General features: G+C 43.0%; 3 protein-coding genes and 1 pseudogene across 21 annotated transcripts in view; 2 read left to right on the forward strand and 2 right to left on the reverse strand.

Annotated features, from left to right (window-relative positions):
- Positions 1-28335: 28335 nt before the first annotated feature.
- DOCK9 (dedicator of cytokinesis 9) lies at positions 28336-393453 on the reverse strand. 18 transcript variants are annotated; one of them, XM_040336144.1, is made up of 56 exons: positions 322699-323206; positions 258590-258706; positions 246735-246824; positions 232467-232549; positions 223760-223829; positions 215415-215510; positions 213787-213921; positions 206020-206194; positions 198998-199059; positions 183217-183291; positions 182304-182444; positions 176001-176201; positions 171823-171945; positions 165227-165309; positions 163905-164027; positions 162552-162631; positions 162288-162472; positions 159794-159859; positions 151466-151558; positions 150036-150159; positions 149424-149545; positions 149053-149139; positions 147342-147431; positions 142922-143037; positions 141095-141164; positions 140655-140780; positions 140432-140503; positions 138067-138213; positions 132539-132622; positions 132097-132208; positions 126826-127004; positions 124393-124503; positions 124141-124261; positions 122327-122460; positions 116933-117047; positions 112868-112934; positions 112579-112626; positions 110129-110265; positions 94421-94536; positions 93478-93615; positions 90903-91085; positions 87104-87217; positions 81306-81521; positions 77150-77207; positions 68690-68796; positions 65163-65285; positions 62758-62871; positions 61325-61330; positions 60895-60930; positions 59904-60050; positions 48620-48830; positions 36330-36520; positions 34356-34456; positions 32367-32505; positions 30061-30068; positions 29571-29659 (listed from the first exon to the last, which is right to left on the reverse strand). In XM_040336144.1, coding segments are annotated over exons 1-56 (6228 nt in total). In that variant the 5' UTR covers positions 322858-323206; the 3' UTR covers positions 29571-29658. The 18 variants fall into 18 exon arrangements, with proteins under 18 accessions (XP_040192085.1, XP_040192071.1, XP_040192076.1 ...); XM_040336151.1 differs by lacking the exons at positions 30061-30068; positions 322699-323206 and adding an exon at positions 393100-393453 and having other exon boundaries at positions 28336-29659; positions 110129-110196; XM_040336137.1 differs by lacking the exons at positions 30061-30068; positions 322699-323206 and adding an exon at positions 393100-393453 and having other exon boundaries at positions 28336-29659.
- LOC120929883 lies at positions 328931-329079 on the forward strand (annotated as a pseudogene).
- A 41723-nt stretch (positions 393454-435176) lies between the features above and the next one.
- Positions 435177-490314, forward strand: part of UBAC2 (UBA domain containing 2) — a 194962-nt gene continuing 139824 nt past the window's right edge. The window contains exons 1-5 of one of the 2 annotated variants that reach the window (XM_040336155.1): positions 435177-435372; positions 439909-440061; positions 454578-454702; positions 460318-460437; positions 477957-478063. In XM_040336155.1, coding sequence (XP_040192089.1) covers positions 440031-440061; positions 454578-454702; positions 460318-460437; positions 477957-478063 — 383 coding nt within the window. In that variant the 5' untranslated portion in view covers positions 435177-435372; positions 439909-440030. The remainder of the gene's footprint in view (positions 435373-439908; positions 440062-454577; positions 454703-460317; positions 460438-477956; positions 478064-490314) is intronic. The other variant, XM_040336156.1, reaches the window with a different exon arrangement.
- GPR18 (G protein-coupled receptor 18) lies at positions 480068-486971 on the reverse strand. The gene is made up of 2 exons (XM_040336157.1): positions 486677-486971; positions 480068-481132 (listed from the first exon to the last, which is right to left on the reverse strand). The coding sequence occupies exon 2, from the start codon at positions 481102-481104 to the stop codon at positions 480112-480114; it is 993 nt and encodes a 330-aa protein (XP_040192091.1). The 5' UTR covers positions 481105-481132; positions 486677-486971; the 3' UTR covers positions 480068-480111.

Consider the following 490314-nt stretch of genomic DNA (forward strand, 5'->3'; position numbering starts at 1 on the left):
CAGGGTGTGCCAGGTGTGCCTGGGCACACCCTAATCACCCTGTGCTGGACAGATTCCCCCTTCTTGGCTGCAGAGACAGGGACTGGGGAATCTTTTTGGACCCCTGATATTTCACCAAAGCCCCCCAGTGGGGCTCCTAAAAGATATTTGTATAAAACAATAATAAAAAAATGATAGTAAAAAAAAATATTGTAAAAAAATACAAAAATTGTAAAAAAGTAATAATAAAAAAATGAACTACTGCCCTACGTCCACTGCTCTACCAACACTGTCCATTGCCCTACTATATATACAGTATAAACACATACACAAGCATGTGCATGTGTGTTTGAGCTTTGGTGGGCACACCCTAATGCAATAGGCTGTGCACACCTATGGCTGCCATTAGGAATTATGGGGCCCCTTACACAGCTTCAGGCATGGCTGCCACGAATTGAGAAGTGGGGGGGGAGGGGTGCTGCCACTAATTGAGAAGCAGGGGGGGCGTGAATTGAGAAGCGGGGGGGTGCCACGAATTGGGGGGTGCCTCTCCCATAGGATCATGAAAGTGTCAGGTTTTTGTTTCTCCTCTATAACCCCTAAAGCTCACTAGGGGGCTTGTGGCAGGTCAGGTGATACAACAGTATGTTCTGGAAGGGTCCCCTATATATAGGTGTGGAGAGTCACCATACGTGCAGGAGCCAGGTGAGCACCACCTGTGAACTAAGTGCTATAGCTGGGCTAAAAGATGTAGCAGCTCACAGGGGTGTTTTTGTTTTTCTGGAGGTGCAAGGACTTGCCTGCAGTGGCTCATAGAGTAGGTGAAGATGGAAAGAAAAGTGGCCAAAAAGGTACCTTGACGTACTCCAGACCTTGGGTCATATTTCCCGTACTGCAGTTGTGCGTGTGTGGGGGTTCTTCTGGATTGGGCAGTGGTATGGTACCCTGCATGAAGAAGTAGCATACTTAGAGTACAAGGGAGGTTCACAGTATTGTATTTAGTTAAATGCAATTCCACTAATAACACACAATAGCAGAGCACAGAATTGAGCACTAGCAGCTTTAAATTACACAAATGCAATATCCCTTGTGGTGGCAGGTTAAGTAGTACTCAGTGACCAGTCCAGTAACACTTAGGAACAGGCTCAGAAACTCTCAGTAACAAGTTCAGTAAATCTCAGGAACCAGTAAAGTGACCGCTCCACACAGACACAACATGGGTCCCAGCCAAAAGCAAATACCGTCCTTAAAGGACAAGAGTGGCAGAGCAGTATGCAGGGCAGGCTGATACTGGGATAGTGTAGTCTAGTGCAGTGGTGTATCCTCAGGCACAGTGGGCTCAACACTGACTGAGTTGGACTTGTCAGGGTGGCATTTGGTGGAGGGGAGGCAGACTGATAGGCAACTGACAAGGTGGAGGCTCAAAACAGTTCTGGAGCATACAGCAGCAACGGTACTGGAGATTGGTGCCGACTACAGCCTACAATGGTTTTCCCCCACTCATGCCCTCCTTGCAGTGGAAGCTTTTTCTGTCTCTAGTACTATGTCCCCACCAGACAGGATTCCTCTCTCTACACTAACCACTTGACAAATGCACGCCAAATCCGGTAGGGCACTGCTATTTATTTGCACTGCCCTCAACCAAGATATCCACGGAAGGTCACTGGAAGTTCAGCGTCCAATCGGGCAGATGCCTCTCTTGTGACACCTATGGATACTACAGGGGAACATCATACCCCTAGGTCTCAACCCCATCCCTAAACAGCAAGGTGCTACCTGCTGGATGAAGAAGAACTACACCTGTCAACACACTGCTGCTGCCATGAAAGTTGCTTGGGAGAAGACTACCCCAATGAACGCCAGTGCCAGGAGGTGGTAGAAGATTTACTGAAAGAAGACCTTGTTCCAGGTCAGCATTTCCACATTACCAAAAGAGAAAAATCATCCAGCAGAGGGCCAGAGAAGAAGAGGCACTGGTAGCACGAAAGATTCTCCCCTTCACCACCCAGGACAGTCATAAATAGACACATCTGGGGCCCTTTTAAAATAAAGATTTTCAAGATTCTGAAGCCTAAGAAGCCAGCAGAAAAAAGGAAACAGGATTTAAGTAATCTCTTCTTAGACAACCCAGCAGCTGGAAGCTGTGGCACAAGTGACTGCTACTGCTAGTGGTTAGTGCATTCAGATTAAATGATAAATTACAGAATCTTTTACCATGCTGATGTTTTACTTGCACTGCGCATCCCCAGAAGCAAAATAGCAGGACAATAGTAAATCTCAAAGCATTTCAGAAACCTGTCCTAGAGAAGCTATGTCCTGTGAATTTGGAAAAAAAAAGTGTAGCGCTCTGATACTAAAAAGGTATGACAATAAAGTCAAAAAACGTGCGTGATCAATATACAACAATATGAAATGCACATGTGTAGAAAGATACAAATCATAAACAAATATGTAAATGTCCAAGATGAACCAAGTGATGAGTGGATAAAATGTTCAAAATTGGAAAGTGAGATGAAATCTTCAAAAAATAAGTGAATATAAGTAAATTTCCAAATGAAGAAATATCCCGTCACCAGTGCGGATGCAGGCTTACCGGAACGTGTGGACTCTGCGAAATATATATTTCCAGAGTCAATCAGGATTGGTATAGACTGGAAACCACGGTGTGGAGTTGCTTCAGGAAGGGGTCCACGAATGATCTTAATACCATAACCTGGGGAGAACTGGAAGGTCTCTCGCTCAGGAAATGCAGGAGATGGTCATCCGTTAGTGAAGGTCACATGTGAACGTAAAAGGGTATATTGGATACCCTTTTGACAACGTGTACTTACACGAAACGCGTCAGGGATGACTCCAATGTTGCCATCATTTTATTGAAGTGCGCTTTATTTTCAACTTACATGTAAGTGCAACTTTTAATTAAATCTATATTGATTTTTTGACGGTATTACACTATGGCGTCCCCTCTTTTCTTTTTTACGTTCACATGTGACCTTCACTAACGGATGACCATCTCCTGCATTTCCTGAGCGAGAGACCTTCCAGTTCTCCCCAGGTTATGGTATTAAGATCATTCGTGGACCCCTTCCTGAAGCAACTCCACACCGTGGTTTCCAGTCTATACCAATCCTGATTGACTCTGGAAATATATATTTCGCAGAGTCCACACGTTCCGGTAAGCCTGCATCCGCACTGGTGACGGGATATTTCTTCATTTGGAAATTTACTTATATTCACTTATTTTTTGAAGATTTCATCTCACTTTCCAATTTTGAACATTTTATCCACTCATCACTTGGTTCATCTTGGACATTTACATATTTGTTTATGATTTGTATCTTTCTACACATGTGCATTTCATATTGTTGTATATTGATCACGCACGGTTTTTGACTTTATTGTCATACCTTTTTAGTATCAGAGCGCTACACTTTTTTTTTCCATATTCTGTTTTTTGCTTCTTGTTTTCAGTAGCTGTGTTTAGCAGCTTGATACATACACATTCAGCAGCGCAATAATTTACACCATACCATATGTCCTGTGAATTGTCACCATTAGGATTTCACCTTTAATTTGATTTAAAAAAAAAACATTTGTTTGGGGTATTTTTTTATAACTACTATCACTTCTAACAATTAAATGTATTTTTAAAAATATAAAAAGATAAAAAGAATGATAAATCTGATGAAGAGAGGTGCAGGCCTGTAACCAGGTCTTTCAATAACTTGTCTCTTTTGCATTTATTCAAGCGTGAGGTATGAAAAGATCCTGGAAAATAGCTCCAGTCTTTTTCAACATATTAATATAGTCTTAGAGGTGTACAAAAAAAGGGATTGTATGATTCTTTCAGGCAGAAATTAACCAATTATCCTATTGTTTTTATTATGCTCTTTATTGTATGGAAACTCTCGGATACAGAACCAATGAGAAGTCTGAGAGTAATATAAAAATTCATGAGGCTACCATTAATGAGGGTGAAGGCCGAGAGAGCACTGTGAACTAAGAGTCCTCATTTTATCAATAGGATGTGTCAACTCAACAAACAATGGAGTAACAGGTGGCAAACAGGGCATAGTATAGAGAGGGAAAAAGAAAAGTAAAAAACATGCCTTGGGACAGCGTTAGGTGGCCATTCCAGCTCAGTTCCACCGTATGACAAGGTAAAATGCCTTGTCTGCCTATCTGCCTGGTTCACACTACTGCAGTGCGATGGTGTGTGGGCAGCCTTTAATTGAAAAAAGTATTGCGTGCAGTACTTTGTTTTTAGTGCAGTGCAGTGCGAGGCAATCGACTGGCTTGCACTTTGCAGATTGTATTTGAAATTTAACAGATGTAATTCATAAAAAAACATAAGAAAAGTCAACAGTGTGATGTGCTGAGAACAGAGCATCAGCTTTGCTCTGATTCAGCTGGACCGCACCGCACACCAGCCGCTGCACTGTAAGGCGGCGGCTGGTGTTAACATACCCTTAAAAACATGGCTGTAATAAATCAGCAGCAGTGAAGGAAGATTTTTCTTAAAAGTTTAAACTCTGGGTAAGTTGGAAAAAATGCTACCTTGCCTTCTTGAATACAAAGACAGAATCATGGTGCAGCTTTTAATTATTGGGTTTTATGAAGGTTTTTTGTGCTACTGAGCTTCTTTTGATCTTTTCAGCATTTCCCCTTTAAGGACAGATTCAATAAAAGAGAATGATGCACTGTTGTGTCCTTAATGCTTGCGGTGTATCCTTAATGTGTGTACTGTTGGGGCCAACCACTAGTGGAACTGCCCCAATTGTAGCACACGCAGCTGCTACAGGGCCTGAGCCAGAGGGAGCCCGATCAGGGCTCCAGGGTTGGGAAGCATTGAACAGTAACACTGGGTGACACAACTCTATTCAGACTTCCATCAGTGTTGGGTCCACACATGATTTTGACAGCTCATCTGATCATCTTTAAATGTTTCACTTTTTTGGGGGGGAGGGTACCTTATTTTGACAGGTACCCGCTCCCTTACTTCAAGCCGTATTGCCTTGATCCAAGCAGAAGTTCGGCTCCCCTCCTTCTGCACATAACCGAGCCAGAGGGAGCCCGATCAGGGCTCCAGGGTTGGGAAGCATTGACTAGTAACACTGGGTGACCCAACCCTATTCAGACTTCCATCAGTGTTCGGTCCACACAGGATTTTGACAGCTCACCTGATCATCTTTACATTTTTCACTTTTTTTGGGGGGGGGGGTACCTTATTTTGACAGGTACTCACTTCCTCACTTCAAGCCATATCGCCGTGACCCCCCCCCCTTCTTCCCACATAACCGGTTTCAGAAGACTGCAGGACCATTCAAAAAGCGCAGCACGGCTCGCGAATGTGCTGATGAAAGGCAGCTGTGAAGCCGCAAGGTCTACCTTAGTCAAGATGCCGGCACCTGAACCCAAAGCTGATTGAGGATTGAGCTGATTGAGGAATTGGCTCGGATGAGAACATCACTGGATCCAGGGGCAGGTAAATGTCTTAATATTAGTCTTTATATTAAAAGTCAGCAGCTACAGTATTTGTAGCCGCTGACTTAAAGAGTTTGTAAAGGTTCATGTTTTTTTACCTTAATGCATCCTATGCATTAAGGTGAAAAAAAAACCTTGTTGTCATGGGCCCCCCAGCCCCCCCGTTTTACTTACCTGAGCCCGTTTACCTGCTGTGTGTGTCCCCCGGCATCCTCTTCTCCATGGAGACTGGCCATTGATTGGATAGATTGATAGCAGCGCAGCCATTGGCTCCCGCTGCTGTCAATCACTTCCAATGATGCGGCCACCCTGGGGGCAGGACCAAGTCATACACTCGGTGTCTATGGATGCCAATTGTATGACACAGGAGCATTTTAGAGAGCTTCCCAGAAGGGGTTAGCTTTAGCTGGGAGGAGTTGAGACAGCTGCCGTGGGGGCCCCAGAACAGCAGGATCAGGGCCACTCAAAACGAACTGCATAGTGGAAGTATGGCATGTTAGTTTAAAAAAAAAAAAAAAACTATACAACCCTTTAATTTTTGGGGGGCAGATTGGAGCTCCTCTTTAAGCAGTTATTAGGCTTTACATTTTAATCATGTGTGCTAGAGTAAAAAAGTGCTTATTCTGCTTTGCCTCCTTACATATGCTATGATGTACATTCCTTTTTCTGCACAGCTTCAATTAGAAAACCATACTATATGTTTCCTCCTCTGCAACACCTTATTCCATATACCATGCTGTACGTTCCTATTCCCAACTCGTAATTTCGTATGCCATGATTTACATTCCCAATTCTGCAACACTATGGGGCACTGTGATTTCTAGTTATGCCCCTGGGGCCAATTGTGCACATATTGGAGATCTGATTTGATTAGCTCTCCTCGCTGCAAAACTGTCCTTTGACCTGCACCCGTGCCTGTCACTTGCGGCTGCAGCTCAAATAGATCTGCATATGCTGACACTGAACCCACTCTCTAAAGGTGCAGTACCAACAATTAGCTGATCAAGTATTATATGGTTTAATAAATACCTTTTAATATTTGGAGTTGTTTGTGGGGATTAGTGGGGAAAAGTCACCACTGGATGTTAAGGATAACCAGACTTTCCCTCATCAGCCCCCACAAACAAACCATAAAAAGGCATTTATGTAACCTAGTAAAACCAAGTAATAGTATGCAGTCTAAAGGTATGAAGAAAATGAAGGGCACAGGCGTTTTTTTTGGGGAAAAAAAATGCCCAGCACTGGCACTAATCGCATATAACCACTGATAGAAGTGGTTACATACAAAGAGTGCCTCTGCCCGAGCCTTAACATAGATGCTTTGCATCCAGGGTTGCCAGCTCTGGCCGCATACATGCTGGACGCTGCTAAGCACCCAGTGTGTATGCAACCAAAGCATAGAGTGGTGAAACAGAGTCTTGAGGAAAGGGACCCTATTTAAGATTTTGCACACAAGTCCACTGCATTTAGAAAATTACCCTAGAATAATACCTACAGAATTATCCATCATCTGTCATTCCCCTAGAATGACAGATGTGTTGTTAAAGTGGTTCTATAATTGAATAAATAGATGATTGGTTGTCATGTTATACAGTGCACCCTTTGAAGAAACCTAAGCAAAAATTTGGCTTCTATGGAATGATGCGTTACTAGCTAAAGTCAGACATTAGGTCAATCCAAATGAATCCTCAGTGCTTTAATTCTTTGAGCTTTTACTTTGATGAAAAGTATTTTTGATTTTGAAGCTTTTGCCACTTTTGTTGAATGCACCATGCACACTAGCATTTCTTCTGCTCCTAGAAGCTATTAGCATTTTTCTGCTCCTAGAAGCTAATAAGTCTTATCCTATGTGTCTATGCACTACCTTAGGCTATTAGCGTTTCTTGAGTTTCAGCATCTAGGAGCAGAAAAAAAAAATAGTTTGAGTTTCTTGGAGCCTTTTTTCAGCAGAACGCTGCTTAACGCTGTTAATAGAATTTTTTTTTCTTTTACTGCAAAAATGCTAATAAAACACTAACGCTCCTAAACCCTCCTAAAATGTTGGTAAAACACTACTACAAAAAGCGATTATCGTTTTTTTTTTTTATCATGTAGCCTTATCATTCATTATTTAGAGGACTTTATTTACATGGGTCCAGCGGATTATTATAACTGTTCACCTTTTTATAAATATATATTTTTTTAAATTTGGAATTGTTTTTGTATCTTCCTAGCTAAAGATAAAACAGTCTTTCCTACTACTAATGTGGCAACATCGATACTACAAATTTGGAATTTGGACTCCCTTTTGAAATGGTAAATAATAAATTATTACTCCACTATTTTATTAGAAAGAGGAAGATAACACTTAAAGGAGAAGTAGGGCCAAAGATTTTTTGGCCCTACTTCTACTGGGGCACCTAATTCTGCACTCCTGTGACCCATATTCAGCCGATAGTGGGCTGAAACCCACTGTCGGCTGGTGTCAGCTAGTCCAGTCTCTGGAAAGAGCCTGACTTTAATGTTGGAATATAACCAGAAGCCTGGCTGGCAGATAGCTCTGCCTCTAAGTGTACTGCTGAGTGCCTGAGGCAGTTACTCCTGCACCCACCACAGTCCAGCACTCCCAGTGAGCACTGGAGGGGCAGAGCAGAGAACCAGTGACTGACGGTCATTGGCTCTCTGCTCACTGAACACCGCGCATTGAGGCCTTTTAGCTTTCACCACAATAATCTTGTTAGTTTTAGAATTTATTTTCCAGATAATTATAAATGTCAATATCAGGCCTAAAATCACCATTTTCACATGTTGGAATCAACATAACATATGTGAAGATATGATTCAGTTCAGCTTTTTCCATTTCTAATCATCATCAAAATCTGGGAAGATAGTTTCAAAAGCATAGGAAAATTGTTTCGGAAAAACAAAACAGTGTTGTCACAAACCTGTCTGTAGAGTTTAGGATAACAAGGGTAACCTCTAGCCCAATTCCAGTCCAAGCATGCCTGGAAGTGGAGGCAGGTACTGCAAGGGCAGTGGAAGGGTGCAGGTGCTAGGGCGTTTGAGCAGCAAACTTGAGCTTGAAAGTATTGATGTCAGATGAGTAGGAGCCTAAAGTCAGATTCTAACCTAAACAGCTGGACAGAGAGGTACCAAATCATGAACATAATCCAGGTCAGATATAGACAAAGATTGGCAGTGTGTCTGGCAGAAGTACAAAATCAGAAGGCAGAAATTTGGTTGAGAGTCCAGGCCGAGCTCCATAACATAGAAAAGCAGTAGACATGAGCAGGCAAGGGTACTCCAGAGAAAGGCCTTACATAGCTGGGTTAGGAAAACAGTCAAGCAGGCTTCGGGAACACAGATAACAAGAGAATATGCTAAAAGACCATCCAGAAACAATCCCATGTGGGCCTCAGTTTTAAATAGGCCATGAGGTGCCAGGTTTTGTAGTGGATGTGCATGTGCGTCCATGTGTGTGCGTATGTATGAACGTGGCATGAAAATGAGCACAACTTCTCTGATAACTGACATGAGGTTCCCAACACTATCCTCTTTTTAAAGTGATACTAAAGTCTAATTTTTTTTGTTAAAAAAAACAAACATGTTATACTTACCTGATCTGTGAAATGGTTTTGCACAGAGCAGCCCTGATCCTCCTCTTCTCAGGTCCCTATTTGGTGCTCCTGGCCCCTCCCTCCTTTTGAGTGCCCCGACAGCAAGCAGCAATGATTTGTACAGCATATATGCTTGCAGTGGCGGAATTATAGGGGTCGCTGAGATCGCCATGGCGACTGGGCCCCTTGCTTCGGGGGGCCCTCGAGGGCCCCCTGTACTCTTTGATAGGAGGAGCGTCAGAGGCAGCTGAGATCGTCAGCCGAACTGTGCAGAGAGCTCGTCACATTAACCTAAAGTGAAAGTAGTGAGTGCTGTGCTCTTTGTCTCCCCCTAGAGTGCAGTACCCGGCAGGAAGAGCTGGACTGGAGGAGAGCTCCATACTACTGCACTAGCTGCTCTTTAGTTGTGCATTCCATGTGTCCTCAGCGGCTCCCCCGGATCACCCTCTCCTGCCCCTTGCAGTGCCACTCAGTCTGATGTCTATCCTCCCCAGCCAGAGTCCCGCACCCTCAGTCCGGCTCACACTGCAATGCATGCTTCTCCCTGGGAAACAAACTTTAAGCACACAGGTGCAGTGCAGCCCCGTGGGAGCCGGCTCCCCGAGGACACCAAAAGCTTGTCTGCCAGCCCCCCTCCTCTTCCCCCATCATACACAGCTGACAGGTCTTTCTGGGAGATATGCTGATCATCCAGCAGGCTATAGGGAGCCCAGGCCACCATGGATGAGTGCTCGGCCTGCAGCTTGGTCATGGAGGTGAGTGAGATGACTCCAACCCCCACACACCATGACATACCCCCTCCATCTCCCATGGGGACAGGTGCCCCATCTCTCCTGGGGACAGGGGCCCCATCTCTCCTGGGGACAGGGGCCCCATCTCTCCTGGGGACAGGGGCCCCATCTCTCCTGGGAAAAGGGACCCCTTCTCTCCTGGGGACAGGGACCCCTTCTCTCCTGGGGACAGGGGCCCCATCTATCCTGGGGACAGGGGGCCCATCTCTACCGGGGACAGGGACCCCATCTCTCCTGGGGACAGGGACCCCATCTCTCCTGGGGACAGGGACCCCATCTCTCCTGGAGACAGGGGCCCCATCTCTTCTGGGGACAAGGACAGGGACCCCATCTCTCCTGGAGACAGGGACCCTTTCTCTCCTGGGGACAGGGGCCCCATCTCTTCTGGGGACAGGGACCCCATCTCTCCTGGGGACATGGACCCCATCTCTCCTGGGGATAGGGACCCATTCTCTCCTGGGACAGGGACCCCCATCTCCCCTAAGGACAGGGACACCTTCTCTCCTGGGGACAGGGACCCCATCTCTCCTGGGGACAGGGGCCCCATCTCTTCTGGGGACAAGGACAGGGACCCCATCTCTCCTGGAGACAGGGACCCCATCTCTCCTGGAGACAGGGGCACCATCTCTCCTGGGGACAGGGACCCCTTCTCTCCTGGGGACAGGGACCCCATCTCTCCTGGGGACAGGGACCCCTTCTCTCCTGGGGACAGGGACCCCATCTCTCCTGGGGACAGGGACCCCATCTCTCCTGGGGATAGGGACCCATTCTCTCCTGGGACAGGGACCCCCATCTCCCCTAAGGACAGGGACACCTTCTCTCCTGGGGACAGGGACCCCATCTCTCCTGGGGACAGGGGCCCCATCTATTCTGGGGACAAGGACAGGGACCCCATCTCTCCTGGAGACAGGGACCCCATCTCTCCTGGAGACAGGGGCACCATCTCTCCTGGGGACAGGGACCCCATCTCTCCTGGGGACAGGGACCCCATCTCTCCTGGGGACAGGGACCCCTTCTCTCCTGGGGACAGGGACCCCATCTCTCCTGGGGACAGGGACCCCATCTCTCCTGGGGACAGGGACCCCATCTCTCCTGGGGACAGGGACCCCTTCTCTCCTGGGGACAGGGACCCCATCTCTCCTGGGGACAGGGACCCCCATCTCCCCTAAGGACAGGGACCCCTTCTCTCCTGGTGACAGGGACCCCTTCTCTCCTGGGGACAGGGACCCCTTCTCTCCTGGGGACAGGGACCCCATCTCTCCTGTGGACAGAGACCCCATCTCTCCTGGAAAATGGGACCCCATCTCTCCTGGGGACAATGACCCCTTTTCACGTGGGGTCAGGGACCCCATCCTGCCTAGGGTTTGGAATCCCATTTCCCCTGGTAACAGGGACTCCATCTTACCTAGGGACCCCACCTCCCCTAAGAAATGGAACCCCATCTACAGGCCATGCTGGCTGGCAGGGCTGATGTCAGCCACCCTACGGTGCCAGGATGGAGGAGGGGGCAGAATACACAGAGGATACCTGAATCCCCAACCATTTGGGGGGTGTACCAGCAGGGGTCACTGGACACCAGGGGAGGGAGGTACAGCAGTATCAGTGCGGGGAGGTTGGAGGACAGACAGGGGTCTAGCAGTACCAGTGTGGGGTGTCTGGAGGATTGGGGGTACAGCAGTAACAGCAAGGTGTGATCTCCAGCCTCTGTGTGCTCTTTCTCGGACCCCCTCATCGGCTCTGCCAGGTTTCCCCATCCCCTTTCCTGTTGGCTGCTGCTTGTGATCTGTCAGGACGGAGAGTGGGAAATGGGCCGGTAAATGTGTAATTTACCAGACACTTTTTTTCTGAATTGAGAGTCAGTGATCTGTACTGATCACTGACTCTGTCCATTCATAACTGTGGCGTATACTAAACTGTGTTTACTATGCTTCAGTTTCTGAATGGATAGGAAGCTCCGTACAGAGCTATTACTGTCCATTCATTCTATGTAGCTGAGGCTGCAGAGAAGGAAATATGGGGTCTGTGTCCTCAGTCTTCCTCTTTGTCTTAAAGGTGAAACATCACGAAAGTCCCCCAACAGGGCTCCTAATTTTTTTTTTTAAATAATAAAAAAACACTGATACCTGTGGCGGAACTACAGGGCTCACAAAGGTCATACCTGTGACCAGGCCCTGGAGTACCACCACCGGATTTGGAGGGCAGGGCCCTGGCTGAAATTCAGGGGGGGGCCCTTCATGGTTTGTTGCACCGGGGCCCTGAAGGTTCTAGTTACGCCACTGTATGCTTGTATGCACACAAAATATTTTGTCTACCTGAGCCTACCTTAAAAAAGATCTTCATTAAAACCAGCAACTGTTGAGACAATGGACACCTTGATCAGGTGTAGAGTGAATGGGTCAGGAGTAGGTAACATACAATGTCTCTCTCCCATTGTCATTACTATTAGACTTCAGTCTGTTGATCGGTGTGCCTGTCTGTAGGGCCAGACAGGCCTAGACCTGCTGCCTCTGAAGCACACATCTCCACGAGAGAAACTCTGACTGATTGACGTTGACTCTCCCCTGCCATTACCTGTAACTTTACACAGTATCAGACACAACGGCTGTCAAAATACACTCACCAGCCACTTTATTAGGTACATCTTGCTAGTACCGGTTCGGACCCCCTGTTGCCTTCAGAACTGCCTTAATTCTTCATGGCATAGATTCAACAAGGTGTTAGAAACATTCCTCAGAGATTTTTGTCAATATTGACATGATAGCATCACGCAGTTGTTGCATATTTGTCCATGCTTTCATGTTGTTTACGCCAAACTCTGACCCTACCATCTGAATGTTGCAGCTGAAATCAAGACTCATCAGACCAGGCAATGTTTTTCCAATCTTCTATTTTCCAATTTTGGTAAGCCTGTGCAAATTGTAGTTTCCTGTTCTTAGCTGACAGGAATGGCACCCGGTGTGGTCTTCTGCTGCCATAGGCCATCCACTTAAAGGTTTGATGTGTTGTGTGTTCAAAGATGGTATTCCGCATACCTTGGTTGTAACGAGTGGCTATTTAAGTTATTGTTGCCTTTCTATAATCTTAAAACAGTCTGCCCATTCTCCACTGACATCAACAAGGCATTTTTGTCCACACAACTGCAGCACACTGGATATTTTCTCCTATTCGGACCATTCTCTGTAAACCCTAGAGATGGTTGTGTGTGAAAATCCCAGTAGTTTTTGAAATACTCAGCCCGTCTGGCACCAACAACCATGCCACATTCAAAGTCGCTTAAATCCCCTTTCTTCCCCATTCTGATGCTTGGTTTGAACTTCAGCAAGTCATCTTCACTATGTCTAGATGCCTAAATGCATTGCGTTACTGCCATGTGATTGGCTGATTAGCAATTTGTGTTACCAAACAGTTCAACATGTGTACATAATAAAGTGGCCAGTGAGTGTATATAAACAAAATAAGCCTTAAATGAATGTATATATAAAAACACACCAAAGTTCTTAATCTCTCCGATGGTCCTGGCACTCGCTGTTCCCCAACTCTTTTTAGGACCGAGTACAAGCCCATAGTGTGAAGTTATTCTCCCTCCTGCTCCTCTTAGAAATAAAGCCGACCATAGACGTTTCAGCAGACAGAGATCCAAACCATGTATGGGCAGACTGAATGTACCCAAGTTGATTGATTTTATATTATAGCAGTAATCGTATTCTCCTGTGGGGAAATTGAGCGATTTTCTTTTCTGCAGACCATGGATACAGGAAAGAAAATCGCTTTACCTATGACCGGCTTAAGAACAGTTCATCTGGTCTTGGCTACCAGTGAAAGATTAAGTGTTGTGATTGTTCTAAAGATGTGTGGTGGATCAGGGTCACCCAGCTGGGCTGGCAATACATCATACAGACCAAAAGTATTTTCAGTTAATCACTTTTTTTATTTTGCATTCAAGAAGGAAGCTTAGAAACCTTAAAGTACAATGTAACAATATTATAACTAACTGCATAGGAGAACCTTTGTCACTATTTTCTTAATGATAAAAAGTTCAAGGTTTAATTGATTTTTTTTAAATAGTAATTGTTATTAGTGCATTTTATTCTCTATGTTTATGCTGGATTCAACTGGTCACAACACATACACAAACTAAAGGATTTACAAATTTTGCACAAGCAGAAAAGCACTTTAAAAAGCTTCACACATTCACCTTTGTAGTTGTAGGCAGTGTGGAGAAAGTTTTGAAGTCACAGCTTCATTTTCTTCATGGAGAGCAGAATCTTGTCAGCCTGTCAGTTTTCCAAAGTAAAGAAACACCAGGTGCCTGCAAATGTCAAAACTAAATGAAACCCAACTTTGTTGTGATCTTTGAGAATGATTTACTTCACAGTACATGCAGCTAGAGGTCAGGGATAACTTGTCTTAAAGCTTATTTACTGCTTGTTATGAATGTATCATTTTTTTTTTGCTATTGTCCGTAGTCTACGTATATTTCCTCTTTATTATGCCATCCATGACATTATTTATTTGATTGCAGCTTGTCTGACACTAGCACAATACCTAGACTTGATAAAGTACAAGGCACCTTAACTAAATTTCAATACAAAGTCTAATGGAGTATATAATATCAAATAGCAGTATTTATAAACATTCTAACACTATGAATGAACTTAACCACTTAAGGACCGGAAGATTTTCCCCCTTAATGACAGACCATGTTTTGTAATACGGCACTGCGTCGATTTAACTGACAATCGTGCGACGCTGTACCCAAATACAATTGTAATTTTCCCCAACAAATAGAGCTTTCTTTTGGTGGTATTTAATCACCTCTGCAGTTTTAATTTTTTGCGCTACAGACAAAAAACACAATTTTGAAAAAAAAAAAATGTTTTAAATATCCCCAAAACAAATGTAACAAAACAAATTTCTTCATCGGTTTAGGCCAATATGTATTCTTCTACATATTTGTTGGTATATATTGATTGGTTTACACAAAATAGGGGATAGATTTATGGTATTTTTATTTATTCTTTACTGGTAATGGCAGCGATCAGTGATTCTTAGTGGCGCTGCGACATTGCAGTGGACAGATCGGACATCTAACTGACATTTTTGACACTTTTTTGGGAACCAGTGACATTACAGAAATCAGTGCTAAAAATATGCACTGTTATTGTACTAATGACACTGGCAAGGAAGGGGGTTAACATCAGGGGCGATCAAGGGGTTAAATGTGTTTCCTGGGTGTGTTTACTAACTGTATGGGGGACTGTGTGACTGGGGAAACACACAGATCCATCTTCCTGCATAGCAGAAAGACAGGATCTGTGTGATCTCTCCTGTCAGAACAGACATTTGCCTTGTTTACACAGGCAAATCCCCATTCTGGTCGGTGGACATTAAGTCCGCTCCACCCGCCAATTGGCTCCCCGCTGGCCAGTAGGCACGCGCGTGCCCACAAATCGCTGTGAACGAGCTGACGTACGGCGGCGATTTGTGGGATCCAGTCACATTGCCGCAGTAAAACTGTAGCAGTTGGACCTTAAGCAGCTTAAGGCCCAACTCCAGCCACATTTTTTTTGATAGGTGAGGAGTCATTAAATAGGTCACTTTTAAGTTCCTCTATGTCTCCAGGAGGGAGATTTCTCTCAGTTCCTGTACCAAAAATACATGGAACAAGAAATAAAGGGAATAGGCGTCACTGGAACAGAAAATGCTCTAAACCTGTCCCATTCAGTTAAATACCTGTGCTTTTGTTGGTGTCTCTGTTTAATTTATATTCCATCCATTCAGGTCTTGTTGACACCCAGTCACCAGGACAGGAAATGAGAATAAATCTCCCCATAGGGGTTTCAGACAGCAGTGAAAACACAACAGAGGTTCTAAACCTCCTCCATTCTGTCCAAAACACCATGCCACATGTTTTGGATGGAGCTGAACTTTAACTGCAATTAATACATAGTTTTTCACAATGACAATTGTACAAAATGAAAGGCCTTGATTCATGCTATTCGTTGTAATGAGCTCTGTGATTCACGCCAATCACAGCCCATCTGTACCATATGATTAGTTGTGGCAAATCACAGCTAATCACAATAGTAAACACTAAATGAATAGCTTTTATGCAGAAAAAAATGTTGCTTTTAACAGTCAAATTCACAATTATAAACATCATATTGTGTAAAAAAATAAATACTGATCACCTCCCCAAAGTAGTACAGTGTTACTATGGTAACACTGCATTGCTCTTGTCACTGTATGTAAAAAAAAAAAAAAAAAAAAAAAAAAAGAAGAAGAAGATCAACAACAGTTATATGACGACGCTGTACTGCACTGGTGACAGTATGTAAAACATTAAAAAAAATTATGAAAAACATTTTTTTTACATTTCTTTATTTTCCAAAAATGTATGCCAAATTAAATTCACCATGCCTCCTAAGCCAGTTTCACACGGGCACCTCTGTGAAGCAGAATCCGCTTGCTCCACGAGGGGGATCTCTCCGCTGATCCCCATTGAGCAGGCGGATAACGGGGCTGTCTCTCCCGTATTTGTGTAGTAGTTATATGCACTTGTTTAATATATATTTTTATTCAAATATTTCCATTTCGACAAGCACTTGAATTTTTCTATACACACCTTAAATGTTATTTTAGCGCAACTATTTCCATTGCACTATTTTCACCAAAGAAATGTAGCAGAATACATTTCTAAATTTTTGACCTATTTTCCATTTATTTAGCAAAAAATTAAAAACCCAGTATGATTTTTTTAATAGAAATTTCATATGGGTACAGTGTTGTATCGACACACAATTGTCATTCCAAGTGTGACAACGTTGAAAGCTGAAAATTGGCCCTGGCAGGAAGGGGGTAAAAGTGTCCGGTACTGAAGTGGTTGATAGTCTCCCAGAGTTTATATATTTCAGGTAGAATTAAAATGATCTAAAGAAAATGCCCTGCTTTATTTTAAATAAAAGCAAAATCGAAGGATGAGGTAAGTGAAGGAGGACTGCACTAAGGTAAAGGAAGCTATTTAGGGAATTTGTTTTTTACCTTTACAACCCTTTTAAAGTGAATCTTGATACTAGCATCACATTTGTGAGTCAGTAGTCTGGAACAAATACGTGAAGCCTATTTTTTATACTATGAATTTTATTGCAAAAAAACACAATATATAACCCAATACATAACACATGGAATGGTGACAAACTAGGATACTTAAAAATCTATATAGGACTAGGATTTGCCTGAAAAAGTGCATGGGTTGAAATAAATTTTGTCTCACGTTTTTGTTGTAGGAGCTGTTTTTCTTTTTTGAGAAATGAGGATTTTTGAATACATGCTCCACGGAGCACAAATTTAAGTGCCTCCCATAGTGTCAGAGGAGAGATATCTGGAGCTTTATTATAGGTTATATAGTCTTTTAAGGCTTTCTCCAAATCTGCAGAGTGAGATGGATGGGATAGCATGGAGTTATTAATCTGCCATGTGGGGTCACACCAAGTGTCTAGTAGAGAATGTTGCTGGAGTAATTGCTGAAACACATTTTTACGGGACATAGAAGTGATAGGAATAGGGGATTTGTCTAGAAATGGATAAAGGACTTGATTCGAATCTCCTCAAATTAATAAGGTGCCTATTTTATGAGTTTAAACCACCCGTATCAAATGAGAGAGGAAGGATGTTGGAGTTTTGTTTGGGGCATAATATGACACTACTGTGACGTGATTCAGATAGGCATCCAGTAAGTATGAGATAACACCCTTCAGGATCTTGAATCTCTGCCTGGAGTGAGAAAGGGGTTGTACGATGAAATGCCATCAGCACTCCCCATTGCTTTGTCTGAGCAGAAGCTGTAAAAACTTGGAGGGTAAAAAGAGCCAAAATATTTAGGGGTGGATGTTTTAGTGAAATGGGTCTTTTGGAGACATACAACATGCGCTTTTGTTGAAGCTAGGGAGCAAAATACTTTTGTGCGTTTTTGAGGTATGTTGAGGCCTTGTACTTTTAACCACTTCCTTACTGGGCACTTAAACCCCTTCCTGACCAGAGGACTTTTTGCGATTCGGCACTGTGTCGCTTTAACTGACAATTGCGCGGTCGTGCGACGTGGCTCCCAAACAAAATTAACGTCCTTTTTTCCCCACAAATAGAGCTTTCTTTTGGTGGTATTTGATCACCTCTGCGGTTTTTATTTTTTGCACTATAAACAAAAATAGAGCGACAATTTTGAAAAAAAATAAAATATTTTTACTTTGTTGCTATAATAAATAGCAAAATTTTTTTTTTTACGTTTTTTTTTATCCTCAGTCTAGGCCGATACGTATTCTACATATTTTTAGTAAAAAAAAAAAAAAAATCGCAATAAGCGACTGGTTTGCGCAAAAGTTATAGCGCCTACAAAATAAGGGACAGAATTATTATTTTTTTTTTTTTTTTTTTTACTAGAAATGGCGGCGATCTGCGATTTTTATTGGGACTGCGACGTTATGGCGGACACATCGGACACTTTTGACACATTTTTGGTGCCATTCACATTTATGCTGCAATCAGTGCTATAAATATGCACTAATTACTGTATAATTTTTTTTTTTACTAGAAATGGTGGCGATCTGCGATTTTTATTGGGACTGCGACGTTATGGCGGACACATCGGACACTTTTGACACATTTTTGGCGCCATTCACATTTATACTGCAATCAGTGCTTTAAATATGCACTAATTAAAGTATAAATGCTTTTTTTTTTACTAGAAATGGCGGCGATCTGCGATTTTTATTGGGACTGCGACGTTATGGCGGACACATCGGACACTTTTGACACATTTTTGGCGCCATTCACATTTATACTGCAATCAGTGCTATAAATATGCACTAATTACTGTATAAATGTGACTGGCAGGGAAGGGGTTAACACTAGGGGGTGAGGAAGGGGTTAAATGTGTACCCTAATTAGTGTTCTAACTGTGGGGGAGGGGGGGTGACTGGGGGGGGTGACCGATCTGTGTCTCTATGTACAAGAGACACAGATCCGTCTCCTCTCTCCCCTGACAGCATCGCTGTCTGCGAGAGCCGGGAATATGAGACGATCTCATATGTAAACATATGAGATCATCTCTCATTGGCCGCACAGATCGCCTAGGAAACGGCCGCTCCGATTGGCCGTTCACGGCGATCTGTGACTGGCTGTGTCCAAGGGACACGGCCAGCACAGCAGTTCCCCGCTGCGCGCGCGGGGAACGTGCAAAGGGGAGGCCGTAAAAAGACGGCCTGTTAGAAATTGGGAGCCGCGCTGAGGCCGTACAAAGTCGTACGGCCGTCAGCAAGTGGTTAAAGACAATACATTTAAGGGGGCCATTCAAGTATCAGGAAATCACTATAGGCATACATTATATATGTGAACCACATAATAATACTTACCCCGGGGAGGAGCAGAGTTCCATAGGAAAAGATAGGAAGAATTGAAAAAGAAAAATCAAGAAATAGAGTCATATAAACAATTAATAGTAAGTCAAACATGTATACAATAAGTAAAAATACTGCGTACTGTGTAGGAAATACAGACCCAAATACAGACTCATCCAAGGAAGTCCCCCTGAATACAGCTGTTAGGCCATCTAAAAAAGAAAAATGAACAAACTCGAAGCTATTGTAGAGAGAAGGACCTGGAAATTAAAAAACTGTTCCTCAGTCCATAGTGTCTGCAGGATCTTTGTCAGGTGAATTAAAGCGAGAACGTTTAGTAGGACTGTGTTGATCTCTATTGCCTGTGGATTTGGATGCTTCACTTGCATTGTAAGATCTAGTATGTCTGCGAGAACTATCAGATAAAGAAATCGATCGGTCCAGTAGATGAAGGTCCTGTAGTACCTTTTGCAGCTCGTCAGCAGATTTGCATCTATATTTGGTGCTTAGATGAGTAAACCGTATGGAAAACAGAAATCCCCATTGATATAATATCTGATTTTGTTGAAGAATCTGAAGAAGGGGTTTCAGAACCCGCCTTTTAGCAACTGTAGTAGGAGACAAGTCAGCAAAGATTTGGTAAGGTTTTCCTTGGAATGTGAGAGAATCCTTTGCACGCGCTGCGGCAAGAAGTCGCTTTTGTACGGAAATAGTGAAATTTCACTATTATGTCACACGGTGGTCCTGCAGCTTTGAGTGGTATCAGAGCCCTATGAATCCCATCTATCTCCAAATGGTCAATAGGTATTGATGGCTGCAGCTCTTGGAATAGGGCAGTTATAGTGGACTGAAGATCAACAATTGCCTCAGGTATTCCACAAATGCGTAAGTTAGAGCAACGTGCCCCATTTTCAAAATCTTCTAAACGTACGTTTAGGGTAAGGTTTTCCTCCTTTAAGTTTTCTAATTCATGTAGTTAAGGTTGTACATCTATTTCATCAACTCTATCTTCTAGGTCAGATGTACGCTGACCTAATTTCCTTTGACAAACTGCTTGTGATATGGTCTGAAGTCTTCTTAAGTGCTTTCTGAAGCATCTTATCAAATTGTTTTAGTATGTTAGGGTTAATGGAGGCTGTTATGTCCTGTGCAGAATCATTGTAATCATAGTCATTGTCATTCTCCACAAGAGCAGCTTGTGAGGTGCTTGTGTGAGGAGAAGGGGACAGTGCCATTTTCAATGCCTCTCTGGGCTGACTGTCCTTTGAATATTTAATATTTCCCTAGAGGCGGGCACCCCCAATCGGGATGTTAGGCTGTGGAGTCCCGCGAGTTACGGAGCTCCATGGGACATGTCGGTCTCCGCACATGCACTCCCAGACTAGTGTTTCTCAACCTTTTGTCAGTCAAGGAACCCTTTAAAATGATGCACAAATTCGAGCCACCCCATCCTAAAATTTAAAAAATTAAACCTGATGGTTTTAGATAACAATTTTGCACACTGGTACTGTATTCTGATGTTTCTCTTCGCCCTCAGTTTATATCACTCAGCTAATGTGACCCCAGTGCTGACAGAGAGGGACAAACAAGGATGCTGGGTAGGCACCTGACATCCTCCTTCTCTACCGATTATGTCATTGTAATGGTGCACAATGAAAACCTGTGGATTTGTGTAAATAAAAGGCTGGCTCGATTCACCCACTGGCTTGTATACAATTTTTGAGCAATTGTTGAGTATTTTGGCAAGTCAACCTGGTTGAAAGTGGCTTTCCTAGACTATAGAGAAGATTGGAGATGTCTCGGTCTCTGATCAGTTCTATAATCAGCTGCCAGAACTGCTGGCTTCCCAATGAAATAGGAGAGCATGGAGAGGCACCTGCGGGTGGCAGAAGGGGGTGATGACCCCTCCCTCTCTGATCTAGTGGCTAATCATTCACTCAGATCACTTTTACAGGGACAGGGAAACCGCTGGTTGAAAAATGGTAATACTGGGGTTATGGTTGACAGCTGCAGCCATGGCCCCAATATAACCACTTGAACACAATCACGCATGTGTGTATATATATATATATATATATATATATATATATATATATATATATATATATATATGGGATTGTATGACAGTGGTTAAAGAAAAAATAGTCGTGGTTCCTCTCCAATAAACAGCAACCTGAAGCTAAATGTGCACAAAACTATATCACAATTCACAGACCATATATACTTTTAGGTGATTGGACACTCATAAAAACATTTGCCACATAATAACCCATATAATCCCACCCACTTCGTGAGACTCCAGTTTTTTTTAGCAAGTTATAAGGAGTTATCAAGGCAGACGAGCGGGACCTGCATTTTGTACTGTACTTCAAGATAAGAAGTTTACAGGTAAGTCAAATTCCTTTTATCTCAATTGTACAGGACACGCACTCATAGACCATGAAATATTCAACTAAGGGCCTGGTATGGATTGGGGGGGGGCCCAAGTTGTTGTTTTTTTTCTGCATATTTTATTGTTGACAATATTTTGTTTACATTGAGCTGCAATCCACATTGCATGACTTCAGATAAACTTTCTTTCTTTCTTTGCAAACATTCTACAAGTATGCTGCTGGTTCTGGTTCAGTTATGTTGTGCAATAGTCATCCCATTACTGTGGCTGAATTGTCATGCTGTAGACTTACCACTACAACCTTGCTCTTGCTAGAGACTTGCCACGTAAATTTGCTTTAAATTGGAAAAGTGTCAACTAGAACTTGTGCTTCAAGTGCTCTGCAAGTGTACAACTTGCCAGTGAAAATGTGCAGCAAGTTACCAGACTTACAATTCAACACTGTCACAATTTTGGGGGAAGTTATCCTTGCTATCTGGGTACAGAGTAGGAGCCTTGCTTTCTGTGGGAAAGCAGTAATATATTTTTTTGAAGAAGCCAAACACACCCCGTACAGAGCAAGAGCTCTGGCGTATTTGGAGTGGAGAGTGAAACTGCTGATTGTAGAGATACAGTTCTGACTTAATAGGGGGCACAAGGGATCATTGCTTCCATACAGAAAGGAAGAGCCCACTCTGCTGGCAAGGGACAAGCTTTTTCTACTCAACTCTATGGCTGAGTAGAAACCAAAATGTAAGACGTTGAACATATTTAATTTGTATGCACAAGTAAAGATGTATTTATCCGATTTACGAGTCCAGTTGGGATTTTAACCACTTTGCCAATTGCTCTTTGAAGTGGTAAAACTGTATCTGAATGTGGTCTGAAAAGGGGTAATTCGTTCTCTGTGCCCTTACTATTTAGAAGCCTTTTCAATAGGTGATGAATTTGGAAACACTCTAAACCCTTTGCCTTCTAGGAAGAAGGATCCTAATATAACATGTTTTACAGAGTAGATGGTACACTTCCCAAACAATGCATTGGGTATGGTTTGTTGTCTGACCTCCATTAGGGGTACAACTTATTCCCTGATATCACAAAGCAGCTGTACTTTTCAGAGAAGGGAGTGTTGTTGTTTCCGTGCTATGATAGGAGCTGCAGAGGCATTTGTATGTCAATACATCGAGAGCTACATGAAGATCTGTATATAGGGTCATGGATATTCAAAGTCTGCTGAAGTAGACAGACGTTACATACACCTAAAAAGACCACTGGATTCAGTGTACACAATCAATTCTGCTCCTGAACACTTAGCATATGGAACTGTAGACAAGATGGAATATGTAGGTCCAAAAAGCTGATACCAATCTCCCTTGGTCTTTATTTTAGTACAGACATGTTATTTTTGTGTTGGGGAAATTAAAGCAGAACTCCGGAATTAAAAAATAAATAAAAAATCCCCCATTAGTCCCCCCCCCCCCCCCAAAACACTCAACAGTTCTTACACCTGTGAAACTTCTTACCATTTAAGAGAGCTGTCTGATTTCATTTTCAGAAAGTAAGCCCTATGATTCAAAAAATGCAGCCTGCATTGTGGCAAGGAGGTGGTGTTAGAACAGAGATTACAATAAAGAGAGAGAGAGAGAGAGAGAAGAGGATATGATGTAATCCAGGGCTTGACAAAATCCAGGCGCCCGGTCGCAATTGCAATAAGAAATTGTGACCTGGCGCACGGGGAAGCTTAGGCCTGCAGAAGGCCGCAGAGCGTGCAGCGGTGGCATCTTCGTGCGCCCCCACCTCCCCCGCCGCACAATCGCGGCGGTGCCTGCGCCCACGGGTAATTAAGGCCGCGGCTCTGCGGCCTTCACAGACGAAAGCAAAGCCGCGGCCTCAATTATCAGGATCCTGTGTCACCGTGCGCCCCCACCTCGCGATCGTGGTGGGCCCCTAATTGAGGCCGCGGCTTTGCGGCCTTCTGCAGGCCTAAGCTTCCTTCTGTGATATGGCGCCATCTTGTGGTGGCCGTTGGCATTACAAGTAAAACAGCAGTTTTAAAGTGGTTTTCACTGCCATCTCCTTCCCTCTAATTAGAACCCCCAAACATATATATTTTTTATTCTAACACCCTAAAGAATAAAATGGCAGTCGTTGCAATACTTTGTCACATCATATTTGCACAGCGGTCTTACAAGCACACTTTTTGGGGGGAAAAAAATACACTTTTTTAGACATCAGTAAAGTTAGCCCAATTTTTTTTTATATTGTGAAAGATAATGTTACGCCGAGTAAATGGATACCCAACACGCTTCAAAATTGCATCCGCTCGTGGAATGGCGACAAACTTTTACCTTTTAAAATCTCCATAGGCGACATTTAAAAAATGCTACAGGTTTCATGTTTAGAGTTAGAGGAGGTCTGGGGCTAGAATTATTGCTCTCTCTCTCTACCAATCGTGGCGACATCTCACATGTGTGGTTTGATTACTGTTTACATATGCGGGTGCTACTCACGTATGCGTTCGCTTCTGCATGCAAGCTTGGCGGGACGGGCACGTTTTCTGGCTCCAAGATTCCAAGCAAATTTGTCAAACCCTGATGTAATCAAGGATTGGAGTGAATGTGGGAGGTACACTAGGCTTGTACATGTAAATGTGAACTTGCCCACTTCAACATAAATCACACCCCCATTCTGCAGCTAGCAAGCCATGCTACTCAGTAACACATGGTATGATAGATTACAGCCTTATAAATACAAACCAGTGCAACATGTCAGGGACCACCAGTGTAGAGCCGGGATTATCATCAGAAATTACTTGTATGACATAGGCTGCGTCAGGTATTGCATATGAGAACACTGATCTCCTGCTGGTATTATGTTTGACAGCGCACTGTTCCTATACTGGCGGGAGATCAGCGATCGGTATTCTCATATACAATACCTGACACAGTGGGAGATCCCCCACTGTATCATAAAAGTTCTTTCTGATAATAATCCCTGCTCTGCACAGATAGCAGGCGGGAGGTGCGGCAGGGAAAGAGTGGAGGTGGATTGCTGGCAGGAGGAGGAGGAGGGAGGAGAAGGACAACACCTCCTCCATAAGCAGCACAGACCGGGGGCTGCATGAACCCCTCCGCTTATTACATGTCTGCTTCCTCCCGGCTTACTTTCAAAAGACTACAACTCAGCGTATCAGACCGCTGCCTGAGGTTACAGGAGGACTAGCAGCCAGCGGTCTTACAAGCAGGAAGTCACCAATCAATAACGTTTTTTCAGCAAGTTCAGCAGCTTATTGCAGAGAAACTACAGAGCTCAGAAGAACATGAGTGACATACTTGAAGGTAGGAGATCAGCAACAGACATGGGAAAACATTTTTGCCCGGAGTTCTGCGTTAAGAAATGGGACAGGATGGGGGCTAACCAATGTCTTTAAATGGAAACAGAAAACCAGTTTGACATACCATTTATTATTGTTTCACATCTCCAAGGCTTCATGTACACTACAGCTCCTAAAACTTGAGTTTAGGAGCTTTTGGTGGGTTTTTTTTTTGCCAAAGGTCCTAAATTTAGCTCCATAAAAGCCTGTGTGTCCATTTTTACAAGGCTTTCAGCAGAGTTAAGGTGTTGTTGCGGTCAGAGGAGTTAAATCCTCCCTCTCCTGAACACAGAAGAATCTCGTTCAGGATAGGAATGTTTTGACTGCTGGAAACCGCAAAACGAGGCAAAAACCGCTGAACGCTCAGTGTTTTCCCATGGCACATTACGGTCAAGTGTACATGAAGCCCAAGATGTAAAGTGGTACTTTGAGTTACTTCATATTATAGATCTAAGCACCACAAGTAGTCAAGAGCCCCTGGTGAGGAGGGAGCATTATGAAGTAATTTGAATAAACCATAAAATGTTATTTAGATTTATAAACAATCTGTTTATATAATCTCTGGTGCATTAACTTCATCTGTGCATGTAGGGTCTCTCGTACTGGGGAATTTTTGCATCGTTTAAGGCATTGCTGTCCAATTGTACCTCCTTTTTGCCATTTATGAATTAATCCAAGTTGCCATTTCATTTTGCCGTTTGAATTTGGTGCACACACAGAAGCTCCTTTGCTACCTTAAGGAAATCTTAATTTTGCCATGCCTCGGTGAAGTTCCTTTTTAAGAGCTTGTTCATACAACAGTGCAGGTGGAAGCATGGATTCACATTTATTATATAATATATATATATATATATATATATATATATATATATATATAATGAACTGGTGCACAGCTGCTGCCCTGTAAAACTGCTATTGGATGGACAGCATGTGGTTAAAATTCTAGCAGGCTTCAGCACTGCCTGAAGCATGGTAATAGCCCCAGACTCTAATAGAACAGTTATTTAAAGGCTGTAAACAAAACTTATTGAAGTGTGCTATAAAAGCTTTGCTGCACACAGTGTTCTTACATAAGCAGAAGCCCATGTAAACCAGGTCTGAAAGAAAATAGGGATAACCCAGATAAGCCTGTTCTCATTTTATCGCTAATAAAGATTAATAAATATATATATATATATATATATATATATATATATACATACACACACACACACATATACATATATATATATATATATATATATATATATATATATATACACACACACACACATATACACATATATATATATATATATATATATATATATATATATATATATATATATATATATATATATACATACACATATATATATAAATATATATATATACACATATATACACATACATACATGCATACATATATATTTATTTACACACACACACGACAGCTCGTGGAAAATTTTTTCATGCTGAACAAGTCAAAATAACCACAGCTGATAACAGTTGAAAGTCAAATGGCTTTGTGTGCCATTGAGAAGGTGATTAACTGATTGAGTTTAGAAGTCAATTTTAGGAGGGTGGTGATCCTTTCTCCAACTTAGTGATCCTTTTTTTTTTTTTTTTCCTAACATGTTGGTGTTCTATGTTTCATTTGTTTTAATAAGATGCACACAGGATGTTATAAGTTGCACAGAAGAAATGTGTGTGTAAATACAGGTGATGATACAAAAATGGTGTCTTCATTTCAGGCTGCAAAGCAAGAAATGTGATTTTAAAGGGGGTAATGCTATACTATACCCATATTATACATACACTCCAAAGTTTCTTGCTCACAACAAATCTCATCAGTACATGCATTTTTCAAGTCTTTTGAGCCTCCTGGCTCAGGAGATAAAAAAATATTCACAGGCAAAAGTACCTACAATAGGCATCTGAGCATCAGAACGGGACTACGGAACAATGGAAGAAGGTGGCCTGGTCTCATGAATGCTTATCTGTGGAAGAGATGGCACCAGGGTGCAGTATGGGAAGAAGGCAAGCCAGTGGAGGAAGTGTAATATCTGCCATTCATAGGGATGTTACTATGACACACACCACCTACCTAAACATGGTTGGTGACAAAGTACACCTCTTCAGATAATGCACCCTAGCACACTGCAAAAATTGTTCAGAAACGGTTTGAGGAACATGCGTTTGAGGTGTTGAGTTGGCCTCCAAATTCTCCAGATCTCAATCCATTAAGCATCTTACAGGACTTGGAAACGAGCAGTTCATGTAAGAAAACCAACAGACATCTTACAACTGAAGGAATTTTGAAAGGTTCAGGCCCCTTTCAGACGTCCGCTCCGTCTGTCCGTTCATTACAAGTCCGTTGTAATGCATCCCTATGGGGACGCGTCCGTTAGCGGATGGAGCATCCGCTAGCGTCCGCATCAGTCGGGTTCCGCTTTTCTGAACGGAAGAAACCCTATTTTTCTTCCGTTCGGCGGAACGGACCGGATGCAGACGGACAGACGGACCGTCTGCATCCGGTCCCCCATAGGGGAGAGCGGAGCAGAGACAGGGCGGTCCCTGCACTGTGTGCGGGGACCGCCCTTATCCGCCGACAGCTCAGCGGGGATCCCCGCTGAGCTTTGGCGGACACACGGAGCGGACCGAGAAACGGTCCGCTCCGTGTGAAAGAGCCCTTAGTGGTCAAAAAAAGTCAATAACAGAGGCTTTCTAGTAGTTATAAAAAATATGTGCACACAAGGTTATTTTTTACCAAAGGGTACTGACTTTTTCCATTGTACAGTATTACATCTATTGATACTTTTGTTGACTGAATGGTTAAAAATGCACATTTTATTAGTGTTTTATTCAAGTATATCTGTAGGTATTGCGTGAATCTATTCGCCTGTCTTAATATTTCGAAAAAGTCAACATTTTATACGGGTTGTACTTTTTTTCACATGACTGCAGATTTTTTTTTTTTGCTTCATTATGTAATTGAATTCTGACAGCAGAACTCCCCCACCATCAGAATACACTGTTTAGCGCTACAGCCAAATGGCTGCAAGAGCTGCTTGAATGGAAATTTTCCAGCAGGGCCATTCATGAGAAGTCAATCAATAGATTGACTAATCATGAACAGGAGCGGCCATGGATGGCTCAAACTTGGCCCAGAGCCTGCTGAAATGGCCGAATATTGATCCATGTATGGCCAGGTTTAGGAATCCCACATTGCAAATGTGCCACGTGGCAGGGTGGCATTACATGTATTATAAAATCTTTGCAACTGAAACCTGTTTTCAACTCGAATGTTAGAACAGTTTAATTTGGTCTTTTTGTGTAATTTGGGACAAGAACACATGATACAGCAATCTTGATGAAAGCAAAATAAAACAGGGAAATTAGCAGTTTCCTTTAATACATATGTAGTACACAATGTTAATTACAGCAGGACTGTTTTTCCAGTTAAATAAAATTAAAAACTTTGTATTCACCCCTCCCCAAATATAAAATTACTAAATTATTATTTTGAAAGAACAATATGATCAAAGCTTTAAATAACACCACCATTTAACCACAGTATTCATAACCACCAATACATACATGACCTTTGCTTTGGCAAAAAGAAAAGTTTTCTTTTGAACAGTGTATAAACCTAACATAGCAAAGACTGTATACGTCTTTGTATTGCACTTGTTTATGTACAAGAATAAACTGTAAAGACAAAAATATAGCAGGTAAAATGAATAAGCACATTTGTCACAATAAAAGTTTTCAGCAATGAACATTAAAAAAATGCATAGAAATGTAACACGTTTATGTACAGAAAAAATGATTTGTGTCAATTAACAATATATACATTCTCAATACTCAGTAACATCTTTCAGGACGGACTAGTAAAAGCAGTGTGAATGTGTGAAGAGGTGAAATATTAAGGTTTTTCGTGTGTATTTTGTATAAGTTAAATTTGGAAGATCACAGACAATCCATAATACAAACAAGGAAATACAATCCTTAGCAAGCATTCAGTGATCCTAAGCTAAATTGCATGTACATATGAACCTTATTTCCAGTTGAGCATTAAAATAAAATTAAGATCGTCCGTATTTAAAAACACAAACAGCAGAGGAATGGGGAAAAAAATAGTTAACTGACTGAAGACTAAATGTGCTTGGTTTTAAAACTAATATGTAAACTTTAGTGTCATATTTTATATAATATACTATACATTCCTTGATATCTTCTCCTTTAAGACCTACTGTGCTATTCCTTGTGACTGCCCTAAAGTAGGGTTCTAGCTAGCATAAAAATATTTAATACATTACTTTTCCCCTTTTGACTTTTTTTTTTTTTTTTTTAAAAGCAGGTATTGCCAAATGTAACACACAAACACACATGGCGTTATGGCTCCTGCAATAACCATACCCAGCCATATTTCAACAACCATATAAGTTGGCTAAACATCTGTAATAGTAGTAAATGGTCATCCATTTATAGAAGACCATGGGCTCTGCAAAGCATCCTGAGATAGCCATATGTGAGGCATGGTGTGAAATGAACAAGGACAAGGACAATCATGCAATGGAGGAGGAATTGGTCATTCCATGGACTGTTGTGCTTGTTGGAGTTCCACTTATGGCATTGAAGATGTGAAGTGAGTTCTGCATAACACTGATCTTTTCCTCTCCGCACCAAATCTTCAGGACACAAAAAGAAGAAAGAAGAGGAATCAAAAATTTGGTAAAATTAGTTCCAAGTGAGTAAAACGAAGGGGGAAAAAACCCAGAAAAAAAAATCCCGAAAACAAAGCCAAATAATCCCCCAATCAACCACATTTTTGTTCCTGGACTTTCACATGGTTTCTTGAAATGGAAAATCAAAGTCAAGACACAGTTTTAAATCGATATACTGCTTCCCTAACCCATTCAATGCATTTATCAGCACAGTAATTCTAATCTTGGTGGTTACAGTGACTGTGCCAAACATTTCATAAAAATTAAAACATCAATAAGCCCAAAGCCAAAAAACAACTCCTGCATTTAAATCTATCTTAAGCAAACATGCATAGATCAAAACAGAACAGAACAAATTTCATTACCATCCCATCTGCCCATGTGTGCACAAGGAAAGAAAAAGAGAAACATCCAGTTATGGTTACTCTGACACAACATCCTATTCTGTATCACAGGAAATGAATGACCTTAGAGACACAAGGTCCTATGATACACATACCGTTGCCATAGATTTTAAAGGATAAAACACAAACACCATATATTCCAATGTATAATACATATTAGCAGAGGGGTTCCTTCCAGAATCTGATGGTTTATTGGCCCTAGTGCGTATAAGTTTGGTAAGGACATTTTTAGTGCCAACAAGCACAGATCTTACTGACATGCAATATCTGTGAAGATTGGGTTGAGATATGAGAATTAAACTGCTATGTATATAAAGCAGGAAGGTCAAACAAAAAGCTTTATTTATTAAAATGGTACTAAATCCAAAAGCAAAAATGTTTTGTATATTGCAGCTTACCAATTCTTAGTTGTGATGATTGCATTGGTTGTCTTATTTTTAGGCGTTCTTTATTTTCACCTGGTGATCTGGCCAGTTAGTTTATTTTACAACACAATAATCTCTTCAGCAAAAGTAGCAGTTAGCCGCATTTCTCCTTCATCCAGAGTGGGGGCACTCTAATATAGGAGGTAAGTTACTGGCCAGATCACCAGATGAAAACAAAAATGTAAAAAAAGCTAAAAAGAAAAAACGAATGCAGCCACCACATCTAATTATTGGTAAACTATAATATTTTAAATCTTTGGTTTTGGGTGTGTGTTTAATACTGCTTTAAAGAACAGTTGCTAAACATCATCTGAACTGCCTCACAGCAACCAGTAAGACTTACATTTCAACCCCTTAAGGTTTTCAGTGCAGGGTTTTTTTTTTTTTTTTAAAAGGATGGCATTGTGAGACTTAAAGTGGTACTAAACCCTTCTATTCTTTATAGCCAATGAAGCTGCCATCTTAGCCCGTTTCATCTGCAGTTGCCATGGTGCTGCACATCTGATTAGATATGACATCAGCTATTTGGTGGCTTGACAAACTGGTTGAGCACAAGCAACTGTGAATGTTATTCACAGCATGTCTTGAACCGTTTTGGGATACAGGTATGTTGATGGCTTTACTTTGGAGGAGCTGTGTAAACCTTCGGACTAAATGAACAAATATAATCATTTGGCAAATTTACTACTTAAAAGACTGCCCATAGCATATATACTGCAGCAGGGCGGCTCTTTTGAGCAAAATGACGTACCTGTACATCATTTTGTGCAATAGATACTGTGGGTGTGCACGCCGATTGGCCAAAGGGGGAACCAATCAGCGGGTACAGCGGACGCATGCCCAGCATCCAGCCGCAATTGCTCCATAGAGAGATAGAAACAAGGCAAAGCGTCATTCTGTCAGATGAACACAGTGATCATGTGTTTCTGTTAATCAGGAACACGGATCACGATGTTCATCTACTGAGTCCATCCCCCACACAGTTAGAAAGCATCCCCTAGGGACACACTTAACCCCTTCCCTGCCAGTGTCATTAGTACAGTAACCGTGCATATTTTTAGCACCGATTACGGTAGTAATGTCATGGTTCCCAAAAAAGTGTCAAAAGTGTTAGGTGTCTGATCTGTCCGCCGCAATCTCGCTAAAAATTGTTAAACGCCACCGATGCTAGTAAAAAAAAAAATGCCATAAATCTATCCCCTAGTTTGAAGATGTTATAACTCCTGCACAAACCAATCAATATACAATTATTGCGATTTTTTTTTACCAAAAATATGTAGCAGAATACATATTGGCCTAAATTGATGAAAAAAAATATTTTTTACATTTTTATTGGATAGGTTTTATAACAGTGAAAAAATTATTTTTTTTGCAAAATTATCAGCCTTTTTTGTTTCTAGCACAAAAAATAAAAACAGCAGGGGTTATCAAATACCACCAAAAGAAAGCTCTATTTGTGGGAAAAAAAAATTGTATTTGGGTACAGCATCGTACGACCACGCAGTTGTCAGTTAAATTAGCACAGTGCCGGATCGCAAAAAATGGCCTGGTCATTAAGGGGGTATGTTTTTCTTGGATTTCAAGTTTAACTTTTTAGGTTCATTTCTAAATGTTTTGGATACAGTAGAAAAAAAACCAAATATAGTCTTATAAGTGTATCTAAACTTAGAACTGTCAGTGCGGACTCTAGATACTTCTCTATGGTTGACTTGCTAGACCATAAACTGAAGCCAACTGGTTACTGTTGGGTTATGAGACAATGGTTTAAATTGTGACTACTTTGCATAACATAAAACAGCACTTATTCCTCACACAGAATATTCCAGGTGCGTCACTACATACCTGCTCATGCATGATTTCAGACAGCTCTTTCACCATTTCTCTGTAATTAGCTTTCATCTCTTCTTGATATTCAAACTGGTTTTCCTTTATGAGCCTTTCATTTACACACAAGGCCTGGCCACATGCTTCAACAAATTGCCTAAATTGATTAAAAGGTCATGACAATTATGCCAAAAACAAGTTTAAGGTGAATATCTCTGCTGGAGGAAGCACACTATTATCGCGCCTAATAATGTAAATCAACATCCCAAAAAACATAGTAAATTTGTGTATTCAAGTGCTTGTGGTGAAATGGTATCTAGGTAACCTTCCTATAAATTATGTTAAATTCCATGGAAATGTTAGTTTGAGATTTTGCATAGATTACAAATGATTAACCACTTGCCGACCAGCCGCCGTCATACTGTAGGAGGTTGGCTCTATTGCCGTAGCTGTACGTTGGTTTGTGTAATAGATACAGTGGGGGATGCGTGTGATTGGTGGCCGTGATGTCCGCCGGCCACCCGCGATCACTCCACAGAGCCAGAACAGGAAAAGGTCAATGTAAACAAACAGATCCCCGTTCTGACAGGGGAGTAGAGAGAGATAGTCTGTTCCTAGTGATCCGGAACAGCAATCTCTTTCCTTCTCCAGTCAGTATACTCCCCCCACAGTTAGAAACACCACCCAGGGAACACATTAAACCCCTTGATCACCACTAGTGTTAACCCCTTCCCTGCCAGTGTCACATATACAGTAATCGGTGCATTTTTATAGCACTGATCGCTGTATATATGTCAATGATCCCCCCAAAAAAAGTGGCAAAATCTATTCCTTGTTTTGTAGACTGTATAACTTTTGCGCAAATCAATATATTCTCCAAAATACGCCCCTTTCTAGCCAATTACACAACAAAACTCTTAATTCACTCCCTGGTCATCTCTCACCTAATTACTGCAACTCCCTCCTCATTGGCTCACCTCTGCATACTCTATTCCCCCTTCAGTCCATCATAAATGCTGCTGCCAGACTCAGCCACCTTACCAACTGCACTGTCTCCGCTACACCTCTCTGTCATTCCCTCCACTGGCTTCCACTCACCCAACAAATTAAATTCAAAATACTAACAATTACCTACAAAGCCAGCCACAACTCTTTCCCCAGCTACATCACTGACCTAGTCTCTAAATACCAACCTAATCATTATATTCGTTCTTCTGAAGACCTCCTGCTCTCTTATCACCTGCTCACATGCTCGTCTCCAGGACTTTTCCAGAGCCTCTGCAAGCCTATGGAACTCCTTACCCCAACCTGTCCGTCTATCTCCTTCTCTATTAGCTTTTAGAGGATCCCTGAAAACCCTCCTCTTCAGAGAAGCCTATCCTACCCACACCTAACAACTGTATTTTCATTTTGTCCACCTAATCATCCCCCACATCTACTACCCTTTGTTCCACTTGACCCTCCCTTCTTGACTGTAAGCTCTAACGAGCAGGGCCCTCTGATCCTTCCTGTATTGAATTGTATTGTGACTGTACTGTCTTTCCTGATGTTGTAAAGTGCTGCGCAAACTGTTGGCGCTATATAAATCTTGTATCATATTAATATTGCGATTTTTTTTACAGAAAATATGTAGAATACATATTAGCCTAAAATGAGGAAGAAATTCATTGAATATTTTTTTGGGGGATATTTATGACAGCAAAAAAGAATCGCTTTTCTTTCAAAATTTGTGTTTTTTTTTGTTTATAGTGCAAAAAATAAAAAGGTGATCAAATACCACCAAATTTTGTTTGGGAACAATGTTGCACGACCGCAATTGTCAGTTAAAGCAACGCAGTGCCGTATTGCAAAAAATGGCTTGGTCATTAAGGGGGTAAATCCTTCCGGTCCTCAGGTGGTTAAATACACACTCTGATATCCAACTTCACTACAAAAGATGTGCACTAAGAAAAATACATATGCCAGATAAAAACATGTTAACCATCTATAAGTACTATTCAACATTACCTGAAAACCTCTTTTAGTTGCTTTATTTTGTTGTCTGCATATCTTTTAGTGTTGGTATCATCCAAGAAAGCTCTTGCATATGCTAAAGGTCCAGCATTTACCTGGAAAGTAAAAGTATAACAAACCTATTCATTTTTTATATAATCAAAGCGATTTAAAATGTTATGCCATCCAATAGGAGTGTTGGTACTTGGAGAGTAAGTTCATCTTATCAAACAAACTGAAATGCTGAACACACACCCTACACCCTCCCCAGGTCTGCACTGTGGGTGATGCGCTGTCAAGTGCCCACACAGCCAGTGTAGCACTGGTGCTGCTGACCAATCAGTATGCTCTGAACCCTCCTGGAAGCCCTGAAGAATGAATATGAAGAAGCGTGGAGATTTTAAATCCCAGGACTGCTGCACTGGCTGCATGGGCACAGACAGCACATTACCTATGGAAGGTAAGTACAGCAGGGATGGTGTAAGGAATTTGTTCAGGATAATTGCCAAATGTTTGTGCATTTGTATAACTGGGGTAAAATATTAGACTTTGAAAGGTGACCTGCAAAAAAAATAAAAATAAAACGCAATTGTGAACCTCTCTGAAAATGCTAGCTTTCAGTTGGGCAGTGAATATTTTCAAAAGAAAGTTGTCATACATATTTATCTTAAAGCGGTCCTCCACCCTAAAGTGGAGTCCCGCTGATCGGAACCCTCCCCCCCTCCGGTGTCACATTTGACACCTTTCAGGGGGGAGGGGGGTGCAGACACCTGTCTAAAGACAGGTATTTGCACCCACTTCCGGCCACACGCTACGGGCGAAAGACGGGCATTCCGTCACATCCCGTCTGTCGCCCGTTGTGTGCTGGGAACACTCGGCTCCCAGCACACAGCGTGTGAGCCGATCGGCGGGCGCAGCGCGACTCGCGCATGCGCCGTAGGGAACCGGGCAGTGAAGCCGCAGCGCTTCACTTCCTGGTTCCCTCAGCGTGGATGGCGGGGGGAGCAGCAGAGTGACGAGCGATCGCTCGTGCTCTGCTGCGATCGGCGCTGGACTCCAGGACAGGTAAGTGTCCTAATATTAAAAGTCAGCAGCTGCAGTATTTGTAGCTGCTGGCTTTTAATATTTTGTTCCCATGGCACATCCGCTTTAAACACAAGTGCAGAGGACAGAGAAACCGGATTCTATTTATTTTGTAATGAGCTACAGAATTCTGGGGAACTATATGAATAGATAAAACAATCTGATGGACAGCTCAATTTGTCAGATCACAAAGCCTGTTAAAGCGGTAGTTCACCCTCACTTACATCATTTTTCCATCGAGACAGGCATTGTAGCGCGAGCTACAGTATGCCTGTCCCGATTTTTTTACCCCCGTACTCACTGTGTACTCGTACATTAAAGATTTCGGCTCCCGCGGGGAATGGGCGTGCCTATGGAGAGGGAGGATGATTGACGGCCGGCCCTGGCACGTCACTCTCCCCGAAGACAGCCGGAGTAGGTCTCGGCTCTTCACGGCGCCTGCGCACAGGCTATGCGCAGGCGCCGTGAAGAGCCAAGCCTATTTCGGCTATTTCCAGAGAAGCGTGACGCGCCAGAGCCGGCCGTCAATCACTTTCCGTCTGGATTGGAACGCCCATTCCCCGTGGGCAGACGGAATCGTCTAGGTCGGATTAAACAGTGAGTACGGGGATAAAAAATGTAAGACCGGCATACTGTAGCTCGCGCTACGATGCCGAATTTTATGATAGAATAAAAAAATGTTTTATTCTAGGGTGAACCCCCGCTTTAAAGTGACCAGTGTATGGCTGCAGACAAAGGGAAAAATGGCAACTGTGGTCAAAGCATGACTGTAGGATTATTGGCCATCATGACATTTTTATGGGTGAAAAGTTTAACAGAAGATCTAAAAGAAAGCCAAACCAATCTATAATGCCAGGGGTAAAGCTTAAATAAAATGTAATAATAAACCATCACAGGAAAACTTACCTGTACACTGACACTGCCTTGCAGTTTTAATTGTAATTTGATCATATCCACTTCAGAAGAAGAGCAAACTTGACGAAGCTCAGCTACTTTTTTACTCATTTCATCAATTGCTACTTCTATGGGGTTCAGGTCAGTGTGGTGCTGATACATGACAGGAATCCGCTTTTTCACATAAGGGAAACTGTGTAAAGCTGTAAGAGAGAAACAGTCATTTTGTGTTAAAAGGGGAAGAAAGCTACATGGGAACGGTCACTGCTGATTTGTTTGGGGCCATCCTGATTCAAGCATTACTAATTTGTAAATGTTATAAAAGGTTAGTGCAGCCCATACAATTCAAATGATGCAATAAAAATGAAAAAAATAAAACAGCAAAAAAAACCTGGGCCAAAAAATCAATCAAAATCCAAATTAAATGTGACTAATAGTCCAAGAAATTGTGTGACAAACACATTCCAGAATCCGTTAAAATTAGGGCTGTTACTGATCGAAATGTTTCTGTTCGATTAATCGACTTTTTTTTTTTTTTATCAATAAATTTTTATTGGGTTTATCAATTTACAACACTTGAGATAGTTGCATTCAATATACAACTTGAGTAGTATAATCACCATGTACAGGCAAACATTTAACAGAAAAAGAATACGGTACTCAGCGACCTAGGCCAGCCTACCCCAATTGGGTACAAACTGTAGGACTGGGAGGTCACCAAGATGATCAGTGGTACACCTATACAGCTAAAGTAAAGACAAATAAAGGAGGGGGGGGGGAGGGATGGAGAAAACTGAAATAAAGGCTGCCGTTAGTCATTATCTATACCAAAGATTCAGTATTTTATACTGTTATTCTTCAGACTATAGGAAGATTATTAAAGTAAGGAATCTTTTAAATATTTGGAAGCTTTCGGGTGGGTTAACCACATTTTCCATTTTCTACAATAGGGGATTATAGAATCATTCTTATAGGCTAATAATAGTTCTAATTGAGCTTGGGTGTTTAATCTGGTGATGACCATTGGTAGGTTTGGGGCATCTGCGGATTTCCATAGAGAGGCCACTGTAATTCTTGAGGCTATCAAAATATGTAAGACAATAGTCCTATACAAAGTGGGGTATTTGTCTAGATCTATACCTAATAATGCGTTAGTAGGAGTAAGCTTGGTAAGGTTGCCCGTAAGATTGGCGATAAAAGATGAGATAGAGTTCCAAAAATCTTTTTAAAATCGATTAATCGACTAATTTCGATTAATTATAACGCACATACAGATCCAACTACTTTTAGCTGATCTCCTTGCAGGCTGATTCCCAGTGCAGCTACCAACCACTGGAAAAATGGATAGCAGGATACAAAAAACACACAGGCAGCGCTCGATGGGAATAGCATTAAAACTTTTATAGTCTTCAAGTAGGTAACCAAATAAATATTGCACTGGAGATAAAATTGATGTAGCTACATAAAACGTAAAAATGGTGCGAGTAATACCAAACGGGAGCAAAAGCAGTCATAAAAACATGTACCTAAGTATGATACTGGTATAAAAATGTGTACAGCGATACCACTGCTGAATCCAGATGAGGAGAGGTTAACATCAGCCCGTCGGCATGTAGATGTCCCATGAAGGGAATTATCACAACTCCCAGTGGATGGCTGTAGAATCCCAGGTTGATAGAGGGAAGTTATGGAGGGAAGTGCAACAGCCCTTGCGTGTGGCAGATAGTAAGGTCCCGCCGGCATGCAGATATGAAGGCACAGCAAAGGAGCCCTTCAGATGGACACGGCAAGCCCCGCCGGTGTTCATGACATCACCGGATCTCCGATGGATCTCCCTGAAGGCCCAGAAGCCGGCGGAGAGGTGAGTACCAATCAAAAGAATTTTAATCGATCAAAAATATTTTGATCGATCAAAAAAATTTAAGATTAATTGATTAATTAAAAGTTAATTTGCACAGCCCTAGTTAAAATTCACCAGTGACTTAGATTCAAAACAATAGGTCAGGGGTCTTAAAACTACGGCCCTCCAGGTGTTCAGGAACTACAATTCCCATCATGGCTAGTCATGTCAGTGAAATGAGTTTTGCAATGCCTCATGGGATTTGTAGTTCCGCAACAGCTGGAGGGCCGTAGTTTGAGGATCCCTGCAATAGATGATCCCTCCACAACTATACGATTGGCCACTCTCCCCTTAAAGCAGGGTTCCCATCACGTTTCAATTTTTAAACATATCTGCTTTCATCTCTCGTTGTAAATGTCAATATAGTGTCACTCATTTAAAAAAAGAGATTTTTAATACAGCTTACCTGTAAAATCTTTTTCTTGGAGTACATCACGGGACACAGAGCGGCATTCATTACTATATGGGTTATATGGAGTACCTTCAGGTGTAGACACTGGCAATCTCAAACAGGAAATGCCCCTCCCTATATAACCCCCTCCCATAGGAGGAGTACCTCAGTTTTGTAGCAAGCAGTATGCCTCCCAAAATGGTCCTCAAAAAAGAGGGGTGGGAGCTCTGTGTCCCGTGATGTACTCCAAGAAAAAGATTTTACAGGTAAGCTGTATTAAAAATCTCTTTTTCTTTATCGTACATCACGGGACACAGAGCGGCATTCATTACTATATGGGATGTCCCAAAGCAATGCTTACAATGAGGGGAGGGAGAACATCTCCAAGACAAAAGGATTTAATTTAGAGATATACTCAAATCATAATAAATCCAACTTAGTTGAGAAAAATAATTTTAAATTTTAAATTTAACTCAAAAAAGAGGAGCCCCCGGAATCCGAGGGTCTCAAACTGCAGCCTGCAGCACTGCCTGCCCGAAGGCAGTATCAGTATTCCTTCTTACGTCCAACTTGTAGAATTTTGTAAATGTGTGGACAGAAGACCAGGTTGCCGCCTTGCAAACTTGAGCCATAGAGATCTGGTGGTGTGCTGCCCAGGAGGCGCCCATGGCTCTAGTAGAATGAGCCTTTAATGATACTGGAGGAGGCAACCCTTTCAAGCCGTAGGCCTGAGTGATTAATTGCTTAATCCACCTAGAAATGGTGGACTTTGCAGCTGCCTGCCCCTTCTTGGGCCCATCCGGTAGAATGAACAGCACATCTGTTTTCCGGATCTTCTTTGTAGCTTTAAGATAGGCCTTCATGGCCCTGACAATATCCAAGGTATGCAGCAACCCTTCCTTTCTGGAAGTAGGTTTAGGGAAGAAGGATGGTAATACCAAATCCTGGTTCAAATGAAAACTGGATATGACCTTCGGTAGGAAGGAAGGATGAGGGCGGAGAACGACCCTGTCCTTATGAAAAACAAGATATGGTTCCTTACAGGATAAGGCCGCTAGCTCCGAAACTCTTCTTGCGGAAACTATGGCAACCAAAAATACTAACTTCCTTGTCAGTAGAACCAAAGGAATTTCAGCCAACGGCTCAAACGGTTGTTTCTGTAAACTTGACAGAACAAGATTTAACTCCCACGGACAAAGCGGGGATTTAACTGGAGGTCTAATACGTAAGACCCCTTGAAGGAAGGTCTTAACCAGCGAGTGGGTGGCCAGCGGCCGCTGAAACCACACTGACAGAGCAGAAATCTGTCCTTTGATTGTGCTTAATGCCAATCCTTTATCCACTCCTAGCTGGAGAAAACTTAATACTCTATCGATGGTAAATTTGCGAGAAAGCCATCGCTTGGACTCACACCAGCCTACATAGGCCTTCCAGACCCTGTAATAAATCACCCTAGAGACCGGTTTCCTGGCTCTGATTAGGGTAGAGACTACTCTCTGAGACAGACCTCTACCCCTGAGAATCAGGGATTCAGCTTCCAGGCCGTCAAATTTAGATGCCGTAAGGCAGGGTGGAGGATCGGACCTTGCGATAGCAGGTCTGGCCGTAGAGGAAGAGTCCAAGGGTCTCCCACTACCATCTTTAGGATGAGTGAGTACCATGCCCTTCTGGGCCATGCTGGAGCTACCAGGATGACTGGTATGTGTTCCACCCGGATCCTGCGCAGCAGGCGGGGTAGTAACTGGAGCGGGGGAAACGCATAAAGAAGTTTGAACTGATGCCAAGGGCAAACCAACGCATCGGTTCCGCAGGCCATCGGATCCCTTGAGCGGGATACGAACCTGTCTAGTTTCTTGTTGAGTCTCGATGCCATGATATCCACGTCCGGCACTCCCCATCTTTGGCAGAGTGCTTGAAAGACTTGTGGATGCAGAGACCATTCCCCCGGCCATAGAGTCTGGCGGCTTAAGAAGTCCGCCTGAAAGTTGTCCACTCCTGGAATGAATATTGCCGATATGCAGGGCACATGCGCCTCTGCCCATAGGAGAATCAAGCTCACCTCTCTCTGAGCGGCTTGACTCCTGGTTCCCCCTTGGTGATTTATGTATGCCACGGCCGTGGCATTGTCTGATTGAATTCTCACCGGGAACCCCTGCAATTTTGACGTCCAAGCCCTGAGGGCTAGTCGAGCAGCTCTGAGCTCCAAGATGTTGATGGGCAACTGCTTCTCTGGCTTTGCCCAAGTACCTTGGCGAGTGCAACCATCCAAAATTGCTCCCCAGCCCGTCAGGCTGGCGTCTGTGGTCACTATCTTCCAAGCCACTGGGCTGAAAGACTTCCCCTTCAGTAGATTCTGAGGGTCTAACCACCAACACAGACTTTGTCGGACTCTTGATGAGAGCGGCAACGGGATATCCAAGGCCTGTGGCCTTCTGCTCCATGCTGACAGGATGGCTGCCTGTAGGATGCGAGTGTGGCTCTGGGCGTATGGTACCGCCTCGAACGTGGCCACCATCTTGCCTAGTAACCTCATACATAGGCGAATAGTCGGTTCTTTCTTGCTTAGAACCAGTAGGATTAATTCCTTGATGGCTTTTACCTTCCTCAGAGGTAGGAACACTCCTTGTTGTTCTGTGTCTAATCTCATGCCGAGATATTCCAACTGCCTTGTGGGCTGGAAAGCTGACTTTTCTCGATTTAGGACCCAGCCGAACCTCTCGAGGTATTGGACCGTGAGGGCCACTGCTCGCTCCAAGCCGGGAGACGAGTGGTCTATGACTAGGAGGTCGTCCAGGTATGCTAGGATCGTGACCCCTTGGATCCTTAGCTTGGCTAGGATCGGAGCTAGGACCTTCGTGAACACCCGGGGGGCCGTAGCCAACCCGAAGGGAAGCGCCACGAATTGGAAGTGACGCGAAGCCACCATGAAGCGTAGATATCTTTGATGTGGCTGATAAATTGGAACATGAAGGTAGGCATCCTTTATGTCTATGGACGCCATGAAGTCGTCCTTCTGGAGTGTGGCAGCTGCTGACCGCACGGATTCCATCCGAAATGAGCGGATCTTTAGATATGCATTTACCATCTTTAGGTCCAAAATTGGCCTGACATCTCCATTGGATTTTGGGATGATGAATAGGTTGGAGTAGAAACCCAGCCCCTGTTCCAGGACTGGTACCTCTACTATTACTTCCTGGGAAAGTAGATGATCTAATGCCGATCTTAATGCGGCTCCCTTTTCCGGATCGTTTGGAATCCTCGACTCCTGGAAATGAGGAGGAGGAAACCTTAGGAAATCTAATTTGTAGCCTGTGGCCACGGAAGACCGTACCCACTCGTCGGGAATGCTGGCTTCCCAAATCTCTGAAAAGAGTCGCAGCCTTCCCCCCACCTTCGTGGGTGGGGGCGCCCCTTCATAAGGTTGGCTTGGGGGCTGGTTTTGCTGGTTTGCGAAACCACTGCCTTTTGCCTCTAACAGCCTGTCCTTGTGATATGCTGTTGAAGCCGAAGTTTGCTTTTGCAGGAGGCCGTCGATACTGCTTGGCATTAGAGGGCCCCTGCCCAGGGGAATACTGTCGTTTAAACGCAGGCCCCTGAACCTTCTTCTTAGTTGGCAAGAGAGTACTCTTGCCGTTTGAAATGGTCTGAATGTATTTATCTAGGTCTTCTCCGAAGAGTCGTCCTCCATGGAAGGGGAACCCTACCAGGAGCTTCTTGCATGGGGGCTCAGCCTCCCAGCTTTTTAACCATAAGAGTCTTCTCATATGGATAAGGGATAACGATAAACGTGACGCTTGCTGCATAGAATCCTTGATTGCGTCTACCGTAAAACATATGGCCTTAGGGACATCCGAAAATTCTTCTGCCTGCTGGGCAGGAATAAGTTTAAGCATCTGCTTAAATTGATCCGATAATGCTTGAGCGACCCCAATCGCAGCCACAGCTGGCTGTACTACTGCCCCTGCAGTAGTGAAGGAGTTCTTAAGTAGTGCTTCCAAGCGCTTATCAACTGGATCCTTGAACACCTGTATGTTTTCTACAGGGCATGTTAACGATTTGTTAACACATGAGATGGCTGCGTCCACTGCAGGAGTAGCCCATCTTTTGGAAAATTTTTCTTCCATAGGATATAGGACAGAGAACTTTTTAGGTGGTAAGAAGATCTTATCTGGCTTGTTCCAATCTTGGAACAAAACTCCCTCTAATAGAGGATGGATCGGAAACACAGCATTGCTTTGAGGCGCCCTCAGTGAGCCCAAAGCTGAAACCGTCGATACCTGGAGATCTGGTACTGGCAAGTTGAATGCCCTATGGACCAAGTCCGACAATCCTTGAATCCACCAGCTCTCCCTCAGGGAGACTGCCCCAGACTCCTCTGTATCCGGATCTTCGATCCCTGAACCTACTTGGTCCTTGTCCAAGAGGTCGTCCAATTCCCCTGAGGAAAGGACCTCCTCTTCTGAGGGCCCGATGGCCCCAAGGCTCCCTGTGGGGAAAGCAGCGGCATAGCTTTGTCCGAGACCTCAGACTCTCTGGGGGAATCCCCACCTCTTGTACCCTTGTTTTTTGATGCCATGGTACAATACCGAGGTACACCTGCTACTTATTGGTACCTGGGACTTATAAATAGTTAAATGCCCAAACACCTGTTTGGGGGATAAAAAATGCTTCCTCTCCCCTAGATGACACTTTTTTTTTTTTTTTTTCAAATCTAGGAAAGAAAAAACATTCTGTCCCCCTGAGTAGTATTGCAAGAAAAACTATGAGATGGAAAAGAAACAGCCTATTCCTAGGCTTGAAAACAGTCTTTCTGAAGACTGCAATATTCTTTCTGGCCACTGTGTGTCCTCGGCGCCCCGTGCTTGCCGTTCTGGTCTTTCCTCCTCAGTTCCAAAGTATTGAATGAGCTATATGGAACAAACAAGGAAGGGCCGCCCCTTCCTTAAGCCACTGACCCGCCCTTCCCCCCCAGCACTCTCAAACAGGAAATGCCCCTCCCGACAGGGGGGGGGTGGGGTTGGGAGGAAGGGACCTCTCTGCTCCAGCAAACTGCAGCCTGCAGCCTGGAACCATGAGGAGGTCAGCGTTTTGCCTGCTTTGCAGGCTCTGAGGAGGAAGACTGAATGGAGCATCGCCTGGAGGCTTGCAGGTAAGCACAGCTCTCTGACACACACATATACTTTTATATCACACAGGCCCCACTCAATGCTTTTCCAACACTACAAGGGAGGTCACATCTTATGGGGAATAATACATATAGAGCCATCCTATCTTTATGATATGTGACTAGTTTGCCAGATGCAGTGCATAACTTTAGGCATGTCCCCTGTGACCCCCCAGAAAAAACCTGCTAAGAACCAAGTTCCGCAAGTTTTCCCCTCACTTACCTGCTCCATGCCGCAGGACTTTGCCAAGCAAGAGGCCCAATCTTCCCCCATCTCGGTGGGGATGTCTAGACCTTCAGGCCCTGGGTTCCTATGAAGGATCCACTGTCCTGGGCCCATATAGCACTCTGGCAACAGAAACATTAGGCACCCAAAGGTTTCTAAGTTCTGGGCCCAGGGTCCAGCTCTCTAAAAAGAAAAGCATTATGGGCTATACCCCAAGGGTTTGGGGTCCGGTTACTGACCACTTTAGCGCCGAGGCTTTTTTGGACAGAACCGGTTAGCTCACCTAATCCCAAGGATGCGGAGGCAAGCTAAACCATGACTAACACCTAAGACACTGGCGGAAAAACTGGGGTACTCCTCCTATGGGAGGGGGTTATATAGGGAGGGGCATTTCCTGTTTGAGATTGCCAGTGTCTACACCTGAAGGTACTCCATATAACCCATATAGTAATGAATGCCGCTCTGTGTCCCGTGATGTACGATAAAGAAAAGTCCCGCTGTTCCGCCGAGATATTCAAAAGGAACGCTTTATATTGTTGTCTGCAGAACGTTCTCACTTTGCTTGTGGGCATTGTGAAGCCCACAAGCAAATACTTCCAGGAATACTGTGGATGACTAGCTGAAAGGGCCGCCCGTCCCGCCCCATTCTCGTGCATCCGCAATAGAACTGCCGCGCCGTCAAACACTTGGGTTGTCATCACAATGAGCGGCGGCGGCGAAAGTGCACGCCGTTGTGATGGCAACCCATAAACATCAACAAGCCGGGAGACACAGGGGAAGCGCACGGCATCCTGGGAGCCGAGGGAGCGGACGTCAGGATCCGAGGTGAATAGGAAGGCAGATTTTGTGGGACCGCATAGCAACAGGCATTTTTTTTTTCAGGTTCAAGCTACAATATAAAGCAAAGTTATATTTTTGATGGAAACTCCACTTTAAGGCATTAACTCCTGTGTTACCAGGCAGTCATGCAAGCAGAAATGCAGATACGTCCGATGGCAAATTGTCTTATCAGGTCCCTCAGTATTTCGCATACGTCGCCTGCTGCCGTACTTTCATGAAACAAACTTGTTGTTTGTTTGTTTTATGCTACTGATCGTTCGGATCTTTGCGAGTAGTTTTATGCTTATCCAATAAATTTTAGTAATTTTAAAAACGGAGAGCACTTAGATCTGTCTTTCTTCCATACATGGTTTAATATCCTGCTGTGGAATACTGAGGGACCCGATAAGACAATTTGCCATCGGGTGTATCTGCATTTTTGCTTGCATGACTGCCTGGTGAACACAGGAGTTCATGCCTTAAGGTGAGAGTGGCCAATCCTATAGTGGTGGAGGGATCACCTATTGTTTTAAATCTTTGTCACTGGTAAATTTTAACGGATTCTGGAATTTGTTCGTCACACAATTTCTTGGACTATTATTCACGTTTAATTTGGATTTTGATAGATTTTTTGGCCCAGGTTTTTTTTCCTTTTCATTTTTATTGCATCATTTGAATTGTACGCGCTGCACTAACCTTATATAACATGTATTTTTCTGGACTTTGTGACTTTCCTTAAGATTATAATAGAATATAATATAAGATAATAATTTTGGGAGGGAATTAATTTATTTTACACGTATTTATATATTTTTGCGCTGATTGCACCTTTTGCTATTTGTATTACTAATTTGTAAGCCACAAACTAGGGCAAGGATATAATTTGTGAAGTCTGAATAGTCTATATATTACCATAAATACATGTTCAAGTCTGAGCGCACACCAAGTATATATTAGAAGGTATTGTACATGGTGCTTATTTATAGCCCTGATGAAGGGGACACTGCAGTTGTCCGGAAACTTGTTTGCTTTGCACCACATATTGTTCCACAAATATCATTCATGATCAAGATTGACCTGTCTTGCCTTTTGTCCTTAAAGTGGTTGTAAACCCTTACAGACCCACTATCTCCTAAACGGTGCAGATTTAGGAGATATCCAGGGTAAAAAGTGGTCCCCTGTATCAGCATGTGCCAACATCATAGGCACATGTGCACTGAAGCAATGGCACGTCTGTACTGTTGCTGGCGGGTCTTGCGCGCCGGAGCCCACGATACCTGCAAGTAACTTTGGGAACGATGTCGCCAGCCAGAGATGTGTACGGGGACTGCTGCAAGGGCTTCGGTCTAAGATAAGCATTTCATAATGAGCTAGTATGCTGTGCATACTAGCTCATTATGCCTTTGTCTTGCAGGCTTTTTGTTTTTTATTTTTGGGTTTACAACCACTTTAACCGAAGTTAACTTTAGCTTTTTTTTGCCACATTGAGCTTTCTTTTGGTGGTATTTAATAAACTGAGATTTTCTTTTTTGTTATACAAAAGTTTCTCTTATTTTATTATAACTCATAGCAAAAACAATATCAGGACAGAACAAAACCCTGAAAATTAACTATTTTTAGGAAACAGACACTCAAGGTGATCTGACTTTCTGCCACAAGGTTTTGGAAATGAAAACAAGCTGGTATTGAAGAGGTTAAAAGATGGAGTTTGGTTATGATGCACTAGATACATTAAATGTAGAGGTCATATACAGAGCAGCACTGATTAGTGGTATTCTGACGGGCCAGAAGTCTCCTCACCATCAGAATACAAAGGCTAAGCAGGGAGGATGCCCTCATACACCTCAAATGTGTAGATGGGGAAAATAGAGTCCTTTCGTTTTTTTTTTGTTCAACCCGCTGTTTGAACGAAAAACAAACTATGGGCTGCCTTAGGGCCTCAAATAGATCTTAGACAGGCAGAAGCTACAGCCTGTTCTTCCATTTTTACGTTGGCACTCACCAGATCAATAAGAGTCTGTAGCTCTTTAGGTATATCATCATCCAGCAAGGATTTCTGAGATTCTTTAACAGTTAGAGCCTCTGCAGCTGAAGGCTCAAAAGCCTCTAGGGTTGCAGGCAGTTTAGATAATGATTCTGCAGGGGAAGTCATGGGGAACACTTATGGCCTCTGCAGCCAAAAGAATTGCAATTTGGCCCATGAAATCCCGCATGGCTGCCATGAAATCCTCACAGGTTAAAACGGAAGAGTAGGCCGTACCAGAAAAACTAGAGAAGCTCACGAGGAATGTAACTCGAGCAGGAGACAGATTTCCTGGGTGTTAATGGAGGGCCTGTAGTAAACCCTCTCTGGAATGGTTAGTGGATTGTAAGCCAGAGGGACCCGATACAGCGAACGACTCCGTTTGTTTGCGAACTGACATGTTGCACAGCAAGGAGGGACATGTTGGCTCAGAAGACAAAGTTTTGAAATGTAACCATCATTTTGTTGAAGGAATATGTCATATGATTTATGTTATGTTGATGATATATGGAAACTGTATTGAAGATCCTACTTTTTATTTTAAACAAAGAAAATATTTAAAGTAAATCCTTTGGTACTCATAAACCAGCTGCTGGAAGCAGGAGAGGATCAAATGGCTGGCGGTGGTCAGGTACCTGTAGGCAGCAGCAAGGATCAACTTAGATGAAACGGTTTCTCTTGCAATTAGGAGCAGTGATGCAACAAGTATTTTAACCCTTTTAGTAAAAAAAAAAAAAAAGAGAAAATATTGGTAATAATGGTGCCCTGCAGTTCTAATAAATGAAGCAGCTCCAAGTGCTCAGACCAGTGCTCTCACCACCAGATACATACCAAAGACTGTGCCACAGATCTGGACCTGGAAAGCACTCTGTCACTAGCCAACACAATTGACAAAGGTCTGGAAAGCACTAGAATGCAGAACCTAGTGCCCTAAGGTCACATTTAAGGCAGGTACTGCAATTCTTCAGACCAGCAAGTAAAAAAACAGGTAAACTTTTGCCAGTAGAGACATCATTTATATATGGCTAGCATTCGTACAATAAACCTAATATTAGCCTCCAGTATTTGCATGTGTAGCAGCACTTAGACTGGGAAAGGGCAAAGTCAGCACTCTGAGCCTATCAGGCTTTACGATCTGTGAGCACGACTGCGAGAGAGGAAAAAACAAATGGCCCTATTACTGTGCTGCAACAAGGTAGGTGCAAGTTCTTAATCACGTGTTAATGCTCAGCTGCTGCTTGTCTAGCTCACAAAACTGCACAGAACTAAAAACACACTGGCGGGTAAGATAGTTAAGAAATATGCATTGCATAGGGACTGACGCTTCCCATCCAACTTGAAGGCGTATTAGAGGTCCTGCAAAGAAGAATGGGAAAAAACGTGCAAAAAATGGGAGTGCCAAGCTTGCAGCATAATACTCAAAAAGACTTGAGGCTGTAATTGGTCCCAAAGGTGCTTCAACAAAGTATTGAGCAAAGGCTGTGAATACTTATGTACATGGGATGTTATCCTTTTAATAAATTTGCAAAGATTTCAAACAGACTTATTCCATGTTGTCATTATGGGGTATTGTTTGTAGAATTTTGAAGAAAATAATGAATTGAATTCATTTGGAACAAGGCTGTAACATAACAAAATGTGGAAAAAGTGGAGCGTGGTGAATACTTTCCAGATGCACTGTGTATACTTTTTTACACTATGATGTTTTTAAGAGAAACAGTATAGTCCAATTTCTGTGATTTCGATTCACTAGCTATACATAGTATAATGTATACTTACCAGTGAGTATAGTTCTGCGTTTACACTGCTCTTCCACCCCACCGTGCCTTTTTCCAGAGAGGGTAAATGGCAACTCAAACACAAAGCGGCGAATATTGTGACTTTTTTCAAACTCTGTTTTTCTTTCCTGCAGTTCCTTGTCTTCAAAGTAAGGCGTGACATGCGTGACTTGGATGTAGGCATATTTGGAGTCCAAGTCTTTCGGGTTTATCTTTATAAAAAAGAGGCAAACAAGAAGTCAATGGGAAAAATAGTAAATAGCTAATACACATTATAAAAAAATAAAAAAAAAGCTATCCAACAATCACTCGCCACAAATATTAAAAAAAATATGTTTTATCGTACAACCCCTATAAGTGTAGCAGTGTGAATTCTACATAACCAATCACTATAATATATCCAAATATAAACAAAATGTGTTTCAAGTCGCAATTTTATAACAAATGTCAACAAATACCCACAAACAGTTGCATAAATCATATACCAAACATGTATAACACTATTCCTTAAAGAGCAGAAATAATTGCTCAATTCAATACCAAAATTATAACACTTTCAAGAACAATCTCCATCATAAAGTGTGAAAAACTTAAATTTTTGCACTTTAACCAGTTCCCGACCACCGCATGTACATATACGTCCACAATATGGCACGTACAGGCACATGGGCGTATAGGTACGTCCCCGCCTTACCTCGGTTCGGGGGTCCGATCGGGACCCCCTCCGGTACATGCGGCGGCCGGGAACGGTGTACGGGAGGTCCGGGAGGAGGGGGCGGCTATTGGTTTCCAGCCGTCCCCTCTCGATCTCCCTCAGCGAATGAGAATGCAGCAGAGCCCTCCCTGCCTGTGTAACTGTAAACACAGGCAGGGAGGAAGTGACGTTTTCTCCCCTCTGGCGGTCTTTTCGTTTGATTCCAGAGGAGAGAAGACGTCAGTACTGTGAGTTGCACCAACAGCACACTGACACAGCACACATAGGCACATAACCCCCCCCGATCACCCCCCCCAGCACCCCCAGATCACCCCCTGTCACAGTGTCACTGATTGCAGTGATCATTTATTTTCTGATCACTGCTTTTAGTGTCAGTGTGACAGAAAAAAGTGTCAGGGCAGTTAGGTTTAGGCCCCTTTAGGTCCAGGGTAGCCCCCTACCCCCCCCCCCAATAAAGGTTTAACCCCTGATTGCCCCTAAAGTTAACCCTTTCACCCCTATTGCCAGTGTCACTAAGCGATCGGTTTCTGATCGCTGCATTAGTGTCACTGTTGCCGCTAGGCAGTTAGTTTTTTTTGAGGTTCGCCGCCAGGTTTATATAGCGTTAGGTACCCCCATAAATAAAGGTTTTAACCCCTGATTGCCCCTAGAGTTAACCCTTTCACCCCTATTGCCAGTGTCACTAAGCGATCGGTTTCTGATCGCTGTATTAGTGTCACTGTTGCCGCTAGGCAGTTAGTTTTTTTTGAGGTTCGCCGCCAGGTTTATATAGCGTTAGGTACCCCCATAAATAAAGGTTTTAACCCCTGATTGCCCCTAGAGTTAACCCTTTCACCCCTATTGCCAGTGTCACTAAGCGATCGGTTTCTGATCGCTGTATTAGTGTCACTGTTGCCGCTAGGCAGTTAGTTTTTTTTGAGGTTCGCCGCCAGGTTTATATAGCGTTAGGTACCCCCATAAATAAAGGTTTTAACCCCTGATTGCCCCTAGAGTTAACCCTTTCACCACTGATCACTGTATAAGTGTCACTGGTGACGTGGTTAGCCAGTTAGTTATTTAGTTATTTTAGGTTCGCCACCAGGTTTTTAGAAAGCGTTAGGTACCCCCATATATTACCGAATAAAGGTTTTAACCCCCTGATTGCCCCCTAGTTAACCCTTTCACCAGTGATCACCGTATAAGTGTTACGGTTGACGCTGGTTGGTTAGTTTGCTGTTTATAGCATCAGAGCACCCGCCGTATATAACCCAATAGGTTTAACCCCCTGATCACCCGGCGGGTGATATAAATTTAATTTTAGCGCCAGTCAGGGTCTGCGTCACCCCAGGCAGCGTTAGGTTAGAGCCAGTACCGCTTACACCCACTCGCTAAGCATACACCCCCCTTAGTGGTATAGGATCTGAACGGATCGATACCTGATCTGATCAGATCTATACTAGCGTACCCAGCAGTTTAGGGTACCCAAAAACGCATTGTTAGCGGAATCAGCCCAGATACCCGCTAGCACCTGCGTTTTCCCCCTCTGCCCAGCCCAACCCACCCAAGTGCAGTATCGATCGATCACTGTCACTTACAAAACACAAGACACATAACTGCAGCGTTCGCAGAGACAGGCCTGATCCCTGCGATCGCTTACAGTTTTTTTTGAAGCGTTTTCTACATTTGCTTTTCTATAGTCAGGTGCTTTTTTTACCTGTGAATCCTTACCATTGTACCACTAAATTTAGAGTCCAAAATGGCAAACCGAAGGTACAATGATAAGCAGGCCTTTGAGTTCATGTGCATGTCAGATAGTGAAGAGGAGGAGGTCACGCATCTGACAGATTCTGGCTCAGAATATGAACCCATTTACGACAGCGGCTCCATGTCAGATAGCTCGCACGACGAAGTTGAGGTCCCTGCTAAGGCCAGGCGTACCCGATCCCATTCTGATGTTGTTGAGCAGCAAGAACCGCAGGACCCTCGTATGGAGCAGAGATCCAGTACTAGCGCCGCTATTCCTTCTGGTGAATTGGCAAGCACCAGCGGCCTAGTACACCCTGGTCGTTTATCCAGCACTGCAGTAACACTTGGTGACGTGGCGAGTCCCATAAGTGCAGTTGAAGCTGGCGATGTGGCAAGCACAAGTAGTGTCCCGCTGCCACCAAGAAAAAGACAGAGACAGGCCCGTCGTGCCCATAGTGCCCTTCCTGTAGAATTTGCCTATCCTGATTGGGTCCCCACCACTTCTACAGCACCTGTACTTCCCCCATTCACTGGCCAACCCGGTATTCAGGTGGATACAGCGAACTTTATGTCACTTGATTTTTATTCGCTGTATTTCACGGAAGATCTCTATAGATCTATTGTGGACCAGACCAATTTATATGCTGGTACTTACATCGCCGCTAACCCCCAGTCTCGCCTTGCCAAAGAATGGAAACCTCTCGAGGTTTCCGAATTTAAGACCTTTCTGGGCCTTACCCTCAACATGGGCATACACAAATTTCCGTCATTGCGGATGTATTGGTCCACACATCCCATTGACCATATGTACATTTTCTCTGCTCACATGGCCAGGAGACGATACGAGGCGATCCTGCGGTTCCTGCATTTCAGTGACAATGCACTTTGTCGTCCATGTGGAGACCCTGAATTTGACCGGCTCTACAAAATTCGGCCCCTCGTAAACCATTTCAACGAACGTTTTGCAGCCTTGTTTAATCCCCAGCAGGTTGTATGCGTTGATGAGTCCCTGATTAAATTTGCTGGCCGCTTGTCTTTCAAACAGTACCTTCCCAGCAAGCGTGCCAGATACGGGGTCAAGCTCTATAAGCTCTGTGACAGGGCCACAGGCTACACATGGAGCTTTAGGGTTTACGAGGGAAAAGATAGTCAGGTAGAGCCGGAAGGATGCCCAGATTACATGGGGAGCGCTGGCAAGATTGTTTGGGACTTGGTGTCACCCTTATTCGGAAAGGGGTACCATTTGTATGTGGACAATTTTTACAGCAGCGTGCCACTTTTTAGCCACTTATTTGATCAACAGATTGGAGCATGTGGCACCGTGCGACCTAATCGCCGGGGCTTCCCCCAGCGGCTTGTAGATGCCCGTGTTAGGCCGGGGGCGAGAGCCTGCTGCAGATGTAAAAATTTGCTCGCTGTGAAGTGGCGGGACAATAGGAATGTTTTCGTTCTTACCACCCTTCACGCAGACACGACAGTCCAAATTCGTACGGCGACTGGTGTTGTGGAGAAACCCCTCTGTGTCCACGAATATAACCTTAATATGGGAGGGGTGGACCTCAACGACCAGTTGATGGCGCCGTATCATATTGCCCGTAAGACGAGACGCTGGTACAAAAAAGTGTCTCTACATTTATTTCAATTGGCTCTACTGAATGCTCATGTCTTATACAGAGCTTCAGGACGGAATGAATCCTTCCTTCAATTCCAGAGGGATATCATCACAGAACTCCTGTATCCAGGCGGTATTGTACCTCACCATCTCCTACCAAATGCAGTAAGCCGACTGCATGAGAGGCATTTTTCTTATGTCCTCCCGAGTACCCCTACCCAACGAGCCCCCCAAAGAAAATGTCGTGTCTGTACCAAGCGCGGATTTAGGCGTGACACCCGTTATTTTTGTCCCAAATGTCCTGGCAATCCTGGTCTTTGCATTGGTGAATGTTTTGAACGCTTCCACACACACGTTAATTATTAGTGTAGGGTGAAACATTTCACAGGCTAGGCACACTCACACAGGGTCTCCCAAGATGCCATCGCATTTTGAGAGACCCAAACCTGGAACCGAAAAGTTGAAGTTACAGTTCACAGTTACAAAAAAAAGTGTTAAAAAAAAAAAAAAAAAAAGTAAAAAATAAAAACACACAAAAAAATATAAAATAAAAAAACCAAAAATAGTTGTCGTTTTATTGTTCTCTCCCTCTCTATTCTCTCTCTATTGTTCTGCTCTTTTTTACTGTATTCTATTCTGCAAAGTTTTATTGTTGTTATGTTTTTTCATGCTTGCTTTTCAGGTATGTAATTTATTTTACTGTTTTCAGGTACGCCATTCAGCTGTTGCGCGGACTTATTTATCTTGACAGCAACAGCGTTTGCTCCCACGATATATAAAGCCGCGACTCCAGTGCTGTAGGAGGTGATTTCACCACCACAGTTAAAAAAAAGAGCATATATGCCGAAGCATGCGGGCAGCAGGGGCGGAGGAGCGATTTTGCTCCTAATGCCGCGTACATACGGTTGACATTCCTACGGAGGCTTTCCCGTGGAAAAGTCTGACCATGTGTACACGGCATAGAAAAGTCCGACCGTGTGTACGCGGCATAGAAAAGTCCGACCGTACGCGGCATAACTTTTTTGCGGGAGGATGCCCCCATGCTTTGGCATATATATATATTTTAGGCACAGGTTGCGTTAAAAAATGTTTTATTTTTTACTATGTTTTTTTATAGGTATTTGCTTTGCAGGTATGGTATGATCTTACTGTTATACTGGAATGTTACTTTGTTTTAATGTTAACCATCATTTGCTTAGCAGGTACGCCATTCAGTTGCAGTGCGGATTTATTTAGCGTGACAGCAACAGCGTTTGCTCCCACGATATATAAAGCCGCGACTCCAATGCTGTAGGAGGTGATTTCACCACTACAGTTCAAAAAAGAGCATATATGCCGGAGCATGGGGGCATTAGGGGCGGAGGAGCGATTTTGCTCCTAATGCCGCGTACATACGGTTGACATTCCTACGGAGGCTTTCCTGTGGAAAAGTCTGACCATGTGTACACGGCATAGAAAAGTCCGACCGTGTGTACGCGGCATAGAAAAGTCCGACCGTACGCGGCATAACTTTTTTGCGGGAGGATGCCCCCATGCTTCGGCATATATAAATGGTGCATGTATGCCCATCATTAGAAGTGGGTGGATGAAGGGAGGTATTCTAATGGTGGGCATACCCACCGATCAATCTTTTTTTTGTTCAGCCAACAGACTGCATGAAAAAAAAAAAGATTACAATACATGTCCAACAAGAACCATCAACGTACTGGTATGTTGCAGGACTTTGAATGGTTATACCAGAATGATGCCTGTGGGTTTAGGCATCATCTTGGTATCATTCTTTTCAGCCAGCGGTCGGCTTTCATGTAAAAGCAGTCCTAGCGGCTAATTAGCCTCTAGACTGCTTTTACATTCAGTGGGAGGGAATGTCCCCCCCCCCAGATATAAACGGCGCCATTGAGAATATGGGAAAGCATTTTATCACACCGATCTTGGTGTGGTCAGATGCTTTGAGGGCAGAGGAAAGATCTAGGGTCTAATAGACCCCATTTAAAAAAAAAAAAGAGTACCTGTCACTAACTATTGCTATCATAAGGGATATTTACATTCCCTGAGATAACAATAAAAATGGTAAAAAAATAAATAAATGGAAGGAACAGTTAACAAATAAAATAAAAAAAGCGAAATAAATATATAAAAAAATAAAAAAATAAAAAAAAGCATCCCTGTCCCCCCCTGCTCTTGCGCAAAGACGAACGCAAGCGTCGGTCTGGAGTCATATGTAAACAGCAATTGCACCATGCATGTGAGGTATCACCGCGAAGGGCAGATCGAGGGCAGTCATTTTAGCAGTAGACCTACTCTGTAAATCTAATGTGGTAACCTGTAAAGGCTTTTAAAGGCTTTTAAAAATGTATGTAGTTTGTCGCCACTGCGCGTTTGTGCGCAATTTTAAAGTATGTCGTGTTTGGTATCCATGTACTCGGCCTAAGATCATAATTTTTATTTCATCAATAATTTGGGCAATATAGTGTGTTTTAGTGCTTTAAAATAAAAAAAAGTGTATTTTTTCCCCAAAAAATGCGTTTGAAAAAACGCTGCGCAAATACTGTGTGGAAATTTTTTTTGCAACACCTACCATTTTAATCTGTAGGGCCTTTGCTTTAAAAAAATATATAATGTTTGGGGGTTCAACTTTACTTTCTTGCAAAAAAATAATATGTTTTTATGTAAACAAACAGTGTCAGAAAGGGCTTTTTCTTCAAGTGGTTAGAAGAGTGGGTGATGTGTGACATAAGCTTCTAATTGTTGTGCATAAAATGCCAGGACAATTGAAAACCCCCCCAAATGACCCCATTTTGGAAAGTAGACACCCCAAGCTATTTGCTGAGAGGCATCTTAAGTCCATGGAATATTTTAGATTTTGACCCAAGTTGCGGGAAATATAAATATATATATATATATATATTTTTTTTTGCGCAAAGTTGTCACTAAATGATATATTGCTCAAACATGCCATGGGCATATGTGGAATTACACCCCAAAATGCATTCTGCTGCTTCTCCTGAGTACGGGGATACCACATGTGTGAGACTTTTTGGGAGCCTAGCCGCGTACGGGACCCCAAAAACCAATCACCGCCTTCAGGCTTTCTAAGGGTGTAAATTTTTGATTTCACTCCTCACTACCTATCACAGTTTCGAAGGCCATAAAATGCCAAAATAGCACAAAAAAAACCCAAATGACCCCATTTTGGAAAGAAGACACCCCAAGGAAACTGCTGAGAGGCATGTTGAGTCCATTGATTTTTTTTTTTTTTGTCCAAAGTGATTGAATAATGAGAAAAAAAAAAAAAAAGAAAAATGTGTCACTAAATGATATATTGCTCACACATGCCATGGTTATATGTGGAGTTGCACCCTAAAATACATTCTGCTGCTTCTCCTGAGTACGGGGATACCACATGTTTGGGACTTTTTGGGAGCCTAGCCGCGTACGGGACCCCGAAAACCAAGCACCGCCTTCAGCATTTCTAAGGGCGCAAATTTTTGATTTCACTCCTCACTACCTATCACAGTTTCGAAGGCCATAAAATGCCAAAATAGCACAAAAAACCCCCAAATGACCCCATTTTGGAAAGTAGACACCCCAAGCTATTTGCTGAGAGGCATGTTGAGTCCATGGAATATTTAATTTTTTTGCCCCAAGTGATTGAATCATGACCAAAAAAAATTAAAATAAAAAAATGTACAAAACATTGTCACTAAATGATATATTTCTCACACATGCCATGGTTATATGTGGAATTGCACCCCAAAATACATTCTGCTACTTCTCCTGAGTACGGGGATACCACATGTGTGGGACTTTTTGGGAGCCTAGCCGCGTATGAGACCCCGAAAACCAAGCACCGCCTTCAAGATTTCTAAGGACATAAATTTTTGATTTCACTCACACAAATCTTGAAGGCAGTGCTTGGTTTTCGGGGCCCCGTACGCGGCTAGGCTCCCAAAAAGTCCCACACATGTGGTATCCCCGTACTCAGGAGAAGCAGCAGAATGTATTTTGGGGTGCAATTCCACATATAACCGTGGCATGTGTGAGAAATATATCATTTAGTGACAACGTTTTGTATTTTTTTTTTTTGGTCATTATTCAGTGACTTGGGGCAAAAAAATTAAATATTCCATGGACTCAACATGCCTCTCAGCAAATAGCTTGGGGTGTCTACTTTCCAAAATGGGGTCATTTGGGGGGGTTTTGTGCTGTTTTGGCATTTTATTGCCTTCGAAACTGTGATAGGTAGTGAGGAGTGAAATCAAAAATTTATGCCCTTAGAAATCCTGAAGGCGGTGATTGGTTTTCGGGGTCCCGTACGCGGCTAGGCTCCCAAAAAGTCCCACACATGTGGTATCCCCGTACTCAGGAGAAGCAGCAGAATGTATTTTGGGGTGCAATTCCACATATAACCGTGGCATGTGTGAGAAATATATCATTTAGTGACAACGTTTTGTATTTTTTTTTTTTTGGTCATTATTCAGTGACTTGGGGCAAAAAAATTAAATATTCCATGGACTCAACATGCCTCTCAGCAAATAGCTTGGGGTGTCTACTTTCCAAAATGGGGTCATTTGGGGGGGTTTTGTGCTGTTTTGGCATTTTATTGCCTTCGAAACTGTGATAGGTAGTGAGGAGTGAAATCAAAAATTTATGCCCTTAGAAATCCTGAAGGCGGTGATTGGTTTTCGGGGTCCCGTACGCGGCTAGGCTCCCAAAAAGTCCCACACATGTGGTATCCCCGTACTCAGGAGAAGCAGCAGAATGTATTTTGGGGTGCAATTCCACATATGCCCATGGCATATGTGAGAAATATATCATTTAGTGACAACGTTTTGTAAAAAATTTTTTTTTTTTTTTTTTGGTCATTATTCAATCACTTGGGGCCATAAAATTAAATATTCCATGGACTCAACATGCCTCTCAGCAAATAGCTTGGGGTGTCTTCTTTCCAAAATGGGGCCATTTGGGGGGGTTGTGTGACATCTTGGCATTTTATGGCCTTCAAAACTGTGATAGGTAGTGATAGGTAGTGAGGAGTGAAATCAAAAATGTATGCCCTTAGAAATCTTGAAGGCGGTGCTTTGTTTTCGGGGCCCCGTACGTGGCTAGGCTCACAAAAAGTCCCACATATGTGGTATCCCCGTACTCGGGAGAAGCAGCAGAATGTCTTTTGGGGTGCAATTCCACATATAACTATGGCATGTGTGAGCAATATATCATTTAGTGACAACTTTGTGCAAAAAAAAATCAGTTTGTCATATTCCCGCAACTTGTGTCAAAATATAAAATATTCCATGGACTCGACATGCCTCTCAGCAAATAGCTTAGGGTGTCTACTTTCCAAAATGGGGTCATTTGGTTTTTTTTTTTGCTATTTTGGCATTTTATGGCCTTCGAAACCTTGATAGGTAGTGAGGAGTGAAATCAAAAATTTGTGCCCTTAGAAATGCTGAAGGCGGTGCTTGGGTTTTGGGGCCCCGTATGCGGCTAGGCTCCCAAAAAGTCCCACACATGTGGTATCCCCGTACTCAGGAGAAGCAGCAGAATGTATTTTGGGGTGCAATTCCACATATAACCATGGCATGTGTGAGAAATATATCATTTAGTGACAACTTTTTGTAAACATTTTTTTTTTTTTTTTTTTTTCGTCATTATTCAATCACTTGGGACAAAAAAATTAAATATTCAATGGACTCAACATGCCTCTCAGCAGTTTCCTTGGGGTGTCTACTTTCCAAAATGGGGTCATTTGGGGGGGTTTTGTACTGCCTTGCCATTTTAGCACCTCAAGAAATGAGATAGGCAGTCATAAAATAAAAGCTGTGTAAATTCCAGAAAATGTACCCTAGTTTGTAGACGCTATAACTTTTGCGAAAACCAATAAATATACGCTTATTGCGATTTTTTTTACTAAAGACATGTGGCTGAATACATTTTGGCCTAAATGTTTGACTAAAATTTAGTTTATTCGATTTTTTTTACTTTTTGTTATAAGAAAAATCATTTTTTTTCAAAATTTACGGTCTTTTTGCGTTTATATCGCAAAAAATAAAAATCGCAGAGGCGATCAAATACCATCAAAATAAAGCTCTATTTGTGGGAAGAAAAGGACGCAAGTTTCGTTTCGGTACAACATTGCATGACCGCGCAATTACCAGTTAAAGCAGCGCATTGCCAAATTGTAAAAACACCTCTGGTCTTTAGACAGCGTATTGGTCCGGAGCTTAAGTGGTTAAGGAATAGCGCTATACATGTTTGGTATATAATAATGGGAAAAATACTTAATACTTAATAAAAGTCAGTTTTTGTGAAAGGTACCACAATTTTTTTCAAAACAATGTAAAATCATCCACTGCACGTAAGAAATCAGCTTTGTTTGGGACTTCTGTTTTTAACCACTTAAGCTCCGGAAGGATGGCTGTGGTGCTAAGGGTTCCACATAATACAAATGGCACACATAATTTTCTTTCAACACAAATAGAGCTTTCTTTTTGTGGTATTTGATTATCACTGGGTTTTTTATTTTAAAAATAAAAAAAGACAAAACATTTTGAAAAGAAAAACCCAATATTTTTTACTTTCTGCTATAAGAATCTAATGAAAAAACATACAAATAAATTAAATTCTTCATACATTTAGGGCAAAATTTATTCTGCTACATGTCTTGGTAAAAATAAAATCCCAATAAGTTTATATTGATTGGTTTGTGTGGAAGTTATAGCTATAACTACAAACTATGTTATATATGCTGGAGTTTTTATTTATTTTGCTTAAAACTAGTAATGGCAGGTGATCAGTGACTTATAGTGGGGCTGTGATGGGAAATCTGACATTAACTGACACAGGGTGTGAAATGACTGACATCACTAGTGATACCAATACAGTGGTCAGTGAGAAAACTATGCACGGTCACTATACTAATGACACTGGCTGGGAAGGGGTTAACATCTCAGGGTTTGCTGCTTTTTACTAAAAATATTTTTGTTCCTTCTCCCTTTGTGTGTGCACGCCCTGAACCTGGGAGCAGGGTATGTGCTTTCCTGTCTGTTTTTTTTGTGCATATGGCTGATCAGTAAAAACCTGCAAGGAGGAAAACCCATGTCTCCATTATTGCACATAAGGCCCTCTTACCAACAGGGAATTTTCAGTATTCCTAACATATAAGTTAGTAATACTCTAGTGAGGGTTTATAAAATGTCTTATTCAGGTGCACAGTAGTGGCCGTGGTCATACCTTGCCAGAATCCTGTATCATTTTCACATTTTCAGCACCAAATTTGTCCGAGTACAGCTTGAGAAGGCGTTGGGAGATCTCAGACAGTGGAGTCAGCTTGGGCTCCTTGTAAATATATTCCTTCCCATCTTCTTCTTCAAAAAAACCCTGCAAAACTTATCTGGATTAGATTTTGTTCTGCTACCAATGGGAGAAAACAAAGGATGACAAAACTGTAAACACTTTGCACACAATGAAAAACATCACGTGATCCTTCACATGACAACTGAGAATGAAAAAAAGAAAAAAAATTAACAACTTGTCACTGAGAAAAAGATGTAAAATGGTATGATACAGTTATTGGTCAGTGACAGTGATACTGTAGTTAATCCCATGCATCAATATTTTTATTTTATAAGATAATCATTTGTTGGCCTTCAAGTTTCTGAGGTCCTAGTTTGAGCAGGTCATACTGGCAGAGCAGGCCTTATGCCTTGCTGTTTGTGTATAACCCTCGAGCAGTTCCAGAATAAATTTTCTGTTATAATTAATTATACTTACATTTTTTGGCCAAAATTTTATTCGCTAGACTTCAATAGCACACATCTACATAAATGCCTTAATTTCCTTACAAATAGATGTTCATTTAGCTGAACTAAATGAGTATTCTCAATTAAGGATATTTTTCAGCTGTCCTTTTTACTTATATAATTAAAGTCTGCCATAGATCGACCTTACTGTATTTTTTTTTTTTTAAATGCCCAAAATTTCTAATGCAATGATGTTGCTTTAACTTTATATAATTTAAAGGGGCCGTTAGAAACTGGTGGAAAGGATTAACTGAATCCAAAAATAGTGGATTTTTCTTTTCTTTAAGTGAAATGGAGAATAATGAACACAAGAGGATGCCACAAAGAAAGTGTAAATTAAAAACAGAATTCACATCAAGCCAAACCCTTTAAAGATACTGTAACTGTAGTGCCTTATGAGTAAGCCACTCTACAGGAATTACCTCCACATCTGTTTCAGTGTCTGTAAACTGGTATTGCTATAAAAGCATAAGAGAGAGGAGTAAGCAGAAAAAAACAACAGTCATATTGCTTTTCGTGGAAGAACTGCACAAAGTCTCCTGAAAACAGCATCCGAATGAGAAGCTTCCATAAACTTCAAGCAGTGTGTGCAGTCTAAAGAATGGCTGTGGTGCTAAGGGTTCCACATAATACAAATGGCACACCAAATTACAGCCATTCAAATTTGCAATTCATGCATTACACACAGAGAAAATGTGCAGATGGAAAGACTTTACTAGTCAGATGAGAAGTGAAAAGTTATCAACCAGTTTATGCATGGTATGCAAAATGCTGCCATTATAACAGCAAAGCACACAAAAGCATGAAAGAAACCAAATGTAAAACTTCTCCACCAAATCCGACAAGACTTACCGCTGCCTTAAGTTAGTAGAGGAAAGAGGAGAAATGCAAATGGTCAAAATAGGTCACTAAGGAATATTTAGAAACAAGTTTTCTTTCCATGCCTGAAAGAAATGTGATCTGTAATCCAATGACTAAATAGACTTTTCATTTCACCATAGTGGTGTGGAACATAATCTGATCAGAATGATTGCTTAGGCTTCATTTAGCACAGAAGCAGCATCCTAACGCCCAGTACACACGATCAGAATATTGTACAAAAAAATACCGCTTTCTAAGCAATCGTATGATAATCTGAAACTATCCAAAGAGACAAACACAATGATGTTTCTTGTACGAGGCCAGATCCTACGATTTTTGTTTAATCGGTACAGTTTTCGCCCAAAAATGCAATACAAATACATTACATAATTTCAGAATTGTTTTCTGTCGAATGAGAATTGCATATAAAACAATCATTCATCCCATAATCTCATCATGTGTACTAGGCTTAAGACACAGTTTGCATTTTAAAAGTCGATCTTAAATGAAAATATGTTAAAACTGGGCAAACGATAATAAGGCATTCAAGATCACCAAAAGGTCTTTAACAGCACAGGAGTGATGTGAAAAAAGTTCTATGTAATCACTAAACATAAATAAGTAGAATTTAATAAAACTGGAGCAGACAGAATCTGCAGCAGCTGTGCACAGTAACCAATCAGCTTGTTCAGTTAATCTTTGAAAATGAAACACAGAATCTGATTGGTTGCCATGCACATCTGCTCAAGATTCTGGCTGCTCTAGTCTTCGTAAATTGCCGCAATGTCTTCTGCCCAATCAAACCCATGCTTTTAGTAAAGATAGACACTTCAGAAAACATTTCAATCGGAGATTGGGGCGATTTCTGACCTCTTGTGAAAATCCTAACTGCTTAGCTGTTATACTGACCCATTGGCTCCAATATTTTCTGCGTCATTAAACTAGAACAAGTATGCAGATTAGAAAAGCTATATGCAGAGGAGCAAGATGTCCATTTCTAAAATATTTGCCTGGGTTAATGACTCAAAGTTTTGAAAAAAAGAAAGGCTCAGCATGAAAGCCAGGCAGCTAGCATTTTTAGATTGGGAGCTAAGCAATAGTAACCCTACACGTTTCCTTCATGATAGGTCAACGTCAAACAACTTATCGTCTGGCTACAGGTTTCCAAAGCTTAGTCCAAATGATATGACCTGGCCAAAAGCAGCACTGAAGGCCTGAACAGCTACTATACGCATGTGTGTGAAAGTCTTCACTCCTTAAGAAACATAACTTAAATTTATCCAACTTGTATGGAACTCACATTTTTTATATCACCAGAAATAATTACTTGGGGAGCAACCAGGTGCACATTTATACTTTATTAGTAAAAATCATCATCGCTGTTAGAATCATAAATTAGATAAAAGGTGGTGGATAATCCTTACTTGTCCAAAGAAGGCCACTCTAAAATAGGTCCCCAGAAGTCTCTTGCCTGTATGCATCACCTCTGTAACCTTGCTGTAAGCCCGGTGAAGAGTGTCATATAAATGAGCGAGTCTCTGTTTAAAATAATGAAAAAAAATAGACTATAACATAAGGAATCTGATCACGAAGCAAGAAAGGTCAAGCCTGATCAAACATTTGCCTATAATTTTTTGTCAGCATTAAATGATCTGCAAAGTATTTTCTACAATTCACACAGCATAACAATTGCCACCAAATAAAATCCAAAATACAAGGATAGTTTAGTATGACTAAAATTAGATATCAAACAAAACATATCAGCATGAGGTCCGACAGAGTACCATCGAAGTAAACATGACTTCTGAAGTAGCTGTGTCAACCCATAAGCTAAATGATCGATTATGAAATGTTGTCTTTAAAGTATAACTAAAAGGAACTTTTATTTTAAGTTTTGGATAGAGTAAAGAGGGATTAGTACCATGTCATCTTTTATTTCGGTCTGTGCCCCCATTTGTCATGTTTACCATTATCGGTGAAAGTAAAGAAAATCTCAAATTTTGCGTTGTCCCCAAAAACATAATACAGGGAAAACCTTCCAATGAGGACACTAGTTCTGGTGACCTGGGGGTCTCCAAGGAATTCCATACATTTTCAGGGATTTCCTCACTTCCTGTTTGGCTATAGGTGAAGTACAAAATTCCAAAAGGATTGTCAAGATATTGTAGCGCACAGGAGGTAATCTCATAAATTCACTTTGTAGAGAAATCAGGGGTCTAAATAGATCCCTTTCGCCTCCTCTGTTTCCAGACAATGAAGACTTGGCACTGAGTGTACAGTGGAAATCGGAGATCAGGAGTTCAGTTATTGCTCACGGCCCAACATCTTAAAGGTAATTTACAGCTATTCTGGAATCGGTGTAGCCAGGTAAGTAATGTGACCCAGATGTGGTGAGCAGTTCGTTGTACAGGTTACTTTAACAGAAAACCTTTTTAATAACTCATACATAGATTCTTACAATGTCAAGTACAGTGTACTTCCTTCTAAACTGATATCTAACTAAGCTGTGTATCAACATAGCTCAAAGAAAATCTCTTCTGAACAACAAATTCAATTGAATCTATTATTTATTTTAACATGGACCTTAACTCAAAAGCTGACGATTTGCTATGTTATGGGGAACATCTGGAAATGTTAATTGTTAAGTGTACCCTAAAAAATGTACCTCCGAAGATATTGAATGAGATTTGGTAATTTCTGCTGGGTGTTGCTTAAGATTTTCCATGCTGAAGGCTCTGAAATAAGGAAGCAAAACCATGCCTCCAAGATCGCTTCTTCTAGTGCAGGGGTCTCCAAACTATCTAAACAAAAGGGCCGGTTTACTGTCATTCTGAATTTATGGGGGCTGGACTGTGGCTAATGGGAGTAAACAATGCCCCATCATTGTTTTTAGCGGAAGGAATAGTGCCCTATTAATATCGGTGGGAGGAATAGAACCCCATTCTTGGTGTCAGTGGGAGGAATAGTGCCCCATCCTTTGTGTCAGTTGTGGATGCAGTAGTGCCCCAAGGGCCTGATCGAGGCAAGCAAAGGGCCACATCCGACCCCAGGGCCGCAGTTTGGAGACCACTGTTCTAGTGTATGACAAGGCATGATATGTCAGTAAAAAGGGAAATATTGGCTGCATGGAAAACGCAAGCAATATTGGCGACTAGTCTCTTGCCTGCATTTTTTTTGTCAGTTTCCACATGACAAGTTCCTATTTGCCAATGAGACACCATCACTTTCAAGGATTAATAGGAAGGGTCAGGAATTGGGAGGGTCAAGTTTGACTGTTTTGGAAGGTTGAGCTTTACATAAAACTTCTACTATACATCTTTATATATTGATTGTTTTGAGATGCTTTTTTTTTTTTAACGATGGTGACTACAAGATGTACTTTATTCACAATACTCTTAGAATGAATTATCTTGGTTTGTGATAGGACTGCTTTAGGGCATTTCCATACCAATGATTTCCTCATCATGTTACTGTACAACCAAGAATTACCTCTAATAACCATAAATTAATTTGGGATTTTTTTTTAATCAAATGACAGTGACTCATGTTAGTTGCCAACATCCATGGCATTGCTAAACATAGCAGTTTCCATATCACCTGTATTATCAGGGAGCTACTCCAAGTTCTTATATAATGGGCAGAAAGTGTACAATGCCTGGTCTCTCATTACAATTTTGGTGCATGAAAAAAAAATGTAAACTAATTTAACCATAGTAAGAGGAATTCAATGATGATTTCTAAACGGAGTGAAGTATTGTAAAAAAAAAAAAAAAAAAAAGATTAGGAAAACTGATAAATTAATGTGAATATACAAACTTGATAAACATACCTCAAAATCCCTACGCTTTTCATAAATGGGAATGATGAGTTTATAGATGTCTGCAATTAGCTCATAACGCTCAGCTTTCCAAAGGCCGTCTGCACACTGTTCCAGAAGCTCCATCAGCACATCCTAAACACAGATTAGAACAGCATGCATCAGTAACATACAGTTACACTAAATCACAACAGCACCTCATATAAACATTCTGTCAATCCAGAGAAAAGGTAGGATGGCGCAAAATTCAATCAGGCATAGTCTCTAAAAAGTCCAATAATATAAACAGGGCAGGTGACTAAGGGTGTGCACTAGCGGCAGCTACCATTAAAGCAGAAGCAAACGCTGAATAATACAATGGTAAAAAGCAAGGCGCACCAGACTAAGTGCAGTATAAGTGTAATTTATTAAGACAACAGACAGCCAAATGGCTACTCACAGGGCAAAGGCATGAGTGGGCATGTAAACATAAAAGGGTCCGGAGTCACTGTGTCCCAGAGGATCAGGCAGTGATGGGGTGTCTGCAGGGGAATCCTGAAGCTGGCAGCCAATCGCGCAGTGTAGTTGCACCAACCTCCGGAGAGCCTCTCCCGAGGTTGCTGCAACTACATGGCATGACAGCATGGCATTAAAAGCAGAATTCTGTGATGGACTGCATGGGCTCGGGAATACTTCCAAAAATCCCCATCTGTGAACACAGTTTGCAGTGTCATCCAAACAAGCAAGTTAAAACTATCATGCAAAGTGGAAGCCATATCTGAACATGATCCAGAAATGCTGCCATCTTCTCTGGGCCAAAGCTCATTTAAAATGGTCTGTTGCAAAGTGGAAAACCGTACTGTGGTCAGACAAATAAAAATTTGACATTCTTTCTGGCAACAAGGGTGCTACATCCTCTGAACTAAAGAGGGGAGGGACCTTCCAGCTTGTTATAAGCCCTCTCTTATGGTATGGGGTGCATTACGGTGGATGGAATGGGCAGCTTGCCCATCTGGAAAGGCACCATCAATGCTGAAACATATATCCTAAGTTTTAGTATTTTTCAGAGAAGGCCTTGCATATTTAAGCAGGACAATGCTAAACCATATACATCTATAACAACAGACTTAAATGATCTGCCTACAGCCCAGACCTTTCAGCATTTCAAAATATTTGACACATCTGGAAAATTAAAAATACAACAAAGATGACCCAAGACTAGGGGTGCAACGGATCACAGTTGATCGGTGATCCGAACGGGTCACCCCCGTCGGATCGGAACACACTGTGATCCGCGGATTGCCACGGCTCCGGAGCTAGGCTGAAGCCGCAGCCTTTCCTAATGTTATGGCCGCGGCTTCGGCCTACCTCCGGAGCCGCGACCATAACGCTAGGAAAGGCCGCGGCTTCGGCCTAGCTCCGGAGCCGCGACCGTAACGCTAGGAAAGGCCGCGGCTTCGGCCTAGCTCCAGAGCCGCCGCCGTAACATTAGGAAAGGCCGCGGCTTCGGCCCTCCTCTGTTTACACCCACAGAGGAGGAGCCCGCACTCGTGGGACACACCGCTCGGGGGGGTCGGTCTCTGTACTGAGAGCAGGGGGGGTCTCTGTACTGAGAGCAGGGGGGGTCTCTGTACTGAGAGCAGGGGGGGTCTCTGTACTGAGAGCAGGGGGGGTCTCTGTACTGAGAGCAGGGGGGGCCTCTGTACTGAGAGCAGGGGGGGTCTCTGTACTGAGAGCAGGGGGGGCCTCTGTACTGAGAGCAGGGGGGGGCTCTGTACTGAGAGCAGGGGGGGGTCTCTGTACTGAGAGCAGGGGGGGTCTCTGTACTGAGAGCAGGGGGGGTCTCTGTACTGAGAGCAGGGGGGGTCTCTGTACTGAGAGCAGGGGGGGTCTCTGTACTGAGAGCAGGGGGGGTCTCTGTACTGAGAGCAGGGGGGGGTCTCTGTACTGAGAGCAGGGGGGGTCTCTGTACTGAGAGCAGGGGGGGTCTCTGTACTGAGAGCAGGGGGGTCTCTGTACTGAGGACAGGGGGGTCTCTGTACTGAGGACAGGGGGGTCTCTGTACTGAGAGGAGGGGGGGGGTCACTGTACTGAGAGGAGGGGGGGGGTCACTGTACTGAGAGGAGGGGGGTCACTGTACTGAGAGGAGGGGGGGGTCACTGTACTGAGAGGAGGGGGGGGGTCACTGTACTGAGAGGAGGGGGGGGTCACTGTACTGAGAGGAGGGGGGGTGTCTGCACCAAGGGGGTACTATAGTTGGTGGGGGGGGGGGGGGACATGTGGATATTACAGTGGGGGAGATTTTTTTTTTTGCTGATCCGAAAAATGATCCGATCCGTGACTCCTGATCCGAGGAACGATCCGAACCGTGAGTTTTTTGATCCGTTGCACCCCTAACCAAGACTGTTGAGCCGTTAGAATCCTATATTAGGCAAGAATAGGATAACATTCCACTCCCAAAGCTCCAACTGGTCTCAGTTCCCAGACGTTTACAGAATGTTAAAAGAAGAGGGGATGCTACAACGTGGTAAAAACACATCCCTGTCCCAGCTCTTTTGAGCCATGCTGCTGCCATCAATTTCAAAATGACCTTATTTGTTTCTTAAAATTTTATATTTTTTCAGTTTCAACATTTGATATGTTTTATATTTTCTATTGAAATGAAATATGGGTTTGTGAGATTTGCAAATCATTGCATTGTTTTTATGATCGATTTTGCATAGCCTCCCAACTTTTATGGAATGGAGGTTGTAAAAATAGTCTATTGTTAAAAGACACGATAGCAAGAATCATGTCCCAAGTATGAATTATATATGTACTGTGGAAGGCATATGCATTAGGACCATCTGTCGAACTGTGGCGTTTTTTTCCCCCCCACAATGATTTTACATACATTGGGGAGGGCTGCAAAATCAGACTTTGCTATACTTCCTAATGATATTGGATTGAATCCAATGTTTTCATTTATCAGTGAATTTGTCATGATTCTTTAATGCCAGCACTTATCCAGTGAAAGACTTAATTGCACTATGACATATGAAATCTGTTAACGATTGACTACTTAATGCTTCTCTGATTAAAGGTTATGTGCAAACCATGCAAAAAACGATTCTTTACTATACAAGATACTGATAAAATACCCACATTGTGCAATATTTAATCACTAGGAAGCGGATTTAAAAAACAAAAACACACAATGTTCCTTTAGAAAGAATTAAGAATCAGAATCACATGTTTTAAAAATATCTTCTTACAAAATGTGTCAGTGTGTCAAAATGTGTCAGTAATATAAAATTTACAAATTGGCCAAATAAATCTTTGCTATTATAGGAACTACAGAGTATCCACATTGTTCTGAATCCATGTTTTTAAAACGGTCAGTTACAACTCATGCCAAGATAGTAATACTAACACAAACTTATGAATAGTTACAGAAAAGATTTTCTCAAATATTTGATCTTAACATACTATTTAACATCACACATGTAGGACCGAAACTATGTGTATAACAAAGTTAGCTGAAAATCTTGTGGTTTTTCATGGAAGTCATCCAACAATACCTCATTAAAATGAACATCCTGCATCCCAACATCTTCCATCATAGATGCCTCTTCATCAATATTTGGAGTAATCACTCTGAAGGTTGAGCATCCCTGCCTAAACATTCCTGCAATATCACAACATAAAAAGGCAAAACACATCAATGGGTTTGAAATATTGACATGATTAATAAAATACCGTGCACCTATTTTATCAATCCATTAAATATATTTAATTACAAATATAATTTAGTAAAGCACAGTTTAGGTAAATTCTCACTGGGCATTTTTTATTAATTTGAAGCCAAAAATAAATTCATTCTTAAATCTTGCCCGCTTCTAGAGGCCAAACGCAGGATAGGATCCAACCTAGCCAACTTCTTAAAATTCAAAAATTCTGCTGACCAGTCAAATCCCCTGCCATCTAGATGTATAGAAACAAAGCCACAGCATATCAACACACACCCACACTTAAGTAATTTGATGATTATCAATTTAGTGGACACAATATTTTATATTTACAATTTTAATAATTTTACAATTATTTTTTTATTTATAGTAGAACTATAGGCAAAAATTTTTTTTTTTCATTCTGGATCGAGTTGGGGAATTTTATAACCCCTGTAAGGTTTATTTTTGCCATCTCTGTCCTATTTGTGAGATTTACCTTCACATCCAGTCCCCAAGTGAAAGAAAATCACAGAAAGTTAAGGAAATTTCTTGGGGACCCCCAGGTCATTAGAACTAGTGTCCCACTAAAAGATTTCCCCTCTATTACTTTTCCAGCAACAACCCAAAATTTGGCATAGATCGCTGCGGAGCTTGCGACATTCAATGCCCGGAAGTAGGAGCAAATACCTGGATTAGACAGGTATCTGCTCCACCCTGAAAGGTGCCAAATGTGACACTGGAGGGCAGGAGGATTCCGAGAACCAGAAGTTCAATTTTTGGACGGAACTCCACTTTAATGATAATGGTAAACGGGACAAATAGAGAGGGTGAATCTCCCTAGCAGGACACAGAGAGAAATAAAAACTTTTTCGTTTTGCACTTAGTTATTCCTTATATCCACAAGGGAGCCACAACATAATGCCATTAAATGAGACAGCAAATAGACAATAAGCAACACATTACAACATATCAGATGCATTCAGGACTAGAACAAAAGGACAAAATGGACAATCAGATAATCATTTGAAGACTTCTCTATGATATGAAAGGAAAAACAGAAAAATTCCATATTTGCTATACCTGCACCATTTAAGTTGTCAAAAAGATAGGTGGAAAAATGTAAGACCATGTAAATTCTTGGTTATTTTCAATGTAGTTTAAAGGGATGAAAATATAGTGATGAAAAAAAAGCACAAGATAATTATATAGTATAGGAACAAAGCAAGAGAGAAGGTGTGCTGAAAATGAGAGTGGAAAGAGTAGGATGGAACCAAGACAACAAAGGAGAAGAACCAACAATGGGGACACACACACACACACACAATGAGGAGGGATGGGGGATAAACTCCTGGACCAAAAACTGACATTTTATTTACAATGTTAGAGGGCACCAAATGCGGGAGGCATTAGGATGCTAAACTCCCTGTACATGGTCTAGGGGTCACTGTAGTGGTGTCATGGGCGAGGCAGTTGACTGGATAGTAAAAGCTTTTGGTACAGCCAATCGCACCTGCAGCCATGGCACTGGAATAAATATTTAGAACGAAGCTACCTTTTAGGATAGAATCACAATATTTTTAAACCGTGTGTGTAATCAAAACCTGAATGAGTACACCACATAGGGGGGCCATTTCCCCCATCATACAACACTAGTCTATGCTAAAGTACAGTACACTGTATTAAGTAGGCGGCTAGGGGGGCAATAGACTGCCAGATAATGCTAATGGATGACCCACCCGATCAGGTTAGACTGATAGGTACCCATCCTATGGCCCTAGATATGTGAAAAAACCTACGTTAGGCTTACCGGTAACGGTATTTCTATGAACCTTCCAGGACGGCACCCGAGAGATGATGGCTCCTCCCTGCAGGAAACACAATCACATGACAGTTTAAAAAGCCCCACCCTTCCCCTTGCTCCCCAGTATGTAATAGAGTAATCCTGAACTGGTTCACAAGGGACGTAGTCCTTATAGGTACTTACCTTTTTCCCTCCACATAGGGCGGGAAGTAGGCCTGCCGTCCTGGAAGGTTCATAGAAATACCGTTACCGGTAAGCCTAACGTAGGTTTTCTCTTATCACCTTCCAGGACGGCACCCGAGAGGATAATCAAGTATACACAGGCCTACCTTCAGGGTGGGACCACAGCTTGTAGAACCTTTCGACCAAAGGCTAAGTCTTGCTGTGATAACATTTCCACACGATAGTGCTTCAGGAATGTGTGATGGCTGGACCAGGTAGCCGCGCTGCGGATTTGTTCCCAGGAGGCCCCTGCTTTCTCAGCCCAGGAAGTTGCCAAGGATCTAGTAGAGTGAGCCTTGATTTTACTGGGAGCAGTCGCTCCGGTGCATACGTAGGCTATGGATATAGCCTCTCTAATCCATCTTGAGACTGAGCCCTTTGATGCCTGCAGTCCCTTCCTGGGCCCAGCATGTAGAACTAATAGGTGATTGGATCTCCTAAAACTCTTAGTTCTTTCTAGGTAATTAAGAAGACACCTTCTTACGTCTAAAAAATGAAATTTCTTTTCTTTCTCGTTCTTTGGTTCAGAACAAAAGGACGGCAATATTATGTCTTGCGTCCTATTAAATAAGGATGCCACTTTCGGTAAATACAGGGGGTCTGCTCTAAGAGTGATCCTATCTGCCTGTACTCTCAGGAAGGGTTCTTTCATGGATAGCGCCTGCAAATCCCCTACCCTCCTGGCCGAAGTAATGGCTAACAAAAAAGTCAATTTTAAAGTTAGAAACTTAAGGGAAACCTCTTCCAGAGGTTCGAATGGGTGTATAGATAACGCCTCTAACACCCTAGTTAAGTCCCAAGGCGGACAACTATGTTTCTGGACTGGAGACCCTCTTTCCCTGGCCAACAAGAAACGTCTAATCAGGTCCTCTTTGGCCAATCTTTTGTCAAGATAGACCGAGAGGGCCGCTATCTGGACCCGAAGGGTACTGACTTTTAGTCCCATGTCTACCCCATCCTGGAGGAAGTCCAGGATAACCGGGATAGAAGTTAGGGATACTTGTTTTTTCTTACCCCAGGAACAGAAGGTCTTCCACACCTTAAGGTAAATCTTTTGAGTTACTGATTTCCTGCTCATGAGGAGAGTACTAATGACCCTCTCTGAGCAGCCTTTGCGTTCTAAGATCTGGCGCTCACTAACCAGGCCGCTAGTTGAAAAAATTCCGGCTTGGGGTGAAGTACTGGGCCCTGCCTGAGGAGATCTGCCCTGTACGGGAGTTTTATTGGTTCCCTTATCGCCATGGATCTTAGGTTTGCGAACCAAGTTCTTCTTGGCCACCATGGTGCTATCAGAAGAATCTGGCCCGGGGACCTGCTGAGTTTTTGGAGAACTCGCGGGATAAGTATCACCGGCGGAAAAGCATAGGCCAGCCCGAAGTCCCAGGTCTGGGATAGTGCATCCAGACCCTCCGACTGTGGTTCCCTGGAAATCGAGAAGTACCTTCCCACCTTCCTGTTTTGTCGGTTGGCAAATAGGTCTATCTCTGGATTTCCGAAGAGCTGGACCAAAGTTTGAAAGACCTCTGGGTTCAGTTCCCATTCCTCCTGCCTCAACTGGTAACGGCTGAGGAAGTCCGCTTCTGTATTGTTCGTCCCCTTTATGTGTATGGCTGAAATGGAGACTACTCTTCCTTCTGCCCATTCCAAGATCTCCTTGGATAATTCTAATAGGGGGCTGGATCTGGTCCCTCCCTGGTGGCCTAGGTACGCTACCACTGTGGAATTGTCGGAGCTTACTAGGACTTCTCTGCCCCTGATGTCTTCCTGGAAGGCTATTAGGGCTTCCCCCACTGCTCTGAGTTCCCTGTAGTTGGATGACCTGCGAACTAGTGAGCTGTCCCATTGCCCCTGAGCTTTTTTCTTTTCCAGGTGGGCGCCCCACCCCCAGGAACTGGCATCGGTGGTAACCTTCACTGGGTTCCACTGTGCCCATGGTCGCCCTTCCTTCAGGTTTTGGTGAAACGTCCACCACTCCAGGGAGGTCAGGACCTGGGGGGTGAGCAGAATGTCCTGGTCTAGGGACTCCCTCTTTTTGTCCCATGAGGACAGGAAGAAGAAATGCAGTGTCCTGGCATGAAGCTGCGCCCAGACCACTGCTGGAATGCTGGCTGACATAAGGCCTAAGACTCTCAGAACACTTCTTCTGGAGAGTCTGGGGTTCTTTTTTAGGGCCCCTGCCGCTGAGGCTAGCTTTAGCACCTTGTCTTCTGGTAAGAAGAGCTTCTGCTGCCGAGTGTCCACTATATATCCCAGGAAGGTCTTGACCTGCTCTGGTTTGAGGGAGGATTTTTCTTTGTTGACTATCCACCCTAGACCCTCCAGGACTGCTATTACCCTGTTGGTGTCCAACGAGACCTGAATGGCAGACTTTCCTGATATCAGTAAGTCGTCCAGATAGGGTATAAGGGATATGCCCTGTAGGTGTAGGAATGCCGTAGCTTCCGCTAGGATTTTTGTGAATATTCTTGGGCTGGAAGTTAGCCCAAAGGGTAGTGCCCTGAACTGCCAGTGGAGGATTTCTCCTTCCACTACAACCGCAAACCTCAGGTATGCCTGGTGATCCACATGAATTGGCACGTGAAGGTAGGCATCTTTGAGGTCTAGGGTCACCATGAAGGCTTCCTTCATGAGGTTCTTTCTTACCGAATAAATACTTTCCATAGTGAATTTTTTGTATTCCAGAAACTTGTTCAGGTTTCTCAGATTCACTATTAAACGGTATTTTCCAGAAGGTTTGCGAACCACGAATACATGGGAATAAAATCCCCGGTATTGCTGATCCTTTGGTACCGGCACTATCACTAGTTGTTCTGCTAACTCCCTTATGCCCTGTAAGAGGGCAGATCTCTTCAGAGCATCCCTGGGAAGATGTGTAAGCGTGACCATAGAGGGGGGTGTCGTCAGAAATTCTAGACGATAGCCCTTTTGAATTATTAGGCGAATGTAGGGACTGTTCGAAATTTTTTCCCATTGGGGAAGGAATTGGGACAGTCGACCCCCCACTTTGATCTCGGCGTCACTTGGATTGCTTGTCGCCGGCTTTTGGAGGAGGGAAAAGCAGGTTGTTCCTCTTATTCCCTTTACCAAAGTTCCAGCGCCTGTAAGGTTCCTTTTTGGATTTTTGTTTACCCTGCCCCTGGGGGCCTCGAAAAGTTTTTTTGAAAACTTCTTTTTTGGGTTTAACTGGAAATTTTTTGCCTTTTTCTGATGACCTGGCCAGGACATCATCTAGGTCTTTGCCAAACAACAGGGAACCCTGAAAGGGGATACCACATAATTTACCCTTGGATGTTACATCTCCTTCCCAGGCTTTAATCCAAACTGCCCTCCTAGCTGAGTTAATGAGGGCTGCCGTTTTAGCTGATGCTCGTGCAGATTCAATTGCTGCATCTGCTAGGTAAGCAATCGCTTTCCTTATCACTGTAAGTGATTCAACTACTTCTTCTGCATCAGTATTCTGAGCCATGTGCTCGGTGAGCGTTTCCACCCATATATCGGTGTTCCTAGCTACGCATGCTGCTGCTAGAGCTGGACTCAGTGCTGCCGAGTTGGCCTCCCAAGCTTTTCTAAGGAGAGATTCTGCTCTACGGTCCATCAGATCCTTGATGTTACCCGCATCCTCAAAGGAGAGATCAGACAATTTAGTGACTTGCGACAAGGCCGCATCAAGTCTAGGGAGTTTAAAAAAGACCTCCTCGTCTTCCTGGGAGAAGGGAAACCTTCTTTTCCAGGTTTTTTGTTTGATAATCCTCCTTTCAGGATCTCTCCACTCCTGTAGGACTAATTCCTTGAGGGACTGGTGTAGGGGAAATACTTTAGATTGGGTGTCGCCCAAACCCCTATAGACCTTATCCTGTGCTGATGCTGCTTTAGGGGTCTCTGGTATCTCCTCTGTGGCGTAAATTGCCTGGAGGAGACCCTCCAGATCTTCCACGGCAAAGAGGTGTCTCCTAAGACGTGCGTCTTCCTGGGACTGACTAATTGGGTCCCCGTCTACCTCTCCTGAGCTGTGCCGGGACCTGGGTAAGCTTGCTACCTCACTTTCTTCACCCTCTATCTCCCCCGGAGGGGGATTTTGCGGTGATGTGAAGAAGGCACTTGGGCCCCTAGAAAAGGGGTTTTCTTGTGAGGAAGTGCCTTCCCTGGGGGTAAGATCCTCTGTCCCAGTCTGAGCTGTCTGACCAGCTGCCTCCCGGAAAGCTTTTACTGTTGCTAACATTTCTGTTTGCATAGATGCAAGAAAATTCTTCATCATTGCCGCAGCCTCCTTCCCTGCTAAAGTATTAATACATTTGTAGCAGAAAGGCTTAGAGTAAGATTTGGGGAGTTTCTCTCTGCAATTCCCACATTTCTTAGAGGAACTATGCCCTGTAGCGGCAGGAGACTGAGCTGAGGCCTCCTGGGCTCCGCTGGGGGATTCTGAAAGACATGAGGTATACACACATTACTCTGTCTTTTTTCCCAAAGACTGCTGGCTGTACTGGGGAGGAGAGAAAACAGACTAGAAGAAGGGCCAGATCCTGCACTGGTCGTTCCCTAAAAGTTTGGGAAATCTTCACTGCTTCCCTCCTCCCTTTCCAGGGGGATTCGTACTTACCGACCCCCGACCTGGATCTGCCAGCGGTCGCATCTGTCTTTCCGTCCTCTTCCATGAGGAGGGTGACTTGGTCCTGGCTGTCGGTACTCCTACACGAGTCGTCCACAAGCCGACCTGCCCACCGCTCAGCGCTGTCTCACGTTGCCGACAGGAACTTCCGGGTTACGCCGCCGGGAACCGCCCACTTCCTGTGATGCGGTTCCTGTTCCCAGAACGAGGCTTGGAACGCAGCATTTGAATTTTGAAGACCCGGGAACAGCCCTTTCGATGGCGGTGGTTTCAACAGCACTCAGTGATGGCTCACCTCCCCGCAGCTCAGAGCACTGGTGTGTATAGGGGGCGACCTGTGAGTTTGGACCGAAGTCTACAGGTTAGTTCAGCCCTCCCCGGCCTCCCTAAAACCTGTCTCACAGGGGTACCTTCGACCCTCCCCGGTCTCTAGGTTTTAACAAAAAAATAAACGTGTCGCTGTGTTTGGAGAAACACAATCAATACTGGGGAGCAAGGGGAAGGGTGGGGCTTTTTAAACTGTCATGTGATTGTGTTTCCTGCAGGGAGGAGCCATCATCTCTCGGGTGCCGTCCTGGAAGGTGATAAGAGAAACATAGTGTTTTACATAGTTATATTGTTAAGTTGAAAATGGACACAATTCCATCTAGTTCAGCCAACAGAAAAAAATAAATAAAAAAAATATAGAATACTTCTATATTCACAATCCTACATATACAGCATATTTATAGGAAGGTGGGAAAAAAATCAACCCCAACAAAGTTTGATCCAATTAGCTCTAGTGGGGGGAAAAAAATATTTCTTGGTTCCTGAGTAGACAAACTGGATATTCCTTGGATTAACTATACCTAGTGTTATTATCTGTAAATAGTAATATCCAGTTTTGTGCATTTAAAAGAGAATCCAGCTCTTTTTAAAACAATCTACTGAGCTAGCCAAACTAGTACTTGAGGGTGTTTATTCTACATTTTTGCAGCTCTTACTGTGATAAATTTATATTTGTGGAGGATGTGTTATCTCTTCCTCAAGATGTAAAGAATGCCTCCTTGTCCTCTGTAATGGCTTTAAAACGTGAATACCTTTACGCCACCAAGTTCACTATGTGGACCACTTATGTATTTATACATGATGATCATATCCCCCCTCTCCCCTTAATGGTCTCTTCCCAAGAGAGGAATTCAGTTCAGCTAATGTGGCTTTTTTTAATTCCACAGAGATACAACAGCCAAAGTAGTCAAGTAGGCAGCAAGACCAATGTGAAGCTTCTCCCCACCTAGATTAGACTATCCCCATATAGACCCCAGAAGAAAACTAGTATTTACAATACCAGTATTCCAACCATCACAGCCACAACAAGACCCCAGGGGCAATTACAAAAGATCAGGGTGATGAACGGATACCGATAGTGGAACAACGGGGAAGGGAGGGTCAATGAGGACAAAAACCTCAATAACTGCCTCCCCCTCCACTGCACCCTGACTCAATATCATAGTATTTTTAAACTGGAATATAAAGGGAAACGTTCTGGTACAGAATGCACACTCAGTCTTCTGTAAATTATAATAGTTTCCTTTATTGTTATTCACTTGAAGAAAACGTTTAGAGAAGCTTATCTAAATTCTCAAAGTAATAAATGCATTATAAAAAGACTTGACAGCACCCATTATCTATATATGCTCACCTTTCCGCGTCAGGTATTCTGCTACCAGAGCCGCCACGTGTACATAGCACATTGCTGCCTACACAGCAGAAGAAAACACAAGATACTCTGATTACATACAGCACACAGTTCATCTGCAAGCGTTTGATATAAACAAACCTTTGATTAGAGTCCATCATATGATTAAAGCTTCTGTAAGGGCTGGTTCATACCACAAAAACGCACTCTAGATCCATTTAGGAATATGCGTTTTATACGTTTTGACGCTTCCAATTAATTTTTGATGCATTTTGTACTTGGGTCTGGTGTGTTTTTGATGCGTTTCAGTGCATTCCAGTATGTTTTTAATGCATTTTACCGTTTTCCAGTACAGTCCAGGAAAAATGCAGCATGTTTTTTTTCCTGGAACTGGAAAGCCCTGGAACTGACCGCACTGGTGTCAACTATGCAATTAGAAACCATATAACCTATTTTCCTTGTGTTTTTGATGTAGAGGGAAAAAAACAAAAAACGCACTGACTGCATGTGGTGTGAACTAGCCCCAATTAAGTTTTTTTTCCTCAATTCTATTGCTTTGCTCAGAAATGTTGCAATCTGTTTATAGAAAAGTTTCTTTATGTGATGTTTCATTCAGTGATAACATGCAAGTAGGCCAATTACAGAAACTGCAGCAAAGCTTGCTCACATCAACTAATCAAATTTTATCTGTGTAGAGAAAAGTCCCAGTGCTGGGAAAAAACTCTCCCCTTTCTTTTATTTGGCAAAAAACAAGAACCCCAAGTGCTTTCAAAACACACTGAAAATATATATACCAGAGATATATTATATACATTATTTGAATCAAAAAGGCTAGCAACTCGGATGTTCATGAATAAAAGTACTTTATTGGTTACATGGGTACAGTCTATACACTGATGCATTTTGGCTAAGAAGCCTTCATCAAAGCTTTGACGAAGGCTTCTTAGCCGAAACTCGTCAGTGCATAGCCTTTACCCAATAAAGTAGTTTTTATTCAAGAGCATCCGAGTTGCCAGACATTTTTGATTCAAGTATTGTATTTGTGGGGCCTGAACGTCCTAGCTAGAGCACTGGATCACATTTCGTGGATTAGCAGTGGAGCTGGGGTAACATTTTGTTTCTATTATCTACATTATACCTCTGAGTTCCAATAATATAACTACACAAACAATATCTACATCTATGCGCTCCCCACCCCCCCAAAACCATACCAGGCCGCATGCCCTCAACATAGGATAGGTGCTTGGGGGGGGAGCACGGGTGATTGATTGTCCCCCTGGAACATTGCATGCAGCCCGGCAGGTCAAGAAAGGAGAGGGGCTCAATCCTGACCTGCCAGGCTGCAGGCTCAGATAAGGGTCTGGTATGGATCTGGAAATGTATTCAATTTTGGCGTGGGGTTCCCCTTCAAGATCTTTAGAGCACAAGTCACATCACAAGTCGGATCAACCGAATTCGATGCGACTTCCGATCAAATCAATGGGCTGAAAGTCGGACCAATTCAAACGGCTCTCAAAATAACTATTGATTTTGATATGTCCAAAAAAATAAAAAAAGCTTAACGCTCCTAAAATCCTGTATGTGCATGAGGCCATAGACCAAGACGGAGAGGCTTTTTTAACCACCTCAATACAGGGCACTTTCACCCTCTTCCTGCCCAGGCATTTTTTAGCTTTCAGCCCTGTCACACTTTGACAATTGCGTGGTCATGCAACACTGTACACAAACTTATTTTTTTTATATTTTTCTTGATAAAAATATAGCTTTCTGTTGGTGGTATTTAATCACTGCTGGGATTTTTCTAAAAATAAAGAAAAATGACCAAAGTTTTGAAAAAAAAAGTTACATTTTATAAATAAATAAATGTTCTCCTTCACCGATGTGCGCTGATGAGGCTGCACTAATATGTTGTACTGATAGGTGGCACTGGTAGGCACCGATGGGCGGCACTGACTGGCATAACTTAAGGGCATTGATTGGTGGCACTGATGGGGCTTTCCTGTAATCAGGGCACTGATGATCAGTGCCCTGATTACATGTCCAGGTCTCCTCTGTGAGGAGATGCTGCTGATTGGCACTCCTCACCACACATTCTGTCAGTGTCAGCTTCTCTGCATTTCTGTAATAACATGTGGCCGGGTGTGATTGGACACACCTGATCACATGGTTAAAGAGCCGTGGCCGCAGCTCTATGCAGAGATCGGGGTGGCGCCTTGTCCTCTAGCAACACAGCGTGGCCACGATTGCCACGGATGCGCAATAGCGGCCGTTCTGGGGTGCCGTCATAGGACGTCCTCCCAGAACAAGAGCCAAACCGTCCCTCCGTCATACGACGGTGGGCGGGTGGCAAACTGCAAAAAAAAAGTCTGACGCTGGTAAAAGCAGCTGTAAAAATACTATGTGTATGAGGCCTTGCAGTGACTATAGTGCAATTCTTCCAATCATGAAAAAAATCTGACTATAATAATATTTTTTTTTTCAGAAGTCAAAACTGTTGAAAAATAAAAGTTCCAGAGCAGTAATTCCAATTTACTGAATTGCCTGATCTGACTGTACAATACTTTATACAGTTTGTGGTATACTTAATAAAGATACTTTTCTAGCTTTACCTTACACAGCATGCTGTGTAAATGGGCAAAATTTATGTGTTTAGCCCCCCAAAGAAATGCTTAGCCAATGCTGTTTGTAAATACAGTGACTATGTGAAACCTGCTCTTCATGTAGCACTCTTCCTGTAACATGGTTATCATGTGCAGCAAAGCTGCTTTCAGCTTCACACAGTGTTGTGTACAAATATGGACATACACTATATTACCAAAAGTATTGGGACACCTGCCTTTACACATACATGAACTTTAATGGCGTCTTAGTCTGTAGGGTTAATATGGAGTCGCAGCTATAATAGCTTTAACTCTTCTGGTAAAGCTGTCCACAAGGTTTAGGAGTGTTTATGGGAATGTTTGAACATTCCTCCAAAAGTGCATTTGTGTGGTCAGGCACTGATGTGGACGAGAAGGCCTGTCTTGCAGTCTCCGCTCTAATTTATCCCAAAGGTGTTCAATGGGGTTAAGGTCAGGACTCTGTGCAGGCCAATCCAAGTTCCTCCCCCCCAAACTCGCTCTTCCACGTCTTTATGGACCTTGCTTTGTGCACTGGTGTACAGTCATGTTGGAACAGGAAGGGACCATCCCCAAACTGTTCCCTTAAAGTTGGGAGCAAGAAATTGTCCAAAATGTCTTGGTACGCTGACGTCCGAAGAGTTCCCTTCACTGGAACGAAGGAGCCAAGCCCACCCCTGAAAAACAACCCCACAACATAATCCCCCCCCCCCCCCCCCTCCACCAAATAATTTGGACCAGTGCACAAAGCAAGGTCCAAAAAAACATGAATGAGCAAGTTTGGAGTGGAGGAACTTGACTGGCTTGCACAGAGTCCTGACCTCAACCCGACAGAACACCTTTGGGATGAATTAGAGTGGAGACTGCGAGCCAGGCCTTCTCGTCCAGATCAGGGCCTGACCTCACAAATGCGCTTCTGTAAGAATGGTCAAACATTCCCACAGGCACACCTAAACCTTGTGGACATCCTTCCCAGAAGAGTTAAAACTGTTATGGCTGCGAAAGGTGGGCCAAACCAATATTGAACCCTATGGACTAAGACTGGGATGACATTAAAGTTCATGTGCGTGTGAAGGCAGCCTTTGATGCTGCAATTGCACACATCTTCAAAGATTAAGGCCTCATTCACACCATATGTGCATAAAAACTGATGCGTGTTAGGCAGACCCATTCATTTCAAATGCATGTCAAACTAGTGCGGCTCAATTGTTCAAAACAAAGGGCACTGCAAAGTGCAGATATATGAAGTTTTACATGTTGTGGTGCACTACAATGCACTGTATGTATGTGTGTGTTGTGGTGCACTACAATGCACTGTATGTATGTGTGTGTGTGTTGTGGTGCAATCAATAAGGAATGGCAGTGCACATATATTGTACCACAACTTACTGTAAAACAATATGTAAGGTGTGTTGTGCTGTGAACAAGCACTATGAAAAATACACACAAGAAAAAAACTATTTAGAATTCGTTGTCTATTGGAGGCAAGCGCACACGCGCTTATACTATCCTTTAAGGTAAACATATTTTCTTAATTGTACCTCTGATAAATCCCCATGTTTGACATGAATCCTGGCCATGCTGTCTAACCAGGTTTTCCTGAGCTCAGGGGTGCTGGCATAGGACTTTGCCAGGCTGTATTGAAGGTCTACCAGCATTTCTGGGTCATTCTCATGCTCCTTCATCTGTGCTGTGGCCATTAGTACAGTGCGGATTCTTTTCGTAAGATCTTTTACATCAGAAGGGAACGTTGTATGCTGTAGAACAAAAAAAATGTAATAAAAATAAAATAATCAGCTTTACTTGGCAGGTTTTATTTTTCTTCTGTGGTAACATACAATAATTTAGTGGGTAAAATTATGTAAAACGGATATAACAGTTATAAAATGTTATTAAAGTGAATTACTGGCTTATTTTCCATATTAACTCATCAAAATTCGATCTGAAGGCACAGACCAGTACAAGGTAGAGTCCGAATGGTTGCTATAGGTTATTGCACTTAAAAAGGAACCCATCATGGGAAAAAGTTGTAAGCTGCCAGTAAACGCTCCTATTGAGAATGCTAGTTTACTGTCCGTTTTGTGGATAGTAATGCTTCAGTGATTTTTTGTCTCATTAACCTAGAACAAGTATACTGACACATCCGAGAATGATTTGCAGGCTTCTTCTGAGTCTGTGACTCAAAAAGCATTGAAGCCACACACAGCAAGGCTTCCAGGTTTTTCTCATTACAAGTGTACAAAAAAATATTGATTCAAACGCAGTCCCACTATGAGAGATTATCCTCCTCCTGCACAGTTCATGATAACAAACCACAGACAATGATAAGGATGAATGCAGCCCGTCCACCACAGATAGTCCTAGCTTCTCAATTCAAAGATTTGACCTGAACAGGTCACATAGCATGAATCCCAACACCATGAGGCATCAACATCCAGCGCTCAAGCAACGATGTATAAAAACGATCCCGCAATCGGGTCGGTATGTAAACCTAAGAAAGAGATCTAATGCTCTCAGATTGATACGTTTTTTTTTCAGCAAAAATTGTATAAAAATCCACTTACAAATCTAGCACTTCAAACCAAGTGCAGGTGTGATGGCAAGGGTATTGTTTCAAACCAAGGAGATGGCCACGGGGGATGTCATACGCAACTCCTCCGCCCGACTTCCTCAGTGGGTTCAGAGTAATGTAGACAACCCGCTCCGTTATATAGTGAATGCAAAAGCATTCTGACGCCAATCTCTCTCGACAGAACGGCGCAGCCTCACAATGTATCCTGCCTAACATATAGGCTGTAAGAGAACCAATACAACTGTAACATGAAATGTTACAAACAAATGATTTAAAATTTAAAAAGGATTCAATCCATTATTTTCACTTGAAAGAGTTCTAGAAATAATATTAAGAAATGTAAAGAGTTTGGTTCATCTGTTATACATGTAGCGCCCCCTTGCTTTCAGCATGGGCACTACGCCTACATTTCGTGGGGAAGGGAGAGTTACTTTTCTCCCTTCCAGTGTTTGTTTAAATTTGGGACCTCTGTCATTCTGGAAATGTCCACTGGGTCAGTCTGCGGTCAGGGAGTGCAATGCCAGCCCTGGCCGGCAGCTGGCGCCAGAGGTGTTCTAACAGAGCAGATCTTCTCCCAGCAGCCAATTAGAGGATGTTTTCCCTCGCAGGGCATGCTGGGGGAGGGTATATCTGGGACAGAGGTCATGTGTTGAGAATCTTTTCGCGGGGTCCCAGTTGCGGTACCCACCTTCAGGGTACGCGCATCCATGGACCCCGCCGGCGCGGCCCACCTGGCCATAGCTGAACTTTGCAGCGAGCCTCATCCTGATGAGAGAAGGGATCTCAGCGTTCCGCTGGGTACCAAGGCTTATTGACAGAATCCCAGCCTGGGATCGGGTGTCCGGACCACTGACTGGTATGCTTGCTGTCATCCGGGGACCATTTATAGAAAAGTCTACTGGAAGGATTCTCTTTCCTTATTCACCCAAGTCCTCTATTGAAATTGGCCTGTGGCAGGGGCCCTAGAGACAGGTCTGCGTGAGAGGCCGGTTCCTCCCAGTATTATCCAAAGTGACGCTCCGGCTGCCAGGCCTATCATAGGGGTCTGTCTGGGGGCACTTCACCCACTCCGAGCAGAGTGGCGACGTGTTACAAAAATTGGTTCGATGCAGAGCAGCGTATTGCTCAGTTCTATATCCAGGCCTGATACCGCATGGTTCTCTTTTTCTTCCTTCAACAACTTTGACCTTCCTAAATTAGTTTTAATGTTGGCAGTGTTTGGCCTGGGCAATAAAGCATTGAAAACTCTTTATTGGATGTCTGGACTCCACTCACTGTTGCTATTCTCACAAGTTACACCCCTAGACACTGCCAGGGTAACTTAGTAGGCCGATCCCAAATCAACCAGCGGCTCCTTCGGGGGTAGCGCTACATACATAAATATCAAATTGGGGATCTCATCACCGGTGCTACAGTAGGTGTCGTTTACATGTTGGCATGCGAGTGTGGACCACAGTACATTGGGAGGACAAGTAGGGCATTACATGTACAAGTAGGTGAACACATCAATAATATTAAAAAGGGGCTTAAAAAAAAACACACAGCATGTCCAGGCATTTTAGAATATGTCATCATTGCAACCCTAATGCTTAGAAATTTTGGTATTTTTTTTCGCCAGTGGAGTCGCAGAGAGTCATTCTAAATATAGGAATTTAAGGTTATGTCCTCTGCAGACTTGTATGTGGACTTTGATCTTAATCGTTTTATTTCAGATAGATAGCGTTTTTTTTTTAAAATAATTTTTATTACATGTTTATATGTGACTATTATGTTAAATATGTTAAGGGACTGGCTGTGGTGTGACAACATTGTTTTATATTTTAGTTATTGATTCCCAAGTTTGCCTTTTTTGGGGAAGTGCCCCTTTAATGGAGAACGGGGGTTATTATATATCGTGGTAAGTGGGATTTGTATGTCCCCAATGCATATATAATTTTAGCTCAGTCAGGTTGAACATAATGGATAGAAGCCTTTTTAAATTTTAAATCATTTGTTTGTAACATTTCATGTTACGATTGTATTGGTTCTCTTACAGTCTATATGTTAGGCACGATACATTGTGCGGCTGCGCCGTTCTGTCCAGAGGGATTGGTTTAATTGGCGTCCGGTTGCTATGGCATTCACTATATATCCAAGCAGATTACATAGGTTGAAAAAAAGACGAGTCCATCCAGTTCAACCATAAAGTAAATAAAATAAAAAACATCGTACAATCCAATATACCCATTTCTATACCCACAGTTGATCCAGAGGAATGCGAAAAACCTTGCTGCAGCAGGGCAAAAAATTCCTTCCTGATCCCCTGAGGGGCCATCAAATTTTCCCTAGATCAACTTTAGATATAAATGTCAGTACCCAGCTATATTATGTACATTTAGGAAAGCATACAGGCCTCTCTTAGACCCCTTTCACACTGAAGCGTTTTTACAGCGTGTTTGCGTTAAAAATAGCGCTATTAAAACGCTCAAACGCTCTCCATGCATCTCAATGGACCCTTTCACACTGATTCCTGCAAGCAGCATCTTTGGAGCAGCTTTTGGGCACTGAAAAAAATGCTCCAAAAACGCCCCTCTCCATTGAAATGAATTGAAAGCGCTGTAAAAATGGCTTACTCTTTCACACTGAGGCACTGCAAAAACGCCCTAAAACGTTAGGGTCTTAGCGGTGCTTTACCAGCACATTGGGATTGCAGATGAGGCTTTGCTTGAATAACACTCAAAAAACGCCCCAGTGTGAAAGGGGCCTTAAAGTAATCTACTGAGCTGGCCAGAACCACATCTGGAGGGAGTCTATTCCACATTTTCACAACCCTTACTTTGAAGAAACCTTTCTGCATTTGGAGATGAAATCTCTTTTCCGCTAGACGTAAAGAGTGCCCCCATGTCCTTTGTGTTGACCATAAAGTGAACACCACCAAGTTCACTATATGGACCCCTTATATATTTGTACATGTTGATCATAATCCCCCTTAATCTCCTCTTCCCAAGAGTAAATAAATTCAGTTCCTTTAATCTTTCCTCATAGCTGAGCTCCTCCATGCCTCTTATCAGTTCGGTTGACCTTCTCTCCACTTTCTCCAGTTCCCCGATATCCTTTTTGAGAACTGGTGCCCAAAACTGAACTGCATATTCCAGATGAGGTCCTACTAATGATTTGAACAGGGGGAAAATGATATCTCTCTCTCTGGAGTCCATACCTCTCAATACAAGGAAGGACTTTGCTTGCTTTGGAAACCGCAGCTTGGCATTGCATGCCATTATTGAGCTTATGATCTACCAAAACCCCCAGATCCTTTTCCACTATGGATTCCCCAGTTGTACTCGCCCTAGTATGTATGATGCATGCATATTCTTAGCCCCGAAGTGTATAACTTTACATTTATCAATATTAAACCTCATCTGCCACATAGTCGCCCAATTAGACAGTGCATTGATAGTGGTTGTCTACATTACTCTAAACCTGCTGAGAAAGTCCTGCCCATAGGACGTAACGTGTATGGGGGGAGGAGTTACGTATGACGTCAACCCGTGGCCATCTCCTTGGTTTGAAACAATACCCTTGCAATCACGCCTGCACTTGGTTTAAAGTGCCATGTTTATAAGTGGATTTTTTGACTTTTTTTTGCTGAAATAAAACGTACCAAATTGGAGAGCATTAGATCACTTTCTTATGTTTACATAGCGACCCAGTGGCGGGATCGCTTTATACATCGTTGCTTGAGCACTGGATGTCAATGTCCCATGGTGTGGGATACATGCTCCTTGTTTGTTGTACTGCTCAATGTTGCAGGGCACTTGCAGAATGGCCTCATTCACTTGAATGGGTTATGCTTGGCAGGTGCTACACCCATCAACCATGACAGTGTGATAAAAGCACGTCTTAACTATGTGGTTTTACCTCACCCAAACTGCAAATGTAAATGAATCCTTACTGTTCTGAGCCCCCTAAAAGGCTGCTGCTTTCATATTGATGTGTTGTGGTTTATCTTCACCGCGGGTGCAGCACAGTGCATCTGCAAATTTCTTGGATTGGCTGCGCTTTGCCATAGACTTACATTCTATCCCGCAGGTGTGGTGCACTTTCTGAAAATGCACCAAAACTCTTGCTTTCAGGAGTTTTGGTGTGTTTTCATAAAGTGCACCAAACCCACAGGGTATAATAGAAGTCTATGGCTAAGCACATAAAAGCTGCAGGTACACTGCACCCTCGGTGTGAGTAAACTACAGCGCATCAATGTGAAAGCAACTTTATACTATTATGTCCAGTGTATTGCTTCACACTGACCTGAAGATCTCTTCTGCTGCTAGTACCACTCTGGAGATCGCTAGCCAGGATAAGAGGTGGAGTGCAGTTGGCATCACTTCCACATTGGACAGGAGCCAGCACTACAGGAGGAGGCATCGGCTTATGTGGCTCTTGCTCCCTACTACAGCTCCAACCTTACAAGTAGCCCCTTTACATTGCATTCTGTTTGATGCTCTGGAATAGTGGGTCAGCAAGCCCAGACTGCGATCTACCAGTCACCTGGCCGCGATCTACTGGAAGATGGCGATCTACAGGTTGCAGACCCCTGTATTAGAATATACACCAATCAGCCATAACTTTATAACCACCACCTAATATTGAGCAAGTCCACCTTTTTCCAACAAAACATTCTGCAAGAACAGAGTTCAACAAAACAAATTGTGTTGTCTGAATAGCACAATTTACTGGGAAATTACCTTTAGGTTTATATGATATACACTTGGCATATTAGATAATACCAACCTTTATGAGCCGGTCACTGTTTGCACAGTTGTTGATGATGGAGAGAGACTGCTGGAATCTTGTGCCTCCAATTCCAACCACATCTGCTATAAGCTGGCTTACGGATATGATCACCTAGAAGATATGGTCCAAAGAGAGCTGAAAATTATAACAAAACACACACCTACTACATACCTGAAAGTTCCTCGTTTGGCACACACCTTCCTGCCCAGAGGCAGAATACTTTATTCCATTAGATTCCCGCTGGGAAAGGTTTGCAATAAAAATATTAAAGCACTGCACTGTCACATGGGGAGAGTCCAGAGTATGCATATAGAAACTTGTAGGTTACCCAAGGTGGCATTTGCTGCTCCTGGCAGCTGACTGGAGCAGCAGTGGAGTGAAGGAAAGCAAGTATTTGTTGCTGGGAAGGGGAAATTAAAGTGACCCATTGTGGGCCAATCACAGGATCACTATGGAAGTACACTTATTTTACAAGGGCATTATAGTATTTTATAACTTGGTTCACCAACAGGGACAGATTTTCACTTCTGTCTTACCTAGACCAACATTCTACTACTGAAAGATGACACTCATTAACCTTAAATTGTTACTAAACCTAGGATCCTGAATTCATTACATCTGGTCCCCCACAGTACATGGAAATGCAATTATTTTAGTAAATATAAACTGCCAAATACCTTTTCTCATCAGCAATATTATAGCAGTCTTATGACTTGTATCAGTGGCTGTTAAAGTCTCTTCTGACTGTCCTATGAGGATGCATGACCCCTGACCCTGTGCCTGTACAGTGCAGATTAGCCCTGTGCTGATCACATGCACTCTCCCAAAAAAAAAACTCTAGCAATAAACACCAAACTGAGCATGTGCAGAGTGCCAATGCTCTGTACTATGAGAAGATGGATTGGGGACAGTAAAAGAAGGGGAGGAACAGAGAAGACAGGATCAAACAGCCTTTTTTCACACAATGTGCAGTCTTAAGCCCTTGGGCTCCACAGCGAGTATAACAAGCATGCTTTACTACAGATGACCAGTGCAACTCAAAAGGAAATCAATTTAAAAAAGCTAACAAAAGTCCTGGGTGGCTTAACTCCAACGTACAAATGCATATAAAAGCAAAGGAGAAGGCCAAAAAATACAAGGCTGAGGGGTCATTAGCATTTCAACTTTACAAAGAATGCAACACGAAATGTAAGGGTGCAATCAAGGCGACTAAGATAGAACACAAAAAACACATAGTGGAGGAGAGTAAAAAAAAAAAAAATTCTTTAAGTACATAAATAGTAAGAAAGGGAGGTCAGAACATATTGAATTTATTCTTCTACTCAGTCCTCACAAGGGAAACGGGGGATTCTGTAATGTTTATCGTCATAACACAGGGGAGAACCTCTGGGGGAATCTAGGATGGAAAAGAACCTGGGGGGTCATAGTAGATGACAGGCTCAGCAATGGCATGCAATGCCAGGCTGCTGCAAGCAAGGCCAACAGAATATTAGCATGCATTAAAAAGGGGATTAACTCCAGAGATAAAACAATTACTCTCCCACTCTACAAGACTCTTGCCCGGGTGCACGTAGAGTATGCCGTCCAGTTCTGGCACCAGATCTCAGGAGGGATGTGCTGGAACTGGAGAGGGTCCCGAGAAGGGCAACAAAGCTAATAAAAGGATTGGAGCATCTCAGATATAAGGAAAGACTCCAAGCATTGAACTTATTCTCTCTGGACAAGAGACACTTGAGAGGGGATACGATTTCAATGTACAAACACCGTACTGGTGACCCCACAATAGGGAGAAAACGTTTCCACACAAGGGAATAAGACACGCGGCCATTCACTAAAATTAGAAAAGAATCGGTTTACCTTAAACTGCGTAGAGGGTTCTTTACTGTAAGAGTGGTAAGGATGTGGAATTCTCTTCCACAAGCAGTGGTTTCAGTGGGGAGAATTGATAATTTCAAAAAAACTATTAGATGGGCACCTAAACAACCATAACATACAGGGGTATACAATGCACTATTAATATAAAAACACACACACACACACAGGTTGGACTTGATATCTTTTTTTTAACCTCACTAACTATGTAACAGATACAGACTGATTTTACTGTTGTGGGTTAAGCCAGAAGTTAAGCTGTCCTCACCCTATTTAGGCAGCAGTGCGAACTTCCTAAAATCATCAGGATGCTATAGAGAAATTGGGCCCCATATACACGATTGGATTTCCTGCAGATTTTTGTCATCAGATTTACCAAAACCATGTAGTGTAAGGACCTGCCTGATTGCATACAATTTGAAACTCTTAAGGTCTAACCTCATTATATGGTTTTGGTAAATCTGAAGACAAAAACCTGCAGAAAATCTAATAGTGTGTATGGGGTCTAAGACTATATTTGTCCTATTTGACAGATACTAAAGGCCCACTACATAGGTTCTTCAAGAGAAATCCGGACTAGAAGGATTACCTTTATATTTTATAAAGACAGCGATTTGTGCCTCACAAACTAATATATCAGCAAAGCAGAAGACACTGGAGAAAGAGGTCCTTAAAAAATATACATTTACATTTCTCTTGGAAATCCCTCTAATACTTCCTTAAGCCTGTAGTTCAGGGTGTGGGTTCATCATCAAAACACCTCTAATCTACCACTTGTTTTTCATAATTTGATGGCAGACAAAACTAATTCCACCAGGTCTGTGACATAAGGGTGAACCTGTAGGAAAAGTAATGCAGACATTGGCACTGCCAATTATTATTGTCACACTTTCTTCACTACAGAAGTTGCCGACATGAAACAGACTCAGGCCCCGTACACACGGCCGAGGAACTCGACGTGCCAAACACATCGAGTTCCTCGGCCAGTTCAGCCCTGAAGCCGCCGAGGAGCTCGGCGGGACGAGAGCTCCCATAGAACAACGAGGAAATAGAGAACATGTTCTCTATTTCCTCGCCGAGGTCCTCGTCGGCTTCCTCGGCCGAAAGTGTACACACGGCCGGGTTTCTCGGCAGAATTCAGCCAGAAACTCGGTCGGAAGCTGAATTCTGCCGAGGAAAATGGTCGTGTGTACGGGGCCTCAGAGTTGACTTCATTATCTGCATGCCTGTTCTGATACAATGACTCAAGAAACAACCTGAAGATAACATTTCCAAAGCTCTTTCTTAAAGTGATACTAAAGGTCGGTATTTTTTTTTTTTTAAATAACAAACATGTCATACTTGCCTCCACTGTGCAGCTCGTTTTGCACAGAGTGGCCCCAAATGCCGTTTTCTGGGGTCCCTCGGCTCCTCCCCGCCTCAGATAACTCCCTCTGGGAAGCGCTCTCAAAAAAGGGGTTACCTTGCGGGCACACTCCCAAGTCCTGAATTCGGCGTCTTGGGCACCCGCTCCCCCGATGCCTGCGTCATACTATTTGATTAACAGCCAATGGCTGTGCTGCTATCAATCTATCCAATGAAGAGCCGAGAATCCTGGGCAAAGATTCAGCGCGTTCATGACGTGGGACTTTCCAGGGCTCAGGTAAGTAAAACAGGGGCTGGGGGAGCCGGTAATCGTCAGATGTTTTTTCACCCTCATGCATAGGATGCATGAAGGCGAAAAAACAACGCCTTTAAATACTAGTAAGCATATTTTCTTCTGAACAGGCTTCTGGAATTCCACACAACCTCCCATAAATGGTTATGTTACCTATTCCGATCTTTGGCTTAATATCAGTGAGTAAAGAAAATGTAATCCATAAACATGACTGCACCATCTGCCTCATGGGGTCACAGAAAGACACAAAGGCCCCAGCCTAATTACCTGTAAATGTGTTCTGACAAATGACTTCTTTCCAGTGTAGTCAAAGTTATTTCTCATTAAGAAGTACAGCAGCTGAGAGGAGTCTGTCCGGATGGAGCTGAGCTTGGAATTACAACACTTGAGGATTTCATAACACAAGGCAGCGCACATATCCGCTCTTCCTTCATAAAATGTTGACGGAAACTAATAGGCAAAGCAGATATAAAATAGTGTTAATTGGTATCTTCTGACAATTTACCCATCTAGCCACTATTAGCCAGATTCACGTAGTTGTGCCTAACTTTAGGCTGGCATAGCGCATCTCATATACGCTACGCCGCCGTAAGTTAGAGAGGCAAGTACAGTATTCACAAAGAACTTGCGTCCTATGTTGCGGCGTAGTGTAAATGGGCCGGCGTAAGCGCGCGTAATTCAAAGTAGGCTGTAGTGGGCAGTGTTGTATGGTAATGAATTGTGACCTTGCGTAAATGATGCGCCTAACGAACGGCGCATGCGCCGTCCGTGAACGTATCCCAGTGCGCATGCTCAAAATCACGTCGCAAATAGTCAATGCTTTTGACGTGAACGTAACCTACGCCCAGCCCCATTCTGAATCGGCTTACGCAAACAACATAAACGACGTGAAATTCGACGGCTGTCCCGACGTCCATACTTAACATTTGCTGCTCCATCTTTTTGGTGGTTTATCTTTACGCCTGAAAACGCCTTATGTAAACGGCGTGTCTTACTGCGACGGGCGTGCGTACATTCGTGAATAGGCGTATCTTGCTCATTTGCATAATCTTGGAGTAAATCACCGTACATGCCCCTAGCGGCCAGCGTAAATATGCAGCTAAGATACGACGGCGTAGGAGACTTACGCCGGTCGTATCTTAGCAACAGAAAAGCGTATCTCAATTTGAGCATATGCTTAAAGATACGACGGCGCGGATTCGGACTTACGATGGCGTATCTACCGATACGCTGTTGTAAGTCTTTGAGAATCTGGCTATATATGTTTCCAAAATCTTTTGTGGGTTAGACTGATAACACTTATAGCCAGTTTTCAAGCAGATTACTTTGACAGCAGTAGGGGAGGAAGCAAACAGAGAAGGAAGGCAAAGACAAAAAAATGTCCCAAGCTGGTGCAGAAGGGGTACTGAAACTACGGGCCAAATTCTCAAAAATCTTGCTTAACGTAACTTTAGGGAGTTAAGTTACACTGCCGCAATTTTCCGAAATTAAGTACCGATTCTCAAAGCACTTACCCGGAAAATTGCGGCAGCGCAACTTAACTCCGTCCGTCGCAAGGCGTTCCTAGTTTAAATGGACGATTCCCATTTAAATTAAGCGCGCTCCCGCGCCGGACGTACTGCGCATGCGTGTGACGTCATTTTTCCCGACGGGCAGCGCGCGAGCGTAATTTACGCCGGGCTTTGTGGATCGCGACGGGACAATAAAGTTGCGTCGGGAAAAAAAAAAAAATACGCGCTGGGAAAAAAAATTAAAATTTTTTAAAAAAACGCGGCGATCGAAAAAAAGGTCTGGTTTTACATGGTGGACTAACTTTCCACATTGTAAAACCAGCCCTAATTTTGCGCAAGCAAATCGGAACTTACGCAGAAACCACAATGCTTAAAAGCTTTGTGGATCTGCTTAAGTCCTCATTTGCATACGCAAAGCGGCATTTCAATGAGAAATGCCCCCAGCGGCGGATGCGGTACTGCATCCTAAGATCTGACAGTGTAAGTGTCTTACAGATGTCAGATCTTCTGCCTAACTTTGGAAAAATCCTTTTGAGGATCGTTTCCAAAGTTAGGCACAGAGATACGCAGGCTGAACAGCAGTTCCGCCTGCGTATCTCTTTTGAGAATTTGGCCCTACATTCTTAGTGAATGAGTACCTCCACTACTCTGACATGTTTCAGGTCTTGACCCTTCCTCAGAGTTTCTAAGAAGGGGCATGGCCCTGAAACATGTCAGTGTAGTGGAGGTACTTATTACCAAGGATACCATTTGGGCCGCCCTCCTGCACCAGCTTGGAATGTTTTTGTATATTCTTTCCTATTGATTCTGCCATTAGTCACCTATGAAAATCCACCCTGGCTTGCTTCCTACTCTACTGGCAACCTAGTAAGAGTGCTGCTTTACCTGTGGATGTGACCTTGCATTTCTCTGATTCTGTCTATACTATGCATTGTCCTGTGTTTCTTGGTTTAATTTTTTTCATGTACAGGTACATATGGGCCTTTGGATACACACATAGCTTCCAACGATAATCAGAGCTGCATGGTAGCAGCAAAGTATGGCACATTTTAAGATTTGATAGATTCATGATAAACTGACCAATGCATGCTGGTTAGTGGTGTGTTTACTAGTGTAGAATATTTAACAATGGCGTGCTGAGCAGGGCAGTGATTTGGAGTTGCTTATATTACAGTTACAGCACTTTAAATCATTTCAAAATCATAAGTGCAATACATACACATTTCATAGGTCAACTGTGTTTGCAGCGTTATATAAAAGAAAGATGACCAATGCAAAAGGATTACACAATTCACACAAGAACACTAGAATATGGCTGACTCGATGCTAACCTTATAAATTAAAGATCTTAAAGCGGAGAAGACATTTTTTAACGTGGTCTCCGACTGGTTCTTCTGAAGAAAGCAGAGATACACATCAAATACTTTCTTCATTAAGGGGTTATGCCCATGATCTGCAATTAGTTGGTTCTGGGGAAAACAAAAAGAGAAGATACATGTTTCTAAGTTTCATAGCAATTTAGTTTAATTATCACAAAAATACATGTTAGAGCTGCATGATTCTGGCCAAAATAAGAAAAACAATTTTCTTGTTTAGAATAAAGATCACAATTTGTTCACGATTCTCGTGGCGCAAGATCTTTCAAAATTGCGCTAACTTTATGGTTTAGTTTTTTAAAATTCATTAAAGTGTATTTTTTTGTTCCAATAAAATTGCATTTATAAGACTGCTGAGCAAATACAGTGCGACAAAGTATTGCAACAACCACCATTTATTCTCTAGGGTCTCTGCTATATATATATATATATATATATATATATATATATATACACACACACACACACACATATACACACACACACATATACATATATGTAATGTTTGGAGGACTTAAGTAATTTTCTAGCAAAAAAATAATGATTTTAACTTAAAACCAACACGCATCAGAAAAAGGTTTAGTCTTTAAGTGGGTAAACTTCCCTCATTTACAGACCGAAGTTCATTCATTCGATCTAAACAACAAAACGTTACAATGTTTATGGTTAGCACAGGGCTGAAGAATGTTGCGATACTTGGCAGCCTGCCTGTTTTTTTTTTTTTTTTGAGCAGAGAATTATCTGCATAGAAAGAATCAGAAAAATACTTTAAGATCGCGAGGGGGAAAAAAATGTCAAGCTCGATTTTTAACGTATAATCGTGCAGCTCTAATACTAATGTGCCAACATGGATGTATAAAAACAGCTCAAAGATAACTGTTAAAAAAGTAACACAAACCTTAAACGCCATGGTAAACAGGGACAACGTGTCCAGGATAGTAAGGCATACTTCAGTAGCTACGTTGGCTTCAAGTGATGACTGGTGTAGAATGTCGGCATCTGAGTGACCATAACCTATAGAAATGATGAAACAGTTGGTAAAATTATGATTTATATTTCTGTGGAATGCACGTGCTAAAAACAAATGTTAGGTTTAAAAATGTGAAGAGTACATTCAAATCACTACCATAGATAGGAAGCAAAAGCGTAGCTGGTCAAGGAAAGTGATGTTTTTTGCCTGCTATATCAAGATGTAAATAGATTACAAAATCTAATTTACACTTCAAGTGCAACAAACGTGCAGTTACTTATGCTTCCTACATTTATGTTTGCCAACCATCTGGAAGCGATTGTGCCAAAATATCAAGATAAAGAAAGGACTGAATTTCTCATACAGTGAAACAAATAAGATCGCCATCTGCTTACAGTACAAAGCATGCTTCTACTGGGATTCCCGTAAAGCCATACTAAGTGCACAAATGAGGCCTTATCTTACCAGGAAAAAAATATATACTGTAGGTGAAAACACAAAAACATACTTCAAGCTTTTCCAATTATTAAACTTTTATGCTTCAGATTTTGAAAAAAAAAAACAAGTGTGTGGAAATGTTCCCCTGAAATTCAATAGCGGGGCAATAATATAAAAAGAAGGGCGTTTAAGTCTCTGTGATGCCTTATTGCGTTCTTTTGTATTTTGCGGGTATTTTAACTGGTAATTTGTATGCGATTTTACATAAAACTTGAGTTTATTTGAAGTGTTTTCCCCCTGGTTGTGATCTGTTGGTAGATGGCATCATGGAAAATTTGCTACAAAGTACATTCAGACCATCTTGTAATAGAGAGGTGGCACTCTGCGCCAGAGTGATACAGGTCTATTGAGTGGAGGACAGGCACAAGCCTGAATGTTATTGCATGTGGTTTGAGTGGCTGGATTCACACCTATGCAGTTTTTGTGCTTTTTGCAGATTTGCACTACAGCCCATTTACCATGGTTTCCTATGGAACATGTTCTGTAGCGCACATCTGCAAAATGCAAAAAGCACTAAAACCGCATAGATGTGAATCTAGCCTTACTCTGCTCTTTTTTGGAACAGTTTGACATGCTTTTTCCTAAAAGGGGTTTTCCTTTTGTTTAGTAAGGCTCTCAATTCACAAACATGAATTCACATACAGTGCTTTGAAACAGTATTCATACCCCTTAACATTTTCCACGTTTTGTCATGTTACAACCACAAACCTAAGTGTGTTTTATTGGGATGTTATGTGATGGACTAACACAAAGTGGCGCATAACAGTGAAGTGAAAGAAAAATGATAAATGGTTGTAATTTTTTTTTTTACAAATAAAGATCTGAAAAGTGCGCAGTGCATTTGTATTCAGCCCCTGAGTCAATACTTTGTAGAACCACCTTTTGCTGCAATTACAGCTACAAGTGTTTTTGGGTGTGTATCTACCAGCTTTGCACATCTAGAGAGTGAAATGTTTGTTCATTCTTCTTTGCAAGATTGGATGGAGAGCTTCTGTGAGCAGCAATTTTCAAGTCTTGCTACAGATTCTCAATTGGATTTAGGTCTGGACTTTGGACTGGGTCATTCTAACACATGAATATGCTTTGATCTAAACCATTCCATTGTAGCTCTGGCTGTATATTTAGGGTTGTTGTCCTGATGGAGGAGGAACCTCCGCTCCAGTCTCAATTCTTTTGCTGATTCTAACAGGTTTTCTTCCAAGATTGTCCTGTATTTGGCTCCATTCATCTTCCCATCAATTCTGACCAGCTTTCCTGTCTCTGCTGAAGTAAAGCATCCCCACAACATGATACTGCCACCACCATGTTTGACGGTGGGGCTGGTGTGTTCAGGGTGATGCGCAGTACAGGTTTTCCGCCACACAAAGTTTTGCTTTTTAGGCCAAAAAGTTCAATTTTGGTCTCATCTGACCAGAGCACCACCTTCCACACGTTTGCTGTGTCCCCCACATGGCTTCTAGCAACCTGGACTTATGGCTGCTTTATTCACTCTGATGGGGGCAGCTGGCCTGAGGGGGCACTCTGATGGGGGCAGCTGGCCTGAGGGGGCACTCTGATGGGGGCAGCTGGCCTGAGGGGGCACTCTGATGGGGGCAGCTGGCCTGAGGGGGCACTCTGATGGGGGCAGCTGGCCTGAGGGGGCACTCTGATGGGGGCAGCTGGCCTGAGGGGGCACTCTGATGGGGGCAGCTGGCCTGAGGGGGCACTCTGATGGGGACAGCTGGCCTGAGGGGGCACTCTGATGGGGACAGCTGGCCTGAGGGGGCACTCTGATGGGGACAGCTGGCCTGAGGGGGCACTCTGATGGGGACAGCTGGCCTGAGGGGGCACTCTGATGGGGACAGCTGGCCTGAGGGGGCACTCTGATGGGGACAGCTGGCCTGAGGGGGCACTCTGATGGGGACAGCTGGCCTGAGGGGGCACTCTGATGGGGACAGCTGGCCTGAGGGGGCACTCTGATGGGGACAGCTGGCCTGAGGGGGCACTCTGATGGGGACAGCTGGCCTGAGGGGGCACTCTGATGGGGACAGCTGGCCTGAGGGGGCACTCTGATGGGGACAGCTGGCCTGAGGGGGCACTCTGATGGGGACAGCTGGCCTGAGGGGGCACTCTGATGGGGACGCCTGGCCTAAGGGGGCACTCTGATGGGGACGCCTGGCCTAAGGGGGCACTCTGATGGGGACGCCTGGCCTAAGGGGGCACTCTGATGGGGACGCCTGGCCTAAGGGGGCACTCTGATGGGGACGCCTGGCCTAAGGGGGCACTCTGATGGGGACGCCTGGCTTAAGGGGGCACTCTGATGGGGACGCCTGGCCTAAGGGGGCACTCTCATGGGGACGCCTGGCCTAAGGGGATAGTCTGGTGGTGGCAAATGCTTTATGGTCGGCAGTCTGATGGAGGGCACCCAATGTAATGAATTACACTCTTAGGGGCACCTGATGTAAGGGGGAACACTATTGGGGACATTTACAGAGTATTACCAGAGTGTGTGGTGGAAACCGTAAGAAAAGCGCCAGAATGCAGCTTGCGCCAAAAAAAGGAAAGGCAACGCGTACAATCTTTCATGGCGCAGACTTGTGATTCAGACCTCAGCCGGAAAAAATATTGTCACCGGACCTCTTTGAATTTTAATTCCCTACCCCTGGTCTATCACATAAAATCCCAATAAAATACATTTACGTTTTTGGTTGTAACATGACAAAATTTGGAAAATTTCAAGGGGTATGAATATTTTTTCAAGGCACTGTATGACTTTTGAAATATTTTTTAATGCACAAGCTGAGATTCAACACTGGAAGCCAGTGTGCAGTTTTGAACAGCTGGTCGTTTCTGAATATGGATTTCCCCTCAATTTTTCCCTTGAATTTTTTCCCCCAACTGCGCAGATTTGTGTACCGATGAAGTACTTATACTTGGAACTTTTGATAAAAGGGCGATATATTTATAGAACCTTTAAACCCAATATATTTGACTTTTTAAAAATCTTTGTCTATTAACAACCGTCCTCAACTCCCTCAGTACACTTAACACTATTTAACCACTTGCTTACTGGGCACATAAACCCCCTTCGTTCCCAGGCGAAATTTCAGCCTTCGGCACTGCCTCGCTTTAACTGACATTTGCGCGGTCGTGCGACGTGGCTCCCAAACAAAATTGACGTCCTTTTTTCCCCACAAACAGAGCTTTATTTTGGTGGTATTTGATCACCTCTGCGGTTTTTATTTTTTGCGCTATAAACAAAAAAAGGACAATTTAAAAAAAAAATATATTTTTTTTACTTGTTGCTATAATAAATATCCAAATTTTTTAAAAAAATAACTTTTTTTTTCTCAGTTAAGACCGATACGTATTTTGACGTATTTTTGTAAAAAAAAAAAAAAAATCGCAATAAGCAACTGGTTTGCGCAAAAGTTATAGCGCCTACAAAATGGGGAACAGAATTATGATTTTTTTTTACTAGTAATGGCGGCAATCTGCGATTTTTATTGGGACTGCGATATTGCGGCGGACGTATCGGACACTTTCGACACAAATTTGGGACCATTCAACATTTATACAGCGATCAGTGCTATAAAAATGCACAAATTACTGTATAAATGTGACTGTCAGGGAAGGGGTTAACACTAGGGGGTGAGGAAGGGGTTAAATGTGAAGCCTGGGTGTGTTCTAACTGTGTGGGGGGAGGGGGGTGACTGGGGGTGGTGACCGATGCTGTGTCTCTATGTACAAGAGACACAGATCGGTCTCCTCTCCTCCAACAGCACGTGGAGCTCTGTGTTTACACACAGAGCTCCACGTCCCTGCTGTTACCTGCTGTGTCACCGACGATCGCGTGTACCCGGCGGACATTGTGGCCGCCAGGTACACGCATCGGCTCCCCAGCGATGCGGCGGCAGTGTTTACCCGCTGCGCGCCCCCCAGCGGGTAATGCTTTTAAAAAGACGTCCAAAGACATCCAGTTGGCACCTGAGAGCCGCGCTGTTGACGTCTTTTGTCAATAGCGCGGGTCTCAAGTGGTTAAGACTGTCTTAATTCCCAGAGCAATTATACCACTTGCATTAAATTCATGACAACATATGCTGCTGAAACCGATGCAAGCCTGAAATGTCTCCTCTATTGTGGCATCTTTCTGTTCAATAGAGTAGATTTATATCCCTACAGTAGGACATCAGATAGCCAAAAACCAAACAATTTTAGGGACACGTTTATAATACAAAATGTATTTAACAGTTTGTGCATTGCTTTACAGTGTATAGTTCTGATCGTGACCAAGATACTGATCCGTACAGACTTTATTAGTAATGGTGGTGATCAGCAACTTCTAGTGTGACCAACAGTATGACAGACAATCTGGTGCTAACTGACAATGGCAAAGAGGGACACTGATGTCGCTAGTGACACTAATACAGTACTAATGTCTCTGGCTGGGTGACAGGAGTGATCAAGAGGGAACTGAAAGGCTTAACTGTGTGCCTAACCTGCTGCACAGGTCAGCAGGGGGCGTTCGCCTCCAAACCAGAAAGTACATTGCGGTGCCCGAGGCTGGTGCCCAACAGCAACACATCACTTCTAGCATCACTGGACAGACTGGCCCCCCTCACTACACGCAGAATAACTGCCGTCTGCTCTGCCCCCCTCACTCTCAATGAAGCACTGGACTGTGGAGGGGACAGGAGCAGCTGGCTCAGGCCCTCAGCGGCTTGCTGAGAGCCTGAGCCAGGTGCTGGGTGCAGGGCAAATCATGACCATGTTCTTTCCCCAGCCTGGACCTGCTCTGTGACATCAGCTGGCTTTAGCCCGCTTTCTGCAGAAAAAAGGGCTCAGGAGTGGAGAACAAACTGCACTCATCTGATGCACATTAATACAGCCAAATGAGCTTTGGCTGTATTTCTTTAATGTCAACTCTTCTCAAAACGGATACTTCATTTATATGTAGACGTGTTTTAACAGTAACCAATTTCTTAAATCTTGGAGGTTTCTGTGACAAGATTTCCCATACTTATGTGTTCTGCCCCTTCACACAAAAGTACAAGATATGTTATTTTTAACTATGCGATTTACCCCAATCATTTATTTTACACTGTAAATGAACCATTGGGGTGGGAACAAACAATGAAAACCCCCAGGAGATAAAGAACTCCAGGAAAAAAAAGTAAATACATAAAAATAAAAATAATCCATTGCACCCATTCAAAACAAATATAAATGTAAGGTCAAGTTGGTCTTAAAAATCCGGCAAACTTTGCTTAGAAATAGAAGGTGAGATGACCATTATCTTAACAAAAGATGTTCTTCTGTTCAAATTATGATTTCAGTTTCAAATGTTTTGAAACATACAAGACTCACAAAAAAAATGATGGAATCATTACTGTGAAATATTACAAGCATAGTGAAAAGATGTACAAAGAAAGTATGTACTTTTAAAATGACCTCTGTGTGAAAACGGTGCCATATATAAACTGTTAAATTGTAACTTTGCTTTGTACTTGTATTGCTTCAACTTTAGTTTCGATGAGTGAGGTTTAATAAGGATGCAAAATAAACAATTAAGCGGCTATTGTAAGACTTATCATTTACTTTGTAATTAATGGATGCACAGAAAAGCATCACACACTCAATACTATGCTTTTGATTTCAAGTTATTGCTTCATTGTACTGGTTAAGAGCTGTATAGTCTATGCTCTGCAATTCCACAGTCTGGGATGTCGACATTCCTCCAGCACATACTAATATTTAGAAATGTGTTAATTTGGATGCAATGCAAATAAGCAATTACTGAACTGTATAAAATCATACATATACTTTTAATGTTGGTTCATACTGGTTTTTGAGATCTTTATAAAAAAAATAAAAAAAATTATTGATGGTTATTTTTAAAGCTGAACTCCAAACCGCTAAATGCACAAATCAAGAGGGAGCTGTTTTGCATGCCAAAAGGATTTTTATCCATAGCCGAGATTTACACAGGCCTGTCATACAGCACAGCCAGAGGACACAAATCTTGCCATTTAAGTTTGCTATAGTTCAAGAATTTAGTGGTGTTATCTCCACCTTCAGACAGATGATTGGATAGGCTGATCAGGTCATGTCTGCTTACTCCCCTTCACCATGTTCCTTGTCAGCATGTTTTCATGAAGAACAGGTGATTGGCTCCTAGTGTTTCCCTTCCCTCTTCCAGTCAGAGTGCTACTACATAGGGGGGCTGCAGGAGCCGATACCAAGTGCATTTGAGGTACGTACAGTACTTGCAATTGAAAAACAAAAAACAAACATTAAATGTTAAGTTCACCTTTTCAAAGAAAAATCGAAAGTTGACCAACTTTAAATATTCTGAACCCCGTCCATTACAGACCCTGCTCCACATAGCGGCTGCGATGCCCCTGGTGTAGCAGACTGTAATACACAGTCCCAGCGTGAATATCCATCATAATTCTTGCAATGGCAAGTGCTCATTGGTCAGCGCAGCCAGGTGACCGTGCTAACCAGTAAGAAGTGCATTTTAGGTTTCTTCTTCTGGAAAGGCAGCCCTGAAGAAAAAAGTGCTTCTCATTGGTCAACATGGTCCTATCCACCAATGAGCACTTGCCGTTGTGATTATTGATGGATACCAACTATGTGGCTGTGTGTATTGCAGTATATATTGTACTGCCAGCTACACCAGCAGCAGGGGTGGCCAGGATGTTTGAAGGTAGTTTACCTTTTTATTTCTTGTGAAAAGTGAGCCTACCAGTAAAAGATTTATTAATGAACACCTATCTACATTACTTTGTGCCATTTATATCTGCTTGGAGTTAAGCATAAGGAGTTTGCCTTTGCTGTGGGGTACAATGAGCCAGACTAACAGTGATGTGTTTTGTCATATCAGGTGAAGGGTATAGTAAGAGGTTGTTATGCCTTACAGATCCATGACCCTAAAAATATAAAAGATATACCTACACTGTTTTTTTGCAGACGACTGTAGAACAAAATGTGGTGAATAGAATTAACAGAAATCCCAACCTGCCCATGTAGAAAGGAATTACTGCATACCTATATAGCAAAATGCCTTGTTAAAAATGTCTCATGATAAGAGTTAAACAAAAAATTGTAAGTTATGTTATAATCCTATAAGGAAAACTCAAATTATCCCTGACGTCTGGAAAACACAGGTGTCCGATAGTCATTTGAAAATACATCATGAGCTTTGAGCACCTTGCAAAATCCATGCTATGTGCCGAGATGCGGTATAGCACTCAATGTACTACCGTAGTTATAAGTACATTGTCCCATGCCAATAATATATAATGAGAAACTGTATGTTAACATACTCCATTGAAGAATTGCTAGAAGTAACATGGTGACAAATTATCAGTATGCTGAACATTTCTCAGCCAGCGACTACAATTTAACTATCTAACTTTCTCAAAATCAATATTTACAAAACGGTCATTACTAACAGAAAAAAGTGAAGTCCTTTTCTGCCAACTTATTTTGGATTAGAGACCAAAAATGATTTGTAAAATGAGAAACCAGAAATGACAACCCCATAATTTCTCCTAGGATAGGTTTCCATTAAAGAACACAGATCTTTAGAGATTTGTGTAGAACATGCAATGGTGCCCTGGCAATACCCAATAAGCGCCGAACAAACACTGCTGCAGCACATTTCTAAATGTTTGGCAATATATAGATATGAAAGGGTGGAATGAGCAGGCAATGGAGAAAAGTTTGTAGGACAGTGTCATCTTAAAGCAGGGGTCTCCAAACTGTGGCCCGAGGGCCAGATGTGGCCCTTTGCTAGTCTTGATGCGGCCATTGGGGCACAATTTCTTCCACTGATATGAGGCACTATTCCTCCCACTGACACCAACAATAGGGCACTATATCTTCCACAGATACCAATGATGGCATACTACTACTAATAGGGGGAATACGCCTATTGTCCACCAACCCTGAGGTCATATTTATTTTCAGTGATGTTGGGCCTATGACATTTTCTGCCCCTGCTGGCCACAATCCGGCCCTCCTAAAGTCTAAAAGACAATAGAGTGGCCCTTTGTTTGAAAGGTTTGGAGACCCCTGTCTTAAAGCATGGTGCGCAAGGTCAACCTTCTGTAAAAACTTCACTTATGATTTATCCAATATTAGCCAACAGCCATTACAATCAGCTTTTGACCAGTTTTTTTTTTTGATCAGCATAGTCTAAAAAAGGCATCCCAATTGATCACTATTGAAATTCTCCAAAACCACAAATAATAAAAAAAGATGTCAAAAGGAGAACTGCAGTTCTGTGTTTTCAATTATGCTTATACAAACAGCAAAGCAATCTAAATTGCCTTCGAAGGGAATTTAATTAAAACATTTTATAAACATGTTTAAAACAGCCATGTTTTTCTTCTCACAATACAAGTCAGCTAAATCACTATAAACATTGCTCTCCCTCTACAAATTTGTCAATAATAAAACACATTATACTAGAGAACAGAACAACCAAAGCAAACAGATAGCAATAAAAATGCACTCAATTATAATACAATTGCTATGGAATACTTCGCTATAGATCAGTTAAGTGCTTAGTTACCAGCAAAGAATGTGTTGAAATTGGTTACCAATTTACATGCCCATTTCACTCAATTTAATACTACATAAAGTGTTAGCCATTCTATCTGTGAGCACCATATGCGTATGTAGGTATCATGTTATACCTACAGTATATACTGCTGATGCCCTAAACTTTTAATAAATTAGTCCAAAATGCAGCGCTTCAGTGAAAAAAAAATGTGTGATAGTCCATGTAATGGAATCAAGATAAAAAAACTGGTAAGAACACCTCCACCAAGCTTCAGTGTGCAGAAATGAAAAAAGCACACCGCTCTCATTCCGCTTACCGGAAAATATATGATAATAAGCAATGTGATCATAGGATGCAGGAGGTCAATGGCAAAGGCAACATTCCAAACTTGATAGATGGATGGTAGATATCATCAACATCGAAAAAATAGGGGGGGGGGGGGACGACTCCATGACTCAGACAGGCATATGAATAGATTGTGCAATCATCAACGGGATATTAGACCCAGTATAAGAAAATAAGCAATCATAGTGAAGCCCGTACAAGTAAACCATACAGCATTTATTGTAGTCTACTTACAGAATAAACAGGAATATAGACATAAAAAAAACCTCTGCGGCTCTCGGCGTGCTTGCATTGGCCAGCCTGACATGTTTCATTCTACTCAGATATCATCAGAGGTGTCCTCTGATGATATCCGAGTAGGATGAAACATCTCCCTTTTTTCGATGTTGATGATATCTACCATCCATCTATCAAGTTTGGAATGTTGCCTTTGCCATTGACCTCCTGAATCCTTTGATCACATTGCTTGTTATCATATATTTTCCGGTAAGCATATTGAGAGCACGTTTGTGTGGTGTGCTTTTTCATTTCTGCACACTGAAGCTTGGTGGAGGCGTTCTTACCAGTTTTTTATCTTATATTGATTCCATTACATGGACTATCGCACATTTTTTGTCTGCTTTATAGATTGTATTTTTTCTTTTTCTTTTTAAGTTAGTGCAGATATCCGTGCATTTTTGTGTTTATAATAAATACTCATTAAAAGTCAATCCACAAAGGCTAGCTAATATAAGAATTTTGTACTTACCGTAAAAAAGAAGCACACCGAAATATGGTAATTTTTTTGACATTTGGGTTATACTGCTACCTTCAGAAAGTTTAGACACTGGCAACAAAAAAAACCATCCCCTGTATAGTTCCACCTCTGATGTCATGCCTCAGTTTTATAAGCAAGCAGTACACAAGGCCAACACCACAGATGGGCAGGAACTAAATCTATCAATGGATTTCATAGTAAGTACAACAATCTTATTTTCTTTATTGTTCACTGAGGGTAACAGGAATAAATAACATTCAAAGCCATTTATAACGTCCAAAAGCAGTCCAAATGATGGAGTGGGCAACAGTCAATGAGAGATCCCAGAGACATGGAAATCATACTATAAAGAGTATTTAAAGAGGTGAAGAGCCTGAATGAAGGCCAAGTGTAACAAGGCCAATCAAATAAGGATAACGTCCATAAAAATCAAAAGGACCAACTTACTGCTCCATATCAGGAGAGGTAATAGCCAGTAAGGAGGGACTGCTAGCCGAAGGATGATGGGCCTCAAAATGTAGGATGATGGGCCTCAAAATGTAATGTGGAGGACAACTAATCAGCCACCAGAACAAACTATCTGGACAGGAGAGAACTTCGATCAACAGCGAAGGTGGTTCACAACAATGAATGTTTTTTTACAAGGGTAAAGGCTTAAATTGGAACTAAAGACTTAATTTTTTTTTTTATGTTTCGAATAGCGTGAAGAGGGATTAGAACACCTTTCAGTTTTTGCTGCCATCTGTGCCCCCCCCCCTCTATATTTGTGCTGTTTACAGTCATCATCGAAAGTGAAAGTCAAAGGAAAAGCCCAAATCTTGGGTTGACACCAGAACATTAACAGAAGGGAAGTGGGGACACTAGTTCTGGTGACATCCCAGGATTGCCTTACTCTAAAAGGGATTTTCTCTGACTTACAGCTTTGGTTATGGGACAGGGTGTAAAAACTACCTTATAAGATACAGATAGCAAACAAAACTGACAGGGGTTATAAACTTCTTTTACTCTACCCCCCCCCAAAGAAAAAGTGTTACCTTTAGTTACACTTTAAGCTTAGAATACCTAAACCCTGACTTCAACAATGAAAGCTTGGATAGACGAGTCATGTCAATGAAAAAAAATAAAAAATAAGCACACTACCAATGGCTGGAGGTGACTAAATAAACGCAGGTGGGCAGTGGAATGATACCAGAGAGCAGTTGTTCCCCGAAGCGTTCGAAAAGTGGAAGCAACAGCAGAAAGTTGCTTACATTAGGCTGTGCAGAGTACACGCATACAAAACGTCACCTAGTGGAGGACATAAGATGGCTGTGGCAGGAAGTTTTAAAATGATGGCCAATGGTAACTCTGAGGTAACTTCCAGTGCTTAAGTCTGGCCAAGCTCGATATGAGTCGACTGAGCCAGAGCAAAGGCTGTAGCAAGGCTTTGGACCTGGAGAACACTTTCAAGCTAAAATAACCAACATAAAAATTGTATATAAAAAAGTTTTGTGCATCAGTATTGCACATTAATTCACGTTCCCCCTCTTCTTGAAGCCCTTGTCAGAGCTGCAAGCATTGGCCCCTCTTTGGGTGCCTAATATGGCAAGTTGGGTGTTAAAGTCATAATAAAGCATCGTTTTTATTTCTTTAAAATGTTATACTTACCTGCTCTGTGAAGTAATTTTGCTCAGAGCCGCCTGAATCCTCCTCTTCTCGGGTATCTCTTTGGTGTTCCTAACCCCTCCCTCCTGTCGAGTGCCCCCATAGCAAGCACCTTGCTTGAGCCACAGCTCCATGTGTCCATTCAGACACAGAGCTGTGGTTTGGGTCCCACCCCCTCTCTCTCCTGATTGGCTAATTGACTGACAGCAGTGGCGCCCCTGCTGTGTCTCTGCCAATTAGGAGGGTAAGTCCCGGAAAGCCGAGTCTCTCCTGCAACATCGCTGAATAGAGATAAGCTTAGGTAAGTATTAGGGGGGCTGCAGCACAAACAAGATTTTCTATCTTAATAGAATGCATTAAGATAAAAAAAAATTCTGCCTTTACAACCACTTTAAGGAGGCACACATGTATGTGCTAACCTGTCAGGTCCATAGCCACACCCAGCTCCGGTATGCCAGGCCCAGCTCCCTTCTCACAGGAGACTGATTGATGACAACAGAAGTCTACAGAGTATGATAGGAAATGGGGCCTTAATGCACAGAATGCGTTAAGTTAAGAAACATGTAGACTTTGTACTGGGTTAGGGAAAAGTAGTACTAAAGAGTCCAATGCCCAGAGGGTCATATTGCAGGCCAACACCTACAATTTTTCAGATCATTGGAGTCCGGGTACAGCTTTGAAAGCAGTTGTTAAGGATATGGCGAACAGGATAGCTTATGTGTAAAGACTTGCTCCAGCAGTATAACCCAATATTTCTGTGTCCTTTAACCACTTAAGACCCGGACCATTATGCAGGTTAAGGACCTTGCCCCTTTTTGCGATTTGGCACTGCGTCGCTTTAACTGACAAATGCGCGGTCCTGCGAGGTGGCTCCCAAACAAAATTGGTGTCCTTTTTTTCCCACAAATAGAGCTTTCTTTTGGTTGAATTTGATCACCTCTGCGGTTTTTATTTTTTGCTCTATAAACAAAAATAGAGCGACAATTTTGAAAAAGATGCAATATCTTATTACTTTTTTCTATAATAAATATCCCCCAAAAATAAATAAAAAAACGTTTTTTTTTCCTCAGTTTAGGGCGATACGTATTCTTCTACCTATTTTTGGTAAAAAAAAATCTCAATAAGCATTTATCGATTGGTTTGCGCAAAATGTATAGCATTTACAAAATAGGGGATAGTTTTATTGCATTTAAAAACATTTGTTTTACTACTAATGGCTAATTTTTTTCGTGACTGCGACATTATGGCGGACACATCTGACAATTTTGACACATTTTTGGAACCATTGTCATTTTCACAGCAAAAAGTGCTATAAAAATGCACTATTTACTGTGAAAATGACAATTGCAGTTTAGGAGTTAAACACTAGGGGCACTGTAGGGGTTAAGTGTGACCTCATATGTGTTTCTAACTGTAGGGGGGCGGGGCTGGACGTGTGACGTCAGTGATCGTCTTTTCCTATATCAGGGAACAGACGATCACTGACACAATGAAGAACGGGCGCGGTCACGGAGCTTTCGGACCAGGTCGCGAGAGCGCGCCGCCGGCGGCGTGTTTGCGACCGCACGGCTGGGCTTAAAGAGACATGTACAGGTTTGCGATTGTGCCCAGCCGTGCCATTCTGCCGACATATATAGGCGTGAAGGGGTCCTTAAGTGGTTAATGGACGATTAAGAAATATTGTATCTTTTATGCAAATAAAAAAGTGACAGAATAAATGCAACAGTGCTGCACTGGTATTAACCCCTTCCCTACCGGCGCATTGTAAAATGACGCCAGCAGGAACCCTCCCTCGATCCGGGTGGACGTCATATGACGTCCTGTGTTCCCGGCGATCTAGGGCGCGCGCCCGCGGCAATGCTCGTGACCCGGCGCGGGTGCCCGCGATTGGCCCTGGGCACCCGTGATTGCCGCCGGGCACCCGCGATTGCCGGTTATCACGGCAGGAGTGTGGATCTGTGTGTGTAAACACACAGATCCACCTCCTGTCAGCGGTGAGGAGACCAATGTGTGTTCCCAGTCCAGAGGAACACACATCGGTCTCCTCCCGTTGCGAGTCCCCTCCCCCCTACAGTTAGAACACGCCTTAGGGAACATATTAACCCCTTCAGCGCCCCCTAGTGGTTGACCCCTTCCCTGCCAGTCACATTGACACAGTAATCAATGCATATTTATAGCACTAATCGCTGTATAAATGTGAATGGTCCCAAAAACTTGTCAAAAGTGTCCGATGTGTTCGCCGCAATGTCACGGATTGAAAATCGCCGCCAATACTAGTAAAAAAAATAAAATAAAAATGCCATAAATCTATTACCTATTTTGTAGCCGCTATAACTTTTGCGCAAACCAATCAATATACGATTATTGAGATTTTTTTTATACCAAAAATAGGTAGAAGAATACGTATCGGCCTAAACTGAGGGGAAAAAAAAAAGTTTTTTTTTTTTTTAATTGTGATATTTATTAAATAAAAAAGTAAAAAAGTGTTTTTTTTTTTTAAATTGTCGCTGTTCTTTTGTTTTCTAGCGCAAAAAATAAAAACCGCAGAGATGATCAATGACCACCAAACGAAAGCTCTATTTGTGGGGGGGGGGGGGGGGGAACAAAGATTTAGTTTGGGTACAGTGTTGCATGACCGCGCAATTGTCATTTGAAGTGCAACTAAAGTTAAAACTAAAAATTGGTCTGGGCAGGAAGGGGGTGAAAAAGCCCTGTATGGAAGGGGTTAATAAACGGCATACAAGGTTTGTATTCATGATGACCTGACTAACATGCAGGGAACAATAATGATGACCTAATATGCATATGTTGTAATTACCAAAAAGGAGAAGTTTAGACAAATATGGTAGAAACTGCATCTATAAGTAAACCACATAATAAACCACTTTTATACAAGAAAAGTTGTCCCATAGCAAAAAGATTACAATTTTCATTCCTTTAAGGCCGGTTAGTAAAAAAAAAAAAAAAAAAAAAAAAAAAAAAAAAAAATAGTTGCTATAAGAAAAAATCCACACTTTGTGTCTTAAAATAAGCCCTTTTGTGCTGGTACATGAGTGTGCTAGAACGCAAACTACAGACATTTGTCTGTCAAAGCAAATATGTATATATACAGAAAAACAAAGCTGCGCTTGGGGTTATGTAAAACAGTCGGTAAATCCAAGGAAAGAAGCAAAGCAGGGAAAATAAAAAGAAGATTGGCTAAACGTAATGCATATTTCTAGGCCAGTGTCAACCTGATTGAATCTTACCATTGTCTACAGCTATTCCAAGTACACTTGATATCTTTCTCACACTGAAAACACAGAAAAAGTCAATTCATTATTGAATGCTTTTTCATACACACACAGTGAACTGTGGAGATAGAGAGTATACTCTTTCCTAGCAACAGGTAAACTTCCATGTATATACCAAAAAGATCATGTGTACGCTCAAACTGTCAAGCTTGTGTGGTCACCACTCCAGAGGATTACCGCAAGCTGGCCTGCAAATGGCCAAGCACATACATTAAAATATGCTCCTCAGAAGAATTAGGTGGTTGAAATCCTATCTGCTGTATATTTGCAGTGGATTTATTAAAAACCTTAAGCCAATTGAGAGGGAATGTAAAGAGCAGCTGGTCTCCATGTAAACTGCTGTGGCTGCACAATATTGACAGCATCCATGAGTAGCACACATCATCATCTGGTATTTAGCAGCACCAATCCTGTTCAGAAAAGGAAAAACATGATTTTGAAAAACCAAACTAAACACTCTTCTGTGTCCCCGTGTTGTGAAGAGTGGCTGTGGTACCTGTCAGTGCTGAGGTGGTACAGGAAGAGGCAGCTAAATGCACAGAACTTACTGTGGTTAAAAGTGAGAGAATTATCCAGGCTGCTGAGCTGCTGCAATCTGGCATGCATCATCCCTGTTCTGTTACGGGAAACAGGTAATGTCTGAGACTTTCGGTCATGAACTATGGGTCCCAACCCCTCCTGGTTCCTGTAAGATGGGTGGAAATGGGACAGAGGCACCAGTTAGATGTGTCCCCACTGCAGAGAGGTGGGGGCAGTTAGTAAAGCAGAGAAAGCATAAACACATCATCTAATACAAAACGGGGTCTTTAACCACAGCACAAAATGTCATAGAATCTGTAAAAGCAACATGCTAAAAAAAAAGGAATTGAAAAGGCAATGACTGGGCTAATGTCTATCAGAAAAACACATTTTTAAATTCATCTAAGACACTATAACTAAGAACGTTTTACATAACTACATGTAGTATGCAGATGGGGAAATGTAGTCGTTTTTGATGTAGTCGGAGCAGGAGGATTAATAAGCAATGCCGTACACAAAAAAAACATGCAATAGAGGAAAGGCATCAAGGCAAATTTACAATCTTACCCAGGCAGGAAGGGAGGAGAGCCATACACTTTGTTATACTTGCCAGCAATTAAGTGAGGGAAAACAGAAAGAGTGAGCTGTGTTAGCAATTGGATTAGGCTGGCTTCCTAAAGTGTACCACCACCAGAGCTGAAGAGTGAGGACCAGTGCAGGACACACATACACACATTGGTGAACCCTATTATGTATGTTATCATGTGAGGTAACCTGAACATGCATCCATCACCACTTAACATGCTTATAGTCTACAACAGTAACATATTATACTGAAGTAACGTTGGCTTGTCAGAGTACACAGTAGACTGGTATTAACATCATGCCCTTATGTGTAGAAGAATATTAGAGATACTGACTAGTGTAGTGTTGACTGTGGACATCTAATCTTCTACAATATATTTTACTTTATAAATCAAATACTGGGAGAAGATGAAAAGTACAATAATTACATTTGTTAACTTTTTAAAGACCAGAATTAATTACCGAATGACAAAATCCATTACTTGCTGAGATAAAGACCTGCATTAACTCAAGAGCTCATGTATCTACAAAATATCAATTTATCAGGCCTGGCTCGAGGCAGTTTAGAGCCATTAAAAAAGTGAATAATTCAGGACATGTATTAACCTTCCTGCAGTGTCAGATACTCCTGTGAGATGGCTAAATCCCACACTAGTAAGCCGATGGTACTTGAACTAATGCAGGTCTGTACACCCAGAGGATGTGATCTAGGTCAGTAGCTACTTCAACAGGTTAGCAAAACACAACAAAATGGCTGCACCTTGTGTGTTTGGAGAGAAAGTACATGTAATTAGTACTAATCTATATAAACAATTGCTATTTGGAGGGACAAATAGTACAAGTAAATTAACCTTTAGCTCTGTTATACAGATTCCTTTCTGCTGCCCCAAGCATTTGCTGGACCATAAATTGTGTAATGTTCATACCATGTTATCCTGGAAATAGCAGTGTAGATAATATTTTGGTAAAGAGTATTATTTTTATAGCACTAATCCATAAACAATCAATATCTTAGGCGGCAAGCAGATTCCAGAGCTACTTAGATTTGTTTTTTGTATCTTTAAAAAAATATCAGTGCCTCAGTGTATTTATTTGCCATGATTATATAGATGAAGACAGCCATTGTCGCTACACATAATTACTATTTTCTGTGAGTGTAAAGCTATAATTTAATAAAGACACACCCTACACCTATTTAGTGTATGCAATTTATTAAGTGTGCTCATTCGGGCAAAGAATTATAGCGGTAAACAGTTATATCATGTAGAGAACATGGGCCATCAATGTATATGTGACAAATACTACACAAAATCTAATTATAGTCAGGCTGGCAAAAAATATAAATTTTATACTCCTAATGCCACTGTAGGACTTGGGGGACCTAATTTGTCAGACTCTAGCTCTGGATGAACAATCCGATTTCTATTGAATTTGGTTATGTCAAGCAGAGCAAGGCAACAGGTTCACTTATATATGGGTCTATATTCACTTTTCCTACATGTAGTGAAAAGAATCACAAGATGCTTCCAGGTATAGGGAGCAGGCTAGCAATTCCTCTTCCTAGTGCTAGGCAATTGGCTGCTTGGGCACCCAGTACTGTCACATGAAATTGGGAAGAATGACTTAAAACATACAGGGCTTCCTCCTTATCCTTCCAGTAACAAAAAAACAAAACATTAAAAGGTATTTATGCAAGCTAGTGAGGGCAGCAATTAAGTGAACCTGTTGCTTTGCCCTGCATGAGAAAGCACATATGCATTTAGCTTAGTACCAGAGATTATCTTCATTGAATTGACATAAAACAAGCAAAGAATGACCATAATTATGTTAATTCAAACTTAAAATGTACTCCTGTTTTGAAATATCAGAAACTCGGCTTAAAGTCATACTATACCTGGCAATGTATCGCTTGCCCATATACTGGAACTGATGCAGACACACTCTAAAAGTAGAGAGAGGGAGGTAAAAAAAACGTTAAAAAAAACAACAAAATTGGTCAATAAAGCTTAACAGTCAAATATCATTGGTTTACAGTTTTAACGAAACCTACATACATAACACATTATGTAACAATATGGATGTTATATGATCCATTAATCCCTAAACACAAAATTATTACTGACTTCTTGCTGTGTTTAGGATATAATGTGTAAATTAATACAAAATGATACAAAAGTACTTACTCTGAGATTATGAAAAAATCCATCAGTTCTGATGTTGTGGCTTTGTTCCAATAGGTAAACAGTGCATCTGATAGATAAGATGGCAGAATTAGCAGGTCACACTTTAAATATAGTTAAAAAAGTAAACTTGGGTACATCAGGTATATAAAATAAAAAAAAAGAGACAGAACATTTAAAAAAGTCCCACAAATTGATAAAACATATATAACGTAAAGTGCTTGGGGGAAATGTCATGTTACTTAATACTCTAACTTTAAAGACGAATTCCAGATATTTTATACGTTGTTACCGTTGGGCTCAAAAGTTTGCATACCCATGCAAAAATTGTGTAATTTTGGCATCAATATTGAAAATATGACCGATTATGCCAAAAACTGTCTATTATTTAAGGATAGCAATCACACGAAGCCATATCATTATGAAATAAAAAAGGATCCAAAAATACTAACAGAAATCACCCAAATGGCACTGATAAAAACCCTGGAATGTTTGACCTTGGTACAGACACAGAAGGTGGCACACACAGGTTACAATGACAATCAAAGGTTAATTTCCCACATTTGTGGCTTTTTAAATCACAATTGGTGTCTGTGTATAAACAGTCAATGAGTTTGTTAGCTCTCAACATGGATGCACTAAGCAGGCTAGACACTGAGCCAGCGTAACAAGGTAATAAAACTTTACAAAGGTGGAAAAGGATATAAAAAGATATCAAAAGCCTTGAATATGCCAGCCAGTACTGTTCAATCACTTATTCAGAAGTGGAAAATTAGGGGCTCTTTTGATACCAAGCCAAGGTCAGGTAGACAAAGAAAGATTTCAGCCACAACTGGTGGAAGAATTGCTCAGTATACAAAGAAAAACGCACAAGTAACCAACCACAGGAGAAATACAGGCTGCTCTCCAAAAAAATGGCGTGGTTGTTTTTAAGGAGCACAATTCAATGATACTCGAACAAAAAAGAGTTGCATGGTTGAGCTTCCAGGAGGAAGCCTTTACTTTGCCAATGCCACCAAAAAGCCAAATTAGGCAAGTCAAGGTGATGTTGGGCATGTTGTAACCAGGTTTTTTTGTGGAACTTGTATCGTAAAGACTTTTCTGGCAACTTGACCATTCAGCTCTTATGTTCAAGTATCATCGTATTGTGCTCCTCAAAAACAACCACACCATCCTTTTCCAGAGCAGCCGATATTTCTCCTGAGGTTACCTGTGGGTTTTTCTTTGTATCCCGAACAATTCCTGTGGCAGTTGTGGCTGAAATCTTTCTTGATCTACCTGACCTTGGCTTGGTATCAAGAGATCCCCAAAATTTCCACTTCTTAAGTGATTGAACTGTACTATGGACACATGGAAGAGAAGATTTGGAGGTCATTTGTGAGCTGCAGCATTGATCGGTCCATGCATCTATATCATGCTAAATTGACCCTCTCGAACATACGTTCCTCAGGGTTCAATCTCTCCGGTAAGCCTCTTTTCAGTTGGTGACGGCTTCTTCTTATCTTGGTTTTTCACGTTTTGAATTATCGGAGCACCACCACTTGATTATTCATTTTGGACTATCACCTATTCCATATAGACTGTGTTTGCACGTTTAATCAACACAAGTATCCACAGATTTATAATATATACTATTCATGTAGTATATTCATCCATCGTTTGTAATTTAGCGCTACATTTTTTGTTTCGTATTGTTTTTCATCCACTTGTCTTTGGTTTTGTAGCTACTTACCTTTCATAGACAGCGAGGAATTATATTTATTTATTTTTGTTTCCATTGAACAGTACTGACTGGCATATTAAAAGCTTTTGATATCTTTTTATATCTTTTTCCATCTTTGTAAAGTTTCATTAACTTGTTACGCAGGTCTTTTGACTGCTCTTTTCTACCTCCTCATGGCTCAGTGTCTAGCCTTCTTAGTGCATCCATGTGAGAGCCAACAAACTCATTGACTGAAAATAACCTTTATTTGTCCATTTTAACCTGTGTGTACCAAGGCCAAACATTCCAGGGTATGTAAACTTCTTATCAGGGCCATTTGGGTGATTTTGATTATCATTATGATTTAGAAAGGATCCAAAAAAAAAAAATGTGAGAATACATGACTTCATGTAATTTCTATCCTTAAAATACAAGACAGTTTTTTGTCATGATCAGTCATATTTTCAATATTAATGCCAAAATTTCACAATTTCTGTCAGGGTATGCAAGCTTTTGAGCACGACTGTATATTGGTACACCTTGGACCAATGTTAGCCAAGTATAAACCATACCTTGACCATGCTGCTGAAAGCTGGAAATCACTGAAGTAGACAACGCTACTCCAGTAATCTCCACTTACATTCTCTGCCTGGACGAAGTGGAGAGTGTAAGCGCCCCACCTCTTCACCCCATCCAATCAGAGAACTCTTTGCATGCTTTAAAAAAAGGCAAAGCATTCTTTGAATGGAACCTGTGCTGATCATCCAACCTCCTGTGTTCAGATAGCAGCAGCTCAGAGCAGGACCTAGAAGTGAAGGTCACTAGAGTAGCGGTGTCTACTGTACTTCCGTGATTTCTAGATAGGGATTCAAAAAAGTTTTTTTATAAGGATATTTGCGTGTGCAAACTACACAAAAATAAATATCAACTATAAATGTTTAAAATACATAAATAGTATTTCTCCACTTCATTGAAAAGATAAACATTCCCTCTATAATAAGAGGGAAAAACAGTCTGTCAAAATTGCTATATACATCTACAGACCACGTCCCTGTTAACAGTATTTTGTTCTGAATTTTAGAGATCTAAAACATTTTTTTTCCCCACATATATGATCATTTTTTTAATACTATTCCTGAAACCATGTCCTCTTTATCAAGAATTCATGTGCATTCATATACTTTATAGCGTAGCTACAAAAACGTATATGCCCAATGAACCACCTAAATAGAGAGGGTGAATCTCCTTAACTGGGGCACAGACTACAATGGAAACTGACAAGTGTTTTAGTCCCTCTCCACTCCAGCTGTACAAAGACAACATAGGCCCCGGTGACAACAGTGCGACTTGACATGTTATTTTAAAGTTTCAAATCACCTGACAAGTTGCACCCTATTGTCCGCATTGCAAGCAGTCAAATCGATGCGACTCCAACTATGTCGGAGTCACACCGAATTTGAAAGTAGCTACTGCACTCATTTTTGCAAGTTCAGGGGTGACTTGCATAGGCCTCTGTGCCTGAAGTCACATATGTCTTTTAAGTAGCACCTGAAGTAGCGCTACTTTTAAATCGTGCTACGTCAAGTGAAGTAGTACAATTTCAATGTTGCGATTGGTGTGACCAATAATTGGCCAACTAATCAATTATGAAAATAATTGTTAGTTGCAGTCCTACTTTACCATTCCATATATAAATGTTAGCAATTTAAAACAACCTTAATGCAGTATTAAACCCAAAACTAAAAATATAATATATGGCAGATTACCAGTCATTAGATATGGTGGCTGCATTCCTTTTGTATTTTTATGCCCTTTCCCCCTCTCTTTTTACCTAGTGATGTGGCCATTAACACACCTCCTGTAATAAGTGCCCCCACTCTGGATAAATGAGCACAGGGGGCACATTTTGACAGCATTATTGTCAGTCTTTGGGGAGGGTAGTGTTAGCTGTACTAGCATATTTAGATACACCAAAAATGCCAAACACCAAATTGTTCTCTCCTTTTGGGATAAAGGTTTTACATCAATTAAAGCTGATCATCACAAGCATTACTGTCAGTGGTAAATAGTTTGTCTCAACTCTCCGATTGCTAAATCTGCAGGAGAGTGTGTCCTGTTGAAAAAGCTAGATAACCAGATAAAAATAAAAGAAAGAAATCCTAAAAAAGAAAAAAAACACTAATACAGCCATCACATCTAAGAATTGGTAAGCTGCAATACAACTGTTTGCTTTTGGGTTTAATACTGCTTTAATGTCAAAAATGTATTTATGTAACTAAAAATAAAAACACTTCTGCAACTCTAATTATATTTTTTACATCATTTATTCACATAGGTAGTGGAAGAGGATATATATTGGTACTTACCATCTGACATGCTTTTTAGAATATGTAGGAAGCATATGAGCAAACTCTTAATTTCAGCTTGTTCTAGTTTATCACAGCGCACCAACTGGTTTCCCATAGAGCCACCATGCTGGTTCTAGAATTACAAAATAAAAAAAAATAAAACATTTTCCCAGCATGTATGGGAATAAAAAAAATGTACACAAGAGGGCAGCACTGCAAACAGATATACAAAGGAGACGGTAAGCTCATTTAAGAGCCATAAAGCTATGTATAGGAAAATTCAGTTTCATGCTTTGAAAAGGAAAAGTGCAAATCCCTCGGGTGGGCAAACTTCCACTTTTAAGGAGAAAATGCATTAGTTTCTACAAAAAAAAAATGCTGTAAATGTTTTTTTTCTTTAAGCGCACTGGCTACCTAGCTCCTGGGATGGAATTAACTTACCTGCACTTGGGTGCAAAATTTGAGCTTGAGCATAAAACCATTATCCACAAAATCTGCCCTATTTGTCTAGTATAAGTTATGCAGCGAAAGATCATTTTGTAGTAGCATATGGCCATATATTTAAAAAGCCATAAAACATCTAATATTGCTCTAAGGCTAAGCAATTGTTCTAAACAAAATAGTTTAGTGAAGCACGGCACACACCACAAACCAAGATCAGTCACCCATTTAACTATTTAAGCATCAGATAGCACCTTGCTATGGCCCAACTGGAAACCATTTTTATTTATAAACAGGCCCCATCTGATGCAAATTACTATTAAATTACTCTAAAGGCTAATATTTCATTTTTGAGTTAATGAAAGGTGGCTACATGGGCTTGTAGATTATGCACCATCTAGGGTACAATTTGATTTTAGATGTACTGACAACTATGTTGTGCGACTTCCTGCCTGACTAGACAAAAATGTAATGGATTGTTTAGGTACCCCCTCACATTACACAGTTTGGGGTAATCTAGAGGATATTAAATCGACAGAGATTTTATAATCGGACTAATGTAGCTGACCAGTTCTGGGAGTCCAAAACCATCACTCCTGCACCAGGGTTTGTGGCTCTGGCCACCAGCAGCAGCCTTTCTAGCTTTATCTCATTCATAACTCTGGATTCTGCACTGATCACTCATCGGGAAAATGAGATCCCCTACTTGGCTTCATAATGGTCAGCATTACGGAGACAGCTGGTGACTCCTGTGTGAGGGGCTCCATTTTGAAGTCCATAAGAAAAAATAAATAAAAATCATGGTCGATTCATCAGCTTCCCTCAAAAAACTGAAAAATAAGTTTTAGCTGGACTTGACCTTTAAACACACAGCATAACCCAATACTGTTCAAGTGACAGAGAAAGAAATAATACTTCTTGTACTTGGGTAGAAACATGCACAAAGCTCTCTGACAGCACAGGCACTGTCAGCATAGAGAAATCCACAGTATAACGGTTTCTCTTAGCGGCCTGTGTGCAGTCCTCTTGCTCTCCATTACAGCGCACAAAGACATGTGCAGAGTGCCTCCGGATGAGCCTGTCCTTCTGCACAATGAAGGCATGTAAAAAGGTTGAGATGAAAATGTTACAAAACCTGTGATAATCTAAAGCGCAAATTTACATTAAGTATAACACATTACACACACTGAACATTTCAGGCAGACACTACCAGTCCCTGGGAACAGCAAACTCCATATGATTGTCCAAAGATTGCCACCATCCATTCACATGGATGAAGGCAATTTTTGAACATATCTATATCATCAATTGGATATTGTGTATTTTTTCCAGAGTATATAGCCACCACCCTAATTGACATAAGGGTGCAGGATGCTACTAGGTTTTAGTGCAAATTTTAATTTATGTTATCTGTGCATTAATAAAGATTGTGCAATTTATGATAACTTGGTGTGGTGCCTACAGTCCATGGACTGCGGTTCAATGACTGTTTTTTCATTGTTTATTTAAAAATACAGATTCCGACAGAAGCTCCCAGGAATAAAGCACTTCTTGCTTTCAATGCTTCAAAAGCATGCGATTGAATGAAAATGTATCTGGGTAGTTCTTGAGAAGTTCAATTTCGGTAAGATCTTTTGTTGCTGGATCAGTTTGCTATATGCTAGACCCTTAGCTTCTGTTCAAGCAAATGTCCTCCTTTATCCTATTTTTTTTTTTACAGCGAGGGACTAGACAGGTTGTCCTCCTGTCCCGCTCCTGTTTTTGGTGGTCGTTAAGCCATTGGCATGTCTACTGCGACAGGCTATTGGGGTGCTTGAGTTCCATAAAGGACAGAAGGAGTAAAAGCTCACCCTTCTTGATGCAAATGATAAGCTCTTCTTACTCTTCTATTAGCAATCCTCTCTCCAATAGGCTATGTCCTTTAATACTGAATTTGGTCTTAAATTTAATTTGGATCAATCTACTCCTCTTCCCTTAGATCCCCTTAGCAGCCCCGCTTTCCCATATTAACCACTTGCTTTTTTTGCGCTTATTTGCGCTTCTAAGCATAGAGAGCTTTGAGTAACATCATAAATGCATGAAAGGCTGTAAGTGTCCTCCTACTTGTTTCTGTATAGAGCTTGATTCCCTATGTATTAGTACTGAAGAAATGTATTACTGCTAGAGTACATTGTGATTTAATTTGTGTTTTGTATTCTTTTTTTTGTAAAATTGCAAAACTTTGACTAGAAAATTAGTTGCAAAAAAAAAAAAAAAATGACTCTAAATGCAGAAGGTGCAGTCAAGCTTGATACTGTGGCGTTATCCCAAGCTAAAACTATACTGGAGGTAATTTCCTTAATGCTGCGACACTTTCTTCACCAACTGTTGACACGCATCCTCAGTCACTTTGACTCATCTTCTTGGGGTGAATACAGATTTTCATCAGTTTCCAGATCACTTTGACACTCGTAGAATGATTGTCGTTGAATAGATTTCAACTTCTCCTCCCACAATAGCATAATGGCTACAGGAACTGAATAGGTGCATCATGTATGAAAATAAATTATATTTCTTACGCAATGGCATGGTTAAATTTGACCGCAAATGGAAATGCTTATTTTTAGACACTGTGTAATTTGCATGAGTCATCTATATTTTGTGTCAAAATTTTATATACAATGCATCCAGAAAGTATTCACAGCGCTTCACTTTTTCCACATTTTGTTATGTTACAGCCTTATTCCAAAATGGTTTAAGGCCCGGTTCACACTGATGCGAGTTCATAATGAATGTGATGCGTCAAAAACATTCTAAATTTGCATGTCATCCATAAAGTCATTGTTTTCCATGACAGTCGTTCACATACATGCGTTTTTTTAAAATTATGATTCCATTAGCTAGAACATCAATCGCAGCTATGTCCAACTCTTGAAATTCGCGGTAAAATCACGATAAATTTGCAGTAAATTAACACCTCACACAGGACAAAAAAACTGAACAAATTCACAGTGCAGCAGTGTGAACTGAGCCTAAATTCATTATTTTCCTCAAAATTCTACAAACAATACTCCATAATGACAACGTGAAAGAAGTTGGCTTGATATCTTTGCAAAATGTATTTATAAAAAAGGGAAAAAATCCTATGTACATAAGTATTCACAATCTTTGCCATGAAACTCAAAATTTAGCTCAGGTGCATCCTGTTTCCACTGATCATCCATGAGATGTTTCTATGACTTGATTGGATTCAACCTGTGATAAATTCAGTTGACTGGACATGATTTTGAAACTGTCTATACAAGTTAACAGTGCATGTCAGAGCACAATCCAAGCCATGAAGTCCAAGGAATTGTCTGTAGACCTCAGAGAGAGGATTGTATTGAGGCACAGATCTGGGGAAGGGTACAGAAACATTTCTGCAGCATTGAAGGTCCCAATGAGCACAGTGGCCTCCGTCATCCATAAATGGAAGAAGTTTGGAACCACCAGGACTCTTCCTAGAGTGGGCCGCCCGGCCAAACTGAGCTATCGGGGGAAGAAGGGCCTTAGTCAGGGAGGTGACCAAGAACCCGGTGGTCACTCTGACAGATCTCCAGCATATCTCTGCGGAGAGAGGAGAACCTTCCAGCAGAACAACCATCTCTGCAGTACTCTACCAATCAGGCCTGTATGGTGCAGTGGCCAGATGGAAACGGACACTCAGTAAAAGGCACATGACAGCCCACCTGAAGTTAGCTAAAAAGGCACCTGAAGGACTCTCAGACCATGCGGGAAAAAAAATTCTGGTCTGATGAAAGACTGAATTCTTTGGCCTGAATAGCAAGCGTCATGTCTGGAGGAAACCAGGCACCGCTCATCACCTGGCCAATACCATCCCTACAGGGAAGCATGGTGGTGGCAACATCATGCTGCTGGGATGTGTTTCAGCGACAGGAACTGGGAGACTAGTCAGGACGGAGGGAAAGATGAATGCAGCAATGTACAGAGACATCCTTAATGACCTGCTCCAGAGCGCTCTGGACCTCAGACTGGGTGAGGAGGTTCATCTGCCAACAAGACAACGACCATAAGCACACAGCCAAGATAACAAAGGAGTGGCTACGGGACAACTACGGGAATGTCCTTGAGTGGCCCAGCCCTAGCCCAGACTTGAACCTGATTGAACAACATCTCTGGAGAGATCTAAAAAAGGCTGTGCACCGACGCTCCCCATCCAACCTGATGGAGCTTATAAGGTCCTGCAAAGAAGAATTGGAGTGTAAAACTTGTAGCATCATACTCAAAAAGACTTTAGGCTGTAATTATTGGTGCCAAAGGTGCTTCAACAAATTACTGAGCAAAGGCTGTGAATACTTATGCACATGTGATTTTTATTTTATTTTTAATAAATGTGCAAAGATTTTTAACAAACTTCTTTTACATTGTCATTATGGGGTATTTGTAGAAGTGTGAGGAAAAATTTTAATACATTTATTTTGAAATAAGGCTGTAAAATAACAAAATGTGGAAAAAGCGATGTGAATACTTTCTGGATGCACTGTATATTACAATCGCTTTGGTTGGGTTGCCGTTGTATTGGGAATTATATTTCCTTTTTTTTTCTCTCTTGTACCTGGTAGGCTGCACTAAAGCGGTTATAGATTAAATGTAGGGGCTCTAAATTTTTTTTCTGGTTTAGTGCGCATGTTATGTTATGTTTAAATGCATATGAAAAATTGCATAACAGATTTCTTAAAAAAAAAAAAAATTGGATTAAAAAAGTTATTACTTCAGTTTGCTGTGTGTAATACACATAATGAAGTCATATAAACACTATAGAAATGTTGCCAACAATCCTACAGAGGTAATTAAGAATAAAAAAGATAAAATTAAGAGAAATGCAATAGTAACAAGAGTGATGCTTATTATACAGACATGAGTATAGTTGCTAGTGACAAAAATTGACTGTTGCATATCGCCAGAAGGCAACACTCAATATTAGAGATATACCTTATCTAAAGAACTGCTCTTGTCGCTATTCCTTTCTGGAAGACTGTTCCCTGAATCGGTGCTGATGAGAGACCCTCGGGAGTCTGCATTCCTCACGCTGTTTATGTTAGGCGTAGATGAGGTATGCGGGGAAGCTGCAGAAGACAATTAAACGGACTTACATTGTCAGCTCTGGCATATTCAACAGGACACAAATTAAAACAGGCATAATTAAGAGTGGCTGTTTATTTCTCAACTGGCCCTGCAGGACATTTTCCAGGTAATCAAGAAAAGACAAAACAGCTGTGGAAGGAAAGCAGTATTTCATTTCTTAATGATGCAGTAAGCAAGCCAGCATCATCAGCACACATATGCCCTACTGCCAAAAACCACTGCATCATCCCATGGTGCTCATACTGTATCAAGGATTGGACCCAATGTACAAAGAAGTGCAGCAAGAAACTTTAATGTGTACATTTAAAGCTTACACTGAGCTATTAAAAGTCTCTTAGTAAGAGGTTTAATGGGGTTGTAAAGGCAGGTTTTGTATTTAATCTACGCATTAAGATAAAAAAAACTTGTGTGTAACAGCATCCTAATTACTTACCTGAGGTTCCTCTCTCTCCAACGACACTAGCTCCTGCAGCTGTCAAAGTCAGTCAGCCAATCAGGGGAAAGTGGGAGCAGGGCCAGGGTGGGGCTCCGAGTCTGAATGGATACACGGAGCTCTGACTCGGCTCGGGTGCACCCACTGAAAGCTACTGGCTGAGGGGCACTCGGTAGGTGCTGAGGGGGAACCCAGGAGAAGCAAAGAGGGACCCGAGAAGAGGAGGATCAGGGCTGCTCTGTGCAAACCCAACTACACAGAGGTGGTAAGTATAACGTGTTTTATTATTATTTTTTTAAACAAAGGAGAGAGACTTCACAATCACATTAAACTCACAAAATAGTTGATATGTCACAGTAATTTGACAAACAGGAAAGCTGTCTAAATACAGTGTAGATGTTTTAAAAAGGTAAAAGTCAGTCATATTATGAAAACTGGACAGGATGGCCAGGTCATTTAGAAGTGTCTGTCAATTCAGTCAGAAGAAACATTACACAGTTGCTGCATTCCCATTTTGTAACACAGGTTTGCCTGCACAGAGCTCCAGCCACCTAAAAAACTAATCTGGATCACACTGTACAGGCCACATCATCCATGTGAATGAGCCCCAAGACCTCAATCACACACACAGCTTTAATTTATTTATTACCTCAATGCAGTTAGCTTTTATATTTAGTAGGAAGTTTTGTTGCGTTTGTGTCTGCTAATAATGATTTCATTGTAAATAAAGATCTGAATTTTTTTTTTAGTTACTTAGAGTTATCTTGGCATGCAGTGTAAGTATCTTGGCACTTGGTAGAAGCGGCATTGGGGCCCACAAGCTTCAAGCTATACCTTTTCCCTGATGCATATGTGGGTTTTTGGATACCCATTGCCTAAAAACTGTCCTGGCAAACACAGGTCATTGGAGACTACCAACCATTACTGATTTCTACATGTAGGCTTCAAACAACAACTTCACTACCCAATCGCAATGTAATTTTTATGATCGTTAGAGAACATTTTGTATTTAGATTTAAAAATGAACGATAGGTGATGAACTATTTCATAAAAGTAACAAATCCCACAACATGCATTTTTCAATAATGCACTCTGAGGTCTGGGAATTAGTAATGCAACTGACCTGATACAAGCAGCCATTCTTTTTAAGAAACAGTCACATGACTTCCAAAAAAAAAAAATTATGATCAGGTAGCTCTATTAAATGTTCACAAAGCACACAACTCACCTGTGCCAGAAATAACGCCAAAGAGATCTTTATGAAGACTGTTATCCAAGGTATTGCCTGGCTTCTGAGGAGTCACCAATTGATTTCCAGCAGCTACATTAACTAGGTCATCTTTTGCATTCTTGAAGCAGTAAAAGAAACAGTTCTTTAGAGATGGTTAAGAAAATGGCTGTAGCATTAAGTGACTTGCTTAAAGTGATATTGGATTTAATATGGTTTTAAACAAATATATCAGACCACACTAACACTCACCCCCTGAATTGCAGAGAATGGGGATGTGTCCTTCACATTAACCCGCTGGACATTTTCAATCAAGAGCCCAAACAAAGGAAGATATAGTGTGGCTATCCTCGCTTGTTGACTCTAAAATAAAAGAAAGCAACATAAAACCACATACAACATATTTACAATGGTATAACAAAGTGGAATACATTGATATTTTAAATCAGAATACGATTTTTAAAGGAGGTTTTGTCCAAAACATGTGCAGCAGCAATGTTTGCAGTGGCCCAGAAGCTGAACTATCTGGTCGGACAAAATTTTCACTTTTAAAACAGATATGTCAGCTGCATACCACTATGAAATTCAGAAAGTGGTAGTAAAGGCGAAAAATAGGGTAAGGGTTTCCTCGTTCTCTCAAAATTCTTGACAGGTTTCATCATTCCATACTTAAAGTGGAACTTTAGTCAGAAGATTAAGTTCTGATAGATCCCTTCAGGCTGGCCCCTTTTGTAAAACAATAAGTGCCTATACTGTCTAAAATGCAGTAATACACTGTCTCACCCTGCTCTGCACATGCCTAGTTGCTCTGTATTTTTAGGCATTGAAAGGTTTGTAGAGGCCAATCTTCTGACAGCCTTAACACGGTCAGCAGTCAGTTATGACACAGGCCATTTGATGGTTTGACAGTTTGGACACAAGCAAATGTGACAGTTACAGTAGCAATCCCGGCATTCCAGGAACTAAAAAAAGAAAAAAAAAAAAAGGATCCTGCTCCTTTAAAGCATCTTATAGGACACAGTGCTTGTGCTGTGTCATTTGGACCCCTGTAGCACCTAAAATAGCAGGCTGATCCTGCCAGTTTCTCCCCTTTCCTCCGTAAACTGACCACAGCGTATCATGGCTGCTGAGCCCTAAAACCATGGTCAGTTTACCAGCCCTGCTGTCTCTCCTCTCTGCTCTCCTGTCCTCCCCCACTTCTTGCTCTTGTGTCCTCCTGTGTCAGGGCCCGGCCCCACCCTGCTGCTGCTGCAACAACAAGGTCTTTCCATAATCTGCTCTGTCTTGTAAATGATATGTCCCCCCCTGTGTGTGTGTTGAATAATAAAAAAAAGCTGTATATACCTTATTTGTGAGCGCTCAGCAGTTACGTGAGGCGCCACCCTCCAGAATGACGTCAGCGGGGGAATCTCGACCCCTCACGCTGCATCTGTCAGACGGGGAGAGGAGAGATGTGGTGTGTCATGTGACTGCCGATCAGCGCTCTCAAATAAGGTATATAAAGCGTTTTCTTTTTTTTATATACAACACACACACGGGGGGGACATATCCTTAGAAGACAGAGCAAATTATATAAAGTAAGACATGTGGGTTAACAAACCCTTTAAAATCGATGGGTTTCGTTCCGCTTATGATTTACTGCTGGTGCTCTGGGCTTCAGTAAAATGGCAGCATATGGAAAAAAGAACCGGCAACAAGGCTGCAGGCAATTTACAGCACACACTAATTTTTGCTAGCATAATTATTAATGTGGAATGTATGTTACTTACTAAAGAACATCAGTTTCTTTTATCATCAAATTGTTATTGGTAAAGTTCCGCTTTAAGCAATAAGAATACAGAGCTGTCTTTACATCAGACCATTTTTACTTTTTTGTTAAAATATCACGACAGAATGCTTTAAGATCTCCGAACTGATTAAAATTCTGCAGTCTAGAAAAGGGCTTACTAAGCCATCTGCCTATCAAACGCTGGCTAGATTTACCACATGAGTTTACACTGCAGTGGAAATCTGATCCTACACTTCATCCAACTACTGTGATCATAATTATTTAGGCCAAACTGAAATGCAGTAGACATATTTTAAGAAAACGAGAATGCACAAACCACAAGATGTGCATTTATTCTTAAGGCTAGCCGTACATGGTCGAATTTCGAATGAATTTTCTTTTAAAAATCAGAAAATTTGTGCATTTTGGGATCCGATGGTGCCACCATTGATTTCGAAATTCAACCAACCAAGCCTTCAATTTCACCTCATGTTGCTACAGAAAAGAATTTGTGGCTGGAATTTTTTTTTTCTCGCACATGCGCATTTTTATTTTGATAACATTTCTCGCTCGATTCTCCCTTCATTGATTAGAAATTTGTTCATTATTCAAAAAATTTCCGAATACTCAAATTAGATGGCCGCACGAAAATCGGCTGTTTCTGCAGCCAACTAATGGTGGGAAATACGAACGAAAATTCTTAGATAAGATTTTCTAAAGAAAATTCTTTCGAAATTTGACCCATGTAGACCTGCCTAAGTCATGAAACATGCAGTCTATACAACGTACATACCCGTAAACAAAACAGATATGTATTGTTAAATGCCAGTACAGTATGTGATGGAACAACTACAGCAGGTTAAAGCAAGATGATACATGCTTCATTTGTAATGACATTTTTGGCAAACATCACTTACCCTGGAAGAATATCGGTCATCAAATGAATGCTTGATCATCAAGCTCTTTAATACACTAATGGCAATCTGCCTAATTTCTCTGAATTCCAGCAGTGCATTCCCAACTTCTCTGAGCAGTAGGCCCACTAGAAAATGGTTCTTGCAGAATTCATCTGTCAAAGTGTAGTCAAGTTGAAGGTCTGCAGGAGTAATTAGCACAATTAAAGGTAAATAAAAGATGCAGAACAATTGGCTGCAAACAATACAAGTGTACAGAACCAGTTAGGAGTATTAGTGAATTAGTCTGACAGCATTTCAAACTTCTGGGAAACAGTTCAAAGTCAAACCATTCACACAATAAAATTATAACTTCTATGGCCCAAGTGCAAACATATATAAAACAGTCATTATGACTGTCAATTTACTTGACAGGTTTATTTCCAATACTTGTAGGTAAGCACAGCCAATACTGATAAGATATAAAAATCCAAAAGTAACACTGCATGCCCTGCACATACCTATAGGATTTTCTAATGACTCCAGTGATGGTGAAAGAAATGCTAATTGATGAAAGAAAGTGAACAAATGAAAAACCAGGTAACTTAGATAAACGTTTTCACTGGTGGCGTGTTTATTCGATTTTTCTACTGAAATCTATACCACAAATCAAATAATACATAATGCCAGATGAACGCTAAAACACACACTGATGCGATACAGTGTAAGAATTTTTTTTAGTGCTTTACATCTACAATATTGCATAAAAGTAAGTACACCCCTCACATTTTTGTAAATATTTTATTATATCTTTTCATGTGACAACACTAAAGAAATTACACTTTGCTGCAATGTAAAGTAGTGAGTGTACAGCTTGTATAACCGTGTCAATTTGCTGTTCCCTCAAAATGACGGAACACACAGCCATTATTGTCTAAACTGCTGGCAACAAAAGTGAGTACACCCCTAAATGAAAATGTCAAAATTGGGCCCAAAGTGACAATATTTTGTGTGGCCACCATTATTTTCCAGCACTGCCTTAACCCTCTTGAGCATGGAGTTCACCAGAGCTTCACAAGTTGCCACTGGAGTCCTTTGGTGAATGTTCGAGACCTTGCGCTCCTCTGAGGATGCCCCATAGATGCTCAATAGGGGTTAGGTCTGTAGACCTGTTTGGCCAGTCCATCACCTTTACCCTCAGCTTCTTTAGCAAGGCAGTGGTCATCTTGGAGGTGTGCTTGTGGTCGTTATGTTGTAATAATGCCCTGTGGCTCAGTCTACGAAGGGAGAGGCTCATGCTCTGCTTCAGTATGTCACTGTACATGTTGGCATTCATGGTTCCCTCAATAAACTGAAGCTCCCCAGTTCCGGCAGCACTCAGATCATGACACTCCCACCACCATGCTTGACTGTAGGCAAGACACACTTGACTTTGTACTCCTCACCTGGTTGCCGCCACACACGCTTGACACCATCTAAACCAAATAAGTTTATCTTCGTCTCATCAGACCTCAGGACATGGTTCCAGTAATCCATGTCCTTAGTCTGCTTGCCGTCTAATTGTTTGCAGGCTTTCTTGTGCATCATATTTAGAAGAGGCTTCCTTCAAGGACGACAGCAATGCAGACCAATTTGATGCTGCGTGCAGCGTATGGTCTGAGCACTGACAGGTTGACCCCGCACCCCTTCAACCTCTGCAGCAATGCTGGCAGCACTCATACATCTATTTCTCAAAGACAACCTCTGAATATGACGCTGAGCACGTGTACTCAACTTCTTTGGTCGACCATGGCGAGGCCCGTCCTGAGTGGAACCTGACTTGTTAAACCGCTGTATGGTCTTGGTCATTGTGCTGCAGCTCAGATCCAGGGTCTTTGCAATCTTCTTATAGCCTAGGCCATCTTTATGTAGAGCAACAATTCTTTTTTTCAGATTCTCAGAGTTCTTTGCCATGAGGTGCCATCTTGAACTTCCAGTGACCAGTATGAGAGAGTGAGAGCGATAACACCAAATTTAACACACCTGAGACCTTGTAACACTAACAGGTTACATGACACCGGGGAGGAAAAATGGCTAAATGGGCTTAATTTGGACATTTTCACTTAGGGGTGTACTCACTTTTGTTGTCCACGGTTTAGACATTAATGGCTGTGTTGAGTTATTTGGAGGGGAGAGTACATTTACACTGAAACAAAATAGGATGGGGGGATCGGGTAACAAACCCGGGGACTTTAAACGGTGTCAATTAAAGAATATATCAGAGAATAACGATGTAGATAAAAATATAATTTATTCGATGATACAAAATTTTACAGAATTAAGACATGACATTGTTGATCCTTGTGATCATGTGGCGGCTCGAATGAACCAAGCAACGCCCAGACCTGTTACAGATTGCTCGACATGTTTCGCTACAAGCTTCATCAGGAGCATATATACAGGGAAGGCTACAAGGAATAAGCAGAGAACAACATCATCAATATTTGTATGGATGATTGGCATGTACTAGCAGACAGTACGCAAATTTAAACAATAAATAATCATTAGCAATAGAAAAGGAACAAAATTGAATGAATGATGTCAAGTATTCATGAATATTACAAAGATCACAGAAACCATAATAAAACAGGGTGATCATGAGCAGACTTACCACGCAGAGATCAAAGATCATCAAAGGTCATGTGATGAAAACTAAGCATAAACAGCCATAGTTTAAAAACCAAATTAAACCTGTAGGTACAGAGCCCCACTGGAACCATTCCATACACACGCCGTCACAGAGATGCTGCAGTATAAAAAGAGGGAATAGATGAAATTAAATATATATAGGGTAAATTGTATAAATCCCTAAAATTCCAGACAGATACATGCCTGCACAGATTAAATAAAAATCTATGCAAAGAAAAACTAAACTTGCCCGATGTGGCAAGAGGTAGAAAGAAAAAATATCCTAAAAAATATATATATGTATATATACCTAATGGGGTTGGTAGGGTCCAGTGAATAAAGCTGGCATCAGCGTATGGATAGATCCAGCACCTGAATGGTTAAGCAACCATTGCTCAAAGGGTGGGACAAAATCCCCAATGTTGAAGACTGGTGAAAAACAAAAAGTTTTTTTTTTTTTTTTATATAGATATAATAATAGGTAATGTGATATTAAATTGAAATGAAAAGGAACAGCTGAAAAAATTATTAATAGTTGGTGTGGTGAACAGTTCAAGATAGTAGCACACCACTTACCTCTTCACTGCTGACAGGTTATCTAAAGAGCACGGATAGATCTAAAGACCAAGCAGTCTAGTGACCCTGACAAGGCAGAGCCATTGAATGGATCATGGGTGTGGATCTCTTTATATACCTCCCACAGAGGCGTATGATGACGCCGCTGGGGGTGGGCTGAAATGATGGGCAGTGATAGGTGCTGGACTTCAAGGGGGAGGACAGGGGGGAAGACAGTTGAAATCCCCGGCATTCAATGGCTCTGCCTTGTCAGGGTCACTAGACTGCTTGGTCTTTAGATCTATCCGTGCTCTTTAGATAACCTGTCAGCAGTGAAGAGGTAAGTGGTGTGCTACTATCTTGAACTGTTCACCACACCAACTATTAATAATTTTTTCAGCTGTTCCTTTTCATTTCAATTTAATATCACATTACCTATTATTATATCTATATAAAAAAAAAAAAAAAACTTTTTGTTTTTCACCAGTCTTCAACATTGGGGATTTTGTCCCACCCTTTGAGCAATGGTTGCTTAACCATTCAGGTGCTGGATCTATCCATACGCTGATGCCAGCTTTATTCACTGGACCCTACCAACCCCATTAGGTATATATACATATATATATTTTTTAGGATATTTTTTCTTTCTACCTCTTGCCACATCGGGCAAGTTTAGTTTTTCTTTGCATAGATTTTTATTTAATCTGTGCAGGCATGTATCTGTCTGGAATTTTAGGGATTTATACAATTTACCCTATATATATTTAATTTCATCTATTCCCTCTTTTTATACTGCAGCATCTCTGTGACGGCGTGTGTATGGAATGGTTCCAGTGGGGCTCTGTACCTACAGGTTTAATTTGGTTTTTAAACTATGGCTGTTTATGCTTAGTTTTCATCACATGACCTTTGATGATCTTTGATCTCTGCGTGGTAAGTCTGCTCATGATCACCCTGTTTTATTATGGTTTCTGTGATCTTTGTAATATTCATGAATACTTGACATCATTCATTCAATTTTGTTCCTTTTCTATTGCTAATGATTATTTATTGTTTAAATTTGCGTACTGTCTGCTAGTACATGCCAATCATCCATACAAATATTGATGATGTTGTTCTCTGCTTATTCCTTGTAGCCTTCCCTGTATATATGCTCCTGATGAAGCTTGTAGCGAAACATGTCGAGCAATCTGTAACAGGTCTGGGCGTTGCTTGGTTCATTCGAGCCGCCACATGATCACAAGGATCAACAATGTCATGTCTTAATTCTGTAAAATTTTGTATCATCGAATAAATTATATTTTTATCTACATCGTTATTCTCTGATATATTCTTTAATTGACACCGTTTAAAGTCCCCGGGTTTGTTACCCGATCCCCCCATCCTATTTTGTTTCATTTTCTATGGGATGTGGTGTCTTCTGATTTGTTTCCCTATGCCTCATTTATTTAATTGTACATTTACACTGGTTTACAAGCTGTGCACTAGGGGTGGAGAAACAGCAGGTCACTGATTTTTCCCAGTACATGGCCGTGCAAGTGGGTGTATGCGCACAAGTCTCGGCCATTGCAGGACAGGCAGGGTGCTCTCCTAGCAAAGCCAGAAAATCTGTCTACGGCTGGCTTAAGAAAAAAATAAATCTGTTGCATATTCTCCTTAGAATGCCACCACAGCTTAGATCTGAATAAAGTTGGTAAGGGTTAGAACCCATGTCAGGTTTTTATTGCGGTCTGTGCCCCCTCTGGAGAGGTACACCTTCTCTTTTTGTACTAGTGCCATTGTAAATGGAAGAAAATGTAAGAGAAAATCTAAAATTTTGAAATGCCAGCAGAGCAGAGGGGAAATCTAGCAACTGGGTGAAAACTGTCCGAGATAGCATTTCTCTCACTTTGGAGATATTTGCTTTCAATCCCAGTAATGTCTTTAGGACAGAAGGCAAGGGAATGTTCCCAATGGGGCACAGATGGCAAAATTTCAACTGAAGTGTTAAACCTACTATGCTTAAAACATGGACTTTAAATATACTTTACAACCTTGTTTAATTCAATCCATGATGTAATAAATCAGCATTACCTTGATATCTTTGGATCCTGCCTTTTCCAAACGGCATCGGCAAATTTAAGGGAATGTAGTGCTCGTGGTTACAGACAACTCTCAAAAACTCAAACTTGTATTCAAACAGTGTCTGAAAATCAACAGCAGCAGTTGGTGATTGTTATTTAAAAAAACATTTTTAAGGCTCGGCTCACACTAGTATGACTCCAAAGTCGCGCAATTTGGAGTGCGACTTTAAGGGGACGTTACATTACCCGGTACTCAAGTCACAAGAAAGTTTAATCAAAATAGCGCAGGAACCTTTTTCAAGTTGCATAGATTGAAATGGGCATCATTGAAATCAAAGGCCTGTGACATGTCATGCATTGTTGTCCAAATTCACATGACAAGTCACACTAGTGTGAACAGAGCCCAACACTGAAAAATGTAGTGGTTTAGGATGAAAGGTAACTCTTCTCACCTTTGGATCTCCAGGTGCAAAGAAGCTCATGTAATTATTAATCTGTTTAAACACAAAACCCCTGTCCATGAAAGTGAAGCACCGCTGTAAAACATATGAAAGAGCAAGGTTTATAAAAAGGAGCCAACACTGAAAACACCACAAGATAACATTTTAAATGTGAATATAGAGAAATGTGGAAAAAGAACAATAAAAATTATCAATCAAAAATTCCAACAAGTGCAGCTCCAAAAATTAGTGAGTGACTAATACAACTGTGAAAGAAAGGTACAAAAGGGCGCAACAAGTGTAAATAATGTCCATATAAACACCAATAAATTTATAAAAAAAGCACAGAACCAAAAAACGCAGATCCAAAAAAAATTAAATAATTGCAAATGTAGAACTGGTAGCGAGATTGCTGTGTTCCAGATTTAAGCTCCAACCACTGTACTCTCAGAAAGTGCAACATGCATATTAACCACTTAAGCCCCAAGCCTGTTTTTCAGATTTGGCGTTTACAAGACTAAAACAGTTTTTTTTGCTAGAAAATTACTTAAAACCCCCAAACATTATATATATATTTTTTCTAACACCCTAGAGCAGTGATGGCGAACCTTGGCACCCCAGATGTTTTGGAACTACATTTCCCCATGATGCTCACCTACACTGCAGAGTGCTTGGGTATCATGGGAAATGTAGTTCCAAAACATCTGGGGTGTCAAGGTTCGCCATCACTGCCCTAGAGAATAAAATGACGGTCATTGCAATACTTTTTGTCACACCGTATTTGCGCAGCGGTCTTACAAGCGCACTTTTTTTGGAAAATCACTTTTTTGAATTAAAAAATAAGACAATAAATTTGGCCCAATTTTTGTATATATTGTGAAAGATAATGTTACGCCGAGTAAAATGATACCCAACATGTCACGCTTAAAAATTGCGCCCGCTCGTGGCATGGCGTCAAACTTTTACCCCTAAAAATCTCGATAGGCGACGTTTAAAAAATTCTATAGGTTGCATTTTTTTGAGCTACAGTGTAGGTCTAGGGCTAGAATTATTGCTCTCGCTCTAACGATTGCGGCGATACTTGTGTGGTTTGAACACTTTTCATATGCGAGCGCTACTCGCGTATGCGTTCGCTTCTGCGCGCGAGCTCGTCGGGACGGGGCACTTTTAAAAAAAAGTTTTTGGTTTTCTTATTTATTTTTATTGATTTTATCATTTTTTACACTGAAATAAAAAAAAAAAAATTTATCACTTTTATTCCTATTACTAGGAATGTAAACATCCCTTGTAATAGAAAAAAGCATGACAGGTCCTCTTAAATATGAGATCTGGGGTCAAAAAGACCTCAGATCTCATATTTAGACTTAAATGCAAAAAAAAAAAAAAAATATGGAAATGTTGTCATTTAAAAAATGACAACAAAAAAAATGTCTCTTTAAGACGCTGGGCGGAACTGACGGCCCTCTCCCGCCACCAATAACGGCGATCTTGCGGTGAATCCGCCGTGGAGAGCGCCGTTATCGTTTACAGGACCGCCCACTGAAGAGATGGATATCTCGGTTGTGGCAGCAGCTGCTGCCGTTACTGAGATATCCATCTTTAAAAACAGGACGTATATATACAGTGGGCGGGCGTTAACCGGTTAAAGTGCTTCACCCGAAGTGACAATCAAAATACGCTCACCAGATTTAAGCGGCTATATTTGGCCTTCAGGCATATAAAGATTCTCTCAGGATCCTTCTTAATACAATCTCTCCCAAATAGGATCAATTCCCAATAAATCCAACACAGATGGCTCCTTGGTGAAAAAAACGTGTTCCAATCATTCAATCTGAAAAAATTAACAACGGCTCCACCGCAATGAGCCACAAAAACGGGGATAGTGTAATACCGTTTTTATCTAAAAGCTTTGCAGGGTAAAGCAGTGCATACAGGCAAGTACACACACAGCTATGAATGAAGGCAGCGTCCGGGTTTATCACAGTGAGCGTGTCTCGCGTCATCAGGAAAATAGCGCGGCCGCCCCAACACCGGAGTCTTATAACATCCACAGGCATTTCATTGGCTGCAATGATCCGCGGCAAAATGGCACCTCCGCCATGATGCCGGAGACCAGAGACACCAGCTACCTACAGAAAAAAATGAGATTTTCATAATCACTCCGCACAAGGAAATTCAAAAACAGAATTTAAAAGAAAAAATAGAATAAAATAAAAAAAAGGATGCTGCCTCCCTTCATTGCTGCAAACAATACATTAGAAAAACACTTATTATGAACAATGATATACATAACAAAATATATCTAAGCCAAAATGTCATATAGGTAAACCTGGGTTATATATATGGGGGATATTGACAGTGCACCCTAATCAATTGTATTTTCTGTTCCCCCATATCCTCACCCCAAAGAAATTGTATATATTAATGACAATAGAATAATATAATAAAACGAATATACATATGTGCTCGAATTTCAGACCAACAAAAACATAACAGCTCCATCTGGTGGTCAAAAACGAGTACTACACACTATTAAATGACATATGAGAAACTATAAAAAATCAGGAGGACTAGTTGGCTATTTTTTTCTTTTTTCTTTCTGCCTCCTCTACAACCTGTTTTCTTTCCCCGGTGTGTGGTGGATATGCTAGCCCCCCATTCAGAATCCCAAGAATATAAAGAAAAATCCACCAATCTAGAGAAATATCTTATCAAATATGATAATGATATTAAAAAGAAAAAAGTAAAGAAACATCAAAGAGATATAAAAGACTACAAAGAAGGTAATGTGTATAGATGGCAGGAAGATATGATAAGAATTTTATCTCGGGAATCCTCAATGGAACAAGAAACATACACCATTAGCCAAGGCCTTGGAGACGACACCACCACTCCGAGGGCTCCGATACCTGTCAACCACAGATCAATACGGAGTTCAAATCCTGGAAAAAATCCTGCAAAAATGTACTTAAACAGGGACCTCTCCCTCCAGCAGGAAGGGAATCAGGGACTCAAGGGGCTGAATCCTCCAATTATAACGTTAACACAGAGAATAGATTTTTACCATTAAGGGAACACACCCCTAAAAGACAGACCCCTTATGAATATGGGTAAGGGAGTGGCTATCAGAATGATGGTGGAGATCATTATAATGCTAGACCATATCACAGAGTACCACCGCCACCCCCTCCCCAATATTTTAGACCACATGTACCCCCAACAAAGGAGACTGTATAGAGGGACACATTTTAGAGGGGGGAACTGGGGTAGAGGTTTTCCTAGACCTTTTGTTCCTCCATATGTTTATGATAATCAATATTATCAACAGTAGGGGGAATGGAGGGATTGGAAGGAACCCCACAAACCAGCATACCCTACATATCCACCACACATCAGGGAAAGAAAAAAGAGGTTGTAGAGGAGGCAGGTAAAAAAAGAAAAAGCCAACTAGAATCCTCCTGATTTTATATACAATTTCTCATGTCATTTAATAGGGTGTAGTACTCGTTTCTGACCACCAGGTGGAACAGTTATGTATTTGTTGGTCTGAAATTCGAGCACATATGTATATTCGTTTTATTATATTATTCTATTGTCATTAAAATATACAATGTCTATGGGGTGAGGATATGGGGGAACAGAAAATACAATTGATTAGGGTGCGCTGTCAATAACCCACATATATAACCCAGGTTTACCTATAGAAAACATTTGGCTTAGATATATTTTGTTATGTATGTCATTGTTCATAATAAGAAGTGTTTTTGTAATGTATTGTTTGCAGCAATGAAGGGAGGCAGCATCCTTTTTTTTATTTTATTCTATTTTTTCTTTTAAATTCTGTTTTTGAATTTCCTTGTGTGGAGTGATTATGAAAATCTCAGTTTTTTCTGTAGGTAGCTGGTGTCTCTGGTCTCCGGCATCATGGCGGAGGTGCCATTTTGCCGTGGATCATTGCAACCAATGAAATGCCTTTGGATGTTATAAGACTCCGGTGTTGGGGCGGCCGCGCCATTTTCCTGATGACGCGAGACACGCGAAATGCATAGAGATTTGACACAGCACGCCTTCACACTGGAGCGATGTGTTGGTAAGTTTAGATGCATGCCGGGGTGTATATTGCTCACTGTGATAAACCCGGACGCTGCCTTCATTCATAACTGTGTGTGTACTTGCCTGTATGCACTGTTTTACTCTGCAAAGCTTTTAAATAAAAATCTGTGTTGGATTTATTGGGAATTGATCCTATTTGGGAGCTTTGTATCAAGAAGGATCATGAGAGAATCTTTATATGCCTGAATGCCAAATATGGCCGCTTAAATCTGGTGAGCGTATTTTGATTGTCACTTCGGGTGAGGCACTTTAATATGCACATTGCACTTTCTGAGAGCACAGTGGCTGGAGCTTAAATCTGGAACACAGCAATCTGGCTAACTGTTCTACATTTGCAATTATTTGAATTTTTTTGGATCTGCGTTTTTTTGTTCTGCGTTATTTTTTATAAATAATTTATTGGTGTTTATATGGACATTATTTACACTTGTTGTGCCCTTTTGTACCTTTCTTTCACAAAAGGAAAATGTGAAGCCAAGAAATTCCCTTATTAATACAGCTATGGTATACAGTCTTATGCTATTTACAAAAATCATATTAAAGTATGTAAATAATATAACTGTTTGAAAACTTAAGGTTATTTTAAGGTCAGAAGCGGTTTACATTCTGACTGTAAGGCTTTATGGAAATGTACATAGCCGTAAGAAAAGGGGGCTGGAGTCACTCAATTCAGTTGTTTGTGTAATATGAAACTTAACTATTTAGCTGTGAAAAATTTATTTTTCTTCAACAAATCAAGATTAACTTGGTAAACATCATTTAAGGCCTACTTCCTAAAAGTCGGTTCACACTAGGGCGACACGACTTCCAGCGCGACTTTCAGAGGCAACTCCAACACGACTTGAGCATGAACCACAGGGCGATCTGGGGCGATTTACAACACGACTTGAAGTCATCTCCAGGACAGGAGACTTTCCAGTGGCCAATCAAACAACAATCAGCTCTAGGGGAGGGAGGGGGAGGGAGAGGTTTGCCTGAGAAATGTATGTTATCTTCCTGGAAAGTCGCTTCAGTTAAAACAGTGATCAGACTTGGATCAGACTTGGAGGCGACTTCCATTGAAATCAATTGGTACAAATCGCCTACAAGTCGGATTGAAGTAGTACAGGAACTTCTTTTGAAGTCGGAGCGACTTGAGTCGTGTGTATTAACACCGCTCCCATTCACTTGCATTGTTTTTCTCGACAGCGCGACTTGGGGCGACTTCAAGTCGGATCCCAAGTCGTCCCAGTGTGAACCGGCTCTAAATGAAAATGTATCAGGTGAATACAAAATATCATAATATTTCATATTTACCCTACCAAACAAATTAGAAAATGTTGTTAGGCCTAAGCAAAGAAAAAATAAAAGAAGGAACACAAATACTTTACATCCCCTACTTCTAACAATTTATAAACTTTCCAAGATTTTTTTGTTTTCTGATTTACTTTGATGAAGAATGCAAGGCTCTGGTTTGCATTCCTAGAGGCCTCTGGATTGTCCTTGTATTTCTGTGTGATGTGTGGCATAAGCATATTAACCAAGGTTTCCACCGTATGATGAAAAGAGGCTGGGAATCTTTGGTTTCGTAATAACTAGAAAAATGAAAAATAAAAGAGTGAATTACCATGCAAGATCAGTAAAAAAAAAAAATACAATACAATACTTCAATTTTACATAAAAGATATTGCCTCTTACTGCAACACTTCAGAGACTAATCAGAGGGATGCTTCATGCTGGGATTGACCAATTAGAATGACCGTGATCCATCCCAGAAGTGCTGCAGAAAGAAGAGGGAGAACAGCAGGTATTTTGGCTGTGTGGGCTCCCATACTAACAATAAAAAAAAAGCTATTGCTGTGGAATTACAATTTGCTACAAATAAAGCATGACAAAACTACTGGCACTAAACTTTTTCCTACTTCACATTAACCCTAAAAAAAAAAAAAAAACTTTGTGTTGGGAAAAGCTTCCAGGCTATTTGAAGTAGACAACCGCATAACATTCATTTATGGAAACAGAAATTTGCAGGGTAGTAATTTGTGGCAAATCAAACCTTGTAATTTTCATCTTAATTGTGGCATTGTAGGTTTTATATAAGCTTACCACCCAGACCCCAGAGAAACACACTTATGCTTAACCCTATCCGCCCTCTCGGATTTCAGAGTGTAGAAAAACATATTGTAACCGTAGAATTGGCTGAATTACTTATTTAAATCGCCACCTGAATATGTCAGTCAAAAAAGCCACAATTACTTGCCAAAACCCATTGAAACAATACATAAATAAGTTTATAGTACTAAAGTCCTTCATTTATTTTCTGCATGAAAAAAAACCCTCACTACCTGTCTTACTCACCCATTCCTAAACACTTACCTGTCTTTATGCCAGCTCCTTAGGTTCCAGCATCTCTGCCCTCACTTCCTGATTTCACAGGAGCAACAGAAGGCAGTGGAGACATAGCCTCGTGCTGCTGCCTGCGGGAAGTGGCAGCATGGCTTTCTGGTGCTGTGTGTGCCCATAAAAAACTCAGTTTAGAACCTGACAGCATGTATGAATTAGTGCCTTAGCACTTGGCTTGCTGCATGAGGCAGTGAAGAGCTAACAGAGCTGTCTGGGACTGCTAGAAGAGGACAAAAGTAGTGTTTCTCTGCAATATTGTTACTTTAACTTTATATTACAAATCCTCCTCTTGAAACATCATTATTCTGTTGTGCACTTGAATGTAATATAAATCTATTGACCTAGTAAATGGTCATTCAGATTGAAAACTGGGCACCTAGGTAAATACACAGCTGAACTGCATATATGGCAACTGTTCTTGTCAAATGTTTTTTAATCATGTGCAGTTTTTGATCCATGCATCCTTGCCAGACAGCACAATCAGATCCTCTGTCTGAGACTGGTCAAGAATAGTGGTAAAAAAAAATCCAAGCTAATGATTTTAGATTTTTTAAGGAAACACGCCTTGTGCACTGCAGTAGAGTCTGACCAACACCTTAAAGTGGTTCTAAACCCCAGTCATGGAATTTGAGCCAAGCACATATATCTGTAGTGTTTACTGGTCTCTCTCCAAAGTGCAGTTTCATTCTGCTGCTCTGTTACCAGTATGAATCACTTCTGATAAGTTTTCCCAACACATGATATTACAATTGAATCTGGGAGGGAGATAAGCAGAGAGTTTGTCTATTCAGAATACAGCTCTGCATGTTCCTTTGTTCCTCTGCCTCTGTGGAGGGTAAAGGGGGTGTCCCTTTCCTCCAATCAGCTCTCACACTGCTGTAACTGCAGTTTTCTACTTCCTTCTCTGTACTATTCACAGATGCATATATATTGTATCACTTTGAGGGGTTGTAGTTAAGAGAAGACTGCAGTTAAACAAGCAAAACCCATGTAGTAGGATTTGTTAGATATATGTGTATCACCTGAGGCTATTCACTTCACTGGGTATATGTGAGGGTTTACAACCACTTTAAGCTGGCCATAGATGGATCAACATTCAGCCAGTTCAGCAGGGCCTGGCTTAATTTCAATCCATCTATGGCCATTCCCGTTCAAGAGTAGTCAATCTAATGATCTACCTTAAGAGTGTGTGTGACTGGCTGATCAATAAAGAATGACCTATCTACAGCCAACTTTACTCTGCTCTATCTGGTCTCCCTACTGCTACTATACAGGCATTTATATGGATGCTGACTGAAACATTCAGGTACTTTCCCAAGCTGCATTCAAAGATCATTAAACATTATGTTATTGACGACATAATGGCATAACCAAACATATAGGTGTTAGATATAAAAAGATAATACATACTTTTATTTTTGTATTCTCAACAAGGTGTTGGGCCATAGATTTTATTAGGACTTCAAAGAAAAACCATGAGTACTATGAATAAAACAACAGTGAGTTAGTGCATGCGTACATAAACCATAGGAATCAAGTCAAAATAGCTACAAGAATCCTGATATAAAATGGCAATCCCATAAAGATACCAGTTAAATACACATTTGCTTGTATGCAGGAGCTTTCTTTGTACCTTGAGGAGCTTGTTACAGGTTAGAAAGTCAGCAGAAGGCTTGAGGATCATGGTCATGGATTTGGCCAGCTCTTCGTGCGCAGTCTTGTATTCAGATGTAATATATGGCTCTGCCTTGTATACATACTTTGAAAACAGGGATGAAAACTATTAGAAAAATACTATGTACTAAACAACATTTATAAAATAGTACCAATATTTTAGGCAACATTGTTGTGTACGTCGAGTTGACTAAAAGGAGGTATACAAATATGCAGATGTGTGTAAAAGATACTGCAGCAGGTATTCAACTCATAAGCTCAATCTTGAAATGCTGCTAGTCTCCATCTTAGAATTGGCACATCAATTAAATTGACCTGAAAATATATATTATGTACTACCATTTAAGGAAAAAAAGGGGGTTAGGAAAAGTTAGAAACAAACCACCAAGGATAACATACCTTTACATATGACCTCAGGTAGCTCTCCAGTCCTTCTTCATGGCACTGAGCAACCACATGGATAATGACTCTGAAACAGCATGCATTAAAGGATTAAATTATTTCTATCATATGTTGATTCTTGCCAAGTAACCGATTTGGACAATGGTGTATGTGCATTCATATGAAGAACGTGCTAATGTGATGATAATCAGACTATGTTAAGCCTTTATACAAGCATTGCAATATTATGTCAACTGACAGCGGACAACTGTCTGATAAATACACAGTATACAGGCAGTCCCCGAGTTACAAACGACTCCTACTGACAAACGGCCTCAAATGCCAGCCGCTTGTGCTCCACCGCTGGTACTGGATACCTCCGAGCACCTCTGGACACATCCCACACTGCAGGACTACATGTACTGCATGGCCAGAAGAGCCCCAGACAACATAACAAGCGCCCAGAACATCTCACATCCCTGCACACTTACAAATGCAGTGTTGTGACTTACGAACAAAGCTACAGTCCTTATTGTGTTCGTAACTCGAGGACTGCCTGTAATGAACTTGCACTTAAAGCGGAGGTCCGCTAATTTTTTTTTTTTTTAAGTCAGTAGCTACAAATACTGCAGCTGCTGACTTTTAAAAGAAGGACACTTACCTGTCCAGAGCGCCCGCAATTTAGGCACTTGAAGTTGATCCATCGCTCAGCTCTCGGGTGCTGCCGCCGCCATCTTCGGTAAGGGAATCAGGAAGTGAAGCCTTGCGGCTTCAGATCCTGGTTCCCTACTGCGCATGCGCAACTCGCGCTGCGCGATCCGAATGGTCCCTGCTGTCTTCTGGGACCTGTGTGTCTCCCAGAAGACAGCGGATGGAAGACGGTTTAAGTGGCGTAGACACCCGCAGATAATGCGGCTATCTATGCCCGGCAGTGGGAGCAAATACCTGTATTAAACAGGTATCTTCTCCCCCCTGAAAGGTGACAAATGTGACACCGGAGGGGGGAGTGTTCTGAAAAGCAGAAGTTCCATTTTTGGGTGGAACTCCGCTTTAATGCAATGAATTCTAAAAAAAGATGCAAATGTGTGTAGCCAGTGAAGTTAGAACTTAAAAATTAGCTTGTTTTAAGTCAGAGAAGCCATTCAGTTAAATCCACAGACAAAAAAAAAAAAACAGACCTAGCAACTGTTAGTGACATTCCTTTAAAAAATGCTACCTTGAAGATTTGTGTTTTGAAAATCTATATAGATTGTTTCAGCCTAAAATTCAGTAGATATATTCTTTGGTAGGCTGGGTTCACACCTAAATCACATGCGGCTCACAGCAGGAGTCCGATGCGTACCTGTTCTCAGATTTAGGGACAAATCTGTTCCTTTTTTTTGCCCGAATTCGAACCTGAAATGGAGCCAAAGACGCACAGGATCCCTGTGCAATCCATACCCCGCAACTGCCACAGAGATGCATGAACCAGCTCCATAGAGAGCCAGGCACACTCCCCTGTCTTGCGAATTGGATACAGTGAAACCTGCATCCAATTCGCACTAGTGTGAACCCAGCCTAAAATGAGCAGTAAACATGTGCTAATCAAATGATCAATCCCCAATCTATTCTTGGAATCTGATGTCTGATATAAAGCACTTTTCTACAGCTTGGAAGTTCAAGACTAATCCAAACATTCATAATTACCTAAAAATCAGATGATATAAATGATACCTGCATACAAGTCTGCCCTCATTCTATAATAAGCACACAGACCACCATTCGAATGAATGGCATCGGCAGACTGACAAAGTAGCACCCCGTTCTAGAACAGAGCTGATCTAATACTAAATTAGTAGGTATTACCGTGTCACATTGACAGCCACTTCCTCCTGAGTAGCTCTTGTAAGTACTCTAAACATTTGGTTAAGGATTGTAGGTAGAAAGGCAATCATGACATGTCCTTCCATTGCATGGAGACTCTGAAAGAAAACAGTGTGATATTTCAAATGTGAAACTGTTGAGTAAAATGATGGTTTAAACTGAAAATGCATGCTAGCATGGTAATCCTGATTATATTTTTTTTAGAAAAGAACAATGCAATGATATTCCCATAAACCAACTGTTGTCTATTATATACAAAACCCCCTGGAGAGTTATTGTCTTGTGATGAGAAATCCAAAATTCTATGGCTGTCACCAGCGAAGGAATTAAAGCGATTGTAAATATATTTTTTTGTGTCATTCCTTTTCTAGGGTCCATCGATGGCAGACTCTCTGTGTGTCCATTAACGCATTAAGCGTGGCTTATCCCGGCCCTGTCCCCAGGCTGTGACTGACAGCAGCAGGAGCCAATGGCTCCCTCTGTTGCCTCCACATGTCCAGTAAGGAGAAACATAGCGGAGAGAACAGTTGCTCTTGAGTGCAGCACTGGACCGAGATCAGGCTTGGGTAAGTATTTGGGGGTAGGGTGGGGGCTGGGGATCCTGTGCACAGAAGTTTTTTTACCCTAATGCAGAGAATGCATTAAGATAAAAAAAACTAAATTCTTTATACCTTTACAACAATGTTAAAGTGGTTGTAAAGGCAGAAGTTTTTTTTACCTATATACATTCTCTGCATTGGGGTAAAAAAAACTGTGTGCAGCTCCTCACTCACTCACGTGCCAGCCAGCACTCCCCCCCCCCTATACTTACCTGAGCCCAATCTTGATTTAGCAGTGAGCCTGGGAACTCCACACAGGGCAGATTGATAAGAGGCAGGAGCCATTGGGTCTAAGGCTCCACTTAAAGCTGAAAACTACAATAAGCTAAAATTTTACAAATTGGGGCTGCAACGATACCACTTTTTTTTAACGAGTACAAGCACCGATACTTTTTTCCAAGAACTCGCCAATACCAATAAAGTTTTTAATGTCATGTGACAGTGGCACTAATTATGCAGCACTGATGAGGCGTGATGTGTCAGTAGTTATTTATATTCATTTTTTTTTCCCAATTCTCTTTACAATTTTACTTTTAGAGATGTTTTTATTACAATGTTAACTTTTATTTATTTTTATCAACCCTGTTGGGGGGGGGGGGGGGGTTGGTGAGAAATCAGGGGTCCTTTTTGAGACCGGGAACGGGACTGAGGACACAGATTTCCCCAGACCCTTTCTTAGCAGCCTCAGCTGCACTGGAGATGGATGGACAAGAGACGGAGGCTCCTCTCCATTCAAAAACTGAGGCATTGTAAACAATGCTTTACGATGTTCGGTTATCAATGGACAGAGTCAGTGATTCTGTCCATTAAAAAAAGGAAAGAGCCGGTAAATTACAGAGGAGCACAGAGGGGGGCCGGAGGAGGACACGGGAGACGCGCACGGAGAAGGACACGGGGGAACCGAAGGAGAGCACAGAGAACACAGAGGAGGACCGGAAGAAGATACAGCAGGGGACATTAATGGACGATCGGTGGGGGGGAGGAGTTCCAATCACCGGTCTGCCTGTATAGCTGAAAGCTGCACCTGGGGGAAGGGGGGGGGGGCTAAGGAGAAGCGTCTGTCAGATGCTTTATTAAAAGCCACACAGGGAGATCGGTCTAACTCTTTCCACTGCCGCACCAATCATCCCTGACTGTACAGGTACCTGATCAAGCATCGGAGCATTTGCATGAGGACAAGTACGCGTGCAAATGCTCAGTATCGGTACCGATACTAGTATTGGTGCAACCCTAGTACAAATATAATATGCATGTGCTTTTTTTTTTTTTTATTCACATATTTTTGGATTGAGGTATGTGAATTCTTAGTGTGCTTTGATTATATTTTCCAGATCTGCGCAAGTAAACTAAGACTTTGTGCAGGAGCTTTGTGTTATCAAGACCAGTCACTGCTGTTCTCTGTACTTCTACAGGTCTGCCCTTTATAAAGGCTATGTGTAGCACACTGAGGATGTCACTGCGACTTTCGCAAGGCAACAACTCGTTTCATACAGATATTTGGTGCACAGACTACTTATGTATTTTGGGACTATTGAAAAATGTATTTAAAGTATTTCTGCATGGAGTTCAGCTTTACAGCTGTCAGACATACAACTAAGAATACAAAATGTCAACAGTAATTACATGAATGCCTCCACAAGTGTGAGACACCCTACTGTCTTCCATGCTGTGCTGGCAAATGCAGTCTCAACCTGACAATGCTGTAAGGTCACTATTTGGTCTTTTTGATCAAAGTTATTTGTCTTCATATAGCATTTTTAACCAAGTTTAGGCTGTTTTTGCATGATGTATACAGTTTGCAGAGGGGCTCTGCTAAACATATTTTAATTACTGTAGCACTGCACATGCTGGTGATGGGGAAGTTGCATATAACATTTATTAATGTGGTTCACTAATGAATTCTAAGCCTCCAAATCTTGGTCAAGGAGCCATATTAAGACATATGTATGGCGTTACCTCAATTGATTTAAGCCTTGAGGAATGCAGGATGACCAGCCCACTATTCCCCTTAAAGCTGAATTTCCATGGACGTTTTAAAAAACGGGCTGTAAAGCTAGTACAGACGCCAGGAAAAAAAGCGGCGTTTTACCGCCATTTTCCCCGCGTTTTGCATTGAATTCAATGCACGTTTTGCCGCGCTAGTTTTCAGCCGTGTTTTCTGCTTCTATTCAAAATCAATGGTTCCCTATGGGAGCCCATTAATTTGAATAGAGGTTGCACCAGAAATCGGATCAAGATGATCCGACTTGCGGGGCGACTGGTGTGCAGAGATCCGAGCATGCCCCCCGCCCCGGTCAGGAATAGGGGTGACGAGGGAGCGCCCCCCCCCTCCTGAGCCGTACCAGGCCGCATGCCCTCAACATGGGGGGGTGGGTGCTTTGGAGCAGGGGGCGCACTGCGCCCCCCACCCCAAGGCACCTTGTCCCCATGTTGCAGTGCGCCCCCCTGCCCCAAAGCACCCACCCCCCCATGTTGAGGGCATGCGGCCTGGTACGGCTCAGGAGGGGGGGGGGCGCTTGCTCGTCCCCACCCCTATTCCTGACCGGCCGGCATGCTCAGATAAGGGTCTCGTATGGATTTTGGGGGAACCCCCACGCCGTTTTTTTTTTCGGCGTAGGTGTTCCCCTTAAAATCCATACCAGACCGAAGGGTCTGGTATCATCCTGGGGGGAACCTCACGCAAATTTTTTTTAATTTACGCGGGGTTCCCCTTCAAGATTCTCTGCACACCAGTCGCCCCGCAAGTCGGATCATCTTGATCCGTCTTCTGGTGCGACCTCAATTCAAATCAATGGGCTCCCATAAGGAACCATTGAATTTGAATAGAGACAGAAACGAAGGAGGAGGCTTACAGCTCTAACGCTGGAGCTTCAGAACGCACTGGTCCTGCGTTTTTTTTGCAGCTTAAAAACGGCTCAGCCATCTACAGCTCAAAAACGTCATGGTTGGCATAAGGCCATAGACTAACATGGAGAGCCGTTTTTAAGCTGCAAAAGACGCTCAGAAAAGTGGCTGTAAAAACGTCCATGGAAATGAAGCCTAAAAGGTAAGATTATAGTCCAAACGATTTTGATTGGTTATTTACTTACATACTAGCCTGCATCTACCACAGCCAAAACGGGAATAATATAGTCTCACATCAGAGCTGCCATGAGGCATGTGTCTGAACCTGGTCGGCCATGGCTCGTAAAAGTGGGAGGGGACTCCATGGCGAAACAGCATCTTTAGGCAAGTATTCTGGTTATAGTTTCTTTATCTGTATGTCATAACATTTGATAAATGTTATACTTCTATGTATTAGTGTGATCCCTCTTTGCACATATCGAATACAACCCCAAAAACAAACTATCACAAGACCGTGATAACAACAGTTGGTAATACACAAAATACATACAAGCATCCCCCATTGTTAAGATGCACCTAGCCAGAGTGTTTATATGTTAAAAACTTGCATAGCACCTATGGTGTGTTGTACAGTATATGAAAGAACAGTTGCCGTTTTTCCTTCTGTTCTCTACATTTACTATAGAAGTCAGTCTAGCTTCTAGATGTCCAACCTAAGCGGACTCAATTTTATGCCACAAACGTTAAAGTAGAACTAAACCCAACTTTACTACATGACCTGCCAATCTGCTTACTCTGCATTTCCTTGAAAAGTACTCATGCAAAATCTGACTGACCAAAAAAACAACACACCTTATATTGTTGCACACACACATCAGATTTCACAATGTACTTATGTAGATATAATGATACCAATGTCAATATACAGGAACTCCTGAGTCATATGTACCAATAAATACCTTCAAATATTTCACAAGTTCACTTCCTAAGGCCTGTGCTCCAGATTCATTTTTCTGGCAATACTGAAAGAAGTTGTGCAAATGTTGATCCTAAAATTAAACAAATAGCCGGATGGTCACCATATGAAATAGAGCAGAAACTCTGTTTTTCCTTTTATACATTAATATAATTACCTTATTTGTGTACATATCTAGGAAATGCTCAACATTTGCTGACCTAAAGATATGTATTTTTCAGTTTACAGGTAACCATGGGGAATGGTCCATGACCATAACCCAGAGCAAGCGGGCAGATCAACAAAGTTAGAGAAAAGTCAAAAGGCCTTATCTGCAAATGTGTTCTGAGTGATATATAGTGTTAAGAGCAAGAGGTTTAACATACAGCCAGGTAACTTGCTTTTTGAGAACGAGAGGTCAGCAATGACGGTCTCCATGTTTCTTTATGACAGGTTTACTTTCACCAAAATATACTGTAATTTCATCATAATATACAATTTTAAAGCTGAAACCACCTCCTATAGTGGATAGCGTCCTATTATTCAGGATGTGCTCTCCATGTACCAACTGACATACATAGGAAGGGAATGCCCTACTAAGCTTGTAAAAATCTGATCTGCCTGGATTAGAAGACACCGACTACATCTCCTGAAAATAATATTTTGACAGGCTTGCTGAGGACTTACTGGTTGATCATCTACGCCTATCTACACTGTATAAGATGTGGTGCTGTTACCAAATATTACTTTCATAAACCTTCGATAAAATTTGACTGTTATTAAAAAAAAATATCTAAATCGAACGCTGAGGTAAGGCAGCTGGCTGGATCCTAACAATATGGTTGGGATCCTTCCAGAGCCTGGAGCAGCTCTGTGATGTCAGCTGACATCAGTCCTTAGCTCACCAAAGGTTGGCTCTTGGACAGCAAAACTAAGTTCACTCCTGTGACCCAGAAGAGCATTATGGAAAAAAAAAAAAAAAAAGCTTTGGTCAAGCTTCTCTTTTAAGACTGTAGTAGTTTGAAGTTTACACAGCAACTGAACTCTCAATAAAAGCGCTCTTTATTAATCCCGACTTAAGTCTACACTTCCTGATGCCCTACTTGCAAATACTTTGATCCCAGCAGTCCAAATTTGGAGTGGGAGCATTTGTAAAGACAAACTGTAAAGGCAATACTAGCAGTAATCTCTCAGTTTCTCACCATCTTTTGTAGCAGGCTTCAAAGTTTCCAATAAATCTTGTAGTATATGTCCATGATCATCATTTCTTCTAGTATGTTTGCAGCCACTGACAGTCCTCCTTAGCACTACTTATATTTGACATTATGCGATGCCCCCCACTTGGGGATATCAGTTGAGGCCCCCTACACCCTCTTAAGTTGGCAATCACTGGTCTTCACATACATGCTGCTACTCTGGCTATCTCCTCCATTGTCCAATGATTGCAACCGTCTTTCAGCAGAATAGTATAAAACGTAACAAATAGGATATGCAAATGAACCCGAAACAGATGTCTCAAAAGGTAACCTGTAACAACTCTTGGAATATAATTTCCTGCTTAATTTTTATCTGGACCTGTTATGTTGAACTTTTCAGCGAACAGGTACAATGTAGAAAAGGCAACTTCTAAATATATAACCAGGAATAAGGGCTTTACTGTTTCGTGAAAAAATGTATACTGGATTGTGCAAAAAGTAACGATGTGGAAACACTACCTGTGCATAAACAGTGGACACCAGATGAGTAGTGATTTTCAGCAATGGCTTTCCTCCATCCACCCATTTAATTTCTGGACCGGAATGCTATGTAAAAGCCAAACAGAAAAAAGAAAGATATATTTTGCTCAATTACTGAATAGACAGGTACACTTTGTTTTGAGCTCTTGAACATTACAGTCGCCAAAAAGAATGTGCATTGCTGAATGACACACAATAAACAAGATGTGACAGCTGTACGGATGGTAGAAAATGTAATAGACATGTATGCAAAAAGTATGAGTGCTTAGGTTTTATCACTGACCCCCTCAATCATTACTTATTCTATCTATGAAATATAAGAAAAGGTAATATGTGTAGACTTTTCATACCTTGCTTATTCCAAATTCCTGATAGCCCAAATAACCTGTGGGAAGGTTGGCAGACACTGGAATGTTTTGCTCGTTGGTGACCACTCGACCATCCTTTAGCAAAGGCAACCAGGCATATCCAACTGTGTGCAAAAACAAACATGTTCAACATACCGCACTTGGAAATACCATTCTCACGGCCCCTTCTTCAGTATCAACAGAAATGTTACTATATGCAACTATACATTTAATGCAGTACGGTTTAACAGTGTATCAAGAAATGCTTAAGTAGAACATAAAGGGGGCTATTATTTTAGCACATGCTTTTTATATAGTCTAATAGCTCGTGCCTCTAAGAATAAGAACATCTGATTCAGTAAAATATTGTTATCTAGACCAAGAACTATTTCTGTCACTTCTGCTCCCTGCATACTGCTCCTCTGAGATGTGGCCTATATTCTGTGCTGCAAGACATCTCAGCCAGTGCATAGACGTCATAACTTGAGTTTTAAAATCCAGACCCATTGCATAAAATTTTTATAGCGGAGGTTGGAAACGTTATATTGTGAGGTTATGTCTAAATGAATGTATTTTAATGAAATCATGTCTAATACACTCTATGCAAGCACAAACCTTGGCTTTCAATAACATCCTTCTTCTTTGTGCCTCCCTTGCTAGAAGTGTCACAGCTGACATGGTAGAATGTGAACAGTAAATGGTGTTTTTCATGAAGTTGTGTGGGCAGCTCTATTTTAATCTGCAGAAAGATAAAAAAAAAAAAAACACGTTTCTGCTTAAAGCCAGCCAGGTTAAATAAAGAGAACTTTTTATAAACGTGACAAAACACCACCTCTCTTTATAGTCCTAAGCCTTCAAGAGAAAAGGTACAATTATCATAGATCTGTCTTTCACAGAGAACCTACAAGAGCAATTATAACACGGCATAAACTTAAACATTGTTATTCCTGCGCAGCATTGGTATCATATCTCATAGGATTCTAGGAAAATGTCCAAGTATGAGCCCATCAAGGCTATTTACAAAACCCTCCCATTAAAAAACACCATTACTTTATTAGTAGTAAATACATTTTCTACATGTAGTCAGGCAATCAAGACAACTGAATAACAATCATATTACTTAAGCTGGCCATAAACAAAGCCCTGGTTCACACTGATGCGATGCAGGAAATGCACAAGATTCTCTGCGTTTCCCTGCATTGCACGGCATCCATGCAATCTGCTGTGGGTGTCAATGTTAGATTAATGACACACCGAAACAGATCACAAAATGCAGTGTGATTGCCAGACTCGCATGAGTGAAAAAATAAAAATAAAAGGGTCCTGCGCCATTTTGCTGCAGATGAAATCGATACGAGCCATGAAAAATGTATTGCTCAAATTGCACTTCACAGAAATCGCAAGTGATGTGCACAGGATCACTGTGCGAATCACGTGAGGTGTCTGAAACACACAGTGGGAACCCAGGCCGATTGAAATGGTGCCGGTCCAATGGGCAGCAGCTGAATTTTGATCAGCATGTGGCCTCCACCACTTGACAAAAGTCAATTATTTAAATAGATTTCTGTTAAATGGATATGTTGGAAATTTGTGTGGTGATCAGCAGCTGCAGCTATTGATCATTGTATTCTGATTACTGTGACTCTCAGAATACAATGTGCTGGTGGGGGATTCCCCCATCTACCTTGTTTGTGTGGATCTGTCGTTTTCTTTTTCCGTTCAGAAAAAATATATATGTATGGCCAAACCTTAGTCTGACAATACTCAAAAGTTCAACGTCCATAATGAATAACCAATCCAATCTTAGGATAACTCCACTTTTGTGGAAAAAAATAATAATATAGGGTAAACAGTTACTACAAAAGTCATATTGTAATCAAATGTTATTAAAAACTACTAGGGATGTACAGATACCAGTTTTTTTAGGACCGAGTAAAAATAGCATTACTTTCTCTCAAGCACTCTCTAAGGCAATCTAAACCTGTAATGTCAAATTCAAATGATTTCTTCACCCAGCATGCAAAGCACAGTATAAAATAACCTACCTCATCATAGAACTCAGGATTCTGCTGATGGTGTAAAACACAGGCCAATGCATTTTTCACAAACACAGGACAACCAGGCCTGCTATATATACACTGTGAAAGGGGAGGGGAAGAGAATTTACGCATGTAATTGATTAGCAAAACTCAGATTTACTGTACTGTTTGTCAATGATATGTTTTCTTCACTCATTTTTAAAGTGGTTCTAAAAGGCATGATTTTTACCTTATTGCATCAAACTTTAACGATTAGCTTCCTCCCACCCACTCTCCTTAATACTTAACTGAGCCCAATCCTGATCCAGTGCTGTGCCCAGGAGCAGCAGCGTTGCTCCTTTTCTGGCTCAGATAGCAGCAAGGGGGGTGGGGGCCGAGCCGTGCTATGTGGGTCAATGGACACACATTGCCCGGCTCAGGAGCAGGCCCACAAATCTGCTTCCATCACAAGCACCTTACAATGGGGACACACACAAAAGACAGCGTCAGCATGGGACCCCAGAAGAGGAGGTTCAGGGCCACTCTGTGCAATGTCATTGAACAGAGCATACCATATTATTTTATCAAAGAAAAAAAATATAGCTTTACAATCACTTTAAAGCCGACAACATTCTTTTAAATTATTTTAACTTAATATATATGTATTGAACTACTTAAACTGTAGGTTTCTGCAGAACACTGGAGAGACAGCTTGCTGCTTTCACACAGAGAGCAGCAGTCTCACACTCTCACTGTACAGCGTTTCAATTGGCAACACTGCTCAAAAGAATTGTTGATTGGAGTATTGTGCAGGGAGAGTGTCAGGCTGCTGGAGACCCAGAGTGCTATGCTCTGTGTAAGATCAGCTGTCCAGCTCACCAGTGTACCGCCAACATAGGAAGCGTTTCAAAAAGACATACCATTATTAAAAATAGCATAAAAAAGGGATTTTTAATACAGCTTACCTGTAAAATCCTTTTCTTGGAGTACATCACGGGACACAGAGCGGCATATTCATTACTATATGGGTTATATGGAGTACCTTCAGGTGTTGACACTGGCAATCTCAAACAGGAAATGCCCCTCCCTATATAACCCCCTCCCATAGGAGGAGTACCTCAGTTTTGTAGCAAGCAGTATGCCTCCCAAAATGGTCCCCAAAAAGAGGGGTGGGAGCTCTGTGTCCTGTGATGTACTCCAAGAAAAGGATTTTACAGGTAAGCTGTATTAAAAATCCCTTTTTCTTTATCGTACATCACGGGACACAGAGCGGCATATTCATTACTATATGGGATGTCCCAAAGCAATGCTCACAATGAGGGGAGGGAGAACATCTCCAAGACAAAAGGATTTAATTTAGAGAATACTCAAATCATAATAAATCCAACTTAGTTGAGAAAAATAATCTTAAATTTTAAATTTAACTCAAAAAAGAGGAGCCCCCGGATTCCGAGGGTCTCAAACTGCAGCCTGCAGCACTGCCTGCCCAAAGGCTGTATCAGAATTCCTTCTTACGTCCAACTGGTAGAACTTTGTAAACGTGTGGACAGAAGACCAGGTTGCCGCCTTGCAAACTTGAGCCATAGAGATCTGGTGGTGTGCTGCCCAGGAGGCGCCCATGGCCCTAGTAGAATGAGCCTTTAATGATACTGGAGGAGGCAACCCTTTCAAGCCGTAGGCCTGAGTGATTAATTGCTTAATCCACCTAGAAATGGTGGACTTTGCAGCTGCCTGCCCCTTCTTGGGCCCATCCGGTAATACGAACAGCACATCTGTTTTCCGGATCTTCTTTGTAGCTTTAAAGCGGGAGTTCACCCATTTCTAAAAAATTTTTTTTTCTTCCCCTAGATTCCTGCTCGTTCGGTCTAGGGGAATCGGCTATTTGTATTAAAATAGGTGCAGTACTTACCCGTTTTCGAGCTGCATCTTCTTCCGTCGCTTCCGGGTATGGTCTTCGGGAGCGGGCGTTCCTTCTTGATTGACATTCTTCCGAGAGGCTTCCGACGGTCGCATCCATCGCGTCACTCGTAGCCGAAAGAAGCCGAACGTCGGTGCGGCTCTATACTGCGCCTGCGCACCGACGTTCGGCTTCTTTCGGAAAATCGTGACGCGATGGATGCGACCGTCGGAAGCCTCTCGGAAACCTGTCAATCAAGAAGGAACGCCCATTCCCGAAGCCCATACCCGGAAGCGACGGAGAGGATGCGTCTCGTAAACGGGTAAGTACTGCACATATTTTAAAATAAATTGCCGATTCCCCTAGTAAAAACGAGCAGGAATCTAAGGGGGAAAAGTGCCCTCTAAGGGTGAACCCCCGCTTTAAGATAGGCCTTCATGGCCCTGTCGATATCCAAGGTATGCAGCAACCCTTCCTTTCTGGAAGTAGGTTTAGGGAGGAAGGATGGTAATACCCAATCCTGGTTCAAATGAAAACTGGATACAACCTTCGGTAGGAAGGAAGGATGAGGGCGGAGAACGACCCTGTCCTTATGAAAAATAAGATATGGTTCCTTACAGGATAAGGCCGCCAGTTCCGATACTCTTCTTGCGGAAACTATGGCGACCAAAAATACTAACTTTCTTGTCAGTAAAACCAAAGGAATTTCAGCCAACGGCTCAAACGGTTGTTTCTGTAAACTTGACAGAACAAGGTTTAAATCCCACGGGTAAAGCGGGGATTTAACTGGAGGTTTAATACGTAAGACCCCTTGAAGGAAGGTCTTAACCAGCGAGTGGGTGGCCAGCGGCCGCTGAAACCACACTGACAGAGCAGAAATCTGTCCTTTGATTATGCTTAATGCCAATCCTTTATCCACTCCTAGCTGGAGAAAACGTAATACTCTATCGATGGTAAATTTGCGAGAAAGCCATCGCTTGGACTCACACCAGCCTACATAGGCCTTCCAGACCCTGTAATAAATCACCCTAGAGACCGGTTTCCTGGCTCTGATTAGGGTAGAGATTACTTTCTGAGACAGACCTCTACCCCTGAGAATCAGGGATTCAGTTTCCAGGCCGTCAAATTTAGATGCCGTAAGGCAGGGTGGAGGATCGGACCTTGCGATAGCAGGTCTGGCCGTAGAGGAAGAGTCCAAGGGTCTCCCACTACCATCTTTAAGATTAGTGAGTACCATGCCCTTCTGGGCCATGCTGGAGCTACCAGGATGACTGGTATGTGCTCCACCCGGATCCTGCGCCGCAGGCGGGGTAGTAACTGGAGCGGGGGAAACGCATAAAGAAGTTTGAACTGATGCCAAGGGCAAACCAACGCATCGGTTCCGCAGGCCATCGGATCCCTTGAGCGGGACATGAACCTGTCTAGCTTCTTGTTGAGTCTCGATGCCATGATATCCACGTCCGGCACTCCCCATCTTTGGCAGAGTGCTTGAAAGATTTGTGGATGCAGAGACCATTCCCCCGGCAAAAGAGTCTGGCGGCTTAAGAAGTCCGCCTGAAAGTTGTCCACTCCTGGAATGAATATTGCCGATATGCAGGGCACATGAGCCTCTGCCCATAGGAGAATCAAGCTCACCTCTCTCTGAGCGGCTTGACTCCTGGTTCCCCCTTGGTGATTTATGTATGCCACGGCCGTGGCATTGTCTGATTGAATTCTCACCGGGAACCCCTGCAATTTTGACGTCCAAGCCCTGAGGGCTAGTCGAGCAGCTCTGAGCTCCAAGATGTTGATGGGCAACTGCTTCTCTGGCGTTGCCCAAGTACCTTGGCGAGTGCAACCATCCAAAATTGCTCCCCAGCCCGTCAGGCTGGCGTCTGTGGTCACTATCTTCCAAGCCACTGGGCTGAAAGACTTACCCTTCAGTAGATTCTGAGGGTCTAACCACCAGCACAGACTTTGTCGGACTCTTGATGAGAGCGGCAACGGGATATCCAAGGCCTGCGGCCTTCTGCTCCATGCTGACAGGATGGCTGCCTGCAGGATGCGAGTGTGGCTCTGGGCGTATGGTACCGCCTCGAATGTGGCCACCATCTTGCCTAGTAATCTCATACATAGGCGAATAGTCGGTTCCTTCTTGCTTAGAACCAGTAGGATTAATTCCTTGATGGCTTTGACCTTCCTCAGAGGTAGAAACACTCCTTGTTGTTCTGTGTCTAATCTCATGCCGAGATATTCCAACTGCCTTGTGGGCAGGAAAGCTGACTTTTCTCGATTTAGGACCCAGCCGAACTTCTCGAGGTATTGGACCGTGAGGGCCACTGCTCGCTCCAAGCCGAGAGACGAGTGATCTATGACTAGGAGGTCGTCCAGGTATGCTAGGATCGTGACCCCTTGGATCCTTAGTTTGGCTAGGATTGGAGCTAGGACCTTCGTGAACACCCGGGGGGCCGTAGCCAACCTAATACATGAGATGGCTGCGTCCACTGCAGGAGTAGCCCATTTCTTGGAAAATTTATCTTCCATAGGATATAGGGCAGAGAATCTTTTAGGTGGTAAGAAGATTTTTCTGGCTTGTTCCAATCTTGGAACAAAACTCCCTCTAGTAGAGGGTGGATCGGAAATACTGCATTGCTTTGAGGCGCCCTCAGTGAGCCCAAAGCTGAAACCGTAGATACCTGGAGATCTGGTACTGGCAAGTTAAATGCATTTATGGACCAAGTCCGTTAAGGCTTGAGTCCACCAGCTCTCCCCTTGGGAGACTGCTCCAGACTCCTCTGTATCCGGATCTTCGATCCCTGAACCTACTTGGTCCTTGTCCAAGAGGTCGTCCAATTCCCCTGAGGAAAGGACCTCCTCTTCTGAGGGTCTGCGCTCGGGCGACGGAGATCTAATCCGTTTACTGCCCCGCATAGCTGTGGCTATCATTTTTCCCATTCTTTTCTCCGTCTCTCTTAAAGAGGTGAGTAATACCTCGTCCGTGACCATCTTAGGGTTGGACTGACCCGCGCCAGCTCCAGCCCCAGATCCCGATGGCCCCAAGGCTCCCTGTGGGGAAAGCAGCGGCATAACTTTGTCCGAGACTTTAGACTCTCCGGATGCCATGGTACAATACCAAGGTACACCTGCTACCTATTGGTATTTGGAACTATAAAAGTTAATTGCCCAAACACCTGTTTGGGGGATAAAAAATGCTTCCTCTCCCCTAGATGACTTTTTTTTTTTTTTTTTTTCTTTTTTTTCGTTTTTGTTTCAAATCCAGGAAAGAAAAAACATTCTGTCCCCCTGAGTAGTATTGCAAAGAAAAACTATGAGATGGAAAAGAAAACAGCCTATTTCTAGGCTTGAAAAACAGTCTTCTGAAGACTGCAATATCCTTTCTGGCCACTGTGTGTCCTCGGCGCCCCGTGCTGCCGCTCTGGTCTTTCCTCCCCACGTTCCAAAGTATTGAATGGAACAAACAAGGAAGGGCCGCCCCTTCCTTAAGCCACTGACCCGCCCTTCCCCCCCCAGCAATCTCAAACAGGAAATGCCCCTCCCGACAGGGGGGGGGTTTGGGAGGAAGGGACCTCTCTGTTCCAGCAAACTGCAGCCTGGAACCATGAGGAGGTCAGCGTTTTGCCTGCTTTGCAGGCTCTGAGGAGGAAGACTGAATGGAGCATCGCCTGGAGGCTTGCAGGTAAGCACAGCTCTCTGACACACACATATATTTTTATATCACACAGGCCCCATTCAATGCTTTTCCAACACTACAAGGGAGGTCACATCTTATGGGGAATAATACATATAGAGCCATCCTATCTTTATGATATGTGACTAGTTTGCCAGATGCAGTGCATAACTTTAGGCATGTCCCCTGTGACCCCCCAGAAAAAAACCTGCTAAGAACCAAGTTCCGCAAGTTTTCCCCTCACTTACCTGCTCCATGCCGCAGGACTTTGCCAAGCAAGAGGCCCAATCTTCCCCCATCTCCGTGGGGATGTCTAGACCTTCAGGCCCTGGGTTCCTATGAAGGATCCACTGTCCTGGGCCCATATAGCACCCTGGCAACAGAAAACATTAGGCACCCAAAGGTTTCTAAGTTCTGGGCCCAGGGTCCAGCTCTCTAAAAAGAAAAGCATTATGGGCTATACCCCAAGGGTTTGGGGTCCGGTTACTGACCACTTTAGCACTGAGGCTTTTTTGGACAGAACCGGTAGCTCACCTAATCCCAAGGATGCGGAGGCAAGCTAAACCATGACTAACACCTAAGACACTGGCGTAAAAACTGAGGTACTCCTCCTATGGGAGGGGGTTATATAGGGAGGGGCATTTCCTGTTTGAGATTGCCAGTGTCAACACCTGAAGGTACTCCATATAACCCATATAGTAATGAATATGCCGCTCTGTGTCCCGTGATGTACGATAAAGAAAAATATATAACATATGCTTTACTTGTAATAAGGTCTGGCTGCATAACACACAAAATAACCAGAGGGTTCATTTGGGCTTTAACTTAAAAAATAATATTTTTTTTTAGCCCTATTATTGTCGAGGCAGGTTAAGCAGAGGTAAGACTCATTTGGGGCCACAGCCATAAGGGGCCCAATTATTGCCCTGGTGTAAAGAACTCTAAACCTATATAAGAACACACTACCAGTATTAATCACTAACAAAATACTTACGTATTTTTAAATGCAACTGTTTATGTACCGATTGTGCTTTATTAATATGGTTTAATGAATATTCATGGTAATGTAATTGAGATTGAAAAAAATAATAATAATAATTTTATGCCCGGGACCCCGCTTTAACCACTTAAGCCCCGGACCAATATGCTGCCTAAAGACCCAAGGTGTTTTTACAGTTCGGGACTGCGTCGCTTTAACAGACAATTGCGCGGTCGTGCGACGTGGCTCCCAAACAAAATTTGCATCCTTTTTTCCCCACAAATAGAGCTTTCTTTTGGTGGTATTTGATCACATCTGCGGTTTTTAGTTTTTGCGCTATAAACAAAAAATAGAGCGACAATTTTGAAAAAAATTCAATATTTTTTACTTTTTGCTATAATAAATATCCTCCAAAAATATATAATTTTTTTTTTCCTCAGTTTAGGCCGATATGTATTCTTCTACCTATTTTTGGTAAAAAAAAAATCGCAATAATCGTTTATCGGTTGGTTTGCGCAAAATTTATAGCGTTTACAAAATAGGGGATAGTTTTATTGCATTTTTATTTTTTTTACTACTAATGGCGGCGATCAGCGATTTTTTTCGCGACTGCGACATTATGGCGGACACTTCGGACAATTTTGACACATTTTTGGGACCATTGTCATTTTCACAGCAAAAAATGCATTTAAATTGCATTGTTTATTGTGAAAATGACAGTTGCAGTTTGGGAGTTAAACACAGGGAGCGCTATAACATTTAGGGTACATCTAGTGTGTGTTTACAACTGTAGGGGGGTGTGGCTGTAGGACTGACATCATCGATCGAGTCTCCCTAATAAAAGGGATCACACGATCGATGCAGCGCCACAGTGAAGCACGGGGAAGCAGTGTTTACATACGGCTTTCCCTGTTCTTCAGCTCCGGGGAGCGATCGCGACGCGCCGGAATAGCCGCGCCGTCGTCCCGGATCGCTCCCTGAGGCTTACCGACCGCCGCATGTACCGGGGGGGGTCCCGATCGGACCCCCGACCCACATCAAGCAGAGCACGTACAGGTACGTACATGTGCCTGTCCGTGCCATTCTGCTGACGTATATGTACATGAGGCGGTCCTCAAGTGGTTAAGTACCTGAATGTGACTTGTTATTAGCCTCTCTAATCCCTGTATAACAGTACTGAGAAAGCTAGAGCCACTATTTGATGCCAGTTTACTGCCTGCACATGTACTGACAGTTAGCATGCTAATAGTGGGAGAGAGTAAAGGGATGAGCCCTTCAGAATGTCTATATCCCTCATTTTTCATGTGCATCTCAGAACTGGATGAAGAAAAATGCAAACTCTCTGGCAGGTACAACTGTTAGGCTGCTTTCACACTGAGGTGCTATAACACTAAAAATAGTGCATTGGAAGTGCCTCTCCTCTCACTCCAGTGTGAAAGCCCTTGATGGATTATTATTTTATAAAGAATCTGTTAGGAAATACAGCCATAATGGTAGGACCTGGGAGACTGCTGCACAAGGTGGCTGTACTTTAGAACTTCAGAAATATTTCCCCTTGGCAGAAGCTACATATTTAACTTTCCTTGCAGGAAAGTCATGGACAGACTACAAAATTAAAGCATTGGGAAGAAAATTACTAAAAAACCTTACTGCACTCGATTACATTTTAATATTTTTGAATGGAAGTCTCCCAAAAGGGGCTAAACCAAGAAAGCAGAACATGGTTTGATTGCGTGGTATTACTTATCTTCTAATTTGCATTACAAACAAATTTAACATTTAGCATAACACTAAAAAGAAATTAAAACCCACCATTAACGGCTGTGCCTCTTCATCATCTGAATCTCTGAATTCAATTGATATGGCTATGTTTCTGGCCTAAAAGAAAGAAGCATGCAAAGAAATATATTTATGAATCAACAGCAGCAAGTGATTTTAGATAACTGACGCAAGATGACATAAAGCAGGCAAATTGATACTAAAAGCTTAAAATGTTCAAATTAGCCCAATAAAATTTTACATTTGCTTAAAGTGGGAGGAAACTCCCATGCATGATTTTTACCTATAGGTAGGTCTATAATAAGGCTTACCTATAGGTACTGTAAATATCTCCTAAACATGCACCGTTTAGGAGATTCTTAATTTAGATGCAACTGGTAACATCACTGGCACGTGCACTTCTTTCAGAGTCCGTAAACGCATGCACGGGAGTGACATCATCGCAGCTCTGGACACTCACACAACCAAAATCTGTGAACCCCGGACAGAAGACAGGGTGAAGGTGGAAATGCCTTACGTCAGGGATCCTCAAACTACGGCCTTCCAGCTGTTGCAGAACTGCACATCCCATGAGGCATTGTAAAACTCTGACATTTACAGACATGACTAGGCATGATAGGAATTGTAGTTCCTGAACAACTGGAGGGCCGTAGTTTGAAGACCCATGCCTTAAAGCGGGGGTTCACCCAAAAATCAACTTTCTGCCATTAGATCCAGCATACTGCTGACATCTGCAGTATGCTGTTTTTTTTTTGTACTTATCGTTTTATCAGCCGCTGTTATCCGGCTCCGAGCGGGGAATCCTTCCGGGTATAGGCGTTCCTAAGCCAAGCGAAGTTGATTGGCGGGCTGCTAAAGAGCGTCACGCCTTACGAAAATACCCGAAGTGACACTCGAGTGTTTACGGCGCCTGCGCATTCAGCTCTACACGGCAGGCGCCGTAAACACCCGAGTGTCACCTCGGGTATTTTCGGAAGGCGTGACGTGCTTTAGCAGCCCGTCAATCAAATCCGCTTGGCTTAGGAACGCCTATTCCCCGCTCGGAGCTGGATAACAACAGCTGATAAAACGATAAGTACAAAAAAAAAAAACAGCATACTGCAGATGTCAGCAGTATGCTGGATCTAATGGCAGAAAGTTGATTTTTGGGTGAGCCTCCACTTTAAGTGGTGACAGAGTGTTTCATTCTAAGGCAAGTTTCACACAACGAGTTAGTATGCAATGCGGTTAAAAAATAGCGATTGTCTACCACTTTAACATGTGAACAAATTACCAAGTGTGAGTCTTATGAAGAACCAAGCAAAAAAGTAGTAACCATTGGTTAGAGTAGGCATATTTGCTATGCATTTCTAAGCTGGTATACAAAGAATAAATCCAAGAAAATTATCAAATTGACAATTGTATGGGAGGCAGCCCTTCTTGAATTAACAGAAGACAACAGAAGGCTTAAATTATAATGGAAAATTGCTAGTCCATAATACAAATAATAACCAAATAAAACTGTGGCTTACAACAACCCATATGAGAGGAAAACTTTGCACATACGGGGAAGAAAGCAGAAGAACCCACAAAAAAAAACCTTATATCACAAGACTACCCATGACTAAAAGGCAATGCCTGGTGTGATGAATTCTAGGTTTAACTGCACAACTACAGTAGCAGACCAAGAAGGTGAGATGAATTCAATAGCAGCATCCATACAAGGGGGCACCCATCAATCCAAACTTAAAAGGGGTTGTAAAGGGTAAGAAAAAAATCCCTAAATAGCTTCCTTTACCTTAGTGCAGTCCTCCTTCACTTACCTCATCCTTTGATTTTGCTTTTAAATGTCCTTATTTCTTCTGAGAAATCCTCACTTCCTGTTCTTCTGTCTGTAACTACACACAGTAATGCAAGGCTTTCTCTCGTTGGTGTAAAGAAAGCCTCTTGAGGGGGGAGGGGGCGAGCAGGCAAGCAGGCAAGTCAGGACACTCTACTTTGCAGATAGAGAAAGGAGCTGTGTTCTGGTGGGTGTCCTGACACTCCTGCTCGCCTCCTCAGGAGGATTTCTCCACACCAGGGAGAAAGCCTCACATTACTGTGTGGAGTTACAGACAGAAGAACAGGAAGTGAGGATTTCTCAGAAGAAATAAGAACATTTAAAAGCAAAATGGAATGATGAGGTAAGTGAAGGAGGACTGCACTAAGGTAAAGGAAGATATTTAGGGAATTTTTTTCTTACCTTTACATCCTTTTTAAGGCGCTGCACAATGCCCAACTATGGATTTATTAAACAATAACGGGCACACACTGAGTCAGTGTGTGCCAACAGCCACATGCACGTTATACATTAGAAAAGGAGCTTCTAAAAACAAGATATACACAAGTAAACCCTGCATAATGAGCAGAGAAATATATGTCCATATGAGGAATCCAGCTATAGTCTCATTTAAGACTCTGGGTATGTAAAAAATCTATTTTCATCTAAGAGAAAACCAAAAAAGCAAATACAGCCTGCAATTTGAAAATCTAACAGGATTTCCCTTACCTTTGCAAAGGCCTTCTGGCCATCATATTTCAAGTGCTTTGGGTAAACATAGAGGTGGTTGTTGTAGATGGTGAACGGTTGTGTGTGCTTGGGAATGCAAGGAACAAACTCTTCTACTTCAAACGTCACAGTATCTGCACCGCTCTCAAATTGCTTCATAGGAATGTAAGAGGAATTCACATAATCTGCAGAAATAACAAATAAATACTATACCATATGGATTTCACTAATACAGTTCATTTTTTCTTAACACAATCCACCTACTTGGAAAATCAGGAGACACATTGTCAATGTGAATGTCTAAATTTCCTAAAATAACTGGAAGCTTGGCCATCTTTTCAGGCCTGAAAAAAAGAGAAACAGAATGTTGTGTTACATACATAATAGCAACATTTCATGGGGGCATTCTCACAGGGAACATACAGGTAGAGAAAAGTAAAAAAACATCCAGACACACAACATATGATGAGGGCCAACCTAAAAAGGTAGAGCTAGTGAGACTCGTTAAGGCTTTCATACCTGCTCATTGTTTTCTTGCATTTGATGCTACTTTCAGGCAAATGTCAAATGCAGATTTCAATTTACCTCAATAGTACAGTGTGGATGACAATTCTGAGACTGCATTTGACCTACTTTGCATTACATTTCTCTGCTACAGAAGGTCCTTTTGAGACGAATTTCCAATAAAAGGTAAAGTAAACCAATCACAGCCTTTGGCTGTTATTTTCATGTGCCTGGGAACAACTGTGTTTGTTTGTTCTTCACTGGTCTTTAGGTCCCCTATGCTGGAAAGTTAACTGTGGGCAGCTTGCTGTGACTCATGAACAGTCCCCAAAGCCTTTTGGATCTGCTGCAGTGATCTGACTGGAAGTGGGAGCAGGTAACTGTCAAAACCTGTTCCCCCACCTCTCTAACCATTTGGGTGAAATTCTGTTTTCAGCTGGCCAAACATATATTGATTTGTTTTTGTTCAGCCAGAAAAATAACAGAACAGCGGCAGCATGGATGCAACCAGAGTTTAGCCGGATTTTTTTTTCCACCCAGCTTGTCAGGCAGGAAGGCGATGATGTGACCACACACTAATTGAATTTTGGTTCCTCAAGTACTGACCAAAATTCACACAGTGCATGGCCAGCGTTCGATTGTCTATGCCAAATGAAAACCTTCACTCCAGGTCTGTGACTCAAAGTACTTTTAAAAAAAAAGTGCGTCAACAAGGCACTCAAGAAACAGAATGAAAAATTCAGCCATTGTAGCCTCCATATTATCACTAACGCGCCTTTCACACAGGGCGGATGCGCTCAGCGGGAGATCGCTCCGTTGTTCTCCGCTGATGACAAGTCCGTCAGAGCCCCGCTGATTTCAATGGGGAGATCGGATGAAAACGGACAGCATGTCCTTTTTTATCAGATCCAACAGAAGGATGACTGGACATATCGCCATACGTCTGTTTTTAGCGGATCAGTGTCAGCGGACACATCTCCACTTACATAGGAGTCAATGGGTGGCCCGCTCGGATCCGCCTTAAAAACAGACAGGCGGATCCTAGCAGGCTTATCATGTAAAAGGGGCTTAAAGCAACATATATTAGAATATAAATAAAGTCAGCATACTCACTTTCTAAAGTCAACAAGCAATTTCAACATATCTTCATTTGACAGTTTGTTGCTATCCTGACGGAAAATAGCAGAAAATCTTGCAGTCTTGTCCAGTGTTCCTGAACAATCTTTAAACAATGGTCTGCAAAAAAATAAAAATAAATATTTTAACATTCCAGTTTCAAAAAAAAAAAAAAAATCAAACAGATTTCCTGGCATTTTAGAATCGAAAACTAACGTATGTCAACTTAACACTGTTCACTTCATTCCACTACTACTACAAGCAAGTCTTGTGTGTGTGTTTTTATATATATATATATATATATGTATATATATATATATATATATATATATATATATATATATATATATATATATATATATATATATATATATATATATATATATATATATATATATATATATATAGTAGTGTTTGAAAAAGGAAGTAATTTTAAAAAAAATGTTTTACACACCTTTTCAGGACTTTCACTTTAAGTAAAAAGCTGCTTACAAAAGGGCCAGTAATCACATTATTCAATTTTCTCATTTAATTTCCTTTATATTTACCTTTTATGATGTAGTGCAAGGGCCTGACTGGTTGCATACAAATTGAAAGTGTTTACGTTTGACCTCATAATGTACAGTTTTCCTTTTGATTTTCCAAAACCATACAAGAAAATTGTATAATGTATGGCCAGCTTAATGCTGGCCTAATCTGAAAGGCTAGGTTTCAGCATTAATGGACATTGCTGAAGTAGGTTATCCCTTTCTGTCTCCTGCACATTTCAATTGGACAATGAAGCAGTCAATGTGATGAGCATTTAGGAATTTGGGGGGGGGGGGGGGGGTCAAGCTCTGACCACCCCAGACGTGTCTGAGCTTTGCATGTCAGAACAGCCCAGAATTCAGATGGACTGAAATCTACAAAATGTACATAGAATTCTAGGTGTTTGCTCCTCATATCTTGTCAGCAAATTTTTGTTTAAATAAAGTGGCAAACCCCCTTTAAACACAATGGAGGTGTTATAATGCACACTACTTAAACTGGCTGAACATAACATTTCCAATTCACCACCCCCACCCAGCTTAAAACTGTTGAGTTTAAAATTGAGGGAGGAAAGTGAGAAATTGTGCACCCAACAAAGACTGCATCTAATTGGATGCAGTCACTGTTCAGGTATTTAGACAGCCCAAGGATGCTGCAATTGTCTGAATACAATAGCTGACCTGTAAATTGCTCTATCCACACGGTTTAGCTTGGATGGAGGAATCAACTGATTTCTCATTCAGCTTGCAGGGCTGGAAAAGTCAAATCTAAACATGTTTGGCTAGCCTTACCTTGCTGCCCAGCCAAATGGCATCCTGTACTGTCCAAGTCTGCTGCATGCTTGTTTGGCATTCTTTAAAACCTTCTGAGCCACCTGGGAAAAGAACAAAGGAGCACAAAAACAAGTATTATACAAAAGAACATCTGAATGAGGAACCAATGGTGGTCAAGCAGATTGATCTTCGAGACATACAGCCTGCTGAGATGAAATTACACCTTTCTCCCTGGGAACCAAGTGTTATTGAATTTAAAGAAGAGAAGACGCTGCAAAAACTGACTTACTGTAAGGAAAATGTGGCAACACTAGCCACAGATGATATGGAGGCTGAAACGGCAAGGTCGTAGAATACAGAAGCCAAGCCAAATGGGGTTTGGCAGACAAATAAAATATACTCCCTGTGAACAGAGCATTTACTATTATCACATAACTGCTGTTTCAAAAGAGTGAAGTTTAACCATGGTGCATGTGCATTCGGAGCGCGTTTTAAGGCATACACACCTCTTTCTCAGCCCGAGTGCATTTTTTTTTTTTTTAACAATAATCAAATGCTACATTTCTGTTGTGGTTTTTATGTATCTAATCTATGTTTATGACCAGTACAAATTTGCCGATTTATGGTATTGTCACACTTAAAGATTAAAGGATGATTTCTATGCACCTTTTCGACAGTTGTAATCCTTCCCTCCTGTCCACATCATACATGAGACAGTGTTACTTTTTTAGACATACAGTACCTCACAAAAGTGAGTGCACCCGTCACATTTTTGTAAATATTTTATTATATATTTTCATGTGAAAACACTGAAGAAATTACACGTTGCTACAATGTAAAGTAGTTTAGTGTACAGCGTGTTTAACAGTGTAAATTTGCTCTTCAAATCTTGAATGTTCTGTGGGCCTCTTTGATGAACTCTGATCTTTAGTTCTTTCCATAGATTTTCTATTTGATTCAAGTCAGGTGATTGGCTGGGACATTTTAGATGCTTTATTTTCTTTCTTTAAAACCAACTGACTGTTTCCTTGGCTTTGTGTTTGGGATCATCGTCTTGCTGAAATGTCCACTTCATCATGCTGCTAGAGGGCAGCAGATTCCTTCAATCACATGAAGTTTTCCAGTACCATATGCTAAAAAACAGCCCCACACCATGATGTTCCCTCCTCCAAACCTCACTGTTATGGTGTTTTTGGGGTGATGTGCAGTGCCATTTGACCTCCAAACATGGTGTGTATTAGGACATCCAAAGAGTTACATTTTGGTCTCATCTGACCAGACTATATTCTCCCAGTATTTTGCAGGCTTGTCTAAATGTTGTGCAGCAAACTCTAAACAAGCTTCAACTTGCTTTTTCTTCAGCAATGGAATCTTGCGTGGCGAGTGTGCATACAGGCCATGGTGCTTGAGTGGATTACTTATTGTTTTCTTTGAGACAAATGCACCTGCTAATTCCTGGTCTTTCTGAAGCTCTCTACAACAACTCTTGATAATTCTTTTCACTCCTGTCAGAAATCTTGTGAGAAGCACCTGGTCATGCCCAGTTTATGGTGAAATGATGTTCTTTCCAATTCCGTATTATGGCCCCAACAGTGCTCACTGGAACATTCAGAAGTTTAGAAATCCTTCTGTAACCAATAACATCAGTATGTTTTGCAACAATAAGGTTGCAAAGGTCTTGAGAGCTCTTTGCTTTTACCCATCATGAGAAGTTTCTAGAGTGACACCTTGATAATGCAACACCTTTTTATAGGCCATCAGTTGAGACTGAACTAGCTGATATTAATTTGCACTGACAAGGGGCAGGATTGCTTTCTAATTACTGGTAGATTTCAGCTGGTGTTTTCCCTGTGTCATTCCATCTTATTACACAAAACGTAAATTTAACATATTTGTTTTGGTTTCTTTGTATGCATGGATTGTTACCAACATGTGGTAAACATTTCATATCAATAGCAAATATATTTGCCTAGAAAAATGGTGAAGTGTAAAATAATTACTTATTTTACCTGCTGCACACACCCACACACATTATTTATAATATATGTATATATATATATATATATATATATATATATATATATATATATATATATATATATATATATATATATATATATATATATATATATATATATATATATATATATATAAATAAACAAACACATACACAGTGCAGTATTTGTATTATTCTTATATTTTTTTTATATATCTGCCAATACGGAAAATAAAGTGCACACTACCAGGGGAGCGACTCACAAGCAGCTTAAATTATCTACTTGCCGACCAGCCTCCGCAGTTACACGGCGGCAGGTCGGCTTACCTGCGCAAGGTCACGTAGATCTACGCCACCTCGTGAATCAGCCACTAGGGGCGCGTGTAAATACACAGCTCCCGGTCTGGTCAGAGGGAGAAATGCCTGATCGTCTGTTCATACAATGTATGAACAGCGATCAGTAATTTACCCTAGTCAGTCCCTCCCCACCCTAAGTTAGAACACACCTAGGCAACATAATTAACCCCTTCCCTGTCAGTGGCATTTTTATAGTAATCAATGCATTTTTATAGCACTGATGGCTATAAAAATGCCAATGGTCCCAAAAATGTGTCAAAAGTGTCCGAAGTGTCTGCCATAAGGTCGCAGTACCGATAAAAATCGATGATCGCCGCCATTACTAGTAATAAAAAAAAAAAAAAAAAGCCATAAAACAATGCCCTATTTTGTAGATGTATCGGCCTAAACAGAGGAAAAAAATCGTTTTATATATTTTTGGGGATATTACAGCAAAAAAATATTCATTTTTTTTTCAAAATTGTCGTCTCTATTTTTGTTTATAGCGCAAAAAATAAAAACTGCAGCGGTAATCAAATACCACCAAAAGAAAGCTCTATTTGTGGGGGGAAAAAAAAAGGACGGCAATTTTGTTTGGGCGTCACGTTGCACGACCGCACAATTGTCAGTTAAAGCAACGCAGTGCCGAATCGCAAAAAGTGGCCCGGTCATTGACCAGCAATATGGTCCGGGCTGAAGTGGTTATTTTCCGTATTAGCAGCTATACTTTATTTTTTATTTATTTCAGGTACTCTTATAGTACCGTCAATTTACACAGCGCTTTACATATACATTGTACATTCACATCAGTCCCTACCATCAGGAAACTTGCAACCTAAGGTCCATAACACAGATTCATACATATATTAGGGCCAATTTCGACAGTATCCGATTAACCAACCAGCATGTCTTTAGAGTGTGGAAGGAAACTGGAGTACCCGGAGGGCAGTGGGAACATGCCAACTCCAGGCAGAGGGTGCCTGCAGTGGTCAGGATTCGAACCTGTGATCCTTTTTGCTGCTAGGTGAAAGTGCCAACCACTACACCACTGTGCTGCCCATATATACATTTTTTTAAAGAATACAAATACAATAAAAACTGTGCAATCACTTTTTTACAGTTAGACCCCTTTCACACTGAGGCAGTTTTCAGACGTTTTAGCGATATAAAAAGCGCCTGTAAACTGCCATCTATGCCGCCCGAATGTGAAAGCTTGCGTGCTTTCACACTGGGCGGGGCGGTGCACTTGCAGTCCTGCAGGCAGCATCTTTGGGGAGGTTTGGGAGCACTGTATAATGGCCCCTGCCAATTGCAACGAATAGGCAGCACTTCCGTTTCAGTGCCTGAAAAGTGCTTCGGAAGCTCCGCAACACAGGCATTTTTAACCCCTTCTTCAGATGCTATTGGGGGTTAAAAGCACCCTGCTAGCGGCTGAAAAGTGCCGCTTAATCAGTAAAGTACTGCTAAAACGAGTGGTGCTTTACTGCCAACGCGCGGGCGGCCCCAGCAGGGTCTTACAGAAAAAACACCAACTCTGACACTTCTTTGCACAGTGAATAAGCTTTCTTGCTAGAATTTCAAGGAATGACTTTTTGACAGATATGGCTGTCTATGGAGTACTTGGCCAATGCACATACCATCAGATGACATTCAATGGATGGAAAAAGAATTTCATATGGACTCTTATAATTGGGGTCAAAGCGACAACCCCCTCAGCTTTTCCTTGGGACCTAGAAGTTTGAAATGAAAAGAGGTACTTTTTCCTTTCCCAGCTCCAACAATTCTTGATTTATAGTTTAGCCCAGGTTAGCGTTTTTTTTGGCATTTTAATAGATCATGTGCCCTACTCAAACTTTTCATAGAGACCAGTTGAAGGTGGTTAAAAATAAACCATTAGCAGTGGACACACTACAGGCATTATAATATGTAAAGATACAGCAGAGCTTTTCTTATAAATTCTTAATCATTATAAATAAATAATCAACAAAACATGTAGAGAAAAATAGACAGACTGGTTTCACTAAGCAGAATTTGTCCTCAGCAGTCTCCTTGGAGAGAAAAATAAATACAAATCTGTAGTCTAATCCAGAGCATATAGAAATAACATCCTTGCACAGATAGATTATTTAGATCTTAGAAGAATTAAAGCGGAGTTCCAACCACAATTAGCATTTTTTAAATGTATGTCCTTTCATCCTGCGTTTTTATAATATAAATCTGGTCACTTACTATTTTACAATCCGCCGCCGATCCGCATAGATATTCAAAAAAGATAGTTTATAAAACTATATCTACACCGTTGTCATTTTGCTTGTGGGCATTGTGAAGCCTACAGGCACTTACTTCCTGGAAGTCTTGGATGGGGAGTGATAATTGGACAGCGCCCTGCATCCTGGGAAATGACACATTTCCCAGGAGCATTAGAGGGAGATGTCAGAATCCTAGGTGGTTTCAAAGGCAGATTTCGTGGGACCGCATAGCAACAGGCATTTCCAGATGAGTAAAAAAAAAAAAAAAAAAAAACATTTTTTTTCTTTTTTAGTCGTAAGCTACAGTTTAAAGCAAAATAGTTTTTTTGATGGAACCTCCACTTTAAGTTGTTAAAGATTAGTTAGGCATTAGGAGACACCAGTGACCAGTGTCAAACTTTTCAAACAGTCCATCGGCTCATGTAAACGCAGATTTGCAAATAAAGCTGAAAAGTGCCACAGCTCATGATCAAAAAAGCTATGCAAAGTTAAAAAAAAAAAGAGAAAAAACGCAACATAGTACTTTGACCCTAGTCAAATATGTATTTCTACACTTCTTAAAGAATACCTTTTCATGTACTTGGAATTTGAGACCATCACAGAAAAATGTACACAAAACAAAATATTAAAGGAAAGACCTCACAGGACAGAAAGTTGAACCCTTCTCAAACTTCTTCTATACATCAGTGATGGTAGTTATATAAAAACCAACTAGCAGAAGACACACTACATGTGCTTTGACATGCGCAGTGCCTTCCTGGGTGCTGCGGTAAAATGGCACAATTGTTTTCTATGTGCCCTAATGGGAACACAGACAGGCAACATAGAAGGCCTATGCAAACATCGCAGGGCTCCGGAGCGCGCCACGTACAGAGCGCAGGGCTCCGGAGCGTGCCACGTACAGAGCGCAGGGCTCCGGAGTGATAGTAGTGAGCAGGGAGCACAGGGTGAGTGCCGGAGAAGGTGAAAATCTTTTTCACCACATTGCGGCTGAAAAAAAGCCCTGCTTTTTATCAATCTTTAAAGTGTTACTAAACCCACAACAGTAAAATCAATCTGTAAATGCCGTTAAGCATGCTCGCTATACTCACTGTTCCCTGATAATTTTCTGATAACACAGAGCTTATGGAGTCAGGCTGAACATGCTCAGTTTGGTGTGTATTGATAGAGTTTTTTTTTTTTCTTGGGAGAGTGCATTTGATCAGCAAAGGGCCAATCCGCACTGTCCAGATAGAGGGTCAGGGGTCTTGCAAGTCCAATAGGACAGTCAAAAAACTCCTCCTACAAGCTTTAACTAGTGCTTGCCTGGACACTCCTAGAAGTTACAAGACCGGTCTAACTGCCAATTAAAAAATGGTATTTACCAATTTATATTTACTATAATAATTGCATTTCTGTGTACTGCGGGAGACCAGATATAGTAAATGCAGGGTCCTGGGTTTAGTAACACATTAACTGCTTGCCGACCAGCTGCCGCAGTTAGACGGCGGCAGGTCGGCTCTGCTGGGCGAGATCTCGTAGCTAAACGTCACCTCACCGAGCAGCCAATAAAATAATCTTTTTTTTTTTTTAATTGTCGTTCTAATTTTGTTTATAAAATAAAAACCGCAGAGGTGATTAAATACCACCAAAAGAAAGCTCTATTTGTGGGGAAAAAAGGACGCCAATTTTGCTTGGGAGCCACGTCGCACGCCTGCGCAATTGTCAGTTAAAGCGACGCAGCGCCGAATAGCAAAAAGTGGCTTGGTCTTTGACCAGCAATATGGTCCGGGGCTGAAGTGGTTAGACAACCCATAGTCAAAAATCTACAATTACTCGAGTGACTAACAAAACTATTTTTACGATCTCAATGGGGCAAATACACCAATCCAAGTTTGGATCGCGTAAAGTATGCAAATAAAAATTTTTTTTCATCCTACTGCATATCAGCCTGTACATTTATTGGTAGAATTAACCAATGGTGGTAACTGTACACTGTTCTAGAATGCCAAAGCTCTTATATATATTAAACATTTTAGTAAGCAAGCAATTACCTTTGCAGAATCCGAGCTCTTCATGTAGGGCTCAGCACAATGTGCAATGCTCCCTTGGAGAACCTTTTCTATTCTGGCCACAAGGAAGATGTCAGGGTGAGGACATGTGACAGAAAAAATTCCCTAAAAAACAAAACAATTCTACATATTATGAACAGTATTCCACCTTCATCAACAAATGTTAGTATCACACCAACATAATGTTATACAGTACAGTAAAACCTTGGATTACGAGCATAATAATTCGTTCCAGAAACATGCTTGTAATCCAAAGCACTTCAAAGCAAATTTCCCCATAAGAAAAAATAGAAACTCAAATGATTCGTTCCACAACCATTTATTCATAAATCCTTCAGTTTAGTCCATATAAAAAAAAATTATAGCAATGTGATAGGTTGTGTAACCATAAAATGTCCATCCACAAAGAGATTATGAGCAAAATCCAGCAGGAGCTACAGAGTATAAAAGAGAAGAGAGGCCTCCAAATGTAGCAATATGTTGCACTCTCATTAAATGTAACCATATTGCTACACTTAGAGGTGCCTCTCTTCTTTTTTATACTCAGATGTGACATGACGCTACTCTTATATCAAGACATTGCTTATGTATCAAGTCAAAATTTATTAAAAAAATGTTGCTCATTTGTAAAACGCTCTCAAACCAAGTTACTCGCAAACAAAGGTTTTACTGTATCTCACAAGAGTACACCCCTCACATTTTTGTAAATATATTATATCTTTTCATGTGACAACACTGAAGAAATTACTTTGCTACAATGTAAAGTAGTGAATGTACAGGTTGTTTAACAGTGTAAATTTTCTGTCCCCTCAAAATAGCTCAACACACAGAGGCCGGGTCGGGATCTCGCCGGAACCTCCCTTGCCTCTTCTTTCCTCTTTTCGTTATATTGTCACTAAAATATCCAGGCACACCTGGCTGAAATCTCCCAACAACCCCCTTTGGTTTAACCCCAATCTGCAGGAACTATACTCCCTTCCTGATCCCAATCGCTGGTACTCCATGGGGGTTAAATATTTATGCCACCTGTACAATGCTCAGGGCTTTAAATCGTTTTCTCAGCTACGTTTAGATTTCGATTTACCAAATTCGTACCTATTTTATTACTACCAGCTCAGGCACGCTATCCGTGCCCAATTTGGCTCCCTGGATGATCTTACCGACTTGCCCCCATTGAAAAAACTGCTCAGACAGCCAGATCCCACTAAACTTGTCTCCACCTATTATGCAGCCCTAATGACTGACTTTAACCCCAGGTTTCACAAAGCTCAGGTAAAATGAACCTCTGGACATCTCCCTGGTAGACGAGGACTGGTCAGAATTTAGTGATACGTATAAAAGCTCTGTTATTGCTTCCCGGGACCGCATCATACAGGTCAAAATTTTCCATCAAACCCACCTCACTCCGGCTAGGTTACACAGGATGGGTCTCCTGCCCTCAGCTGCCTGTTTCCGCGGCTGTGGCCGGGAGGCCAATTTCCTACACTGCTTCTGGACATGCCCGGTAGTCCAGGACTTCTGGGAAGAAGTGGGTGCTTTCATTTCATCGGTGCTAGGCCTCCCAAACATAATCCACCTCAAGAACTGCCTATTAGGCATTTTTGGCGAATTACACCCATCATCACATGCCAAGAGACTGCTCTTCTTCTATGTTAAAAAAAGCTATTTTACTGGAAGGGCACACAGACCTCTCTGAAATCCCTCTGGTTAGAACGTATTAATGATGCTATCCCACTGTATAAACGTACTTTTGAACTCCGAAAACGGAACAAAACCTTCCACAAAATTTGGGGTAGATGGTTGGCTAGTCCACTAACCCTCTCCCAGCACTGATTGTACTACTCTTGCTTGACCATTAATGGGCCGTGCCTCACGGATCTCTAATGTCTGGACCTCCGCTTTTGCTATATCCAGGTATTATACCTGATCCTTTTACCACTGTGTCTACTTTATATTTTGCACTGATGTCAGTTTATTTTTCTATGTTTGAGTGTATTGCCTAACGTTTATGACCAGGTTGTCTGGTGTATGTTTTTCTGTTTGTTGGTTTGTCTTAAACCTAATAAAAATAGCTTAAAAAAAAGTGAGTACACCCCTATGTGAAAATGTCCACATTGGGCCTAATTAGCCCTTTGTTGCCGGTGTCATGTGACTCACGTGTTTCTTCCAACAGATGCCCCAGTTGAAGTCCATTTGGACGAAATGCGTCGGGCTTGGTACACCTGCTCCCCATATTGCTTTTATCTTTTTTTATGCTACAGTGATCACTTTTATGTATATTTGGTTTTATTACAATAAAACCTTATCCTCTTTTACCTGCACCATCCGGAGCATTGTTTTTTTTCCTTTCTCCTGCATGACCTGCTTGGATACTAAGTTTTTCATACTCCACGATTGTGCCCACCCTCCTCTAAGTGGATACTACTTTTACACCACTGATTGTCGCTTTGGAGTAAGCAGACTTTGTCTTTGACTTTGAATCTGAGTCTGAGCGAATTCACCCACGGTGAAGTTCCAGTCCAGGACTACAGCCATTCATCTGGATATCCTGTGTGGAATCTACCATCTGGCCCTCGTCCAGCTGAGCAGATTCGAGTGGAGTCCTTCCATGCGCTTATGATCTGTTGTTGCTGACAAGCAGATCCACGTTATCCGGTAAGAGTATTCCATCTACTCCTGTTTTATCGTGCAGAATGACCCCTCCATGACGATGATGTGATCATATGCTTTCTACTGATGGACTTTGTTTTTTCTGTGCTTCTATTTTCATTCAATGGACACTTATTTACACGTTACTGTGGTTTAATTGCATTTATCCATGTTTTTTTCCCAATTCCCCTCGAGAAATTTGACCTTGAGTTTCTAATTGACACTAGGGTTGCAGAAATACCGGTATCTGTGCCGATACAGAGCATTTGCATGGGTACTTTCACAAATGCTCCGGTATATAAAACCAAAACCTTTGCGGTGCAATTTGAGCCCATAGAAAATGAATAGGCTCAAATCGCACTCCAAAAAATTGTATGCAATTTGAACAGGAATGCAGTGCGATGTGCAGGCGGTTTCCCCCACCATTCCTGTGTGAGCCCACGCTTGTCATAGTGACTTCAGCCTGGGTTCACACAGGCGCAGTGTGGGAAATTGCAAGCGATTCAGACAGGAATCGTATAACATTCCTATTTCGATTGCATGGTATTCTTTACAGTGTGGCTCAAATCACACCACAAAGGTATCGGTACAGGTGATTACTTGACCGGAGGGATCGGTACTCGTACTGGCAGGTTAAAAACAAAAAAAAAAAAACTGCATCAAGGCAACCATAATTGACACCTAATCTAAGATTATTCTTTATTTAATGGAGCTAAAGTGGTGTCAAATGTAGGTGTCATTTTTTTTTTTTTTTATGAAAAAAATTAACACTACATAAAAATTTATAATTCATATCAACTCTATATGTGATTTGCTCAAATATATCCCCTTTATCAGTAGGCACCAACAAAATCAAGATCTAACGTTTGCTTGTTCAAATACAGTTGAAAAAGACAAACAATTGCCATGGGGTGCACTTTTTCACATCACTGTTTTTAGGTTCAAAATAATGGCACTACCCTTCCATTTAAATTTAGTTGTGCAAAAGTGTCAAATGTGTGAAGAAAAAAAAATGGTCTTCCAAGGGCAGCACGGACACTTATTTTTTTTAACCCCAAGCACATTTTTAGAATAGCTTTGTCTGAAAACAAATGCTTGCGTTTCGAGAAACTATTCTAATAGAAAAAAAGGAGCTACAAAAAAGAAAGATCTTCTAACAATTGTGATTTAAATAGCCTTTTATATGCGCAATTTATGAATGTCTTGAAAACATATTCAAAGTTACCACTTTAAATTGTTAAAAATAGCACACTGTCAGCTGAAGATCGCTCTGTTAACCTACCTGGTCTACCTCCGTTCAATTTGTTTATCAAGCACTTTATAGAGCAATAAGTGTTCTTGATGAAGTCTGCTCAGCACAGGGCTTAAGAATATTCAATTATTTAAGCACTTCCTCTGCTGTATTTCCTTACATGTTAAAAATACATTTTCAGTTTGAATTATTTAGAAACACTTTTTAGGGAAATTATAGTAAGCACTTTAAAACAACTCAGCAAAACACTTAGTTATACCTGTTTGGGATACTGCAGCATTGATTCCTGTACACATCCTGCAATCCTGCGCCCAAAATCTCCTCCACCATTTAAAATCTGTTGAGGAGTGGGAATCATTTGCCTCACAGAGGAATGGTTCAAATCCACGTGAAAGTCAGCAGACATCTTCTTGTTGGCTTTAATATCAAACAAGGATAGCGTGACAAAAAATGGTTCAACCTGGGTATGAAAAAAGCACACACACAGAGGAGTTAGTACATTGGAAGTTCATACATGGGTTTGAATCAAGAAAATTTATAATTATTAAATCCGCGCTTAGGAAATATTCCTGGGCTGCTGCCTCTCCTAGAGGTCCCCAACAAGAAGGATCTGAATTGAGTAAAGAATGTGTGGTATAGGGGTAATTGGCGCTGCCCTCTAATTAGATAGTAGTATGGGTAGAGAAATGGTTAAATCCTTCCGTGGGTTAACTTGTGTTATTAAATAAAATCCACTTCCTCTTAAGTGACTATATCCAAACTGATAGTGAACCTTCCAAAGTGATAGCATTATACCCAATAGTTGCAGCAATGCGCTTCACTTTGACACAACTATTGAGTATAACACTATCACTTTGGAATGTTCACAATCAGTTTGGATATAGTCACTTAAAGCGGAGGTTCACCCATACATAACTATTTTTCCCCTTAGATGGATGCTCGTTTTGTCTAGGGGAATCGGCTAGTTTTAAAATATGAGCTGTACTTACCGTTTACGAGATGCATCTTCTCCGTCGCTTCCGGGTATGGGCTGCGGGACTGGGCGTTCCTATTTTGATTGACAGTCTTCCGAGAGGCTTCTGACGGTCGCATCCATCGCGTCACGATTTTCCGAAAGAAGCCGAACGTCGGTGCGCAGGCGCAGTATAGAGCCGCACCGACGTTCGGCTTCTTTCGGCTACTAGTGACGCGATGGATGCGACCGTCGGAAGCCTCTCGGAAGACTGTCAATCAAGAAGGAATGCCCGCTCCCGAAGACCCATACCCGGAAGCGACGGAGAAGATGCATCGCGAAAACGGTAAGTACAGCTCATTTTTTAAAACAACTAGCCGATTCCCCTAGACAAAACGAGCATCCATCTAAGGGGATTGTTTGAAAAAATTGTCTTATGGGTGAACTCCCGCTTTAAGAGGAAGTGGATTTTATTTAATAACACTACAAGTTAACCCTAAGAAAGATTTAACCATATCTCTACCCATACTATTATCTAATTGGAGGGCAGCGTCACTTACCCTTACACAACTAAGAATGAGTGTTTAACAGAACGTATGGTCTAACCAAAGGGTCTATAGTCGAGTCATTCTTTGAAGAGACTACAAAGTTGGAGGGATGCACGTAAACTGCAGAGCATATCAAGTGCCTCTAAATCGTACCTTATTTTCAGCTCTCAAAAACCCAAACTTGGGGCACATTCACACCTGTCCAATGTGGTGTGTTTCAGCAATGTGCCTGCAACCACAACACATTATAGAGTGCATCCGGAAAGTATTCACATCGCTTTTTCCACATTTTGTTACATTAGACTTATTCCAAAATGTATTAAAGGGATTGTAAAGGTCAGTTTTTTTTTTCTAAATGGGTTCCTTTAAGCCAGTGCATTGTTGGTTCACTTACCTTTTCCTTCGATTTTCCTGCTAAATGTTTTTTTCTGTGTCTGAATTTCTCACTTCCTGTTCCTCCTCAGTAAACTAGCCCCATTATCCAAGCCGTTCTGGCTGGGGGTTAGTCAGCGTGCTCGCCCCCTCCCTTGGGACTACATCCCTGCGGGGAGGCGCTGTGAACACAGCATGGTGGCCATCCCTGGAGGTCCCAGTGGCATCGGAGGGGGGGCTGCATTGATAAACAATCAGCACAAACCCCCCCTCTCAGGAGAGCAGCCGATCGGCTCTACTGGCATCTGTCAGGCGCGATTGAGGAAAAGCCGATCAACGGCTCTTCTGGTTTACATCGTGATCAGCCGTGATTGGACACGGCTGATCACGTGGTAAAGAGCCTCTGTTGGAGGCTCTTTACCGAGATCAGTGTAGCAGTGTGTCAGACTGATCACTGCAACGGCTGTGTGCTTAGGGTCGTTGTCTTGTTGGAAGATAAACCTTCGTCCCAGTCGAAGGTCTAGAGCGTTATGGAGCAGGTTTTCATCAAGGATATCTGTGCATTGCTGCATTCATCTTTCCGTTGATCCTGACTAGTCTCCCAGTTCTTGCCCCTGAAAAACATCTCCACAGCACGATGCTCCCACCACCATGCTTCACTGTAGGGATGGTATTGGCCAGGTGATAAGCGTTGCCTGGTTTCCTCCAAACATGAGGCTTGCCATTCAGGCCAAAGAGTTACATTTTTGTTTCATCAGACCAGAGAATTTAGTTTCTCAGGACCTGAGAGTCCTTCAGGTGCCTTCTTTCACGTTGTCATTATGGGCTATTGTTTGTAGAACTTTGAGGAAAATAATGAATATAATCAATTTTGGAATAATGCTGTTACATGATAAAATGTGAAACGAGTGGAAATGCTGTGAATACTGCACTGTACATTAGTGGTGGCCCTTATTTTCAAAGGCACTCCTAAACACAGAGGTAATGTATTAGTACACCATAAAGCTGAGGTCCAGTTGTGTAAAACATTTTTTTAAAAAGTCAGCAGCAACAAACTGACTTAATAAGCACACTTACCTGTCCAGGGTGCCCGCGATGTCGGCCGCCCAAGGCCGATCCGTCCTTTGGATCGGGTGACGGCGGGGCTTCACTGCCCATCTCCTACTGCGCATGCGCGAGTCGTGCAGCACCTTGTGAATGGGCGGCTGTCTTCTGGGACACACACAGGTCCCAGAAGACAGCATACCCCATTTCCCAGGAGGCAACGCGAGGAGGAGAAGAGAGAAGATCACCGTGGAATAGGAAGTGGCAGATTAAGAGATTGAGCCATTTCTGGAGCCTTTTTGGCTATTTTTTTAGGGTGGACCTCCGCTTTAACACCCAGTAAGTCACTACCATATGTTGTGGTGTGTTGCATCAGAAAAAAATGCTGCTTGCAGATTAAATGAATTGACTGTCCTTGTACAACCTGGGTTTATTATTGCAATGCACCAGAACATGAAGGTCTGAAAAGGGAGCTTATGTATGATTGTTAAATTGAAGGCATTGTTTAAACAAATTCATGCGTTTGGAAGATTTGTATAAAGCACCATTGCAGTCATCATTTTGGGGGTTGAATTAACATTTGGCTTGTGCTTTACATGACTGTTTAGTTCTGTATTCTGTTAAATATTGGCCTGCCCTAGAAAATGACATTCTCCTTTACATACAGTATCTCACAAAAGTGAGTACACTCCTCACATTTTTGTAAATACTTTATTATATCTTTTAATGTGTTAACACTGAAGAAATGACACTTTGCTGCAATGTAAAGTAGTGAGTGTACAGCTTGTATAACAGTGTAAATTTGCTGTCCCATCAAAATAACTCAACACACAGCCATTAATGTCTAAACTGCTGGCAACAAAAGTGAGTACACCCCTAACTTCAAAATGTCGAAATTGGGCCCAATTAGCCATTTTCTCTCCTCGGTTTCATGTGACTCGTTAGTGTTACAAGGTCTCAGAAGTGAATGGGGAGCAGGCGTGTTAAAGCTCTCACTCTCCCATACTGGTCACTGGAAGTTCAACATTGCACCTCATGGCAAAGAACTCTGAGGAACTAAAAAAAAATTGTTGCTCTATATAAAAGGTGGCCTAGGCTATAAGTAGATTGCCAAGACCCTGAAAATGAGCTGCAGCGTGGTGGCCAAGACCATACAGAGGTTTAACAGGACAGGTTTCACTCAGGACAGGCCTTGTCATGTCCAGAGGTTGTCTTTGGGAAATAGACGCATTAGTGAGTGCTTCCAGCAGTGCTGCAGAGGTTTAGGAGGTGGGGGGTCAGCGCGTCAGTGCTCAGACCATATGCTGCAAACTGCATCAAATTGGTCTGCATGGCTTCTAAATATGATGCACAAGAAAGCCTGCAAGCAGTTTGCTGAAGGCAAGCAGACTAAGGACATGGATTACTGGAACCATGTCCTGTGGTCTGATGAGACCAAGATAAACTTAATTCTGATAATTTTAAAAGTGTGTGGCGACAACCAGGTGAGGAGTACAAAGACAAGTGTGACTTGCCTACATTCAAGCATGGTGGTGGGAGTGTCATGGTCTGGGGCTGCATGAGTGCTGCCAGCACTAGGGAGCCACAGTTCATTGGGGGAACCATGAATGCCAACACGTACTGTGACATACTGAAGCAGAGCATGATCCCCTCCCTTCGTAGACTCCTCCAAGATGACCACTGCCTTGCTAAAAAAAAAAAGCAGAGGGTAAATTTGATGGACTGGCCATGCATGTCTCCAGAACTAAACCCTATTGGGCATCTGTGGGGCATCCTCAAAAACAGAAGGCGGAGGAGCGCAAGGTCGCAAACCTCCGCCAGCTCCATGATGTTGTCATGGGGGAGTGAAAGAGGACTCCAGTGGCCACCTGTGAAACTCTGGTGAACTCCATACCCAAGAGGGTTAAGGCAGCGTTGAAAAATAATGGTGGCCAGACAAAATATTGACACTTTGGGCCCAATGTGGACATTTTCACTTAGGGGTGTACTCACTTTTGCTGCCAACGGTTTAAACATTAATGGCTGTGTCTTGAGTTATTTTGAGGGGACAGCAAATTTACACTGTTATACAATCTGTACATTCACTAATTTACATTGTAGCAAAAGTGTAATTTCTTTAGTGTTGTTACATGAAAAGATATAATAAAATATTTACAAAAATGTGAAGGGGCGTACTCACTTTTGTGAAATCTTGTATGCATGAAAGAACAAGTTTAGTATAAAATCCTAAGCCAACTGGTTACAACCCCCTAATCAACTTTAAAGCGGAGCGCAACCCAAAAGGGGAAGCGCCTCTTGTCCGCCTGGTTTTGACAGGTGCCCCCTCCCAATTCTGGCTCAGTTTCCCACGGCAAGTTGGAAGTTAGGAAACCCCTCCTTTCCCCGCAGCCGGCCCATTCACAAAGCGCAGCGTGCCTTGCACCGACTGTGAAGCCGCAAGGCTTTACTGCTGGTTTCCCTTAGTCAAGATGGCAGCACCAGCACATGATAGCCAATTGAAAAATCAGCTTGGGTGAGGTCACGCCGTAAAACCGGAAGTGGATATCACCCAAGCAGTGATACGGCCGTGACCGGAAGTTCCTGCATCTTTGACGTTGTTTTTACCTGTATGACTTTTTTTGCCTTTTTGTTGTCAACTACCGATTTTAATAAATTAACCTATGTGCCTTTTAAGTTACTACACTACGGAGATTCCTTTTTCTTGCTTTTAAATTCTTGGATCCGGAGATACATTTCCCAGGAAATCTGTGGCGAGTTCTGCAGTGGTGTCCTGTTCAAAACACACAGAGGAAGAAGGAGCATAGACTGTTGGTTGTCTATTATCGTTCAATGCACCATTAGACCCAGTGGGTTCTATTTATAAGATAAGCGACCATAACCACAGAGGGCAGATGCAAGGAATCTGTCGTTTTTATCTACATATTTTCCAGACTTGGACTCCCTTGCCTGTCCCTTTCCTCTGCTCTGTTATTTTGCTCATCCATTAAATTATCCTGTTGTGACAAGGACTGAGTTGCTCCCTGGATGATCAGAGATTTGTTCTGTGGATGCACCAATTATAGCACTTTCTCACATGGACTTGGTTTTAGTTTAGTATATATTTTACCTGAGTGGAATTAATATTACTACCATACACTATTGTGATGCACGTTATTATTATTAATATGAGATTCTATTTGCAATAACTTTATTCACATAGCACTTTGTAAAATAGTAATTAGCGCTACTTCAATATATTGAAAACATTTTCTGTGTGCTGGATACGCTACAGAAGTCAGCTGCCATTTACGCCCTCATAGCACTTTATTATTGGCATTAGATTTTTTTTAACACTTTTGGTAGCGAATTAGTACTCTTGTTTACACATGTAATATTTTAAGCATTCTTAACGACTGTACTCTGAAAAAAAGTCTAAAACACAAAACTTCAACTCAATAACATTGTTTTCATGTGAATAAGTACAGAGCACAAACAAAAATCCTGTACTGTACAATAAAAAGATGTACTGTGCCAAAAAAGTAAGTTAAGCGCTGGTTGCAAGTCAGAACGGTCGTTAAACAGCTAAGTTGTTAAAGGAGGAGAGTATCTGGTTAAATACCAACAGCACTGCCAGTTGCAGGTATATATAGAAATATATGATGCTTACATTTGTAGTAGGTCCCTCTTCATTTTCAGCCACACAGCTTTGCAGATTGAAGGATAAATCATTACATTTCACCAGTATCCTTTTCCCAAACTTCTCTTCAAAGGGTTTTACCTCTGGTTCAATTCCAGAGAAGTCAAGTTTCTTAAAAAAACAAAAAACAAAGATGTGTTTGTTAAACTCAAAATTATAAAGCAATTAAACCCATGTTCTGGATCATTTCTCTTCTGACTAATTTAGAGCAGCAGATGCTCATAAAATAGTGTCAGGCTGTTCTGGCACAGGCTATCCATGTCACAAAACGTGACGCTTATTTGGCACTTTCAGTGGTGGATTAGCTCATTAAACAATGATCTTAATTAAAATAAAGAACAAGTTCACCTTTTGTAACATGCTACACCCATATTGCAGGTGTAATATTTAAAATGTTACAGATGCTCTGGCACCCGCACCCAACCAATCCCCCTTTTCCGCCCCATTTACTTTCACAGATTTAAAAAGAAAAAGCCATGGCCGGTGTGGGGCTCCGCTTATCTGGCCGTATCATTCATTCAGAGTGTTCTGTAATTGAGAAAACTACACAAGCCAACAGCCTTTGTGGCCGTCGGCTTCTAGTTCTTAACTACCAGTGTGCTGTTGAGTGCTTTAGGTAGTTCATTCAGTCTTCCTGGGCAGTGCGTAAGTGCCTGCTTGTACGAGCAGACAACTTACACTGACAGGCTGCAAAAGCCCTGCATGGCACCCGCAAAGTCATAGTGAAAATAATAAATTCAATTTTTTTTACCTGCAAAAACATGTGCATTTATTATTAATTTTTTCACAAGGGTGACCTTATTCTGAACCCAGTGACATGGAAACCATAAGCAAGCAAAAAAAAAAAAAACATACAATATATATGCATGCAGCTAGTTCTTACCTGTGTGTCTGAATCCAAGGCAAAAAGCTTGACTCTGCTTTCATTTTTCAATTTGGATTCTGCTTCTCTTGTACTCTGAAAAAATATAGAAAACAAGTAATTTTAGTTTTTTAAGGGCACACACACAACATTATGATCATTGACCCATAAAGTATAACATTGCTGATCTGGTTACATGGTGCCTAAAAGATGAGATTATATTAGGCAGCAACTGAACCCTGAAATTGATCTGCTGAAAGCAGAAAAAAAGCTTAAGCATTTGAGCAACTTTGACAAGGGCCAAATTGTAATGACCAGAAGCCTGAGACAGAGCAACTCCAGAACTGCAGCTTCTATGGCATGTTCCCAGTCTGCAATGGTCAGGACCTATTAAAAATTATCCAAAAACCAGTGGCAGGGGTGTGTGTATGTGTGAGAGCTCTGACATCAACCCTATTAAAAATGTTTGCAATAAATTGGAATGCAGACAGTGAACCATGTTTCCCTGACCAACAACCACCTGACCTGACAAATTCTCTTTTTGGATGAGTAAAAACAACAATTCTGAACGCTCTTTTCGAAACAGTGAAATGGGTTTTAATATATGCAATTGGGGGGGAGCAATACCATGTTAATGCCCATGGTTTTGGAATGGGATGCCCAACAAGCTCATACACCGTGATGTGAGGTGCTCCCAAACTTTTAGCCACATAGTGTATCTACTACCAACAATGAAAGACATTGGTTGGAAGAGGTAACTACACAGAGTGAGTTTACAGCTCATCAAATAACCAAAAACAACAATAATGCAAAAGAAAGGAATATCTTTTTACGAAATGTCTAATGAAGAGTATACAGAAATGGAGGGTGACACACAGATGTGGGAAATTTTGCTTGGTTTTCCATCTCACTAACAGATGACATTGATATAATGCATATTACTTGCACATATACTCTGGCATACAGGATTATGTCACAAAATAATCATCATTAAGAGCAGCAGGGGGCAATTTACTTGTAATTAAAACATTTCTTTTAAACAATATACAGCTACTTTCCACCTGCTATTCATTAGGCTTTCCAGCAGCATTTGCCAAACCAGAATTGATTAGATTGTATTAGTGTTCAGAAGTTCATAGCATCCCGTTTTATAATTTGTACAATTAAAATACAACTGTGCCACAGTGAAGATGTTAGCCTAACTCCAGATGTTTAAGAACAATCCAAACCAAAGATGATGACGACAGCACAGCAGATTGAGAGCCGGCATAACCACACTGGGAATTTGTGAACCCTTGAACTGAATAGCTGGTGAGGAAGTGGTAGAGAAGCATGTGTCAGCTGAAGTGCTAAGAAAACAGCAAAAGCTACTGTACAATTCACAATAAACACACACAAAGGATGACCAACTGCCAGAAGTTTGCTTGGTTACATCACCATAGGATAACCTTTACGCTGCACACATTTTTTTTAACCCATTTTACAGTTTTAGAAAGGAACAAATACCCTCCAAAAAAAGGAAAATAAGAGTATATTGGCAGCATAGACAAATGGACTCTGATATTACTTTTATACATATCCCTGTTTTGTACAAAATTTTAGTACAATGACAAGAAATTAGATAGGTAAATGGATTAAAAACATATGCGAGTGGCTGACACAGGTAAGTTCAACACAGCGATGGTAATGTGAACACAACCTTGATATTAGGTACACACTTACAGACTTCTAATCCTCTTCAAGGAAGCTCCTGTTTAAAAGCCAAGTTCATCTTTGTTCACTTGTTTATTCTAAACTCCAAAATCCTGCAGGTGGTGGATGTACACAGGCAGAGCAACCCCCATGTATGAGGCTCAGCTACCAGAGACTGATTGAAGGTCTAATTTTCCATACAATATCTCCCATTTCTATGCTTAAAGCCAGCCTATAAGCTGTAAACAGCTCTTGCTGGATATGCTTTATTAATGAACCCACTACCTTTTACATCCTAAGTCTAAGCGAGCTTCAGCCTCTTGAAGAGGGTCCATTTCAACCAATGGCTTGCACACTGGAGCAGTGCGCTGGCCGGACGATAACAAAAAACTCCTGCTAGCCGCATCTTTGAGGCTCTGTAGGAGCGGTGTATTCACCGCTCCTAAATCGCCCCTGTCCATTGAAATCAATGAGCAGCGCCACCAAACCGCCGTTTTGCGTGTGCTATTAACCCTCTTTTGGCCTCTAGCGAGGGTTAAAAGCATGCTAGCGGCCGAAAAGCATGCAAAACAGTAACGCGCCGCTAAAAATAGCAGCGTTTTACCGCCGACACCCGGGCACTGAATGTGAAAGCACGCTTAGTGACAATACTCTTTAAAACTGACCCGTCACATTAATAGTTGCAAGAAAATGAAATATTTATGATTTACGAAATGCTGCTTTGTTTAGAAAAACCCCTGCCCTTTAACCTCTTACCACCAAGCATACACATATATGGATCTCACTAAAGCATATTCCCTTTTCCAAGCACAGAGACCAAGCTGTCACCGACAGCTCCAGGGCCCCATACTACAGGAATTCCAGTTTCCGATCACATGATCATTGTGTAGTGCTCCTGGCCCCTGTGTTTTTTTTCCCCCATCCTCTGGAATGTCTTTGCGAGAGAAAAAAAAAAATTGTAAACCAAAAAGTTGTGTAAAAAAATAAAAAAAAATAAAAGTAAAATAGTTCTATCAGGGGTTTGATCTAGGTCAGGATTAATGTCAAAGTTCCGAGTCCATGTGTTTTAGGTAGGATTAAAAAAGTACCAGTGTCCGTTAAAGTGATTGTAAACGATGTAACCTTTTCCACCCTTTTTTTAAGTGATCATATTCCTTCTGTAATCACAATGTAGCTAGAGAACTAACCATGCTTTGATCTCCTGCTTAGTGTGGTCAGTTTTTAATAGGACCGCAAATGGACTAACAGGAACGCAAGGAATTTCACATAAAGCAAGCAATACAAAGAGAACAGCAGTAGTACATGGTACAGCAGGCATATATTAGGAATATGAAGTGTTGGTAACAAATGCTTTCATGTCAGTATGTTTTAGGGTAAACAAAAAAAAAATGCAATATGCGACTTTAGTTTCTGGGCTCTACTACGTGTACAACCAAGCAACATACACATATGTGGCAATGCAGCAATCGTCCAGAGCAGAAACAATTGTTTTGGGTTGGTCTTAGGTGGTAGGTCATTGTATTGGCAAGAATTCTACAGCTAAATTGTTTAATTTCTTTTCAATTATTATTTGTTTACCATTTTGGGCCTAAAGTCAGGAGATTTCTATTACTATTTACTAAAAAAAAAAAAGTGCGTTATAATTCACCTGGATAGATTAAGAAATTGCTTGAAACAGTATGTGTAGTGTTACCAACACATGCCAAAGCTGCAAACTGTTCAGGCGTAAAGATTTGTTTAAACCCTTCGTCATGAGACAGTTAAAAAAAAAAAAAAGCAAATAACTATAGCTATCAATGTAACATATCTGTCCCTGACCCGATTCTGGTGATCAGATAAATCCCTGATCAACCTAACAAATGTAATAAATCCTATAGCCCTGTATATTATGCTGACTGTACAAGATATTAAAACGATTTCATATAAGGGCCACATGTCATCTTCTAGGATCTTGACATATTTTTACACTTTGATATATTTCTATATTGTGGTCATATTTCCCCTAAAGTGTGTCTTCTTAGTGAATAATCATTCCTCCTAACTGAACCTTCTCTACAGTCCTAGTTAAAGAACATAAATTCTGTGAACTGGTGACCAAAACTGAACTGGGCTGGACTGAATTACAGGTTTATCCCTTAGAAGCCTTTTTTTTTAATGTTTTATTTAAAGGCTTACATCAGGATTAAAGATGTTGACAAGCTTCATCATGTCTGGTAATTAGCTGTGCTATACATAGCTCAAATTAAACTAGTTCGTATTGTATCACATTAGAATACTAGAACTGTAAGTAGCCTATTTTACATCTCTTGGAAAGAATATTCCATCATTCACATATAACTTTCTGGAGGTCGCCAGAATTTGTGAGAAACCGTGTTGAATGCCTCGGTAAAATCCAGATGTGCTCCATCCCTCGGTCTAAGTTCCTACTAACTTTCTCAAAGTATAACAGGTTGGTCTGACAAGAATTAGCTTTCATAAATCTTTGCTACTTTATACTTAACATTATCACAAATTTTTGAATTTAGTTCCTTGCCAGCTTCTCACATATTTTCATGGCTAAAAAACTGAACGACTGAAGCCATACTTCGGTCCAGCCATTTACTAATTTTACAACGCAGTATTTGAAATGCTACCTGTGAATTCATGTTGCATGGTTAGGGACATTCTTGTTAAACGCTGTACTTTCCATTCAAATGCATGCAGCTCTGTTCAAATAAAAAATGCAGCGTTTGACAAGAAAAGGCTGTGTCTGACCTGCTTAGCCATAACTTGAAGGGGGAAGACATGCTGTGTTGTTGTTGTGTTCCAAACAAAACCTCATTTGCAAGAAAACATCCATCAGCATGATCCCTCAACGATCCAGGGGTAGGCAACCTCAGCTCTCCAGCTGTGGTGAAACTACAAGTCCCACAAGACATTGCAAGACCCTGACAATCACAGGCATGACTCCTAGATTCAGAGGCAAGATGGGATTTGTAGTTTCACCACAGCTGGAGTGCCGAGGTTGCCTACCCCTGCGCCTAATCTGTCCTAATAACTTCTCAATCACCATGCCAAGAAAACATCTGGCTGGGTGTAAAATGTCAGCACACTTAGCCAGGTTGTTGTACACTGCATTTCTCTATGAATGTTTGAAGTAGTGAGGGGCTGGGAAGTTGATCTGCTCTCTTTTTTTTTGTTCCATTAGTTTGATAAGTGCAAAAAATACCTCTTAAATTTTGCCAAAAATCTTTGGAGCCGACAGATTCTCTGACTCTGTATAAGGAGGGTTATGTAGATGAGGAGGGTGGGAGGAGAGGAGGAGAGATCTGGGTTCTTTAAAATTAAGCAGATATGAAGGATAGGCTGACAGCACAAGCTTTGGAATTCACAGCCAAAAATACACTGCTGTCAGGTCAAAGAGGAAAGTAAAAGCACACTACATTTCCAGGCACACCGAGAGATTTTATAGTACTTGCAGCATGTTTAAATTGGATAAAGCATAGGGGGAAGGGGGGCATGCACTACAGTAATGTACTTTTTTTTGTCATGAGAATTTTATTGGCGATAGTGTAAACTCACATCTACTACAAGACTTTTCGTCCAAGTTCAAAATACATTTTTGGCTTTTCTTTGAGCCACAATATTTCTGCCTCTGCTCTGCTGTTTCATGTAAACCACTATGGTGGCTTTGATTGGGCCCATCACTCTGAGCTTAAAGACATTGATCTGGAGTTAACTCAGGGACAGCTTTAGTACTGGCGGGAAATGCCTGACAACCTGCTAGTTGGAGTAACTGATGGGGTTTTTACTCACAAGTTTATCATTCTTCTGTTTTACCCCTTTCCTGTACAGCCCTAGCATTCCGTTAGGGGTTGGTTTACATGTGCTTTGGTCTGAAGAGCTAAAAGCATTCAGATCGATCTTCAGAAAACATTTGGCAGGCAGTGAGGAGGTAATGCATCGCCTTCTCACCACCTGTTTTAATCCCTAGAACCCCACACTAGTGCACAGCAACCATGTGCGTTGCACGTAGTTGTGGTGTGCTTCCAGAGCAGCCTCATTCACTTGAATGGGACACAGTAAGCAGGCACTGTGCTTGCAGAAAGTAACTGAGGATATAATTTCTGCCACAGAAGGGAAACAAAATATCACAGTGGCAGCATGTGTACACCCCAGCCCTGTGTTGCCAGCCATTTGTAAAAAGACCAGTACTTTTCTCCTGTCAATAAATGTCTGCAGACTGGCAAAAAGTGCCTGTAAAAAATCCCCTGGAGCCATCCGATTAGAAAACTGCTGGGCTCAGCCTCAGGTAGGGCATGTCCAAATGTGCACCTGTGCAGTGACATCATGGAGCTCATCAGGCATGGCTTACATTCACATTGCCAACTGTTTGGGTTGAGCCTGGAAATCGACGAAATGCCTGTCTCTGCAGCTGTGCGTGTGTGTGTGTGTGTGTGTGTGGGGGGGTGCTCTGGAGACACAGATATAGATATAAGGGGGGACTCTGACATATAGGGAGAATGTCAGGGGCTTTGAAGGACGGACGGATGGACTCTGATGTAAACGTGGCACTCATCCAGGCTGCTGCATAGAGATATGTTTTGTTTATTGCCTACTCCTAATCCCTGTAATCTGTACATCATACATAGATATACATAGATCTGACCAAAGTGTTCATTGTCGGAAGAAACTTGTCTTGATAAAGAGTGAAAAAATGTTGCTTCTCTTGGATTAGAGAGATGCCAGTTCTAAGCAAACTAACAAAGGGGAACATTTTGTTGGAGGGGTTCTTATGGGTAGACCTTACAGCTTTTCTTACCCGTGTAAATTTTTTATGAAGGTGGCAGGATGGGTTAAAATGAAAGCCAGGCAACTAGCAATGAAATCCTCCATGTTGTGGGTACAGGGGTCCTTTTAGGACTTCCCTGACAACAAATAAAAAAAGTGATAATTTTATCACACCAAGCCACAGATAAATGACATCTGCTGCTCGCGTGGCTTTAGTAGATTTCTCAATATTATCTAAGATGAAGTCACTGGAAGCAGTCTCTGCATTAATAAGGTCTGGCACAACTTCTAAGCTTCTTGTCACTGAAAAGCTCATCTAGGAAATTCATGCATTCTACATTTTCATGTTAACAGAACACATATACCATAGCTGCTTTCCCTAAATTCAAAGGGAATTAGGAAACCAGATTACACAATTCTGCACATACCGTACTCACTTAGAGCCTAATAAATAACATTTACTTAAAACAGTCATGTCATATAAGACAGAATAGAGAATTGTGAATGGACACATGCTGCTATTGCTGTCTTCATAAAGAACACAGTCAATTAAGTCTATTATTGCTACTTCAGTGCTTTGGTCTGCATAGATACTTTGAAGCAGACAAAGTAAACTACAGGACACACCTCTAAATGACAGTAACATAGCTTGGTTGTTTTTGTGGACTAGAATTTAGCAGACAAGTTACCCGAGGATCAGGTCAACATTGTGAACCTACTTTTTTTTTGAAAAAAAACATGCATGGCATACAACTCAATTAGGCTCATTTCACACTAGTGGTGGTAGTGTCTACAGCCCCCTGAAAAAGCAATCCTTGGTGAATGAGGTTTGCAGGCATTTAGGAGGTTGTGGCACATTCACTTACATATGAGAGTGACAGGCAGTGGCCGTCAAACTGTGCATTTAGTGTTAAAGGATAATTTCACCTTTTTAAAATTGCAATTTTTTTTGCAGGTAAAAAAATGTGCATTTATTTTTTCTTTCTTTTGGAGCATGTAAAGCATGCAAACCAGATCGCTGGTGCCATGCAGGTCTCCTTCAGATCTGACAGTGTATCTGTGTGCCATACATCCTAAATGGGCAGGTACAGATACACTGACAGGTACAGATACACTGACAGGAACAAATCCATGAACTACCACAGCACTCCACAGCACCATGAGTAGTTCATTGAGCACTACAAGTTGACAACCGCAAAGAACGTCAGGGCCCCACAGTGATTTTAAAAAGTGACAGCTAGTATGGGAAACGTATTCCCGTACTGCTGCCACAGGGAGGGAGGGTAGCGGACAGTGGCTGCAGCATTAGTAAAATGTTACACCCTGAAATTCCTATCCTTTAAGGGCTCATTTACAGTAAAAAAAAAAAAAAAAACACTGTTTAGATGCATATAGCAGATAGTTTTGTACGCATCTAAACACAGCATTAGAGAAATCAATGAGCCCATACACACAGTTGCGCATATACAGTCCATGACAAAAGTCTTGTCGCGTCTCTATTTTGTAGAAACTCCTGCTATTAACCTGACTTTTAATTAATCAATTGGTGTTCGAAATAGCTCATATGAAAAGCTAAAGCCCTCCCAAATGATGTTTAATGCACTGAAATAAATTAGTTTCACTGAAAAAAGATCATTTAATCAAGACAGAAAGGTCAAATTTTGGCAAGACAAAAATGTTGTCGCCTATACAGAAATTGAACAACTTTACTGAAAATCCAAAAAAAATTTCAGCAAATTAAGTAGTGGTGCGGTGAGATCCAAATTTAATATTTTGTATGACTTCCATGAGCTTGAAGGACAGCATCCATGCGGTTTAGCAAGCATTCATACAATTTATTGATGAAGTCATCAGGAATAGCAAAGAAAACAGTCTTGCATGCCTCCCAGAGTTCATCAATATTCTTTGGTTTCGTCTTCCATGCTTCCTCTTTCATCCTACACCACATATGCTCAATGATGTTCATGTCTGGTGACTGGGCTGGCCAATCCTGGAACATCTTGATCATCTTCGTCTTAAGGAACTTTGATGTGGAGATGGAAGTATGCGATGGAGAACAATCCTGCTGCAAAATTTGGCCTTTTTATGGTTAGGAATATAAGAGGTATATAAGATTTCTTGGTATTTTAGACTACTGATATTGCCTTCCACCCTACAGATCCCTTGCACACCCCCATACTGGATGTAACCCCAGACCATGTTTTTGTCTCCACCAAACTTCACTGTTTTCTGGGTAAATGTCGGCTCCATGCGGGTTCCAGTAAGTCTCCTGCAATATTTGCGACGACTGTGGTGTAATTCAACAGAAGACTCATCTGAAAAATCCACCTTCTGCCACTTTTCCAGAGTCCATCCTTTTAGCAGGCTGTGGCCCTTGACAAATGCCACACAGTTTTTCAATTGTCTTTTGTTTAGTGCTGGCTTATGGGCACTGATTCGACCATGGAGGCCATTTTAAGACAGAATCCAACAAACTCTACTGGTTGACACAGGGACTTCAGGTGACCATGTCTCGTGGAGCTCTGCTGCAGGGGAAAATGGGCTGGATTTTCGAGCCAACAAACGGTCCTCTCGAGAAGTTGTCTTGCGGGGTCGGCCTGACCTGGCCTTGTCCAAAACGTCTCCAGTCTCTTCAAATCTTTTTTTTATCCTCTGAACTTGACGCTGAGACACATTGAAGGTGTCTGCCACATCAGCAGTGGATCTGGTCTTCAGCCTCTTGATAATCAACACTTTAGTCTCCGGGTGAATCTTAGGCATGTTTGCAGATGCAGTTGAGAAGGTCTAGTGTACTGGTGTTCTTTTTATATACACCAGATAGCCAATTGCTCCATTATTAGTCACAGGTGAAGCTCATATAACAAGGTGACAACACTTATGTCTTGGCAAAAATTGACTCAATGGGCTTTACCAAGCTGTGAATATTAGAATACTTTTTTGTCAGTTTCGTTTTGCACTGAAACATTATTACAAAAGCTGTTGGGATTAAAATGACCCCTTTCTTGTAACAAAATCTTGATTAGAAATATATTTTAGCGGCAATTCAGGTCAATTTGTACACAGGCGACAAGACTTTTGTCAGGGACTGTATATTATCTCTATCAAAACACTGCATAAACTGTCAGCGCTATAAAAAAAAAAACAAAAAAAAACTGTATGACCACATGAAAATGCACACAAAAAACTAGGACACAGATTTTATGTGCCTAGACCTGCGGATTTTATCCTTGTACGTGCATAAACATAAGTACTTTAGGTCAGGGGTGAATCATGAAATCAGGTGGCACGTGTGCAAGATCGAAAGTGGGCCCTAGGCTTGGAAAAAATTAAATAAAAATGCAGTGCTGTGGTGAAAAGTGGGCAGTGTGGAGTGTACAGAGGTGGATAGTATGTGCAGGAGAGGAGTATGGAGTATACGGTAGCAGGTAGTAAGTGCAGAAGTGGAGTGCCTAGCATATGGTGGTGGGTAGTATGTGCAGGTGAGGAGTACGACGTGTACAGTGGTGGGTAGTATGTGCAGGATCATCAGTAGGGCAGTGAACGGTTTCATTATTTACTTTTTTACAATTTTATTTTTTGTTACAGTGGATGGTGTCAGTAGAGCAATGAACAGTGCCAGAATTTATTTTATTTATTTTTTCTTGCAATGCTTTGAGGGGAGGGGGTGGAGGCTGTTACGGGTACGAATCTCCCTGTATACCTTTCAATAAAGCTGCCGACAGCTGCAGGAATGAGGGGGATGAGAAGTGGAGAGGAGGAGCTTCTCCTCCTCTCCCTCCTGCGGCTGTTAATGGAAAGGGAGAACGATGCCTGTAACTGCCCACACCGATTGTCCCAACTGTCAGCCAGGGACAGCTCATCTATAGGTGCAAGATGGGTCAGAGCACAGTTCAAAACTCACTTTATAACATACTTTGGGACTACATTTTAAAAGGTTAAAGCACTCGTTCACACGGCTTTGAAACCATGCGACTTCATAGCTACATTTCAGTCTGACTTTGAGGGTGACTTCAAAGACATCAGGTTCATGCACAGATGTCGAATGAATATGCCCCCAAAGTCACCAAAAGTAGTGCAGGAACTAATTTTGAAAAATCAGTGCAACGGCGCAAAGTCCGTGTCGCACCAATTAGGACGGCACCATTGCCGGAAATAGGCTGCGATTTGACCTGTCAAATCGTGCCATACTGGGAATAATGATTAGGTGTTATTTGCCTTTGTCAACAATTCTCATAATGACTGACTTAGCTGCGGTATAAAAACTATTGCATAATCTGCTCACAACATTGGAAGAGAAATAACTGCCTAGCAGTTTAGATGGCCTTTATTTGACACGATTACGTGGAACATTTTCAGAACATTTTTCACTTTCTTTAAACAACGTGGATAGAAGATTAGCCACATCTATCTGTGCTGGAGCAAATGAGATTGGAAACAATTACCTCAGAAACTGGTCTCCTTCCTGAACAGAAAACATCTACTAACAAACCCAATTTCCCCTAGGCCCTGACTAGAAAATCCATGTCCTACTATCCTTTTCCTGCCAAAACACATCCTCACCAGAATATTATGTACCATTATGGAAATAAAATATTATACTAGGAAATTGCATCTGACTGAATGACTGGTTTAAAAAGGAATGCATTGCCATTTTCTATACATTTCTTTAAAGTGGTTGTAAACCCTCCTGTTTTTTCACCTAAATGCATCCTATGCATTAAGGTGACAAAACATCTGATACTGACCAGCCCCCCCAGCACCCCCTTTTAACTCACCTGAGCCCTTTGATTCCTTGGTGGTGATGCTCTCTGCCTGGGGTTCTCGGCTCTGGATTGGATAGATTGATAGCAGTGCAGCCATTTGCTCCCATTGCTGTCAATCAAATCCAATGACGCGCGCCCCGGGAGTCAGGGCAGAGTCCGGCATTCTATTGAGGCAAATGCTGGACTCGGGAGCGCGCCTGCAAGGTAACCCCAGCAATCCCAATGTTCTTATCTCTCACTTCATCCACAAGAGGTTTGGAATTTCATGTACTTTATTCTTGCATCACTTCCTCCCACCATTCGCTGTGTTGTTGCATCACAGAAAAGAGTGCAATAGGGCATGTATTACCAAGCCTGGACCACACATCCCTCATTACTATATTACCACCTCTTGTTTATTTCTACTCGCTTCATTTAAGATGACCATACATATTACAATCTGACAGTACAAGCTCCTTTAACTCCCATCTGCTATGTAGTGCAGGGGCCTGCCTGATTTGATACAAATAACAGATAGTTCAGGTGGGTCGTCCTCCATAGTTCTGGTAAATCTAGGGGAAATTGTACAGCGATTGTACAATTAGATTGCACAGTGTATGACCGTCTTTAGACAAGAACATAGGATATTTTGGTGTGTTGTGGCTTGCACATTTTTTTTACTGTGTATTGCCATTTGTCAATCTTTTTTTTCAATCTCTGTACGATATCCTTTCGATTTACCAAAGCTATATAAATCGGAGAAGACACCATTTATCAAAACCCTGTGTATGCAATTAGGCAGGCCCTTGCACTACATAGTTGATCTAAAGGAGATTGTATAATCAAATTGTATTGTGTATGGCGAGCTTTACATAACCAAGGGCATATTTCTCCTGTTTTTAATACTACAGCTCTATCCACACCAATGTAAACACACCAATTTCACTTTCAGGCCCCATTCACATCTAGCGTACTGTGAGCAAATGTTTTTTGGCTACTTTTTCCTGTGACATGCATAGGGAAGCTCGTTGATGTCAATGGGCTGCCTTACACTTGGCAAAGTAGCTCACATGTTTTAGAAACACCATTGCAAATGCACCAAAAAGCACATAGGGGGTTATCTGATCAATTAGCTCCTGCACACTCTGCCAAATGAACAATCAATGGCTGTGTATTTAGTAGGAATGATAGTCACTGATTGCAAAATGTGCACCTGAGGTGGGCGGTAGTGATTTGCTAGAAAGGGGAAGGCAGATACAGGGCATGTGCTAATGTCAGCTGGTAAACTCCTATGATAGGTCAGCCTGCAGTCACACTAATGCCGCGTACACACTATAATTTTTCGGCATGAAAAAAAACAATGTTTTTCAAAACGTCATTTAAAATGATCGTGTGTGGGCTTCACATCGTTTTTCGGCTTCTGAAAAACAACACATTTTTTTTTCGAACATGCTGCATTTTTTAACGTCGTTTAAATTTCGTTTTTCGGGTTGTAAAAAATGATCGTGTGTGGGCAAAAAACAAGTTTTAAACCCGCGCATTCCCAGAAGCGAGTTATGAGACGGGAGCGCTCGTTCAGGTAAAACTACCATTCATAATGGAGTAAGCACATTCATCGCGCTGTAACAGACAAAAAAAGCGTGAATCGTCTTTTACTAACACTGAATCCGCTAAAAGCAGCCCAAAGGTGAATAGAACTTCCCCTTTAGGAGTGCCGTCGTACGTGTTGTACGTCACCGCGCTTTTTTCATCATTTTTTTAAAACGATGGTGTGTGGGCAACATCGTTTTTAATGATGAAGTTGGAAAAACTTCGTTTTTTGGACATGCTGAAAAACGATTGTGTGTACGCGGCATAAGTACGATTTAAAGTGGTGTGATTTAAAGCCTGACTTCAAAGCTACTTGTGAGAGCTGCTGTCCATGTCACAGGGAGGAACCGTGACGGTATGAACAAAAGTTTCTTTCAGGGTTCAAGTAGTGCTGATATAGATACAGGCATGATTACCGTTCTAGTTTATGGCAGTGAAATTGTGCTGAAGTCCTGAAAAAGTAATACATGAACCAGTTCTCAAATCGCACTACTTGAAATCGCATCTATTAAGACACTGCCATAGAAACACATTAGATGCTACTTTAGGTCAATTAGCAAATCGCATGTCATACCAGTGTGATTGGGGCTCCAGGTCTGTCCAAGAAGTAATGGAGAAGTTTTTTTTACAGCCAAATTGACACTGAGGTAAGGGGTGTGTAAACATAAATAGGAAGCTTTTTTTATTCCTGCAAAAGTAGTACATTAAATTTATATTGGTACATAGGGGGCCTGGAATTTAGAGAAAAAAAGTGAACTTGGCCTTTAACACACGTGCATGATACAATAGACATATTGGGAATATGAAATGTTGGGGTATCACATTCATACTTTAACGTAACTATGAATTGAAAATGTGTCAAAAAAGTCATTGCAAAAGGAAAAAAATAAATAAAAAGTAGTTGCGAGTGCGGTGCAAATCGCTTGTGCTACATAAATGATGTATAATAAAAAAAAAAATCAGATTGTTTAGCCCTTGAATATACAGTATGTTTCCATAAAAAAAGCAATGTAAGAAATTTACTTCATCCTCAATTTTTAGTGTAGGCATACACATTAAATTTAGAGGAAAAAATAATTATCATGCAAAGACTGAAATCAGGATGCCGGTTCCCACAGGGGCAGCACGACTTATCGAGCGGCAAGGCGATCTGCACACGACTTCAGAGGTGACTTGCAAAATTACTTCTGTATTGAAGTGAATGCAAGTCGCCCTGAAGTCACCCCAAAGTCGTACAGGAACCTTTTTCTAAGTCGGAGCGACTTGAGTCGCTCCTATTAGAACGGTTCCATAGTACAGAATGGAGCGCGGCTTGTCAGGAGCAGCGCAGCACCATTGGCTCCTGCTGCTGTCAAAGTCAGTCAGCCAATAAAAAGAGAAAGGGGGAAGGAAAGGGCCACAGTTCTGTGTCTGAATAGACAAATGGAGCTCAGGGGCCCCCATAGCAAGCTGCTTGCTTTGGGGGCACTGAATAAGAGGGAGGGGCCAAGAGCACTGAAGAGGGACCTGAGAAGAGGAGGATCTGGGTTGCTCTGTGCAAAACAACTGCACAGAGCAGAAAAGTATAACATGTAGGGCTGCAACTAATGATTATTTTCATAATCGATTAGTTGGCCGATTATTGTTTCGATTAATCTGTTAATTACCTTAAAAAAAAAAAAAAGTGTGGTGTATAGTTTAGTTAATATGTAAATGTAAAAAAAAAAAAGGCAATTTAATCTTAAATATAAATAATTCTATGGTTAGGGAGCAAAATCTCTAATCCACTCTGAGAATAACAGACAGATTAGATATACTGTATAAACTATTAGGGGGTGAATCTGGTAAATATCAGATATCATTAGAAATAGAAAACTTCTTGGTCAAAGGAATTTTTAGACAGTGTATGTGGTTTTCGTTCAGAAATTACATTCATTTTAAAACTGAATGTTAAAAGCAAGTGAAAATTTCAAACATTCTTTCATTCAGTGAATGTACAAAGATTGTTCGTATTAATATTCTTGTCTGAAAATTGATCTGTGTGGCCAGCATAAGGCTCAGTACACACCTATGCAGTGTGCTTTTGATCTGTTTATGCAGTGTTTTGCTTTGCGTTTTGATTTGTGTGCATGTGATTGTTGTGATTTGTGCTTTTGCATTTTTTTTTATGCTTTTTTTTTGCCTAATTTGTTGTTGGGCAGAATAAAAAATACAAATTGCTGCAAATAAACGCATTACATGCTTTTCTGCAGCTTCTCCATTGAAGTATATTGAACCAAAAAAAGCAGTTTTAAGTTGAATAAAAGTCCTTGACCCTTTCCAAATAATGCAGCAGCTGAAAAAAAGCATAGATGTGAACGTGTCCCATAGGAAACCATGGTAAATGAACTGTACTGCGTTTCTGAAAAAAACGCATTGTGAGAACCAGGCCTAAGACGTTTAGTAACATAATGGGGTTAAAAAAAAAACAAAAAAACAAAAAAAACTAAAATTAGCCCTTTATAGTAAATAACGAGAAAATCGCTACTGTAAGGCGTTATTACTTTCACTGTTCCACAGTAAAAAAAATATTTACAATAGCCATTATTTGCTCTTTTTTGTACTATAAAGGGCTCATTTTAGTTTTTTTAACCCCATTATGTTACTGGCCGAATAATCGATTGTGAAATTAATCGATTACTATTTTCATAATCGATTAGTTGTTTCGGCCCTAATAACATGTTTATTATTTTTAACTAAAAAAAAAAAATAGACCTTAGTATCACTTTAAAGCTAGTTGTAAATCTTGGGACAACCTCTATCGCACAAGATCTGATACTCGTCTCCTATTTTAGCCCCCAATCCCTTCCTGGGGCATTTAGGAAAATGTAACAGGAATGCAGGACATGCATTAGCAAATTATTCTAAAATATTGAAAGCCAAAGCTCTGTTGTAGAATGATGTAGATCTATGCTCCAATTAGAGGAATGAAGTTACATCTGGTCTATGGGTAACATGCACAAACACATAATAAAATAAAAACAACTTACTTTCTCTGGAAGGTAACTGTCAATACTGGATGTGGAATTGTCAAATTTGTTCTGTTCATCATCTGAAAGTGAAAAAAACTAAGTGATTTACTGTGAAGACGACTCAATTTGAAATTCAAATACTAACACAATTACAGGCATGAACATTTTTAATTAATTCACATCTGCAAAGTGATATTACACATATAATCAGATCTGTTTCCAGATTTTGGATGTCTGATGGTTTTCCGCACAAAAGAAAGCACATGAAAAGTGGTACAGAGTAGCACATGGCGTAAAACCATTAAAAAAAAAAAAGTATCCAAAAGTATTAAAGTGCACTTGCTTATCTCTACATCTCACATGAAAAATGCACCCAAAAACTTGCATGCAGTAACAAGCAATCCTTTCTGGCACCTGCACACTTTGCTGGAGATTAAATGCATTTGCCCAATATGTACTACAATTACACAACATTTTAGTACAAGGCATACTGCATACATGATTGTGTGTGATGTATTTTATGCAGCAGTGATATAATATATAAAAAAAAAAAAAAAAAAAAAAAAAAAAAAACACACACACACACACTATTGTATATACCATATTTATCGGCGTATACCGCGCACCTTTGCCCCCCTTAAAATCAGGGGAAAATCGTGGGTGCGCGATATACGCCGATCCCCGCGCTGTGTTTGAACGCCGCCGCCGACACATACCGAGCGCATTACACTAGGCCAGGCTCGGCTCCCCTCGCGGTCACGCCCTGTGCCGCCTCCTAGCCTTTATGCGAGAGGAGCCGAGCGTCCCCGAGTGTACTGCGCTCGGTATATGTCGGCAGCGGCGTTCAAACACAGAGCGGGAAGCAGGGATCGCCTTAAAAACAGCGCGGGAGAAGCGGGGAGGACACCACCAAGGCCGCAGACGGACGCCGGACCAGGCAAGGTCGCCGATGGACGCGGGGCAAGACACTGCGAAGGGGCATTTAAACTAAGTATTTTCTTTTTTTCCTAAAATTTCCCTTCCAGGTTGGGGGTGCGCGCTATATGAAGATAAATACGGTACATTGTAGCCCTGCACTTATATGTATAATTGTTTTTTTATGAGATATTTGTGATGTTGGTTGCTTTAACCACTTCAACCCCAGAAGACTTGGCTGCCCAATGACGAGCTGTTTTTTGCGATTCGGCACTGCGTCGCTTTAACTGACAATTGCGACATTGCACCTAAACAAAATTGACGTCTTTTTCCCCCCCCACAAATAGAGCTTTCTTTTGGTGGTATTTGATGATCTCTGCATTTTTTTTTATTTTTTATTACATTTTAGCTCCCCCTTCCCCTGCTTTAGTTCCATTGGTTTTATATTCACATTATACTTCGAAGGCTGCACTACTCCCCATTCCTGGAAGTAATACAACCTCTATTTTAACAACTGGTGGGTGTGTATTGACCCAACTGAAAACCTGCTGGCAACCCCCCATTGTTATTATGGAGACTTAACACAATCATTATAATGGTTATATACTCCTATTTACGGCTGGATTAGCTCAGTGCCGGTGATCTGCCAATATGGTTCCGGCTATCAGGATGGATGGAATCTCCGAACCTCGGCCGGCATCCAGGGGGACGTGGAATTTGAGGAAAGTGGCCAGTCGGCCTCACGTCCTCGCTTCGCTCGGCCTCCTGGCTCTTTTTTTTAACATCCTCCAATCCACGGGAATGTTAAGGAAGGAGCCTGGATGCCGGCCGAGGTTCGGAGATTTCCGTCAGCAAGGATTGCGCCTCCGCAGTCCTTACAGGAACCATATGGATAGGGGAACAATACCGACAAGTCACCGGCTCCCAGGCACTTTAACATGTGAGTGGAATAACTATATATGTTTTAATCATAATAAATTCTTTTGATATACTACACCATGATAGTTATTTATATGTTACATGAGTGGATATAGAACAAGACTACAGCCAAAGCATTGGGAGTGATTGCTGATAAACCTGAGAGAGGGAGTGGTTATCCATATGAACCAAAGGCAGATTTCTGGGTCCATCTGGTGAGTGGCCATTTTATCCGGTGACGGTGTAGGCACTATTTGTGGTGAAGGTGGAAACATAGCTGGGCATCACTGCAAGAAATTATCTATTAAGGACTTGCTTGGCACATATACATACATTTTTTATTTTATTTTAATTAAAAAAAAAATTGTATATAATACATTGTTCTTGCTTTCTTGGGGCAGATTCAATCTGTGGATTGTAACAGTAGCATATTTGGATTTATTTCACATTTTTTGATGGATTGAGAAATTCATATGTTATAGTTTGGCACGGGGCACTGTATTGGTATTTATTGCACACTATTTGTTGATTGTTTGCACATTAATAATCAGACACATGTACATACTTTTTATTCTTCTACATATTGTTGGTAAAAAAATTATTGCAATAAGCGTATATTGATTGGTTTGCGCAAAAGTTAAAGCATCTACAAAATAGGGGATTTATGGGATTTTTTTTTATTATTAGTAATGGCAGCGATTTTTATTGTGACTGGGCGGAAACTTTTGACGCTATTTTGGGAACATTGTAATTTATACAGAGATCAGTGCTATAAAAATGCACTAATTACTGTGTAAATTACACTGGCAGAAAAGGGGTCAAACACTGGGGGGGGGGGGGGGGGCGATGAAGGGGTTAAGTGTGTCCTAGGGACTCATTCTAACTGGGGGGGGGGCTAGGCTACACGTGACAAAACAGTGATCACTGCTCCCGGTGACAGGGAGCAGTAGATCTATGTCCCGTCACTAGGCAAAACAGGGAAATGCCTTGTTTACATAGGCATCTCCCTGTTCTGCAGCTCCGTGACATAATCGCGGGCACCCGGCAGACAGAGTCAGCGGGACCCACGGTCACAGGCGCACACCCACTGTGCCACGATTTCAAGGGGGATGTACAAGTACGTCCCTTTGATCAGCCATACTATTCTGCAGACGTTTATCGTTGTGCAGCGGTCGGCAAGTGGTTAATGTTTATTGATGTTTGGAAGTGTAAGAGAGGCAGTGATGTCAAGATTTCAAACTCATCCAAACAGATTGCATAGTATTCACTAAAAAAAATTCTGGCATTGGCATTCCAATAGTGACACAGGGCCTGAAAATTAGTAGCTTTCACTGTAGTAGTGCGGACATACCTGGAGCTCATCTGTAAACACACCATTAAAAATAAAAAAATAAATAAATTGTCTGCAACAAAAAGACAGATGGAAAAAGTGAATGAATGTGCCATTAACAAACTTAGCTTTGGAAATTTTGGGAAACGCTCTAGGCTAAAAACGGAGTCTCCACAGAGGAAATACAAAAAACTTCCTGCCCTCAAAGCAAAGTTGCTGCAAATAAATCTGATAATGTTGATAACTGTCAACCTGTTCTCTTTAGCAACACATATTAATGCAACTTCCTGTAAAATATAAAAAGAAAAGAGCACTCTGCACTTCCTGTAGTGGAGGCTTCTAAAACTAATTCATCTTTACACCTATTTTGGAGTATGCTTGATATGCTTATCTGCCCTCTTCCTTCCTCCCTTCTCAGTTCTCCTCTGCATAATGACACCTTTACATCCTAATGACTCCTGCTCCTCTTCTGCTTTACTTCCTAGTGTGACACAGCACACAGATATACCACACTATCACCCCCATGATTCGCAAGGCCTACTAAATGACATACAGTAAAACCTTGGTTTGCCAGCAGAACTCGTTCCAGAAATATGCTTGTAATCCAAAGCACTTGTACATCAAAGCATTTTTTTTTAGAGGGTATAAGCGAGAGTCACCTCTAAGTGTAGCAATAAGTTGCTAAATGTTGTACCTTCATTAACCACTTCCAGCCCGGTCAATGGTCAATTGACGTCCGGGAAGTGGTTGTGAAATCCTGACTGGACTTCTATTGACGTCCTGCAGGATTTCATGCCGGCGCGCGCCCGGCGATCGGGGATGCGGGGTGTCAGTCTGACACCCTGCATCTTTGATCTCGGTAAAGAGCCTCCGGCGGAGGCTCTTTACCACGTGATCAGCCGTGTCCAATCACGGCTGATCACGATGTAAACAGGAAGAGCAGTTGACAGCTTTTCCTTACTCGCGTCTGACAGACGAGAGTAGAGGAGAGCCGATCAGCGGCTCTCCTGACAAGGGGGGGTTCGCGCTGATTGTTTATGAGCGCAGCCACCCTCGGATCGCCACACTGGACCACCAGGGAGTGCCCCCCGGTGCTCAATAGAGCACAGATTAATAAAAAAAACACAATAAATCAAATAAAACAAAATTGAATACAATCAATGCCAATCAGTGCCCATCAGTGCCACCTCATCGGTGCCCATCAGTGCCACCTCATCGGTGCCCATCAGTGCCCATAATTAAAGAAGAAAACACACTTATTTACAAAAAAAAATTACAAAAAAAAATATATAAAAAAAACTTAATTTTGTTCAAAAATTTGCCATTTTTAGTTGTTGCGCAAAAAATAAAAAATAAATCGCAGAGGTGATCAAATACCACCAAAAGAAAGCTCTATTTGTGCAAACAAAATTATAAAAATTTCATTTGGGTACAGTGTAGCATGACTGCGCAATTGTCATTCAAATTGCGACAGTGCTGAAAGCTGAAAATTGGCTTGGGCGGGAAGGTGCGTAAGTGCCTGGTATGGAAGTGGTTACATGTAACCATATTGCTACACTTAGAGGCTCCTCATCTTTTTTTATACTCCGTTGTGACATGACGCTACTCTTATATCAAGGCAAAATGTATTAAAACATGCAAAACGCTCTCAAACCAAGTTACTCTCAAACCAAGGTTTTACTGCAACTAATGACAAATGTAAATAAAAAACATTCCATTTTGAATTCGCTGTTCAAGAACTATGGTCTTCTGAATGAAAATAATAAAAATATGGCATTTGGGGAAACACTAACTAGGAGATGAGCTTTTGTAGTGCCTTGCCAATGTCACTCATGACTCCAGTCTACAAATACAGAATTACGAAAGCCTGATACAATATTCATTTTCCACCCCTTTTCACACAATTCAGTGCCTGAACAGCCAAGAATCAGACCAGAGTTCTCTACTTTTAAAGTGGTTCTAAAGTCTAAGCAGTTTTCACCTTAATGCATTCTAAGGTGAAAGGAAGGGAATAGTGGAGAGTGCTGGTGGGGGGACTTCAGAACAGGAAAGAATGGACCATTGTGTGAAACACCTTAATGTGGTGGATGGGTTGGGGAGTGAACCTACCTTTATGTAAATAACTTTCTCAAAAAACACACATAGGATTTAAGGACTGTTACAGCAGCAGAATGGTTGAGTTTACAAAATAGAGGCAGGTATGGAAAGTTTCACTGTTAATCTTTCCTTTGTATAGTGTAATTTTAAAAAGCAATTACAGGAAAATAAAATCGGTGATCTGCTAAAATTGTTGGGAAAACACTGCAACTGAGCGAAAATTTGAAAGCTTGGTTAACCGTAAAGTAATACCAACATTTTTTTTTTTACTTAAGGTGGATTTAAACCAGATTCATGAAATTTGAGCTTGGCACATATATCCGCAGTGTTTTGTTATCTCTCTTCAAAGCACTATGTGCCATAGCTTTCCACCCTGCTCTGTTCCTTCTGCTATCAGCCTGATAACTCCTGACAAATTCTTCATCACATATGATAAAAGCAGCCTGAATTTTGTGTTCGGGAAGATGCTATAAATAGAGCAACAGAGCCCTGAACTATTCAATGATCAACGCTAAAAGTCGCTACCTATGAGAGGGGGTGTGTGCCTCTCCGCCAATCAGCTGTCTTGACTATATGCACAGACTTCATTTAAGTGTTGAACAGAAAGAGAACATTTCCCAACACATCTGAACTTTCTAAACTATATATAAAGCGGATATACATGCAAAACTTATGTAGGAAGATTAATTCACTGGGTATATGTGAGGGTTTACATTCACTTTCCTGCTCTGTGCAGTGCTTTTGCACAGGGCAGACCCACCTCATCTAAGGTTCCCTGCCAACGCTCCTGGCCCCTCCCTCCTGTCGAGTGCCCCCCACAAACGAGCAGCTTGCAATGGGAGGCACCCGAGCAGAGCTGCTGCTCTGTGTGTCCATTCAAACACGGAGCTGCGGTTTGGCCCTGCCCCTCTCTCTGATTGGCTCACTGAATTTTATTGACAGCAGTGGGTGCCAATGGAGGCCCTACTGCTGTCTCAGCCAATGAGGAGGGAGAGTCCTGGCAGCCGAGACTTTCTTGCAACATCACTAGATTGAGATGGAGCTCAGGTAAGTATTAGGGGGCTGATGCACACAGGTTTTTTTTTTTACCTCAATGCATAGGGTACATTAACCTAAAAGACCTTCTGACTTTAGAACCACTTTAAAGCAAACCGGCCTGAAACTTTGGCAATAAACTAAGCATATGATCAAAAAAGCATGCATAAGCAGAGGTTACCTTCAGTTCACAACAGATCAGGAACACTAGCAGTAGATACAGATATATAAGCAGATGAAGTTATGTGCAAACTTTTCTTGTACAAATCTGCTTAGCCTTGACCTCTCTAACCTCACCATAGCTCCTTTAATGTGATAGACCGCTTAGTTATAGGGATACTAAAGGCACAACCAAGCTTGACAGTCTATAATGATAATGTGTGTGGGTATATATTTCTTTTTCTCCCTTTCTCTTCATTAAGCTTTCTGTAAGGGAGAAACACCAAGAGCCTCAAGTGCTTGCGAATAGTAAAAGGAATACTGTTTATTTATTGCTGAACTGAAATCCAGGACAAAATACCACTGTACCAATGTATTCAGATACATTAAAACACAACTCCCTTCTTTAACTAAAAAAAAATATATATATAAAACAAGTAGTTGCACGTCAGACAAACCTGACGGGTCTCTATGTATAGATCAACAAAAATACCTTAATGAAACAAACCAATTAACTGTAATGGATCTTCAGAGTTTATTGTCAAAAGTAAAAAGGGAGACAGCATGCTTTCTAAAGATATCAGACCTTCATGGGACTCTCCGTTCCTCTTTTCTTGCATGGCAGCTTCAAAGTTTAACTGCAGGATTTTGTTAAGCGTGTTGATCCAGTCCTCCATTTCAGCATCACTGTCTGCAGCCAGAAGATAACTGCTCTTGTCTTGCATCTTCAGCTCAAAGGCAAGGCGTCTTACTTTGTTGTTCTAAAAGCAGTTAAACAGTTGAAATAAATCACTGAACATTTTAAACGTGCAAAATTTACATTATGAAACCTCTATAAAGCTCTGGTGGGCGGGCTGATATTCAAAAAATAATGGTGAAGATGTGGGCTAAGGTCATAGGAAAAATGTATTCCTTGCAATCACTACTCCATATAATGGTTTTAGTATGCAACACGTAATGGAATAATGTATACGGATCAGTTCAAATTATAATGGCTGTGCTATTTGATGTAACAATCCTAATTTTCAGGTATCCGATTGTCCTCTTCGATCTCATTGCTGAAAATGTTCTCTCTGGCAACTAATATTCATATCAATCTAATCAAGCAAAGTTTATGTAAAGCAAAGATCATGCCAGACAGAGCCGGTTAAGGCCCATGTAAACTTTATTTTCCTGTCTGCCACATTTGGGAAATTTCTTGACTCCCCAAAGTGAGGTCAAGTCACAGATCGGATTTTTTAAAGCAGCTTACAAAACACAGAAGTTTAACTAAAGCAGTATGACGCTACAAGAACTCTGCTGCATTCCAATAAGATTCTAAACAAATCAACACTTAGACCCCTTTCACCCTGTTGCCCCCCCCCCCATAGCGTTCCGTCGGTTTTGCGGCCCATTTCAGCCAATAGTGTGGTGCTTTTAACCCCCGCTAGCAGCTGAGAAAGTTAATACCGCCCACAATGCGCTGCTACAGCGGCGTACTGCCGGAGGTAGGGTGGCGCTGCCCATTGATTTCAATGGGCAGGAGCACATTAGGAGCTGTGAGTTTACCGCTCCTAATGCGCTCCAAAGAAGCTGCTGGCAGGACTTTTTCTGATGCCCTGCCAGCGCACCGCTCCAGTGTGAATAGAGCATCTGTTTAAGGGAGGATTGCAGGTGCCATTTTCAACGCTATAGCGACTGCAAAATGCCCTCAGTGTGAAAGGGGTCTTAAACCCTTTGCTCTCTATTCTACTACTGACCACCTCTATGATAAAGTCTCACCGCTGTACTGTCCCAACCTGGCTACCTCTGTCTACAACAGTTTACTCTCATCCTCACTGAATGCAATTGCTCCTCAAACTACATGCAGAACCAAGCCCCAAATGTTACAACCTCTGCAAACTGAGGACACCAGAAATCAAGAGACCTAGCTGTGCTCTTGAAGAACTGTGCCATTAAACTAAATCCCTGCAGGCAGATGCACTCCTAAAATACAGTTCCTGCCTCCATGCAGCCAAACAAACCTACTTTCTGACTCCTATTAAAACCTTATCCAGTCCTCATCGGCCATTCTCTTCCTTGTCCCCCACCACCTCCACCCACAAAACTCACTCACTGTCCAAGAGATTGCAGCAATCTGTTTTTTGAAGTGATTAGCAATTCATAAGAACATTCCCACTGTACAGATATCTTTCCCACTTAACATACCCTGTCTAACAGCACATTCGATACTTTCCTCTTTTGACTGGGCTACTACTGAAGAGGTTACCAAACTTTTCTCAGATGCCCAACCTAACCAATTGATCCCTGGAAACTAATGTAGTGACCCATTTAGTGACCCATTCCTCCCTCTTTAATGGCACATTTCCTTTCCCTCTAAAACATGCACAGATCACCTTCATACTTAAAAAGCCCTCACTGGACCCCCACCAACCTGAACAACTTAAGACCTACCTCCTTGTTCCCATTCCCCTTAAAACACTTACTCTAACAGTCTGAGTGCTTACCTCACCGAAAACAACTTCTTGACCCCTTAATACTCTGGCTTTTGCTCACAGCACTCCACAGAAACTGCCCTACTAAAACTACTAAAACCAATGGCCACTACTCCATATTCTTACCATCCCACCTTTCTGTGACCACCGGCTCCACCTCAGTACTCCTATGGCCTCCAAGATGCTGCCCTTTCCTGGTTCTTCTCCTATCATGGCGCTCCGTGTTACCTATAAGCATCTCCTCCTCTCGACTTTCTCTTTCTGTAAGGGTTCCCCCAAGGTTCTGTTCTGGGACACCTTTTCTCTAGCTATACATTCTCTCTTGGTCCCTTGAAAACATCCCACGGCTTTCAATACCATCTCTACACTGATGACACCCAAATCTTTCGCTCTATTCTCCTCACCTCACTGGCTTGTAATATTCCTCCCTGACTTCTCCATAAACATGAATAATTAAACCATTAGTCCATTTCCCAGCCAACCCCCACCCCCCCCCCCTCCCGGCCAGGTTACTAGGTGCAATCCTAGATTCTGACCTGTCCTTTCGCCTCCCATCTCTGTCTAAAGCGTGTAGACTTCACCTCCATAACTTCTCTAAAATTTGCCCCTTTTTGACGAAACCACATCTCTTGCCTTGACTATTGGAACTCCCTTCTCATAGGCCTACCTATACATACATAGGTTATCCTCTCTTCAGTCTATCATGAATGCTGCTGCCAGACTCATCTATCCAAGACCCCTTTTACACCGAGGCACTTGAAAACTGCCTATAGAAAAAAGCCAGACACTTTTCAAGCGCTTTTGAGGCATTAACAGTGCACTTTTTTTTGAAGATCACATGACTCAAAATAATAATTTTGAGGCTCCTTTGAAGCACTTTTTGTGCGCTTTCCATTCATTTCAATGGAGAGGGGCGTTTTTAGTGCTCCAAACATGCCCCTTGCAGGAGATTTTTCACCGCCCCGCCAGCCCCCCACCGCAGTGTGAAAGCATTCTTGATTTGAATCTTAATAGGTTTTTGTGAGCTTTTTAGGCACTTTTTTTTTTTTTTAACGCAAAAGTGCTTTAGTGTGAAAGGGATCTTACTAACCGCTCCGTGTCTGCCACCCCTCCCTGCCATTCACTCCACTGGCTTTCAATTACCCATGGAACAAATTTAAAAAATTAAAAAGTAATAACATACAAAAGCCATTCACAACTCGGCCCCAAGCTACATCACCAATCTTTTCTCCCAAAAAAAAACACCCAAAACCATCCTCTCAACCCCTCCTAAGACCTCCTACACACTAGCTTTATTGTCTAATCCTATGCTTATCTCCAGGACTACTCTAAAGCCTCTCCCACCCTCTGGAACTCTACCTCGATTTTTTATCGCATACTCCTGCCACCTTTAGGCAATCCCTGAAAACTCATCTCTTCAGAGAAGCCTATCCCACCTACAATTAACAAGTGAACCTTTAACTTGGCCATCTGTTCATCCCCCACAGCTGTTACCCTTTGTATCACTTGCCTCACCCTATTACAACTTGGAAGCTCCTACAAGCAGGGCTCTCTTAACCCTCTTGCATTTTACTGCATTGTAACTGTACTGTCTCCCTTTATATTGTAAAGTGCTGTGCAAACTCTTGGTGCTATATAAAAATCCTGTATAATAAAAATAATAGTGGTTTATAGTTCACAGTGTGCATTTGATGAAGAAAGATTTAGGTTAAAGGGCACTGAAGATAAAGCAAGATCTTTTTAACTTTAATTTTAAAATGCATTTGCTTTTACTTATTTTTTCACTTGAATGTATAAAGCACTTTATTGGGAGCATTGATTGAGACTTTACACACAAGGATACTGCTTGATAGGTTTTCTATACATTTTATTTATTTTTGTGGAAACTGACAAAGCATAACACGTGTTGATTTTAGCGCAGCACTTATTTAAATTTCAGTTATGAAAAACTGAACACCTTTTTTGCTTACTCCAATAAGTGGAGAAGTTATACAATTATCTTTACTACAAAAGGTTTGGAAGGCCTGGAAGATTCACCTCATGCTCTGACACATTTTGCATTTCCTATCACTACTTTTTACAAGAGAAAATGGTCACAAAGACCAACAGGGAGAATGACCATAGTATGGAGATAGACAGCAAAAGAAACCCGACAGAGGTTGCAATATTCCATATTCTATGCAAAAAACAAAGAAAATGCTCTGGCTTTACATGCACTTTAATACTGATTGGTGCAAGTCTGTGCAGACCTTACATAGTTAAAAAATATATACTTCTCCATATTCTAGACCAAAACTGTCTATATGATTTAATAATCATAATTATTGCTTCCCCCTGCAGACTCACACCAGTATACAATGGGTGTATGCTAATGTTCGAACCAATGCATTTATTTAAAAAAGTGGTGGATGTAAAAACGCTACATATTTTCATGTGAATAAACCTTTTAGTATTCTGTACAGATCTGAAAAGGCTTGGATTTTAAAAACCACTTAACAGCACTATGTGTGTACTTATCAGATCTTAACTCCCACACAGGCAGCTAAACACAATCCTAACCAATGGCAAATAATATTTTAATCTGGGAGTGTAGTGTAAAGTATATTTTGATAGTTTGTTTTTTTGTTTTTTTTAATACAGCAAGAAAAAGAGTTAAGAAAAACAGAAAACCCTTCATGCACTGAACGCGATGTCATGGAAATACAACACTCCCAGTCCCAAGAGAATTGCTTTCTTTCTCCAATACTGAAATGGATGCCAGACTCCTAACAGCAGTACTGGAACTATCAGCACCTTCCTTCACCTCAGTTCATTTCTCAACCATACAATCATCTCTTCAAACGTATCCTTTGTTTTGATCGTTGCACAAGAACAATATCTACAACTGTGTAGTTATTAAAGTGGAAATTTATCTAAATAAAAAAATGCAAACGGGCAGGACTTTTAATGCGGAACAGACATGCCTCTTTTTCATTAAAGTTACTTACCTGCCTGTCTGCACTGAACACAGAGCAGGGGAAATTTACACCAATCACGAGCAACTCAGTGTAAGAATTATAGCAACGCTGAAATGAATGAACTCCCGAGAAAGTAGCGTCATCTTGGCCTGGATAATACAAACGGCCCACATCTTATAACTGGAAGCTACCTGGCTGAAGATGTCTAGGGGCGGCACACTGCTCTGGGGGATCACTGCGTTGGAGAACAGGCAAGTATAGTTCTTCTTTAAAGTGGTTCCAAAACGCTTTTTACCTTAAAACAGAAGTATGGGTTTCGTTTTTTCCCCCAAATCATACTTACCTAGATGGATGCAGTATCAGCCCAATTCTGCAACTATCCCCCGGCAGTTCAGCACTGAGAAACGATCGATCGAATACCGTCAATCGATTTGTTCTGACAGCTCCCCAAGCAGAGAGCTGCTTTTTGTCAGTCACAGCTCTCTGCTCCCTCCTTGCTCACTGGAGCTCTGAGCTGTGGAGGGGGTGGTGGGCATAGCACCTCACTGAGAGGCTGAGCTGGGTGTTGGTCCAGGCACCTGGCGGATCACAACTTCCATTGTTGTGATGACGCAGTGCCTGGACTGACTTCTGCAACATCAGCCAAGAGCGGACTTCAGCCCACTGTCTGCTGAAAATGGGTCACAGGAGTGCAAAACGAACTGCACTTTTGTGATCCATAGGATAAGGACACCCAAACGAGATTTGGCTATACTTCTTTAAAAACAGCAAGAAGCAATTATATCATGGGGAAAAGGCTGCTCCACCCCTAATAAACTTTTGGAAAGATATCTCCCACAATTTCACAAAAAAATTGAAAATCTCATTAAAACAGCAGGTTAAAAATGAACTGGTCTAGACAATTCATGTCCTAATCAGCACATGTGAAGCATGGATACATAAGATTAAAATAAATTGCATATCCACCAAATCCAACGCATTTCAACTTATGCCAAGTCTTCATCAGGAGTGGAAGTAATCCTACATACATACATGTTTTTTCATACACCATTCATAAATAGTATAATACATTTACTAGGATATGGACATGATCGAGTGTCCAGACCAACAGGAAATGGCTTTATATAGCTTACCTTCTTTGTCCGATTATAGGGCTTTTTCAGGAGGGTGTTTCCTCCTTGTTGCTGCAGTATATTACTCAGCTTATAATTTCTGTGGTCTCACTTTTTAAACAGGTATGTTTCTTTCATGTACTGCCATGTCTAAATATATACTTAATCAGATGTTTTTTCTTAAATATATACAATGTTGTGTGAAGAAATTTGAGAAAATCTAGGCGGGTTGGTTGGATGTCCCGGGGTTGGCCCTGGTTGATTTAATTATGGACCGACTGCTATTCTAGGGAGGGATAGGAGAAAAAGGGGTGGAGCGGGGCAAGGATGGTATTAATTCCCTGTAATGGTATGCTGATGGAGAAGATGATGTAATTTTTAATGCAGTGTGATAGATTTCACAGATGTAGTTTGGCCAATTGAGCCTCTCTTGTGGAGTACAATGTTGTGTGGTGCTGAGTGAAGTTTTTGCTCTGTATCAATGGAATGATGATGCAAGGCCGAGTCGATCAAGCACAATGTTTGGGTGTACTGTACTGCAGTTATTCAATGTATTCTATTTATGGTTGTTCACTAAAAACCCTTTTGGATAAAAAAACCCCAAAAAACAAACATATACAATGTTACATTCATCCTGATCTCTAGAACCATTAAATCTATATATAGATTTATATATAAAATATTTCTAAACACGTCATTGATTAAAGAGTGTCCCTATGCTTTGATTGAATTTAGTGAATGCTATAGCAAGCCACCTCTGTTGCCCCTCTCTGGGGCTTGGAGCCTGGTTTGGGGCTGAGACCCGTACGGTCTGCACCACTGAGCCATTTCCTGTTGGTCTGGACACTCGGTCACGTCCACATCCTTGTAAATGTAATATATTCTTTATGAATGTGGTATGAAACAAAATGATGCATAACTCTGTAAAGTTCATAAAAATGTCACTGTGCACTTTTTCTTGTTATTTCGATGTATGTAGGATTGCTTCTGCTTCTTTCTCCCCTGATGAAGACTTGGCATAAGTTGAAACTCATTGGGTTGATTTGGCGGATGTGCAATTAATTTAAATTTCATGTATCTCTGCGTCACATGTGCTGAATAGGAATGTCCTCAAGATTAGGATGTGAATTGTCTACAACAGCTAATTTTTAACCTGCTGTTTAACCTGCTGTTTTTCTATTTTTATATACAACTAAAAGTGTGCGATTTCTATGTCTGCAACAAAGTCCCATTACTTGCATTAAGGGGGAAAAAAAAAGAAACTTCCACCCCCCTCCTAAATACTGACCTGCAAGTCCTGTGATGATCCAGTGCCGATCCTATCTGCAGCAGTGCTGATTCTCTCCCTCCCCTTTCTCAAAGGCTTAGAGACAATCAAAAGCTGTGAGGAGAGAGCAGGGGGTTGGGCCACACCATGCTGTTTATATCTTTAGACACGTATAGCCCTGCTCAGAAGCAAGCCCGCAGGTGCACCACCATAGCAAAAGGCATCCAATGAGGGCAAATACAGAAGAGTCGTCGTCAATATCACCGGCAGGGGACCCCAGAAGTATGCGATTCAGGGCCACCCTGCACAATACTTTTGCACAGAGAAAGCAAGTATAACAAGTTAAAAAAAAATGGCTTTGCAACCACTATAAGGATAGACTTCAGCTTTGAAAAGTCAAAATTTACAGGACAGTTGTATACTAAAACGTAAGCTGGAAAGTCAAAGATTTTCTACAATGCTCTAACGGTGTAAGCAAAGTTCCTACAGAGTAACAAACTATGAAGTATTATACAGTGCAAAAAGAGTTGGGAAATGTATTACCTGTACAACACCCATGCAGGAATCAAGGAATATTGACCCCTTAGGTTCTTTGGAAATTTTTTCATCTTTGTAGAAGTTTAGGTTGTATGAGCCATCACCAAGTTGAATAAGGTGGAAAAATCTTCTTTTGAAAGACTAAAAGAAAAAAAGAAGGTACAGTGATCAAATAAATGTGCATTTTTAGAGATTTGGGGCCTGGGAGATCAACAGTGTGCAATAACTAGCTATACGTTAAACCACTTCAATACTGGGCACTTTCCCGCCTTCCTGCCTAGACCAATTTTCAGCTTTCAGCGCTGTCACATTTTGAATGATTGTGCGGTCATGTAACACTGTACCCAAAACAAAATTGTTATCATTTTGTTCCCACAGAGTGCTTTCTTTTGGTGGTATATGATCACTACTAGGGGTTTTTGACCCTCTGTCTGGACAGTGCCGATTGGCCCTGTGCTGATCACATGTACCCTCCCAAGAAAAAGAAAAACTGAGAATGTGCAGAGAGCCCCCTTGGCTTTGTACTTTCAGCAGATGAAATGTGGACTGTGTAAGAAGGGGAGGATCAGAGAAGACAGGACCAAACAGCCTTTTTAAACAATGTGAAGAATTAACCCATTATATGTTCCACAGAGTACAACAAGCATGCTTTACATCATATACAGATCTTACTGTTGTGGGTTTAATAACACTTTAACATTTGTTTTACCCTTCGACACAAAGGGGTTAAGATTGAGTTCTGTGTTCCTGTTAGTGCTCCCTATACCCTAGGACTGGGCTATACATAGGGCTTCAATTTCTCTCCAAGTAGAGATAAAGCCTCCACCCTCCTGGCACTAACACTACTACTTATCATTCCACAGTCCATTGTCACAGCCTTGGCAAGTAGCAGAGGCTCTTGTATTTGACAGCTGAAGGGCAGGAGGTGAGGCTTAGCATCAAGAGGGGGTGGGGTTCATTCTAAACTTGCAGAAAAAACACCTGTGTACAACCAAATCTGTTACTATTTGCAGAAGATAAGTAGGAATGGCAACCTCTTTACTATAGGTTTCCTTTAGGCCCCTTTCACACTGAGGAGTTTTTTTAGGCGGTACAGCGCTAAAAATAGCGCTGCTATCCCGCCTGAAAAACTCCTTCACTGCAGACTCACTGTGAAAGCCGGAGGGCTTTAACACTGAGGTGATGCGCTGGCGGGACACAAAAAAAATCTCCTGTCAGCAGCATCTTTGGAGCGGTGAGAGGAGCGGTGTGTATACCGCTCCTTCCCATTGAAAACAATGGGAAACCGCGGCAATACCGCCCGTCATGCGCCTCTATAGAGGCGTATGGCGAGTGGTATTAACCCTTTATCGGGCGCTAGCGGGGGTTAATACCGCACCGCTATGGGCTGATTCCCGCGGCAATCCCGGCGGTATAGCGTCGCTATTTTTAGCGGCGTTATACAGACCCCGCGGCTCCCGCCCCAGTCTGAAAGGGGCCTTATAGATCAAGTCTCTACAATATATGGAAAAACAATGCTCTACACAAAGCAATGGATGATAACTAAAACATTGTAGCCACTAATTGGCTGCATACACTGAAAGAAACACTATTTACAGTAACATGATTAAAGTTTACTGGAGTGTGATACTTACCCTCATGGTGACGCTTATTGCACTGTTCATGTTTCCCTTATACAGCCAGCCATGTTTAGTGATTCCCCCTTTCTGTGACCCGAGGGATGCTGCATCCTGCATACAAAACACAATGTTTATTGTACTATAGTTTTTAGTAAACCACATTACAACAGTATGTCAAACAACAGTCAACAACAAGAGAACAGATGTAAAGTGCTGCGCAAACTGTTGGCGCTATATAAAGCCTTTATTATATTATCTATAATCAGAACTGCTGCAAATGCAAATAATTTGAATATGCTGCAAGCCCAATTAAGTCCAGAATCTGTAAACGCCATCTGTAAATGCAAGCATTTATTTTAAACCAAGTCAAGCTGGTTATTGCAATAGTATGTATTCTTGCCTTGTGCATGACACATTCATTTTTAATGATCCATTTTACAGGAAGCAATTATACTATTGCGGTCAATCCCATAAAGGTCACCGATATGTTTCACTGGTAAACCTGACACGTGTTGTGCACAAAGAAATGGATCGCTGAAACCTAACAGTCTATTTGCTATCCAGCAAAACAATAAAATAGGCTTAAAAAAAAGGGGAACGCCACTTTTGTGGGGGAAAAAAATGCAAATAGAAAAATATTATAACATATACAATTGTGACAAGTCATGTTGTGATTGAATGTTCTTAACCACTTAAGCCCCGGACCAATATGCAGCCTAAAGACCCAAGGTGTTTTTACAGTTCGGGACTGCGTCGCTTTAACAGACAATTGCGCGGTCGTGCGACGTGGCTCCCAAACAAAATTGGCGTCCTTTTTTCCCCACAAATAGAGCTTTCTTTTGGTGGTATTTGATCACATCTGCGGTTTTTAGTTTTTGCGCTATAAACAAAAATAGAGCGACAATTTTGAAAAAAAAGCAATATTTTTTACTTTTTGCTGTAATAAATATCCCCCAAAAACATATATAAAAACATTTTTTTTTCCTCAGTTTAGGCCGATACGTATTCTTCTACCTATTTTTAGTAAAAAAAATCGCAATAAGCGTTTATCGATTGGTTTGCGCAAAATTTATAGTGTTTACAAAATAGGGGATAGTTTTATTGCATTTTTATTTTTTATTTTTTTTTTACTACTAATGGCGGCGATCAGCAATTTTTTTCGTGACTGCGACATTATGGCGGACACTTCGGACAATTTTGACACATTTTTGGGACCATTGTCATTTTCACAGCAAAAAATGCATTTAAATTGCATTCTTTATTGTGAAAATGACAGTTGCAGTTTGGGAGTTAACCACAGGTGGCGCTGTAGGAGTTAGGGTGCACCTAGTATGTGTTTACAACTGTTTGGGGGTGTGGCTGTAGGAATGACGTCATCGATCGTGTCTTCCCTATAAAGGGAATGACGCGATCGATGCGCCGCCATAGTGAAGGACGGGGAAGCCGTGTTTACACACGGCTCTCCCCGTTCTTCAGCTCCGGGGAGCGATCGCGACGGAGCGGCTATAAACAAATAGCCGCGCCGTGGTCCCGATCGGACCCCCCACCCGCTAATAGGCGAGGACGTACGTGTACGCCCATGTGCCTGTACGTGCCATATTGTGGACGTATATGTACATGCGGGGGTCGGGAAGTGGTTAAACATCTTTCCTTTTTAACCTACATCGCTGTAATTTTCTGTAAAATGCAAAGCAATATGGATACCTGGAGGTGTTCTGTACACTTATGGCGAACAAAACACCCCCAGAAATGTCATGTCCACCTTGCGCGATTGGCCGATTTTCCCGGAAGTCTGCACCAAGATACAAATCAGATTTTGAGCATCCCCTGCAACCAAAATTACATTTTTGTTGCCACATTCCTAGAGGGAAATCACGTCTAAAGGGATGCAGACCACGCAACTTTCCTCAGAACCCTGTGGGTGCAGCAGCCGATTGATAATAAACTACTCCTATACAGATTCATTAAGGACACAAACAGTGGCTTCTTCAGAACAAAAAGGTAGCAATCTGCATCCCTACAATGTGCATAGATCACCCAGAGGGTAGTGTTTTTTTCTCAACAAAAGGTGGAGATACTTTTTAATAAAGGGAAGTCATATTAAAGAGTTAATGTTGTATCCCTGTTCTCCTTGCGCTGCTCTACCTTAACATTTTGAAAGCTCTACTCGGTTGTTTATTCCTGGCTTGCGCAGACATGCCACAGAGGTCTCTGTTAGGTCTATGGGACCTGCAGAGCTTTTTAGCATGTCTATATATGCATGGAAAGGGGTTTCCATACATGCACAGACATGTCACAAAGTTCTGCCAAGTCCTAAAATCCTAACAGACGTGTAGCATATCTGTGCATTTGTCGTTGGAACCTGGCAGACACCTTCAGTGTGTTTGTGCATGCATAGAATAGAAACATTGCTTTCTGGGATGTACAATGTGGGCGATCAATGTCATTTTCGTCTAGGTGAGGAATAAGTGGTGTTCTGCACTAAGAATAAAAAAAAGGTATTTACCAGGAAAAAATCCTTTACTCCTCTCGACCCAAAAAGCAGATTTCTGACTACTTACTAGAGCTGTGTGTGAAAGACCATCCTAGATACAGTCAATCTCAACTGAAGTGGACTTCACCAATCTGAGTCAGATTGGTGAATTTGAACATTATTATAACCGTTCTAGCCTCCAAAGATTATTATTCAGGCAAGTCCTCACGCGGCTACCTCTGCACATCCAGGAATTGGATTACACACAGTCTCTAAATTAAATATCCCATTGTTACCTTTGGCAGTTATTGGTAACATCTATTTTGTTCTGCTGGATAATTTGTGTATTGTATACTTAATAGTATGTAGGCGGTGTCAATGTTGTATTGATGGTTTTCTTTTTCTTCACCCTCTTTGTTTAACCCTTCTGGGGGGGGGGGGGTGTTATTATTATTATCCAATTATTATTTTATATTAAAAAAATCTAAACGCATATGGTTGCAATAATTTTTTAATTATGTACAGTTGTACTCATAAGTTAACATACCTTGGCAGAATTTATGATTTCTTATTCATATTCTATGAAGAATGGCCAACACAAAAACATTTTTTCACTCATGGTTAGTGTTTGGCTGAAGCCATTTATTATCAATTAACTGTGTTTACTCCTTTTAAAATCATAATATCAACAGAAACTACCCAAATAACCCTGATCATAAGTTTACATACCCTGGTGATTTTGGCCTGATAACATGCACACAAGTTGACAAAAAGGGGTTTGAATGGCTATTAAAGGTAACCATCCTCACCCGTGATCCGTTTGCTTGTAGACGATGTGTATGTGTGTGTGTGAATGAATGAATGAATGAAAAACGTATATAGCGCGACGCATGCGAACTGAATCGCCTCTGGGCGCTGTGTAAAATGTCAATGAGTTTCTGGACTCCTGACAGACCCTTGCATCTTTCATCCAGGGCTGCACTGTCAAAGGATCTGCGGGAAAAGCTGGTTGAACTGTATAAAACAGGAAAGGGATATAAAAAGATATCCAAGGAATTGAGAATGCCAATCAGCAGTGTTCAAACTAAATCAAGAAGTGGAAAATGAGGGGTTCTGTTGAAACCAAACGACGGTCAGGTAGACCAACTAAAATTTCAGCCACAACTACCAGGAAAATTGTTCGGGATGCAAAGAAAACCCCACAAATAACTTCAGGTGAAATACAAGACTCTCTGAAAACATGTGGTGTGGCTGTTTCAAGATGCACAATAAGGAGGCACTTGAAGAAAGATGGGCTGCATTGTCGAGTCGCCAGAAGAAAGCCATTACTACGCAAATGCCACAAAGTATCCTGCTTACAAAATACCAAACAGCACAGACAAGTCTCAACCCTTCTGGCACAAAGTCATTTGGAGAGAGGAGTCCAAAATTGAGCTTTTTGGCCACAACCATAAATGCTTCATTTGGAGTCAAAAAGACCCATGATGAAAGGTACACCATTCCTACTATAAAACACAGAGCTGGATCGCTGATGTTTTGGGGATGTGTGATCTACAAAGGCAAAGGAAATTTGGTCAAAATTGATGGCAAGATGAAGGCAGTATGTTATCAAAAAATACTGGAGGAACATTTGCATTCATTAGCCAGGAAGCTGCGCATGGGACGTACTTGGGACATTCCAACATGACAATGATCCAAAACACAAGGCCAAGTCGACCTGTTATTGGCTACAGCAGAATAAAGTGAAGGTTCTGGAGTGGCCATCTGTCTCCTGACCTCATATCATTAAGCCACTCTGGGGAGATCACAAATGTGCAGTTCATGCAAGACCGTCCAAGAATTTACAGGAACTGGAGGCTTTTTGCCAAGAGAAATGGGCAGCTTTACCATCTGAGAAGAAAAAGAACCTCATCTAAAAATACAAAAAAAAAAAAAGCTGTCATTGATGGTAAAGGAACTGGGGGAATGTAAACTTTTGATCAGGGTAATTTGGCTAGTTTTTGTTGTCATGATGATATAAAAAGAGTAAACACAGTTGATTGATAATAAATTGTTTCAGCCAAACACTAACCACAAGGAAAAGAAATGTTTTTTTATCATAATTCAAATCCTCTGAGAAATGGCCAAGAAATCAAATTCTGCCACAGTATGTAAACTTATGAGCACAACTGTATGTAGCCAAGTCCTGAGCCTCTCCAGGCCCAACGGTGACCTCCAGAGTTAGGAACAGCTGACATCCTGTGTAGAGTGGGTTATGAGGCATGGTGGGTGTAATGTAAGGTAGGATAATGGGTGCCAGACACTTCTTGAATGCACAGATTTATTTTCTCTTGAACAGAACTGTGGGAGAGAGGGTTGGGGGCCAGGACAACCTTTTGTAGTTGAAATGTTGATTAGCAGACTCCGAGACTTCTATAGGTAGACAGCCATGCAGGGAAAGGCACCTAGCCGGACACCACGTCTGCATGTGTATAAACACTGTCTCCTATGGCAACAAACAGTTTCGAACAAAAGTTGTAATGAACTCACTTCCTCCACAATCTTCACTCAACTGAGCATCCCAGTCTATCACTTAGACCCGCTAATCCACTGCCACTGGATCTCCTGAGCTCTTCCAATCTTCACACTCTGTATCTTCAAGCACCACCCCTACAGGGTCCCTAGCTTGGCACTCACTCTTGAAGCTTCACCCCACTGGCCTTACTAGATTCCTGGCTTGGCACACAATATTGCTCTCTAAGCATCACCTCCACTGGCTGGGTCCCTGGCTTGACATCTGCTGAAGTAGCCCAATTCTTCACCGTCCCTGGTTGGTGAAAATACTGCTCAGGTACTTGCTTCAGCCACTCACTGTGGTTCCTGGTAACAAGGTGTATGGTCCCTTAGTGGTGACAGCTTCCCCTCTACCTCCTACCACGTCAGGTTCTCCAGCCGGCAGAACCATCACTTATGGTTGGACTGCAAGCCACAGTCCCAACCCTACGCTGCTCTCTTGCTTATGAATAGGCCCTCAGATAGCCTAGCAGCCAGATGCCCCCAGGATAGGGCTCAGGACTCTGGCTTAGCAGTCCGTGGGCAATACGACACACATCCACCCAGACAGCTGGCAAGGTGGCACCAAACACTGATCACCTGACTCCACCCAAATAAATAGGTTCTCCCAGCAGGCCAAGGGACCCAAGAAAAAGTGTACCTATTGGCTGAGACACCCCATTCACTCCTAGTCTGTCCCTACAATGCCCTGTCTTAGCCAATGTCACCAGATACCAGGCCACCTAGAGACAGAAGAGAGAAGTGCAGCAATACCAGAAATGGGGTGAAATCAATTGACCAAGGCAACTATCACTCTGCACATAAATTTAAGAGCAACCCTGCATAAACATCAGGGGGCTACATGTAAATGGAAAAGCTTTCGGAATAAGGCTCTGTTCACACTGCTGCGACAGGAGATCTGAGTTGTGAGACACGCAAGTCGCATAATATGTTAAATTCAATGTTTTCCAATTTACATATAACAGCCGTTTTAACTGATACTACACACGGTCGCTCAGAATTTAAAAAAAAGGTTCCTGCACTACTTTGGTCTGACTTGGGTGCGATTTCAGCCGTTGGATAGGCTTCTAAATAGCATTCAAGTCAGATAAAGTTCAAAGGAAGTTGCCAGGCAAAAGGTGTACAACTTTGCTGTCGCAGCAGTGTGAACTGAGCCCAAAGAATAGCGAGTGCCATTTATTTGTGTCAGTCTGTACTTATTTAATGGAAAATTTGAGATTTTCACCCGTTTTAGGCTCCATGCACATTAGCGTTTTTTTTTTTAGCTAAAAACTACTGCAAAAATCACTGGCTGAAGAACACTGGTAATAGCTTTTTGTAGTAGCGTTTAGAAGCATTAGCACTTTATTATTGGCATTTTTGCAATAAAAGGAAAAAACAAAAGCTGAAAAAACGCTATTGGTAGCATTTCTGCTGAAAAAACACTCCAAGAAACTCTACAAAAAAAATTTCTTTCTGCTCCTAGATGCTAAAGCTCAAAAAACACCAATAGACTAAGTAGTGTGCACATCGGGTAACACCATTTAGTTTCTAGGTGCAGAAAAAAAAGCTAGTGTGCATGGAGCCTAAATAAACATACCTGTTTGATAAGCAGGCATTTGTACTCAATAAAACACAAATTGCAGGACATGCCAAATAATTGACATGAAGATTTAAAGGCACATATTACCCAAGCAGCATTCTAGCCAATTCATTTACATGTTTTCTAAAAGTACCTTTAAGAATAAATTGACTAGTAAATAGGTTGTGGTAACGTATGCTCAAGAAAAAGAAACTAAAACAAAAAGGAAAAGAGCAAAAAGCCATGTTCAATATATATATTTTAAAATAAATGACATTCAAAAATGTAGGAGAGGCATATGACCAGAGGTGAAATTATCCATATGCAGATAAAAAATGAGAAATTGTAACTATGGTAAGCCTGACCCAAAACTGTGCACATTTGTTTTATAATGCAGGGCAAAGAACCTAATCTTCAGGACAAGGTAGCATATTTGATTGACAGTACATTTTTACTGGAATTCCACTTTAAAAACAACATTAATTGGCATTAGTGCACATAGAACTCAAAAATTGCCTGAAGGAAATTGTTCATACTAATTATGGAATCTCCTGGTTACACCACACAAAGCATGTACATGTGAGGGCTAGTAAAACCATTGAATCAGCAAGTGGAGGTAAGGTCAGCAGCAAATTCACATCCTATGCATGTGTAGAATTCAATCAGTCAGCACAGAAAAAAAAAAAAAAACCTGGCTAAATCGCGATCGTATTTTAAAATGTAAAAAATTAATTTCATGCAGCAGAAACAAAAGGCAAAAAAAGTATTACAATCGGGATAAGCAACAAGATAAAAAACAAGACATTGAGGTAAACCTGCCAGACAGCACCGACAGGTCCACAACCGTTTTACTCACTACTATAGATTGCAGCTAAGTAGTACAGTCTATTCTGTGATTACCCCAGCCTATAAATACACAATATAGGAGCAGTCTCCCCAGATCCAAACCTATTACCTGCTATAGGAAAACAGCATTGTGCTGTGCTAGTAAGGCACAACAGACCGAGCATTGCTCAGTTGCACTCTGGACTTTAATTTAGGTATGAAATACAGGGGAGCGCAAATACAGACCCAGCACAGGTTTCAAATAGCGGCATTTAGTGCTGGATTGCTGGCTGTCAGTGAGAGATGTGGTTTAGCACCAAGAGAAGGAGCTGAATCGATGAACGCCAGGGCTTACTATCCTACTACAGAGAGCTCTAGGAGAATGCTCTGTAGCAGAGAAATGTAACACAATGCTCATTATTGCATGTAGAGAGAGATAAAGTGGGGAAATGACTGCCACTTCTTGTGTTGCGAAAGGGCAGAGCTGTAAATCTAGTGAGCAGCAGATCACTAATTAAAGTGACTTGTTGCTAGATAGGAGCATGATGGCATGTATAAAAGTCTTCCATGGCATGACTTAGCCCCCATGAAGAAAAAAGAAAAAAAAATCATCAAATAATAAAATTGATGATTTATTAATTGTATTAATAAAAAAAAATCCCCATCAATACCTAGGGTGATTTGGAAATTTGCATTTATTGCTTTAAGTCTAAGTTTAGCTAAAAAAAAAGTAGAAATCTTCTCCTGTCTTACCCCCCATGCAGCTGTAAGTTAATACAACCAAGGGGCTCTCAGGAGCTCACATCAAGAGAGCTGGGATATGCCAGCCCTTTCCTGCTAAATCCAACATTTACTGGTATAGTCCCATCCACAAAATTGCCAATATCAAGGTATGTTTCAGAAAGATACATGTATATCTTTCATTTGCATTATGCAGAATGGACTCACCTCATCTTTGTCCGCTTCTTCATCTACTTCATACACATGCACTGGGAGCTTTTCTGGTTTGGTTCCTTTGCTGTAGGAATTTAATGATTACAGAATTATTATACATGTCCAAAGAAAAAAACAAAAACAAAATTTCAAGTCAATAAAATCACAAATGATAGTAGAAAAAATACAGATCAAGAATAAGTCTGATTTTATTTATTTCAAGGCTATTCATTCAACCATTCATTCTTTTTACACATTTTTCAGTGTGAAACAGATTTCCCAGGAAGAAAAATTAACTTAAAAGTAGAACTACACTGTATCTGAGCAAACTTCCCCATCCATCCATCCAGGTCTCCATGCTTTATTTTCCTGACAAATCACTTTGAAAAACACCCCCCAGAATTTCTGGGCAGTAAGGGCAGATTATTCATCTATCATTTACTTCCTGGAATCCATCTGTTCTTAGCTCAGGCATGCATGTAGGAGGGTGTGCTTAGCTGATTAAACTCCTCCCATCTGAAGACTCCTGGGATGACATTTGTCTAGGCCTAGAAACCAGGAAGTAACTGACGATAATAATAAAAAAAAAAAAAAAAAAAAAAACACTACAAAAAAAACACACCACATTTAAATATGATATAGTTTCCTGTTTATTTACTAATAATAGCAGCATAGGGCATAAAAATTGTCAATGTTGGTTGAGAGAGTGAAGTTAAACTTTAAAGCAAAATTAGCTTATGGATGAATTCACACTGAACAGATAACTGCCAGAGATGTAAACCATAGCACTTTACCCTACAGCTGCTGTCTATTCTGACTTAGGTAGGGGGCGGTGTAGTGCACAAATAAGCACATCACTCAGCTCCCTTCTGTTTTTGTTGAAACTACAGTGGGGATCGAAAGTTTGGGCACCCCAGGTAAAAATTTGTATTTATGTGCATAACAAAGCCAAGGAAAGATGGAAAAATCTCCAAAAGGCATCAAATTACAGATTAGACATTCTTATATGTCAAAAAAAGTAAGATTTTATTTCCATCATTTACACTTTCAAAATTACAGAAAACAAAAAAAATGGCGTCTGCAAAAGTTTGGGCACCCTGCAGAGTTACTATCTTGTACTGCCCCCTTTGGCAAGTATCACAGCTTGTAAATGCTGTTTGTAGCCAGCCAAGAGTCTTTCAATTCTTGTTTGAGGTATCTTTGCCCATTCTTCCTTACAAAAGTCTTCCAGTTCTTTGAGATCTCTGGGCTGTCTGTCACGCACTGCTCTTTTAAGGTCTAACCATAGATTTTCAATTATGTTGAGGTCAGGAGATTGTGAAGGCCATGGCAAAACCTTTAGTTTACGCCTCTTGATGTAATCCCGCGTGGATTTTGAGGTGTGTTTAGGATCATTATCCATTTGTAGAAGCCATCCTCTCTTTAACTTCAGCTTTTTTACAGATGGCATCAAGTTACCATCCAGAATTTGCTGAAATTTTATTGAATCCATTTTTCCTTCTACTCGTGAAATGTTCCCTGTGCCACTGGCTGCAATACAACCCCAAAGCATGATTGATCCACCCCCATGCTTAACAGTTGGACAGAGGTTCTTTTCATTAAATTCTGTGCTCTTTCTTCTCCAAACATGCCTTTGCCCATTCCGGCCAAAAAGTTCTATTTTAACCTCATCGGCCCACAGAACTTGTTTCCAAAATGCATCAGGCTTGTCTATGTGTTCATTTGCAAAGTTCAAACGCTGATTTTTGTGGTGAGGACGTAGAAGAGGTTTTCTTCTGATGACTCTTCCACGAAGACCATATTGGTACAAGTATCTCTTTATAGTGGAATAGTGTACCACAACTCCAGTGTCTGCCAGATCTTTCTGGAGGTATCGTGCAGTCAAACATGGGTTTTGAATTGCTTTTCTCACAATCCTGCGAGCTGTTCTGTCTGATATTTTTCTTGGTCTTCCAGATCTTGCTTTAACCAGTTCCCGACCCCCGCATGTACATATACGTCCACAATATGGCACGTACAGGCACATGGGCGTACATGTACGTCCTTGCCTATTAGCGGGTGGGGGGTCCGATCGGGACCCCGCTACATGCGGAGGTCGGGTCCGCTCGGGGAGCGATCCGGGACCACGGCGCGGCTATTTGTTTATAGCCGCTCCGTCGCGATCGCTCCCCGGAGCTGAAGAACGGGGAGAGCCGTATGTAAACACGGCTTCCCCGTGCTTCACTATGGCGGCGCATCGATCGCGTCATTCCCTTTATAGGGAAGACACGATCGATGACGTCATTCCTACAGCCACACCCCCCTACAGTTGTAAACGCATACTAGGTGCACCCTAACTCCTACAGCGCCACCTGTGGTTAACTCCCAAACTGCAACTGTCATTTTCACAATAAAGAATGCAATTTTAATGCATTTTTTGCTGTGAAAATGACAATGGTCCCAAAAATGTGTCAAAATTGTCCGAAGTGTCCGCCATAATGTCGCAGTCACGAAAAAAATTGCTGATCGCCGCCATTAGTAGTAAAAAAAATTTTTTTTTTAAAAATGCAATAAAACTATCCCCTATTTTGTAAACGCTATAAATTTTGCGCAAACCAATCGATAAACGCTTATTGCGATTTTTTTTACTAAAAATAGGTAGAAGAATACGTATCGGCCTAAACTGAGGAAAAAATATGTTTTTATATATGTTTTTGGGGGATATTTATTACAGCAAAAAGTAAAAAATATTGCATTTTTTTCAAAATTGTCGCTCTATTTTTGTTTATAGCGCAAAAACTAAAAACCGCAGATGTGATCAAATACCACCAAAAGAAAGCTCTATTTGTGGGGGGAAAAAGGACGCCAATTTTGTTTGGGAGCCACGTCGCACGACCCCGCAATTGTCTGTTAAAGCGACGCAGTCCCGAACTGTAAAAACACCTTGGGTCTTTAGGCTGCATATTGGTCCGGGGCTTAACTGGTTAACTTCCACTGTTCCCGATGACTGCCATTTCTTAATTACATTCCGAACAGAGGATATTGACATCTGAAAACGCTTTGCTATCTTCTTATACAGTAGCCTTCTCCAGCTTTGGGAGCGTCAACTATTTTCAGTTTCAACTGCTTAGAAGAACCCATGGTGCCGATTGTTGGGGCAAGGTCAGATGAGTTTGGGCATTTAAAACCTTTGAGATTGACATCACCTGGTCTTCCCAGACGATGATTGAGAACAATCCATGACACTGGCAGGTCTCAGCTTTGCAAAGGGGGCAGTACACGCTATAAATTCTGCAGGGTGCCCAAACCTTTGCAGACGCCATTTTTTTGTTTTCTGTAGTTTTGAAAGTGTAAATGATGGAAATAAAATCTAACTTTTTTTTTTACATATTATAAGAATGTCTAATCTGTAATATGATGCTATTTGGAGATTTTTCCATCTTTCCTTGTCTTCGTTATGCACATTAATTCAAATTTTTACCTGGGGTGCTCAAACTTTTCTATCCCCACAATGTTTAAAGTCCACAAAAGTGATAATTCATGTCGCTGTACAGTAGTATGTGCTACAGTGAATCTAAAGCACACCTGTCTCTGAAAGGACTTTAAAAAAAAGTAGAAACCTCACTTAAGTACCATCCTAAGCACCCCAATCCACAAATGTATTTAAAATACATACATAAATAAATAAATAAATACATACATACATACATACATACATACATACATACAACTGCTACTGCAACGCTCTGTTGGCGATTTAAGATTATGGTCAGCCTGGGTGTTTAATAGGAAATTGCATAGGACAGACCTTGCCTTTTACCAAGGGTTCTCCTGGGTTTTTGAGCTCTCAGGGCACCAAATACAGCATTCACATCTATATGTCATAAGGAGCCTTTTACAAAATTGTTCAGTTTGGAGCCATCTGTCAGTTTTTAAGACAGATCCAACTGAACCACACTGTGGGGGTTATTTACGAAAGGCAAATCCACTCTGCACTGCAAGTTCACTTGGGAGTGCAGTCGCTGTAGATCCGAGGGGGACATGCAAGGAAAATAAAAAACACAGAATTTTAGCTTGCACATGATTGGATGACAAAAATCAGCAAAGCTTCCCCTCATTTTAGAGCTACCGCTAAGATTTACAGCGACTGCACTTTCAAGTGCACTTGTAGTGCAAAGTAGATCTGCCTTTCATAAATAACCCCTTGTATGTCTATGGGCAAACAGATGGATATTACAGAGTATCTGAGTCAGTTTATATCTGAAACGGAAAACACCTGTGTCCTTTTAGTTTTAGCAGACATAAAATGGATACCATCCCTTAATTTCCAATCTGTATTTTGAAGTACGCTGGGCTATTGGTTCAAGATGCAAAGGGAGCTTCTGTCCGACACCAACTGAAACCAAATGCTGGTTTTAAAATCAATTGTTCTATGCCAATTAAAAGAAGATTTTATTTATATTAAACAAAATAACTATACACTCTGTTGACATTGCCTTACCTCGAAGCTCAGTCATTATGCAATTGTAGCCAAAGTGATATAGGACATTAATAGCCGTGTATTGTTCTCATATATCATTCAGTCAGATCTGAACATACAGTATTTGGGTTTTGATGTAGAGAACACATTATTTTGGGTCAGAAAAAAGCATACCCAAGCAGTTGACCCACCACTCTTAGAAAATTAGCGGATGCTTTACCTAAATTATCAATGTGAATTATGACATGACTTGTGCTGGCTCGGTAAAATAGCAAATAAACCCAACTAACAGCTATAAGAAAATTGCATCTTATATATTTCCTTAACTAAATGTGACTGGATCACACATTCTGCTGTGACTTTTTCACATTACACTTTTAGAAAGTGTCTGCTTTAATTACAAGTGTTGAATGAGGCAAAAATATTCTATACTACAACAGCGATAACTTCACGCCGTTTCCTCCATCACCTTCTTTGGTGAAGATGATGAGTGAGTCACACAGAGTCTCCCCATTTCAGGCAGTGATGTGTAAGGTGAGGTCGGCCACTGCATACACATACTTCTCTCTCATACAGTGAGCACCTCATTTCTATTCCAACATTGCTCAACCAATTATTAACAGTTTTTCACACAATCCTTTTGCTCTCGTCTCCACAGCATATCAAGGGCTCATTTAAACTTGCTTCGGCTTCAACAAGGCTTCGTACAGGCTTTGTTAAAGCTCTCTGAACGCTAGTCAAAGCCCCTGTCACTAAATAAAATGGTTAGCTTATAGTCCTGTTTTTGCTTTGCGTCAAAAATGATACCCCATGTAGCTTCAGTGGTGCTTGAAAGCATCTTCAAAGCCTCCAAAGAAGTCTATGGCAAAACTTACGCAAAGTACCACCGAAGCCCCAAGCAAAAGCAAGGTGTAAAAAGGACTGTAAGCGAACCATTTTATTTAGTGACAGGAGCTTGGACTGGTGTTCAGAGAGCTTTAACAAGCATGTTTGAAGCAAGTGTAAACTAGCCCCAAGTCACATCTTTCTTACAAAAGGACTTAAAAAAAAGTCCTACTTCAAATCAAACATTGAGGAAGTTAACATCTGTAAAACATTAAAAAATAAGTGCCTATACTGTTTAAAATCCAGTAACACACGCATCCTACTCTGGACATGCTCAGTTGCTCTCTTTTTAATAGGCACTGTGCCGAACTTGCCAAGTCCAATCTGCTGACAGCCTAAAGATTTACTAACATTTTTTGTATCATAATATTCAAGATTTTATTAAAGATTTACTACTATTAATGGGGTCTGGGCTTCAGAAAAATGGCAGCCTCCAGTAAGAAAGAACCAGGAGCAATGCTGGAGACAATTTACAGCACACACTAATTTTTGCAACATTATTAATGTGGAATGTATTTTTATTTATTTTTTGCAACATTATTAATGTGGAATGTATTTTTATTTATTTTTTCATCAAGTTGTTCGGTACACCTTCCTGGCATATATGAGGGAGTTCCACTTGGTCTACCCTGTTGGTTTAGGGTCAATCTATACAAAAAGCGATATTCAGTTTTTGGTATGCAATGCCCCTAATATGACCATGCACCAAGAAATTAAAGGCAAGTCTCCCTCTTTGTTGGATTTTTTTTTTTTTTTAAGGGGAAAGCCACAGGTTCAACCGGGGCAGCAAAAAAAGTTAGGAATCATGGGGAAAAAACCTTACCACTGTAGTTCTCAATGACATGAGAAGTCAGCAGGATAACTCTGGCTATCAAACCTATCAGTAAAAAATAAAACTTTAGTGGCCTGACCCTCGAAATCTGCATGCAAAGACAGTAAAAGGTAACAGCTACTGGTAGATATCAGTTAATAAACACTCATAAAAACCAAAGAAGAACTAGAATGTTCTTAATTCTGGTCAGTTCTGTACATCAATACTGGAACGACGTCAATATCCACGGAGGGAAGATTACTAATTTGCCTGGTCCCACAGATCTAATGTGGCCTTGGAAAGCAACATTCCTGCAATATAACTTATGCCAAAGCACTCCAACACATGGCAGGAAACATCAGTTGTTGGAGTGGTTATTGTTACTGCAACAAAAATGCAGGAAATTGTTACTGGAATACAATCATTTGGACCTACAACTTGCCCATAATGTAAAATCTTTCCTACGTCTACAATTAGCATACAAAGGAAAAAAAAAAAAAAGTACGTTTTAGAGCACAGTACAAGAGGCTATGACAAAAAAATGCCCTTCATATAACCAAGCACCGGTTATGCCAACAGCATTACAGCTACACAGTTCTGACCATATCCCCACTTCCGTACATCTTCAGAAGTTGCCTCTAGCAATACAAAGTATTTTGCATAATTTAGGGTTTAGTGGTGGAGAATATGCTCACTGTGTCACGATAACTGCATCTTTCATAAAAGGATGCTGTGTAACTGTAACCAGACAAACACAGGGGCTGGTTTCACAGGGGCTACGGAATTTGCATGATAGCACTGCATTGCTAATCTGATTTAATTCATATAAAACTGATGGATAATCTGGATAATAATTAAAAAAAAATGTTAAGACCGCACGTATGTTTTTTTGGAGAGGGGTTTAATAAAAAGTGTTCTAAAATTAGCAGAATATAAAAAGATCATGAACAAACCTGTCTTTATAATTATTTATAGCTACACAAAAATCATTTCAAGGACAAAACAGGATTAAAGCCTGGAGGCATCCCATGGGACATCAAGTTATATTGTGGAGCCCTGCCATTGATTAGCATTGAATTGCATATTTCTAGGTTTTGCAAGAGCACGCTGTAAAATGGAAACGGTCTCCATAACTAGGACCAGGTCAAATCATTTCCCTGCTGATGTTTAATGGCAGAGATAATAACTGAAAGATTTTAAAGACCCATTGCTTTCATTTAATGAAAAAGGGAAATAAGCACAAGAAAACAATGGCATACACTCCAGAAGAAATGGCACATAGCCATGTACAGTAGCCTTCACCCATTCATATCTATATGTGACTGCACGCGGCACCTGGATATCCTGGGCAACAAAAATATGCCACACGTTTATGCTGCACAAGTGAGTAGGACCATGTGCATGAAGTCAAAGAGGGTTGAGAACTGAAACCTCAGAATATTATACTTTTAACACGTTCTGACCAGAGGAAATGTTAGGGCTTATGTGCATATAGGCTTACAAGAGTTTAGAAGTGTGGTTAGTGGAGGTTCAAACCCCCGAAGGAAGGAAGGAATGTGTAGCAATGTAGGGCCTACAGTTAACTGAATTTGGTCACTATGCCCTGCCTGGGCAAAGCTAAAGTTCTTGTTATGCCTCACAACCTCCAAACCCCATCATTGGCTGATTAAATGCCAGAACCTTAGTGGGCAGGAGAGGCTATGCAATTTGCCAGTCAAACAGCAGAGGACATGATTAATCTCAGCTTGGGCAGAGGTCAAGGCCCTGTGTATAACCTGAAAAGGAGATGCAAGGGACCTAGAGATGGACACAGATCGATTTGATGACTAAAGCCAAGTACATACATATCGAAATTCTGCCTGTTTAGCAGAACACATTTTGATCTGTGTAGCTTTCTCTGTTCAACAAAAGATGGTCATTAGACCAGCTTCTGTCAAACAGACCAACAAAACATGCATTCAAGCAGCTGCTGATCAGTGTATTCTGATGGGAAGGAGTGAAGTCTCCTCTGTCAGAATACAATAGCGCGGCAGGGGAGATCCCTGCATCCACTTTGAATGGGGGGATGCAGTAATCTTTTTTTTTTTCTTTGCTTAATCCACTGGTAGAACAAAAATAAATAAAAAATTCAATGTGTATACTTAGCCCAACATCAGAATTTCAGTATGTTAAATTTAAAACATTTTGAATACATCAGATTCACGCGTACTCCTTAAAAACCCAATACTAAACAATACAAAACCCTTACAGTGACCAAAATAATGTAACAAATCACAAAGACGTTTCCTATAGTGCACTTCCCAAAATGTCATTACCTAGGCGATATAGCAAAATAATGAAAATTTACATACATTTCAATAGTTTGCTACCACCCTCTTTTCCATTATAGTGATTTACCATCAGCAATTGATAAATTACATGTCATACACTGGAAATCTTTTTGGACATAAGCAGTGGAGCTGCAAAGCAGCACCGGAAAATAAACAAGCAGATCACACCTATACTCCACAGCACCACAACATGCCAACAGCTTTAACAGGCAAAAGCTGTCATAGGGTAGCACTTACTTTGGAAGTTGTCGGAAATCTCCTGAATACTCCTCGTACTTGTAAGTGACAACATGCCAGTCAGAGTTGTATGTTTTGATGCACTAAGGTATTAAAAAAAAAAAAAGGAAAATCGGCTATTACCAATAACAGGCAACATGCATGACATGAATAATATATAAACAATGTTATCAATACTCAACCCTTCTCTGCTTTTTGATGGTGACTTAATACCAACACAAAAATTCTAAAAATGAAGATACATACGTGAATAGCCCCAAAGAACAGTTGCTGTACTTAAAATACCCAAAAAATTGTACCAAAGTACCAAAATCCCCACCTGGTACAGTGCTGCTCAATTCATTATATATATGGAGGTGGAGGAGCGCAAGGCCTACAACATCCACCAGCTTCATGATGTAGTCATGGAAGAGGACTCCAGTGGCAACCTGTGAAGCTCTGGTGAACTCCACAACCAAGAGGGTTAAGGCAGTGCTGGAAAATAATGATGGCCACAAAATATTGACACCTTGGGCCTAATATGGACAGTCACATGGCACCGGGGAGGGAAAATGGCTAATTGGGCCCAATTTGGACATTATCACTTAGGGGTGTACTCACTTATGTTGGCAGCGGTTTAGACATTAATGGCTGTGTGTCAAGTTATTTTGAGAGGACAGAAAACTTACACTGTTATTCAAGCTGTGCACTCACTACTTTACATTGTAGCAAAGTGTAATTTCTGCAGTGTTGTCACTTTTGTGAGATTTTGTAAGTGTGTGTACACACATTTACAATTATATATATATATATATATATATATATATACACATACACACACACACACACACACACACATATATATATATATAAGAATAAAACAATGAAAGACCAATAAAAAAACAAAAATGCTCAATCCGATGTATGAAATAAACTTTACTGTCCGCCCTTATGCTGTAAAGCGCTGCATAAACTGTTGGCGCTGTATAAATCCTGAATAATAATAATATTAATCATATACATTCAAAACACCAAGGTATTTTGTCTATAAATTTTGTCTATAAATTACAAATTGTCTATAAATTACAAAAATTTTAAATATAGTGTCTATACATAAAACATGACCAATGCTCCAGTTCAGAATCCAAATGTCCACACAGTGTTAAACCAATTTTAATAAGTGATTGAGCACCACTGACTGGCATATTCAAGGCTTGTGATAGCTTTTTATAACCTCCATCTTTATGAAGTTCCATTAACCTTGTTAAGCAGGTCTTTTGACAGTTCCTTTGTGTTCCCCATGGCTCAGTATCTAACCTGCTAAGTGCATCCACGTGGGAGCCAACAAACTCACTGAATATTCACCGACACCAATTGCAATTTAAAAAGCCACAGATGTGGGAAATTAAAGTGATTGTAAACCATATAAACCCTCAAAACTGTTGATGTGCAGATATGCCAGGTAATTTTATGCACATATTTTGGTCATGCCCGAAGATAGCAGCATTTTGAAGAGAGGTCCTGAGAGTGATTGCTATAATAACATCAATAGTTCTGGAACAGGAGGCAGAAATCTGCCTGTTCGGATTGGTAAAAAAATAAATGTCTGTGGGAAGGAGAACACAACTGGGTTTATTATTATTTTATGCTAGAAAGGTGATAGTTCTAAACTGGAAAAAGGCAGAAGCCCCCTCGATAGGACAATGGAAAAATTTAGTAAATACGAATCTGCCATTGTATAGGGAACATACTGTAATAGAGGTCATGGGGAGAAATATAAGAGTATGGGAAAGCTGGATAGAAAATCCTATGACAGCTTAAGGTTAAAATAAGGTCTAAGGGGAGGATAACCACACCATGGAATAAAGGAAGGGAGGGAGAAGAGTGTAAAAGGTATATGAGTTTGGTGAAATGAATGTGAAATAGAATTTTAAGGAGGCTCTAGAAGAGAGCAGATGTGTTAAATGTATAATGTAAATGTAGTGTATATGTATGTTTACTTTTTTTTGTATGGGGGGAAAAAAATGAAAAAATCAATAAAGAGATTTGGGGAAAAAAAAAAAAAAAGTGGATTGTAAACTCTTGTTTTTTTCTATTAAAATAACAGAGAGGGGCACCCAATCCGAGCTGCAGCTCTGTGTACCCATTTAGATACAAAGCAGCTGTTCAGCCCCGCTTCCTCTCCCCCCACCCCATTGACTTAGTTTGATTGACAGCAACAGGAGCTAATGGCGCTGCTGTGTCTCAGCCAATCAGGAGGGAGAGATGGTTGAGGCACTCATTGACATTGCTAGATAGAGAGGGGGATCAGGTAAGTATTTTGGGGGCTGCTACTCACAGTAGAAGATAAAAAAAAACTTGTGCCTTTACAACCACTAACCTTTAATTGCCATTTTAACATGCGTTTCCATCAGCTGCCGGGTGCTGCTGCCACCGCCATTGCGGGTAAGGGAAGTGTAGCCTTACGGTGTGAACCCTTTTTGCTCCTCTATCCCACTGGCCTGGCAGCAGGGGAAGGAGGAGGGTATCTGCTCCCCCGAAAGGTGCCAAAAGCAGAAGGGGTGACAAATGAACAGACGTTCCATTTTTGGGGGGAACTCTGCTTTAAGGCAGGTTTATAGGCATCAAGTGCTTTGGCATTAATTCATTTCACTAGCCAGAATAATAATTTAATGTTAAAACGCACCTAGCGTTAATGTGTGTTTAGAAGCGACAAGCGTTTTTTTTCCTGCCAAAACTGTGCTGTTGCTGGATACACAGGCAGTGGGTTTTATTTCCTGCCACTGAGCTAGACACGTAGGCCGACATACAGGGGAGTTTAGAGACAAAAAAAAAAACCAAAATGCCCTTAAGAGCAGCTGAAAAAATGTCCAGCATGAATGAGGTCTAAAATGAGATAAAAAGTAAACAAGGAGGTGTGATGTCAATTTTTGGATTTAGAAAACAACTGGCACAACACCAAGAGAAGGCTTTCTGCTTGAGTGCTGCTCTATTTTCATCCTAAACAGTATCCTTTTATGTTCTGCACACGGATACATAATATTTTATCATACAAAGTTTTCTGGAATTGGCAAACGTTCATGAAGGGGATTTTAGCACTTTATTATGGTTAAACGTGTGTACAGTGCTAGGTGTGTACTGAAATAATCCATTCCAAGGCAAAACAAAACAAAAGTGGCGCCACAGTTCTTGGACCGGGTGTGTGAAATGATAACTTTCCAATTCTGCACACAAGTGGACATAAAGAAGTTGCCTGTCACATGTGCCTGCCAAGACAAAATACTGTATGAGCAACGCTACAATTTTATCTTCAAAGCTGAACGTTAATACTAATAGAATTTTGACATAAAACCTGGTTTTCTTTACCCACCTTATTTTAGACCCAGTAACAGCATCATTGGGTTTCTATGCAATTAGGGCTGCAACTAACGATTATTTTCATAATCGATTAGTTGGCCGATTATTGTTTCGATTAATCGACTAATCGGATAATCTTAAAGTGTGGTGTACAATTTAGTTAATATGTAAATATAAAAAAAAGGAATTCTTAAATATCTATACGCAGTGGTAAATATAAATAACCAACTACAGCAATTGTAATGCCTTCTATTACCTCCACTTTCTCTGGGTTCAAATGTTGATCTTCCCTGCACAGAGTCTTTAAAGTGATTTTTTTTTTTTTTTAAAACAAACTTGTCATATTACCTGCTCTGTGTATTGGTTTTGCACAGAGCAGCCCAGATCCTCCACTTCTGGGGTCCCTCACCGATGCTTCTGGCTCCTCCTCCCTTCAGAGTGCCTCAATAGCAAGCTGCAAAGTATAGTATAGAGCGCCCGCTATAGCAAGGTAAAAAAAACTTCTGCCTTTAGAACCACTCATGCCGCGTACAGACGGTTGTTTTTTGTGATGAAAAAAAAAAAAAAAAACGTTTTTAAAAACGTCATTTAAAAAGTGGGGAAAACGTTGTTTGTCTTCTGAAAAACGTCAAAGAAAAAATTCGAGCATGCTTCAATTTTTTATGTTGTTTTTCAAAACGTAGTTTTTGTGTCTTAAAAAATCACCGTGTCTAGCTAAAACTACGTTTAAAACAACGTTTTTAAACCCGCGCATGCTCAGACGTTATGAAGCGAGCTTCAATGGAAAAGAGTGCTGAACGTAACCACGCTTTGCTAGAGCATTTTGAAAAAACGATGGTGTGTAGGCAATGTCGTTTTTTAAAATGAAGTTTCAAAAACTTTGTTTTATTTCATGATTTAAAACGTTGTTTTATTTAATCACAAAAAACGACCGTGTGTACACGGCATCACTTTCTGCCCAGGACTAGATGTCCAATGAGGCATTACTCCTCACACTTTCACAAATTCTCAGGCACTTAGTGACATGTATGGATGGTGTACTGAACTGTATGTGTGCTGCACTGTATTTCCTGATATGTAAACAAATAATGCATTCTATATGCAGGCCAACTAATCAACTGGCCGATTAATCAATTATGAAAACAGTTGACAACTATTTTCATAATCGATTAGTTGTCGATTAATCGATTAGTTGTTTCGGCCCTATATGCAATGCAAGGAGATTATGGCTGGTGAGAGGGGTGAGAGGCGTGAGCTGGGTGCTATATATAGTTTCAAAAAATAAAATAAAAGCACTCTCCCTCAGTACTCCTCCTAAAAGCCCCCCAGTCCTGATGCATGTAGTGGGCGGGCTTTTTGGAGTCACACAAATATCAGACTGTATTTATGAGTAAACAGGAGTGCGGAGGCGTGAGCATTCCTCCAACAGGCTTCAAGAGTGAAAGAAATGTAATCGATTAGATGGAAGTAGTGGGCCAGGGACAGCAAGGATGGGGAGGAAATTGCCTAAATGATGCTGGATGTCATCAAGCAAGGAAATAAGGAGAGGAGACTGTACAACACTGCATGACCGAAGGGAAGGCTGCAGAGGTAGACACCCATAACAGCTGAAGTGAAAAACATGATTATTTCATTATAATAGCATCTGAAAGTGGATGGTCTATATTGGGTCGCATTTGTACATGTTATCCCTGAAGCTTATGTGTTGAAAGCAGAAAGAAAATGGGCAAGTGTAAGGATTTGAGCGACTTTAACATTTACTTTAAACTGTAATGGCTGGACGACTGGTCAGAACTCCTCCATAACTGCAGCTCTTGTGGGATGTTCCCAGTCTGCAGTAGGCAGGTCCTACCAAAAGTGGTCCAAGGAAGGAAAGCTGGCAAACCAGCAACAAGATCATGGGTGGCCAAGGCTCACTGATGGATGTGATGAGCGAAGGTAGGCCTGTGTAGTCTGATGCAATGGAAGAGCTACAATGTACACAAGAGCATATGAACTGGATCATGGAGCAACAGATGGTGGTCACCTGGTCTGATGAATTCAAGAGTGGTTTGAAGAACACAATGAGTTTAAAGGGGTTGTAAAGGTTCGTCTTATTTTCTAAATTGGTTCCTTTAACCACTTTAAAACCGCACGCCGTCATATGATGTCCAAAAAGGGGATCCGTTATCCCGGGTGGACGTCATATGACGTCCTGTAATTTGTACGGGGATATCTGAATGATGCCTGCACCTAGAGCAGTGTTTCTCAATTCCAGTCCTCAGGCCCCCCCAACAGGTCAGGTTTTCAGGATTTCCCTCAGATGAAAAGGCTGTGGTGATTACTAAGGCAGTGAAACTGATCAAATCACCTGTGCAAAATAATGGAAATCCTGAAAACCTGACCTGTTGGGGGGGCCTGAGGACTGGAATTGAGAAACACTGACCTAGAGGCATCATTCAGATATAATTTTCTTCCGGCGGCGATCCTGCGCACCGTAAGAACGATCATAGCGGCGGGGGGAACAGGAAGTGAGAAATTCAAACAAAGAAAAAAAACATTTAGAAGGGAAATCTAAGGAAAAGGTAGGTGAACCAACAATGCACTAGCTTAAAGGAACCTATTTAGAAAATAAAAAACAAACCTTTACAACCCCTTTAAGGTGTCGAATTGGCCTCCAAATCTCAATCCAATCTATCTATCTATAATTTTTTTTTAGCTAAATCATACTTACCTAGGTGGATGCAGCATCAGACCGTTGCTGCATCTGTCCCCTGGCGTCTCTGCACTGAGAACTGAGCCATCGAACACCATTGATGGCTTGGTTCTCACTCCTCCCCCAGCAGAGAGATAAATACCGGAGCAGGGCCCCCGGAGATCAGATCCCTCCTAGCTCCTGCTCTCTCTGTCCTCACTGTCTGTGCGGTCCTAGGCTACAGCCAGAGACCATAGATAATCCTCCTTGTCCTCCCCGTTTAATTTACCAAGCCTGCCAGCGCTGTGTACTCTATCCTGCCAAGATTAACCCTGTACCCGCCAGCCCTGTGTGCCATCCTGTGAGTGGATTAACCCTGTGTCTGCCAACCTGCAAGTGGATTAACCCTTCGCCTGCCAGTCCTGTGAGTAGAGTGACTTTTTGCCTATCAGAACTCTGCCATCCCTGTTGTGTACCCAGACCTGGGTAAGGATTACCCACCTACCTGCGAGAACTCTGCTACCCCTACCACGAGTCCGGCCTGTTACGGATTACCCTTTGCCAGCCTGAACTCTGCTATCCCCACCCCTGCATTACTGACTTTTGCCCATTGCCTGTCGGCAATTCCTGCTACCTGGCCAACCGGTCTACCGTTCAATAAAAGCTTTGTGGATGCTACTACGCTCAGTGCGTGTCTATTCCATCTACACCACCATCACTCTGTACTATAACTTCCTACAAAGCAAAGCATTCTATGACCAGAGGAGGGGTGGATGAATGAAAAGTCTGGCTCCTCTATTCATAGTGTTTTTTACAGTGGAAAGCGATCAAGTTTCTTGAGAAGAACGGAGGGTGGAAAGGGCAGGCATATGCATCACATCAAACAAATGTATACGTCAGGTCCAGCCACTCGTATTAACCTCTGAAGCACCCCAGAACAATCACAGCTCCAGGGGTATCAGGGTGGGTGTCAGAGGACCTAAAAGTTAAAAGAATATAATCAACACCTGCAAAGTATGTACCATCCCCAATTCATCAAACTTACGATTTATATACATTCTAGAGCTGCACGATTCTGGCTAAAATGAGCATCACAATTTTTTTGCTGTACAAAAAAAAACGTTAATGCTTAGTTTTTTTTTTACGTCATTAAACCTTTTGCTGCCAGGCCTGTGCTACATTTTGTACATTCAGGTGACCAGACCTTTCTTGTAATTTTTCCTTTGCTTTTTATTTTTTATTTTATTTTTCACTTCTAGCTCAAAATTTGTAAAAGACCCCCCAAATCATATATATTCTGAAAGCACATAACCAGTAGAATAAAAAAAAAGGTGCTGCTAATTTTTTAGGTCTCATGATATTTGCGCAAATGTTTATCAAAACAATATTTTTACAAAAAATCCACTAAAATCATGAATAGCACATAAATACACAGCAAATTTTACAGAATTCCTACTAAACATAAAAGATTAACCCGTATGGAGTTAAATATTTGTAATTTTTACATTGCGCCTTTTTGCAAAACTGGTGAAAATCGGAAACGTACGCAAAAATGAAAATATCCAAATCTCTCTAGAAAATCTGAAGGTTTTCATTTTTCCCTTACAGCTTTCAGAATTTGCGAAAGACCCCCAAAACCATATATTTCAGGAAAGCATATGACCTCTAGAATAAAAATAAAGTACTGCCTAAGTGATGTTTTGCTAAACTTTGAGGCTGCCTGTTTTTTTTGGGGGCGACAGATGTCAGCAGTCTGCACTGAATCGAGAAAATAGGATTTTTATAACAGCTTACCTGTAAAATCCTTTTCTTGGAGTACATCATGGGACACAGAGCCTAGTAATTACTAAGTGGGTTATATTCCACCTTCAGGTGATGGACACTGGTGTAATCAATTAGACAGGAAGTTTCCTCCTTATATAACCCCTCCCACCTCAGTTTTTGTAGCAAAGCAATAAGTGTCCCGATATCCCCAAACAAGAGGGGCGGGAGCTCTGTGTCCCGTGATGTACTCCAAGAAAAGGATTTTACAGGTAAGCGGTTATAAAAATCCTATTTTCTTTATGGTACATCACGGGACACAGAGCCTATTAATTACTAAGTGGGACATCCCAAAGCAATGCCTACTGAGGGGAGGGAGACCCAATTAACGCAGACCGTCATCAGACGTGAGGACCTATACTGCTGCCTGCAGAATACTGCGCCAAAAAGTGGCATCCTCTCGCCGTCTTATATTCACCTGATAGAAATTAGTGAATGTAAGCACACACGACTAAGTTGCGGCCTTGCAAATCTGAGTCATAAAGGCTTGGCAACGCACCACGCATGAAGCATATCCTGGTAGGGTGCACACCAAAAGAAACAGGGGGAAACCCTCTCTTTAAACCACAAGCCTGAATAATAACCTGATGAGTCCACATTGAAAACAGTTGATATAGAAGCTGCCTGCCCTTTCCTGGGGCCTCCTGGTAGCGCAACATCAGTTTTCCGTATCCGAGCAGCCGCTTCAGATAGGCCTTGACTTTTCTTACTCTAACGAGAGAGAGTAACCATTAGCTGATATGAACACTGCCTGCCCATTTCTATGGACTTCTGGCAGCGCAACAAAATGTCCTACATCTGAAACCTTCAGATAGATCTTTAACTGCTGTCATCTAGATTGAGAGAAAATCAATAATTTTCCTTCCGTGGAACAAGGTTCTGGAAAAAGGAAGGCAACAATATCTTGATTCAAATGAAAACTAGATCCTTCTAGGAAATAAGGCTGGGTGAGGATTTAACATCACACTTCTTGTAAGAATAATTAAGTATGGCTCTATACAAAGAAAGTTGCCAATACTGAAACTCTTGCGGAGGCTACCGCAACCAAGAACACCAATTCCCCTGTTAGAAGGATGAAGGGAAATATGGTGCATCGGCCCAAGGTGCTGACCTTGTAAACCGACAGACACAACTAGACCCAATCCTCCGAGCACAAGTGCGACCTGACTGGCGGACTTATACACATTACCCCTTGTATAAAGGCCGGATCAAAGAGTGTGAAGCAAGCGACCTTTGAAAATACTGACAAGGCAGAGATCGGATCCTTGATGCAACTTAACATTAGCTCCATCTCTTTTCCTAATGTAGGAAGGCAAGAATTTTACCTATGACATACTTCCAAGGATGCCACCCCTTGGTTTTCACGCCAGCACTCCTGTATGAATCAAGGTAATTGCCACCGATTCTGAAAGCCCCGATCCTCAAGAATGCTGGCTATAACAGCCAGACCATCAATTCCCATGTTTGCAAGACAGGATGTAATACCCCCTTGCGAAGTAGGCCTGGACAAGATGTAAGGGACCCTGGGTCCTCTACTACCACCCTTACTAATCCTGCACAGTAAGGTTGTCTGGGTTATGCCGGAGCAATTAGGCCAGCTTCCGTTCTCCTCTGATGTTGCATAGAAGCCACGAAAGTTGCGGCACTGGGGGGAGAAAAGGCATAAACCAGTGACAACTGGTCCCACGGGATCACTAACGCATCTGTCCCGCATGCAAGTGGATCCTTTGTCCTTGACACAAAGCTGTTCAATTTCTTGTTGAACTTGGACGCCAATACATTTTATGTACAGGGTTACCCTTTCTCTGGCATTTGGTCAGAAAAAAGTAGGGGTGTAGAGGTCATTCTCCCGGGAACAATTGTTGACGGCTCCAGAGAATCGCCTGCCAATTCTGCATTCCATGAAATTAGGATTGTCAATAGGCAAGGCACAAGCTCCTCTGCCCAAGCCAGAACATGGCTTACTTCCTTCTGGCTGCGTGACTTCTAGTGCCTCCTTGGTAAACAAAGTAAATCACTAGTGTGGCATTGTCTGATTGTACTCTGACAGAACAATCCTGCAACCTAAACGTCCAGGCCATTAAGCCAGATGCTCCCTCCGTAGCTCTGGAATGCTGACGGATAAGGCTCACTTGGAGCTTGACCACTTCACCTGGGCAGTGGTCTCTTCCAGGCCTGGCCTCCATCCCTAGAGGCCAGCCTTCGTAGCCGCCACCTCCCAGATAACGGGCATGAAGGATCTTCCTTTCTGCCAATCTTTTGGTTAAGAACCACCAACTGAAATTCTTGCATATCCCTGGGACCAGACGCTTTGGATAATGCTAGGTTAGGATCCACTCGTTCCAGGCCGACAGAATAATGTTGATATCAGCCTTGAATGAAAATGAGCATAGGGAACTGCTTTGAATGAAGCCACCACCTTCCCTAGCACCTTAAGCAAAAGGCAAATGTAAGGAACTGTTCCTTGCCTTGACCCATAGACTAGCTTTCTCATAGCGATGATCTTGTCTGAGGCCAAAAAACAAAACACTCTTTTTTGGGCTGTGTCCCAAACATTCCAAGCTTCTTACCAAACTTAAGAATGTACCTTTAGACTGGGATCCTAACCCAGGAGTTCCAGATACTTTACCCATGCTGGACACCCTTAGGTCCAGCCATGCTACCGACTGATCCATCAACAGGAGTTTGCCTTGGTATGCCACTACTGCTATACCCTGGGCTTTTAGACCTGCTAGAGGCGGGCCCTAGCACCCTGTTAAGCCGAGCACGGTGGCTAACTCAAGGGGCAAGACCACCAACTGGAGACAGTGCTGTTCCCCTGTGAAACGCAGACAACCTCTGCAGTCCCATGTAAACACATATGCAAATGGCTCCCCATATGTGTATGTGGCAAGTGTTAAAGTCATATGCCTCTATGAAAGTGTGTGTTCATGGAAGCATGAATTCATACAAATATGTTTTAGGCAAAACATAAAAAAGGGCACGCTGTATACATGCATACATATAGCATGTGTGCTATGGAATGAGCATCTTTGCAAGCAAGAATGCGTTTATGAATGAGTTATGCAACATTGCGCAACATGTACCCATGCAGACACGTATTTATATGTAAACACAAGGAATACTGTATAATTAAGGAAACTTAAATTATCATGCCTCATTATACAACCATGAAAAATCTAGGCAAACATGCAACTTTAAGCAATCATGCATTCCTATGCGATTTAGCATTTTTCAGGCGATCAAACATCTTATGCATTTTAAGCACTACTGTACGGGGAAAGTACCCTTGTGTGACCAAGGACTCTTGTGTGATCAAGCACCCCTGTGTGATCCAGCATCTTTTTGCGATTTTAGGCATTTCTGTGAAAACAAGCCTCTCTGTGTAACCGAGTATCCTTGGGTAATCAAGGACTCATGTCAAAAGGCAACCTTGTGTGATCCAGCATCTTTATGCAATCAAGCATCTTTATGCAATTTTAGGCATTTCTGTGCAAATAAAACTCCCTGTGCGACTTAAGCACTTTAATGTGACCAAGCATCCTCATGCGACTATGTAAAAAACATGTAAACCCATACAAACAGAAACATGCATCTTTATGTGATCAACAATAAAGCATGTTGTGTTACTTGTTTTTACCCCACAAGCATTTTGAACATTCTAAACTCATGTATTTTATGGAAACATATGGACTGGTAAAGAGGAAGTTATCCTCTGCAGATGTGCGTTTCCGCAATCCTGCGATATAGCCGTTGAGCGTTAGCAATTTGCACTAGCAACTGTGCATCCCACAGTTGTACGTTTGGTTAGCCTGAAGCCAGCACCAGGATGAGGACCCTGTGGAGGTTTTTCAAGCAACCTATAGGATTTTTTTTTTTTTTTTTAAAACCCCAAGGAGGAGACAGAGGCTTTGGCCTTCTAGGCTGAGGGTAAGTTCTATGCAGTATGAATCTCTGAAAAAAACTGCAGCTGCAACTCCAGAACTTGTAAGGCTTCCGATAGCTCCTCCTCTATAGACTGCACCTGTTCCCTGACAGTGAACTTTCATCCTCAGGTCTTTTAATCCTTTAGTTTGAGGATTTAGAGCAGGGAAAGGGGCACACCCTGGTTACCGCTTCTTGTGAGGATGCTGCAAATATAGCAGTTAACCTCTTATAGACCAACAAATGCAATACAAAAAACGTCCAAACAGACATATGCAGAGTGCCTGACAGGGCTGATGGCTCAACCTGTGGGCTGCCTCAAGTCTCTACAGGGGAGGATGGTATCATGCAAGCATGATAAGGGCCACCAGATTCAGGTGGCGATACCCTGGTGCCCTTTTATATTCCTGCGCCTGAACCTTTTCTACAGGGAGACGAAAGTCCTAAGCTAAAAGCAGAAGAACTTAACACAGGTGCATCAATAGCTGAACTTAGTCTAGCAAAAAACAATGCCTGCTAATCTGCACAGCTAGATGCCGAGTAGGTGTCTTAGGTAAATCTGTATCCAACACACACAAGGTGCTTACGTGCCCCAAGCTGCTGTGTCCCTCTGGCTTTACAGAGCTTTGACGTCTGTGTTCTTTTTGAAGGGCCCGCCCTGTGTCTTGCACTATGAGCCGGTGTGCGCCAGCGGCAACCACATCGTCCCCCCACCTACAAAAGCGCGCACGCGTGCGTGTAGGGAAATGGTGGAGGCGTAGGAGAGAGAGATCCCCCAAAGAGCGCCGTGGACCCGGACTACGAGGGACTCCCCCACACAACTGTGGCAGAGCCTGAAGCGGAGAAAGTGAGCCGCTCAACAGACCGGCTAACACTAAGCTTTCGTTCCTGGAGAGCATGGTAAGCGAAACACCATGTATGTCTCTTTACTGCCTCTAGTGGCGGAAAACAGATAAGACATGCAGCTACTCATGGAAGACAATCCTTAAGGTATTTACCTAGGATTATCTTCACTTACCTTATCCCCGCTGCAGGATACTGCCAAGCACAGACAGACCCAATCTTCACCCATCACCGTGGGCTAAGTCAACAGACCTTCAGGGACCGGGGTCCATGGTCAGGATCACCACACCCCTGGACCTGTATCGCACCCTGCCAGAAAACTTTTGGTATTGGGTCTGACCAAAGCACTGGAACCCAGGATCCAGCCCTGTGAAGAGAGGCATTACAGGCAAAAACCTCGTGCTTCAGATACAAGGCCCCGGGTACCATCCACTTTGGCCCAAGGCACTTTGAATGGAATCCGATTTTTATGGAGGCTATTTAAATCCAGCATGGATCCCTCCAGTGAAGCTCCTCAGAGCACATCTTCACTCGTTACCAACACCTTAGACACAAAAAAACTGAGGTGCTCCCAGTATGGGAGGTGTTTTATATAGGGAGGAAACTTCCTGTCTAATTGATTACACCAGTGTCCAGCACCTGAAGGTGGAATATAACCCACTTAGCAATTACTAGGCTCTGTGTCCCGTGATATACGATAAAGAAAATGTGGTTTTAAAGCGGAGGTTCACCCAAAATTAACAGCATCATATCCTCATCATCGCACCAAATACATGCACAATTGCTAGAAGAATTTTTTTTTGGTCATTTAAATACCTTGTAATAGCACTGCAAAGACAGACTTCTGGTATTTTCCTCCCAAGGGAGTGGGCATTCCTTTCCCCAGCACCGCAGTGTTTACTAGGAGCTCTCCGCAATGTCTCCTGGGAGCAGTGTGTCATACTTCCCAGGAGACATTGCGGAACGCCGCCCTGCGAAATCTCTCGAGAACGTGTGAATGCCATCACAACGGGGCATGTACTTTCAATGACACCGCCCATTATGATGGCAACCAGGAAGATTTACGACACTGCTCACCGTCAACTCTGCTCTTGAGCGATGAATGCCGGGAGAAGAGCATTCACTGCTTCCAGGAAGTCGGTGCTTGTGGGCTCCACGGTGCCCACAAGAAAAATGGAAACTTCTGATATCGGTTTTTAGAAGTTACTCTTTTGCACAGAACAACGGACAGGAGATGTTATAAGTCACCAAAATTGTGAGTATTACTTTGTAATGTAAAAACCCATTGTATGAAAAAAAAAAAAAAAAGAAGAAGATTGGCCGCAGTACATCCGCTGTAAGATTGTGAGGGGGGTTGAATCGTGATCTCGATTCTTTAACGATTGATCGTGGAGCTCTAATACACCAATTGCCCACCTTCAAAACCACACACACACACACACACTCACAATAGACCTGGCGTTGAAGACATTGCAAGCATTTCAGCCCCATTCAAAGCACAAATGTACATACAGTTAAGTATCACAAAGTTTGGCTATTGATTCCATACATAAGAATGTGTAGCTACATGTGTACATTAAACCTCAATAATAAAATTGATGTTAAACACGCACAAAATGCCACCGTGAAATTAACAGGATAATCGCATAATACACAGATGAAATATTTACCTCTGTGACAAAGAGACTCTGTGCTTCCTTTTCTGCATTGTCTGGAACAGTTGAACATGTATATCGACCCTGGCGCTTTAAGGTTGATATCTACAAAAGTAAAAAATGGAATTAAATCCTGTTAAAAAGAATAAAATGTCAATGCAGCTATAGGAGAATGCATTCTTTGTAAATTTAGCATCAATTTATCAAACTCGATAACTGTTGGATTTATAATATATGAACGAAATCCTGACACTGAACGTGAGGACGCAAAAAGGGACAGAGGAGCGGAGGATTAGGCAAGGCCTGCCAGAGAAGCGGAGGATTAGGCAAGGCCTGCCAGAGAAGCGGAGGATTAGGCAAGGCCTGCCAGAGAAGCGGAGGATTAGGCAAGTAAAACTGTTACTCTTCCCTAGACAAAACAAGCTATTAATCCTTAGCACTGTGGCACAGATTTGGGCTGTAGGATTTTGTACAAGTCCTTTTATAGCGCCATCTATTCACGCAGCGCTTTACATATAATGTATTTTGTATATGCACAGCAGTCCCTGCCCTCAAAGAGCTTACAATCTAACGCATTAGTAGTAGTAGTAGATGTGTATACACAGACATTAAATGTCTGATCCAAACCAAGGGTGATGCCCTAAAAATGCATGCCCCACTGCTCCCTAGTTGACATGTGTGCTTCTATACATGTACTTTATTATTTTCAAGAGACGGATGCAGAGGCTTCCAGTACCTTTGTACTCACAAGGGCCTGGCTTCCTGTTTCTAGGACCAGAGATTGTTATCTCTATAATGTTAAACAAATACTCGGGGTAAAAATAAATATCAGGAAGCCTTCACTGAGGAAATGGATTGAACAGAACAGAAAAAGTTACGAGGTAAAATAAAGCTATGATTTAGAACAGTATTGAAACCCAATTTAACAAAAAAAAAATAATCATAAAATATGGATTATGGTTTGTATAAATTAAATATCAAAGTGCATAGAAGAGCATTTCATTAATGGCAGTAATGAACAAAAAACAAATCTTCAGAATCATTTTGCATAAATGAAATGATCTCTGCGCTGTGATGGACGGCCAGGCATAAGCTGCATGGGTTTCATTTAAGTAGCTGCGTGCCGTCTACGCCCAACCATCTGGGATGAATTTAGATTTGCTTTCTAACATTTAGGCCGGAATCACACTAGTGCGTTGCGTTTTGGAGCTCTGTTGTCTTTGCGAATTTCTCTATAAGGTGTTCTGCAGATCAACTGCATTTTAGCTGCAGATCAGGTGCGAATTTGGAGACCTGGGAGAGGGGAGGGGCAGGGGGGAAGTGTATTGAACTGAATGAGACAAATACTGAAGAGAAATGAACACATCTGCGAATTCAGCTGCATACCCATAGAAGATAATGGGACTGAATTCGCACCTGAACCGCACCGCAAGACATAAAAACCGCACGCGGTTTGGAGGCAATACGCAGTGCGGATGCATCGCACATATGTGAACCAGCCTCATTGAAAACAATGTATTTTGAAATGTCCTGCGAATTAGATGCGGTTTAAGCCGCACTCAATTCGCATAGGTGTGAACCTGGCCTTACTTATGTTGTGAACAGGACTAAAATGTAACGTTCAAGGTACAAATAGTCCTACTATGGTAGGTGAGCATCAAACGGTACAAGATGACCATACATGCCAATTCTGTGGACACAAAATGGCTTACTTAAAGTGGAACTGCACCCAGAAAGGGGAAGTGCTTGCTTGTTCGCTTTCTCTCCCCTCCTCTGCCATCTGACAATTTTTTTTTGGGGGGGGGGGGTTTACATACCTGGTTTTGACAGGTACCTGCTCCAACTTACGGTCAGATGCGCGGCGGCATTCTGAGTCAGGAGTTCGCCCCCCTCCTCCACAGTCTTTTGGGACACAAAGGTCCCAGAAGACTGCAGGACCATTCACGAAGCACGGCACGCTTTGCAAATGCGGAGTGGGAATCCAGCTGTGAAGCCCAAGGCTTCACTACCCATTTTCCTTTAAGATGTCGGTGCCTGCACCCGAATCCGATTAAAGAATCGGCTCAGGTGAGTACATTGTTGGATCACTGGACAGGAAAGTCTCATACATATACATATACATACACATATACATACACATATATATATATATATATATATATATATATATATACACACACACACACACACATATACACACACACACATATACATACATACATACATACACACAGGGCTCAAAATTTCAAGTCCTGAGCTACTAGCCAGGCCTCAAGGCATACTCGCCATCAGTTGCCCCGCCCAACCCCTACCATGTCCCGCCCATAATCCCGCCCCCCAGACATATATATATTTATATATTTATTTATTAACTCAGCAGCTACACTATTTGTTTTGGGGTATGTAGCATTTGTTTTATTTAACTGGAGCTCCTTTTTGAAGGGGTTGTAAACCCTCATGGTTTTTCACATTAGTGCATTTGATGGTGAAAAACCTTCTATAGCGCTGCAGCTACTTACCTGAACCTGATCTTTCTCTGGCGGGGAACGAGCACACCAGCTCAGCTGGGGTCTCGTGACTGGATTGGATAGATTGATAGCATTGCAGCCATTGACTCCTCCTGCTGTCAATCAAAGCCAATCACGCGGGGCGTTGGGCCAAGTCCTGCATTCTGTGTGAATGGACACAGAAGCAGGACTCTGAAGCATGCCTGCATGGGTGTCCACTTAAGGAGAACCTTCTCCAACGTGGGCACTCAATGTGGGGAGGAGCCACCAGCGCTGCCGGGGGACCACAGAAAAGGTGGATCTTCGCCACTCTGTGCAAAAAAAGTATAACTTTTTTTTTAAATAAAAAAAAAGGAGGGTTTACAACCCCTTTAAGATATATGTAAACTCTCATGTTGTAAAACCACCCATTCAGCTTAAAATAGAAAGGCCAAGCTCAGGTTTTTAATAGAAAGGCAGAGGGACAGACAGGAATTTCACACAAGGGAAGAAATACAAAGAGAACAGGATACTTTTCCATACAAGTACATGGTACAGCAGGCACATATCAGGAATATGAAGTGTTGGGTATACATATTGTTTAATGTACCAGTGCAAATAGCAATGATTAGATGGAAAATGCAGTACCCTAAACAATCTAAACCTGATGAAATCAGAAGAGTTAGCCCCCATTCACACCTAGGCGTTTTGTCTCCTGTAGTGTGACGCCGCAGCAGCCCCGAGACGCTGGAGGGATGAAAACACATTGCTAAGGTCCCGGACCTTTTTTTCAGGCGGCTTTCAGCATAGGAGATGTGAACCATCTCCATAGAGGGGGTGAGGCTGCATTCACAATCGCAGCGTTTTGTCGCCGCAAATCACGGTACAAAACGCCGCAATTTGTCGCTGCAATTCGCGGGACAAAACGCCGCGATTTTGTACGCCTAGGTGTGAATGCAGCCTTAAGGACATCAGTAAAGACCGCTCTAAGTTACTGCGCTACAAATGTGAACTGTACTCTCAAAAAGTACTGTTCAGGTAGTACTATGTCCACAAGATTAAATTTTTATAAATTCTTTATTTGAAAGGAAAGCAGCAAGCTACATTGGTTCAAATCTGTACAAATAGATTCAGTAAATTATTATTCAGCTAATACAGACTATAATGTTAAACAGTAGGCCCGAGAAACGGAAGCCTCCATATGTACAGAAAGAACAATTCTGTTTTAACCACTTGGCACAGGCTTTATGCATATATGCAGCCACTCTGTGGCGAGCCTCAATGGCGTGTGGCTGCATATATGCGGCCCTGTTTAAACAAATTACTGTGCTGAAAGTACGCTCTTCCTACATGCACCCAGCATGGTCGCCGGCGGGGATTGGCAAGCTCCTGATGCATACTTGCAATCGGGAGCGTGTATATCACGTGACGGCTGTGACGACCTATCACAGTAGTCACCTGATTTTAATGCCTGCCTCCGCCTCCTGGCTTTTAGAGCCCCCATTCTAAGCCCTATGTTGAGTACCCTGCAAATGAAAAATGTGCAAAGGAATAATGTGCAAAGGAATAATGTGCAAAGGAATAATGTGCAAAGGAATAATGTGCAAAGGAATAATGTGCAAAGGAATAATGTGCAAAGGAAAAAGGTGCAAAGGAAAAAGGTGCAAAGGAAAAAGGTGCAAAGGAAAAAGGTGCAAAGGAAAAAGGTGCAAAGGAAAAAGGTGCAAAGGAAAAAGGTGCAAAGGAAAAAGGTGCAAAGGAAAAAGGTGTAAAGGAAAAAGGTGTAAAGGAAAAAGGTGTAAAGGAAAAAGGTGTAAAGGAAAAAGGTGTAAAGGAAAAATGTGTAAAGGAAAAATGTGTAAAGGAAAAATGTGTAAAGGAAAAATGTGTATACTTACCTAGTGTAGGGTTGCTCCAGTCTGGTCCAATGATATTGCCTTGCAGCTGGTTTCAGGGGAGAGAAACGCAACAATGGTTGCAGAGCCTGGGCAACAAGGTCACCCACAGACCTACTATGGGGGTAACTTGTCGGCTGTCCCTCTTCTACAGCAAAAGTGGTGCATGGACAAAATCACATGACAGAGCCATGGCGCCCTTAGATTAAGAAAGGATACACATTTTTCCTTTACATAGTAGTTAGCATAAGAATGGGGTGGGAGTAGGTTTATGCCTAGGTTTTGACTGGCCTTCTACTTTAAATATGTTCTCAAGTGTAGTAGCACATTAAAGTTTATTTATATATTTTTATTTTGAAAAGAATAGTTTAAACCCACATCAGGTTTTTATTTTTATGACCTTTTAGGTAAAATTCCCATCTCAGTTCCTGTCCAGGAGACACAACAGGAAGTAAGAAATCTCTCCAAAGTGAAGGAAATGTCTTCTCAGACAGTTGTTGCCAGAACAGCTGTCCTCCACTAGAACACGTTCACTTGCCTCCTTTTCTTGTAGAAAATGTATTTTTTATTTCCATCACCTTCTGTCCCAAGGACAAAAGGTCACATTGACAATTAAACCAATCGGGAACAGTCAGAAAGAAGACCTGATATGGGTTCTAATCTTTCACCACTTAATCCAAAACTAAAAGAAAAAAAAAAACAAAGAACCTCAGGGCTCAGCTCTTTAATTACCTTGGATAAAAGGTGAACCTCTTGTAGGTCCAAACATACTATGCAAGTTATGGGAGGACAGATCAGTCCTTACACTGGGGAAATAGAGGAGGAAAGTACACTTTAATACAGTGGCATAGCATGGGGGGGCCGTGGCCCCGGGCGCCACATTTAGGGTGGTGACATTTTCGTGCCAGTAGTGACATTAGTATAGCGGACAGCGTAGTATAGTGGACAGCGTAGTATAGTGGACAGTGTAGTATAGTGGACAGTGTAGTAATCAGGTTGGTCAATGCTGAAATCAAGTAGGTTAGTGTAGTGGTCAGTATAGGAATCAGGTACGTCAGTACTATTGTATTTGAAGGGACTTGGGGAGTGCTAAAAGTTTGCAGGTTGGGGGGAGTGCACAAATTACTTGCCCTGCCCCGGGTGCTTACAAACCACGCTACGCCACTGCTTTAATATAAAGCCAAAGCTGACATTGTAATGTTTATTTAAAAAAAAATTAAAATCATATTAATCTGAAAAGACAATTTAATAAAATATATGTTTGTATTGACTGATGATATGCCAAAGGCATCTTGCTGTGAAAAACAATGCACTATCATTTGTTAGGGGGTTTTAGGTCAAGTTCATTTTCAGGGTTAGACGTTCTGGAAAGGTTTCAGAGATGGAATGTGTGTGATAACACTTGCCTATTGTAACCAACAGTAATAAAATATATTATATTGCGCTAAACTACAAGGTGATAGTGATAAATGTAGTGAAACTCCAAAGTGTGAGGCAGCTAGCACAACATGGAAAATTGTGGAAACAGAATAAAGAAAAAAGTGCAGCGCCAATTGAAACAAATATGCCCTGTTGAGCAATATCATATGGTGTATTGGTGGCAAATCAGCAAACGTACCCCTATATAAAGTGATTACAGTGCATGAGAAGTATCTGATATATCCTCACCGACCTAAGTGGTCAGTAGGTATAAACTCTTCCCAAATTAAAAAGTACAAAATAATGTGAATCTCTAGGTCAGGGATATGCAATTAGCGGACCTCCAGCTGTTGCAGAACTACAAGTCCCATGAGGCATTGCAAAACTCTGACAGCCACAAGCATGACACCCAGAGGCAGAGGCATGATGGGACTTGTAGTTTTGCAACAGCTGGAGGTCCGCTAATTGCTTATCCCTGCTCTAGGTGCAACAACCTAAAAAAATATCTGTAAAGACTATAACAGTCTCACAAAATATACAGATATGTGATCAAACACAAACAAGCATAATATTTGTACAGTGAAAAGGAAATTCTATATGATAAGACATAGAATGCATAGTCCATTCAATACAATTCTTTATTCTTCATTGTAACTAACAGACAGCGGAAAGGCAGCTTCTATCTCTGACATTATATCCATAAGCTAAACAATCTAGTCAGAAACAAGACCGTTAGTCCTTAAAGTGGTTGTAAACCCACTATTTGGACTTTTACCTACAGGTAAGCCTATAATAAGGCTTACCTGTAGGTAAGGAGAATATCTCCTAAACCTGCACGGTTTAGGAGATATTCCCCCCGCAATGCGGGCTGCAGGGGGGAATCCACGGCTGAAGGACCGGCATCCGCCGGACCCTGCCGATTTTAAATCTCCCGCGCGGGAGTGACGTCATCGCCGATCCAGCGAATCACAGCGCTGGAGCGGCGATACCCGGAAGACACGCCGGAGCAAGATGACATCCTGCTCGGCGTGGACCAGGTAAGTGGTACACACCTCGTTCCGAGGTAAGTATTTCATAATAGCCTAGTATGCGGTGCATACTAGCCTATTATGCCTTTTGCATTGCAGGTTTGGGGAAAAAAAAAAGTTTATGTGGTTTACAACCGCTTTAAGGATCAAACACTGCATTTAAAAATACTGGACCTTCTAAAAGCTTGCCTTTGTTCAGGTTTACTGCATGGTGCTAGAGGGGACAAGTCTTCCTTATTGCTATTTAGTAGAACCAATTTGTGTAAACATTTGATTTCAATTTTCACAAAATAATTTGGACACAAGCTAGAAAATGTTAAAGCCCAAGTTTAGCTAAAACTAAATCTCTGAATGGGGGATGGGTGGATGAAAGCTCTTTCCCCCTCCATTTACAGTTCCTGTGTCATCCATAGAATCCAAGAAAGGGTGGGCATAGTCAAGCTCCCTCTCGAGAGATTGCGACAGCCCACTAGTTGCAATAAACCCATCGCCCCGGAAGATTAATGTGGTGAGGGCAGCGACCGAGTTCGCTGAAACCAATGCTTTAAGTTATTATTGCAGGCACCAGCACGGGGAGTTCTTTTGTATACTGGCACCAATAATGGGGTGCTCTCTGCACTCATACACCTGCCACTAAAAGAAGCCGTGATGTCAGGCAAAGTGATCTGCGCCCAACAGGTAAATGGTTTGTCCCGGCTTGCTCCTCTCATAGGACTTAATTCTCAAGCCAGGAAGAGAGAGCAGGATGGATGTAAAGCAGACAAACACAGAGTACCCAATAGCAGAAAGCTGAGCATAGGAAAGCCTTCATGCTGCATTCTGAAAAGGTTAATAAGTACTGCTACTGACCATCAATAGGAAGGGATGTTTTAAACAACACTAATGCTGAATACGTGCTGGGAAATCTTTGTGAAATCCTCAAGGTTATTAATGCATAAACTGGCATCAATGCTGGAGGAGATTATGGAAACTGGCTCCAATGCCAGGGGTTATTACTGTGTATGCTCCCACCAATGCTGGGGTTTATCATGGTGTATACCGGCACAAAGGCTGCCAGTTATTTTGTATACCGACACCAATGCTGGTCATTATTATTGTGTATACTGGCACTAATGTGGGGGGGGGGGGTTATTATTGTGTATACTGGCACTAATGCAGGGGAGTTATTATTGTGTATACTGGCACTAATGCAGGGGAGTTATTATTGTGTATACTGGCACTAATGCAGGGAGGTTATTATTGTGTATACTGGCACTAATGCAGGGGGGTTATTATTGTGTATACTGGCACTAATGCAGGGGAGTTATTATTGTGTATACTGGCACTAATGCAGGGGGGTTATTATTGTGTATACTGGCACTAATGCAGGGAGGTTATTATTGTGTATACTGGCACTAATGCAGGGGGTTATTATTGTGTATACTGGCACTAATGCAAGGGATTTTTCTCTGCTACTAACACCAGTGCAGGGGATTATTACTGTATCTACCGACATCAATGCTGGGAGTTACTATTACTGCAACAAAGATTTTAATTCCACTTTCCCTTCAGTATTCCTTGCAGTGGAAAAATAAACAGCAGGATCGACATTTTACAGTGCATTGCACACCCACACAAAGTAGAACAGGCTTAAAAGAGAACTACCATCTACTGAAATTAGGGGTAAATTCTTTTTTGAAATAATTAAACCTACCATAAAATTTCAATCATTTTGCATAATACCAGGTTTACAAACATTTGTTCAGTAATTATTTTAAAAAAACTTGTTTAACAATGGATCATTGAACACAAACAGTATTTGCATAATGTACGAAAAAATTCAACAGATCACAGGTGCAAAGCATGTGGTAGGGCTCCAGATCCATGTGGCACTACAGGCACTAGGCAGGCATCCAGGGCAGGGTGATGACAGGACTTGCCATCTTAGCCTTCCAGAGTCTGATCTTAACACAGAGTATGCGTTCTCCAAAATCCACTAAATATTGGTTTTGAAGTAGACATTAGGAACAGAACCAATAGGCCCTTAAAACAGGGGTCTTGATAGAGAAAGATGTTAAGGAGGGGAAAAAAAAAACTATGTGGTTAAATAGTTTCATTAAACAATTTAACCACATACATGCCAGGCAATCACACAGGGGGTACAGATCTCACTAGTGACATTAACTGGTTAAGACCCGGACCAATATGCAGGTTAACCACTTAAGCCCCGGACCAAAATGCAGGTAAGGGACCAGGCCCCTTTTTAGGATTCGGCACTGCGTCGCTTTAACTGACAATTGCGAGGTCGTGCGACGTGGCTCCCAAACAAAATTGGCGTCCTTTTTTTCCCAAAAATAGAGCTTTCTTTTGGTGGTATTTGATTACCTCTGCGGTTTTCATTTGTTGCGCTATAAACAAAAATAGAGCGACAATTTTGAAAAAACTGCAATAATAATAGTAATAATAATAAATATCCCCCAAAAATATATAAAAAATGTGTTTCCTCAGTTTAGGCCGATACATATTTTTGGTAAAAAAAAAAAAAAAAAAAAATCGCAATAAGCGCTTATCGGTTGGTTTGCGCAAAATTTACGTTTACAAAATAGGGGATAGTTTTATTGCATTTTAATATTTTTTTTTTTACTACTAATGGCGGCGATCAGCGATTTTTTTTGTGACTGCGACATTATGGCGGACACTTCGGACAATGTTGACACATTTTTGGGACCATTGTCATTTTCACAGCAAAAAATGCATTTAAATTGCATTGTTTGACAGTTGCAGTTTGGGAGTTAACCACAGGGGGTGTGGCTGTAGGAGTGGTGACGTCATCGATTGTGTCTCCCTATAAAGGGGATGACACGATCGATGCAGCCGCCACAGTGAAGCACGGGGAAGCCGTGTTTAAAACGGAGCTCCCTACCGGGTCGCGAGCCCGCGACCCACGGCTGGGTAGATGTACAGGACGTGCCGGTACGTGCATCTGCCTAGCTGTGCCATTCTGCTGACGTATATTTACAGGAGGCGGTCCTTAATTGGTTAAGGACCTTGCCCCTTTTTTGCGATTCGGCACTGCATCACTTTGACAATTGCGTGCGACATGGCTGCCAAATAAAATTGATGTCCTTTTTTTCCCACAAATAGAGCTTTCTTTTGGTGGTATTTGATCACCTCTGTGGTTTTTATTTTTTGCGCTATAAACAAAAATAGAGTGACAATTATGAAAAAAAAAATCAATATTTTTAACTTTTTGCTATATTTAATATCCCCCAAAAAGATATATATAAAAAAAAAAGAAAAATGTCCTTAGTTTAGGCAGATATGTATTTTTCTACCTATTTTTGGTACAAAAAAGAAATAAATAAAATCGCAATAAAGCGTTTGACGATTGGTTTGTGCAAAATTTATAGCGTTTACAAAATAGGGGATAGTTTTATGGCATTTATTCCTTTTTTTTTTTTTTTACTACTAATGGCGGGCATCAGCGATTTTTTTCATGACTGCGACATTATGGTGGACACATTGTCATTTTCACAGCGAAAAGTGCTATAAAAATGCACCGATGACTGAAAATGACAATGGCAGTGAAGGGGTTAACCCCTAGGGGGCGCTGTAGGGGTTAAGTGTGACCTCATGTGTGTGTCTAACTGTAGGGGGGCGGGACTGGACGTGTGACGTCAGTGTTCGTCGTTCCCTATATCAGGGAACAGACGATCACCGACATTGCCACAGAGAAGAACGGGAAGGCTTGTTTACACCTCTCCCCGTTCTGCAGCTCCTGTGACCCGATCGCGGGACACCCGAGTCCCACGGGCGCCGTCATGGAGCTTCGTACCGGGTCGCCGCGGCTGGGCTGTTAAAAGGGGACGTGTATGTAATATATATATATATATACACACATACACATATACATATACATACACATACATATACACACACACGTCCATGTGCCCAGCCGTGCCATTCTGCCGACGTATATCGTCGTGCGGCGGTCCTTAAAGCGGTGGTTCACCCTGCAGAACAACATTTTAGCATACAATTCGGCATTGTAGCGCGAGCTACAGTATGCCGGTCTTAATTTTTTTATCGCCGTACTCACAGTGTAATCGTACATAGTAGATTCTGACTGCCCGCGGGGAATGGGCGTTCCTTTCAAGAGGGAGGGTGATTGACGGCCGGCTCTGGCACGTCACGCTCCCCGAAGACAGCCGGAGTAGGTCTCGGCTCTTCACGGCGCCTGCGCACAGACTATGCGCAGGCGCCGTGAAGAGCCAAGCCTATTTCGGCTATTTCCGGAGAAGCGTGACGCGCCAGAGCCGGCCGTCAATCACCTTCCGTCTGGATTGGAACGCCCATTCCCCGTGGGCAGTCGGAATCTACTATGTACGATTACACTGTGAGTACGGCGATAAAAAAATTAAGACCGGCATACTGTAGCTCGCGCTACAATGCCGAATTTTAGGCTAGAAGAAAAAAAAAAAAAAATTTTATTTTATAGGGTGAACCCCCGCTTTAAGAGGTTAAGGAGGCACTGTGACAGTCCAGAATTCAGTGATCAGTATTAACTATGCCAATCACCAGAGACACACAGGGGAGAGATAAAGAGTTTTTACAGTCTTTGGGTATAAGCAGAGGAGAAGAGAGGGGATGGAACTGGGTGGCTGTATAGACTTAAACCCATAGCTGCTGGGGAGTGAGTGGCATTCAATGAAATTGCCAAAGCATGATGGAAGTGTAGTTTTATTGGTGTGTAGAGAGGAGAGGATAGGAAGCAATCCCTGGTATAACACCGCCTTCCTTGGCATAACAGATTGAATTACAGAGATGACGTCCTGAAAATTCAAATGAACTTTTCTCTTCAATGGTAAGGAAGATCACACATGTATTTACGGTTTGGTGTTCTGAGTAGGGGCAAGTACTAATGAGGGATTTTTTTGCCAATCCCGGAGTTCTGCTTTAACTGTAATATAACAGGCTGGAGACCATTGCTGTAGATGTTGCCAGTAGAAAACCCATTTATTTTAAAGCTAATAGGAGATCACAGAAAAATGTATATTTGTTACCTGAAAATCATCATATGGAAAGAGGAGCATCTCCCGTAGTGCATCATTCAGTATTTGTGTTTTCTTCTGTACAATAACATTCTCATAGTCAATGGGTTCAATGAGCTTTGGCTTTGCCTGAAAAGAAAGAAAAATACTTCATTTAATACAATAATAGTTATACACCCGACAGCAAAATCCCACATTCTTCCTGGTTTGACAGCCATACCCTCCTTCCCTCTCAGCTAGCTAGGCACATCCTGCCTTTATTCACATCTGAATCTATTTATATCCACCCACAAACCCTCTTCCAACCTCAGGAATCACTGCAACATTCAAAAGCTAATAAACATTTAAAAAAAAAATCCATCACACAAACATGGCAAAATTTGTATTTTTCTACACCTTCATGTTGCCCATCTTGCCCACTGGTGTTTCTGCTGGGAATTTTTGTAGGGTTCATAATCATTACATTTCTGGAGTATATGGTCTACACAAGTCCATTCCCATATACAGTTGGAATATTTTGTATACAGTTAATGCCATCATGATATAAAACGCAATGTTTATCTGTTTATATTCATCATGATCCCATTTGCATCTTTTAAGATAAGCCTAAATATATTTTTTAAGCTGGGTACACATGGTCTGAATATCAGGCAGTTCAGCAGAAACAGGATGACATTTGGACCATGTGTACAGCTGTCCGTCCGACAGAAGCCGGTCTAAGGAAGAGACATGCTGAAAAACCAGCCATCGATCAGATTGGCCGAGAGTACTGATTAGTGTATTGTGGCGGTGGGGGGTCAGAACAAAGAAAGGCAAGGTACAGCAGGAGATTACTACACCAACATTGTACAGCGATGTCGTTTGTTTTCCTTCAGCCTCCTAGGTTGACAGAAAAGAGCTGAATGTGTATACCAAGCATAATTCGGCACAGAAAATCCTAAACTGATGGAAAAGTTCTTTCTGCAAAAACATTTTCATAATTCAAGAGACCAATACAGGTCAGTGGTTTAATCACATTACTTCCATGTATTTGTGCTACAACTCCTTTGATCTCTACAAAAGGAATGAAAGAACAAACTCGTGATACTCTGTAGCTTTACCTTCATAAACCCTACATAAACATTCCATGTCTTTCCATTTCCAACATCCACTCCCAGTGCTTACTCCAGCATGTCACACAGTTGCAGGAGAGATAGACATCATGAAACAATATATGTGCATATTGGCTTTTCGCTTTTTCGTTCCAAAGTAAAGTTTTATCGAGACAAAAATAACAAAAATTTCAAACCTACAGCAACGTCTTCCCTCAATATACTAATAAATAATTTCCATTTTACTCTATCAAGAGAGAAATGCAGCAGGGAAAGTCAAGCAGATGGGATCTTTTGTGGAAATGGAAACACAGTGCTCTGACACAAGATGACAGATAGTTTCTGGGTCAAGAGGACTTGTGTTTATCTATGGAGGTTACAAGTAGCCATATGAAGTCTTATGGCCCAACACTGTGCTATCTGAGATTTTATGTGACATATTAGAAGAATAGTTCTTCCACTTGTAGTAGACTCCGGCTGAAAAGATATGCAGAGAAACACCCTCTCAGCTTTTAGAACAGCAGCTGCACAATGTAATTGGGAGGAAAGCAATTTATTGCCAAGACTGCTCAGAGTTTTCAGCGTAGTCTTATCTTAATAAAATACCTCTACTTCCGCATCTCATGGGAAGACTTCTAAAAACCTTTCCTTAATTGCATACTTTAACCCCAACTAAATCACACTAGCGTGTGGGCTCCGTCACAATACTTTTCTAGGAGACTGTTCAAGCAGAAAGAAGCTGGATCACATGCTGCTAGAAAGTCACATTTACTTCCAGCGCCATATTTTTGTGGCTCCTTTTTAGGTTAGTAGCTCTTACATGTGTGCCTGATAACAGGAATCTTACATTCCACCATTATCTCCAATCAATCCTTCAGCGGTCGGCAGAATGCACTAATCCATTGCAGAGAGTCAAGGCTCTCATAACTACTTCCGATAAAGGGTGTCAACGCTTAGAAATAAACACAGGCAAAAAGATGTAAAAACAAATTAATTGCTAAGCCTTTACTGTGAACTGATGACTTGTTTCTCTTGGCCGCATTGTTAAAATACAACAAAATGAGCTTTACCAGAGCAAAAGAGTGGAGCCAGTGAAATATGTCACATGTTTTTGGTTTAAAGCATTCAGATCTTTAGAGAGGTAAAAGACATTCAAGGTAATTTGCAGCATGACATGCGATCATAGAAAGGCGCGATAAAAACTGGTCAGTAGAAAGGTTAATGGAGGAATTTAAATCATTTGGAAAAAGCTATCCATGCCTTGGTTTTTAATGCAGAGGCAATGGGGTTGATTTAATAATAAAGAAGAGTGTAAAATCTGGTGCATCCAAAGAAACCAGTCAGCTTCCAGGGTTATTTTCTTTTGTCAAAGCTTAAAGTGGTTGCAAACCTTCTCCCATACCCAGTGAAGCAAATAGTCTCAGATGATAATAAGAGATTAAACAAATCTCCCTACATACATTTTACATGGATATCTGCTGTCTTTCCCATTCTACACTCTTTGGAAAGTGTAGATTGTGCTGGAGATCTAAATTTCTCATTCAGCAGTGGGTGAGTAGTTTGGGCATACACTGCAAGAGCTGATTGGAGGAAAGGCACACACCCCCCTCTACATAGGCAGAGGAAGGAAGGAACACACAGAGCTGTACTGTGAAAAGACAAGCTCTCTGCTTATCTACATCTAAACTCCCTCCCCGACTGAATTTTTTTAGCTGCCATTATCTTGCGTGTCGGAGAGCTTGTCAGAAGTGACTCGGCTGGAGCAGCAGAAAGACACGGCACTTAGCTATGGAGAGAGATAAATAAACACTACAGATATATGTGCTTAGGACAAATTTCATAAAGGGGGTTTACAACCACTTTAAGTGAACAAGCTGATGTTAGAAGTGATTGGCTACCACCATGCACAGCTGCACCAGATTTTACATTCTAGTTATGGTGGGAAAAAAACAAACACAACAGTAGGCAGATTGACCTAAAACAGAGCCAACAACCTGCATGGAAATCCAGTAAGTCAATTTTTAAAAATGTTAAAGGGTTGTAAAGGTAAAAAAATGTTTCCCCTAAATGGCTTCCTTTACCTTAGTGCAGTCCTCCTTCACTTACCTCATCATTCGATTTTGCTTTTAAATGTCCTTATTTCTTCTGAGAAATGCTCACTTCCTGTTCTTCTGTCTGTAACTCCACACTGTAATGTGAGGCTTTCTCCCTGGTGTGGAGAAAGCCTCTTGAGGGGGGAGGGGGCGAGCAGGAGTGTTAGGACACCCACTAAGACACAGCTCCTTTCTCCATCTGCAAAGTAGAGGGTGTCCTGACTTCCCTGCTCGCCCCCTCAAGAGGCTTTCTTCACACCAGGGAGAAAGCCTTGCATTACTGTGTGGAGCTGCAGACAGAAGAACAGGAAGTGAGGGTTTCTCAGATGAAATGAGGAATTTAAAAGCAAAATCGAAGGATGAGGTAAGTGAAGGAGGTCTCCACTAAGGAAAAGGAAGATATTTAGGGAATTTTCTGTTTACCTTTACAACCCCTTTAAACCGTAAAACAAATTTCCTAAAAAAAAAAGACATTTTGGTCTTTGAGAACAGCAGTCAAATCGCCATTAGCATATTGTATATTTTACAGTAACACTGAGCTATAGACTGGGACCGTATTACAGGGCTCATGGTCCTGTATTGATATCCTTAAAGTCCTTTCACACCTGGGCCGCACATTCGGTAAAGCGCCACTCGGCGATTTACTGCTGTTTAAGTGGCGCTTTCTAGCACCAAACCACCCAAAGATGCCGCTTGCAGAACTTTTTCTAACGTCACGCAAGTCCACCGCCCAGATGTGAAAGCACCCATTGCAAACAATGGGAGGCAGTTTCAGGTGCTATTTCTAGCGCTAAAATGCCTGAAAACTGCCTCAGTATGAAAGGGGTCTTAGTTTGAAGTGCTTCAGAGATTATTCCTAATTGACAGGTGCATTTGAGCTTCAGATCTTGGTTTTACAATCCCATAGGCTTGAATGAGAACACAAAACTCGCTTGAATTGAATAAAAGCCTGCTGTCACAGACACCAAGATAGGAATGGTCTTTAAAAAAAAGGGATTGTTGCGTAGGCCATTTATTCTCAGTTCATCAAGTTTCTATTTTCTAATCAAATTTAGATCTATTCACATATGTAATCCAAGGTGCCCTCCCTTAGCAATAGCAAACCCAATATCACTTATAGACTTGTGATAAACCGGTTTTATATTGTGGTTTTGTACATGTCTTGATTCTTACTTTTTATGCATTTATTATATCGCTTTTCTGCACAATCCAGCGTGCTCTGGCTTTTGTCTTTCTGTTTATTTATTCAAAAGATACAAAGTTACAAAGACAAAATAAAGAGCTTAAAGTGATTGCGAAGGCCAATTTTTTTTTTTTTTTTTTTTTTTAACATATTATACTTGCCTCCTCTGCAGGGCTGTGGAGTCGGAGTCTGAGTCGAGGAGTCAGAGTCGGGGGAAATTTTGGGTACCTGGAGTCGGAAAACAATGCACCAACTCCGACTCCTACTAAATTTAGATTGGAATTAAAAAAAAAATTCCAACAGGAGTTTTATAAAGCACTAAAAGAAGTTGAAAAGTATGATCGCTCATCAAAACTTACTGTTGAAGAAGCCATCCTTGTTTATCCAGAGATCGTTAGTGATGTGGCCAGAATAGTTACTGCAATGCCACCCACCCAAGTCAGTGTCGAAAGATTATTTTCAGCCCTAAAAATAATAAAGTGACTTAAGAGCCTCTATGAAAGAGGATCTATGAAAGAGGATCTGGCAGAGGCAATTCTCTTCCTTAGAACTCTACATTGAATTGATTTGCATTTGCTAAGCCTAGAACTACATTTCAAGATTAATATAAACCATTTCTAGGTTTTACAGATTTTGTTTTTGGTTCATTATAGATAAGCTTTGTTTTTGTTCTAAAACAACCAAATAATGTGGTTTGTATTTTTGAACTGGTAAAGATCCTGTTCCTGATGTTTATGCCTGCTGCTACTATGCAGCCACTTGATTGATTAATATTTTTTTTTTTTATAAAACTTTGTTTTCATTGTGTTTGTCTTTTGCTTAAACTGTGCAATACAGTAGACTGTTGGCTTCCCAGCCAGGATTCCTGTGGTAGGCAGGGCCATCTTTTCCATTGGGCACGCTGGGCAGTTGCCCGGGGGCCCCGCTTGCCTGGGGGGCCCCACCGGCTGCCCAGCAACCCCAGTAAAAAATTATGGAGAGTGACGGGTTAGAACTGCCCATGCCCAGTTCGCGGAAATCACAGAGAAGATCCGGTCCTCCACGAGTGCGGGGGGTTGCTGATGTAAGGGGGGAGTGAATGCAAAAATGTAAGGGGGCACTGATATAAAGGTTCCCCCTCCTATATTAGTGACCCCCCTTACCTTAGTGTATTTAATCTAAGGAAGGTGGTCTCTGGTCACCAGAGTACCCCCCACATCAGAGTCTGCAGGATTCCCCCTTACAATGCAAGGGGGAACTCAGTCTGCGGACCCTGATGTAAGTGGGAAAGAGAAAGCAGTGGACTCTGATATAAGGTTGTCTCTGGTCACCATAGCCCCCCTCCACATCGGAGTTTCCCCCTTAGATCATGATCTGCAGCGTTCCCCTTTACATAAGAGTTCCCTTTCACTGTAAGGGGGAATCCTGCAGACTCTGATGTAAGAGGAAACTCTGTGCTGGCTGGGTTATAGTAACCTGACCTTCATGTCAATGAAGACATTTTTTTTTTTTTACTTTTGTTGAACTTAAACACATTTCTAATAGCACTAGCTATATGTTTATAGTTTAAATACTGACATTTGCATTGTTGGGCACTGAAAACTGTAATTTTAGGTACTTTTTTTGCAGTGGCAGTAAAAAATGTGGTTCTGCCAGTAAATGTTATGATTTTTGTCAGTAATTCTCGTGCGTAATTGTGTAGACAGGGCCCCAGTGCACTGTATTGCCCGGGGGCCTATAATGCTCTTAAGATGACACTGGTGGTAGGTTGCGTTTCTTTCCCTCAAGGAATGTATAAAATACATTCGCATATTAATACAGAGGAGTCTGAGTCTCGGAGTCGGAAGTACATAAAACTGAGGAGTCGGAGTCGGAACATTTATCTACCGACTCCACAGCCCTGCTCCTCTGTGCAGTTAGTTTTGCAGGTCCCTCTTTGCTGCTCCCCTCCCTCTTTTGAGTGCCCCTCAGCCAGCAGCTTGCTACAGGCCAAGTCCGTGCGCCATGTATCCATTCAGACACGGAGCCCCGTCCTAGTCCCAACCCTCTCCCCAGATTGGCTGACTGACTTTGATTGAACAGCCGCATGAGCCAATGGTGCCACTGCTCTGCTCTGAGCCAATCAGGAGGAATGTACTGGATGGCTGAGGGGATCGTGGACATTGTTGGAGAGAGAAGGTGCTCAAGTAGGCTGATATAAAAAAACATCTTTGTGTCTTAATGCAAAGAAAGAATTAAGATAAAAAACCTTCTACCTTTACAACTCCTATATAGAGATTCTGTACTGTGGAATCTGTGTGTAAAAAAGGCAAGCAGAAAAAAAAATGGATTAGTCTTCACTAATGATCGTAGGCTCCCCGCCACTGATCTTTTCACCATTACTGACGTACTTATGCTTTGTTCTGCTCTGTGCATCTATCCTGATAGAGGCCTATGCTTCCTTTGTCAGATCTTCCCCTCTGATGATTGGTGATCTGATGACTGGTGGGGGAATATTCAGGAAGCAGCAAGAGAGGGGCAGGAAGCACGCATCCACAGAAGAGAATATAGTAGTAACACGATAGATCTTTGCACTGCAGTCCTCTCTATTAGGAAGAACAGTGCGCAGCATGATGGTGAAATCCTTAAAAAACAACCAGGCCCAACCTCCCCCACTTAAAGTGGAGCTCCACCCAGGAGACATATGTGCAGCTTCCAGCCCCGCTGTCAGCAGCCCAAAGTCTGTGGCAGGCTGCAGCTTGTGTGAAAAACCTAGTGTTCCTGCCACTCCCTCTGCTTTCCTATTAAAAACTGATCACACTAGGCATGAGAGCACAGAGTGGTCAGTTCTCTAGCTGTGCCGAGAACTCAGCCTGCTCTCCTACAGTGATCAAACTTGTGCTGATACACCTCCCTGCACAGCCATTCACTGGGAATTCAAGAGTGGTACAGTTTCTCCTCTATGAGCTCCTTATGCAGCCGAGAACAGAGGATATGTGATCCAGCCACAGGAGCTTCAGGTGGCCAGGCTGGTTTGTCTGAGTATTATCACTATCTTCTTAAAGCGAGTTCCACCCAGATAAAAAATGTTTAGACAAAAAATCCTTAAAAAATAAATTATACTCACCTGAAATACCTGTTGCTATGCGGAAGTCCGTAATCTGCCTCTTCCGTAACCGCGGTCTATCTTCTTCTTCATCTTCTTCTAGTGAATGGGGCGCGCTGCTTTCTGGGAACTGTGTGTAATCCCAGAGAGCAGCCGCCCATTCACAAGTCGGCGCGAGACTCGCGCATGCGCAGTAGGAAATGGGCAGTGAAGCCATAAGGCTTCACTGCCTGTTACCCTTAGTGTGAATGGTGGCGCGGGACCTGCACCGTTTGAGGGATCGGGGGGGGCCATCAGCGTGAGCAAGTAGGACAGGTAAGTGTCCTTATTAAAAGTCAGCAGCTGCACGGTTAGTAGCTGCTGACTTTAAAAAAAAAAAAAAAATTGCGGGTGGAATCCCGCTTTAAGAGGAACAAATATGCAAATGTGAAAGCATAATACCTTTATATATGCATTGCTCGAATAGTAAATGCTTACAAACAACTAAAGTTGAAGGACTGTGGACCAACCTTACCTTAAAAACAAGGTAAAGGGTCCCATTTTGCGGCGCTTTCAAAGCCATTGTAATGGGCAGGGCGTTTTGGGAGTGATGTATAAAGCACTCCCAACCCGCCCCAAAGATACCGCTTGCAGGACTTTTTGTAATGTACCGCAAGCACACCTCCCCAGTGTGAAACGACATATTGCAATGATTGAGAGGCGGCTTTCAAGCACTTTTCAGAGGCCATTTCTAGTGCTAGAGCACTTGAAAACCGCCTCAGTGTGAAAGGGGTCGTAGGCCTCATGTACACTACATCTGTTAAACTCAAGTTTAGGAGTAGGTAGGCGTGTATTATGTGTACACTCAGTCGTTAATAGTATAGTTCAGGTTACTGACTTTTTTTAAAGCAGAAAAGGACTGTAGTTTACCGGCATTTCAAACGCCAAATGCTTGTAACCTCACGTACTTGCAGTAAACTGCGTGTTAATGTTTATAAGCGTTTTTAAAGGGAAAAAATAAAATTATAATTTTTGAACATATATACAAATTAGATTTTTTTTACCACAGGAGCATTTCCTCACACATGTTAAAGCAGTTGTATACCCTTGTCATACTTGCACCTACAAGTAAGCCTACATTAAGGCTTACCTCTAGGTGCTTGCAATATCTCCTTATCCTACTTGGTTAAGGAGATATTTGCAGAAAAGCGGGCACCGATGTCCATGGTGCATGCGCGGTGTAGACAACGGCGCAGGTGCACTGAGCACGACGGATCTTGAATAGGAGCCTGCCGGAATGTGCACATTGAGCGGGGATCCTGACGTTCCTCGCGCATGCGCAGGAGTATGGTCATCGCCGCTCCGGCCAGTCACAGCGCCGGAGCGGCAATATCAGGAAGTCATTCCAGGTATCATGGCGGCGACATAGGTCGTGTCAGAGGACCGCTGCGAGGGCTTCGATGTAAGGTAAGTAATTGATAATGAGCTAGTATGCTTGCCTTTGCCTTGCAGGTTTTAAAAAATAAAAGCACACTAAGCATATCAGGAACAAGTTCTCTTTCCAGAATCAGCATGGAATGTGTGAGTAAAAGAGAATTCTGGGGGCTAATAGGGTTAAATGATAGTTGAATCTTTTCATATCATGACCAGGTTCACTTGAAACATTATGGTGGTTCACTTGAAACATTATGGTTTGGATCATGCCACAAAACTGAATATGTGAACAAAATTAGAAACAAACTTCCGTTTGAATTCTTCTATCCATTCTTGTCTTTACATAAGGGACTTCACAAATAGGGAGCAGATGTTGATGGAAAATACCACCCGTATCCACATTTATAAAAGCAATAGCTTTTAAAAAGAAAAAAAAGGAAATGCTAGTTCGGACAAAAAACTTTTTTTTGATCAATAAAAGTAAAAAGTTAATTGCAGAAAATAACTAACATGCAATTACAGGCACTGTAAAAATGTACATTAAAATCAATGAAAAGAGGAAAAAGGTATGGTTTCTTTATCACCAATAGGCAAAAACCACAGAAATACTCTACAAAAAAGAAACCCAAGCTATAATTCCAAGAAAAGCAACACATTATAATAATTAAGCTGTGGTTTTCATATCCTGCTGTGCACTAAATATCAACTTTTAGAAGTGTGCGCAAGCTAGCAGGGTCATCATGACACTTGCAATGTTAGCAAGCGTCCAAAAAAAGTGTAATGTAGGCTAAAAACAGCACCATATTCAAAGACTTGTAATATGCCAATCTGACCCTCAGAATGACTGCCCAATAGAGACTCCCTGAAGGATCTGTGAACAAGTGCCAATAAGGCCACAGATGGCCATATCTTTCATGCTAAGTAAAGCAATGGGTACCCACTGGTGTCATGGTCTCTTTCCCAAACCGTGTAATAGACCATCTCACCGTGCCAGGGATTTAGAATTGGTCAACTTATGGTGAATGGCAAAACTGTTAGCCTACTAACAATGCAGACCTTATGCTGGTTATACAACTAGCAATTTTGGAAGTTTAAGTAGTTTTTACAATAAAAAATTGCCAAATCTAACAAAGTTCCACAGTGAACTTCTGGGTAAAAACAAAAACTAAATGAAAGAAATGCTATGAAAGTATCACAATGCCAGTTGAAAGGCATCTTTAATTGACCTGTACTCAAGGTTTGATTGGCACCAAGTTGGAAAAATTGGAAGCGCAAGACCACTCATGCTTGGAAATAAAAGGACACATTACTGTACATCACTTCTGAAGTTGTATTCTGTAGTACAAGAGTTTTCCCCAAGTTTAGTAACCTCTTAATTTTCAATTTGAAACTAGCATGCAAAAACACAAAAATAACTAAATACAAAAGATAATCATTCATTCAATATTTTCTTTTGTTTTTTGCACCGTCAATTTACGCAACATAAATATATTGCATAGTCACATCAATCCCTGTCCTCGTGAAGCTTACAATCTAGTCTCCTTGTGTGTATGAGGCTTTAGTTAGAATTATACTTACCTTGCCCCTATCGTCTGCATGGCTTGATGGCTCTTCTGGGAAGATTCCAGGGAAATAGAGCAGATAAAAACTCAAGAAAAGATACTCCAGTCCACTGCAAAACGTCAGCTGTTCTGTATTCCCCAGGATCTAGCTGTGATGTGACATCTTAACCTAGGCACAGTTGGGTAAAGACAGGAGTGGGGCAAGTGTAAAAATAGGATTTTATGCTCACCGTAAAATCTCTTTCTCTGAGTTCATGGACGGACACGGCCTTAATCTTGACATAGTGGGTATTCGCCTTCCTTTAGGAGTGGCTAGGCAGAAACTTATAGAAAAGGTTTACTAATTATACACACCCTACAGCCCCACCCAGAGGACGGGCCCTCTGGGTATAACCCCTCTCTCTGCATCTCGCAGGTCAGTGGTCAAAAAGTAGTACAAGCATAAAAAAGGAGGGTAGGGTGCTGTGTCCGTCCATGAACTCAGAGAGAGATTTTACGGTGAGCATAAAATACTATTTTCTCTTTCGTTCATGGACTGACACAGCCTTAATCTTGACATAGCGGGAGGTCCCAAAGCAGTGTGTCAAAAAAATTAGGGGTGGGAACAGCATAAAATTAAACTTCACCCCAAAACAAACAGAGCTCCTCCACTGAGGAGTTGCAACTCTAAACAGCCGCCTGCAAAAAAATTTGGCCAAAAGAAGCACCCGAAGATGCACTCACATCAACCTTATAGAATTTAGTGAAAGTGTGAGCGGATGACCAAGTCGCCGCTTTACACACCTGGGAAACAGACGCTTGATGTCGGAAAGCCAAGGAGGCACCTATTGCCCTGGTCAAATGCACCGTGATAGGAAAGGGGGGCGCCCGACCCCTTATGGCGTAAGCCTGAATTACTGTCTGTCGGATCCACCTAGAGATGGTGGCCGATGAGATCGCTAGGCCCTTCTTGGGACCAGCCACCTAAACAAACAGTGAGTCTGACCTCAGCCAAGTAAACTCTCAGAGCTCCGACAATGTCCAAGGAATGCAACGCAGTCTTCCTAGGGTGCGACGTGTTAGGACACAAGGATGGAAGTACAATGTCCTCGTTGAGATGGAAGGCCGAGACGACCTTAGGTAGAAAAGATGGCTGCAGACGCAGCACCACCTTATCCTTGTGGAAAATTAGGTAGGGGGCCTTACATAAGGCGGCCAGCTCAGAGACTCGTCTAAATGACGTGACCGCCACCAAAAAGACCACCTTCTGAGAAAGTGTCAATAAGGGAATCTCCTGAATTTTTTCAAACTGTGCCTTCTGAAGCACCGAGAGAACCAGGTTTAAGTCCCACGGAGGTAGTGGAGGAGGGACCGGAGGGGCCACATGCCAAACCCCCTGTACAAATGTTCTCACTAGAGAGTGAGACGCCAGGGGTCGCTGAAATAAAACAGCCAGGGCAGATATCGGCCCCTTAATCATGCTTAAGGCAAGCTTTTGGTCCACCCCACGCTGCAAGAACAGCAATTCCCCCGGACACCAAATAAGTCAGTGGATTCCACTTAATTTCTTCGCAAAGCGCTAAGTAAGCTCTCCAAGGTCGATAATAAATCCTCAGAGGAGAACTTCCTAGCCCTTCTCATGGTAGAAATTACCGAATCTGATAGGCCCCAGTCTCTTAGTACATGGCTTTCAATAGCCATGCTGTTAAAGCCGGCGACTGTAAAGTAGGATGCAGTATGGGACCTTGTGACAGCAGGTCCTCTCTCCGCGGTAGATGCCAAGGGGCGTCTGCTACTAGCTGCACTAGATCGGCGTACCAAGGACGCCAAGGCCAATCCGGGGCGATTAGGATAATCGGGATCCCCTCTGCGAAGCAGAAGAGGCAGGAGCTTTAGAGGAGGAAAGGCATAGATTAGCCGATACTGACTCCACAGCGCCACTAATGCATCTGTGGTGTCCGCCCATGGGTCTTTCGACCTGGCCACAAACCTCAATACGATCCGATTGAGTCGAGACGCCAGGAGACCTACGTCTGGCGTGCCCAATCTTTGGCAAAGGAGCTGAAACACCTCCGGGTGCAGAGACCATTCTCCTTGGTCCAACTTCTGGCGACTCAGGTAGTCCCGCCTGCCAGTTTTCCACACCAGGAATGTATATGGCCGACAGTGGCGGTATGCTCCTTTCTGCCCACCTTAGGATGCGAGTAGCCTCTGACGCTGCAGCCAAGCTTCTTGTTCCTCCCTGATGGTGGACATTTTCCACCGCCGTGGCGTTGTCCGACTGGATCCTGACTGGACGCCCCTGTAGCCTCCGAGACCATGCGGTGTGGCACAGCCTGATCGCCCGAAGTGATCGGCAGGTGGGAATCCTCCGGGGACCAGCGACCCTGGGTCGACTGAACCCACCAGACTCCCCACCTCCTGGTAAGGCTGGCGTCCGTGGTGATGATTGTCCAGTGATAAGGAAGGAACGACTTCCCGGACAGAAGTGCCGGTGAGGTCAGCCACCCAACTAGGGAGGCCCTGACCAGGTGGCTCACCCGGATCTGATAATCCAGGGATGATGGGCACTTGTCCCATCTGGACAGAATTTCCCTCTGTAGCACTCGTGTGAGATTGCGCATATGGTACTGCCTCGAAGGAGGCCATCTGAATGTTTAGTAGCCACCCAAAGTGTCTGAGAGTCTGACATGTTATAGACACGCTCACCTCTAATTCTGAGGCTGAAGCGGCCCTCAGAAGTAGGTTGTCCAAGTAGCCCACGATAGCGATGCAACATTGTATTAGTAGGGCGAGAATTGGAGGGAAAAAATCTGTTTGGTGGGCAAGATAGGAATTCTATCTTTTACCCTGATGAGACTACCTCGCAAACCCACCGGTCGGGGACCCGAGATGTCCACCGGGTCGCGAATTCGCGAAATACGTCCCCCCATCCGAGAAATGGGTGGGGGCACACCTTCATGCGGACGTGGTCTTGTTAACGGGCTTGCGAAACCAGGGGCGTCTCTGTCCCTGAGCAGGCACTTTATTGGCCTGTGGTTTTCTGCCCGCGGTGTTGGGCGGATGAAAAAAACGCTTGGGTGCGGTAAAGAAGGGCCCTTGTCGTCGGCTTGGCTCCTTCCCCTTATAGGTTTGTGGGAGCAAGGTGCTCTTATCTCCTGTAGAATCCTTAATAATGTCATCCAGGCAAGCTCCAAAGAGTCTGTCGCCCTTAAAGGGCAGGTCCATTAGGGCCTTTTTGGAAGCTTGGTCCGCCGACCGATTCTTTAAACCAAAGTAGACGGCGCAACACCGCCTAAGCAGAAGCTCTGGCCAGCAGCGGAATAGTGTCCAAGGCTGATTTACACACAAATTTTAGGCCCTGTACCAGTTGTTCCGCTAGTGTTACCTCGTGGGCGGAAGCCTGATGTGTTTGTAACCCATTGAGCAGCATCTTTTCCCATTCCGTGAGTGTCTGGAACACCGGCAGTGTATAGGTTATGGGATATCGACTCTGCCTTCTTGTCCGCCGGGTCCTTGAATGCAAGAGCCCCCTCCACCGGAATGGCGTTAGCTTGTTTAGTCTGGACACAGGAGGGTCCACTATGGGGGGGGCGAAGTCCATTTCTTCAAGAAACTCTCCTCCAGTGGGTAACGTACCGCCAGGTTCTTAGGTACAAAAAAGGTCTTTTGTGGTCTGTCCCATTCCTTGTATAAAAGTTTGTCTAAGTAAGATACACAAGGGAACACCTTAGCAGTGCGGGTCGCCTTACGGAACCCAAAGGGGACCGGCGCTTCTGTAGCTTCTACAGACCCCTCTATATTTAGGGTATCTCGCACATAAGGTCACCAACCAGAGCCTTCTCGCGAGCTGACCTGGGTCCAGAATCATCCTCACTGTCTGGCAAATCTTGGTCCGCATCGTCAGATACCTCAGAGTCAGGGTCTTGAGCCGTAGCTAGACCTGGCTCCGTATCCGAGTTGTCCCTAGAAAATGGTGGGGGAGGGGGCGCTTTCTAACCCCCGTTCTTTTACACGCACTGCTTCAACCTTGGCAATGAAGGCATCTAGGATTGCCGACATAGCGTCCACCGATACATCGGGTGCAGGGGCATCAATTGCCAGCTCAGGTGTTTCAGGGGAAAAAACGTCTGTTTCTGACGTCATGCTGCCCACAAGCTTGACACAGGGATTCCAAGCAAGGTGCGACAACCCACCCTTGTAACTGCAGCAGAGATGAGGGGTTCCCCCTAGAGGACTGACCACCCCGGAACCAGTAGTGCAGTGCCGTTGAGCTGCTTCTTGTCCGCTCAAACGGTCAGTCTGCTGAAATGGCTGCTATTCATACAAGGCTGCTGTTTTTAATCAGCTTTTGTTTGCTAGTCAGCAGCGTGTCTCTGCTGATTTATGAAGATGGCTGCCACACAGGCGCTAGGGGTCAACCATACTGAGGCCCCAAAAGCATGGCCGCCAGTGTTCTAGGCTTAGGCTACAAAAAAAGGCAGCCTAAATTCTCCTCAGAAGGAGCGCTGGTGAATCACCGCTCCACAGCTCAAAGATCCCGGGCGAGGGTGTTCCACTGGTTCAGCTGACAGCTGGATTTGCCTCTGCGATCTCCGGGTACGTGGACTGGAGGCTAGAGTCTTGCTTCCCTCCGGGCGGCAGGTCTCTCGTTGAATTTAGGCCCAGGCTTCTGGCTTAACAACACGGCTGTGTCCTGTCAACAGCTCCGCAGAGGAGAGAAGTGCAGGTCCCGAGAGAGAGAAATCAGCCGCGCCCTTTAAGTAACCTCCCCCATAAGTCTGTGCGGAGGTGTTCCGTGTTCAAAAAGCACAGAGCATTGTGGGAAATGTAGTCTGTTTCTCCTTAGAGTCAATGAAGTCCATTTCTCCAGCTACTTGCAATCCCACAATCCACAATTCCTTAAAGGTAACTTGCATATTTACAATGGCGTGGATAAAGTTCCAAGGGGATGGCCTGTCGTAATGTTCTGACAGGATGACCCCGCTAAACAAATTATTTTACTGTTGCGGATTTAGTAACACTTAGGCTGCATTCACACCTGAGCGTTTTGTCGCATGAAGCTCGGGGGAAAAAATACATTATTCTCAATGGAGATGGTTCACATCTCCACTCCAAAACGCCCGACGCCGACCGCCTGAAGCTCAAACAAGTTCTGGACCCTTTTTTGTCGCTCGACTTGAGCGTTTTTTTTTTGTTTTTAACATTGGTGACCCTAGACCTGTCTAAAATCGCGGTAAAAAACGCTGCGACAAATCGCAGCAAGAAACGCAGCAAAATCACGGCAAAACGCTACGCTCAGGTGTGAATGCAGCCTTAGGATACAAGGCTAATAATGAATGCACAGAGAAAAATCTCTCTACTCACTACTTCAGAATTAGCTTGTAATATTTGAATAATATCACTTCTGCAGACAGCAATAGGCTGACAGCTCAGAGATATGTTTGTCACAGGAGATTATATCACTGTGCCTGAAGGAAAATTGGCACTGACAACATCAAGAGGTTGCAGAAAATCTGCAGTAGGTGGGTGTATCCAAATGGCATTTACAAGAGAAAAAAAAAACTAGCCCTAAACCACATAGCACATGAATATTTTAAACAAGCTGAAATAGAATTAATAAGCAAAATATGTTATGGGACCAAAACATTGCGATACTAGTGCATGATAACATTAGTGAGAAAAATCACAGATGTATTATCTGACATTTTGCTAAATGTTTTCACAATGCTCCAGTTAAGAAGTTTAAAAACGTTATTATATATTGTATATCTGGGTATGATTTCTGGAGCCTAGGGGCTTTGAAGAGCATTCAGCAGGATGAAGCCTTCAGCCCTGGGTCCACTGTTCCATGCCACAGTCCTTTTAGTATGGAAGCTGACTATAGCTCAATGTGCCACCCTCCCAAAGAGCCTGTTCTGCTGCATGGACACACTAGGAATAAAGCCTTGTACATACGATTGGATTTTCCAATGGGAATTGTGTGATGACAGGCTGTTGGCGGAAAATCTGACCGTTTGTACGCTCCATCGGACGATGGTTGTCGGATTCTCCACGGACAAATGTTGGATAGCAGGCTTTAAAATTTTCCGTGGTCTAAAGTCCAAACACGCATGCTCGGAATCAATGCTCAAACACATTAGTAGAAGGTGCCCAAAGAGTGGCGCTAGAGAGCAGAAAAACACATAGTACGTAACTATGTTTGTTTGTTGGCCGACAACTGTGTGCCATTTGTATGCAAGACAAGTTCCTGGCTAACGCCCTTCGGACAAAAGTCTGAGGCCTTGTCTGCGGAAAATTTGGGATATAAAGCGGTTGATGCCGGTGGGGGTTTCTCTCCCCCCAAAGCCACTGTTACATTTTAAAATCGGTGTGGCTATGTGAATGAATAAACTACAAGTCCTATCTTCCACCACGGCAGTAGTCAACAGACTGCAAGTATGCTCATTAGTGCACTTATGGCCTGTACACACAATCCAAATATGGTACAATAATTGGATTGTTAGTACAGGGCTTCAGCCAACAAGAAACAAACAAAGGCGCACCAGCCTAGTGTATTACAATTTGACAAATTTATTAAAACACAATATAAAAAGACCTACTCACAATTGTGGTAGAAAGATACAAAGTAAGAAGCTTATTCCATACAGGCTACAGCATGTAGAACCCGAACCACGCTCCAAAGGGTCATGGAGGGAGTGAAGAGGGTCACTCCCGGCTGACGCGTTTCAAAGCATAAAGCTTCTTCATCAGAGCCCAGCAGTGAGCCTTCCGTGAGCCAATCATGACAGTTCACCCTATATTTAATCGGACATGCACAATTTCCACGTACGATACCTAAATCGCACGATTTTTGTTTAGTCAGTATAGTTGCCGTCCGAAAATACAACACAAATACATAACACATGACATCACTTCCGATTTTTTTTTCTGTCGTACGAGAATTTGTGACTTAAGTAAGCCATTTAATTACTACTTGCAACTAGTTAACAAAAAAAGTCGGGCGATCTGTCGTCTGATTTTCGGATCGTGGGTACGGGGCTTTAGTCCATTCATACTTACCGATTTGAAACGGACAGCCTGAAGAGAGCTGTAGGAAGAGAGCTGTAGGACTTTTCTGCATGAGCACGAATATTGTACCCACAATTCACAGAACACAGATGCAATACTATGCAGACTCCTGTGAATTTTTTTTATAATAAATGCATTTTATCACTGCAAAAACAAGTGCATTTATTGATTAATTTTTTTCTTTTTACAAAAGTGAACTTCGTACTCCAAATTCGTTCTTGATGAGTTTCTGCGTGTACATTTTTAACGCGTGCCAGTGCGTTTCAGGTGCATCCCAGAAGCTCACTTGTGGTGCCTTGGCAGCCCAATCAAAAATAATGAACTGCCTTACTGTGTATAATAATACACATCAACCTACATGCGGTAACACAGAGCAAATGTCCTTAAACTTGGTCTTTTCTTTTGAATAACAAATAAGCATCATTGTTCAGGTATTTCCTTTAGCTTTCACATGGAAAGCCAGCCAAGAAATGTGAGTACAAAGTCATGTCTGAGTCACTAGTCACAGCAGACAGTGTAGCACCATTACTTATTGCAGTGTGAAATAAAGGAGTGATATTACCCTCGGAGCATAATAAATTGCAGAAAACCAATGCTGGATTCTAGTATATCTTAATAGAACAAGAATACTGGTAAAATATGAAGAACAAAAAAGGCAATGGATTAAGAAATCATAATGTGTAAAGTGAAGAAACATAGAAAAAGGGGGGGCCGTATGCAGCACCTTGGCTTCCCAGGAGGGAAATGTACATTACCCTGGCTAGGCACCCATGTAAGAGGAAAAAACAAAAAAAAACACGTTATAATGCCTTAGAAGATGCCCATTTTTTTTTTTAACCTTCGACTCTTAAAATTTGTATGGCTCCTGAAGAGTATAGAAGGCGGACAGCTTCTAGGTGACGAACCCCATCTTCCAACCAGTTTGCAAGGTTGCACTCTGGTTCACCAACTCTAGGGTGGCCAGACATCCCAGGACTGAGGACAGGCTCCCCGTACTGTCCCGGGAGCCTGTCTGTCCCCGGTTTTCTCCCTGGATTCAGGGCACCAGGATGAAGGGGAGTAGTAAAATCCAAATCCCTAGCGGCTTGCTGGGATTTGGATTTTTGTCTGATCAGCTGTAGTCCATAGGTCCACCGCTCCCGAGGGCTTTCACACGGGAGCAGTGCGCTGGCAGGACAGTAAAAAAAAAAGTCCTGCTAGCCGCATCTTTGAGGTGCTGTAGGGGCAGTGCATACACCGCTCCTGAAGCGCCTCTGCCCATTGAAATCAATGGGTAGCGGCGCCTTGCGGGCAGTTTTTACCCTCTTCCAGCTGCTAACTGGGGTTAAAAACACCCAGCTAGCGGCCGAATAGCGCCGCAAAAACGACGGTAAAGCACCCCTAAAAAACGGTGGCGCTTTACTGCCGACGCCTCAGTGTGAAAGCGGCTTTAACCTGGTCATATCAGAAGATCAGCAGCGGGAAGAGCACCAAGCACCCTGCAAAAGATGATTTCTACACAATGCATTAAAAGTGATGTGACTGCACCTATGAAGTAAAACATAATTTGTGACTACACTTCGGTTTTAGAGTGAGTGAGTAAATTATATAGCGCTAACAAGTGCAATCTAAATCGCCTTTTAAGTAAGCTATTTAACTTTTTAATTTTAGGAGACCATTTTGCATGCCAACTGCTCCATACTGCAGATCATACAGATTATTTTTTTTAAACATGTAGTGTGTAGCTCTGAATTGTATTGTTAGTAAGTCTGAATATTTAATCACATAAATATGCTTGGCCTTATGTAAATTAACACTTACTAATAGCAATATTTACACTAAACATGAGTCATCTGAATACTGTAATATTAAATGGTACCAGATGTATCATCGGCAACTCGAAATCTCTGTAGTGTTTTTTTCCCAACAGAAATCACCACTTCTTTCTGCTTTCTAATGGTCATTCCTTACATGCCGCCTCTTTCCTGATAAAATAGGCATTTATCCATTTCATAGGCTTAACAAGCATATTAGCTGACCACTGGTAGGCTGGCACTAGATGGCTTTTTAACTTTTCTGGGGTTTTAAGAGTTAAAACTTCAAGACTACAGCTTGTGACTTTTTTCCCCATTTCAGGGTACTGGTTAGTTTAGGCAACCTTGGGATGTTCGCATGGTGCAAACTACATTAATAAATCCAACAAGAAGAGTAGAACCCTCCCATTATGAACTAGGGTTGTCCCGATACTTGTATCGGTACCGATACCGAGCATTCGCACGAGTACTTGTACTCACGCAAATGCTCCTGATGCTTTACCGATCCTTTTTTTTACCCTCTGAGAGCGGGCGGAGAGTGGTCGCAGAGGAGAAAGAGGGGGCGGAGAGGGGTCGCAGAGGAGAAAGAGGGGGCGGACAGGGAGGCCGAAAGGGGTCCCAGAGGAGACAGAGGGGGCGGAGAGCAGAGCAGTCCTCGGGTATGTAAAACATGCCACCGGAGGAGAGGAGAGCTGTTGTCGCCGCCGCCATCTAGTTGATCAGCGCTCGGGGAACATACGTCATATATAGCCCCTCCCCCTTGCCCGGGCAATTTGACAGATCACCGATCCCAGGATTGGACGGGTGATCTGTCTATCAAAGTGCCCAGACAAGGGGGAGGGGCTATATGACGTGGCGGGGAACACACAGCTATTTAAATGAAAGCTGTAATGTTCCCCGAGCGCTGATCAACTAGACTGCGGGGGGGGGGGGCTGTCTGGGGGACACACGGACACATTTTTTTTTAAAAAGTATCGGTAATCGGTATCGACGAGTACATGAAAAAAAAGTATCGGTACATGTACTCAGTCCTAAAAAAGCGGTATCGGGACAACCCTATTATGAACCCATCAGATGAGCATTCCTGGGAGCCGAAAGACAGAAAGCCTGCACAATTCAATCTGTGCATATAAAATAAGCATGTAGCTGATCCCTGACTCGAAACACTTAGCAGATACTGAGTTGTAGGTGGTCCAAGTTAGGGTGCGAACCTGTGGCCCTCAAGTCCCATTATGTCTCTGCCTTTGGGAGTTATGCTGGAGGGCCACAGGTTGAGCACCCATGTTTCCAAGCCAATGTTGACATTTCCTGAAAAAATAAAAAAATAAAATATCTGTATAAGCCTAGGTTCACACTGGGTTGCAGGAATGAAGCCATGTGAGTTCAGCTGAACTCGCACGATTTCACTCCCGCTTGTCAGACGCGATTTCAGAGACATCAATGTAAATCGCAGATGCGGCGTCACAACGATTATGACGGTGCCATTGCCGCCGATTTGACATGTCAAATCGTACCAGTGTAAACCAGGGTTAATGTAGCTAGCTCCAGATAGATGCCTGCATATCGGAATCTAGAAATTCCTTTGAAGTGTCCAAGTTAGTAAAATGCACAGGTTTAACTTCAGCAAAATTATTATAGAAAAAGAATCAAAAAAGATAGAGACATAGTCAATGTTGCTTTAACTGCTAATTGCGTGGTCGTGCACCGATGTACCGAAACAAAATGGACATTTTTTTTCCCCCCACAAATAGAACTTTCTTTTGGTGGTATTTGATCATCTCTGCTGTTTTTATTTTTTGCGCAACAAACAAAAGAGCAACAATTTTGACAAAAAAAAAAAAAAAAAAAAAAAAAACTCACGCACACACACAATATCTTAGTTTTTGCTATAAGAAATATATTTTTTAGAAAAAAAAGTGGGATATTTTTTTCCTCAGTTTAAGCCGATATGTATTCTACTACATATTTTTTTGGGGAAAAATAATCGCAATAAGCCTTTATTGATTGGTTTGCGCAAAGGTTATAGCAACTACAAAATAGGGGATAGTTTTATGGCATTTTTATTCTTTTTTTTTTTTTTTTTTACTAGTAATGGTGGCGATCCGCGATTTTTATCTGAACTTCGATATTGCGACAGACAGATCGGACACTATTGACACATTTGGGGATCAGTGACAATTATACAGCGATTAGTGCTATAAAAAATGCACTGATAACTGTATAAATGCACTAGGGGGCGATTAAGGGGTTAACTGTGTTCCTTAGGTGTGCTTTAACTATGGGGGGGGGGGGGTGGGAGTGACTAGGGGAAGAGAGAAAGATTGGTGTTCACATTGTATGGAACATGATCAGTCGCCTGATCCCAGTTCTCGCTCTGTCAATAGCGATCGCGGGTGCCCGGTGATCATCGCACCCGCTGAGCACTCGCATCGGCTCTGTGTACATGCTGCAGGGGCACGCGGGTGTCTTTGGCGGCACGCGCACACCCCTAGTGGCGAAAAGGTGACGCAAAGCAATGTCGTTTCGCCCAGCCGTGCCATTCCAGCCGTGCATAGTAACAGACAAAAGTTATATTTGTCAAACCAATAAGATTAGATTACTTGAAGAATCTTCTTTCATGCTGTGAGCGTTGCCTGTCTGCTGGCCATCGCTTAAATTCCAGGATTCCCTGCATGCTTTGCAACTTCTTCTCAATGTCTAAGGACTACATATCCCATAGTACCTTGCTGCCTGCAAGCAGCATTTCCCTTTACAGACCCAGTCTCCTGAAGCTCCTCCTCAGCACCTCTGTAGTACAGAAGGCAGGCCCTGTGAAAAATGTAACAGCAGTGCTTACTGACAGGGCATGAATACATGTCACAAAATGCAAAGTAGTAAATGTGTGGGGACCTTCACAAAACTTCCGGATCATTCAAATTATTGGAATAGACTAGAAATTATTGAAATACAATGTAGAAATTAATATACAATTTTATATTTTAACCGCAAAAGAGGTTTTTGGATTAGTTTTAAAAAAAAAAGTGCTGCAAAACGGCAGAACGTATACTAGCATTGGCAAGTGATTCCATTAAGCGACGTCTGTTCTAAACAGGCAGAAAGAGTAACAAAAAACATCCATGGAAAAAGATGGCTCTTGCCATAACAAACACTTAACTGACAGAACAATAAAAAGGAAACATACAGATCCTGTTTTCTTTAAACACCATGAGTCCAATACCCTGACAGAGGTTTTTTTCTAAGCAGGTGATAAAGGTTAGAGTCAGAAAACTGGAAATATGAAATTTGTTTGCCCAATTGCCAAATGTAATCCTGTAACTCAAAAATGTCCACTTTTGATGTGAACGCATCTACTACCGAGTATCATAATGGTAATAATCACTAATGGTTCTATGATGGCAGACGTACAACGACCATGTCATTTTTATGCGTAATGTCCCCTTCTGGATATTGTATCCAACGTGACAAACAAAATCCATGTTCATTATACACCATTTATCAGAACAGGGACAAAGTATAGAGTTTCATTTTTCATTAAATGAGAAGTACAGCCAAAGCTCGTTTAGCTGTACCTTCTCCTGTGGCTCACAGGAGTGCCGTTCATTCTGCACTTCTGTGACCCCTTTTCAGCAGAGAGCAGGCCGAGCCAGAAACTAGGGGAATAGAGCAACCAAAATCACTACCGGGGCTGGGCTCCTGCCATTTATGAGCAGCTTGTTTCTTTCAGTGCACAGAGGCTGCTCAGCTGTCAAATAATTGCCAGCCACTTGTTTCCACAGTGATAACCATTACCTGTCTCATTAGTCTAGCCTACAGCCAGCCCCTTTTGGCCATTTAAACAGCTTTGCTCATTCCGTTTGATCTAAAGGAAAAATTGTTACAATGTTTAGACTTGGGTCCACTGCTAAAGAATGTTGTGATACTTCGCAGACTACCCTTTTTTCCCCCCTTTTGACGGCTGTGGCTTCAGCAGAGCAGAGAGAATTCTCAGCATAGAAAGATCGGAAAATTCTTGGTCAAGATTGCAACGGGTAAACAATTGCGATAATGATTCTTAACGATTAATAATGCAGCTCTACTATGTAGCTTTTCACACTGCAGGTATACTGCACTTTGAAAAGTCCGGCATGCTGCATCTTTCGTGAAGTTTTTTAAAAGGGCACCATAAAAAAGGCACCTTCCATTGTGAAAGGGCCTGTATACATATTTTCTTTGCTTAAGTCATCCAGAAAAGGAAAATCACACCAATGAATGGACTATTTGACTCAGATTGTTGTGAAGCGATTATCCCTTGTGAGACCTCTATGCCTGGCCTGTACAAGATATAAATCACCAAGGACAATCCTAATCGGATAGCTTGAACTCACCAATACCATTTCCATCCACAGAGGTGTTTTATTCCCAAACATCAGGATACAGCAGGTGACAGGATACAACAGATGAATAGATTATAGTATTATGCGGTCAAAAGATGAGATTGTCTGTAGCTTACTATGCAGAATACACGTGTCCTGCTACATGTGGCCTTTTAATTGCACCCATGACACAGGAAGTACAATCTCAGGAAGAAAGGGTGGAGCATTATATACAAAGGAAGTGGGTCATAACATCAGGGAAAAGACATGGAAAAAACAAGTACATTACCATAAAAGGTCACTAGATGGCAGCATGTGAACTAAATATAAAAACCTCCATGGAAAATAGTTAAGGGAAACCATATATATATATATATATATTCTATGCCCCATTGGGGCAGCACATTGACCCTGACAGTACAGTTAAGAAAGTAATCGGGAGCATACGATTATGAATACAACAGCCATATATATGCCTAGAGGTAAAGCACTCCACAAGACCAAAAACATGAAAAACTGCTCTCTCATCTACACACTGCAAAGCAAACCTTCCAAATAGATTGAGTGATCGAATGCATGGCTAAAAGCAACCGCTAGCATTTCATATCCAAGCCACCAAATTATGAACTGTAATTTTCTTTCTCAGAAAGAAAAAATAAATAAATACATATATCCAAATAAAGTGGTGCTTCTAGGTTTAAAAGCTCTACTGCTAACAGGCCAAGCAGTCAAATAAAAATGCATTACTATCTACGTCAGCTTTATTGTGTATTGGTCACAAAAGCAGTGAAAAACCTTCATTTTGTTTACAAATGTTAAAGATTCTAACCACGAGCAAGAATGCAATGCATACAAGCACATTATGCCTTTACTTTGCAGCAGCCCATAGATGGATCATGTTTTTATTTTTTTACAACCACAGCAGGTTGATTAAACAAAACAAAACAAAAAAACACAAAAAAAACAAACACACACTTACCCGATTCCCACATCCACACATTTCAGATGAATGAGGGAAGCCTTCCCACTGACATATTCCATCAGCAGGGAGACTTCACCACCATCAGAATTCATTGATCAGCGTTGAAGGCTATAGGCTGCAGTGCTGATTGAGTGGGAAAATCTGACAGGGTGGTTCTACAGTAGGCGAAAGAAGAACCTCATTTCCCCATACACGAAATGTGGCCAGTCTCTGCTGAACCAGCCAAATGTTGATGCGCCGGCTTATGAAAGTTAGACAGCAAAATAGTAGAATAGGACATATCACAACCTTATCTTTTTTTTTTAAGGTCATGTGTTTTGAACATAAAAAGGCCCCTTCATAAAAAGATAAGCAAGCCAATTAGAATCTACATTAATAAACTAAAGATTGAGCTGCACCATAGTGATGAAGTCATTCAGGAAGAGAAAACGATTTCCAGTCTTACAAGGACATGCACTATCCCAGCCCCATTCTAAGGGGAAACTGGAACAGTGACATAAAACTATTCTCACAGATGTGATAGAGATTTTCACAATGCTTCAGTGCACAAAAGGTGAAATTAAGGGCGTGGGGACGCATCTATCGTAAATATCAAACCTTTCCATATGGTCCTGACTAAAAGGAACATAATGACCTCTGAAAGCAAGATTGCCTTTTCTAAAATGCATGTCAGTTATTATAATGTACGCTGTATCCAAATAACAATGTAATGCCTAAAGCCAGAATTGTCCCCCAGGTTTAACCCTTAAAGTGCTGGCCCAGCAACTCAATACCCCAGGGCCCCTCCATTCTCATGCAGAAGCCCGAAGAGCCAGATGGTGAGAAGAAAAGTTGAAGCCCAGCCACTCCAGCACTCAATGCTGGAGGAGCTCCAGAGTCAGGGAAGACATTGCTGTCCTATCTCTGCCAGCGCTGACCACACTCCCAAGCTCACATTCATAGCCCCCCACTAACACTACTGCAGTGCTACCCAATGGTGTCACCCTTGTGGCGGGTGGCTGAAATTTCATTGGTTAAGGACACGGCGACTGCCCTCCGTAACAATACACTTGCCGGAGTTCTTTTAATTACATTTTGGCTGTTAGCGGGAAAATCCCGCTGACAGCTGGAAAAAAAAAGCCTGAAAGGTATCGGTACATTTGCACGAGTACTGATACCCGTGCAAAAGCCTAGTACTGGCACTGATGCTGGCACCAGTGAAACCCTAGTACAAAGATTCAAATGGCCACGTCTGCTCAAAACGGATATTTGGAATCATAGTCAAAACTATTTTTGCAATTGGTTTTTCCTTAAGAATTTGTCAAGTGCAAGAAAGGCATCTACAATCACAAAATTTAAAAATGTGTGGGCTCCACATCTTGGTATTGGCATAATCCAGAGGTCTTCAAAACTTATATGGGCAAGTCTTAAATCATATCCAGCTGCAATATATTACATTTTTGTTGTTGGGTCAATTTATTTTTTGCTTTATCTGTCCAATTGAGGAACTTGCCCTTCACTTTGTCCTGAAGACGCAACAAGAATTGATAGGGAATCTATGCAAAAGTAGAGGAATTACTCTTTAACCACTTAAGGACCGGACCAATATGCTGCTACATGACCCAAGGGGTTTTTACAATTCGCCACTGCGTCGCTTTGACAATTGCGCGGTCGTGCGACGTGGCTCCCAAACAAAATTGGCGTCCTTTTTTCCCACAAATAGAGCTTTCTTTTGTTGGTATTTGATCACCTCTGCAGTTTTAATTTTTTGCGCTATAAACAAAATTAGAGCGACAATTTTGAAAAAAATTCAATATTTTTTACTTTTTGCTATGATAAATATCCCCCAAATCATATATAATTTTTATTTTTTCTCAGTTTAGGCCGATACATATTCTTCTACCTATTTTTCGTAAAACAAAAATCGCAATAAGCGTTTATCGATTGGTTTGCGCAAAATTTGTAACGTTTACAAAATAGGGGATAGTTTTATTGCATTTTTATTAATTAATTTTTTTTTCTACTAATGGCGGCGATCAGCGATTTTTTTTTTGTGACTGCGACATAATCCGACCGCCGCATGTAGCGGGGGGGGGGTCCCGATCGGACCCCCGACCCACGTCTAGGCAGGCACGTACATGTACGTTGATGTGCCTGTCCGTGCCATTCTGCCGACGTATATCTACATGCGGCGGTCGGGAAGTGGTTAAGAGCGTTGTCACTTAGACCTCATGCATAATGTATGCTTCCAACGCTTCTTTCTCCTACAGCAGTTTAGCAGCAGCAAAAACGCGGTAAAAAGCCATGTTTTCCATGTCACCTGTCACCAGGCTATGGATATTAAGCATTTACATATTCTAAATATGCAGTATAACCTCTTTAAGGCTGGATTCACTGTGTGTGGGACCTGTGTGACTGAGAAAACCAAACTGAGCGAAACAATGTGAACTAGGTAAAGGTCTCTGCAACATGTGACATCCCCCGACTAGTCCCAGCACCAATCCATTTAAACCTTTTGCTGCTGAGGCCATTTCATTCCCTTTATTAGAATTATGGTAAAACTCACATATTAGGTCTCAAATCCCCAAAACATGATTCTTCAAGCAGAAACCCTGAAGAATAAAAAGGCGGCAGTTGACTTTTTTTAGGTCACATGATATTGGGGCAATTATATTACCCAGTATTTTGATTAACGATGAGGTTGTGTCCAGAAAATTACAAATACAAGCCCAAAGATTAGGCGCACCCTTGAAACGGCAAAAGAATGACAGTATCCAAAACTGGCCCTAGAATTATTTCTCAATCTGGCATGCATGCCAATATGGAATATGTGTGGCATAATCGCAGCCTTCGTTCAAGTGTACACGACACATTAGTTTATTTGCGAGGGGCTTTTTAAACAATAAATAAAAAAAAATTGTATTACATTTTGTTAACAATTAAAGTAGAATTCAAGGTTTAATTTCACTTTAAATAGTTCAAGCTGACCCAAACTATTGAATGATGCAGCCGGTATGTCTTCTGTAATACACTGTAGAAGCATTAGCTACATACAGTAAGCAGGGCTGACATCCGCTTGCCTCTCCACCATGGCCAATCAGAGGAAACATTCTATTCATCGATAAAAAATAAATAAAAACACTATTTCTGAATAATGGAGAGGGGCACTCAGCCCGACAGTCTTTAAAGGGGTTGTAAAGACAAAAATATTTTCCTCTTAAATTAAAGTCTGACAGTAGCTGATAAAGTAAAAAGTAATGTTTTGCATTATAACTAGTTTGATACCTGTTGAAATCAAGCTGGTTTTATTCACCTCCAGCACTCCTGAATCATTATTCTCTCCGACTTCCTGGTTTGCGGTGCGCATTTATTCTTGCTACATCACGGCCTAATGGAAACTACAGTTCCTATTAGGCTTAGCCTCCATGCCTGTGAGGGATAAGAGAGCATCTTCACGCAGGGCTGTAGTCATAGGAAGGGGGTGAGCACATTCTGCTTTCCACCATGCAAAACAGCTCAGATGCCGGTGGAAAGCAAGAAGAGGAGAGACAGGAAATGGCATTTTCAAACCTGGATTACTGTATTTTGGAGGTCAAAAGGAAAAAGGAAGTAAGTGATACTTAAATGCTCTTGCTTACAGCAATCAATTGATCTAATAAAAAAACGAACCTTTAGTGTTCCTTTAATTCTGGAGTCACCTGTACTGCTCAACAAAGCGCTGGTTACTGCATCTAGCTAATGCTACTACAGTTCATTACAGCACATACAGCAGCCACGCCGTTCTTTAATAAAAAGTAAAACGGAATTCTACGTTAACATTTTTTTCCAACTCAAGTACCCTATGCAATAGCATAATGCTGGTGACAGGTCCGGTTTAAGGAGGCTTCAGGGTCTCTTTTGAAGCTGACCAAGCACAGGGGTCTCTTGAAGCTGGCCAAAGGGAAGGTACTTTCAGGTTTACTCTTCACAGTGGTGCCGCTCTCCATCCTGCCATACAAGTGCCGGACATGCACCTAGGAAGAACAAGTGAGTCGGGGGATACATGGCAAGAGGTGTCAGGGCCAACATACTAATGCATAGCAGGCGTATAAATAGCAAGTGTACATGGCATGCTCAGTAGCATGTGCCTTTAAAAAGTATTCATACCCCTTGAAATTTTCCACATTTTCTCATGTCGCAACCAAAAACGCATTTTGTTTTATTGAAATTTATTGAAATTTTATGTGATAGACCAACAAAGTGGCACATAATTGTGAAGGGAAAAGAAAATGATAAATGGTTTTCCAAAACTTTTACAATTAATTATCTGAAACCTGTGGAGTGCATTTGTATTTTGCCCCGTTTACTCTGATACCCCCAACTAAAATCTAGAGCAGGGGTAGGCAACCTCAACCCTCCAGCTGTGAGGAAACCGGGTACCCAGTGATGAAATTTGTAGATTTTTATTTGTGCAATTAAATAATTTCCCTTTTCTAAGCAGCTTGGTCCGCCCGTATCTCTTTTTAGGGGGGTTTGCCTTTTCCCCCTGCTTTTGTTATTTTAATGAAAGTACAAGGCCCATGATACATTGCAAGACCCTGACAGGCAGAGGCATGATGGGATTTATAGTTTTACCACAGCTGGAGTGCAAAGGTTGCCTACCCCTGATCTAGAGGAACCAATTGCCTTCAGAAGTCACCTAATTAGTAAATAGAGTCCACCTGTGTGTAATTTAATCTCAGTATAAATACAGCTGTTCTGTGAAGCCCTCGGGGGTTTGTTATTGAACCTTAGTGAACAAACAGCATCCTGAAGGCCAAAAAACACACCAGATAGGTCAGGGATAAAGTTTTGGAGAAGTATAAAGCAGGGTGAGGTTAAAAGAAGGTAATAAGAAGTCATGTTTGCAGTTTGTGAGAAGCCATGTGGGGGGACACAGCAAGCATGTGGAAGAAAGTGCTCTGATCAGGCGAGACCCAGATTTAACTTTTTGGCCTAAAAGCAAAGCGCTATGTGTGGCGGAAAACACTGGACATCACCCTGAATACAAAATCTCCACCGTGAAACATGGTGGTGGCAGCATCATTGTGGGGGTGCTTTTCTTCAGCAGGGACAGGGGAGCTGGTCAGGGTTGATGGGAAGATGGATGGAGCCAAAATACAGGGCAATCTTAAAGCAAAACCAGTTAGAGTCAGCAAAAGACTCGAGACTGGGATAGAGGTTCATCTTTCAGCAGGACAATGACCATAAGCATACAGCCAGAGCTACATAGGATTGACTTAGATCAAGCATAGTAATTTGTTAGAATGGCCCAGTCAAAGTCCAGACCTAAATCCAATTGAGAATCTGTGGCAAGACTTGAAAATTGCTGTTCAGACTCTCTCCATACAATCGAACAGAGCTTAAGCTGTTTTGCAAAGAAGAATGGGCAAAAAATGTCACTCTAGATGTGCAAAGCTGGTAGAGACATCCCTAAAAAGACTTAAAAAGGTGGTTCTATAAAGTATTTAGGGGGGGCTGAATACAACTGCATGCCGCACTTTTCAGATATTTGTTAAAAAAACAAACACACAAAACACTCTTCACTGTCCTTCCACGTCACAATTATGTGCCACTTTGTGTTGGTCTATCACATAAAACTCCAATAAAATACATTTACGTTTTTGGTTGTATTATGACAAAATGTGGAAACCTTTCAAGGGGTATAAATACTTTAAGGAACTGTATAGGGTTTATATAGTATGAGAACTGGACACAGATGAGGAGCTCCCAACTGTTGTGCTGAGGCTCCAATTGGTGGGAATTATGTAGACAAGCAGAGCGCCTGTGTGATGCCGGCCAACAGATAATACGTTTACGTTTGATGTATTTTTACAGTAGAACAATAATGTCAGTGTTCAAAGTTAACCATATATATTCCACCGCCACCAAAAACATAACTATGCAAAAGCAACCTTGTCCTTTGTACAAACATTAAATGGCAGCCTGACGCAGATGGATGCTCCAGGTGTATTTTTATTCCCTCGGCTCATCTTCACTGACTTTTTTATATTTAGGTTATTTTCCCCCCAATATATATTTTTATTTTATTTAAAAAAAAAAAAAAAAAAAAAAAAGCAGCGGTCTTGTTAAGTAACGAAAAGAGCCGCTGAACTGTGAAAACTAGCTAGTCACATGCTTTGTGAGACGGAAGAGTTACATGGGTGGTCACTGCTGACTTTTGCCAAAAAATACTTCATAGTCATCCTGATCCAACTGACTCACAGGGCCAGAACAAGTTTGTAGGCTTTGGAGTTAATAACACTTCAAATAGTGTGAATTAGTAGGCTGCCACTGGGGCCCCTGAAAAAACTATGTACCCGCTTATCTAGGTCTTCAACATTTTCTGGGTCACTTGCCCAATATAAGCATGCAGCTAGTGAGGGACCAGGAATCAGGAGTCACATTTGGCCCAGATCGGTGACTAAATAAACAATGGGAGAGATTACTGTATTAATAGCAGCCTCACCATTTCTCTCTGCAAAGGTTTCTACAATACTATTTATATGATCCTTAGTGCAATGTCCTGGTCATCAGTCATTCTTTAATGTGAAGCATTATTCACCTTTCATATATTTCCAAGTGTGTTTACGTGAAAAATGCCATACTTGCCTTTCCAGCATGCATTGCTAATGAAGAGTGTGACTACACAAACCATAATTATGACAGAACAAGAGTGGAAAACAAAGACAACATATCGTAGTATTAAGAGAAAATGTAATAATCAACATAAATACAAACTAAGCTTCACAAGTCTTCAGTAAGGGTTTCACCTATTTTATGTCCTTATCCTTCTGCATTCCTACTTCAGCTGAGCACTCATTCCATCCCCCAATTCCCAGCAAGTGCTGTCATTTCACAGCTTGCCAAATGTTATGGAAAACTGGTCACGATCTGATGTGAACATCACACCACTAAAAAGTAACAATCAGTGCTACATAACCTATTTGCAGGGCAAAGCATAGACAATCCTCAGTAACAAGCCATTTGAATAATGCTTTGTAAAACTGATTCAATAAAAGACTTCAATCTTTCAATGTACTAGACCAGTAAGTCTGCAAACTTTGTAAAGAAAGCCAGTTTACTGTAATTAAGACTTTAGGGGGGCAGGCTAGGGCAAGTGGGAGGAAACGGTGCCCACGTCGCAGGCGTCAGTGGGAGGAAACGGTGCCCACGTCGCAGGCGTCAGTGGGAGGAAACGGTGCCCACGTCGCAGGCGTCAGTGGGAGGAAACGGTGCCCACGTCGCAGGCGTCAGTGGGAGGAAACGGTGCCCACGTCGCAGGCGTCAGTGGGAGGAAACGGTGCCCACGTCGCAGGCGTCAGTGGGAGGAAACGGTGCCCACGTCGCAGGCGTCAGTGGGAGGAAACTGTGCCCACGTCGCAGGCGTCAGTGGGAGGAAACTGTGCCCACGTCGCAGGCGTCAGTGGGAGGAAACTGTGCCCACGTCGCAGGCGTCAGTGGGAGGAAACTGTGCCCACGTCGCAGGCGTCAGTGGGAGGAAACTGTGCCCACGTCGCAGGCGTCAGTGGGAGGAAACTGTGCCCACGTCGCAGGCGTCAGTGGGAGGAAACGGTGCCCGCGTCGCAGGCGTCAGTGGGAGGAAACGGTGCCCGCGTCGCAGGCGTCAGTGGGAGGAAACGGTGCCCGCGTCGCAGGCGTCAGTGGGAGGAAACGGTGCCCGCGTCGCAGGCGTCAGTGGGAGGAAACGGTGCCCGCGTCGCAGGCGTCAGTGGGAGGAAACGGTGCCCCATAACAGTGTCTGTAGAAGGAATTGTGCCCCATTTTTGCAGTCAATGAAAGGAATTGTGCCCCATTGTTGGTGTCAGTTGGAGGTGTACGGATTTTATTTTCAGCTGGTACACAAATGCAAGCTTATTTTTATGTGACTCAATTAACACCATTCTTGCCAGTCTTTGGACACACAAAATGCTCCCTGTAAAAGCAAAAGCCAACTACAGCCACATCTCTTATAGTGCGATTAGAACTTCAAGGACAGGGAGGCAGAGGCAGACAATTCCCAACTCAATCCCCATTGGATAGATTATCCATCATCAATTCCTGCCTTGACAGATAATAAAAACCTGACAGAATGATTTTGCACAGAGGATCAGGAAAGTTCAAACAAAAAATATGTTTGGGATGGGAGTTGGGCTTTAACTATAACAAGCAGGGTATGCCAATAACAGACTGTACTGTATAGGGCTGTACTCAGTGTTAAGCCCATAGTCCATTATTATTATTATACAAAATTGATATAGCGCCAACAGTTTGCGCAGAGCTTTCAACATGAGGGCAGACAGTACAGTCTAGAAAAGTTTATTTTAAAACAATTATTATACTATATTTACTAAATTCAGAGAACGGAATAGACAGGCAAAGACTCCAGAAATGACCATGGGTAAATGATGACAGTGATGTACAATCTGCTAAGTAGTCATTAGTGAGGCTTGCACAAGTAGACTTCCCATTAGATGAGCGGTGGTCATTAGGCAGAACACACTTCAATAATGTACATAGCCTTTTCTTACATTCTTCTGAAAAAGTCTGCATCCAGTAAAAACATAGGTTTCCCCCCTCACAAAGTAGAAGACATGAGACAAATTAGAGGATTACCCCAGGGCTTAACGCCCCATGAATAATGCAAGACCACTGGACTAATAGAATATACATGAAAGCTCCCAGAACTAATATGCATAAAGTTGTTGTCAACACCACATCAAAGGCACTGTAAGAATAACTCCACTCATTTTTTGAGTTAACTCGCATTAATAAAAACTTTTTTCTAAAGATATCAGGGAAACATGAAAACTGTTTTTTGGTCTTCTAAACATTTCAACACCTAAAGGCTGCCATCATAGGTGTGTGCAGCCCAATGCTTTAGGGTGTGCACTCCAAAGCTCAAACACATTGTAAATGAACACAGTAAGTAATCGGTACAAAGGGAAAGGGTCGGTAAATTATATATTTAGCGGCCCCTTCCCCCACTCCTTTTAAAACTTCCCCAGTGTGTGCTAGCAGCAGCAGCCTTTGGGAGAGAAGAAAAAGGAAGCCAGCAGTGCAGGGGCAATCTTCACTGCACAAGGTGATTAGGGTGTTCCCAGGCACACCTGGCACACCATGTGCGCATGCCTATGGCTGCCATACACAGGTCAATGTCATCCTTCTGAACTGGCTGAAATTTAAGCCGTGGATGTCCCTGTCGGCACCACACAGTAACAAAAACGGGTTGTTCAATCAACCTTTTTAAAAAGGACGCAGGTGGAAAATTTGTGGACAGTGACTGCATCTAATCAGATGCAGTCACAGTTTGGGAATACCGACAGCCGTGGCTACCGGCTGTCATAATGGAGTAGCCGGCATGTGGTTTCTTTCACCCTGCTGTTTAGCATTGAGAGAGGAAAGAAAACTGCATGTACATTACAGATCTATAAAGTTTTTTTTAACAAGAAATCAGATCTAGAAAGTTTAGCAAGTTTAGATAAGGCTCCCAACAACTGACAACCTGCTACACAAGTGGGCTATACAAACAAGAACCCCCCAGTCCTTACCGGCTCAGGTGCTGGACTCTCTGCTTCCACCTCTGTGTCAGCAGAAGCAGCATCCTTATACTGCTGAGGAGACTCAATGACCAGCTCCTTCTTCACACTTTTACCAGTGTTTGTCCTACTTTGCATTTTGCCTTGTGCTCACCACCTCGGTAACAGGTCCCAAAACTCTTCAATCTCTTCCAGTAATTCACTAGCATGTCAGAAAGCCCAGGGAGTGGGAAGTGCCTCTCCCATTCTCACAGCAGAGGAAAATTCAACAGTTAAAGTCTTTTCTAGGAAGAAATGCAGGAAGGTTGTGAGCCGGCCTCTGAAGGGGGCTGGAAGAGGAGGATCTGTTTTCATGACACAAGGAAAACAAGCCACAAGTGCTGTGCTGTGCATGGTGCAATGTGGCTCAGGCTGGAAGGAACAGATGTTCTCCTAACAGCAGCCGGCTCAGTTACTTACTTAGCTGGACGCACGCTTTTGTTTTATGGGATAAATAGGAGTGTTCAGACAATCTACAATGAGCACTGTCTCTTTTGTTCTTTAAAGCTACTTTAAAGAGACAAGGTATATTAGCTTCCATTGTTATCCCAGGCAGGCAGCGCACACTGAATATCACAGCAGCACAAGTCTTTTCTGTGGGAAAGTGCACACCCTAGTAATCTGGTACTAATCAGAAGGGAGGGAACACCGACATGCCAAGACCAACTTATACAATTAAACTGCTTTACCGCACAGCTAGCTCAGCAGCCTATTAAAGATACACAGCACCTGTGCAATAGGTGTTTACACACCAACCTCATTATTATACCCAGAATGGAGAGAACTGCATGCATTGGTGCCCAACTTCTCAGGCAGCAGGCACAGGACAGTCAGGGCTTGTAACCATACATTTCTTTTCAATCAGACTCAGATTGTTTAAGAAAATTACCATTTCTGTCTGTAAAAGCATGTTTTTGCCCGGAGTTAGGCTTTAATCATTTTGAACATACCTAAATCAGTGTTAAAAGGTTTTATTTTGTATGTTTTTACACACACACACACACACACACACACACACACGGGGGCTACGTGACTGTTTCATTCACATATGTGCGTCTGTGTGCATAAAAACACCACACCTGCTCTCCAGTGAGCTGCAACGCATGGTAATGTACTGCTATGCCAAAACAGTGTGTACTCAGCCTTAGGCCTGTTTCCCACAAGCTTCAGCCTGTATAAGAGTAGAACAGCAAGCTTTTCCTAACGGATCCTAATGGGAGTGCTGATTGCAACATTAAACAAGTTGCTAGCAGGCTTCAGAATTTCTTGAAGATTGTAGAAAGCCTGCTAGCAGCTTGTTAAAGGTGACAAACAACACTCCCATTAGGATCCAAGTTCAACATATACAAACTGGAGCTGAATGGTTCTTTAAAAGCTTCGACAAATCTTGCTGAAAGCTCTGCAAACGCTTTGTCAAAGCTTACTGTTCACACTGCTCTTATACAAGCTGAAGATCATGTGTGACATGCCTTTGTTTAAGAACATGCACTGTCATTAAAGACCTATGGAACTGTATACTTAAAGTACACGAAAATTACAGAATGAGAAGGGGGTCATGTTTTTATTGTCGTTTGTGTTCCCGGAGGGAAGATTTAATTTGTGACCATTATCACCTTGACAGGACATGATAGGAAATCTCAACATTTGAAGTGTTTACCAGAGAACGTAGTAAGGGGAAAACTTTCAGTTGGTACACCTGTTCTTAGGTCAAGGCTCAAGAATGGTAATTCTGTTTACTTTAGCGTGATTTCCTAGCATTTCTAAGACAGGCAAAGTGGTAAAGTGTATCCCAACCTAAAACCAACATTTTATATATTGTAGCTTACCAAACGACGTTTTTAAAAACGTCACGTCACTTTAAATGACCGTGTGTGGGGGAAAACGTTTTTTTATGTCTTCTGAAAAACGACAAAAAAAAAATTGAAGCATGCTTCAATTTTATGTGTCGTTTTTCAAAACGTCGTTTTTTACTTCACAGAAATTGACCGTGTGTAGTAAAAAACGTTGCTTAAAACGACGTTTTTACACCCGCGTATGCCCAGAAGATAGTTATGAAGCGAGCTTCAATGGAAAAACGTGGTGAACGTAACCTCGCTTTGCTAGAACATTGAGAAAAACGATGGTGTGTAGGCAACTTCGTCTTTGAAAATTGAAGTTTCAAAAACGTCGTTTTTTACTTCACAGAAAATGTCGTTTTTTTTCATCACATAAAGTCATTAGATGTAGTGACAGCATTAGACCAAACTGTCCATCAAAAGTGGCATTTAGAGGGTTGAGGCAAACCATTTAACATTGACAGGGATTGCCTACAATGGTCAGCTTATATTTAACCACTTACCCTCCGGAAGGTTTTACCCCCTTTATGACCAGGCCATTAAGCATTGCACTACTTTGGCTGGTAATTGCGCGGTCATGCAACACTGTACACAAATTAAATTTAGATATTTTTATACAAATAGAGCTTTCTTTTGGTGGTATTTGATCACCGTGTATTTTTAACAATATAAATGGAAAAAAAGATCGAAAATTTAAGGGAAAAAAAACAATATGTATTTTCTGCTAAATCAAAAAAAAATTCTTCATGGATTCAGGTCAAAATGTATTCTGCTATATGTCTGCGTTAGTATGGCAGGCTAGCTGATGCTGGCTGGAGGGTACACTGGCTAACACTGACCCCAATGCCATAATCAGCGCCAATACTATACACTGGTGCTGTACTAAATGACACTGGCTGGGAAGGGGTTAACATCTATTAAGGTGTTAAATTGCATGCCTAACAACAAGGTTTACTGTGTGTGTTATGTGCCGCTTTTACTAAGTGAACTTTCTTTATTCCCTGCAAAGCAGGGAAAGAAAAAGCAACAGCAAAATCACCTATCAGTATTCGGAGAAAACAGAGCTCCCTTACCTGAATGATGGAGCTGATCAGCTGGTGCCGGCGATAAATCATTTGCTGGCACCCGCTGATTGGCTTGTGCTATAACTAATCACAGCGTGCCCCCTACCCAGATGAGCTGGATCACTTATAAGATATGTGATCCAGCACAGAGAGGCCGCTTTGCCACCATACTTCTAAGCGAGGTGGTCGGCAAGCGAATATTACATTTTGTTTTTTGGGTTTAGATACACTTTAATGAAAACATCAGTAGAAGGACACAACGAGCAAAACATACCCTGATAGGGTTTTAATTCTTCTCTATCCCATCTTAAAAAAAAATCTGTTTACATACACTTTAAAGGGGTTGTAAAGGTTTGTTTTTTATTTTCTAAATAGGTTCCTTTAAGCTCGTGCATTGTTGGTTCACTTACCTTTTCCTTCCATTTCCCTACTAAATTATTTTTTTCTTTGTTTTCTTTGTCTGAATTTCTCACTTCCTGTTCCTCCTCAGTAACGTGTTCAGTAAGCTGTTCTAAATGACTTTCCACCGCTCGAATGATGGGGGCAAGCTTACTGAGGAGGAACAGGAAGTGAGAAATTCAAACAAAGAAAACAATTTTTAGAAGGGAAATTGAAGGAAAAGGTAAGTGAACCAACAATGCACTAGCTTAAAGGAACCTATTTAGAAAGTAAAAGATGAACCTTTACAACCCCTTTAATGAAAGATGGTACAAGTATACTTGTGTAGGTAGACAGCAAATATTTCTTGATATACAGACAAGATTTTCCTGCTACAGCCTGATGAGATCGTGCTAAGAATTTTATCAGCTCTCATGAACTATGTGGTTTGTTTTGTCTCCTTATAAGAACCACCAGAAAAACTCCACAGCTCACAGCAAAACAGATAAGCGCTTGTCTGCTGCTTGAAATGAGAGAGATTTAAAGGGGCTGTAAAGGTTTGTTTTTTATTTTCTAAATTGGTTCCTTTAAGCTCGTGCATTGTTGGTTCACTTACCTTTTCCTTCCATTTCCCTTCTAAATGTTTTCTTTGTCTCAATTTCTCACTTCTTGTTTGAAGGAAAAGGTAAGTGAACCAACAATGCCCTAGCTTTAAGGAACCCATTTAGAAAATAAAAGACGACCCTTTACAACCCCCTTAATTCAGACACTGCAAGGCTTGTGACAAGTGCAGAAGATCAATCCCAGAACCCACTCTGGAATTTGTAAATCTAAGCATTTTCTCAGGAAGGTACAAATTATTTTTAAGCATTAGCCCACATGAGTGATGACACATTACAGAGAGATACCCATCAACAATGCAAAACTCGTTTGTTACAGACAGCAACATTTTTCTGGTATATGAATGGCAAACCCCATAGTGGATGAGTAGTTTTTGGCTAGCGTTGTTGACTTGACCATGGATAACGTGGAGCTTCGACCTTTGGCTCTTAAAGTAAGGAGTTTGGTTTTGACTAAAGCTTTGAAAAAAGCACTCGGGCTCTCACATTCGGACTGCAGGGGGTTTTTCAGGTGCTTTACAGGCGCTATTTTTAGCCCAAATGCGCCTAAAAAACACCCCCGTGTGAAAGGGGTCTAAGGGTTATTGGTTGGTGTTATGTTTATATTGGTGGTCCTTAGCTTTTTTTTTCAGAAAACGCCTCTCAAACATGCAATCCAGAGGGGTTGTTCACGAGGGTCCTCACACGGGCAGGCAGATACACACTGACAAGAAGAGAACATTAACTACCTAGAGCGCTCAACAGTGTCCTGGTAGTTCATGGAGAACTACAAGCCAGCAACCACAAAGGCTGTTGGTACTTGTAGTTTTTCCCCATCTGCCCACCCGCTCCCATTTTTTTTTTTTTTTTAAATAGTGACAGCAAGCGGGGGAGCAAATACCTTGTTTGCTGTCACTGGAGGCAGCGGTCCAAATATTTACATGTTTCATCCTAAAAATGTTCCAACGGTGAACTTCACATTTAAGCCCAGTGTGTATGGACCCTAAGGGTTAGGTTAGGGGTACAGTATCATGTTTAACCACTTAACCCCCGTACCATATTGCTGGTCAAAGACCAGAGGACTTTTTGCGATTCGGCACTGTGTCGCTTTAACTGACAATTGCGCGGGCGTGCGAAGTGGATCCCAAACAAAATTGGCGTCCTTTTTTCCCCACAAATAGAGATTTTTTTTGGTGGTATTTGATCACCTCTGCGGTTTTTAGTTTTTGCGCTATAAACAAAAATAGAGCGACAATTTTGAAAAAAATGAATATTTTTTACTTTTTGCTATAATAAATTTCCCCCAGAAATATATATAAAAAAAAAAAAAAATCCTCAAATTAGGCCGATACGTATTCTACATATTTTTCAAAAAAAATCGCAATAAGCGTTTATTAATTGGTTTGCGCAAAAGTTGTAGCGTTTACAAAATGGGGGGTATTTTTATGGCATTTTTATTAATATTTTTTTTTATTAGTAATGGCGGTGATCAGCGATTTTTTTCGGTACTGCGACATTATGGCGGACACTTTTTTGGGACCATTGGCATTTTTATAGCGATCCGTGCTATAAAAATGCATTGGATTACTATAAAAATGCCACTGGCAATGAAGGGGTTAACACTAGGGGGGGAAGGGGTTAAGTATGTTCCCTGGGTGTGTTCTAACGGTAGGGGGGGTGGCCTCACTAGGGGAAATGACTGATCTTCTGTTCATACATTGTATGAACAGAAGATCAGCATTTCTCCCCCTGACAGGGCTGGGAGCTGTGCGTTTACACACACAGCTCCAGGTCCCTCCCCGCTCTGTAACGAGCGATCGCGCGTGCCCGGGGCAAACGCGCCTGCCGGGCATGCGCACGGGAGTCAGGGGCACGCGTACGCTCCCCTAGTGGCCTGCGCGAGAGCAGACGTATAGCTATGGGCTCTCGCGCAGGGGAGCCGACCTGCCGCCGTAAAATGACAGCGGCTGGTCGGCAAGTAGTTAAGTAGTTGTTAGTTCAATATATAGGTGAGATTAAGGGTTAAATGACCAAGGTCATGTTAAGAAGTTTAGGGGTTAAATTGTGTTTCACTGATGTAAAGATTTCCTTTTTGTGCGATAGCCAGATTTTTCCATGAAAATCCAGGTTGTCATTAAAGGCAGACACAAAATCTCACACCCAGGCAATATTGTAAAAAAAAATCAGCACATAGCAAAAGGAGGTCTTATTTTTTATCACATCTTTATAATGCACAAGGATGAATGATGTACAAGGCAGCCTGTAACTTATTTTCTTCAGCATCCAACTACTTGTCTCTAGTCAGTGCGTTCTTCTAATCGTCCAGTCTTCTTTTGAGCCCTGGTTCACACTGGTGCGTTTTGACATGAATGTGACATTACAGGAAACAATTGTTTTCTGTGTGTCCTTGAGGTGACAGTCACTTTACAATGCAGTAAAACATCTGTCCCTGCACTACTATTGAAATCAGCCTCAAACCCCTTTATGCCTGGGGGATACTGAAACCTTGGTGAGGTGGTCAAGTGCTGCAGTTTTGGCAAAGGTCAGAGAACCAATAACCAGTAATGCCTACAGCCAATCTAGAAATAAGAAAATGGTTGTGCCTTGCTCTGCACTTTGGGGTTGATTTACTAAAGGCAAATAGACTGTGCAGTTGCTCCAGAGCTTAGCAAATGAGAGAAGACCACTTTACAAACATACCCAATCACGTGCAGGGGAAAAAAAATGCATTTTTGCTTGCACATGATTGGATGGTGGAAGCCAGCAAAGCTTCTGCTCATTTACTAAGCACTGGAGCAAAGTGCAGTCTATTTTTACCTTTAGTAAATCAACCCCTTAGTGTCTGTATGGAGGCAGCAATCTTGGTAGAGACACCAGACTTTACTTGCGTCAGACATGCTCCCCTAATGACTGGTGATTTGTTGAACTGATGACTCCAAAGAACAATCCAAAAGCAGCAGAAGTATTAAAAAAAAAAAAGAAGATTTAAAGAATGCATAAGGCAGGCGTTCCAGCTACAGTTTCCAATTTGCATGACAAGTCGCAGACTGTTGCCGGCAATGGCACCATTACAATTGGTGCACCGCACCGATTTGCAAAAGTAGTTACTGCACTACGTATGCTAATTTCAGGTGCGACTTCAATAGACATCTGTGCATGAAGCTGTAGAGATGTCTTTCAAATCCCACCCAAAGTCTCGGCTTTGAAATCGTGCCATTTCAGATGAAGTTGCATAAATTCAAGGCAGTATTCATTGTGCACGAGGGCTTTAGAATGATAGGCTGGCACCAGGGATGTCTGCAGCACAATTCCTCTGCCCTAAAACAGTGCAGACTACTACAGCAATTGTCAGATTCCCAAGCAGCCCCTTTGGTACGAGATATTCATGTTTACATTGGTCCAAGCTGGATCAATGGCTCCTGCTGCTATCAATCTATCCAATGGGGACCAGGGACAGCGTCTGGAGCTGGAGTGCTTGGCCCCGTCACTGGAAAATACTGGGTTCAGGTAAGTAAAAGAGGGGCTCGGGGGGGGGGGGGGGACAGCTGCAGTAGAAGAGATTTTTCACCTTAAAGGGGTTGTAAAGGTAAAAAAAAAAAAAAATCCCTAAAGAACTTTACCTTAGTGCAGTCCTCCTTCACTTACCTCATCCTTCGATTTTGCTTTTAAATGTCCTTATTTCTTCTGAGAAATCCTCACTTCCTGTTCTTCGGTCTGTAACTACACACAGTAATGCAAGGCTTTCTCCTTGTTGGGGAGAAAGTCTCTTAAGGGGGCGAGCAGGAGTGTCAGAACACCCACTAAAACACAGCTCCTTTCTCCATCTGTAAAGTAGAGAGCATCCTGACCCTCCTGCTCGCCCCCTCAAGAGACTTTCTCCACACCAGGGAGAAAAAGTCTTGCATTACGGTGTGTAGTTAAAGACAGAAGAACAGGAAGTCAGGATTTCTCAGAAGAAATAAGGACATTTAAAAGCAAAATCGAAGAATGAGGTAAGTGAAGGACGACTGCACTAAGGTAAAAAAAAGCTATTTAGGGATTATTTTTTTTTTTACCTTTAATGCATATAACGCATTAAGATAAAAAAAAAAAAAAAAGTACAGTAAAACCTTGGTTTGCGAGCATAATTTGTTCCAGAAACATGCTTGTAATCCAAAGCACTTGTATATCAAAGCATTTCTTTTACAGGGTATAAAAAGAGAAGAGAGGCACCTCTATCAATACGTTGCTAAATGTTGTACCTTCATTAAATGTAACCACATTGCTACACTTCGAGGCTCCTCTTCTTTTTTATACTCAGTTGTGACATGACGCTACTCTTATATCAAGACATTGCTTGTATATCAAGGCAAAATTAAAACATTTTGCTGGACTTGCAAAACGCTCTCAAACCAAGTTAGTCTCAAACCAAGGTTTTAGAGCCGGTTCACACTGGGGCGACTCGTCAGGCGACTCAGCCGCCTGACATGTCGCGTCCCATTCTATTCACCAGAACCGTTCCAACCGCTCCGACTTAGAAAAAGGTTCTTGTACGACTTTGGGGGCTACTCGGGGCGACTTCTATACAGAAGTCATTTTGCAAGTTGCCTCTGAAGTCGTCTTCGGGACGACTTGCCGAGTCGTCCCCGAAGTCGTGCCGCCCCAGTGTCAATTATGAAACTGTAACATACCACTTTGTCCATTTCTTGTGTCTTCTAAGAGCAAATACTAAATGTTTTTAAAGGGCCTGTTCCCATCCATGTGCTGCAATAATACAGTTGTATTAGAGTGCTGAGGTGTCATTCATTGTGAAAAGTCATTGGAGTACCATTCCAGTTATTTTTTTTATCCTTTGTGATGCATTAGGCTGTCCGTTTAAATAAAATTTTGTGCCTTAACCCAACACTTATTAACACACAACACAAAGCACATATGTTTAAACACACTGCAGCAGACCGCCCTGGTGTGAATGGGCCCTAAGAGAACAAATTCTCAACAAATAAGCTTACAGGAGAGTATACTAAATAACAGCATAATTCGTTTAGTCTGAATTTAATGAGAAACTAAACCCACCAATAACAGTTTTTTAAAGAAAGCTCAAGTTAGAAACATTCAATAAATTGTATTAAATCCTTAAACATACCAATGTTGTTGTCACCGACATCCTGCCTGCGATGACGTGCCAGGTAGGCCAAATTCAAGTGTAATAACCGTCACAACTACTGGTGTGCTTCTATTCCCTCTCATCTGATCTTCCAAGCCCTCAAATGGCAGATGCAAATTTAAATAGAAGTGAAGATGGCACTGTCCTTGGTGGGTAGAGGGGTTTAATTCTGCTTTAACAGCCAGAAAAATAGTGTCTGAATATGTTACACACCTACTGTATTTGTATCTATTTGACCAAAGTCTTATTGAGATCAATCCTCTGGAAAGGACTATTGGAGATAATTATGTCACCTTTTGTTAACTAGCCCTTCAAAGTTCCTAAGGCTTACACAAACAGTGAGTCAGAATTGTCTGACCTCCTGCTGCTACTTCTTGCACACTGTCAGTACAGGATCTTGTCAGAATGAGATATGTGTCAGTGAGCTTGACCCAGCATGACCCAGACTCAAGGCAGGTGGTGCCGCGAAACAGACCCTTCAACAAGGGATGACAGGTGTGAAGCTCTTCTTACAACTGCTGACCAGCCACAATATATTGTCTGAAGACTGGAACCCAAGTGTTTAAAGTGGAGATTCCATCAAAAAAACAATTTTGCGTTAAACTCTAGCTTACGACTAAAAAAAAAAAAAAAAAAAAAAAAAGAAAGAAAATGTTTTCTTTACCTAGGATTCTGACATCATCTCCCTCTAATGCTCCTGGGAATGTGTGTCATCATTTCCCAGGATGCAGTGCGTCCAATTATCACTCCCCATCCAAGACTTCCAGGAAGTAAGTGCCTGTAGGCTTCACAATGCCCACAAGCAAAATGACAATGGTGTAGATATAGTTTTATAAACTATCTTTTTTGAATATCTATGCGGATCGGCGGGGGATTGTAAAATAGTAAGTGACCAGATTTATATTATAAAAACGCAGGATGAAAGAACATACATTTAAAAAATGCTAATTGTGGTTGGAACTCCGCTTTAAGTATTGTTCACAGCCAATAAGGATTACCTCTGGAAACAGGTCAGTATTTTATATGATCTTATGCTGCAGAGATGTATTGAATTTAGCAAACTACCATAAACATTGCAGTGTGAGAATAAAGCTGGCCATAGACTGCTTGAATCTCAGCTGGTTCAGCAGGGAGCGGCTGAGATTCAAACCATGTATGGGCAGGCTGAATGTACCCAAGACGATCCATCGATCAGCTTTGGTACAACGTGCATGTCAGATTTTTAAGATGCCATTACTGACAGCAGCTAAAGCAGCTAGCAATCATTACTTTGTTCTCCCTGCCGCAACAGCTCCACCGCTGGGAGAACACAATAGATTGCCCCATCAACACTAACATGAAGAAAATCATGGGATATCATACATTTGCATAGTTTCCTGCCATATGGGAATGTTAACTACTATACTGCAATGCTCATGCAGTGATTCATTGCTTTCTGAAAAAAAAAAATACTAAGATGAGCAACTTTGACTTTAAAATGACCAAATTGCAGCATGCTCTTTGCAATTGTTACATAGCTAAGGGGCAGGCCTCCAACCCCACTCACGCACCTTGCCAGTACTCCCTCGCTCTGTCTCTGTTGCAGCTAGCAATACACGCAATGCTTCCAAGTACAGAGAACATGTGACACACGCAGATCTCATAGTCAATTGCTTGGCCCAAGCACTGTCACATGACCCAGGGAAGAAAGGCAGTACTGACCCAAGTGTGACACCATTGTACAACACAGGGGTTTTAGCTCCAGCTGTGACTAAGGCAGGACCAGCTAAGAAGCACTGGCAAGGTCAGTATCAGGGGTTTGGGAACTCCGCCCTCAATGGACAAGGGGATAGGCACTCATAATGCAGTGCCTCCAGGAGTAGCAGTGCCCTCGCTCTCAGTCAGAAGGAGATAAAATTAAGGAGAGAGGAGGACTGTGCATGCACGGGTAGGTAATAAAGCCAAGTGCTCATTTGCGAGTTTGAGGCCGTGCCTTAAAAACACATCTGCAAGAGAGGGAAGGCCAGTGGATTGAGCAAGTGAAAAGGTAAGCATTTTTTAACATGCAGGGCTCGGTTTTGTACTGAGGACACTAATGAACAGGGATGTTTTCAACAAGAGCCAGTAAAGATGAAGTAACCCAAAGAGATTGATATGTGTCACTAGAACTCTCCCACAGAAAAAAAAAACAAATTTCTTTGGTATAGTAGAAGGTTATAACCCCTGTCAAATCTTTCTTTCTACATTCTAATACAGTGTGCAGGTTCCCCCCCCCCCCTCCTTTATAAATGTTTTTATTTTAAAGTAATAGATTACAACATGTCAGATGACAACAACTTAGAATAAGATACAGCATTGAAATACAGATAAATGCAATAATTGTACTGTTGTAGAAGTTGAAATATTATACAAATATAAATAAACATAAATAAAAAAGTTACTAATAAATGGGAATGGGAACTAATGGAGGGAAGGGAGAGGGTAATGGTGTTCCGAAGGTGGATTTCACTTATTTTATTTCACTATTATCCATGAAAGGGTATCAATACCATGACAATGTGCAGGTGGTTTTCTTGTGGAACTACTGTCTGCAATACAGTAAAATTCTCTAATAGAACTATAATTGACGCATGAGCTCTAAACTTACCCCATTCAATCCAAGTTGTTGGCTTGCCATAGGCCGCGTACACATGATAGGATCGCCAGAGGAGAGCGGTCTGAAGGACCGTTTTCATCAGTCCAAACCGATCATGTGTAGGCCCCCTTCGGTCAAAAAAATGAGAACTTGCTTTAAAATTGAACAGATGGACACCTAACCGATAGGTCAAAATCGATCGTTCGTATGCAAAAGCATTGGTTAAAAACCCGCGCATGCTCAGAATCAAGTCGATGCATGCTTGGAAGCATTGAACTTCGCTTTTTTCAGCACGTCGTCATGTTTTACGTCACCGCGTTCTGACACGATCGTTTAACCGATGGTGTGTAGGCACGACAGACCATTCTCATAGGATGGACCGATCGTGTATACGCGGCCATAGAGTTAAAGAAAAAGGTGGTGATGATTTAGCCGGATGATGCAGTCAACAGAGGTAAGGTCAGTAGAGACTGAAGAATCAAACACATTGTTCAGCAAATATTTCAGCACGACTTGGGTTTACTGTGATTCATGATGAGTATGAAATAAGAAGGAAGCTTGCATTAAGTACCATATATTATTTTCAGTCAGTTTCTCAACTGCTTATTTTTTTCCCCGTCTTAAGAAAATTAGTGGTCATATGTTATGAGCCACTCAAAGAAAATATTTGATCAGCTGTTTTCTTCCCTCCTCAAAAGGTTTCATATACAAATAGCTACACTTGTGCTTTTGTAAGTGTCTGTCTTCTAAAAGGGGAATATCTGTGTGTCAACATGGTAAACAATTGGCTTGCCAGGAATGCCAGTAAGCGGACATATCCCAAAAGGTAAAAAGGTTTATTTTCTGGTTTGGCTCCAGGCTTTATTTGCAATATGCTGCCAGGTCTGTTTCAAGAAAATATGTAAATGTTCAAGTAACATATTTTATAGTAATAGTAAGCATATTTTGGTTAGAACGTATTCTACTAAAACCTTCTACGGGTTTGAGGACCAAACCAGGATGCAATGATGTGGCGCAGCCTATAACAACATCCTTGTTTAAAAAAACAAAAAACAGAAACTGCTTTCCTCCAACTCTGTCAAAACGGACAAAAAGCTGCTTTTTTTTGCACATCCTTAAAAAGAAAGACTTTGCAGCAATCAATTTGCAGTAAAAATAGCAATTCTTTATTTTTAGGCCTCACACAGGACGAGCCAACTCTCCAAGAAGCTTTTCTTCCCGACAACATTTCAGTACAAAACACAACGGACACTCGGAAAAGTGTGCAGTGCAACGCATTGAGGAGCGTTTACTTGGCCAGAAGTAGAATTTGTTCTGGCCATTGAAATTAATTAGTGCCAAATGTGCCCAACATTAAGGATACATTCACACCTGACCATATCTTTTTCAGGCAGAAAGTTGAGCGATGTTTGCTGCCATTTTGTATGAGTCAAAAAGGTCACCAATGTAAAAAAAGAATAGAAAAATGCTCAAATCGAGCTTAAAAAAAAAAAAAAAAAAAAAGCTCCAAAACTTTGAGCTTCAGGCGATTTGGAGTGGAGATGTGAACCATCTCAATAGAGAATTCATTTTTTTTCTCCTCCAGCATTTTGGAGCTTCAGTCTTCAAGCTACTGCTGAGGTGTGAATGGGGCCTTTACAGGCATTTAGAAGCGTCAAGTGTCTTCTCCACCAAACCTCTGCTGTTCCTGGAGACACTAGCAGTGGGGTTTCCTACCTCTAAAAGCCTATTCGTGCATGGACACACAAGGTGATCCCCCATCTTCCCTGGCACCAGGGACCGGCCACGCCGAAGACAGACAGGCCGCAGACTTCACTGTGGATGAGCCATAACAGTCAGGAGACAGGAGTGATATTTCCAGAAAATTAATCAGAAGAAAAAAGTAATAAAAAGTAATAAGATCAAGTTTGCTGAACAAAGTGATTTGACAGGACATATTACATGCAACAATGGGAGTGTCAGCCAAGACACCAATATACACTATTAGATTTTTGTCTTCAGATATTCCAAAACTAGTGCAAGGGCCTACCTGATTGCATACAAATTGAAACTCTTCAGGTTTGACCTCATATTATATGGTTTTGGTAAATCTGGAGAAAAAAATCTGCAGAAAATCTAATAGTGTGTATGGGGTCTAAACAGTAAAGCCTCGTACACGCGATCGGATTTTCCGCAGACAAAGCCTCTGACTTTTGTCCGAAGGGTGTTGGCCAGGAATTTTAGCGCCACCCTTTGGGCACTTTCTGCCAATGTTGTGTTTGGTGAGCATTGCTTCCGAGCATGGGCATCTGTACTTTGGACTTTTGTCCGACAGACTCGTGTACACACAATTGGAAAATCCGACAACAGACCGTTGTTTGTGGAAATTTTTAAAGCCTGCAATCCAACATTTGTCTGTGGAAAATCCGACAATTGTCCGATGGAGCGTACAAAACGGTAAGATTTTTCACCAACAGCCTGTCATCACACCATTCCCGTTGGAAAATCCAATTGTGTGTACGAGGCTTAACAGTGATTGCAGGCACCATGACCACCTAGATTTAGGTTTAGATTAGATGTGGGATTTGATACAGAAAGACAAGATCTGAGCAAAAGGTTGTGCTAGCTTGCTCACCTGCTACCCACACCACGCTGCCTGGTCCCCAGCAGGCCATGGACCGGCACCAGTCCAACATAAAGGGGCATTTGGAGAAAGGAAAAAACAGAAATGCCAGGCTCCCCTGGGAGTAGCTGAAAAATGAGCCAGTGTGCATATGGTCTTAGGTTACTTCAAGTCCATTTTTAAGGGGGCATTTAGCCACCGTGCCTGAGATTCAGGGGTTTTGTACAGGTAGAAGGCACAGGTGCACAGTTCAGGCCCATCACCAGCTACCTGTACAAGTCTGAGAGGCTAAAAAGGCCCAAGTGCCAAACGCCCAGTTAAAATAAGGCCTTTGGAAATTTGCACTTTAAAGCGGGGGTTCACCCTTAGAGGGCACTTTTCCCCCTTAGATTCCTGCTCGTTTTTACTAGGGGAATCGGCTATTTATTTTAAAATATGTGCAGTACTTACCCGTTTACGAGATGCATCCTCTCCGTCGCTTCCGGGTATGGGCTTCGGTAATGGGCGTTCCTTCTTGATTGACAGTCTTCCGAGAGGCTTCCGACGGTCGCATCCATCGCGTCACGATTTTCCGAAAGAAGCCGAACGTCGGTGCGCAGGCGCAGTATAGAGCCGCACCGACGTTCGGCTTCTTTCGGCTACGAGTGACGCGACGGATGCGACCGTCGGAAGCCTCTCGGAAGGCTGTCACTCAAGAAGGAACGCCCGCTCCCGAAGACCCATACCCGGAAGCGACGGAAGAAGATGCAGCTCGAAAACGGGTAAGTACGGATCATATTTTAATACAAATAGCCGATTCCCCTAGACCGAACGAGCAGGAAGCTAAGGGGATAAAATTTTTTTTTTTACAAATGGGTGAACTCCCGCTTTAATTGCTACCGCATCCACCCCCCAAGTGCAGCATTAAACTTAAACTGAAATGTAAGTTAAGGGTGGAGAGAGCCTATAAATAGGCATGATCAACAGTACTTTACTCATTGATAGGGATAATAATAAAACTTACATCACAGTGCAGAGGAATGGTTATAATGCATTTGTTCTGCACAAAAATGCTGTAACACAATCCATAAATCTGTGTTTATGAGGAAACTAAAGCCTAACAATGGGACTATTGTACAGGCACATCCCATAGGGATATGAACTACAAGAGGCAGCTGTGTAAATCTCCCAAAGAAAATATTCTTCCCATTGTTAACAGCCTGTGGGCTAGAGCTGGTCTCAAGGCAGATGAAAACTCCCCAAACATGAGAAACGTCAGCTTTATATACATACTGCGAGCGAGCAAAAAGTCCAAACATTGAGCAATGTCTTTAACCTCACATATGCAGAAATCTTTCTTAGGCCCCTTTCACACTTGTCCGACTTCTCCTGTGACTTGGGACCGCAAAGTCGCATAACAAATAGTACCCCGTGATTTCCAATGAGTACCATTCATATCTGTATGACTTCAAAGTAGTCCCTGCACTTTGATGTGACTTGAGGTCCATAGACGTCAAGATTACACAGGCATTGCTTCAAGTCAGTCAAAATTGGGACAAAAAAAAAAGGCTTGACTTTTAGGTCGCACAAGTGTGAAAGGAGCCTTACTGTGCCTTAACAGAATGTTTAACTAAATGTTTCCCTATTTAAACTAATGAGAATTTTAGGATAAACACCTTGTAAAATTAAGCAGAGAGGGGGAATTCAAAAAGGCAGACTGCAGAAATGGAGCAAAGGAAGGCAGCATTTAACCCTGCAAACTGTGGCAGTGGAGAGGGCATTCAACCCAGGAGATGACAGAAATTGAGCAAGCTTAGGGGGCTTTCCACCCAGAAGATTGCAGCAATGGAGCAAGAGAGGGGACTTTCCACCCAGAAGATTGCAGCAATGGAGCAAGAGAGGGGGCTTTCCATCCAGAAGATTGCAGCAATGGAGCAAGAGAGGGGGCTTTCCATCCAGAAGATTGCAGCAATGGAGCAAGAGAGGGGGCTTTCCACCCAGAAAATTGCAGCAATGGAGCAAGAGAGGGGGCTTTCCATCCAGAAGATTGCAGAATGGAGCAAGAGAGGGGGCTTTCCACCCAGAAAATTGCAGCAATGGAGCAAGAGAGGGGGCTTTCCACCCAGAAGATTGCAGCAATGGAGCAAGAGAGGGGGCTTTCCACCCAGAAGATTGCAGAATGGAGCAAGAGAGGGGGCTTTCCACCCAGAAAATTGCAGCAATGGAGCAAGAGAGGGGGTTTTCCACCCAGAAGATTGCAGCAATGGAGCAAGAGAGGGGGTTTTCCACCCAGAAGATTGCAGCAATGGAGCAAGAGAGGGGGCTTTCCACCGAGAGGATTGCAGCAATGGAGCAAGAGATGGGGCTTTCCACCCAGAAGATTGCAGCAATGCAGTAAAGCAAGGGGCTTTCCACCCAGAAGATTGCAGCAATGGAGCAAGAGAGGGGGCTTTCCACCCAGAAGATTGCAGCAACGGAGCAAGAGAGGGGGCTTTCCACCCAGAAGATTGCAGCAATGGAGCAAGAGAGGGGGCTTTCCACCCAGAAGATTGCAGCAATGCAGTAAAGGAAGGGGCATTCAACTCTGCAGATTTCTGATTGTGGGCAAGTACCATTTCCAGGATTGTCGGTGTTATCCTCTTGCATAAAACAAAATCATGGGTGGTTCTGCTTTAGAGAACGATCCAATAAAAAGATCACTCAATGAGGGTGTGAGAGAATGACACATAACAGAGCAATATATGAACACTGCGTGAACGAGCAATGCAATCTGATACAATGCCTAGAAGAGATTGTTCAGACTGAGCAGCTGAAAACTTTAGTATTCAGTATACGCACACTGTATGTGAAAATACACAATTTCCTCATAAAACAGATCTAATCTTTTAGAACTGCAGCACTACCCAATAAACCAAAACAACTGCTTGACAAAGCATGTGCACATTCTAAGGGCTGCAGATGTGGATCTTACAAAAGTGTGCAACACACATGTAAAATCATTAAAGGAAGATATAGTTCAATTCATTGGATCATAGCCAAAGCTTTTCTCAGCGTGCCTGTTTAAATTATTTACATGGCTATATAAAATAATCTAAAACAGAGGCAAACTTTTATTCTGTGCTACTGTGTTGAGTATTTGAAGGGAAAGGTTCATGACTGGTAACATAACTTTGCCGAATCCCAAGCACAGAGGTTCATTACAAAGGTAGGTATTGTTTTCAGATTATCATTGGTGTCTTAGCATTAGAACTTTTGGACACCACCCAATTCTCAGTACAAATAGCTCTGTAACTTGTCAGAATTTCCTTTCCCTCCTGTGGCCAGAGAACTAAACGCTATCATAACAGAAACCAGCTTCTCTGCAAAACAACAGATTTAAAAAGACTGATACAGAGAGAAGAACACCACTCAAATAACTTTAAAGTGAACCCATTGCCAGAGTATGCACACCAAAGTAGTTCCACACAGTGAACAAGCCGTAAAAGCCATTTAAAATAAGCCTCCATTCACATCTGTAGCCGAGACATGTGAACAAGGCTTGTGGCGAAACGCGTCTATTGTGTCATGACAAGTATAAAAAGGACACGCAAAGACCACAGATGATATATTCAGGGTGCCGGCTCTTCAAGTTTGCCCGTTTGGATGCAAGGAGGACATCCTGGGGCTCAGAGCACATGGATTTTGTGTGTGCCAAAGATACCAATTATCGGCTATCCGGATAGCGCAGTTCAGATCGGTGTTACTTTGTGTTGTCAAAACTCTACAACTGACACACAAATCTCACAGAATTAGATCTTGGAAGCCTTCCATCTTTCAAGCATAGAATGCGAGAGGCCATGGTAGCCTTGTTTTAAAGTTTTATTACTGCTGGTTATTAATGTGCAAATTGTTTAGGTTGACTATATTTTTATTACAAAGTTTCAAGAAATACAAAAGATGAATGGAAAGAAATATGTCAATTGTTTAAGGTGCATAGTGTAGGCACAGGCCAACTTTAACACCACAATATGTTTCAGTGGAAGTTGGCTTCTGATTCAATTGCAGGCATTCAGCAGATCTCTGCAGGCTCCAGCGGAAAGATCTACCTTCATTGCCATTACAATGTCAAGCCCAGAGGGATGGATAGACACCTACCAGAAAAAAACGTTTCATTAGCTGCTGAAATGCCATGCAAGCCAAAGCGGTTATATCAATAACACTTCTTTCTGTGGCTGCATTGCAATTCTGGGCCCTTAAGCTCACCAATTTACATTAAAGTATACCTGAAGGCAAAACTTTATTTTTTTATTTTTTTGGAGTGGAGAGGGATTAGAACACCCATTACGTTTTCATTGCCGTCTGTGCCCCCCATTAAGGAGATATACCCTCTCTTTTCGTACCGTTTACCATTATCATTGAAAGGGAAATGTAAAGGGGTGGGAAAAAAAGTAAGAGAGGGGAAATCTTCCAATGGGGACATTAGTTCTTGTGTTCTTGTGACTGGGAGGGGGGGGGGGCAAGGAATTATATTTGCAGAGATTTCCTCTCACTTCCTGTTTGGCTATGAGACAGGAAGTGGAGAAACCTCCCCAACGGGACAGAGATGGGAAAAAATACCAGTTACACTTACGGTAGCTGTTTTTCTGTAAGTCTTACAGGACGGCACCTTGAGGAGTAGACTGGCTCCAGACAGGAAACACAATCAGAAAGAGGTTTAAAAGCCCCGCCCCTCCCCGTGCACCTCAGTTAGTGATAAAGTAACCACCATTAGAGCACGGGAACCAGTATATAAAAATACAAACCATATAAATTCCTCAGGGTGGGAAATAGGCCTGCCGTCCTGTAAGACTTACAGAAAAACAGCTACCGTAAGTGTAACTGGTATTTTCTCAAGTCGTCTTCCAGGACGGCACCTTGAGAGATAAGCAAGTAACCCTCAGGCCTACCTTAGGGCGGGACAACTGCCTGCAGGATTCTTCTGCCAAACGTCAAGTCTTGGGGTGACAGAAGTTCCACTCGGTAGTGTTTGAGAAAGGTGTTCTGGCTTGACCACGTTGCTGATCTACAGATTTGTTCCACTGAAACTCCTGCTCTCTCTGCCCAGGAGGTTGCTATAGATCTCGTGGAATGTGCCTTGACTTTAAGGCTGGCAAAACAGTACCTAATGTATGCTAATGAAATTGCCTGTCTTATCCACCTAGATATAGAGGCTCTAGATGCTTGGCAACCCTTTTTCTGTCCTGAAAAATTAATTAGCAAGTGAGATGAGCGTCTGAACTCGCTCACCCTTTCCAAATAACTTAACAAACAGCATCTTACATCCAAACAATGGAAGGTCTTTTCCCTTTCATTCTGTGGATTTGCGCAAAATGAAGGAAGAATAATTTCTTGTGACCTATGAAATTTCGTAGCCCCATTAGGTAGGTACAGGGGATCCTGACTTAGGACTACCCTGTCTTCAAAAAGACGAAAATAAGGCTCTTTGATTGAGAGCGCTTGCATGTCTCCTATTCTTTTGGCCGTAGTAATAGCCAGAAGAAAGGAGAATTGAAATGTCAACAGCCTAACCGGAATGCTGTCTATCGGTTCAAAAGGAGGTTTGGATAAATGGTCTAGTACCAAGGTGAGGTCCCAGGGGGGAACCCTGGAGATTTGAATAGGGGATAACCTATCCCTAGCCGACAGGAACCTCTTGATCAGCGGATCCAGGGTCAGCCTCTTGTCTAAAAAGTAGGACAAGGCGGTTACTTGTACTCTTAAGGTTCTTGTGGCTAGTCCTAGATCAACTCCTTCCTGAAGAAATTCCAGGATGACAGATATTTCAGGTAGTGGGGCTTGCCTTGCTGCACACCAGCGCGAAAAAAACCCCCAGGTCTTAGCATAGATTTTTCTAGTGACCTCCTTATGACTAGCCAAAAGGGTATTTATTACCTTCTCCGAACATCCTCTCCGCTGCAGGTTCCACCTCTCAAGTACCAGGCCGTCAGACTGAAAAAGTCTGGCTCTGGGTGAAAGATCGGTCCCTGCCGCAGAAGGTCCACTCGGACCGGGAGAGGAAGGGGGGGGGGGGGAGAACTGACCAACGTTCTAACATTGGGAACCAAGCTCTTTTGGGCCACCGGGGAGCGATCAGGATCAGCTTCCCTCGTGAGCGACTCAGCTTCTGTAGGACCCTTGGGATCAGACTGAGGGGAGGGAAGGCATAGGCCAGATGAAATGTCCAGGCCTGGGCCAACGAGTCCACACCCTCCGATCCCTGATCCCGGGAGAGGGAGAAGAATCTTTCTACCTTCCTGTTCGCGAAGAGGTCTATTTCTGGGTTACCGAAACCATGTCAAACCCAGTCGAAGACTTCTCGATTTAATTCCCACTCCCCCTGGAGGATGGGTTGGCGGCTTAGAAAGTCCGCTTCTAGGTTTAGGACTCCCCTGATGTGGATTGCTGAAAGGGAGAGGACTCTTTGTTCTGCCCAACCCAGAATTTCTAAGGACAGCCTTAGGAGGGAACGGGACCTGGTGCCTCCCTGGTGATTTATGAACGCCACCGTGGTTGCGTTGTCGGAGAGAATCTGTATTTCTTGGTTCATGACGCTCTCCTCGAACGCCTCCAAGGCCTTCCCGACCGCTAATAATTCGCGGAAGTTGGAAGAGGACCTGCTTTGTTGTCGATCCCAGGACCCCTGGGCCTGGAGACCCGACATGTGGGCTCCCCACCCCCAGGAGCTGGCATCCGTGGTTATCCTGAGAGGATTTGTCTGGTTCCATGGGAGGCCTTCCTCCAAATTCTGAGGAATGAGCCACCACCCCAGTGTACATTTTACAGACTCCGGGATGCTGACCCTGGAGTCTAGGGATGAGTCCTTCCCGTCCCAGGAGGAGAGCAGGAAGGCCTGCAGGGCTCTGTAATGAAGCTGGGCCCATGGGACCGCTGGGATGCATGAGGTCATCAGTCCCAGTAACCTCATGATCTGCCTGAGGGAAATTTCTATTGAACCCATGACGGACCTGACCACTGACCCGAGTCTCTGGATCTTGTCCTCGGGAAGAACCAGCTTTTTCTCTACGGAATCTATCAGGAACCCCAGGTACATTTTCCTCTGTTCTGGGAGGAGAGAAGATTTTTCTCTGTTTACAATCCATCCCAAAGATTCTAGAGTAGTCAGGACGGTGGTCAGATCCGAGAGAAGAAGCTCTCGGCTGGGGTTGAAAAGCAGTAGGTCGTCCAGGTAGGGGACAAGGGAGATCCCTTTCAGGTGTAGAAAGGCGACCACCTCTGCCAGGACTTTTGTGAAAACTCTTGGGCTGGAGGCCAGACCAAAGGGGAGTGCGGTGAACTGCCAGTGCTGAATCCCCTGAGGGGAGGCAATGGCAAATCGGAGGAACCTCTGATGGTCCCCGAAGATTGGGACATGGAGGTAGGCGTCCCTCAGGTCTATGGTTATCATAAAGACTCCTAACAACAGTCCCTTGAGACTGTAAATGTTTTCCATGCGGAACTTCTTGTAGAGGAGAAAGGTATTTAAAGGTCTTAAATTTATGATCAATCGAAACTTCCCCGAAGGTTTGGGCACCATGAAAATATGCGAGTACACCCCCTGACCCTGTTGTCCTGGCGGAACTGGGACTATGACTCCCTGCTGAGCTAGATCTGTCACATTTCCCAGAAGGGCAGCTGCCTTGAGGGGATCTTGGGGTAGATGAGTGAGGAGAAATATTGGGGGGGGGGGGGGGAGTTGGCAGAATTCCAATCTGTAACCTTCCCTCACTATTTGCAAAATGTGTGGACTCCGCATTATACTCTCCCAGGCTGGAAAAAATTGGGAGAGTCTTCCCCCGACTCTTAAGTCACTTGGAGTCCTTACCTGCGGGTTTGGGATCGGGGAAAAGGATACCCCCTTTTGGCTTATCCTTTCCCGCGATCCATCGCTTATTAAAGGCCGATCTTCGGTCAGAAGGTCGGTTTTTATTCTGGGGGCCTCGAAAAAATCTTCTCCTGTTAGGTCTAGGTTTCGGGGGGAACCGTTTCCCCTTTTCTGAGGCCCTTGTTAGAGCTTGATCTAGTCCTGCCCCAAAGAGAAGAGTGCCTTCAAAGGGCAGGGCACATAGACGGGTCTTGGAGGCAAGATCACCTTCCCACGTCTTGAGCCATACCGCCCTTCTGGCGGCGTTGACGAGAGCACCCGTCTTAGCAGAGGATCGGACTGTTTCAATCGATGCATCTGCTAGATAGGCTACCGCGCTGCTTATGACTGTAAGAGAATCTCTAATTTCTTTAAACTTGGAGGTCTGAGGTACATGCTCCAGAAGTCTGGTCAACCAGGTATCTGCATTCCTAGCGATGCAGGAAGAGGCCAAAGCGGGTCCAAGGGCGGCCGCATTAGCCTCCCAGGCCCTGCGAAGGGAGGTGTCTGCCCGCCTGTCTAAGGAATCCTTTAAGTTCCCTGCATCCTCAAACGAGAGGTCAGACTGCCTGGAGAGTTGGGCTAGGGATGCATCTAATTTAGGAATTTAAAAAAATGTATTTTCCAATTCCTCCTTAAAGGGACAGCGCCTCTTCCAGGTCTTGTACCTTAGCAGTTTCTTTTCAGGCTCAGCCCATTCCCTCAGAACTATATCTTTATGCGACTGATGGACTGGGATAACCTTTGGCTGGGGTTTAGCTAGACCCTGGTACATTCTGTCCTGAGCCGACACCAGCTCTGCTGGCTGCTGGATCCCCTCAGAGGCATAGACAGCAGACAGCAGACCCCCCATGTCATCTGCAGAAAAAATGTATTTGCCTGATCTGGCATCCTCATCCTCAGTATGACTATCAATCACCCCATCTTCTGGAGCCTCTGAATCCTCGGTGTCGGATAGAAGAGACTCCCTAGCCCTGGAAACTCGTGGCCCTGGGGTGGATGAGCTCTCTTGAGAAGAGGGGCCGGCTGCTAGGGGCTCAGGATCCCTATTTTTTAAGGTGTCCTTAAATTCTTTTAATGTGGAAAGCATTTGGGACTGGACAGTTAGGAATTCTTTCATGATAAGGGAAGTTTCCTTTCCCGCAAGCTTTTGTATGCATTTGGCACAAAGAAGTTTGGAGTAATCTGCAGCCAGCTTAACGCTACAGTTACCACACCTCTTGGTTTTGGAAGTGTGTTTTAAGGAGAGATTAGCAGCTTCCCCCTGGGCAGAAACCTCCTCCCCTGTAAGAGGAGAGAAAAATATATCACAGTCCATACAAGTGTGTGAGGAGGGGGGAAGGAGAGGACCCAGTCCAATATGCCCCCCTGACATTCTGAGGCAGACTCACCCTTGGTGGTGTCCTCGGCAGCGGTTGCTGACGAACGATCCTCGCGCTCCATAGCGAAGTCGTACAGGCGCCACTCTCCTCCTTGCTGCAGTGTAAACAGCGAGGAGCCGACGCCGCTGGCGGCCGCCATTTTGGTGAAGACCGGAAGCGGAAACTCGTCATCACCGCGCGCCGCCTGTGACGCGGCGTCGACTGCTGGCTCCATTCGAAAATGTCCCCGGGAGGACAGCACACCGGAGCCCACGCTGAGGAAGCCCTCACACCCGCCCAGCAGGTAAGGGGTCCTGGAGGAGAGGGAACATGGCCAAATAGGAGTACTGGGATAGCCACTATCCCAGGGATTCCTACAGAAAGGAAGGAAGGAAGGGAGGGGGGGTATTATTTTGCAATTCTTCCTCCCCCCCCCCCTATCACACGGGGAAAACCCCCCGGGACGGGCATTACACCCTTAGCTGAAGCAAGGACGGCCTCCCAGGACCCACTGCTCAGTACCCGGAGGGGGACCACCAGCCCCAGGCTTTAGGTCTTACAAGAAAATAATAAACCGTTTCGCTGGGGGAAACACAATCAATAACTGAGGTGCACGGGGAGGGGCGGGGCTTTTAAACCTCTTTCTGATTGTGTTTCCTGTCAGGTGGAGCCAGTCTACTCTCAAGGTGCCGTCCTGGAAGACGACTTGAGAAAATAAAGTTTTGCTTTAAGTGACCAGTTACACTTATGTGTAATGGCAACATATCTGCTCTATGCGTGGTGCTTTGTGGGTCCATTCATTGTGAATGGCAAACCAATACATTGCACAGCATGATGCACCACAATGTGCACGCTTTGCATTGTGGTGTAATGCAATGGTAATAAAGGTAAGGTATGTTTTTGATTAGTTGTGAATATATATATATATATATATATATATATATATATATATATATATATATATATATATATATATATATATATATATATATATATATATATATATATATATATATATATATATATATATATATATATATATATACATACATACATATATATACATACATACATACACACACACACACACACATATACACACACACACATATACACACACACACACACACACACACATACAGGCAGGCCGTTCATAATAAATAGACTGTCTTAATGCAACATGCATGCATCAATATACTACAAAAGTGGGAATACAGCCTAAAGTAAACCTTACTGGGAAAAATAAATTGATAAAAAAGTCTTTATAATCTACACGTCCCACTTCCCTGTAAGTAATATGTATTATCTGTGTCTTACTGCAAAAAGGGTTTTCAAGGGTATTCATCAAAATGAAAAATTACCTCCATGTTCTCTCTGATTTTATAGAATGCGTGTAAATTTTATGCCTGGTTGGTACATAGACTTCTGGGTGCCTTAGGATACATTGACAGAGATGCCCTTAGAGGCATGGAAGATGTCCCCTGAATACAGCCTCAATAGAGAATGCAAAGACTGTACTGGCAACTCATTATTTTAACTTAAAACAGTTACAATGATGCAAGATCCTATTTGCAGTAAAAACACACATATATATATATACATACATACATACATACATACATACATACATACATACATACACACACACACACACACACACACAAACAAAAAAGTGTGAATAAAATCACATACATGGAAGTGTCTGTAAATACTGTAGAAACAACCACGAGGAGCAGTCCTGAAAGCCTACCCACAAACACCAGCAAAATATTTTGCATGCTCCAATAGTCACAAAACCACCCCATGTGGCAATACTAGAGAGGAGAACTTTGAGGTTCAGAGTGGAAGGGTGCGTGCGCCATCACTACCAGGTGTCTGCATTTGGATATCAAATGTTTAAGGGTGTTCCTCAGAGATGCATTTTAGCACTTATATTTTTACATTTGTCTTTAGGGTGTCAGGATGTATGTGACTTTTTTTTACCCTACGTGCTAGCATGCCCTACTTATTTCTACATCAGTTGTTGAGCAAAGTGATGCTTACACAGAGTGAAGGAAGGCAAAAAGAGGATAGACCTGGAATAGAAGTCAATTTTATATGCCATGTATACGATGTTGGCATATAAAGAAAAGCTGTCGTTTTAAATAAACAGCAGTACATTAGATATCCTCTCTAAAAAGCTTGTGTACTATACCAAATAAAGAAAAGCCTTTGCTCAATTACAGATTAAAGGGTTTGTAAAGGATTTTTTTTTTAGCTAAATAGCTTCCTTTACCTTAATGCAGTGCCGTTTTCATGTCCTCATTGTTAGTTTTGCTCTCAAGGTGCTGTGATTCTTCTCTGATCTCCACACTTCCTGGTTTTCCTGATAACCACAGTACTGGGAGCTTTCTCTCTGTGGTCACTAATCAAGGAGGTGCGATTACTGTGTGTCTAAAACCCCTCAGCACCAATCAGTTTCGTGTTCCAAACCATCACTGCCCTGTATTGGCTCTGTACAGCAGAGAGGCAGGAAATAACATGCAAAAACTAAACTAGAAACTACAGGTACATTATTATGATTGATATTTATCTATTTTTAATCGTTTTTAAAAGGAATCATTTAACTATTATGTCTCTATACCCTGTAAACAGTCATTTCAGCATAAACATTTACAACTCCTTTAAGGGCTAATCTAGGAATAACAAAAGATAGGAGATGCAACTTTAAAACTGGCAATGAAAAAAAAATGATTATATTCTGTCTGTAAACGGCTATGGGATTTGGTGTCCTCAGTCTGCCTGGAAAAGGAAAGTGTGAAGCACAGATCAGCCAACACCCACCATAGGCTGTAGTCAGCAGCTTCATTAACCTAGGCAGTACACCATCCTACGTGCCATGTATGGAGCTATATGCAGCTCTGATCATATCAGGATGAAATATCAGCTCACATGTCTACTGGAGCATACAGGCAAACAGAATATTCCCCACCTTCCACAAAACTCCAATCATTTTTCAGCAAGGATTAACCCAACACAAACCAAGCAGCTTTACATCAGGGAATCCCATACAGTTTTCAGGTTTAATTGCTTTTTCCGTTTTCCTCTTCATTGCTGCTTTCCAACATCACACAGCTAATAATGTACAATATTTAGCCCTGGTAATCAGTTCTGAATGAGGGCACACTACTAGACCTGCTAAAAGCATCACACATAACTAAATGCTCCAGTAACCAAAAGACCCTCCAACCAAAACAAAACGTGGCCATTAGCCTTCTTTCACAGCATAAATAATACAATGTTAATTATCTGTTAATTAGTTCAGCTTAGGTTATAATGTCCCTTTAAAAGAGAAACATGGGCAAATATTGTGAACATTTCAAATCGTTGGAACGAAAACAGGATAAAAAGCTGTGAAAAAAAAATGGAATATAAAAAGAAAAATGCAAAGGAAATGCAATAGCACAAAAAATGTAATGTGACTTTTAAAAGTTCAGTTATGGTGACTGTCACTAAAATCAAATGGGTCCAAATAGCTATCCCTGCAAAAGAGAATAGAATATACCTCTCTCCCCCCCCCCACAGCTGTTTTCACCACTGAACTAAATGTTGTTTATTTCACTGCAGAGGGGCATTCTGTGGTGCAGGCAGCAGACGTGCATCTACCATTAGCATTTGGAAGGTCAGCTTCTTAGCTGAAGAGTCACCACTTGGGTACAACTAACCTTGGGTTCAATCAACACGTTGGATTTTCGCAAGCAAATATAGCTGCTAGCAATAATCCTGGTGTTCTCCCGACAGGGACAGCTCCCTTTCCTTGCTGGATCCACGGGAGGGATCCTCCATCAACACTGCCTGTGCTTACGGAAAAATGGGGTAGGAATGCACCAATGCCGATATCACAAGTGCTCGTGAAAATGCTCCAATACATTACAATGCAATTTGCATTAAAACAAAATGAATGGGCACAAATTTAACTGCAAAAAATTAAAAATGGCATGCGATTTGAACAGGCATGCGGTACAGTTCCTGTCCGATTTGCATGCGATTTCCCCCACTGCTCCTTAGTGTGTGCATGTATAAAATGCAAATCCTGCCTAGGTGTCCTGGTTCCACCAATGATAGAAAAATCACGGGTGCTGGAGGTGCTCACAGGGCTGGCGGAGATGCAAGAGTCCACCCCCAAGCTGACATCACTTCTGTCCTATACCCACAGGGTCCTGGAACACACACACACACACACACATACATACATACATACATACATATATATATATACACACACACACACACACACACACACATACACACATATATACATACACATATACACATACATACGCGGTGGCGGTATTCTTAGCTCATTTATTTTGTATTGATGCCAACTGCACCGCAAACCGGTACTCGTATCGGCAAGTACTTTACTAAAAGTATCGGTACTTGTCCCTTAAAAAATTATATCAGTGCAACCCTAAAATCAAGCGATATTCTGGGTTGCAAAGTGACAGAAGGGTTGATTTACCAAATCTGGTGCAGCTTTGCATAGAAACCAATCAGCTTCCAGTTTTTTTTTATTTTTTTTATTTTGTCAAAGCTTAAGAGGGGTTGTAAAGGAAAACATTTTTTTTTCATAATAAGCATCCTTTACCTGCAGACATTCCTCTTTTCACTTCCTCATTGTTCGTTTTTGCTCAGAAGTTGCTCTATTTCTTCTCTGTTCTGTTCACTTCCTGCTTGTCTGATTTTACTGACCACTGTGACGGGAGGCTTTACTGCGGTGGTCAGTAATGTGCTCACCCCCTCCTGGGAACTACATCTGTGCGCCAGGACGCTCTCTACATGTTAGAGACTTCAAGGAGGTGTGAATTACTGGGCGTGCCGCAATGCATACTGGGAAATGTAGTTCTTACATGAATGAGCGATGCAAACCAGGAAGTGAACGAGAGAACATAAACTAGAACGCCGGGGGTGATCTAGATGAAGGAATTTAATAGGCATTTTTCTAATTTTTTAACAGAATCATTACACTATTCTGTCTACCTTGCAGACATTAATTTTAGGCAACATATTTTTCCCTTTACAACTCCTTTAATTGAACAAGCCATTAGAAGCAGATTGCCTAACATGCACAGCTGCTCCAGAACTTACACTCCCCAGTTTTAGTCATGTCCCTTTTCCACAAACGGTCTGATCAGGTCCACCTGTCCATTTTTCAAGCGAAACCAATTGAAACCTCCATTCTCCTCTTTGCAGCGGCAGGTGTAAAATGGACATGTGTTTGTTTACACCTACCTACATCCAATCTGATCTGCTTGAAAAACTGACCACACCAAGCAGAACACACTGGTCAGTTCTCTAGCTATGCTGGGAACTCAGCCTGCTCTCGTCCAATGATCAGACTTGTTCTGACACGCACCCCCTTGCACAGCCTTTTACTAGGAAGATCGGTGTGCTTTTCCTGCCCCAGCTCTTATGCAGCGGAGAACAGAGAATGTGATCGCTTATAAAAAAGGGAAAAGCGTAAATTTGAAATCCTGTTTTATATATCTATACACAAATGTTGTGCCTTTTATTTATGGGTGGGTGATATACAAATCATATCATATCACTTTAACTGCATGATAAAAAGTCAGAAAGCCCAAAACCAATCCTTCAGCTATGGGTGGATGCTGGTGGCTTGATTTTCCCATTGGCTTACCTTTCCTACAAGGCTCACCCAGCAAAACCTTTCCATGGGAACACCCGTTCTGCTTTCCTATGCAGCAGTGTCTTTATAATCACTGCTTTTACTCAAATGTAATATGTAGGAAAACAATTCCACATGGAGACATTTCCCTAATGGCTGCAGCATTTAGATAGCGGTACGCCTGGGGTGATTTCGCCTCTAGAGTCCTGGAGAGATCCAATAGTAGTTCGACCAGCTGACCAAACCCTGATCAATTTTACATGAATGGACTCCTAGCAATCCTCCTGTTAAGAATCACTTCCTTTTGGCTTACTGACATTCTGACACACCTAGCCATGCTCCCTATTTATTCTCCGTGAACAGCAGAGCTCACCACCACAGAATTAATACAATCCCCATTCATAAAAAATGTCCAAGACAACAAAAATATATCACAGCACTCTAGTAGACATGTGACAGTTGTATCCAACACACATATACACATTTAGATCAGCAACATTGCTAGACTGGCCCAAGTGAAATACGGTCATTTATAAACGCCAAGAGCTGAATACTGCTCACACGAGATACTTTACATGAGAACATACATATGTTTTTTTAAAGGAAATACGCAAAGAAGTTGGCAGGACGCAACAGTCACAAATCATATCGCACAGTCTTTTCAATGCACATGCAAGTCTAAATGAGCTTATTCCACCATATGTGGTATTTCATCAATTGCCTTGCAGAACACTACCATGCAGAGTAAAATGGGATTTACACCGAGAATAATGAATTATCAAAATGCTTTCATATGAAAAACTCATCTTAGTTACGGCAATGTGTAATAAGGCACCATACTTACCAGTGATGAATGTGTGAAGCCAGAATCTTCTCTTGATAAGCTCTGTACTGTATAGTCGATGGCATTATTTTCTCCTTGCTGTTTGCAGATATAAGCACAATTCCTCTCTAGAACTGTGCAAATGCTTTTGAAAAGGATGACACTAGTGGTGCAACCCATTCCCAGCCTTTTCCAGTGTACATCTCTAGCATCCCTGGCTCCATTTGCAGCGTGCCTTCCCCTCACTTACTCTGACAGCCTTCATCTGCATCCCTTCTCATGAGATGCCTATTCTACGCACAGCGAGGATTTCTCACGCATTGACTAAGCGCAGCACCAATGAAGGATGGAGGAAGCAGAAAAAAAAAAAAAATCTCAGGCACCACAAAATTATAAAAACATTTGAATTAAAAAAAAAAAAGATGACAAAAGCTTGCTAATACATATGATGAATTCCCTCTGTTCTTCTTAAAACTGCCTTGGGCAATTCCAGAGATCATGAAAAAAAAAAGAAGGATGCAGTTTACTGCTGCTGCAAGGCACAGAGGATGGGGAAGCAGCTAACAGACGCGCTTCTCTCCCAGAAAGCCTTGCGACGGAGCACACGCAAAGGCTTCTCCTGACCCAAATTTACCATTTGATGTTTAATACTTCATTATGGATTTTAACAGGAGAGAGACAAACAGCTTGCTAGGGGACAGGGAAAAATGCAGTCATCACGGTCACTATGGCAACACAATATGCCTTAAAGGGCGACCATAGGAATGACGTGCCTGCTCTGGAAAGGGTTTTCTGACAGCAAGTCACTTGGGAGCATCAGACTGACAGAAGCAATCTTGCTTTAGTTCTGCTTCTTTCAGCCTGTGAGAAGACAAGCCAGAAAATTCCATCGGCCCAAAAGTCACCCCTGATTAAGTATTGCCATGCAAAGTGTAGTATGGCTCAGTGACTGTGCAGTTCTGGGGAAAGCAAACTTCAAATGTATCAGGGCTACAAACAGTTGACTTTATTTCCATCAAATTATATAGAATATTGGATTGATGCAAAAAAAAAAAAAAAAAAAATTCTATGATATCCATTAAATGTAAATATCAGCTTCGGAGAACCTGTAATGAGCCATTCTATATGCCAGAGTATGATTTGGGGCTTCTTGTCCTGTTCTTTCTAGGCAGGGAATGTTCCCACAACAGTTTTCCAGCATCCTGGCTCTGTTATACAACTGCCCGATTTCCTCACCAAGAACAGAGCCGTTTCAATGCCAGAATGTGCATAGGCACATTGGCCATCAGTAATTAGCTCAGAGGCATCGTTAGTGCTCATGAATGAGTGGGACCCTTAAAAGATTCAGATATTTGTTAACAAATTCAGGCCCAGGCTAGTTCTGACACTTTGTTTCTACATGTAAAAATTATTATCTGCTAGAAAATTACATAGAACCCCCAAACATTATATATGTTTTTTTAGCAGAGACCCTAGAGAATATTATGGCGGTCATTGCAACATTTTATCTTGCACGGTATTTGCGCAGCAATTTTTCAAATGTGTTTTTTTGGGGAAAGAACAGTTTAATGCTTTAAAAAAAACAATGTGAAAGATGAAGTTACGCCGAGTAAATAGATACCCAACATGTCACCCTTCAAAATTGCACACGCTCGTGGAAAGACGCCAAACTTTGGTACCTAAAAATCCCCATAGGCAACACTTTAACACTGGTTACATGTTAAGTTACAGAGGGCTAAAATTATTGCTCTCGCTCTAACGTTTGCGGTGATACCTCACGTGTGGTTGAACACTGTTTTCATATGTGGGCGGGACTTGCGTATGCGTTCGCTTCTGCATGCAAGCACACAGGGATAGGGGCACTTTAAAAAAAAAAAAATTGTAATAGGAATATGGCATGACAGGACCTCTTTACAGTGAGATATGGGGTCAATAAGACCCACATCTCACCACTAGGCATAACTGCTGTGTCTCAGCCAATCAGGAGAAAGAATCCCAGACAGCGAGACACTTGTGGACATCACTGGACAGAGATGGGGTTCCGGTAAGTATTAGGGGAGCTGAGGGAGGCTGCTGCACACAGAAGGCTTTTTAACTAAAAGCGGTTCTCCACCCTAAAGTGGAGTCCCGCTGATCGGAACCCTCCCCCCCTCCGGTGTCACATTTGACACCTTTCAGGGGGGAGGGGGGTGCAGATACCTGTCTAAAGACAGGTATTTGCACCCACTTCCGGCCACACGCTACGGGCAAAAGACGGGTTTTTCTGACTTCCCGTCTGTCGCCCGTTGTGTGCTGGGAACACTCGGCTCCCAGCACACAGCGTGTGAGCCAATCGGCGGGCGCAGCGCGACTCGCGCATGCGCCGTAGGGAACCGGGCAGTGAAGCCGCAGCGCTTCACTTCCTGGTTCCCTCAGCGTGGATGGCGGGGGGAGCAGCAGAGAGACGAGCGATCGCTCGTGCTCTGCTGCGATCAGCGCTGGACTCCAGGACAGGTAAGTGTCCTAATATTAAAAGTCAGCAGCTGCAGTATTTGTAGCTGCTGGCTTTTAATATCTTTTCCCCATGGCACATCCGCTTTAATGCAAGATATAAAGCCTTCTGCCTTTACAATGAGATGCATTATTTATTATCATTTTAAGTTTTCATAATGCAAAATGCTTCAACACATGAACTCATTCCACAATAGAGATAGTCAGGGAAAAAAAATGGCCCGACTGACCTTACCCATTACGGGAGTCCTCGGAGACTGTCACAATAGAAGCTGTGGCAAGGACTTGACCTGGAGAAAGATCTGTGGCTAACAATGTACAGCGCTTTGTAAGGCACCGCAATGCAGAGCCAGTGCCCGAAGGTCATATGCCAGGCTAGCCTCACCACGTCCAAAAGGTTCACTAACTGCCTAAGTCTTCACAGACTGGGTCACACCAGAGGCTGCGCTTCGGCTCTGGAACCCAGTAGCACGCTAACCAACACAGTAACAGAGATCTGAAAGCACCACAGTTGGTCGCATTTGAGACCAGCCAAAGAAGTTGAAGATATACAGATATATCCAGTATATGGAGTATCTTCACCAAAAATAAAAAATAAATATCTCTATATAACCAACTAGAAGCTCCCCCTAGACCAGGGGTAGGCAATATCGGCCCTCCAGCTGTTTTGAAACTACAAATCCCATAATGCCTCTGCCGCTAGGAGTCATGCCTGTGATTGTCAGTCTTGCAACGTCTCATGGGACTTGTAGTTTCAAAACAGCTGAAAGGCCAAGGTTGCCTACCCCTGCTCTAGAGCCTCTAGACATGAAATGGAGCCTTTAAAATAGCCAACACAATTATTTAGTGTAAAACTAAGCCTTACCAGGTACACCCTACAGTAAAGGATGTGTACCACAAATTCAAATACACTTTTTTTGTCCTAAAAAAAACACATTCTTAAAGTGGAGTTCACCCAAAAATGGAACTTCCACTGTCCAGATTGCCCCCCCCCCCCTCCGGTGTCACATTTAGCACTTTTCAGGGGGGAGGGAATGCGTAACGCGACTCACGCATGCGCAGTAGGGAACCAAGGCTGTGAAGCCGCAAGGCTTCACTTCCCGATTCCTTTACTAGCAATGCCGGTGCACCCAGAGTTGAGGGGATGGATTGGCTTCGGATAAAGACATGGCGGGCGCCCTGGACAGGTAAGTGTTCCTCTTTTAAATGTCAGCAGCTGCAGCATTTGTAGCTGCTGACTTAAATTTTTTTTTTTTTAGACGGAACTCCGCTTTTATATATATATACACATACACACATATATATATATATATATATACATATACATATATACATATACACACACACACACACACACACACACACTGTATATTATATATATATATATATATATATATATATATATATATATATATATATATATATTTTTTTTGGACACAGCCACAATTTTCACACTCTTGGCTCTGTAGGTCACCAGAATAAAATTAAAGGAAACAATCCAAATAAATTTGAAGTGCAAACTTTCAGCTTTAACTGCAGCCGTCGTCAGTTGTTTGAGGGTCTTTCTGACATTAGTTTTGCCTTCAGCGAGTGAAATGCATGCCCAATTGGGTTGAGATCAGGTGATTGACTTGGCCATTGCAGAATATTCCACTTACTTTCCTTCAAAATCTCCTGGGTTGCTTTTGCAGTGTGTTTTGAATTATTACCCATCTGTACTGTGAAGCGCCGTCCAATCACCATTTGGCTGAATATGGGCTGACAGTACATCTCTAAACACTGCAGAATTCATCCGGCTGATTCTGTCACATCAATAAACACCAGTGCCACTGGAAGCCATGCATGCCCATGCCATCACACTGCCTCCACCATGTTTTACAGATGACGTTGTGTGCTTTGGATCATGAGCTGTTCCAAGTCTTCAACACTTTTTACTTCCTGTCAATCCGGTACAGATTAATCTTCGTTTCATCCATCCAAATAATGCTTTTTCAGAACTGGTCTGGCTTATTTAGAGGTTTATTTGGCAAAGTCTAATCTGGCTTTTCTATTCTTCAGGCTTATGAATGGTTTGCACCTTGTGGTGAACCCTCTGAAATTGCGCTTGTGAAGTCTTCTCTTTATTGTAAACCTTGACAATGATACGCCCACCCCCTGGAGAGTGTCCTTCACCTGGATGTTTTAAATGTTTTTTCTTTACCATAGAGAGGATCCTGCGATCAGCCACCACTGTTGTCTTCCGTGGATGTCCAGGCCTACGGAAGTCTAACTTTCTTTTGTACAGAGGAGGGGTTTGGACCCCTTATCACTGCTGTCTATACAGTGATAGAAAAGTTGTAACTTTTCCCCTTTATAATAAACAGTGCCAAAACAAGGTCATCCAGCACCCAGGGCAAAGATGCCATACTGCACCCCCTCCCCGTGCTTAGGGTCAGAGCACCCTCATCCCTGCGACTCATTGCACCAGCTCCTCCGGCCCACCAATTGTCCCGGCCTTGACAACAAGTGCTATAACTCATCACTGTAGCCCTGCTCCAATGATCACAGAGGAAGTAAGAAGGTAATAGATAACTGTGCTGAAGGCTATATGCCATCTTTTTCAGGATTAGGAAGCTGTACAAACTTATACAAACAAGTGACAAAAGAGTGTAAAGATTTGCCACCTTGTAGTGCTTTCAGAGAGCTTGATAATCAGACTGAACTGTCAGAGAATGTTCGTTTTCCTTTAAGGACTAAAGTGGCCTTCGCTTTAAGTATATTTTTTACATTAAGTGCCTCAATGTTAAGAAGGTGTAACTATCACCGGTACCCATTACTTTTCACCAAGATCATAGTCCTTCCCCTGCCAATTATGTTGCCGTTTTTTTTCTCCAGAAGTCAGCACCTTCTTTGTTCAGGCATTGTCCAAAAATCAGCATCTACTTCCTGGACTGTGAAGAGGATCAGAAACAAGAACTGCTTAAATCATGGTGCCTCAGCAGTTTTGAGCTATGGATGTAAATATCAACACAGATTATTCCCCCCCCCCCCCCCCCCCAGGGCTCCACAAATGCCAATGTGACTAGAGCATTGATGGCAAACCTTGGCACCCCAGATGTCTTGGAACTACATTTTCTATAGTGCTACTGCACTCTACAGTGTACGTGCGCATCATGGCAAATGTATTGGCAAAATATCTGGGGTGCCAATATTCACCATCACTGGACTAGAGAACGTAGCCTTGCACCTGGGCTGTTGTCAGTGTGTGTAGCATGTGTTTTCTGATGCCAGGGGTGGGAAAGGCAGCGCTGTGAAGCTTGGTTAAAGAAGAGGGGCGAGACTGAATGGCGGGTTAGGGCAGATGTGGGGTTGTAGGAGAGGCAGGGAAGAGCGGAGTTTACAGGGGCGGAGCAGAATCCCTGGCAGGAAGTCCACCTGTGCGGCTCTAGTGCCTCCTGCTGGGTGCTGGTCTAGATTGAGCTGTCCAGGTAGACTCCCTGCAGCAAGAACTGGCAGCTCTGAACAAGCTCAGCAATGGCCATGAGCCAGACACCACCTCGTAGGGATCCCCGGGCACTCTGGGTTCCCCCTAGATGGGTTTTGACTGCAGCTCAAAGTCTGGTTTGGGCAGCACAAGAGCCCGCTACCCCCCCCCCCCCACCCCCGGACAGCTGGTGTGGCCACCCATTAGTGCCTATCAGTGCTGCCTCATCACTGCGGCCCTACCAGTGCCGCCGCATCAATGAGACCCTACCAGTGCTAGTTTAAGCAGTCTCATCAGACATTACTTACCTGGCAGGGGAGACAACATGATCATGAAGGTGGTTCTCCCAGGGCGAGGCACGGCTATTGCACACTCTAGGCCGTGCTGATCGCGGTTGTCTTCCCTGCCGCTTCTCGGCCTTTTGGCTGGGTGTGGTATCTGTCCTTATCAGTTGTCAGCGGAGCGCTGAAGCACCTCCTACATGGGGAGGGTGGATGCAATCCAATGACGTCATTGCACCTGGAAGGATGGTTTCAGCAGGGACTACGCTGTGCTGCCCGACAGAATACTGGGGGCCGGCCCATGGTTGAGTCTGAGCCATCTGGAAGGGTGCTCCTGGTGAGGATGAGTACTGCGCTTGGTCTTGGCCTTTTCCGAGTTCTAGTCTGGCCTTCTGGCTGGCTGGTGTAAGTGCCATCTCTGTCAGCGATCCGGTAGGAAGAGCTGGTAATGCCCTGGGATACGACGGGGTAGGACCATGCAAATCCGCCGGGTTGGCTGGCAGGGGTGGAGGGCTGCACTGGCCGGTCGGGGGGTCGGATATGGAACGAAAAGCCTATGGTGCATGTGCCCCTGGAGTGGCAATCCAGGGGTATCTGAAGATCACTGTGTGTGAGGGACACATTGATTTAAGATACCACGGTCACTGCACCAGATACACGCTTTTTTTAGCACCTGCCTCCTGGGCCGGGCCTTTTGGCTAGGACTGGAGGAATTTTTTTATTTCTGGCCGGAGGGCCTGGTCATTGTTTCACCACAATGGCCACTTCTTTCACTCTCCTCTCCACTATCCCTTCCCCCACTTTATTTTATTTAAGCCTGTGTTTGTCACTTTTCTGTCTTTTTTTGTTGTGCACGTTTTGTCACTGTGTGATTAGTAGGGTGCGGGTCCTCGGGCCAGCCCTGAACGTCTTGGGAGTGGGTGGACATGGCCTTCTGGCTTAGTTCGCCTGCTCTCATGGGGTCTCCCTTCGGGGGAGCCCCACCTAGTACTGGGGAGGGTTCTGTTTCGGCAGTCCCTCCGAGGAAGTTGGGTCCGTGTCGGCTTCGGTTACTCGGACCACAGTACCTCAGTCCCCGTCTGGAGCCTAACGCCCCGGGGGATCAGGGTTTGGGTCGCTCTTCACTGGAGGACTACTTGACGTTGCACCCGTCTGCACATTTTTGTGAACACTCTTTATGTGTGTGCACATTTTTTCTGCACCGGGTGGAGTTTTTTGGGTGTGTTCACACGCCATAGGCTTTTCAAAAATCAGACATTAGTGAAGAAAAAACCTTACTTATTTACAAAATTTAACAGAAAATACGTTTTTTTTTTTTTTTTTTAAATATAATTGGTCTATTTTCATGTATTTAGCAAAAAATGCATTAAAAAGCACAATGGTAATTAAATACCACAAGAAGAATTTTTATATTTGGGGACAGTAGTGCATGACCGCGAAATTGTCATTCCAAGTGCGACAGAGCTGAAAGCTGAAAATTGGCCAGGGCAGGAAGGGGATGAAAGAAACCATTAGGCAAACGGTTTAAGTTTGTACTGCTTTTGACAAACTGGAGCTGCTTAGTGCAGGCTGAGGGAATATAGCCAGTAGGACCGCCCCCTGGCTGTTCAGCTTTGAAGTTGTTAACACTTTCTGCCTAGTCACTCCTAAAGAAAGGCTAATACCCACTTTGTCAAGATTAAGACTGCGTCTGTCCATGAATAAAAGAGAAACAATTTTTTATACATTTGCAAAAAAAAAAAAAAAAAAGAAAAGAAATGACCCCTATTGAAGTCTGTCCCATGTCTGTCTGCTGCTTCAATGTTTAAAACCTTTATTTTTATACATCCCATACAGAGCTGTAAATTCTGACCATCCAGCACTGAAACTGACTGGAGTACTGAGATCACTGTAAGTCGCTCGCTCAGTCATCCCTACCATTAGAGTTCAGCTTTAAATTACAGTTTAAAGGAAAACAGACCATTACCTTCACTGGAGAGAACACCAAGAATTATAATTTTTTTTTTCTAGAAGAACCTAAAACACAGGCATTGTTTTGTCTTTGCTTGAAAATGTCTGTCTAACCAGCATCAACAAGCACCAATCAACAAAGCTTTTGTCACACAAAGGGAAAGAGCAGTAAAAAATGTGTTTTTGTTTTAAGTGAAAAATTGTACCAAGATACTTTTACTCTCCCCATGCTTATTTCAGATCTCTAACTAGCAATGTGCGTTTGGTTCCCACCTGATCTCAGCAGAGTCATAGGGAAAAGGCGCAAGGCAATCACTCATGCCAAACTACACGTATTAAATGATTTTACATAGCGATTGAGTATAAGCATCTTTATAAAAAAAAAAAAAAAAAGATTGTCAAAAATGAAACATTCACATTTGGTCTGTTTGGCCTGAGATAAAAGTTCTGTGTATGTGTTAAATGCAGAACTATCGCCATCTAGTGGAAAACTGAAAGAACTGGCGCTGGACCACATTTGATGTACAGCTTATTATACAGTCACATAATTGTACATACAACTGTACAAATTATAAACTATAAGACAAGTTAAATGAAAAAAATTGTATACATCATAGCAAAGGAAATGTGTTTAGACTACACATAACATTGGGGGTTATTTACTAAAGGCAAATCCACTTTGCACTGAAAGTGCACTTGGAAGTGCAGTCGCTGTAAATCTGAGGGGAAGCTCTGCTGATTTTATCATCCAATCATGTACAAGCTAAAACGCTGTTTTTTATTTTCCTTGCATGTCCCCCTCAGATTGACAGCGACTGCACTTCCAAGTGCACTTGAAGTGGATTTTCCTTTTGTAAATAACGCCCATTGTGTCATTAAACAGTATAAACGTCCTGGAAGATAATCGTGCACAATAAAAGGTACATTCACATCCGAATGTTTCAGGAACGCACACAGAAGCAGGTTTCTGTGCATAACTGAAACACACAAAAGCAGTGCATCATGCTTACAGTGCCAATAACAAATGACACCCCAAACACAGACAGCCAGCAAATGTGAAATTTTGCGGAGTGAAAAAAAAAACCCACCAAGCTCTAGGTTAAAAAAAAAAAAAAAAAAAAAAAGAGAAGAAGAGCAGGAGTTTGTTGCAGAGGGCAGCTCGTTAAAAAAAAAAAAAAACACAACGCACAACAGGCTGCCTTATTTATTGCATTAAAATGTGCAAGAAAAAATAAAAAGTGCAGTTACACAATACCATTGCATAGAGCAGATCTATTCTTTTAACAAAATAAAAATAAAAAATAACCTTTACTACTGCTTTAAATTAAAATTTAATAAGGGCAAATGCACTGAAAATGTCAGAGCCAACAAGCTCCTGCACATACCTCAAGCATAGGGATCAAGAACCAAAAAGGCACAGGTACCATGGTGGGCTCACAAAGCCATTTTCAATGGCAGCAAGAAAATCAAAGTGTAAACAAAACATTTGAGGTTTCTCATTGACAATTGTAGTAAAGTGTATCCAATATTTATCTAGTCTGTAGTGCAGTGAGTTTACAAGATACATTTTATGTGTGAAAAATGCACTCTTTATTCATCTCTGCCTTTGAATCCACATCTGTGAGTGAACAGGTTTCCTCCTTGCTCCCCCACCCCCGCCCATCACAGAACAGACTTAAAGGATCACTAAAGGAAACATTTTTTTTTTTTTTTGCTGAAATTACTGTTTACAGGGTATAGAGACATAATAGTTAACTGATTGCTTTTAAAAACGATTAAAAATAGATAAAAATCAATCATATAATGTACCTCCTAGATGCAAAAACGAAAGTGAAACTAGTTTAGTCTTTGCAAGTTATTTCATGCCTCTGTGCTGGACAGTGCCAGAGAGTCATGGCTAGAAAAATGAAACTAAACTCTCCCATGACTTTTTTCATAAGGAGCCAGACAACCAGGAAGTGTCCAGAACAGAGCAGAATTACAGCAACATCAAAGCAAAAATGAACAATGAGGACATGAAACCAGGACTGCAGTAAGGTAAAGGAAGCTATTTAGCTAAAAAGAAAAATTCCTTTAGTGGCCCTTTAAGCTGGTCTGACTGATAGAAATGTGTCCAGTTCAGCAGGAACTGGAAGAATTTCAATCCATCCATAGGCAGGCTGACTGTACTCAAGTAGACTTAACTTTCTTTTCACAATGACCGCCAGTGGCTATAGCTGCTGGAATTGATCTTACGATGGCTGGGAAGCTTCCGCTGTCAGAATACAATGGCGCAACGGGAGGGATTAACCGATGAGGGGGGAATCAAATTATTTTCTTTGCTTCAATGTGTGATTGAAGAAAATACATTTGCATAAACGTATGGCCTACTTTATAACAGATGATTTAGACCCCGTTCACACTATCGCAATTTCAGATGCGACTTCAGTCACACAGAATGGCATCACAATGGAAATCATATTGTTTTCCACAATGCCCATTCACATCAATGAGCAACGCTAGGAAATGCAACTTGGGGAGGGTGCTTGTCCTACTCTGGTGTAATGTAGTGCTCCACAGATTTCAATGGAGTAGCACTATAAATGCATGTTTGTCTGCTATTTATGTTGGTTGTTAGGAGCTGCCACACACCAATGTTTTTACATCCAGGGTGGATAAAAATCATAGTTTATCACATTTTAATAAAATGTTTTTGGAGTAAAAAAATCGAAAGAGGGTTTTCCATTTAAGATAAATCAATAATTTAGTTTATTCAACATGAAAGGGAGCTTAGTTATGTAGCATGAGGCTGTATATTCTACAATATTTACATTATTGCTAAACTCATTCAATGAATGCAAGCAGAGATAACATGCACTGCATTGAAGCAATCACAGAGTTTCACAGTAACCATGAGAAATTTACCTGAACTTTTTTTATCTCATCGTTCTGCAAATCTATGTACACTACAAACTGTATGATTGAATCAGTTCTGATATCGCCGTTTCACCAAACTAAAAGCTTATTTTTCTAAATAGGAAATCTACATTTTGCTTGCAAATATTAAAGATTCTAACTACCAGCAAGAATGTGTACTTACATTTAAAGAGCACCTGTCATTTCAGATCCATCATGTCAGGACCTGTTAGCAGACATCCACTCACCTGCTGCCGCCACATAACTCCCCATTGCCGCATAACCAGCTGTCCCATTACTTTCACACTTGTGCGACTTGTTCTGCGACTTGGGACTGCAAAGTTGCATGACACATCGTACCTCATGATTTACAATGAGTACCATTCATATCTGTGCGACTTCAAAAAGGAGTCCCTGTACTACTTTTGCCCGACTTTGATGCAAGTTGAGTTCCATAGACCTCATGTTTACACAGGCATTCCCTTAAATTGTGTAAAAAATCATGTGTAAAAAATCACGTGTAAAAAAAATCACGTAAAAGGGGCCTTAAAATGAAAAGGGATTATCGGTGAGTCAAAAGTGGGCCAGAGATGACAGTTGCTCTTTAACCACTTCCGGACCACCTTACAACTATATACGTCTGCACTTTGAAGGGGGATATCATGGTTATGGCAGCAGCTGCTGACATAACCAAAGTATCCATCTTTTAAGGCGGCAGTCCAGTTTAAGATAATGGTGGTCTCTGCTGCGGAATCACTGCAAGATCACCGTTATCAGCGGTGGGAAAGGGGCCTGTCTCCAATCCCATGGCAGGGCAGAAGCAACGTCAAAAACTTCATTTCTGCCCATAGCTCTTAAAGGGCATTTTTTTTGTAATATTTTTCAAATGAGAATTTTTTTTTTATTATTGCATTTTAGTCTAAATATGAGGACGTGATGTCTTTTTGACCCCAGATCTCATATTTAAGAGGACCTGTCATGCTTTTTTCTATTACAAGGGATGTTTACATTCCTTGTAATAGGAATAAAAGTGACCCAAATTTTTATTTTTACTTTTAAAACTGTAAAAATTAATAACATTAAGTAAAATAAATGAACAATTTTTTTTTAATAAATGCCCCATCCCGACGAGCTCGCGTGCAGAGGCCAACGCATACGTGAGCAGCGCCCGCATACGAAAACAGTGTTCAAACCACATATATGAGGTATCGCCGCGATCGTTGGAGCGAGAGCAATAATTCTAGCACTAGACCTCCTCTGTAACTTAAAACATGCAACCTGTACAATTATTTAAACATCGCCTATGGAGAATTTTAAGGGTAAAAGTTTGACGCCATTCCACAAGCGGGCGCAATTTTGAAGTGTGACATGTTGGGTATCAAATTTACTCGGCGTAACATTATCTTTCACAATATTTAAAAATTAACCTTTTTTACTAGTGAAAGCGACAAAAATTGCACTGGAAATCGGACTGCACTAGTGTGAACCAGGACTTAGAAGCACTTGGGCAGCTGACCTACAGGCCAGACACAGTACAACTAAGCCATGAAAAACCGGGTTAGGGATCACATTAAAACTGTACATCCAGTTTCCCCACTTAATACACATCAGGCTGCATTCCCACCTGAGCAGTAATTTTCCGATCTTTTCAGGCATTTTTATTTGAAGATTAAGGATTTTTTATGTGCATATATGAGCATTTCAGACATGTACTTAAAAGCGTTTTACATGTGTTTTCAAGCCTGAAAAAACACCTGAAGTGTAACTAAAAATAAAAATATATGTTTTTATTTTTACTTTTTGGAAAGAGTTGGAGGGGGATTAGAACCCTGTCCGTTTTAATTGCTGTCCTGTTCCCTGGTTGGGGAGCTCCACCCTCTCTATATGTCCTGTTCACCGTTATCGAAATTGACAGCAAAAGAAAACCCCACATTTTGGGTTGACCCCAGGATGGTAATAGTAGAGGGCAAATCTTCCAATGGGGCCACTAGTCTTAGTGACCCTAGTGTTATCCTGGGAATCCCTCACTTTGGAAGATTTTTCTCCAATTTCCCATTTTTTGCTATGGGACAAAAAGTGAAGGGAAATCTCCCCAACGGGACACAGGTGGCAAAACCTGCAGGCGTTAGAACCCTCCCTTAGGCTGGGTTCACACTACGATTTTCCCGTCCGTCAGCCGCATACGATTTATATGAAAAACCGTATGCGGCTGAAACGGACGGGAACGTATGGAACCGCACATATGTGCGTTTTCCATTGACGTTAATGTTAAAGAAAAACGTATGCGTTTGCCATACTGTTTTAAAAACGGCCGCAAAACCGTGGTTGAACACGGTTTTGCGTACGTTTAAAAAACGCTTTGCCAGCAAATCGTACGCACCCGGATGCATCTGAGTGCATATGATTTGCAATGCATTGTCTATCTATACGTTTTCCCATCCGGGCCCGTACGTTTTCAATACTGAAATCGTATGCGGCTGACGGACGGGAAAATCGTAGTGTGAACCCAGTCTAACTCCATCAAAAAAATGTAAATAAAAAAGGTTTTAAATATCGTTCTACTTTAATTCACGTGTTTACAGGCATTCAACGATGCCCATATCTGCCTTAAAAGTAGCTTTCAGAGAGTCAGGCACTAAATTACAGGTGCCTCAGCACTTTTATGAAAATGGCCACCATTGAAATAAAAAAGATTGTTTGTTGAGAGCTTTGAGATTCAAGCAGGTGTGAATGGGGCTTTAATGGAAATATAAAAGATGTTTTGTGTGAACACTTCCCAATATTAAAATATTAGGTTAAGCTCTCTTCAGTATGAGTGCAACAACTGACTAATCACAGGTCTGTCCTTGTATGAGGACAACAAGTGGGGATCATTGTGGTGTGGTTGACAGAGGTGATGATCATGATTTAGGTGTGCCCTGGGAAAACCTTCCTATAACGCCATGTGCGTGCAGACCAGCAAGGGAGTGTGTGTCCGAAATATGGGAAAAGGTTGCTGACCCCTGCTCTAGCATCTTGAAATACTATTGCTTTGCACCTTACATACTTTACCATACAAAAAACAGCTTTCCAGAAAGTAAGCAGACCCTGAGCATTTATTAGCGTAATGCAGGTACCAATGAGACATCCTCACTGCAGTATACAATACAGGCTCTGTATTTCTGAAAATCAGGAAGCTGAAGCCAGATTGTCATTTTCCGCACATTTTCATTAAGGGGGAAATGTGATAACTGGAATAGAAAGGTCATTTAAACAATACTTACAAAATGAGTCACAGTGGGTACTATAGCTGTAGGTAATATTAACACTTGCACAAAATACATTTATTCTGAAGTGTTATACTCTATGTATAGAGGGGTGTCAAGCTTTACCAGCTGACTTCCTTCTAGGAAGAGACCATGTCTGAATTAACAAAAGCTTACTTACAATGGGAATAACCAAACAGAGTTTGAGATTTCCTGTCTAACGTTTCCGCAGCAAAAACAGACGACTTATAGAAATAAAGAACTGCTACAGAAAAAAAAAAAGTATTTAGTGAATAGTAGAAAAGATGCAGCGTTCATGGAGGATGAATTAGTACCATGTTGTCCTATATTCATTTACATAAAGGCAAAATATACCAACTCATTATAGCTTTGTCTTGCAGGTTTGTTCGTTTTTTGGAGCTTACAACCACTTAAAGCGGGGGTTCCGCGGGAATGTGTTTTTTTTTTATATCGTTCTTGCGCTCTTACCTTAGGCAATCTGCTACACTCGTGTGCTAATCTTCTAGCCGCCAGCATGGTCTAGGTCCCGGAAAAGATATATTTTATAAAAATGACAGATGGACGTTTCCATCTTCATTGTGGGCACTCTGAAGCCCAGCAGGATAAACTTCCGGGATACAGCTGGGTTCTAGAGAATCCTCTCCTGGGCAGCGTCACGCTGTGATCCCAGGAATCATTGCGGCGATCGCAGCCAAAGCGACACGCCCACTCCCGCGGGACTCAAAACCAGGAAGTGCCTGGTTCAGAAGGCTGAATATAAGGTATGGAAGCGGTTTTAATTTTTTTTGGACAGCGAACTGTTAAAAGATACAGTCAGCCCTTTTGTTTAAGGCTGACTTGCAAATTAGGGTGAACCTCCGCTTTAAATAGCTGGTGTCAATGCATTCCAGTGTTAAAGTGGATGTAAACCTTCTCCTATACCCAGTGAAGTGAACAGCCTCAGATGATACAAAGAAATTAAACAAATCTCCCTACATACGATTTACATGTATATCTGCTGTCTTTCCCTTTCTACATTCTTAAGAAAGTGCACATCCTGTTAGAAATTGTTTTATCCATCTCCAAGCACCCTCCTGAAACAAAATTTCCAACTGCTTTTATCTGACGTGTCAGAGCTTGTCAGAAGCCATGCAGATAACAGAAGAATGGAGCAGGAGAAAGACAGGGGATTTTGGAGAGAGATAAGTAAACACTACAGACGTGTGCACAGGTCAGATTTCACGAATGGGGTTTACACCACTTTAATGCATTCTAATGGGCAGAATATTTTTATTCTAGACATTACAATGTAGTAACAAGCATTGAGACGCATGTATGAGATTTTTCAGCCAAAACTCAAATGCCTGTAAAACAGACACTTTTGAGCTCAAGTGTGCATGAGGCCTTTTTAATAGCAGATCAAAATGGTGACCTTTGACCTGCATATAATGTCAGAAAAAAAAAAAAAAGGACTTTCGTTTTCCTATTCAACCCCCATTAACCCTCAGTTAATACAATGTTAAAATGTTATTCTAATTTGTTATTTCATTTTGTTAATTTATGCAAAAAAAAAAAAAAAGCTGTGCAATATAAAAACAAAGCCATTACTTATGGATGCCATGCTAATAATAGAAATGTAATTTTACTTGTTCTTATAAATGAGACAAATAAAAATGTATTTTTATCTACAGTAACGCAAATAATTCTAAAATAAGACTAAATTTATTTTTATATATATATATATATATATATATATATATATATATATATATATATATATATATATATATATATATATATATATATGGGATGCACCGAAATGGAAATTTCAGAACCGAAACGAAACCGAAATAAAAAAAAAAATTCAGTCCGAAACCGAAAATTAATTTTCTTTGTTTTCCCCCTATTTCAATTTTTTGGCGGCAATCGATGTGGCAATAATAATTGATGGTTACAGTGGCTGCGTTTGATGGGCACAGTGGCGACGTGTGTTGGCAGTGGCATAGTGGCTGCGTGTGATGGCACAGTGGCTGCGTTTGATGGGCACAGTGGTGGCAATTGATGGGGCAAACTGGCAGTGGCAATAATAGATGGTTACAGTGGCTGTGTTTGATGGCACAGTGGCTGCGTTTGATGGGCACAGTGGCGACGTGTGTTGGCACAGTGGCTGCATGTGATGGCACAGTGGCTGCATGTGATGGCACAGTGGCTGCATGTGATGGCACAGTGGCTGCGTTTGATGGGCACAGTGGTGACGTGTGTTGGCAGTGGCATAGTGGCTGCGTGTGATGGCACAGTGGCTGCGTTTGATGGGCACAGTGGTGACGTGTGATGGCACAGTGGTTGTATGTGATGGCACAGTGAGGCTGCAATTAATGTTTTTTTTTGGTAGTCAGATAAGGCAAGCATGGCTCAATAACACACAAACGTTAAACGTTTGTATGTTATTGAGCCATGCTTGCCTTATCTGACTACCAAAAAAAAATATCAATTGCAGCCTCACTGTGTTACTGTGAAAAAAATGGCACCTCAGTTCCTCAGTTAGTTAACAGTTAAAGGTTTTGTGCTGCTTACTTTTAGTACACTGCTAGGTTCCTCCTAGGCATGCAGTGTGATTACAGGCACACAGGCTCCGACACAGCTCCCTGCGCGCTCCGAGTCCTCCCTCGCCTCCGGCCGTGACGTCACGCGGCTCACGCTGCTGGACTATACCAAGAGAGTCCAAAGAGTAGGGGGGAGTCCAAAAATCAGGAAATCTGAGCTAGGAGAACTCCGGTGGAGCGCGATCGGCAGTCGGCACACAATTTGTACAGTGCCACTGCCGCTGCTCACGCTATGTACAGGTCTGGCGGCCAGAGTGTGTGTCTGGCGGTCTGCGTGTACATAAGAACCCCCCCTCTTGTAAACTAAATTGTACAACCCAAAACTTTATTATCGGCAATTTTTACTGTGTTTCGGCAGGGACCCAAAAATGCTATTTTCGGCCGCCGATAATCGGTGCATCCCTAATATATATATATATAACATACATACATATATTACATACATACATACATTACATACATACACACACACACAGGCATACCCCACTTTTAAAGTACACAATGGGACCAGAGCATGTATGTAAAACGAAAATGTACTTATAGTGAAACTATACCTTTTTTCAACTCTAGGGTATATTTGGGGGTCAGGGGCTGTAGTGGGGGTGTCAGGAGCTGTAGTTGATGTCTCAGGGGCTGTAGTGGGGGTGTCAGGGGCACACTGGAACAGGGCGGGCTATGCTCTCGGAGCTTCAGCTCCTTCTACTGCGGCTGCAAAATGTCTGTACAGTACTTCTAAAGGTCCTTTCACACATGCGGACCGTTTTTTAGATCAGTTGTTTGTCATCCGTTTGTCATCCGTTTGTCATCCGTTTGTCATCCGTTTGTCATCCGTTTTTTTTTGTTAGAACTTTATTTTTATTACATATTTTGATGAAAAACGGATGTTAGCGGATCGAATGTTAAACGGATCGTCCGCTAACGTCCGTTCCGTTTTTTGTGAGAGGAGGTCCGGACGTAGAGGGAGGACCCAAGGCTCCTCTACGGTCATCCTTTTTATCAAGGAGTACCAAGGTCTTCGGGGCCACGCTGGGGCCACTAGAATCGCTGGCTTGCGTTCCCTTTGAATTCTGTGAAGAAGACGGGGTAGCATCCGTATTGGAGGGAAGGCATAGATTAGCGCAAACTGATGCCAAGGGCACACCAAGGCATCCGTGCCGCAGGCCAATGGATCCCTCGTTCGGGAGACAAACTTTGCTACTTTGGCATTGAATCTGGACGCCATAACGTCCACCTCCGGGGTACCCCACTTCCGGCAAATGTCCTGGAACACTTCGGGGTGGAGGGACCACTCCCCTGGGGACATCTGTTGGCGGCTGAGAAAGTCCGCTTGCCAATTGTCTACCCCGGGGATAAAGATAGCTGAGATGCAGGGGACATGGGCTTCTGCCCATAAAAAGATCCGATCTGCCTCCCTCTGGGCTGCCTGACTCCTGGTGCCACCCTGGTGGTTTATATAAGCTACGGCAGTGGCATTGTCGGATTGTACCCTTACTGGGGAGCCCTGCAGAACCTCCGTCCAGCCCAAAAGAGCCAACCGAGCTGCTCGGATCTCTAAGACATTTATGGGTAGGGCTGATTCTGCCCTTGACCATTTCCCCTGTAGGGTTAAATCGTCTAGGACTGCACCCCAGCCTGATAGGCTGGCATCCGAGGTTACTATCCTCCATGAGGGGGGACTGAACGATCTTCCTTTCAGAAGATTTTTTGTGACTAGCCACCAACACAGACTTACCGCATAGGGAAGGGAAATGGGAAGATCCAAGGCCTGGAGTCTTTTGTCCCAGGCCGTGAGAATCGCTCTCTGTAGCCTCCGAGAATGGATCTGGGCATAGGGTACTGCCTCGAAGGTGGCCACTAGCTTTCCCAACAGGCGCATGCAGAGGCGTATAGATGGCCTTGTGCTGCTTAGGACTAAGTGGATTAACTCCCTTATCGAGTCCACTCTGGACTGGGGCAGGAAGATCCGTTGTCGTCTTGTATCTAAAATCAGACCTAGATACTCCAACCTTCTTGTGGGCTGTAGGGCCGATTTGTCCCGGTTTAGAACCCAACCCAGGGACTCTAGGCAGTTTACTGCTAGCAACACTGCCCGATTTAAGCCGGCCGCTGAGTGGTCGACTACCAGAAGATCGTCTAAGTAGGCCATGATCAGAATGCCCTGTTCCCTTAGGATGGCTAACACGGGGGCCAGGATTTTCGTAAAAACCCGAGGGGCCGTGGCTAGTCCGAACGGAAGAGCCACGAACTGAAAATGCCGATAGTTTAGGGCAAAACGCAGATACTTGTAATGACCTGGGAATATCGGAACGTGCAGGTATGCGTCCTTTATATCGATGGAGGCCAAGAACTCCCTTCCTTGGAGGGCGGCCACCACCGAACGAATGGACTCCATTCGAAAGGACCGGACTCTTAAAAAGCGGTTTAATGACTTTAGGTCCAGTATAGGCCTGACGTCGCCGTTTGGCTTCGGGACAATGAAGAGGTTTGAGTAAAACCCTTGTCCTTGCTCCCCTGCTGGTACTTCCATAATCACTCCTTGAGATAGGAGTCGCTCTAGGGCGGACAGAAGCGATGCCTGTCTCTGAGGGTCGCCTGGAAGTCTTGACGTTTGAAAGTGAGGAGGGGGGAACTCCCGAAACTCCAGCTTGTACCCCTGAGTCACTGAGGACAGAACCCATTGGTCGGTAACTTTGGCCCCCCACAACTCCGAGAACAACCGGAGTCTTCCCCCCACTCGAGAGAGTGGGGGCGCCCCTTCACAAGGCTGCCTTAGGGGCAGCCTTAACCGGCTTACGGTTCCACGGTCTTTTGTTCCCTGCAGGTTGGCCTTGTGGCCTGTTTGCAGCTGCGCGTCCAGGAGGCCGTCGATACTGCCTAGAGAATGAGGGCCCTGGAACTGGAGAGGTTGGACGCTTAAAGGGACCCCAGAACCTTTTCTTAACCGGCAAGAGGGTGCTCTTACCACTAGAGATCTTTTGAATATATTTGTCAAGATCTTCTCCAAACAATCTCTCTCCTTGAAAGGAGAATCCTGTAAGGAGCTTTTTGCAGGGGGTTTCTGCAGACCAGTTCTTTAACCAAAGTAATCTTCTCATGTGAACCAAATACAGGGATAGGCGGGACGCCTGTTGGATTGAATCCTTGATAGCGTCTACCGCGAAACATAAAGCTCTAGGTAGGTCGGCCAAGTCCTGAGCCTGTTGAGCCGGGAGGTCCTTTAGGGCCTGCTTGGCCTGGTCTTTTAAAGCCTGGCAGACGCCAATGGCAGCTACAGCTGGCTGGACCACTGCCCCCGCTGTGGCAAAGGATGCCTTCAGTAAGGTCTCAAGCCTTTTATCCACAGGATCTTTGAACATGTGAATATTGTCCACTGGACACGTTAAAGCTTTATTGACACATGATATGGCTGCGTCAACAGTGGGGACAGCCCATTTTTTTGAAAACTCCTCCTCTAAAGGGTACATAACTGCGAACCTTTTAGGAGGCAAAAAAATCCTGTCTGGCTTAACCCAGTCCTGAAATATCAGGTCCTTTAACAAAGGATGGACCGGGAACACCAGGTTGGCTTGGGGCGCTTTTAGGGAGCCCAATGAGGAAACAGCGGAAGCCAGAGGCTGAGGCAAAGGCATTTTAAAGGCTGACCGCACCATATCCGTTAAGGACTGAACCCACAATTTTTCTGCGTGAGAAGCTGAAAAAGGTTCTTCTATAGTAGAATCCTCAGAACCTAAATGGTCCAGGTGATCCTCAGCCTGGTCTCCTGTATCTTCCAATTCCTCAGTGGAAAGGACATCTTCCTCAGGAGATTCAAACCTGGGAGACGGGGATCTAGCCCGCTTCTCCCGGATAAAGAGGCCGTAATAAGAGCGGCCATCCTTTTTTCAAATCCACCCAAGGTGGAGGCTAACATCTCTTCCGTGACATAGGAAGGAGTTGGTTGAATAGGGCCCGCCATAGCACCTAGCAACCCCGATGGCTCACCCAGGGCAGCAACCTCCGGATCCTCCGGGGAGGTAGGGGCAGGTGGATTCTGGGAAATATCCTCCGAGCCCGATGGGGAACCCTTCGGCTTTTTAACACCTTTAGCATTTTTAGCGTTCCCTGCACCCTTAGGAGCCATAATAAACAAATCTGAGATACTCCGCTAATATACAACTAACTGTAATAGCTGGAGGAAAACACACATTTACATAAATGAGGAAAAAATTAGGCTAGGGTAATGTTAGACAGAAACTAAACTTCCCAAAACCTAACAAGAGAAAACAATATTGAGCCCCAAGGGCTTAATCACATCCTAATATTGCTTCCCTTAATGCTGGGCTAGGAGAGTACCTAATAATAAAAGTACTCTGACTGCTACTTAGTACACCGGCTTTCCAGAGAAAATATGAGCTTAAACAGCTCTTTAGCAAGGTGTGTACAAAAAAACGGCCACTAGGTGTCACTGTGTCGGCATAACATAGGCAAACCTATCCTGCTCAGCTCAGCATCGCTGCTCCGTGTCCCTTCACAGCCTTCAGCCGACTGACAGGCTAAATAGAGTTTTCCCCTCTGATGTGCAGAGGGGAGGGAACTCCCCGGGCGTCCCCCGCCCCCTCCACGCAGCGTCGGCGCCTATAACAGTGCGCGCGCACGCGCGCGTGCGCGCTCCCGACGCCGCTCTGCAGGAAGCAGGAAGCCATGTGGGGAGAGGAGCCCAGGAGCTGCTGGAAGCACACACAGACATCAGGAAGTAAGTATTTTACCTGACATGCTCCCCTTTTACATCTCATGGAGCAAAAAACACCTTGTAGCAGCAGCAGCAGTCTATTAGCCCAGCCAGAGGAACAGTATACCTGGGTGTTTGAGTCATCCAGTCATGCAGACTTTGTGGTTTCTCTTTAGCCCATGCACAGAGGCATAAAAAGGCTTTCCCCCAGAGTCCCCCTGTGGGGAGCCCACTGACAAACCAAGTTCCGTAGGCCCCCCGCTTACCTTTCCACGCCGCAGGGTATTGCTCATGCAAGAGGCCCAATCTTCCCCCTTCACCGTGGGTATGGTCATAGACCTTCAGGGACCGGGGTCCAAGTCAGGAACACCACACACCTGGACCTATACAGCACTACTGGCAGCAGGTATTCATAGGTTAAAAAACCCAGTCCTGGAACCCAGAGTCCAGCCCTCCAAGGAGAGGCATTATAGGCAAAACCCCATCCACGAATTGGGGCCCGGGTACCGTCCACTTTGGCTATGAAGCACCTTGGACGGATCCGGTCGGCTGGCCCTGGTCCCAAGGACAAACTGCAGGCACAACCTTCAACGTGCACCAACACCTAAGACACTGGCGAAAAAACTGAGGTACTCCCACTATGGGTGGGGGTTATATAGGGAGGGAACTTCCTGTCGGAGAGTGCCAGTGTCCATCACCTGAAGGTACACTATATAACCCATATGTAATGGCTATGCTGCTCTGTGTCCCGTGATGTACGATAAAGAAAATAGGGTTTTCTTCCGTCCAAAAAAACGGAGCTTAACGGAGACGGATGTTAACAGACGTTAGCGGATGCTCATCCGCTAACGTACGCTAACCCATTGGAAAGCATTGCAGTCCGTAAACGGACGTATGAAAAAACAGACGAAACGGTCCGCACGTGTGAAAGGACCCTAAGGCACTTTACATACACTTGCGGGTATGTCCTTACTCGCGAGTGTACTTAAAGCGGGGTATATATACACACACACACACACACACACACACACACCATCTCACAAAAGTACACCCCTCTCCTCTATGGGGGATTGGATGAAAATAAACAAACAGTTTGTTCATGTTCATACAATCCGGTCCACCAGACAGATGCAAAATAGGGTTTGCATCCGACACATTTTAGCAGAGAGGATCAGAATGGGGCTGATCGGGTGTCAGCAGACATGTCACCGCTGACATCCGACGCTCCATAGAGATACATGGAGCGCCCGTTCAGATCCGCCTGAAAAAACTGACAAGCGTATCTGAACGGTCCGCAGGTGTGAAAGGGGGCCAACAGTGTACATTTGCTCTCACCTCAAAATAAATCACAGCCATTAATGTCTAAACCGCTGGCAACAAAAGTGAGTACACCCCTAAGTGTGACCCCAATTTTCCAGCACTACCCTAACCCTCTTGGGCATGGAGTTCACCAGAGCTTCACGGGATGCCACTGGAGTCTTTCCACTCCTCCATGACATCACGGAGCTGGTGGATGTTAGAGACCTTGCACTCCTCCACCTCCCGTTTGAGGATGCCCTACAGATGCTCAATAGGGTACACGTCCGGAGAAATGCTTGGCCAGTCCAATCACCTTAACCCTCAGCTTCTTTAGCAAGGCAGTGGTCATCTTGGAGGTGTGCTTGGGGTTATGTTGGAATACTGCCCTGCAGCCCAGTCTCTGAAGGGGGGGGGGGAATCGTGCTCTGCTTCAATATGTCACAGTACACGTTGGCATGCATGGTTCCCTCAATCAACTGTAGCTCCCCAGTGAGGACAGCACTATGCTTAAAGCGGTAGTTCACCCTCCTTTCCATCATTAGACCATTAAATTCGGCATCGTAGCGCGAGCTACGGTATGCCGGTCTTAAATTTTTAATCCCCGTACTCACTGTGGTATCGATGATTGAAGAATCCGACTCCCGCGGGGAATGGGCGTGCCTATGGAGAGGGAGGATGATTGACGGCCGGCTCTGGCACGTCACGCTCCCCGAAGACAGCCGGAGTAGGTCTCGGCTATTCACGACGCCTGCGCACAGGCTATGCGCAGGCGCCGTGAATAGCCAAGCCTATTTCGGCTATTTCCGGAGAAGCGTGACGTGCCAGGGCCGGCCGTCAATCACCTTCTCTCACCATAGGAACGCCCATTCCCCGGATTCTTCAATCATCGATAGCACAGTGAGTACGGGCATAAAAAATGTAAGACAGGCATACCGTAGCTCGCGCTACGATGCCGAATTTAATGGTCTAATAAAAAAAAACTTTTTTTTTTTTTTTTTAACAGGGTGAACCCCCGCTTTAAACTGGTAGGCAAGACACACTTGACTTTTGTACTCCTCACCTGGTTGCTCAATATCTCAATGTATTCAAGAACAATTTCCAAACTTTTGTGGAACATTTTTTAGCTCATTACATGAAAGTAAGGTTAAAAATATAACCGATTACAAAATCTTCAGTTTTACTCAAATTAGTTGATGCAAAAATGAAAACACTCCACAACAAAGACATCAGGTATTTTGTATGACCTCAATTAAATTTCAGGGCAGCACCAAGTCTTCTAGGCATGGAATGAACAAGTTGGTGACATATTGCAACATCTTTTTACATTCTTCAAAAACTACCTCTATTAGAGCCTGGATGCTGGATGGAGAGTGATGTCCAACTTGTCTCTTCAGAATTCCCCATAGGTGTTCAATTGGGTTCAGATCAGGAGACATACTTGACCACTGAATCACTTTCACCCTGTTCTTAAGAAATTCAACAGTGGCCTTAGATGTGTGTTTTGGATCATTGTCATGTAAAGTGCACAACGACCAAGAACACAGAGTGATGGTAGCATCTTCTCTTTTAATATAGAGCAGTACATCTGTGAATTCATGATACCATCAATGTAATTAAGCTCCCCGACACCAGCAGCACCTCATGCAGCTGGTACAGTAAAACATGGTGGTGGCAGTGTCCTTCTGTGGGACTCGTGCAGTCCCACAGAAGGACACTGCCACCACCATGTTTTACTGTAGGCACCATGCATTTTTCTTTGTACTTTCCACCTTTGCAACGCCATACAGTTTTGAAGCCATCAGCTCCAAAAACATTTATCTTAATCTCATCACTCCAGAGTACAGAGTCCTGGTAGTCTTTTTCAGAATGGGCCCTGGCTAATTCTAGGTAGGCTTTTTTGCGCATGGGCTTTAGGAGGCTTCCATCGTGGACGACACCCATTCATGTCATTCATCTGTAGTGTACACCGTACTGAGTCACAGGAAACAAACACCCCAGTTTAGCCATCTACTTCTTTAGCCAACTGCAGTGAACTTGCATGCCGATTTTCTTCAACCGTTATGTGAAGACACTTCTAATGAGGTGTTAACTTCCGTGGACGGGCTGGATGTCTCTAGGAGATGGTTGCAGTTCCATCTTTGTTAAGTTTTCGGATCACTTTTGCTACAGTATTCTGACCGATATGTAAAGCTTTGCTGTTCTTGTAGCCTTCACCTTTCTTGTGTAAAGAAATTATTTTTTCTTTCTCAGGCCATGTGAGGTTTCTCTTCCATGTGGTGTCATCAATGACAGAATGAAATGGGAAGGGGTTTTCTTTGTTAATTAAGACCCTTTTATAATCAACAGTCTGCTGGACACCTTTTTAATGAATAATTAGACTCACCTGTAGATGAATTCTTGTTAATTAGGATTTTTTTTTGTTTAACATTTAGCTTTGCTCCTATAACTTTCATTGGGGTGTATTCATTTTTGCAACATGGACTTGAATGAATTTGTTAGGAAAAACACTGTGTGCACAAATAATAAATCTTGGTTGTAAATCAATGCCCGCATTTGTGGGAGTATTTTGTAGTATAGTATCCCATAGAAACGGATGATTCTGAAAGGAAAAGTAAAGGTTTTCTGACAAATCTGTTAGGTGTATTCATTTATGCTGAGCACTAACATTAATAAATATATATATATATATATATATATATTTATTACACACACACACACATATATACATATATACATACACACACACACATACATACACACACACACAGGCATTCTCCATGTACATACACACACGGTAGATCTTCCTAATCTAATGACAATTTTATCACTGTAAAATTTGCTCTGGTTTATAAAAAGGTAAACAGTTGAGGTGAACTGGTTAAACCCTTCATGTCACCTCCTGAAGGGGTGGGGGGTATTTAACACCAGGAGGCAGAGGCATCACGTGACTGCTGTAATTGGCTCTCATAATGGCCATCCGATTGGGGAACCAGCAGAGAGGACATTCAATCCGAAGCAGTGACCAAGAGATGTCAGAGACCGCTCGGTCAGTGTGCTGGGAGAGTACAGGGAGTGCACACTTAAGAAAAAGGTTAGGACCAATTAGCCCCACTTAAAAATTGTTTTCCTCCCTTCTGCAAAGCGACATAAAAATCCTAGCTTAGGTACTCGCCCTTAGACTTAAGGTTCTCTTCCATTATACACCCGGACCCATCGGGATTTATCCCGCAAAAGTCTATGGCCATAAATCTCTGCAGGCTTTTTCTTAACCTCCAAGCCCAGTCAGATAATGCAGGAGACAGGGCGCTGCTGTCCTTAAACGCCCACAAGGCGTTTGACAGCATAGAATGGCAATACCTCTGGGTGGTTATGGCCAAGTTCGGAGTCGGTGACATGTTTCTGTCCTGGGTCAAACTGCTTTATAGCTCCACACAGGCGGTTATTAGAGAAGCGGGCCACGTTTCCCTACCCTTTAGGCTCCACAGGGAAACAAGACAGGCAGTGGAAGGTTTCAAATACAGCCCAATCTGGAACAATAGATACTACCCGGAAATACAGACTCTGACTTGTGGGGCTTGGTGGAGGTGGTATGGAGTCACGCACCTACGTCACATTTTTGAGGCGGGTCAATTGAGCACCTTTGCTGATCTGCGGGAGCGATTTCGGCTTCCCCCGGACGATGCACTTTTATTATATACAACTGCAACACGCCATCAGGGCTCAGTTTGGTGGGATTCCGGGGACCCCTTCCTCGACCCCCATATTATATGGAGGAGGTGGTCAGCTATAAGGGCTTTATTTCCAAGTGCTACATGATGCTACTAGGGTTGTTCCCAATGGGATTTCCCTTAAGGACGGTGACCCAATGGAAGAACGATGTCGGCGCCCTAAGGGGGGGGGGGGGGCAGTGGAAGGAGGCGCTTCAGGCGGTACAAATGTCTTTCCTTAACGTGGTGCAGCGTCTGTCACAGTTATACATTATACCGAGAGTGAATTACATGCCAGCCAGGCCAGCTAGAATGGGGGTGAGACCAAACTCAGACTGCCCAAGGTGTGCGAGAGACCACGGAGACTTAATTCACATCGCTGCCCAAAGCTACATTTGTACTGGACAGGGGTACCGATTACCATCAATAGAGTCTTCTCAGTGACTATCCCGACTGACCCCAAACCGTGTATCCTGGGCATCCTAGATGATCTCCCCCTGGAGGACAATTTCAAACCGCCCATTGCAAGAGCCCTAATTCCAGGCACGGGTACTCATCCTTAGGCGATGGAAGGCGGCTGAACCCCCCTTGCTTAAGGAATGGAACAATAAGGTGGGAGACATTGTGAGACTAGAGAAGTTTATCTTTCAACACAGGGGAAGCCCTGGTAAAATTTGAAAGGCAATGGTCACCATGGCGGAGCATCCCAGGATTATCCCCGGTGGACCTCGTACTAGATAGGTTACTGCTTTGAGACTATTGACTCAGGTGTGGGTCTGGGTATTGCCGTTAGAGGGGATGGGCGTAGCAATTTATGTGGGTGGATAGGCGATCTTTATAAACTTGAGTTGCAATTACCATGCATGGGGAGGTGGGATGGGAATAATTGGCTGTGATGTTTGGGCACTATGTTTTTGTGGAACTGGAAGCCATGACATGTATGTAAAACATTTGATCTTTAATAAACTTGTTTCTGATTAAAAAAAAAAAATAGTTTTGCAATAGCAGCAATGGCTTTAGTGAAAAAAAGCAAAAGTCTGAATGTACATCAAGTTTTTCACAGAATTTGAAAAATATTGAGACTGTTCAAGGGTATGCATCTAAAATCCCTGAGACTGATGCTGCGTGCCACCATCTTAACATGAAAGATTATGTAGAGAGGGGAGGGCAGAGGAGCTTGGCAGCATAGATTGTAACAAGACACTCCCAGGAAAGGAAAGGGCAGTGTTTGGGAATTTAGTCTTCTTTTAGTAGCCACATTTTCATGCTCAAGTTCAGAGGCACATTGCAAGTGAAATAAAAATCATTTATGTATAAGTAAAACCAGAATGTGTGTTCCCACACGTCAATACTTTTCGTGAAACAGTAGTTCGCTAGGTTAGAGTTGTGGAGATGGAGAGGTTGACCTACATCACACTAGACAAGCTTACAGACTTTATGCTCAAAGTATTGCCCATTTTGGTTTCACTTCACATTGAAGCCTGATTATGCCCTAATGGGGGTAGACTCTTAATCTTACTGCCAACAAATTTCTACCTCCACTGCTACCTACAGTGGAGCACATACTCTAATCTCTACTCGCTCCTTTCCCCACTTTTTTTCCCCCTCTTTCTTCTTCTCTTACTTGCACTAATGCTGCATCAGTATTTTGCATTTCTCTGCGTTATGCTATATGTAAGGCCAGCCCATTATACACACATATACACACACACACATATACATACACACACACACACACACACACACACACACACACTTCAAACCATATATGGGCAGGCTGAACGTACCAAGTTGATCACTCAACTTTGAGCGCTGTCTTCTCCCGTTGGGAACAGCTTCCCCCACCGGGAGCAGACAATTGCTCGGCAGGAGGGATTCCCCTGTCAGCACTGACTGTGTACATAACCTGTATTGCAGTTTATCACTTTTGAATGTAATCAATAAACATTTTTTTTTTTTTTTCCTCATAATACACACAAAAAAACCCAACCCCAATAAAAACAAAAACACATTTAGGTTTCGAAAAAAAAAATGCTGCAAATAACCATTTTTTTTGCTGTGCTTATTACCATCAACTTTATTTTACATTAACAGAGTACCAATACAGTACAATTCTTTAGCAGCTGCCAGATCACATTACTTTGTAACTACCTGCAAAAGCAGTAAATTACTTACTTGCCCACTTGGAAATTCAAGATTTTTTTTATTTTTAAACAATAACCCTGATGTCTGAGAGATAATGGGGGTATTTATGATATCTATGAAGAGGAGGCTGCGTTGGCCAGAACAATCAGCTGTTCACTTTTCTCTCTAGTACACATCAAATAGCTTGTGTTCTCAGCGTATACTGTCTGGAGTGATCATAGTTCAGTTTGTCTGGGGAAAAAAAATAAAAAACCTGCTGCACACAGCATTTTGTAGAGTACTGTCATTAAAAATTACCTACCTATTTCTATCTGGAATTACTCCAATTTTCTTCAACTAAAATCAAATAGGGCAACCTGGAATCCTTCCACACAGGCTGAACAAAAACAGACTGCTCTCGGTTTCTTTTCTCGAGACTGCACCAAGACACAAATCAAATTTAAGGAATCCTTGCAACGCCCTCTAAGGCCTGTCAATTTTCACTTGAGATTGGAGGTCCACTTTAAGGACAGGATGGGAGGTATGAATATTGTGTAAATACCCAGCTATAGATACTGCCTTTCCATAGTAATTAAATCAGGTTGTCAGTGCTACCTGCTCGGATATAAATGCTGGGGTATTCCTGCACTAAATAGAACTGAAGTGCAATGCAGAACAAGTCCAGGGGAATGTGACCAATTACTACTGGATAAACCAAGATTATAATGAAAGCTGGCCCTCCACATATACAAATCACTTTGTGATAGGACATGGTAAAAAAGCAACACACTATCTGATCTTTATACCATCCCCTCTGTTAGACAACCTGTGTCCTAGTATCTGTGCTTTATTAAAAAAAAAAAAAAAAAAAAAAGCTGATTTCTACCTGTTTTCACAACACCTCCCGTCTCTCTCCTCTCACCGTCTGACAGCTTAAGCAGACGGGGCAGATATTCCCCTGCTGACCTCAGCCGAGGAGGAGACACTGTGAAAAAGATAGTTTTGTAGCAATGGCGAGGGTAGTAGAGCAGCACTAGTGAGAGCCGACAGACAGGTGGGGACAGAGAGACACAGGAAAGCTTTAGATGACAATCAAGCCGTGTTTGATGAGTACTCCACAGATGACCGCCTTGTGGGCCTCCCAAACAATTCCCAGAGCACAATCAGCGGTGTTGTTCGTTTGGAAATAATTCAGTTCTTTGGCGATATCTCAAAGCTCTTGTTTAGTCTCCACATCCTACTCTTGGACGTAAAGACACCCATGAGGGCATAAGACAAGAAAACTGGAGCATGATCTGATCAAGTTATGGAGCCTATTGACAAATCGCATGCAGTTGAGTGTGGGGGGATCAAAAAGTAGTCTATACAGGAGTATAGTTTGTGCAATTCAGAGTAAAAGATGTAGCGTCTCGCTGGAACGGAGGAGGCCAAAGACATTTATTAATTGTGCTTTATTAGGGGATTTTGTAATACGTTTGCGGGAGCCAGGAGGGATCAAGGAAGACCATGATGAGGCATCTTCAGAAGGAAATAAAGGAATGTTAAAGTCCCCAGCAGGAATCAGCTGGCCTTCGTTAAACTCAAGAAGTCAGTCAAGCACTGTTTTTCTTCGCCTGTTGGTACCGAAATTAGCTTTGTTTTGGAAATCACGAAAAGTCTTCTTATTCTGTGGCTTATTCTTTTGAGACTGAAACCGTTTACTCTTCTCAGAGGAACGAGCTAGGACCTCCACTAAGGAGGAACCAAATAAGAGCTTGTCTTTAAAGGGAATGCCGCAGAGCTTGTTCTTGGAGACCAGGTCCCCCCCCTCCCAAGCCTTAGGCCAGATCGCTCGACTGGCTGAATGAGAGCAGAAGACCTTGCTGTAGCTTTCACAGAAGCTGCAGCCGCATCAGCCAAGAAGGCTACTGCTTTAGCAATGAGTGGGAGGGACTCCCTAATCTCCTCTTTGGGGGTGTCAGACGAAAGGAGCTTGTCCAGACGCTGAACCCATACATCTGGATTCCTAGCCACACGTGGATGCTACAGCTGGACCCAAGGATAAAGCTGAAGCATCCCAGGTCTTACGTAGCAAAGACTTGGCCTTCCTATTAGGGGTGCAACGGATCGTCATCGATCAGTGATCCGAACGGGTCACCCCGTTCGGATCGGCACACCACGCGATCCGCGGAGCGCTCCGGAGCCTCGGACGTAGGAAAGTCCCCGGCTTCGGCCTAGCTCCGGCCGTCTTGCTCCACCCCCATGTGCTTGTCAGAGCCCAGCGTGACACGCCTCCGCGCGCAAATGGTGCGGACTAAAGCAGACAGTGCGGGATCATCCACCGGCAGCTACAGGAAAGGTGAGGCTGAGAGGATCATTGAGGCGGGCGGTGTATAGTTACAATGCGCTCCTCTGTCTGGAAGTACGGTAGGTACGCTGGGTGTGTATTGAGGACGGTCACTCCATTTGTGTCCAGCGCTCCCATGTCATGTGGTGAGCGGCCTGCACTATGTGGCGCCATACTCAGGCTCGTCTGAACTTTGTCTTTATGTGCTAGACGGAGGAGCTGTGATCAATCTGCTATGGGCAATGGTGACCTTCCCCAGTGTGCTGCGAGTGTCTCTTCTGAGAATAAGCCCGAGAGGGAGAGGACACTGCGATCACCCGCCAACCAAGGAGCTCAGAATGATAGAGGGGGGGGCAGCAGATCACCGGGAACTTTGTTTCCATCAACCCTGACATCTGGGAGCATCCCTGCAAAGGAGATCAATGTGTCATCTGTGCGAGGATATACCCAACCCCCCCCCCCCCCTTTCTATACAAGAAACCCCCCCTCCCTGTGCGATTGAGGATGGATATGCCCCCTGCTTTTTTTCCTGTGTGCTCTGTACAGAGGCCCTTTTTTGCTGATCCGATCCGTGACTCCTGATCAGAGGATCGATCCGATCCGTGAGTTTTTTGATCCGTTGCACCCCTACTTCCTATCCATATGCTCCTTCAGGACCCCTGAATCTTCAAAGAACAGGTCTGACTTTTTAGAAACCTGAGACATCGGGGCATCTAGTTTAGGACATTTAAAGAAAGTTTCCTCAATTTCAGATTGAAAGGGAAACCTTCTTTTGTGCCCTTTGGATGGAAAGACCCAGAAAGGAGTATGTTCCAATCTAGACAGAATATCATCCTTTAGAGACTGGTGGACCGGAAAAGTCCTTGACTTCCGCCCCTGAAGCTCCCTATACATTTTATCCTGCACAGATTGGATTTGCTGCAGCATCTCAATCTGCTCAGAGGCATAAATTGATTTCAAAAGCTCATCAATTTCCTCAGCTGGAAAAAGAACCTTAGGGTTACCTGCCTCCCCCACTGATGCGGAATCCCCATCAGATGAGCTCCGGTTCTCCCCTTCTTCCGGATCTGAGGCATGGTGAAAATCACAGATCTCGGACCGCGGAGAGGGTCTAACTGATGGTTCTAGGGTCCCGGGACCAGAGAAAGAAGGTCTCAGACCCGCTGCCCTGTCACTGAAGGACCAGAAGGAGGCTACCACCTCTTTCATAAAAGACAATAGCTCTTTAAAAGAGGAAGTCTCTAAACTAGCCCTTGATGGAAAACAATCTTCACAAAAAAGCTTTTTTATATCCATCAGGCAGCCTGGCTCTATAGTTTCCGCATTTTTTCATCTGTCTATCCTAGAAAAAGAACAGAAACAAGCCATAAGAAAAAGGCAGGCCTATACCCCCCCCCCCCAAAAAAAAGGACCCCTGCTGCATAAACACAGAAAATGGTTTACCTTTGAGGCAGTATGGGAACCAGAGGCTGCCACTGGCTTCATCCAAGTGAGTTCTCCCGCCTCAGGCCCATCTTCAAGCTCCATTGGTGAGTGGTGAACGGCCGAAGAGAAAAGGCTGCTGTCCCAGGCAGCATGTCCTCAGTGTACTTCGCCATAGCCCTTCTGAACATGGTGCCGGAAGATGCGTCACGTGACTTCCGATTCCGGCGTCATCTTGCCGCGTCACCAGAAGTCCTCCGACACCATCTTGGTACACCTCGGTGAAGCCGAGAAAGACAAGGTTTCCACCAGCAGCTGGGGAGAACCTGAAGAAAGTTGCCATTTTACCCTGTAGGTGAGGCAAGGAACCTTTAACGGAGTACCCTTCTGGCCAGAAACAGGGACTGAATGCATCCAGGACTCAGCCACAACCAGTACTGGATGCTGCCAAAGAAGGGGGGTCCACAACTACAGTTACCAGATCTAAGGAAAAATAAAAAACGTGTCCGTGCTCCTGGAGGTTCTGGAAACACAATACAACTGAAGGTCAGAGGAAAGGGAGGGGCCTTTTAAAATTGTTTGATTTGTGTTTCCTGTAGAGGGCGGAGCCAATCATCTCTCAAGTAACTGTCCTGGAAAGTGAGGGGGGGGGGGGAAAGGCATTTAAAAAAAAAAAATGATGATACGTACACACAAATGTTTTGCCTTTATTTTAATCTGAATGAGTTGTTTTACAAGGTGATCTTTTACAATCACATTAAGGCCATCCCTGACCTCTCTAGCTGCATGTACTGTGAAGATTACAACAAAGACAATGCCGGTTTCAGTCAGTTTCCAACAGCTTAGGAACACCTTCTGTGCTTTTACATTAGAGAGCTGGCAGATTAAAGGGTTCTGTACACAGAAAGTAAAGGAGAAAGACGCTTTCGGTGTTTGTTGTGAACTTTAAGCCTCTCACTAATGCGGTGCAGGAAACCCCACAATCCGTGCACAAATTCCTGCACCGCATTCAAATTGCACAGCCTTTGCGATCTGCAGTGGGCGTCCGTGCAATCTTAATGACACTTTGTAAAATGTTTTGTGGGACTCCTACCAACCTGTGTACAGCCGTGTACAAAGAAAAACGGGAGCAGCACTGTATGTTGCTGCCATCAATAGCTTTACCTGCATCTCGCACGCTTATGGAAGAGGCCGTTCTAAGGTTTCAGCAAAATACTACAATACATACATTTTTATTATTTATTAACCCATTTGCTTTCTTATGGCCAATAGTATGTTTTTTTTACCCATGAGAGATTAAGAAGTCTTAATGAGATTTTCACAAGCCAATAAGCCTACACATGGCAGTATGAATGAATAATGAGACATAGAATGGCTGTGTGTCAGACTGTGTACTGCAACGAACATTCTCTGCCTGTATCTGTTACTGTAACCTAGCAACTTTGGCAAGAAAGTGAAACCTATTGTCCTCCTTTAGCCCCGCTATTCCTGTGCCAAGTTTTAGTAAACCATCCTTCTCTATTATTAAGAGGTTCGACTGCTGCATGACAACTGAAACAACTTTGTACTGCAACATTTCCAAACAGGGAATGCATGGTTGTCTATAGTAGCTTTGTTTTCGGGGCAATGCCCACCTTGACGATTCAAATTAATCAATGAAAAAATATTACGCGTATACAGAATTTATCTTTAGGGAAAACTGCCATAAAAAGGGGTTGCAATGGTTTATATTTTTTAAATAACAAACTTAATACTTCCCTCCACTGTGCAGTTCGTTTTGCACAGAGTGGCCCCGATCCTCGACTTCCGGGGTCCCACGGCAGATGTCTTGGCTCCTCCCCACAATTGCCAACCCCCTGTGGGAAGCTCTCCAGAAGGGGCTAGCTTGTGGGCGCCCACCCGTGTCATACACTCGGCCCTGACCCCGGCGGCCGCGTCATTGGATTTGATTGACAGCAGCGGGAGCCAATGGTTGTGCTGCTATCTATCCAATCAACGCAGAGACTCCGTGGAGAAGAGGACGCCGGAGGCGCGCACAGCAGGTGAATGGGCTCAGGTAAGTAAAACGAGGGGGGGGGCCATGACAGCAAGGATGCATTAAGGTGAAAAAAAAACAACACGAACCTTTACAACCCCATTAAAACCAATAAATAAATCCAAAGCCAACAGTAGATGTGATAATGAAACCATGCACTTGACAAGTTAAAAAGGATAGGTTCACCTTTCTAATATTTTTTTTTTCTTTTAATATATATTTTATTATGTTCAGTCCTGCTACCAAAGAGCATGATTTTTTTCAGACCTCCAGCTCAGGCCTTATTCTTTAGGGCCTTGGCCCGTCTCCCACAGACCAAACGCTCAGCACCTCCGAGTGTACAGCAAGTAGCCTTGTGCTACACTGGCTTCCACCTCTAGGTGAAGCCTTACTGACTCCCATACCCAGCCCTTCTAAGTCTGCAGGGTGGAGTGATTTCCAATTGGGAGCCTAGAGCCTTGGTCTGGTGATTAGTGAACTGGCTGTATTGTGAGACCTGGATCCTGGCAGGGTACTGCCCTGCTACAAAATGTGTATGTATGTATGTATGTATGTATGTATGTATGTATGTATGTATGTATGTATGTATGTATGTATGTATGGCCGGACTTACCACTGGGCTTGACTGGGCTCAAGCCCAGGGGCCCCGCCCAATAGGGGGCCCCCTTTAAAAAAAAATTAAATGTTTATTTTTTTTTAGGGGTCCGGAGGTCCCCAGGGCCCCGGACGGCAACCCCCCTTTTTTAAATTTATTTTTTGTAAAAAAATGTTATATATATATATATATATATATATATATATATATATATATATATATATATATATATATATATATATATATATATATATATATATATATATATATATATATATATATATATATATATATATTATATTATTAAAGGGCCCAGGGGTCTCCAGGGCCCCCGGATGGCAACCCACCTTTTTTATAAAAAAAAATTACATTTTTTATGTATTTTTTATAAATGTTTTTTTTTTTTTTTATTATTAAAGGGCCCAGAGGTTTATTTTTTCTTTTTATTAAAAGGCCCAGAGGTTCCCAGGGCCCCGGATGGCTACCCCCCCTTTTAATATATATATATATATATATATATATATATATATATATATATATATATATATATATATATATTTTCTTCTTTATTTCTTCTTTTTTTTGTAAAGGCCCCCCGCTTCTCAATTTGCGGCAGCCCCCCCGCTTCTCAATTTCAGGCAGCAGCACCCCCCCCCCCCCCCTAGGTTCTCTGCTTCAGGGGGCCCATGCCTTAAGCTGTGCAAGGGGCCCCAAAATTCCTGATGGTGGCCCTGCGCATACCTCCCAACACACACGGATTCTGTGGGACTTTCCCGCACAGACAGCTTCTTCCCGCAGTCCCGCAAAAGCACGGAAGCAGGAGGAACCGGAGCGGTGTGTGGAGGACTGTGGCTGCTGAAGGGAAGAAAGCCGACAGTCTGTGGCCCCGGCTGTTGGCACAGGTGAGAGGCACTCCACCCCCTCAACAACTGCAAAATCTCCCCCCCCCCCCTGCTCAACAACTTTAATGCGCTCCCCCCGCTCAACAACTTCAATTCACCCCCCCCCCCCCACTCAACAACTTCTCGGCTCCAGGGGGCCCCTTCAACACTCAAGCCCAGGGGCCCCCACCTCCCCAAGTCCTGCCATGTATGTATAATATATATATATATATATATATATATATATATATATATATATATATATATATATATATATATATATATATATATATATATATATATATATATATATATATATATATATATATACACATATACATATACACACACACACACACACACACACACACACATATATATATATATACACACACACCTGGAGGGCCAAGGTTGCCAACCTCTGGTGTAAAGCATTGCACCCACCATCAGTAGATTGTGGGTACAATCTCATGCTCCAGCAGACTGTTAGAATACCTGTCTACTTATACCTTGTAAGGGCAGGTATTTACAAAATGACAGGAAGACTCAATGAACTATCTAAAATACTTACTAGCACAAAAGGTTGTCGGTACACTTCACTTCTCCCAACATATATTCTGACAAACCTATGTAAGAAAGATCTGTATATTTCCCTGCTCCAGTCATGTGATTGCCCCTGTGTCAGCCAGCACTGCCTGACGGAGAACGAAGAGAATGCTCAACAATGGTTGATAATGCCTGGGCAGTGACGTCACCCACAGCTTTACTATGGCCCATCCGTTGTCCACACTCCCTCTCCCCTGCAATTGGTGCTAGCTGACACAGGGAAGAGAATTATATAAGCAGAGCCTGAAAATATGGAAGCATATTGATCTTTTCATAGTCCCTCTACTCATTCAACAAAAAAGTGTAACAATCAAATAAAAATTCCACACAACACAAATCCTCTATTTAAAAAAAAAATGTTCCATGGTATAAATCCATCATAAATCACAATGCCTGCCTCCACCATCTAAGGGTCTCATATGGATTTCGGGGGGACCCCCATACTTTTTTTTTTTACTTGGCATGGGGGTTTCCTTTAAAATCCATACCAGACCCTTTGGATCTGGTATGGATTTTGTTAATTAGGCATAAAAAATAATCCTCTAGCACTCATGTGTATTTTAAAAAAACGCATGTGATAATACATTACTTGTCCATCCTCTTGATTTAGCGTATGCACAAACTGTAAAGCCAAAATGATGATCTCAATATTCACATTTGTACTTTTTCAGCTTGCAAGCTCTGCAATATCCTTATGGTGAACCCCTTAAAGTGGAGGTTCACCCAAAAACTTAAATTTTTAACCTTAGATCGATGCTTATTTTGTCAAGGGGAATCGGGTAGTTTTTTTAAAAACGAAGCAGTACTTACCGTTTTAGAGAGCGATCTTCTCCGCCGCTTCAGGGTATGGGCTGCGGGACTGGGCATTCCTATTTGATTGACAGTCTTCGGATGGTCGCATACATCGCGTCACGAGTAGCCGAAAGTAGCCGAACGTCGGTGCGCAGGCGCTGTATAGAGCGGCACCGACGCTCGGCTTCTTTCGGCTACTCGTGACGCGATGTATGCGACCGTCGGAAGCCTGTCAATCAAATAGGAACGCCCAGTCCCGAAGACCATACCCGGAAGCGGCGGAGAAGATCGCTCTCTAAAACGGTAAGTACTGCTTCGATTTTAAAAAAACTACCCGATTCCCCTTAACAAAATGAGCATTAATCTAAGGTTAAAAAAAAAAATTTCGGGTGAACTTCCGCTTTAAGTAATAATGCATGGTCTGAGCAGAGCATCAGGCCATGTGACTGGATGTTGCAGAGCGGTCACAGATTATTTAGGGTACTTATATAGCACTGTCAATTTACGCAGCACTTTACATATTCATTGTACATTCACATCAGTCCCTGCCCTCAAGGAGCTTACAATCTAAAGTCCCTAACTCACATTCATATACTAGGGCCAATTTAGACAGAAGCCAATTAACCTACCAGCATGTCTTTGGAGAGATGTGGCTTTGAAGGAAGTGGAATTTATGGGGACTACATTATAGTCACAAAAGGGAAGCATTATTTGGGGTGCACAAATGGAGCAAGGCTGTAACAAAGTAGGGGTTTATTTTGGCTAACCCTACATGAATCTCATAACATTAAACCCATTAGAATATACCTTAATTCTAACCTTGCTGGTAAAAACATTCTGGAGAATAATGCTGTGGTACATGCCTGTCCCCCATGAGCTCTCTTCCCAATGTAAACTGCCTCAACACTGGATCCCTTCAGTTCCAGTACCTGAACACATTTAACTGATGCAATAATACAAAGACTGATTCCAGGCATAGTAGGAATTTAAAATGCATTTTTATTAAATATCATCAGATTCCAGGTGTTTATATACTGTATACCTGAACCTTCAATTTCTATAAATGTATATACCCAACACCATGATTATGCATATTAACAGCAAATGATACTTTAAAAACGTACATAACACTAGGCGTCATAGTTATCACACATGACTCATCCATCACAGTTCAGTCTGGCGCTCCGTGTGCTCAAAGCTGTACCAAGCAACACATTTCAAAGCTGCTGGTTTAGTTCTGGTAGAGAAGAGCTTCAGTATCCCCAGGATATTGCTTTCTTTTCTACAGTAGCACCAACAATTTAGACAGCACCCTTGAGGAGCTTACAATCTAAAAGGTCCCTAAACTCACATTCACACATACTAGGGCCAATATACACAGGATCCAATTAGTCTACCAGCATGTCTTTGGAGTGTGGGAGGAAACCAAAGTACCCGGAAGAAACCCAAGCAGGCACAGAGAGAACATGCAAACTTCATACAATTTTGGATTCTGGTGTCAGCTTTTCCAATTTAAGACCCAGCAGGCAATTGTAAAGGAGTCAGTGAACATGAGTTTCAACCAACAAACAAAACAGAATGTCCCACAGATTGATGGCAAGATTACTGAGAGATAAACTTCGTCTACGCAGTTTGTTTTTAAGAGTCGCTCTCATAATAGCATTTGGAATGGCTTACTAGCCTTTCCATTACAAGCAGCAAGAGGGTACATACATATACACACACGCCCACCCTCCACCGCTCTCACGTCCCACCAGGAGACCCAACCGACCATCCGGAAAGCCAAGCAAAGACGGGATCGCTTTTGATCAGCTGTTTTTAACAGTGACCTGCAAGAGATTACATGACATAACTTCACGTTTATTTGGAAACCATTGGCGTCAGTTTAAAAAAATCGAAAGCATTCAAAAACACTGATCTTGGTGTTTTGAATGCTGTTCACTAAACGACTGAAGCTTCCCCATCAGACCCCAAGACAAGAATGGTATACCACAGCTGGAGTGGGACCAATTTATATCTGCTAGCTGTTAAACAAAAAATAAACACACAAAAGAACACAACAACACACAAACTTGAGAATGCCCATACAGAAAAAACATAAGGCAATGAAATGCCTGCTTACAGATTAGTGTGAACTCTATGATGGAGAGCTGTCCCTCCCCATAGTTTACATGCAGAAAGTAAAGCCAAAATATTTAGTCTACATTGCTAGGGAGCGATGACTATCTTTAGATGCACAAGAAAACATTGAGTTTAAACAAGAGTACATGAAAGGCTTGGAACGCTGCTACTGCATTCTTCCAACACTCCAGGAAACTCCTGCCACACTTTAGTGAAACTCATTTTCATCACCATCAGAAAGCTTTCCACATAATTATGGCAACAAGGGACAGGCAGAAAGAGCCAGAAAAGGTAAAGCGGTCTCCAGGGTAAAAAAAAAAAAAAAAAAAAAAAATTGCGATACCCTAATGCAGCAATGAAATAGGACAAATAGGATGAATCTCCTTAATGGGGGCACAGAAAGCAACAATAACTGACAGGTGTTCTAATCTTCACTCTATCCAAAACAACAAGTATTGTCTTTAGTAACACCAACATTTATGCTCGATAGTCTTGAGGGAGCCATGACAGCTCAGGATCTCAGGAGGTAAGTGCAGCAGGGAATGGTCCAGTGTTGGGTCACCTTTAGGCCGGAATCACACTAGTGCGTTGCTTTTTTGAGCTGCGTTGTCGTTGCAGATTTCTCTAGAGGGTGTTCTGCAGATCAACTGCGGTTTAGCTGCAGATCAGGTGCGAATTTGGAGACCTGGGAGAACTTCCGGGTGAGAGGAGAGTGGGGGAGAATTGTATTGAGCTGAATGAGAGAAACTCCTGCAGAGAACTGAACACATGTGCGAATTAGATGCGTACCCATAGAAGATAATGGGACTGAATTCGCACCTGAGCCGCACCGCAAGACATAAAAACCGCATGCGGTTTGGAGGCAATACGCAGTGCGAATGCATCGCACATATGTGAACCAGCCTCATTGAAAACAATGTATTTTGAAATGTCCTGCGAATTAGATGCGGTTTAAACCGCACTCAATTCGCATAGGTGTGAACCTAGCCTTAAAGATTTTCTGTGTAGGTGAACACTTTGAAGCCGCCCATTTGGAAGGGCTGCCTAATGCACTGAAAAGATGAATGTACGGATTTCCACTACACCACATGGCAGTGAGCAAGGTGCATTGGGGGGCCCTTCAGAATAAATGACACTGCATCACACAAACATGTGAACAGGGTCTAAGTGTACCTCCACTTCTGTTGAGAAACATAAACCCCCCTGGGTAGTCCATGTACTGTATAGTGCATGGATTTTGCTTCCCCCCCCCCCCCTTAAATTTGTTTCCTTTAATTAAAGGGGAACTTTTTTTCATCTTTCCAGCTATTAAATCTTCTACCCTTGTCGTTTCAACTTTGTATAGTAAAACATTTTTTTCCTGCCGGTAAATACCTTTATACAGCCCACTTCCTGTTTCTTGTCTGCTAAAAAGCCTAGGCTTATGACATCATGCGCAGCTCTCACTATCATGAGTTTCCCAGGATTGGAGGGGGGGACGAGTCATAAGAGGGCCAATGAGAGCTGCAGATTTAGAGGTGTGTGTGTGTGTGTGTGTGCGCGCGTAAATCCAGGAAGTGAACAGGCAGCAACTTCAGCTGCCTACAGTTAAAATGGATGCAGCCAGACTGAGAAAGATTCCTGCAGCATATTTGGCAAGTACAGAATAACAGTATAAATAAAATAATACAATGACGTGGTTGGAGGGAAGCTTCAGAATAGCAAAGATGTTTTTATTAGAAATTATGTGAGCAGACTGCATTTCCTCTTTAGTCATTTTATTTAGCTTAGCTTTTTAGGTTTTAAATACTACAATGGATAAACTACACAAAATGTAGAAGATTATTAACACCCACAGTTAACTTAAGCCTATGAAACAAAGTCTATTGCCTCAGTCACACTGCAAACATGAGAAAAGGACGTTTTCATTGGGTCACCTTTTTATGATGGCAGACATAACATTTATTTATAACTATAGCAGTAAAAACATCATCTGTAGAATGTGTATACACAGACGTCTACTGTATATGTAGACTGTAATTATGAGTACAAATGATCACCCTTGGCATTCTGCAGTATGTCACCACCTCCCTCTGCTTTACCCATGCATTACGGGTATAACATCCTGCAGCATGTCACCACCTCCCTCTGCATTACCCATGCATTACTGGTATAACATTCTGCAGCATGTCACCACACCTCCCTCTGCTTTACCCATGCATTACGGGTATAACATTCTGCAGCATGTCACCACCTCCCTCTGCTTTACCCATGCATTATTGGTATAACATTCTGCAGCATGTCACCACCTCCCTCTGCTTTACCCATGCATTACAGGTATAACATTCTGCAGCATGTCACCACCTCCCTCTGCTTTACCCATGCATTACAGGTATAACATTCTGCAGCATGTCACCACCTCCCTCTGCTTTACCCATGCATTATTGGTATAACATTCTGCAGCATGTCACCACCTCCCTCTGCTTTACCCATGCATTACAGGTATAACATTCTGCAGCATGTCACCACCTCCCTCTGCTTTACCCATGCATTACAGGTATAACATTCTGCAGCATGTCACCACCTCCCTCTGCTTTACCCATGCATTGCTGGTATAACATTCTGCAGCATGTCACCACCTCCCTCAGCTTTACCCATGCATTAAAGGTATAACATTCTGCAGCATGTCACCATACCTCTCTCTGCTTTACCCATGCATTATTGGTATAACATTCTGCAGCATGTCACCACACCTCCCTCTGCTTTACCCATGCATTATTGGTATAACATTCTGCAGCATGTCACCACACCTCCCTCTGCTTTACCCATGCATTATTGGTATAACATTCTGCAGCATGTCACCACACCTCCCTCTGCTTTACCCATGCATTATTGGTATAACATTCTGCAGCATGTCACCACCTCCCTCTGCTTTACCCATGCATTACGGGTATAACATTCTGCAGCATGTCACCACCTCCCTCTGCTTTACCCATGCATTATTGGTATAACATTCTGCAGCATGTCACCACCTCCCTCTGCTTTACCCATGCATTATTGGTATAACATTCTGCAGCATGTCACCACCTCCCTCTGCTTTACCCATGCATTATTGGTATAACATTCTGCAGCATGTCACACCTCCCTCTGCTTTACCCATGCATTATTGGTATAACATTCTGCAGCATGTCACCACCTCCCTCTGCTTTACCCATGCATTATTGGTATAACATTCTGCAGCATGTCACCACACCTCCCTCTGCTTTACCCATGCATTACGGGTATAACATTCTGCAGCATGTCACCACCTCCCTCTGCTTTACCCATGCATTGCTGGTATAACATTCTGCAGCATGTCACCACCTCCCTCTGCTTTACCCATGCATTACAGGTATAACATTCTGCAGCATGTCACCACCTCCCTCTGCTTTACCCATGCATTGCTGGTATAACATTCTGCAGCATGTCACCACCTCCCTCAGCTTTACCCATGCATTACTGGTATAACATTCTGCAGCATGTCACCACCTTCCTCTGTTTTACCCATGCATTATTGGTATAACATTCTGCAGCATGTCACCACCTCCCTCAGCTTTACCCATGCATTATTGGTATAACATTCTGCAGCATGTCACCACACCTCTCTCTGCTTTACCCATGCATTATTGGTATAACATTCTGCAGCATGTCACCACACCTCCCTCTGCTTTACCCATGCATTATTGGTATAACATTCTGCAGCATGTCACCACCTCCCTCTGCTTTACCCATGCATTATTGGTATAACATTCTGCAGCATGTCACCACACCTCCCTCTGCTTTACCCATGCATTATTGGTATAACATTCTGCAGCATGTCACCACCTCCCTCTGCTTTACCCATGCATTATTGGTATAACATTCTGCAGCATGTCACCACCTCCCTCTGCTTTACCCATGCATTATTGGTATAACATTCTGCAGCATGTCACCACACCTCCCTCTGCTTTACCCATGCATTATTGGTATAACATTCTGCAGCATGTCACCACACCTCCCTCTGCTTTACCCATGCATTATTGGTATAACATTCTGCAGCATGTCACCACCTCCCTCTGCTTTACCCATGCATTATTGGTATAACATTCTGCAGCATGTCACCACACCTCTCTCTGCTTTACCCATGCATTATTGGTATAACATTCTGCAGCATGTCACCACACCTCCCTCTGCTTTACCCATGCATTATTGGTATAACATTCTGCAGCATGTCACCACACCTCTCTCTGCTTTACCCATGCATTATTGGTATAACATTCTGCAGCATGTCACCACCTCCCTCTGCTTTACCCATGCATTATTGGTATAACATTCTGCAGCATGTCACCACCTCCCTCTGCTTTACCCATGCATTATTGGTATAACATTCTGCAGCATGTCACCACACCTCCCTCTGCTTTACCCATGCATTATTGGTATAACATTCTGCAGCATGTCACCACACCTCTCTCTGCTTTACCCATGCATTAAAGGTATAACATTCTGCAGCATGTCACCACCTCCCTCTGCTTTACCCATGCATTATTGGTATAACATTCTGCAGCATGTCACCACACCTCCCTCTGCTTTACCCATGCATTATTGGTATAACATTCTGCAGCATGTCACCACACCTCCCTCTGCTTTACCCATGCATTATTGGTATAACATTCTGCAGCATGTCACCACACCTCTCTCTGCTTTACCCATGCATTATTGGTATAACATTCTGCAGCATGTCACCACACCTCCCTCTGCTTTACCCATGCATTATTGGTATAACATTCTGCAGCATGTCACCACCTCCCTCTGCTTTACCCATGCATTATTGGTATAACATTCTGCAGCATGTCACCACACCTCCCTCTGCTTTACCCATGCATTATTGGTATAACATTCTGCAGCATGTCACCACCTCCCTCTGCTTTACCCATGCATTATTGGTATAACATTCTGCAGCATGTCACCACACCTCCCTCTGCTTTACCCATGCATTATTGGTATAACATTCTGCAGCATGTCACCACACCTCCCTCTGCTTTACCCATGCATTATTGGTATAACATTCTGCAGCATGTCACCACCTCCCTCTGCTTTACCCATGCATTATTGGTATAACATTCTGCAGCATGTCACCACCTCACTCTGCTTTACCCATGCATTACTGGTATAACATTCTGCAGCATGTCACCACCTTCCTCTGTTTTACCCATGCATTACTGGTATAGCACCGTTTGCTGCAACCCCCCCGCCTAGAAAAAAATATACGACCACCAGCCGCCACTGCTACTCTCCAGTGCAGCATTCTAGGGTCCAGCATCATAAAGACCAATGTATGGGGCATGCCCTGCACTGAATATAACATCAAGGGACAGTCCACTGCCATCTGCCAGGGGAGCAGAGGGTCAGGTAAATTAAAGTGTTTGATTCTCCCCTAGACTAAGATAAAACCTTGCAAAGGCAGCTGGACTGGGTTATATATACACACACACACACACACACACACACACACACACACACACACCACAGTATTTATGTTTTTTATTCACAGCCAAATCAAGAAATCTACCCATTATCAACAAACACAATCCTGTAAAGTGAATGGGGGCGTGCCACAACTGTTTTTTTATGTATACTGTATAGCAGCAGATCATGCAGCATTTTACAAAGTACATACCAAGTTTATATCATGTATTCCGAGGTCGAAAAATGGTCGATCATGGCCATTCAATGGGTAGATCATAACCCCACCATGCCTGTCCCCATCTCCTGAGGACTTCCCTCACTCTGACAAGTGCATCTACACCTAAAGTCTGAGCGAATGGAGCAGCAAATATTTTCTGTGTTGCCTACTACTGATCTCTGCTTCTATTCATTGCTTACTCCTGACACTGCACTTTGCATTACATACCAATGACCTCTGAATTACCTACTCCTGATCCTTGTACTTTGCATTACTTATTTCTGACCCTCTCACAGGAGACTTGACAGCAGCGGGAGCAATTGGCTCCTGCTGCCCTCAGTCAAATCCTGTGAAAAGGGAGTAGGGGGCAGGTCTACAGATGTACATAACCTGGCTCGGGATCCAGCCCACAAAAGTGCCACCAGTGCAAGCGGTTTGCTTTGTTGGCACGCAAAAGAGAAGGAGCCAAGATCGCCAACAGGAAACCCCAGAAGAGGGTGCTCGAGGTTACTCTGTGCCAAAAAAAAAATATGATGAAGCTTTGCGATCTTACATGGAATATACAGAAATGTTAATTATGTATAGGCAACACTTTATAAAAATAAATAGAAGTTCACTTCCCCGTATGCAATGGTCCCTAGATACTCCTGTTTATTCCCTATGCACACCTCAGTATTACTATTTTTCAGACAGTACAGATTCAATACAATCCCAGACAAGAGAGTGTTGGAGCCCAGGTACACACTGCTGCGGGCTAGAAATTGTGGGAGTTCAGCTGAACTCCCACAATTTCAAAACCAGCAATGAAGTCCGACTTCAGGGGCGATTTGATAGACATATGTGCGGGTCTGTACACAGATGTACATTTAAATTGCTCCCGAAGGAACTACTTTTCTTTTAATCATCCTTTATTTGATTTTAAACAGCAAAAAACAGAAATTCACAAAGACCCGAGAGGCATTCCTCTGGTTTAACCCTCTCATTTACATAAGTCAGGGATATCAACATAAAATTCATCAAAACAAGAAAAATAGAACTCAAAGAAACATTTCCCCAACATATCATTCCCATGAATACACAAGGAAGAAAACAATCGCCATACATTTTAGGTATTCTTATCCTAATTCCCTTCCCCTCTATCTGTTATTCGAGGGCCGCTCTTTGATCTGATAACACCTTCTTTGCAATAATACTATTTGTCCCTTTCCTAGCGGGATCCCCATGTCCCGCCAGAATCAGGGCAGTTAAACTGTCTCTCTCTGTTTCGCTTTACTTTACCTCCCTTATACCCCCCTTCCGTAATCTGTCCCCCCAAAAAAAACACACAAAAAAAAAAAAAAAAAAAGCAAAGAAGAAAGTTTGTCTCCCCCCCTGACCCCACAGCGGCCACCCCTTCTCAATCCGCATCCATCAGGGCCTTTCCCTCCTCCGAATATCTAAATATATTCCATTCCTCCCATGTTTCTAGATATATCTTCCGCTTCTGCCTTGAAGTCCATACTAGGTCCTCCATTCTATTCAGGTCTTCCACTCTAGTAAGCCACATCTTTACGGATGGAGCCCGTGCCCGCTTCCACAGTCCTGGGATGCAAGCCCGGGCCGCGTTCAATAGATGGCACACGACTGATTTCCTGTATTGCCTCACTGATATCTCCACTATTTGTAATATAAAAAAAGACCACTCCTCTGGTAATTGTTCCCTACAAAATCTTTGGGTTATTTCCCTGACCTTTCTCCAATAGCTTAGAATCTTGGGACAGGCCCAAAAGATATGCATTAGGGTTCCTCCTTTCTTACCACATCTCCAGCACCTGTCTGTTGTTTCTGGGAAACATTTATTCAGTATCTCCGGGGGCCGATACCACTGAGATAGTATTTTATAGTTCATCTCTTGTGTCTTTATACACATGGATGTTTCAAAGATATTTCTTACTATCTTAGTCTTTTGATCTTCTGTGAAGGGTTTTCCCAAATCCCGTTCCCACCTATTAAAGAAGGGCATTTGATCATCCTCTGTTGGGGTATTTAATAATTCACCAATTCTTGATAGGGAGTGTCGTAAGATCCCTCCCCCACTACAGTATCTCTCGAACCGTGTCATTCTTCGACCATATCTAGCTGCCGGTTTTAGAGAGTCCAGAAAATGACGCAATTGGAGAGATCTCCAGAAATCCAACTGGTAAGGAAAGACTTCCCCTTTCAACTCCTGCCTGGTAATCCATCCACCTTCCCTCAAAAAGTGCGATGCTTGGAACCACCCTTGCTCCATCAGTTTACTAAAGGGTCCGTTCATTAACCCTGGTTCAAACTGCGGGTTTCCCAAGATTGGAAAAAGTGGTGAGTCCTCCGTGGACAGTACCCCCCTCACGAACAGCCTATGTGCTACCCGCAGGGTGGGGCCTATCAACGGATGGCTCTTGGTATCTGATGGAAGCCCCCGGTAACACCATGCCGCCCGCTGCAAGTTACTGTCGCATTGATCCTGCTCCAGCCCCGGCCATAACTTTTCTCCAGCATGCCGACTCCAATCAATAAGTCGGCACAATAATGCCGCTTGATAATAGCGATAGATGTCTGGTGCAGCTATTCCTCCATCCCGTTTGGCCAGTGAGATTATACGGGCCTTAATTCTTGGACGTTTGTTTGCCCATATAAACCCACTAATAAGGGACTGTGCTTGCCTAAAAAAAGATCTGGGTATTTCAATCGGGAGGGTCTGAAAAAGGTACAGAAATTTAGGTAGTATGCTCATTTTAATGATGCTAGATCTTCCAAGCCATGAATGGAATCCCCTCCGCCATCCATCCAGGAGGGCCCGTGTCTTGAACAGCAAGGGCAAAAAATTAAGTTTAAAAACTTGTGTTAAGTCCGCCGGAATAGAGGTCCCCAAGTACGTAAGAGAGGTATCAGACCATTTAAATCTAAATTTTGATTTCAATATCCTTAATTCTCTCTCCGGGATCGCCACTCCCATCGCCTCTGATTTATCGTAGTTAATCTTGAAATTTGACAGCTCTCCATACACACTTAGCTCTTGTTCCAGGTTAGGAAGGGATTCCATCGGGCTGGTCACACTAAACATCATGTCGTCAGCATAAGCTGAAATTTTGTATTCTGTACCTTTCAAAGACACCCCCTTAATATCAGGGTTCAGTCGAATCCGACTCAGCAGCGGTTCAACAGTCAGGGCGAACAATAACGGTGATAGGGGGCAACCCTGCCTTGTCCCGTTTGAGAGTTTAAAGGGAGGTGATAGTGTTCCATTCACTCTAACCTGGGCCGTTGGTTGTGTATAATTACTTGCGATCCATCGCTGCATCTTCCTCCCAAACCCCATGTGTCTTAGTACCGCAAACATAAATTGCCAGTTAATCCGGTCAAATGCTTTCTCTGCATCTGTTCCTAAAAAGACACAAGGGGTTCGGGTGGTACCCACCAGGTGGATCAGATTCAGGGTCTTGACCGTATTGTCTCGGGCTTCCCGCGTCTGCACGAATCCCACCTGATCTTTATGGACAAGTCCTGATATCTTCTGCTGTATCCGCCCTGCCAAAATCTTGGCAAAGAGCTTCATGTCTTCATTCAGTAAAGAAATTGGTCTATAACTCCCACATTGGGAAGGATCCTTTCCTTCCTTAGGGATCACAGCTATCACTGCTTTTAGCGATTCGTTATGGAAGGAACCAGAGTCCCCTAAACCATTGAACAGTCTCACCATAAATAAACCCAGTTCGGGCATAAAAACTCTGTAATAATGAATGTTATAACCGTCTGGCCCAGGTGCTTTCCCTCCCTTCCCCTTTTTCACTACCTCCTGTAATTCTTCTATTGTGATAGGTTTTTCCATTTCCTGGCTCATTTCTGATGTTAAGCTGGGGGTACCTGAGGTTGCTATATAGTCACCCATTTTCACCTGGTCTTGAGAGCTTGTTTGCAAATTATATAGGGAGCCATAAAAATCCCCAAATCTCCCTGCTATCTCTCTAGGCAGCACAATTTTCTCCCCCTCTGTGCCCTGTATCATCGGGATATAGGTTTTAGTCTGTTGTTCCTTTAGAGCCCTGGCCAGTTGTTTCCCACTTTTATTACCAAATTCGTAATTCTGTCTTCTGCCATTTTGTATTGCCCATTTGGCCCGTTTTAAAAGTAGTTCTGTGATTTGTCTGCGCGCTCCCCGTAGATCCCGTTCCAACGCAGGGTTAGGGTTCTGTTTGTGTTTTGTCTCCAGGTTTACAATTTCTGTCATAAGAGTTGTTATCTTTGTCTCCCTCTCTCTTTTTATCCTCGCCCCATGCTTCATTAGTATCCCCCTTATCACCGCCTTATGGGCCTCCCACACCACTCCCAAGTCGCAGTTGGGGGTCACATTTGCCTCAAAGTACCACTTTAGTTCCTTCCGCACCTCTTCTAGTACAACCTCCTCCTGCAACAAACTTTCATTCAATCTCCATGACCCGGCACCCACTGGACGTGAATCCCCTAACGCATATTTTAAAATAATTGGGGCATGGTCTGTCCATGTGATTTCTCCAATTACAACCTCCTTTACAGAGTGCAGTTGGTTGTGTGGAATGAAATAATAGTCTATACGCGAATACCTTTTATGTGGGATAGAATAGAAGGAGTAATCTCGTTCCCCTGGGTGCATCAATCGCCATATATCTATCAGCCTTGCCTGTTGCAACATCTGTAGGACTCTCTTACGGGTTCCCCCCGTAACTGATGAACCACCAGAAGAAGTATCTAACTCTGGATACAATGGCATGTTCAGGTCTCCTCCCATTATCAACTGTCCTTCCTGAAAGTCTGCCAGTTTGTCTAAAAATCTTCTCAGGAAGCGGTCTTGAGATGTATTAGGGGAGTAAAAAGTGGCAAGGGTTATTATCGTACCACCTATGGTCCCTTTCAGGGCCAGGTATTGACCTCCCGGGTCAACCAAAGACTCTGTCAGTGTCCATGGGGTATTGTTTGAGATTAGAATAGACACTCCCCCCTTTCTAGCCTCTGGGTTCGTCGCGTGGTATGCCACCGGGAAGGGTCTACTTGCAAGGAAGGATGGCCCCCCTGTCCTAAAATGGGTCTCTTGTACCAAAGCGATATTACAACCCCTTTTCTTCAGGTCCTGAACCAAGATCCTCCTTTTTTCGGGTATGTTTAGGCCCTTAGCATTAATTGAAATCACTACCAGTGGGTCCATCTCTGAAACCAGAAACGAGCCCCCAAAGGATCCCTCAGGACCCACCAGGTCAGATCAAAGCACAACCGTGGGGGCCGCGGGGGAGACACAGAAAGAGAAGAAAAAAGAAAGAAAAAAAAAGAGAGAAAAAAAAAAAAAATTTAAATACCACCCCCTCCCAACCTCCCAAAATAAAAAAATAGAAATAAGAAGAAAAAGAGAAGAAGAAAAAAAAAAAACCCCTCTTCTAAACTGATATCACCGAGCGGCGGGCGGGAGATCTTATACCTCCCTCCCCCCCTCAGGTGTACCACAAAGCCAAAGCTTTAGACACTCTCAACCCCTAGACCCTATGAGTGTTGGCCTAACAGGGGAAGATTACTTGCGCGGACCCCAGTGAGGGATCCTCCTCGCCCCCCTACCCAGCTCCTTCCATCCACTTCTTCTGATATTGGGAGATTAATCCCCCCAGAAATTATAGCCTTCCTCCCTGAGGAGAGAGGAGCAGGAGGGAGAGGGAAGAAAAAAAAAGAAAGAAAAATACAGCGGCATAACAACCACCTCTGGCATCCACCAACTTTACTTTATAAAATCTGACAAAAAAAAAAAAAAAAAAAAAAAAAAAATTTTGGTGACCCCTTATAGTGCCCGTCCCCTCCCCAATTACCCCAAATCCCCCCTTCCCCTAAGTTCCCCTAAATTCGACTTTTACGCCTTGTGTTTGGCCTTGTGTCTTAACCTCTGAACTAGAATCCCCTTGGAAGAATTCTGCCTATTCTTTTTAGATTCTTCCTTCGGTGTTAAAACAATACTTAATGAATAAAGATCAATACTTATCTATCTCATTAGTATTTTCAAACCAGTCATTTCCAACCAAGCTTCCCTGTGCTCCCTCTTGGTATATCTGTATTATTTGCCAGTCAGTTGGTGAGGAGGGAGAGTCCCGGGGAGTCCTGGGAAGGTACACACTAACCGCACCGCATCTGTCCCATCTCCCTCCTTCTCTCCCCCCATCTTTCCCTAGCAACCTCCCACCCTATCCACCCCCCCCCCCTCCCTGATCTCCCCGTGACCTTCATGTGCTGTTCTTTATGACCAGGTTACAAAATTAAACTGGAATAAATTAGTGTAAAAAAAAAAAAGGGATTTTTATTAACAGCTTACCTGTAAAATCCTTTTCTTGTAGTACATCACGGGACACAGAGCAGCATAGCCATTACATATGGGTTATATAGTGTACCTTCAGGTGATGGACACTGGCACTCTCCGACAGGAAGTTCCCTCCCTATATAACCCCCACCCATAGTGGGAGTACCTCAGTTTTGTAGCAAGCAATATGCATCCCAAAATTCCCCATAAGAGGGGTGGGAGCTCTGTGTCCCGTGATGTACTACAAGAAAAGGATTTTACAGGTAAGCTGTTAATAAAAATCCCTTTTTCTTTATCGTACATCACGGGACACAGAGCAGCATAGCCATTACATATGGGATGTCCCCAAGCAATGCTCCATGAGGGGAGGGAGACAACCAGAAAAAAACAAACAAGAGGTGCCACCGGACAAGAGGAGATTAAACTGCGGCCCGCAGTACCGCCTGCCCAAAGGCTGAATCAGCGTTCCTCCTAACGTCCATTTGATAAAATTTTGCAAATGTGTGGACAGATGACCAGGTTGCTGCCCTGCAGACCTGAGCCATAGGGACCTGGTGATACGCTGCCCAAGAGGCACTTATAGCTCTAGTGGAATGAGCCTTAACCGATAAGGGTGGACTCTTCCCCTTCAGGCCATAGGCCTGAATAATCGTCTGCCTAATCAACTTAGCAATAGTGGCCTTAGACGCTGCCTGGCCCTTCTTGGGCCCTTCCGGCAGAATGAATAAGACGTCCGTCTTACGAATCTGGGCTGTAGCTTCCAAGTAAATCTTTACAGCTCTAACTACATCCAAGGAATGTAGTAACCTCTCTTCCTTAGAAGAAGGCTTTGGAAAAAATGATGGAAGAATCACATCTTGATTAAGGTGAAAATTTGATACCACCTTAGGCAGGAAGGACGGAAGCGGCCGCAAAACGACCCTGTCCTTATGCAATAATAAATAAGGTGCCTTACATGACAAGGCTGCCAACTCCGACACCCTTCTGGCGGATGCCATGGCCACCAGAAACACTAGTTTCCTAGTCAAAAGGACCAAAGGGATCACGGACAAGGGCTCAAAGGGCTGGCTTTGCAAGGCCGATAGAACCAAATTTAGATCCCAAGGATACAGGGGAGCTTTAATCGGGGGATTCACCCGAATAACACCTTGTAAAAAGGATTTCATTAAGGAATGGGCAGCCAACGATCTCTGGAAGAAGACCGACAAGGCAGACACCTGCCCCTCGATTGTGCCGACCGCCAAACCTTTTTCCACTCCCAACTGTAAAAACTCCAGGATTCTCCCAATAGTATATTTGCGGGGATCCCATTTCCTGGTTTCACACCAGGTAATATAGGCCTTCCACACCCTATAGTATATTAACCTGGAAACTGGTTTTCTTGCGTTTATAAGGGTAGAAACGACCTGCCCTGAAAGGCCTCTGTTTCTGAGAATCAGGGACTCAGCCGCCAGGCCGTTAAATTTAGGGCCTGTAAGGCAGGGTGGTAGAATGGCCCTTGTGAGAGGAGGTCCGGACGTAGAGGGAGGACCCAAGGCTCCTCTACGGTCATCCTTTTTATCAAGGAGTACCAAGGTCTTCGGGGCCACGCTGGGGCCACTAGAATCGCTGGCTTGCGTTCCCTTTGAATTCTGTGAAGAAGACGGGGTAGCATCCGTATTGGAGGGAAGGCATAGATTAGCGCAAACTGATGCCAAGGACACACCAAGGCATCTGTCCCGCAGGCCAATGGATCCCTCGTTCGAGAGACAAAGTTTGCTACTTTGGCATTGAATCTGGACGCCATAATGTCCACCTCCGGAGTACCCCACTTCCGGCAAATGACCTGGAACACTTCGGGATGGAGGGACCACTCCCCTGGGGACATCTGTTGGCGGCTGAGGAAGTCCGCTTGCCAATTGTCCACCCCGGGGATAAAGATAGCTGAGATGCAGGGGACATGGGCTTCAGCCCATGAAAAGATCCGATCTACCTCCCTTTGGGCTGCCTGACTCCTGGTGCCACCCTGGTGGTTTATATAAGCTACGGCAGTGGCATTGTCGGATTGTACCCTTACTGGGGAGCCCTGCAGAACCTCCGTCCAGCCCAAAAGAGCCAACCGAGCTGCTCGGATCTCTAAGACATTTATGGGTAGGGCTGATTCTGCCCTTGACCATTTCCCCTGTAGGGTTAAATCGTCTAGGACTGCACCCCAACCTGATAGGCTGGCGTCCGTGGTTACTATCCTCCATGAGGGGGGATTGAACGATCTTCCTTTCAGAAGATTTTTTGTGACTAGCCACCAACACAGGCTCTGCCTTACCGCATAGGGAAGGGAAATGGGAAGATCCAAGGCCTGGAGTCTTTTGTCCCAGGCCGTGAGAATTGCTCTCTGTAGCCTCCGAGAATGGATCTGGGCATAGGGCACTGCCTCGAAGGTGGCCACTAGCTTTCCCAACAGGCGCATGCAGAGGCGTATAGATGGCCTTGTGCTGCTTAGGACTATGTGGATTAACTCCCTTATCGAGTCCACTCTGGACTGGGGCAGGAAGATCCGTTGTTGTCTTGTATCTAAAATCAGACCTAGATACTCCAACCTTCTTGTGGGCTGTAAAGCCGATTTGTCCCGGTTTAGAACCCAACCCAGGGACTCTAGGCAGTTTACTGCTAGCAACACTGCCCGATTTAGACCGGCCGCTGAGTGGTCGACTACCAGAAGATCGTCTAGGTAGGCCATGATCAGAATGCCCTGTTCCCTTAGGATGGCTAATACGGGGGCCAGGATCTTCGTAAAAACCCGAGGGGCCGTGGCTAGTCCGAACGGAAGAGCCACGAACTGATAATGCCGATAGTTTAGGGCAAAACGCAGATACCTGTAATGGCCTGGGAAAATCGGAACGTGCAGGTATGCGTCCTTTATATCGATGGAGGCCAAGAACTCCTTTCCTTGGAGGGCGGCCACCACCGAACGAATGGACTCCATTCGAAAAGACCGGACTCTTAAAAAGCGGTTTAATAACTTTAGGTCCAGAATAGGCCTGACGTCGCCGTTTGGCTTCGGGACAACGAAGAGGTTTGAGTAAAACCCTTGTCCTTGCTCCCCTGCTGGTACTTCCATAATCACTCCTTGAGATAGGAGTCGCTCTAGGGCGGACAGAAGCGATGCCTGTCTCTGAGGGTCGCCTGGAAGTCTTGACGTTTGAAAGTGAGGAGGGGGGAACTCCCGAAACTCCAGCTTGTACCCCTGAGTTACTGAGGACAGAACCCATTGGTCGGTAACTTGGGCCCCCCACAACTCCAAAAACAACCGTAGTCTTCCCCCCACTCGAGAGAGTGGGGGCGCCCCTTCACAAGGCTGCCTTAGGGGCAGCCTTAACCGGCTTACGGTTCCACGGTCTCTTGTTCCCTGCAGCTTGCCCCTGGGGCCTGTTTGCAGCTGCGCGTCCAGGAGGCCGTCGATACTGCCTAGAGAATGAGGGCCCTGGAACTGGAGAGGTTGGGCGCTTAAAAGAGGGACCTCGGAACCTTTTCTTAACCGGCAAAAGGGTGCTCTTACCACTAGAGATCTTTTGAATATATTTGTCAAGATCTTCTCCAAACAATCTCTCTCCTTGAAAGGAGAATCCTGTAAGGAGTTTTTTGCAGGGGGTTTCTGCAGACCAGTTCTTTAACCAAAGTAATCTTCTCATGTGAACCAAATACAGGGATAGGCGGGACGCCTGTTGGATTGAATCCTTGATAGCGTCTACCGCGAAACATAAAGCTCTAGGTAGATCGGCTAAGTCCTGAGCCTGTTGAGCCGGAAGGTCCTTTAGGGCCTGCTTGGCCTGGTCTTTTAAAGCCTGGCAGACGCCAATGGCAGCTACAGCTGGCTGGACCACTGCCCCCGCTGTGGCAAAGGATGCCTTCAGTAAGGTCTCAAGCCTTTTATCCACAGGATCTTTGAACATGTGAATATTGTCCACCGGACACGTTAACGCTTTATTGACACATGATATGGCTGCGTCAACAGTGGGGACAGCCCATTTCCTTGAAAACTCCTCCTCTAAAGGGTACATAACTGCGAACCTTTTAGGAGGCAAAAAAATCCTGTCTGGCTTAACCCAGTCCTGAAATATCAGGTCCTTTAATAAAAGGATGGACCGGGAACACCAGGTTGGCTTGGGGCGCTTTTAGGGAGCCCAATGAGGACACAGCGGAGGCCAGAGGCTGAGGCAAAGGCATTTTAAAAGCTGACCGCACCATATCCGTTAAGGACTGGACCCACAATTTTTCTGCGTGAGAAGCTGAAAAAGGTTCTTCTATAGTAGAATCTTCAGAACCTAAATGGTCCAGGTGATCCTCAGCCTGGTCTACTGTATCTTCCAATTCCTCAGTGGAAAGGACATCTTCCTCAGGAGATTCAAACCTGGGAGACGGGGACCTAGCCCGCTTCTTCCCGGATAAAGAGGCCGTAATAAGAGCGGCCATCCTTTTTTCAAATCCACCCAAGGTGGAGGCTAACATCTCTTCCGTTACATAGGAAGGAGTTGGTTGAATAGGGCCCGCCATAGCACCTAGCAACCCCGATGGCTCACCCAGGGCAGCAACCTCCGGATCCTCCGGGGAGGTAGGGGCAGGTGGATTCTGGGAAATATCCTCCGAGCCCGATGGGGAACCCTTCGGCTTTTTAACACCTTTAGCATTTTTAGCGTTCCCTGCACCCTTAGGAGCCATAATAAACAAATCTGAGATACTCCGCTAATATACAACTAACTGTAATAGCTGGAGAAAAACACACATTTAAATAAATGAGGAAAAAAATTAGGCTAGGGTAATGTTAGACAGAAAACTAAACTTCCCAAAACCTAACAAGAGATAGCAATATTGAGCCCCAAGGGCTTAATCATATCCTAATATTGCTTCCCTTAATGCTGGGCTAAGAGAGTACCAAATGCTAAGTACTCTGACTGCTACTTAGTACACCGGCTTTTCAGAGAAAATATGAGCTTAAACAGCTCTTTAGCAAGGTGTGTACAAAAAAACGGCCACTAGGTGTCACTGTGTCAGCATAACATAGGCAAACCTATCCTGCTCAGCTCAGCATCGCTGCTCCGTGTCCCTTCACAGCCTTCAGCAAACTGACAGGCTAAATAGAGTTTTCCCTCTGATGTACAGAGGGGAGGGAACTCCCTGGGCGTCCCCCGCCCCTCCACGCAGCGTCGGCGGCTATAACAGTGCGCGCGCTCCCGACGCCGCTCTACAGGAAGCAGGATCCATGTGGGGAGAGGAGCCCGGGAGCTGCTGGAGACACACAGACATCAGGAAGTAAGTAATTTAAACCTGACATGCTCCCCTTTACATTTCATGGAGCAAAAACACCTTGTAGCAGCAGCAGCAGTCTATTAGCCCAGCCAGAGGAACAGTATACCTGGGTGTTTGAGCCATCCAGTCATGCAGACTTTGTGGTTTCTCTTTAGCCCATGCACAGAGGCATAAAAAAAGGCTTTTCCCCAGAGTCCCCTGTGGGGAGCCCACTGACAAACCAAGTTCCGTAGGCCCCCCGCTTACCTTTCCACGCCGCAGGGTATTGCTCATGCAAGAGGCCCAATCTTCCCCCTTCACCGTGGGTATGGTCATAGACCTTCAGGGACCGGGGTCCAAGTCAGGAACACCACACACCTGGACCTATACAGCACTACTGGCAGCAGGTATCCATAGGTTAAAAAACCCAGTCCTGGAACCCAGAGTCCAGCCCTCCAAGGAGAGGCATTATAGGCAAAACCCCATCCACGAATTGGGGCCCGGGTACCGTCCACTTTGGCTATGAAGCACCTTGGACGGATCCGGTCGGCTGGCCCTGGTCCCAAGGACAAACTGCAGGCACAACCTTCAACGTGCACCAACACCTAAGACACTGGCGAAAAAACTGAGGTACTCCCACTATGGGTGGGGGTTATATAGGGAGGGAACTTCCTGTCGGAGAGTGCCAGTGTCCATCACCTGAAGGTACACTATATAACCCATATGTAATGGCTATGCTGCTCTGTGTCCCGTGATGTACGATAAAGAAAAAAGGAGGCAGAGCATATAAGCCCCGCCCCCCTCCCATTCATCCCCTTATATGTGCTATATTGAGTGGTAGCCCTCTTATCCCTTTACCGTTCCAATTCCCTCCCCCCCCTCCCCTAGAGCATATAGGCCCCGTCCCCCCTCCCATTCATCTCCTTATATGTGCTATTTTGAGTGATAACCCTCTTATCCCTTTACAGTTCCAATTCCCTCCCCCCCCTCTCCCCTATTAAGTGACGTGACTTCAACTACGTCCCCAACCCTATTTACTTCATCCCCGGTGCCTCTTAAAAAAAAAAAAAAAGGGGGGGAACCCCCCCCCTTAACCCTTCCCTGAATCCTTCCCCAGCCACTAATTCCTTAGTGTGATTTGGGGTACCACAGAGAGCAGGAGGAAAATAAGACACCTCTAGCCAGTGTAAAATAAAAAGATGCAAGGGGAATACTTTCCCCTACCGTCAAGGCATATACGTCTTAAAATGGAGCCATGAAATATACCATTTTGTAACATAATATGACATTACCCTCATACCCTTCCTTAAACCTCCCCTCCTATCCTCCCTCCCTCCCAACCCCCCTATAACCCCGAACAATCTTCAAGCATACCAACAGGCAGATCCAGATATCTTTGAGACCTATGTCCTTAGTGCCCTCCCCCTCCCCTACTGTACATTATATTATGCACTCCCCCCCCCCCAACCCATCCTTCACCCCCATGTCACTTTATCAACATGTCGCAAAAAAAAAAAAAAAAAAAAAAAAGGAGGAGGCAGAGCATATAAGCCCCGTCCCTAACCCCCCCTCCCCTTCATCCCCTTATATGTGTTATATTGAGTGGTATCCCTCTTATCCCTTTACCGTTCCAATTCCCTCCCCCCCCCCTCCCCCATTAAGTGACATGGCTTCAGCTACGTCCCGAACCCTATTTACTTCATCCCCGGTGCCTCTAAAAAAAAAAAAAAAAAAAAACAAAAAAAAAAAAAAAAAGGTTTTGACATATCTATATATCAATTATCTAAATGACAGTTCCGTATTAAACTTTACCAGATTATACCAGATTCTGCCGTTTCTTTAATCCCAAATAGAACCATGTTTGCCTGTGATCTCTCCACTTCCCTCCCCCCCCCCCCCCCCCCCAAGGGGAGAAGTCCCAAGGAAAAGCGCAAAAAGAACCAAGAGAAACTCGAGAGAGAGAGGGGAGGGGGTTCCAGCGGGATCAAAAGGTGACCCAATTACACCCCACCCCCCCTCCCCCTCGGAACTCAGGATCCCTTAAGGTCCACTATTCTGGGGTTCAACTGTAGCCAATCGGGGACTGCAAATGGTTCCATTTCCAAAAATGAAAAAAGACATGGGAGGTCGCCTCTTGAGCGCAGCCAAAAAGATGATTGTCCTTTTTTAATAAGCACCGATATAGGGAACCTCCATCTATACGACCCTCCCCAGGCTTTCACTCGGTCCAAGACCGGGCGAAGCAGCGCCCTTCTGTGAAGGGTAGCATTGGATAAATCAGGTAAAATCTTCACAGAGGCCCCTTGAAAGTCAATCGATCCGACCTCCCAAGCCTTCCGTAAAATCGCCTCCCTGTGGGAAAAATAGTGTAGGCGGCATATCACGTCCCGGGGACGGCTATTGTCCTTTGATTCGGACTCGAACATTATTACGGCGGCTCCTGTCCTGGAGTTCTTCCAGTTGCAATTGCAGGGAGATCGACACATCCCTCTGCATATTCCTCTCGCTCTCTAACATTCCCACACGTGTTTCCAGAGCCTTCAACCCACTCTCCCCCACTGAAGTACGGGCCTCCAGCTCCTGTATTTCAACTCTGACCTGTTCAAAGTCCCTGGCATGTGCATCTTCCACCTTAGTAATCAGTTCAGTAATATCGGCCTTAGTGGGGAGAGCTTGAATTAGAGTTTTCAATACATCTATCTCACTTTTCAGCCCTCCAGCCTCCCGTATGGGGGGGGATACGGTTCCCTCCGCCATGACCGCAGAGGGGTGCGGACCCAGCGGTGGAGCCTGTAGAGCCTCCACGTCTGATCTAACAGACATTTGGTATTGGGGAGCAGTCCTCTTCAGGCCTCCAGCTGTCTGCCCCTTACCTGCAGAGAGGCGGCCCCCCCCTTGTATAGGAGAGAAATACCGTTGGATCTCTTGCTGCTCTACGGGTCTGGATGGGTGGGTTGATGTCTGTGTCTGTGACTGTGCTGATATTGCCGCGTTCCGTGATGTCCGGCTCTCACGCTGTTTGCAGGGGTGCATCCCTTGTATTCCCCTTACTGTGACACTCTACTCCTGCATCGGTTGCTCCAGTAGTCCAGGTGCCCAACTCTCCCTTACCGCCACCACAGTAGGTATTGACAAGTATCCGCAGATATCTGATGCTGGTGACTATTAAATATTTATGAATGTTTATATTTAAAGTTATTGGGTAGATGGGCACCTGCTATAAGCGGGCAGATAGTCTCTCATTAAACGTGACTGTGTCCCAATCTCATTCCTCCGACCTGAGAGCCACTAAGCCTGCTCTCCTGACCTCTCGTCTCCTCACGTGGGCGTCTCAAGCAACAGGGCAGGCAGTACTGCTAATGCTAGCAGCGGTGGCTATTGGTAGCTATCCGGGGGGTGTATACTGACAGTCCACCTGCGAGACTCAGAGTCCCGCTCTGCACGCCGCCACTCCACACTCCACCAACCCGGAAGCAACAGCCCAACAGCCCGCTCTCCTCTCCCTCGGAATCTCCACAAAGACGCCGCGGGCACCGCTGGTCAGCTGCAGCAGACTACCTGCAAGCTCCGAACCTCCAGATCCCGCAGGCGCTCCTCCGTCTCACTCTGCCGAAAGGTCAGTACATGCAGCACTGGGAGGCGGTTATGCAGACCCCCTTGATGCCGCCGCTGATTTAATCCCGCATCGGTCTTACTCCTGGAGCTGTGGAGGACGGGAGTTCACCAGCTTACTCCCTCACTCGTCCATGCGCAAGCCACTCCCCTCGTGCTTATATTTTCAATTCCGAAGGAACTACTTTTAGGAATCGGTGCAGCGCCACAAGGTCAGCGCCACACCGATTCGGATGGTGCCATTATCGGCATTAGCCGCCAATTTGGCATGTGATTTTACATGCCAAATTGGCCCAATGTCAACGTGGGTGGAAGGACTTTGATGAGAACTTCTAAAAGTCTGTATATCTGTAATATGAGATTATCTAAGGCACTGTTGTCTCTCACTACTGGCCTCAGAGATTTGGAGTGATAATTAGTGAGGTCTTCACCATACTCATTGCTGGTGAAGAAGCTCTATCTTAAAACCTGCAGTCTAGCATCTTCCTGCTTCATAAAATTCTGTGGATCCGTGCTTTCTGCCCATCGCATGCCGTTTCATAAATATTCCCAAATAGTTTTATAGATCATCAGCCAACTAGAGAACGACATGAAGAAGCAAAGGCCTGCTCCTTTACCAAGATAGAGGACTTCAAAAAGAGTGCAGAAAAAGGTGTAATAAGTCAGTTAAACAGAAATGATCAGCTGCAAGAAGCCTACAGTCAATACTGGTGAGCAGTTCTTTGCCCTCTGCCTTGCCTTTTTTGAGCATTGCTTTCACAGTTCAGATTTTCTTTAAACAAACCTATGTACTAAGATGGTGTTAGAATATAGTAATAGCATATGGTGACAATGGGGGTTATTTTAAAAAAAAAAGGCAAATCCACTTTGCACCACAAGCGCAAACCACACTTGAAATTGCAGTTGCTGTAAATCTGAGGGGTAGATCTGAAATGAGGGGAGGCTCTGCTGATTTTATCATCCAATCATGTGCAAGCTAAAATGTGGTTTGTTTGTTTTCCTTGCATGTCCCCCTCAAATCTAGTGACTTTCAGCGCAATTTCAAGTGCAAAATGAATTGCCTTTCGAAAATAACCCCCTAAGTGTTGTATAGCAGTAGTTAGACGACAAATGTTTCTAGGGTCACCAAAAGCACAGATACCAATCAGTGTATACCCATTCCACTCAAAGTCCATTGTTCATATGTCCCCAATAAGGCTTGTACTCAGAAGTCCTTAAAGAGGAGGTCCAGCTCCCCCCCCCCCCCCCACGAAAAAGTCAGCAGCTACAAATACTGCAGCTGCTGACTTATAATACATGAACACTTACCTGTCCAGGAAGCCTGCAATGTCAGCATCCCAGCCGATCTTTGGATCAGCTGTAGGGTGCAGCCGCCACCATTACTGGTAAGGAAACCCAGCAGTGAAGCCTTTCGGCTACTGTGCAAAGCGTGCTGTGCTTTCCAATTGGTCTGGCGGTGGAGGAGGGGGCCAAACATCCGAGAGACCCGACTGCGGCCCTGTCTCCTGAAAGTGGGGAATGGCACCTGTCAAAAACCGGTACCTTTTTCCTGCCTCCCCCCGAAAGGTGCCAAATGTGGCACTGGAGGGGGGGGGGGGGGTGGACGGATTAAGCGGAAGTTCCACTTTTGAGTGGAATTCCACTTATAGAAATATTGAGCTTGAGGAGGACCACACAGGAATATTTTTGACAAACAAGTGATCTGGTGAACTCCGATATAATGATTTTTAACTGCAACAGAAGGGCAGTTATGCTTTAATGCCCAACCATTGGCCAATTGTGCCGTTTTACATTTTGTGGAGATTTCCACTTAATTCCCCCTTTGGTCTCATCATTGGGGATATATACTGTACTGGAACAAAACACTTATCTGTAAAATGTTAAGTGGCTCTCAACTTATTATTACTGTATTTTGTCCTGTCTCTGACAACTGCTCTCCTTATTTCTAGTCCAGTTGTCACAGGGGCAGGAAAGTGAGGCGAACTCTCCACCAAGGGGTCAATAAATAACTGACAAATACTTGCTCTTTCCAGGCATATACAAAATTAAAGCGGAGTTCCGGCCACAATTTCACTTTTTAAATATAAATACCCCTGTAATACACAAGCTTAATGTTTTCTAGTAAAGTTAGTCTGTAAACTAAGGTCCGTTTTGTTAGGTTGTTACAGCATTTAGACACTTTATAAAATAGAAATTGACTGGGGCCATCTTAAGTGTGGGCATCATGAAGCCAGACTGTATGACTTCCTGGATTTCAGCCTTGCAGATCTCGCACATGCTCAGTGCTGCACAAGCAGTGTAATAGGTTTCAGATCAGGTTTCAGCACCTGTACTGTCCAAGTCACATGATTCTTCAAGACTGGGGAGTGCACAGAGTCCTGGAAAGTTACACCCACTACATTCCCAGGAGTCTGTGCGGTGTAGGTTAGGAAGCTTAAGCACCTAGGTGCAGGAAGTGGGAAGATTAACTATTCTGCCTAGCAACAACACTTTGAAGGAATCTAAAAAAAAAATGTTTTTTTCTAAAAGGACTAATGACAGTTTTTTAAAACTACTGATGTAATGTTATATTTATGGGTGGAACTCCACTTTAAGTGACAAAAATGTTGGACTTTAAAAAAGGAGTGAAGTGGGTAAATAAAAAAATAAAAAATAAAACAAACACGCACACACAGCAGGGTGATTAAATGTAGGTATATTGCAACGTTAGTTTTCTACCTTGTTGGGAAAAAATAAAAAAAATGTATGAAATGGTAAGCAGACACCTACATTCCTTTATACTACCAATCTCTATCAGAGCAAACTAAATTCTATATAATCAATCTAGCAGAGAGCAATAAGGAAATACAAGATTCTTCACATGCATGTCTTAACCTACTCCCTTACGGGCGTTTGTACAGGAGCCATTTGGGGAGATTACACAATATAGACTATGGATTAAATGGTCCCTAGCAACAAAAAGTGTTTAGTTTGTCAGGGAATGCCAGGCTGCAATAACTGGTATGTACTGTTTATTTTCCCCTGATCTGCACTCTCTCAAGCTGGCAGATATTGTGAATAATTTTAAATACCTACATTATAGCATGTTAAAGTAGAACTAAACCCATAATTTTAACAATTTTCTAAAACAGTTAAAAAGTTATACTTTTTTTTCTGGCATGAGAATACAGTTGACATTAAAGCGGTAGTTCACCCTCACTGACATGATTTTACCATCGAGACAGGCATTGTAGCGCGAGCTACAGTATGCCTGTCCCGATTTTTTTAACCCCGGACTCACCTTGTAATCGTACATAGAAGATTTCGGCTCCCGCGGGGAATGGGCGTGCCTATGGAGAGGGAGGATGATTGACGGCCGGCTCTGGCACGTCACTCTCCCCGAAGACAGCCGGAGTAGGTCTCGGCTCTTCACGGCGCCTGCGCACAGGCGCCGTGAAGAGCCAAGCCTATTTCGGCTATTTCCGGAGAAGCGTGACGCGCCAGAGCCGGCCGTCAATCATCCTCCGTCTCCATAGGCACGCCCATTCACCGAGGGGAGTCGGTATCTTCGATGTACGAGTACACGGTGAGTACGGGGATAAAAAAATCGGGACAGGCATACTGTAGCTCGCGCTACAATGCCTGATTTTATGGTAGAACAAAAATTTTTTTTTTTTTTTTTAGGTTTATAGGGTGAACCCCCGCTTTAAAGTGATTGCAAGATCTTGTTTATTTTCCTATAAAAGTCACAAACATGTTCTATTTACCTGCTCTGTTGCAGTGGATTTGCACAGAGCAGTACGGATCCTCCTCATCAGTGCTCCTGCCCCCCTCCTGTTCAGTGCCCCCACAGTAAGCAGCTTGCTATGGGGGCATGTGAGCCAAGTCACAGCTTCCCTGTGCCCAGACACAGAGCCCCAAGCCCATCCCTCTCTCTCCTGATTGGCTAGCTGACAGAGCAGCAACGGCCAATGGCACCACATCACATTTTACATACTCATTTTTACGGAACTGGTTAAAGTCCCCTGACATTTAGCCTGTGTGTACTAGGCAATAGTGTGGATGGGGGAAATTGACTGAACACCTAACCTAGGTTAAGGCTGGCTTTTTGGGAACTTTACTTCTGTCCAGCTCAAACTACTGTGTAAGGAACCTTCTAAAGACATACTGCAGATTCAAAACACCATGAAAGAAATGAATGGAAAATAATGGCAGACAAATAATTTACCTTATGCAGGCATTAAATAATACCTGGATAGCTAGTTTAATACGTAATCGTTAAATCACCAGCATACTACGCAATGCATAGCAGCGACAGGATATGAGGGATCATTCGACTCACTGTATGACAAGCTCCCTAACAAAGTGCACAGCAACAAGTACATACACATCCCTCCTGCTGTGGCTCCTTTGTACTCACAATAATGAATAGTACACTTCCAGTCAACCTAGTGATCCGATGTCATAATAAAGTACAAGGTTACTAGTGAACAGTGCGGATTAAGGGGTGCTGGTACTTCCTGGACAACATTTACCCATACACTCAACATATCTTCTACTGCCACAAGACAGGTTATCACTCATCTTAGGAAAGCTTAGAATGTTTTTTTAAATCGTACATTCCCTCAAGGATACATGATGGAAAAAGAAACAATGTGTACTAGAATGTTAACATGTGTCATTTCTTTCATCCCTATCAAAATAGCAGAAGAAAGAAGAACCAAAAAAAGAGCATATTACATGGCGTTTATAACTGTGTGATTGAAAAATTAGGAGAACAGCAATAAAAAGCAATACACAAATACAATTTAAACCCGTGGCAACTTCCAGTAATGCCAATGCCTCCTATTACACATGCATCACTGGTGTGGGCACATCAGACCACTTCGTAATCCAAAAAGTGGATGGGTGGAACTCCACTTTTACCACCTCAATACAGGGCACTTTCACCCCCTTCCTGCTCGGGCCATTTTTAGTCTTTCAGGGCGGTCACACTTTAAAATGACAATTGCGTGGTCACGCAACAATGTAACCATTTTCTTCACACAAATAGTGCTTTCTTTTGGTGATATTTTATCACTGCTGGGTTTTTTATTCGTTACAAAAAAAAATGTTTGTTTCCATCAGTAAATTTTGCAAAATAAAAATTTTCTCCTTCACTGATGTGCACTGATGAGGCGGCACTGGTGGGCAGCACTGGCAGGCTTCACTAATGGGCACCAATTGCTAGCACCGATTGTGCTTGTAAATCAGAGCATGGATGATCAGTGCCCCTTTTACCTGTCTTTCTGTCCCCTGCGAGGAGATACCACTGATCGGCTATCCTCGCCACACACTGTCAGTGTGAAGCGATGAAAGACGATTACTGGCACTTGTGTGGTTACATGTGACTGGCTGTGATTTGACACAGTCAATCACATGGTTAAAGAGCCACGTCAGCAACTCGTTACAGAGATGGGGTCGCGCCATATGCTAGCAACATGGCACAGCCACGTTTGTGGCACTGTGCGCCGCCCCCCCTGGGAGCCATTCAGGTGCACCATCATTTGAGGTGCACCCAGAACGAGAGCCGCACCGTTCCTCTGTCATTTGACAGGGGGCAGGCGGCAAGTGGTTAAAGTGATTGTAAACAATCACCTTTGTAAGATATCGGGGGGCGATTATACTTAAGATGTGCGTGCAATTTTAGGAACACGCGTCAGTCTATACTGCATTTTAAAAAGGCATGGTAGCCCACTTTTATTAAAATGAAACAAAATTCAAAAAAAAAAAACAGCATTTCCCTTGCAGGGGGTTACACCATTACTGTATTGTTCATGAATTGAGCCTTATGGCTTACTCACTTGCAGCACCCGCTGCTTCAGGGCTCACGCCGAGGCCTTTGAGTTGCTCATGCTGCCAGCTGCAACCTCTCTCTCCTAGAGAACATAGGTGTCCTCCTGACACTCATACAAAGACGTCATTTCTGTAGGGTGGAGTCCTCCTGACTCCTCGGCCAGACTTCCTGTCTACCTGGGTGGAGCCGTCTCCAAGTAGGAGCTCTGAGCCCTAATCCTGGAAATAATATAAACCCAGCCCACAGGTGTGCAATCAGCATGCCTGCCTTGGCAAAAAACAGGCTAAGGGCCCTTTCACACGGAGCAGATCCGTATTGATCCGCCCCGGGTTACATATTCTTTAACCACTTCCCCACCGCGCCATAGACAAAAGACGTCTACAGCGCGGTGGAGTTATTCTGGGAGGACGTCCCGGTTGCCGCTGATAGCGGCCGTTTACCACGTGATTGCTCCGTCAAATTACGGAGCGATCACTTGTAAACAAACCGGCGTCATGTCATGACGCCGGTTCCTCCCTCTCCTCTCTGTACCGATCGGTACAGTGTGAGAGGGGAGGGAGCGGAAGCAGCAGCAGCTGCTGTGGGCTGGATCTGTGACAAATGCAGTCACAGATCCAGCCTTCCCTTCCTGCGCAATACTCTGCAATACCCCCCAATATTCTGCAATACCCCCCAATACCTGCTAATATGACAGAAACGAGATTTTTTTTTTTTTTTTTACAGAATTTTCAGTGTTTTTTCTTTTATAGCGCAAAAAAAATAAAAACCCAGAGGTGATCAAATACCACCAAAAGAAAGCTCTATTTGTGGGGGGGGGGGGGGGGGGGGGGAGGACAAAAATTTCAGATGGGCACAATGTTGTATGACCGAGTTATTGTCATTCAAATTGTGAAAGCACCGAAAGCTGAAAATTGGTCTGGTTAGGAAGGGGGTTTAAGTGTCCAGTGGTCAAGAGGTTAATTGTCAGTTAATTTTAACGGCCAGAATAAATTATTCCGGCCAATGAGATGAATTAAAGTCCAAGCACTTGATGCACCTATAGGTAATACACACATTTACAATTGTCAAGTTTTGTTTTGGACAAAACTTTGCTGCCAAACAGAAAGGAGTGCAGAACAGTTGGCAAAACGTCCTGTGGGCATGAGGCCTCAAATACACAACTTTACATTCATATGCCATTGATCATTTATAATCGGATCTTTCAGCGACCAATTAAAAATCCTGTGTACCTGTAAATACAAATATTGATGTATACAGTCATATACCCACATACAGCCTATTCTCTCATACAGACTTATGAACAAAAATGACACATCAGCTGGTGCCCATGGGTGCAGATTATCAAAGCATATTGTATGCTGTCTATCAGTATTCCTGTGTTCTCCATGTGCATGAGCCCTAAAGCTTCACCTGTTTCAGACTCTCAATATTAAAAAGCAGAAACAATCAACTTGGTAAAGAAATCCACTGTGACCAATGAGAAATGTTCTATGATCTTCATTACAATGTGTGACTGTCTTTAGAACATTCTCATAACACCACAGTGCCAGAAAACATTCCATGTATCCACAGAACCCCCATGGCAACAAGCAGCAAGCTCAAATACTTGCAGAGCCAACACACAGGTAAGGCCTCAGCCTGCCAATGACATCTACGTATACCGAGCAATCACCTCTGTTTAGGTACATTCCATTTAACGAACACAATCAGGTGTGCAGGAACATATACTCTGAACGGACAGGAGACATTCATCTGGGAAACAAAGCCCAACTCTGGGTACAAAATAAATAGCATTTATAGGTAAAGTTGATCCAGGGTAAATCTGATTGCCTCGGGGATCAGGAAGGATTTTTTCCCCTGCTGTAGCAAATTGGATCTCATGATCTGCTGGGGTTTTTTGCCTTCCTCTGGATCAACTGTGGGTGTAGATTGGGTATATGGGATTGTACAATATTATTTAATTTTTTATGATTGAACTGGTTGGACTTGTGTCTTCTTTCAACCTAACTATGTAACTCTTGAAGTGGAGCCCCCCCCCCCCCCACACTGTATTGGTAAATGCTTGTCTAGCACAAGAGGCTGCATTACTTACTTGGCTCCCTAACTCCAGTGCTGCTCTCCATGGCAAAGCTTTGCTCACAACACTGGAGGGAGCGAGGAATCCGGTATTTAGGGGTTTGTAACACCCGTAAGGCTCCCATTATGGAGAGTTACTCTATTTGTCCTGTCTACTATAATCAGTGAATAGAGGGGAAATCTTCCAAAGGACACTAGTTCTGGTGACAACCAGGGATTCCCTCACTTTGGAGAGATTATCTCTCACTTCCTGTTTTGGCTATGGGACAGGAAGTGAAGAGAAAATCTCCCCAATGGTGCACAAACGACAGTGGTCATCAACCCTGTCCTCAGGGCCCACTAACAGGCCAGGTTTGCAAGATAACTGAAATACATCACAGCTGATATCATTTGCTCCTCAGTGATTGCAGTATTCTAGTCTGCATCTACCCATGGTAATACATAAAACCTGGCCTGTTAGTGGGCCCTGCAGGACAGGGTTGATGGCCACTGCTTTACTGTATCCAAAATGTTGCCTCTGATCCTACTTAAACCCTTGAAATGCAGGGGGCGGTTTTTACTTTAACTGGAGTTGAGCTTTAAAGAGGCGCTCCAGGCTCACCTCCAAAAAATTACAAATACTGTAGCTGCTGACTTTAAGACCCCTTTCACACTGGAGCGGTTTTCAGGCGCTATAACGCTAAAAATAGCGCCTACAAACCGACCTGAAACAGCCACGGCTTTCACACTGGAGCGGTGCGCTAGCAGGACTGTAAAAAATAAAATAAAAGTCCTGCTAGCTGCATCTTTGAAATCAATGGGGCACCGCGGATATACCGCCACCAAAGCGTTTTTTAAACCTTTCTCGGCCACTAGCAGGCATTAAACCGCCCCGCTAGTGGCCAAATAGTGCCGCAAAATTGATGGTAAAGCGCCGCCCCCGTGTAAAGGGGCCTTAATATTAGGGCACTTACCTGTCCAGGCATCCAGCGGTGTCCTCAACCACCCAATCGGCTATCAGGTGCTGGCACTGCCATCTTGAATAAGGGAAACTGGCAAGGAAGCGGTGTGGTTTCACAGCTGGTTTCCTACTGTGCATGCGCGAACCACGTGGTGCTCTGTGAATGGGCTGCTTGTTGGACGGACTGTCGTGATCGGCTGTCGAAAGCGGTGTACTAACGATCAGATTATCGAACGATCAATCCGAAAGCGACTTTTATAATCCGATAATCGGATTGTGTGTACGAGGCATAGTGGTGGCTATTAAGGATGAGCTCAGGTGTGTTGACAAGTCCACGTGCCCGCACCCGCCAGGAGACCGACACTCCGCAGTGCTAATCACAGGCAGTGAGACATTTCCTGATCTGCAGGCTGCACAGACCTGTGATTAGCGATGTGAAGCGTCAGCTTCTTGGCTGGCACGTGGACTTGCGAACACACCTGAGCTCATCCTTAGTGGCCTTGATTGTATTATTCGATCAATGTGTTGGAATCGGCAAATAATTAAAAAGCCACAACTTCCCTTCCTATGGATTTAGAGCAGATGTAATCAAAGTGAGTATATTGGCAAACAAGGAATACCACTGATCGTTGGCACGAGATCCTTTGGTCATGAAGCCAACTGTATCTCGACCAAGCGTGATTGCATGGTGAAAAAAGATGCCATTGATAATTTATGATCGGATCTTTCAATGACCAATCAAAAATCTTTGTGTGGCATATTGACTGAATGGGTGATCTATAATGGATTACCCGGCTATCAGGGGATTGATGGGAAAATAAATGGAAGCGTAAAGAACCACCTTAAGGCTGATGCCCGGGGGCTACCCTGGCAATCACCAGCAGGGGATCACTATAGAAGGGGGCGTGTTGGTCCTTATAAAATCGCTCCCATGACTACCCTGGCCAGTGACACCTGACTGCGCCCAGCTACAGAGGGGGCAATTGTTTAGGGGGTCCTGTCATTGGCGATGACAGACATTTGTCTATGCAGAAAGTTACATGGAGGGACCCCCAGACTTAGTGGGGTGTTGATGTCAGTCAATGTTACCAGTGACAGTGCAATATAGCCAGCCATGTGGTCACACCCACACACCACGTGACCCACCCACCCCACCTGCCCCCTCTTACCAGGAGGACGGATCCCCGGACCACCTCAGACACGCTCTGCCGGAGCTCCGCCGCGGTGCCGGGCTTGCTGAGCGCCCGGGTGAACTTGCGAGTCTCCGGTTGGGTTGAGTGATGTGAAGACATATCGGCGGAACCACCATTGACCGGGGCCAGGAGTGTGCGTACAGGCGGGGAGGACTCCCTCCCTCCTTATCCGGACTGTTCATCCGCCGGCACCTGCCTCACTCATGCCGGGAGCCCAGGGCTCTTCCCCTCTTACACACAGCCAGGTGCGCGCCGCCGGCCCACACGGAATTCCCGGGGAACGTTCGGATGACGCTCGCTCCCGTTTGGCTTGCACCGCGCGGGGGCGCGCATTGCTCTGTGTCAAAATTCTCTTCCCAAGGGGCGTGGTTCGGGAGCGCGCGCCGCTGACAAGCGCACACTGGAGCACCTCGCTTGACGTATCACTTGTTGTGATGACGTCGCGGGCCGCTGGGTGAAGCCCCGGCGGCCATGTTTGTTGAGGGCCGGAAATGACATTCTGCGTCAAGTGTTTAGAACAAGTGAAGTTCAGCGTGGTGCTTAGAAGTGAAGTGCATGGTCGTAGTTATCCCTGTGTCTTCACTGGATGATTCATTTTCTGTATGGGGAATGGAGTAACGGGTTGAGGCCCGCCCCCAGCCAGCCCTGTACCCTGCTCACACCATGACCGTGGAGGGAGGGCACAGCTGGGACTCCTCATCTCATACTATTGGAAGAAAAATACAATGCAGCTCTGGAATGGCAGGATATCTGCTGAAGACTAGACACTATAAACAACAATAACCACTTGCCTACTGGGCACGTTTACCCCCTTCTTGCCCAGGCCAGCTTTCAGCACCCTCACACTTTGAATGACAATTGAGCGTTCATGGCAACTCTGTACTCATATGACATTTTTATCATTTCTTTCAAGAAAACAGAGCTTTCTTTTGGTGGTATTTAATCACCGCTGGGTCTTTAATTTTTTGCTAAATAAACAAAGACCAAACATTTTGATAGTTTTTTTATAGTTTGTTATAAAATTTTGCAAACAGGTAATTTTTCTCCTTTGCTGATGAGTTTGCACTGATGGGCACTGATGAGGAGGCACTGATTGGCAGTACTGTTGGGACTGCATTGATAATTAGTGCCCTGATTATCAGTGCCCATGTCCCTTTTACAGAAGCTGGTTATCAGCTCTCTTCTCTCCTCATGATGTCAGCACGAGGAAAGTGCCGATAACTGACTTCTGTTTACATCTGTGATTGGACACAGCTGATCACGTAGTAAAGAGCCACTGATTGGCTCTTTATCTCAATCTGTGATCTGCAATGTCTTCCGGACACTGCAATCACAGAACACACCACCCAGGGCGCGATCACGGCACGCCCAAATATGACGGCATCCTAGAACTAGCCAGGCTCGCTATAGCCGTCATTTGTCTATAGAGCAGTCGTACGTGCTCTGCTTGACGTGGGTCGGGGGTCCGATCGTGACCCCCCCCCCCGTACATGCGGCGGTCGGGTTCCCTCGGGGAGCGATCCGGGACGACGGCGTGGCTTTTCGTTTATAGCCGCCCCGACGTGATCGTTCCTTGGAGCTGAAAAACGGGGAGAGCCGAATGTAAACACGGCTTCCCCGTGCTTCACTGTGGCGGCGCATCGATCGAGTGATCCCTTTTATTAGGGAGACTCGATCGGTGATGTCAGTCCTACAGCCACACCCCCTACAGTTGTAAACACACACTAGGTGAACCCTAAATGTTACAGCGCCCTCTGTGTTTAACTTCCAAACTGCAACTGTCATTTTCACAATAAAGAATGCATTTTTTGCTGTGAAAATGACAATGGTCCCAAAAATGTGTCAAAATTGTCCGAAGTGTCCGCCATAATGTGGCAGTCACGAAAAAAATCGCTGATCGCCGCCATTGGTAGTAAAAAAAATAAAAATGCAATAAAACTATCCCCTATTTTGTAAACGCTATAAATTTTGCGCAAACCAACCGATAATCGATTATTGCGAGTTTTTTTTACCAAAAATAGGTAGAAGAATACGTATCGGCCTAAACTGAGGAAGAAAAAAATTATATATGTTTTTGGGGGATATTTATTATAGCAAAAAGTAAAAAATATTGCATTTTTTTAAAAATTGTCGCTCTATTTTTGTTTATAGCGCAAAAACTAAAAACCGCAGATGTGATCAAATACCACCAAAAGAAAGCTCTATTTGTGGGGGAAAAAAGGACGCCAATTTTGTTTGGGAGCCACGTCGCACGACCGCGCAATTGTCTGTTAAAGCGACACAGTCCCGAACTCGCCCCCCCCCCCCCCCAATAAAAAAAAAATCTAGATGTGGCAGAGGAGGAAGAAGAGCAGAACTTCCCATTTTAGGGGAAGTTCCTCTTTAGGCTAGGTTTACACATGTCCGGCTGCAGTCTGCAGCCCGTGGTCCGGTGTGGTTTTGTTCAGGACCTGAAATCGCAAAGGACCATTTTCAAAAATGGACCGCTCCATTGAAAGCCATTTCGGTTCACATGTTATATGAATCGGATGCAGTTAAAAAACACATCCTATTTGCATATATGTGACCCGAGCCTTAGGCCCTGTACACACGGACGGATAATCTGCTGAAAACGGTCCGCCGGACCGTTTTCAGCGGACATGTCCGCCCGGAGATTTCTGTCTGATGGTTGTACACACCATCAGACAGAAATCCGCGCGTAAACAATACGCGGGGCGTGGCCGCGACGATGACGCGGCGACGTGCGCGACCCTGGAAGTTCAATGCTTCCACGAATGCGTCGAATCAGTACGACGCATGCGAGGGATGGCGGTCGGTCGGACGTGTCCGGTGAGTCTGTACAGACGACCGAACACGTCCGACGGACAGGTTTCCAGCGGACAGATTTCTTAGCATGCTAAGAAATTTTTATCCGCTGGAAACTGTCCAATCCGCCGGACAATTGTCCGCTCGGGCCTATACACGACCGGATCTGTCCGCTGGAACTGGTCCGGCGGACCAGTTTCAGCGGATCGATCCGGTCGTGTGTACGGGGCCTCAAAGTCATATCATATTAGGGCTGCTACACTTGTGTAGCGCATGTACAGAACGCACGTAGCGCTTGCAGTGCCATTTATTGTTGTTTTTAATCCAAATCAGTGCAAAACCACAGTCAATGCACAAGATTAAGGCCCCTTTCACACATGCTGTCTAATCAGGTCCATCTGTCCGTTTTTAGGCGGACCTGATCGGACACTCCATTCAACTCTATGGAGCAACAGATGTCAGCGGTGACATGTCTGATCTCCAAAACCAGTTGGATGGTGGTCCTATTTTCTATCCATCTATCAGATCGGATGAAAATGGACAGGCAGTCCGTTTTCATCCCACCTCCCTATAGAGGAGAGCGGAACTCTGACAGGTCCATCTCTCCACAGTGAGCAGAGACGGACCTGTCACCCGCCTACTCAGCGGAGATCAACAGATCGATCCCTGCTGAGCAAGCGGAATCTGTCAAAACAGACATGTCCCGTGTGTGAAAGGGGCCGTAGGAGTATACAGCATCTGCATACAAAACACAAAAGAAGTTCTAAACAAAAATGAACAAAACAACCAGACCTCATTCTTTATGTGCTGACACAGAATACCACTGCTTTTCATTCTCTGAGGATACAAGTTTATGAGCTCGGGAACAACAATGAAACGACTAAAACACCTGGTGGGGTAGGAAACTTGAACTCTATAGAAGAGAGCTATTCATCCGCCGTTAGATTTGCAGAAGTCTCTCCATCACCAATTGCGGAGGGGCAAGGCCAGGGGTGTCCAGCCAGCTCTTCCATATAAGGCAAAATGTCTGCATCGCGTTTTGGTGGTGGTAAGCTAGTTCTCTTAGGTAGAAGGAAATTAACATATTTGACCCATTGTTTACTGGTATAGTAGATGACATCCAAGTGTCATTTTTTGTTAATGGCACCCAAAAGGTGGCAAGATGGATATGTGGTTTTGTACGCTAAATGTCCCACACTCCAAAGACATGCATGTATTTTAGGATGCAGAGTATTGCAACTGTGAGCAGTGGTTTGCATGTGTGCGGGCAGTTTTACATTGCTAGCTTCCCGCTGTTACACTCTGCACACTAGAAATCTATACCAGGAGGAGGATGTATACACACACCAAAAGTTCTACTGATGCTTTGTTTAAAGATAAATCCAAAATAACAGAGAAGAGATTTAAAAAAAAAAACGCTATACGGATTGGGCAACTAAACAGGGCAAAAACATGGCCAGCATTAGAACTAGAAGTCAGAAGAAAAAAACAAGGGGTTTATTTACTAAAGCTGAAGAGAGCGACATTCTTTCAGCAGGTGCCCTACTGTCATTTACAACCCTCCAAACCAGATACCATCTGCCAGGGTGGATGTACTTTAGGTACCTCCAGCTATGCCACGCCACACAGGCCCAGTTCCAAACGCCACCAAGACTGACTATGGACCCTGTTGAGGAATTGCTAACTCAAGAGAAACTGCAAAAACCCTTATCTGCCTTATACCTAGAACTATTGAGCACTGACTCACCAAAATGGATAGACTTTGGGATCAGTGGAAGGCAGACATACCGGTTACAGATAAAGAGGATTGGGATGACTGCATAGCGGACAGTACTGCCTTACCAATATCCTCCAAAGAACGATTGATACAGGTCAAATTCCTACATAGGGTTTATTACACTCCCCAGCGACTTCATAAGGTATACCCACAACGACCACAGGATTGTCCCCGGTGCCGGAATAGCGTAGGTTCCTACTACCATATGTTTTGGAGCTGCCCCAAAATTGCCAGTTACTGGGCCGAGGTAGTGGACTCTATTAACGGCCGCCTCCAACTGACGCTTTCTGTATCCCCAGAGCTGGCACTTCTGGGCATCCATGATGATGATCAGAAGCCTCGCTACACTAAGTTGCTACTAACCTACCTCTTCTTTTATGCAAAGAGGGAAATTGTTTTGCGTTGGAATGCCCCCTCTCCTCCCACAGTGGGATCTTGGGAGAAATCCATTAATGCTGTGCTTTCATTATATAAAGTAACGTACATCAACAGGAACTGCCCCAAGAAATGTAATAAAATTTGGCAGCCATGGATGGCATAGGTTGGAATGGTCCCCCTGAGCGAAAGACCCTGTTGTGTAGGGGTAGAGTACTTGCCTTGGCTCATGATTCAGTGGGAAACCGAGTACCCCATTGTATAGTTATGGACTGTTACATAGTTGATGTTCATGCTATCCCCTGTATAAAATCTCAACTGTACTGTATCTTTTTGATTTGGTCCATTTTGGGCAAATGCTGTATCATGCTCTGACTTTTTGTCACAATAAAGGAACATTTTGTTGTTGTTAAAAAAAAAAAAGCTGAAGAGAGCAAAATCAGTCTTACTGTGCATATAAACCAATCAGCTTCCAGGTTGTACTGCCAAAGCTTAAAGGGGTTGTAAACCCTTGTTTAAAAAAAACAAACATATCATACTTACCTCCACTGTGCAGTTCGTTTTGCACAGTGTGTCCCCGACCATCGTCTTGCATCGGTAAACCCCCTAGGAGAAGCACTCTCCCTGGGGGTTACCTTGGGGGCGTGCTCGTGAGTCCAGTAATTGCGTCCATAGACACAGAATGCCGGACTCGGTCCTGCCCCCGGCGCCCGCGTCAATGGATTTATTTGACAGCAGCAGGAGCCAATGGCTGCGCTATCTATCCTATCCAATCAAGAGCCTACAACCCCCGGCAGAAAGGTACAGTGCATCTCTGCCGAGGGAACGAACAGGGGGGCTAGGGGGGATGTCAGTGTCAGAAGTTTTTTCACCCTAATGCATAGGATGCATTAAGGTTAAAAAACATGAGGGTTTACAACCCCTTTAACTGAAGAAGCTGAGGTTAGAAGCTGATTGGTTTCTCTACAGAAGTGAGACTAATTTTTAGTAAGTAAACCATAAATAATCTAATCCTAGTGTACAGAAATTAGTTACTTTTGTAACAACTTTCTCCACTGAGTTCCAAAGTAATAGAAAAACTGAAAATTTCCTATCAAATATTTATCGTAATTTTCCTTTACTGTTAGACACCATGGCAGCATATGCGTTCTGTAGCCTGAAGGAAGCTGTAGCTTGTAAATATGACTTCACAATATCTGAGGGATTCCTAAAACTGTAGGAAGGCCCTGTTGGGAGTCAACTCAGGATTCCCTTTTAACTAGACATGCGCTTTAACCAACTAAGCCATAGTGCGCCCTCTCCCACGTCTAAAGGACGCAAGTTAAAACTCTATAGTTGGCAGAATTTCTTGGCTCCTATGAAAGACTGATGCACCCTTGGGAATTGAGTCAAGCATAGGTAACAGCACCGCTCGACTGGAAAGAACATAAAAAAAGTTCTCCATGACCAGTGAATCAGTGAGGCTTTTTATGCCGACATGATAGCCAGGAAAAAGGCTTGACAGAGAGGGAGTTGAAAACAAGAGGGAGACTCCATTTGGAAAACCTCTGCTTACTCTGAAGTCTGAGCCTAGCTGCTCCCTTGAAGAATTGTTAGACAGGAAAGGATGCTTAGACAAACAGAAAAACAGACAAACTGCTGCCATAGAATATGTAACATGAAAGTATACATCACCACACATGGCATGAACAAAGATCTGCAATTCAATCCTACTTCCATGATCAAACCGGGCCAGGTAGGCTGATCACGCCGTACTTGGGGCGGATAGGGCCACCCGCTAATAGCTGGGCTATCTTACCATTGCACCGCTTGCCTGCCAATGACCAGGCTTTAGCTCTTCCAGTTGTCTGCCTACTCCATACCCTTCTAATAGCCAAGGCTTATCGGAGTATCACGTCCTGTCTTCCCAGTGGTCGCCGTTGGCTGTTCTTGATCCCAGAGAGAAAAAACTTCAGGTAATTGAATACCAAACCCGTCCTTAGAAGGAGGACAAAAAAGGAAAGCAGCTTCTGGCTCAGAGAAAAGATTTATGGGAGTGAGGTCCTATAGGGGGGAGTGGAATTGGGGTTAACTCATACGTATGCTGCCATGGAGTCTGTCAGGAAATGTATAATTTTATAATGAATGAATGAATGACTTGTATATCGCTACACATGCGAACCGAATCGCCTCTAGGCGCTTTTTGCAGGGCTTCATGTACACGGGACGTTTTTACAACATCTCCTGAATGATTTAACTTGGCAGAGAGTAACCGATGTTTAAAACGTTAGGGTTAGGGGTTAGGGTTAGGGTTTCCCATTGAAGAATATGGCTAGGACTCAGGAATTGGAACAGGGACCTCCCCCAAAAGTCAAAGGTCAGAGGGCGGGTTAGGGTTAGGGTTTCCCATTGAAGAATATGGCTAGGACTCAGGAATTGGAACAGGGACCTCCGTCAGAAGGCGGGTTCCCGGAGGTCAAAGGTCACACGGTGTGGCTGACCCACCCCCACCAAAGTGTACCGCCTACCCCAACTAAGTCGGGGAATGAACAAGTCGGGGAATGAACAAGTCGGGGAAAGCGTCTTGCCGACTTTACATGCCACGTTTAGCCGCGTTTGCGCTTAGCGTCAAATGCCTCTGAACATCCATCCTGAACGCATTTTTTGGCATTCCAATTTTCAATAAAAATCACTGTATTTGAAGAAAAAAAAGTTTTGACGCATGAAAATTTTCCAAAGATGTAGAATATAAGGAGTCAGGACTAACGCAGTATATGAACCGATGCAATATTCTGTTGTTCTGTAATGACACACCAAGTTCTGAGAACACAGATGAGTTGTGCAAATTAACTCAGTAACAAAAAATATATAGATAGGAGTGTGCACAGTTTCAGATTTATAATGTACAATCTTTTGGGATTGCTAACCAAAGGAGTAAGGCTTAGCCTAGTGTGTCAGGTACAAATTCCTAGACTTTACGGTTATGAATCAAACTCCAATATCCTATTTAATTACACTGTATTTTATACGTTATAAGTGACATCCTATGATTTATAGATACTGAAACGCTACTCAGTCAGTAGGCTGAACTTCTGCAATCCTATTAAGGGCTTGTTCACACATTCTTACATTCCTGTGCAATTTGACTGCAGTGCGTGTTTTGAGCCCATTCATTGGAATGGGCTGAAATCATACTGCACCAAAAGTAGTGCATGCCCTACTTTTTCCTTTTCGCTGCCAGAGCATTTTTTTGATTTATTTTTTGTACACATGCCTAAAAATAATATTAGGCCTATAGATTACATAAACACCTCCAAACATTATATATTTTTTGAATGCAGATGCCCTAGAGCAGGGATGCCCAACCTTTTGAAGAGCGAGGGCCACTTAAGTGACTTGGTAACCGGGCGCGGGCCACAATGAGTGGAGCAGGCGGATGACAGGTCTGTGTCCACTCTGCATATCGAGAGCAGACACAGACATAGCCCTCTCCACTCTATGCGCCCTTCGATTCAGTCCACCCAGGCGGATTTGATAGGTAGGCGGTGCACGTGCGGATCAGTTTGAAAATAGCCCAGCAACCCCTGCATAACAGACATGCCTATATCAGCCATCCCAGAGCAGGAGGTCGTGGGCCACATCAGAGGGCTCCGTGGGCCACATGTGGCCCCCGGGCCACTGGTTGGCACCCCTGCCCTAGAGCATGGGTGCTCAACCCGTGGCCCTCCAGCTGTTGCAGAACTACAAGTCCCATCATGCCTTTGCCTTTGGGAGTCGTGTTTGTAACTGTTCAGCCTTGCAATGCCTCATGGGACTTGTAGTTTTGCAACAGCTGGAGGGCCACAGGTTGAGCACCCATGCGGCCTAGAGAATAAAATATTGGTAGTTCCAATTTTGTGTGTCACACAATAATAACGCAAAGTAAAAAAATACACTAAAGTTAATTTTAGGGAACACAAACGCAATAAATTACCAATTTTTTGTAAAATATAAAAGATGAGGTTGCACAAGGTAAAAAGATACCCAGCATGCCAAACCTTAAAGTGATTTTAAAGTCTTGTTTTTTTATTTATTTATTTTTAAATAACAAACATATTATTCTTACTTGCTCTGTGCAGTGGTTTTGCACAGAGCAGCCCAGATCCACCTCTTCTCGGTCCCTCTTCGGCTCTCCTGGCCCCTCCCTCCTGCTGAGTGCCCCCACAGCAAGCAGCTTGCTGTGGAGGCACTCGAGCTGAGCCACTGCTCTGTGTGTCCATTCAGACATGGAACCGTGGCTCGGCTCTGCCCCCTCTCTCTCTTCATTGGTTTACTGACCTTGGCAGCAGAAGGAGCCAAAGACACCCACTGCTGTCTCTGCCAAGGAGGAGGGAGAGTCTCTTGTGCAACATCGCTGGATCAAGATGGTGCTCAGGTAATTATTAGGGGTGCTGGGGGGAAGCGGGGTGCTGCACACAGAAGTTTAGACTGCAGTAAGATAAAAAAAAATCTGCCTTTAAACTTGCATGCGTCCATGAAATGGTGGCAAACTTCAGTACATTATATTTTCTATATGTGACACTTTAAAAGCCCCTTATAGGCTATCAGCTTAGTGTTACAGTTAAAGTCTGTTGCTAGGAATATTCTTCTCACTCTGGCATGCGTGAACGAGTATATCAATCAGCGTTTTCATGTGTAGGCGCCCCATACATATAAATTTAAGGTTATACCTGGGGATGTGGACCTTTAAAAAAACTTTGGGTGGGGGGGGGGGTGAGATTTTATGTGCTTGGGTGTAGCTTAATTTTTTTTGCAATGTAAAAGAATGTTTATTTTACTTAAAGCAGTTGTATGCCTGCAAAAAAACTAGCAAAAAAACGTAAGGCATAATGAGCTAGTATGCACCACATTATAGCTCATTATGAAATACTTACCTTAAAATGAAGCGCCGGCATTGCCTTCCGGTCACCACTGAGGGAGCTGACATAATCACTCTGCGCTTCTTTCTGGGCTCACGGCTCCGGCGCTGTGAGTGGCCAAAGCCGCAATGACGTCTTTCCAGCAAGGAGCTCTGATTTTCGGGCAGCATTCCCCAGACCTTCAGAGCACATGCACCGCTGACGTCAGCGGCTCCATGCAACATGAATATCTCCTAAACTGTACAGGTTTATGAGATATTAATTTTACCTACAGGTAAGCCTTATTATAGGCTTACCTGTAGGTAAAAATGTGAAAGTGGGTTATACAACTGCTTTAACTTTTTTTTTTCATCACATTTTCTGGTGACAGGTTCTCTTTAATGAGTGGATGTCTCCACAGTGCTCCACTGAATGTCATGCCATGCGGATTGCATTACATTACATTCTTTCCTAGGTATGCTGGCTGGGTACACCGTGAGGCAGACCTGGAAGTGACGTCAAACATGTCGATTTCCCAAACAGCAACAGGGAGGGGAGGACAGCAGATGTGTCCCCTCTACCCAGCGGCACCCTCTTTGTCGGTCCCAGGTCTGCAGGTGGGCAAGCAGAGCCTAGGATACATGGTGAAGGAAGTGGGCACTGTTATCGGGGGTGTTCAGGAAACAATCTATCACGGGTTAACAGAAGTACACTTACCAAGGCCAAGATGCTGAGGGCGGCTCCCTTTGCGACCCAGCGTGGTCCACCCCCTGGAGTGAGGACAGGGGGAAGGACGCACCAGGAGGCACCGGTACCGACAGGAAGGTGGAGAGCGGGTGCGTGGAACAGAGCCAATCCGGAAGTAGTCTGCTGGGTGTAGCTGGGATGCACACCGGGTTGGTCCTGAGGGTCCGGGAACTAGGAACGGAGAAAGCACAAGGTAATCCGGGAGACAAGCTGTGGTCAGGGAGTACGGAGATCAGAATAGTCCAAAGTTCAAGCCAAAGGGTCAAGGGCAGGAGAGATCAGCAGTCCAGTATTCAAGCCAAGGTCAAAAGTTCAGGAGAAAGCAGCAATCCGGAGAAACAAAGCCAAAGGTCAGGTGATCAGGAACAAACAGTGTTGATTTCAGAATCAGGAAGTATCCACACTTGCTGTGACAAGCCAGCAACCAGCCTAGGGAAAAGGGGAGGTTTAAATAGCCCGCTCAGGGCTCTGATTGGCCGGACGAACGGCGTGCCGTGCGTGCCCGCGCCCGCCAATGCCGCGCACGCGCGCGCCAACACCGTGCACGCGCGCGGCGCAAACAGCCGCGATTGTGCTGCTCTGAAGACCTGGGCAGGATTAGTGCCCTGATACAATCGGGTGGAGCTGGCAACGAAAGGGTTAAAAGATGCACTGTAACTGTATTGCATGGTACTTCTGTACCATGCAATATGGTGGGGGCAAACGCACTGCGTTTGTGACCTGCGCTTGGGGTGTTGTTAACATTGCATTGACACCCACTGCAGATCGCAAGTGCATTTTGAGCATAGTGCTGGTAACGTACACTGAAGGTGGGTTTACCAGAGTGCTCTGGTGTGACCGGGCCCTAAAGCCTTACAACTGCTGGACCTAAGCAGGGAAAGCTTTAAAATATATTTGAAATAAGTTAACTGTTTTCAACAGGCTAAAGATGAATAAAATTGTTACCGATATGCAAATAAGTCTAAAACTAGTCATAGAAATCTCAGAATGTCTTTTGAGCTGTATTGCCTTGAGAAGGAATACAGTAGAGTATTTTTAACAGAGGAAGAAGGGGGAGGTGTGCATTGGTTTCAGTCAGGGGAAACAATAGTGAGCAGGAAAGGTTTTAAATACAATCCATTTTAACCCCAAAGAATGCTTGGGCTGTCCTGCAGACAATGTCCCCAATCTGGCTGAAGCTGGCCAAACACTGGTTTAAAGAGGAACTTTAGTCAGAAAATGAAGTCCTTATAGATCACTTCAAGCTGGCCCCTTTTGCAGATATAGCTAGGTAAAACATTAAAAATAAGTGCCTATACTGTTTAAAATACAGTAATACACTGTCTCACCAAGGGGTGGCCTGTCCATTAAGGGCGCATGGGCGCCGCTTCCCTATTCCATCACCTCTGCCACCCCCTATTCATTGGTCAGGCCCCTTTCCGGACACTGGGAGCATGAATTACAGCGGCGGGGGTGTCCCGCCAAGGAGAGCCAAAGCTTGTTTGGCTGTACTTCTCCTGTGGATCACAGGAGTGCAGTTCGCCGACAGTGGGGCCAAAGCCCACTGTCGGCTGACATCACAGAGCTGGTCCGGCTCAGGCAATGGTCGGGATCCGCTCCATTGAGTGGGGGGGACAGAGCAGAGAGCTGTGAGAACAGAACGGCGGTGTTTGATCGCTCAGTTCTCAGTGCAGAGATGCAGGGGCACAGATTTAGCATTGGACCGACGCTGCATCCACCTAGGTAAGTATGATTAAATAAAAATAATTTTTCCCATACTTCTCTTTTAACATTGTTTTCTCTTCTGGGACAGCTTCTACCTTTATTTACAGCAGGATTTTAATGGGTATGAAAATTAAAAAGCAAAAAATAATAATAAAATGTGACTATTTATTGTGCTGTAACTTGAACTTAATGGCCCAGATTCAAGAAGCAATTGCGCCTGTGTAACCATAGGTTACGCAGCGCAATTGCTTACTTGCTCCGGCGTTACGAATGCTCCTGATTCAGGAACATCGTAACGCCGACTGCAGCCTAAAATCTGCGTGGCATAAGGCTCTTATGCCACGCAGATTTTAGGCTGCATTCTTGCGTTGACCGCTAGGGGGCGCTCCCATTGTGATCAGCGTATAGTATGCAAATTGCATACTAACACCGATTCACAATTGTTGCGCGGGCCCTGCGTACGCAAGTTACGTCGTTTCCGTACAGCGTGCTTAGCGTAAGGCTGCTCCTGCTAATAGCAGGCGCAGCCAATGCTAAGGATACCCGACGTTCCTGCGTCGCAACGTTCGAATTTTACGTTGTTTGCGTAAGTAAATCGTGAATGGCGCTGGACGCCATTCACGTTCACTTTGAAGCAAATGACGTCCTTGCGACGTCATTTGCCGAAATGCACGTCGGGAAAGTTTCCCAAAGGAGCATGCGCTTTACGATCGGCGCGGGAATGCGTCTAATTTAAATGATTCCCGCCCCCGGCGGGATCATTTACATTGCGCGCTTACGCCGGGCAATTTTGCCGGCGCGCCCTCGCAATTTACGGAGCTACTGCTCCGTGAATCGAGGGCAGCGGCGCAAATTTGCGGGGGCGCAGGGCAAAATCGTTGCCATGTGCCTCCGCAAAAAAAGAGCAAATCTCTTTGAATCTGGGCCAATGTTTCTTTGATTTCTCTCTAGAGCACATTTGTTTTGCTTATGGTAGCCTATTGTAATGAATGTCCGAAAACACTCAAAGGGGATAACGATAAGGTAAAGAGGGATTAAAACACCTGTTAGGTGTTATACTCAGGGCTTTTTTTCAGCAGGAACGTGGGGGAACGCAGTTCCGGCACCTCCAGAACTGAAATGGGAAGGGGTGCTGGGGTGTACTGGAGGGTCTATTGATGCTGGCTGCTTGGGAATCTATTGTTGCTGGAGTGAATCTATTTTTGCAGAGGAAGGGGGTCTGTTGTTGCTGGGGAGGTCTTCTGTTGGGCATGGGGGATCTATTGTTGCTGGGTCAGACCTTATGTTGCTGGGGGGTCAGTTGTTTATGGGAGGGATTTACTGTTGAGGGAGGGGTCTTTGGTGGCTGCTGAAGGGTTTATTGATGTTGGCTACTGGGGAATCTGTTGTTGCTGGAGAGGATCTATTCTTGCAGGGGGGTGGATTGTTTTTGGGGAAGTCTATTGTTGCGGGCAGGGGATCTATTTTTTCTGGGGTAGTCAGTCATTGCTGGGAGGGATCTACTGTTGAGGGAGGGGGTCTATTGTTGCTGGCTTCTGGAGGGTCTATTGATGCTGGCTGTTGGGAGTCCTTTGTTGCTGCAGTGGATCTATTGTCACTGGGGTGTCCATTGTTGCTAGATCTATTTTTGTTATCATTAACAAGTCCCATGCAAAATACTTGGCACTACAAATTGGTTCTGTATTCTCTAAAAGGGGTGGTACTGGGAGGTGGTAAGGGGTGGAGCCAAGGAACAGTGCTCGGAGGTGGGTTGGGGGCGGAGACAAGAGGTGACTCAGAAGGGCGGAGTTCCTAAACCTATTCCCTGAGAAAAAAAGCCCTGGTTATACTTATAACCCTCCCTAAGGCTCGATTCTCATCTATGCATGTTGCTTTTGAGCATTTCTGCAGTGCTTTGAGGCATAAAAATGATTTGATGTGAACATGTTCCATAGGAACCCATATTAAAAAAATGTATTGCATTTCTGCAAAATGCAAAAAGCATCAAAAAACGCATTAGTGTAAATCGAGCCTTACTGTATCCAAAATGAATGCAACCATACATATACAGTATAGATGTGAATCTAGTCTGCATGTCTTTATAAATCTCTGGGTAACAGTCAAACCATACATTTGGGTATACTGTTAATGGACTTGCAGATTTACTATGATTTTAATTTTCAAAGGTTAATCTTCACACTGTTGCTGATACTCTATGTAGCGGTCATGGCTAGTAAACTATAAAACTATAATCGTGAAACTTTTCTGCTTTTTTGTACATATATTTCATAAAAGTGTTACTAAACCCACAACAGTAAAATCAGACTGTATATGCAGTAAAGCATGCTTGGTTTACTCACTGTGGCACCTAAGGGGTTAATACTCCACATTGTGTAAAAAGGCTGTTTGATCCTGTCTTCTCTGATCCTTTCCTTCTTCAACAGTCCCCCATCCATCTCCTGATAATACAGAGCCTTGGGAGCACTCTGCACATGCTCAGTTTGGTGTGTATTGCTAGAGACTTTTTTTAGGAGGGTGCGTGGGATAAGCACAGGGCCAATTAACACTGTTCAAACAAAGGGTCAGGGCTCATGCAGCCTCATAAGACAGTCAGAGGAGAATGAAAACTCCTCCTAAAAGCTTTAAAGTGATATTAAAGTCAAAAAATGTTTTTTATTTAAAACCAAACGTGTCATATTTACGTGCTCTGTGAAATAGTTTTGCAAAGAGCAGCCCAGATCCTCCTCTACTTGGGTCCCATGCTGGTACTCCTTATTCCTGCCGGGTGTCCCCACAGCAAGCAGCTTACTCTTGGGGCACCCAAACAGGCATGCTTCTGACCTGTGGCTCTGTGTGTCCATTCACATGGGGAGCCTTGACTCGGGCCCGCCCCCTCTGTCTCCTGATTGGCTCACTGGCTGTGGTTGACAGCAGTGGGAGCCAAAGACAATCAGAACGCATGAAAGTAAAAAACCTTGTGCCTTTATAACCACTGCAACCAGTGCTTTCCCTGACACTTATAGAAGTCATAAAACTGCCGATAAGAAAAGATATTTTGCAGTTTATATTTACTAAAATAATTACATTTCCATGTTCTGTGTACTGCAGGAGACCAGATATAGTGACTGCAGGGTCCTGGGTTTAGTAACACTTTAAGGTTTAGTGTTCTGAAACAAAGAACCTTACCCGGCATTGTCAGGAAGATATGTTTTCTCAAATGAACCAGGAACTGTCCTCTGATGAATGTAAGATTCTAATCTCAGTATTCAGATTCTGGCATAATCTTTGTACTTCTTGCATCCAAAGTAAACAATAAAGACAAATAACTTAATAACATTTTGTTCATTTGTATTTGCATGATTGCTTTCATTGTTACACCCTTAAACATATAAAACACAACACATATATTATAAAACAATATATATTAAAGTGGAGGTTCACCCGAAAAGTTAATTTTTAAGATGAGATTGATGCTCATTTTGTCTAGGGGAATCGGGTGTTTTTTTTTAAATCGAAGCTGTACTTACCGTTTTAGAGAGCGATCTTCTCCGCCGCTTCCGGGTATGGGCTGCGGGACTGGGCGTTCCTATTTGATTGACAGGCTTCCGACGGTGGCATACATCGCGTCACAATTTTCTGAAAGTAGCCGAACGTCGGTGCGCAGGCGCCGTATAGAGCCGCACCGACGTTCGGCTACTCGTGACGTGATGTATGCGACCGTCGGAAGCCTGTCAATCAAATAGGAACACCCAGTCCCGAAGACCATACACGAAAGCGGCGGAAGAAGATCGCTCTCTAAAACGGTAAGTACTGCTCGGATTTTAAAAAAACTAGCCGATTCCCCTTGACAAAATGAGCATCAATCTAATCTTAAAAAAAAAATTTCGGGTGAACTCCCGCTTTAAGCAGCGCTCCTGAATAAAATTAATTAAATGATATATAATATAAAAAAAGTCCAAAGTTTTTAGAAAAAGATCCCAAAGATAGTCCCTGATTAAGCCCTGGTTTACATTGATGCTACTTTGAAATCATGCTACTTCTCTTGAAGTAGCGCGATTTCAAAGTAGCAAGGTCAGCGCGATTTCAGGTGCTACTTGATAGACATCTGTGTGGCTTCATACACAGATGTCTATTGAAATCGCACCTGAAATCGGCAAAAGTAGTGCAGGAACTGCTTTTGCAAATCAGTGCAGTGCCGCAAAATCGGTGTCGCACCAATTGGAACCGTGCCATTGCAGCCAATAGGCTGCGACTTGTCAATCGATTTGATCTTTCAAATCGCATGACAAATCCCTCCAATGTGAACCTAGGCTAAAGCAAAGAAAGTGGATCCTGCAGATCAAAGCCAGTCCTATGCTTCTGTTACCAACACCACCACTCGTGAGATAGGCAGGGGAAAACTCTTACCAGACAACGCTGGAATATGAGCGTTGTATAATCACAGCAATAGGTATCTCAAATACTTGGAATCCAATCCTCTCAAGCCAAAGCAGGTGACCATATACGAAACAATCTAATCAAAAGACTCTTCCCAGAAATCGTACAATGAGATCGCATCTAGGAACGATCAAAAAAGACACATACATGGTCATTAATCGGTTTTGAGCAAAAAAAAACTGGATTTCATCTAATTTATTCTGAGCCGTTTGGACAGAAGATCCAATCATAGGAAAATAGTTTGCTATGATCGTTAAGCGTTTGGTGCATAGAAAAATCTTTTCAATTGTACTTGTTTTTTTATTTTATTTTTATTTATTTTTCCAGACAGTAAATCGATCAGATATATGAATTTACTGTATATACAATTGTTCAGTCTATGGCCGCTATTATATAGGACAAATCTTTGAAAAGATCTGCAGGATCCACTTTCTTTGCTTCAATCACGCACTATCTTTGGGATCTTTTTCTGAATACTTTGGACTTTTTTTATGTTATATATCATGTAATTAATTTTATTCAGGAGCGCTGCTTAATATATATTGTTTTATAATATATGTGTTGTGTTTTATATGTCTAAACCTGTCTAAGGATAGGATATAGTAGCAGCTCCAGCTGACACCAGCATTGTGATAGTAGAGGGAGGTGTATTATAGACCTACCCATTTCTCTCTACAAATTTGTTTTTACAGTTCTATCTGACTCCACAAGCGCAGAGTTTTTAGGAAGGGCCGTTCAAATTATTGTTTATATTTTACACCCTTAAACATAAATGAATGGAATGCAGTTCATGTAAGCCTGCAACAGAGCACTAGTATATTTTCTACTAAATATGTATTTTTTTAAAACACATCCAGAACTTACAGAGAATCTGTCACTTAGCTCATTCTTGACATGTCACCCATCCACCACCCACTGATACCTTCATGGCACTTCCAGGTATATGAGAATCAGTGGCGGCTGGTGCTCAATATTTTTGGGGGTCGCAAACAAACAAAAAAAAAAAAAAAAATCAATTGCAGCCTCACTGTGCCCATCAAACACAGCTACTATGCCCATCAATTGCCACCACTGTGTCCATCAAACGCAACCACTGTGCCCATCAATTGCCGCCACTGTGCCCTCAAACTCAGCCACTGTACCCATCAATTGTCGCCACTGTGCCAGCAATTGTCACCACTGTGCCACGCCATCAATTGTCGCCACTGTGCCATGCCATCAGTTGTCGCCAATGTGCCATCAATTGTCCCCACTGTGCCATCAATTGTCCCCACTGTGCCATCAATTGTCGCCACTGTGCCATCATACGCAGCCACTGTTCCATACCATCAAACCTAGCCACTGTGCCATGCCATCAAACGCAGCCACTGTGCCATCAATTGTTGCCACTGTGCCCATCAATTGTCGCCACTGTGCCCATCAATTGCCGCCAGTTTGCCCCCTCAAAAACTGCCAGATGGCTCCCCCCCCCTGTTGCCCGGCATTTACCTTTCTCGGGACAGCCATCCTCCCTCTTTGCTCCCTCGATGTCTTCTCCCGAGTCCCGCCCTCGATGTCGCTTCAGTCAATTTAGGTTACCTGTAACCAGACCCAGCGAACCTGATTGGCTGAGACGCATGTCAGTGTTAACCAGGGAACGCTCAGTATGTGCGTCCCCTGGTTAACTATTTGGAAGCCGATTAGAGCCAACAAGCTGTAATCTGATAGCCGCTGGCTCTGATAGACACTTCCAAAAAACAACAAACTGCTGTTATTCAGATGGCCGGCGCTCACCAGGGGGCCGGGCCTCTGAATAGTGTGTGGCAGCGGCGCCGGCGACAATACATAGATTCAGGCAATGCATGAATCTATGTATTGTAGACCTGAGTGACGGCGCAGGGGAGATAGGGGGCGGCGCTCCTGCGCCCACTGTGGATGCACCGCCGCTGATGAGAATGAGATTTTCTCCACCCAGGCTACCCATACACAGCTACATTTCCCTTGTTGTACAGCCCATGGGTGGAAGAAGAAGAAATCAGTAGGTATCTTCATCCATGCTAATCAGTGTGGATAGGGGAATTTGCACTGCTGGCTACCCACAGCTGCTTTAATACCCAAACAGGGACTGTATTTGGGAGGGGGCAGCCACTGATTGGCCAATAAGTTTCCATCTGGCTCCTTGGATTTTTCAGCTTGAATTTTAGACACTTCAGCAGGTATTGGAAAGGAGGGGAGGAGAGACGAGTGATTTGGTAAGGGAAGGTTGGGGTGGGAAGGGGGATGTTGGCTTGTCAAGGGAACCTTACAGTTTGCCCTAAATGGGGATTGCTTGGTAGGTATTATAAACCTGTATAACTGGAACCATAACATTTTTGATGGCTGTGAAAAAAAAAAAACTCTTAGGCCTCGTACACACGACTGAACATGTCCGCTGAAACTGGTCCGCGGACCAGTTTCCGCGGACATGTCCGACCGTGTGTAGGGCCTAGCGGACAGTTTTCCGGCCGAGCGGACAGGTTTTCAGCGGATATAAGTTTCTTAGCATGCTAAGAAACTTGTCCGCTGGAAAGCTGTCCGTCGGACATGTCCGATGGTTAGTATGACTCATCGGACATGTCCGCTGGTTATGACGTATAACCAGCGGCCCGAAATCCCGTGCATGCGTCGAATTGATTCAACGCATGTGTGGAAGCATTGAACTTCCGTGTCAGAGAACGTCGGTGTCTTCTACATCACCACGTTCTCTGTCCGCGGGGATTTTGGTCTGATGGTGTGTACACACATCAGACCAAAACCTCCCAGCAGACATGTCCGATGAAAAAGGTCCGCTGACCGTTTTCATCGGACATGTTCGGCCGTGTGTACAAGGCCTTAGGAAAAACACAGAATGAGCATATGTACTGTATAGTGATCACTTAGTGAGCAGAGGACTTCGGATTTCAACTAAGACGAGCACAAGGTCCACTTTCCATTAAATTCAGTTACTGGTTCTTTTGAGCTGTTTTTTTTTACCTAAACTTAGGCTTTAAAGTGTTTCTAAAGGCTCAAGTTTTTTTTAGCTTCATGCATACAATCCATGAAAGTAAAAAACCTTCTCTGTGCAGCAGCCCCCAATACTTACCTGAGCCCCATCACGATCCAGTGATGTTCACGAGTACCCCGGCTCTCCGGGGACTCTGCCCCCACATTGGCTTTTACTGAGTCAATCAGGAGAGAGAGGGCTGGGCTGAAATACGACTCTGTGTGTGAATGGACACACAGAGCTGCAGCCTGGGAGCAAGCTGCTTGCTCTGGGGGCACTCAGCAGGAGGTAGGGGCTAGGAGTGCTGGCGAGGGACCCAAGAAGAGGAGGATTGGGGATGCTCTGTGCAAAACCACTGCACAGAGCAAGTGAGTATAACATGTTTTTTTTTTTTTTTTTAAAGAGACTCTAATATTACTTTGAAATACATATTGCAAAAAACATACTGTACATATCTTATATTGCTGATTGGCTTGGCATGCTGACCCTCCTGTCATGTTCCCTTCAAACAGGCTACAAATTGTTACAGTCTGATAGTAGAATCTATAGAGTTTAAATAGAAATATACATAGATCTAAATATTTGTGAGATGTAATATCCTGTATAATTGTATTAAGGAAGTTGATTTTTTTAAAATTGAAGCGGAACTTACCTGTATCTGAGCGCCACAAACCAAAGTTGTAGCAAAGCTGATCTCAACCCAATTGAGCACACATTTCACTTGTTGAAGGCAAAACTAAAGGCAGAAAGACCCACAAAGAAAGAACAACTGAAGGCAGCTGCAGGTAGAGGCTGGCAAAGCATCAGATAGGAGGAAACCCAGGCTTTGGTAATGTCCATGGGTTCCAGATTTCATGCAGTAATTTTCAGTAAAGGATTCTCAACAAAATATTAAAAATTATCATTTTATTTATGATTACATTAATTTGTCCAATTACATTTGAGCCCCTGAAAATTGGAGGACAGTGTGTAAAAATGGTTGCAGTTCCTAAAATTTGTACTTGAATTACATCTGAATGTCTGCACTTCAAATTGATTTGGATTGTTTTGTTTTAATTCTACTCTGGTGGTATACAGAGCCAAAAGTATGAAAAGTGTGACTGTGTCCAAATAAATATGGACCTAACTGTATACAGTGCCTTGAAAAAGTATTCATACCGCTTGGCCTTCATGATGCTACTTGTTCACTAAAGTTCTCTAACAAACCTCTGAGGGTTTCACAGAACAGCTGTATTTATACTGAGATTAAATTACACACTGTTTACTAACTATAACCTATTATTGTCACCTATTTACTAACTATGTGACTTCTGAAGGCAATTGGCTGTGCTAGATTTTAGTTAAGGGTATCAGAGTAAACGGGGCTAAATACAAATGCACGCTACCACACTTTTCAGATATTTATTTGTAAAAAAAATTACTTACCCGAGTTCCGAATCTCCGTGGGCGCAATCCCGCGATGCTTTCCCCCAGATGTTGTCGGCTCTTCATTGGATGATTGATAGCAGCGCAGCCATTGCCTCCCGCTGCTGTCAATTAAATACAATGATGTGGCGTTCCGGGGGCGGGGCCGAGTCATACACTCGGCGGCTATGGCCACCGACTGTATAACACGGGAGCACGTCCACAAGCTAACCCCCTCGGGAGAGAGCTTCCCAGAGGGGTTAGCTCTTGCGGGGAGGAGCCACGAGAGCCGCCATGGGACCCCAGAAGAGGACGTTCAGGGCAAAACAAAACAAACTGCACAGTGGAGGTAAGTATGACATGTTTGTTATTTTTATTTTTTTAAAACCCTGAACCTTTAGGCCGGAATCACACTAGTGCGTTGCGTTTTGGAGCTCCGTTGTCTTTGCGAATTTCTCTATAAGGTGTTCTGCAGATCAACTGCGTTTTAGCTGCAGATCAGGTGCGAATTTGGAGACCTGGGAGAGGGGAGGGGGAGGGGGGAAGTGTATTGAACTGAATGAGACAAATACTGAAGAGAAATTAACACATCTGCGAATTCAGCTGCGTACCCATAGAAGATAATGGGACTGAATTCGCACCTGAGCCGCACCGCAAGACATAAAAACCGCACACGGTTTGGAGGCAATGCGCAGTGCGGATGCATCGCACATATGTGAACCAGCCTCATTGAAAACAATGTATTTTGAAATGTCCTGCGAATTAGATGCGGTTTAAGCCGCACTCAATTCGCATAGGTGTGAACCTGGCCTTAGTGTCCCTTTAAAGTGTAAAGTCATTTGTGTTAATTCTAATGCCGCGTACACATGATCGGACATTCCGACAACAAAACTGTGGTTTTTTTTCCAACAGATGTTGGGGTCAAACTTGTCTTGCATACACACGGTCGCACAAATGTTGTCTGAAATCCGATCGCCAAGAACGCGGTCACGTACAACACGTACGACGGCACTTTGGGCTCCTTCTGCTAATCTCGTGTTAGTAGAAGTTTGGTGAGAGACGATTCGCGCTTATATTTCATCTGCTGCTGTTCCTGATCTCTCGAAGTCTCGGAGAAATCAGTTTGTCAGAACTCTGTGGGAATATCAGCAGCAAACCAACTTCATTATTCTAGCATTATAAAGAAGAAGAGAATGCGCTGCATTAAAAGATGAAAAAACTTGCAGCGTGACGAATGTGCTATCTCCATTACGAACGCTAGTTTTACCAGACCAAGCACTCTGTCTCGTACTTGATTCAGAACATGCGTGGAATTTTGTGCGTCGGAATTGTCTACACACGCTCGGAATTTACGAGAACAGATTTTGTTGTCGGAAAATCGAGATCCATCTCTCAAATTTTTGTTCTCGGAAATTACGACAGCAAATGTCCAATAGAGCATTCACACAGTCGGAATTTCCGACAACAAGCTCCCATCGGACATTGTCGCGTGTGTATGCGGCTTTACAGTTACAAGGAGCTATCACAAATTGTGCTAATGAGAACACAACAGCTATGAAAAATGACATTTCCAACATGCATGAAAACCTGTAACAGATCCTTTTGCTTCCCTCCTTCTTAAAATGATGGTGGATATCTCTGGCTTCAAGAGCCAAGTTGCAGGAACACGGTAAAACACTTTGTCGACTACATCAGTTTTTTTTTTCTTCTAGCTAGTAATCTCTCTAATATATTATACAGGGCAGGTTAAATTCCAACCTTCGTTTTGTGTTTGTAATAAAAATGGAATGCATTTTAAGCTCTTCATTCTGAGCAGTTCCCTTGGCACTTGGAAAGCTTATGATTCAGTTTCACTATAAACAGGCTGACACAATTAAATATCCTGTGTACAGTATATATTATAGCTATATGCTCTCATATAGACTGATGATTTCCCTTGCCAGAATTTCCATTGCAATTACATTTCAAAGAACAATCCATCCACTGTCCACATATAGTGAATTAAAAGAGCGTAGTTATTTTCAGTTATTTTTTATTTATTTTTTAATTGAAACCAAAAGGGATGAGCCAGACATACCTGGGTTTGGTTTGTTGCGGATTTGCTGAACATTACTAAAGTTCTAGTGCTGAATCCAAACCCTGTTAAAGCCAACAGCACTGCCCTAGGGAACATATACCAAAGAATTTTTTTTTTTATTATTCTTATCCTGCCATTTCACCCACCTCTGATGAAGGGGGATTTTGTGGCCCCCAAAATATGAGGGCTGTCCTCTGCCCTGCTTTTTGTAACCTTATGAATAATTAAGTGTAGCGCTATCCCCTCAGGAGCCACTGGTTAGATTGGGACGGCATTTTATTTTACCTCTATGATATGTCTAGGGTAAGGTGACCAGATTTTTAAAATGAAATCCGGGGACATATTTTTTTTTTTTACTAGTAATGGCAACAATCAGCAACTCTCTGCCCGTCAATGCCCGCCTCACAGCCTCTTAAGTCTTACTCTTCGGCCCCGGATACTACTGAATGGGGAGCGGAGGAAGATCACTCCGCCAGGGAAGGCAAGGAGATAGGCAGGTGGCTGGCCAGGATTTGAGCCAAGGCAGAAGATCATGCGAGCGAAGCTGAATGGGCATGCGCCCGAAACTGAAGAAATATTCCCTCCGCTCCGACCAGCACATGATCATCAGAAAGGGGCACAGATAATGGAAACACAACCCCCCTAAGCTATTAGGCACGGTCGGAGCGGGGGTGTGTAATTCTATTTTTTTTATTTTAATTCTGCACTGACTGTCCTTGAAATTGCCCCTGCCCCCTATTAAATCCAATCTGGGGACAAAACCAGGGACAAACTTGGTCCGGGGACAGTGTCCTCAATCAGGGGACTGTCCCCTGAAACTGGGGATGTCTGGTCACCCTAGTCTAGGGATGATGATGAGAGTAATGACGGAATGTCCAGAAAACAGGGTGACGTTTTCTGTGCTTTTATTACTGGTCCAACATGACCAACAGTCAACTCGAGGTAGATAGAGAAAGGTTGGTGAAAGGAGAACTTGCAGATTCAGGCTATGGATAACAGAAGCAGTCCTGCCTGCAATGATAACTCTTGCTTCGTCGCCACTCTAGCCGGAGTGGGTATAGTGCCCCTGGACAGGTCTCTCTCACGGGCCTAGCAGCCAGGTTGTCACTCGGAACCGTTGAGAAGGAACAAGTCTCTGCCACCAACTTGGCTCAAATAGGAACAGGATTATGAGTGTAGACCTCTGCCACAGGCCTTGGACTCAGGGACATGGAAAATGGAGCTAATCCTCTCAGTTAATAATTTGCCTGAATCTCTCTCAGGTAGTCTTCCTATATTTGGGGTCACCGACTAACAGTTTGCAGCATACAACCTGTCAGTATCCGGCCACCCAGATCCCAGATGGATCGTCTAAGCCCTGTTGGATCACCTGCCTCCGGGTTCACCTCAGACCGACTCCCCATCGAACAGCATAACTCGCTTGGGATCCTCCTCCTAGAAAGTGGGAACCCAGTAAGTCATTGGGGTCCCTTTGCAGCATTAGTTGCTCCGGGCCATGAGAGCCCAGAGTCAGGAACTCCGCGTAGCACGTGCGCCCCGGCCTGGTAGGCCATATCGTCGGGGCCCACGATGTGCGCACACCCTAAAGGTGGGTGCCGCACCCCGTACCAGGAACGCGTGAAGAACCCCACAAAATGGCGTCCGCCCCAGAAATACCCTCCCCCAGCATGCCCCGCGAGGGAAACACTCCTCTGATTGGCTGCTGGAGAAAGGCGTCTCCGCCTGGACCCCTCTGGCACCACCTGTTATCCAAAGATGGAACTGTATCTTTGGAACACAGAATGAACCCACAGGACAGTCCAGGGCTGGCAGCAGCCCAATTTAAATAGATCAACATGGATGAGAACAATGTAACTCTCTCATCCCCCCATTAAATTTGACATAACACCTGTACTGAAAGTACACAGGCGCTACACAAGACTTTGGTCTCTTAAGGTTTTTCCATTTGATGCTCTCGTTGACCAGTGTTAATTTTGATGTCAAATTTTTATTTTGTTTCAGTCATATGCCCCGTACACACCATCACTTTATGTGATGAAAAAAAACGACGTTTTTAAAAACGTCACTTTAATTGACCGTGTGTGGGGGAAAACGTCGTTTTATGTCTTGTAAAAAACGACCAAAAAAAATTGAAGCATGCTTCAATTTTATGTGTCGTTTTTCAAAATGTCGTTTTTTACTTCACAGAAATTGACCGTGTGTAGCAAAAAACGTTGTTTAAAAAGACGTTTTTACACCTGCGCATGCCCAGAAGTGAGCTTCAATGGAAAAAGTGGTGAGAACGTAACCTCGCTTTGCTAGAACATTGTGAGAAAACGATGGTGTGTAGGCAACTTCGTCTTTGAAAATTGAAGTTTCAAAAACGTCGTTTTTTACTTCACAGAAAATTTCGTTTTTTTTCATCACATAAAGTGATGGTGTGTATGCGGCATTAGTCTTTTGACTAAAATGCCATTTAAGTTTTAGTCATATTTTAGTAATATGAATTGTTTTAGCTGTATTTTAATCGACTGAAATAGTGTTTTTTTTTGTTTGTTTTTTAAGATATTTTTATTAGGTTTAAGATAAACCAACAAACAGAAAGAAACATACAAAAAAAACAACAATACCACCAGACAACCTGGTCATAAACGTTAGGCAATACACTCAAACATAGAAAAATAAACTGACATTAGTGCAAAATATAAAGTAGGCACAGTGGTAAAAGGATCAGGTATAATACCGGGATATAGTAAAAGCGGAGATCCAGACATTAGAGATCCCTGAGGCACGACCCATCAATGGTCAAGCAAGAGTAGTACAATCAGTGGTGGGAGAGGGTTAGCGGACTAGCCAACCATCTACCCCAAATTTTGTGGAAGGTTTTGTTCCGTTTCCGGAGTTCAAAAGTAAGTTTATACAGTGGGATAGCGTCATTAATACGTTTTAACCAGAGGGATTTCAGAGAGGTCTGTGTGCCCTTCCAGGACAGTAAAATTGCTTTTTTTAACATAGAAGAAGAGTATATGGAGCAGTCTCTTGGCATGTGATGATAGGTGTAATTCGCCAAAAAAGCCTAATAGGCAGTTCTTGGGGTGGATTATGTTTAGGAGGCCTAGCACCGATGAGATGAAAGCACCCACTTCTTCCCAGAAGTCCTGGACTACCGGGCATGTCCAGAAGCAGTGTAAGAAATCGGCCTCTTGGCCACAGCCGTGGAAACAAGCAGCCGAGGGCAGGAGACCCATCCTGTGTAACCTAGCTGGAGTGAGGAGGGTTTGATGGAAAATTTTGACCTGTATGATGCGGTCCCGGGAAACAATAACAGAGGTTTTATACGTATCACTAAATTCTGACCAGTCCTCGTCTACCAGGGAGATGCCCAGAGAGGTCCATTTTACCTGAGCTTTGTGAAACATGGGGTAAAAGTCAGTCATGAAATAGTGTTAGTATAGGCAATGAAAATATTTTAATCAACAAAATAAAAATGGAGTTCCACCCAAAAGTGGAACTTTTTGCTCATCTGCTTCCTCCCCCCCTCTGGTGCCACAATTGGCACCTTTAGGAGGGAAAAAAATCACACGTGCTCCATTGAAGTGTAAGTGTAGGCTAACAGTAAAGGCATGCCTTGAACATAATTGTTTTGGAAAACGGTTACATTGGTGGATTTAGTTCCCGCTTTAATTATAAAGTATGCTTATCACAGGGACCATACGTGGTATACTTTAACCCTTCTCATGGTGGCTCAGGTGATTCATAGGCACACTGCGGTTCCTGCGGCTTCTTTGCATTAGCTCCCACCAGGGTTCTTGCATTTGCAGCTTCGACCAATGGAAGTATGCATATGTCAAACCTGTGGGACCACTGTAAAAGCAAAATCCCTTGCTGCGTGGCTGTCCTAGACCTGAAATACTTTTTTCTTCTTCCAACAGACTGAAGACTGCTTGTACTAGCCAACTTACTTATATAGCCCTCAGGAAAATAACAGCCTGACAATGCAAAGCTGCCAAGTAACCTAAGGTTGGGTGCCACTTTAAAGTGATTGCAATGCCTCCTCTTCTGGAGTACCCTACCAGTGCTTCTGACTCCTTCTCTTCTCAGTGTGCCCTAGGGTTGCCACCTCATCCTTTTAAAACCAAACACATAATAATTACACTGGTTTTGTGGCTGATTAAGGTGGTCATTAAATTCATTCAGTGCCTTACCTGCATTAAATTAGCCCCAGACTCTGTATTTAATTTGTGTTCGGTTTTAAAGGGATGCGGTGGCAACCCTAGGCTGTGTCCCCAGAGCAAGTTGCTTGTTATGAGGACACTCATGCGGGCCTGATCCTGAGCTGGGATGTGTGCGTCTTTTGACACACACAGCATGCCTCAGCCCTGCCCCCAGTGTCCTTCTCTCATTTTGACTGACAACAGCAGGAACCAATGGCTCCCGCTGTTCTCAGTCAAGCTTGTAAGAGAGGTTTGAGAGCCGCTATGGACAGGCACAGCACTGGATTGTGTGAAGACTCAGGTAAGTGTTAGGGAGGGAGGCTGAGGGCACTGCTATTGTAAGTTTTTTTTTATGTTAATGCAGATAATGCATGAAGGTAAAAAAAAAAACCTTTAGCCTTTATTACAACTTTAAAGTACAGTAAAATCTTAGATTGGGAGTAACTTGGTCTGCAAGTGTATAACAGGATGAACAAAATGTTAAAATACATTTTAACTTTAGAAATGAGCGATGTCTTGCAATACGAGTAGCAACCGAGTAGAAGAGAGGTGCCTCTAAGACCCCTTTCACACTGGAGCGGTTTGCAGGCGCTATTGCGCTAAAAATAGCGCCTGCAAACCAACCCTAAACAGCTGCTGCTGTTTCTTCAGTGTGAAAGCCCAGAGGGCTTTCACACTGGAGCGGTGTGCTAGCAGGACGGGAAAACAAGTCCTGCTAGCTGCATCTTTGGAGCGGTGAAAGCAGGGGTCAAGTCCTGGGGAAAAAAGTGTGGGAACTCCCACCCAAGATCCACTCCCCCACCAAAAAAATAAACAATTATGGGGGTGGGTGGTATGTAGATGAGAGGGGTGCGGAGTGTATGGGGTGGGTAGTATCAAATACACCACTGGCCACTGATGCATTGGTGACCAGTGGCAGGTAATTAACCCCTTTGTGCTGCATTAGTGACACCAGTGTCAGTGTTTATGAACCCTTTCATGCTGCACCAAATAGGGGTAATAAACACTGACACTGGTGTCACCAATGCATCAGTGGAAGTACATTAACCCCCTCATTGCTGAATACCATTGTAAATTAACCCCCCCCCCCCCCAAGAAGCAAAAACGTCAGACAGTTAAATTAGCTAAGCCACTGTGATACAACACTGTCTTAGGTAGGTTAGGTCTCCACCTCTGCACCTCTGGACCCCTTTACATTACACAGCACCCTGCACCTCTGGGCCCTTTACATTACACAGCACCCTGCACCTCTGGGTCTCTTTACATTACACAGCACCCTGCACCTCTGGGCCCCTTTACATTACACAGCACCCTGCACCTCTGGGCCCCTTTACATTACACAGCACCCTGCACCTCTGGGCCCTTTACATTACACAGCACCCTGCACCTCTGGGCCCTTTACATTACACAGCACCCTGCACCTCTGGGCCCTTTACATTACACAGCACCCTGCACCTCTGGGCCCTTTACATTACACAGCACCTTGCACCTCTAGACCCTTTACATTACACAGCACCTTGCACCTCTGGGCCCTTTACATTACACAGCACCATGCACCTCTGGGCCCTTTACATTACACAGCACCCTGCACCTCTGGGTCTCTTTACATTACACAGCACCCTGCACCTCTGGGCCCCTTTACATTACACAGCACCTTGCACCTCTGGGCCCCTTTTACATTACACAGCACCCTGCACCTCTGGACCCCTTTACATTACACAGTTCTTGCACCTCTGGACCCCTTTACATTACACAGTCCTTGTACCTCTGGACCCCTTTACATTACACAGTCCTTGTCCCTCTGGACCCTTTTACATTACACAGCACTCTGGACCCCTTTACATTACACAGCCCCCCACAGCTCTGGACGCCTGTATGTTACACAGACACCCCCCCTGCATGTTACACAGACCCCCTACAGTGCAGACACCCCCTATTCAGTACAGACCCACCCCCCTACAGTAGACCCCCCCCCATTCAGTACAGATCCCCCCTTTCAGTACAGATTCTCCCCCCCCCTTCAGTACAGATTCCCCCCCCATTCAGTACACACCCCCCATTCAGTACAGATTCTCCCCCCCATTCAGTACAAATCCCCCCCCCATTCAGTACAGATTCCCCCCATTCAGTACATACCCCCCCATTCAGTACAGATCCCCCCCCCATTCAGTACATACCCCCCCCAGTACAGATTCTCCCCCCCTCTTCAGTACAGATTCCCCCCCCCATTCAGTGCAGATTCCCCCCCACCCCATTCAGTACATACCCCCCCTCTTCAGTACAGATTCCCCCCCCCTCTTCAGTACAGATTCCCCCCCAATTCAGTACAGATTCCCCCCCCCCCCATTCAGTAACCCTTATGTACCTGAGATGATTGGGACATGCCAGACACTCGTGAACCTGTCGGATCCCCTCCCCCTGTGTAGACATACAGGAGGAGGTGGAGGCGGGCCGCCTCACTCGGCTGTGCCGAGACTGATCAGAGCACGGAGAGCAGGGAGGGATCTGACGGCCGGTGCATTGCCACGAAATGAGATTTGCCATCGGATGAGATGGTCCGCCTCCATCACATCCTATTGGCTCACTCCTGTCACGTGACATATTTAAATGTCAAGTATCGACGCGAACATCAGTCTCAGCTAGGCTATCATAGGGAGAGGATCTCCTCTCCCTGTAATAGCTGAAGCTGCACGGAGCTGGTGCACGGAGCTCACATGGCCTCTGTGGCCCGATTCTGAGAGCGGAATCGGGCCACAGAAGCTCATACATTTACTAGGTTAATAAATGTTCTCCTTTATTACAATGTCAGGCTAATAAATGTTCTCCTTCATTACAATGTCACTTCGGGATCTACAGCGATATCGGGATCCCTCTGCCCGATAGCGCTGTCATGCCTCCCCGCGAGCGTGATAGATCCACAGCGCTATCGGGATCCCAATGCCCGATAGCGCTGTCAGCGTGCCTCCCGCCAGTGCTAACTACACCCCGCGCCCGCAGCTCTACTCCCCGTCCCCCGTTAAGGCTCAGGGAACAGAAAGTAGAGCATCGGGTGCAGGTAAAGTAGTAGTGCGCAGGCGCAGCACTACGCAAATAGCTCTGTGCACCAGCTCCGTGCAGCTTCAGCTATCACAGGGAGAGGAGATCCTCTCCCTATGATAGCCTAGCTGAGACTGATGTTCGCGTCGATACTTGACGTTTAAATATGTCACGTGACAGGAGTGAGCCAATAGGATGTGATGGAGGCGGACCATCTCATCCGATGGCAAATCTCATTTCGTGGCAATGCACCGGGTGTCACTACAGTGCGGTTCGCACCCCCGCAAAGCCACACTACCTCAGGCTCTTCTCTCCGCGTGTTTTCTAAAAATTGCCCGCCGCTGTCTAATCCCGCCCGCTGTCTCTGAACCTGCCCGCTCAGCTTCGCTGTCTCTTCAGTTGCGCGGGGGTGGGCGCCTGCCACTCCGCTGCTTAACCTGCCTGCAGTTTCTGCTTCAATCGGAGGGGGGGCGCCGGCCTGACACCCCCAGTGTGTGCCCCCCCCGCCCCTCACTTAGTAAACACTGCATTCCCACCTATTCTCTGCTCGAGTCCTGCAATGGGAACGCGCGTTCCTGCTGTGAAAAAAGTGCAGGGACGTCGTTCCCACGCGTTCCCGCAGGACTCGAGCCCTGGGTGAAAGAGTGGTGTGTATACCGCTCCTTCACCGCTCCCGCCCATTGAAATCAATGGGACAGCGCGGCTATACCACCGGCAATGCGCCTATTCAGAGGCGCATTGAAGGCCGTTTTAACCCTTTCTCGGCCGCTAACAGGGGGTAAAACCGCTCCTCTAGCAGCCGAATAGCTCTGCGAAATTAGCGGCGCTTTACCACCACCGCACCTCCCGCCCCAGTGTGAAAGGGGCCTTAGTGTAGCAATATGGTTTCATTTAATGAAGGTAAAACATTTAGCAACTCACATGGTTGATGATTAAAAGAGGCACATCTAAGAATGCAGGCATCTGGGGTAAAGCTGTCCACACAGACCATCCTCTGCACCACCAGCTCTCACCACTGTCAGTCTGCAATCGTGACCGGGAAGACTACCCAGCAGTAGAGTAATCTGAAAATGAGGCCTGAAGTGCTCATGGAGTGCAGCGTAGAAGTGATGATGTCAATGGCAGCGGCAGTACGGAGGACGGTCTATGTGGACAGCTTTACCCCAGATGCCTGCATACTTAGATGTACTTAGATGTGCCTGTTTTAATCATCAACTGTATGAGTTGCTAAATGATTGTACCCAGGGCTGTCTTTTCCATTGGGCACGCTGGGCAGTTGCCCGGGGGCCCTACTTGCCTGGGGGGCCCCCAACGGCTGCCCAGCGACCCCAGTAAAAAATGGTGGAGAGCAGCGGGTCAGAACTGTAAAACTGTATCATGTCTACAGACTCGGAGCAAGAGTCTGAAGAGGAGTCAAGAGTGGGAGCACCGCCGGGATGGGGGTCACGGGAGAAGTCAGACATGAGGAGACAGTAGGATAAAACCAGAGCAGCCAAGCTGGAGCCATCTGACTGAGCCGTCAGTGATAGCGCCGCCAGGCCAGTCTAAGGGGCGGGTGGTTGATGATGTAAGGGGGGAGTGAATACAAAAATATTAGTGCCCCCCCTTACCTTAGTGTATTTACTCTACGGAAGGTGGTCTCTGGTCACCAGAGTGCCCCACACATCAGAGTTCCTGGTGTTTCCCTTTACATCAGAGTCTGCAGGATTCCCCCTTACAGTGTAAGGGGGAACTCAGTCTAAGGACCTTGATGTGAGGCCGGGTACTCACGACCAAACATGTATGGTGAAAGCGGTCCGTCGGACCGTTTTCACCATACATGTCTGCCAGAGGGCTTCTGTACGATGGTTGTACACACCATCGTACAGAAGTCCGCGCGTAAACAATACGCGGGGCGTGTCCGCGGTGTCGCCGCGTCGATGACGCGGTGTCGCCGCGACAATGACGCGGCGACGTGGGCGGCCCGCCTTTAAAATGCTTCCACGCATGCGTCGAAGTCATTCGACGCATGCGAGGGACGGCGGGCGCCTGGACATGTACGGTAGGTCTGTACTGACGACCGTACATGTCCGAGCGGGCAGAATTCCAGCGGACTGTTTTAAAACAAGTCCAGGAATATTTGTCTGCTGGGAAAAGGCCCGGCGGGCAAATGTTTGCTGGAATTCGGCCCGCTCGCGCCCACACACGACCAAACATGTCTGCTGAAACTGGCCTGCGGGCCAGTTTCAGCAGACATGTTTGCTCGTGAGTATGGGGCCTAAGTGGAAACTCTGATGTAAAGAGAAAGCAGTGAACTCTGATATAAGGTGGTCTCTTGTCACCAGAGCCCCCCTCCACATCAGAGTTCCCCCTTATATCATGATCTGCAGCGTTCCCCTTTACATAAGAGCTCCCTTTCACTGTAAGGGGGAATCCTGCAGACTCTGATGTAAGAGGAAACTCTGAGCAGGCTGGGTTATAGTAACCTGACCTTCATGTCAATGAAGAAATTTGTAAAACTGTAATTTTAGGTACTTTTTTTGGAGTGCCAGTAAAAAAATGTGGTTCTGCCAGTAAATTTCATGATTTTTGTCAGTAAATTCTCGCGCACGATTGTGTAGACAGGGCCCCAGTGCACTGTATTGCCCGGGGGCCTATAATTCTCCTAAGATGCCACTGATTGTACCATCATTAAATGTAACCATATTGCTACACTTATGCCTTGTACACACGGACAAACATGTACGATGAAAACGGTCCGCCGCACCGTTTTCAGCGTACATGTCTGCCCGGGGATTTCTGTATGATGGCTGTACACACCATCATACAGAAATCCGCGCGTACTCGATACGCGGCGACGAGGCCGCGCCGTCGCCGCGACGATGACGCGGCGACGTGCGCGGCCCTGACAGTTCAATGCTTCCACGCATGCGTCGAAGTCATTCGACGCATGCGAGGGATGGCGGCCGCTCGGACATGTACGGTAGGTCTGTACAGACGACCGAACATGTCCGACGGACAGGATTCCAGCGGGCTGTTTCTAAACAAGTTTGGAAATATTTGCCCGCTGGAAAAAGGCCCGGCGGGCAAATGTACGCTGGAATCCTGTCCGCTCGGCTGTACAGACGACCGAACATGTCTGCTGAAACTGGTCCGCGGACCTGTTTCAGCAGACATGTTCGGTCGTCTGTACGGGGCCTTAGAGGTGCCTCTCTTCTATTTTATACTTTGACACTTTTTTTTTTTTTGTGGTTGTGGAACAAATCATCTGAGTTTCCATTATTTGTCATGAGGAAATTTGCCTTCATATACGAGTGCTTTAAAATATAACAAGCATGTTTCCGGGTTTTACTGTATCTCAATTACTGTCCAAGCTACAAGCACTTTTGGTGGTGACATCTTGTGGTGACTCTGGGGAAGTACAGCAGTATCTCTGCTTTACGCTTCTACATGCCCAACAGGAGGGCGAGGGTGGGAATCGCTTTGTGCTAATAGACAGCTGTCACCTGTATCCTCAAGAGTCAATTTATTATATATTTTGATGAAATTGCTTTAATTCATAAAATGTTTTTAATAAGGCCTAAGACCCCATATACACTATTAGATTTTCTGCAGATTGTCTTCAGATTTACCAAAAACCATGAAGTGCAAGGGCCTGCCTGATTGCATACAAATTAAAACTCTTCAGGTTTGACCTCATATTATATGGTTTTGGTAAATCTGAAGACAAAAATCTGCAGAAAATCTAATATTGTGAATGGGGTCTAAGTTTCAATTAAAGAAGAGAAAGAAAGGCGCACCAGCCTAGTGTGTTACCGTTGACAGTTTAATGGAATAAAGTAATAATGGAAAACTTCTCACAAGAGAAATGACATAATAGGCTTGTCAACAACGATGCGGTAGATACCCCTCGAACCACACTCCAGAATAGGGGGGATAGAGGTGTGTCACTGCTGGCTGACGCGTGACGCAGTGCTGGGCTCTGATGAAGAGGACCTTGTCAGCTCGAAATGCATCAGCCGGCAGTGACACACCTCTATCCCCCCTATTCTGGAGTGTGGTTCGAGGGGTATCTACCGCATCGTTGTTGACAAGCCTATTATGTCATTTCTCTTGTGAGTAGTTTTCCATTATTACTTTATTCCATTAAACTGTCAACGGTAACACACTAGGCTGGTGCGCCTTTCTTTCTCTTCTTTTTTTTGTCTCTACTAGGACAATCCCCGTCCACGCAGGGCAGCAAGGCCGCTGTTACTGTTTTTGACACTGTTGGACAATCATCCCGCGTGCAGGAGTTTGTTTTTTCTGTTTCAATTGTCTGTGACTGGACAGGACATTGCCATTAGCGAGTATTTATCATCTTCCTCGTTACATAATGCACATACAGTATGTGGCATCAGGAAATGTAGGCTTTAACATCAGCTGCACATATCCGTCGGGTCCATGGCAGTCTGAGAATATGTTCACTGCCCACTGACCAAGCTGTATGTGGCTTCTCATCAGGAGCCAACGGGACAGGTTCTAGATCATGTGACCAGTATTAGAGACAATTACAGCAGTCACATGATTGGGAAGCTGCCCTTCCCCTTGGCCCCATTTAAAGGGCTACTGACAGCCATTGGGAAGGGTTTAACCACTTCAATACCATGCACTTTCACCCCTTCCTGCCCAGGACAGTTTTGCGCTTTCAGCGCTGTCGCACTTTGAATGACAATTCCGCAGTCATGCAACACTGTACCCAAACGAATTTTTTATCATTTTCTTCCCACAAATAGAGCTTTCTTCTGGTGGTATTTGATCACCTCTGCGGTTTTTATTTTTTGCTAAACAAACTAGACCGCCATTTTTGAAAAAAAAAAAAGTTTGTCTTTGTTTGACACTTTGAGCCTAGAATATTGCACCTTTCAGTGTCTTTTGGACGATGCTGGTAGATGGCAGGCAGGCTAATTTTCTATCTCTCCTGATTTTCTTCTGGCTTTCTTTTTTCACTTCCTCTCTTGTCTTTTGTCACTCTTTCTTTTTTTCTTTTGATTCTTCTTAGGTTTTATCTCATTATTTTATCTCTGGGGATAGAATCCTTAAGATTTTTGGTCCTCAGTTTGTTTTATTTTGAAAAGATAAGTTTATGTTTAAGTAATTGAAGGATTCTACCAAACCTTTGAAATAATTAGATTTGATGGGGATTCCGAAAATATGTTTTCGGTTATCGGAGAGTTCCAGTCATAGTTATTGGAGGGAGGGAGGGAGGATTGGAGGTTTTGCTCAACCTCTTGGACACAGAAAGTTCCCGTTAGGGGTGTCGGTGAGGTTGATGCACTCCGGATATCTTATCCTTTAATTATTCTAAGTAATTTAATCTGGTACACTCAATTAGTTTTATCCCTTATATAACTTATTGTGTGATAACGCTAGACCTAGGAATTCCTTGATATATGAAAATATTCTGTTTCTCTTTCAAGTTTAAAGTATTACTTTGAAATAGTCTTTTAATTTAGCTTATGTGAACTGCCTTACTTTCACCACATGGTGTAGAGCATATAGGATGGATAGATATAAGTGGCAGTTATTAAGACAGGAATGATTATTATGAATTTAAATGTATTTAAATTATTATATTTCTGCGTGCTATTGACTTATTTCTTGCTAATTTAATACAAATGTATGTATTTATTTTATTGAAAATAAACTTAAATTTGAATGAAAAAAAAAAGAATATTGCACCTTTTCACAATATTCTAATTTTCTGAGATTGTGGATTTGAGGTTTTCATGATCTGTAAGCCATAATCATCACAATTATGACTAATCACGGCTTTGCATGTAATGAGTGCATCTCATATATTAGTTTCACCTTTTTAAGTTGTATTAGTGAAATTTTTCGAGTTTCACCTGTATATTGTTATGAATCACCTTCATCTTATTGTATCTTCTCAGTCCATCGGGTTATTGATCCATTAATATGAATAATGAAACCAAACTCTACGGGGACTCAAATTAGGATATTAGGGATGTAGACTTACAGGGTAACTACGATGGTTTGTGTGGTATATCTTACACCCCGGCTCCCAGCACATTAGCTTAGGGCCTTAGGCAAAGGTGGAGTCGCTGGGCCTTCTCATGGGATCCTGGGAAAGATAACAATTCCAAATTCCAGAAGAGAATCTAAGAAATATGTGTCCCCTGTAAGACAGTTACCTAGTGCTAGAATATAATTCATATGGGATACTTTCTATTCATCTGACTACAAAAGATTAAACAATATTTTTTAAGAAGAAGGCAAGGGAAAGAGAAATGAAAGAGAAGATGTATAAGAGGAAATGGATGGGAGAGGGAGGGAGGAAAGGAAAGGAAAGGAAAAAGAAGGGAGAAGGAAAATGAAACGATGAGAGAAGGGAAATAGAAAGGAAAGAGAAGGGAGAATGAAAGGAAAGAAGAGAAAATGGAGAAGGGAGAAGGAAAGTAAGGAGAAGGGAGAAGGAAAGGAAGGAGAAGGGAGAAGGAAAGGAAGGAGAAGGGAGAAGGAAAGGAAAGGAAAGAGAGAAGGAAAGGAAAGAGAAGGAAAGGAAAGCATAGGAAAGGAAAGGAGGACAATAGAAAATGAAAGGAAAGTGAAAAGATGAGAGAATGGAAATATAAAGAAAATGAGAGAGAAGGGAGAAGGGAAATAAAAAGAAGAGAAGGGAAAGGAAATGAGAGAAGAGAGAAGGGAGAGGGGAAGGGAGAGGGGAAGGGAGAGGAAAGATAATGAATGCAAGGGAAATAAAAAAGAAGGGATAAAAAAGAAGGGATTTAAGGAGAGAGGAAATAGAATGGAAGAGAGAGGGAAATGAAAGGAAAAATAAATAGAATGGATGGGAAGAAAGGTAAATAAGTAAGTCCGCGTACACACGGTCGTTCCAAACCGATGAGAATGGACCGATCTTCAGTTTCATCGGTCCAAACCGACGGTGTGTATAGCCCATCAGTCTGTTGTCCTTCGGTCCAAAATTTTAAAACATGCTTCAAAATCGAACCGATGGCCCGCTGCCCGATCGGTCCAAACCGATGGTTAGTACAGAAAGCATCGGTTCAAAACCCACGCATGCTCAGAATCAAGTCGACGCATGCTTGGAAGCATTGAACTTCGTTTTATTCAGCACGTCGTGTGTTTGACGTCACCGCGTTCTGACCCGATCGGTTTTTGGAACGATGGTGTGTACGCACATCAGACCATCAGGCCACTTCAGCGGTGAACCGATGGAAATAGCCCGTCGGACCATTGTCATCGGTTTGGAACGACTGTGTGTACGCGGCCTAAAAAGGAAAATGAAAAGATGGGAAAAAGAAAGTAAAGGAAAGTGAAGGGAAAAGGAAAGAGAGAGAAGGGAGAAGGGAAATAAAAAGAAAAGAAAAGGGAAAAGGAAATGAAATGAAAGAGAAGGGAGAAGGAAACAGAAGAGTGCAGGGAGAAGGAACGAAAAGAAAAGAAAGGGAGAGGGGAGGGGAGAGGGAAGATAATGAATGCAAGGGAAATACAAGGGAAGGGATTTGAGGAGAGGGGAGAGGGAAATGAAAGGGAAAATAATAAAAATATAAGAAGGAAAGGAACGTGAAGGGAGAAGGAAAGGAAATAGTATGTATCAATAACCAAAACAACATTATCAAGTTTTATAAATGGTTAAAAAAATATTGGAACTAATATTATTCACCCCCCAGCAGGAGGCTCTCCCATGTACCGATGTTCTCTGAGGGCTCCCATGGAGGATGACTGGCCAGACAAATCTTTAAAAGAACTTGTCCCCCAACTTACACCCGCGGTCAGCCAATAAGACACCAAGTGAAAATGAGCAGACAACTGTGGCAGTAGATGAGTAGACCATCTAGATTTTCTGACACCTTGTTCATAAATATTGTTCAGACATAACACACAAAGATACAATATAACATTGTTACTTTTGTATTTACTATGCTTCATTCATCTGCAGATTGAAGGGATGAGCTTAACGTACTACTCTATTCAGCCACAATTAAGGGCCTTTTTACATGGCGGTGTCCGCCTGCTCAGCAGGGAATCTGTCTGCTGATCCCCACTGGGCGGGCGGATGGCTTGTCCATGACACAGCCCGCTGTCCTCTATGGGCATTCGAATGTAAACAGATCACTTGTCCATTTAGATCTGGCAGCCATTCAATCCGATCTGCTAGACGGGAGGGGAAGGGATCCCCATCCATCCGTTTTTAGCGGATAGGTTCTGCTGTCAACAGACACTTTTCCATTGACTCCTACCCAGTGCTTTTTTTCTCAGAAAATGGGTGCAGGAACTCAAATACGACCCGTTCAGATTTCACAAACAGTAGAAGGGTCTTAAAGGGGCATTAAATACCAGGATTGCATTACATACAGAGTGCAGAGTTCAGGGGGGTTACACACAGAGTGCAGAGCTGTCACTTGTAAACACAGAAACCAGACTTCTGTGTTTACAAGTGATTGTGGTGAGCAGGCACCAAAGGGTCTGAGCCAGAGGTGGTGGAACTGAGTTCCCCCAAGTTCCCCCTGAAAAAAAGCCCTGCTCCTACCACTCCATAGAGGACAATGAAGGTTCAAAAAAACTGTCAGGCAGACCCGATTAGTCCACCTGTGTGAAAGGGGCCTAACTCCTTCTTCCCCCTTCTCTCCTTAGCTGATTATTTGTTTAGCTCTTTTTTTCTTACAATATTTAACCTTTATTATTCTTTTTTGTATGTTTTTAGTGTCATATTTTCTACCAAAGTTGAAAAAAGTATTTATTTTTTATTTTTACAATTTTTTTTGTTCTACTAATTGCATAATAAACCCAAAAGAAAGCAATGTATGTCCTAAAAAAAAAATTATATAATATATATCACTTTGTTATCGTCATTGATATCCAAGTTATTGCAAAATGAACAGGCCCATAGCAGAAATGTAAAACAAATGTGTTTAACCACTTGCCAACCATGTCACGACTATATACGTCGGCAGAATGGCACGGCTGCGCAAAGCAACGTATATATACATTGCTTTGAATTTTGCATTGTGCAGGAGCGCGTGTGCCCCTGCCGAGAGTTCCGTGACCGTGCCTGTGGGACCCGCAAACTCGATGTCCATCGGTGTTCTGCGATCATGTCACGGAGCTGCAGAACGGGGGGATGCCTTTGTAAACAAGCCTTGTGACAGGACAGAGATCTACTGCTTCCTGTGATCGGGAGCAGTGATCAGTGTCGTGTCACTGGTAGCCCCGCCCCCTCACAGTTAGAATCACTCCCTAGGACACACTTAACCCCTTCTTCGCCCCCTAGTGTTTAACTCCTTCCCTGCCAGTGTCATTTACACAGTAATCGTGTAAATAGTAGCGTGCGACCCCGGCCTGGTAGGCCATCGCCGGGGTCCATTGGATGCGCACACCCTAAAGGTGGGTGCCGCACCTGGAACCTGAAACCCGCGAAGAACCCCACAAAATGGCGTCTGCCACAGATATACTCTCCCCCAGCATGCCCCACGAGGGAAAACTCCTCTAATTGGCTGCTGGGGAAAAGTGGCTCTGCCATAACCCCTCTAGCGCCACCTGTCGCCCAGGGGTGGAAACGACACCCCTGGAGCGCAGACTGACCTACAGGACAGTTCAGGAATGACAGCAGCCCAGATTTAGCAAATTGTGAATGGGAGCAAAATAACTCTCCCATTCCCCACTAACTTTAGCGTAGTGTCCATACTGAAAGTAAGGGGGCGCTACAACTACAAGACTGCAATGCATTCTCTGCAGTAACCTTCAATTGTCAGCTCCCACCCAGCCCCCCTTTATACTTACCTAAGTCCAATTTCAATCTAGCACTGTGCCGAGAGCAGCTGCTCTCTCCTCTCTCTCCCTTCTCACTAAACATGGAGGGAGCAACAGGAGCCATTAAAAAGGAAGTAAACGTCCTTAACTGACTTTTACCTATAGGTAAGCTTATAATAAGGCTTACCTATATAGGTAGTGTAAATATCTCCTAAACGTACACCGTCTAGGAGATATTTACATTACATGCAGCCAGTGACGTCAATGGCGCATGCGCTCTGAAGGAATGGCCACCCATGCTGTTCTTTCAGAGCCCTGTGTTCTGAACAGCAGCTCCAGCACGCATGTGCGGGAGCGATGTCATTGCGTCTCTGGCCAGTCACAGAGCTGGAGCCCACGAACCTGGTAGCAAGATAGGTGAAGATGGGAGCCCCTGCAGTGCTGACATTGCGGCGCGGGATGGAACAGCTTTGTTTCAAGGTAATTTTCACATAAAGTGGTAGTATGCGATGCAAACTAGCACATTATGCCTTTTCCTTCCAAAGGAAAAAAAAAACGTCCATCGGTATACAATCGCTTTATCTCCTGCTGCTGTCAATCAAACCATGTGAGAAGGGAGTAGGGGGTGGGGTCAAGCAGCGCTGTGTGTGTCAATAGATGCCCATGATTGATTCCACAGGTGTATCCCCTAGTAAGCAGCTTGTTATGAGGGGGAGGTTTTGTGCTGCTCTGTCCAAAAAAAAAGGATATTACTTCACAGTCATTTGAATGTCTGTACTCTGATGTGAACCTGTGGCTTGCGGGATAGTCTGCAGGAGCCAGAGCATTGCACCCACAGTCTATTTTATGGTTGAAATGCTTTGCAGGCTCCAATGCAAAAAATAAATGCAATACATTTTATATCAATATGCATACATTTTTTTTTTTTAATCCATATGCATACATTTTTTTTTTAACAATATGCATACATTTTCTTTTTTTTTTTTATCTATATGCATACATTTTTTTTTATCAATATGCATACATTTTTTTTTATCCATATGCATACATTTTTTTTTATATCAATATGCATACATTTTTTTTTTTTTAACAATATGCATACATTTTCTTTTTTTTTTTTTATCCATATGCATACTTTTTTTTTTTTTTATCAATATGCATAAATTTGTTTTTTTTATCCATATGCATACATTTTTTTCAATCAATATGCATACATTGTTTTTTTTAACAATATGCATACATTTTCTTTTTTTTGTTTTTTAATCAATATGCATACATTTTCTTTTTCTTTTTTTATCAATATGCATACATTTGTTTTTTTAACAATATGCATACATTTTCTTTTTTTTTTTTATCTATATGCATACATTTTTTTTTATCAATATGCATACATTTTTTTTTATCCATATGCATACATTTTTTTTTATATCAATATGCATACATTTTCTTTTTTTTTTTTTTATCCATATGCATACTTTTTTTTTTATCAATATGCATACATTTTTTTTTTATCAATATGCATACATTTTCTTTTTTTATCAATATGCATACATTTTCTTTTTTTAACAATATGAATACATTTTATTTTTTTTATTTTTTATCAATATGCATACATTTTTTATTTTATTTTTTTCAAAAGGTGTACTTAGTCTTTGAGACACAGAGAGTGTTTTGTACTTCAATCCACTATGTGGTGAAGAGAGATCTGTATGATAACAACCTGACATGCGTATCTCTCATATCAGTCATACTTTAAGACTACATATCATTGTTACATTACAGGCAGTGTTATCTTCTTTATACTTTACTGACACTTTTTAAACCTACAACAATCCATAAGATCAGTGACCACACGACACTGCATTGGATCTCAGAGTGAGGCTTGGCTCTCATAGAGGAACTGGGAACGGAAGCAGGACCAATGTGAGATCTGAGAAGTTATCATGTGACCATAGACTGGCTCTCAGAACGAGGCTTGGCTCTTATGGAGAAACAGGAAAGAGAAGCTAAACAAGTGTGAAGTCTAAAAGAAGGTGAAGAGGTTGTGTGCAGCTTTGTATTACTTGTGTTTTGTAGTGAGATGGAGTAGCAAGTCACTGGAAAAGGTACTGTGATTATTATGTTTTTATTGTGAGGAGGGGATAAAGATATATTGTGAAATCTTGCTTTGGAAATCATTTTTACACTGTGGGGAACATTTGTCCAAAAACTCACTGTCACTGTGTCTGCAAATGTGCAGCATTCTGTGTATTTGTCATTAAAACGTGACATAATGTTGTGTTCAGTGTAATAAAATATTAGGCAGTCCTTTGCACCCTCTTTTATCTAAATATGGGAATGTGTTGCAGAATTGCCACATAAATGCCTCAGATGTCACTAAAATATTCCTAAAATCAGCATGGTCCACATTACTTCTTCCTTCAACGACAGATCGGGGTGTTAATTTTGCAGCAAACTAGTTTCAAATACTGGCCACAAAATTGCAAAAGAGCGCCAACATTTGCCCATTTGTCGCAGAGTTGGAGCATAGGTTTGTTGAATCGTTAGTGGTAAGCCACTCACAAACGTTCAGCTTTTACAGGAAGATTATGTTTTGTGAAGATCTGGAAAAAGCACATTTGTAAATGTCCTCCTGTGCCAGTGTGCTGTGAATATGTGTGGCATTGCATTGCATTAAGGCACGCCACCATACATGCGCCACCACAGCATTGTGACAAGAATGGACTGTGAGTTTGTACTTTCAGACAGTTGGCATTAGTGCGTAACATCTCCCTTCATTGCCTACTCACTAGAGCAATGTTTCTCAACTCCAGTCCTCAAGGCGCCCCAACAGGTCATGTTTTCAGGATTTCCCTCAGATGAAATGGCTGTAGTAATTACTAAGGCAGTGAAACTGATCAAATCATCTGTGCAAAATAATGGGAGGACTGAAAACATGACCTGTTGGAGGCGCCTTGAAGGCTGGAGTTGAGAAACATTGCCCTAAAGTGATTAAATGTCCTGTTTTATTAGCTGGGCTCAGGCTGGTATTTTTTATGTTTTATCAAAGGAGAAGTATGGGTTTATGAAAAAAAATAAGCACTCGTACTCATCTCTATGCTGCAGCTGTCCCACATCAGTTCTGATATTGAGAACTGAGTGATCCCATGACCGCCGATCTCTCATTTTGCTCAAAGTGGAGAGCAATGACTGTCAGTCATTGCTCTCTGCTCCTTCAACGATCTCTGGCATGCTGGGCTGCAGAGGTGATTGGTGCAACTGGCTCCAGATTTAGCCATGCACTGAGCCAGCTGTTAAACAGACAGCTGGGTGGATCTTTTCAGAGTTTGGAGCAGCTCTGGGTAAGAGGAGTACAAAAAGTTCTGGCCATTCTATGCATTAAAGTGGTAGTAAACCCTGGAATTCTAAATTTAGGAGATATTCTCGTGAGCAGCAGCCGTGATGTCATACTTGTGCCATTCCTTCAGAGCGGTGTGTCGAAGCCATGACTCTTGGGCGCATACGCAGGAGTGACACTATCGCAGCTTGGCCAATCGGACGCCGGAGTCCCTGAACTCGCAAGGAAGACGAGATTTAGATGGAAGTCTCTGCGGTGGTGACAGTGCACCTCTAAAGGGCTTCTTAAAGTGGAGATCTACCCAAAAGTGGAACGTAATTTTTTTGGGGGGAGTGGGGGCTAGGGTTGCCAACTCATCCCTTTAAAACAGAACACATATTAATTACACAGGTTCTGTGGCTGATTAAGGAGGTAATTAAACTCACTTGGTGCCTTGTTTGCATTAAATTAGCCTCAGAACCTGTGTAATTCATATGTGTTCTGTTTTAAAGGGATGAGTTGGCAACTCTAGTGGGGGCTTCGGTAGGAGTGGGACTTCCTGTCCCACTTCCTCCTTCCGCTCAGGAACCACCTCGTGACTTCTATTCTCGCCATAGGTGGCCTCTCCCTTTAGGCGATCTCCAGGGACACGTGACAGGTCCCAGGAGATCGCCTGTCCATTTATAGAGCGCATGTGCAGTGAGTGCCCGGCCGTGAAGCCGAAAGCTGTCACGGCCGGATCCCCACACTATGACTGGTAAAAGTGGGGGTTTATGATGACTCCCTACTTTCTTTCTTCCTTTTCCTTAATTTATTTTAAGTCGTATTGGTTTTTCTCTGTTGCTATTCAGCACTCTAATGTTCCACCAGTAATACTGCTCTAATTGAAACTGTGCTATAAGGTTAAAAAAAAAAAAGGAAGAAAAAAGCGCCTTCAGTGAAAATTGCGCTTACACTTTTAAACTTTTAAATGTCTTTAGTCTTTTTGTTTTATTGGTAAAAATGTAATAAAAATATTTATTTGGGGGGAAAAAAAGTAGGGGTTTGCATCTGCGTTTTCAGTAATGTAGTTTTATGAGAATGAATACACCAAGTCTGTATGTATCATTTGTTCAGTTATATCACCTCTATCTGTAGGCACTGTTTGAATGAACAACTAATATTTACCTCTTCAAACATGCTAAAAACGTCAACAATTCCCATGCCTCAAGTAACAGGGACTTTAGTCAATTAAAACTACACATGGTATGTCACCATAAAACGAAACAACAATATAAAAAGTAAATAAAATCATGTGATGTCACTCCACGGCCATCGTTAACAATAAACCATAAACAATCTAATACGATATTTAGTGGTAACATGTAAGGGTGTGGCGGTTCTGCCAATATATTGAAGATCACCATTGAGCATGTAAACCACACCAACAGTACTACATTTGATCAGCTGCTGAATAGAATATTTTTTATTTGTTACTGAGGCCAAAACCCATTTGTGCAACGCCAACAAGCATAGAAACCACTGAGAAAGGAAGATAACCTATTTAAAGCGGAGTTCCGGCCACAATTTCACTTTTTAAATAGAAATACCCCTGTAATACACAAGCTTAATGTATTCTAGTAAAGTTAGTCTGTAAACTAAGTTCTGTTTTGTTAGGTTGTTACAGCATTTAGACACTTTATAAAATAGAAATTGACTGGGGCCATCTTAAGTGTGTGCATCATGAAGCCAGACTGTATGACTTCCTGGATTTCAGCCTTGCAGATCTAGCACATGCTCAGTGCTGCACAAGCAGTGTCAGATCAGGTTATAGCACCTGTGCTGTCCAAGTCACATGATTCTTTGAGACTGGGGAGTGCACAGACTCCTGGAAAGTTACACCCTCTACATTCCCAGGAGTCTGTGCGGTGTAGGTTAGGAAGCATTAAGCACCTAGGTGCAGGAAGTGGGAAGATTAACTATTCTGCCTAGCAACAACACTTTGAAGGCTTGAGCAGTCAATGTTAATAAAATCACAACAGAATGCACTTAGTGACCTGTGTTGAGGCTTAAAGGGGTTGTAAAGGAAAACATTTTTCCCCCTAAATAGCTTCCTTTACCTTAGTGCAGTCCTCCTTCACTTACCTCATCCTTTGTTTTTGCTTTTACATGTCCTTATTTCTTCTGAGAAATCCTCACTTCCTGTTCTTCTGTTTGTAACTCCACACAGTAATGCAAGGCTTTCTCCCTGGTGTGCAGTGTCCTGCTTGCCCCCTCCCTTGAGGGGGCGAGCAGGTGAGTCAGGACGCTCTCTACGTTGCAGATAGTGAAAGGAGCTGTGTGTTAGTGGGTGTCCTGACACTCCTGCTCGCCCCCTCCCCCATCAAGGGAGGGGGCAAGCACGACACTCCACACCAGGGAGAGCCTCGCATTACGGTGTGTAGTTACAGACAGAAGAACCGGAAATGAGCATTTCTCAGAAGAAATAAGGACATTTAAAAGCAAAATGGAAGGATGAGGTAAGTGAAGGATGACTGCACTAAGGTAAAGGAAACTATTTAGGGGAAACATTTTTTACCTTTACAACCCCTTTTAATGAAGAATAATGTCTTTTGATGGCACTAAAAGCAACCCGCTGACTTTATTAACTTTGACTGATTAAGCCCTGAAGAAGAGGAAGGCTTTTTTCCTCGGACACAAACATTTCACACTGTTGTCTCCTATGACTATCTGACTATTACTATTTGGCCTCAATATATGATTATTTCACTGTATATCGTTCAGTGGAACTTTGAACTACTTTTGAATTAATCAGAAGTCCTGAGCTCAGTTTTTTCTGGTACTTTTGTCTTGTATGGTCATTGCTCCAAGTGTCTCTTATAGCAGCTGGGATTATCTAGTGCCCTTTAATCAGCAGTACATAATTGTGGTACTATGGACTCAGGGCTTGACTTTTTATTCACAGTTGGGTGCATTTTAGTTCTCTTGTTGCAGGTATAATGATAGAAGATAATGGTACTTTCAAAATAGAATAGCTCCCTGAGTTTAAAGACCCAGATGCATAATTTCCTGAATCTGCAACTTGCGCCTCGACTGCCAGTGCAGTCAATACCCATAGACTTCTATGGGGCCCTCTCCTGATACAAGAAAAATGACAACCTAAGTGTGAAGTCTTTTGTATCCGACACACAATCTCCACCTACTGGCTGAAAAGGGTAACTATGAAATGTGCCATGAGAAGAAATAAACATTTTTAAAACTGCATTTTTTTTATTTTTTTTACTGTATGTGGAGAAACCCATATGCAGTACATTCCCTTTTAAACCTAATTTGTTTTGTTTTGTAGCTTTATATTCAACTTTCCAAGCTGGAAATGAAGGCTGTGATCTAGCGAAGTCTATATGACGTAACGGGATTGGAAATTACAACCTGTCATGGTCTCTGTACCTGGCACAGTACAGACATACAATGATCGCTACTACTGGTTCCAGTGGACTTTGTGAGTATACACTGCGTGTGTCATGTAAGATAGCAGACGTGTACTAAACTCGCACAGTATCCTCATCCACTCCCCATCTTGCTGTGTAATTTGCCTAAATCCACACCAGATGCACATGCTTTATATAAAAAAAATACACTATTAGACTTTTTGTGAAGGACCCCATTTAATACAACAGGAAATTAAGCTGGTTCAGCCAAAATGCTGATTGTGCATATTTCTGATAAATATATCTGGTATGTATGAATAGCATTTACTAATACTGAATTGTCTAAACTTCATTTTCTGTGCTTGAAAGACATTTCACCATTATAGCTGGAGCAAGAGTCAGAAGCGCAAGAAACACATCTTGGTTATACTAAGTAATGTCCCTTATGCTGATGTTTATTGTTTTACTTTTTATATAAACGTAGGTACCATACCAGGTAATCGGTCTTGCTTTAAAATGGAAAAAGTCAAAATCGTGAGACAAAATGTGAGCATGACTAGGGAGGGTTATAAAAGACCTGGGGAACCCTGGAAAGGAACAGAAATACAAGTTCTGTGGTGTGCACAGAGTGCTGTGGCAAATGGTGGTTGTTGTTGGGTTGCTTCTGTGAAAGTGGCTTAAAGGGGAATTGATAAACCAAACCCGAGTCTAGTTGCTGTATGCATTCCTATGCCACAGACAAACTTCTCCTATTTAACAAGCCACAAGCGAGTCTCACAGACACACGTAAACTTCTGGAAAAAGTTTCACTTATCAAAACATTTTAATGTTTCATTACTTATACTTTTTAATGCACAAAATTATATCACTCTGTCTTGGTTGTCTTCTATCCTTTCCTGAGGGGGGAGCCAGCGGCTGCAGGGATGAAGGTGACAGTGCTTTGGCCCTGCAGTATGGACAGGGGTCTTTCGCCTGGTCTGGTGCACTTTTTGGTGGTCCCTTTTCTTCCCCAGTGGTGCCAGGTGGGGGGTTGTCTCACTGGGGGGGGTGTGTGTATATATGTGTGTAATTAATAAGCATACATGCATGCATACACACACACACACACACACACACACACACACACACACACACACACATCATATATATATATATATATATGTGTGTGTGTGTGTCTTGTATGCTTTTATTTCTAGGTCAAGACGTCAACAAAAGCTAAACCCCTCCCCAGTTCAGACGAAGTGCCCTTTGTGCAAAAATCCCCTCAGAGATTCAAATCCACTGGAAACTCACGATTACTGATGAGCTCCCACTTCCACTTGGGTCGCCTAGGCAGCCCTTCCTCCCTGCAATCTTCTGGGACACAGCACAGGTCCCAGAAGATTGCCTGGCTATGCAGGACAGCGCAGTGAGGCATGCGCACTCGGCTGTGAAGCTGCAAGCTTGGCGACAAACTACGGTACCTAAAAATCTCCATAGGCGACGCTTTAAAAAATTACGGTGACCAGGTCACAGTTGCAGAGAAGGTCTAGTGCTAGAATTATTTTCTTGCTCTGATGATTGCGGCGATACCTCACATGTGTGATTTGAACACCATTTACATATGCGGGCGAGACTTGCGTATGCATTTTCTTTGCTGCGCGAGCTCACGGGGGCGCTTTAAAAATATATTTTTTTCCTTTCTTTTATTTATTTTTTGACCTTGTGTTTTAAAAAAATAAAATGTTTGCTCACTTTTATTGCTGTCACAAGGAATGTTAACATCCCTTGTGACAGTAAAAGGTGGTGACAGGTACTCTTTATGGAGGGATCGGGGGTCTAAAAGACCCCAAATCCCTCTTTTGCACTTCAAAGTATTCAGATTGCCAAAAACGACGATTCCGAATACTGTATTTTTATTTTTTTAAACTGACGCCATTGGCAGCCGAGTAAACCGGAAGTGACATTGTGACATCGCTTCCGTGCTTACATACAGACTGAAAGGAAGCCACCAGAAGTGGTGGCTCGCGATGCAGCGATTTTAATTTTGATGCCCCTACCAGGAGCCTCTCTAGAAGTGGATCAAGATCGTCTCGAATGTGAGGAGGGCTCTCTGGTGGTGGTGAGATCGGACCAATCTAACAGAGGGTCTCTCTTGGGCTTTTCTCCTGGGCAAACGTCTAATGACGGACGCAGACTATTGGGGCTGGGGAGCCCACCTAGACGGCCAGACTGCGCAGGGTTCCTGGACCAAAGTAGAGGCCCGGAAGTCATCAAACTGGCGAGAACTAAAGCCCATCTTTGTAGGCCTCCTGTACGTTCAACAATCAATCGGGGGACAATGCGTACAGGTCCTTTCGAACAACACAACAGCACTGGCCTATGTATTGAAACCGGGAGGAACAAGGAGCAAGGGACTCTTATGCCGCGTATACACGATCGGAAATTCCGACAAGAAAACCGTGGATTTTTTTCCGACGGAATTTTGGCTCAAGCTTGTCTTGTATACACACGGTCACACCAAATTCTGACCGTCAAGAACACGGTGACCTACAACAAGCCGAGAAAAATGAAGTTCAATGATTCCGAGCATGTGTGTTTTTTGTGCTTCGGAATTGCATACAGACGATCGGAATTTTTGAGAACCAGCTCTCAAATTTTTGCTGTCGGAAATTCTGACAGAAAAAGTCAGATGGGGCCTACACATGGTTGAAATTTCCGACCAAAAGCTCACATCAAACTTTTCTTGTCGGAAATTCTGACCGTGTGTACGCTGCATCTCAGCCAGGCAGATACTTACTTGGGCAGAGTGGAATGTAGTTTCGCTAACGAAAATCTACCTAAAGGGATCCCAAAACCTCCTAGCAGATCTCCTAAGCAGAAGGAAGGTTTTAGAAGCAGAATGGAGTCTGAATCGGGAAGTCTTCCTGATGGTCATTGAGGCATGGGGTCAGCCTCAAGTAGACCTAATTGTAAACCAGCAGAATGCAAAAGTCCAGAGTTTCTTCACGCTTCAAAGGGAAGATCGGGCCTTAGGGCTAGATGCTTTCACCCATCCTTGGGACTACCAGCTGTGCTACGCTTTACCCCCTTTCCAACTGATTCTGCTGGTCCTCAGGAAATTCAGGGAAGAGAGCACAAATCTGATCCTGGTCGCCCCTTTCTGGCCCCCCTTTCTGGCCGAAGAGACCCTGGTTTGCGACTTGGCTAAGTCTAGCTGCACAGCCCCCCTGAAAACTACAGCCCAGGAAGGATTTGAGGCATGGAGCCACCTGGAAACGGATCGTCTATGGTTGATGGCCTAATTTCTGAGGAGGATCTTTTAAGGGCCAAATGACTGTCAGAGAAGCCTGTGGTCACCCTTCTCTCTAGTAGGGAAAAAAGTGATGTGAGCTATCTACATGAAAGTATTGAAGTAATTTATTTCCTGGTGCTCTACTAAGGGTTTCCAGGTCAAGAACATGATTTCAGTTTTGGAATTCCTCCATGATGGAATGGAGAATGGGCTTGCAGCCAGCATCCTAAAAACCCAGGTGTTTGCCCCTTCGTTTTTTTTTTTTTTTTTAAGTTTTGATTTCTAGATATTTTTTTGGCCCTGAAGATTTTTCCCAGATGGAATTTGTCTATTGTGTTCCAAGGATTCATTGAGGCTCCTTTCGAACCCCTACAGGAGACGTCCTTGAGGTATTTATTCCTAAAGACTATCTTTTTGGTGGCAATTGCGTCAGCCCGAAGAATCAGCGAGCTTCAGGCTTTGGCGGTCGTGGAACCCTCTTTAATGATTTTCCCAGATCGGGCGTTCCTTAGAACGGACCCAGCATTTCTTCCCAAGGTTGCTACATCCTTTCATTGTTCACCGGAAATCGTATTTCTTACCTTCTCTTCAGCCCCAGCCAATCCAAGGGCGGAAGCTTTCCATACATTGGATGTAAGAAGATGCCTGTTTCAATTCCTAAGTGTTCTAGTCACGGTTAGGTAGTCAAATGCACTTTTTATAATCTTTTCGGGACCCCGCAAAGGAGAAAAAGCTTCTAAAGGCACGCTGGGAAGGTGGCTTAAATGGGCAATCATAGAGGCCCTACACGGTTAAGGGAGAAGTGCCCCCTTCAGGTATTGCTGTCCACTCTACAAGATCGTCAGTTTCCTGTGCCAAAAGGGCCGATGCTACTCCTGAACAAATATGCAGGGCTGTACCTGGTCCAAATTCTCTACGTTCCTCCTACACTATAGGCTGGACCAATTGTCTTCTGAAGTTCAGGCCTTCGGTAGGAAGGTGCTGCAGGCAGTATCCCCCCCCCCCCCAGGGTAAGTTTAAGTTTATGGGTTATTCTCTCCAAGGCTGTCCTGAAAGGTGATTTGGGAAAACCTTAGACTTACCGATGACGGTATTTCTAAGAGCCTTTCATGACAGCAGTTACTACCCTCCCTGTTGTTCTTAAAAAATGTCTTAAGCTGTTTGGTTGTTTTCTGTGCTTTGTTTTCGAGCATGTTGGAGGGCACGCAATAACTGAGGCCATGGTGAAAGAGGAGGGATTTTAAAGGCTGAAAGTGTTTCCTGGGAAAATGGGCAGAGCTAAGCTTTCTCCAAGGCTGTCCTAAAAGGCTCTTAGAAATAACGTCACCGACAAGTTTATAACTAAGGTTTTTTGTGGGTGACGGCTTGTAGTTCTAAATGAGCTGCAGGAAGCTCAATGAGCTGGTGAGCATCCTCGTAATCTTCATGCTCTTATGTAACTACTTGCCTGCATGAGGTACGAGCACACAACTATGCTGAGTCTGCAGAAGCCTAATATTACAAACCACGATCTTCTGATTATGGGTGCAATGGTCTGTAGACGACTCAATTTTTTTTTTTTTATAAATGCACATTTTTTACCTGCAAAAAAAATGAGTTTTTTTTTTTTGGTTAAAGGTGAACTTGGTCTTTAAAAAAGAACTGCGTTAATTCTAGCAACTGTTGAGACAATTCACACTTTGGTCCGGACTGTGTAATGTACAACATAGTATATAATATAGAGTGCAGAGGTCAGGACAGAAAATAAGTAACATACGAAACAGCGCATAGATTGCAGCAGTCAATAAGTAGGGGGAAGGTTGTTCAGTATATAAAATGCCTGGTCACCTAATATGGTCTCCCCAAGGCTCAGGCAGCAGCCAGGTAGGATCTGCTCTGTTTTAAATCTTACATGTCCAACTACTTTCCTGGCCTTCTAGTCACACTGACCTATCATGTCCACATCTTCTACTGATGACAGCCAAGTTGGGTCAGCTATGCGCCTCCTCCTGCCTACAAGTGCTCTCACTGGTGTGAGGGGTTAGCCCGGTAGCGGGGTGTGTGACCCCTTGCTTGGGTTCACCACACACTGATTTTATACAGACTGGTAGTCGAAGACAGTTGAAAAATAAAGTTTTTAGTTTATTTTTCCATCTTGCTGGAAAATAATTGCAAGCATCCAAACAGCATAAACAAAATAAAACATAAAAAAAATCCTAGCAACTCTGGGCGTCTACCTTCCACACAGGAAACTAAGGAGTCTGGCTCAGCCTAGCGCTGGGCAGACAATGCTGGTCATACAGCACAAACAGTAGTCTTTTTTGATATTTATAACACAGGAAAAAGTCAATGGTCTCCTCACCTCATTAGGAGACTTTCTGGCACTGCTCTCCTACTCACACAGCCTTAGGAGTGATGCAGCAACCAAGTGGCAATCCTCTGGCTACTTATAAAGGCCTTAATTGCTTCATTCTGAATGGCTGAAGCTTTTCAACGGCCTTTAGCCTTCCTCTGGCTACGTTTGTAGCCGATGCCCGATAACAATCTGTGTATCGTCTAAACAAGGCAGAAATGTATGTCCCATCAGTGACAACACCCACAGATTTACCAGACTTCCTGTCACACTGGGTATAGCAAACCCTTGATGTCAAGCCCAGCATATCCCCCTTTTTGCCCATACGTGCCCCCCATACCACTAGGTGTAAGTGGCACTGCAAAAGTGTTTTTTCTTTATTTTCTTGAGTTGGGCCTTGAAACAAACTTTCACTGACCTCTGCTGGTACACTGAAGTTGGTCAAGTGCAGAAGGAAAAAAAGGAAGAATGTTTGGACCATTCTGAATCTACAAATTGTGAATAATAGAATATGCTACCTGACTGTCGCATATCACACAAATATAACAAACTGCTAATAGTCAAGCATTCTAAGTATTCATCTTTTATCTGGTGGTGCATGTGTTTAACCTGACTAGTGTAAGCTGGGGACAACCCTGTTTTTCTATTCGTACGGAGATAGGTTTAAAACTCTGGAAGTAGATTGAAAATCCCTTAAAATAAATATTGGAAGTAAGTTTTATAGATGAATTTATTTTAATATGTCACGATAAGCTACTCTGTTAGTAAAGCAAAATAATTTAAAAAAACAGCCATGTAAAAGAAAAGTAATTAATACCAGTGTTGCCACCAGTGACTCTGATCTTTGCTCTGTTGCAGAGCTACAATGGCTGAAGTATCTGATACTTGGGGGTCTATATACATATATATAATCAGATATCAGATAATCGTTGGATGAATGTTGCACATTTTTGGGCAGGCTGGATGACTTTTACCTTTTATTTTCTGTAGTAGATGAATTCCTTTGCTTGTCAGCTACCTCCTGATTTGGTATGTTTTATCACTGAGTTATTTCAGAAAACGTTACCTCTTTTGGACCACTAGATGGAGCTGACAATTCTAGTAATTATTCTATTACAAAAAATACAGGGAAAATTATCCACCCGCACAAATGTTTGTGACATTCATCTAACAAATGTTTAAGGCTGCATTCACACCTAAGCGACAGCCGCGTACGCGTGTAGCGGCAGATTTGCCGCGATTACAAATGTATTTTTTTTTTTTTTTTTTTTTTTCTAAAGTATTCCCATTGCTGTCTATGGGAAAACGCGCCTGTCGCGTGAAAAAAAGGGTCCGGGACTTTTTTTCAGGCGACAGGCGTTGCGCGTCTATGAGATGTGAACCATCTCCATAGACGGCAATGGGAATTCTCCCCTCTAGCGACAGAAGCGTCCCGCGTCGGGCGTTTTGTCGCTTAGGTGCGAATGCAGCCTTAGGCTGCATTCACACTTGAGCATTTTGAATCGTGGGCAGATTTGCCGCGATCCTGCCTGTGATATTAAAGCCCCGATGTGTGAATGACAAATCATGGGACCCATAGTTTAAGATGCCGTTTTTTTGAATGACACCTAAAATCGCAGTGTGGGTCTACCACGATTGTCGCACGATAAATTGCGGCAACACGCATTGCGTGAAGCCCAAAAGTAGCTCCTGGACTTTTTTTGAGTGACGTGCTTCACGCAATGCATTTTGCCACGATTTGAAACGTGATTTATCGCACCACGATTTTAGGTGTCCTTCAAAAGAATGGCATCTCAAATGTGAGCCTCATGTCATTCACACATCAGCAGTTTCAAATCGAAGGCAGAATCGCAGCAAATCAGCCCACGATTCAAAGTGCTAAAATACGAGTGCAGCCTTAAAGGGGTTGTAAAGGAAAAATTTAGTTTTTCATAATAAGCATCTTTTACCTGCAGACATTCGTCTTTTCACTTCCTCATTGTTTTTGCTCAGAAGTTGCTCTATTTCTTCTCTGTTCTGTTCACTTCCTGCTTGTCTGATTTTACTGACCACTGTGGAGAGAGGCTTTACTGCGGTGGTCAGTGACGTGCTCCCCCCCTCCTGGGAACTACATCTGTGTGGCAGGATGCTCTCTACGTGTTAGAGACTTCAAGGAGGTGTGAATTACTGGGCGTGTCGCAATGCATCCTGGGAAATGTAGTTCTTACATGAACGAGCGCCGCAAACCAGGAAGTGAATGAGAGAACAGAAACTAGAATGCCGGAGGTGATATAGATGAAGGAATTTAATAGGTATTTACTCGTTTTTTTAACAGAATCATTACACTATTCTGTCTGTCTACCTTGCAGACATAAATTTTAGGCAAACATTTTTTTTCCTTTAAAGATGGACCCTTTTTGTTTTTTCAGATGCCTGAATACACCTCTGTGCTTTGTGGTTCTTTCCCTGGTCGCTGCATCTCTAATGTATTACTCCAGAACCTTTTAACCACTTAAAGCGGGGGTTCACCCTATCAACGAAAAAAAAAATATTTTTTTTTCTTTTACCATAAAATCAGGCATTGTAGCGCGAGCTACAGTATGCCTGTCCCGAATTTTTTACCCCCGTACTCACCTTGTAATCGTACATCGAAGATACCGGGGAATGGGCGTGCCTATGGAGACGGAGGATGATTGACGGCCGGCTCTGGCGCGTCACGCTTCTCCGGAAATAGCCGAAATAGGCTTGGCTCTTCATGGCGCCTGCGCATAGCGCCGTGAAGAGCCGAGACCTACTCCGGCTGTCTTCGGGGAGAGTGACGTGCCAGGGCCGGCCGTCAATCATCCTCCCTCTCCATAGGCACGCCCATTCCCCGCGGGAGCCGAAATCTTCTATGTACGATTACAAGGTGAGTCCGGGGTTAAAAAAATCGGGACAGGCATACTGTAGCTCGCGCTACAATGCCTGTCTCGATGGTAAAATCATGTGGGTGAGGGTGAACTACCGCTTTAAGGACCGCCTCCTGCACATATACGTCGGCAGAATGGCACGGCTGGGCACATGTACGTCCTGTACATGTACCCAGCCGCGGGCGCGCTCCCGCGACCCGGTCCGAAGCTCCGTGACCGCGGGACCCGATCGCCGCTGAAGTCCCGCAATTGGTCTCCGGAGCTGAAGAACGGGGAGAGCCGCGTGTAAACACGGCTTCCCCGTTCTTCACTGTGGCGGCTGCATCGATCGTGTCATCTTTTTTTATAGGGGGACACAATCGATGACGTCACTCCTACAGCCACACCCCCCTACAGTTGTAAACACACTTCAGGGAACACATAACCCCAACAGCGCCCCCTAGTGGTTAACTCCCAAACTGCAACTGTCATTTTCACAATAAACAATGCATTTTAAATGCATTTTTTGCTGTGAAAATGACAATGGTCCCAAAAATGTGTCAAAATTGTCCAAAGTGTCCGCCATAATGTCGCAGTCCCAAAAAAAATCGCCATTAGTAGTAAAAAAAAAAAAAAATGCAATAAAACTATCCCCTATTTTGTAAACGCTATACATTTTGCGCAAACCAACCGATAAACGCTTATTGCGATTTTTTTTTCTTTACCAAAAATAGGTAGAATACGTATCGGCCTAAACTGAGGAAAAAAATGTTTTTATATATTTTTGGGGGATATTTATTATAGCAAAAAGTAAAAAATATTGATTTTTTTTCAAAATTGTCGCTCTATTTTTGTTTATAGCGCAAAAAATCAAAACCGCAGAGGTGATCAAATACCACCAAAAGAAAGCTCTATTTGTGGGAAAAAAAGGACGCCACTTTTGTTTGGGAGCCACGTCGCACGACCGCGCAATTGTCAGTTAAAGCGACACAGTGCCGAATTGCAAAATGGGGCAAGGTCCTTTTAGGTGCATTTTGGTCCGGTTCGTGCCATGGGGAAAAAATATTAAAAGCCAGCAGCTACAAATACTGCCGCTGCTGACTTTTAATATTAGGACACTTACCTGTCCTGGAGTCCAGCGCTGATCGCAGCAGAGCACGAGCAATCGCTCGTCTCTCTGCTGCTCCCCCCGCCATCCACGCTGAGGGAACCAGGAAGTGAAGCGCTGCGGCTTCACTGCCCGGTTCCCTACGGCGCGTTGCGCCCGCCGATTGGCTCACACGCTGTGTGCTGGGAGCCGAGTGTTCCCAGCACACAACGGGCGACAGACGGGAAGTCAGAAAAACCCGTCTTTCGCCCGTAGCGTGTGGCCGGAAGTGGGTGCAAATACCTGTCTTTAGACAGGTATCTGCACCCCCCTCCCCCCTGAAAGGTGTCAAATGTGACACCGGAGGGGGGGGGGGTTCCGATCAGCGGGACTCCACTTTAGGGTGGAGAACCGCTTTAAGTGGTTAAGTAAGCCTTTCTTGAGAGAAACATGGTGGTTACCATTGATGACCTCTTTCTCAAAATGCTAGTCTCCTGGCTACTATACGGTCTGAAACATGAACGGGGTATAAATCTGTTGGTGAATAAGAAGCATCAATGGACTACGAGTGTGGTGACTTGAGAACTGTAAGCCCCTCAGTGGCAGATAAAACGTACAAAATGTTTACGGGCTAAGAATTCAGATTTGACAGTGTGCTGAAGAACCCCACAATCCTATAAAAGTTGGTGGTTTGGCAGTAGGGGCTATAGACACTTTTCATGTTACACGCTAAATATGGGTGTAATGTGAAAACGTGGTTAGAATGATAAACTTCTTCTATTTTAAAGGTGTATGGTTACATTAATTGCCAGGCAACTAGCATTTGCAGAATTAGAAGGCAGCGGTGACAGTCTCTTTTTGTTTATCTGAATAACAGAAGTGGATCACATAGGTGTGAACACCATATGATCCGATTCCAGTGTGGGGCAGAGGGGGGGTGGGGGGAATGGTCCTGCACTTTTCTTTTTTTTTGTCTGTAAATACGGTTTGAGCCATAGAATGAATGGGCTCGCACCGCACACACATTGAATGCGTGATTCCTATTCGAATCGCCTGCAGGGTCCCACACTGCATATATCTGAACCCAGCCTTAAACTGATGGCTTGGGCAGGGCACAGCTCAAAGCATGTTCAAATATAAAACGCCCATGTCCTTGTAAAAAACAAAGTGATTCTAATTACATACTAATATAACTGTACAAAAGGCAAGCCCAACTAGAGCCAACAAAGCTTTTTGTTTTTTCGGTGGAGAGAAAGTTTCAAACCCTATTTAGATTTGATTGTATGTCCCTTTTTTTGGGGGGGGGGGGGATCAATTTCCTCTTCATTCCTGTCCCACCAGGTCAGAGGGATGGGAGGTGACCAGAAAATCTACCACATTTAGTAGACTTGGGGATTCTTTGTATATTTTTCTCTGCCTCCCTGACTTTTTGTGACCTTGTGGAGCAGAAAAACATGCCAGAACCTCTGCCAGAGAAAGTAGCGTAACAAGAAAAATGCTCATAGTAGCTTTTATTGCACAAGAGTTTAGGAGAGTTTATTGGCATTTACTTTTATAAGTGGTTTCCAAACATTCCTCTGCTCATTTCTCACTATAATTGATGTACACTTGAAAACGCCAAACGCTCCTAAATACTGCTGATGATGCATTTTATTAAACTACGCTGGAATAGTATGGAAAATTCTCTTTTGATAATAATGCTGAGACATACTGGTATTGATAATCAGATTCTCTTCATTTTAAAGCAGCATATTTAAAGCTAGGCCACCATGACTTTTCACTTTTGACCAGTAACAAATGCATATTTCTGTTGCAAAACCAGGGCCAATAATTGAAAGTATCCACACAGGAACCTGAATGGGCCCTTCTTCCAATATGCAGGAGTTTCTGAATCAGTTGTTGCACATATTTTTTGCACTCACTTATTTTTGGACTTTATTTCATTTATATTTTTACACTGTAAGGACTGTTTGCACTGTTTGTTTTTTGTGGTCGAATGTGATTTTATATCACTTATTATGACCTCACATTATAGATTGATTATTTCAGTATTTATTGCTATACTGTTTTCTTTCACCATTTCAGTATGCGCTCATCACTTGTATTTTATATGCAGTATAACAGGGTGTAAAGCAGTTTCATGTTTCCAAATGGAAAGCCAGTGCTCATATATCTGGAAAATTCTTGGGACTAAGGGCCCTTTCACACGGGGCGGATCAGTAATGATCCGCTCCGTGTGTCTGCAAAGCTCAGCGTGGATCCTCCGTAAAATCCCCGCTGAGCTGGCAGCTGACAGGGTGGTCCCCGCACACTGTGCAGGGACCGCCCTGTCTTTCCTCCGCTCTCCCCTATGGGGGATCGGATTAACACGGACCGCATGTCCATGTTCATCTGATCCGATCCGGCAGACGGAAGAAAAATAGGATTTCTTCCGTCCGAAAATGCGGATCTTTGCGAGGCGGACAAATTACGGGTGTCAGCGGATGTTCATCCGCTGACACCCGTAATCACATAGGGACCCATGTATGTCCCGTTTTCATCCGCAAACGGACGGATGAAAATACGTGTGAAAGGGCCCTAAAAAAATTATATAACTCCTTAATTTCCCTGTTCCTTCAATAAGGTTCTTCAACCAGCAGTTACAGTGCAGTAAGAAATTTCTCACTAACCTTAAGCCCCTGTTCACACTGGTTTGACTTGTCATGCGATTTGACAGTTCTAAATCGCATGACGAGTCTCATCTTATTACCTGCAATAGAACCATTCATATCGCAGTGGTTATTTGAAAGGTTCCTGTACTACTTTGCAGGGTGGATTTGATTTAAATAAACTATTTTAAATCATAATTTTTAAAGAGCAACTGTCATCTCTGTTCCACAACGGCTCCTCCTCTGACCCACATTTGACTCACCCACATTTGACTCAATGACAGTCCCATTCACTTTAATGGGACGGTTGGTGATGCGGCAGTGACACAACAAGGTGAGGGGTGTGGCAGCAGCTGGTCAGTGGATGCCTGCTAACAGGCGCTGCAATGATGGATCTGAAATGACAGGTGCTCTTTAAATATAAGGGCTCCTTCTTGCTGGTAGTTAGAATCTTTAATGTTTGCAAAAAAAATGAAGGTTTCCCATTTAGAATAATAAGCTATCGGGTTAGTAAAACGGCGATATCAGAACTGATTCAATCATACAGTTTGTAGTGTACATAGATTTGCAAAACAATGGGATAAAGGAATATTCCTGAACTTTGTTTTGTCTCATGGTTGCTGTGAAATTGTGTGAATGCTTCAATGCAGTCCATGTTATCTCAGCTTGCAGAGCTTGGATTCATTGAATGAATTTACCAAAAATGTAAATATTGCAGAATATACATCCTCATGCTACATAACTAAGCTCCATTTCATGCTGAATAAACACAATTATTAATGTATCTTAAATGGAAAACTATCGTTTAGATTTTTACTCCAAAAGCATTTTATTAAAAGAAATTTGATAAAAATCCCCCATTTTTTTTTTTTTTTTATCATTTATATCCACCCTACTACTTTGTAATGATTGCATTGTGACTTTCATAGACATCTGTTATATAAAGTCACAAGCCACAATGAAATCTGCCATGCAAATCGCACTGATGTGCGGCTTTGAAATTGTGCAGAAGTAGTGCAATTTCAAAGCTGCACTGGTGGGAATCGGGGCTAAAGCTTGTATTGGCCTCATCAACCTGTGATGAGCTACAGAAGGAAGTAGGCGAGAGCATATTGAAACACCCTGGTTTGTAGAATAAATAGAACTATTTAAAACTTCTCTTTGATTTTCCCACAAAAGAAACTGAATTAGAAATGAAATTTAACTGAATAAAAAACAACTTCTACAAGACGCTGAAAAAACTTAAACAAGTTAGAAAGAATTAACTTGTTTATTAAACATTTCAGGCAGCTTATTCCTGTGTCCGTAAATTGCAGTCATCACAACCACAGTGAACTAAGGTTTTAATAAACTAGAGGAACCGCATTCTAAAATAGATTTGTTGGCTCATGTCGCATACATTTGTAAAATATATGTGATGACACACCTTTTAATAAAAATAAGCACATACTTATGTGTGTTTTTTATTTTGGCAAACATTTAACTAAAAATTACCTTCTTTTACCTATTAGTAAACCCATAAGCTGAATATTCACTAAGTATTATGCCACGTACACATGATCGGAAATTCCGACAAGAAAACCGTGGATTTTTTTCCGACTGAATTTTGGCTCAAACTTGTGTTGCATACACACGGTCACACATAATTCTCTGCTTCTATTTACTTGAAATGTGGTGCACTACTTAGCCATTCACACTGTTTAATTTGTGCATTGCATATTTAAGTAAGGTTGAGTTTATCCCACTGTTTTTTTTTGTTTTTTTTTACCTCTTGTCTCATTTATTTGTTAAAAGGACACATAATTGTTTGGGCCATTAATACTGTACATTGGGATATAGCTGTAAATGTTTTTGCTTGTTTCACATCCATGTTCTCAAGGCTTTTTTAAGATTTGCATGGTTTTATGTACTCAGTATTTCTTTTTTTTTTAATGAATTTGCTCTCATTTTCCTCTCCTTCTATTGCTCATCACTACCGGGACCGTATCTTATATCCTATGGCCTTCTATGTGGTTGGATTGAGGTGGATCTGCCCACCCCTATCCTCACAATCGCTTGCTTTATCACTTGTTCTGCCCCCCCCACCCCCCCAAAATGTCACCATGTGTGGGGTTACTTTGCCACGGTCTTGGTGGGTGTTTTTCTTGTGTAATACAGATGGTGGAGCCTGGGAGCAGTGCTACTAATTCTGCAAGCGCTGGCATGTGCAGTGCCGGTGTCTTCTCATAAGTGATTTCTCAGTCATAAAATAAATCCTTCCTTGTTGGGTATATATAGGTGGGATCTGTGGGTTCTGTGAGGAACTTGCATTCAAGTAGTTGGCAGTGGCACATTGGTGTTATTTTTGGTAGTATTTAACATTTTTATTTTTTTCTCTAGATAAAGCACCACTATCTAAAGGCCTTCTACTCATCCCTGGTGCTCTTTCTGTTATACTTGCCCTCCTGTTTCAGCAGCAACAAGCATTCTTTGTATATGATGTGCAAGCAATAAAAAGTTTTCATGTAAGTCTAACAATGTGTTCCTCATTGTTGTTTCTAACCTAATACTGTTTATCATGAGAATTAATGTGTATTTAGTTTGACTATTTTTTTTCCCTTTCAGCCATGTTTAACCACTTAAAGCGGGGGTTCACCCTTAGAGGGCACTCTTTCCCCTTAGATTCCTGCTCGTTTTCTCTAGGGGAATCGGCTATTTGTTTTAAAATATGTGCAGTACTTACCCGTTTAGGAGATGCATCCTCTCCGTCGCTTCCGGGTATGGGCTGCGGGAATGGGCGTTCCTTCTTGATTGACAGTCTTCCGAGAGGCTTCCGACGGTCGCATCCATCGCGTCACGATTTTCCGAAAGAAGCCGAACGTCGGTGCGCAGGCGCAGTATAGAGCCGCACCGACGTTCGGCTTCTTTCGGCTACGAGTGACGCGATGGATGCGACCGTCGGAAGCCTCTCGGAAGACTGTCAATCAAGAAGGAACGCCCCCGCTCCCGAAGACCCATACCCGGAAGCGACGGAAGAAGATGCATCCCGAAAACGGGTAAGTACTGCTCATATTTTAATACAAATAGCCGATTCCCCTAGACCGAACGAGCAGGAATCTAAGGGGAGAAAAAAAAAAATCTAATAAATGGGTGAACTCCCGCTTTAAGACCCGGACCAAAATGCAGCTAAAGGACCTTGCCCCTTTTTGCCGTTCGGCACTGCGTCGCTTTAACTGACAATTGCGCGGTCGTGGGACGTAGCTCCGAAACAAAATTGGCGTCCTTTTTTTCCCACAAATAGAGCTTTCTTTTGGTGGTATTTGATCACCTCTGCGGTTTTTGTTTTTTGTGCTATAAACAAAAATAGAGACAATTTTGAAAAAAAAAACAATATTTTTTGCTATAATAAATATCCCCAAAAAAAGATATAATTTTTTTTTTCCCCTCAGTTTAGGCCGATGTGTATTTTTCTACCTATTTTTGGTAAAAAAAAATCGCAATAAGCGTTTAACGTTTGGTTTGCGCAATATTTATAGCGTTTACAAAATAGGGGATAGTTTTATGGCATTTTAATTAATTTTTTTACTACTAATGGCGGCGATCAGCGATTATTTTTTTTTTTTTTTTTTTTTCTTGACTGCGACATTATTGTCATTTGTCATTTTCACAGCAAAAAGTGCTATAAAAATGTTTACTGTGAAAATTACAATTGCAGTTTAGGAGTTAACCACTAGGGGGCGCTGTAGGGGTTAAGTGTGACCTCATATGTGTTTCTAACTGTAGGGGGTGGGGCTGGACGTGTGACATTGATTGTTTTTCCCTATATCAGGGAACAGACGATCAATGACACTGCCACTGTGAAGAACGGGGAAGGTGTGTTTACACACACCTTTCCTCATTCTTCAGCTCCTGTGACCGATCGCGGGACACCAGCGGCGATCGGGTCCCACGGTCACGGAGCTTTGGACTGGGTCGCGTGCGCGACCCACGGCTGGGCTCTTAAAGGCGACGTACATGTACGTGCCATTCTGCCGACGTATATCGGCGTTAGGCGGTCCTTAAGTGGTTAAAGGAGTTGTAAAGGCAGAAGTTTTTTTTTTTTTTTATCTTGATGCATTCTTTGCATTAAGATAAAAAAAACTTCTGTGTGTAGCAGCCTCCCCAGTACCTGAGCCCCTTCTCTCTCCAGCGATTTCCACAATCCCCGCAGCCACCCAGGCCACTCCTCCTGATTGGCTGAGACAGAGCAGCGGCGCCATTGGCTCCTGTTGCTGTCAATCAAAGTCAGTCAGCCAATTAGTAGAGAGGGGGGGGGGGGGCCAGTCAGGGTTCCGTGTCTGAATGGATACACAGAGCCGCGACTCGGCTTGGGTGCCCCCTGTAGAAAGCTGCTGGTTGAGGGGCACACAAAGGAGGGAAGGGCTTGTAAGCAGTGAAGAGGGACCCGAGAAGAGGAGGATCTGGACAATTCTGTGCAAAACCAACTGCACAGAGGAGGGAAATATAATATGTTTGTAGAGGCTTGTTTTTAATTTTTTTAAATAACAATCACTTTTATTAAAGCGGTAATAAGCACAAAAGCCAAAATGTAATATATTGCAACTTACCAACCCAGTTCCTGTCTTAACCACTTGAGGACCGCCGCACGATCATATACGTTGACAAAATGGCACGGCTGGGCACAAGGGCGTACATGTACGTCCCCTTTAAGAGCTCAGCCGTGGGTCGCGCAGCGCGCCGCCGGCGGCACGCTCACGACCCGGCTCTTTTCTCAGTAACCGGCAGCAGACCCGATCGCCTCCGGTATCCCACGATCGGGTCTCAGAGAAGAACTGGGAGAGTTAAGTGTAAACAAACCTTCTCGTGCTTCCTAGTGTGACTGTCACTGATCGTCTGTTCCCTGTGTTAGGGAACGTTGATCAGTGACGTCACGCGCACAGCCACGCCCCCCATAGTAAGAACACTCCCTTAGGGCACACTTAACCCCTCAAGCGCCCCCTCCTGGTTAACCCCTTACTGCCAGTGTAATTTTTATAGCACTGTTCGCTGTAAAAATGACTGGTTCCAAAAAATGTGTCAAAAGTGTCCGATGTGTCCGCCAAAAAATCACTGATCACCGCCATTACTAATAAAAATAATTAATAAAAATGCCATAAACTATCCCCTATTTTGTAAACGCTCTAACTTTTGTGCAAACCAATCAGTAAACGCTTATTGCAATTTTTTTTCCAAAAATATGTAGAAGAATACGTATCGGCCTAAACTGAGGGAAAAAAATAGAATTGGGGATATTTATTATAGCAAAAAGTAAAAAATATTGAATTTTTTTCAAAATTGTCGCCCTGTTTTTGTTTATAGCGCAAAAAATAAAAACCGCAGAGGTGATCAAATACCACCAAAAGAAAGCTCCATTTGTGGGAAAAAAAGGAAGCCAATTTTGTTTGGGAGCCACGTCGCACGACCGCGCAATTGTCAGTTAAAGCGACGCAGTGGCGAATCGCAAAAAAGGGCCAGGTCCTTTACCTGCATTTTGGTCCGGGGCTTAAGTGGTTAAAGGGGACACACCACAGGTATTGAGATCATTTAACTGGTTGTGTACTAGAAGCATCGTAGGCTGGCCTGGGGTTCCCCTTTAGCCACAGCATCCCACACACACCAAAAGTTATTGGGGCGTCTATTCAATCTGTACATATTGTTACCTATTGCTTTCGTTGTTTGCATAGTGTTCCTGACTGTTTTCTTTAAACTGTTTCAACCAAGTCCTGGGTACTTACACAGGTCCTGGCTGACTAATGTTAACCTGAATTTACTTTTCTTCAATGGTCCGGGTCTTAAGTGGTTAAGATGTCTGCATTCTGGACAAAATAGTAAAGCAGACGCCAATGCACAGCAGCATTGTCAATCCAGGGAAGAGGGTAGTGTTAGCAGATTTAGATGGATTTGACTAACAAATTGAAAGTGTACTCCAGCTTTTGTCTGGTGAGCTTGGTCTGTTAGGCTGCTTTCACACTGAGGCGCTTTGCAGGCGCTATTGCCCTAAAAATAGCGCCTGCAATGCGCCCGGAAAGAGCTGCTCCTCTCTATCCAGTGTGAAAGCCGGAGGGCTTTTACACTGGAGCGTTGCTCTGGCGGGACGGTAAAAAAAGTCCTGCCAGCCGAGTCTTTGAGGAGCGTTAAAAATACCGCTCCTATAGCGCCCCTGCCCATTGAAAACAATGGGGTAGCGCCTCCAGCCCGCCCGCAAAATGCAGCAAAGAGGCGTTTTGCGGGCAGTTTTAACCCTTTTCTGGCTGCTAGTGGGGGTTAAAAACGCAACGCTAGCGGGCAAAAATCGCCACAAACAAAACGGTAAAAAACTGCTAAAAATAGCAGCGTTTTACCGCCAGTGCACGCAGCGCTTCAGTGTGAAAGTAGCCTTAAAGTAAGTTGAGAAAAAAATGGATGCAGCCACCACATCTAAGAATTGATGGACATTTTTTTTTTGGGGGGGGGGTTTGGTGTTATTACCACTTTAATAATGTGATTATGTCTGTCTATATTTACCTGTCAATTTAAATAGATTGTTTGAGCCAGACACTTCTTCTCTGCTGCAGGAAAGAAAGTCAGTTATGTAGCACCTTATTTTTACCAGTGTACACATGGCACTCTTTGCTTGGCCATAGTGGAGATGGTGATGTCATCTGCCCACCTTTCCACCTCTGACAAACAGCGAATTAATAAAAACTACAAGGCTGCCTCTAAATGGCTGAGGTGCCATGTAACCATCTTTTTTGTTTTTTCTCCAGCAGTAAGGAGGAAGTGTGTAGTGGGAACTTTAAACACTGATGATAACAGAAGGTTGCTATCAGGGCGTCGGCGCTACTGGTTAAACATATGTGCTGGCGACCTGTCGGTGTTAAAATACAAACCATTGGAAGGCAATTGTCCTGAAAAGTTCTGGGTTAGAGGAGTGCAATGCACATTCTTTCTGCTTTAAGTTGCAGTGGGTATAGAAAAGAATCCCCCCCCCCCATTTAAAATAATCACCTTTTTGTTGTTTTGCGGCCTGAAATAAAGACACGCAGATTTTGTTTTATCCAGCTGCAACTTATAACATCCAATTGAAAGATATAACACATACATGTCAGAAAAAAAAAATCAAAAACAGAATCACTGAGTTGGAGACAGGGGGCCAGATTCACATAGAATTACGCCGGCGTATCTGCAGATACACCGACGCAAGTCCGAATCTAAGGCCGTCGTATGTTTAAGTGTATTCTCAAACTGAGATACACTTAAACATGCCTAAGATACGACGGCCAGCGCCGTTGTATCTTAGGGTGCAATATCTACGCTGACCGCTAGGTGGCCGTCGTAGTGATTTTACGTCTTTTCCGTAAGCGATACGCAGCGTAAAGATAAACATGCCCCCTAGGTGGCGTACTCAATGTTAAGTATGGCCGTCGTTCCCGCGTCGCAATTTGAAAATTTAACGTCGTTTGCGTAAGTCGTCCGTGAATGGCGCTGGACGCCATTTACGTGAACGTCAAAACAAATGACGTCCGTGCGACGACATTTAGCGCAATGCACGTCGGGTAATTTACCCAACGGAGCATGCGCAGTACGATCGGCGCGGGAGCGTGCCTAATTTAAATGATCCACGCCCCCTACCAGGATCATTTGAATTAGGAGGGCTTGCGTGGGTGGACTTTACGCTACGCTGCCGCAAGTTTACAGGTAAGTGGTTTGTGAATCGGGCACTTGCCTGTAAAACTTGCGGCGGAGTAACGTAAAGGAGATACGTTACGCCGCCGAAGATCTACGAGAATCTGGCCCAGGATCACCCCCTTGTGTCTGTATTGTGTTGAACCACCTTTTTGCTTTAACGGTTCAAGGTTTAAAAAAAAAAATATTTGGACATTTTCACTTAGGGGTGTACTCACTTTTGTTCCCAGCGGTTTAGACATTAATGGCTGTGTGTTGAGTTATTTTGAGTGGACAGCAAATTTACACTGTTATACAATGTATTTTCTATTTCCTCATCAATAAATGCTCACTTTCTGTCACATTTCTGCCTTCTTTTGGCATTTATAGACTATCTTTTTACATCCCTCTGTAATGTCAGCATTTGTATACTTATTGTTTACTTTTCTTGTTTTAGATATGGAGACTTTTCTTTGGAAGAATTATATGTCTGGATCTGAAGGATACATTTTGTAGCAGTTTACTTATATATAATTTTAGAACATTAGAGAGACGTTTTGGCACACGGAAATTTACGGTAAGATGTGTCTATGTTTTGTTATATAAAGTGGAACTGTAGTGAGAAAATTTAAAGTGGAGCTCCACCCTCTTTTACAAGTTGTCTGCATCCTCTGCTGCTCTGTCCCCTTATGCTGATTTGGCATATCATTTTTTTTTTTTAAACTCACTGTTTTACAGCTCATTTCCTTTTGTTCTGGCCGCGGCCTGAGCTGCCCATCCACGGACCGCTATGCCTCCTGGGACATGTTTTTCATCAATCCCAGGAGGCAATAGGCATCCCTGAGTGCTGGATTAGAGATGGGAGCGCCTAGATTGGCTAAGCAGCATGTTGTTTATCCACAGCCTACTGGGAACAGATGCTGCAGAAGGCCAGACACAGTAAGAGAAACGCCGACATAAGGAGGGGGGAGTGGGGGAGTTCTGAGGAGTCTCTGATTGCTATGCGAGATGATTGGGAGTCAGGGCTGACTCCAGAATAAGACTCGGTGCCCTGCACGTGAGAAAGAATAGTGTCCACTCCACATGTCCTCCTCCTGTCACACTGTCTCCTCCCCATGTGTCTATAACCCCCCTCCTGTCACCCCCCCCCATGCCACACTGTCTCCCCCATGTCTCTATGACCCACCTCCTGTTACACTGTCTCCCCTATGTCTCTATGACCCCCCTCCTGTCACACTGTCCCCCCCCCCCCATGTCTCTATGACCCCCCCTCCTGTCACACTGGGGGGGGTAGTGCAATTTGGTGGAGGGCAATGTGATTTGGCGGGGTGATCCAATGTGCTGGGGGCGATGAAATTTGGCGGGGGGCAATGCAATGTGCTGAGGAGATGTGATGCAATTTGGCGGGGGGGCAATGCAATGTGATGCAATTTGGCAGGGGCAATGCTATATGCTGGGGCGATGCGATTTGGTGGGTGGGCAATATGATGTACTGGGGCAATGCAATTTGGTGAGGAGGCGATGTGCTGCGGCAATGCGATTCAATTTGCCGGGGGGGGGGGCTATGCAATGTGTTGGAGCGATGTTATGCAGTTTGATGGGGGGGGGGGGGGCAATGCGACTTGGTGGGCGATGTGCTGGGGCGATGCAATTTCGTGGGTTCTGCGATTTGGTGGGCAATGTGATTTGGTGTGGGGTGGGGTGATGCAATGTGCTGGGGTGATGCGATTTGGGGGGGAGGATGTGATTGCTGGGGCAATGCGCTGGGGGCAATGTGATTTGGTGGATGATGCGATGTGCTGGGGCGATGCAATTTGGCGGGGGGGCCATGCGATGTGATGGGGGAATATTTACTAAATTTTAACGATTATCTATATACCATAGAGAAAGTTATTTGTGCAAATAGTTGTAAATAAGCAGTTTTTAAAAATATTCCCACCATCCCATATAACACCAAAACACAAACCCCATTTTTCAACATCATTATGCACAGTTTAAACTTTAGTCGTCTTCAATACATCTAGATGCATAAATGAATTGTGTTGCTAATTATTATTATTATGTGTTTAAATGGAAAGCTGTACAGAAAAAAGTGGGGTGACAACTTCCTCTGACACTGCTGTTGCTATGGAAACCTGACCTGAAACCTATTGCACTTCTTGTGCAGCACTGAGCGTGTGCGAGATCTGCAAGCATGAAATCCAGGAAGTAATACAGTCTGGCTTCAGATGGCCACGGTCTAATGCTAGTTTATAACCTTTCAAAATGCTGTAATATCCTAACAAAACGGACCTTAGTTTGCAGACTAACTTTACTAGAATACATTAAGCTTGTGTATTATAGAGCTGCACGATTAATCGCGGAGAGAATCGCAATCTCCTCGCCCGCGATCTCCCCGCGGGATGACTTGCGGTTCTTCTGTGTTCACTGCTGGTTCCACGTAACCAGCATGGAACGCAAATGGCGCTGATATCGAAACCGACGTTGGCAGCCTGCGCCGCTGGATAGATGCCTGAGCTTCTCTCACAGTTCTGTACAACAGTAGTTTGTATCCATGCGCCACCCAGTGGTTGCTAGCGGTACTGCTTCTGATGTATAAAAAAAGAGACCAGTGATATGTCTATAATGTTAAAGACCATATGACTCCTATGAAAAAAGCAGAATCAAAGTTTGATTCTGCTTTTTTCATAGGAGTTATATGATCTTTAACATTATAGTCATATCACTGGTCTCTTTTTTTATATATTCATATTTTCTCATAAATCACAGGTTTATTTTTAAAAAATTTTTTTTTTGGGTGGAGGGGGTGTGGTTCTGGCATTACATTTTTGAGAATCGTGAGAGATTCGTGATCTTTTGTCATTTTGACCAGAATCGTGCAGCTCTAGTGTATTATAGGGGTATTTTTATTTAAAAAGTGTAATTTTGGCCGGAGCTCCTCTTTAATTCCTGCTAGATGCCTTCAGGCTCGACACTTTTGCAGGTATAGCTATGTAAAACATTACATAGACCATTACATGGTCTCATCCTGCTCTGCACATGCTCAGTTGCTCTCTATTTTTAGGCACAGACAGCTCAAAGATTTACTGCTGTTCAGGGGCTCTGGGTTTCAGGAAAATTGCAGTCCCAAGTAAGAAGAAACATGAGTAATGCTGGAGGCAATTTACAGCACACACTAATTTTGGTAGCATAATTATTAATGTTAAATGTATGTTCCTTGCTAAAGAAGACCAGTCAGAAAACTATTTATAGAAGCAGAGGTCGGCAGTGGCCTTTTTGTCAGCAAAGACATCCGTTAAGCACATTACACTTAAAGGTTTGTTAAAGAGGAACTGCGATCTTCTCACATAATTTTGTAGTAAAAACATAACTACTTTACATAATATTTTATATACACTGTGATTCTGTACTTGTCAAATATGCTGCAGAAATCTCCCTCCACTGAGTCTGGCTGCATCAATTTTAACTGTGGGCAGCTGAAGCTGCTGCCTGTTCACTTCCTGGATTTACACAGAGGCACACCTCCAGCTCTGCAGCTCTCATTGGCCCTCTTAGAACTTACCCCTCCCCCTTCCTAGCAAACTCCCGCAAGAGTGAGCGTGAGCTCTGTATGATGTCATTAGCTTAGGCTTTTTACCTTACAAGAAACATGAAGTGGGCTGTATAAGGTATTTACTATCAAAAGTTAAAACAACAAGGGCAGAAGATTTAATAGATGGAAAGATACAAAAATGACTGAAGTTCCACTTTAACTACTCATACATAAGGGACCAAAAGTAATCGGACAATTGAATCAAAAGCTGTTTTATGCCCAGGTGTGGACTACTTCATTATTTCTTTATCAATTAAAGGGGGTTGTAAAGTTTTTTTTTTTTTTTTTTTTTTCTAAATAGGTTCCTTTTAAGCTAGTGCATTGTTGGTTCACTTACCTTTTTCCTTCTAAATGTTTTTTTTCTTTGTCTGAATTTCTCACTTCCTGTTCCTCCTCAGTAAGCTTGCCCCCATCATCCGAGCCGTTCTGGCTGGGGGTTAGTCGGCATGCTCGCCCCCTCCGTTGGGGGACTACATCCCTGCAGGGAGACGCTGTGAACACAGTGTCTTCCTGAACCAACAATGCACTAGTGTAGCACATCCCTAAGGGAACTGCTTTTGTTTGTTCAGTCCGTTACTCTGCCTTTTCAACCCCAATGAACTGTCCCAGCCCCTCTGGCACACCTAGCAATGTGATTAATGGAATAACTCAACAGGCATACACAACACAGTTCTTGTAATTTACTTGAAGAAAAGTAAAATTCAGGTTAACATTAGTCAGCCAGGACCTGTGTAAGTACCCAGGACTTGGTTGAAACAGTTTAAAGAAAACAGTCAAGAACACTATGCAAACAACGAAAGCAATAGGTAACAATATGTACAGATTGAATAGACGCCCCAATAACTTTTGGTGTGTGTGGGATGCTGTGGCTAAAGGGGAACCCCAGGCCAGCCTACGATGCTTCTAGTACACACCCAGTGAAATGATCTCAATACCCGTGGTGTGTCCCCTTTAACCACTTAAGCCCCGGACCAAAATGCAGGTGAAGGACTAGGCCCCTTTTTGCGATTCGGCACTGCGTCGCTTTAACTGACGATTGCGCGGTCGTGCGATGTGGCTCCCAAACAAAATTGGCGTCCTTTTTCCCCCACAAATAGTGGGTATTTGATCACCTTTTTTTATTTTTTGCGCTATAAACAAAAATAGAGCGACAATTTTGAAAAAAATAAATCAATATTTTTTACTTTTTGCTATAATAAATATCCCCCAAAAATATATAAAAAAAAATCCTTTTTTCCTCAGTTTAGGCCGATACGGATTCTTCTACATATTTTTGGTAAAAAAATCGCAATAAGCGTTAATCGGTTGGTTTGCGCAAAATCTATAGCGTTTACAAAATAGGGGATAGTTTTATTGCATTTTTATAAAAAATTTTTTACTACTAATGGCGGCGATCAGCGTTTTTTTTTCTTTTCATGACTGCGACATTATGGCGGACACTTCGGACAATTTTGACACATTTTTGGGACCATTGTCATTTTCACAGCAAAAAATGCATTTAAAATGCATTGTTTATTGTGGAAATGACAGTTGCAGTTTGGGAGTTAACCACAGGGGGCGCTAAAGGAGTTATGTTTCACCTAGTGTGTGTTTAAAACTGTAGGGGGGTGTGGCTGTAGGAGTGATGTCATTGATTGTGTCTCCCTATAAAGGGAATGACGCGATCGATGCAGCCGCCACAGTGAAGCACGGGGAAGCCATGTTTACACGCGGCTCTCCCCGTTCTTCAGCTCCGGGGACCGATCGCGGAACCCCAGCGGCAATCGGGTCCGTGGGTCCCGGAGGTTCGGACCGGGTCGCGGGCGCACGCCGCGACCCACGGCTGGGTAGATGTACAGGACGTACCTGTACGTACATCTGCCCAGCCGTGCTATTCTGCTGACGTATATTTACAGGAGGCGGTCCTTAAGTGGTTAAGAGCAACTGTGGTAATGTCCTGTAGGCAAAGCTTTGCATTTTATTATCTTCACCGGCAATGTAAGAGCTCTGTGGACAATATTTGGATGTGGTCTTCTCTGAAAAGCATTAAAGGTTCCTGGGCAAAGCCCCCTCACCAAATCCTGTACATAGTCAGCAGTCCTTCCCTGAGCAATTTATTGATCTTAGATGCAGGTGTGTGGCAGTGGCATTCAGTCCTTGAGCTGTTGCAGGGTGTCCTTCTTTAGCATGGACAGTCTGTTCCTCTAGGCTGGAGTTGCAGGCTGTGTGCCCCTTGGTAGACCGCAATTCTACACACACATACAGTGCAGGAGATGCTCTCCTGATGGGGTGCAGGCAAAAAAAAGCTCTGGCCTAGTTCCTCTGGCTTTTTATCTCCTCCCCCACAGTCCTGCTGTCTGATTATTGGCTCAGGCTCTTCCAATAGGGAGTTTACAGACAACCTCCAATAGGGAGTTTACAAATGAGCAGTTCTGGGTGTCTGTGTGTGAAGAGAGAAAGGGGGGTGAAAAAGCCCACGCTGCTGCAGCAGACAGCTGTCACGTAATAGATCAGTCTGGAGAAGTACCTGCTACATTAGCTTAACCACTTAAGGACCCCTTCACGCCGATATACGTCGGCAGAATGGCACGGCTGGGCACATCAACGTATAGGTACGTTGCTCTTTAAGCCCAGCCTTGGGGTCACGGACGCATGCCCGCTGCTCAGTCCGAAGCTCCGTGACCGCGGGACTCGCGGACCCGTTTGCCGCTGGAGTCCCGCGATCGGTCCCCGGATCTGAAGAACGGGGAGAGCCGTGTGTAAACACGGCTTCCCTGTTCTTCACTGTGGCGGCAGCATCGATCGTGTCATCCCTTTTATAGGGGGACACAATCGATGACGTCACACCTACAGCCACACCCCCCTACAGTTGTAAACACACTTCAGGTCACACATAACCCCATCAGCGCCCCCTGTGGTTAACTCCCAAACTGCAACTGTCATTTTCACAATAAACAATGCATTTTTAAATGCATTTTCTGCTGTGAAAATGACAATGGTCCAAAAAATGTGTCAAAATTGGCCGAAGTGTCCTCCATAATGTTGCAGTCACAAAAAAAAATCGCTGATCGCCGCCATTAGTAGTAAAAAAAATTGTTTTTTTAATAAAAATGCAATAAAACTATCCTATAGTGCAGCCGTCACTAAATGGCGGCCCGCGGTCCGAGTCCGGCCCGGGTGTCGCTTCTGCCCGGACCGCCATGCCGCCAGTATAATTTTAAATGTCAGCGTTGGTTTGCTGGGGCCGCGGGTTTCCCCAGCAACCAGTGACGCTGAGAGCGGAGAAGACAGGCTTGCACTCACGATGGGACGTGACGTCACGTGCGTGCCCCGCCCCCTGCAGCTTGCGGGTCCACTCCTGGCTCTCTTTGTGAGATTTGGGCGTGACGTCCCGTGCGCGCCCTGCCCCCCTACTACTCGCGGTCCCGGGCTCGCTATATCGCACAGCTTTCGCCCATCTTGTATGCAAGGTATGTGACAAGTTAATTAGTTGTCACTAATGGGCATATTTATTATTGTGTACACTGCTGGGCATATTTCATTAATGGTCACGATGATGGGCACCTTTTTTTTATGTTAAGGGGCACTCTGATGGACGAATTTTATTTTAAGGGGCACTCTGATGGGTATATTTTTAATGTGCACACTGATGAGCATATTTTGTTAAGGGGCACACTGATGGACACATTTTGTTGTGCCCATCAGAGTGCCCCTTAACATAAAATATGCCCATTAGTGTACCCATTAAAAATATACCCATCAGCGTACCCCATAAAATAAAATGTGCCCATCAGAGTGCCCCTTAACATAAAAGGTGCACATCAGCGTGACCCTTATTTTATGTTAAGGGCCATGCTGATGGGAACATTTTTTGTTAAGGGGCACTCTGATGGGCATATTTTATTTTAAGAGCAACACTGATGGGCACATTTTGTATTAAGGAGCACTCTGATGGGCAGATTTTATGTTAATATGAAATGTGCCCATCAGGATGTCCCTTAACATAAAACTTGTCCATTAGAGTGTCCCTTAACATAAAATGTGCCCATCGGCGTGACCCTTATTTTATGTTAAGGGGCGCGCTGATGGGCAGATTTTATGTTAATATAAAATGTGCCCATCAGGAAGTCCCTTAACATAAAACTTGTCCATTAGAGTGTCCCTTAACATAAAATGTGCCCATCGGCGTGACCCTTATTTTATGTTAAGGGGCACGCTAATAGGCACATTTTATGTTAAGGGGGACTCTGATGGGGACATCTGATGTAAGGAAGCACTCTGATGGGAATGCCTGATGTAAATGAGCGCTGTGATGGGGACCCCTGATGTAAAGGGGTGCTTTGATGGGGACCCCTGATGTAAAGGGGCACTGTGATGGGGACCCCTGATGTAAAGGGGCACTGTGATGGGGACCCCTGATGTAAAGGGGCACTGTGATAGGGACACCTGATGTAAAGGGATGCTGTGATGGGGACACCTAATGTAAAGGGATTCTGTGATGGGGACACCTGATGTAAAGGGATGCTGTGATGGGGACCCCTGATGTAAAGGGATTCTGTGATGGGGACACCTGATGTAAAGGGATGCTGTGATGGGGACACCTAATGTAAAGGGATGCTGTGATGGGGACCCCTGATGTAAAGGGATTCTGTGATGGGGACACCTGATGTAAAGGGATTCTGTGATGGGGACACCTGATGTAAAGGGATGCTGTGATGCGGACCCCTGATGTAAAGGGATGCTGTGATGGGGACACCTGATGTAAAGGGATTCTGTGATGGGGACCCCTGATGTAAAGGGATGCTGTGATGGGGACCCCTGATGTAAAGGGATTCTGTGATGGGGACACCTGATGTAAAGGGATTCTGTGATGGGGACACCTGATGTAAAGGGATGCTGTGATGGGGACCCCTGATGTAAAGGGATGCTGTGATGGGGACACCTAATGTAAAGGGATGCTGTGATGGGGACCCCTGATGTAAAGGGGCACTGTGATAAGGACACCTGATGTAAAGGGGCGCTGTGATGGGGACCCCTGATGTAAAGGGGCACTGTGATAGGGACACCTGATGTAAAGGGGCGCTGTGATGGGGACACCTGATGTAAAGGGGCACTGTGATGGGGACACCTGATGTAAAGGGGCGCTGTGATGGGAACACCTGATGTAAAGAAGCACTGTGATGGGGACACCTGATGTAAAGGGATTCTGTGATGGGGACCCCTGATGTAAAGGGATGCTGTGATGGGGACCCCTGATGTAAAGGGATTCTGTGATGGGGACACCTGATGTAAAGGGATTCTGTGATGGGGACACCTGATGTAAAGGGATGCTGTGATGGGGACCCCTGATGTAAAGGGATGCTGTGATGGGGACACCTAATGTAAAGGGATGCTGTGATGGGGACCCCTGATGTAAAGGGGCACTGTGATAGGGACCCCTGATGTAAAGGGGCGCTGTGATGGGGACCCCTGATGTAAAGGGGCGCTGTGATGGGGACACCTGATGTAAAGGGGCGCTGTGATGGGGACACCTGATGTAAAGGGGCACTGTGATGGGGACACCTGATGTAAAGGGGCGCTGTGATGGGAACACCTGATGTAAAGAAGCACTGTGATGGGGAAAAATGGGGACTTGAGATTCGGACCTCGGCCCAAAGAAAATTTTAGTGACCGGACCTCCTTGAAATTTAATTCAAGACCCCTGCTATAGTGTGTGTGTGTGTGTGTGTGTGTGTGTGTGTGTGTGTGTGTGTGTGTGTGTGTATGTATGTATGTATATAATATATATATATATATATATATATATATATCTCTCTCCTATATATATTTTTGGGGGATATTTGTTATAGCAAAAAGTAAAAAATATTGATTTTTTTTTTCAAAATTGTCGCTCTATTTTTTTTTTTATAGCGCAAAAAATAAAAACCGCAGAGGTGATCAAATACCGCCAAAAGAAAGCTCTATTTGTGGGAAAAAAAGGATGCCAATTTTGTTTGGGAGCCACGTCGCACGACCATGCAATTGTCAGTTAAAGCGACGCAGTGCCGGATCGCAAAAAGGGGCAAGGTCCTTTAGCTGCATTTTGGTCCGGGTCTTCAGTGGTTAAAGGAACCTATTTAGAAAATAAAAAACAAACCTTTACAACCCCTTTAATCACTTCAGCCCCGGAAAGGTTTTACCCCCTCAATGACCAGAGCATTTTTTGCAATACGGCACTGCGTTGCTTTAACTGACAATTTCACGGTCGTGCGATGCTGTACCCAAATTAAATTGATGTCCCCTTTTCCCCCACAAACAGAGCTTTCTTTTGGTGGTATTTGATCACCTATGCGTTTTTTTTTATTTTTTTTTTGCGCTATAAACAAAAAGAGTGATAATTTTGAGAAAAAAAACATAGTAAAGTAAAAAAAAAATTAAAAACATATTTTTACTTTCTGCTATAATACATATCCAACTGTAGGGGGATGGGCTTACTGAAACATGATAGAGATAACTGCTCCCAATCACTGGGAGCAGTAGATTGCTGTCATGTTACTAGGAAGAATGGGGAAATGCCTTGTTTACATATGCAGTTCCCCATTCTGCCTCTCGTCGCCGTGATAGCAGGCCGCCGGCGGACATCAAGTCCGTGGGACCCGTGGGTACACGTGTGTTGGGCGTGTGCGCCTGCTATCCTGCTTTTACGGACTGAGGTACAGGTATTCTGCCAACGTATATCGGCGTGAGTCGGTCGGCAAGTGGTTAAGCAGGTAAAAGGTCTGGAGTTGTTTTATAAGTGTGGTATTTGCATTTGAAAGCTATTGCTGTGAACCTACAGCATGCGTTCAAAGAAGCTGTCCATGCAAGTGACAAGGAAACCCGGTCTTTGGGTTTGTCCATGGGTTCCAGACTTCCAGTAAAGAATTCTCAACAAAATATAAAAAATTAACATTTTATTTATGATTACCGTATTTATCGGCATATGCCGGCGTATAGCGCGCACCCCAACCTGAGAAGGGAAGTTTAGGGAAAAAACGTACTTTTTGGATGCTCAGCCTTGTCCGGCGTCCGTCTGCGGCCTTGCGTGGGGTCCGGCGTCCGTCTGCGGCCTTGCGCGGGGTCCGGCGTCCGTCTGCGGCCTTGCGCGGGGTCCGTCGCGTCCGTCTGCCGGTCCGTCCAGGCTTGTCTGTGTCCATTGCGTCTGTCTGCCGGGGGTTGCAGCGTTGAATTTGGCGCCTCGGTCGAGCTGTGCAGAGCCGGATTTCCGGTGTGTTCGGTTCCTCTCGGCTCCTCTCGTGTGGCTGCGGGCGGAGTTGAGCGTGGCCGAGCCTAGCCGAGTGCGCAGTACACTCGGCTCAGGCTCGGTCTTTGTCGGCGGCGCTCAGAGACAGCGAGGATCTGTCTCTGAGGAGGATCGACGTATATCGCGCACCCACGATTTTCCCCTGATTTTTAAGGGGGAAAAAAGTGCACGGTATACGCCGATTAAATACGGTATATTAATTTTGTTCAATTACATTTGAGCCCCCCTGTGTATAAACATGATTGCAGTTCCTAAAATGTGTACTTGATATTTTTGTTTAACCTCTTGAATTGAAGCTGAAAGTCTGCACTTCAAAGTCATTTGGATTGTTTCATTGAAAAAAAATTCTGGTGGCAAAAAATTGTGGCGTGTCCAACAGTGGCGGCTGGTGCTCAAAATATTTGGGGGGGCGCAAACAAATGAAAAAAAAAAAAAAGACAATTGCAGCCTCACTGTGCCCATCAAACGCAGCCACTGTGCCATGCCAAACTCAGCCACTGTGCCATGCCAAACGCAGCCACTGTGCCATCAATTGTCACCACTGTGCCATGCCAAACGCAGCCACTGTGCCATCAAATGCAGCCACTGTGCCATGCCATCAATTTTCCCCCACTGTGCCCACGTCAATTGTCCCCCACTGTGCCCACATCAATTGTCCCCCACTGTGCCCACATCAATTGTCCCCACATCAATTGTCCCCACTGTGCCCTGTAAAATGCTGCCACTCGCAATTGCCTAAAAGGGTATTTATGGAACAAGCATTATGTTTTAGCTGCTACCATGGGTTTGAGATTTGTGTCTCTCAAAATTTATGAGCAGATTGACCCGGGAGACATTTATTAAACTACATTACACTTCATGGCTATTCAACTATGGCCAGCAGGCTTAGAAGGGACAGTTGGGGGGATTTTGGTAAGCCAGTCCCCTTCATTATAAAAAGAGGGTCATAAAGCGCCTGCCAGTCAGATTCCCTGCCCGGGACTTACCTTTCTGGGGTTCGCCACCCTCCTTCCACAGTCCCTCGATGTCTTCTGCCGCCCTCGATGATGCTTCAGCCAATCAGGTTACTGTTAACCAGAATCGGTGAACCTGATTGGCTGAGACGGCCGTCAGTCTTATCCAAGGGACATAGCCCCTTACGTTCCGAGGATAAGACATGCGGGAGCTGAAGGGCTGTACTAGGAAAGCCTATCAGAGCCGTTGGCTCTGATGGGCACTTCCGCACAGCCAACCAGCTGTCCTTATTCAGATAACCGGTGCCCAATGTCCGGTTATCTGACTAGGCTGGCCACAATAACATACATGAGTGTATGTTATTTGTGCGGCGCTGCTGCAGAACAAATTTTTAAAAGCCTTAAAGGGCACGTTTTTTTTTTTTTTTAGGACTACAGTAGGGGGGGCGTCGCCCGGGCGCCCCCTATGGATGGGCTGCCACTGGTGTCCAAATATATATGGACCTAACTGTGTGTGTGTGTGTGTGTGTGTGTGTATATATAAATAAGCCTCCAGGTTATTCTAAAGACTCATACACACAATCTGATTTTTTGACAACAATTGTCCGACAGACGTGTTTTAGCGGACAATCCGTGTGTATGCTCCATCGGACAATTTTTTGGGGGTTTTTCATCGGACAAATTTTGCTCTCAAACTTTTCAGCAACAAATGTTCGATGGAGGATAATCCGATCGTGTGTACACAAGTCCATTGGACTAAAATCCAAAGTACAAACACGCATGCTCAGAACCAATGCTAAAGATCAGACAACAATAGCAGAAGTTGCCCAAAGGGTGGCGGTAAAGAGCTGAAAAACCACATGATTTGGTGACAAGTTCACGGCCGACACCCATTCAGACCAAAATCTACTGAAAAGCCCGATGGAAGTCCGATCGTGTGTATGAGGCTTTACTCTCATTAAAAAAATGTTTCTGACGTTTACAATACTAGTCCCTTTATTGTGATTATTATTATTATCAAACAAAAGGTTTTGTTCTCCTTGTGCAGCAGTCTGTGCAAGGTGAAAATGTATGACGCATCCAACAGCATAAGTAAGACTCTGATGTACTGGCAAACAGTGAGCTAGATACTAGGGTGCAGAGATTTTTCTACAAGATAAAAGCGGACGTTCCGCTTTAAGTCCTCCTCCCCTCTCCCTTCTCTACCACATTTGGCATATTATTTTTTGAGGGCAGGGGGAGAACTGATACCTAGTTTTGACAGGTACCCGCTCCCACTTGGATTGCCTAGGAAGTTTGGCCCCCTTCTCTTCACCCGCAGCTTTCTGGGACATGTCGCTAGGCTGCGGCACCATTCACAAAGTGCAGCCCAGCTCGTTCTTGTGCAGTAGTAGGCTGGGTATGAAGCCCACATTACAGATGCCTGCGCTGGCAACCCAAAGACTAGTGAGGACAGCCCTAGATCTCTGGACAGGCAAGTGTCCTTTTAATAAAAGTCAGCAGCTATAATATTTATAGCTGCTGACTTTCATTTTTTCTTCTAAAGTAAAGAAACCAAGGAGTGATTATTCCCAAAGACATGGTTATTTTTCACTGGCTTTTTGAAAGTACACAGTTTGAGTTACAGGAGATACCCTGTCCTGCATTATTCAATATTAAAACTTTGTAGCCCATGGAAATACATATGCAATTTGAGGAATGGAAAACTTTTTGTTTTCTGTGTTTTGGTTTTGTATTAAGTTTTTTTATGGCTGATACAATGGGGCATGGATTTTAAATGTAGTTTCCATTTTGTTTAGGAATGTTAGTTCAAGCATCTGCATATAATGTATTGTATATCATCCAGAGAACTATTTGCAGTCACCGCCACAGATGGGCAAATTGAGGCTCTAAGCGCCCCTATTATGGCTTGTGTATATTATGTCTGCTGATATTTCTTATGTGTGGATAGGTCCCTTGTTGGTGCAATGGAGAATTGCAAAGGTAGGCTTGAAGTGTCAGTCGTAATTTATGGCTCTGTGCCAACAGGGACCCTATATAGTAATATAATTAATATCCTACGGGATTTCTATAGCACCAACCGTTTGCGCAGTGGTTTACAATATCAAGGAAGAGCGTACAATCACAATACAGTTCAATACAGAAGGAATAGGTGGGCCCTACTCATAGGCCCCTTTCACACCAGGCAGATTCGTTGCAGCAGAGTCTGCCAGCTCAGCGGAGATCTCTCCGTGGATCTCTGCTGATTCGGCAGATGACAGATCCCTCTCTGTTTACTGAGCAGGGAGGGGCTTGTCCAGCGCCGCTGTCTCCTATGGACAGCATGTCCGTTTTTTCATCAGATCTCGCCCGATCCGACCCGCCATGGACGGATAGCGACATATCGCCATCCGTCTGATTTTAGCGGATCGGGTCGGATATCAGTGGACATGTCACTGCTAACATCCGATGCTCCATAGAGAAGAATGGAGTGGCCGTTCAGGTCCACCGAAAAAACTGATATGGTCCGGCAGTGTGAAAGGGGCAATAGAGCTTACCATCTAAGAGGATGGATGTAACGAAAGTCTGAGTTGAAAAACTTTCATACGTTGGAGCTTTTTGTTTCTAATGTTCTCTTTAACCACTTAAGACCCGGACCTTTAGGCAGCTAAAGGACCTGGCCAGTTTTTGCAATTCGGCACTGCGTCGCTTTAACTGACAATTGCGCGGTCGTGCGACGTGGCTCCCAAACAAAATTGGCGTCCTATTTTTCCCACAAATAAAGCTTTCTTTTGGTGGTATTTGATCACCTCTGCGGTTTTTATTTTTTGCACTATAAAAAAAAAATAGAGCGACAATTTTGAAAAAAAACCCCACAATATTTTTTACTTTTTGCTATAATAAATATCCCCCAAAAATATATACAACATTTTTTTTTTCCCTCAGTTTAGGCCGATATGTATTCTACCTATTTTTGGTAAAAAAAAATCGCAATAAGCGTTTATCGTTTGGTTTGCACAAAATTTATAGCGTTTACAAAGTAGGGGGTAGTTTTATTGCATTTTTATTTTTACACTTCGGACAATTTTGACACATTTTTGGGACCATTGTCATTTTCACAGCAAAAAATGCTATAAAAATGCATTGTTTACTGTGAAAATGACAATTGCAGTTTGAGAGTTAACCACAAGGGGGCGCTGAAGGGGTTAAGTGTGACCTCATTTGTGTTTTTAAACTGTAGGGGGGTGTGGCTGTAGGTGTGACGTCATTGATTGAGTTTCCCTATAAAAGGGAACACACGATCAATGACGGCGCCACAGTGAAGAACGGGGAAGCGGGTTCTGCGGTCACGGAGCTTCGGACCGGGTCGCGGGTGCGCGACCCACGGCTGGGAACTTAGAGAGGACGTACCTGTACGTGCTTGTGCCATTCTGCCGACGTATATGTGCAGGAGGCGGTCCTTAAGTGGTTAAATAGATTCACTAAAGCCCTGTACACATGATCGGACCTTTGTCCGACCGAACATGTTCTCTCTCTCTAAACTCCGATGGAATTCATCGGAATACCCGATGGAAAAACTCCGATGACCATTCACACGGTCGGAATTTCCGATGGAAAAAGTTAGTCTGACTTTTTCCATCAGAAATTCCGATCGTGTGTACGAGGCATAACACTACCAGTTTATTAGGCAGCTTGTGTACAACATTATGCATAGTTTGCTGACTGATGAGAAGATCCCTAGTTGTATTCCTCTGTAAACTTTGCTGCATTTGCATGTCTTGGTATCAGGGGTTTCCATATATATTTTGATGGAGCACACATTTTTTTTTTACTTATTCCGAGTGAGGAGAAAGGATGCTGACCGCTTAATTTCTTTGCATCTTTTTCATCAAGTTTGGACAGCTAGACATTGTTATGTAAGTGCTGCAATTAAACTCAATTTAACGCAACACAGTCAATGTATTAATCCAAATGTATACATCTTATCAATTGCCACTCTCACTAACGAAGAAATTGTATGTGTTTTTTTTTTTTTTTTTTTTAACCCATCTAGACCACAAAATAATACAGTCTGACCCAGCTAAAGTGTGTGTGTGTGTATATATGTATATGTGTATATATATATATATATATATGTATATATATATATATATATATATACACACATATACACACACACACACACACACGGAAAAGGGAGCTTTTTTTCCCTTGCTTTTCATTCCTGTGATGCATGGACAATAAGGGGAATCCAAGTTGATGATGACGGGAAGTTTTAGGGGCCATTCACACCAGCCGCTGCATTATAAGCACAGGGGGGTGGTGTGCGGTGCAGTCAATGCAGTGCCGATGCACTGTTTGTTTTTTACTTTTTTTTTTTTTTTAAAGCAAACTTTATTGAAATGTAACACCACCCACAGCCATTGTGTTGTGCTGGTGTGAATCGGCCACACTGGAGACCCAGCCATTCTGCCTTGTCTTGCGGTTAGGGTGCAGTTGGACTGAGCTAAAATAACCACCCAATACAGTCCCACTACACTGGATAGCGCTGCATGTCACCGCACTGCAGCATCATGCACCTGGCTCCTGTGCGGACGCACAAATGAAGTGTCATTTTATTCAAATGAAGGTTAAAAAATTAAACAAAGTGATGTGCTGAAATGCTTATCACCCTGCCCCCCTCACTGCAAGGCAAAACTGACAGCTGCCTGTACACAGAGCAAAAAAGAACACAGAGGTACTTAAAGCTGGGGTTCACCCTAAAAAAAAATTCTAACATTACATTCAGCTCACTACCGACCTTGACAGTATGCAGATCATTTTTAATTTTTTTTGGTGTACATACCTCGTATAGCTATTTCTTAGCCGGCTTCCGGGTAGTGAATCCCGTGGGAGTGGGCATTCCTATGCAGCAGTTAGTGATTGACGCGATGACAAAAACTCCCCCACCCGTCGCATAAGGAGCGTCACGAGTTGCCGAAAGTAGCCGAACGTCGGTGCGCAGGCTCCGTATAGAGCCGACTCGACGTTCGGCCTCTTTCGGCAACTTGTGACGCTCCTTATGCGACGGGGGGGGTAGTGTTTGTCATCGCGTCAATCACTAACTGCTGCATAGGAACGCCCACTCCCGCGGGATTCACTACCCGGAAGCCGGCTAAGAAAATAGCTATATGAGGTATGTACAGCAAAAAAAAAAAAAAGATCTGCATACTGTCAATGTCGGTAGTGAGCTGAATGTAATGTTAGAATTTTTTTTTAGGGTGAACCCCAGCTTTAAATGTTTTTGCTGTTGCCCAAATGCCTACAGGAGAGATTTACCCTGATTTTCTGTTCAACTAACCTCTTGTCACTAGAGTAGTAGGCGAAATATAAACACAGATAAAAACACTTCTAAAGCTTAAAGCGGACCTTCAGTCATTTTACTTTACATCTATTAAATCTTCTGCCCTTGTTTTAATTTTCGATAGTAAAAAAAAATAAAAAATTCTGCCAGTAAATACCTTATACAGCCCACTTTCTGTTTCTTGTCTGGTCATTTGCCTAGGCTTATGACATCATACACCTCTCTCTCTCTCTCTCTCTCTCTCTCTCTCTCTCTCTCTCTCTCTCTCTCTCTCTCGGGAGGATGTCATAAGAGGGCCAATGAGAGCTGCCTTTTGGGTCTGTGTAAATCCAGGAAGTGAACAGGCAGCAGCTTCGGGTGCCCACAGTGAAAATGGCTGCAGCCAGACTTTGTGGAGGGAGATTTATGCAGCATATTTGGCAAGTACAGAATCACAGTATATAAGGCTATTGGGCTTAAAGTGGTTGGTTGTAAAGGCTCAAGGTTGTTTACCCTAATGCATTCTATGCATTGAGGTGAAAAATCTTCTCTCTGCAGCTCCCCCTCCAACCCCCCCTTATACTAACCTGAGCTTGCTCTAGATCCAGCGATGTGCATGAGAGCAGTGGCTCTCTCAACTCTCTTCCTCCTCATTGGCAGTCGATCACAACCAGTGAGGAGGGAGTAGGGGGCAGGGCCACTCTCTGTGTGTGTGTGTGTGTGTGTGTATATTGAGCCAGCTTTAAAGTAATCGTGCACAAGTGCCCCTATAGCAAGTAGTTTGCCTTTGTGGGCACTTAGCGGGAGGGGAGTTGCCAGGAGCACCGGCGGAGGACCCCAGAAGAGGGAAGATTGGGACTGCTCTGTGCAAAGCCTTTACATTCACGTTAAACCTTTTTGGCTTGAGATTGTCTGTAATGTTGAATTGTGTACAAGTCATTTTACTTATTTGCACCTTTTTTAACACATGTTTAACTTTTCTTTGCAGTCCTATTTATTGGGGACCTGGATACTCTCAGCAGTTTTTGATCTCCTTCTCGTTGAAACGGTACAGGTTGTGAGTGGTGTAAATCTCAGCTCTTTACCATCAGGATTGTAAGTAATTATTTCTTTAAATACCAGTTTTCAGAAAAGAGAACGATTACGTGACAACCACATAGTGTGAAACTGATAGGAGGTCTCTGTTTACCACAATGCATTGCAAACTTGTGGGTTTTTTTTTTCTCTCAGCACAGGAACTCGACCTCAAGCAGCAACTCCCACTTGTGTATTCTGTAGATATTGCTTTAGTGTATATTCAGCTTTATCTAGCTTGGCACAAAACAGGTCAGCCATAGGGCTGATTTACTAGTGATTGGTGTCCGCATTGTACTGCCACAACCTATTATTTAGCCTCTTAATGGTAATGACTGCTATAAATTAAAGGATAACTAACTAGGGAATGGATTGGCAAAGTGTCATTTGCACTGTCGTTCTGATGCGCACACAGTTTCCATATTTTGGTGCCAGCACTTCTCTAATATGAGTGGGCAATATATACTGTAGGTGTAAAATGGGGCCAGGTTTGTGCCTTATTGTCCACTATTTTCTTAGTAGCCAGCTTTTGGCACCATTCACACGGGCATTCGCCACACTGCGTATCCCACGGAATCCACTGATCGCAGGTACAATGCTTTTTCAGGCTCCTGCAGGAAAAAATATTAAATGCACATTTTTTTTCCTGCAAAAAATATGTGCATGTATTATTCTGTTTGCAATGGTGAACTTTACTTGAGTCAATAACAATGTCTAAAAAGAATGGCGAGTCTTTTTAGCACTACTTCTTTGCTTTGATTGATCATATGAACTTGCACTAAAAGTGTACAAGTCATGTTTCATACTTAAACTTTGACATGTGTGTTCCTATTGTTTGTGGTATCAAGTGTTACAGACAAGCTCTCTGGCCTGTTATTTTATTGTTGCTTTCATTCCTGCCCACATTAGTGGCTAAAATAATGTGTGTACAATTCCTTCTGCCCTATCTAGCATAGTATCAACTATAGCACAGGAAGCAGTGGCTTTTTTTGTCAGCTTATGGCGGAAGTAGTTTCTCTTTTCTGACGGCTCTGTTTTTTTTTTTGTTTTTTTTGACGGCTCTGTTAATAGCTTAAATTGGAAATTTCTTTGACGTTTCCATTTTGATTTTACGCAATATGCACCTACTGCCTAAAATCCTTTTTAATAAGCAATTGGCAACTGTTTTTTAAATATTGAAGGTTAGTTACAGGATGCTGAACACGGATATGTACCGTACTAAAGATGAACTTTGTTTAGTATTGGCAATCTACAAACGGATAGAGATAATTGTAGTATTTTTATGCCTTGCATGCCTTTTTTTTTCTCCCCATTCTTCTCATGGTGGCCATTTTCACCAAGGGTTGATGAAACCATCTACCTTTTTTTACTTCCTGGATCTCTGATTAAAACTCTGGGTCTACTTCCTGGAACATGTTACAGGAACTTCCCCAGAAAGCTTCTGTGAGGCCCTGGTACATTACCAGTGCCTCACTCAACCAGTAAGTGGGAAAAACTGTAATTTTAAGTAAGTGCAAACATGTTTAATGAATGTAAGATGATTTAATTTCCGCATTCAGAGCTCTATGCTGCTTTGATTTTTATAAAAGGGGAGAAATGTCCACTTTAAAGATCCTGATGTGAGTGATGTTTTAAACTTGATTAAAGTGGTTGTAAACCCTTTACAACCACTTCTGACTACAGGTAGGCCTAAAATAAAGCTTACCTGTAGCTACCCCGGATTTCTCCTAAACCATGGTTTAGGAGATATCCCCTGTATCGGCATGTGCCGACATCATTGGCACATGCGCACTAAAGCAATGAGACGTCCGTGCCGTTGCTTTAGCTAGTATGCCGTTACCGGCAGCGCACGTGCGAGAGTGACGTCATTGAGGCTCCGATCAGTCACAGCGCCTGAGCCTGCGATACCCCGAAGTAACTCCAGGAGTGATTTTGCCAGCCAGAGTGGTGTATGAGGACTGCTCCGGGGGCTTCAATCTAAGTTACAACCACTTTAACTGAAAGTTATAATCATATTTTTATCAACATATTTTTTATTAAATTGTATCCATTTAGTAAATGTACATTTATTAAATCATTTCACTGTTAACATTGCTCAAGGAACGAATGCTGCCCGTTCTCATGCTTTTCCTACGTACACTTCGCAGATAGTTGCGGTACCAGATGACACTGATGACTCGTGCCTGAAACTGCTTTGAGACAATGTAATACAAGATTAAATCCAAGCAGGTACTCAGGTTCATCAAGAAGGTAGACACCTGCCCCCATAACACGTAGTGCTCATGTGCCTGCTGGATCATGAGTAGCAAAAAACACACATGAAATGGTACAAAACAGACCAGAACTTGCACGACTAGTGTCACAATGATCTGTATGGATTTTCTTTTTGCTTTGGGTTTTAGCCGAGAAGTTCTTCCACTCACTAGACTGTAGATAATGATGACATAGCAGCCTATCATGATCAGCATAGGGATCAGGAAAAAGAAAATTAGGCGGGCAAAGTTCAAAATACTGTTTCGTTTAAAATGGATGAGATCAAACATTTTAAAGCAAGTGGTAAAATTAAAGTCTTTGTCGGGGTCCTCATACACAAAGAGCAAAGGTGTTGTGGTCACTATTGTCATTATCCAAATTCCAAAACATGCTGCCATTGCTTTGGAGATGTTCTTCAGTTCCTTGATGTGCTTGGGCTGTACGATGGCCATATACCGATCCGCACTGATAAAAGCAAGCAGCCATAATGTCACACTTGGATAAAATACAGTAAGTGCACCCATAATCCGGCAGAATACGTCTCCAAAGGGCCAGGATTGTTTGGCATAGTACAATATCCGGAAAGGCACAAAAAGTAAAAACATTAAATCTAGCAATGCCACATTCATCATGTACACGGTAACCGTTGTTCTTTTTTTAGTGGTGCAACTAAAGACCCAGAGTGCTGTGACATTAACAAACAGTCCAATTGGGAGGACAATACTGTAATATACCAGTGCAGGAATTCCATATTCTTGAAACAACCAGAGATCTGGAGCACGAGTTTGACTTTGATTTACAAGATCCATAATTGTATGTTAAGCAATCCCAGGTTCTCTACAACACAAAAGTCTAGAATAAATACTATGTAACATAACAGCTGTTAATAATTTAGTGGATATCTTGAAACTATAATGGCTACAAGAGGTATGTAATATTTTTATTACCGTATCTTTTCGTTTTTAACAATCAAAAGTGTTTATTTTTAGTTCAAAGAAAGTATTATTGGATAGAACAGATACATTTACAGCACATGCATTATTTTATAGATTTGTGTGTAATTTTGACTGATCGAAGTAACTTTTTATATTATTACATCCTCAAAGATCACAACACAAATCCATTTTCCGTTGGTCTCTAAAGTCCATATTCCATCAGTTTCTAAGGCTGCAGTTACACTTCAGCGTTTTGGATAGCAGGCAGATTTGCAGCGAATCTGCCCATGATTTGAAAGCGCTGATGTGTGAATGGCAAATCTCTGGACTCGCATTTGACACTTCAAATCGCTGCGCCAGTCTGCTGCACGATAAATCGCGCTGCAATCGTAGCAACACGCATTGAGGGAAGCATGTCAGCCAAAAGTAGCTTCCAAACTTTTTTTTGAGCGACATGCTTCCCGCAATGTGTGTTGTCGCGATTGCAGTGCGATTTATCACGCCAGACCCAAGCCACGATTTGAGGTGTAATTCAAATGAATGGCATCTCAAATGGGAGTAACGTGATTTGCCATTTACACATCAGCGCTTTCAAATCGCGGGCATAAATTAGAACAAAACGCCATCACACTTTAAATTAGCCCAATCCCTGCACTATAGACTTCAGATCACCCCATCTCCTGCTTCTTCACACTTCAGATGAGCCCCAACTCTTGAACCTTCATGCAGATCAGACCCAAATCTTGCACTTTCCCACCTCCCAGATAAATCCAAATTCCTTAAAGCGGTTGTATACCCGCGATTAATTTTTTTTTTTCCACCTGAAAGGCAAAAGCCATAATAAGCTAGTATGCACCGCATACTAGCTCATTATGAAATGCTTGCCTCGGAACGAGGTGAAGAGAACTTACCTGGTCCACGCCAAGCGAGATGTCATCTTGACTCGGCGTGTCTTCCGGGTATCGCTGCTTCATCGCTGCGATTGGCTGGAGCGGCGATGTCGTCACTCCCGCGCATGCGCGCGGGAGACTTCAAACCCGGCAAGGGCTGGCGGCTGCCGGCCCTTTAGCCGAGGATCCCCGCTGCAATCAGCGCCGCATTGCGGGGGGGATATCTCCTAAACCGTACAGGTTTAGGAGATATTCTTTATACCTACAGGTAAGCCTTATTATAGGCTTACCTGTAGGTAAAAGTTACAAAAACCCCTATACAACCACTTTAACTTTCAGACCTCAGATCAGCCACAACTCCTGTACCTTTTACACCTCAAATTAGTCTAATTCCTGCTCAACAGATTTTCAAACACCTCGATAGCTGCACCATCACACCTCACATCACTGCAATTCTTGCGCCATAACACCTTCACCCCAATTCCTGTGCCTTCCAACCTCAAATCACCCCAATTCCTACACCTTCACACCTCACATTTTCCCAATTCCTGCACCATCACTTCTCGCATCCCTGCAATACCTGCACCTTCACACCTCAGATTAGTCCAGTTCTTACACCTCTAAATTATTTCCCAATAGCTGGATAATTACCAGTCCAAAATGAGAGCAGGCAGCTTGAAATATCTGATGGGGGGGGGGGGGGCACAGGATGGGAGGTCAGGGCAGAGAACAGGGGTCAGCAAAGCAGAAGATACGGGGTCAGCAGTGCAGTGGACAGGGGTTAGTAGGGCAGTGTACATGGGTCAGCAGCATGAAAGACCAGACGTCGGCAGGGCAGAGGATGGACGTCGGCAGGGCAGAGGATGGACGTCGGCAGGGCAGAGGATGGACGTCGGCAGGGCAGAGGATGGACGTCGGCAGGGCAGAGGAGGGACGTCGGCAGGGCAGAGGATGGACGTCGGCAGGGCAGAGGATGGACGTCGGCAGGGCAGAGGATGGACGTCGGCAGGGCAGAGGATGGACGTCGGCAGGGCAGAGGATGGACGACAGCAGGGCAGAGGATGTGCATCAGCTGGGCATGGGGGGGTTTGCATCGGCAGGGTGGAGGGAATGTCAGCAGGGCAGAGCATGGCGTCACTGCTGATGGGGCACTCAGCTGCTCCTCCTAACACTGCGCACAACTAAGATCTGATTCTTTTGCAGACATAACCTGGATTTGCACAGTTTGTAGCTGGCTGTTGCATGCTGAGGATTCCATGGGTCAGAACTATAACCACTAGCCACACTCTGTGCCGATCATGGTTGTGTCTGGAAAAGAAGCGGACTAGCTGCATGCAGAGTGCAGAGGAAGAGACGCTCAGTTACATGTCCTGTGGCAAATTTGAGTGTAGTCCGAGGATAGGAGAAAGAGGGCTTACCAGCATTCATGTGGGGAGGAGGGGGGAGAGGGCGATGACGCAGTGCACCGCTTTCTTGATCCAGCCACCTGCTGCTTCAATGTCGGGTGTATTCAAGCCGAGTTAGGTGGGTGGAAACTGAGGCAGGAGGGCAATGAGATGATCCTGCCGTGCTTCCTTTTGTGTAGCCAGCCGCAACTGCCCATCGGTTTTGCTGATACGTGGGAGATGGGTGTCCCAGGCATCCCTTGTGTGCCAGCCTAAATGTGGCAGCGTGCCAGGGATTGATGAAATTATATTTGCACCAGAAAATGTATAATTTTTAACTATCTTTAACTTTTTAATCAGAATTAAATTCACAATTTTTTGTTTTTGTTTTTTGATTGCATGTTTTTTTACACACCTATTTTTTACAGACCCACTATACTAAATATTGAGATAGCAATAGACTTAAAATGGGGCTGAGAAAGTAAAATTGCGTTTAATGGGTAAGGGGCACCTAGGGGTTACCTAGGTAACCATGAAAATCACAGGCAGAGGAGAGGTTATTGTGTATAAAACCTGAGGCAGAGGATATTTTTACATGTTAATCTCTGCTTTGTAGAAAATCTTAGATAATTTTATTAGTGCCAATTCCTTGCCCTTGAAGCAAATAATCTGGAATGATGGCGTAGAAAACAGACGGTTTGTTGGCTAAAGTGTTATTTAGGTGCCAGCATGAGTGAGTGTATAAAGTCATCTGCTCTGTGGTCATTTATGTCCATATTGCAATTTATTTAGTCTGGTCCATCACATGTTTAACTGTGTGGGTAGTTTGGTATTTTACCTTTTTTGGTTTTGCACTTTTGTTCAGACCTGTCTGGGTTTCTATTTTAGCTAGCTTTCCTTTTACTTGGTGTTTTGTTTTTTCTAAACTCTAAACTTGGTTTCACTATTTGTCACTTGCTTACAATATATCCCATCACAACATGGTAAGTAGCAAGTTACAACCTACACCACGAAATGTGGGCATACTTGCTCTGTAAAGTAGAACTTGGTCATGTACAAAGCCTTCACTATTTTGTCAAACACATCTATTAGACTTTACCTATTTTTTTCAAAGCTTTTGAGGAAGTTAACCATACAGAAACAGTTAATCACCATCCGTTAGCCCATCCTGCACCTTTTATTAGCTTGATGGTAAATTAAGTGAATAATCCAGTAATTTTGGCTTTCTGCTTTTATTCTCTGACTGCTATCTTTAGCTTATTTTATTTTTTATACTAAATTATCTTACTTTATTTAATTGGATACAATTTTAAACTATCTATGATACATGAAGTCTACTTATTGGAGACTCTTGTTTGTGTTCTCTTCTTTGGAATACTTTATAGATAATTACTATATTTCAGATAAATCATACTTGTTTGATGCACCTTGCCTGTGACTTTTTTCAATATTGTAGCCAGAAACAACCAATGAAGTAACGTTACTAGGAGGAGGATTTCAAAGGTGGCTTCCTTATTTCATGTGCACTTATTTTAGTCAACATTGTGCACCACCATAAAAATGTGCATTCACGTATATGCGATGCTGTATTCTGAAGTGCACGGGTGTTGGTTGATATTGTATGTATGTGTAGCGGTGCCAGAAGAATGGCAGGCACCACAACACACATATACAGCCTGTTTTTTCATGTTGCAGTACTGTGCATTAAACCACAAGTTTTGTGTTACCACATGCACATAGGTCTGAATCAAGCTGGAGCCTGTAAGAGTAGAAAAGTAGTTGCTTCCATCGCTAGACGTCTGGCCTACACGGTTTCCCAATTTTTGTGTGTACAGTATGTAATATCAGGCAGTTGACATACTGAAATTGTTCATGACACTCCAGGCTTGGCTAGTGTAAGAAAAGTTTAAGAAGGGGACATTTAAATCCCTAGTAAGTTTGTACACTTATAATAATGAGCCACTAATAAACTCCACACCTGTAGACCTCCTTTTGGACCAGAAGAACTTTTACATTTCAAGCTTGGGCCTATAGATCTGACAACAATATTGTATTACTTTTGATACTGAATGTAATTTTGTGGCTACAAAAAGTTTGTGAGCAAAAGTGGAGCAACACAGTTGCACATTGGCCCAACCCTGTGCTTGTGTGGGTTTTCTCTGGGTACTGTTGTTTCCTCCCATATTGCAAAGACTTGCAGGTAGGGTAAATGGTTCCTATCTAAACTGGCCCCAGTATGAGTGTTTTGTATGTGAGTGAGGTTAGGGACCTTAGATTGTAAGTTCATTGAGGGCAGGGGCTGATATCAATTTACAGTATGTGAAGCACTACGGAAATTGTTGGTCCTATATAAATGCTTGTAATAAAGGAAAAACATGATTGTTTTTAAAAGTATTGTGAAGGTGGTTTGCACATGTAGTCAGTGAATTTGTGCTGAAGAGTAAGCAGGGTAAGCAGTAAATTTGAGCAGAAGAAAGTGCACCTGAACAGTGAATTTGAGTTAAAGAGGGTACTGGGTAACTTTTGGAGATCACACCGAGCTAGGGCTCACAAAGACTTTTTTGTGCTTCCTGTAAAAGCATCAGCATCCCTTTTTAAAGGGTCAGTCCATCTACAACTGTTATGGAAAGCTAAAATTCCTGAGATTTTGTTCTCTTGGCAACTCTATAGGTAAGATATCTGCATGAGTTTCAACTACACACATCCTGTGGCCACTATGAAGGGTTCCCATTCTCCTTGTTGGATTTTTACCTACATGGAATTCCATAACATGCAAAATTAAGTGGGAATACTAAAAACTCCAAGATGCCATAAGAACAGGGATTCAGAAAACTTGTGGGGGGATGGTGTGGTTGTAGTACTTTAGACATGGGGACGCTGGCTAACCCATGATCTTGCCCTGCTTGTGGCTATTCAGGAACCAAAATCTGTGGCCCTTTCTTGAGTATCTTAACCATTTATAGCTGTTTCATAAATTTATGTTACAGTTTTACCAGTAGCCTTTTTGTGGAAGTATGGCAACATCATGAATGTAACTAAATTATGCAATTCTATCTGTAATTAAAAAAATTCCCTTGCTGAATCTGAAATCTAAAATTTCGTACTCGCTGTTTTGCATATATGATCCTGACCTACTTTATTTCAACAGCAAAGCAAATGCCTTGTACTTACCAGTCAGTGTATGGTGGACATTTTCAACTCTTCTCTGTGCTCTCATGAAACTGCTTCTTTAAACTTCCTCCTCTAGATAGTTCACAACACTGGCTGTCAGGAAGTGAAAATGAAGTGTGAACAGACATCGGTACTGTATGAGTTGCTAAGCTGTAGCTCTGTCCTCCCCTTAGACCTCACAGGAATCAGTCTCAGTAAATGCCCATATTTGTAAGATGCAGAAAACAGTAGTGGGTGAGCTTCATGCTTATTGGAATAAATGACTTTATACTCTGGGAATACAAAAGTAATGTATTCCTGTGTACAAATAAGCTTGCCATGTTTGCTGCCATTTAACCATACCTATACACCTCTCTTTACTTCTTTTGAGTTACACTGAATGTATCTGTAGCAATTAACTCCCTTGGAGCTGCTGGATTGTTGGGACTTTCTGCCACTCCCAGTGGTGGCACACCCTAAACAGGACAACACACCAGCACACCAGTAGGTGTTATAAAAAGGCTTTATTAGGGCCAGGACAAGCCCTGCAAATAGATGTTTGGTTTATACAGTTACAGCACTAATTCTATAAAGCACAGGAAAAACAATGTTAAAGCAAGGTCTGTGACTCTTGTTCCTTCATCGCCTGTGAAAGACCTTGCAAATCCACTTGGTGGATAAGAGCAAAACGACACGGCTGACAACAATGTAACAACGCACAGTAGAAAAATCCCTTAAATGAGAACACCAAGAGTGTAATAAATTGTAGGGCCTACCTACTATTTATTTATTTATTTTTCGAAACCACTGGGTAGATGGAGCACTCATTCTCAATTGAGAGCATTTGTAATAATGGAAACGGGTGCTTGGCAGTAACAAAGTTGCAATGGCAAGCAAACCAGGTTCAAATCAAATAAGGGGTGGCCAAAGGATCTCTCACCACTGATGTAGGTGTCTTCAGGTCGGCAGTCCGATCCCTGGAGTCCAGGCGATAGGTCATGCCACACTCTGGAATTGCCCTCTCAAACTTGTTTTTTCTCTCTTGCTGGAGTCCATAGTCCACACCCCTTGCAGCCCTCTTAGGTTCTATCCTTGGCTCACCACACCAGCAGCTTGTGGCTCTCTCAAGGTCCTTGATTTACAGGTTTTTCTGCTTACAACAAAGCACACGGTAGGCAGTTCAGATGCACCCCTGCCCCTGTGGATCTCCCTGGTTCCTGATGGGAATGTGGATGGCCTCTTTTTGCTATAGGTGGCTATCTCCCATGTAGCCCACAATTTCACTCTCCCTGTTCTGGGAATTCCCTCTTCCTTACTGTCCTGTGATTTCAGCCACCAGCTTCTCCTACTACACTGAGGACACTTTCTCCTCTAACCTAGAACTTACTGTCTGTATATTACATAATTTCCTGTTTGTTCATCCTCTTCTACTTTCTATTGGAAGTTGTCCAAGGCCAGGAAGGGAGAAATAAGCTGTAGTATGGACAAGAATGCCATAGATGTACCACTTTGCTCTAAAGGGGATGCCAGCCAGGGCAACATAACGCTTACTGTAACAGTCAAACTTATTACTACTTTTTATAAGCAAAAAATAAACTCCCAAAAGGGATGTATGGGGTACATAACAAACCCTCATATTCGTCTCATTATGCTGAGTGATCACATGATCGCTGATTGCTCAGTTCTCTGTCTACTCAGAGTGGTTGGGACATTCACTGCTTTCTGATCTGTCCCTTTATCGCTCACTGGAGCGCTGAGCAGGTGAGGGTGTAGGCACAGCTCTCAGCCACACGCTGAGCCGGAGCCAGCTATCAATCCGGCAGCTGGGTAAATCCCAAGTGCACTTTTCAGAGCTCTGTGACGCCAGCTGCAAATGATCAGTAGCCCGCATTTAAAATGGTACTTAAAACCGCAGCAAACTGTCCCTTGTGCTGGTGCCTGCAGGTTAGCTTGACATTTTCAGTCATTTTTCACAGAAAGTTGCTCCCAACAAAAACTTTTAGGAATGCTGAACTGATTTAAAAAAACCCTGTGTGCACCAGCCCCCCGAATTCTTACCTGAGACCCATCGTGATCCAGCAATGGACGCGCCCTCCTTCTTGGCTGAGACAGCAGCGGGAGCTATTTGCTCCCGCTGTTGTCAATCACAGCCAGTGAGAAGAGAGAGGGTGGGCAGAGCTGCGGCTCCATGTTTGAATGGACACGAGTAGCAGTGGCTCGGGATCAAGCCTGCTCAGGTGCCCAACAGCAAGCTGTTTGCTCTGGTGACATTGGGCAAGAGGGTGGAGCTAGTGAACGGATTGGCAGAGAGGACCAACGGTCATGGATCTGTTTTGTGAGGTGTATTAGTCTAGCAGCAGCATTCATAATAGACTGAAGGGGGTATAGCCTGTGTAAGGGTAGGCTATTAAGGAGTGAGTTGCAGTATTCAAGGCGGGAAATAATCAAGGAGTGAATACGTTGCTTTGTGGTGTCATTAGTCCAAAAGGGTCGAATTCTAGAGATGTTACAGAGGTTAAGACGACAGGATTTAGCCAGTGACTGGATGTGGGGGCTGAAGGAGTGGTCAGAGTCAAGTATTACACCCATCACCCTGGCATGTGTGGAGGGACCAATGGTTGTGCTGTTGATCTTAATGGTAAAGTTATGGGGGGGGGGGGACGACGACAGGGAAGGAGGAAATATAACAAGCTCAGTTTTAGAAAGATGGAGTTTGAGAACGTGGTGTGACATCCATACCGATCATTCAGTAAGTTTAAGATCCCTAAGGGGATCAAGGGGTTGAGGAGTGGAGAGATAGATCTGGGTGTCTTCGGCCTAGACTTGGTATTGGAAGCCATGGGAGGTTATAAACTGGCTTAGGGAAGAGGTATAGAGCGAGAATAGGAGGGGCCCCAAGGACGGAGCCTTGGGGTACCCCAAACAAAAGAGGAAGAGGAGTGGAGGAGATGGAGTTGTAAGTGACTTTGAAAGTGCTCTGCGATAGGTAGGGGAGAACCAGGATAAAGCAGAATCACGGAGGCCAAGGGAGTGTAGTTTGCTGAGGAGCAGGTGGTCAACTGTGTCGAAGGCAGCAGAGAGGTCTAAGAGTATGAGTATGGAGTAATGGCCATTGGTGTTATCAGTTAGTAGGTCATAGGTGAGTTTTAGTAGGGAAATTTTGTGGAATGTTGTGGATGGAAGCCAGACTGTAGGGAGTCGTGAAGGTTGTTGTCGGTGAGGTAGCAACTTATTCAGTCATGGACAAGTCATTCTATGAGCTTGGTGGCAAATGGGAGCAGGGAGATGGGTCTTAAGTTGTTTAAACAGGTGGGGTCTTGCGAGGGTTTTTTAAGTATGGGGGTAACCATGTTTTAAACTGGGAAGGAAAGGTGCCGGAGGAAAGGGAGAGGTTGAAGATCTGGGTTAGGGAGTTTAGGATAGAGCGGGATGGTGGTTGCAGTAATTGTGAGGGGACAGGGTCCAGGGGATAGGTGGTGAGGTGGGCCATGGAGATGCGGTAAGCAAGTTGGTGGGTGGGGGCAGTGGGGGGTGCAGTAAGGAATTAAGGGTAGAAAAGAGTTGATGAGGTTTGGATGAGGGGGTTTTGATGAGAGTGTTGTAGTAGGTTTGTTTAGCAGTGTGGAGGCAGGAGTTGTATTTGAGAAGGGCAGGTTTGT

The sequence above is a fragment of the Rana temporaria genome, chromosome 2 (genome assembly GCF_905171775.1).
Source record: "Rana temporaria chromosome 2, aRanTem1.1, whole genome shotgun sequence".
Lineage (NCBI taxonomy): Eukaryota > Metazoa > Chordata > Amphibia > Anura > Ranidae > Rana > Rana temporaria.

Coding starts and splice junctions, on each gene's coding strand:
- GPR18 (XM_040336157.1), bottom strand. CDS start 481,104: ATGGATCTTGTAAATCAAAGTCAAACTCGTGCTCCAGATCTCTGGTTG.
- DOCK9 (XM_040336134.1), bottom strand. CDS start 322,857: ATGGGTTGCACCACTAGTGTCATCCTTTTCAAAAGCATTTGCACAGTT. Junction 183,292..198,997: donor ACAGTTACCTTCCAGAGAAA/GTAAGTTGTTTT, acceptor ATATTTTTTCAG/AGTACAAGAGAAGCAGAATC. Junction 60,051..60,894: donor ACACTGAAACAGATGTGGAG/GTAATTCCTGTA, acceptor TAAGTTTTGCAG/GGTTTTTTTGAAGAAGAAGA.